This window comes from Hypanus sabinus, chromosome 15 (assembly GCF_030144855.1).
Source record: "Hypanus sabinus isolate sHypSab1 chromosome 15, sHypSab1.hap1, whole genome shotgun sequence".
Taxonomy (NCBI): domain Eukaryota; kingdom Metazoa; phylum Chordata; class Chondrichthyes; order Myliobatiformes; family Dasyatidae; genus Hypanus; species Hypanus sabinus.
The window spans coordinates 13568858-14022120 of record NC_082720.1 but is presented as its reverse complement, the minus strand read 5'-3'; the positions used below and the strand labels follow the sequence as shown (position 1 = coordinate 14022120).

Here is a 453263-nt window from a genome sequence, read left to right as displayed (position 1 = left end):
CAGAAAGTAGAAAGTAATGCAGAGACCAATAACAACCTGCCGAGCTGAAAGTAGAGCTCAAAGCCTTGATATTAGTAGGAGATGGGGAAGGCATGTGAGGTAAAAGTTAACAGATGAAGAATATGATGAATTAAGATTTCGAAAGAAATGCTAATTTTAATAGTAAAGCTTCACTCACTTCAATAGATTACTGTAGATTCCCAAAAGGCAATAGACCAGATTGACTCTTGAACAATGGGCAGAATCAGAAGTTAGTACAGAGGCTCACAGTCATAGGGACTACCTGCGTAGTTTCTAGGGATGGAATTCAAGCCTAGCTGGCTTACTGTATATAATCAGAATCTTTCTCCCTGTGGGGATGGTATCACAAGTGGGAGGGTATAGACACAAGGTGGGAAGAGGAGTTGTAAAGGGCAACACAGAAGAATGTTTTCTTTACTCAGAGAATGATGGATATTGGGAATTTGCTGCTAGATGAGTCAGACACAATTGCTATGTTTAAGGGACATTTAGACGGAGATTTAAATAAACAAGGCATAGAAGATACCAGCATGTAGAAATGGGATTAGCATAGATAGGTAATGTGACATAGTCCAGCATGGCATCTAGGCTGGAGCTGGTGCTGCCGCCCTGTACTCGCTCGGCAGAAGACAAGCTGTATTATGGTCGACTGCCGACTTACGTGACATACCTGGACTCATCTCAAGCTGCAGCCTCGCCTGTTAACAGCTGCCAGGAGAGAGGCATCGGAGATGGTGAACTCCACTGGGGCAGTATGGCACAGCACCCAGGGTGGAGTTGGTGCCGACCCCTAGTATTCGCTGAGCAGAAGACAACCCGTGTTGTGGTGGGCTGCAGATTTCTGTGGCATTCATGGACTCGGGATCTGGACTAATGTTTTAATGTTAGGTATTTTACTGATACCGTACATGTGCTTGCTGTTGTATATGTGCTATATGTGCATTGTGCAGTGTGAGACTGTTAGTACTGTGTTTTGCACCTTAGCTCTGAGAGTAACCCTGTCTCATTTTGGCTGTATTCATGGGTATTCATGTATGGTTGGATGACAAATAAACCTGATTTAAATTGATTAGCATGAAGTTGGTGGGTCAAAGGGCCTGTTTTTCTGAATCTATGAATTAGAAGAGAAAGCTTGTAGCCAAAGAAACAGAGAGCTAATAGTAAAGAAATCAATTGATCATCATGGTAAATGAGGTGATGTCCATTAGTATGTACCCTATAATGATAGAATATAGAAAAATACCATGTTGGAGGTGAACCCGCAATGGATGTAGTAAAGGTTCAGAGCCATAAGTTAGAGCTGAAAGTATTTATGTACTAGGCCACCTTTCAGAGGGGCAACAGCCTTTAAGGTGAGTGTCATTACAAATCAAGGACCATGATTGAGAGGAGGAAGCATTTCAGAGACTGGGAACAATTAGAGCCATGAAGGGCAAATGGGTCCATGTGAGGCCTAGGTGAAAATCTATACCGACTTCCAACTTACAAGGGGATTTGCATTAAGTGGTTTAAAACTAATTTGGGCTTGTTTGTCCATGCCCTATTCACTATTATCTTTCTTCTTCCAAAAAACATGGTAAAACTTGGTCCTATGACCATACATATCATTATCAGCTGCAGCTTCCAGGTATTAAATAAGCCCTTAAAAAATCTCATACATGACTGAGTAGCTACCACATTCTTCTCAGGGACTGGGAAATGGGTTTCCTTGGTTGATTCTTTCATCTTAATGCCATTTCCGTTCCACCATAAATCCCTTTGTTCTATCAAGGCTATGAGGTGAATTTGATGAAAAAAACTAAATTTCAAACTTCTTCAGTAAGTCAAATGTCCAGCATATACCATAAATGACCATTCTTTTATAAGTTCTAGTCAGCAATGATACATGGTGTAATATTTGTGCAATTCTTTGATTTCCCTAGAAGCAAAGGCAATTAGATAGAGGTGGATCTATTTTAAATTGGTGGAGTTATTATTGATTGTGGACAGTCAATTTCACCAGCATTGTCTGGTGCAGCAATTCATCCAGGCTATCACACAAGATATACTCGGGCCTTAAAGGTATACTTAAACAAATATACACTGCACATGGAATAACTTTCAGCTTCCTGACCAGATCTTTGGTTTAGTTATACATTGTCTCAATGAGCTAATTTCTAGCTGGCCGCAAGAATTGTTCCTCCTGTGTTTGTAGTTTTAGATTTCAATCCTAACCAAAGACATGATGTTTGCTTGGCTTCTCTTGAACTCCTTTGTTGACTCTAGTCAGTGCCTGAAAGTTTCATTTCACTGGGTAATATACAAAGAAATGTGAAGCTTGTGCCTTGTGGGAAAGAAAACCACCATGTTGTGTTAATATGCTCCACATGGACTGTTTTAAAAGGTTGTGATTTATGCTTCTTTAATACAAAATCCCTGTAATCACAGTAAGCAGGCTGTGGCAAACAATGTATAATATTTTCTGTCTGAAACCTATTAGCTACTAAACTACTGTCTGAGAAGAGGACTGGGTATATTTTCCTTAAATAAATCCTCAAAAACGGCAAAGAAACATGTGGTTCATCAGTGCAATTTGGGATAGTCTGGTACATATTTGTTAATATGCAACTAGAATGAAAATTGTTACTTATAGCTTATAGATGGTTTTAATAAATGGAACCAGTATGCTCTGAATCTTTTAATTAATGCATAAATGTCCAGAAAAGGAAACACTTCCATTCAAAGTCTAATTCGATAATTCATTGGAAATGTATAGAATGTAATTCTGTAACAATCTGCCTTACATTGCACCCACATGCTCAGGAATATATGTAAGAGAAGGGAGGGTCACTTTCACTGAAAGAGTCATCATTACTGAGTAACAGGCTGTGCTGTCTTCAGAGGTAAAGAGAATGGAAGCCTCAAGAGAGGGAATAGCAAGGTTGTAAAATCACCAACTCCTAGACAGTAGAAAAGCAGAATATACAATTGTGCCATTCATCAGTGAAAAGGAACGTCTCGGCATTTGGTGTGTGTAATAAAAGTTGTTAAAGAAAGAACAGAAAAAGAATTATTTTTCTCATGAAATTCTGGACTTTCCAAGTCATGATCCTTGTAACCATCCTTCATATTTCACATACCTAACCAATTTTACTCTAAACTAATCAATAGCTTGTAAAGAAAATATGAATAGTGCTAGGTATTCTAGCCTATCATTTCAGTTCTACCGTTAATTAAATCTTGTAAGATCCGCAGCTGAACGTTTAATGGTTGTTCTATCACTCAATAACTCTGATCAACAAAATTTTCAATCTGAGATTTAAAACTACTAATGAAGTTGACTGTTATTATTTCTTTGAGAGAGAGGGTTCCACTCTTCCTCCTCACATTTAGCTGATTTCTTGAGCACTCCCACATATTGCTCATGCAACAACTGACTAAAAAGATTTTCTTCCTCCCTTGTTAATTTTGTATTAACTAATTTTGATGCAGTTCTCTTTCGATTCTTTGTGGGAAAGGCTGAGGAATTTGCACTTCATGCAAAACTTGCTCACTTTGTGTGGTCATTACGTAATGAAAGACTGCTGGTATCTGTTGTCGACCTGCTTTTGAGTGTTTAAAGAATTAGGCTTAAAAGGGGTACAAAAAGATCCAAAGAAAGCCAATCATATGTCATATTCTTAATTGCAAGGTCAATTTAACATCATGAAATGCTCAATATTAATGAGGATAGAACAATTCAAAGACTCTTCAGAGAAATTGAACTGCATTGAGCTTGGTCAAACCTGCACTGCTTGAGGTTTTGGTATATAAGTGTGGGCATAATCACCTTTAACGTTCCCCAGCACATCCCTGGCCACCATTTCAGCACCGCCTCACCTAGACTTACCTCATATGCAAGCGTCACTTTGATTGAGTGAGTTATAGATGGAGGTGGTGCAGATTGTGTATCTAAATAAAGTTCAGCCACTGCCTTCTTGCAATCCCCATTCTCTCAGTTCAGCCACAGCTTGCTTTCTTTTCCAATCTGGCACTTCCAAATTGTCCAATGATTTTTTTAAACAAAACGTAATCCATTACTTACAAGTCATCCAGTGTTACTGCAATGTCAATATATTGTCAAAAAATGATGGTGCTGTAAAAATTCTTTCCAGTTATAACAAAAGAGCTTTCTTCATGGTCATAACATTACATATTTCCTCCCATAGTTCATCCATATTAGGCAGTAACTTTCAAATTTCATAATCAAACAACCACAAATTCTTATATCAGACTGTTGGTAGATGATACTGGAGACCTCATAATGGGAACAAGGAAATAGTAGATGAGCATAATAAGTATTTTGCATCAGTCAACAATTCAAGGCAAAAGTGGGATTCATTGCTATTATTAAGAAGAAGGTGCTTTGGAAGCTCAAAGGTCTGAAGGTAGATAAGTCACCTCACCAGGTGGATTACATCCAGGTTTCAAAAAGAGGTAGTTGAAGACGTTCTGGAGGCATTAGTAACAGTCTTTAAAGAATTACTACATTCTGGACTGGTTCTGGGGGACTGAAAAATTGCAAATGTCGCTCTACTCATTAAGAAAGGAGGGAGGCAAAAGACAGGAAATTATAGGCCAGTTAGCCTGAATTCAGAGGTTGGTAACACATTGGAGTCCATTATTAAGGATGAGATTTTTGAGCTACTTGGAGCTATCTGGTTTCTTAAGGGAAAATCCTGCCTGACAAATACATTGGAATTCCTTGAGGAAAATCAAATGCAGAATAGACTGAAGAGAGTCAATGGATCTGTTTGCTTGGATTTTCAGAAGGCCTTTGACAAGGTGCCATACATGAGGCTGCGAAACAAGGTAAGAGCTTATGGCATTACAGAAAGGCATGGGTAGAAGATTGGCTGACCAGCAGAAGACAAAGAGAGGGAATACAGGGGACATTTCCTGGTTGGCTGCCAGTGACTAGTGGTGCTATGAATCAATGGTTTGGATGATGCAGTTGATGGCATTGTGGCTAACTTTGCATATGATACTAAGATAGATCAAGGGGAGGGTAGTGTTGAGGAAGCAGGGAGTCTGCAAAAAGACTCAGAAAGATTAGGAGAATAGAGAAAGAAGAGGCAGATGGAATACAGTGTAGGGAAGTGAATGGTCATGCACGTTGGTAGAAGGAATAAGGGTGGAGCCTACTTTCTAAATGGGGAGAAATTCAGAAATCAGAGGTGCAAAGGGATTTGGAGATCCTAGTGCTGGATTCTCTAAAGGCTATCTTGCAGGTTGTGTCAGTGGCAATGTCAGCACTCATTTGAAGTATTGCAAGTAGTTTTGGGCACCTTGTCTGAGAAAGGATGTGCTGGCATTGGAGAGGAGTTTCAAAGAACAAGGAACAATACAGCACAGTGCAGGCCATCCAGCCCACAATGTTGTGCCAACCCTTAAACCCTGCCCTGCCCATATAACCCTCCACCATAAATTCCTCCATATGCCTGTCTAGTAGTCTCACAAGAATAATCCCGAGAATGAAAGGGTTATGGTATGAGGACGTTTGATGACTATACTCCCTATCGCATAGAGTGGAAATGGTGAGGATGTTTCCAATAGTAGGGAGACATGGACCAGAAGGCACAGCCTCAAAATAGAAGCACATCCCTTTAGAACAGACAGCTGTGAAGGCCAAATCATTGGGAATATTTAAAGCGGAGGTTGACTGGTTCTTTATTAGTCAGTGAGTCAAAGGTTACAGGGCAACACGGGAGAATGGGGTTGAGAGGAAAAATAATAAATCAGCCATGATGGAATGAAAGTACAGACTCAATGGACTGAATGGCCTAATTCTGCTCTTATGTCTTATAGTCCTCTACTCTTGTAGTTTTAATTGTGTACAGATTCACTTTTATTGTCATGACAAGTTGCATGAATAAGTTAGATACCATGCAGATACTGTAGTGGGAATGATTACAGTACAAGCTATCGTGCTACCAAATATTATTGACCCCACTTTCAGGTTATCGTTAATGTGTCTTCTCTTCTTCTTTTTCTGGCTATCCATCCCATAGGATGATGATGGTTCCTTTCAGTCAGTTAGTGGGGTTTGAGGATACCCCACTCCTCAGAGAGGAACAGTGTGTGCATGAATGGATCTTAGGTGAGTAGGTGGGTCCAGACCCACCCTCGCGACATTCCCTCCCGGATCCAGCGGCATGGTGGGGTCCAAGAAGCTGAGTGAAGTTCTGTTGCAGTGAACGGCCAGACCAAGCTTCGATGCGAGGGATGCCCTTTCCACGCTTCATGGCACATGTTTGCTAGATGGCCGTTGACCCTATGAGAGGGTTCATTCGCCCTTTGACAGGTCTTGTTTTTCATCCTGCAGGGTGTCTAGCCACCCTCTACACCAGGCAAGCCTGGGGGGAGGGGGGGGGCGGGAGCTGGTTTAATCGCTGGCCACCCGACCATGTGACAAGTAGTACTGGGTTACATGGTACCAGTAGCAGTCAGACCAGTGACCTGAGCGTGTAATTTATAAGTAAACAGGTGAAAGTCTCCTCACATCACTTTGGGGAAATCATGAGAAAGCCGGATATTTTTACCTTTTCTTTACATTCTTTTGAAAGCTCATCATCTGAGGACCTAGCCTGACCTTCTCATCGTTAAATTGTTTTGAATGGAGAGTACCCTTCAAGCAAGCTCAGTACAGTTCCACTTCTCAGATTAATAATAGTAACTCTGCTGTCTAAATGTCTGTTGCTGTTATTGACTCGCAAAATTCTGCCAGTTTAGTTTCAATACACACATCTTCCCTTATCTCAACAAATGTTCAAATCTTATCCATAATGTTGTGCAGCAATACAGCATAGATACAGGCACTTTGGGCTAAACAATCCAGGCCAACCACAATGCCCTCCCAATTTCTCCCAATTTTCTGTTCTTGGCCCACATCCTTCTAACCCCTGCACCTACAAGTACTTGCAGTATGTGTGCTTCTTAAATGATGCCATTGTAATTGCCTCAATCATTTCTTCTAGCAGCTCATTCTATATACTCCCTAATCGACTTGAAAATATTTGTCCCTCTGGTCCTTTTTAAATCTTTCCCCTCTCACCCTAAACCTATAGCCCCTTGTTTTGGACTCCTCTATCCTACAGAAAAAACAGAAATATGAATGAATTTTACACACCTCTGGGAGGTGTCCACTTATTCTCCTACTTTCTAAGGAATAAAGACCTAGACAGCCAATCTCTCCCTATAACACAAACCTTCTAATCCTCATAAATCTTATTTGCACTCTTCCTGGTTTAACCGTGTCTTCTATAATGGGGTGCGTCCGTAGGAAGATGAGATGCCTCCAAGGTCAACAATGCACCAACCCAGAAGCGACTAAATGGGTTGACCTTCCATACATTCAAAATATCTCTGAAATGATGGCCCGACTGCTCCAAGAACATAGAATTTCGGTCGCACATAAGCCGACAGCAACATTCAGGGGAATACGCTACCAACCCAAAGAATGAACCAAGCTGTTGGACAAGACCAATGTGGTCTACAAAATCCAAGGCAGGGACTTCAGCAAATATTATGTCAGCCAAACCAGGAGAAAGCTGTCCACATAACCATGAATATCAACTGGCTGTGAAGTGGCATGACCAATTTTGCCTAGAAGCAACTGATGAAGATCAAGAAAGGCACAAGTTTGACTGGGCATCAGTGAAAGTTATGGCACAAGCAAACAAACAACATGCAAGAAAACTCCTAAGAGCGTGTTTTCCGTAAGCAATTCTGTAAACAGACACGTAGACCTTGATCCTATTTATGAGCCAATATGGACCACAACGCATGGAACTCAACCAATCAGTGGCAAGATTTCCTCCCTACGTCACAATTGTATTTCGATAACGATGACCAGTCAGCTGATTGATACGTACATAAAGACCAAACATTTGGAGGACACACCACAGATTAACAATGCACTGATGATGTATGGTGACGAAGTATTTGCAAATGAATTGCCAAGTTCAGAAAACAATTCAACTCAACCGGAGTGATGAGAATTTTACACAGTACTCCAAGTGTGCTCTCACTAATGACTCACACTGTAAGTGGTGACAGTAGCCCCCTTCTAATTCATCTTTCCCTTCCTGTTTTTCAGACCTCCAGCAAAGTTGGCAGTGACAGACAATGATTGCACTGGTGTGTCAAACTGGAGAATTGCCCATGCCTTCTGAATGTTGGTCTTAAAATTCCTTTCTTATTTTGACAAGAGCTCGCCTTCAACCTTCAGTAAAGGACAATAACCATTCCATGGTGACTTTACCCAAAGAACCGGACACTAGCCATCGGCACTCATATGGGTTCCAGCTATGCCTGCCTTTAGTTGGCTATGTGGAACAATCTTTGTTCCAAGCCTACAATGGTGATCATCTCATACTTGTCCTGCACTACATTATTGGTGCTGCTTCCTGCACCCATGCTAAACTTGTCCACTTTGCCTCCAACTTCCATCCTGCCCTCAAATTAACCTGGTCCATTTCTGACATCTCCCTTCCCTTTCTTGATCTCTCTGTCCCTACCTCCAGAGACAGCTTATCAGAATCAGAATCAGGTTTATTATCACTGGCATGTGTCAATGAAATTGTCATGGCCCGGTCTGTGGAGAGCACGTTCCGGTTCATGGTCCGGTCCATGGACTCCGGACTCGGGGTCTTCCAGCTGTCCCTTGTTTCAGTTGGGCTTAATCATAGGCACCCGAATCTCGTCTTGAGGCTGGGAATATAAGTGGCCCTGGGTTTGTGTGTTGGTGCTGGTTTGTCTTGTTGGTATTCTGTCCTTGTCTCTGTGGGGTAAGCCAGGCTGTTTTTGCTGTTCCCTTTCCCTTCTTTCTGTTGCCCTTGGCTATACCTTTGCCTACTACCTTTTGCCTGTTCTTGCTGTCAATTTCTACTGCTGGATCAAGACTGGAGCCTTGCTGTGTCTAGATAAGGAACCGTCTCTTTGTGCCCTCACTTTTGCTAGGTAGGTCTGACTGTTTGCTGCTACCTAGTATTGGGAGCTGTCTAGTTGTACTTGACTTTCTGTGTATGAGTCCCAGCCCTATGTCCTGTTCCCAAGGAGGGGTCCTGGCTCTGTGTTCCAAGTTCCTGTCTCCCAAGTCTGAGCTTCATGTCCTGTGCCCAGCCCTCATTTCCAGTCCTGTTGCCTTGCCATGTCTTGTCCTCACCTAGATCTGAAGTCTGAGCCCGAGTCAAGACCTAGGTTCCGGGTCCCTGTCCAATCTCTGGCTTGGAGTCCTTGTCCAAGTTCCTAGTTCCTCATCCAGGTCCCACTTTCCTAGTCTAGTCTTAGCCCAGGCCCTGTATCCTAGTCTTGTCCAGGGCCTATTGTTTCTCCCCCACTTCCCTTGCTTTCTTAACACACGTTGTCCTGTCCCTAGTACTTCAGTGTCTGTGTCTTGCATTTGGGTCTGTTCTCAATGCCTGCCTTATGACAGAAATTTGTTAACTTAGCAGCAGCTGTTCAATGCAATACAATACATAATATAGAAGAAAACAAGTAAAATAATTATAAAATTACAGTATATTTATATTGAATAAATTAAAAATCATGCAAAAACAGAGATTATCCACCGATGTCCATTATAAACCCACAGACTCACAGCTACCTGAACTATTCTTTGTCCCAACATGCTACTTGTAGCAGTGTCATCCCCTCCTGTCAATTCCTCCCTCTCCACTGCATCTGCTCTCAAGGAGAGGTTTTTCATTCTACAGTTTGTAGAACAAAGGAGATGTCTTCCTTTTTCAAAGAAAGGGGCTTCCCTCACTCCACCATCAATGCTGTCTTCAATTGCATCCCTTCCATTTCATGCACATCTGTTTTTATCCCATCCTCCCATCACCCTACCAGGGATAGGATTCCTCATCCTCACCTACCACTCTACCAGCCTCCGTGTCCAGCACATAATTCTCCGAAACTTCTGCCACCTCCAACGGGATCCCACCACCAAGCACATCTTTTCCCTCCTTCCTCCTCCCTCCCCCCACCCCACTTTCTGCTTTTTGCAGGAATCACTCCTTACCCGACTCACTTGCCTATTTGTCCATTCCCACTGATCTCCCTCCTGGCAGTTATCCTTGCAAGCAGAGAAGTACCACACCTGCCCCTACATTCCTCCTTCACTACCATTCAAGGCCTGAACAGGCAACACTTCACCTGTGAGTCTGTTGGGATCATACACTGTGTTCGTTGCTCCCGGTGTGGTATCCCGTATGTCGGTGAGACAGCTTCTCTGAGCACCTATGCTTCATCCGCCAGAAAAAAACGGGATCGCCCAGTGGTCACCCATTTTAATACCACTTCCCATTCCGATATGTCCATCCACTGTTGTGAGGAGGCCACACAGGTTGGAGGAACAACACCTTATATTCTGTTTGGGTAGCCTGTAATCTGATGGCATGAATATTGATCTCACAAACTTCCGGTAATGCCTCCAACACAGCAACAAGCTCTTCAACTCACTGAGTGCATGCTGAACCGGAATCGCCCATTTAGTCTAATCCCATACTCATCTCTCTCTAGATTCTACCATTCATCACATTAGAAGTAATTCAGATTGAACATTTATCCTTCCAACCCTTATGCCGTTGGGATTTGGGAATAGACAGTGGAAGCTGACACAGATCACAGAGGAAATGTGCAAAATCCACACAGATAGCAACTGAGATCAGGATGGAACTTGGGTCTCGGGTAGAGGGCAGTGGCTCTACTAACTCTACCGCTTGATGCAGTCGACAGTTTTTCACTGCAGGATGTCCAGCTGCTGAGAAAGATGAATTAAGGAGGAGTATCATTCAGTGGAAGTTCTGGTCAGGTCACTGAAGGGAGGCAATTTCAGATATAAAACATGATGTGATTTTAAATCAAAGGAAATGATTCGACCTTCCCTATTATCAGTTAATCTCAGTTGAAAGTGGCATTTCAATAGTGTTCAAAAGATGCTACGAGGTGAAATTTTAGATTTTGACTTTTTTCCAAAATTAGCATTTGTTAAATGACAAACTAAACAAGTCAAGTCATTTTTATTGTCATTTCAACCATAACTGCTATTTACAGTACATAGTAAAATGAGACAATATTTTTTCAGGACCGTGATGTTACATGAAACAGTACAAAAACTAGACTGAACTACATAAAAAACAACACAGAAAAAAACTACACTGGACTACAGACCTACACAGGACTGCATAAAGTGCACAAAACAGTGTAGGCATTACAATAAATAATAAATAGGACAATACGGCAGTAAGGTGTCAGTCCAGGCTCTGGGTATTGAGAAGTCTGATAGCTTGGGGGAAAAAACTGTTATATAGGCTGGTCGTGAGAATGCTTTGGTGCCTTTTCCCAGACGGCAGGAGGGAGAAGAGTTTGTATGAGGGGTGCGTGGGGTCCTTCATAATGCTGTTTGCTTTGAGGATGCAGCGTATGGTGTAAATGTCCGTGATGGCGGGATGAGAGACCCCATCAAACAATAATTAGGTTTAGTAGTGCAATGTTTAGCATAGCGCTATTACAGGCCCAGTGACCCCGTGCTCAGTTGCCCTGTTGTCTTTAAGGAGTTTGTATGTTCTCTCTGTGAACACATGTTTCCCCTGGGTGCTTTGGTTTCCTCTGACATTCCAAAATGTATGGGGAAGTAAAGTATTTAGTCAGATGGGTGCAATTGTGTGATGCAGACTCACTGGTCTGGAAGGACTGGTTACCGTGCAGTATCACTAAGTAAAATAATTTAAGTAAAATGGTGCTGGTAGGCAGGATTTTTAAACTGAAATCATTTTAGTATTTTTAATATTGTATGTATTTGACATGAATGATTTATTTGGAGAATAGATGATGACTTAGAAACCTTTGCTCTTATAGCATTACAAAATATTATTCCCTGAGATCCTAGTATATAGATTATGGTCAAGAAGCTGTGGATTGTCATTGCCTGCCCAGTTCAGAGTAGACTGAGATAAGATTGGAGGAACTTCTTGGTTTTTAAGCCAGTAACTAACACTATTGTGGTTTGGGATTTGTTCTGAGGAGAAAGCATAGATCTTGAGTTATCTGAAATTTACAACCATAATTATGAGCTGTGTGACAATACATCTCTTTAATTCTACAAAAGATAAAAAATAATTTAATCCAATAACAGGCTGATTAGTGATAACATCATGCTAAAGTAAGCACTGGGGTGAAAAAAAATTTAATTGAGTTGTCTAGCAGATTTATAAGAAGTGGTTATTTTTCCACAATGAGATACAATCCAATACAAATGCATGTTTAAGAGGTAGAAATGCTGAAAGGTTGCAGAATATACGGTGTATAATTACACTGAATCTTCAGAAGGCTTACAGGCAGTCTCTACGTTACAACAGGATACTGTTCCTGAAACACTTTGTAAATTGCAAATAAACAACACCTTAATCTAATCATTCAAAATGTGCCCAAGGTAATGCAATATAAAACAACAATTTTAACTCCATAAAAATTTGCTTGGAATAAGACCAAAAGACATAGGAGAATAATTAAGCTTCTCAGCCCACTGCATCTTCTCTACCATTCCATCATGGCTGAGTTATTATTCCTCTCAGCTCCATTCTCCTGCCTTGTCCCTGTCACCTTTGATGCCCTGACTATTCACAAGTCTGTCAACCTCCACCTTAAATATACTCAATGACTTGGCCTCCAATTCCTCAGATTCACCTTCCTCTGGCCTTTTCACCTTTGATCTAAAAGGATATTCCTCTATTCTGAGTCTGTGCCCTCTGGTCCTAGGCTCTCTCAATATAGGAAACATCCTCTTTCAATCCAGTCTATCTATGCTATTCAATATTTGATAGGTTTCAATGAGATCCCCCTTTATTCTTTTAATCTCCAGTGAGCACAGGTCCAGAGTCATTAAATGATCCTCATATGTTAACCCTTTCATTCTCTATATCATTCTCATGAATGTTCTCTGGCCCTTTCCAGTGCCAGCATATCTTTTCTTATATAAGGGGCCCAAAACTGCTCACAATACTCCAAGTGTGGTCTGACTAATGCCTCATAAAGCTTCAACATCATGCCCTTGCTCTTTAATTCCAGTCCTCTTGAAATGAATGCTAACATTGCATTTGCTTTCCTTACCACTGACTCAACCTGCAATGTAATCATTAGAGGATCCTGCACTTGGACTTCCAAGACTCTTTGCATCTCTGATCCCCATTTAAGAAATAATCTATGCCTTTATTCTTTTTACCAAAGTGCAGGACCTCCACTATATTCTAACTGCCACTTCTTTGCCTATTCTCCCAATCAGTCTGCATCCTTCTGCACACTCTCTACCTCCCCAACGCTATTTGCTCCTACACCTATTGTTATATCATCTGCAAACATGGTTACAAAGCCATCAATTCCATTATCCAAATCATTGGCATACCATATAACGTGAAAAGGTGCACTCCCAATACCAGACCCCGTGGAACACCACTGGTAACCAACCAGATTAGAGCCCATTTGTTCCCTCTCTTTGCTTCCTGTCTATCTTCTATCCCTCCTGAGGAAGGGTCTTGGCCTGAAACATCGACTGTTTACACTTTTCCATAGTTGATGTGTGGCCTGCTGAGTTCCTCCAGCATTTTGTGTATGTTTGTATATGCAGGAAACCTTCCCTCAGCAAAAGTAAGTATATTTTGGGTGTCTAGTGTTTTAAGATCTCAGACTTGTGACTGTACTTGAATATTCATGTAGGTTCTGATTGCCGAACTGTGCTCCCATTGTGAATATGTAATTCAATGAAGTTTCCTGTCTTACCTCAAAATGTTAAAGTTAAGTAGGCAATTATAGCCATCAAAACTAATTGATCATTTATTAATACAAAGAAGTCTGCAGATGCTGGAAATCCAAAACAACACACACAAAATGCTGGGGGAACTCAGCAGGCCAGGCAATTTCTATTGAAATGAATGAGCAGTCGGCGTTTAAGGCCGGGACCCTTCTTCAGAACACTGAATCATTTATTATTGTCTTTGTTTGCATCTACAAACTTTGGTCTCCTGTGACTCTGTCACAGTGACAACATTGTTAGGGAAGTGGAAGGACGGAAATAAGCATGGGCTCCGCATTAGATGAATAATCTCACCAATGTGGGTGAGAGCCTGGAACATGGCAACATATTCTTATCATCATAACGAAGGTTGTATCAGAAAGCACTTCTTGCATTGTTGCTGGAAACTTGTTCTCTTTAATGTTGATGACAGATCAATTAAAGAATTTCTAAGTCTGAAATAAAAATAGAAAATGCTGGGAACTTAGCAGTTTGGGTAGCATCGCTGGAGGGAGTTAATACTTCAAGTCCAGGATCATTTATGAGAGTTGAAAAAGAGAGACATAAGTTAGTTTAGGTAGCAGACAAGATTGGAGGTAGGGAGAAATGGAGGGGGAAAGAGAAATAACTGTTTCTACTTCCACAGGTACGGCCTGAACTGAGTGTTTCAAGCATTTTTTTTTGTTTCCAATTTAGATTTCCTGCATCTGCATGTTTTTTTAAAGATTCTTGGTAATACTAGGGGCAATTAAGACCAATCCACTGTATTAATTTAAGACATATTCACTTGGCCAAGTGCAAATGAATTTCTTGACATGGTAGAACAGAACACACGAATAAGAATATTTAAAACAAAAACAGGATGCTGGAGCTCAGCAGGTCAGACAGCATCTGAGTGAGAAGTACACTGTCAACATTTCAGATTGAAACTCTTCATCTTAATCACTTGTGTCTCCATTTGAATATCTAAATTTGCTTTCTTTTCAAATATCTGCTCAAGGATTTATGACCCTACTATGATAGAATCCACTATCATTGTCGTATGAAAACAGTTCACGTCACATTTTTACATTGATAAACAGGAATTTGACCTAGCATTATCTAGCGTCCTTGTACTAATAAAATGTTGAAGACTGATGAACTTAATGGAAAATTTGGCTGTGAATGTAATGATTAAAATCTTTGTATCACAGTTAGGTGACTTCTTTATTGTTTACTTTCCACCTAATACTGATCTCAGGCTCCTGGTTATACAGGAACTTAGAGTCTCGAGATAAATTGCAATGTGGAAAGCTATTTAACTGATTTTAGTTATTCTTCCAGGGAGAAACTGCTCTGCTCCTGTGTCTCTTAGATAATGTGAATGTTTTATAAACACTACAATAGCTACAAATTCATTGCATGACTTAGTCACATTTTGTTTGAGGATACTCCAGCACTAAATGTAGCATTAATTCTAGCTTGAATGTTTCTTAACTGATGGTCATAGGTCATGATTGGTCAGTGGACAAAAATTTGGCAAAAGAAGTTTAGTATCCTTCTTGAGGTGGAGAAATATTGCAGATGAGCAATGTACAGGGGGATCTAAGTGTTCTTCTACATGAATTGCAAAAAATTAACAGAAATGTGCAGCTAGTTGTGATGAAAACAAATGCCTTATTAGCCTTTATTGTGGTCATCTACACATGGAGCCAATAAAGATGGGGAAGATCTTAAATGGATGTTTTTTTTTGCATCTGTATTTACTCGCAAGATGGACACAGTCTATAGAGCTAAGGCAAAACTATAGTGATGTAAAGGACTATATCCAGATTGCAGTTCCTCCTAGCCCTGAATTGTCCGATCTTTCACTTCAAGTGTCCCCATCTCGACACATATCCTGTCTTCCCCCGTTGAGTTTGTGTAGAGATATTGCTTGTAATATATCCAGGTTTCTAATTGATATTGCCAGTTAGAAATTCATTGAAAGTAGAGGGGGTTCCTTGGTTACATCTGTTAAATGTGTATTATACTGCTGCAACAAGTGTAGCATCATAGAGACAGAGTCAGACAGCATTGAGCAGGGGCTCCCAACATTACCGCCACAGACCAATACCATTTAGGGAGGGATCTATGGACCCCAGGGTGGGAACCCCTGGCTTAGAGGCCTTTTATAAACACTACAATAGCTACAAATTCATTGCATGACTTAGTCACATTTTGTTTGAGGATACTCCAGCACTAAATGTAGCATTAATTCTAGCTTGAATGTTTCTTAACTGATGGTCATAGCTGGCCTTTTAGCTTACCGTGTCCATTCTGATAATCAATTTTCAGTCCTCGTACAGAGTTTTGAGTTTTGAACTATTTATCTATTTATTTATTTATTTATTTGCTTTTCTCTCTCTCACACACACACACACACACACACTCTCTCTCTCTCTCTCTCTCTCTCTCTCTCTTTATTTATTTATTTAGAAACATGGTAGATTGGCCCTTCTGGCCCTTTGAGCCACGCAGCCCAGCAATCCCCTGATTTAATCACAGGACAGTTTACAATGACCAAATAACCTACCAACTAGTACGTCTTGGGACAGTGGTAGGACTCTGGAGCCGCCAGAAGAAACCCACGCGATCACGGTGAGAACAGACAAACTCCTTATAGGCAGTGGCCGGAATTGAACCTGGGTTGCTTGTACTGTAAAGCATTATGCCGACCACTACACTATCTTGCCACCCCACAGATGTTGCTCAGCCTTCCTAGTTCCTCTAGCACATTCTTTGTTGCCAGCAATCAAATCTCCATCTTTATCAATCCCATTTCCTTTCTCTTGATCTATTGCTCCTCTGTGCCTGGCTGTTCAGATGTTCATCTAGATATTGGAATCACCAAGCTATAGATGGTCAAGAATTGCCAAATGGGATGAATGGAGATGGAGACAAAGACAAAAGACTGCTTATAATGGAATCTGGAATGAAAAGCAGAATGCTGGAAGAACTCAACGGACTGAAAAAAAAAGGAGGCAAGAGGTGTGAGTCAACGGTTCAAGTCAGGACCCTGAGTCAGAGACTGATGATGGATTGATAGATCCGGATTGGGAGGAGATGAAGGGTAGATGGAACCAGATGGGTGAGATGATTGGACAGATGCTGGTAGAAGATAGATAGAACTAGATGGGAAAGGATTAACAAAAGGAAAAGAAAGCTAAGTAGCTAGATGAATGTGCATGGGAGGATAACACCAGGGTGTGCATTATCCAAAACTGAATGAATCAATGTAGACAGAGTATTCAATGGCTGGCATGGGGCCTGATTCTGCACTGTTTAACTCTATAGTTCTATGACTTCGTAATGTACATTGGCTAGTAACTTGCCCATTTAGCCATGGTCAAGGATAACAATCATTCTATCTTAATGAAATCCAATATCCAGTCCTTGTGGTCTGGATCAATTTATACCACAATATAGAACATATAGCATAGAGCCGAACAGCACAGGAGCAGGCCCTTGTGCCCACAATGTTCGTGCTGAACACAATGCTAAAATAAACTAATTCTCTTCTGCTATATATAACTCATTCCCCACCCACTATATTCTGCATATTCACATTTATCTAAATCCTCTTAAATACTGCTGTCATATCTGCCTGAACCCCTTCCTCTGGCAGCCTATTCCAGGCACCTACCAATCTTTCTGTAAAAATACCTCCCACACATCTCCTTTAAACTTTATCCTTCTTGCACTTCTTCTCATTGTAAATACATACTAGGCTGTAAGATCATAAAATATAGGAGCTAAATTAGGCCATTTGGCCCATCAAGTCTGCTCCACCATTTCATGATGGCTGATCCATTTCCCTCTCAGTCCCAGTCTCCTGCATTCTTCCAATAATCCTTCATGCCCTGACTATTCAAGAATCTATCAACTGCAGCCTTAAATACACCCAATGACTTGGACTCCACGGCTGCCTATCGTAACGAATTCCACAGATTTATCACTCTCTGGCTAAAGAAATTCCTTCTCATCTCCGTTCTAAATGGAAATCCTTCTATTCTTAAGCTGTGTCCGCTGGTCTTAGACTCCCACAGCATAGAAACAACCTGTCCAAATCTACTTTTTTGAGGGTTTTCAACAGTCAGCAGGTTTCAATGCGATCTCCCCTCATTCTTCTGAATTTCAGTGAGTACATGTCCAGGGCCATGAAACGTGACTCATATGAAAAACCTTTCAATCCCAGAATCATTTTAATGAATCTCCTTTGAACCCTCTCCAATGTCAGCACAACCTTTCCTTGATAAGGGGCTCAAAGCTGCCACAATACTCCAAGTGAGGCCTCACCAGTGCCTTATAAAGTTACATTACAGCAGATGATGTAGTTCAAAGTCCCTGACCATAGGAAACTTCTATCCTCCAGAATTTGACATTTCTACTGTGGGAAAAAGATTCTGACTGTCTACCCTCTCATAATTTTATAAATTTCTATCAGTTCATACACGAACTAGTAATTGTCTGATATGCAATTAACTCTGAGAAGGTAATCTGGAAAATATTAAAAAACTTTGGAGACACCATTTGTATAGAAAGAACACTGAGAAGTTAATGTTAATACAGACTAAATAAGTTTTGGAAAAACAGATGAAGTAAATCATCTGTGTATGCTGGAAGTCATTATCATAAAATCAATTCAAAGCAGTAAATAAAACCAATAGAATGCCAAAATATTTTGCAGAAACTTTAGATTGCAGGCCACGTGAAGTCATAATTAGACCTTGATGCCGGCTGATCCTATCACAGAAAGGCATCCTTTTCTATTCATTAAAACACCAGGGTGAAATTCAGCTGTTGAAGGCAGAGTGAATAATGAGGCAAGGCTCTCAATCTGTGCTCTTTAGAACGGAAGGGGTGTGACTCAGAGATGATTTGATAACAACTCACACGTATGAAAAGGCTGTGGAAGATTGCCGCATATGGAATAACAAGAGCTGAGGAAAGTTGGATGACACCGTGACAAGACCAGTGCCCCACAGCCGTGCCCCACAGTTTCAGCAACCTGGGTTGGGTCATAACCTGTGCGGCTTTCTGTGCAGAGTCTGAACGTGCTCCACATGACTGTGTGCTCACCACTAGTGCTCTTGTTTCTTCCCACTTCCCAAAGATGGGTGGGCTGGTAGGTTAATTAACTACTGCAAATCATCACTAGTGAAAGTGGGTGATGACACCTGAGTTTCAAAGTACATTATTATCGAAGTATGTATACGTTATATAACTTTGAGATTTGTATCCGAAAAGACAGCCACAAAACAAATAACCCAAAAGAATCCAAATAAAAAAGTAGACCAATGAACACCTGAAGTGTAGAGAATAAAAACACTTTATGCCCTTAAAAAAGATCCCATAAAAGAAAGACTTTTGCACACCCAAATGTGCAGAGAAAAAGAATACACATCATGCCAACAATATCTGCAAACAAGCAAACAGCATTCTGAACTGAAGACTTTAAAGAGAGTCCTGGTGTTCAGCGTTGAGTGAGTTGTGGAGAAGCAATCTGAATCGACCCGTCCCTGGCCATGGGCCATGACACCCTGACCTTTTCAATCGGGCCCAGTGCTTAAATCAATGTTCAAGCATTAGGTTCAATCATCTGGGGCCAGGACCCCACCACCTTGCTCAACTGATGGGAAGAAAAAATGGGACTGATATATTGACCTTTGTTATATGTTATATACTGTACATAAATGATCTGAATGAGTATGTAAGAGAGGCGATTAGTAAGTTTATAGACAACACAAAAGTCGCTGGACCCAAGATATCAAAGAAGATTGTTTAAAGATAATGTGCGATGCAGATCAGCTGGAAAGTAAGTCAGACCAGTGCAGACGGAATTTAATCCTGACAAGTGCAAGATAATGTACTTTAGGAGATCAAGTTCCGCTAAGGCAGCCTTTCTCAACCTTTTTGCCCTGGAGGACCCCTTGAAATAATTTTCAGGTCTGTGGGAACCACTGCATAAAAATTATTATATCTAGAGCTCACAGTGCATTAGCATGATCAGTAACTTGCAGATATAATAATCCAATAATAACTGTCGATTCTCTTTTGATTAGAGAATGAATTTTAGCCAAACTTTCTTGAAAAAAAAAGGTAGTTAAGCTTAGCTTATCTTTCTTGAAATTACTCTTTCTTTTCTCTCATAAATTTTAAAAACTCATAAAGCAAACATAATAAATTTCTCAATTCTGGGTCGAACTTGAGATAAGCACACATGGATTTCACCTTCAACTGAAATGAGACAATTTCTATCCTTTCACTTGATGCTTATTAAACAAGAAAACAGTTGCTCACATGTAAAAAGTTGAAAACTGCAGCAAAATGTTCATTGCTTTCCAATGAATGGCAGGATACTTTTCTTTCACAGAAATCCAGAAATTGTCCAGGGGCAGGTCAGTAAATCTCATCTTGAGTGCACGATCAGAGTGCAGCTCACGAAGTTCTTCCTTTTCTCTCAAAGTCAAGTTCACAGGCTGAGCAGAAGATTCAGCGAAAGGGTCCCTCACCCAGTCATACACCTATGCTGAAAGAGAGGAAAAATACTGTTCAATTTTGTTCTGCAGTCCTCCCAGGTGGTTTTCTATAAGTCTCAAGACTTCCTGATATTCCTTCCTCGCTCTCAAGCCCAAGCAGGAACAGAAACATTTCAAGATTTCCTTTTGCAGAATGATTTTTCCAAAGATTGTTTCCTTTAAATCCAAGAATCTTTTCTCTTGAAGTCAAAATATTTTCTCTATGACCTTGCAGAGACTTGTTCAACCGGTTCATATGATGAAAAATGTTTGTTAAGTAGGCTAGTTTCTGTAGCCATTCTTCATCTTATAAGCACTTAGCAAAATCTGGCCTACGATTTTCTTGAAAGTACTCCTGCAATTCACCTTTCCACTCCAACATCCTGTTGAGAACTTTTCCTCAGCTAAGCCACTGGATTTCTGTATGTACCAGGGGATTGGTGTGCTCTTTGCCCAAGTTTTCACAAGGCTTTTAAACATTCTTGAGTGAATTGGTCTTAAAGCTACTAAATAACTTGCTTCCTGAGTCCTCTTACTGACTGTGACTTTATTTTCAAAAGTTTTAATCTATTTGTTTTGAGATTCCAATCATCATTTAAAATAATCAGGAATTTTATGTGTCATATGGCCGTGATTTGTAGCTAAGAGTCGTCTCAACTTTGCTGGAGCCATTGCTACTTTGTAAGTTGTTTGCCACAGATGGAACAGGACAACTTAGATCACCAGTCCATGTAAAACACATTGATAAGTAGCGTTCATTGTAAAGATATGGTACCCGCTGATTGCTTTAGTCCCGCCCACTGCTTTTTTCTGGGGCAGTGGGAGGCATTGGGTCTCTGCAGCGGCCGTGAGTCTTCCGATCGCGGAGGGCGGTCAGTCGTTGGTGTGTGTGCACATCCAGCTGGCGGCTCTCCACCTCAGGACCCTGCAGAGATACCTGTACCGTGACCACCCTGTCAGATGACATATATGCGCTGGCGATGCACTTTCCCTGCAGGAGGACATGCGGCTTCCAGCGGGCTGCATCGGCCGTGCTGCTTTGAGGGAACTGCCTCGCTTTGACCGAGAGCTGTTGAGGGTGTGGGGTCTAGTCTCATCCAGTCAGAGTGCTTCTGCGCCGATGGGGGACGATGCTCTAGCTGCAAGGGGGACCGGTCCCCATCCTATCACGGTGGGTGTCGCGGGGGCTCGGGAAGTGGAGAGGTTCCGGCTGCACCACCACCTGATAGGCCGGAAGTGCTTGTTGTACCCAGGCCTCGGGATAACATGCGGAAGAGGGCCCTGCACAACGTGAGCCATCTCACGGGGATGCCCACCGTGCCCTTCCATGATGCTGCAAAGTGTTTCTTGCACCAGCTGCTCTTGTACGCCTATCATTTGCTTGCTGTCGTCTGCCTACCAGACTCGCCTTGATGGTCTGTTACCATCTGGCAGCGGAGGAGGTCCCCAGTGGAAATCTCTTTATGCGGGAGTCTTTCACCTGTACACTGGAGACCTGGTATGTAAGGTCTTGCATTGGCAGCGTTGGGCAACAGGTTTTAAAGCAGGTTCACTGACACACCGTCCATTCTGTGGCCAGGAGGTCAGTGTACCACGCTTCTATGGAGTGTGAGAGGGCTGCTGCTCAGGTTCTTGTGTACCAGCACCCAGTACGAGAAGGACCTGCTGCTGGGCTTGCTCCTGGGCCTGGCCAAGATGGCCATCCACGGGTCGAGACAGCAGAGAGTAGAGGGCTCTGCCCGGGCTGACTGCCTGCCCCTCTTCCGAGGATATCTTCATTCCTGGCTGTCCTTGGCAAGGGAGCCTGGGGTCACAATGCATACAGTCGGGGATTTATGGGACCGGTGGGCCCCCCCAGGTAATTCACTATTTTATAGGCAGTAATAATCACATTTTAATTTGAATTTATTCCTCATCTTGGAAATACTTAATGTTTGTTGTGTAAATACAGTTTTGTAAAAAAAAAGGTGTACTTTTTTGTGTCCGTTGTTGCATTAGTGCAGTGCAGAAGATTGTGATTCTTCATCATTAACCTTATCAGAATTTTCCATAGGCCTGGGCCTAGACTCTTTCTCTTACATCTTCAAAAATCGCCAATTCCCCTCCAATTTTCTCCTACACTGGAAGTTTGCTCTATAAGTCAGTCGGCAGCGCATCGGGGAAGTTGGGGAGGTAATTCAGGAGGGAGAGGCTGACATCACAGTCCATGTTGTGTGAATCCATTCAATGCATGGAAAGCCCCTCAGTCTACCTTCCTCCCTCCATGCAACACAGCGCTCACCAATTATCAGCCTACCGTCCTCTCCTCCGTGCAACACAGCGCTCACCAATTATCAGCCTACCGTCCTCTCCTCCGTGCAACACAGCACTCACCAATTATCAGCCTACCGTCCTCACCTCCGTGCAACACAACGCTCACCAATTATCAGCCTACCGTCCTCACCTCCGTGCAACACAGCGCTCACCAATTATCAGCCTACCGTCCTCACCTCCGTACAATACAGTGCTCACCAATTATCAGCCTACCGTCCTCACCTCCGTGCAACACAGCGCTCACCAATTATCAGCCTACCGTCCTCACCTCCATGCAACACAGCGCTCACCAATTATCAGCCTACCGTCCTCACCTCCATGCAACACAGCGCTCACCAATTATCAGCCTACCGTCCTCACCTCCGTGCAATACAGTACTTCTAGTCTCTCAACTTCCGAGGAAGATGAATGTGTTGCGCAGTCAATGTCTGTTGATATGAAGTCTGAAGCGCAGATACGGTTGCAGATGGGGCAAGGAGCACCGCCTGTTGGGGCAGGAGCGGACGCCTTCCTGTGTCTTTCTTGACTTGCCTTGAGGCGCTGCATGCACCAGTTGGCTTGGAAGTTGTTTGCTGCCTTGGAGCATAGATTGCGCCACTTGGACCGATCAGCAGCAATGTGTTCGAGATCGCAGGGCTGGAGTTTGGCCCACTTAAGGTTTGACTTGAGGTTGTCCTTGTACCTCTTCCTTGGGCGACCTTGGGCACGGTTGCCCTGCTCCAGTTCTCTGTAGAACAATTGATGCGGCATTCTGGACTCATCCATGCAGATCACGTGGCCGGTCCATCTGAGCTGAGCCTTCAAAACCCTGGCTTCAATGCTTGTGGAACTGGCTCAGTCCAGGACTGTCAGGTTGGAGATACAGTCTTGCCAGCGGATTTGCGTGATTGATCTCAGAGCGCGATTGTGGAATTGTTCAAGCTGTTTGACACGTCTGCGATACAGTGTCCAGATTTCACAGCCATATAGAAGTGATGAGATCACAACAGCATTGTAAACCTTCAGCTTAGTGGAGAGGCGAATGTCTTTCTGCTGCAGAACTTTGACCCGGAGCCTTCTGAGTGCCTGGCTTGCTTTCTGGATCCTTGATGTGATTTCTTTATCGAGGGCACCGTCGCTGGAGATGGTACTCCCCAGGTATTTGAAGTTGTCAACGTTCTGTAGTTGTGTGTCATCGATGGTGATGCGTGGCTGTGGTGGGGCACTGTTAGTGCAGGCTGCAGGAGGACCTCTGTTATACCGTGGCTGATTGTCAAGCCAAACAATTTAGATGTGTCTGCTGACCATTGTTTGTAGGTGGTCCTCGGTGCACCATGAGTGCGCAGTCATCTGCAAAGAGCCTTCTATGAACAGCTTTCAGAGGGTCTTTGTGTGTGCTGCAAGGTGATGTAGGTCAAAGAGTGACCTGTCCAGGTGGGTATTTGATATAAATGCCCAGGTTTAGGTCTTTGACGACATGCATTAGTACTTGAGTGAAGAAAAGGATGAAAAGTACTGGTGCAAGCACACAGCCCTGTTTAACGCCGTTGGAGATGTCCAATTTCTCGCTAGGTTTGTCAGCTGAGAGAATCTCTCCAGTCATCTTGTCATGGAAGAGGCGGATGAGGTTGGTGAACTTTGGAGGGCAGCCAAGTTTCCCGAGGATGATCCACAAGGCTTCTCTGTTGACAGTATCAAACGCTTTAGTCAGATCAATGAAGACAAAGTACAAGTTCATGTTCTGCTCCAGGCATTTCTCCTGCACTTGTCTAACAGTGACAATCATATCCACCGTACTGCGTTTAGGCCGAAACCCGCATTGCGATTCTGGGAGGTTTCCTTCGGATACTGTTGAAATAAGTCTATTGAGGATGATGCGAGCCAGGATTTTGCTGGCGATGGAAAGCAGGGAGATGCCCCGGTAGTTCCCACAGTCTGTGTGCGGGCCTTTGTTTTTGTATAGGGCGACTATTGCAGCATCCCGAAGGTCGGGTGGCATTACTTCCTCTTCCCAGATACTGACCAGGACGTCCTGGAATGCTTCGAGTGACTCCTCGTTGAGGGCTTTGAACAGTTCTGCGGGAATGCCATCCTTGCCTGGTGCTTTGTCACAGCTCATCTGTTGTAGGCTGTGCTGACCTCGGTCGGGGGGGGGGGAGGTGGGGTGGTTGTTGAGGTGCTCGTGGACTGGGCTCTGGGGACCCTGGTCCAGTACTGACTGGTCGACAGTGGAGGGGCAGTTCAGGAGCTGACTGAAGTGTTCCTTCCATCTGCTGCTGATGCCGTTTTTGTCCTTGATAAGCGAGGATCCATCTGCAGAAAGCAGAGGAGCTATGCTTGACTTTGAGGGACCAAAGATAGACTTGATGGCATTGAAGAACTGCTTGGTGCTGTTTGTGTCAGCGTAGTGCTGAACCTCATCCACCTTCTTATTCCACCATGTGTCGCGCATTATGCAGATTTCCCTTTGAGCGAGTGCCTGATAGGACCTGAATCTGTCCTTTTTGCAGGTGGAGTTTGGGTCATCCTGCCATTCTTTGAATGCCTTGTTCTTCTTGGTGAGTAGGTCATCGATGGTGGTGCTATTCTCATTGAACCAATCTTGGTGGGTGCGCCTTCTGTGGCCTAGTGTTGATTTTGCCGTTTCAGTTATAGCATTTTTGAAGTGGCTTCATTTCTGGATTGGGTTACCCGTGAGTGGCCAGTTTGTTGATAGTTTCTGTTTAGAGTATTTTGAAATTCGCGTAGACACGGAGGGTGCTGAAGTTTGGAGGTGTTAAAGGATGGCCGTACTGCCTTCGGACGCTTTTTGTGAGATTGAACGATGTGTAGCTTAAGGGTGGTGCGGAGGAGTCTGTGGTCCGTCCGACACTCTGCTCCTCGCACGGCTCGTGTGATGACTACGTCTCGGATGTCACGTTGACAGACAATGACATAATCGATCAGATGCCATTGTTTGGATCTAGGCTGCATCCATGTTGTCTTGAATTTGTTGGCCATTCTGAACACTGTCCATGATAGTGAGGTCACACTCTTCACATTTGCTGAGAAGCAGAAGGCCATTACTGTTCATCTTCCCGACTCCGTGTCTGCCGAGCACTCCACTCCACTGATCATGGTCTTGGCCGACTCAGGCATTGAGTAAGATCAGCTTATCATTGGCCAGCACTGAGTACAGGGTGGCGTCAAGGTCGGCGTAAAACTGCTCTGTGGTTTCAGTAGGGCTGGTCAGGGTGGGGGTATAGGCGCTAATAATAGTTGCATGTCGGTTTTGGATGAGGGGCAGATGTAGTTTCATCAATCTTTCGCTGATGCCAACAGGCAGGTCGGGGAGCTGTTTCATCAGGGTACTCCTTATGGCGAAGCCCACCCCGTGGATCCTGTCTTCGTTCTGTACCCTTCCTCTCCAGAAGAAGTCATAGCCGCTGGCAAGCTCAGCAATGGATCCCTCATCTGCAACCCTGGTTTTGTTGTAGCGAGCAAGTTCTTTACCAATGAGAGCTGTTCTCCTTTCAGGTCTTGCAGTGTTTTCCTTATCCATTAAGGTGCGAACGTTCCATGCTCCTAGACGAAGTATCTTTTTCTTTTGATTTTGATTTCGACCGCAATGATTGGGTGATCCGTCAATCGTTAACTGGCCAGACGATCTAGGGCAGGCAATGTTTAGGCCACCTTTTTTAGGCCCCTCCCTGATTACAGGGTGGGCAGTGCTGTCCTAAAAAGGGCTGTCCAGTCACCCTGGATGCTGCCGGACTCCCCTACTGCCCTGGGTTCAGAGGAGAACGACCATCTGTCCAAGGGCCACCGACGTGCAGGTTTGCAACTGCAACCCAGTGGTCACCTCCACCTGTTGGTTCGCTGCTCCCATCGCCAGAGGGCTTCTGAAGAGAGAAAGAAGATGAAGATGCGCAACACAAGGACCTGTGCATGAAAGATATTATCGTGAAGAAGCCTTAGCACAGAAACAGTCCCACTCTCTCGGCCTCGGAGGACAGGACCCACTGGCACGAAGATCGTTACACATGGTGGCTTCTTCAGCTGCAGGAGTTGCCGGACAATAGATTGATGAAGTCCTCCCTATTGACCGCCGACGGGACTCCGGCTCCAGGTTTCTTCTCAGGGTTTACTCCCACAGCCTTTCCCATGACTGGGTGTGGCCGCAAGGCAGCGGACGTTTTAAAATCAGAGTTTTCCTTCTCCTAGGTGGGCAGTCGACCAGGACTAACAAGCCCCACCTGCCCGAAACATCTGGTTTTGAGGCACCAGAGACCCACCTTTGCCCCTTCTCCCGTTGGTAGGAACAGTTCCGCCACGTGAAGGCCGGGAGCTGGACTCGGTTGACAGAGGCTATTTGAGACGCAAGCCATGTGGAAGCACTTTATAGGTAGTGAGAGCTTATCCTCATTACCACCTCCGGCTATGTCAACCTACAGCGCTCACCAATTATCAGCCTACCGTCCTCCCCTTTGTGCAATACAACTTACCTCATCAGCCTACCGTCCTCCCCTCCGTGCAATACAGTGCTCACCAATTATCAGCCTACCGTCCTCCCCTTTGTGCAATACAACATACCTCATCAGCCTACCGTCCTCCCCTCCGTGCAATACTGCATTCACCAATTATCAATGGCCTTCCCATCTCGTGTTAAAAAACTGAGAATGGACTCAAGCAAATAAACACATATTCTGAGAGAGTAACGATCTTGCTAACGGGGGCTGCTCGGTCACTGCCCACTACTGTTAGTGCTAGTGTTGCAGGTTGCGTGTAGTTCAAAAAACGATGTGTTTTTTTAAAATCACGATATCTCATGGAACCTCAGTTGATAAACTCTGTTCTAGGTTAATATGCAGGAACTTAGAAGAACTGCTATACAGAGAGACCATCAGATACAAATCCATAGCTCCATGAAAGTGGCAATACAGGTGGATGAGGTTACCTGGCATGCTTGGCTCTATAGGTCATGGAACCGAGAACAAGTCTCGCCATGTCATGCAGCAGCTGTACAGAACATTAGTTAGATGGTATCTGGAGTATTTTGTCAATGTAATACCCTGGTTTAAGACCATGTTTTATTTCATTAATACAGTTATGTTGTTGGGGTTTTTTTTGCAGATTTTCTCAAAATGTTATGAGTGTCCTTTTAATTACACTATACAATCAAGTTCTTCATTTTTGCTGTTTAAAATAAAAATTCAGTTGGTTAAGTTAGTCTTGTTGAATTAGTCAATAGGATTTGCCCTGTTAACATTTTTTTCTAGACAGAGAGCAGGATCAAAGCAGGAAAATGGAAACCGACGATGAACATCGCAAAAGAACACAGTGAAGTGCTCCCGGAACCCATTTGTAAGGACAGATTCCATATCCGGAGAATCCTCATGCAGAGTTTGGTCTCACAGAGAATGTACAGATAACTTCCAGTAGCTAGTTAGTACATGACCTTGGAGAAAGTTTGATTCCTTTTCCTTGCACGTTGTATGGATATTTATTTTTCACTGGGTTTTCAGGTGAAATTGTTCAGTACTATGAGTAAAGGAAGTGGAGCAAACTGGATTGACGATGTAACTATGATCTCCAATGATTATGTGCACACTGTAGATAATATATATGTAATAGGCCCTTTTCTTCAGACTGTTTGTTACAGTTTAAAATATTTTGTCAAAACCATTTTATACTGGTGTGAGCTAAATTAATGTTGCTTGGCAAATGGTAAATTTGCATGGGTTGTCAGTGTTCATACAAATAACAGTCCTACTTTCTTTTAAATGAACATTCAAACTTTTATCTGTCATGTTTATCCCTATCATATTTACCCTAGAAGTATTTATTAGAAATGGCATTGTCATCATTATTTCCCCATGCACTGTTAGATTGAATTCACAGTAATGACTAACTCATTGTATGCCTATGGTGAGATGGTTACATGTACATTTCATGTCACTATAGATGGGGTAGCCATAAAGAGAATGCAGAAGAGCTTCATCACAGGTTATTGCCTGAAATGAAGGAAAGTCTGGGCTTGTTTTCACTGGATGATAGGAGGCTGAGGGATGACCTGATAGAGGGTAACAAAAGTATAGATAGAATAGAATCTTTTTCCCAAGTTAGAGGAGTCTCTAACTGGGGAGTGTTAGGGCATTTTGGGGGGTTAGGATATGTAATGAATATTGACTTCAGTGACCGATTTCAGATCTGAATATACATTGAAGATTAAACCTAAAACGCAACTCTTAACGATGCTGAATTAAATTTGTTATTTGTGTGTCTGTAGAATGGGTGCGAGGAGAGAGGTGTAAAAGTGGGTGTAGTTCAAAGGAAGATTGAAAGTATGGATTTGGTTGAACTGTCCTGCATTTGTTTTTGAACTTTAGCATATAAAATATCATGTTGGGCTGGGCCAACAGACCTTTCCACTGAAAGGGTCTCAGTATGATGCCTTCTGGATCTTGTTTTGTGTAATAGAGAGGCTGCTTCATACCTACCAATATGTTTCTCCAGTGATTTCATTCAGGCAACAACATTTGGTGTCAGAAGTGGGATACCCTCTTGCAACCCACCGTGCTATCAGCCATCTTAGCAATCTAAGTGGGTGATTGTTTTAAAAATTAGCACTCACACTTGGACCTGCTTGGGTCGGTGGTATATGGGAATGTGAGGTAACGCGGACACAGAGAGTTGAACTTGTACTTAAAGGTAATGTGTACGTGTGCATGTGTGTTTATGTTAGGGACAAAACGTGTGTGTTCATTTGGTGAGAAGCAGCCACCCGTTGTGAAGGGTTGTTATTGAAGTTTCGGTACGACAGTGTATATGTTTACATGTATACTCATTCTGGGAGCTCCATTTTGGCACACCTATTTTGCGAATGTGATGCAAAGGAATACAGCAGGCTTCGTGAGTCCAGGCACATGTAAGTGCAGATCGTGAAGAACATAACACTGCAGTTTTAACTATGTGCTGTTTAACTGGTAGTCATCATTTATATTTTGCGTAGTGTGGAGAGTTTTCAGGGAGAGGTTTTACCCAGACACATCTATCAGGGTGGCACCTACTGAGGTCAGGCAACATCAGGTCGAAAGCCTTGATGATACGAGTCCGCCCTTGACCCTGATTACAACCATCGTCCCCGGGGAGAAACAGAGCACATTGCCAGAGGAAGTGAATGAAATTCAACAGATGCACCCTAAAGATATACACGTGTTGGTAAAAGCGAAGTGCCCGAGGAATAGGGGACAGTATGGCCCAGGGAGTGCAGGATGGTATCTATGGGTTACTTTGTCAGCAGTTCCCACAGTTGTGGGCTAGACACAATCAAGATTGTGATTTAGTAAAGATGAACCCAGTTAACACACAGTAGAGGGGGTGCCTGCATAAACCCCATTAGAAGAATACTGATGTACCGCATAGCAAAAAGGGGATACTAAGAGAGATTGCCAACTCACCTGGACGGCCAGTACAGAAACCTGACGTATCATATCAGATAAGTAGAGATCATGCCGAGATTGCATCCCATAGTGACGAGCCCTGCGACAATCCTGAATGACCTGTCTCCAGAACATGAAGTTTTTTTCTGTCCTGGATATTGCTAATGGATTTTGGGGGCTCCCCTGAGTCCCAAGAGCAATTTGCTTTCAACATGGGTAAGCAGCAATATACATGGACCAGACACCCCACTGGATTCCACAATCACCCAGCCACTTTTCATAAGGTCATAGCGCAGACTTTGGAAAAGCTCAATCGAACGCCCTACCGGTCACCATCTGACAATATGCAGATGATCTACTAATTGCTTCGGAAGATGAACCGGGTCATTTAAGGGCGATAGCCAGTGTTTTTGAGATACTGTGAGTCCACACAAGGTCCAGATAAGGAAGAAAACCTTACGATACCCGGTCTATTCCATTTCCCAGGGGAGGAAAGACGTGTCAGATGACAGACGTTCTGCAATCAGCTTCATGTCCCACCCAACAAACATAAGGGGAGTGTGGAAAGTGATGGGTCTATTCAATTACTGCCGTAATTTCATAACAGGGTTCTCAGCACTAGTGGCCCTGATACGGACCTTGATTAAAAGAGGGAGCCCCTCTGGAGGAAGTAAGGTGGGGGCCAGATGAGGAAAAGGCTTTCACAGATATTAAAAAAGCCCTGGTCTCTGCACTCACAGGAGGATTACCACATGCCTGTTAGTCTGATCTCAGTAGTTGGGAAGAGATTGGAGTTGATTATTAAGGATGAAGACTCAGGGTACTTGGAGGCACATGATAAAATAAGCTGTAGTCAGCACGGTTTCCTCAAGGGAAAATCTTACCTGACATATCTGTTGGAATTCTTTGAAGAATAACAAGCAAAATAGGAGAATCAGATGATGTTGTGTACTTGGATTTTCAGAAGGCCTCTGACAAGCTACAAGCACATGGTATTACAGAAAAGATTCTAAAGTAATGGCTGATTGACAGGAGGTAAATAGTGAAAATAAAGGGAGTCTTTTCCGACTGGCCGCCATTGACTAGTGATGTCCCACATGGGTCTGTGTTGGGGCTGATTCTTTATACTGTATACAGTGATTTAGATGATGGAATTGGTGGCTTTGTTGCAGTTTGCAGATGATTTGAAAATAGCTGGAGGGGCAGGTAGTTTTGAGGAAGTACAGAGGCTACAGCAGGACTTAGACAGATTAGGAGAATGGGCAAAGAAATGGCAGATGGAATACAGTGTTGGGAAGTGTATGGTTATGCACTTTGGTACAAGGAATAAAAGGGTATATTATTTTCTATATGAAGAGAAAATACAAAAAAACTGAGATGCAAAGGGACTTGAGAGTCCTTGTGCAGAATTCCCTAAAGGTTAATTTTCAGGTTGAGTCTGTGGTGAGAAAGGCAAATGCAATGTTATCATCCATTTCACGAGGACAAGGATGTACTGTAATGTGGAAATGTTATAAAACACTGGCGTGGCCTCACCTGGAGTATTGTGCACAGGTTTGTTCCCCTTATCTCAGAAGGGATGGGCGGAAACTGGAGAGAGTTCAAAGGAGCTTCAAGAAAATGATTCCCGGATTGAATGGCTTGTCACGTGAAAAGTGTCTGATGGCTCTGGGCCTGTATTCACTAGAATTCAGAAGAATGAGAGGTGACTTCATTGAAATCTACTGAATGGTGAAAGGCCATGGCAGAGTGGATGTTTCTTATGGTGGGAGAGTCTAAGATCAGAGGACACAGCCTCAGAATCCTTTTAGAAAGGAGATGAGGCGGAATTTCTTTAGCCAGAGGGTGGTTAGTCTGTGGAATTCTTTGCCGCAGGCAACTGTGTAGGCCAAGTCTTTATGGATATTTAAGACAGGTTGATAGATTCTTGTTTGCACAGGACATGAAAGGATACAGGGAGAAGACAGGAGAACAGTGCTGAGTGAAAAATTAGATCGGCCATAATGAAATGGCAGAGCAAACTCGATGGGACAAATGGCCTATAGCTTATGGTCTTAGGCCTCTTTCACCTGTACTGCAGCAATGAGGGAGGGTGTTACAATGCTTTCTTGGTGCAGGACAATCGGAACACAAGAAGACCAGTGGCGTATTGTTCAATGAAACAGGCACCCGTGGCAGCAGAACGTCCCTGCTGTATAGCAGCTTTAACTGCACAGCATGGGCAGCACAAGTAACTGAGCCATTTGCAATGTTGGGACAGCTCATACTGCACCATTGCAGCTCCTGCAGAGGGGCAGCTTGAGAGGTGGTTCTCACCCCCGAAGGCAAGTCGGTGACCATAGTCAGGGACACTGGAATGAATCCTGTGAGCACCGAAGAGGAAGCACACGAGTGCCAACTGGAAGGTGAGCAGGAAGGAGATATCAATGTGAAGGAAGGTGAGGCCAAGGGAATTTTTATAGACTGGTCGATAGATGGGAAGCCACAGACTGGGTGGGCACTGCTGAATGAAGCAGGTGAAGAAGTAGCTTTAAGAGCACTGCCAGCATTGCTCAGCTCAGGTGGCGAATTGATAGAAGCACTGCACTACAGCAAAGGCTGGTACAAACAGACAGCCGGTGCGTCTTCGGGCTGGTGCATGATTATCTGATGGCATGGGCACAATGAGGATTTGTAATTTCAACAGGGGCAGGTATTCCGCACGGGCACCTAATACAACACCTGCTGGAAGCAGTGAGTCTGCCAGCAGAGGTGGCAGTATTGAAGCTAAAGCTCACCAGAAAGGGGAGAACAGAAAAGAAACGAGTAGCCAGGCATTGGTACGAAGAAGGCAGCAGAGAAACAAGAGGCAATTGAAATTGGAAGCGTGCAGGAAGAAGCAACAAAAGCAAGTTTAGTAAAGTTTTATGAACAGGTGAAGGCAGAAGAGAAGGAGAAATGGAGGAGAAAGGGAGCAAGGGGGGACCCAAGGGGAGGAAGGAGTTGTGGTGGCCCCACCGTATAGTAGGCAGATACTACTGAAGTCACATCATGGGATGATGCATCAGGGAAGGCAGAGCATGATCACAACCCTCTGGCAGGACTGATGGTGGCCAGGGATGGGCGGGGACGTTGACAGATTCTGCTGCTGCTATATCATTTGTGCCCAGCTTTAACCTGGTAAGGGCATAAAGCTACAGCTGGCCAACCAGCCACAGCTAAGGGGACCCAGGGAAAACATCGAGATGGACTTACGGGACCCCTGCCAAAAAGCAGGGGGAGAAGCTACTGTCCAGTTCACTTCACCAGTGGTGGGGCGGGTAGAGGCATTCCCAACAAGGGACTGAACTACCAGCACCACTGTACTGATTCAAGTTCAGGAATCCTTCAACTCCAGTTCAGGTGGACGGATCACATTTCACAGGGAAAGTCATGAAGGAAATGTGCTGCCTGTTGGGTATTTGACAATGGTACCATGTACCCTACCACCCCGAGAGTTCAGGTATTGTAGAAAGGATGAACCGAACCATCAAGTATGCCTTAGACAAAGCTATAACTGAGAAGGGAAAGACATGAGTTGATGTATTACTAGGAATCCTGACAGGATTGCGAGCAACCCTAAACCACACACTGGATCTCAGCCACTACAAATTATTGCTGGGGCAAGCAAAGTGTCTCCCTTATGGGGTAATTATGGTAATTTAATTATGGTAATTAAGCCCAGGACTTAGAGGGATAGAATGACACAGTATGTGAAAGACCTTTGTAACTGACATAAAGTGTTGCAGGACCGAGCAAGACAACAACAGCACATTGCTGATCAGAGAGAACCGCAGGGAAAGGAGATAGACTTCCCTCAGCCGGGTGAGCAAGTCATGGTGAGGGTGCAATCGGCCAGCAGGGGAGGAATCAACAGGCATTCAAATGAAGAGGCATTTCTAAAGACTGCCGTCAAAGGTCTGGAACAATTTCTCTGCTTAGCATTTTGTAGGTAGTTATTAGGCATGTAGGGTAGATGTAGATGCACATAGAGTAACTGGAAAGGTTCCAAAGCAAGGTATTTCTGCTGCCCATTTGAATAGATCACCATTAAAGCTGGCCTTTCCTGGTACAAATTTATTGTATCCAGGGACCGTTAGAGTGTTTTAAAGACATGAAGCCAATATTGACTTCAGTGACCAACCTTCAGATCGGAATATGCATTGAAGGTTAAATCTAAAATGCAACTCTTAACAATAGGTAGACAATGCTGAATTGAATTCATTATTTGTGTGTCCGTGGTATGAGTGCAAAGGTGGGAGGTGTGAAAGGGGGTGCAGTTCAAAGGAAGCATTGAAAATACAGATTTGTTTATATTGTCCTGATTTTGTCTTTGATCTTTAGTACATAAAATGTTGTGCAGGGCTGGGCCAAGAAGACCATTGCACCGAAAGCATCTCAATGTGTTGCCTGGTGTATCTTGTTTTCTTGAATAAAGAGACTGCTTCATTCCAACCAGTACTTTTCTCTGGTGACAAATGACAGCACAGATGAGAGGCGAGAAACTTAAAGGAAAGCTGAGGGTTTAGTTTTTCATACATACTTGGAACGAGCTATCAGATGAGGTAGATGAGGTAGAGGAGGCGTTTATTACTATATTATTACTATATTTAAAAAAACATTTGGATAAGAAGGATGCAGAGGATTAAGGGAATAATACAAGCAACTGGGATTAGAGTAGATGAGCATTGAGAAGGTGGGCTGAAAGGACTGGATGTTTCTTAGATTCTGCGATTGACACATGGTGATCAAGTGATAGGCAAGCAGTCAATAAACAACAGCATCATTGTGGCTTTGAATTCCACTCAAATTTCCAGGAAAATCAAAGAAAATTTCTCAAAGTTATTTGCACTTTATCTGTTATTTTGATGTTACAGGCATCTGAATGGATTTTCGAACCTGATGAAAATCATGGTCACCGTTGTACTGTAAGATGCGTGATGTGTGATTTTGGGAAAGATGCAAATACTTTCAACCGACCACAGACTTGCAAATGTCAGCCTTGCAGTGAATCTGATGACGTTGACATCTATATTATGACCAATGCCAAATGTAAATCTCACAAAATTGAACCACATAGGGAAAGACATCTCTAAATTCTATTTGTTAATTACTATACTTCTAGATTGGTCACTTCTTTCATTGGTTGCAGGTTTACTTAGGGTTTGATTATCTACAGTTGCTGTAAGACAACAGAGATTATTTTGACATAAAGGCTTTTGGAAAATGTAGATCTGAGTGTTTTAATAGCCATTCTAGCATGAGAGGAAGTCTGAGCAAGAGAAGGTACCAGAAGAAGGAAGAGGAAAAGAGCTCTCAGAAGTGCTACATCAATAAATGATCACTGGGGAGATATTCGTCTACATCCTTTTGAGTTCAGCAAGAAAGCCCTCACTGAAATAAGCTATACGCTCCAGAAAGAAAGTCATACAGCACAGAAAGTGATTCAGACCAACTAGTACTTGCTGTCTAAAGCATCGTCAAGCTGCAGCAGTGGTGCGGGGGGGGGGGGGGGGGGGGGTGGGGAGATGGCCTCAGGACTCCTATTACACTATTACATGATTGTGATCTTGTGTGTACTTACTGTGTGTAACTGTTGGTAATATGACCTTGCACTATGACCCCGTAGTAACACTATGTTGTTTGGCTGTATTCATGAGTATTCATATATGGTTAAATGACAATTACACTGGAATTGGATTGAATTGAATTCCTGGTAGCCCCCGTTGTCTAAGTTTGGCATCTAACCCTACAAGCCCCTCCCATGCATGTACCTGTCCATATGTCTCTTAAATGTTGCAGTTATACTCATCTCAACCACTTCCCCCGACAGATCATTCTAGATACTTAATACCCTCTGTGTAAACAAGTTATCTCTCTGAACTCTTTTAAATCTCTGCCCAGATTTGATATTTGAATGTCCAAATTACATCACTTAACAATTACCTAAGTTGAAATCCATTTGCCATTCCTCAGCCTGTCACCATAAATGATCAAGATCTCCTTGCAATTTATTGTAACTTGTGTCACTTTCGACAAATCAACACGTACAAACAGGCTGGAGGAACTCAGCAGGTGGGGCAGCATCCGTGGAAACAAGCAGTCAACGTTTCGGGCCGAGACCCTTCGTCAGGACTGAAGAGGGAGGGGGCAGGGGCCCCATAAAGATGGTGGGGAGAAGGTGGGAAGGAGAAGGCTGGTAGGTCCCAGGTGAAAAACCAGTCAGAGGAAAGATCAAGGGGTGGGGGAGGGGAAGCAGGGAGGGGATAGTCAGGAAAGGTGAAAAAGGAAACTAAGGGGAAAGCACTATGGGTAGTAGAAGAAGGCAGAATCATGAGAGAGGTGATAGACAGCTGGAAGAGGAGGCAGAGTGAAAGTGGGATGGTGGAAGGGAGAGGGAGGGAATTACCGGAAGTTGGAGAATTCGATGTTCATACCAAGGGGCTGCAGACTACCCAGACAGTATATGAAGTGTTGCTCCTCCAACCTGAGTTTGACCTCATCATGGCAGTAGAGGAGGCCATGTATGGACATATCCAAATGGGAATGTGAAGCAGAGTTGAAGTGGGTGGCAACCGGGAGATCCTGTCTGTTGTGGTGGATGGAGCGTAGGTGCTCGACGAAGCGGTCCCCCAATCTGTGTCGGGTCTCGTCGATGCAGAGGAGGCCGCACCGGGAGCACTGGATGCGATAGATGACCCCAACAGACTCACAAGTGAAGTGTTGCCTCACCTGGAAGGACTGTTTGGGGCCCTGAATGGTGGTAAGTGAAGAGGTGTAGGGACAGGTGTAGCACTTATGCTTGCAGGGGTAAGTACCAGGTGGGAGATCAGTGGGGGGGGGGGGGGAGAACATGTGGACCGGACAGTCGTGGAGGGAACAATCCCAGCAAAAAGTGGAGAGGGGTCTACTGCCATGATGAGGCCAAACTCAGGTTGGAGGAGCAACATCTCATTTACCGTCTGGGTAGTCTCCAGCCCCTTGGTTTGAACATCGAATTCTCCAACTTCCGGTAATTCCTTTCCCCATCCCACTTTCACTCTGCCTCCTCTTCCAGCTGTCTATCACCTCTCTCATGATTCTGCCTTCTTCTACTACCCATAGTGCTTTCCCTTTACATTCCTTCTTCACCTCTCCTGCCTATCCCCTCCCTGCTTCCCCTCCTCCAACCCCTTGATCTTTCCTCTGATTGGTTTTTCATCTGGCACCTACCAGTCTTCTCCTTCCCACCCTCCCCCCCACCTTCTTTATGGGGCCCATGCCCCTTCCCTCTTCAGTCCTGACGAAGGGTCTCGGCCCGAAACGTTGACTGCTTGTTTCCACGGATGCTGCCCCACCTGCTGAGTTCCTCCAGCCTGTTTGTACGTGTTGCTTTGACCACAGCATCTGCAGTGTACTTTGTGGTCACTTTGGACAAGACTCACTAATTCAGTATCAGTAGTAAACTTGCTAATCATATAATGGACAATCATATCCAAACTGTTTACATAAATACTGAATAACAGAAATCCCAGCATTGACTTCTGGAGAACCCCACTGGACACCAGCCTCCAGTCAGAGAATTGACCTTCAATTATCACCCTCTGTTTCCTACCATCAAGTCAATTCTGAATCCAGCTCACCTTGAATTCCACGAGAACTAACTTCCAGATCAACCTGTGATGCTCGACCTTGTCAAAGGCCTTACTAAAGTCCATAAAAACAACATCTACTGCCCTACCTTCACCAAACATAACCACTGAAGCACAAAACCATGCTGACTGCTCCTCAGGTTTGTATGTGGTAACAGAAAACATACTTTGATTATAAATTTATTTTGAACCTTGATCAAGCTTTGAATATCCAGCAGATCTTGTCCTTCAGGATTTCCTCCAGTAACAAGCCAATAACTGAAGTCAGGCTCACAAGTGTGTGCCAGACTTGTTCTCGCTAACCTTGGTGAACAATGAAACAAGATTAGGTACCTTCCAGCCTTCTGGAAATTCACCAGTGGCTAAAGGCAAAGCAAATATCCCTACAAGGGCCTCCACAATTTCTTTCCTGATCTGGGGTACACTTGGTCAGGCTCTGGGGATTGGTCCACCATAATACAATTCAAAACTTCAGTACATCCTTCCCCATAATACTGCATGCATATGATGCATATGAGGGGATAAGGACTGATATATTGGAGTCACAGAGTTACACAACATGGAAACAAATCACTTGACCCACATGGTCCACACCAGCTAGTGGGTCCTAATGCATGTTAATCCTGTCTTCAATCATTTGGCCCTTCTGTGTCTATTTTAATAAACTTAACTAAATTTAACTTTTTTGTGCTTGTATGTTGTTTACTAAGGTCAAAGCAATTAGGCTAGACAGACCTTTCAACTTATGCTTCTGGCCTACACAACTAAAATCATTCCTTATCTATGGTGGTAGGAACATAATTAATAGTACATCCGAAGATACACTTTTAAAAAATGGTTTTTTGCTTTATTTTTCAAGTCACTCTCTTTCCCATTTCCAGTTTTATGTAGTACCATTTAACATTTGGCTAAGGTGATTGAAAAATTCATTGTATTTCACCTAATTGAGTAAATGGAGGTAAAGATGCATTGACAATACCTGGATAAAGTCCTGAACTGAACGTTTGAGCCAGTTTTATAAAGTCATCTTCTTGGCTCTAACAGATGCCTGTTTCAAGTTTAATGAATTCAATAATGCTTACATCACATGAATTAAACATTGCTTTGCTCAGTTAAGTATTGACTTGAATGGAGGTTCAACCTAATCTTCCAAATGCAACAGATATTGCTTCATTTCAAAATGATGAAGGTGAATAAAAGTCTAAAGGTTATCAAGAATGACTTCACTGTGCCTTATGCAGTCATTAACAATTAATAATGATACACGATTGCACATGGATTACAGTCCAATCATGATCCTTGCCTATGATTCAAGTCATTGACTAAACAGTTTTATTTATGAAGTTTGAGAGTCAAGATTCTTTATCTATCCCAAATGTAATTAACTTGGTACCCACCAACCTGATTTCTCACAGGAAGATGAGAGTAGGAACTGGATTAGAAACCTGCTGCTCAACATTGTCCTGCCATTAATACAATCATGACTGATCTATAACTCCTCTTCAGTGTCAGTTTCTGATAACCTTCAATTTTTTGATCTTTCAAATATTTGTCTACCTCCATGATAAATATATCTCATGATCTGGCCGCCATCTCCCTCAGAGACAGAAAACTCCTGAGATTCACCATCTTCCTACACAAAAAAAATTCTACACATCTTCATTTTAAAAAATGGCCCCTTATTTTGTAGTTACTTTAAGCCTCTTTGTTCATGATTCTCCCATGAGCGGCAACATTTCAAAATCTAACTTGTCAAGGTCCTTTAGGATCGTTATGTTCATATAAGGTCACCCTTCATTCTTCTAAACACTATTGAATTCAAACCTAAACTGTATAGTGCGCTCTGATCCCAGAAATTAGCTTGATGGACATCCTTTGAACTGCCTTCAATGCTACCATATGCATTTTGAAGTAAAGGAACCAAAACTATACGTAATATTCCAGGTGTGGCCTCACTAATACCTTATAAAACTGTAACTGAGCATCTCTTTTCTTAAACACCATTCTCCTTGTAATAACCTCGCCACCCCTCTAATCTTCCCTCCAGTTAATTTAAATATATAGTCTCAGTTATTTTTACCTCTCTGATAAGAAATAAATCAAATTTTTTTGACTTATTCAGGACCTCAATTAAACCACAGAACAAAATCAACAATTGGAAGCATTTGCCAGGAATGTATGTTTACTGGAGCTATCATTTTTCCGTGTCCAAACAGGGGTATGGAAGGAAAATTACAAATATTATTTGGACCAATGGTTATGTATGTGCTCTCCTCAACATTTTCCAGTAATTACTGGGTGAAGCTTTTGGAAAGGTTACGTTTATAAGCAGAATAAGCATTTTATAAGTGCCACTGGAGGGGTTATTAGATTAGTATTTTTGAAGCCTGGAATAATATTACGCATTCCAATCAAGAAGTTTGAGAAAATGAATTCAGTTGAAAAGTGCAGAGAAATAAAAAAGCCAATATAAACTTTAATTTCCAAAGGAAATACCTAATAAACAAAGACAATCATAATACTTGTGGAACAGGCTTAGCTAGAAGTCTGTCAGGAAAATACAGAAATCTGCACTATTCTACATTCAATTTATTTTGTCATTGTCTAAAAAGGTTAGCTGTCTCAACTACAGTTAAAGCAAGTCAACTTTAACTTTAAGTTACTCTCCTGACTCAAAGCAATCAGAAACGATATACTGCAGAAGTATCTTTAACAATGAGACACTTGTTTCCAGTCTATTGCCATTGCTACTAGACTGCTAGTGTAGAAATCAGTATTTTAGTTTAATGATTGAACCATTTATAAAAAATTGGCAATGCTGAAATAATGAACATTTGATTGGTGTTATTAACCACTGGTATCCCAATAACTAAAACAGTAATCTCTCAGCATCGTTCATTTTTAAAATTAGAAAAAACAACAGCAACAAAGTATGTATACAAATGTCAGAAAATATCTACCAGCTAAAGGCCAATATAGGCTAAAGAAATTCAGCATGTCCTCAATCACCCTCAGAAATCTTTACAGATGCATCATGGAAAGCATCCTGTCCATACACATCACAGTTTGGTATGGCAACTCTTCTGCCCGAGAAACGCAGAAAGTTGTGAACTCTGCTCAGTCTATCGCAAAAGCCAGCCTCCACCCCATCGACTCGATCTACACTTCTGGCTGCATTGGTAAAGAAGTCTCTCACCCCTGTCATTCTCTCTTCTCCCCCCCCCCAACCCCGCCACCCCGGACTGGGCATGCTGAAGGCCATATACCCAAGGTTCAAGGATTACTCCTAAACACAAAAATACAGCACCAGATGCTGTGGATCAAAGAATACATACACAACGCTGGAAGAACTCAGCAGGTCAGGCAGCATCCATGAGAAAAGAGTAGCCAACGTTTCGGGCCGAGACCCTTCATCAGGAATGGGGGGGATGAGAGGGCCGAAGCTCAGTAATAGAGATAGGGGAGGGGGGAGGACCTAGAGGCGCCAGGTGGAAAACCAATCAGTGGTAAGATAAAGGGGGGAGGGGGAGGGGATAAGCATGAAAGAATTGTAGAGATAAAGAAGCAGAAAGTTAAAAGGGGAGAGAGGCAGAGAGGGACCTGGGATAGGGGAAGGGTGAGGGGGGATGGGGAGGGAATTACTGGAAATTGGAGAATTCAATGTTCATACCACCAGGTTGGAGGCTACCCAGACGGTAGATGAGGTGTTGCTCCTCCAACCTGAGTTTGGCCTCATCATGGCAGTAGAGGAGGCCATGTGTGGACATATCTAGATGGGAATGAGAGGCAGCGTTGAAGTGGGTGGCAACCGGGAGATCCTATCTGTTGTGGCAGATGGAGCGTAGGTGCTTGACAATGCGGTCCCCCAATCTGCGTCGGGTCTCACCGATGTAGAGGAGGCCACACCAGGAGCAAAGGATAGAATAACTCCTATCCTGCTGTTATAAGGATCTTGAGCAGATCTTTTATCTGGTAAAGACAAACTCTTGATTTCCCAATCTGCTTTCTCTTTACCCTTGCACTGCATTTCCTCTGTAAATGCAGCAATATATTCTGCAATCTAGTTTTCTTCTGTACTATGTCGAAGTACTTGTGGATGGAATATTTTTGCTTGGATGGCACACAAGCAAAAGCTTTTTACTACACCTCAGCAGATTCAGATTCAGATCTCTTTACCACCTGGACATCAAAGCTCACAGAGAAATGTGTCATTGGCCTTAACGACCAACACAACCTAGAGATGTGCCGGAAGCAGCTCACATTCCGACACCATTATAGCATGCCCACTATACTTAGCAGAACCTTCCAGAACACAACAAGCACCGAAACAACAGCACTTCCCCGCACCCCCCACCCCCACCCCATCTCCAGGACTGGCCTCCTCCTTTGTTTCCAGACTTTGATGATTGGACTTCAACTTCTAAACCACCAGTTGACCTTTGGGTTCTGAGCTTCAGTATTATTCCCCAGACTAGCCGACGACAAATCCCTAAACTCCAGGCTCCAGCTCTGGGCTGTCGTTCATGCCTACTGCTCACATGTTCTCCTGGTCTTTGGCCTACGAGCATGAAACAAGGCCTAGACTGTGGATGCCCTTCATCACCAGACCACATCACTGGCGTTTGAACATGGAGTAGAGGCATCTGTAACATCTGTGTCAATAATAAGTTATTACTACTAGAATAGTAGTTCAATAAAAGCTAGGAAGCCTTCCAATGTATGGGCGTTTTCTATAACTTCCATTTCCTTTGAAGGGACGAATGGAAAATCATGGGCAGAGCTTCTGAACGTTGGCTGGTGGGTGGTCTTTCCAGTGATGTGCACATTTATCAGATTATCACTACTACTGGTCACCTTTGATTTCACAAGAAATTTGTTGATTTCCTGGCATTTGGGAAAGTTGCAAAAACAGCAGAAAATGAGAAAAGATATAGTAAGAGCTTCAAAATAAGCTGATAAAAATGCAGAGGACATCAGAATCAGTATTTTTTACAGTTGTATTAGGAACAATGAAGGCCCTTGAATGTGCCATGATACAGTAAATGAAAACAAGAAAATTTTAGACCTATTAGTTAATCCCTTTGCATTAATATTTTCAGTAGCTCAGGAGAGTAGTAAAATTAATAGTGATGAGAAAAACATGAGATCATAGTTGTACAGCACAGCGATACTCTATTAGCCTATACATACAAATTGTCTCTTTTTGAAAGAACAGTGCAGTCAGCTATCTAATCCTCCTTCTTAACACATATTCCATTCTCTGTGCCAACTAGTTTGGCAAAAATTCCTCACACTCTTCTGATGACTCCTTCTTCCCCCTCAAGCTCTTCTCCTTTTGTACACACCCTCCTGGACTTTTGCCCACTCTAGACCTTTTCATTTCTAACTGTTGTCAGGACATTAAAGGACTTGAGTTCACCACTCCCCTCACTGTCTCCAATCTCATCTCCTCTGAAAACTCTTCGTACCAATCCCAGCCTTATCATCAAACCTGCAGATGAAGATGGTGTCACTGTGGTCTGGCTGACTTGGGCCAGACAGCATCCCACTGATTTACCCCCGAAACAAGACCCCACTGATGATCATCAGGCCATTGTCTCCTCTATCATCACTTACAGCATTTCTGGGATTTCCCTCCATGGCCTCCAGCTTGATTTTTAGCCCTAATCCCAGTATTTTCTTACTCCTATCCAGGATTCACAAATAAGCCTTTTCTAGTAACCCTTCGTTTCTGCCCGGTCCAGATGAAGGGTCTTAATCCAAAACATAGCCTGTCAAATTCCATCCATAGATGCTGCCTGACCAGATGAGTTCCTCTAGCTTTTTGTGCTTTGCTCCAGATTCCAGCATCTTCATTTACTTGTTTCTGCATATGTACAACTTGTGTAATAGTTCCTTGGAGAGCAAGATCACTCAACAGTCCCGTATATTGACCTTGGAACGTGAAAGCCTCATGCCCGATATGGAAGATGGAGGCCCATCATCAAGCCCCCCCCCACCCCATTACCTAGAACCTACCTTGTTCTCATTGCTACCAACAGTAAGTACCTACAGAAGCCTAAAGACACACAATGATTCAGGAACATCTGCTTCACCTCTGCCATCTGATTTCTAAATGGACTTTCAATCTATGGACACTACCTTACTAGTTTTTATTTCTATTTTTTCACTACTTATTCAACCTGATTCTGATTCTGACATCCAGGATAACTTGCCAAATGTGTTTTGATAGATATATTTGAGGTTGTTCAGTATGAATTGGTTGTATGTAGAAGCAGCCAGTTTCACATTGTAAAGTGAGTTAAGGATTCAGTCAGCTTAAAACTCTAAATTATTAGTGGGCCCTAGCACAATTTTGCCTGACGATTTTGACAATTCATTTCAGTAAACACCAGTAATGAATGTAATGAACTGTCAAAATTCATGTGTCTAGAAAGGTTTCCAGATCTCAGAGTTGTCCAATGTACTATAGTCACTGCATTTCTTCCGAACATTTGTTCACATTGATACAGTATATCACAATCACTTAGATTATTATGACTGACTGAGGCATAAAGAGTTGACTTCATTCAATTTCATCCCACAAGTAAAAGTGTTTGAAGTTTGAATTGCACTGCACCACGGATTCAATGGTTCAACGGTTCCACTTAATAACAGAGAACGTATGAAGTGTAAAACCTGAAATTCTTTGCCTTGTAATGATTGCTGGAAATATTAAGCACCCTTAAGCAAGAAAAAGAAACAGAGTTCAAAAACATTCATCACAATTATAAAGATTACAACTGAAATCCAATCCTTATTCCAAAATTTGCTACAATATGATCACATTTGTGATGGATGCCATTCCGATCTTAGCCCTTCAATATGTAAATGAAGCCTGTTCAGCTCCACTCCATTTTTATAATATGAGATCTACTACCTCAATTATGCTCTGGAAGATCCACTCCATGATCTTGCAGTCTGCATCAACTGAATAATGATACAGATGTATTCACTAATTTATAGGGAGATATTATCAGAATGCATGATTATAAGTGTAAGACATTTCTTAATGAGTTATAAACAACTTGGTTGTTAAATTTTATATTAGGCAGTAGACTTAAAAGCAACCTAAATGTAAAAGAGAGTGTCAATGCTCAGATTTAACTGATAATTAAAGTGAGTATGCAATAAAGTAACTAGAGTAAATTGCAGATGTTTTTAATCTCTCCCTCTCCCAGTGTAGAGTGCCCTCCTGCTTCAAAACATCCACCATTGTCCCTGTACCTAAAAAGACCAAGGTAACATGTCTGAACAACGGGAGTCCTGTCACTCTTACCTCAATAATAAGCAAATGCTTTGAGAGGCTGGTCAAAGATTACATCATCAGCTTGCTGCCACCCGCACTGGGCCCTCTACTATGCACCTACTGACACAACTGATCGACAGATGACACAATAGCCACTGCTCTACACACCATCCTTACACACCTGGAGAAGAGGGCTGCTTATGTGAGAATGCTGCACTTGGACCACAGTTCAGCATTCAACACCATAATTCCTTCTAGGCTTAACAAGAAGCTCAGGGACCTCGGCGTTCACACCTGCCTCATGCAGCTGGATGCTGGACTTCCTGTCGGATCGGTAGCAGGTGGTAAGAGTGAGCTCCTTCACCTCCAACCCTCTGACCCTCAACACAAGAGCCCCACAAGGCTGTGTCCTAAGACTCCTCCTCTACTCTCTGTACACCCATGACTGTGTCACTCCCCACAGCTCCAGTCTGCTAATTAAATTTGCAGATGATACTACATTGATTGGCCTTATCTCAAATAATAATGAGACAAGCTACAGAGATGAACTCATCACCCTGACATAGTGGTGTCAAGAAGACAATTTCTCCCTCAATGTCGACAAAACAAAGGAGCTGGTAGTGGACTATGGGAGGAATGGAGACAGGCTAACCCCTGTTTACATCAATGGATCTGGGGTTGAGAGGGTGAACAGCTTTAAGTTCCTCAGTATACACATCACTGAAGACCTCACTTGGTCTGTACACACCAGCTGTGTGGTGAAAAAAGCACACCATCTCTTTCACCTCCCTCAGACCGTTGGTGAAGTTCAGCATGAGTCCCCAAATCCTAAGGACTTTCTACAAGAGCACAGTTGAGAGCATCCTGACTGGCTGCATCATTGCCTGGTATGGGAACTGTACTTCCCTCAGTCGCAGGACTCTACAGAGAGTGGTGTGGGCAGCCCAGTGCATCTCTGGTTGTGAACTTCCCAGAATTCAGGACATTTACAGCAACGTGTGTGTAAAAAGGGGCTGAAGGATCATTAGGGACCTGAGTCACCCCAACCACAAATTGTTCCATTTGTTACCATCCGGAAACAGTACCACAGCATTAAAGCCAGGACCAACAGGCTCTGGGACAGCTTCTTCCACCAGACCATCAGACTCATTAATTCACACTGACACAATTGTATTTCTAAGCTGTATTGACTGTTTAGTTGTATATCTTACTGTACATGCTATTTATTATAAATTACTATAATCTTCACATTGCACATCCAGAGACATAACATGAAGATTTTTACTCCTCATGTGTGCCAAGTATGCAAGAAATAAAGTCAATTCAATTCAATTCTGAAACTTTTACTCCGCTTAACTAGAGTAAAACTTTTAAGTGAATGTGTATAAATTTGACAGCAGACAAGTATCTCTATGGAAATAATTCTATCTTACATAATGTCAGTATGTTCCTGTGTGCTTACCTCTAAAATATCGTCACAGCTGCGGTATTGGAAACAAAGCAACTACTTTGAATACACCAATTCCCCACAAGCCAGCAGTAAGGGTATCTGTTTCAGATATTGGCCAAGGGACAAATATCAACCATGGTATCAGATAAATTCTCCTCTTTTCCATTTAACAATGTCATGCCATTATTTAAATCCACAGAATATAATCAGTGTCTCAAATTAAGACTTCATCTGAAAGATGTTAGTTTTGACAGCACTGCTCTTCTGCTCTAAGGCATCAATCTAGTGTTTACGCACAAATTATCTGAGATGAACCTCTGTTGTCTCAGCTGAGAATATTGTCTCTGGAATTAAAGATTGAAGTGAGAAGAATTATTAGAAAATGTAGAAATATGATTATCTGAATGGTTCTTCCTTCATACTGTAATGTGGTGTTTAGTCCACACACGTGCAGAGCAAGCATTAACATAAGATTATATCATTGTTTGTGGTGGGTACTGATTCTTTTTCCTCCTGCATACCCTTCTAAAACAAATTCTAAGCAGTTGAACTAATCTTTGGGCAGAAAGTAATTATCAAATAAATTGCTCTTCTGATTGAAATGAAACAATTATCTTTGATGTAAGGATAGCAAATCACCTATTCCATTATTAATTGTGCAATTAAAAGATATACTGCATAAAACGTAATAGTTAAATCTATAATAATATATTTTCTGAACTTTAGGTTTCCAGAGAATATTTCTCTAGAGATTGATGTAGTAAAGTTTCCCATCTTGTTCTAGTCACTAAGTAATTACTTTAAATTGTATGTCCAGTGAAAGGTGAAGAGAATTATGACACTTCGGAGACATTTAAATTATATGGTTATTACATAAATGTCAATAATATGGGGAATTAAATATTTCTTTGTAAACCTTCAGTTTTGGTTTTTTTATAAAATTGTTGTAAATTGTTAACAGTATTAAGGATTATTTTTCAATTATCAATAAACTCCATAGATGATGCTTGTGTGATGCTGTAATTTTCCTTTTGAGTAAAGACATTAACTGCTGATTTATTAAACATGGCATTTCATGTATAGACCAACATTTTAACTACAATGTACTGCCAACACCATTGTCTTCATCTTTTGAAATGTGTGTCTGTTTATCAATGAGCAACACAGAATTATTTTGAATCTACAACTCTGCGTGTTTGTTTCCTCACAGTATCATATGTATGTGTGTACATAATTATATACAGGTTGGTGAAAGAGGGGTGATTTCAGTAGACTAGGAACACTAGCACCTATTAGATGGACTAAATAGCCACCTTCTATGCTTTATATATGATGCATTCTGAAAGTGTGTGTGTGTGTGTGTGTGTGTGTGTGTGTGCACGCAGATATCTTATTTAGTTTGTTAATTAGTTAGTTAGTTAGTTAGAGAGATGATTTTGTTGGAGGTGTGTAATATATTACAGGACACAACTAAGGAAGAGTCCCTGCAGTAATATGCTGCTAATAGAAAGGGTTTTTTTGATACATGTGAGATTGGCTGATTCAGTAACATTGGGGTCATGTTTAACAACCATCTGTTCTAGCCTGACACATTAGGAGACCAGATTGGTATTGTATTAAGGCAAGGGCTATTCTGAGCAGAGAAAGAACTGTGATTCACAATTCAGAGAAATTAGTATGACACAGAGAGTTTACAGTGTTACTCATGGGATGGACAAGGCTTATTGGATATTTTATGTAGTTGTTGAAGGTTATTACCATTTGCAGAGGGAGAAACTGATCTCTGGATATGGATTTAAGATAACACAAAGAAATGAATGCAGTTGAGAACCTATTATGACTGAGAAAGGGTCTGTTTAAAAGATGCCAAGTAAAAATATGCTTAAAAGTGAATTAGTTAAATATTTGAAAGGAGGACTTTGCAAGATTATGGGAAATGGGCAGAGTGTGATAACTCTTCAAATGGATGACACTAGTCAAATACTTCATTGATCTCTTTTAGTGTGGTCTGACTATGCCATTATTATTCCTTTTTGGGAATATTACCAAGGAAATATGTTCATTATAGTGCAGGGTGCCGCAGTCATGTTTTGATTACCTCGATGCTATTACAGCTTGAGGTATTATCGGAGTTCTGAGTTCAATTCCGATATCACTGTAAGAAATTTTTATGTCTTCCCCGAGCAATGTGTGTGTTTTCTCCAGGTGTGTTGGTTTCCCTTCACAGTCCAAAGACGTACTGATTATTAGGTTAATTGGCCATTGTAAATGGTCTCATGTTTAAGCGAGGGTTAAATCAGGAGTTGCTGAGCAGTACAGCTCGAAGGGCCAGAAGGGGCAATTCAACACTGTATCTCAATAAATAAATTAGTTAAATATTTCTTTGAAAATGTTAACAAATTGTCAACTAAAGGGGAAATCTAAGCAGACATACCCGAATCAACAACTGGGGTAAATTCATCTTCTATATTTAATATTAATAAAAGTGCTCATTATGATTGAAATTCGCAAGTTGAACCCCAGATATGGTTTTAAAATGCAATAATTTAGGGTAAATCTTGTGAAGAATAATCAAAATATCTTTAAATTGGGGAAGTGGGAAGGATTGTGTCGCACACAACTGCTGGAACCCGGTAAAGTACATCGTTTGCAGATGATAACACGTGCACCGAATTTGAGAATGTGAATATAGAAAGGATCATTGTAGCAAGGCTTTTGTATTACAAATCTCCCACTGAAGAAAGTCGTCTGCAAAAGACTCGGGGATGTCCCACTTGATAAATGCCCAATGAACAGATTTTCAGGAGTATATTTAAAATAGTCACTGTCCCAAATGTTAGATAATATAACGTAAGTGTTTATTTATTCTCCTCTTGTGCTAAAATAATTAAAAAGTTCAACCCCAGTGAAGCTTCTAAGAGGAGTGACTTTGTCCAAATCCATAAACCAGAGAGAGACTCACGCTTAATCATCTCCCTAAAAGTGATGCAAGAAAGCAGCCAGCGGCAGGCTAGAACTGTGGAGCTGTAGATTTCCTCGCTGGCATTACATTGACTGAGGGTCCTTGTCACTACCGAAGATGATATTGAGGCTGTTGGTTGGCAAACTTGACGAATCAAGCGGATCGATTAGGGTGCTGAAAGGACAGTTCCCACTGGGAGAGCCGCACCTCACACACGAATGCCGGAGGAAGGCACGGTTGCCGAGCAAATGGCAGGATAGAGCGCTCAGCAAACAGTTCCCAGGAAACGACGAGGTCCTAATGAGAAATAAACGGACAGGAATCCATTGGGACTGAAGCGCTGGTTCTGTAGACTGTCAGGAAAGAGGATGTTGTTAAAAGCAATTATATTAGTGTTAGGTAATGAACAACAAGCATAATAACTTCAGATGGTGAAAACAATAGTGAATATTGGGGGTTTGAATTTATTAAAAGCAAAGTTTTTTAACAAAAGAAAGCTTTATATCATTAGTTTTGGAGATAATGCAACGGTTAGCAATCTCTTTTGAGTGAGATTGAAAATATACCTGCATATACAATTCCGTGCCACGAAATCATAGCAACTACCTTAATTTTAACATTGGAATTAACTAAACCCAGTCGAGTGATACCTGTCACATCCTACACCAGCCCTGAGAAGAATTCAATGTAATTGCCCTTCCGAGTAACCGCAAACTTCACATTTTAACCAGGTCGGCAGCTCGTTTCTCTCGGAATAAAGAGCACGATCTGGGCGCACAGGTTGCTGACGCTGTTATTTTTCGGAGGATAGTTGGGATAATCCACTAGTTATCTAAAAGGTGGTGACTTGTTCGTAGCAGACAAATGACACAGCTCGATAGAGAAGGATGATGGGTAGGAGACCGATGATGAATGAACGTCACTAACTTGATTTTGGTTAAAATATAGACAAAGACCAAATTGGGGCAAGCTTTTTTTTTCACTTGGTAGGTGCATGAGTTGAATCGTACATTCCATGCCCTTCATAAACTTCGCCCAACTTTAACCTCTACATTTGTTGCACATGCCACATATGGCTGAGACAGATGGTTCAGCACGTTGTCTTATATTACCAGTGTATTAATGGTGCACCCCTTCTCACCCACCACATCTGTACCCCACTCTTTTCCAAAAGAGCTGTACAAACCCTAGCTTCTAAACGGTAAATGATGGAGCTGATGTGAACGGAACAGTCTGGACCGGAATCTTTCAGGAATCCACAATCACTGTAAGCACAAATGCAGAATAGTTTTGCGAAGTGTGGGGACCTGTGCTTTATTCTGTGAATTCTCAGCAAGAATGCATAGTTTACTTGTAAATAAATTAAGCAGTGAAGCACCGTCTGTCTTGGCTGTATGAAACCCCAAATTCTCTCAACCTCCTCTACACCACCCCGCCTTTCCCCACTTCTGGTTAGTCTATAAATCATTATTTTTGAATGATTGTTTTTTACTTGTCATTCACCGAATGTGTTTTCCTTTAAAGAGGACAACACTCCCGTGGTGGGTTGGTGGTTTAAGGTGAGGGGCACTTTGTTTTCATAGCCCTCCCTCTCTCCCTCCACCCCCTCCCTCCCCGTGTGCCATCAGTCTCGGTCCCTTATCGGCGACTCTCCGCAATCAGTCCGCTGGGATTGCGGCTGCAGTCGCTCATCTGCGGGCGGTCCGTTGCGAGAGCCCAAGCAAACGGGGGAGGGGGGCAACTATACTTTAAAATGCGTTCAGTGTGCCGTGCACACGCGTTATCACTTCCGTGTCAAGGGATTTCAGAAGCAGTCTGCCACTAGCGGCTCGCTACAACCGCCTCTGACTCCCCAATATCGTTCCGTGCGCCCACCTTCCTTGCGTCGCTCACCGACATCAATGGCCGAGGACAGGAGAAACCGCGATAAGGATGACGACCTCCCGGTATATCTGGCTAGACCAGGCACGACTGCCCAGGTACCAAGACAGAAGTATGGGGGCATGTTCTGCTCGGTGGAAGGAGCGTACGAGAGCAAGACTTTGGATTTCGATGCACTGAGCGTCGGTCGCAGGAGTTCTCGGAGCTCGCGGAGCTCCGGTCAGCACGGCCCGTCCCGGGACACCGAGGCTTCCAGCGATACGGCCAGCGTGGCGAGCGAGAGCTCGGGGCCGGCCGACAATCCGGGGGTGCAAATCACAATAGCGGGCGGCAAGGAGAGGCTGCAGAACCGAGATGACCTGCAGGTAATCACCCACCTCTCTATCCACCACCGTGACCAGCTACCCCGGAGTAAACATACCGGGGAACGCCGGATACTTGCTCAACTTTTACACCGTTGCATTTAAGGTTTCCTTTTGCGAAATTAAACTTAATTAATTAATAATTGAAGCTGATCAAGGATATTTTGATACGAGATGTTTTCCGGTTTGCTTTGCTGGCTGTCAAAGATCTGAATCATATTCGTGGTGTATTTTGTTATTAATAGTGAATTGTGTGACTTTGACAGGGATCAATAATAATGAAAAGAGGTGGTGCAGATAGTTGACAGTTGAATCAGTCTGCTCCAGTCTGTGACCCGTGGCTCCGGTAGCCGGGTCAGACTCCTATTGAACAGGAGTAATCACTGGAATGTGTAAAGTCATCTCGGGACATTCAATCACAAGGCATTAAAGACAAAATTTCTGGGCGATAGGCCAGAGATTTTCAGACGTGTCCTAAGATACTTTCTTTTCCGTCTCTGGAGTGGATAGTGGCCAGTTCAGTGTTAATTTGTCTGTTGGTTCTGATTGCGTGTTTAGAAATTCTCTGGGAAATCGAAACGTGTCGGTTTGCCACGGTGTGATTGCAGAGGTGGCTGTGGCTCCACACACAAAGAACGGGCGGCGGGCTGCGGGAGGGAAGCGGGGTTGGTGCAGGGGCTGGGCGGACGCTCGGTGTCAGCGCTCGGCTCCCAGGTGCGCCCAGGCAAAGGAAGTAGAGCCACGGTGTGGCGGCAGCCTGGAACTGCACTGCGGTAGTGGAATGCGGTTCTCTCTCGGTGACCCCTTCTCTCAGCTCTTCAACTTACTGCGGGGTATATTGTGAGCTAATTTTGCACTTGCCCCATGCCTTCACCGCTTAATCCTCAAGCGGCAAAGCGCATGAAATCGATGTTGTTTTTGCGTTCACAAGCGATTTAGCGAACTGATTAAAACGGCCGATAGTTATTTGAAAGTGTATGCAAATTGCTGTAAGTGCAAGTTGTAGCCACATTCCTATTGTTTCAACTGCCGCTTCGAAAGGACCACAGGCCGTACTCTTTGTATCAACAGGTCTATTACTCGATGCCACAACAGCAACTTGCCCGAAATCTGGGTGGCTTGTGAGTTGACAACCCTTCAGCCGAGCTTTGCGAGTGAGGCCAGATAAGGCTGGCGAAAATAAGGGACTTTCAAGTACATTGGCTGCCATCTCTCTAGTTGACTGGTGGACTAGTGTAGTTTAAGGCCACCCCTGAATTTTGATATTTTAACTAGCTGTCAGTTTCTCTAACTTGATTCTGTGTTGCTTGAGATTAAAGATTCATATTTCCATATAATAGAGGAAGCTATTTCGACCCATTGAATCTACCATTCTTCTCAGAGCCATCTCATTCCTCCTGGTTTTTTCCTTGTGATCTCTTCTCCCAACTAGTCCATTAACTTCTCCTCCCCTCATAATTCTTCCACCCTCCTACACACTCGGGGTAGTTTGTAGCTGGCTAAGTCGCCCTTAGGATACGGGAGGAAACTGGAGCTCCTGGAAGAAACGCGAGCATACAAACCCCACACAAACAGCAACCAAGGTCATGACCAACATCAAGCTGCTGGCCCTGAGATGCCCCATGTGAAACTGCTGCAAAGTGGAGGGGTGCGGTGTTTGGCCAAGTGAGATGAAAAGACATGATAAAATGTGTAAAAAAATAAAGAATTTTTCTCTCCAAGGTAGGTGGTGAGTGGTGTTAGGAAATGGGACATACTTGAGGAGTGCCCTTTTTCTGTCGGTTGATTGTCTGGAAGAACATGTTGTAAAATGGAGCCCTGAGACACTGTTGAGAGCCTTTGTGGTGAGAAGGTGGAAATTTGGGGTCCCTATGATGAACATTGACTGCAACACTCAAGATCGATAACATTCAATGCAGCAAATTATCTACTGAAGGATCTCAGCAGATCCAGCAGCATCTAAGATGCAGCTTGATTGGTTGAATTCATCCAGCAGATTGTCTGTTGTTTCAGATTCTAGCATCTGCAGGCTCGTGGGCCTTCAATAAAAACACCATCAGATTCAACTTCATCCGCTCTTGACGGAGGTTTTAAATTATGAGGCCAGATACAGACATGTCCATAGCTACTAAAAGTTAACTTTTATGAAACGGAAGGCTGATTTTAACCTTATGATGCATTGGGAACAGGACAGGTTGGGGTCAAAGCCTAATCCGCTATGTAAGGTGTGGAAGTTACACCTAATATGTTAGTGCAATACTTCTTGGCAGGGGCTTATCTCAGCCCCTCCATTCAGATATCTGATAGATCTTTAGGCAGAGCAGACACAGTGGAAGCATTCATGCGTCAACATTGACTCAGGAGTATAAAGGCCAATCCTCCCCAGTTTATGAACACCTAACCTATGAACTGGTGTGACAGATAAAGGCTGAGTTCCCAGCTGTTGCCTCTGAGGACATCTTTTGCAGGTGAGAATGCAGCAGTTCTAAATGCCTTCACTTATCACACCACTGATCTGCAACAAGTAGGGGCTGGGTCTGAGTGCAGCAGAACTTGGAGCCCTCGGAGACTCACTAACTCTCTCACTGAGTCAGTGACACTGGCTGGTGGTTCAGCAGTGATGCTTGTTCCTCTGAACCCCTTCCACACACTTTTCATTAATTTACAACTCACAAACAGTTTGGGTTATGAACAGTCCTCAGAAACAGAATCCTGTCATTACATGTGGACTGCTCATACAAGCGTTGCTTCCTCATAGTATATTAAATTTTAAAACTATCTTCATTTTAAAATTATCCAATGCTTTACCCTTTCCTGATTTTGAAACCATTTCTCCCTTCCTGACACGTTTCTTTCCTGAAATGCTGAGCATTTCTTTGCCTCCATAGATACTGCTTGATCTGCTGAGTTCCTCCCAACAGTTTGCTTTCTTGCTCCCATATTTTTGAATGTTTGATGCTCCCACTTGTGCCTTTTATTCACCCTTCTCATCCATCATTGTGGTTCTATCTTCAATCTCCATTTCTTTCTTAAAGTGGTCTGTCTTTGAAACACTGTCTGCTGGGATAAAAGTATATTCAACATCTTTCCACGCAAGACATGGTCTCATCTACCAATTCTTCCACTATACTTGGTTCTGTTCTTTTACCCAGAGAGCTTGGCAACATTAAAGGCTTTGTGTTGCTTGGTGGAGTTACAGAGGTGGGAATTTCAGTCAAAAAACAGCAAGAGTGGATGCTATAAGATGTTGAAGAAGGAAAGGCTAGCTGATCTATCCAGCAGAATATACTATTGTGATGTTATTTGTGTCATATCATGAGATTTGCTTCCCTTAGAAGTCCATAACTGGATGAAATCCTCAAGAACAACTGGTGGACATGTGATATTCCACCCAGATAATTAAATGTAATTCAGAAGACCACATTGAGCATTGGTTTTTGTTTGGTGGCTCATTTGATTTAATGTGAACATGAGTACAGGCCTGGAGGAATATTTGAGAGCTACATATGAGGACAACTAAAGAAGATGTTTGAGCAAAACCTGTTAGAGTAGAAAAGATCACAGTCGCTGTGCTGTGGGCAGGAGGTGCAATGATACTTGAAATACCTTGTTGTTTTTATCAAGCTGTCAATAGTTTAGCACTTTTAGAGATGGCAAGTTTGGCAAGAGTACAAATAGTTATTTTCTTAAGCACAAAGCATTATTCATGAATGTTACACATAGTACTTTGATTCAACCAGAGAGTCATGTTTCTTTCAACACTGAATTTAATGTAGCATGGAGGTTATATAAAAAATGTGACCTTTCTTCCAATAGAGCATTCCAATTTGTTTTAAAGTAACTATATTTTGTAATGGTTAAGGTATTGATGTTTATATTTCATTAACACCTTTACATTATTGTACCCACATTTTGCACCATCTTCTGTCTCAAGAGAAGGCTCAGATAACTCAAAAAAGTGCAATTGAGTTACTTAAGGCCATAGACATCTATCCTTTCAGTACTACAGGGAAAGAATCTGTAAGATTTATGGTGGGAAGATTATTTCTTCAAATATAACTAGAAGGTGTTCTAGTGACTTAGAACTATAGAGTTATAGAGCAGTATTGCACAGATACAAGACCTTTGGACTCTTAAGTTCATGCTGACCATTATGCCCACCAACTAATCCCAATTTCTTGCATTTAACCTAAGTACCTCGAAGCTCATCCTTTCATTTGCTTCTTAAATGATACTATTGTATCTGCCTCAGCTTCTTCCTCCAGCAGCTCATTCCCTATACTCATATCTTATACTTGTTCATATACTTGTCCTCGATACCTTTCTTAAACAATAGAAAACATTAGCCAACTTCTGGTCTTTGGGAACTCCTCAAAAACCAACAATGAAGCAAATATCTCTGCAAAGGTCTCTGCAATTTTATCCCTAGCCTCCCACAAAGTCTGAAGATGCTCTTAATGAGGCTCTAGGGATCAACTCACCTTAATGCACTACTAGATCTGCAGATTATTCCTTCTGGTTAATATGAATGTCCTCCAAAACACCTCCACTTGCATTCTTTATTTCTGGAGCAATCTTGAGTTTCTCTGTAGTAACGCCATAGAACATAGAGCTTAGAATATATAACATAGAGAGTCCAGCACAGGAACAGGCCCTTCAGCCCACAATGTTGAGCCAAACCAGCTAAAAAGCAACTCAAAAACACTCAAACACTAATCCATCCTATTTACACAATGTCCATACCCCCTACCTTCCTCACATCCATGTGCCTATCCAGACGTCTCTTAAAAGCCTCCGATGTATTTGCCTCTATCACCATACCAGGCAGCGCATTCCAGGCAACCACAATTCTCTTGACTAAAAAACGGACCCCTTGCAGCCCCCTTGAACCTACCCACTCTCACCTTCAATGGATGTCCTCTGGTATTAGACATTTCAACTCTGGGAACCAGATACTGTCTGTCCACTCTATCCATGCTTTTCATAATCTTGAAAACCTCTCAGCCTCCACCGCTCCAGAAAAAACAACCCAAGCATATCCAGCCTCTTGTGATAGCACATGCCCTCTAAACCAGGCAGCATCCTGGTGAACCTCTTCTGCACCCTCTCCAAAGCCTGAAATTCCTTCCTATAGTGGGGCATCCAGAAATGTACGCAATACTCCAGATGTGGCCTAACCAGTGTTTTATAAAGTTGCAACATAACCTCTTAACTTATGAACTCAATGTCTCAATTAATAACAGCAAACATTCCATAAGCCTTCTTAAGCACCTCATTGACCTGTGTAGCCACTTTCAATGAGTTATGAACTAGGATCCCACGATTTCTCTGTTCAGCAACACTGTTAAGGATCTTGCCCTTAACTGTGTACCATTTCCTTGTGTTTGCCCTATCAAGGTGCAACATCTCGCATTTGTCTAGATTAAACTCCATCGGCCATTTCTCTGCTCATACTATGTTAACTGATCTATAACATGCTACACTATCTGCAAACTTACGAACACACCGGTTTATATTTTCATTCAGGTTATTTATATGCATCACGAACAGTAAAGGTCCCTGTGGAACACCGCTAATTACAGACATCCGGCTCCAATATCGACCACTATCCTCTGCCTTCTATATGGAAGCCAGTTCTGAAATCAGACAGTCAATTCGCTGTGGACCCCGTGCATCTTAATCTTCTGTATTAGACTCATAAGGGACTTCGTCAAAAGCCTTAATAAAATCCATGTAGAAAACATACACAAAGAAAAATACTTGTTAAAAATCTTTCTTGAGAAATAAAGAGGCTGATCTAGCCATCACTTTACTCTTAATATTGCTGCAGAACTTCTTGATCTTACCTGTCAGATCTCTCTCATAAGCTCTTTATGCCTTCATGATTCCCCCCGTAAGAGTATTTCTAATTATTTTCTAGCTTTCAAGGAACTCAGTCATTCCTGGTGTCCTATATTCAATACATGCTTACTCCTTTTCCTCAAGGAGGGCCTCAATAACTCTCATCTGCCACAGCTCCGTAATCTGGTCATGTTTACGCTTGACCCTAATGTGCTGTTCCTGACTCTTGATATCACACTCCTAAAAGCCTCCCACCTGCTACTTGTTCCTTTCATTTCGAACAAGCTCACCCAATTGGCCCATGCTAGATCCTGCCTAATTCCCACAAAATTTGTCCTGCTCCAGTCAGGACTCTGACCTGTGGAGTTGCCCTATCAGTCACTGCCTTAAAACTAATAGATTATTTATTTGGAACTACAGCAGGCCCTCCAGCCCAACGAGGCGCATTGCCCAACAACCCACCTATTTAACCCAGCCTAATCTCAGGACAATATACAATGAACAATTAACCTACTAACTGGCACAACTTCAGATTGTGGGAGGAAATCGTAGCACCCGGAGGGAACCCACGCACTCATGGGAGGGATGTATAAACTTCTTAAAGTTGAGCTGGAGTTGAACTCCAAACTCCGACCCCCTGAGCTGCAATAGTGTTACGCTGATCGTTATGCTACCGTGCCACCCACTGATGATCACTAGAGGCAAGGTGCTCCCTGACTGCCACTTCAGTTACTTGCGCTGCCTCGTCCCCTTGGAGAAGGTGCACTACTGCACTCTCTGGAGTTATATATTCAATGCATATAATAATTTGCATATAATAACAGAGCAAGCCAAGCATTTGGTCCAACGTAGCTAATTATCTTTAACTATTTTGTTTTTTGCTGCCTGGTTGTCTGCTCATTGTTTTTGGAAATTCTGCAGTGGGATTAAGGGCATATGGATGACTGACAGTGTAGGCAAAATCACTGAGTATGCAGGAAATGTGAAGAAGTATGGCATTATTCACATCTTTGCATAAAAATTGAGTTTTTTTTTAAATGATGAGAGTTGGGATAATGTTGATGTTCCAAGGCACTTAGAGACTAAGATGGAAATGCAGCAAGGGGTCGGAAACACAAATAGCATGCCGTATCTTATCTTAAGGAGGATTGGAACATAAGCATAACAAAAGTTTTATTGTAGCAGTCCCTAGCAAATTGTTAGGTTGCATTGGTTGTTAACGCAAACGATGCATTTCACTGTATGTTCCAATGTACATGTAATAAAGAAATATACCTGAATCTGGAGTTCTGGAAAAAACTCAGCAGCTTGGATGCCCTCTGTGAAAAGAGAAATGCATTCATCATTTCATATTGAAGACCCTTAATTTGCAATTATATTTTCAAAGAACTTACTACTAGTAATATAAACTATTATAATATTATATATGATGCTATAAAGATTAGTAACACATATTATAATAACAGACATAATATTAACTAGATAGAAAAGCCTTTGTGAGACTACTCTTGGACATTTGTTTAGAGATCCTGCACTCTGCACACGGAAACAGATATACTTGCCTAAGAGTACAGGTTCATCAGACTGATTCCCGGATTGGCAGATTTGTTCTATGAGGAAAGATTCAGTAGAGACAGCCAAGCTCCCTGGAGTTTAGCAGAATGAGATATCTAATTGAAACTAACAAAGTTCCTTGATGAAAAATCATGAATCTGAGCCACAGTAGAACATAGGGGTTCTAATTTGATTTGGACTGAGATGACGGGATATGTCTCAAACTGAGGGTGATGAATTTTTGGATTTTCTGCCTCAAAGGGCTGTGGAGCCTTGCTTCATTGCAAACTAAAGTCAATAGATTCCTGGATTTTAAGGATTCCAATGAACATGGGAAAATCATAGAAAATCAGCCTTCATTTTAACAAAAATGAGCACAGGCTTGAACGGCCAAGTGTCTTACCTCTGCTCCAATTTGTTAGGTTCCTGTGAAAAAGGGACAACAGTAATATACGTCTGCTTTGTATTATGATTTCCAGAAAACATCAACATTATGTTTGAAAGGCTTGACAAGTTTGTGATAGCTATCAATAAACACATTTTGCATTATAAGTCATGGAAGGAGATAGCAGAACTGAGCAACACTATGTCCATATCTAATTCTTCAACAATAACCCAAACGGGCTGAAAGCAGAACTGCTTAGTGAAATGCCTACTGCATAACAGTAAAAATGTGAACCAGCGCATTACACATATAAGGTGTAGAAAGAGGGATGCACAGGGGGAGAGGTGTAGGTAGAAAATTTAGGAACCACGAGTAGATGTCCTGGATTGAACAACATCAAGAACAATGAAGGTTGGCAATTATCAGAACAGGGCAGAGAACTGAGAGATTGCTGGCACTTTAGAAGGATGTTACAAGCCTGTCTCATTGACATAATTCTGATGTTGCATCCAACTTCAACCAGGCAAAGATGCAAGGCTTCATTTTCTTAATGCACCATGAATCTTTTGGGTTTTGAAATTAATCCATCATTATTTTTTCAAATTTCACTTCCAGATTCCTTTTAGAATAAATTCAAATTCTTCATGCTCCATAATGGGACTTGTAATCCAATATTCAACAGCACTGCAGATCCAATAATGCACCTTTAAGCAATTAAAATAAGATATAAAACTCTGAGGGATTTTGACAGAATGTTTCCTCCTGTGGGAGAATCCAGAACTGTTTAAAAATTAAGGAGCCATCATATAAAAAGTTAAAGCTAGACTTTTTGTCTCAGAAGGTCATAACTCTGATTCATTTCTTGGCATGTTTGCATACTATTCTGTATTCAATCAGCAGGGATGATGTGACAGAGGAAGTCTGTCACACTGTGGTTTTACATTCATGAGGTTGCTCTTGAGTTAATTATTACAAAGAACAAATACAGAAGTATTGAAGGTAAAGCTGGGAAACACATTCATTCTGTCTCATCATTTGGGGTATTTCATGTGGGTATTTGATGGATATTCAAAAGCCCATGGCTCTTTTTCAATCATTCAGCTTTGAAGTATGGGCATCTTTGGCAAAACCAGCACTGATGGACCTTGTGAGGAAGATATCAAACTGCTGCAGTGCTTCCACCACGGTGAGGGGAGGGCATTCCAGAACTTTCACACAGCATTAATTCAAGTTCTGGTGATACTTATTCAAGTCGGGCTGGTGTGGGATTGGAGATGAAATCTGTAAGTGGTGGTGTACTCCAGTGACTACCTTTGCCCATCTCGATGACTATCGGTGATGCTGTTGGAGTTCCCTTGGTGAACATCTCTTTAGCAGCGTGATCAGGGTAACTTGGCTTTTGCTGGAGTTGAATTCAATTCATCCAGGCAAGTAAGAAGTAATGCCTCACAGTTCTGACGTGCCTTTCAATGGTAGAAAGACTTTGATTCATTTGCTGCAAGCACTCATTCTCTGACCTGCTCTTCTAAACAGAATTATGTGGTTCATCCAGAAGAGTTTCTGGTCAATTATTAGACACTTAGTGTGCTTATGCCAATAATAATGTGATTGTGTGGATAGTTGGACTCTTTCCTGTTGGTGATGATAATGCCTGTCATGCTTACAGCACAGATATTATTTAGCACTTGTGAGCCTTTTCCTGTTGCTGTCTCTGTCTTGTTTCATGGGTAGCCATTGTTTCTTTAATTTTAGAGTTGTTTGTTTTAAATTCATTTGTAACTTAGATGTTATTCTAAATAACTCAGATATTGTTTTAAACGTAGTCACTGTCTTTTAGTAATTGAATTGCCAATATCCTGTCTTGCTCAGAACGGAGCAGCACTGCAAGCTCATTGTCCTTGGCAGCAACAATCAAGGTCAAATAATAATAAATAATCCACATTCGGGGCTTTCTTGAAGTGTGGGTGTGGGCTGCTTCATTTGCTGAGGAGTTCCAATGAAATTGAACATTGAGCGAATATTCCTACTGATTATATTCCAAAGGAAGCAGGGTCATTGTACAGCTGCAGATGGTTGTGTCTTGAGGCACTCCTGCAGTAATGTTCTGGGGCTGGAATAACTGTCCCCCATCAACAACAAATATCTTTCTTTCTGTGACATACAACTCCAGCCACTGGAATGGTTTTCCCTCTTGATTGCAAAGAGACCAGGGCTCTTTGAGGCCAGACTCAGTTAAATGTCGCCCTGTAAATACGTCCATTAATATTAGTCACGAATATCACAGCTGTGATTCCCTGATACATGACTGCCTATTAAGGTTTCTGTAATTAGAATAGTTTCAGGAAGTAGGCCAACTAATTGAGGTCCTCTGCGTAACAAATAAATCACCATTAAAACTAACTCTGGTGGCCACACTCCTGTTTGACACAGTTGGCTTTGAAAGGTGCATTTTTAATGTCTGCAATCAGATTGTTAATTGTGATTTGGATCCAGCTTTGTTGCCTGAGACAAGGGTTAATGCAAACAGTCAAATATCAATAGAATGTCAGTACTCCAGTTGGCAATATAATGGGTATGATTATATTGCATTGTTACTAATGACAGCAGATTGGTTAGTAGAAGGTCTGCAGAGGTTCCTGAAGCAAATGGTTATGCTGGTCCTCTGTGATCTAGACACTGGCAACTCAAGAACGTCCCAAGTACCAGGATCCATTTGGCGTATACATCAGACTTGTATCACTTTGCAACATCCTTTCAAGCAGAGTGATTCTGGATACAATTAGGGGACAAAAATGCTGTGGCTTTCTGTGCCTCGGGGTGAGCCCCAGAGCAGACAGACCAGTGCAAGATAAAATAAAATAATGGGCAGTGCAAGTGCTGAGAAGAGTCAGAAAAGGGCAGGTTCAAAAGTAGTAGCAGAAACAGCAAAGACAGAGAAATAATTGGCATAAAAATAGCTAGAGGGAGTCAAGAAGCTTAACAGATAAGACAAGAGGTGACATCAGCAGTTTTAAATTCAAGGTCCCATATATGAAGCATTCATATCACATTCTTGAAGTAATAAGGCAGATAAACATACATGGGTTTGAGTTGGCAGATGTTATAAAGACATGAAGGCAGTGTGACCAATGATTATAATCAAGAGTTCCCCATTATCTGAAGTTCAGGTGAGGTATGCAGAGCAGAAGAGGGGAGAGGGTGGGGTAGTGGGGAGAGGGTGTGCAGAGAATGGAAGGGCTGCATGGCTGTAATTTTATTAAAAGATGGACGGGATTAAGATCCTAGGAAGAGAGGATATTCGATCAGAAACTCAGAATATGAAGTTAGTCTGGGAAGAGTCAACAAACAACAACAGGGTAGAAATCACTGGTGATTGCTATGACTGGGTGCTGATGTTGTATGGTGAAGAAATGTGATGATCAGGAACTAAGTAGTAACTCTTCCATAGTGATCACAAAACATTTGACAAATCAAATCAGCTCCAGTAACGTGGAGTGAAGTTCTTGGAAGGCATTCAAGATAGCTTTGTTTTAATCCATATGTCAAGGAAGTTGCTTTAGATCTTAAACTGAACATTTGTGATTGTACAGGACTCCCCCGCTTTTCGAAAGTTCACTTTATACCGCATTGCTTTTACGAAAAACTTACATTAGTACCCGTTTTCGCTAACCAAAAGAGATCTGAAGAGGATTTTTGCTCTTATGATAAAAGGCGCCTGCTTTAAACTTGTGTTTGCCCAGAGAAAGACTATCATGACCGTGAAGCCTTGCACAGGCAGGTGTTTGCGTATGCATATACATGCCGATTTTTTTCTACAAATCGACTTTGGCTAAATCTTCCCAATTCTGGTAAGTGAAACTACACTGTCCTTACATTATTTCTACTTCATGTAGGCTCTGTATTTATCATATCATTCCTGCTTTTACTATATCTTAGTGTTATTTTAGGTTTTATGTGCTATTTGGTATGATTAGGTAGGTTATTTTTTTGGGTCTGGGAACGCTCAAAAATTTTTCCCATTTAAATTAATGGTAATTGTTTCTTCGCTTTACATCATTTCAGCTTACAAAAGGTTTCATAGGAACACTCTACTTCAGATAGCAGATAACAAAGAACTTTCACACAGCAATGATTCAAGTTCTGGTGATAATAAAGATCTTAGGCCTGGATATAGATAGCTATGGGTGCTGTCACTACAGGCAGATTATAACTACTCCATCTTCTATGACAAGTTCACTTCTCAGTTTACCCTCTGTGATGGGTTTAACTGCCAATACCCACTATTTGAGTGATGCGTCCCCTCTCCCTACCAAGGAGGAGATTCAGTGCCTAAAAAAAAATTCATCCCCTTGGAAGTTTTCATGTTTCATTGTTTTACAGCATTGAATTGTCTTTTTTGACACTGATCAAAAAGTCTTGTGTCAAAGTGAAAACAGAACTTTATAAAATGATATAAATTAATTACAAATATAAAACAAAATAATTGATTGCCTAAGTATTCACTCCCTTCAAGTCAGTATTTAGAAGATGTACCTTTGGCAGCAATTATAGCCTTGAGTCTGTGTGGATAGGTCTCTATCAGCTTTGAAAATCTGGACACTGAAAATTTTCCTCATTCTTCTTTACAAAACTACTCAAGCTCTGTTAGATTACATGGGGATCAGAAATAAACAGCCCTTTTCAAGTCCAGCCACAAATTCTCAATTGGATTGAGGTCTGGACTCTGACTTGACCACTCCAGGACATTAACTGTGTTGTTTTAAACCATTCCCGTGTAGCTTTGGCTTTATGCTCGGGGTCTTTGACTTGCTGGAAACATATCTTCTCCCAAGTCGCAGTTCTCTTGTTTTCAGGTTTTCCTCCAGAATTTCCGTGTATTTTGCTGCATTCATTTTACCCTCTACCTTCACAAGCCTTCCAGGGTCTGCTGCAATGAAGCATCCCCACAGCATGATGCAGCCACCCCCATGCTTTTGGTGTGTTTTTGATGATGTGCACTGTTTGTCTTACACCAAACATAGTGTTTAAACTGATGGACAAAAATTCCAATTTTTATTTTATCAGACCATAGAACCTTCTTCCACCTGACTTCAGAGTCTCCCACATGCCTTCTGGCAAACTGTAACTGAGATTTCATGTGAGTTTTTTTCAACAGTGGTTTAGCTCTTTGCAACTCTCTCATAAAGCTATGACCGGTGAAGCACCCGGGCAACAGTTGTTGTATGTGCAGTCTCTCCCATCTCAGCCACTGAAGCTTGCAGCTCTTCCTGAGATGTCAAAGGTCTCTTGGTGGCCTCCCTCACTTGTTCTGTTCTTGCACGGTCACTCAGTTTTTGAAGACGGCCTGCTCTAGGCAGATTGACAGCTGTGCCATATTCTTTACATTTCTTGACAATTGACTTAACTGTATTCCAAGGGATATTCTGTGACTTGGAAATTTTCTTGTATCCACCTCTTGACTTGTACTTTTCAACAGCTTTTTCACAGAGTTGCTTGGAGTGTTCTTTTGTCCTCATGGTGCAGCTTTTACCAACAGTTGGACCTTCCAGATACAGGTTTATTTTTACTACAATCAATTGAAGCATCTTCACTGCACATCGGAGATCTCCATTTAACTAATTATGTGACTTCTAAATCTAATTGGCTGCACCAGTGATGATCTGGTGTGTCATATTAAAGGGGGAGGGGATAAATACGTACACAATCAACAATTTTGTGTTTTATATTTGTAATCACTTTATAGAGATCTGTTTTCACTTTGACACAAAAGAGTCTTTTTCTGTGGATCAGTGTCAAAACAAGCCAAATCAAATCCACTATGATTCAATGTTGTAAAAGAATAACACATGAAAACTTCCGGGGGCGGGGGGGGGGGGGTGAATACTTTTTATAGGCACTGTACTTCCAGCTAACAAAGTCATTTAAACACAGTTTTTCAGTGATACATGTTTAAATCTAAACAACATTCTTAAAATACATTTAAAACTCACAAAAGACTTCTATCTTATAAAAGTTCCTAAATTACAAACAATTTCTAAAACACAAAGGATTTCTGAAATACAATTTATGAAATGACATACCCTCTAGCTGCCGATGAACCAGTCGTCTGTCACAGAAATTGAAGACAGAGAAATGAATTCTAATTCCTCCTGTGGTTTTATCATTTTCTTGATGTTCCTGGACTATTCCTCAAAAGCTCTCTACATTTATACTGTTTCTATGCCACTTGTTTGACTTTACGCATGTTTGATTTTTTTTCAGATGCTTCTTAACACAAGTGGTCTAAAAGTTTCTGGAGACAGAGATCCCAGGTACTCACAATTAATGCTGTGAAGCTGACTCTTAGAGAATACAAATCTTACAACTATTAATAGATGAGCTATTTGATGTGCTAAGTGATAGTATCAATCTGCTCTGCAAACTTCCTTGAACCAAATAACTTAGCCATTGTTGTCTACTTTAAAACAAGCCCAATTAAATAACCCCATTGTTTTACAGTGCAACACTTGAGCAGTAAGCAAAGTACTGTGGGCCAGCAAGTCTGCTCTATAGACAGTGTTTGTTTGCAAAGCTGTGCTTTTAACTGATTTCCGTTTGGTATTCTGATACCAATAATACCGTCTGCATAAATTTCTTCCCATTCTAGTAATTCTGGACTCTGGGATTAATTGTCTAGATTTTTTTCCTTTTACTCCGTTAAAGATTGGAATTGACTGAGAAGAATTAACAGAGCTTCCCAACTTTTGTGTTTTCCAGGAAAACTTTAACTGAGTAAAGGCTACCTAGTCTGTCCTGTCAGACCATGTGATTTTATCAACCAAATATACAAACCGTTCTTGTGACATTATGTGTAACACAAATAGCAAGCAGCTTTGGTAGGCCTTGTGGTCCTACTTGGTGCATTGTAAGAGCAACACATATGCAATATATGCCTATGCCCAAATTGTAACAGAATAGCAAACTCATTCAAATAGTCCTACCTTGTAACTATATAACACTTTTTAGACCTTGGAGGCCCTAGGATTACATCACCGTTTCCAAAGAACTTACATCAGAATAGGTAAAATAATGTTACAGGAGTATTGCACTCCCCAGGGATGGCTATCCTTAACCTCCTGGTAAATCCTTTATGATTCTCTAACATAAAACACAAGGCAGATGGCTTGAATATAAAAATCAAAGGGGTAAACCACAATAGTATAATGCCATCACAGTTAAACTATTCATGACTGATTGAGTGCAAATTGGAGATCTTGGTAAATGCAGTAGTCTTTGGAACTGAAATTTATAAAATGTTTATCCATTTTAATTCACCAGTGAGGAAAACATTTTTGTTTTATCTTATCTTTGGCTTCGGTGCATCTTTCCATCTTCCCAGATCCATTTCTGAACCATTTAGAATGTAAATTAGTAATGCAGAAAATTGCTATGTTACCTTGACGTTTGACAATGGAGTGGAATAGTTACCGTAGTTGGAGAAATGGAAATGTGTAAAATCTTTGTAGTAAATATATTCATACTCTTGTTGACCATAAAGGGAGAGTGCAATGAGATATCCATCTAATATAGAAAAGTCTTCATTAAAAAATGAATGGCTTTTCAGAATGTTTTAGTCTAACTGTTTCAATATCAAGTTTCCAGGAGTGGAACCATTCATTAACATAACAGTGTTTATAATCTTATACCCGCGTGCAGAGGGATCCATTTCAAGAGATTCCTCTGTTGGTTCACCTTCAATATCTGGGCTGGAATCTTTCGGTTTTGTTAGGGTGTCATTAATCACTTTTGTAAATGTTTTTTTGCATTCCCATGTATCAATGCCCATTTCGTATGCAATGTGGTCAAAGTGAATGTTCTAGTGGACAGGAACAATCGCTTCACCAGAGGCAAGCATTAAGTGTTTTAGTGTATTACTTCAAATATGACCGAGGGGTAAGAGCCATTTGATGATATTTAAATTAGAATCATCATTGTTTGCATATCTTCTTAATCTAATATTCTCTGAGTCATTAAATTTAGGGGTGTCTAAGACATATGAGACAATTTCCATAGTTAATGCAACTTTGCTAAAAAGCAAATGCTAAGGAATGCAGCACTGAAGAATATTATAAGCACAAGTACTAAAAGTAAAGAATAGTAAAAGCAACATTTCTCCCTGGAGTTTGAGTCTGTCTTAATCTGAAAACAATGCCTTTGGAGTGCATTATCTGAGCAATGTGTCGATCAGATCTCCTCAAGTGAACAGGAGTATTTACATTTCATTTGTTTTATCCTTTCAGTAGATAGATAGATACTTTATTGATCCTAAAGGAAATTATAGTGTCTCAGTAGCATTACAAGTGCACAGATATACAAATAATAGAAGAGAAATAAGAAAGAATGAAAAATAAGATACCTGAAACAATCTAACAAGAGAGGGTCATCACTTCCCTGGCTATAGGTTGACTCATTATGGAGCCAAATGGCTGAGGTTAAGAATTACCTCATAGGACACTCTGGAGTAGCGCAGATGTCTTAGTCTATTACTAAACGTGCTCCCCTGTTCAGCCAAGATGGCATGCAGAAAGTGAGAAACATTGTCCAAAATTGCCAGTGTTTTCTGTCAGGTCCTTTGTTCTACACTGCCTCCAATGTGTCCAGTTTGACTTCTATAACAGAGCCAGCCTTGCTAATCAGCATTGAGCCTGTTGGCATCACTCATGTCATTGATGTCATTGATGTCATTGCCCCAGCACACCACCACATAGAAGATTGTACTGCTGACAGCAGACTGGTAGAACATGTAAAGGATGTAAAGGCTGCATATTTCAAAGGACCTGAGTCTCCTCAGAAAGTAGAGGCAACTCCTGCCCTTCTTGCTCATTGCCTCTGTGTTGATTCTCTATTCAAGTCTGTCATCCAGGAGCACCTCCAGGTTCTTGTAGTTCTCACTATCTATATAACTATAGTAACTGGGAGCTGTTCAGGCTTAGGCTTCTGTAAGTCCATCATCATCTCCTTTGTCTTACTGACAAAGATGATTCAGCCTGCACCACTTGACCAAGTCCTCCACCAGGGCCCTGTATTCATCCTCCTGTCCTCCCTTTATACACCCAACTATTGTTGAGTCATCAGAGAATTTCCACAGATGACCTGACTCTGTTGGATACATCTCACCCCCTTGCCGCCGGGCTGTAGGGATCTTGTGGAGCATTGTACTGGTCCAATATAAGGCTTCCACTCATTCTGGAGGAATACTGAATGCTGCTGGGGCAGGTTTGATGTTACCTATAGTGACTGATTTACTGATAGTCTTGTGGTCTTGAGTACCACAGTGCTATCATTGATAACCAGAGTAATAAGACAAGGAGGTTTCCATCTCAGAAATTAGGGTCTGAATTGTTTTTTATGAAATTAGTTTTCTTGGATCCAGTCCCCTTCTTCCAGTGTCCAAACTTTCTTATCAGGTTCTTTGCTTTCTCTCTCATTCATATAAACTTTCTCAAGTCCTTGAGAAGAATTGTATTGGGCGTAGGTGATAGTTGGTCTGAGTTGGTGATCAGGGGTTTATTTAGGTGGACGTTGTACATTAAGGAATAAGAGGAACAATCTCCTGTGCTCCTGTTTTTGCAATCAGCATACTGTTTGCAGACAGTTGTACTTCAGGGACAAGTATGGCTACCTTTGGCCTCTAGACCAGTTTTGCCAGGCCTCCTTAATCTCCCAGTTCTTTCACTCCATTGTGCCACTCACTGGTGGCTGGAATGGAGTACTGTACTCCATTTGTATGCCTGCTTGTTCACTCATGGACTGAAAGTCTTCAGCACTGAAGGAAAACCCTCATGTATGCAGACTGGGGTGCCAGCATATCGGAATATGGAGTTCTGGAGAACTGTGACAATTGCGGTATCACTACCAGAAGTTGTGGAAACAAACCACATATATGCCATACAGAGGTGAACTATTACCTCTTATAAATTTCTGATAAGCTGGGATGTTGGAATGGGCCTCTGTAATAAATTTGCCACACCTGCATTGGTGCAGCTGGTTTTGTTTGTCTTATATGTGGTCTTGTGACTGAATGCTCCTTTATTATAGGCCAGACATGCTTTACTACTTGCAATAGAATGTTCACAATCACCCAACACAAAAGGACACCAGTATAACACGGATAATTTTGTATGCGTGGCTTTTCTCGCACCATGAATATCTCTGAATGTTTGGATGTACATGTGTTAAGTGAATGAACAGGCATCTGAACCCTTGCTGGGCTTCATGAATCAGGGATTCCCGCTTGTGGGCAGGAGCTACTCACTTCTGTATCTTTTTTAGGGTGGCATGCTGAAACCTAACCTTCACCATCAGCTTCATATTTATACTGTCTTGAAAATCCTTTGGAACTGGGTTTAGTAGAATCTAGGGGAAATCTTAAAACATTATTCTGATTATTTTTATTTGTTGCTGAAGTATTCCAAAACCCTGGCCTCCCTTACCATAGTGAGATTCATCCTGACAGTTTGCTTTACTTGTTCATTGGCTCATTTATTACTATAGCTGAGTAAGGGGCTTGCAGTAAGTCCCAGAATGCAGTCACCTGGACAAGTCAATAATAATTCATCAATATTCTTGCACATGGACAAAGGTCGAAGCAGTTTACCTCCAGTTCTGCATCCAGTAGATGGGCAGATTGGAAGATTCCTTTCTACACTTCCCTAACATAATTAGTTCATATCAAGACAAGTTCTGTTGTATTTACTTCTTTTAGACACAATTCTAGGGTTTCAGCCCTTGCAAATTGTGCTGTATGATTTCCAAAAGGATAAGCTTGTAATTCATGTGGTTCACCAGCTAAGCCACACCAAGTTGCCCTTGAGAAGGAGCTGCCATCTTGAATCGCTGAAGTCCCTGAGGTGTAGATACCCACAGTATTGTGTTTGCTGTCTGTGAAGTTCTAAACTCAAGTGAAGATCCAATATAGATAGTTATGGGTAATCTCACTAAAGGGAGGCTATGCTGTGACTATCCCATCTTCAAAGACTAGTTCATTTCTTTGCTTATCCTTCACCCCAAGTTTAGCTGCCAATACCCACTACTTGATTAGTGATTGGTTCCCTCTCCATACCAAGGAGGAGATACCTCCAGCTAACAAAGTAGTTCAAATGCAGTGTTCTTTTATTTTCAGTGATACATTTTTAAACACAACAACATTCTTAAAACACATTAAAACTACAAATGATTTATTTCTTATAAATGATATCCAAATTACAAACCATTTCTAAACCACAAATGATTTCCAAAACACGGATATAATTCCTATAACCTAAAAACACATACATATGAGCTGCTGATGAACTTGTCATCTGTCACCGAAACTGAAGGCAGAGGAATGAATTCTAATTCATCTTGTGTTTCTGTCATTCTGCTTGAAGTTCCTGGGCCATTCTGAGAAAGCCTGGACTGCTCTCTCCATTTATACTCCTTCTTTGCCACTTGGCTGCTTTCACACACACATGATATTTTCAGATATCTTTTAACACAAATAATCTTAAACGATCTTGAGACTGAGATCCCAGGTACCCAGAATTAATGCTGTGAAGCTGACTCCTTGAGTATACAAATCTTCCAACTGTTAATAGATGAGCCATTCGATGTACTAAGTGATAATATCAGCTCAGCAAGCTTCCTTGAACTAAAGAACTTAGCCAGTGTTGTATAGTTTGAAACAAGCTCAGTTAAGTGACCCGTTGCCTTGAGCAGTAAGCCGAGGTGCTGTGGGCCAGCAAGCCTGATCTTTAGACAGTGCCTGTTTGCAATGCTGTCCTTTTTATTTCAAACAGCAACCTTAAATGCTGCTTACCATTTATACTAAAACTGAAGACTGCTCCCTTTTATGACAAGAGGCTAAAAAAGAATATTGTTTGGAAGTTTAATTTACTCTAAAACAACCCTTGGATCTTTAGGAATGTCTGCTGCTAATGTTTAGAAAGCTGAGCTTTGCAAAATGTAAACATGAGGAAATCTGCGGAGGCTGGAAATTCAAACAACAACACATACAAAATGCTGGTGGAGCACAGCAGGCCGGGCAGCATCTATAGGGAGAAGCACTGTCGATGTTTTGGGCTGAGACCCATCGTCAGGACTAACTGAAAGGAAAGATAGTAAGAGATTTGAAAGTAGTGGGGGAAGGGGGAAATGCGAAATGATAGGAGAAGACCGGAGGGGGTGGGATGAAGCTAAGAGCTGGAAAGGTGATTGGCGAAAGTGATACAGAGCTGGAGAAGAGAAAGGATCATGGGATGGGAGGCCTCGGGAGAAAGAAAGGGGGAGGGGGAAGCACCAGAGGGAAATGGAGAACAGGCAAACAACTAAATTTGTCAGGCATGGGGATAAGAAGGGGAGGAGGGGCATTAACGGAAGTTAGAGAGGTCAATGTTCATGCCATCAGGTTGGAGGCTACCCAGCTGGTATATAAGGAGTTGTTCCTCCAACCTGAATTTGGATTCATTTTGACAATAGAGGAGGCCATGGATAGACATATCAGAATGGGACGTGGAATTAAAATGTGTGGCCGCTGGGAGATCCTGCTTTTTCTGGCGGACCGAGCGTAGGTGTTCAGCGAAATGGTCTCCTGTCTGCATCAGGTCTCACCAATATATAAAAGGCCACACCGGGAGCACCGGACGCAGTATACCACACCAGCTGACTCACAGGTGAAGTGTCACCTCACCTGGAAGGACTGTCTGGGGCCCTGAATGGTGGTGAGGGAGGAAGTGTAAGGGCAGGTGTAGCACTTGTTCTGCTTACAAGGATAAGTGCCAGGAGGGAGATCGGTGGGAAGGGATGGGGACGATGACGGGGGGGACAAGTGGACAAGGGATCCCTGCGAAAAGCAGAAAGGGGGGGGGGAGGGAAAAATGTGTTTGGTAGTGGGATCCCGTTGGAGGTGGCGGAAGTTACAGAGACTTATACGTTGGACCTGGAGGCTGGTGGGGTGGTAGGTAAGGACAAGGGGAACCCTATACCGAGTGAGGTGGCGGGCGGATGGGGTGAGGGCAAATGTGCGGGAAATGGGAGAGATACATTTGAGAGCAGAGTTGATGGTGGATGAAGGGAAGCCCCTTTGTTTAAAAAAGGAAGACATCTCCTTCGTCCTGGAATGAAAAGCCTCATCCTGAGAGCAGATGCGGCGGAGACGGAGGAATTGTGATAAGGGGATGGCATTTTTGCAAGAGACAGGGTGGGAAGAGGAACAGTCCAGGTAGCTGTGAGAGTCTGTAGGCTTATAGTAGATATCAGTAGATAAGCTGTCTCCAGAGATTGAGACAGAAAGATCTAGAAAGGGGAGGGAGGTGTCGGAAATGGACCAGGTAAATTTGAGGGCAGGGTGAAAGATGGAGGCAAAGTTAATGAAGTCGACGAGCTCAGCATGTGTGCAGGAGGCAGCACCAATGCAGTCGTCGATGTAGCGAAGGAAAAGAGGGGGACGGATACCCGTGTAGACTTGGAACATGGACTGTTCCACAAAGCCAACAAAAAGGCAGGCATAACTGGGACCCATACGGGTGCCCATGGCTACACCTTTGGTGTGGAGGAAGTGGGAGGAGCCAAAGGAGAAATCATTGAGAGTAAGAACTAATTCCGCTAGATGGAGGAGAGTGGTGGTAGAGGGGAATTGTTTAGGTCTGGAATCCAAAAAGAAGCGAAGAACTTCGAGACCATCTTGGTGGGGGATGGAAGTATATAGGGACTGGACGTCCATGGTGAAAATAAGATGGTGGGGGCCAGGGAACTTAAAATCATTGAAAAAATTCAAAGCCTGAGAAGTGTCACAAACAAAGGTGGGAAGAGATTGAACAAGGGGGGATAAGACAGTATCAAGGTATGCAGAAATGAGTTCAGTGGGGCAGGAGCAAGCTGAGACAATAGGTCTACCTGGACAGGCAGGTTTGTGGATCTTGGGTAGGAGGTAGAAACGGGAAGTGCGGGGTGTGGGAACTGTGAGGTTGGTGGCAGTGGATGGGAGATCCCCAGAGCTGATAAGGTTGGTGATGGTATAGGAGACAATGGCCTGGTGCTCCTTAGTGGGGTCATGATCAGGGGGTAAATAAGAGGAGGTATCAGAGAGTTGTTGCTGTGCCTCAGCCAGGTAGAGGTCAGTACGCCAGACAGCAACAGCGCCTCCCTTATCAGCGGGTTTTATAGTGAGGTTGGGATTGGTGCGGAGGGAGCGGAGAGCAGAGTGTTTGGAAGGAGTGAGGTTGGAATTGGATCAGGCTGTGGTGAAGTCAAGACGGATGATGTCCTGTCAGCAATTAGTAATAAAGAGATCCAGAGCAGGCAGAAGACCAGAGCGGGGTGTCCATGAAGAGGAGGACATTTATCCTTGTAAACGGAACAAGTGCTACACCTGCCCTTACACTTCCTCCCTCAGCACCATTCAGGGCCCCAGACAGCCCTTCCAGGTGAGGTGACACTTCACCTGTGAGTCGGCTGGTGTGGTATACTGCGTCCGGTGCTCCCAGTGTGGCCTTTTATATATTGGTGAGACCCGACGCAGACTGGGAGACTGTTTCGCTGAACACCTACGCTCGGTCCGCCAGAGAAAGCAGGATCTCCCAGTGGCCACACATTTTAATTCCTCATCCCATTCCCATTCTGATATATCTATCCATGGCCTCCCCTATTGTCAAAATAAATCCAAACTCAGGTTGGAGGAACAGCACCTTATATACTGGCTGGGTAGCCTCCAACCTGATGGCATGAACATTGACCTCTCTAACTTCCGTTAATGCCCCTCCTCCCCCTTCTTACCCCATCCCTGACATACTTAGTTGTTTGCCTGTTCTCCATCTCCCTCTGGTGCTCCTCCCCCCTTTCTTTCTCCTGAAGCCTCCCATCCCATGATCCTTTCCCTTCTTCAGCTCTGTATCACTTTCGCCAATCACCTTTCCAGCTCTTAGCTTCATCCCACCCCCTCCGGTCTTCTCCTATCATTTCGCATTTCCCCTCCCCCGACTCCATTCAAATCTCTTAGTATCTCTCCTTTCAGTTAGTCCTGACGAAGGGTCTCGGCCCGAAACGTCGACAGTGCTTCTCCCTATAGATGCTGCCCGGCCTGCTGTGTTCCACTAGCATTTTGTGTGTGTTGTTGTTTGCAAAATGTAAGACTCCTTTGAGCCTGGACAGTGAATATCCATCACACATATTATACAATGGAACAGAAGGAGCCCTTGAGAGAAAAATGATTATACAAAGCTAAAGATAATTTGGTTAAGTCTGGAAAATGTATCTTAAATGTGAATAAAACTACTTCATAAACCAATATGGTCCAAGTAATTCATTAACCAACTCTGTCTGGGCAATTCATTAACTGACTCTAATGAGACAAATGTAAATCTGTGCAAAAATAAGAATAATTTTGTAGTTATTAAAAATCTTATTGAAATGTGAACCTTAAATGAAGAAGTTAAAGCTAGAATTAGATTAAAGGGAAAAAATGTTAGCGTTGCCAAACATAATGGAAAGTCTGAGAGTGAGAGAAAGGGAGAGGATAGAGGAGGGGTGGCAGGGGTTGATCTGTACATGAGTTGGCATGACACGACAGCAAAATCAGTAATGGAAGAAATGCTAGAATCTTTTCTTAAGAAGGCAATTACAGAGCATTTAAAACCATAATGTGATGGGTAGATCCAGTGGGAATTTATGAACAGTGAATTCTGTTTGACAACTGTGATTTGTGAGGCTTTAACTAAAAGTACAAATAAGTGATCACAAAAGGAATCGATTGTTAGGGATGAGATTATGGAGTACCTGGAGGCACATGACAAGATAGGCCAAAGCCAGCATGGTTTCCTGAAAGGAAAATCCTGCCTGAGAAACCTACTGCAATTCTTTGAGTAAATTAAAAGCAGGGTAGACAAAGGAGATGCAGTAGACGTGGTGTACTTGGATTTTCAGAAGGCCTTTGACAAGGTGCCGCACATGATGCTGCTTAGCAAGATAAGAGCCCATGGAGTTACAGGGAAATCACTAGCATGGGTGGAGCATTGGCTGGTTGGTAGAAAACAGAGAGTGGGAATAAAGGGATCCTGTTCTAGCTGGCTCCCAGTTACCAGTGGAGTTCCACAGGGGTCGGTGTTGGGACCGCTGCTTTTTATGATGTATGTCAATGATTTGGACTATGGTATTAAAGGATTTGTGGCTAAATTTGCCAATGATACAAAGATAGGTGGAGGAGCGGGTAGTGTGAGGAAACAGAGAGCCTGCAGAGAGACTTAGATAGTTTAGGGGAATGGTCAAAGAAGTGGCAAATGAAATACAATGTTGGAGAGTGTATGGTCATGCACTTTGTGGAAGAAATAAATGGCAGACTATTATTTAGATGGGGAGAGAATTCAAAATGCAAGAGATGCAAAGGGATTTGGGAGTCCTTGTGCAAGATACCCTAAAGGTTATCCTGCAGGTTGAGTCGGTTGCAAAGAAGGTGAATGCAATGTTGGCATTCATTTCTGGAGATATAGATTATAAGAGCAGGGATGTGATGTTGAGGCTCTATAAGGCATTCATGAGACCACGCTTGAAGTATTGTGTGCAGTTTTGGGCTCCTTATTTTAGAAAGGATATACTGACATTGGAGAGGGCTCAGAGAAGATTCACGAGTATGATTCCAGGAATGAAAGGGTTACCGTATGAGGAACGTCTGGCAGCTCTTAGGCTGTACTCCCTGGAGTTCAGGAGAATGAGGAGGAGATCTCATAGAAACATTCCGAATGTTAAAAGGCCTGAACAGATTAGATATGGCAAAGATATTTCCCATAGTATGGGATTCTAGGACAAGAGGGCATGACTTCAGGATTGAAGGATGTCCTTTTAGATCTGAGATGCAGAGAAATTACTTATGTAGAGGGAGGTAAATCTGTGGAAATTGTTGCTACTAGCAGCTGTGGAGGCCAAGTTATTGGGTGTATTTAAGGCACAGAGAGATAGGTTCTTGATTAGCCGGGGTATCAAAGAGTATGGGATGAAAGCAGGGGAGTGGGGATGACTGGAAGAATTGGATCAGCCCATGATTGAATGGCAGAGCAGACTCAATGGGTCGAATGGCCTACTTCTGCTCCTATATCTTGTGGTCTTATGGTCTAAATACTTCTTAGAGGGTCTACCAGAATAGATGCAGGGAGGAAGGAGTCTAGACTTAGGACTTGTGGTCTCATCGTAAGGCATTGGTCTTTCAGGTCTGAAATGTGTAGAAATTTCTTCATTCATATCTGCTGGTTCTTGAGGATTCTCTGCTTTGGTGGGTTGTGGAGTCTGCATTTTTGCTTGTGCTCAAAGCAGAGTTCAAGAGGACTCTGGAAGTTTAGGAATCAAGAGTTATGGGAATTGTGAGGGAAGTCCTGTTGGAGATCAGTGTTTAGTCATCACCTTGTTGAATATTGCAACAGGCTAATTCTGCTTGTAATTCAGCTGTTCTCATGATATGTTGTATTTAATTTTCCCAAAACAGATCTTGATGAAGAGTCACAAACTAATTCACGACAAAAAAACCTGAAGTTCGTTAGGACTGGGAATAATATGTCTAAATAGCTTGAAAACAATAGCAAGTAGAATGTAACATGTCAATTACATATTGGGTACCTGAAGTATCGTTGGGATCTTTGCCTGTATTTTACTTGTTTTCTCTATATTATATACTGTATATCTATATACACTATGTAATATATATGCATCAGTAAGACACTTATTGTGTTAGGATATATCAAGAAATTGGCATGGGCCTTACAAATGAAATAGATATATAGCATATAGGCATCCATTAGTCTCGAAAAACCATGGATTTGCGCCTAGGAAAGTTTCCAGAGCTCAGGCCTGGGCAGGGTTGTATCGGAGACCAGCAGTTGCCCATGCTGTAAGTCTCCCCTCTCCACGCCACCGATGTTGTCCAAGGGAAGGGCAAGGGCTGATACAGCTTGGCACTGGTGTTGTCGCAGAGCAATGTGTGGTTAAATGCCTTGCTCAAGGACACGACACACTACTCTAGTAGAGGCTCGAATTAGCGACCTTCAGATCACTAGACCAAAGCCTTGACCACTTGGCCATATATGTAGAGATACAGCATCCCTTTGAGCCAAGCTGCCCAGCAGTCCCCTGCTGGCCAGAAAGAATGACAATCTACAAATCAGTGAATTCAATTGAATCAAGGATAGTGGAAACAGACCAACTAAGTGTCTTTTTTCTTGCCACATGCTTGGGAATGGAGGCTGCCATTTTGTGAAGACACACTATTCTCCATTTTGTGAGCTTGACATGCTGGGCTTGATCAATGTTTTAAAGAAGCCACAATAATTCTTCAAGTAATCTGCTGGACTGGAGATTATTTCCAAATAAGAAGTGATTTGTGAGATATCTTTGGTTGGCAATAATACGCAAATTTGTGAATGTTGGGGTTGATGCCTGCCTGAAGTGATTCGAGCTCTTTGCTGATTGAGAACAAAGAGCCATAAATTATCGACTGTCATTTGATGGGAAGAGGGCAATAAATTGATGCTGACTTGGAGCAGAGCCAATAACAAGCTTTTAAAGGGCAGACACATGGCCTTTGGCCAATGACACTGGAATGTGATATTTGAATTGTTAAGGAGTGGATATAAAAGTGGATGCTTCATGTGTGCTGGCAGCGATAACTTCGAAGAATAACCATTGCAGATACAAACGTGAGCAGCCCTGCGTGAAACACGTGGTAAGTGAATTGGAACAACAAGGAGCATCTGCCCAGCGTAAACTCCCTTGCCCTGATAATACTTGAGTCAGGGATACCTAGCGAGTGTGCACACAAGGTATCTAGTGGATAAATTCGCATACTTATTAGTTTAAACAATAAAGGTACTTGTCAGTAATTACAGATCTCTCTGTGCCTCACTAATCATCGTTATAAGTAGTAAGTATTTTTTACACTCGAATTTAATCCTAGCCTAATTATGGGACTATTTACAATGACCAATTAACCAATTGATACATCTTTTAATGATGGGAGGAAACCAGAGCACATGGAGGAAACCCACACCATCATGGGGAGAACATACAAACTCCTTCCAGGCAGTGGCTGGTACTGTAGAGCACTGGGCTAACCACTACACTTCTGTACTGCCCCCATCGTGGGTGCATGTCCTTAGCTCCCTGAGAGTGGATAGGATCCTGAACATTTGGAGGTAATCTGAGGCAGTGAATATAAACTGGAACGTCATGTTGCACTCATAGAAAACATTCAGTAGATTGTTTTAGTCTATTTTGTGGAGTAATGGTTGTTGTACTATAGGAAGGATGTGATGGTGATGGAGGGAACACAGAAGACATTCACCAAAACATTGGCTTAAATTATAAGAAGTGATTGGATAGGCAGGGTTTATCCCCACTAGGATATAAGAAGCTGAAGGGTGATTCTATTGATGCATATATAATTTTGAGGTGCAATGATCAGATAGATAGTTAACAATTTCCCTTAGGGTAGGAAAGTCTAGAACAAAAGGACACAAGTTTAAGACAAGGGGGACAAAATTTAAAGATGATTTGAGGGCCAAGTGGTGAACGTCTGGAATGAGCTGCCAGAAGAGGTGGTAGAGGCAGCAATGACAACATTTGAAATGTATTCTGAAAGGTATTTGTATAATAAAGACATAGAGGGATAATGGCCTCATGCAGGAAATGAGATTCTTGAGATAAGCATCATGATCAACATGTATAAGGTGGGCCAATAGGGTCATGTTCTGTGCTGTACGATTCCTTGTCTGTAGGACTGTAAGATTCTATGGGAATGTGCTCTTGAATTACAGGACCAGATGTTGGTTGTGAGCTATGTTCTTATAAAATTCCACTGAACAGAGAAAAGCCAGGGAGAGGCAGATGAGTATTAAATGACTGCTGCAGTGTAAAAGCAAGTTGCACTGCACAGGAAGTCATGGCTGCTATTTAACAGTGTAAGGACAATGTTAAAGAATTCATCTGCTTTCAATGCTTATACAGTTTGGTAACTGTTAATGATTCGGAGATTATGATCCTACAATATACTACATGCCACACATAATCAAACATAAGATAAATTGCTTTAACAGACAGTTTCAAATATTCTTTTAAAGTGATATCTTTTGTATTCTGACTGGGAGTAAGATTGATGAGGCAATTATTTCCGTAAATAAATGAGGCATGTCCTGATGAAGGGTCTCAGCCCAAAACGTCGACTTGTTTATTCTTTTCCATAGATGCTGCTTGACCTGAGTTCCTCCAGCATTTTGTATATGTTGCTGTGGATTTCCAGTATCTGCAGACTTTCTCATGCTACGTATGTCCATTTGTCAGTATTTACTGTTCCCCACTCCACAAAGCCTGTATCAGCCAGTTGGTGAGTAACCAGAAATCACCATGCTGATTCCACAAATTGGAAAAAAAAGTTAGTTCTAAATGTTTTGTTTCACAGGGAATATATTTTCTTGTATATAATTTGAGTGTTATTCAAATAAGATGTGTGACAGAGTTTTATTGAACATGAAATATATTTAAGTGAATTGATTAAGATCATCATTGGTTTCATTGTTTGCCAAGGATTTGATATCCTTTTGGGTTTTTGCCTTGATTAAAATTTGCTCTTCCAGCATTTTACAGAGCAAATTTAATTAGGGCTTTGTTGTGCAAAAGATATAAAATACAATTCCCATGGCTCATTGCAAGGTGTCCTGACCAACAAATTCAGGGCTCTTTTGTCAGGCACATTCTGCCATTACTCATCTACAGTGTAGCACTAGAAATTTTCCTGCTTATCAGAAATAGAAATTATTTAGAATAAATGAATTCCCTGATACAGTGGCTCTCTCTGGCCTGGCATGAGAGTAATAAAGATGTTTCAGTGTTTCAAGTGTCATCTGTTTTACTTGTTTTTATTTTTATTCATCTGTAACCATTCTGGATAAATGTCAAAAAATTGAGATCTCCTGCAAGAACATTTGCAACGTTTGAGAAGTTTTCCACAGAAAACATAATTGGTGACATTGAAATGAGATGATGTCGTTTCTGCAGGGAGAAAGGCATTGTTTTGAATAATGTTTGGAAGTGTACTAGAAACATTACTTTCTGCAAATGTAGCAGCAAGATGATTTTGGATAGCTCTGTTGCTGTTCTGGAAAGAAAGTTTCATGTCTCCAATGGTTAATCAATTCCAATTAATGTAATGGGAATCTCAAAGGACAACAGAACAATACTTTACTTTGAGAGTACTACATATATACTGAGCATTTTTGATGGAACTAAGACAAAGAAATTGCCACCTATGATTGAAAGAAAGGATTAGTGACATTAACCCCATTTTCTAAACCCTCCAATAGCTGTCTGGGTCACAAGACTAGGAATGTGGTAGTTTGCCCAGTTCTGAGCACAAAGGAAATGATCAGGTTTCAAGGGGCGCGCAGTCAATGTAACCATTTACTGGTGAGCTACAGGCTTTTAAATGCCAGCACTGAAAAGCCCCGTGAACATGGTTCAATGGTTCAATTTAATATCAGAGAATGTATACAGTATAGAACCTGAAATCCTTACTCATTGCAGGCATCCACAAACCAGACGAAAACCCCCCAAAGAATGAATGATAGAAAGAATTGGAACCCCGAAACCCCCACCTACCACACACAAGCAACAACCCTCCCCTTCCTCCTGCTGCCACTTCTTCCAGCATCAACCCTCAACACGCACCATGCAAGCAACAGCAAAGTCCCTAAGAGACCATAACCCAGAGTCCATCCCAACACTTTGACATCTTAGACAGGCTCTGTCTCTGAGAGATCGCTCCTGTAACAAATGAGAGGGGAGAACAACAGCTTGCCCTGCTTTGAAGTTCCAATCTGCAGCGTCGCTTATTTGAGTTCCTCTGAGTTAAGGGAGAGGGAGAGAGGGAGGGGGGGAGAGTGAGAGGGAGGGAGAGAGGGAGAGAAAGGGGGGGGGGAAGAGAGAGAGAGAGAGAGAGAGAGAGAGAGCTGCAATTTGAGTGCAGCTGTAGAACATGGACTTTTACATGACCCCAGCCACCCTGAAAAGGAAAACAAAAATATGAGAAGACAAGAAATTAAACTGTTTCGCAGACAAACTGGAAGAAGCTGCCCAGGTCTGCAAAAACCATTGGTGCTATCTTTAGCTCCTCTTTTAGAGAGTCTAAAGTAATGGGCATTTATGGTTTAGTGGGTAGGTTGTCCATTTGGACTATTGTTTCTTTTATACTGGTCCCTGCTGGAGTAGTCCAGAATTTATTCCACAATCTTAATTTTGTCCATAAACCTGCATCTCGTTCCAACAAAACTACTGTCACCCTGTCTCCACAGAGCATTCAATGTTTCACAACCTTCTGAGAAAAGGCACCAACTCTGCTAGTGTCACTGCTTCCTCTTATCCTCATAATAGCACAGAAGGAGACCATTCAGCACATCAAGTCCTTGCTGGCTCCTTGAGAATAACTCCCAGCAGTTCCATTATCTCATTATTTCCCTGTGCCACTCAAGTAATTCTCTGTCGCACACACCCTATAGCTCCCCGTTGATTCTTTTTGCCATGAATCTGCATCGAACAACAATTTGCAGTATTTAACTAATCTGTCAGCAATGGAACTCTTGGGTGTGGAAGGAAATTGGATCATCGGAAGGAAAACCACATGCTCAAAGGGAGAACATACAACCTTCACAAGCAAGGGCTGGGGCTAGGATTGAGCCTGTGTCCCTGGAGCTGGCAAACAGCAGTACTAACTGCTGAGCCATGGTACCGACTTCAGCCTATTGGTTCCCGATAACTAGCTTCCCAAGAAGATTAATGTCTGCCCTTATTCCCAAGTATTCACGAAATATGTTTTGTGGCATTCAGGGCTTTTACACAACAAATTTAGTACTGGTATTCTTCAGAAATTCCAGACACTGATGTGGTCTCCTCTCAGTAAACCATAGTTGCAGTCCTGAAAGTGTGCTAGTTTGTATGATTTTGTGCTAATCATATATCATCATAATGTTCTAAAAGCTGCCAGGGAAAAGCCAAGGTCACAGTCTCCATCAAGTGTAACGCTCTCCTAGGCTGGAAATGTAGTGTAATCTTTAGTTGTAAGTCTGAGTAGTCAATTAATAGTAACCGCACCCTGCTGACATAATCAAATACGTAGCCTGCTTTCCTGGAAACAAGTTGACTCTCTACCCACTCGGAGCACGGCACAGCTGGGAATAGGATGGAGAGAAAGCCATAGAATGTCACTGCAGAGCATCTGTAAATTATACTGTATATCAGATTGTCTTGATACCCCCCTCCAGCACTGGACAACAAAGATTTTGCTTCCTGAATACTGTTGGGTGTATTTACTGGATTTTGGGCTGCTGATCATGAAAATCATCATGATATTTCCCTACCATGCACCATTTTTTGAATTTGCTTATATTTGTTATTTCAAGTCAATTAAAATGTTGCCCACAGTGTAAGATGAAATTTTTGCCATCTTGTCCAGACACGCCTGGGCATGCTTAGGCAGGGCGAATGCTGCGAATACAGGCTTTAGAAAGGCTATAAAATCATCTCTCTCTCTCTCTCTCTCTCTCTCTCTCTCTCTCTCTCTCTCTCTCTCTCTCACACACACCTTTCTGTGCATTGCGTTTACATGTGATGGTTTCGATCACATTGATGAGCATGCTCTATTTGCATAGCATATGGTGTCTTCCCATTAGAATAATTTAATTGTATTTTCAGGAGTATTTTTGAGAGCAAGATGTCTGGCCAATTCTTGGCCATCATCGTGTGGCACAGGTCTCGTGGCTGAAGGGAAAGGGGGGTACTGCGGATTGCTTGTTTCAGGGATACTGGAAGTCAGTGCTGTTTGCTGTCCTGATGAGAGAAAAAGGATCATGTGACATACTCCTACTTCTGTCTGACTAGTGTGTTTGCTTTCTCTACTAAAAACAAGAAATCCATTGAATACCCCGATCTCCCTTCAGCCACGAGACCTGTGTCACATGATGACAGTCAAGCCAGCTTTGTGCTCATTTATATTTCATATATTCATACACAATTGAAGGAAGGCATTTTCTCCATGTGTCTGTGCTGGTCTCCAAGCATTATGATTAGTCCATTTCCCCAGATTATTTCCATAAAACCTGTTCTCTGCATCAACTCCTGTTTGGTTCTCCTGCCACACATTTACACTGGTGGTATTTTATAAAAGCTAATTAGTCTCTTGGGAATGTATGGGGCAATGGGATGAGTTCTGAGTTGTCCAATTCAATTCTGACTTGCCCCTGCAAAAAGCCGATGCAGTATTGAACAGCAGGCCACATGAACAACATAGCTACTGAACTGAATGATTTGTGAGACATGGGAGGAGACGAATGGGAAACCCACACAGTCACATGAAGAACGTGCAAGCTCTGCACAGACCACAGATGAAGCCAGATGGATCCATGCAACAACAGCAATGCTACCTGCTGCACCATTGTGCTGCTGCCGGCTCCTCACACAATACTGGAGAGAAAGTGGTGAAAGTGTTCAATCTGACGGAATTAAAACACATGCCAGTGCTACAGCTCCTAGAAACAGAACTGCTTTAACTTGATGTTTCTCTTTCGGAGAGCTGATGCATTGACTTCTATTTTGCTGATTTATCTTATGAGACCATTACAATGCAGCCTATTTAATGAAGTGCCTTGTCCAGTGGCCGGGAATGTTATTTATATCAGTGATTGCCAGTGAGGACTTTTCTGTTGATCACTCTTGCTTACTCTGATGATGTGTAGGAAAGACGCAGGAGAACCTAACACATAGGAGTTGGTTGATGCATCCAGTTAGGTTGGAGAGATTGCCTCTATCCCTTCATGGGCAGTCAGTGTGGTTGCTGCACAGATCCAGTTCAGATCCCCACTGACCGACCAAGTGGTGTTTGCATCTTAAAGTAATTTAACTGAGCTTGGCTGACATTGTTTTAGAAAAACAAACAACGTGCCACAATATCATTAGTCTTCTGTCTATCTGTCCAGCTGCTTACGTTTAACTCCGGCAAGTAATACTAAAGAGACTATCGGAAAGAAACTGGATTCAATTCGCACTGCACATAAACAGTATTAAAATATCTCACCACTGTTATGATAGCTGCATTCAGATCAGGTTTTAAACATCACAGATGCTAAAATCAAACTGAACTTGACAAACTTAGCGATATCAATCAACAGTGTGAATTCAGCAGTATGTGGATGCATTAATTCTCTTCAGCTTGTGGTCTCACAGTTAACATCAAGATGAGAGCTTTGGTGCATTGAGCTTTACAAGAAAAGCCTTATGTAGAGTCTACCATCACATGACAAATTGTCGATGCAGTCAGCAATTTTATTTTCCTTAGCCGTATGCTGTGAAATGCCAAAGCAAGTGTGGCCTTTGTCAAACTATGTGCAAATGTGTGAGAAACAAAACTGGAAGTCCCAGAAAACTTTGTGCTGTTTATCCTGGTGTATGCTTGTGTAACCTGGTTAGTGCCCAGAGGATGCGCTGCAAAATTGAGCCACTTTGACACGGGTTACATGAAGAGGGAGAAGAGGAAACAAAAAGATAATTTCAAAGTGATCATGGCCCTCAGCTGGGCAGACATTCCAGTTTCTACACACCTCAGTGAGATCACTGAAGAGACTGGAGCTTTTGGATGAGCCACTGCAAAAGATCTTTTACTACGGGGTCCCCAACACTTTTTTTCTGACAGGGACCCCTACCATGAACTGAGTGGTCTGTGGACACCAGGCTGGGAACCCCTGTGGAGCCAAAGGAGGGAGAGTGCACTTGGTGAGGGAGGGTGAAAAGTTTTGATGGTTACTTTGTGCCATCTTGAAATATTTTAACGTGAACCTGGAGTCTTGTGATAACATAGACACAAGAGATTCTGCAGATGCTGGAAATCAACAGGTCAGGCAGCATCTGAGGGAAATAAACAGTCATCATTTTGGGCTGAGACAATTCATGAGGAAGGGTTGCTTGTGATTATTCTACCTCTACTTAACAAGATACTGGAACTGATGTGTACGTGCAGGAGAGAAATGCTGAGGCAAACAGAAACACGATTGTGTAAAACTTACCACAGAATAGCTACCATTAACTACGTAGACTGAAGCAGCACCATCAACATGAGAAAATGCTGGAAATACAAGCAAACACACAAAATGCTGGAGAAACTCAGCAGACCAGGCAGCAACTATGGAAATGAATAGATAGTCAATGTTCCAGGCCAAGACCCTTCTTCAGGACTGAGAAGGAAGGGGAAGAAGCCAGAATGAAAAAGTGGTGGGAGGAGAAGGGAGCTAGCTGGAAAGTGATAGATGAAGCCTGGTGGGTGAAAATGGTCAAGGGCTAAAGAGGAAGGAATCTGATAGGAGAGGAAAGTGGACCACAGGGAAAAGGAAGGAGGAGGGGAGCCAGGGGAAGTAATAGGCAGGTGAGGAGAGGTAAAAACGTCAGAGTGGGGAACAGAGGAAGTTCTGGGGGCAGGGGAATTTTTTTACCAGAAGGGAAATAGTTATTTCTGCCATCAGGTTGGAGGTTACCCTGACAGGATATAAGATATTGCTCCTCCACCCCGAGGGTGGCCACATCTTGGCACAAGTCAAGTCAAGTCAACTTTTATTGTCACTTCAACCATAACTGCTGGTACAGTACATAATAAAAATGAGACAACGTTTTTCGGGACCATGGTTTACATGACACAGTACAAAAAACTAGACTGAACTACGTAATAAAAAAACAACACAGAGAAGGCTATACTAGACTGCAGACCTACACTGGACTGCATAAAGTGCACAAAAACAGTGCAGACATTACAATAAATAATAAACAGGACAGTAGGGCAAGGTGTCGGTCCAGGCTTCGGATATTGAGGAGTCTGTTAGCTTGGGAGAAGAAACTGTTAGATAGTCTGGTCGTGAGAGCCCAAATGCAGGCAGTGGATCAACACGTTAGAATGGAATTAAAATGTTTGGCAACTGGGAAGTCCCACTTGCGGCAGATGGAGTGGAAGTGCTTGATGAATTGGTCCCCAATTTACAACAGGTCTCACCAATGTAGAGGAAGCTGTATCAGGAGCTTGAGATATGGTAGACAACTCCTGCAGATTCAAAAGTGAATTGTTCATTCACTTTCCTTCTCGGAAAAAAATCACCTGATCAACCAGTCAGTTGTAGCCAAATCTTCATGTGCAAAGAATGAAGAAGAAAGCCCTTAACTCTGAGTGGAATCAGCGGGGTGTCATCATTGCGGCACTTTTTTATCAGGCTTTCTTGTTTTTTATGAGGCCAAGTTGCTAGCTCAACACTCAACCCAGCACGGATGGAAAGCGGGCAAGGGAGCTGGCTGGATTCAAACTCGGGAGCCTTCGTCACCGGCCAAATAAAGAATGAACAAAGGTAAAAGTAATACCTCCCACATCATTGCCTAGTACAGGGGTCGGCAACGCTTACCACTGAAAGAGCCAATATGGACCCATTTCCCACAGAAAAGAAAACACTGGGAGCCACAAAATGAAATAACACTGCATACTACGGGTTTTTTTGCCTTTATGCTATGTATAAACAAACTATAATGTGTTGCATTTATGAAATTGATGAACTCCTGCAGAGAAAACGAAATTACATTTCTGCATGCAACAAAAACATTTTGAACTCCGAAAAAAAGACGTTGGGTTGAAGGTTACTCCATAGGTAGCCTACCTTGGATCGAAGAATTAAAAGAAAGCACGCACTGGCGGGTGTCAGGCATTGGCAGTGGTGATGTATATTAATAGTGATAAAAAAACACATCGTAGCGGTGTGCTACACGCAGCGCTAAAATAAAGACACTGCAGTCAAAGGTAACTTTATTCGAATTAAACAGCCTTGATTTAAAGCCTCCCTCAACCCGTCCCCTTGGGCGCGGATGCTCCAAAAGACACGTACTCACAAACCCCCATAGGCTAGCTCCCTTAGCCGGAACGGTGGCTAATTGTGAGCCGGTTCGGATGTGCCAGGAAATGGGGTCTCCACAACGTTTTTAGATTGTACAAGATCACCATAATCTTCAAATTTCGAATTACATTTCAAAAACTAACAAACCACGGGGAGCCGCAGCACAGAGATGAAAGAGACGCATGCGGCTCCGGAGCCGCGGGTTGCCGACCCCTGGCCTAGTAGAACAGGAGTAATAAACTCTCCATGCATTGTGCATGCTGAAATCCTCCTACCCCACTTCTCATAAGAAACTAATTAAATGAATTGTAGGGGCAAATGCAACCTGGATTCATTACTGATCTTCAGACCTGGATGGAGGCTAAATTTATCAGGTGATACAAATAGAAGCAGCCAGGTAATTAAAAGGAATGCCATTCTTCATCAAAGCTAATCTTCTCCTGGAATGGGACCATCCACCATCACTGTCTCCTCCATGTCTACCTCCTTCACCCCTGATTCTCTTCTGTCTGATTTCCCCAAGTCGTATGATTCAACATAATGATGCTGATGATGTGCCTAATGTACATAATGTCATCTTTCTTTCTTGTCAGAGCCAGGGTACTGGACGTGCTCAGAAATATGTAGTGTCTTGAAAAGAAAATTAATTGAAAATGCATAGTGACAACAAAACACGGCACTAGTCATGCTAATGTTTTACTCTTCCCTGGTTTAATTACTTGACATTTGTTAGTTTTCCATGTATGAGGACAACAGAAAGCATATACTGTGCTTGCACTCTTATCTCCTTTGGTATAGAAGTCCATGTTTCCCTGATGCTTTCTCCTCACACTCATTAACATTTACTTATGTAATGTCCTTCTTATTCCCATGGTTTTCATTTACATCAGGATCCTAGCCCTTGTTGGTTCAGGTGATGTTACTCCAATCGTCGATTATAAAGCGTAACATTGACACTTGACCAAAGCGCATAGCTATAGGTAAGTTAAAAAATTGATTCCCAGAGATGGATAAAACCAGAGCTGTTCAAGTTTGTTGCATTATACTTGAATTTACTGAAGTTCTCGGATTTTAACAATGCAGAGTTGTATAATTTGTTGGTATGCTCAATAGATTCAAAAGATTTGAAATACATTTATTATCAAAGCATGTATGCAGTATACAACCCTGACAGCCACAAAACAAGGAAAACCATGGAACCCGTTCAAAGAAAAACATCAATACCCCAAACCCCCAACGCACAAAAAAAATGTGCAAAGAGCAAATAAAAAGAGTGAAGAACATAGAATATAAAATACAAACCCACAAAGCCATTGAAAGAGTCCAAACATACTCAGTTCTGCTCTGTTCAGTTCAATCATTCGCTGTGTTATTCATTATCCGCAAGCGGCCCCAATCAAAATCACAACGATTAGAAACTCATCATAACATATAATCCAATCCACAAACTATGGTGATTAAACCTTGCCCAAGACCCAGGACTCCAGCACCATCCTATCATCTTCCAACAGCATCAAGGGTGGGGGGGGGGGGGGGAGTGAGAGAGAGAGAGAGAGAGAGAGGGAGGCAGAGAGAGACTACCCCACACAGAGACCATCCTCCGGCAGCAGGGATTGAGAGGCTGGTGGACAGCGCTGAACAACCACTTGCCTTCCACTCTCACCTTGATGATCTCAATCTTCCTCAATGCGTTAATTGGCGAGATCGGTGATAAATGGAGTTGATCATAGGATTGCACCCCGTCTCCAGGCTTCTTGGCCTCAAAGACTTCGCTCATAACTTCCCCAAACATTCTCGGGGACAGCAAAGCGCCAGGTCGCTCAATAAAAATACACCACCAAAATGTTGATCTCAGGGTCCAAAGTAACAGGAGCACCTTTGAAAGAAAAAGAAGATGTAAAAGAAGTGAGAGAAGTAATAAAACCAATTCTTTGAACAGCCCCATTTCCCCAATTCACTGCAACAGCTCATGTATGCGTTTTTCAGTTCCTATGGCTATCCAATTTGTATCATCACACATTGCTCTTTCCTATTCCACCAAATGTTTTCTTTGTAATTCCACCTTCTCTCCTCAGGCCACTGTTTCAAAAGGAGTTGTGCTAGTGTCCAAGTTTTCAACCTGAATATGCAGAAGCCAGACTTGCTTTGAGAATGGCTCTGAAAGGGCAAACTCACAATAGCTGGAGGACCCATATTGTCACTGCTGTCAAATGAAGCTTTTATTTTCCATTCATTTACAACATGCATGCATGACAGGAGAATAAAATTGTTCAAATTCAAAGTCAAGTAAAGTTATAATCAAAGTGTGTAGACGCCGCCATATACTACCCTGAGAATATAGTTTTGCAGACATTCACAGTAGAAAAAGAAATACAGTGGGATCAATAACTCATAGAGAATGACAAGCAACCAATGTGCAAAAGAAGACAAACTGCAAATATCAAGAAAAATTGGTTAACACAAAAAGTTATCAACATATATAATAAAAGACCAACAAATTCAAGACAATAAATGCAAAAAAATTGCCAAGGGAAATTAGAAACAACCTACTGCATAACATGCAACACACACAAAATGCTGGTGGAACACAGCAGGCCAGGCAGCATCTATAAGGAGAAGCACCGTTGACGTTTCAGGCTGAGACCCTTCGCCCAAAATGTCAACAGTGCGTCTCTCTATAGATGCTGCCTGGCCTGCTGTGCTCCACCAGCATTTTGTGTGTGTTGTTTGAATTTCCAGCATCTGCAGATTTCCTCGTGTTTGCTCTAATGCATTACATGTCCTGCAGCAGTTTAACTCAATCTGATTACTTACACAGGCACAATCAAGAGGCAAACATCATTCATAAAATCTTGCTTTAAGATATGAACTCATAAAAGAAACCATACCTTACTATAATACAAGCCTGATCCAGTGTTTATGACAGAGTCCTACAAATTATGTTATGACCAATCCATTATTATAGATAGGACCATTCACAATAACTGTTTGGATATAATAATAAAGGATAAACAGGAAAGAACAACTTAGTTAATAGGTGCAGTCATTCCAAAAACACATAACATACAGAAATCAATTAGTGAAAAACATATGCAGAATTAAACAAGGATATTGAAAGGCTTTGGAACATGAACAGGGTATACATTGTCCAAATAGTAACATCTACAACTGGTATGATCCCAAAGTCACTATACAATAGCATCAAACAATTAGAGCTACACTGCGATATCTATGTAAATCTCCAGGAAACCGCAACACTAAACACCACTATAGTAGTCCAAAAGTTCCTAACAATTGAGAAATGAGTGTGCTTGGCCATGCCTGTACTTTAGCTTTTACCAGGTTGTGCTGAGGAAAAAAAAAAGTATAATAATTACAGAACTGAGAACATGAGTTGTAGAGTCCTTGAAAATGAGTCCATAGATTGTACAATCAGTTCAGTGTTGAGGTGAGTGAAGTTATCTACACTGTTTTAGAAGCCTAATGGTTGAAGTGTAATAACTCCTAGATGAGTAAGTGGCTGGACTTTGTCCATTGAAGGTTCTCTCATGTTGTTAGACAGACTATTTCAGATTTTAGAAAAAGACACGAGAGACTACAGATACTGAAATTCGGAACAACACACAAAGTGTTGGAAGAACTCAGCAGGATAGGCACCATCTCTGGAAGAGAATGGTTAGATGAATGAGTGCATGACTTGGACAGGAACTCAGGCCTTGGTACTCATAAGTTTGGCAGAAGACATTGAAGAATAAGGTTATGGTAGTGCATTTTATGGATGGGGTATACTGGATCCATGAAGTGACAATGACGAAGGGAGTTGATGGGCTTCCAGTTAAGTTCAGAATCAGAATTAGAATCTGGCTTAATATCACCAGCATATTTGTGATACTTGCTGTCTTTGTGGCAGCAGTAGAATAATAATAGATAAAAAACATAAATTATAGTAAATATGTAAAGTAGTTAAATAAGCAGTGCAAAATAAAAAAAATTAAAAGAAATGAGGTTGTGTTCATGGGTTCAATGTCCATTCATAAATCAGGTGGCAGAGGAGAAAAAGCTGTCCCTCAATCATTGAGTGAGTACCTTCAGGCTCCTGTGCCTCATTCCTGAAGAACAAGGCACATTGTTGGTGATGGGGGTTTTGGTTGGTGGCAAGCTTTGTTAAAGATAGATGCTTTCAAGCAAGTGAAGAGTAGTCCATTACACCTGACTTGAGCCATGTAAATTGTGGAAATATTTTAGGAAGTCCAAAGGGTAATATCCAGAGTCTGACCTTATAACCCCATAGTATTTCTATATGTGGTCCAGTTGAGTTTCTGTTCAGCAATGATACCCAGCATATCAATGGTGGGGATTCAGTAAAGGTAATGCTTTTGAATATCAAGGGTTGGTGGCTAAATCCTTTCTGGAAGGAGATGATCATTGATATTATCAGTCTATGCATTCAGGTTGTCTAAGTCTTGTTGAACACAGTCATAGATTGCTCCATTTCATATGTGATGTGATTCAGCAGCCACACCTGGTTTTGTCATGATGTTGGAAGGCCATGATTTGAGTTTCCCAGGGTTCCTTGATGCTGCACTTGCTGAAATGCTACCTCAGTGTCATAGGCAGTATTACATACCCCATGGGTAGCTTGTGACTGTCACGTGACCATGATGTGATTGAGTATCTGGTGAGCATGATGTAATGGTCTTGTGATGGTGGGGTGATGTAATTTCCTGCTAGGGTGAGGTCACATGATGTAATTTTCCCACCAATGAGAGATCAGGTGATGGCCTGTTTCAACAGGTATAAAAGGGGAAAGCTTTGCTGTGACGCAGGTCAGTTCATTGTTTAATTCGTCATTGACTCCGTTATGCTGCGTATTCATTTCATGAGGCAGCTTTGTTTTAAAGTGGAATTTTACTTTCTATCTTAAGTCTCAAAGGTTAATGCCGGCAGTCTCGCACAACGCTGCTAGTTTAGTCCAGTCGGAGAATGAAGATTTACCGAAGTATGGAAAACCCGAAGAATTGAGTAAAGTTGGTGCCGTCGATGGTTTACTATAGGAGCGACCTTAATGAATCCTTGTTCACGGAGGTAGTAACTTGCATCTGAGATAGTCCCTGCTGTAAGACCAGAAAGGGCTGGACACAGCAGTATTCGCCAAGGAAAGGTCAGTGCATTTAAGACGTTTTCTTTCCTTCGTCATAAATCCTTCAGGCAAAGCATATTTCGGCAGGGATCAGCAGTAACGTCACGTCATCGAGGAATTCATTACTTCAGGAAAGTCTCTCCTAGTTGACTGTATAAATCATTTTGCACTTCCGTATTTATCACTTTAAGAACTGTGTTCACATTTATCGCTTTAAGAACTGTTCGAGTTGCTGTATAGCAGTTAACTTCTGGTTAACTTAGTCATTTGTTTATTTTTCATTTGTCGTTGAGCTGAGTTTAAAATAAATGTTTTATTTGTTTATAAAAAACCTGTCTTAATTCCATATTCATTGTTGCTGTATTGTAACAGTAGTTACTATCACGTCACTTCCAAAACTCAGCTCTTCCTCCAAGTGACGAATCAACCTAACAGCCCTGATTTAAATGAAGAAGTTAAGGGTAAACAGTGGCACTTGAAAATATTTTCAACAATGCCATGAATCACTTTGCTGATGAGTAGGAAATGGGTTGACCTGCAGCCAGAATTAATTTGTTCTTTTAAATTAAACATTACAGGGCAAATTGGAACATTGTTGAATACTAAATGCTAGTGAAATAACTATACAGGGAAAATATATACCTAACTAGATCTGCAATGCTAGATACATGACTAGTTCTGCCATGCAAATCTTCAGCAGTAAAACTAGTGTTTTCTGCTGTTTCTTGCCATCACATGGATCAAATTGAAGTGGCTGAAGATTCGCTTCTGTGCAAAACCCAGTATGAGAATTTGGATCTTCCTTTTTACACATGGCTGAAATGAAATACTTGCATTTCAACCTTGTCTTTGGACCATGTATTGTGCTCTGGCATCACCCAGGATGGAAATGTTATGTTTTCCTTGGTAATCATGCCTGGAATTTGCAAAACAGCCAAGCTTTGGTCTTCTGTGTTGATCATTGGATTACTTGGCCTTTTAGTGATGCTTTCAATGTTTAACACTAATGTGATCAATTATTCCAGTCTCAGTAGGTTGGCATAGTGTGATAAAGTTATGCTGCACAGAAAAAGGACCTTTGGCTTAACTTGTCCTTCCCAACCAAGACGCTTTTCTGAACTAGTTACATCTGCTTGCATTTCATCCATTTCCTATCAACATACCTGTCCAATTATCTTTTATATGTTGTAATTATATCCACTTCTACCACTTCTTCTGGCAGCTCATTCCATATACTTAACCCATTCTGTGCAAGGAGATTGCACCTCATCCCCCTCTCATTAAATCTATGTCCTCTAGTTTTAAACTCCCCTTTGCTGGGGTAAATACTGTGACAATCCACCTTAACTATCCCCCTCATGATTTTATGAACCTTTACACAGTTATCTCCCACAATCTTATACTCTCCAAGCAAAAAAAACCTATCCAGTGTCTTGTTATAACTCAAGCCCCATTGTTTCTGTGAGGTTTTTTTCCACACCCTTTCCAGCTTAATCACACCTTCCCATTTTATGACAGCCAGAACTGCAGACAATATTCCAGAATTAGTCTCACCAATGTCCTATATACCCAACCCCTGTACGTATTGTACCGTCCTATGAAAGCAAGATGGCATACACATTCTTCACTACCCTCTTGAACTGTGTCATCACTTTCAGCAAATTTGTACCCTTGTTATGCCTGTTCTACAACGCTCCCCTGGACCCTGTCAGCTACTGTATAGTTTCTGCCCTGGTTTACCTTCCTAAAGTGCATCACTTCAAACTTAGATTCCATCTGCCATTCCTTTGCCTATTTCACATGTTGATTTAGATCCTGTTGTAACTTTAGAAAACAATTTTCACTGTCCAGTACACCACCAATCTTGGTGTTACCTGTAAACTTATTAACCATGCTACTTACATTCTCATCCAGATCATTAATGTAAACTGTACGACAAACAAAAGGACACCAAGTACACCTGCAGGATGCCGCTGGTGACAGGCCTCCATTATGAAGCACAATCTTCTACTCACCACTACCTGACTCTTTCCACTGAGCCAATTTTGTATTCTGTTGACTAGTTCACCCTAGTTCACATATGATCTAATCTACCAGTCTACAAACCTTGCTAAAGTCCATGCAGACAATGCCTCCTGCCATGCCCCCAGAAGAAGAGGGGAGGGGGAAAGAAAAATAAAACTTAACTGGCGGCTTCCAGAAACTTCCCAGTGGCCAAACATTTTAATTCCGATTCTCATTCCCGCAGCGACGTGTCAGGCCAAGGCCTCCTCTTGTGCCAAGATGCAGCCACTCCAGGGTGGAGGAGCAACAATTTATATTCCGTATGGGTAGCCTTCAACCTGACAGCATGAATATCGATTTCTCCCTTCAGTAAAAAAAAGTTCCCCCTCTCCATCTTCTATTCCCCACTCTGGCCTCTTCCCTCTCCTCACCTGCCTCTCACCTCCCCCTGGGCACCCTCCTCCTTCCCTTTTTCCTATGGTCCACTATCCTCTCCTATCAGGTCCCTCCTTCTCCAGCCCTTTACATTTCCCATTTACCTAGCTTCATCTACCACCTTCTAGCTATCATCCTTCCACTGTCCACCCCCCCCCCCCCGCCTCCCACTTTCTTATTCTGGCATCTTGGCTCTTCCTTCTCAATCCCGAATGGGGGTCTTGGCCCAAAATATCAACTGTTTATTTATTTTCATAGTTGCTGCCTGACTGGTAGAGTTCCTCCAGTATTTTGTGTGTGTTGCTCAAGATGTCCAGCATCTGCAGACTTTCTGGTGTCTTTGATAATAAATTTACTTTGAATTTTGAATTTCTGTCCAATGGAATTTTGCTTTATGAGAAAGGATGCTGACTAACACATATCCTCCTGGTTCAAAGGTCATTTCCTGCTTTGAGAGAATGTAAAGGAAAAAGATACTGTAAGCTGTAGTAGATAAACACATTTCAATTCCTCTGAGCTTCAAGTGGAAGTGTGTCACTAAATTATATTCAGTGCTTAATAGGAATGATCACAGACTAGTTTCAGTATCACAAACAAGCTGGAAATCCAAGCATCATGCACAAAATGCTGGAGGAACTCAGATGAAGGGTCACGGCCTGAAACGTCGACTGTTTACTCTTTTCCATAGATGCTGCCTGGCCGGCTGAGTTCCTCCAGCACTTGTGTATGTTGCTTAGTTTCAGCGTATTGGGTCACAACTAGCACGGAGGAATATTGATCATGTTGAAATGCCTTCACAAGAGTATGTAAAAGTATCAAATTGTACTGTAAAATGGTCAAGGAATTCTGTGGTGTCAGTTACAATGCAGAACCATTTTGTCTTCTTTGCCATCCATGACCAATTAGATTACTGATGACTAACCTGACTGTTTGCGATCTTGAATTATCCCAGAAGGTTCAGGCCTGAGAAACAAAGTTCATTATTGACCCTGCAACACCTGTAGGATGTCAAAATATTGAATGAAAAAGGATTATAGATTGAAACAGAGCCTTCTGGGGGTGAAATCTGAGAGCAGTAATTCAATCATGGGCCTATAAAGCACAACTGTGGAGCATGGTCTTTATTTTAGTATTCTACTGCCACTCAAATAATTGCAAATTCTTTATATGAAATCTAATTTAATTGTTTCTTTCTAAATTTACAATGTGGTTAATATAATTACAAGCTATTCTTGTGTGTAATCATTCATTTTGTGTTTTGAACTGAATAGAACTCTTACATTGAAGCTATATATAGTAATTATTCCATGAGCATTAAGTCCTCAAAGAATTCACTGTGTTGAATGTGCAGTGATATGAAGTGAGTAATATTGATTCCGTTGCCTATTGTATTTAATTATTTCAAGATACAGCAATGTAACAGGCCCTTTTGGCCTTATGAGCCCACTCTGTCCAATTAGATACTTGGGACCAATTATCCTACTAACCCATACATCTTTGGGATGGGAGTGGAAACTGGAGTACTTGGAGGAAACCTGAGTGATCATGAGGAGAACATGCAAGCTCCATATAGGCAATGGTGGAATTGAATCTGGGTCACTGGGTCATATAACAGAAGAAGATGGTGCCAGCAAACAATGCGACCAAGGGAGACATCCTCCAGACGATTCAGGAAACAATTTCTTTCACTTTTTTTTTATGTATTCCTTTTTTCTCAAATGTAGTTCTGCTACTGTTGAAGCCTGTGATCTACATTTGTGGCGGTGTGTTTTCAAGCCAGTTGAGCAATCTTAACACTTTGCTGTCTCCGAGAGGGTTCCATGAGGCTTTGAGCGAAGTGTGCATCCTCAAGGTCATGAAGCCTGGAGACAGGGCCCATGATCATTTCTTGCTGATCTCGCCAATTAAAGTGCTGAGAAAGATTGAAATCATCAAGGTGAGTGTGGAAGACGAAAGGGTGTCCAGCCTTTTGTTTGCTGCTGCCAGAGGAAGGTCTTTGTATTCAGATGATCTCTCTCTTCCTCAATGCTTTTGGATCTTGTACAAGGTTTAATTCACACAGTTTGTGGATTGGACTCTGTAGTTTACGTTATGTCTCTGGTCACTCCTTCTTTTGCTATTTTGGATGATTTTGAATTGGGCTGGCCTGCAGATAACAAACACTAAGTGAACTGAAGGTGCTTGGACTCTTTTGATTTTTGTGCTTAATATTCTGTGTTTCTGGCTCATTATTTTTTGTTGCCGTTTGCACGATTTGTTTTTTCTTTGCACGTGTGGGAGTTTGATGTTTTTCTTTGAACAAGTTGCATGGTTTTCCTTGTTTCATGACTATCTGTGGGGAAGGCGAATCTCAGCGTATGCACTTTGTTAATAAATGTACTTTGAATCTTTGGCACTGTAATAGTGTAATGCTACCCCACCACACCATTGCTTACAGAAAAAAGATTTTATAACTTTTCCAATTTGCATTCTTTGATGATTCCAATCAAATGATGAGTGTAACAAGCGGCTGTCTCAAAAATATCCTTTTTTCATAAATGCCTAATATCAATGTTGCTCCTATGTGGCTCCTGTAAAGACCCAGGTTCTATAGCTGTTCTGCATTTGCTTAGCATCCAAGTGTAATTAATCCCAGCATCAAGCATCAGGGTACTGATCTGTGCTTTTTGCTTAGCTGTGGTTTATGATCCTATAGCTGATTGTTGAGCAACGATACTTATTGACCAATACAATCAATTAGTACGCTGCTTTGCTTAGTCACATGTTCAGAGAGTTATATCTAAAATAGACAGAGTATTCAAAGTTCATGTTTCTAAACAAACTGTGACTTTGTGACTAATTTATGTGTGTATCAATAATCCTGAAAGGTCAGTCAAAAGAATTTTCATGATTATTCTTATCAATAGCCTGGTCAATACAAATTATCTTGATGTACATATCTCGCCACAAATCAATGCTGAATGCCCTTACCTCTTCAAGTTCATAAAGGGTAACATGATAACTCAGCTGAGAGAGAAATATAAAAGCAAATAGATCTTGAGCTTCAGTGACTTTGAGAGACAAGAGTTGCAGCCTGTAGACAACTTATGCATCAAAATTGGGCAATTCATTGTTAAATGGTTGCTAATGCCTTTGATGTAGTCCTTCATAAAAAGTTGTCAAATTGAAGACAGGAGCAGAGAGGTACCTTATGAAGTCATATTATCTCATTCAGAAATATCTTATTAAGTGTCTGAAAATCCCACTGTTCTGACTCTATAAATAAATGTTTTGAAGTTCTAGTGTTTAAATATAAACATTCTGCTTCAGGGATTAATAGCTAGTTAACTGATTTGCTTGTAATGTTAGGTTAGGAGAACGTACTGGCTACAAAGATGCCAGAGTTACCTGTACATCGTCACATCTTTGAGGATCTATGCTGGGACCACCATATCTACAGTTACGAAAAGGCATGGCAGCGACTATTTCATTAGGAGTTTAGACAGATTCGGTATGTCACCAAAGACACTCATAAATTTCTACAGATATGCCATGGAGAGCACTCTAACTGGCTTCAACACCATCTGAACCATCACACTAGATTGAAGTAAGCTGCAGAAAGTTGTGAACTCAGACAGCTCCATCATGGGCACCAGACTCCCCAGCACCCAGTACATCTTCAAGGAGCGATGCCTCAAAAAGGCGGCATCCATCATTAAGGACTCCCATCACCCAGGACATGCCGTCTTCTCATTGCTGTCATCAGGGAGGAGGCACAGGAGCCTGAAGGCACACATTCAATGATTCAGAAATAGCTTTTTCCCATCTGCCATCAGATTTCTGAATGAACATTGAATCCATGAATGCTACCTCACTAATTTTTTTTCTCTTTTTGCACTATTTATTTGATTTAACTTTATATATATCTATATATATATATATATATATATAGGGGGATAAATGTAAAATGGGCAGCTATCTTGCACTCACAGAGCACAGATCTGTGACATTTATTGCTTTTATTAAAAATAATAGTTGTATTAGCTGTGGCAGAAGTACAGAGGAAGTATGTCGGTATTTGAACACATCATGTTCAATGTTCTACCTTCAAGGCTTAAAGAGATCATTTCTAAAAGTTGCAATGGAATGAGAAACTACTTTCCAAAGTAGGTTGCCAAACTACTTTCATTAAAAGTCACTGACCTTCAAAGAAATATTTCGTACTTGTCCAAGTTGCACAAGCATCACTTTATAACTCGCATATGGTTTCTTACAGATGTCACGTGAAAAGGAAATACAAAATCCATCTTCTGGAACTTGAAAAAGTCTCCTACTGTCAACTGCAAAGAAATCACTGAGTGAAGCTGTAGCCAGTGTTAAAGTTAAGAGTGTGTATGCAGATCATACTGGTCCAGTTCAGCTTTAAACATCAAAAACAAAAGAATCAATATTTCTTTACTAAGATCAAATGTTTCAGTGTTTAAAAGTATTAGCTTGAAATCCAATCTTCAAAGCATAAGACTGAAATACTCCAGACACTTATGCTGAGCCATGTGCTGTGCATGATTTTGGAAAATCGTCAATTCTTTAAATTTCTTTCCTTTTCCTATTTATCAATTCAAGGATGCTATTGCTGATAAAATACAATAAATTGACTCCAGCACAATATCCAGGAAAGCTACAGCACAGGTTAGATTTAGTAGAGTGACTCTTACAAATACATAGAAATAAGACTCCAAATGCTTCATCAAGCCTACCTCACACATAGTAGCCATAGCACCAGAAAGACATAAATCACTATTTTCATCATCCTTTCAGGCTCTGGAGAAACGCAAAGATTGCCAATAGCTCAGGGTCAATAAGTGAACAAGTTCTTGAAAATTAAAAAAAAAAAATCCTTGTCAATCCTCTTAACTGGGATATCCAGAATTCATTGACTGAACTTCAAAACTGTGGTTTTTGGTTATTTTTGTAGTATAAATCACCAATTAGTTTGATGTCCCCATATCCCAACACTTGTAATTTTCAACACAAAAGCACACTTAAGGTTCTTATGTAACCATGTAATCACGTCCAACCAGCCTTTTAAAGCACAACCCCAACTCAATGTTGGTGGTTGTGAATTAAGTACGTTTCCACCAATTACATTACCCTACACAGACCCCACAAAATTCCCTACAACTGGCATTGTGAGTCTGTCCAGAGGCTGGATGAGCCACTTGGCTTGGGTCCTGTGTTCCATGGTGCCTCTGGCTCATCCAGTGGTGAACTGTCATGCTCATGGTCATGTTAGACAAACATAGAAACAGAGAAAACATACAGCATAATATAGGCCCTTTGGCCCACAAAGCATGTCCCTACCTTAGGACTACTTAGGTTTACCCATAGCCCTCTATTCCTCTAAGCTCCATGTAGCCATCCAGGAGTCTCTTAAAAGACCCTATTTCCGCCTCCACCGCCGCCGCCAGCAGCCCATTCTGCACACTCACCACTCTCTGTGTAAAAAACTTACCCCCGACATCTCCTCTGTACCTACTTCCAAGCACCTAAAAACTACGCCCCCTTGTGTCAGCCATTTCAGCCCTGGGGAAAAGCCTCTGACTATCCACACAATCAATGCCTCTCATCATCTTATACACCTCTATCAGGTCAGCTCTCAACCTCCTTCGCTCCAAGGAGAAAAGGCCGAGTTCACTCAACCTATTCTCATAAGGCATGCTCCCCAATCCAGGCAACACCTTGTAAATCTCCTCTGCACACTTTCTATGGCTTCCACATCCTTCCTATAGTGAGGCGACCAGAATTGAGCACAGTACTCCAAGTGGGGCCTGACCACAGTCCTTTATATTTGCAACATTACCTCTCGGCTCTTAAACTCAGTCCCATGATTGATGAAGGCCGATGCACCGTATTCCTTCTTAACCACAGAGTCGAACTGTGTAGCAGCTTTGAGTATCCTATAGACTCGGACCCCAAGAACCTTCTGACCCTCCACACTGCCAAGAGTCTTACCATTAATACTATATTCTGCCATTATATTTGACCTACCAAAATGAACCACTTCACACTTATCTGGGTTGAACTCCATCAGCCACTTCTCAGCCCAGTTTTGCATCCTATCAATGCCTCGCTGTAACTTCTGGCACTCCTCCACACTATCCACAACACCTCCAACCTTTGTGTCATCAGAAAATTTACCAACCTATCCCTCCATTTCCTCATCCAGGTCATTTATAAAAATCACGAAGAGTAAGGGTTCCAGAACAGATCCCTAAGGCACACCAGTGGTGACCGACCTCCATGCAGAATATGACCTGTTTACAACCACTCTTTGCCTTCTGCGGGCAAGCCAGTTCTAGATCCACAAAGCAATGTCCCCTTGGATCCCATGCCTCCTTACTTTCTCAATAAGCCCTGCATGGGGTACTTTATCAAATGCCTTGCTGAAATCTATATACACTACATCCACGGCTCTACCTTCATCATTGTGCTTAGTCACATCCTCAAAAAATTCAGTCAGGCTCGTAAGGCATGACCTGCCTTTGACAAAGCCATGCTGACTATTCCTAATCATATTATGCCTCTCCAAAAGTTCATAAATCCTGCCTCTTGGGATCTTCTCCATCAATTTACCAACCACTGAAGTAAGACTCGCTGGCCTATAATTTCCTGGGCTAACTCGACTCCCTTTCTTGAATAAGGGAACAACATCCACAACCCTCCAATCCTTTGGAACCTCTCCTGTCTTCATTGATGATGCAAAGGTCATTGCCAGAGGCTCAGCAATCTCCTCTCTCACTTCCCACAGTAGCCTGGGGTACATCTCATCAGGTCCCAGTGACTTACACAACTTGATGCTTTCCAAAAGCTCCAGCATATCCTCTTTCTTAATATCTACATTCTCAAGCTTTTCAGTCCACTGCAAGTCATCCCTACAATCACCAAGATCCTTTTCCGTAGTGAATACTGAAGCAAAGTATTCATTAAGTACCTCCGCTATTTCCTTCGGTTCCATACACACTTTTTCATTGTCACACTTGATTGGTCCTATTCTCTCACGTCTTATCCTCTTGCTCTTCACATACTTGTAGAATGCCTTGGGGTTTTCCATAATCTGCCCACCAAGGCCGTCTCATGGCCCCCTCTGGTGAATGTCATTCTTAAGCTCCTTCCTGATAGCCCTATAATCTTCTAGATTCATATCATTACCTAGTTTTTTGAACCTTTTGTATGCTTCTTGACTAGATTTACAATGACTTTTGTGCACCACAGATCTTGTACCCTACCGTCCTTACCATGTATCATTGGAACGTACCTACTCAGAACCCCACGCATATATCCCCTGAACATTTGCCACATTTCTTCGGTAAGTTTCCTTGAGAAGATCTGTTTCCAATTTATGCGTCCAAGTTCCTGCCTGATAGCCTCATAGTTCCCCTTACTCCAATTAAATGTTTCCCTAAATTGTCTGTTCCTATCCCTCTCCGATGCTATGGTAAAGGAGATAGAATTGTGATCACTGTCTCCAAAATGCTCTCCCACTGAGAGACCTGACACCTGACCAGGTTCATTTTCCAATACCAGATCAAGTACAGCCCCTCTTCTTGTAAGCTTATCTACATATTGTGTCAAGAAACATTCCTTAACACACCTAACAAACTCCGCCCCATCTAAATCCCTCACTCTAGGGAGATGCCAATCAATATATGGAAAATTAAAATCTCTCACCACAACAACCCTGTTATTATTACTCTTTCCCAGAATCTGTCTCTCTATCTGCTCCTCGATGCCCCTTTTACTATTAGGTGGTAGATATAAAAAAAATCACCCAGTGATTATTGACCCCTTCCTATTCCTAACTTCCACTCACAGAGACTCCACAGACAACCCCTTCCATGACTTTCTCCTTTTCTGCAGCCGTGACACTATCTCTGATCAACAGTGCCACACCCCCACCTCTTTTGCCTCCCTCCCTATCCTTTCTGAAACATCCAAAGCCTGGCACTTGAAGTAGCCATTCCTGTCCCTGCACCATCCAAGTCTCTGTAATGGCCACAACATCATAGCTCCAAGTGTTGATCCATGCTCTAAACTCATTCACTTTATTCATGATACTTCTCGCATTAAAATAGACACATTTCAAACCATCGGACTGAGCACGTCCCTTCTCTATCGCCTGCCTATCCGCCCTTTTGCACTGTCTCCAAACTTCCTGCATTTCTGAGCCAACCTGACTTTCCTCCGACACTTCAGTTCAGTTCCCACCCCTCAGCAAATCCAGTCTAAACTCGGCCCAATAGCCTTAGCAAACCTTTCCACCAGGATATTGGTTCCCCTGGGATCCTTTTTGTACAGGTCACACCTGACCCAGACGAGGTCCCAATGATCCAGAAATCTGAATCCCTGCCCCCTACTCCAATCCCTCAGCCACACATTTTTCCTCCACCTCATTCTATTCCTATACTCACTGTCACGTGGCACAGGCAGTAATCCCGAGATTACTACCTTTGAGGTCCTACTTCTCAACTTCCTTCCAAACTCCCTGTAGTCTTTTTTCAGGACCTCCTCCATTTTCCTACCTTTGTCGTTGTTACCAATATGTACCATGACCTCTGACTGTTCTCCTTCCCACTTCAAGATATTGTGGACATGATCAGAAATATCCTGGACCCTGGCACCTGGGAGGCAAACTACCATCCACGTTTCTTTCCTGCGTCCACAGAATTGCCTGACCCCCTAACTATCGAGCCCCCTATCACTGCTGCCATCCTCTTCCTTTCCCTACCTTTCTGAGCCACAGGGCCAGACTCTGTGCCAGAGGCACGGCCACTGTTGCTTCCCCCAAGTTGGCCATCCCCCCCCCCCCCCACCAACAGTACTCAAGCAGGAATAATCGTTAAGGGGGACAGCCACTGGGGTACTCTCTAGTACCTGCTTCTTGCCCTTCCCTCTGTTGCCCACTTCTCTGTGTCCTGTGGTCCTGGAGTGACCACCTGCCTACAGCTCCTCTCCATCACCTCCTCACTCTCCCTGACCAGACGAAGGTCATCCAGCTGCAGCTCCAGTTCCCTAACACGGTCTGTAAGGAGCTGCAGCTCAACACACCTGGTGTAGATGTGGTCATCTGGGAGGCTGGGAGTCTTCAGAACCTCCCACATTTGACACTGAGCACAGAAAATCGGCCTCACTTACATACTCTGTCTATATTCTAAACAGATAACCTACTTGGCCTCGACCCTTTATTGCCCGAGCCCCATTGAGCCAAAGCCTTCCTACTTTGGCTGTTGTGACGCCAAATCTTTGTGATCTACCGAAATATGTTCAGATTTACCCCTCTTATCTATGATAAAAGTCTTTTCTCCTCATTCTAAAATGAGAATGGTCTGTTATAAGGGGGTCTGGGGGTGGGGCGGTAGAGGTTGGTGGACGAAAACAATCGAGCAGGTCTTAAATGAACTGGGGACCACGGTCAGAGGAAATATCAGATGGGGGGTCAAACTGAGAAACCCAGGTGCTAGTGAACACCTGAGTCATGTCCATGGCTGTCATCAATGCTAGAGGGGTGACCTTGGACCGCCTGGTGGTATGGTCCACAATGACAAGAAGGTATGTGAAAACATGGGGGGGTGGGGGGGGGAAGAGGACCAAACTTCGACATGGTCGAACCGTCAATTAGGGACCTCACTAGGTGACAATAGTGTCTGAACATGATGGTTAACTTTTTCTCCGCTGGCACTCCACACAAGCTGCAGTCTAATCATGCACGTCCTTTCTGAGGCAGCACCAAACAAACAAACCAGTTTTTGTGAGGCCTTACGGCCCAGATGCAAGAGGCTATGTATGAAGTCTAAAACAGTCCATCTCTAGATTAGGGGCACAATGGGGCGAAGGTGATTTGTTGAAAGATCAGACAGGAGAGAAACCCCAGATTCCTCAAACTTATTGTCAGCCAGCTGCAGGCCCATGACTGCTGTTCGGCAAACCTGGAGATCTGGATCAGTAACTTGGTTGACTGCCATGCCAGCATAATCAACCCTATGTGTACGGCCTCAGTGACTGGCTGTGAGAGGCAATCAGCCATGGCATTACTTTTCCCCTTGATATGCTGTATATCCGTTGTGAATTCAGATACAGGCCAAGTGGCGTTGCTGCCGTACAGACCAAGGGTCTGATATTTTGGCCGTTGTGTGCACGAGGGGTTTGTGATCAACGAACGCTGTGAAATGGCAACCCTCTAGAAGAAAATGAAAAATGGCGGACAACCAGATAGAGATCAAGAAGCTCATGGTCAAATGTGCTGCAGTTCCTTTCGCAGGTATGGAGCTGGCGGCCGAAGAAGACAAGGTGCTGCCAGACGCCTCCGATCAACTGTTTGTGCGCGGCACTCACAGCATAGTCTGGGGCATCAGTTGTAATGGCTGTGAATACTTTGGGGAGCAGGTGTGCCAATAAACTTGCATTAGAAAGAGCTGGTTTGGTATTATCAAATGATGTGGTCATGACCGCTGACTAGTCAAGCACTTGATTAGCCTTTAAGCACACTAAACAAGGGGAGCAAAAGTTAAGCAGTTAGTGGAATAAAGTGGTGATAGAAATTCACCATACCTAAAAACTCCTGTAGTTTTTTAGTAGTGCAGGACAGTGGAAAATCCCAAATAGCAGCTACCTTTGCTGGGAGAGGTTATTGCATCTTCTGTGGAGATGTGATGGCCAAGAAAGTCACTGGTTGACAACGTAAACCAGCATTTAGCAGGACTAATAATCAACCTGTGCTGGCTTAAGAGCTTGAAAAGTATGCAGAGATGAGATATGTTCGGATTTGGATGGACTGGTGACAAGTATGTCATCCAGATAAACAGGAAGAAAATCTAAGTATTTTATTATGGAGTCCCATCAGCTGTTGGAAAGTGTATGCTGCATTTTTCAGCCCAAACAGCATGCACAGAAACTCCAGAAAGGGCAAATGTGGTTATCACATCTGTTTTGGGAATGTCTTCCGAGCACTTGGGCACCTGATGGTAGCCACAAATGAGATCGACTTTGAAAAAAAATTATCATTCAGGCTGAAAAGTCTTGAATGTGTGGGATTGGGTAACGATTAGGGATTTTGGCCTCCTTAAGGTGTCTGTAATCCCATATGGGTGGCAAATGCCATTGGACTTAGTGACCATATGAAGGGGTGAAGCCCAGTGACTATTTGACCAGTGTACAATTCTGAGTCACAGCATGTTGGCAAACTCAGCCTTTGTGGTTGCCAGCTTTTCTGGGTCCAGTCTGTGCATGCATGCATGGACGTAGGCCAGTTGGGGGAATATAGTGCTCGACACATGTATTGGCCTTCATCAATCGTGCAATTGAATTTAGGAGCCAAAAGGTAATGTTGCAGCTATATAGGATCCTGGTCAGATCCCGCTTGGAGTACTGTGCTCAGTTCTGGTCGCCTCACTACAGGAAGGATGTGGAAACCATAGAAAGGGTGCAGAGGAGATTTACAATGATGTTGCCTGGATTGGGGAGCATGCCTTATGAAGACAGGTTGAGTGAAGTTGGCCTTTTCTCCTTGGAGCAATGGAGGATGAAAGGTGACCTGATACAGGTGTATAAGATGATGAGAGGCATTGATGGTGTGGATAGTCAGAGGCTTTTTCCCAAGGCTGAAATGGCTGCCACAAGAAGATGCAGGTTTAAGCCACTTGGGACTAGGTACAGAGGAGCTGTCAGGGTTAAGTTTTTTTACGCAGAGAGTGACGAGTGTGTGGAATGGGCTACCAGCAACAGCGCTGGAGGTGGATATGATAGGGTCTTTTAAGAGACCTTTAGGTAGGTACATGGAGCTTAGAATAATAGAGGGCTATGGGTAACCCTAGAAATTCCTAAGGTAGGGACATGTTCAGCACAACTTTGTGGGCCAAAGGTCCTGTATTTTTTCATTGTTTTCTATGACCCAATGTTTTGCAACTGTTGTGGAGAATGTGGGCTTGGTGAGGTTTGGGAATTCACCCAGCAGTGGAGTAAACTCACATGCAGTGGTGCATGCACTCAACAGAGTTGTTGTGGGGAATCTACTGGGGGAGCAGGATAATGACCCAAGTCCCTGACATCCACATGCGGGCATTTCTTAAGATCAACTAACAGGGCTTGGGCGTGCAGGAAATCTGCACCGAGCAGAGGTCTGCCTACTTTAGCCCCATGTAAAACGTCACCCACTGAAACAGAGTCATGTTGCTCTTTGCCTTTTCATCTAAAGGCGATGCTGGCAACACGCTCACTTGGGCACCTTTGTCACACAGGAAGTGTCGCCCTGAAAGTGTGTCCACAATCAACAGTAGAAGACTCTGGCAGCTGGAACCCATGATGTTCTTGGACTTCTGATGTCCCGATGCGCTGGCACTGTCAAAGCTGCAAGGCGATCAGCACTTCCTAGCATTCCTACCAAAGCCAGCATCTGGCTCCATCTGTTTCGCAGCCACGGGCAGCCTTATGTTGGGGACCTTGCTGACTGGGCTTAATGAGATAGAGAAAGGAGGAGGAATGATGCACCACTGCCTAGCTGAGTGGAGACTATCAACCATCTTAGCAAGCTCCTTCTCGGATCTCCTCAGGTGCATTAACAAGGACGATGCAGACTAGACCATTTTCACTAAAAATAAAACAAGGATGGTGATTTCCCAAGAAGGACAGCATGTGGTGCTTTAGCTCCAGAGACTTACCATCGCTGGGACTGGGTAAGGAGAGCAACTGTTTGGCGGACGCAGACTCCGATAGTCCTAAAGTCTGTAAAAGGTGAGTCTTCAATGATCGGTATTTATCGTGTTCAGCAGGTGTTCAAGCAGGTTCACCATTCTCACCACCGTGGAATTGCTGAGCGACACCACCATGTAATGATATTTGGTGTTGTCAGCAGAGCTCTCTCACAGGGTGAACTGGGCCTCAATTGTACAAATCAAGCGACAGCAGTTTGCTCCCAAAAGTGATTGGCAGTTTCACAGTCACTACGTTGGGTGACATGCTCAATAACTCTGGAATTTTCCTGTCACATCAGAGTCACTGATGCGGGCTTTTGTAAATAAAACAAAGAGAGGAGTTTTATATGAAACCCCTTTTTACTGGGCATCTCTTGCGATGCAGCTCGTAAACCCATCGCTGATGGCCATCGGATTCAGCAGTGAGAAAAGCACCTTTCTCAGACTCCGCACATCAAGGGTAGATATGACTTGGGTCTCGCCAAACCCGTGAGGTTGGGATGCGTCGCCCACCCGAAAGCCGATCTGTGTGAATACACCCCCCATGCAATTGCCCATTGGCAAGAAATATCAAACCATCCACAGCACACAATTATAAAGGAAGTACATTTATGAATGTTAGCTTAACCAAACAGTTATTGAAGAAAAGAAAGTGAAGAAAACAGAAGAGCTCATTATAATTAAACAGGCAAATGTGCACATAGGTTGGAACTCATATTGAAGCTGTGTTTAACTCACGTGCTGGACCGCAGATGGAGCAGGGCCTATGTGTGAAAGGACACACCACATTCCAAATGTCGCTCAAAATCCATCGAACAAATGGGCTTCCCCACGGGAGCTTTGGTCCTTCCTACTTTAAGCCATTCATCTGCACAAAGCACCTTGTGTAACAGTGACAGCACCCTCAGCCATCCCCCCCCCCACCCCCACCACCGTCTTCTCCCAGCTCCCGCCAAAAAGACCTCAACACACACCAGTATCCATCACAAAAACTTCTCTGCCCAGTGTTTTCCAGAACCTTCTCCCAATTCCACCATCCTGATTGGCTAACAGAACATTCATAAGTTGAACAACAAAGCCCCTTATCTTAGTTCAAACCAAAACAGACTGAAAGCAGAACAGGCTGCTCTTACAGAACTGCTAAAATGTAAGCATAGCAGTAAAAATCTTAACCAGGACGTTACATTCTCCCCCCATCAAAAATAGCCAATGATTTTGTGACTTTGAAATTTATCAACCCATCATTAATAACACAGTTTTCAAAGGAGTTTCATAAGGTCAGGACCTCCAATCCATTTGTAAATGGTAGCGACATATTTCAGATAGGGGATAGACACAACACTGTTACTCCAGTGTGTCATATGCCAGCCTGTCTGGAGGTGTCCTGTCTCTTTGAGACCTCCTTATCCCATTTTCAGCTCCTCCATCTTCAGCCACCCCTTGTGACCCTTCCTGTCTACTGTTCCTGTTTATCATTCATGTCTTCCGGTGGCTCAGGTACCTTGCTCCATGACTGAATTTAACTTCCATCAGTTTAAGCTGGTGCTGCCAAACATCTTCAACCTCTGCTGGCGCTCACCAGCAAGACCTCTCTTACAAAGGGTGTCCTTGCTCACTCCAATAGTGTGGCAAGTACTCCTGGACTAACCAACAGCAAACTCACCAGTAGAAAACACATCTTGTCTCAGCATCCTCTCAGCTAATCTCCTTTTCCATTCCCCAGACATTCCGGAGAATTTGGGGTTTCTGTCACTCTATCTAATCTCTATCTAACCCTCCAGGACATAATATGACAGGTGACTGGGTGTATCACACAGTTCCTCGTTTCTGTTCTTCATCCTTCTTAGGAGGAACTTGCATCTTCTCAGAAGCAGTGCTGAATGTGGGGTAAATGGAAAAAGTTTTCAAAAAGTTCTCTCCATTTCTCTCCTTGCATGCTCCCAGGAGCCTTCTCACAATGGCAGTATTGGTTCCCACAAGAATGGAAGCACTATCCTTTTCAATCGGATCCCGGCAGACCAACATTGGTGTGTCAGTTACTGTAATATCTGCTTCTGAAAACTCCAGCTTCAATGACAAGTAACCATTATATGGCTACTCATCAGTACTAAGCTCCCTAACCTCAAGAGCACTGAGTGGCGTCAATGGTAGATACGTCAAGTAGCTGTGGTAAAAGGATCTATAAAACAAATAACTTGAGAACCTGTGTTAAAGATGGCTTCTGCACAAACACTTCAATTTGTATGGATACCTCAGAGCTCGACCCACTAAAACCTTCAAGAATAGTGTTTTGTACTTTAGTAATTCCCTTCAAGCACTGATAGAAACATGTCCTCTCTGAAACACCAGCCTGTTCCTTCAGAGTCCCTCCATAATTTTACCTCTTTTCTTCGCTGTTTGATTAACTACTGATTTACTTCCCAAAGATTTTCCTGCCCCTCACACTTATGCTTGAAATGTCTATCTTCTCCCCAGTTGTAACAGAGAATACCGGTCAAGGGGCCCCGCTCAGTAGCAGCCTTTGCCATTGTACGTCTGGCCTCCTATCGGCCTGGTAACGCTTGCTGTCAGCATCACTCGCTATCATACCTCGGCTCTCAGATGTCTCACGGCATCTTGCAAAACCCCCATTTGTGTGGCATCAGTGATCACGTTTATAAAACAGAGGCTACTGCTGAGGACAGAGGCCTGCTGCCGCTCCTCCACCGTGTGTTCCTCCTCTCTCACTTCTCTGTGTAACTGGGTAAAAGGTGGAGGAGGGTCATTCGAAGATGTAGAGCAATCGCATCATTGACACCTGCTCCATCCTCAAGTGATTTCTCAGACAGTTGAACAGTGTAGCAGCTTCTCCAACCCGAAAATGTAGGCAGACAGCTTCTCTCATTCCTCCCGGAATGTGTACCTGAACTTCATCCTAAGATCAGATGCATTTTTCACAGTGCCAAAAGCATCTTGCAGAGCTTGCAGATAATTAGCTGATGTGGCTAATGGATTTTCTGCTTTGAGGAACATCACTATATCTGTCACCGGGCCCTTTAAGCTCTCTACCAGTCTCACTTTTCTCGTATTATCTGAGCACTGCCAGTCATCCATTAGCGGTCAAATTTCCTGTAGTTGATGGCAGAGACTTTAAAGACAAGTTGCTCTTATTTCAGTGGGGTGAGGGGAAGGAGTCGTCTGATCTGAAAGGTCTAACGAATACTTTAGCAGTTGATTTAAATTCTGGGCTTGTTTAGAATTCAACAAGATGCCTGCCCAGCCCAAGCCTCATATTCTTCTTCCCCATTGGGTGTGGGCTTAACCCCAGAGAACACCGCCAGCCTACATTGGCTCTTCGCATATATATTTCAGCATTTATCAGCCAGTGATGTTATAGCCAAAATGAGCTCAGAATTTAAATCCACCACTGAAGGACACATTGGACTTTCATGTCAGACGACTCCTTCCCCTCACTCCGCAGAAACGAGAGAAACTTGTCTTTAAAGTCTCTGCTGTCAGTCACAGAAAACTCGACTTCCTATTCAGCACCCACGTCTATGCTTCCCCCCCCCCCCCAAAGGCCCCTGGCCCTGCCTCTCTGGGTACCTCAATGGTACCAGGCAGATCCACTCTCATCACACCACTGCTACTCTGAACTAAAACAACATCTTTGCCCTCCATTTGGTCAAACTTCCATTCCATGATTGAAACATTCCCTACTGCTTTCACGGTACATAAAACCCTAATCAACAACTCATCTGGGCTGTGGATATCCACCCTGCTCAGAACACAAGCATTAGTTATGAGTAACCTCTTTGAATCGTACCAGCGCTTAATCCGTGCGGCATCCATATCATTTTCCCGGACAATTGTTTAACACAGATTTAACACAAAACCTATTAATCAATTTTGAGAACAATTACACAGTATTGAAGGAATTCAATCATAGATAATAACCCCACAATGAAGCCCCTTTTTGTCAGACACCTCTAGAGATGTGGCTCGGTAGCCACTTGCTAACAGCCACCGGACTCAGTGGTGGACTCTCAGACTCTGTACGCTAGGGTTAATATGACTTGGGTCCCGCCAAACCCATGAAGTTGGGATGTCTCGCCTTGGCAAATCCCGATTTGTGTGAATATTGTGTAACATATTGTCCCCGTACAATTGTCTGCTGACAAGAAATATCAAACCATACACTGCATACAATTGTAAAGAAGGTATATTTATGAATGTTAACTTAACCAAACAGTTATTAAAAAGAAATTTCAAAAAACAGGAGAGCCCATTATAATTAAAGAGTAAAATGTGCACATAAGTTGGAGCTCACCTTGAAGTTGTATTTAACTCACGCGCTGGACCCACGGGTCTGCATGAAAGCTCACACTACCTTCTAAATGTCACTCGGGATTACCTCGAACAAACGGGCTCCCCCACGGGAGTATTCGTCCTTCTTACTTGAAGCCATTCATTTGCACAAAGCACCTTGTGTAACAGGGACAGCATCCTCAGCCATCCTCCCCCCTGTCTTCTCCCCTCGCCCACCAAAAAGCTCTCGACCCACACCGGTGTCTGTCACAAACTTCTCTTCACACAGTGCTCTCTAGAACCTTCTCCCAATTCCACCATCTTGATTGGCTGACACCACATTCCTAAGTTGAACAACAAAGCCCCTTAACTTAGCTCAAACGCAAATGAGCTGAAAGCAGAACAGACTGATCTTACAGAACTGCTAAAATGAAATACCTACAGCATAGCAGTAAAAATCATAACCAGGGCGTTACATGTGTTTATTGAAACCCGTAGCACACTTTATTGAACTCCAAAACCTAAACACAAAAGTGTGCTAAAAATCCTCATGTAACGACATCCCATCCGACCATCCTCTTAAAGCAAAACCACAACTCAACATTGCTGGTTATGAATTATGTACATTTCTCCCAATTACTTTACCCTACAAACCTCAGCATTTCTGTGCAGTTAATGATACTATTTATGGTTGGGTTGAGTTGTTGTCCGATCTTGCCAATCCATTTGCAAATGTTTCATTACTCTACAAGGGGACATAGTCAGTGCATTTGCAGTGTGTCCTCCGAATGCCTGGCCTTTATATACTTATCAAGCAGCTGATTGGTCGTCACTATGGAAATTCAATTGTGGCATAGGGAGGGGTCTCACTGCTGATTGCTTACGTGTCAAGCTCTATGTATAATGGTCTGGAATTTTGCCTGCATTGGCTTACAAGTAGGATCAAGGTCTCAATGCAGGCAAAATTCCAGTTCGTAACGCACAGAGTTTGCCACGCAACCAGTCAGCCGCTTTGAGGCAACACTTCTTAAAGATGTCCTGGATACTATGGATGCCGGTGTCCATGACAGAGCTGACTGAGTTTACACCATTTTCAATCCTGTGCAGTAGCCACCACCCCCTGCCATACAAGTACAAGTTGGATTTTAAAATATTGAGGTTTTAATTGAGTTTTTCATCAGAGTATGGCGAATGTAGAATTAGTTACCCATTATATAATTGCTTCTGGCAATTTCCCTGATATATGGTGAGTGTCTGCATATTTTATGAATTTATGAGATGAGTGAAGGGTAATAGAGGTCTTCTGATTCACAGCTCCTGCATAACCTCGTCCAAGTCACCATGATTCTATTCCCTCCATAACAGTTTTCAGTATATGCATCTACTATCCAATTACATTTGGTAAGAAACTATAATTTCTAAAAGCCGTAACAAAGCATTATGGAAATTACAACCACTCATATTTCACTGCATTGTCAGGCTGAGAGAGCAAGTAATTATTGGATGCTTACTCGGAAGAAGTGGAACCAGTTTGAAATGGACAGGAAAATCAATAAAAAAGAATAATATTGTTATAAAGCTAATGGCAATTGAGTAATGACCCTTTTAAAGCTATAAGCTTCCTTTTTAATGACCTTGGTTTGAAATCTGTGTCAATAACATAAACCTAAAATATCTAGGTTGTACCTTCCCAGCACTTTGTGATTATTGCAAACCATTTAACTCCCCAAGGAATTTATTTCTTTGGGAGTTGTGCATGGATATCATTACATGAGGGGGAATGTTGTCATGTGTCATGCTTGTCATTAGATAGCACACTTGGCTTTGTCTCATTTAAACTCTTTGGTTGAAGGTGAACAGGCTGCCTCACAGATGCAGTTCATCAGGTCTGATCCTGACTCCTGGTGCTGTCTTTGTGGAGCTTGCAGCTACTTCTATGAGTATATGGGTCCTCTGGTTCCCTTCCACATCCCAGAGATGTGTGGGTTGGTAAATTAATTGGATTCTGTAAATTGGCTCTAATAGAGGTGGCTGATAGAAGAGTAAGAATAGATTTGTGTGGACTAGATTAAGACTGGGGCACTGTGCACTAAACCAAACATTGAAATTGATAGGGAAACACCAGACAGTACTGTGTGAGGAATGACAGGAAGATGAGTCAGTAGAGCATGTAGTTCGGAGTTGCAGGAAGTATGGGATACAGAGAGAGATGATGAGAATTAATCTAAAGGAATTGGAATTCACATTAAAAGTGTTGATGGGCATAGGTGAGAGAACACAGGTCAGGGTATTTTTAGCTTTCTTAAGGGGTACAGGGGTTTTTTATAGGATATGATGGATAAACAGGAATAGGGTACTAGGATGGCCAAAGATGGGAGGATAAAGTGTAGGTTAGGGTATGTGTGTGTGTGTGTGTGTATGTGTGTGTGTGTGTGTGTGTGTGTGTGATTGGGTGAAGGGATTTAGAATAGACAATAGACGATAGGTGCAGAAGTAGACCATTCGGCCCTTCGAGCCTGCACCGCCATTTTGAGATCATGACTGATCAACTACTATCAATACCCGGTTCCTGCCTTATCCCCATATCCCTTGATTCCCCTATCCATAAGATACCTATCCAGCTCCTTCTTGAAAGCATCCAGAGAATTGGCCTCCACTACCTTCCGAGGCAGTGCATTCCAGACCCCCACAACTCTCTGGGAGAAGAAGTTTTTCCTTAACTCTGTCCTAAATGGCCTACCCCTTATTCTCAAACCATGCCCTCTGGTACTGGACTCTCACAGCATCTGGAACATATTTCCTGCCTCTATCTTGTCCAATCCCTTAATAATCTTATATGTTTCAATCAGATCCCCTCTCAATCTCCTTAATTCCAGCGTGTACCTCTAACCTCTCTGTGTAAGAGAGTCCAGACATCCCAGGAATTAACTTCGAGAATCTACACTGCACTTCCTCTACAGCCAGGATGTTCTTCCTTAACCCTGGAGACCAAAACTGTACACAATACTCCAGGTGTGGTCTCACCAGGGCTCTGTACAAATGCAAGAGGATTTCCTTGCTCTTGTACTCAATTCCCTTTGTAATAAAGGCCAACATTCCCTTAGCATTCTTCACTGCCTGCTGCACTTGCTCATTCACCTTCAGTGACTGATGAACAAGGACTCCTAGATCTCTTTGTATTTCTCCCTTACCTAACTCTACACCGTTCAGATAATAATCTGCCTTCCTGTTCTTACTCCCAAAGTGGATAACCTCACACTTATTCACATTAAATGTCATCTGCCAAGTATCTGTCCACTCACCCAGCCTATCCAAGTCACCCTGAATTCTCCTCACATCCTCATCACATGTCACACTGCCACCCAGCTTAGTATCATCAGCAAATTTGCTGATGTTATTTTCAATGCCTTCATCCAAATCGTTGACGTAAATTGTAAACAGCTGTGGTCCCAATACCGAGCCCTGTGGCACCCCACTAGTCACCACCTGTCATTCCGAGAAACACCCGTTCACCGCTACCCTTTGCTTTCTATCTGCCAACCAGTTTTCTATCCATGTCAATGTCTTCCCCCTGATGCCATGAGCTTTGATTTTACCCACCAATCTCCTATGTGGGACCTTATCAAATGCCTTCTGAAAATCGAGGTACACTACATCCACTGGATCTCCCTTGTCTAACTTCCTGGTTACATCCTCGAAAAACTCCAATAGATCAGTCAAGCATTGGTAAATCCATGCTTGCTCGGCCCAATCCTATCACTGCTATCTAGATATGCCACTATTTCATCCTTAATAATGGACCCTAGCATCTTCCCCACCACCGATGTCAGGCTGACAGGTCGATAGTTCTCTGTTTACTCCCTCCCTCCTTTCTTAAAAAGTGGGATAACATTAGCCATTCTCCAATCCTCAGGAACTGATCCTGAATCTAAGGAAAATTGGAAAATGATTACCAATGCATCTGCAATTTCCAGGGCCACCTCCTTTAGTACCCTAGGATGCAGACCATCTGGACCTGGGGATTTGTCAGCCTTCAGTCCCATCAGTCTTCTCATCACCATTTCCTTCCTAATGTCAATCTGTTTCATTTCCTCTTTTACCCTATGTCCTTGGCTCATCCATACATCTGGGAGATTGCTTGTGTCTTCCTTAGTGAAAACAGATCTAAAGTACTCATTAAATTCTTCTGCCATTTCTCTGTTTCCCATAACAATTTCACCCAATTCATTCTTCAAGGCCCCAACATTGTTCTTAACTATCTTCTTTCTCTTCACATACCTAAAAAAGCTTTTGCTATCTTCCTTTATATTCCTGGCTAGCTTGTGTTCATACCTCATTTTTTCTCCCCGTTTTGTCTTTTTAGTTAAGTTCTGTTGTTCCTTAAAAACTTACCAATCACCTGTCCTCCCACTCACCTTAGCTCTGTCATATTTCCTTTTTTTTAATGCTATGTAATCTCTGACTTCCTTTGTCAACCACTGTGGCCCCTTTCCCCCCTTTGAATCCTTCCTTCTCCAGGGGATAAACTGATTTTGCACCTTGTGCATTATTCCCAAGAATACCTGCCATTGCTGTTCCACTGTCTTTTCTGCTAGGCTATCCGTCCAGTCAACTTTGGCCAGCTCCTCCCTCATAGCTCCATAGTTTCCCCTGTTCAACTGCAACACTGACACCTCCGAGCTGCCCTTATCCTTCTCAAGTTGCAGATAAAAACTTATCATATTATGATCACTACCTCCTAATGGCTCCTTTACTGCAAGATCGCTTATCAAATCCTGTTCATTACATAACACTAAATCCAAAATAGTCTTGTCCCTGGTCGGCTCTTGTACAAGCTGTTCCAAGAATGCATCCCGTAGGCACTCTACAAACTCCCTATCCTGTGGTCCAGCACCAACCTGATTCTCACAGTTCACCTGCATGTGAGTCTATCGCACACTCTGGAGCAGAAGGTAGTGGTAATGCACCATTAAGCTGGGTGCCAACCGCCGTAAAACAAGACGGAGAGAGAGAGAGAGAATAAGAATAGTGGGGAAGAAATAGGTTGGAGGGAAAAGGGGGAAGGGATTAACTTGAGAGTTGTGGTGGAATTGTGTAAGTTTTGGTGAGGACACACTTGCAGTACAGTGTACAGTTTTGATCGTCCTGTTACAGGAAAGACATGGTTAAACCAGAACGAGAGCAGAAAATATTTTTGAGACTATTAACCAGACTAGAGGGCCTGAGGTATAGGGAGAAGTTGGCCAGGCCAAGTCTTTACTTCTTGGAAGATAGGAGAATGGGGGCCAACCTTAGGCATGAATAAGATAGATGGCAGCAAGCTTTTTCATGGGACAGGGAAATCCAAAGCTAGGGTGAGGGGGAAATGGATATGAGGGGCAACTTCTTTGTACAGAGAGTGGTGAGTATATGGGATGAACTGCCAGAGGAAGTGATTAAAGCAGTTACAACAGTATTATTTAAAAAGCACCTGGGTTGGCAGGGCTTAGAGAGATGTGGGCTGGACACAGGAAATTGGGTGGACAACATGGTTGGCATGGACTGTCTGGGCCGAAGAGAGCCAGCATAGGATTCATGGCTGAATGGCCTCTTTCTGTCATCCTAGAAAATATAAATTCACTTTCTGTCTCTGGGATATGGTGAAAAGATCACGGTTGTTCTCTCACCCTGACATGTCAGGTAAAACTGCTTCCTCATTCAAAATGTGAACCATGCAGGTAAAACTCAAAGGGGGAAATAATTGTCTGATTGTAAATTTTCTTGGGGAAGAAACATAAACAATTCTGATGGCTGAAGGACTTAAGAATTTGAGTGGCCCCCAACTTTAAGCAAAACATCCAAAAATTAACATCCATTTAGCTGTACAAAACCTGGAGAGCAATGCACTGGAAATTCTCAATGGCTCAGGTTGATTGAGGGTCTTGTCCCTTGTCTTGTCTGGAACTTAACAAATTAATTAGATACCAAGATGTTCTGAAAACTAATTTCATTTATGTTACTTTGGCTAGTAGATGTAAAATATTGGTCATTGTGAACAGACCTTAATACTCTGTATAATGTCCCTCTTCTAAGGCCAGATTCTGCAGTAGGCAAATATACTGTAGCCCAACATATCGATGCAGCTACAAAGAAGGCACAACAGCAGCAATATTTCATAAGGGGTTTCAAGACATTTGGTATGTCGCCAAGGGCACTCACAAGATTCAGGTGTACCATGGAGAGCTGCATCACCTTCGGGTATGGGGTGGTGGTTGGGGGGTGGGGGAGGCAGGCTACTACACAGGATTGAAATCGGTTGCAGAGACTTCATCAAGGGCCTCCATAGTATCCAGGATATCCCCAAGGAGCAATGCCTCTAAAAGGCAGTATCCATCATTAAGGACTCCGATGACCCAGTACATGTCCTCTTCTCATTGTTACCATCAGATAAGAGGTACAGAAGCCTGAAGGCACACACTCAGCGATTCAGGAACAGATTCTTCCCCTCTGCCATCCGATTTCTGGATGGACATTGAACCCATGAACATTACCACAGTACTTTTTTATTTTTATTTTTGCAGTGCTTAATTAATTTTTTTAATGTATCGTTTTCACTAATCAACATCCCAACTCTTTACTTCACCCTTCCCCCTCCTGGTTTCACCTATCAATTTGTGTTTCTCTCTACCCTCCCCCAGCTTCTAAATCTACTCCTCATCTTTCTTTCTCCAGTTCGGTCCAAAATGTCAACTGTACTTTTTTCCATAGATGCTGCTGGGCCTGCTGAGTTCCTCCAGCATTTTGTCTGTGTTGCCAACAGATAGACAATAGACAATAGACAAGTAGTTTAATTTAAGGTGTTGATGGGGTTGGATCGTGACACTTCACACTGTCTGCAAAGTTGAGATCCATTTGGGCATTGTTGCCATCAGCTTTATGCACTGACTGGCATCATAGTCTGCCTGCTGTAAGATTGTTGCATGAGCTTGTGGACTTTCTGATATGGTGACCATCATACCTCAGTCTAAAAGACTAGAAGCAAATTAGGATCCACCGTAGCTAAGCAGTGGCTGCAAGGTGTAACATGCTAAACATTCTACAAGAGTACAATAGTGTGAGGCCTATTCATGGTCAATCGAAATCTGAATGGAGCCTGAGGGATTAGAATGTTTCCATCTCTAACCAGGCTAACATTTTAATATAATCATCTCCAAAGTTTTATTCATTGAGTTAATACTAAGGAAGTAAGTCATCCTGATCAGCATAAAGGAATAAACTGGGTATGATATAGTCCATTCTTTCATCACGATGTATTGCTGACTCAGCCGGGTTCTTATGGGCTGGGGCAAATGGGTTCTATACCGCTCTCCACTTTACAGTCCATTTAATTGGATGGAGAAATCCTAACCTCACGAGTGATCTTATGTAAATACAAATTAATTCTTGTTCTGCTAAAAGAAAGCTGCCTGTTATCTGAGGAGATGCAACGTGTATGATTTCTCGGGATGTCTCTATAACATATCAAGTAGCCAGAATACAGGAAGCTGTACTTTCAACCAGGAACAAAAACTCCTTTTTGTTCTTTTTTCAATACATGTGAAGACAGCCAGAGGACAATCTTGGGTTTATTTGGGTAAGATGGACGAAGTTATTGAGTCATAAAAGCTGTCTCTTGGTGTATAACAGGGTGTGCTTGCAGAAGGGGATTATAATCTGCAGAAAGAAAGAGCATTAGAATGAGAAAGAGAGAGTGATGATGGTATTTTTCCACACAAGTATCTCTGTAATTATCCTGGAATATTGCTGCATGGATTTTTGAAATCCGCGAGTTTAAATCCAATCACAAACCTTGCATTTATACTGCATTTAAACCTTGCATTTTCATGCATTTAATTGCTTGTCACAAACAGTTATAAGGCTTTGGTAATGGTACACATATTTAAGAGGGAAAAGGTCTTAGTGATATTGCAGGGACCGGAGGGCATGAGTTGTGTGAAGACTGCATGTATACAGGGTTTCCCCTAGCTGCTGTGGTTTTCTCCCACATGCCAAAGGCATGCTGTTTGCTAGGTTAACTGGACACAGTACATTGCTGCCAGTGTAGATATATGATATAATCTGGAGAAAAGATGGGAATATGAGAGACAACAGTTTGCAAGAAAAATAAATATTGGTTAGGAATTGGTGGGCATACTCTGAGATCTGACAGTGAATCACTGGGCTGAATGGCCTTCTGCACCATCAGAAAATACACAGGTTACTGCTAATATCAGTAAGACTTTCTTGTCTATCACATGCCATGTGATCTACATAACTTCCTGCTGTGCAGTTTAAAGGATATTACAAAAAGATAACACAAAATATCAAAGCCAAGCTGTTTGCTATAGTTGTCCTTGTTAAAAAAAATATGAAGTGTCACGGGGGAGAATGTGTGAATAACAATACATTGTGTTTTACAAGATTCAGAATTCCTATGAAAGTATTGTTTTCAAGTAATAGTGGGTGTTTAGCAATATAAAATACTCCATCACTAATATGCATTTCTCATTGTTCACCCTTCTCTGTCATGTTTAAAAGGGAAGTCAAATATCTATGTCACTTCTTAAAAAGATAATCAATGCCATTCATTTCTCACAGGAGCCAGAATGTCTGTAACCTTTGAGGAGGCTTAATAGCCACTCTTCTAAAATAAAGAAAAGTAAAAGCTAGAGGTTGTGACTTCCAGCTGCAGATCAACTAAATGCTGAGAGCACCTTGTGTTTACCAAACAACAATTAGAATTTGTGATCTCAGTTTAGCAACAGAATGATACTGGTATTGTCAAATGTTGGTAAGTGGTGTTCCGAAAGGATTCATGCTGAACCATTCTTAATTTACATACACAATTTAATTAACTACATTAGAAGTTTAAATTTAACAATATGTAAATTTAATATGGAAGAAGATTGCAACAATATATAGGAATAGATTAATAAATTGGCTTGTAATTGGTAGATGAGGTAATTCGTTTTGGTTGGAATTGAATACCCTTGGAAATAAAGTTTCATAATTGGATAAAGCAACATTCAACGTTATTCTGAGGTCACTAAAAGTAGGCGAATAAGGGTTACTAAAGGTTTAGAACTGAAAAATAAAGAAGATATTAAAAATTTCTTGGAGATAATGCAAGTGCTGTAATAATTCTGGACTCCATATTATAAAAAAGGATCAGCAGAAGGTGCAAAGAATGTTTAGGAGAAAGTTACCTGAACTAAGCAGATGAAGAGACCCATTAAAGAGCATTCAACAGGTTGGGACTGCTTCTCAAGAATTAGAAGATCAAAAGAGCAGATTAAGGTTTGCTGTGTTATAAAAGACTTGGATAGAGTTGACATTGCAAAGTTGTTGTTTACATTGAAGATAGAGGTAAGATGGTCATGAAGAAATTTCATAGTAATTTAAGAAAAAAACACAACATGGAGGATGTTTAGAATACTACCCCATGGGTTAATAGAGCCTAGTAGTATAGATGGCCAGGGAAGCTAAGCAAAGGCATGATTATAAATGGATAAAAGATTATGTAGAATAAGCAGTCCATCTCCTCCTTTGCTGGGTTAAACCCACATTGATTCCAGCTTTCCCTTTCTCCTTGTGGGATATGTGCAATTGTTCTTAGTTCAGTACTATTTTGGTCCCGTTTGGCACTTCATTATTCCAGTACACTAATGACTGTGTTCGTGCTGCTTCCTGCTCTATACACAACTCAAAGAATTGTGTCAATTTTCAACCAGCTCTCACTTTGAGATGGTCCATCTCTAGCTCTTCCCTTTTCTTTCTCAACTTCCCTATGCCCATCTCAGAGGAAAGGTTAATAACCTTCATCCTGTACAAGCCCACAGACTCCTACAGCTATCTCATCTCCAGCTTCTCCTAAAAAGGGTTTAATTCCGTCATTTCTGTTTCTGATGCTCCATTGCATCTATTTTGGTAATGATACTTGCTACACTAACCCATCTTCCTTGTGCCTTACCCATGGTTTCCACAGCTGACAATGTTTTCTATTGCTTATGTTCCTTTTTCTGTGTTTCTGCTACCATCCCTGTCCTTCTACGCACAGCAGACATTAGATTTTTTTGCATTCTCCACCTGTAATTTACCAGCCTCCAAATTCAGCAAATCATCCTTTACAATACTACCCCAACAAGATGTCTCCACCAGGCATATCTTTCAGTCTGCCCCTCCCCTTTTTCATCATTCTGAAAATTATCTTATACCCCCTACAGCCCCCAGTTCACTCTTTGATCTCCACTCATACTGCTCCCCTTCCCAGCAACTACAGGAGGGAGCACTCTTGAAGTTTTACTTCTTTCCATCCCACAATAAGGAACACACTCTTAGATGAAGCACTAATTCACCTGTACTTCCAGGATAAGACTATAAGATCGTAAAACATAGGAGCAGAATGAGACCATTCAGCCCATCACATCTGCTCTGCCATTTCATTATGGCTGAGTTATTATTCCTCTCATTCCCATTCTCCTGTATCCTCTCTGTAATCTTTAACACCCTGACTAATCAAGAACCTATCAACCTCTGCTTTAAATATACCCATTGACTTGGCCTCCACAGCCATCTGTGGAAATGAATTACACTGATTCTCTACCTTCTGGCTAAAGACATCTCTGTTCTAAATGGATGTCCCTCTACTCTAAGCTATGCTCTTTGACTCCCCATTGTAGGAAACATACTTTCCATATCTAGTCTATCTAGGCCTTTCGATATTTAATAGGTTTCAATGAGATTCCCCACCCCAATTCTTCAAAATTCTTCTGATACAGATGCAGAGCCATCAAATGCTCCTCATATGTTAACCCTTTCATTCCAGGAATTATTCTCATAAATCTGCCCTGGACCCTCTCCAATGCTTGCACAATTTTTCTTAAATAAGGGGCCCAAAGCTGTTCTTAATGCTCCAAGTACAGTCTGGCAAATGCCTTATAAAACCTCAGCATTACAACCATGCATTTATATTCTTGAAATGAGTGCTAACATTGCATCTGCCTTTCTTACCATCAACTCAATCTGCAAGTTAATTTTTAGGGAATCCTGCCAGAGGAGACCCAAGGCCTTTGCAACTCTGAGTTTTGAATGTTCTCCCCATTTACTAAATAGTCTATGCCTTTATTCCTTCTACCAAAGTACATGACCATATAGTTCCATACATTATATTCCATCTACCACATTTCCCAAATCTCAAAGGAATGTCACCATTATAATTTTTCAGAAACACATGACAATGATGCATGAATGGCCATCTTTAAGATCTTCTTCCCTACAAACAGTTCTTGCCATTTCCCGATACAAGTTCAAATCACTGTCTCTGGCACCATTAGTTCATCAGATCAGGCGGCAACGTTTACTTACAACAATGGCAACTGCTATTTAGAAAACAAGCTTAGCAAATTTGAGCTAGAAATGAGTATATATCACAGTGTAGACACCCTGCTTCCTAAATACTACCTGCCCCTCGAACTATCTTCCTATTGTCAATAAACTTGGCTACAATGCCATCAATTCCATCATCCAAGTCATTGACATATAGCATGAAAAAAAGCGGTCCCACCAGTACCCCACAGTCAGCCAGAAAAGGTCACCTTTATTCCCATTGTTCACCTCCTGTCAATCATCCAATCTTATCCATGTAAATATCTTTTGTGAAATACCATAGGTGTTTGTTTTGTTAAGCAGCACCTTGTCAAAGGCCTTCTGAAAATCCAAAATTACAACATCTCCTTTGTCTATCCTGCATGTTATTTCCTCAAAGAGTTCTAATATTAATTTCAACAACAACCAGTCTTCAGATCTGAATGTGGATTGTGGATTGAGTTTAGAATGCAGCGCAGAACAGTGGTGTTCTTGGAACTGCAGACTGGGGTTGACTGCAAACCAGGAAACATCCATTCACCTGAGATGTCTGCACGTGCATGGTGCAGCACAGTGTCAGTGGTAATTAACATCATTTTCGGAGTGTTGGTGTAAAGATCTAGATGTTAGAAAATTATATATAATTCAAAGGCAGCATGGTGGATACATTGTAACTATAGAATTGTCATGCTATTACCTTTGATCTTTAGTATATTAAAAAAATGACATGTAATATTGGGTCAGGAGCCTCTTCTTCCAAAAGTGTCTGCTTGTTTTGATGAATAAAGACTTCTGTATTTACCTGCTTCAATGTCTCTCTGGTGACTTTATTCACAGTCACAACAATTTCCCTTATGGAAACCACACTGACCACAGTCATGTGCTTCCAAGTACCCCTAAACCTCGTGCTTAACAGTAGATTCCAACACCTTGCCAAGCACTCAAATCTGGCTAATTGGCTTATGATTTCTTTTCTTCTGCCTCCCTCCCATCTACAAGGGTGACCCCAAGTTTCCTGTCATCTTTCTTCTTCATCCCATTCCCACTGACTTCTCCCTTTGGCTCCTTACATTGATCCAACAATGCCGATACAATTCATCTTCTGAGGTGGCATGTTACTGGACTCCACACAGAGTTCAAGAACTGCAGAGAGCCAGCCTATCCAGCTTCCATACGAACTGGCCAGTTTTGATGCAATATTAACTTAATTTTTCTCCCTCTGCAGATGCTGATTGGTCTGTCGAGAAAGATATCAGCAGATGTTTTAGAGATAGGGGATTAACAAATGAAAATGATGCTCAAGTAAGCAATCAGACATGGTGTAAAAGTGACCAGGGGTGGAATGGCTTCTTTCTGCTTCTATTCCTTATGTTCTTGCATCCTCCCCCATCTTCTGTTTGCGCTGCTTCCATGTGGGTCAGTTCCTATTACCTGGCACAAATACCAGAAGTGTCCCAGTGGCCATTCTATCACCAGTGTTCTCTTTGTGCCTTCCAACCTTACACCTTCCCTGTGATTTTGAACTTTCTGTCATTGTGCTGACAGGTCATCAACCTGTGACATTCACTCTACATCTCCCTGCACTAATTTTACCTGACCTGATGGGTATTTCTGCTTTCATTATGACAAGAATTTCAGTGAGTTTAGATGAACGGCAAAGGAGGAAGGACAATGCGACATGTAACACCCTGCCTGAACTAACTGCTACAAGTAACCTCTTTTCTCTGCCCTAAAAACCAGCATGAAATAACCAGGTCCTAAAATAATACCATGTTTGATCTAGATTTTTTTTTTGCTTTATCTGCTTATTTTAAGAAAGAAAGAAGAAAGTTATCTGTGACTACAAAAAGAAATCGGTTCAATTTAAAAATTACGTAAATGGAAAAGAAACTAAAACCCTATGATCGTTTGCACACAATGTCCTCCAAGTCCCTGTAGATTTTCCTATGTCTTAGGACTGACCTCTTGTTTCCAGGGATTAATGAGTGTTCTGGCCACTTCCTTGATAATCTTAGAGAAAAATCACAACAAGAGACTTAAAAAAAAGATGCTTTATATTTTCCTTGGAAACTTCTGGTTATTAACATTACTGACCAAATATTACATTATCAATACTGAAGGTGGGGAAGTGAAAACAGGAGAATACAAAAATAGAAACAGTGGTTAGTAGTCCCATCAAACCTGGCACGTCATTTGAAGCAATCATGGCTGATCTACTCAAGGCCTTGCTTCCTCTTCCGTACCAATGCCCCAGAACCCTCACTTCCTTGACCTTTCAACAATATATCTACTTCCTCTTTAACTACCCCTAAGGACCCAGACTCTCAACCCCCTTCTTTGGTACAAAATTTATAGGTCACACCACTCTCTGTGAGATGGTCCTAAGCACCCATTTTAATGACCATTCTTTAATATTATAACTACATCCACTTACAAAAGATTACCTCAGCAGTGGAAACATTTCAGTACCCTACCCTCTCCTTTCGCCTAAGCATCTTACCTGTTTCAAGATCGCCCCTCACCTTCTACACTGCAAAGAACATAGATTTATTATACTCAGCCACATGTGATGGGACCACAATGGAGGCACGCTCTATGATTCCCCTTACTGTCAGTAAGCAGTTTGTATGTTCCCCGTGATTTCCCGGCTTTCCTCTGAGTGCTCTGGTCACCTCCCACATTCCAAAGACGTACCAGTCAGGGTTAGTAAATGGTGGCATGCTATGTTGGCATCAGAAACATGGCAATACTTGCAGGCTGCCCAGAACAATCGTCACTGATTTAATTTGATGCAAAATGACGCATTTTGCAGTACGTTTCATTTTATATCTATATATATATATATATATATGCCAACTAAAGTATTATATTTCAACTTTCTCATCCCAGAAATTGGTCTAATGCATCTCTTTTGGACTATCTTCAAAGTCAGTATATCCTTTTGTAAATAAGGGGGTTAAAATTGTTCAAACATGGGGCTGCTTGAATAAGGTTGTAAAAAATTTACTTTCTGCTAGGAATTCTTCTAGTGCTCCCCAAGGGAGTACTCCCATCAGCCCCATACCCCCTCCTTATTTGATGGTAGTACCGCCACTTATTCGCACTCCCGCAGTTTAAGAAGGTGGATGTGCGTAATTAAAAACTGCTGTAAAAGTGACACAAATAAATGCTGGAAATACTCTGCAGGGAAACTGGCATCCATTGAGAGAGAAACCACACCCATGTTTCAGATGATTTGGGTAGCAGTAACAGGGGTGTCTGGGACAGAACAGCTGGAGGAAAGCACAATGATAACAGTTCCAGTAATAAAGCTGACCAGAACTGGCACCTTTCAGCTCCACGTGTAACATTCTCCGGATTTAAATCGCACCCTCCTAACCTCAGAGAATAAATCAGAAAATATCCAAGATACTTGAAAGGAATAGCTCCAGACACAGGAATTACCACCATCACCATAGGGAAACATGTTAACTTTATAACTGGATGTTGTCATGTGGCTATCAGTTACTTTAATTTTCAAATTTGATGTTAAAACGGGAGAACGCAAATAAAACGCACACTAAACGACAGCTTGGATATCTCCGAGAGTGGAGAGGCGTTTGGAATTAAGTCAGATGCAAAAAAAAATCAGAAGCCCAAGAGGACGTAAATCATTTTGTTTTTCTGTTCGGCTAATTTCGAGGGACTTTATTCAGGTGCCAGAGTTGCTGGATGCCGGGAGTAGCTTTGGCTCCGCCTGGCGGGTGGCTCGAACGCGTCTCCCCGCTCACTCAGTTTGCCCTGGGCGAGGCGAGCGCTGCAGACGGCGATCAATAGCAGCTGGAGGAGGCGCAGCTCGGCAGCAGCCTATAGTCAGTCGCAGCATACTCTTACAGAGCTGCTATTGTATGGGCACGGGAGCAAATCACGTCCCCGCAAGACTACAGCCGACGCAGCCAGAGAGAGTGAATAAGTGTTTAGGTATTATTTTATTTTTTAAAAAACTCCAGACAATAATACTCTCACCAAGATGATGTCTGGATATCAGGGTAAAAAGAATATTCCGCGGATAACGGTATGTATCTTAAGCCTTTTTATTCATTGCATCTTTAGTGTACTTTTTGTATTCTATGCGCAAAGGCGAGAAGATTGCAAATGGTCAGCAGAGGTATATTTAATGCAGCGCCTTGCTGGCGGGCAGCGTTTAGTGCATTGTGCTGCAGATACTACAAGAACAAGACTTGAGTGGGCTTTTTGTGTGTGTGTGTGCGTGTGTGTGTGTCTATTCGAGTGTGTGCGCGCGCCTGGAATACAACACTGTTGCAAGAAGCCAATGTGTCTCTGAAAGGAGTGAATCCGCATTGAATTTCAATCAACTACCTTCCTCCGAAGGAAAATCGATGTTGTTTATTTGTTCTGTAATTGCAACTCAGTCTTAAAATGTACCGAAAGTTGCTTAGAGTATTTCACAGGTTCACAGAAGGGAGCGTGCCTTTTCTGTTTTTTTTTTGCAAAGGCGTGTTTAAGCGGACAAGCCAAATCTGAAATTGAATGTTTAAAGCAGTTTTATTACAACTTTTGTGCGTTTTAATACAGAATTCTCCAGGGTAATTGGTTTTAATAATGTTTTATTGAAGCATGCAATGTTGCACCAGTTAGAAATTGAACGGGGAGACACCACCCAGTTTCGCGCTTTATGGCACAGTCGATCTCCACTGCATCACTGAAGCTGCGTTTGAACAGTGAAACAAATAGACATCCAGTGTGGTTTGGGGGCTGATTTGAGAATTGGCTGGCGGTTAACTCAACTTCCCAGTAGGCTTTCCTGTATTTTCTGGGCTAGTTTTATTGTTTGGGACCATTGCCTTTGTCTCTAACGAATTAAAGCGGGTTGTGAGAGACGGGAGAGGCATTCTGTCACAGGTCAAACAAAAGAAATTAACCCAGTGCGGTAAAGACAGTAGGTTTGAGGGTTTTCCTCCCAAAATAAATTGATCAATTTCCGGATCCATATCCAATCTTTTAAATAAACTGCTGAATTCTGAAAACTGCCAATTTGCAGAATTCCGAAGGATTATAATAAAAGTAATTCAGTTACCTAGATTCTGATTGTACAGAGAGTACTGGTATATTCTTTGGGAGGAGTCTGGTGATGAGTGATTGAGGATGGTAAAACCCCTTGTAAGTGATGCCATCTCCTTATCTGAATGAAACTGGGCCCCATTTTGCTGAATTAATTATTGTCATGCAAACCAAAATCCCTCTGAAATAAATGGAAATGAGCAAGATCATGTTTAAGCCATAGATGTTTTGTTATATTTACTTTCTGTAATTTGCAAAAACTGTTTTATGAACAGCCAGTATTGAGGCAAAGGTGGGAGCTATCTCATCTAAAGTGAGTCTTTGTTCCACGAGTTTCTCCTCCCACTCTTCAAATACTAGCACCCTGCATTGCCCCTGTGCTTGTTCCCTCTGTGAGTGTGACCTAAGCTTCTGATTCTGGTCAGTGACAGGACAAGGACTCGGGTGCAGGATGGGGCAAGGGCATTGGGTCTAACTTGGTGCTGAGGAAAATTCAATTCATTAATGATTCTGTTCTTAACAGCAGGAAGATGGGAGTTTTGTTTTTATTTGCTTGGTTAATAAGCATTTTGCTTGGTCTACTGATTCATTTTTTCACAAATTCTCCCATAACCAGTTTGAACTGTCCCCTCCCTCTCCGATTTGTGCTAGATGCCCACTAATCTATCAGGCAACCTGTTTTTGGAGATGGAGGAAACCAGAGCTCCTGGAGTAAATCTGGGGTTAAGGTGTCACAAAGGAACATGCAGACTCCTCATAGACAGTACCCAAGGTCAAGCTTGCGCCTGGGATATTGGAGGTGTAAGGCAGTCGCGCATACAAAATCTGGAGGGACCCAGCAAGGCAGGCAGCATCTATAGAGAGAAATAGCAACTGATGTTTTGGGTTGATGCCTTTCGTCACAACAGGAAAGGAAGGGGCATGAAATGTCCCTACTAACTATGCTACCCTGTAATGTGCTGCCTGGGTGTATGGAAGATGATGCAGGAACTTCCATTAATGTATATAGATACCTGACTGGGGAAATGAAGGTTGTTTGAAAAGACTGCAGACCATTTGGCTATTATTCAGATTCACTGGAAACATGATTGCACATTGACCTGTACTGAATTATAGGAGGAAATATAATGTGTATAGAGATTCAGGAGCAAAGAAATAGGAAACGAAAGGGCTTCCATTTAAAGGCAGCTGTGTAGAAATTTCCAAGCAGATTATTTGGCTTATTCTTGAGGATTGCCAACTGGTTGGTATAATTGACACGTATCTAAAGTTGATATTAGTGTCTCACTGATACGGTGAGGATGAGTGATGACATAATAATGCAAATGATCTTTATTAAGTATAATGGCAGAGGATTGAAAAGGATAATCCATCCTGTTTTTTTTAAATGCTTCACCCAATGTATGTTCTCTATGGAAGCAGAACTCCTGTTTGTCCTTTTTGAGATTTGTATAATAGATAGGACAGGGTATGTATTCACATATTTGTTTTGTTTTTGAATAAGTCACTCCTATCGTAGCCATTTGGAATAAAAGATTAAGCTTACCAGTTGATGAGATGTTTGATATGTGGAAAAGACAGTTGGTGACTTGGGAAGGCTAGAGATGGTGTAACCTCAAAAGGACACAGATACAGCCAGTCCAGGGAGAAAATAGGCATTTGCAAGGACAGGGGAAGAGATGACTCTTAAAGTTGTTCATCTGCATAGTTAACTAAAGTACTTTGGTGATGGTCTTCTACTTATTAATGTTGTTTCTTGTTAGTATTGTAGACTTTTGAAGAGAATTTGCAATAGGCTGTTTTCCTAGACGTTGTTATTCTATAAAAATTGGGATTTTGGGTGCACTTAGGAATTTTGGAGAAGTGTGACCAAAGGCCCCATGTGATGCTAGGCATGTTTCAGAAACTTCTTGTATTATAGGACTAGTAACAGTGGTGGGTCAGGCTGTGATCTTTTATTAATAATTGTGGAATTCCTTACCAGTTTATGTAGTTTCTGATATGTCTCATCAAAAATATTTTGAATATTGTCCTATCATTAATGAGTAAATTGACAGTTGAGTGAATCAGCAAATTGAAAGAATATGTTAATGGAATGATTTAATCCATTAAATTATCTTTTCCTATATTGCTGTTAATGGAACTTGAAATCCACTGTCCCAAAAAGGCAGGAAGTATTTGTGACTAATAGTTTAACTTCAATAGTTTGTCTTTATTCTGTTAAGCAATCTACAACTGTATGTTGGTTAAAGTGAAAAGAGGCAGCAAGTACTGACTGTTCTGAAGAGTGGTGAGGAAATGTATGTCAGTGTGTTGGATGGGGCCCTCGTTTATCAAGGCCAGGTCAGGCTTTACGGTGTGGCGAATGAGCACTAGGGGCCTCTCATGTCATTTGGGTGTGAAGACTCCCTCTAGTGGTAGAGCCCTGCAATGCATTCTTCCAATTTGCACCACATTACCACTATACCTACTTCACTTCCTTTCTCCCCTGGTCCACTAGAATCAGACACCCTTCAGTCCCATGGCACACTGGCTTGTGGACCAACTCCTGTCAGCCAGAAAAGCCTCTTGTTTAAAGTGCTCAGAAGCTCAGTTTTTGGCAGCTTTAAAACAAGATGCTATATCAATGATGGATTACAAATCCTGCTTATTAATGTGATTTACTTTTAGCAGACAGCTGTGGGAGATATGGAGGAGGGCGCAGAGGTAGAATAGGATGAGCTGGACAAAGGAGTAAGGATATAAAAGTCAGTGTAAGACTGCTCTGTGGGAGGGATATCATCAGAACCGGCATGTCCAAATTCAAATCACTTGTAATCTTTCTGAAAATTCGTTAATTTTGTTTAGAACCAAGAAAATCTGCAGTTGCTGGAAATCCGAGCAACACACACAAAATGCCGGAGGATCTGAGTAGGCCGGGCAGCATCTATGGAAAAGAATGTTGTCGATATTTCATGCTGAAGGGTCTCGGCCCAAAATATTAACATAGATTACTGACCTACTGAGTTCCTCCAGTATTTTGTGTGTGTTGCTCTCATTTATAGGTCTTGTCTTAGACTTGCCTGGTTCCAGACTGGCATCTAAACTTGCTCCTTTCCCTACCTTTGTCTCCACTACAACATAGCATTGTGGAGTTTTGTTCTTAATCTCTGTTGTTAAATCCATCTCACCATCTTCAGAAATCTCAAGTGTTTTTGTCAATGATGGCCAGTACCTTGTAGTATCTTGCCATGTTATAGTTAACTCTTTCTCCTAAGCCTAGAAAATCTGATACTTCTCAAACGTGGAAATGAGCTGTGTGTGGGGATGGGTGGAAATTAGCAAAATGCTTCTATCTGGTCTCAAGTATCTATAGAATTGTCCTGTTCTTTCTTTCCTTTGGAAGGAGGAGTTTATGCATAGATTTATGGGTAATTGGTACCTATATCCATACCTGACCACAAATCCTTCAAAATGCATAAACCATGTGTGTCATTTGTTTTCCAGCTAGGTTATCCATTCGTTTTGCTTTGCCTGAACCAGTGGTGTTGATGCCACATTTGTTCCTCTGGTGAGATTTTACTCATGATTTAATACGATAAAGGATTATTGATTGAATGCAGTGCAGTGTGTTTTCCCAGCATCTTCCAACTGTTTTCAGTCTTTGCTTCCATTTAGTGCAATGCCCACCCTGTACACGCGAGGCCACACACTGATTCCTGGCTGGGTGTGTCGACTGGAGGCTGAGTTCCAAGCCCAACACTGAGTGAGGTACAGGTAGTCTACCTCAGGTAGAACCCAGATGTTCTAGTTTTGCTGGTGTTAGTTGACCTAGGGCGATGTTGGTGATGTTACATTGTCACAAAGGCCGTGTGAGATGGAGTTTAGACTACCAATGACCTGGGTTCAGTCCTGACTGTGGGTGCTCTCAGGGTTTGCACACTTTCCCTGTGACCACATGGTTTTCCTAGCAGGGCTCCAGTGTCCTCCCAGTATTAAAGACATATGGGCTGGTAATTGGACACTGTACATTGCCCCAAGTGAGAAGATAACTCAAAATCTGGTGGAGGGGAGGAGGGGGGAAGTTGGGGTGAATAAAAACTATTGCTGTAGGATTACTGTGAATGAGTAATTGACGATCGGTGTGGGAACAATGAGTGGAAGAGCCTGTTTCCATGTAGGGCCTCTCTGATTCTAAAACTCCCTACGTTCTCCCTTCTGAAGTACCTAACCCAACACAACCAGCATTCACAGTCTTTCCTGAAGCTAAAGTTTTGAAATAGACTGCATCATGAATTTACCTATTCAGTTTGTGGATTGGGAATTATGATCCAGTGTTCTTTATCAAGAAGTGCAAGGAATGTTGTCTTTGACTTGATCCACTTTGTATAAAATCCAAAACCTCTACAGGGGATGCCCTACTGGGGATTAAGATCTGCGACACAGTCACTGCATGATAGGAATAGGATTCCATGTGAGTATTTCAGTCACTTGCCTCCTTAGCCTGGGCAAGACTGCTTCTCAAGATGAGGTGGAGACAACTGAGAGGAGAAGTTTTGAAAAAAATATGGGTTCCTCAATCTTCAATGCTGCCTGTATCATGAAGGTATAAAGAAAGCTAATTTGGTTGTATGATTTACACCATTGCTTTTGATCTTGAGGCATAGTGTCAGTATATGGAGATTGTGGACTTTCTCTTTGGACTTGCACATGAAAGATTGCGGCTAAAATTTAAAAGCAAGAAACTTAACCCTAAGTGCCTGTTAATTATTAAGTTTGCCCTGCCCAGCCATCCATGAATCCAGAATACTTCACCATAGCACCAACCTGTTTCCTCCACAGTTCCAGGATTATTTTTTGCTGTAGGGTGCTATACTGTTAGCATCGTGTGCACGAAGATACTGGAATCGGGAGCCAAAACACTAATTGCCAGAGGAACTCAATGGTTCCATCTAGAGCAGCATCTAGAGTGAAAGGAAAGCTTAACCCAAGATATTGATGCCCTAATGCAGGGTCTTGAAATGAGAGGTCATCCTTCCTTTCCCGTAGCAGCTGCTACCTGACTGGGATTCTCCTGTAGCAGCTTCTCAGCATTGTATGCCTGACTTTGTTCTCTGCAAAGTTTCATGGTAGATTTGAAATGTATGAGGAGTTTGCAGAACCTCCAGCGATGTTGCTATCCTCTTAAACCGATGTTGAGGTCACTACATCGACAGTGGAATATTTGCGCGCCTGGGTTTATTTTGCGTGCTACAGAGAAATTGGCATGGTCTTCAAATTTCCATATGGTAAGGCTGATGAAAAACTGATTGCTTTAGGCTGGTAAGGATTGTCACAAGATTTAGCATTTTCGGCATGTGTAACAAAGGGGTGCATAAGGACTGAATTAGCTTAGTAATGATCATCTAATTGAGACTTCTGCTGAGTAAATTGCCTGACTCAATACAAGTCTTTCATTATTGTATTTGCATCTGTTTTTTTCCAGTTTTATTTACAAAACCTTTGAATACATGGGAACGCAAATGGCCATCTGTCAGGCTTCCTCTTTACTTAACTAACATGCTGCTTTGTGTGGGATATAAATTCATTGGTGGCTTTCTCTTCATGATCACATTTGATATCTCTCATTTTGGTGTTCTGTCCATTCACGTTGGAGACGCAGGGGTGTGTGTTCTGTGATTAGCTGTAAGCACAAAGATTCAAAGTACATTTAGTATGGAAGTAGCTATGCAGGGTACAAACCTGAGATTTGTCTTCCCCACGGACAGCCACGAAGCAAAGAGAAACATCAACCCTCCCCCCACGTGTGCAAACAAAACGCGCAAAGAGCAACAAAAAATGTGGAAAAACACAAGAATATAAAGCACAAAATCAAAGGAGTCCATGCACATTCAGTTCAGCTCAGTGTTTGTTATCTTCAGGTTGCCCCAATCCAAAATAGCAGCAAAAAAAGGAGTGACCAGAAAGACATCTTAACATGAACTACAGAGTCCAGTTCACAAACCTTCTCGATTAAACCTTGTCCAAGATCCAGAACTCGGGTACCATCCTCCGATAGCATCGGGGGGGGGGGGGGAAGAGAGAGAGCATTTGAACACAGACACGTCTTCCTTCAGCAGCAGCGAGCGAAAGGCTGGAAGAAGGTACTGACCTCTCACTCGCCTTGATGGTATCAATCTTCCTCAGCGCTTCAGTTGGCGAGGTCAGCAAGAAATGGAGTCGATCATGGGCCACGCCCCATCTCCAGGCTTCTTGGCCTTGAGGCTGCAGGCTTCACTTGAAGCCTCACAGAACCCGCTCGAAGACAGCGAAGCGACAGATTGCTCAAATGTCCCGAAAACACACCAGTGAAACGGAGAGCGCAACTGCTGAATCACAGGCTCCCACAGTAGCAGAAACATTTTTGAAAGAAAAAGAAGGCGTGAAAGAAATAATTTCATGAACCATCTGGAGGATATCGCCCTTGGGTGTGTTGTTCGCAAGCACCATCTTCTTAACAAAGCTTTGTTTTTTTAAGAAAAAAATACTATAGTGTATGGGTGGGATGCATTATGAACCTGTGGTTAGGTGGAGAGCAACCTCTTTATGGAAGGTACCTATAGGCTGAGCAACTTTTACTGACTTTTGCTTTGGTTGATCATTTAATTGCTTGGATGAATGGAAAGTTTTGTTTAAAATATTGAAACCTGGATGAAGATCTGTTCATCTCACTTTATTGCATTTATTAAATGAAGGTTGATATATACATGCTCCATAAAAATGAACAATTGCATCTTAATGTTTGGAACTCATCGTGAGCAGGAAGTGGCCTTTTCTTTGGAAGGGAGAAAGGACAATAGAACGTGCAACTGCGGTTTCTGTCCACGTGCCTGCTATCCTAGGGCTGCCTACGATGTTAAAGACTCAAAAATGCTTGATCAGCCTTGCAATGACCTGCAGTCTGGTCCCTGATTACAGGTAATTAATTTTCCCTTCTCCTGATGCTTTGGAAGACTCGGGTCCTCCATCTTACCCCGTGCTGTAACAGCTGAGGTTAAGATTTGGGCTGGTCTTCATACAACTGAACACATTATGTTGTTAGTTTTGCCAGTTTCTAAACAATAAGCAATTGAGTTCTGTTCAGTTCGAATGAGCAGTTAATCCCAGTTTAAGCCTGTGGAGGAAGGTTTTCCCCTTCAGAAGTGATCATATACTCAGTTGGCACCAGTTTGAAGAGCAACGTTGGCAATATTTATTACTCCATCTGTGGAGTATCTAATCATTGTTGCCCAGCTATTAGTACAAGCTTGTGTTACTGCCCATTGCACCACTGTCCTTCATCTCTGGTGGTGGTCTGGGCTTCTTTTCATGTCAGTAGCTTCCTCTAGGGTTTTGCTGCTTTCAGTCATGCAAGTCTCGGGTGAAGACTCAGGAATATTGTTGCATTCCAGTTATAGAACATTGCTGCTTTTGTAACAGTTTTGTTTTACCAGTCAGGGTTGTTAGACGTGAGCTGAACCCCTGAACCTGGAGGACAGATGGACAACCCTTAGTCTGGCCTCTACCCTTTGACCTGTTTGGTATGGGTGATCCTACCAAGAGCCAAAGCACAATTAGCACTCTGGGTCATTGAAAGACACAAGCCTCCAAGCCATGACAAGGTTGTGGTCCTCTTGGAGGTTAGTGGGAGCTTGCTCTATGCAAATTGGCTGCTGGATTCCTCGCTTTATAGAAGAATTTACATGTATATTTGGATAGTTCTGAGAGTTGTTATGCAAGTTTCCTTTTAATGCAGTAAAACTCTTAAGAGATTGGTTTCTCCTCTGGCTGAAAAGTTTAGAAACAGAGGGCACAGTCTTAGGTCAACCATACTGGACATAGATGAGAAGCTTCTTTGCTCTGTGACCGTGAAGTCCAAGATAGCATGCTGACCAAGGTTAGTGTTCCATCCACACCAAAACTTGTGCGTACTTGTTCCAAAGTATATAAATGCTATCCTGCCCCGGATTAAGATTTTTGACTAATAACTGTTCCAAGGCTACGTAACAGTGCAGTGACATTTCACATTTGACCAACCCATTCATTACAGGAACAAAAGACAAAGAGAAGATAAATCAAATAGCATTTGATTCGCGGCTGAAGGATGTGATATCAAGGGTTTTGATGAAAAACTTAGTTGAAGAGCTTGGACCTTAGAGGAGAGCTCTGGCAGAGAAATTCCACAGCTTCAGAATTGGCTGCCCTGGAAGAGGGAAATGTGTAGGATCCAGTGGCGGATGAACAAGATGGGGAAGAGCAAGGCTAAGAAAGGATTTGTTTATAAAGATGAACATTTTAAATTTATGGGAATATTGCAATAATTACGAACAAGATTGAGTGAATGTTGTTCTATTGTCATATCTAAAAAAAAATCCAAGCACTTTGAGATTGTAAATCCTGTTAGCTAAATAAAATGGATTGTGACTGTATAGCCAACAAGCAAAGTTCCTTAAGGTGGCTTCAAGCAAAAAAAGCACTGTGTGCTGCAGCATTATTATTGCTGGAGCCATAGATGGCAACGCGCCCTGAAGCTCCCTGCCCCTGTTTTGCAGAAGCGAATGTGCTCTTTTGGAATCAGTGTTTGTGGATGAAAGGGGAGGGGGAGGGGAGTGAAGGAACAGGACTAGCTATTCATTGTGTGCAGCTGTACCCATCTTCTAATTAACTCAATTAAGCTGCAGTCAGGGACTGAGTCTATAAACCTCCATCAGCGTGAGCTGATCAATTCAGCTTACAGCATCTCCAGAAGCATTAAAGACAGAATTTTCATAGCACAAAGCTTCATCTGTTGCTGATGCTCCTGATTCTGCTTGTAGATGTACAACTCCTGTGGTTCTGAAGGCCTGAAGCATTTGCAGCACCCCACCGTTACTAGGCCACGAAGCCCTTACAACTGACTTTTTTTTTGCATCAGTTTTAGAACCTAAACCTAATTAAGGCTGAATTTTGATCAGGTTTGAAAAGTGTTAATGACTAACAGTTCTGGGACTCTGGTTTAAAACTCTTGAGTTTCTAGATTCAGGTCCTTGATATGTGGCTCACTCAGTATGTCACTAATGACTCTTTATATTGCTACTTAACGTTTCTCTTGTCAAAGGAGTCTGCTGTATCTTGAACAGGGAAGTGTTTTCTGTTGAGGTTCTTTTCACAATACGTGGCATTATCCAGCAATGGAAAAGTCAAGCCTGTGTGTAAAGATTGAAGCCAATAGTCAGAATTTGACCAGCTAATGGGCAATCGGTTGCTGATTTTTTTTTTGTATGTGTTTTGTTATTGACATGTGTATTAATAAGAAGGTTTTGGTGTTGTAATAAGGTTCAAGCTATTAACAGTTCTTTCTGGCTTGCCTGCTTATTTTCGTGGGAATATTTGGGGAGGGAACAAAGAAGAATCTAAGCTTTTACCCCATAATGATCACCAAATGTTGATGCAAACACACTCGCTCATTCTGTTGCTCTCCCTAGTCCAAACTAATCAACTGTTAACTGGAATAGCTCCTGTCAAATTGTGGTCTGGATATTGCAGCCTGGCAGCACAAACACAGCATCCATTGTAATAAGCCACCTCCCAGCATGATGATGCTGGAGTGTTAAACTACCATGCCACCTTATTTTAACTTCACGTTTCCAGCACATGCAATTCTAATTCAAAGCGGCAGTAGTCAAGTACTGTTTTTAGACATGATGTCACTGAGTCAATGACTCCCTGTGTGCATTCCAAAATTGTCCTCGTGTTTTGAAAAATGCACTGCTCCTAATGTTTGAAAATGTGATTCAGTAAATTAAATAAAAGTGTGTCCGAACAAACTTTGGCAAGTTCACAACTTGTCAGAGTTGGAGAGAGCTATGGAAAGGAAGTGAGCCGTTCAGCCCAACAGGTCATTTCTACCAGGTGCAAGTTACAGTGGCCAATTAACCTGACAAATGCACTTTATTAGCATGTGACAGGAAATTGGAGCACCCACATAGACATTGCATTCACCTCTATAGATCACATCTATCTCTGTCACATGATGATGCTGAAAATCTAATTCTAATCAAATAGGCTAGATTACTGCAATGCACTTTTTCCTGGCATCCCAAAGTAATCTATTGACAAACTTCAATTCCTTCAGAAAGCCACTGAGAATTTTAACTAGTCAGGATGAGGGAACATATCACTCCCATCCTAGCTACACTGCATTGCTTTCCTGTATCTTTTAGGATTGATTTTAAATTTCTCTTATCCATAAAGCTCTCAATGGTCTGGGACTGGAGTACGTCACAAAATCACTTTAGTGTTATAATCCTACTCAAACTCTCAGTTCTTCTGCAGGTCTCCTAAATTGAAGCAATCTCCCACAAAAGATAATTGGTCAGCTTTTTTTTAAACTACGTTCCTAAACTGTGGAATTCAATGCCTAAAACTATAAGGGATGTTTATCACCTTTCTCCCATGGTCCACTCTCCCCTCCTGTTGATTCTTCCTCTCCTGCCCTTTACCTTTCCCACCTACCTGGTTCAACCTATCTATCTATCCTTCAGCTTCTTCCACCACCCCCACACCCACTTTTTTTAATTCTGGCGTCTTCCCCCTTCCCTTCCAGTCCTGAAGAAGAATCTTGACAACTGTTAGTTTATTTCTATAGATGCTGCCTGTTCTACTGAGTTCCTCCAGCATTGTGTGTGTGTGTGTGTGTGTGTCTCTGCTATGGATTTCCAGTATCTGCAGAATCTCTTGTGTTTATAAGGGATGCAAACTGAGTTGACACTTTAAACACTGGCTCAAAGCCTATTTATTTAACCTTGATTTTAACTAACATCTTTTTGACTTTTATTTTCATGTTTGCACTTTATCCCATTGTAAAGCACTTTGAACTTCATTTGTACGAAAAGTGCTCCAAAATGTTATTGTTATTAACTCCCTGTGTCTTTCAGTAGGCTTCAACCACGTATGCGTTGGATTATTTACAGATTTGGCACCTATTGCAGAATCCAGATTCTTCTTCTGTGTGTTTTTTGACTTTCATACTTCATGCCAAGGTTGCTTTTGATTTAGACTTTCGGTGACAATAGTGGGTTGTGGCTCTTTTAGTCATTGAAGGTGATGCTATCTAACACCAGCAGGATCTTTCCACATTCCTGTGAATCTGCTACTCTCTTTTCATCTGATGGTGTTTGATGAGCAGGCATCAGCAGTGTTGGGCTGGGCTGGAGTTGCTGGTAGTAATGAAACGAACGGTACTGCTCAAAGTTTTAAAAATGATTAAAGGATCTAGAAGGTACATAGAAAGAAATTCTGGTCTCTGAAGAGTCTAGAACAGGAAGCATAATCTAAATTAAAGCTAGTTTTTCCAAAAAAAAAAGTATTAGTTAACTATCTTTCTCCCCAAGTTATTTTACCTGCGGAGGGGTTGGTTAGAATTATGAAACTGGTAGATTTTGCAGCACATGGTATTATAGGTTAAAAGACCATTAGCTGCTATCTAAATGAATAATGAAGTATTTTTGAGAGATTGAATGGTCTACTCTTATTTATGTTTCTTATGTGATAGACAAGCCCAAGGGGGTTGGTGGTAGTCCACTGGCTAAATTCATCAGTGTTGTGGTTAATGCTTTTGGATTGCAGTCGAGGACAGCCATTTGGGTGGGTAGTGGGGCAGCTGGGGACTGTTGCTCCTCAGGAGAAGTGCCCTTAAGAGAGTGCATGGGAGAATCTGTGATGCCGGTCAGTTTATCGTGGGTGTGTCTTATTCAGAGGGAACTTGAAGGGCTAGGAAGAGAGTGAGCTGTGGAGGCAGAGTGTGACTTCTGGAGGGATTTTCAGTGTGCAGCTGCAACTCCTGTGTCTCTGAGTGAAGTGGGTGGGGGGGGGGCAAGCTCTACTCTGATCTAAATTAATGATGGAGCAAGCTTCAGGAGTTCGGGTAGCTAAATCCTGTTCCTAATCAGGCAACAGTTTTACGTCCTGTTCCTCCATTTACAATAAAAGTGAAATGCTTTCATGCAAGTTGACCATGCCATGTGTTACTTTGATGTGTCTGATACTTTACTGTGCCACATACAGAGACCACTAATATATATGTTTGCTTGGTGCTGTCATCGGTTTTTTAGCCTTGTATTTTCCCCAGTCTCTGTGCTGTGTTTTATAGGCAAATCCTGTTCTCTTGCTGGACTCATTAGACCAAGAGACTCCTTGAAGTTGGCACATCAATCAAGGGCGAAGTGACTGGTTTAATATACGTATACATCAGAGTGGACCTTTTATAACCTGCTTAAAACTAAAGCTGGAATATAAAGACTTTATAATAAACATAGTATCCTGTGAGGGCAATAAAGAAATATTGCTTATTTCTTTCTCAACTGATCTTTCTTTGCATTTAAATCAAGGAACCAAATTATTATTGCAATTAAAATGGTGCAACTAGTTTGTCCTTTTGCCTGTTCTGTTGTGCACATAGACTGATTAATATATTTGCACCACATTTTTGGTAAAAGGGGAGATGGGGTGCAGATTAAATATTTCAGCTATGACCACAAGTGGCCAATTAACATTAGTGGTAAAACCTTGCTTGTCCAAATTTGGAAACATCTGAAGTTTTGTTAAGTGTTGAATGCAGATTGCAAATCAGACATATTATAGGTTTCCAGTCTTTTCATGGAGCATGATTTTTGAAGGGAAACTTTGAAGGAAATGACTGTGCACTATTTGAATTGATCTTGACTAATGGTGTACAAGTAAAAAGAGCTGCCATTAAAAGCCCAGTTCAGTGGCTGGGTGGCTGCAGCGATGCCTGGGAAATTGCTTGTGATCCTCGGAGAATTTGGGAAACATTCTGAGTATCTGTGTCCTCTGCATGAGATGAAACTTTGACTGCAGAACTTGAGTGTCTGGTTAAAACTTGATGTCAGTTGACTTGTATTTTTACTAATGAGCTGGCAATAACTCCTGTGTTTCCAATCCCTAGAGTGACCGACTGTTGATCAAAGGAGGCCGGATTGTCAACGATGACCAGTCCTTTTATGCTGATCTCTACATGGAAGATGGGCTCATCAAGTATGTAACATTTTTTCCCCAGTGATTAATCTAGTGAAGAGCATATCTCACTGAGCCAGAGAGGCAGCAGCACTCTGGATAACCCATCAAACCAGTTTCAGAATTTTAATTTGGTAAAAGTTCTGGGAAATTGGAAAGAAAAGGGAGGCTGTCGTTATCACAGTAGTTCTCTTGTACTTTGTAGAACGTTTGTGTTTTTTCAGTTATGAGATACTTTGAAATCTAGCCACAGTGTTGCTGTAGATCGTTAGGAGATCCCACTCTTAGCACTTCAGTGGAGCCGATTTGCATCCTTGTCTGGCATAACTGCCTGATAATATGACCCAGCAAGCTATCTAAAGACCTTTGACAGTAGTTCAGGAGGTTGGCCACCACTATCTCGTCCCTGCCCCCTGCCTGGCTGTTGGACCTTGATGGTCACTCAGATAAGGTCAGCACCTTACTTCCTGGGTGAAGGTGAAGTACCTGTGGTTGTGCCTTTCCAGTGATTCATTGCTTCTGCACACTACAGCTGGAGGACCATCTCTGTACCCGGCTTAACAAGGCCCTAAACTCCTGATCCTTGTAGTTGTCAGTTAGCTATCTTTTCTTCGAGGACTCTGCCAAGGCATGTGGGATAACATCCAGTCCATCGCCACCTTAAGTGGTACAAATTAGGTTTAATCACTAATGATATGCTACAAGTTGGTCAGGAAAGGGATACATGATGATGCACTAATGACCGTAGCCTCGCCTCTCTTCACAAGGAAACACGAGCGACGTGAGTACATTACAGGGCATGTATTGTCCCAAAGGTACAATAAGCATAGACAAAAAGTGTCCTGTCTGAATTTACTGTACACATCATGAATAAGATCAGAAGCAACATACTTTACACTGGCTGGTCATTAAACCAAAGTTTTCAACCAACATCTTGTCAGGTCTGGTGGCCATGGGTGATTCCTTCATTGCACGTTTCCAGCACCACTCAGTTTGCCCCAGTTTTCCTTCAGCAGATTTGTGGACAGGCTTTCTTAAAACTAAAGTTCCACTTTTTCTTATTTGCTTGTGCCACAAGAGTTCATTTCAACCCACTGAGTCTCTGTCAGCTCACAGATCAATCCCATTCCCTGCAACCTCCTCTTCCCGGGTTCTGCCACTAGTCTACACTCCAGGGTCAGTTTACATTAGCTTCCTTGCATGCCTTGGGGAGGAAGTCCGAGCACCTGTTGGAAAGCCACACAGTCACAGGGACAAGGTGCAAACTCCTCATCGCACCCGATGTCAGGATGGAAGTTGGTTGGCATCTGTTTTTGAGATGGTGTGCCATTTTCCTTAAATAGTACTTTAGTTTGGCATACATAGACCACCAGACTATTCATTGTCTGTAGTCCAGGCCAGGCTGGAAGAACACGGAAAGCGTGAGGTTGCAGGTCCTGAATTATAAAACAAGAGATTAATTAGAGGTGTTTATGATTAGGTCCACTTGCCTCTTGCTCTCATTTTCTGTGAGATGCAAATGTGGGGGCTGCAGAAAGGATCCAGCTGCACTGGATTGTAAGAGCTTGCTTAGAATCACAAGAAGCAGTAGTTGCTGTTAGCAAGTGTTGGTTGAAACCTTGGCACCCCTGTGATTTTTTTTGGTATTATCGGTACAGGATACTGAAAGAATGTATGTGGTTGCATCTCTCAATGCCTTGCAATTATATCTAATCTTGAATTTGGTTGGAAAAAGCTCATAGGATCATAAGGCTTTCTTCCATTGATAGTCCAACTGTGGGCGGGCTGAATTAGTTGATTAAATTCTCGACCGTGGAGTCAGAGTTTGAAACCTGGTGATGATTACACTATAATGACTTTATCGACCTTTAGTATCATGGTCTGACTTAACTTGACCTTATTTGGAGCTCCTTTACCATATCTGAGTCTGGGTTCTGGAATCTCAGCTGGAGGTGATGGTGACTCATAATTCCGATTGGGGGAACTGGTTATTGATGATTGATGTGCTTTTTGCCTGTAACCTAAGCTAGAAAGTTGGGAGAGGGCGTGCAGAGGAGTTGCAGAACAGAACTGGAGGAGACCCTTCTGGGTGAGGTACATCCTCTCTACAGAGTCCCACCTGATGTTCTAGGGCAGAAGTCAGTAACCAAGGAGTGTAAAAGCTGTCTGTTACGGGAGGGTGCTGGCTGATCATTCCTGTTTCCTGGGCTGACTGTTTGGCCTTCCGTGCCTCTTGGCCAGAATGGCGTCCCTAAAGGCAGCTCATACAGCCACAATCTCGCAGCAACAGAGACCTGGTTGTCCTCAACTGTTGCCTGTCTGGAGCTTCCACGTTCTCCCTCTTTTCATGTGAGTCTATTCCCACTGTCCCAAAGACTTGCAGCTTGTTTAATTGGCCGCTAGGTTGTCCCGAGTGTATAGATGAATCTGTGGAGAGTTGATGAGAATATGTTGGGAAAGAGGATTAATGTAAATGGGTGATTGAAGGTTTGCGCAGTCTTAGTGGGCTGAATGGCCTGTATCCCTCAATGCTTGTACAATTGTCCTGTATAGAGTGCTGCAGCCATGTGTAAAGCATAATGGTGTTAATTTGCTTCTGGCCCTCAGACAGAGCTGATCCATACATCTTGAGGTTTCTAGTATTTCTGATACCACCCACAAACTAACCACACAGCCTTAGTCACCAGAGGCTATTAATTGTTTAGTCTTTGTCTTTTGAGCTATTTTCATGATCAGCATTCATTTTTTTCCAGCTCATGAGCAGCATTCTTTCTGAATGTCTTTGTATGTGGCGGAGGAGAGCTGTTGATCCTGGCTTGTTGACTGGACCAGTGCCACACGGTGGCGTAGTGGTTAGCACAACGCTTTACAGTACAGGCGACCAGGGTTCAATTCCTGCTGCTGCCTGTATGTTCTCCCTGTGACCGGGGTCCCATGGCTTTTCCTCTCAGTCCAAAGGCATACTGGTTGGTAGGTTGATTGATCATTGAAAATTGTCCTGTGATTAGACTCGGATTAAATCGGGGGAATTGCTAGGCAGTGTGTCTCGAAGGGCTGAAACAGCCTATTCCATGCTGTATTTGAACAAGTAAAACAAAAAAAAATGTAAGTGTTGGGTGTTCTGCTGATGGTTTGATATGAAACAGAGGTAGAGCAGTCAGCTGGCAGTTAAGCGTAGGAGAGGCGAGGAGGTCAGAGCTGTCCTGCGTGCATGAGAGTTGGGTGGGGACAGGATTGCACTTTTTCACTTTGGAAATAAATAAAACAGCAGCTCAGCAGGTCAGGCAGCATCTGTGGAAAGAGAGCCGCCATTAACATTTCAGCTCTACCTTTTCTTGAGGAGTTACTCCTGACGTTGGTGTGCTTTATGTATTTCCTATGTAATCAGCTGGGATGTCAGCACATTTTGCTCTTGTTCCATTATTTTGCTTCCATATATTTCCTTTCTCGCCTTCCCGCCCTCTCACCCTCCCCATTCACTTCCCATCAGTCACGTCTCCAGCTGCCACTGTCCGAGTCAGCCTGTGAACAGTGTTTTCACCATGTAGGAGTCAGCACTCCTTGGAAAAATCAGGAGGGGAAAGGAGTCCTGATGAAGGGTCTCGGCCCAAAATGTTGACTGTACTTTTTTCCAATAGATACTGTCTGATCAGCTGAGTTCCTCCAGCATTCTGCGTGTGTTTGGATTTCCAGCATCTGCAGATTTTCTCTTGTTTGTGAAAGGATTACAAGAGCCTTTAATTCTGCTGTGCACAGCTTTGAGGAATTTAGCCTGACATGGGTTAAAGATCTAATGTCTCTCAGTTAAGAAAAGGCAAATGTCCAAACTTCCTGTTCCTAATCTCTATCCTGATAGGGAAGGAGGAGTGGGAGCATGCCAGAAACGATGGAATTGGAGTTCACTGTGATTTCCCATTTAGTGGATGGCCACCACTCAAACCCCAGCTGTATCATTAGCCATCAGCAAGTGCTGGAGAATGACTGATGGGTTAATGCCTGTGGGAGGAGAAAAAATGGACAGGAGTAAATAGAATTAAAATGCATTTGATTATTTATAGGCAGGAAGAAAACTGGAGAAGTGACACAAAAGTAGGAAATGCTGAGGGTACTCAGCAGGTCAGGCAGCATCCACAGTAAGAAATCAAATTAACAATCAGTTTGATGACCTTTCATCGGAAGAGCCATCTTGATTCCCAGCATGAGTAGGCTGGAGGAACTAAGGTAGATACATATAATCAAAGAGGCCTTCAGCTAATGGAGAACCTTAACTTTGTAGCTAGCTTATGATTTCCTCAAAGTACTGATCACATTTTGAAAATGCTTTTAATTATGCAGTTTATTGGAAGCATAATAAGGTAGAAATATTTCCCCTTTGTGTTGCTGCCACTGCTATTATGAAATGTATTAGAAATCTATCTCAGTAAATTCCACTTCATCTTTTTTTAAAAAGGATTTCAATCATAAATAATAAAGCAAAGCTGTCTTTCTCTCGTTAGGCAAATAGGTGACAATCTGATTGTCCCTGGAGGAGTGAAAATCATTGAAGCTAACGGCAAGATGGTTATCCCTGGGGGAATCGATGTGCACACCCACTTTCAGATGCCTTACAAGGGGACCACCACTGTGGATGATTTCATTCAAGGAACAAAGGCTGCCCTGGCAGGTGGAACCACCATGATAAGTGAGTCAAGCAGCCACCTCATTCATATTTAAAAACACATCTTTTTAAGCTGCCTTTTATTCGTAGCAACTTGCTTTTCTGTACTGCCTATTCAGTGCATCCAAAGGAAGCTTAAACAACACACTTCAACAAAGCACAGTGTGTATCGAGGAAATGTTTCATATGGGAATGTTTTCTTTCTCTTGTCAGTCAAGTTTTAAATCTGCAACTTCCCACCACCAGTTTAGTTTTATCTCTTTGCAATGGATATGTCAAAATTAGTCTTATAAAAGCTGTCCATTGAGTCTTAATTGACTGAGTGGACTCCAAGTTTGGGATTGAGTGGAGCAGAATTCCGCCTGTTTTTGCATTCTTCTAAATGATTGCAGATCAACAATAAACTGAGAATTGAGAGCTCTGTGTACAAGGATCACATCTTCCTTCTCTCTGTCCAAATATTGTATGCAATATAGGTCACAACACAACTCAAAAGTGTGTCCTGCTCTTGGAGACTGCAGAACAAATGATGTATATTAGACTGAGAGCCTGAAGGATCTGAGATGTGAGCAATATTAGAGTATTTTGAAGAGTATTGAAGATAGAAAATGAAAGCTCAGTCCCAGAGCATGTTTAAATCTCACTCTAGATACTGGTTGATCCAGGCTTTAAATGAGAAAGATAATATAGGATGAAAAGAGAACATCCTCTTCATTGAGATTATGAAGGATCCCCTAATCACTGGTAGCCCAAGTACGCCATTTTAGAAAACCTTTAGAGCAGAGGTTCCCAACCTTTTCTATGTCATAGACCAATAGTATTAAGCAAAGCGTTGGTGGACCTCCGGTTGGAAACCCTTGCTCTAATGGGTGATGTAGTTTTGGTGGAAAGATTTTCTGAAAAGTGTGAGCATTTTGGGTGGAAGTGGGATCTGGAACTGATCCTTTCAACCTTTTGACTCAATGACTATGACTTGGAAAACTTCCTTGGTTAACTAAAGGAGCTGAGCAAGAGTGTTTCTTTTTATTTGCTGAAACTAGCTAAGGAGTTTTTTGCCTTTGGGAATTTTTACTCCGGGAGAAAGAGGCAGAAAACATTGGCCAAGTCTGACATCTAGTAGACTGCTCTGATGTGTCCTTTTTCCCGTTTTGCTTGTCATCAGTGTGGTTCTAATTGGAACTGAGGGATCATTGGGAGACGGATATTAATCATCGTTTGGAGGAAACTGACTCAAAAGTGAATTGAATGAGCAAAAGCCTAAAGAGTGGTTTTAATGTTGATGGGCAGACAAATAGTATAAAGAGAAAGCCTCAATCCCTTGTGGTAACACTAAGTGACTACATAGCTGAGTTAGTACATTGCCATCTACATCAGTTACAAGCAATGCAAAGACATGACAATGTGCTACCATCAAATAATGAATTTCCAGCCGCTGGGTATCTCCCTCAGGTTGCAGTCTGTGAGGTGGTTACTTCCATTGTTTGTGAAAATGGGCTCTATTGGTACTGTTAGATCCCAATATTAGGAAAACTGAAAGACTATTTTTTGCAAAGATGCATCACTAATTGTGTTCCTGCAGCGCCACTGCATCCCCAGATCTGCGGCAGCTGCAGAAGAGTATTTGCAGGAAAGAGCGGGGCCTCTGCTTGTTAACAGCTCATTTGTAAGTGGTGAGAAGTGCCTGTTAGGTGATGGGTTGGAAAGGACCTGTGACGCCTGCTGCTGCTGAGGACTTCCCAAAGGAGTGGATCAGCACACGGTGGCTCCTTGCACAGAGGTTTTGAGAATGCTGTTGAAAATGGACAGAGTGCTCCCTTTATCAGAAAAGTTTAAGGTGAGAGGGGGATAGCTTAAAAGGGGTGTGCAGGGCTAATTTTTTTTTGACAGTTGTAGGAATGGGGTCATGGTGAAGCACGTACTATAGTGGCATATAAGTGGACTTTAGACTGGCACATGAATATAGGAAAATAGCGAAGCAGGGATATAGGGATATGGCCCACATCCAGCCAGGAGATGTAGTTTAATTTGACATCACATTTGGCACAGACATCATGCACTGAAAGGCCCGTTCCTGCACAATGATGTCTTTAGTTTGTATTAAAATATAGTTTTGATATTAAAACATATGCCAAACAAAGATGAATTTAATCCAAAGAAAGAAGGATGTGTGACTTCAATTGCCAAGTAAGGTGGGAAAAAAACTTACAAAGTATATCATGAGTTGTCCTATTGGTGTCATTTTGCACTTTCTTTTGTTCCCATACCCTTAACAGGCTTCCACAGAATAATGGTAGCAATTTCTGTTTTCTAGCCATGCTCTCGTATTCCTATGCTGATAAATCCATTTAAGAGTTGTCGAGAAGACTTGTTTAACCTGAGATTGGGGCATGGATTTCTATCATGAGTTGAAAAAGAAGAACCTGGTGGCTGTATGGGCCTAATTAAATCATCCTGGGGTTCAGTGAATCTTCCAACATGGAAACTGGCTCTTCACCCCCCACATCAATGCAAGCTAGCAGTTAACCTTTTTGTTTCACCCTGTGATGACCCTTAATGAAGTAATTAATTGGCTGGGAAGCACTTTGTGTTGATTCTGAACTTGTATGAAAAGTGCTGTGCACAAGTGATTTTCAGTTTAATGTTTTATGCACTAAATAAATTTGTTTTTCTTTGGAATTCCTTAGAAAACCAAAATGTTTAACTTGTGTGATATTTAGTGTGAAAAGAGAAAAATTGCACAGGCTTATTGAAAAATGTGACCTGTTTCTATTTGAATTGCACTTGATGGATAGAGTGGTGACCCAGAATTTCCTGGCAGTGCTGAAAATAAAACCGGCTTTATTCTCAGTCACCATCTATGTTCATGCATACCTTTGGTAGATCTTTGAGTAGTAGACTGCTTTGGTGCTTGGCTCCCTGGCGGATGAATTCTTGCATAACACAGCTTTCTGAATATGGCCTCATAAGGCAGGGGTCAGAACAAATCCAATGCAAAAATTCTGTTTAAAAATGGGTGACAGCTGGCTAAGCTGCACCCTTGACTTAGCCACCTGTTAAAGGTTTCAAGAAGCATAAATATTTTTGGTATCCAGGTACTTTTATTTTGAGGAGTTCAGTGGTTAGGTGCCCCAGTGAGGACCTTTGGAATTGTGTGTATGCTTGCATGGGTAAATGGCATGTGGAACTGTTAACACTGGGATAAACTGGCCCAGATTGTTCTACAAATTACCTCCATTTAAAGTTGGTCTCTGATGCAATGAGTTACTTGGATCGTCCTCTTTGAACCGTATTTGAGCTTCTACTCCCTAATGAGCACTTGGAGGACGGGTGCTCCTGTCACAAGCCTATTGTAGGTTCCAGAGCATTGACCTTTATGTGGCAAAAGCAAAGTCCCTGAATGTTTTTGTGGCAGAAGTTACAAAGACTCTTAGAGCAATACAGTGCAGATACAGGCCCTCCAGCTGATGATTGTACCCACCCAGCTCGTCCCAGTTTCCTGTATTGAGCCCCTATCCCTCTAAGTTCTGTCTCTCCATGAAGCTATCCAAGTGCCTCTTAAATAATACTTGCCTCAACAGCTACTTCTGGCAGCTGATTCCATGTATTTATCATCCTCTGTGGTGGTGGTGGGGAATTGCCTTTTAAATCTTTGCCCTTTAATCTATGCTACCTAGCCCCACCCCAACACTCTGAGGAAAAGACTGTTACCATCCACTAGCTCATAATCTTAAACATTTCTAAGTTTACTTCTCATTCTCCCTTGTTCCAAGCTATGAAGACAACCTCTTGCCAATTCAGTCCTGGTAGCATACAGAAATTGTTTCTGTATTATTTCCAATTTAACCGCATCGTCCTTATAACACTGAACAAAACAGTACCCAGTACTCCAAGTGTGCTTCACTAACAGATTTAACAACTGAAACATAATGTCCCAACCGCTAAACTCAGTGCCTTGACTGATGAAGGTCCGTGTGCTGATGTCTTTTTCACCAACCTGTCTGCCCATCCCACTGCTTTCAATGAACTCTGCACTCCTAAATCTCTCTGTTCCATTACACTCCCTAGTGCCCTACTGCTCATAGTGTATGACACTGATTCGACTTCCCAAAATGCATTATATGACACTTGCAAGTATTGAAACACACACTTCTCAGCCCAGTTTTCTAAATGATCAAGATTCCCTTATCTACAATAGCCAGCTTAATTTAAAGACGCCTCTTAATTTCTTATCTGCAAACTTGCTGATCAAACCTGGTGCATTTGCATCCATGTACTTTATATAATTAACAAATAACCAGGGTCCATGCCTGCAGCACACCACTTGTCACTGGCTTCCATTCCTAGAAACAAAACTTCAAGCACCACACTTCACTTCCGAGCTAGCTTTGAATCCAACTAAGTAGCTCTATCCCAATTCCATTGCTTTCCTGATCTTAAGGGACCTTGTCAAAGACCTTACTAAAGTTCAGTAGATGACAACCATTTGTCTGTTCTTATCTACTTTTTTCGTTTCCTCTTCAAAAAAAATCTGTAAAAATGTGTCAAGCATCACTTACAATTTACAAAGCCTTGCTGACTCTTTCTGATCAGACTCCTGCTATCCAAATGTTGGTAGGTCTGGTCCCCCAGAATTTTCTTCAGTAACTTCCACACTAATGTCAGGCTGTGACTGCCTTACACTTCTTCCCTGGCTTTTCCTTGCTATTCTTAAACAACAGAACACCATTGTCCTACTGTCTATTGTCTATTATGGGGAGAGGGTAGAAGCTGGGTACTGATTGTGTATGATCACCCATGATCACAGTGAATGGCGGTGCTGGCTAGAAGGGCTGAATGGCCTACTCCTGCACCTACTGTCTGTTTATTAGCCATCTTCCAGTCTTCAGAAGCTTCATCAGTGGCTACCAATGAAGGAAATATCTCCCCAACTTTCTCTCTTGTCTTTCACAAAATTCGAGGATGTATTCAGTCAGACCCTGAGGATTTATCCACCTTGGGTTTGATGTACGGGGGGGTGGGGGCTAAACGTTACTGGCAGAACAGGGAAGTGAGGAGTTTAACTTCTAAAAAGAGGAGCAGGCTTGAGAGGCAAAGTGGCCAGTTCCTGTTGCTAAATTGTATGTACATATAATATGCTTATTTCTTAAAACCAGAAGTTTCAGATAATTTCAAACTTTGGGTCTCCAAGCGGTCCTCCTTATCTGCGAGTTCCGTATGCAGGGATTCAGCCAACCGCAAATCGAGAAAACCCAGAAGTGCTCTTCCAGCACTTGTTGTTCGAGCATGTACTGACTTTTTTTCTTGTCATTATTCCCTAAACAATGCAGTATAACAACTATTTTACATAGCATTGACATTGTATAAGGTATTATAAGTAACCTAGAGATGATTTAAAGTATACGGGAGGAGGCGAGTGGGATCGGGATCGAAAACAAATCAGAAGTTCTGTTACTAAGTAAGTTGGAACAGGTACATCCGGTATTATTTAGCGTCAGTCAGATGTTTGTCTTATTTTACCTTTCTATGCATATAAAATGCTTAAGACCGTATGTTTTGGCGCCGGGAGGATCAAAAACCCGAAACCCCAAAACCCAATAATTATTGTTAACCCAATAATAAAAGATGTAGTTTAATATCTGCCGGACGATGCTGAGGATGTTCTCTGAGTCTGTGGTGGCCAGTGCTATCATATTTGGTGTGCTGGGACAGCAGGCTGAGGGTAGCAGACATCAACAGAATCAACAAACTCATTCGCAAGGCCAGTGATGTTGTGGGGGTGGAACTGGACTGTCTGACGGTGGTGTCTGAAAAGAGGATGCTGTCCAAGTTGCATGCCATCTTGGACAATCCCATCCACTCCATAATGTACTGGTTAGGCACAGGAGTACATTCAGCCAGAGACTCATTCCACCGAGATGTAACACTGAGCGTCATAGGAAGTCATTCCTGCCTGTGGCCATCAAACTTTACAATTCCTCTCTCGGAGTGTCGGAAACTCTGAGCCAATAGGCTGGTCCTGGACTTACTTCCACTTGGCATAACTTATTATTTAATTACTTCTGGTTTTATTTTGCTGTATTTCTACTCTGTTCTTGGTGCGACTGTAACAAAACCCAATTTCCCTCGGGATCAATGAAGTGTGTCTGTCTGTAAACCTCTGTGTTGCTTAATAATTGTAGCTTTCATCGGGGCAGGGTCTTTCTCACTTTATCCTTCAAAATTGTTCCAATCATTGACCGACGTAGCCTAACGCTTTTCCAGTGACCGATGGTGTTTCACCTCTTTCCGAACGCTTTAATATTTCCACTTTATTTTCGATCGTAATCGTGATTATTTTTGTGAACAGAAACACTGCGGATTCAGAGCTCTGGCGCCGAGTCCTAATGTCCACCGCACTGGGACAGGTTAAATAAGGTCTGGGATTCTGCTGGGTCGTAAAGTCCACCGCACTGGGACAGGTTAAATAAGGTCTGGGATTCTGCTGGGTGCGAAGGTCCACCACAATGAGATGGGTTGAATAAGGTCTGGGATTCTGCTGGGTCCTAATGTCCACCGCACTGGGACAGGTTAAATAAGGTCTGGGATTCTGCTGGGTCCGAAGGACCACCACATTGAGACGGGTTAAATAAGGTCTGGGATTCTGCTGGGTCCGAAGGTCCACCGCGTTGAGACAGGTTAAATAAGGTCTGGGATTCTGCTGGGTCCTAATGTCCACCACATTGAGACGGGTTAAATAAGGTCTGGGATTCTGCTGGGTCCTAATGTCCACTGCACTGGGACAGGTTAAACAAGGTCTGGGATTCTGCTGGGTCCGAAGGTCCACCGCGTTGAGACGGGTTGAATAAGGTCTGTGATTCTGCTGGGTCCGAAGGTCCACCGCATTGAGACGGGTTGAATAAGGTCTGGGGTTCTGCTGGGTCCGAAGGTCCACTGCGTTGAGATGGGTTGAATAAGGTCTGGGATTCTGCTGGGTCCTAATGTCCACCGCACTGGGACAGGTTAAATAAGGTCTGGGGTTCTGCTGGGTCCGAAGGTCCACCACATTGAGACGGGTTGAATAAGGTCTGGGATTCTGCTGGGTCTGAAGGTCCACCGCGTTGAGACGGGTTGAATAAGGTCTGGGGTTCTGCTGGGTCCGAAGGTCCACCACATTGAGACGGGTTGAATAAGGTCTGGGATTCTGCTGGGTCTGAAGGTCCACTGCACTGAGACGGGTTGAATAAGGGAGTTGTGCATCCGCATTTTTTGGTATCCGCGGGGGGTCCTGGAACTAATCCCTCGCAGATAGGGAGGGCCGACTGTAATTTGATTCTTTGGAGTGAGGCACAGGGAGGAACTCGTCGGTAATTCACATTACAAGTTTGGGCAAGGAGCTTGATATTTGTGACATTTTCCACTGGTGGTGCTTTTTATGGGGAAGATGTATTGTGGGGGTGGATGGTTGGTGATGGGGACTGAATTAAATTCTTCATAGACATTGAGATAATATTGAACTTGCAGCCCAAAAATAATAACCAGTAAAGTTATCAACTATCACTTCTCTTTAACGTAATTTTAGGGAGCAAGCCCTTCTTTGAATGACCTTTAAAGTCAGAAATTAATAGACTTTTAGCTCATTAAATGCCCATTAAGGCAAACTGGCCACCATTGTTGCATCTACAAGCAGCACCGTCACAGGAAAACATTATCTATCACCAGGGTCATCTGCACCTAGGCCGTGCTTTCGTCTTGCGGCTGCCATCAGGAATGAGACAGAGCAGCCTCAGGTCCCACACCACCAGGTTCAGGAACAGTTAGTACCCCTCAACCATCAGGCTCCTGATCCAGTGTGGATAACTTCACTCACCTCAACACTGAACTGATGCCATAATCTGTGGACTCACTTTCAAGAACCCTACAACTCATGTTTTCAATATTAATTGATTTATTATTTGGACTTTGTTTTTTGTATTTGCACAAATTGTCTTTTACAGTTTTGTTCATCTTTGTGTGCAGTTTTTTTTACTGTTGTATTTACTGTGAATGTCTGCATGAAAATGAGTCTCGGGGTAGTATATGGTGACATATATTTTACTAAGTTTAGTTTGAGCATTGAACTTCGAGACATGAGGACATATGGCACTTTTGAATAGTCAATAAAATGAGTCAACATCTTGGCTGGATGTAAGCAATGCCGTGCCATTCTGTGAAGTGATTCTGTTGTTTCAACAAGCACTTAACACAAAGATGTATGTGCTTGTGTATTTTATTGATATGCTAATTGCATCACACAAGCAGCAAATTGCCTGAGAACGCCTCTGAGCAGAACTAGGCCATTTGGAGCATCGAGTCTGCTCCGCCATTCTATCATGGCCTGTTTATTATCCCTTTCAATTGTATTCTCCTTCCTTCTCTCTGTAACCTCTGTAGCCTGATTAATCAAGAACCTATCAACCTCCACCTGACTTGTACCAAGTAACTTGGCCTACACAGTTGCTTGTGGCAAAGAAGTCCACATTTTCACCACCCTCAGGTTAAATAAATTTTTCCTCATCTCTGTTCTAAATGGACATCCCTCAATTCTGAGACTGTGCCCTCGAGTCCTAGACTCACCCACTCAAAGCAGGTACAGGGTTCTGAGTTGGATGATCAGCCATGATCATACTGAATGGCGGTGCAGGCACGAAGGGCTGAATGGCCTACTCCTGCACCTATTTTCTATGTTTCTATAGTAAATACCATCTTCACATCCACTCTATCCAGACCTTTCAATATTCAATAGGTTTCAATAACATCTCCCGCTTTCTTCCAAACTCCAGCGAGTACAGGCTCGGAGCCATCAAACACTCCAAATGGGTAAACATTTCCATTCCCAGGATCATTCTCCTGAACCTCTTCTGGACCCTCTCCAATATCAGTGCCTCCTTTCTTAGATAAGGGGCCCAAAACTGCTCACAATACTTCGTGCGGTCTGACCAATGTCTTAAAAGAGCCTCAGCATTACATCCTTGCTTTTGTATTCTTAGTCCTTTTGTAATGAATGCTAATATTGCTTTTGCCTTTGGTACTACTGATGCAATGCACAAATTAACCTTTAGGGAATCTTGCACAAGTCCCTCTGCACCTCCCCATTTATAAACTAATCTCCATTTATAAAATAGTCCATATCTTTATTCCTTCTGCCAAAGTGCATCACCATTGACTTCCCACATTATATTCCACTTGCCACTTCTTTATCTATTCAGCTGTCCATTAAAAAACCCAGAAGTTTGCTGATGATACATTTTTATTTGGTCTCATCTCTAATAATGATGTGACCTGCTATCAAAGAGATGTAGACCGTCTTGCAGCATGGTGTGTTCGTAGCAACTTGAGCTTAATGCTATCAAGACAGTGGAAATGAGAATTAACTTCCATTGACAGCCACCTCTGCCCCCCTCCTCCCTCCCCCCAGAAATTAATGGTCAGGTTGTATCTGTGGTGTTGGGCCATTCAAATTCCCAGGGACTATCATTACCAGTATTGAAGTGGGACAGCATGACACCCTCATCACCAGGAAAGCCCAGCAGAGATTGCTCTTCCTCTGCCAGCTTAGGAAGCTTAACATCTCGGGGTGTATCCTGATGATGTTTTTTCTCAGCCGTCATTGAGAGTGTCATGACTACCTCTATCACCGTTGTTTCCTGCGGCTTCCTCCCTCTGAGTCCAGGGTGGAGCGAGTGGCGCCCTCAGTCATTGGCTGTCTGCTACTAATGTTAAAAGATCTGTTCATATGTTCACATTTATCTAAGTTTGATTATTAACGTTTGCAGATGTGACCATTCTGCTAACTACTGATTGGTCATGGCTGTTTGCACTATTGTCGTATAAATTGTTAGTTGCTAGTGTGTTGTCTGTTATGGTATAGTCCTGTGTTTTGTGCTTGACACTAATTCCCATTCAATTTTGCTATGTTTCACATGCTGGCAATAAAGTGATTCTGTCTGAGCCCTTTTGCAGACACTCTACTCCCTCAGCAATACTTGCCTTTCCACCTATTGTCCACAAACCAGGTGACAAAGCCATCAATTACTTTATCCAAATCATTGACATACAATGTGAAAAGAAGTCCAAACACAGACACTTGTGGCACACCACTGATTACTGGTAGCCAACCAGAAAAGTTCCCCTTTATTCCCACTCTGCCTCCTGCCAGTCAAGCAATCCCCTATCCATTCTAAATTCATTCCTGTAATATCATGGGCTCTTATTTTACTCTGCAGCCTTATGTACGGCACCTTGTCAAAGGTGTCCTGAAAATCCAAGTACACATCCACTGACTCTCCTTTGTCTATCCTGCCTTTTATTTCCTCAAAGATTTGTCAGGCAAGATTTCCCCTTTAGAAAACCATATTGAGTTTGGTCTACTTTACAATGTGCCTCCAAGAAAGTCAAAACCTCTTTTTCAACCACTGAGGTCAGGCTAGCTGGCCTATAAATTCATTTCTTCTGCCTTTCTCCTTTCTTGGAGTGACATTTGCAATTTTCCAGTCTTCAGGAGCCATTCAGATTTAGTTATTCTTGAAAGATGATTACTAATGCCTCCACAATCTCTTCAGCCACCTCTTTCAGAACTCTGGTGTGTAGTCCATGTGATCCAGGTGACTTTTCCACCTACATACTTCTCAGCTTCACAAGAACGTTCTCCTCAGTAATAGCAAAGTCACTCACTTCTGTTCCCTGGCACTTGCATTTATGGCATTCTCTTACTGTCTTCCACAGTGAAGACTGATGCAAAATGCACATTAAATCCTTTCACCGTTTCTTTGTCCCCTATTACAGCTTCTCCAGTGTCATTTTCTCGCAATATCCCTTCTCACCTTTCTTTTATTCTTTATCCAAAAAATGCTTTTTGTATTTTGTTTTATGATTGGCCATCTTACCTTTATCTCCATGACTTTTTTAATTACCTACTGTTGGTTTTTAAATGCTTTCCAATCCTTTACTTGCCCACTACTTTTTGTTATATTATGTGCCCCCTTTTGCTTTTGTGCTACCTTTGACTTCTCTTGTCAGTCCCAGTTGCCTCATCCTCCCTTTAGAATGCTTAATGTTTGGTGTGTATCTATCCTGCGCCTTCTGAATATCTCCCAGAAGCACTAAACATAGCTGTTCTGCTCTCATCCCTGCTAGTGCCCCCTTTCATTCAACATTGGCCAGATCCCCCCTATTGCCTCTGTAATTCCCTTCACTCCACTGTAATACTGATACATCTGATTTTAGTTGCTCTATTATTACTGCCTCCTCAGACTTCCTAATTTGATTTCATTTTTTGCTAATAGAGCCACCCTACCCCTTCTGCCTGCCTGCCCTTTTGGTACAGCACATATCCTTGGATATTAAACTCCTGACTATCTTCTTTCTGCCAGGACTCAGCTGCCCACTGCATCTTACCTGCCAATCTCTAACCGCGCTACAAGATCATTTATCTTACTTCATATACAACGTGCATTCAGCTATAATGCCTTCAGGCTTGTATTCATCACACTTTTATTTTTGGCCCCCCGCTACACTTTAACTCATCCCACCAGCTGCAATTTGCCCGATCATTTCCCTGTCCTTCCTCAAACTCCCTACACACTGCATCTGCTTGTATACCAGCTGCTCGTCCTCAGTCCTTTTGCTCCGGTTCCCATCCCTCTACCAGGAATGAAAGTGTTGGCGTATGAGGAGCATATGATGGCTCTGGCCAGTGCTTGCTGGGCCAGTGCTCGCTGAAGTTCAGGAGAATGACTGGGGGTGGGGGGGGGGGGGCAGAGTGGAACTTGCATTGAAGGCCATCAAATATTGAAGGGCCTAGATAACGTGGATATGGAGAGGATGTATTTGGGCATTGTGGTGACAGAGCCAGTGCCACAGACACAAGCTGATTTCTGACCTTGAGAGCTGCTCTTGAGTGAACTTGTTCTTCCTTTGATATCTTGTTTCCTCCAGAAGTTCTGGTCCCTGAGAGTTTCCTCCTACATCCCAGAGATGTACAAGTTGGTGGGTCAGTTTGGTACGTAAAATGCCCCAAGTGTGTTGGCGAGATGTAGAATCTGGGAAATTTGGGAATGTCGGTTTAGTTAAATGGTTGATTGATGATCAGCATGGATTCAATGGGCCAACAGGCTTGAACTAGGCTGTGTTTCTCTGTCTAGCTCTCAGTGTTTGAGGAGAATTACATGCATTGGAAATGAACCAGAGATATCTTTCAATGACTTGTTTAATGAGTTGAATCGTTCTGCTTCACATCTTTGCTGAACTAGAGGTGAGGGTGCTCATTTTAAACACTTGCTTTTGCCCCATCATGCTAAAATTAGGCTTGAATCCTTTGCTCCATACTCACTGCAAATCCCACTGATATCAGTTAAACAGCACGTATCTCAAAACTTGTGGGAAGTGAATGGCATCTGATAGCTGTGATCCTGCATTCGACTCTTCAGAAAGAGGTTTAATATCACCGGCATATGTTGTGAAGTTTGTTAACTACTGCTAGTTATTTATCTCAAGGGGTAACTTGCTGTTGCTAATTACCCAACTATCTTTGAAATGTGGGAGGAAAGCCCTATGATCATAGGGAGAACTTGCAGATTCCACCTGGCACCCAAGGTCAGGTTTCTAGAAGTAGGAAGCAGCAGCACTGAATAGCAGGGCTCCATGTCACTGTGTTATTCTTTGAAAAGTTGTCTTGTGCTCTTTAAATTCCACCTAAGCAGGCATTGTTAATGTTAATCTCATAGGGAAAAGTAGTATGATTGTATAGATATTGACTAACAGCTGATATGGTAGATGGGATTTAAAGTTTATTATTTTAAAATGCGTAGAGAAACAGAACATCAAGAGAAGGGGAGAGACACACAGATTGCTCTTTTAATTTCCCATCCATATCCTTGGAAGTGTTTAGAAGGCAAAGTGTCCATTTCCATGCAAAACATTAACGACCTCCGGTTCCTCTGCCTTTCCTGAGTGGGATGCAGTTGCTGGCAGCTGTGGGGCTGCCAGCATCATCTGCGACCTGGGAACTCTGTACTCAGCCACACATCCTGTTAGCGAACTGGTCAGGTTATGAAACCGGGTAAAAGTATCCTGGGGATGACTTGTATCAAGATGAAACTCTTTCCCAAGACTACTTAAAGATTTCCCTATACAGCATTTGATTTATAAATGAGATCTCCCATACGATGACATCTGATTGACCAAGTCGAGTTTATTGTCACATGCGCAGGTGTATTTTCACAAATTTAATGAGAATCTTAAAACCCATGAATGTTACATCAGTCTGCAGTCAAACACAATATGGCATGTCTCCTGCCAAGCAAACAGTTGGGGACAGCACCGATACCAGCCTGGAAGCTGCACCACCCTGGAGCACACTGGCTCCAACCCTTCCTTCCTGGGTGGCTGCAAACAGGCGATATAATAGCTGAGGCTCAGTCCTCATTACAACCAAGGCCACACAGCTCCCCTGCCCGGCCAATGAATCTGTGAATTAGACATGCAGTATTCCACATTAACAGCGTCCAACAGTGTCTTGCAATGACAGGAATAATGACTAAGATTATCATTTGCTGTTAGACTGCATGCACGCCAACTTGTTACTTGCCTCTCTGATCAGGTGGCAGCACAACTTACACCAAGTCTAGCTCCTTCAGTTTCTCCACTAACGAGCAACTCGTTAATCGGGTAGATCTGCAATACCTGTAACTTAATGACCAGTTAGGTGTTGCGGTCATTTAAAAAAATGTTAAAAAAAGACAAACACACCTTTGGTTGGTCCATTCGGAGTCGCTGCTTCCCAATGCGCCACCATCTTAGCGGACGTCTATTGAATATTGAAAGTTTAAGACCAGAGAGCACAGCCTCAGATTAGAGTGGTGTCCATTTAGAACAGAGATGAGGAGAAATTTCTTTAGCCAGTGTGTGGTGAATCTGTGGAATTCACTGCCTTGGATGGCTGTGGAGGCAATATCATTAAGTATACAAATGATTGCAGTTATTTGGGCCATAGTTTAATCAAGGCAGCTGCTTATTTGGGGAAACTCTTAAAGAACAAACATTAATCAAAATAAAAAAAAAATAGCTGTGTTTCCCTTCATTTATTTGGACACGATGCCACTTAATTGAGTAGGAGACAGTTGCCAACCAAGTTCTAACTAGCATCAGTCGCTCACACTCTGTGACAGCATCAATTGTGTGTGTTTCTGTTCAAAAAGTAGTGATTTGTTATCATTGACAGTTGGTGGGAAATAAGCAATAAGATAATTCAGAATTGTTTTGCTCTGTGTGGTTTCGAGCATTCAGTCTCAGAGATTCCAGAATGGCCAGGAGTGAATATAAAACAATTTCACTACTTCAGCAAGCTAGGAACTACAAAATTTTTAAGTATCAGCAATCATCTTGAATGTAACAATGAAAATAAAGACTTGGAAGATGCCATTGTCGATTGCATTGTAAGAAGGCAGCCCGCTAACTGCACAATGTGTCTGCGCTGATGTTGTTTATTTACAGTCAATCAAAAGAACTGGATGAATTCCTTCATCGATAACTACTGGGAACTAATACAGCTTTATAGAACCGTAGTATCAGTGGTAGTGTTCTAATTTGTTTTGTATTTCATTTAAATACCTAATTTTTTTTTAAAACTCAAATTGTCTTTTAAAAATGTTTCCTTGAAATTTCAACTAATTGGGACAGCCACTTGATTGGGCCAAAATATTAGTCCTGATGTGTCCCAAATAACTGGAATCCACTCTACTTAAGGCGGAGGTTGTTAGGTTCAAAGATTCCAGGTACATTTATTATCAAAGTATGTATGCAATATACAACCCTGAAGTTTGTCTTCCCACAGCCAGCCATGGAACAACGAAACACCATGGAACCCATTCAAAGTAAACATCAACACTCAACGCACAAAAAAGCAAATCATGCAAACTGTAAAAAAATAAGAGTGGGAAAACACAATATAAATCAAGAAACCGCAAAGTAATTGAAACAGTCTGGAATGTTCTGTTCAATTCGATTTAGCACTTTGTTGACAGCTGGTTCTAGAATCAGTCTGCCTGGATCAAAATCTCAAAAAATGTAACAAAAAAAAAGTAAGAGGTTCTTGATTAGTCAGGGTGGCAAAGGTTACAGGGAGAAGTCAGAGAATGGGGGCTGAGAAGGAGAATAAATCAGCCATGATGGAATGGTAGAGCAGACTTGATGGGCTGAATGGCCTAATTATGTCTTATAGCCTAAATCAAAAGTAGTTAAAATGGATACTGTTTTCTGCTTTGCTTTGCAGGTTTCAAACATTTTTAGGAAAATAGAGCCAGGGATTGGTGTTTTATTTGCATATCCTTTTGTGTGGTGCTGATTAAGTTGATCATTGGCCTAGTCTGACAGTCTCATTTGCCTGACTGAACCCCATTCCCTGCATTTTCTGTGTCCAATTAATTAGTTCTTGCAGGGTTACGACTTCCAGGGGAAAGGTACTCTCACAAGTCTGCACAATTTTGTTTTTTGGCATTTGACCTCCTGAGAGGAAATTTTGAGCACTGGGATTTGGGTTTTGAGGAACAATGCAATCAGTTCATTTTGATCTCCTCTGTTATTTTGTTCTCTTGCAGCTCCCGGTGATTAACCTTTGGTTGATGACTCAGTAACTTAATTGGGTTACTACAATGAGTGTCTAATTGTGATGTTGTTGCGTCTGCCCAATGGTCCCTTTGATTAGAAACAAGTCATTGCTTTGGAATGAGAGTTCCCTGGGGTAAAGCTTTCTTGGGACTGTTCTACTTTTTGTTTGCTTGTCTCTATCAAGTGGGAGTAAGCCCCTGTAGTAGGATTGATCAGCAAATGGTTGCAGGGTTAGACTCAATGCAATGTTGAAGTGCAAATCTGTGCATGAGGCATGCTGATTGTATGCACACATCGCAACGGTGATCAGTTTGAAAGTCCAGCAATGCTTGGCAAAGTTGATGTTGTCAGGAGGAGTGGGTCAAATAACACCTGTGAGTGGGAGTGAGGAGGGAGGTGGAAAAAACTGTCAACGCTTCAGGTCAAAAGTATCAGAACTGAGTGTAGAGAAGGAAGGTGGCCAGTATAGAGGAAAGGTGGAGTGGTGAGACAGGAGTCAAGGGACTGAGGATGGGTGAAGAATGATGGGCCAGTGGAACAAATGGATTAGGAGGTATGGAGTGTGGTGACCAGTGGGAGTGTGGAATGGAGGCACTTACAATTGTTGGAAAACCAAGATTGAAATATAAAATGCAGGAGGAATTCTGCAAGTCAGGCAGCAACTGAAGAGGGAAAACAGTCTACATTTTGGGCTGAGACCTTTAATCAGGACTAGAAAGGAAGTGGACAGAAGCCACAACAAGAAGGGAAGGAAGGGTAGGATTACAAGCTGCAGGTGATAGTTGAGGGAGAAGTTAGATGGGGGTGAAAGGGAATGTTCTCAGAAGGTGAGAGGTGAAAGGTGGTGAAGGAGGACTTGCAGGGGTAGGTTGTCATGGTTGCAGGGTAAGTGCCAGGAGGGAGATCTGTTGAGTGAATAAGTGAGTAACAGAAAGAATGTCCCCTATGGAATGCAGAGGTGGGAGGGTGTAGAGAAAAATGTGCCTGGTGGTGTGATGTCATTGGATATGACAAGTTGCAGAGAATGTTTTGGATGCAGAAGCATGTGGAGTTGAGGTGGGGACAAATGAAATATGTTGGCCTGAATAGAACGAACATGGAGACTCTCCATTAGTAGGAGAGTCTAGGGTCTGAGTGCACAGATTCAGAGTAAAAGAACACTCCTTTAGAACTGATATGAGGGCTAGTTTCTTCAGTTGGAAGGTGATGAATCTGTGCCACAGGGCAGTGGGGGTTATGTCTTTGGATGTATATAAGGCTGAGATTGACAGATCCCCTTAGTAAGGGGATTAAAGTTTACAGGAAGAAAGTGGGAGAATGGGATTAATTTGGGAAAAAATAACTATGTTTGAATGGCAAAGTAGAATTGATGAGCCAAATGGTTATTTCTGCTCCTATATCTTTGGTACTTATGGAATTTACTGGAGTGGCATTAATACAAATGTTGGAGAAGGAATTAGCCAATCGATCCCGCTCATTCATTCAGTAAAATCATTGCTGATCTGTTACCTCAATCCCCACCTATCCCCAGTAACTTTTCACTCCCTTGTTTATTCAATGAGATGGAATTTATTGCAGCTCTATAAAATCACAGTTTGAAGCTGAGGACAAATTACCCCTCACACCAAGCACAGTCACTTTTCTATAAAAAGAGGTTTATTTATTAATTTTGTTCCCTAAAGATGTTACAAAGCAGGTTACATCTCAGAAGCTATCCACAGTTAATAAGGTAAAATGGATGATACTGTAAGTGACAGATGAGATCCTATCGAGTGGGGGCTGTTCATGGTTTTTCTGAATGTGCTGAAACTTATCTTTAAAAGAATTTAACTGGGCAAGGAGGCTAAAGACGTTGTGGCAAGTGAGGAAAGACATTAATTGCAACTAATTAATCAAGTAGCAGGATGAAAGAGTGGATCTCAGGCTGTTATTCCAGATCTGAATGTTGTTATTTCATTCAATGCTGTATCGACTGTAACCTGAGAGCCTTACCAGCCTGTTGATCTCTCATTTATAACTTTGCAGCATGAGGGATCTAGTGCATTCTGGCCATTTTGGAAGTGTGAAAGTGAGGCTTGAGAGATTTGGTTGAAGGTCAAGGGAACCTGAAGAATGGAAACTGTTCTTCCTCAGGTTTTCACCTGATTTTTTTTTGTTCCGTTACTTGAGAACAGATATACACTAGTGTTCCTGCCATTAAGTGAACAAGAAATTAGATATCCCTGTGTTTCCTTAAGCAGAAAACAAACGTAGTGAAAATAGTAGGAACACTTTCCAAACTTCCTGCAGCATTTACTCAGGAGTAGACATGGAACTATAACAATACGGATACTCCTTTGGATCTAGGTCATGTTCATCCCTAAGATCCAGCTGTTCGATTCTGTGGAGTTCTACAGTTTGTTGATGGAGAATTTTACCCCTGTGATTTCCAAGATGAATCCAACCCCAGGGAAATTGCAACCTCCTGAGCTCTGGATCCCATTAGTTTCCTTAGAGGACAACAACAGATAAATCACCATAGCAACAGTTTTTAATTAAAAAAACACACTTTTCCACGCAATAGGGAGCTGTAAAATGAGCGATTTACAGTGCACAACCGCGTGTGGCTCATGTGAATTTTAGTGGATCCCTATGGTGATGATAAATGGGACATCTAGGCTCCTGAGTATTAAATCTTCTATATTTCTGGTGTATGTCAGATTTGGAGCTTGCAGCTTTATTTGTTAATCTTCTGACTGACATCAGAGCCATGAGGCTTGCTATAGAAATATTATTTTTGCTATTCTAAGTCTTTTAACAGATTGGTAAAGACACTTTGGGGATTTTAAGAATCTGTAGTCCAGAGTTTCTGGTGTTGTTATTTCTAGTTGCATGCCTCCAAGATTCTGAAGGACAACTTGTGAAATACAATGATTCCTTGTGTGTATCAGTGGAGATGTGGAGTTCTGTTTTAAAAAAAACACAAATAAATAAAATAAAAATGAGGCTAATTGCATGGAGAGCCTGTAGTAAAGGTAGGTTGCCCCTGGGGTTGGATACCACTTAAATATCTTTGAGATACTGTGTCTTTTTTTGAAGGAAGTTTTTGAGTGGAGAGCAGATCATTCGAATACTTGCCTTGGCAGGAGAATGCAGAGAGAGGGTGGTGGTAGATATTCTCCTTGTCATCACTGACAACAAAATAACTCGGCCCAGATCACAGCCACTCTTGCAACTCACCCATTTCACTTTGTGCACGAGGAGAACAGCATGGCCCCTGCACCCCACACTGTTCTGAAACCAGGACAGAGAACTTGCTATTTTTATACAGAGTTGGCTTATCACTTGTGGATAGTAACCATTTGGTAAGTTCTATATGTTTGAATCCCTTACTTACAAGATCAGTTGCCATTCACAATAGTGGTGAAAAAAGTCAGTCGAAACTTCAAGCAGACAGCTTTTGAAGTTAGTAAAGCAATTGTCCTTTAGTTGTTGGGTGCATTTCATATCCTTCCATTATTTCTATTTTGTTTGCTTCCCTTTACACAACAGGGGGTGCTGGAGACAATGCTTTAGAAAGCCCTTTCTGAAAAATTCGGAACTACAGAGGCCTCCCTCAGCACAGGCAGCCCTGCCTATCTGCCTGCAAGGGGCAAGGTTGGATCCAACTATCTTACTTCAAAGGTCTTGTAGCGGTGTGCTACAAACAGCGCTAAAATTACGACACGGAGTCGGTAACTGCAGTCGAAGGAAAAACTTTATTCGAAAACTTCAGCCTCACTTTTAAGCCTCTGTCAACCGGCCCCCCATGGCGAAGAGGCTCCAAAGCTCTGTGCTCGCAAACCCCCGTAGGCTATCTAATTGTGAGTCGGTTCGCATACGCTAGGAAATGAGCCGCCACATAACCCCCCCCCAGAACCGGCGATACACCCCCCAATGTCCACAGCCTGGGCCAGAACCTGCTTGGGAGGTCGGCCTCTGCGCCGAGGCGCCGGAAACTCGGCCGGTTGCGCCAGGTCCACATGGGCCGGCTTGAGGCGGTCCACCGTGAAAACCTCCTCCTTCCTCTGGAACTCCTCCTTCGCCAGTCGGAGCTTGTCCGGGGGAAGCCGCCGAGCACGGGCATGGAGGGGTGGTCCCTGTGTCGGGATGTGGTGCTGTACGCCGTGCCTGGGCATGGCTGCTGTGAACTGCGGTGCCAGAACCGATGGGAACTCCGCCAGGACCCTGGTGAAGTCGTTGTCGGACAGCGTGATGGAGCCGAGGTGAGGGGCTGGCAACTGGGCCGCGCCCAGGGAGAACGTCTGAAAGGTCTCGGCGTGTACCAGTCTCTTCCTGGGCAGGTCAACCAGCAGGCTGTGAGCTCGCAAAAAATCCGCACCCAGAAGCGGTTGGGCTACGGCGGCCAGTGTGAAGTCCCACGTGAACTGGCTGGGGCCGAACTGTAGCTGCACCTGACGGGTGCCATAGGTCCTTACTGTGCTGCCATTCACGGCCCTCAGGGGGGGACCCGGTGCCCTGCTGCGAGTGTCGTAACTTGTCGGAGGTAAAACGCTGACCTCAGCCCCAGTATCGACCAAAAAGCGGCGTCCCGACCTGCTATCCCACACATACAGGAGGCTATCCCGATGGCCAGCCGCCGTAGCCATCAGCGGCGGCTGGCCCTGGCGTTTCCCGGGAACTTGCAGGGCGGGCGGCAACGGCGGGCTTCTGCGCCCCACCGCTGGTGGTAGAAGCACCAGTGGTCATTGGGCCGGGGGTTAGTGGGCTCTGCGGCCGGGCCTGGACTGGTTTGCTGCCGGGAGCGTGGCTGGGTGATCTGTGCGATGGACGCCCCGCTCACCTTTTTGGCGTTCCACAGCAAGTCCGCCCGGGCTGCCACCTTCCGGGGGTCACTGAAATCCGCGTCGGACAGCAGCAGGCGTATGTCCTCGGGCAGCTGCTCCAGGAATGCCTGCTCAAACATGAGGCCTGTGTGTCCCTCGGCCAGAGACAACATCTCGTTCATTAAAGCCGATGGAGGTCTGTCGCCCAAGCCATCCAGGTGCAGTAAACGGGCAGCCCGCTCGCGCCGTGAGAGTCCGAAAATCCTGAGGAGCAGGGCTTCGAATTCCGTGTACTTGCCGTCTGCCGGGGGCGACTGTACGAACTCCGCGACCCGGGCAGCTGTGTCCTGGTCGAGGGAGCCCACCACGTAGTAGTAGCGGGTGTCTTCTGAGGTGATCCGGCGAACGTGGAATTGGGCTTCGGCTTGCTGGAACCATAGGTCCGGGCGCTGTGTCCAGAAACCCGGCAGTTTCAACGAAACCGCATGAACAGAGGCGGCGTCGGTCATTTCTGGTCCAAAAATCGTTTGGACCGTCGGGGTCACCAATTGTAGCGGTGTGCTACAAACAGCGCTAAAATTATGACACGGAGTCGGTAACTGCAGTCGAAGGAAAAACTTTATTCGAAAACTTCAGCCTCACTTTTAAGCCTCTGTCAACCGGCCCCCCATGGCGAAGAGGCTCCAAAGCTCTGTGCTCGCAAACCCCCGTAGGCTATCTAATTGTGAGTCGGTTCGCATACGCTAGGAAATGAGCCGCCACAGTCTCACTTATCTGGGTTTGATGATAACACCACCACAGTCATCTTCACCTGGATGTTGTCTTTAACCTGTGCCTTACCGCAATACCCACAACCTCTCTGACTGGTGCCCTGTAACATGTGGTGTGTGGCAGAGGTTTGTGCCAGGTCTGTTTGTCATCTATATCAATTATCTGGATGATATGGTAAACTGGTTCAGCAAATTTGCAGGTGACACCAAGATTGGGAGTATAGTGGATGGGGGGAGGGGAGGCTATCAAAGCTTGCAGTATGATCTGGACAAGCTAGAAAAATGAGCTGGAAAAAAATGACAGATGGAATTTAATGCAGACAAGTGTGAGGTGTTGCACTTTGGGAGGACAAACCAGGGTGGAACATACGCAGTGAGTTGCAGGCATTGAGGAGAACAGTACAACAAAGGGATCTGGGAATTCATAATTCCTTGAAATTGGTGTCACAGGTAGATAAGGTTGTAAAGAGAGCTTTTGGCACATTGGTCTGAACAGATCAGAAGATTAAGTATAGGAGTTGGGATTTTGAAGTTTGATAAGGTATTGGTGAGGCCAGATTTGGAGTATTGTGTGTCATTCCAGTTACCCTCCTGTAGGAATGATACAAGTAAGATTGAAAGATGCAGAGAAAATTAACAATGATGTTGTTTGGATTTGGAAGACCTGAATTATAGGGAAAGATTGAGTAAGTTATGGCTCTATTCCCCCAGAGGGTAGGAGAATGAGGGGAGATTTGGTAAAGTATACAAAATTATGAGGAGTACAGATAGGGTAACTTCCACTGATGCTGAATGAGACTAGAACTAGAGGTGTTGGGTTGAGGGTGAAAGGTGAGATGTTTGAGAGAAACCTGAGGGGATGTGAGTGTGAAATGAGCCGCCAGTGGAAGTGATGGTTGCAATTTTGATTGCACCATTTAAAAGGAGTTCGGATAAGTACATGGATGGAAGAGGTATGGAGGGCGATGGTCCTTGTGTGGGTTACTGAGACTAGGCAGAATAATAGTTTGGATAGACTAGATAGTCCAAAGGGCCTGTTTAGCCTTGAGCATTATGCAGAAGTGAAAAGCTTAGTGATTTATTGAAGGGGCACTGGTCTGCTTATGTGCTTTCTGTAGATCTGCTGCAGTTTAAATGAGTGAATGAAGAGCGACAGAGATTGCATTTCAAAAGTTTTTTTTTTGTTCTGTCCTTCAGCCTCAGGACTCTTATTTTCATAGGGTTATGGTTTGTGTAGTGATTTTGAATGTTGACCTTCACTTCTTGCACCTGGCTTTGAATCACTGCAGTTAAGCTTGAATTTCTCTGCTGATGTAAGTGGTCATTTTCTTTTCAAGGAATTAGCTTTTATTTGTTTTTAAGATCTACCTGCAGTGAACATCAGTTTACTTTAAATGTTAGACTGCACTATGTTGAGTCACCTAGGGTTGTTGTCTGACAGGAGGGGGAAAATGTGAGTATTCCTGCAGATGTAAAGTGACAAGGAAGGAGGGACCTGCACTCTGAGGAGCTCATTGGAAAAGGCTGATTAATTATCCTATGTGGCATGAGTTTGTGTATTGGATAGGCAGATTCTAATCATTGCTCTGCAGAGCAAATATGCTTCAATTTATTTGGGTTAAAATGTTCAAGCATTTTGAAAAGTGAAACTGATCTCCCAGTTCTAGACTGATGTTCATACATCATGGAAACTGGCCCTGTGGCCCTGATACTAAACTTTCAGCTTATCTGTGCGTATCAGTCAATATTTTATATACCTCATTCAGGTCTCACCCTTAGCCTTTCTGGTCCAAGGAATGCAAATCCAGTTTACCCAGTCTCTATGAGCAGTCTATTCTAGGCAGCATCCAGCCAGGTCACAAAGGAACTGTATTTAATCTTGCGGAATAAGTGTAGTGCTGGGGATAAGGACAGTGTGTGGGAAGGAAATATGATGACTTGGATTGTTTCAAGCACAGCTTCGATGGACTGAATGGCTTCAGCACACCGGTTTTGAGAACCAGTTCAAGCTTGATTAGCCCCCTTGTGGTTAAGGATTTGCTGCTGCTGCTGCTAAGTTTGGCTTAACTTTTATATAAACAGTTATCACTACAGAAAACAAGTGTAGTGAAATCATTTCACTAATTGTAAAGGCAAAGTGCTGGAGATGTTCAGCCGTGTCTTTGGGAAGAGAAGAAGAACTAGCATTTCAGGTCGTAGGCCCTTCATTTTTGGTTGAGGAAAGAAAATGTGCTATCTTGTAACAAAATGGGCCAATCAGTCCATCAGATCCATGCCAGCTCTTGGGGAGCAATCCATTTGATCCATTGACCCAGTGCCAGGGAGCATGGTTTGAGAATAAGGGGTAGGTCATTTAGGACAGATTTAAGGAAAAACTTCTTCTCCCGGAGAGTTGTGGGAGTCTGGAATGCACTGCCTCGGAAGGCAGTGGAGGCCAATTCTCTGGATGCTTTCAAGAAGGAGCTAGATAGGTATTTTATGGATGGGGGAATCAAGGGATATGGGGACAAGGCAGGAACCAGGTATTGATAGTAGATGATCAGCCATGATCTCAAAGTGGTGGTGCAGGCTTGAAGGGCCGAATGGTCTACTTCTGCACCTATTGTCTATATCTCCTCATTTCCCTTCAACTTAATCTCTTCTAACCGTCTCTCCATTGTTCTAAAATTGATCTACACCAATGGGTAATTAGATGTAGCCTCTAAACCAACCAGTGTATCTTTGGGATATTGGTGGGAATGAGCTGTAAACTGTACCTGAGGTCAGGATTGAACCCAGGTTACTGGAGCTGTGAAGTATTCATGCTGTCATGTTGCCCATGCATTTGACTGCACTATAAGTAAATCTCGCTCTACTGCGATATCCTGGACTTTGCACTGATGGACGAAACCCTTTGATGTTGCAGTCTCCAAATTTTCCCACTGCCAACTTGCTGAGGTAATGTCTGACCATACAGTCAACTGGGACAGCCATATTGTGTAGAAGATTGTGACCGAATGTTGGAAAGGTGAGATTTGGAGAGAAGGGTAAATGGTGTCATGGAATAACACAACACAAACAGCTCCTTCAGCTCAGCTGGTCTGTGTATCGACCTATCACCCACCAAGTCCTTGCCCTTCATGTATCTATCCAAGTGCCTTTTAAATGTTGCATTGTACCTGCCTGAACCACTGGTTGGCATAGCAATTGTGGGCTGTATCTATACTGTATGATTCTATAGCAACTAGGGACTGATAATCAATGGTAATTGTACTAACTTTGCCCATAATCTGTGACAAGGAGAGGGGCTAGAGATTGCAGTACCAGAGCATCAGCCATTTTGTTGTATCAAACAACCACACTTCCTGCATGAAGGCACATCACTGACTTCCGTTCCCTTTATTTAAGAGTCACAAAAATGTGGCTATTCTCTGCCATTTTGAATGCAGCACTATTGCTAGATTCTCTGTAAAGACAGGACAGCTCAGTTTCTAAAGGCAGAGGAAGTGGGGTATACTTTGTAATTAACTCAATGTGGTGAACAGACGTGGCAGTTCTGTCTCCAGTCTGTTCACCCGACCTGGAACATCTGGCAGTCAAATGTTGTCCTTTTTATGTGACAGGGGAGATTTCTGTCAGAATCCTAGCAGCAGTGCATGTTACATTCCAGGCCAGTGTCACGCAGAGAATGGAGCATCTATGCTCTGTAATCAGCATGTATGAAACAGCTCACTCTGATGCCTTCTCGATCATTGTGGGAAATTTCAAACAGGCTAGTTTGAAGAATCCTCTGACCAACTAGCACCAGCCTATCAGCTGTGGAACCAGAGGAGCCAACACACTTGACCGCTATTATACAACCATTGAGAACACTTACGGTGCCATCCCACAGCCACACTTTGGCAAGTCTGATCATCTGGATATACTTCTCTGCTCCCAGCATAGAAGCAAGGACTAAAGATTGCAGCACCAGTGGTGAGGGCCAAGGTGTTCAAGGGAGGCAGAGAAGTGCTTACTTTGAGTCAGTGGTCTGGATAATCAGTGATTTGTCTTTGAATGAATATGCCTAGTCAATGACTTCATCAAGACCAGTGTGGATGAGTGTGCATCTTTGAGAACACCCCAGAGATGCCTAATCAAAAGCCATGGATGAACCAGGAGATTTGTAGTCGACTGAGGAAGAGAACTGTGGCATTCAAGCCTGGTGTTCAGAACAATACAAGAAGACCACGTATGACCTATGGAAGGCTATCTTGAGTGAATAAATAATTGAGGTTAGAAACAGAATAGTTGGCAGAGTTTACAGGCCAGTACTTGTACAAAGCAAAGCTTACTATCATGAATTGCAGTGATGCTTGACTCCTAGATGAGCCCAATGCCTTTTATGCATGCTTTGCAAGGGAGGATAAAACTACACGTGTGAATCTTGTGATCTCTGTCTTGGAGGCTGACGTCAGAACACCTTTCAAGACGGTGAACCCTCACAAGGTGTCAGGCCCCTAGAGTGTACTGGCGGGAGTGTTCAAAGACATCTTCAATCTCTCACTGCTGCAGATGGAGTTTTGCAACTGCTTCAAAATGGCGACAATCAGACCAATGCCCAAGAGAGCAGGGTGAGCTACCTCAAAGACTATCCCCCAGTGGCACTCACATCTACAGTGATGAGGTGTTTTGAGGGGTTGGTCATGGCTAGAACCAACTCTTGCCTAAGTACGGATGAAGACCCACTGCAATTTGCCTACATCGTATGCTCTATGTCACATGCAATCTCACTGGCTCTCCACCCGGCCTTGAATCAATAGCTACATCAGGCTGCTATTTATTGACAACTGTTAAGTATTCAGCACAATCGATGGTAATCAAAAAGCTCCAAAACCTGGGCATCTCTACATTCCTCTGCAACTGGATCCTTGACCTCCTCACCAGGAGACCACATTCTGTGTAGATGGTAATCAACTTTGGTGCACCTCAAGGATGTGTCCTTTGCCCACTGCTCTACTCTCTCTACACTCTTGAGTGTGGGACTAGGCACAGATCAAATGCTATATATAAATTTGCCAATGTTGTTGGCAGAACTTCAGATGGTGATGACAAAGAATACAGAAGTGAGATAGATCAGCCATTTGAGTGGTGTTGCAGCTGCAACCTTGCACTCAACATCAGCAAGACCAAGGAATTGATTATAGACGAGGAAAGGGAAGTCGAGGGAATTCGCACCAGTTCTTATCTAGGGATCAGAAATGGAACTGCGGAGCAGTTTCAAGTTCTTGGGTGGTAGCATCTCAGAGGATCTATCCTGGGCCCAAAATATTGATGTAATTACAAAGAAGGCATGACAAAAGCTATATTTCATTAGGAGTTTGAGGAGAGTTAGTATGTTACCAAAGACACTCACAACTTCCCACAGATGTACTGTGAAGAGCATTCTAGCTGGTTCCATCACCGCACAGGATCATAAAAACTGCAGGAAATTGTAAACTCAGCCAGCTCCATCATGGGACATCATGGTCCCAGCATCCAGGACACCTTCAAAAGACAATGCCTCAAAAAGGCAGCACCCTTCGATAAGGATCCCCATCACTTAGGACCTGCCCTCTTCTTACTGCTGTCATCAAGGAGGTCGTACAGGAACTTGAAGACACACACTCAATGTTGCAGAAGCACTTTCTTCATCCATGAACTCTTCCTCAGTACTTTTGTCCTTCCCCTTTTTGCATTAATTTATGTTTTTATATATACTTATTGTAATTTATAATATTACGTCTTAAAAAACAACGAATTTCATGACATTTGCCAGTGATAATAAACCTGATTCTAATTAGTCTGAGTAACGGTGTCACATTAATCATTTTCTGCGCTCTATAATAATATATGTTGAGAGGTGTTTGACCAGCGTTACAAAGTTATGAAATGTGCAAATAGGCCCTCTGGCCCAAATTGTTTGTGTTGATGAAAGTGCCATGATTGAATGGCAGAGCGCGTTCATTGGGCCGGATGGCCTAATTCTGATCCTGTGACTAATGGTCTTTCCTGAGCTAGTCCCATCTGCCTGCATTTAGCCAAAATCTCTCTAAACCTTTCCTAGCCATATGCCTGCCAATGTTTTTCCACATCGCAGTCATATTTTTCTCTTTCACTTTCCGAGGCAGCTGGTTTCATATGCCTACCACACTTGGTGTGGAAAAATTTACCTCTTTGATTACATCTTTTCTTCCTCACATAAAACTTGTGCCTTCAAATTTTAGATTTATCTGCCCGCGGGAAAATGACTTACCATTTAGTGAATGTATCCTGTGGGATGACTTGTGAGTGAGTACCATTGGATACGGCCAGGTGACAGGTACCATGTGGCAGTAGCGGGGAATAATGAAGTTCTGAGAGCCTCTCATTTCTCCAGTTGTGCATGTTTGCCTGTCAGCTCCAGTGTTTTTTCTGGAGGCAGCTTCGATTCTATAAATGTGAATTTATTTGAGTTGTGGGGCTCCATAGACAGTTCTGGGGCTTTAAGAACAACAGAATTTGTACATGTAGCAGTTGGGGAACTTTGGTGTGAGAGGCATTGACCACCAAAGTGAATCCTTTCCTTGGAAACTTGATTAGACTGAGGAAATGCTGGTTTTGCCTTAAAGGCAGGAAATGCTAACAAATTATATATTGTTTTGATTTCAAATTTCCAGCATCTTCCTTTTTTTTTAAAATTGTTGGCACTTTCCTTTGGTTAGTCAATCTAGAAAATAAGGATGTAGTTTTGCATCTCTCAAGCTCCTGAACTCATTCAGTCCAAAGGCGTAAATGTCAATGTACCTTCTGTTCTTATCTGAAGATTTTGGGTTGGCAGGATTGAACATTGAATGGAAAAATCTGAAAGGGTGTAGATAGATATTTGAGGCATTGTTTGAACTGTCCATTTCTTCCCTTCTCACAGTTGACCATGTGATCCCGGAGCCGGAGAGCAGTGTCATCGCCGCGTACGAGAAGTGGCGGGAGTGGGCAGATAGCAAGTCGTGCTGTGATTACGCCCTTCATGTGGACATCACTGACTGGAATGAGGGAGTGAAGGAAGAAATCCAGACCCTAGTCAAAGAGAAAGGTCTGTTTAACTCTGTAACTAATTATTTTGATTAGTGTACATTGTCTGTTGACAACATAGTATGCAGTTTGTGAGCAGTATGTAACAGGTTTAACCCATTTCAACCTGCACTTCAAATCTTTGTTCTTGGGAAAATCATAATCTACTGATGGTAAAATGAGTCCTTTCATTATTGGTTTTGACCCGACTCCATGTTGTGAGAATTTCCATCTGTCTCTTTTCCATGTTTTGTGCCCATTACCCAATTTAATCATCTATTCCACAGTGATTACCCTTTCCACAAACTTTTCTTCATTTTTCTTTGTTTCCTCAGCTTATTTTGTTTGTGACTATCTCCATCCTCTTCCGATCTTTATCTTACTACTGGTCTATCTGACTCAATATTTCTTTGTTTCTGTCTTGCTCTTTTTTAAATCCTCCTGTGTGTTTTGCTCTGTCCACCTATTCTGGGCTATTATTATTTCCATTTTTACCTGGGCTGTGAATGCCATTGCATTCCAGCAGGTCTGAGATGGCAGGGGTGGGGGTGGTGCTGAACCCTGAGCTCACTATTAGTAGTAATAGTTCAGTACTGGACTAGGCAATAATTGACCCCACATCCCTGCAGAGAGAGTGTTGATATTATTGATGTTATGAGCCTCTCCTTTGGTGTTAACTGTGTTTAAAACGTGTTTCAGCAGAAGCTCATGTTTGCCTTTCCAGTTCAATGCACTTTACTGCTTGTAGCTGAATGACCAAGTGTAAGCCAATCCTTCCTGCTGTGAAGAGCATGGTGCTGATTATACTTGTAATTTCTGTACATGCAAGAGAGAGAGGAACAAAAAGTTGCTGAGGACTCTGTCAAAACTTGTGTCTTCCACTATTGAAGCATTTTGATACAGAGAAATTGTTCATATTGAGATGAGAGTCAGTGATTACGGCGCTCATGGTTGGCAAATGAATTGCTGAGAGGATGAGTATTTTATGGTTATTCAGCATAGAAACAGGCACTCCATTCCACTGTGCTGAGGAGTCTGTTTCCCTTTTCTGACTCTGAAAGGGCCATGGAGTGCTTTTGATTTTAACTTTTGAAAGAAAGTTACTGTGTACCTGGGAAAAGAGAAGGGAGAAAATGGTCCTCAGGGAAGGAGTGGGAGATCAGGACCATTTGGATAGGTCTCAGTGACCCAGCAGAGGCAGTGCAGGTTAAGACTGTCTAATAGCATGCTGGATCAGTGATCTGGTCTTTCCTGTTTTGCCAAAGAGCTTCTTTTTAGAACCTCTGATGAAAAGCACTATGAAGTTCAAAGTAAATGTATTATCAACTACATATATGTCAACATATACAACCTTTTCTTGCAGGCATGCTCAATGTATCCAAAAACAGCAGCATGTCAAAATGGAAGACTTTGGAATCGTAGTAGTTGACAAAAGTGCTGACACATACTTTAAAAAGGGGAAATGCTTCTGGCGGACTCTGAATATTCATGCTCTTCATTCCTCACTGTCCTTTAAATCTCAACTGGTGTGAGTTTTGTGTTGTTCCCTCCTCTGAGCGATTCAGCATTGGAGCTGCGGTTTTGCTTGGATTATCCAGCCCAGTGAACGATGCGTTGCTGATGCATGTCTTGTGTAATGCTGGTTATCAGCAAAGACTGTTTCTTAGAAGTGACAGCCTTTGGGGATTGGGAACAAAGTTGGACAAACAAGTTGTACAAAGCCCAGCACAAAAACACTGCCAACATGGATAACAACATTTCGACAAGCAGCATTACTTGAAGAGGATGTTGACTCCCATATGCATAAGTAGGATGGGTCTGTGAAGCTCTGACAATCTAACTAAGAATGAGGAGTAGAATTCACGCACCAGAGAAACCAAAGGTAGCAGCTGCATAAAATTACCAGCCTATTATTGTCAAAGCAGCAGACAGGAGGGAAGGACAGCTGATCACAACTCTATTGCAGAAACCTCTGCCTGCTACAACGAAGTAAAGGAGCTGTTCTCTTCATCAGGAGTGTTAGGAAAGTAACATTACTGTTAACGAGGGCAAGGATAAGATTGCTTGGAATGAGGACATTGGGGAAATTCAAGAAGGCTGTCTGTTAGAGAGCTGGATTCTCATTGTTCATTGGTCCTGCTGGTCTCTATATTCATTTCCATGTGAGAGGAACTATGGAGAACCTTTCCCTCAATTGGCTACACCCACCGAAATATATTTCCTTGTGCCTACTGCCTGCTGGCATGCCAGTGTCTTCATGAATGTGCTTGCACCAGACTGCTGGTTGGTGTTATGCCTAACATCATTGCCCCTCTGCACTTCTTCTCAGGCTGCCTCCTACAATATTGTATCTCAGCTTTAGCAAGCTTCCCACTGGAATACAGCAAACCCATAAGTAGGAAACTGTTCAGCCAAGGATGCTTCCAATCTTTGTCCCTCCAAACTGAGCCATTGGGCTGCAATGTGCAGGTGGGGCTTGCTGTCAGAGACTGCAGGCTTCTTAATACGCACAGATCAAGGGTCCTCCACCAACCTTGCACTGCCGTAGCACTATCCTTGCCAGTGTTCAAAGCCACAGTCAAGTGTATTGTCATGTGCACCAGCATACTTAAGTACAGGTGCAATGCAAAACTGAGCTAGACAATAGGTGCAGAAGTAGACCATTCGGCCTCTCGAGACTGCACCGCCATTCTGAGATCATGGGTGATCATTCACTATCAATACCCAGTCCCTGCCTTGTCCCCATATCCCTTGATTCCCCTATCCATCAGATATCTATCCAGCTCCTTCTTGAAAGCATCCAGAGAATTGGCCTCCACCGTCTTCCAAGGCAGTGCATTCCACACCTCCACAACTCTCTGGGAGAAGAAGCTCTTCCTCAACTCTGTTTTAAATAACTGACCTCTTATTCTCAATCCATGCCCTCTGGTACTGGACTCTCCCAACATCTGGAACATATTTCCTGCCTCAATCCTATCAAATCCTTTAATTATCTTAAACGTTTCAATCAGATCCCCTCTCAATCTCCTCAATTCCAGCGTGTACAAGCCCAATCTCTCCAATCTCTCTGCGTAAGACAGCCCTGCCATCCCAGGAATCAACCTAGTGAATCTACGCTGCACTTCCTCAATTGCCAGAATGTCCTTCCTTAAACCTGGAGACCAAAACTGTACACAATATTCCAGGTGTGGTCTCACCAGGGCCCTGTACAAATGCAAAAGAACATCCTTGCTCTTGTATTCAATTCCCCTTGTAACAAAGGCCAACATTCCATTTGCCCTCTTCACTGCCTGTTGCACTTGCTCATTCACCTTCATTGACTGGTGAACTAGGACTCCTAGGTCTCTTTGCATTTCTCCCTTACCTAACTCGACACCGTTCAGACAATACTCTGCCCTCTTGTTCCTGCTTCCAAAGTGGATAACTTCACATTTATTCACATTGAATGACATCTGCCAAGTATCTGCCCACTCACCCAGCCTATCCAAGTCTCCCTGTATTCTCCTAACGTCCGCTTTGCATGTCACACTGCCACCCAGTTTAGTATCGTCAGCAAACTTGCTGATATAGTTTTCAATGATATAGTTTTCAAGCTGTAGCTGCATCGCAGAACATAGCACTAACAGTAAAGTTCTATGACAAGAGTCTGGTATCTGTGGACTGCTTGTACCTTAAGAACCTTTCCGCAATGAAGAGTGACAGCAGTGATGAATTTCACCATCACTTTGTGTGCCAGCGCAACCTTTGCCAACCATAGGAATAACGTGTTTGAAGATCAGGAACTGGAACCCAGAACCAAGCTTGTGCTCTTGCCGGCAGCCGAGATCCTCATCTTTTGTTGGCTTCAGTGACACGGGCTGCCTGCTCCAAGCACCTCAGTGTGCAGGAGTGTGAGCATTAACACTCCGTCTACAAAGTCTTCCAAATCCGTAATCATGTGTCACAAATATTCCTTTCGGCCCACCATAGAGCAGTACAACCTTAACAAGCCCTTCAGCCCAACTTCCCCTGCACTGGCAGCCTACCCCCCCCATTCCTCTCTTGGCGATCAGCCATTACCTGTGCCCTGCACTTTAGGTATAACTACGTACCTGTATCTCCTATCGGTAAACCCCTCTGTGTCCCAAATGATTTGAAGGTCATCCAACTCCAAGTCCCCAATGCATTCTGTAAGAATCTGCAGCAAGATGAATTTATTCCAGGTGTAGTCATCAAGGACGCTGGAGGCCTGCCTGTCTTCCCATGCCCCACAAGAGGAGCAATCCACTGCCCTGATAGTCATTCCCAGTACTCTAACTGTAAAATAAGAAAGAAATTTGCCTTAGCCTCTGCCTCTTAACTTCTCACTCTAACCTTGACTCGGTCCCACAGTAGCCAATCCGTTTAAACCTAACTTTTTAATGCCTCTTGCCAAGTGTCTAATAACACAAACTATTTCAAGTTCTCTTGAAAGTCCCAGCGACTTGCTTTTTAAATGTGGTGTTATTCTCCACAGTAAAAGCGCGAGTGTCCAGAGGGTGCATCCTCCGAGCACCAGGGCAAGTGGGATATTTAGTCTTCTACAGTGGGCAAAAAGCAAAGCTGCTGATTGTAGTGGCTGGTAACATCAGCATACAGACGGTTTCGAGTTGCATATGGACTGGGAAAATATGTTCAACATGAATATGTCACAGCAGTGTTTTAAGTTTCAGGCAGTTTAAATGTTAGTTGTGTAAGAGGTTGGTGAGGCTTAATTTGAAGTATTGTATGCAGTTTTGGTTACCTACCTACAGGAAAGATATAAGTAGAGTTGGAAAAAGTACAGAGATAATTTACGAGGACATTGCCAAGACTGGAGGACCTGAGTTATAAGGAAAGATTGAATAGGTTAGGACTTTATTCCTTGGAATATAGAAGATTGAAGGGAGATTGATCGAGGTATACAAAATTATGAGGGGTATAGATAGGGTAAAGGCAAGCAGGCTTTTTCCTTTGAGGTGGGGTAGGACTACAGCTAGAGGCCATGGGTTAAGTGTGAAAGGTGAAGAAGTTTAAGGGGAACATGAGGGTTATGAGAGTGTGGAACGAGGTGCCAGAACAAGTGGTGAATGTCATCGATTTCACCATGTAAGAGAAGTTTGAATAGCAACATGGATGCTAAGGGTATGGAGGGCTATGGTCCAGGTGCAGGTTGATGGGAATAGACCATGAAATACTCAGGTTTCCTCAGATTCACGATATATGCCTGGTTCTTATTAATGGAGCAAACCAAGATTTTGCTTCAAATGGGGACTTAAGTAAAGTAGTTTACTATGGAAGAAGACATTAAAGAAAAGGTCAGTGGTATTTTGACTGACACTGTACCTGAAACTTCAGTGCATTTTCCCAAGCCGTATGACAATATCATGCACACAAGAGGATTTAACCTCATTGAATAGTTAACAAAAGATACAGAACGCAGTTGAGCCTTGACCAGTCCTTGTTGGAAGTAAAAGTAAAGGAGAAGTAAAAGCACAAGGTTTACAAGAACAGAGCAAGGAGGATCTGGGAATGATTTTGTGACAATTGAAGAGAAAAATTCATGTTGATTGCTTTTTTCCCCCATAATGAGCAATATTCAAGAGAGTAGTAAAAATATCAAGACTGACAATGTATCTGCTGTAAACTCAGCATGAAGTGTAATGTTCTAATGAGAGTCAAGGTCAGCTAGCATTAAGTGCCAAGATGATGCTATTCCTGACAATAGCTGGTACATTTATAATTTCAACACAGCTGTTCAGTGAAGAGCACGATGAATGTAAAAACCTTTGACGGTTGGAAATAAGTTAACTTTTTTTAAAAAAGGACAAAGCAGTGTGACATTGTTTCTTAATGCTGCCATTTCTCAAAGGTTTGACTTGTGACTGTCCCCAGTTTTCAGTAGTATATTGCTGAATCTGTGAAAAGTTCTTGAAGAATCTATCCAAATTGAGCTCGTGTCTCTGAAGTACATCTGTAGGTGGTGAAATGGAGTTTGTAGGTCTTGAAGTCTGAATATACAACATTATCTTCTGAGCTTTTTAGGCAAGGGTTTTTCTTTTCTTAAGTTTGCATTGCAGGCCACTCTGTTAGTGCAGCAAACTTGGGATTCAACTAGAGAACTCCTGTCATTTTTCATTTTGCTAGATAAATTGCCTGCTGCCATTTGAATTCCTTGGGGAGTGAAATTGGTCCTTGGCAGAAGCACAAAGCAGCCAACATTGAATTGGAACTCTGTTTAATACCCTGCCTAATTTTCTTTTCCGGCTGCTGAACACTTTCACCCTTTGTTTAACATTACAATGTAGCTATTCTTAAATAGGTCTAGGAATACTAAAAATAAACATTACTTTTATTGTAAAATATTACACAGCTGATTTCTGGCACATTTGAATTCGGTGGTTATGCAGATACCTTCCATAGGAAATTGGTTTGGGCATAGTGAGTTGGGCAGTGGGGAGGCAACTTTTTTTTTTCTAAAACAAGTAGAGTTGAGTACAGTTTGTGCCAAACTTGTTGACTGAGCTTGATCTGAGAATAACACATGGAGTTTACTTAATTTAAAAATGATCAGGTGCTCCATATCTTGAGCCTAAAGCATTGAAATGGTCGTAAAACAATATGAAAATGCAGATGATGGAATTGGACACGGAAGAGAAAATACTGAACAACATCGATCTAGCTCTGATGAAGGGTCACAGGCCCAAAGTATTAACCGGCTCTTTTCCCAGATACTTCCTGACCTGCGGAGTGTTTTCAGCATATTCTGCTATTTATTTTAAATAGTCAGTGTTATCAAGTTTAGGTCTGTGGCCTGATCTGGGCTCTTCAATCTGAAACGTTTCCCATTTTTCTCCCCCAGATCATTGTTACATTATTCTCTGATTTTTAAGTAAGTGATGTGTGCCAAGTGTTTAGTCGAAGGGCCGGAATGGTCTATTCTGTGCTGTTGCTCAAAAAAAATATTCCTTGAGCTTTCTTTGGAAGTTCAGCTCGTGTCTTTAAGAGAAAAAAATTTGCATTTACACAACATTTGTTCAAGGCTTCAGTGTCGCAATGAAATGAGCTCCGTTGTTATTTAGGATGTGTACTGTACAATTTGTGCAGAGACACCCATGAATAACATTTGAAGTTTGACTAGAGGTTCTTTATAAAGACACAAGATGCTGTAATCTGGAGCAAGTGAAGTGCTGGAGGAGCCCAGCTGTCGGACAGCATCTGTAAATGTTGGGAATCGTTGCTGTTTCTGTTCAAGACCTCGCATCAAGACTTATTCAAAGTCGGCTTTCCTTGAAGGCACCCTGAAGTGGAGTAGTAAAATGGAGACCTATTCTATTTTTTTATGAACTTCAGTGAACAGTCAGGATATCAGGGATACCTACCTTACTCGACCGCCTGGGTGATCTTACAGCCGTAAGAGAATTTTGAGGCTTCAGTTTAATGTCACATCAGAATTGCACCTGTCCTCTGTTTTACACCGGTGGGTTAGCGTGGCCTCCTGCGCTCACCACTATCCTGTAGATTTGGTAGATTTTGTGACCAGGTTGTAGTACACTCATTTCTTCAAAGGTGGTCATAGATCGAAGTACTTTAAGAATAATTAGCCCCTTCATGAATTATTCACTGACTTGAAGGCAAAGCAGAATGTATCTCGATCAATTTGAGATGGAAAATTTTATTTATTTCGTGAATTTGAGAAAAAGCATTTAAAGTATTGATGTATAACAACATAAGATTTCCAAGCATCCTAGTATTGTTTTCCCTTTCATTAAACACAAATGAGAAAATTTATTTGAAAGTATATTTGTTTAGCTTGTATTTACATGTGTGGCAGGAAATATCTGAAGATTTGCAGCTATCAGTGCTGTACAGCTAATGGAATTCTGTATGGAGAGTGTTTTCTGAGAATTCCAGTAAAGGTTTACTTGGAATTCTCCCAGCTTGAAGAAGGACTGACCCTAAAGCTTGTAAATAAATCCTGGCTTCTGCTCAAGCACAAATCTGTGCAAATTTTGCAGTATTTTAAGATGTAATCTTTGTTTATAAAATAAATTGATTTGTTATTTCTTTATTAATAGTTACTTGATAAATTCCCTTAAAACAGTTGAAAATTTATCACATCACATTCAACTCAAATTGCATTCTACCTCCTGTGTCTAATAGATGTTAAACTAATAGTAATGTATTTTAAATAGAAGCCAAAATGTTTCCGTTTCTGTTGCATTGATGTTTAAACTTTTTTCTAATTTAAAAACTTTGGATCAGAATACTTGTCTTTTGTTGTCCTTGGGGCACCTTTGAATTTAAATTAGAAGTAGATATATTGACTGTGATTAATCTGATCTGGCACTGTGACCAGTTTTTGGAACAATTTTTAGTGTAATGTTTTTACAATATAATGGCATGGTTATAGGATCTTGTTTAACATTGAGTATGATTTAGCTATTTAAAAAGATAAATCATGCAATCATTTGTGCTGGTTGCATAATTTTAGAGAATCAGGTCAGCAAGGTCAGTGGAATTAAATAAACGTGCCTGTGGATAATAAAGGAGGACAAATGCAGACATCCCACCCTGCAAAAACTCATTTCAGGGAGGTAGCACCACCACCTCCACCCCCCAACTCCATATACCACCCCCCACCTGGTCGACCTCCAAGGGTATATGCATACAGGACATTTGATTATGAAAGAACACAACAATTTATTTGATCACATATTGAAACTATTTACACACACGTGTGTGTGTGTATGTGTGTTTATCTATATATAAATAAATAAAAGTGTGTATGTGTGTGTATATATATATATATAAATAAAAGTGTGTATGTGTGTGTGTATATATATATATATATATATATATATATATATACAAATAAAAGTGTGTGTGTGTGTGTGTATATATATATATGTACCTTGTTGAGTATTTTGTTGGCAATCTCAATGCTAATAGCCAAATGCTAATGCAAATAGCTTTTATGCTTTTGCAAACTTTCCTTGTACTGTGACGTGGCTTGCTTGGCAGATTTGAGCATTTTGCCGGAAGCCTCAATCTGTGTCAATGAATTTGTTAATTTTGCAAGATATCAGATTCACAAGTGTTTTGTGAGACAGCTGACTTCTGAATTCTGTCTCAATGTGACGCACCATGCTGAATGCCCTTTCTACATCACAAATAGAATTTGGCAGCACCCAAAGCAGCTTCATCGACCGGCAGAGCTCTTTGAATCTCAACTGCCCTGAGCTCACAGATTTTACTGTTACTGTTGTTACTTTTCACCCCTGTTAGGCAGGGGTACACTTTAGTGTAGTCTGGGGTGAAGTACGTTTTATATTTTCTGTTTTTGGAACACTCTGCCAAGGCGCTGCAGGACACTGAACTGAACTAACGGACAGTGAGAGAGAGAGAGAGAGAGAGAGAGAGAGTGAGAGGTTGACTGTAAAGCCCGCCCACAGAGAAAACTGATGGGTGTACTTAGCACAAGTAGCACTTTGGGTAGATGGAGCTCGTCAGCCTGGGAAGGCAGTCCATCTAACGGGGAAAACTCTGATTTCAAACCTCCCTGCCTTTCGGCCATAACGACTCATGGGAAAGGCTTCGGGAGTAAACCCTGAAGACAAATCCGGAGCTGGAGTCCCTAAGGCAGTCTGACGTTACCTTCAACCTCGTTCTGGCAACTCCTGTGATGACACTGGTGCCAAGCTGTATCGGCCCTTGCCCTCCCCGTGGACAACATCGGTGGCGTGGAGAGGGGAGACTTGCTGCTTGGGCAACTGCTGGCCTTCCATACAACCTTGCCCAGGCCTGCGTCCTGGAGCGGGCGCAGACCCATGGTCTCCCGAGACTAACAGATGCCACATACACACTTAGCACAGAGAGACCAATCAGGATGCTCTGTCAGTCTCGCTACATCTGTCTCTCTCAGTCTCAAAAAAAATCGATTTACGGGATATTGTATATAATTTGCGGGCGTAAGGGAGCCGCTTTCGATATACAGGAGACTCCCAGAACTTCCAGGGAGAGGTGGGATGTCTGCAAATGCAACACCTTTTACATGTACAACTGACAATGAACAGATCTTGTTTTGACTTGAGGGTAAATGGAGCACCAGAGAGAACATGAGGGAAGTCAGGAAGAAGAAAATGGAATTGTTTTTTCTTAGAGCCTGTTTGATGGCTTTTTTGGTCTTGGCACTGGAACATCCCTTTTGCCCTGCCAAGACCAAAACAACCATCAAACAGGCTCTTAAAAAAAAAATTCCATTTTGTTCTTCCTGAATTCCCTCATGTTCTCTCTGGTGCTCCATTTACCATTAAGTCAAAACAAGACCTTCAAGGTTCTCTGATTAATGACCAATCTAAAATATTGTGTGTCCCTCACTGTGTCAGTTTCTCCATACAGTATTGATGAGAAGTTTCCTTTGTGTCCCTGACCTGATGAACACCCTCTGAAGTTGACAGCATTTCAGAATGCTTCCTGTCAAGGTCTAGGTGTAACATATGATCTGAAACACAAATCAGCCCACTATCCTATTGTTAGTAACTCTCTGTAAAGTTCTGCCTAACTTGCTTTGTAATTCCAGCAGCTTCAGGTTTTTATCCTGGGTTTCCAACATTCACAGAAACACTGGAAGTACTCTGTAGGTCAAGCAGCAATTGTGGGAAGAAACCTGTAGCATTTTAGATTAAAAAGGATCCTGAACTTGAAACATTAAAACTATCTCTCTTTCCCTAGGTGCTGCCAGACCCGAGTGCTGCTAGTATTTTCTGTTTTTCAGATTTCCATCCTTCACAATCAATCTCTCTTCCATGCTCTCACCTCTCTCCCTCTTGCTGTACCTCTCACTCTGACACTTTTAACAGTATCTTTGGCAATTAGTAATTCATAGTCAATTAATGCATCTGATTAGCAGAAACTCCTGACAGACTCTGCTTTATGCTACAACCATGCAGGGTGCAGGTGAGACTTGCCTGCAGTTCTAGCCTCCTTTCTTGAGGAAAGGCTTACTCGCTTTGGAGGTTGTGCAGAGGAGGTTTATCAGGTTGATTTCAGTGATTGGTGGGGGAGGTTACCCTTTGAGGAAAGATTGAGTTGCCTGGGATTATACTCGCTTGAATTCAGTAGATCTTATAGAAACGTATAAAATTATGAAAGGGGTAGAGATAAGATAGAGGCAGGTAAGTTGCTTCCACTGAAGTGAGACTAGAACTAGTGAACATTAACTTGAGATTTAGTATGGAGAAGAAGTGAAGCTGCTGTGCCTGAAGAGTGTTGAATTTGTGGGATTCGCTGCCCAGCAAATCAGAGAAGGAAGTTATGGAAAAGGGAGGTAGGTGGAGTTGAGCCAACAGCCAGATCAACCATGATTTTATTAAATGCTGCAGCAGGCTTGACAGGCCTGATTGCCTAATCTTGCTATTTCTTGTATTCTTGTATAGTATTGCTTTCTGTGTGTTCCTTGATTTAAATTCTGTTGTTCCACAATTTGGTTTGTTCTACATTTCCCTGCACAGGGTACATTTGGTACAAACCAGCTTGGTGACTCGTACCACTAAGTTCAAGAACTACTTCTACTCCGCAACCATCAGGCACTTGAACAAAAGGGGATGGGTGCACTCAGCTTCACTTGCCCCATCATTGAAATGTACCACAACCAATGATCCCACTTTCATGAACTTTTTATTTAATGTTGTTATTTATTGCTGTTAATTTATATTTGCACAGTTTGTTGTCTTCAGCACTCTGGTTGATCTTTCATTAATCTTAGTTACTAGTCGATAGAATTGTTGAGTATGTTCACAAGGAAATGAGTTTCAGGTTTGTATATGGTGACATATATGTACTTTGATAATAAAATTTATTTTAAACTTTAAGTTTAGTCTTAGCACCAGCAAGGTAAGTTCCTACTGCTTTTGTTTTAGTATTTTGATGCACGGAGAGAAAGTGATCAAATTAATGCAGGGACACCACAATAAAGTGCCAAATAGAGTGTTACAGAGAAAGTCCTCGTCGTGGCTATCCCTCGAGGTTGATGAGGATGGTCTTCGTTCCTTTGATCTATTTATGAGCTCAAGTGGTTTATGAATGGAGAAAGTACAGTTCAGGTAGACGGTGCAGAATCATAAGGTAGATTGTGTTGCTTGTCCTGTTCCCTATGTTCTTATATAATGTTGCTTTTTGTGTGTACCTTGGTTTAAATTCTGGGGCCTGATGTCTGCAGGTCTCGCCAGGAACCTGACGTCTAAGAGTCTGTGACCAAGGACAGCGGCCTGTCTGTGTGTGAGTGGCTGGGTCGGAGTTTAGGAATGGGGTTTCATTGCTGTTGTTGCTATGTATCGTTTTGCTGATTGTTCTGAGCATTGTATGTTGGCTTGCAGTGTGTGATGATACTTGTGGACTGTCCCCAGCACATCCTTGGGGGAGTTGGTTGTTAACGAAAATGACGCAGTTGGCTGTATATTTTGATGTACATGTGATTAAATCTGAGAGTGTCAAGAATCCATTTTGTACTAGGGAACTTTTCAATCTCAGTACCGGTGTTTGATATTCCTACTCTGTGTGAAAAATTTTTGGCTGGTAACTATATTTATGCCTCTCATAATCTTAACTATCAGTTCTTTACACCCCCCCCCCCCCCCCCCACCACCTCAGACCTCACAGAGAAAACAATTCACGTTTAGACAACCTTTCCCCCAGAGCTTGGACTCTCTAATCCAGGCACCATCCTTTCAAACCTCTTTATAGTCCTCCATGTCCTTGCTGTAATGGGGCCACCAGAATTGCACACAACTAGACCAAGAAAAGGCCTTTGACAGGATATCACAAATATAATGTAGGTGGTCCAGAGTTTCATTTTGAGGTGGGAACCTGTAACTGAATATAACTGCTCTTTAGCAAACTGACTTCAATAATGCAGTGCAAGTGACTGTCTGGAAAGCTGAAATTAAACTTTCTGACCACGTCTTTCAGGCACTGGTCAGCTGAGAATGTCCTGGAGGGTTTGTTGGAGAAATAGGCACCAAGACCCCAGCAGGTGAGAATGGCCCACCCTATCATGCTCTTCCTGCACAGCCAGGACGTCAGTGCCATTACACGTTGTCCAGGTGGCTGGGGCACAAATGAGACTCCTGTGCGCTTGTAAACTGTGTCAATGGGGAGCCATGGTCTCCGGTGTACGGAGATGACTGTCAACTACTGTTGGAAGATGAGCTCCGTGAATGATGCACTTTGCCTGGCATTTATGGAACAATACAGCACAGTACAGGCCCTTCAGCCCCCAATGTTGTGCCGACCCTTAAACCCTGCCTCCCAACTAACCCTCCACCTTAAATTCCTTTATATACTTGTCCACCGTGTTGCAGACAGGCTTAATTCAAGGGGCAGGAGTTTTTATTTATTTATCCATCCGTCCATCTCAGAACAAGCTGTTCCGGCCCAATGAACTGCATCACCCATCAAACCACCCATTTAACCCTTGCCTAATCTCAGGACAACTTACAATGACCAATTAACTGTGGGAGGAAACAAGCACGCAGGGGAAGCTCACACCTACACGCGAGTTCAGACAAACTCCTTGCAGATGGCGTTGGAATTGAACGCCAAGCTGTGCCCTGAGCTGTATTAATGTGTCGCTAACCATCCACACTACCGTGGTTGAAGGGTACACCGAAACCAGCACCCCTGTCTCCAGAACTCTGTGGCCACTGACTACAGCGTAGGGTCCTGCTTCTCCTGAACATCAATGGATTGGCCTGTGCATGATAACCCCTCAAACTTGATGCTGCTGGACTATTTGGGACAGAAAAAATCTATGCTCCATTGACATATAAAGTAAGCATTCCAATGGAATATAAAAATATGCATATTTTAAGGGGCAGAAAAAAAACTTTGGAGAAAACCTGTGCTGGAGAGAGCCAAATATGCTTGCCGTTTACCCTGAAAGGTTATAAAGTTTCTTTTGCCTTTCATCCAATAATATATTGGAATCACAGTAAGACCTACCTGTTAGATTTTGGGTGAGTAATTGTGTCACGTAACAGAGTATTTGAATTTACACCTCAAGGCACTGAATACCTGTTAAACTAATGTATTAAAATCATTAACAACAAATTGAGGTTCTTTTTACAATCAATAGAACTTTTGCAGAGGCTGGAAATCCTAAGCAACACACACACAATGCTGCAGGAACTCGGCAGGTCAGAGAGCATCCACGGAAATGAACAATCAATCAGTGTTTCAGGCCAAGACCCTTCTTCAGGACTGGAAAGGAAGGCGGAAGACGCCAGAGTAAAAAGCTGGGGGGGAAGGGAAGGAGGACAGCTTGAAGGTGATGAGCACCTCCTTTCAGGGTCCCAAACAGTGTTTCCAGGTGAGGCAGCACTTCATAGAAACATAGAAAATAAGTGCAGGAGTAGGCCATTCGGCCCTTCGAGCCTGCACCGCCATTCAGTATGATCATGGCTGATCATCCAACTCAGGACCCTGTACCTGCTTTCTCTCCATACCCCCTGATCCCTCTAGCCACAAGGGACATATCTAGCTTCACATGCAAATCTGCTGGGGTTGTCTGTTGTTGTGTCTGGCCCCCCAGATGAGGCCTCCTTCACTGGTGTGACTCTTCATAAAATGGGGTACCGCTTCGTCGAGCACCTCTGCTCCATCTGTCAAAGGTGGGACTGCCCGGTGGCCAAGCATTTTAATCCCCTGACATGTCGGTCCACGGCCTTTGCTTTTGCCATGATGAGGCCACTGTCGGGGTGGAGGAGCATAACGTTATTCTATCTGGATACCCTGCAACTTGATGGCATGAATGGTGTTTTTTCCTTCCAGTAACAAAAATTTTCATCCCATCTCTCCCCCCCCCCCCACCCCCCCACACCAATTCCCCACTCTGGCCTCCTACCTCTTCTTACCTGCCCCGGGGCCTGTCCTCCATCCCTTTTCTTTCTCCTCTGGTACACTCTCCTCTCCTACCAGATTCCTTCCTCTCCTGCCCATATGGCTTTACCTATCACCACCTAACTATTCTCCTTCCCCTCCCCTCACCTTTTTATTCCGGCATCTTTCCCCTTCTTTTCCAGTCCTGAAGACCAAAACGTTGATTGTTCTTTTCTGTAGATGTTGCCTGACCTGCTGAGTTCCTCCAGCATTTTGTGTGTGTTGCTGGTTTTGTTTTTATTTACAAAGATGGCACAAATTTATTACTATGATTGATTCAGAAACTGAACGTGATACTCAGTGTCATCCAGGTTATGTATTTTGCTTTTCCTCCTGTTTTACTATATTTTAAAGCTATCTGTTTTATTTCTGACAGGTGTGAATTCCTTCCTGGTCTACATGGCATACAAGGATTTATATCAAATGTCAAACGCTGAGGTAAAAAAACTAGTAAATTCTGCTGTCATCTGCTGAGTTCTGTTCAATGTCCAGAATAATGTTCACACAACTGTTTCATGTTAGGACACATGCTTGGAGTTAGCAAAGGCAGTTTACATTCTGTAAATCCTACATTTTACTGAGGTTGTGTATCTGAGGATTGCTTATTGGAGCATTGATCATTCCAGGAAGGTTTGCACACTCAGCTTCCTGTCTGGCTGGCTCGAATGAATGCAGATTCAGTTCTGACGTGTTGCCCTCACACTATTTTAACACCTTCTCTTCCCTCCATCCTTGTCTGAGAGGTTCTCCCAGATTATTCAGTTCTTCATTTTTCTCTATTTTGTTGATTTATAAATAACATCCTTAAGTTGATTTTTGTTCATAAGTCAGAAAATACAGAAAAATCACTTGTAGTTGTGAATGTCATCAAAAGCACATAATTCCGATAAGAATGAACAATTACTAAAAGTGGGCTGAGAGAAGAAACTAATTCTACTGTTTTAGAAACGAGCATTTGTACCCACACCACCTTTCTGACCCTTTGCCTTGTCACCCCACCCCTCACCCATGCATGAAATCAGCCAAACTAGACAGCGTTACACCAGAGCCAAGGTACAAAACACAGTACCAACAATCACACGCAGCAGAAAACACACATAGAACATACAAGGTAGCAAGCACGTCAGTAAAATACAGCCATGCAGCAAAATATGTAGTCCAGACCCATAGTCCACGAATGCCACAGAAATCTGAGGTCGACCGTAGTACAGCTTGTCTTCTGTTGGGTGCACACTGGAGGAGCAGCACCAACTCCAGCCTGGACACTGCCACGCCACCTCCAGTGGAGTGCCTCGATTCCAGTCTGGACATTACACCACACCGCCTCCAGTAGAGTACCTCGATTCCAGCCAGGACACTACACCACACCGACTCCAGTGGAGTGCCGATTCCAGTCTGGACACTACACCACACCGACTCCAGTGGAATACCGATTCCAGTCTGGACACTACACCACACCGACTCCAGTGGAGTACCGATTCCAGTCTGGACACTACACCACACCGACTCCAGTGGAATACCGATTCCAGTCTGGACACTACACCACACCGCCTCCAGTAGAGTACCTCGATTCCAGCCAGGACACTACACCACACCGACTCCAGTGGAGTACCGATTCCAGTCTGGACACTACACCACACCGACTCCAGTGGAGTACCGATTCCAGTCTGGACACTACACCACACCGACTCCAGTGGAGTACCGATTCCAGTCTGGACACTACACCACACCGACTCCAGTGGAGCACCGATTCCAGTCTGGACACTACACCACACCGACTCCAGTGGAGCACCGATTCCAGTCTGGACACTACACCACACCGACTCCAGTGGAATACCCACTCCAGTCTGGACACTACACCACACCGACTCCAGTGGAATACCGATTCCAGTCTGGACACTACACCACACCGACTCCAGTGGAGTACCGATTCCAGTCTGGACACTACACCACACCGACTCCAGTGGAGCACCGATTCCAGTCTGGACACTACACCACACCGACTCCAGTGGAATACCCACTCCAGTCTGGACACTACACCACACCGACTCCAGTGGAATACCGATTCCAGTCTGGACACTACACCACACCGACTCCAGTGGAGTACCGATTCCAGTCTGGACACTACACCACACCGACTCCAGTGGAGTACCGATTCCAGTCTGGACACTACACCACACCGACTCCAGTGGAGTACCGATTCCAGTCTGGACACTACACCACACCGACTCCAGTGGAGTACCGATTCCAGTCTGGACACTACACCACACCGACTCCAGTGGAGTACCGATTCCAGTCTGGACACTACACCACACCGACTCCAGTGGAGTACCGATTCCAGTCTGGACACTACACCACACCGACTCCAGTGGAATACCGATTCCAGTCTGGACACTACACCACACCGACTCCAGTGGAATACCGATTCCAGTCTGGACACTACACCACACCGACTCCAGTGGAGCACCGATTCCAGTCCGGACACTACACCACACCGACTCCAGTGGAGTACCGATTCCAGTCCGGACACTACACCACACCGACTCCAGTGGAATACCGATTCCAGTCTGGACACTACACCACACCGACTCCAGTGGAATACCGATTCCAGTCTGGACACTACACCACACTGACTCCAGTGGAATACCGATTCCAGTCTGGACACTACACCACACCGACTCCAGTGGAGTACCGATTCCAGTCTGGACACTACACCACACCGACTCCAGTGGAGTACCGATTCCAGTCTGGACACTACACCACACCGACTCCAGTGGAATACCGATTCCAGTCTGGACACTACACCACACCGACTCCAGTGGAATACCGATTCCAGTCTGGACACTACACCACACCGATTCCAGTCTGGACACTACACCACACCGACTCCAGTGGAATACTGATTCCAGTCTGGACACTACACCACACTGACTCCAGTGGAATACCGATTCCAGTCTGGACACTACACCACACCGACTCCGGTGGAATACCGATTCCAGCCAGGACACTACACCACACCGACTCCAGTGGAATACCCATTCCAGTCTGGACACTACACCACACCGACTCCAGTGGAGTGCCGATTCCAGTCTGGACACTACACCACACCGACTCCAGTGGAATACCGATTCCAGTCTGGACACTACACCACACCGACTCCAGTGGAGTACCGATTCCAGTCTGGACACTACACCACACCGACTCCAGTGGAGTACCGATTCCAGTCTGGACACTACACCACACCGACTCCAGTGGAGTACCGATTCCAGTCTGGACACTACACCACACCGACTCCAGTGGAGCGCCGATTCTAGCCAGGACACTACACCACACCGACTCCAGTGGAATACCGATTCCAGTCTGGACACTACACCACACCGACTCCAGTGGAGTGCCTCGATTCCAGTCTGGACACTACACCACACCGACTCCAGTGGAGTGCCGATTCCAGTCTGGACACTACACCACACCGACTCCAGTGGAGTACCGATTCCAGTCTGGACACTACACCACACCGACTCCAGTGGAGTACCGATTCCAGCCAGGACACTACACCACACCGACTCCAGTGGAATACCGATTCCAGTCTGGACACTACACCACACCGACACCAGTGGAGCACCGATTCCAGTCTGGACACTACACCACACCGACTCCAGTGGAGCACCGATTCCAGTCCGGACACTACACCACACCGACTCCAGTGGAGTACCGATTCCAGTCTGGACACTACACCACACCGACTCCAGTGGAGTGCCTCGATTCCAGTCTGGACACTACACCACACCGACTCCAGTGGAGTGCACCGATTCCAATCTGGACACTACACCACACCGACTCCAGTGGAATACCGATTCCAGTTTGGACACTACACCACACCGACTCCAGTGGAGTGCCTCGATTCCGGCCAGGACACTACACCACACCGACTCCAGTGGAGTACCGATTCCAGTCTGGACACTACACCACACCGACTCCAGTGGAATACCCACTCCAGTCTGGACACTACACCACACCGACTCCAGTGGAATACCGATTCCAGTCTGGACACTACACCACACCGACTCCAGTGGAGTACCGATTCCAGTCTGGACACTACACCACACCGACTCCAGTGGAGTACCGATTCCAGTCTGGACACTACACCACACCGACTCCAGTGGAGTACCGATTCCAGTCTGGACACTACACCACACCGACTCCAGTGGAGTACCGATTCCAGTCTGGACACTACACCACACCGACTCCAGTGGAGTACCGATTCCAGTCTGGACACTACACCACACCGACTCCAGTGGAATACCGATTCCAGTCTGGACACTACACCACACCGACTCCAGTGGAATACCGATTCCAGTCTGGACACTACACCACACCGATTCCAGTCTGGACACTACACCACACCGACTCCAGTGGAGCACCGATTCCAGTCCGGACACTACACCACACCGACTCCAGTGGAGTACCGATTCCAGTCCGGACACTACACCACACCGACTCCAGTGGAGTGCCTCGATTCCAGTCTGGACACTACACCACACCGACTCCAGTGGAGTGCACCGATTCCAATCTGGACACTACACCACACCGACTCCAGTGGAATACCGATTCCAGTCTGGACACTACACCACACCGACTCCAGTGGAGTGCCTCGATTCCGGCCAGGACACTACACTACACCGACTCCAGTGGAGTACCGATTCCAGTCTGGACACTACACCACACCGACTCCAGTGGAATACCGATTCCAGTCTGGACACTACACCACACCGACTCCAGTGGAGTACCGATTCCAGTCTGGACACTACACCACACCGACTCCAGTGGAGTACCGATTCCAGTCTGGACACTACACCACACCGACTCCAGTGGAGTACCGATTCCAGTCTGGACACTACACCACACCGACTCCAGTGGAGTACCGATTCCAGTCTGGACACTACACCACACCGACTCCAGTGGAGTACCGATTCCAGTCTGGACACTACACCACACCGACTCCAGTGGAATACCGATTCCAGTCTGGACACTACACCACACCGACTCCAGTGGAATACCGATTCCAGTCTGGACACTACACCACACCGACTCCAGTGGAATACCGATTCCAGTCTGGACACTACACCACACCGACTCCAGTGGAGTACCGATTCCAGCCAGGACACTACACCACACCGACTCCAGTGGAGTACCCATTCAAGTCTGGACACTACACCACACCGACTCCAGTGGAATACTGATTCCAGTCTGGACACTACACCACACCGACTCCAGTGGAGTACCCATTCCAGTCTGGACACTACACCACACCGACTCCAGTGGAATACCGATTCCAGTCTGGACACTACACCACACCGACTCCAGTGGAATACCGATTCCAGTCTGGACACTACACCACACTGACTCCAGTGGAATACCGATTCCAGTCTGGACACTACACCACACCGACTCCGGTGGAATACCGATTCCAGCCAGGACACTACACCACACCGACTCCAGTGGAATACCCATTCCAGTCTGGACACTACACCACACCGACTCCAGTGGAGTGCCGATTCCAGTCTGGACACTACACCACACCGACTCCAGTGGAATACCGATTCCAGTCTGGACACTACACCACACCGACTCCAGTGGAGTACCGATTCCAGTCTGGACACTACACCACACCGACTCCAGTGGAATACCGATTCCAGTCTGGACACTACACCACACCGACTCCAGTGGAGCACCGATTCCAGCCAGGACACTACACCACACCGACTCCAGTGGAGTACCGATTCCAGTCTGGACACTACACCACACCGACTCCAGTGGAATACCCATTCCAGTCTGGACACTACACCACACCGACTCCAGTGGAGTACCGATTCCAGTCTGGACACTACACCACACCGACTCCAGTGGAGTACCGATTCCAGTCTGGACACTACACCACACCGACTCCAGTGGAGCGCCGATTCTAGCCAGGACACTACACCACACCGACTCCAGTGGAATACCGATTCCAGTCTGGACACTACACCACACCGACTCCAGTGGAGTGCCTCGATTCCAGTCTGGACACTACACCACACCGACTCCAGTGGAGTGCCGATTCCAGTCTGGACACTACACCACACCGACTCCAGTGGAGTACCTCGATTCTAGCCAGGACACTACACCACACCGACTCCAGTGGAATACCGATTCCAGTCTGGACACTACACCACACCGACTCCAGTGGAGCGCCGATTCTAGCCAGGACACTACACCACACCGACTCCAGTGGAATACCGATTCCAGTCTGGACACTACACCACACCGACTCCAGTGGAGTGCCTCGATTCCAGTCTGGACACTACACCACACCGACTCCAGTGGAGTGCCGATTCCAGTCTGGACACTACACCACACCGACTCCAGTGGAGTACCTCGATTCTAGCCAGGACACTACACCACACCGACTCCAGTGGAATACTGATTCCATTCTGGACACTACACCACACCGACTCCAGTGGAATACCGATTCCAGTCTGGACACTACACCACACCGACTCCAGTGGAGTACCGATTCCAGTCTGGACACTACACCACACCGACTCCAGTGGAGTACCGATTCCAGTCTGGACACTACACCACACCGACTCCAGTGGAATACCGATTCCAGTCTGGACACTACACCACACCGACTCCAGTGGAGTACCGATTCCAGTCTGGACACTACACCACACCGACTCCAGTGGAATACCCATTCCAGTCTGGACACTACACCACACCGACTCCAGTGGAATACCCATTCCAGTCTGGACACTACACCACACCGACTCCAGTGGAGTACCGATTCCAGTCTGGACACTACACCACACCGACTCCAGTGGAGCGCCGATTCTAGCCAGGACACTACACCACACCGACTCCAGTGGAATACCGATTCCAGTCTGGACACTACACCACACCGACTCCAGTGGAGTGCCTCGATTCCAGTCTGGACACTACACCACACCGACTCCAGTGGAGTGCCGATTCCAGTCTGGACACTACACCACACCGACTCCAGTGGAGTACCTCGATTCTAGCCAGGACACTACACCACACCGACTCCAGTGGAATACCGATTCCAGTCTGGACACTACACCACACCGACTCCAGTGGAGCGCCGATTCTAGCCAGGACACTACACCACACCGACTCCAGTGGAATACCGATTCCAGTCTGGACACTACACCACACCGACTCCAGTGGAGTGCCTCGATTCCAGTCTGGACACTACACCACACCGACTCCAGTGGAGTGCCGATTCCAGTCTGGACACTACACCACACCGACTCCAGTGGAGTACCTCGATTCTAGCCAGGACACTACACCACACCGACTCCAGTGGAATACCGATTCCATTCTGGACACTACACCACACCGACTCCAGTGGAATACCGATTCCAGTCTGGACACTACACCACACCGACTCCAGTGGAGTACCGATTCCAGTCTGGACACTACACCACACCGACTCCAGTGGAGTACCGATTCCAGTCCGGACACTACACCACACCGACTCCAGTGGAATACCGATTCCAGTCTGGACACTACACCACACCGACTCCAATGGAATACCGATTCCAGTCTGGACACTACACCACACCGACTCCAGTGGAGTACCGATTCCAGTCTGGACACTACACCACACCGACTCCAGTGGAATACCGATTCCAGTCTGGACACTACACCACACCGACTCCAGTGGAATACCGATTCCAGTCTGGACACTACACCACACCGATTCCAGTCTGGACACTACACCACACCGATTCCAGTCTGGACACTACACCACACCGACTCCAGTGGAGCGCCGATTCCAGTCTGGACACTACACCACACCGACTCCAGTGGAGCGCCGATTCCAGTCTGGACACTACACCACACCGACTCCAGTGGAGTGCCGATTCCAGTCTGGACACTATACCACACCGACTCCAGTGGAATACCGATTCCAGTCTGGACACTACACCACACTGACTCCAGTGGAATACCAATTCCAGTCTGGACACTACACCACACCGACTCCAGTGGAATACCGATTCCAGTCTGGACACTACACCACACCGACTCCAGTGGAGTGCCGATTCCAGTCTGGACACTACACCACACCGACTCCAGTGGAGTACCTCGATTCTAGCCAGGACACTACACCACACCGACTCCAGTGGAATACCGATTCCATTCTGGACACTACACCACACCGACTCCAGTGGAATACCGATTCCAGTCTGGACACTACACCACACCGACTCCAGTGGAGTACCGATTCCAGTCTGGACACTACACCACACCGACTCCAGTGGAGTACCGATTCCAGTCTGGACACTACACCACACCGACTCCAGTGGAGTGCCTCGATTCCAGTCTGGACACTACACCACACCGACTCCAGTGGAGTGCCGATTCCAGTCTGGACACTACACCACACCGACTCCAGTGGAGTACCTCGATTCTAGCCAGGACACTACACCACACCGACTCCAGTGGAATACCGATTCCAGTCTGGACACTACACCACACCGACTCCAGTGGAGCGCCGATTCTAGCCAGGACACTACACCACACCGACTCCAGTGGAATACCGATTCCAGTCTGGACACTACACCACACCGACTCCAGTGGAGTGCCTCGATTCCAGTCTGGACACTACACCACACCGACTCCAGTGGAGTGCCGATTCCAGTCTGGACACTACACCACACCGACTCCAGTGGAGTACCTCGATTCTAGCCAGGACACTACACCACACCGACTCCAGTGGAATACCGATTCCATTCTGGACACTACACCACACCGACTCCAGTGGAATACCGATTCCAGTCTGGACACTACACCACACCGACTCCAGTGGAGTACCGATTCCAGTCTGGACACTACACCACACCGACTCCAGTGGAGTACCGATTCCAGTCTGGACACTACACCACACCGACTCCAGTGGAATACCGATTCCAGTCTGGACACTACACCACACCGACTCCAGTGGAGTACCGATTCCAGTCTGGACACTACACCACACCGACTCCAGTGGAATACCCATTCCAGTCTGGACACTACACCACACCGACTCCAGTGGAATACCCATTCCAGTCTGGACACTACACCACACCGACTCCAGTGGAGTACCGATTCCAGTCTGGACACTACACCACACCGACTCCAGTGGAGCGCCGATTCTAGCCAGGACACTACACCACACCGACTCCAGTGGAATACCGATTCCAGTCTGGACACTACACCACACCGACTCCAGTGGAGTGCCTCGATTCCAGTCTGGACACTACACCACACCGACTCCAGTGGAGTGCCGATTCCAGTCTGGACACTACACCACACCGACTCCAGTGGAGTACCTCGATTCTAGCCAGGACACTACACCACACCGACTCCAGTGGAATACCGATTCCAGTCTGGACACTACACCACACCGACTCCAGTGGAGCGCCGATTCTAGCCAGGACACTACACCACACCGACTCCAGTGGAATACCGATTCCAGTCTGGACACTACACCACACCGACTCCAGTGGAGTGCCTCGATTCCAGTCTGGACACTACACCACACCGACTCCAGTGGAGTGCCGATTCCAGTCTGGACACTACACCACACCGACTCCAGTGGAGTACCTCGATTCTAGCCAGGACACTACACCACACCGACTCCAGTGGAATACCGATTCCATTCTGGACACTACACCACACCGACTCCAGTGGAATACCGATTCCAGTCTGGACACTACACCACACCGACTCCAGTGGAGTACCGATTCCAGTCTGGACACTACACCACACCGACTCCAGTGGAGTACCGATTCCAGTCCGGACACTACACCACACCGACTCCAGTGGAATACCGATTCCAGTCTGGACACTACACCACACCGACTCCAATGGAATACCGATTCCAGTCTGGACACTACACCACACCGACTCCAGTGGAGTACCGATTCCAGTCTGGACACTACACCACACCGACTCCAGTGGAATACCGATTCCAGTCTGGACACTACACCACACCGACTCCAGTGGAATACCGATTCCAGTCTGGACACTACACCACACCGATTCCAGTCTGGACACTACACCACACCGATTCCAGTCTGGACACTACACCACACCGACTCCAGTGGAGCGCCGATTCCAGTCTGGACACTACACCACACCGACTCCAGTGGAGCGCCGATTCCAGTCTGGACACTACACCACACCGACTCCAGTGGAGTGCCGATTCCAGTCTGGACACTATACCACACCGACTCCAGTGGAATACCGATTCCAGTCTGGACACTACACCACACTGACTCCAGTGGAATACCAATTCCAGTCTGGACACTACACCACACCGACTCCAGTGGAATACCGATTCCAGTCTGGACACTACACCACACCGACTCCAGTGGAGTGCCGATTCCAGTCTGGACACTACACCACACCGACTCCAGTGGAGTACCTCGATTCTAGCCAGGACACTACACCACACCGACTCCAGTGGAATACCGATTCCATTCTGGACACTACACCACACCGACTCCAGTGGAATACCGATTCCAGTCTGGACACTACACCACACCGACTCCAGTGGAGTACCGATTCCAGTCTGGACACTACACCACACCGACTCCAGTGGAGTACCGATTCCAGTCTGGACACTACACCACACCGACTCCAGTGGAATACCGATTCCAGTCTGGACACTACACCACACCGACTCCAGTGGAGTACCGATTCCAGTCTGGACACTACACCACACCGACTCCAGTGGAATACCCATTCCAGTCTGGACACTACACCACACCGATTCCAGTCTGGACACTACACCACACCGATTCCAGTCTGGACACTACACCACACCGACTCCAGTGGAGTACCGATTCCAGTCTGGACACTACACCACACCGACTCCAGTGGAGTGCACCGATTCCAGTCTGGACACTACACCACACCGACTCCAGTGGAGCGCCGATTCCAGTCTGGACACTACACCACACCGACTCCAGTGGAGTGCCGATTCCAGTCTGGACACTACACCACACCGACTCCAGTGGAGTGCCGATTCCAGTCTGGACACTACACCACACCGACTCCAGTGGAGTGCCGATTCCAGTCTGGACACTACACCACACCGACTCCAGTGGAATGCCGATTCCAGTCTGGACACTACACCACACCGACTCCAGTGGAATACCGATTCCAGTCTGGACACTACACCACACCGACTCCAGTGGAATACCGATTCCAGTCTGGACACTACACCACACCGACTCCAGTGGAGTGCACCGATTCCAGTCTGGACACTACACCACACCGACTCCAGTGGAGCGCCGATTCCAGTCTGGACACTACACCACACCGACTCCAGTGGAGTGCCGATTCCAGTCTGGACACTACACCACACCGACTCCAGTGGAGTGCCGATTCCAGTCTGGACACTACACCACACCGACTCCAGTGGAGTGCCGATTCCAGTCTGGACACTACACCACACCGACTCCAGTGGAATACCGATTCCAGTCTGGACACTACACCACACCGACTCCAGTGGAATACCGATTCCAGTCTGGACACTACACCACACCGACTCCAGTGGAATACCGATTCCAGTCTGGACACTACACCACACCGACTCCAGTGGAATACCGATTCCAGTCTGGACACTACACCACACCGACTCCAGTGGAATACCGATTCCAGTCTGGACACTACACCACACCGACTCCAGTGGAGTGCCGATTCCAGTCTGGACACTACACCACACCGACTCCAGTGGAATACCGATTCCAGTCTGGACACTACACCACACCGACTCCAGTGGAATACCGATTCCAGTCTGGACACTACACCACACCGACTCCAGTGGAGTACCGATTCCAGCCAGGACACTACACCACACCGACTCCAGTGGAGTACCGATTCCAGTCTGGACACTACACCACACCGACTCCAGTGGAGTACCGATTCCAGTCTGGACACTACACCACACCGACTCCAGTGGAGTACCGATTCCAGTCTGGACACTACACCACACCGACTCCAGTGGAGTACCGATTCCAGTCTGGACACTACACCACACCGACTCCAGTGGAATACCGATTCCAGTCTGGACACTACACCACACCGACTCCAGTGGAGTGCCGATTCCAGTCTGGACACTATACCACACCGACTCCAGTGGAATACCGATTCCAGTCTGGACACTACACCACACCGACTCCAGTGGAGTACCGATTCCAGTCTGGACACTACACCACACCGACTCCAGTGGAGTACCGATTCCAGTCTGGACACTACACCACACCGACTCCAGTGGAATACCGATTCCAGTCTGGACACTACACCACACCGACTCCAGTGGAATACCGATTCCAGTCTGGACACTACACCACACCGACTCCAGTGGAGTACCCATTCCAGTCTGTGCACTACACCACACCGACTCCAGTGGAGTACCCATTCCAGTCTGGACACTACACCACACCGACTCCAGTGGAGTACCCATTCCAGTCTGGACACTACACCACACCGACTCCAGTGGAGTACCCATTCCAGTCTGGACACTACACCACACCGACTCCAGTGGAGTGCCGATTCCAGTCTGGACACTACACCACACCGACTCCAGTGGAGTACCGATTCCAGTCTGGACACTACACCACACCGACTCCAGTGGAGTACCGATTCCAGCCAGGACACTACACCACACCGACTCCAGTGGAGTACCGATTCCAGCCAGGACACTACACCACACCTACTCCAGTGGAATACCGATTCCAGTCCGGACACTACACCACACCGACTCCAGTGGAATACCGATTCCAGTCTGGACACTACACCACACCGACTCCAGTGGAGTACCGATTCCAGTCTGGACACTACACCACACCGACTCCAGTGGAATACCGATTCCAGTCTGGACACTACACCACACCGACTCCAGTGGAGTACCGATTCCAGTCTGGACACTACACCACACCGATTCCAGTCTGGACACTACACCACACCGACTCCAGTGGAGTACCGATTCCAGTCTGGACACTACACCACACCGCTCCAATGCTACTCTCCTGGAGGCTGCAGTCAGCTGACAACATGTATTGGATTTTTAAATTTAATAAAGTTATGGAAGCTTTCTGCAGATAACAGAAGCTCTGTCGAAGGTTCCCGGTCTGAATAGTGGAGAGTTACAGACAGGAATGTGTTGTTAACTGTCAGACCAGATACAGCCAAATAGCATGCCTCGGGTGCCTTTGTACATTTGGAAATGTTTGAGTTTAGTAAGGAGAACTCAGCAATACATGATGAGCTCTGGCACTTGATTACATTTAATGCTGTTGAACTAAAAAAACTTTACTTTGTAAATTGATTTTAAAATGTGCAGGTGTCTTCACACACCTGGTTTTAACTAAATTAATCTTTTTTTGTTTTAATTGATTTCATTCAGCTGGTGGTAGTAACTGTGAGTAAGAACATATAAAGCATTTCACATGTGGGGGTTTACTCACCATTTGGAAGCTTTGGGAAAGTCTATCCACCCTGCGGTTTCTAACTGCAGTTGTCCTGTGCTCTTGGAAATATGGCTTGAGAAGCAGAGGAACATTAAGAGCAGGTCCTAACATTTTCTCACCTACTTGTGATCAATTTCAATTTCCATTGTGTGGGGCTAGCATTGTAGAAGAAAGAGGCGGCAATTTGGCCCTCACTCGTGCAGCATTCAGTAAGGTCATAGCTACTTATTTCCCTCAGTACCTTTGTCCTTCACTGATCTCACATTCCATACCCCCCCATATCTAAAAAACTTATTAATATGTCTTGATTGTATTGAGCAACTGAATCTCTACTGCCTTCTGGGTGGGATAGTTGAGAAGCTTGATAGGGATAAGTGTTTCTCCATTTCCATTCAGTCATAGCACTAACATATAAGGCAGGCAATAAATTGAGGGGTGATTGTGTGTGTCCAGCTGTTGTGCAAGTAAGCTCGAGGATGGGTTGTTTTATTGCAGCTGATCCATTTGCAAGGGTGAATCTGTTCAATTTAAAGATGTAGCATTCAGTTAATGGTGGAGAGGAGTAGTGGCCCCAAGGCAGAACAGATGGCTTTCGTTTTGTTGCTATTGATGTTTGGACCAGACTTGATTGGTTAATGTAAGTTATAAAATCAAGGTGGGAGTCAGATGCAAAGCTGAAGTAAAACCTGTGGTTTGTAAGAATGCCATGAATTGCCTTCATGGTAGTCAGTGGCCGCTCAGTGTGAAGGACTTTGACACATGCCTGATTTGTTTGTTCAATCTGGAAGAATCTGTTTTTCCCTATTTGCTTTGCAGCTCTATGACATCTGTAAGTACGTGGGTGACCTTGGAGCAATAATACAAGTCCATGCGGAGAACGGGGACATCATTGCCCAGGTCAGTGCACTCACATCCATCACTTCCATTCCTTCTGTCTCTTTCCTCTTATGTTTGATTACATTAGACATTACATAAGTGTAGCATGCCTGAGATATAATGGTGACTTTGTAACTCTGCCACCACTAAGGTATTCTTCACCATGTTTGGGTCCACTGTAGACTAATCTTTATAAATTGTCCGACAGGACTAGATAAAGTAGAAGAGGAAAATGACAGATTTTTGTTATGAGCTGTCTAGCCTTTCCGTGTTTGGGTTTCTAGTTGTATTTTCCTGGTCATCTGAAATCATACATCAGGTCTAAAGCTACTTGTTGCTGTTTATCTGTACAGGAACAAAGACTCTTGCTGGAGATGGGGATCAGTGGCCCCGAGGGGCACGTGCTTAGTCGACCAGAGGAGGTAATAAGCTGAGCTTCTTCTGTTTCTTCCAGCATTACAGTGGTTGTGTGTGAGAGTGGCAGGAAATAAGTTTGTGTTTATTCACCGTGGCTAAGTTGTTGCCTGATATCCCCAGTACTTAACCAAAATGGACTATGCTGTAAACAGGATTGTCCTTAAGTGGCATGGGAAGGGAATTAGTCAGAGGAGGATAAGAGAATTTATTACTGTAGCTATTTCAGTTCCATTCACCTTCACTATCACAGTTTCTCAAGCTAGTTTATTTCCCTGGTATGTTAATGGTGAGTTTGCACTGCCTGTTGTTTGCTGCTGTAATGGCCATAATTACAAGCCTCGACTCTTTCACAGAATTTTATATATACCAAATAACTTTATAAGACCAGAAAACTCTTCTTCTCGGCTGGCCTTGGTCCCCAAGCTATCTTGTACTGCTTTCTTTCCAAAGCTGGGTGAGATGTCGCGAGTGCGGTTGTCTTTGCCCGTCGGGAGGAGCTCATGGTATATTGAGCTGCTTGACTCTGGGCTGATAGAGTTAACTGTGCAGTTGCTCAGACATTATCAGGCTCTTCAGTTCACTAACCAGCTCAGTTGCTTGGCAACCCTTCCTGTTGTTTGAATACAAACACAACAGGTTGAAGTAGTGGGGATTGTGCTAATCTGCCGCATCTGGGCTTTCAGTTGTTGTGTACAATGTAATTGCTGTAATGTCAGTTCTATAGAACTGAATCATACATTTAATGCAACAGTTTAAGGCTGGATTTCATCTTGTGGAACCCCCTGTTTATACCTGCCTTGCAAATAACAAGAAAAATAATCGTAGTCCTCTGAATTGCATTGCTTTGAATTCCCATATATTTCTGTAGCATCTTCGGCAACTTACTGTTGAATGTGCCATGTGCAACATGAGCCAGGCAGTGTTTTTAATTAAAGGTTTTCAGTAAAAGTCTGCTTTTATAAAAGGTTCCACTGAGATATTTAAGAGTGAAGATCTGGTAAGGTTTTATCAAGCCATTTACTAAAAAAGTTTAATCAAAGTGCTTGATGCACCAATTGTGAATAACAAAATTCTAATAAAGGGCACTAACTTTGAATGGGTACTTGCAGCCATATTTTCATATGGCATAGGAGGGATCTGTGTAGCCTGTATGTATATGATGACTCATAGGGCAAATGTTCCAACAAGTGGAACATTAAAGACCACACAAATTAGATTCTTTAGAAACTGGGAAAAAATATTGATAACTCAATTTTTAATGATCCTAATAGAACTCTCCAGCATAAAAAAGTTATTTTGCTATAGGCTACCTCAAAGGCATGAACCAAAGGCATAATTAAATAAAACATAATTGATTGACTTCAGTCTGGGAAAGCAGGAATTTGAAAACTTAAGTTAGTGCAGAAGCTAAGAGAAAGCCAGAGATCCTCCTGAGGGGATCAGAGGTGGAGAGGGTCAAATTCCTCAGAGTTATCATTTCTGACAATCAGGTCAAGTCACTTTTATTGTCATTTCGACCATAACTGCTGGTGCAGAACACAGTAAAAACAAGACGATGTTTTTCAGGACCATGATGCTACATGAAACAGTACAAAAACTACAGTGAACTATGTAAAACAACACAAAAAACTACACTAGACTACAGACTGCATAAAGTGCACAAAAACAGTGCAGGCATTACAATAAATAATAAACAAGACCATAGGCACAGTAGAGGGCAGTAAGTTGTTGTCAGTCCAGGCTCTGGGTATTGAGGAGTCTGATAGCTTGGGGGAAGAAACTGTTGCATAGTCTGGTCATGAGAGCCCGAATGCTTCGTTGCCTTTTCCCAGATGGCAGAAGGGAGAAGAGATTGTATGAGGGGTGCATGGGGTCCTTCATAATGCTGTTTGCTCTACAGATGCAGTGTGTAGTGTAAATGTCTGTAATGGCAGGAAAAGAGACCCCGATGATCTTCTCAGCTGACCTCACTATCCGCTGCAGGGTTTTGCGATCTGAGATGGTGCAATTTCCGAACCGGGCAGTGGTGCAGCTGCTCAGGATGCTCTCGATACATCCTCTGTAGAATATGGTGAGGATGGGGGTTGGGAGATGGACTTTTCTCAGCCTTCGCAGAAAGTAGAGATGCTGCTGGGCTTTCTTTGCTATGGAACTGGTGTTAAGGGACCAGGTGAGATTCTCCATCAGGTGAAGACCAAGAAATTTAGTGCTCTTAATGATCTCTACCGAGGAGCCGTCGATGTTCAGCAGGGAATGGTTCAGAGACAGGTTGTTGGCTCTGCACCAGTCCGTTAGCCGCTGCACCTCCTCTCTGTAAGCTGACTCGTCGTTCTTGCTGATGAGACCCACCACAGTCGTGTCATCGACGAACTTGATGATATGGTTCGAGCTGTGTGTTGCAGCACAGTCGTGGGCCAGCAGAGTGAACAGCAGTGGACTGAGCACACAGCCCTGGGGGGGGGGGGGCCCCGTGCTGGATCTGTCTTGGGTCAAGCACATCAGTGCCATTATGTAGAAAGCATGGCAGTGCCTTTGTTTTCTTAGAAGTTTGCAAAGATTTGGCATGTCATCTAAAACTTTAATCAACTTGTATCCATGTGTAGTGGAGAGTATATTGACTGATTGCATCATGACCTGATATGGAAATACCATACCAGGTCACGTATGGAAATTCCCTTGTATGGAAAATCTTGTGAAAAGTAGTGGATATGGTCAAGTCGAAGTTTGGTAAAGCCCTCCTCAACAAGGGAGCACATCTACACGGAGTGCAGTCGCAGGAAAGAGCATCCATCATTGAGGGTTCCAGCATCCAGGCTATAACCTCCTCTTGCGGCTGCTATTCGTAAGAAATTACATAAGCCGTAGAACTCACACGACCAGGTTCAGGAACAATTACTACCACTCAACCATCAGCGACTTGAACCAGAGATGTTCAAGTTCACTTCACTCAATGTCACCCACCCCATCACTGAACTTTGAATTTTCATTTGAAAAATTTCCTGCATTTGCATGAAATTGGCTAGAAATGGCTTGGGTAAACCACATGGTAGTACAACCAAGTGGGCACACCAGAACAAGATGAATAAAGAATTAAAGCAAGTCATTGCAAGAAGCGGGAATAAAAGTAAATCATGGAATAAAATGTCTATTTTCATTTAATCAAAAATCATTCATAAGATGTAAAACTAAAGCAACAGACAAAGGAGCAAAACAAGGAAATCTGCAGATGCTGGAAATTCAAACAACACACACAAAATGCTGGTGGAGCACAGCAGGCCAGGCAGCATCTGTAGGGAGAAGCACTGTCGGTGTTTCGGGCCGAGACCCTTCGTCAGGACTAACTGAAAGGAAAGATAGTAAGAGATTTGAAAGTAGTGGGGGGAGGGGGAAATGCGAAATGATAGGAGAAGACCAGAGGGGGTGAGATGAAGCTAAGAGCTGGAAAGATGATTGGCAAAAGTGATGCAGAGGTGTAGCACTTGTTCCGCTTACAAGGATAAGTGCCAGGAGGGAGATCGGTGGGAAGGGATGGGGGGGGGACGAGTGGACAAGGGAGTCGCGTAGGGAGCGATCCCTGTGGAAAGCAGAAAGGGGGGGGAGGAAAAGATGTGTTTGGTAGTGGGATCCCGTTGGAGGTGGTGGAAGTTATGGACAATTATACGTTGGACCTGGAGGCTGTTGGGGTGAGGGGTGAGGACAAGGGGAACCCTATCCGAGTGGGGTGGCAGGCAGACGGGGTGAGGGCAAATGTGCGGGAAATGGGAGAGATGCGTTTGAGAGCAGAGTTGATGGTGGAAGAAGGGAAGCTCCTTTGTTTAAAAAAGGAAGGCATCTCCTTTGTCCTGGAATGAAAAGCCTCATCCTGAGAGCAGATGCAGCAGAGACGGAGGAATTATGAGAAGGGGATAGCATTTTTGCAAGAGACGGGGTGAGAAGAGGAATAGTCCAGGCAGCTGTGAGAGTCTGTAGGCTTATAGTAGATATCAGTAGATAAACCATCTCCAGAGATTGAGACAGAAAGATCAAGAAAGGGGAGGGAGGTGTCGGAAGTGGACCAGGTAAATTTGAGGGCAGGGTGAAAGTTGGAGGCAAAGTTAATGAAGTCGACGAGCTCAGAATGCGTGCAGGAGTCAGCACCAATGCAGTCGTCTATGTAGCAAAGGAAAAGAGGGGGATGGATACCTGTTTTGACTTGGAACATGGACTGTTCCACAAAGCCAACAAAAAGGCAGGCATAACTGGGACCCATACAGGTGCCCATGGCTACACCCTTGGTTTCGAGGAAGTGGGAGGAGCCAAAGGAGAAATTATTGAGAGTAAGAACTAATTCCGCTAGACGGAGGAGAGTGGTGGTAGAGGGGAATTGTTTAGGTCTGGAATCCAAAAAAAAGCGAAGAGCTTTGAGACCGTCCGGGTGGGGGATGGAGGTATATAAGGACTGGAAGTCCATGGTGAAAATAAGGCGGTGGGGGCCAGGGAACTTAAAATCATTGAAAAAATTCAATGTGTGAGAAGAGTCATGAACATAGGTGGGAAGACATTGAACAAGGGGGGATAAAACAGTGTCCAGGTATGTAGAAATGAGTTCAGTGGGGCAGGAACAAGCTGAGACAATAGGTCTACCTGGACAGGCAGGTTTGTGGATCTTGGGTAGGAGGTAGAAATGGGAAGTGTAGGGTGTGGGAACTATGAGGTTCGTGGCAGTGGATGGGAGATCCCCAGAGCTGATAAGGTTGGTGATGGTATAGGAGACAGTGGCCTGGTGCTCCTTAGTGGGGTCATGATCAGGGGGTAAGTAAGAGGAGGCATTAGAGAGTTGTCGCTGTGCCTCGGCCAGGTAGAGGTCAGTACGCCAGACTACAACAGCTCCCCCCTTATCAGCGGGTTTTATAGTGAGGTTGGGATTGGTGCGGAGGGAGCGGAGAGCAGAGCGTTCGGAAGGAGTGAGGTTGGAATTGGAACAGGGTGTGGTGAAGTCGAAACGGTTAACATCCCGTCGGCAATTAGCAATAAAGAGATCCAGAGCTGGAGGAACTCAGCAGGTCAGGCAGCGTCTGTGGAGGGAAATGGACGGACGTCATTTCAGGTTGAGGCCCTTCATTTTTCCTGTAGATGCTACCTGACTTGCATTCACTGAGCTCCTTTGTGTGTTGCCCCAGATTTCCAGCGTCTGCAGTTCAACGAGTCTGCAAAGGTTAAAAAAAGTTAAATTGGGGATATGAGGAAAAGAGGCAAAGTAGGATGTCTGCAAAGGTATAAAAGTAAGAGATTCAAAGTCCAAAGTAAATTATTATCAATGTACATGCATGTCACCATATACCACTCTGAGGTTCATTTTCTTGTGGGCATACTCAACAAGTCTATAGTAAGTATAACAGGATCAGTGAAAGATCAGCCAGAGTGCAGAAGACAAACTGTGGAAATTCAAATATAAATAAATAGTAATAAATAATGAGATAAAGAGCCTTAAGAGTAAGTTGATTGGTTGTTGGAATGTTTCAATGACAGGGCAAGAGAAGTTGAGTGCAGTTATCCTCTTTTATTCAAGAGCCCGATGGCTGAGGGGTAGTAACTGTTCTTGAACCTGATGGTGTGAGTCCTGAGGCTCTTGCACCTTCTTCCTGATGGCAACAGCGAGAACAGAGCATGACCTTGGTGGTGGGGATCGCTGATGACAGATGCTGTTTTCCTATGACGGCATGTCATGTAGATGTGCTCAATGGTTGAGAGAGTTTTACCCACGGTGAATTAGACCATATCGACAACCTATTGTAGGAGTTTCTGTTCAACGGTATTGCTGTTTTCATATCAGGCTGTAATGCAGCCAATCAATATATTCTCCATTACATATCTGTGGAAGTTTTTCAGTTTTAGATGTCATGCCAAATTTCCGCAAACTTATTAAACTTAACATTATTTAAAACTAATTGGTAACTTAGTAATCTTGTGTAGTAGCATCAAAGTTTAAACAGGGGGAATAAGACAAGTTCACCCAGACAGTGGAGATTTCTATGCACCTGTCAACAGACTAATGGTTAACTTTCTAAGCAAAATGCGAAGGCACTGTTGTTTAATTAGTGCTTCTCACAACACCACTAGGATCAAAATGAGTCCTTCAATGAACCGCCCTGTCTCATTTAGAGTTCTCTTCACTATTTCAACAATATTCATGCAACCTTTTCCCCAGGGCTCTCTCCCATTGATTCTTGATTTTCATTGATTTCACAGGTGAATTGTACATTATTTTTTTTAAAGCAAAGATGCCTGCTCCTTCAGTCAGTTAAATTGGTTAAATTCCCAGGTTAATCCCCAGCTAGTGTTGAGTTAATTGCTTCAAGTCCCATGAGGGCCTTGTGTGGATTAGAGAAGGGAAAATCTGCCAGGACTTTTTGGGTTGGAATGTTTTTTGGAGCATGAACTCACACACAAGAGAATTGTCAGATGAGCAGTGCAAGGGGTCAACTATCCGACAGTAACAGAGATGGATCAATAGAGCTCTGAGAGAAAACTGATGCGGACAGAGAGGGGACAGAGCCTCAGTTCTCTAAAAACAACGGAAAATATTGAAAGGAAAAGGATCAAAATTGTCTCTTTGATGCAGTGACGATGTGAATAACCTTTCAATGATTTTTTTAGAGGGCAGCAGGACCCAAGGATTAAAGTTTGAATTCAGCCCTGATAAAGACTTGAGTTTGTAAGAAGCTCATCGGTCAGGAATGCCTTCCCAGTGCCATGGGTGATATCATGCATCATATGATGTACAAGAAAAAAAAGTGGCAGACTTTATTCTGCAGTGCCTATTTATTAAGGCACTTTCACTTGCATGTGCACACAATGCAGAGGCACCAAGCAGCTGGACACCACTTACAGCCAGCGAATGTCTGGTTGGAGTGGCTGTCAGGCACAGTAGTGAAGTAGCCTCTCCTACCTAAGAACACAGTAAATGGAAGTGGAAATTGTCTTCACCATGCGCCAAAAATCATGGCTGATCTTTTGCCCCATAGCATCTCCCTATGCAAACTGTACATTCTGAGATGCCCTCAATATCAAAACATCTGCTAAGTTGTTGGTGCAGACATTGAAGGCTGAATGGCCTCTTCCTGTACTTTCAGTTCTGTGTTCTGTCTTGAATATCTTGTGTAGCGGATTCCTTTTCCCTCTGGGTGAAGGAGTCAAGGCTGACTTCTCAAGAACAAGGCACAGCAGTGCCTCCTCCCCTTAAGAAATTGAAGAAAGCAAGGTTCCCCCAACCCCCATGCCACCATCTTAACCGTGCTCTACAGAAACACCATTGAGAGCATCCTGTCATGTTGCATCTCCAACTGGTATGGGGGCAGTCTAGCATTGGACCAGAAGTCCCTGCAAAGAACTGAGAGAATAGTGATGGAGTGGACTCGATGGGCTGAATGGCCTAATTCTGCTCCTTATATCTTATGGTCTTATGATCATTGAGGTCTGTCCCTTCCATCCATCGGGGACATTTCTCAGGAGCTCTGCATGTACAGGGCCCTTAGTACTATTAAGGATCAGCCTTGCATCCTCTTTGAATTTTTACCATCAGGCTAGAGACCACGATACATAAAAACAAGAACAGTCAGGTTACAAAAGTTCCCCCCCCCCGGCCATTAGGCTTCTGAACTCCCTGCTGCATAGCATTCAAAGTGTCACTGGTTATTCTGTTCCTAACAATATTTAATATTAATGCACTTTGGTTTGTTATTTACGTGTGTTTCATCTGTAGTTTTTATCCTTGCCTTCATAAGTTAATACGTGTTATGTGTGTTTTATGTTTTACACCCCGCTTTAGACAAGCGTTGTCTCATTTTGATACCATATAGTTAAATGCCAATAGACACGACCTGACTTTGAGACCACGAACCTTGGTTCTGTACGTCCCATCCAGAGAGAAGCATCAGCCTTGCATCAACATTGCTAAGCACTGTAAGAAACATTCAGTTCCAGTAAGAACCAGATTTCAATGATGCAGATGCTGGCTGTGGTTCCCCAGCTGGCTGCTAGACCAAGTATTCTGCTGAGATCTTGCTAATGATCCCACGTTTAGTCAGGCTTGATTGTGGTTGCTATAGAATTTGGGAACACATTAATATAAGTGAGCAAAGAAATAATCAAACTGACACAGTGGGTGGCTGCATTTTGCAGTGATACATTAGAGGATGACCAGCATAACCATAGAACCTGGCTGGAAAAGGAAATTGTGCATTTTCAGCATCAAATGCAAGCATCCGTTGCTCAGAGGTATCACAAGAAGCCTTTAGAGTAAAGTTGAACCAGCACTTGCATTGGTTGTCAGAATCATACCTGGGAACTGAACTGAAAGCCTTTGTTCACAGTTCTGTGAATAACAGATTCTACGAATAACTGAGAATCATACATCTGCCCTGGTCTCTGAAATAAACATCCCTTAAACTGAAACCATTTAAAGTCACCAGAAGGAGACTACGATATGTTGTAAGAGGAACAGCATTCAATTTTGTACCTTGTCATATATTCTGATTTGCAATTGTGGAATCCTATTTAACCCCATACCAAACTTCTGTCTCTCTGTTATCTTCGTTGGAAAGACCAGGCCTCATCCAATCTCAATCACAATCACCTCCTAATGCACAAGCTTGTCTCTGCCTATACTTTCTTCCTTTCATCCATCCGTCCATCCATGCTGAAATGTTTGTTCATGTAGTCTCAGTTGCAAGGGTTCATTATCTGATTGCCTTCCCATGCCTATCCACCTCTTTCCCTCCTCTAAGATGCCTCTTAAGATCTGCCACTGATGCCGATACAATACGTGGCTCAGCATCACATTTTTTTTTGTTTCTGTGAGGTGTTTTGCTAAGTTGTAACTTCCTTGCACAGTTGGTCCTTTGTTCTCCTGGCAACTCCCAGGTTTTTCTTGGATTTTTTCCATCTTTCACATTATCTAGCTTCTGTATAACCATATAACAATTACAGCAGGGAAACAGGCCATCTCGGCCCTTCTAGTCCGTGCCGAACGCTTACTCTCACCTAGTCCCACTGACCCGCACTCGGCCCATGACCCTCCATTACTTTCCTATCCATATACCTATCCAATTTCACTTTAAATGACAATACCGAACCTGCCTCTACCACTTCTACTGGAAGCTCGTTCCGCACAGCTACCGCTCTCTGAGTAAAGAAATTCCCCCTCGTGTTACCCTTAAACTTTTGACCCCTAACTCTCAACTCATGTCCTCTTGTTTGAATCTCCCCTACTCTCAATGGAAAAAGCCTATCCACATCAACTCTATCTATCCCCCTCATAATTTTAAATACATCTATCAAGTCCCCCCTCAACCTACTACGCTCCAAAGAATAAAGACCTAACTTGTTCAGCCTTTCCTTGTAACTTAGGTGCTGAAACCCAGGCAACGTTCTAGGAAATCTTCTCTGTACTCTCTCTATTTTGTTGACATCTTTCCTATAATTTGGTGACCAGAACTGTACACAATACTCTAAATTCGGCCTTACCAATACCTTGTACAATTTTAACATTACATCCCAACTTCTATACTCAATGCACTGATTTATAAAGGCCAACATACCAAAAGCTTTCTTCACCACCCTATCCACATGAGATTCCACCTTCAGGGAACTATGCACCATTGTTCCTAGATCACTCTGTTCTACTGCATTCTTCAATGTCCTACCATTTACCATGTATGTCCTATTCCTACCAAAATGTAGCACCTCACACTCATCAGCATTAAACTCCATCTGTCATCGTTCAGCCCACTCTTCTAACTGGCCTAAATCTCTCTGCAAGCTTTGAAAACCTACTTCATTATCCATGCTGTCTCTGTGGCTTCCTTCTTTTCATGTCTTTCTCTGATTACAGTGACCTTAAGCATTCTGCCTGAACTTAATTATTTGTAGAGCTGGGAGTTTAGTAAATATAAGCTAATACAAATTTCTTCTCCCTCCCCCTACCCCCCTGGCTAGGTTTAAAATCTACCTGTGTGACCAAGAGTGTGGCACCCTGGTTGGTGTCAAATTTTGTTTGGTATGAAATGCCTTGTGTTTGTACTGCATGAAAGGTGCTGTATAAATTTAAGCTGCTGATGAACAAGGGTTTATCGGTTATGGCAGCACCAGTGTTTCAAAAGTGCAGAGGTGACCGGATTTTGTCAGGTTTGTTGCAGTGACCTGGCCTATAACAGAACTTTTTGTTTTTGTTCCTCAGCTGGAAGCAGAGGCTGTGTTCCGCGCAATCACGATCGCTGGCCAGACCAACTGTCCTCTCTATGTCACGAAAGTAATGAGTAAGACTGCGGCAGATATCATAGCCCACGCCAAGAAAAAAGGTGGGGCTCGGTTTTCCTTTCCTGCCTGTTGGCCGTGTGCATGTTTTCACTCACTTGGGGAAGTATAGAGTTTTAAAATTAAGACTTGTAATTTTCTGGTTGCCAGGAAACATTGTGTTTGGGGAACCAATAAGTGCCAGCCTTGGCACAGATGGCACACACTATTGGAGCAAAAATTGGGCCAAGGCTGCAGCTTTTGTGACTTCACCACCACTCAGCCCGGATCCCACTACGCCTGATTACCTGATCTCCCTCTTATCAAGGTAAGCTTGGAGTTGAATTTGTGTGTCGATGTGGAGAGGAGAGTTATTCTGAATGAGCGTTGCTTGGTATAGGTTAGAATATTTTTTGATATGAAATGTCAAATATCATTAGAGGTGATAGTTGGGGGAAACGCTCACAATCTTGCTTCCAGGGTTAGGGAATGAAGATCTTGAGGGTATAGGTTTAAGGTGAAAGGAATCAGAAAGGCAATATTTTCATCTGGAGGGTGGTCAGTAGGCAGAATGATACTTCAATAACGTTTAAAAGGCTTTATGGGCCAATGGGAGGAGTTTAGCTGGGAACCTTGGTTGGCATGGATCAGTTGGGCTAAAGCCACCATTTACATGCTGTTTGAATTTATTAGTTTAAAATTTGGATGTGTTTCAAACAGAATGTCTAGGTGGTATAAATTCAATTCGTAGTCCATCCCCATGAATCTCTGGATGTGCATGGAGAACCTAGCTTACTTTTGAAGCACGTGCACACTCTCCTGAGTCCTGTTGAAGTGACTCAGCCCAAAACATCAACTGTTTATTCATTTCCATGGATGCTGCCTGACCTGCTAATTTCCTCCAGCATTTTGTGTGTGTTGCTCTGGATTTCCAGCATCTGCAGAATTTCTCATTTTATTAATTTTGAACATATTGTTTAAGAATTGAGATCTTCAGCTGTCTTTTACTTCATTGCTATATTCTGAATGCTGAGTTGAAAGTGCGAGAGAAGGTGCCCTGTATTGAACAATAGATTAGAAATGTCTTTTTTATTCAGTATCAGGATTTTAGAATGGAATACAAAACTAGGAAGGGGGACGTTCCTTTAAAATTCCAGACTCGTACAAAGGATGGTTATCACATTTGAAACGGAAAAGCAAAGTTTCAGGATCTATCTGGAGATTCATAATTATCTGGTTTTGGGGTCTTCTGCTTTAAAATTAAGCATCATCTTCAAAGAGAACCTAGCATATCCTTGAGCAATTTTCATAAAACTCATTACCAGTTGATTACAGAATACTAATTATTGATAGAATCTTAAGTTGGTTTGCAGCCCAGTCTCCTGCAGTTAGGTAATGTAAGTATATTATCACTACCAAATCTGTTATTGTTACCTGTGGAATTCCCAAATGATGTCATCAATGTTCAAAGCATTTTTCGAAATATCCTGTCTCATCTGGGATATATTAATTATTTTCAATTAGTAACCCACTTTGTGATAATTGCTGGGTGCTGTAATGTTTATTTGTAAATTAGTCAAGTATATATTAATTTTAAAAATCTGGATTAAATTTAAATATATGCTTTGCTATCATTAGGAAAATCTCAAGTTTTGGAGAAAGGGATTGAGGGAGGGACAGGATTTAAAATTTGTTACCAATGGATACAATAAGCTGCTGGTGTAAGACAGCCTACAAAGGAGAGGTATTGAGTTCCCTTGAGCTAAGGCAGTGAGCTGAAGTGGGAACCTCGCTGCTGAGTGAAAGATCTGCAGATCCATTTCCCTGAGCTGGTGCCTCCCAGTGGTGAGACAAAAATAGTGCAAGCATTATATGTCATGTCTTGCAGTGTGGTCACTGAGCTATAATTCACTCTGACAGAAAGAGCGCTGTTGTCATTCAATATATAAATAACCTGGATGAAAACATCCAGGTGGGTTATTAAATTTGCACATGATAAAAAGATCAATGGTGTTGTGGATAGCGTGGAAGACTGTTGGTGGATCTAGCAGGATATAGATCAGTTGCAGATAATGTCAGATGGAGTTTAACACAGCCAAATGCTAAGAGTTGCACTTCGAGAGATCAAATGTAATGAAACACTCTCTCTTGATAATAGTGAGACCCTCAATGGTGCTGACGTGCAGAGGGATCTTGGGATCCTAGTCCATACTTCCTGAAAGTGGCTGCACAGGTTGATAGGGTGGTAAAGAAGGCATATGGCATACTTTTATTGTTCAAAGAACTGAATCAAAGTCTCAAGAAATTATATTGTAACTGTACTAAGACTCTACTTAGACCTCATCTGAAGTATTGTTTTCTGTTCTGGTCACCCAGTTTAGGAATTATGTCAAGGCTTTGGAGAGGGTGCAGAATGTTTTTACCAAGACACTGCCCAGATTAGGGGGCATGTGCTGTAAGGAGAGATTGGGCAAACTTGGGTTGTTTGTGCTGGAGCAGTGGAGGCCAAGGGAATTCTGATAGGAATGTGAGATTTTACAAGATATAGTTAGGCAGCCAACCTGTTTTTCCAAAGTTAAAATGTCCATAATACCACAGGACATGCATTTAATGGAAGGGAGTTAAATTCAAAGGAGATGTGTAGGACAGGGATTTTTTTCACAAATTGGTGAGTGCCTGGAATGTGCTGTCTGGGATGATGGAAGCAAAAACAAGAGGTGTTTAAGTGGATTTTAGGCACATGAATCTGCAGGCAAAGGATGGATATCAACATTGTGTAGGCAGAAAGAATTACATTAGTTGGACATCCGATTACAAGTTATGTTAGTTGGGCAGACAGAGGGCCTAAAGGTCTGTCCCTGTGTTGTATTGTCTATGTTCCGAACCATTCTTGTACTCATGGGTTAATTTCGAACTCTGAAACCAAACTCCATGCTAATAATTCATATTAGGGAGATAAAATGGTGTCAGCCATAGGCATGGGAGAATAATGTCCAGGTGCTTGGGTCATTTGAATAGTTTGCCTGGAGAAGGTTAGACAGAGCTGTTCAATATTAAATGGGAAATAGGAAGAATCTATGAGGCGCTACTTCACAATAATCTGCTGCAGAAACAGATACACTGAGTTAAAGAGAACATGCAAAACATTCTAAGTGTCCTGACAGCATCTGTGATGAGAAGTACTGCAGTGTTAACAGTTCATAGATTTGAGTTAAGAGCTGTGTGTTGTGATTGAGAATGCCATGCCTGAAAATCTTGTGGAGGCAGATTTAAATACAGCTTTCATTTGTAGGTGTTTATGAAAAGGAGCAGGCAACGAGGAAGAATATGCAGAAGGGGCCTGGATGGACAATCATTTTTTTTAAAGAACCAATTATGGACCAAATGGCTTCCTGTCTTCATAAAGAAACGTGATATAATATAAATTCATTTTTAAAAAAACAGAATTGCTGAACCCTTGTTTGCATGAGATTCCATCAGTGCGAGGAGCTTTGCTGATTGATGATCACAGCAAGATCATCAGTTTGCAATTTTTGCATTTTGCGAAGATCCACCGGAATCTCAAATTAAAGCCAGAACTGAGAGATGGCAGATTGTTTTTTTTTCACATTTTGGCCTTCTAAACTTCATCATGTGATTTACTGCAACCTACTGCTAAGCATCAACAAGACTACTGAGTCTTTGTTGTAAACTGCAATCCTGACGCTTTAGATCATTGGGATAGCTTGCCTTGGAGAAGATTAAATGGAGCTTTTTAGTATTAACCAGGATAGTGATAGAAGTAGGAAGAACCTGCTAGGAAGGCAAGTGACCTGAGGGCACAGCTTCACAATCTGCTGAATAATCAGGAGGAAATCACCATCACAAATGCAGGAAACCTGAGGTAAAGGGAAAAGAAATCCATCCTCAAGAGGCCAGGCAGCATCATTGATGAGGGAAGTAGAATTAACAATTCAAGTTTGGAGAATTTTTTTTAAGGTGCTTTTAATTGTTGTTTTACAACTTGCTTTGAGTACAGATGTACAGTTTCATCTCTAGGCTTGTATATCATTGTTGGTCTAGTTAGAGCCTCTTTGAGGGATGTGTTTTGAAATGTGGATGTCACTGCCTCGATCAATGAAGTGATGATATCTGGTCTTTATCCAGCGGTGACTTGCAAATAGTGGGAAGTGCCCATTGCACATTCAGCACAGCCCAGAAGGCAATCGGAAAGGATGACTTCACCCAGATTCCCGAAGGTACAAACGGAGCCGAGGAGCGCATGTCCATTATCTGGGACAAGGCTGTGGTAGGTAGACATGTTACCTTATGCTCGTAGCAGGCCACCCAGGGATGCATCTGATTTTCATTAGCAAACTGCACCTTTGTTCATACAAAGTGTGAACAGGACTTAACATGTTGTCACCACATATTGTTGTGCTGTTACCATGGAGCCCACAGCACAGCAGGAAACCACAGGACCTCTTGGTGCTGGCCCAGTTCCTTGAAAGAATTAACAAATGAGTCCTGCTTCTCTTGCTTTTGAAGCTTGTTATTTACCCAATTTCCCTTTGAACATTATTACTGAATCAGTTTTCATTAATGCTTCAGGCATTTCATCCTGGATTGGAACAACTTTCTAAATGTAAAAAAACTCTTATGCCAATTCGCCTACCTGGGAACCTCATGTCATGAAAAATAACTGACACAAAACAACGAGTGGTGTGCCAAAGAATCCTAAAATTATATCTCTGTGAACAAAACCTTTTGGTACATGGATTAGAATAATATAATTACTCTGATGTGAACTGACACTGTTCCCAAGATAACTTGTGTAAATTGTGCCTGGGTGAAGAGCTGAAAACTTATTCCAACTTGCATGTTCAAGACAGTTTGTTCCAGTTTATTCCACAGTTGATACCTTATTGAACATACTATCAATAATATAGTAGAGCACATTTCATGAATAGCAAATCTGCTTTTGTTGCTCGTTCTCCAGCTGTTGTCCATTCATAGAGCAATCCTGTTATGTACAATAGGTGCAGATCAAGAACGACAATGCAGTAGTAGGATTAATTAAACATTACTACTGAGATGTTAGTCACGGTACACACTGGACAGCTTGCAGTTTGGGAGTGCGAAAAAGCCCAAGACAAGAAACATGTACCTGAAAGCCTGTGCAAAAAGAGAGGGCCTTTTGTGGGTAGGAGGTCCGATCGGATTCACATTACCATCATTCAGCCACATGTGCACTTGTCAAGTTCTAACAATTGATATACCAGGTTCAAATCCCAGGTCTGCATTCCCTCCTTGCAGACCCAAGGACTGAGATATTTGATTCTTTTCCAACAGGCAACTGGTAAAATGGATGAGAACATGTTTGTGGCTGTAACGAGTACCAATGCTGCCAAAATCTTCAACCTGTACCCAAGAAAAGGCAGAGTGGCAGTTGGGTCTGACAGTGATCTAGTAATTTGGGATCCGGATGCAGTGAAGACCGTGTCTGCCAAAACCCATCAGTCTGTAAGTTCATTGGCAACTTTTTATTTTAAGCTGTCCGTTTGCAGGATGTTGACGAGGCCTGGTAGGGTGTACTCTGGAGTTAGGTTATGTAGCAAATATTAATTTCACTCACAACAAGTCTTCAGACCTGAATGTGCCTTGTACATTGTTTTCAAAATGCAGCCCTAAACAATGGTATCCTTGGAGCTGTAGACTGGAGCTGATTAACATTCGTTTTGAGTGTCTGTGAAGGTGGAAGTGTTTAAAAACTATATGTAATTCGAAGGAAGTATTATGGATACATTGTAACTGTAGAATTGTGCTGCTGTTAAATCTTTGATCTTTAGCATATAAAATATTGGCTTGAGCAGGCCTTTGCTTTCAAGAATGGCTCAAAATGTCTGCTGCTTGTTGAATAAAGCACCTCTAAATCCACTAGATTCAGTGTCTCTCTCCAGTGACTTTGCTCATGTTACAACAAGGCCCATCCCCAGTAGACCCTACAAAGGTGATGGTGAGATACCATCTTGAACTGCTGCAGTCTTTTCTCTTGTAGTGCGGCTGAGTAGGCAGTTCCAGGACTTTCATCCACTGCCAATGATGGAACTTTGATATGTTTCCAAGTCACAGTAGTGTGTTACTTGGAGCAGAACCTGCATGCAGCGACCTGGGAGAGGTTGAGAGTTAGGAAATCCTGTTGAATATGCAACTTGCCAGGTAGCTGCAGGGTAGTGAGGTATTGTTAAGTTTCAATTCAGATGAACTCTCAACTTGGAAGCATTGACTGTCTGTTTTCTTCCACAGATGCTGCTAATCTACTGAGTTTCTCCAGCAGCATAGTTTTGCTCCGGGTTTTTTTTCTGCCTTTGTCTATCTTACCCCATCAGCTTCCATCTGCTTGTCATTTCCCATCCACTGCCACCTCACCTCCCCCTGTTCTAGGCTAGTTCCATGTATTACCTACCAGACTCTATCTCATCCCATCTATACTGGCAGTCTTTCTTCCCCTTCAATCCTAATGCAACGTCTCAAACAAAACATTAAAGTACTGAAGTTGAACTTGGTCCAAGTATTCTGGCTAAGACAGACTGTATTCGTTCCACAGGATTTTTAAACCCCGTGCATCTTATCTACAGAGGTGTACAAAATTATGAGGAGCGTAGATAGAGTAAATGCAAGCAAGCTTTTCCAGAAATCTCTGTAGTTAAGGGTTAAGAGTGAAAGGTGAAATAATTGAGGAATATGGAGAGGGTGCTACTTCACTCAAGGAGTGGTGAAAGGGTGGAATGAGCTGCCAACAAAAATAATGGATCAGGCATAATTTCAACATTTAAGAAAAAAATCGGTAAGTACATGGATGGGAGGGTATTGAAGGTTATGATCTGGATGCAGGTCAATGGAATTAGGCAGATTATTCGTTCTACATGGACTAGATAGGCCCTGTATGTGCTGTAGTGTTCTATATCTCTACAGTGAAAGAGACATCAAGTCTGCATGTATGCAGTAAACTGGGGACAGAAGTGCATTGTTGCAGTGGTTATATTATTGGATGAACAAATTGGAGAATTAGTCTGATTCCCATGATATCAGTGTAAGAACCTAAATGAACTTTTGAAAAAGTGGATCTGGAAATATAAATACAAGATCAGTATTCATGTTCTGGCTTTTGTTATCTGAGAGCCAGACTTGTACACTATACTTAGTTGAAGGAAACTGCTTTGCTTGCCTTGGTGACCTGCACTTTACTCTTTTAATGGATCCAGCCAGTCCATGCAGTTCAAAAGTTGGGGAGATTATTTCAGGGCCATCAGGGAAGTAGTCACCATGGCAGAGGAAGAAGGAATTTCCTGCTAGCACCTCATAACCTGGGCCATGCATGAGGAATGGCTCAGGATCCTCAGGTGCCCATTTTTGAACAATGACCTTGCAGAGGGATCAGAGTAGAACATTGTGGAACAAGCTATCAGGTGCGTTGGGTGAAGTACCTCCACCTAGAGTCGTAAACTAGTAGAAACCCTAAAGAAGAATCTGAGATTGTCAAATTTGATTAACTCCCAGTTAAAACTGGCATCTGTGACTCTAATGGCGACCTACGGTCTGTCATCCTTGTAAACAGGATGAGGATAGATTAATATTGCTGTCCTAGTTAGGTCATGAGCCTCCACACAGTTTGCATTTTTAACAAGACAGTATTTACTTTTGATGGTGGGAAGATTCTCTATTGATACTTGAACTTATTTGGCCCATTGATATGGACTGCAAAGCAAAAACCAAGAGACCCTGATAAGAGAGTGGAGTTATGTCACGTCTATCGTGAGCCAAGTGATTTATAGATATTCAAGACTCTTATGATGTGGAGAGAAATTTCAGTGTATCTTTGGCAGAAACTTCATTAGGGTCTCTGAAGGCCTGTTGTTCATTGAGCAGACTGGTCAACTCATTCATGAATTACTCTGCTTGATAGTTCTGGACTCTGGAATCCGAGATGACCATAAGACAGAAGCAAAATTAGACCATTAGACCTAAGGAGCATACTCTGCCATTCATTCAACACTGATTTATTTTTCCCTCAACTCCATTCTTTCCCCTGCTCCCCAAAACATTTTACATAAATGCAAGCCCTAGTTTTCCATGAGATTGTGGTGGAGAGGAATCATAAAGGGCAGAATGTATGACGGTGAGTTCGTGGAGACAAGGGTAAAGGTAATAGTGTGGTCAGAGAGGTGGATATGACAGAACTGTGTGAGTGTTGCCGCCTTGCTAAGTTGAATCACTTCTCTTTAAGGAACCATGAATTCCAATTACATTGATCTATAGGCATTTCCAGCTTGGCTTGAAGGATCGGATCAGAGCAAAACAGCCAGTAACATTTGGGCCAGAGGCTTTGCAACACACGGGCTGTAAACCCACATCAAAGCTTGCAAAAATTGTGGCTTTTTTTTGTTCTTAGTTCTTCGTCACAGACTTAACCATGTTCCACATCATGCTGAATTACTTAGTCTTTACTGCCTGGGTTGCACATAGTCAACATGTCTGCATTTCTCCATTTCTTCAGCTATTTTGCTTTTTTTTAAGCCCTATGCAAAAAACTGTTTCCTTTCATATTTCTACCTTGCTGCAAATACAGCTCTTTTTTTTTGGATCTGCATTCTTCAAATGCCTCAAATTTTAAGGGTGATTCTGTTTCTCCTGTATCTTTTTGTCCCACATTTCTTATGGATGTTCTCTTCCTTGCTGCCCTTTCATCACACTATCTATTTTAGTTCTCTCCTTTTGCATTGCTTCTGTCTTGTATGGTAACAGGCGATGGCCCAACTCATCCATACTAACCAAGATGACCATCTCAGCTAATCCTATTTGCCTACTTTTGGCCTATATCACATCTTTCTTCTCCATGTACTCATTAAAATGTCATTAGACCTGCCTCAATCACTTCCACAGGCAACTTATTTCATTTACGTACTAAAGTTTGTTATATGAAGAAAGTTTGTCCCCTGGACTGCATTGACTGGAATTCAGAAGAAAGGGTGACCTGATTGAATCCTATCAAATGTTGGAAGGCTTCAAAAGAGTGGATGTGGAAAGGATGTTTCCTATGGTTGGAGAGTCTAAGACCAGAGGACACAACCTCACAATAGAAGGACATTCTTTTAGAATGGAGATGAGGAATTTCTTTAGCTAGAGAGTGGCACATATGTGGAATTCTTTGCCACAGGCAGCTGTAGAGGCCAAGTCTTTACATATATTTAAGGCAGAGGTTGATAGATTATTGAACAACAGAAACTCTGCAGATGCTGGAAATCCAAGCAACACACAACCTGCTGCTGGAGGAACTCAGCAGGCCAGGCAGCATCTATGAAAAAAAGTAAAAAGTCAATTGATGAAGCGTCGCAGCCTGAAACGTCGACTGCTTACCCTGCCTAGCCTGCCGAGTTCCTCCAGCATTTTGTGTGTGTTGATAGATTCTTGATTGATCAGAGCCTGAAGTGATATGAGGAGAAAAGGTAGGAGATTGAGACTTAGAGGGAAAATGCATCAGCCATGATGAAATAGAGTAGACTTGATGGGCCAAATGGCCTAATTCTGCTCCTCTGTCTTATGGTCTAAAGAGTAATGATGTCATCCCAGATAATGAATTCATTTCTGTGCAGATGCTATTTGTAGCTGACCTTTTACAGAACCAGATGTCCAATTATCCTAAGAACCATGTAGCCTTGATGAGTTTTGCCCTTTCTATTGGTTCCCCATGTCACTCTGGATGTGGGTATGCTGACTAATCTGTGGTTTGCTTGCGGACATCCTCTCCTCTCAGAGTGCGTCTCAGCTGGCCTTGTCTACAGTGTCCTTGGAGAAACCTAAAGGGACTTGACAACACAAAGAGGCCTGTTCAAGGTTTTTTTTTTGACAGTTTGTTGCTTTTATTTTGGCACTTTCTGTCCCTATTCATTCAAGCATAACTCTATAGCTTAGGCTATCTGGCCTGTTTTGGAAGTGGCTTGGTGTAAATGGCTCAGAGGTTAACTGGTATCTGTAAGGTTGAGCAATTCTGATAACATGCAGTAGGCAAGCATTTTGCTCAAAAACCTGGTGCTATATAAGTTAGTGGCTTGTGAATGGGATTAATGTAGGATTGGTGTTGATGGTGTGCAAGGATTCAGTGGGCTGAAAGTTCTATCTCTGTGCTGTATCTCTCTGACTCTCCTGAGCAGTTTATTCTAGGCCAGGGGTCGGCAACGTTTACCACGAAAGAGCTAATATGGACCCATTTCCCACAAAAAAGAAAACACTGGGAGCCACAAAATGAAATAACACTGCATACAACGGGTTTTTTTTGCCTTTTATGCTATGTATAAACAAACTATAATGTGTTGCATTTATGAAATTGATGAACTCCTGCAGAGAAAACGAAATTACATTTCTGCATGCAACAAAAACATTTTGAACTCTGAAAATAAGACGTTGGGTTGAAGGTTACTCCATAGTTAGCCTACCTTGGATCGAAGAATTAAAAGAATGCGCGCACTGGGGGGTGTCAGGCATTGGCAGTTGTGATGTATATTAATAGCGATAAAAAAACACGTTGTAGCGGTGTGCTACACGCAGCGCTAAAATAAAGACTGCAGTCAAAGGTAACTTTATTCGAACTAAACAGCCTTGCTTTAAAGCCTCCCTCAACCCGTCCCCGTGGGCACGGATGCTCCAAAAGACACGTACTCACAAACCCCCGTAGGCTATCTCCCTTAGCCGGAACGGTGGCTAATTGTGAGCCGGTTCGGATGTGCCAGGAAATGGGGTCTCCACAAAGTTTTCAGATTGTACAAGATCACCATAATCTTCAAATTTCAAATTACATTTCAAAAGCTAACAGACCACGGGGAGCCGCAGCACAGAGATGAAAGAGCCGCATGTGGCTCCGGAGCCGCAGGTTGCCGACCTGTGCTCTAGGCTAACAGTGATGTCCAGCAATGGGCTTTGCTGTTCCAGAAGTCCTTGTATTGCAGAGCACAGTTGTGTTTACAGTCATGTGTGTAACATTTGAAGAAATTGAGTTGCTCCACTTAAATTGGTAGTGTATAACTTTGCCCCATTACATCAGAACCAATTGCTGCCATGTTGTTCCACCGTGTCTTTTAGCATGTCCCTATGAACTCCTCTTTAAATTCCAGTTGATCTGCAGCTCTTTCAAAAACTTTGTGAGCGTGTAAGGTGGCAAGTGTCAGAACTCTGAGCAAGAGATGTAAACCAGGCTGTAGCAGAGTAAACCGAGATACTGTGCTTGAGGATGCAATCTTTTAAAGCCTAAATTTGATCTGCTTTTGTTGACGATTTGGAGCATAGTTTAGAGGTCTTTAGCGTTCAGCAACTGGTGTTGAGGGATTAAAAAAACAGCATTAATCCAGTGGCAGGTACTGGAAAACCTGGATAGAGTTGCTGTGGAGACTATGTTTCCATTAGATCAGAGGCCATTGCTCCTGTATCTTATGGTCACAAGGAAGGAAAGTGTGGAACAGGTTTACTATTCTTTTGAGTATCTCAAAAGATGTTCCAGTAAGTCACAGTAGTGTACGATGAGACTCCAGCACTCATTCGTGCGCGCGTGCGAGTGTGTGTGTGTGCGCGTGCGTGCGTGTGTGTACACAGATCAAACTGCACAAAAATGTTACCTTGAGATCCATTTGTCGCTAATTCACGGGATGTATATCTAACATAAAAGGCCAATTGCAAACTTGACTTTGGGGAGTATTTTCAGTGTCTGTGTAAACATGCCGTTTTAAGATTTAGAATTTGAACTAAATAGACTACGTGTCTAAAAATGATCAGGTCAAATCAGGTCTACCTTTAATACACTTTAACTAGGCTCCAGCCCAATAGGAAGTGCCCCCATCTGTCATCTCCTCAGTGGGTGGAGGGGCAAGTCCATAACTTGTTGGCAGTTAAAAAATGCTCTTTGACGGTTAATTGTAATCATTACTCTGACATGCAGGTTGTTTTTGTTTCCCAAGACAGTGCAAATTGAATGCATCCAGTCCTCAAGACTTTTCATTTTGCATTTCTTCAGAAATTGTAATCTGGCAAGGTGACCAAAATTTGGAGACTGATTGATTGTCAAATAAACAGAACACAGGGAGGTTCCATATAATGGAGGAGCTGGCACCAAGTTCTGTGCTGCTTAAACACAGACATGATAGTGATCACAGAGCTCTTAAAATGGCTGTTCCCCTGCTGTGTTTAAGTGCTCTAAATACCAGATCAAATGCCACATGTAGTCTCAAAAAAAAACCTCAGAACTTATATGTTTTTTGTCTACTAACTTCTACAAAAGAATAATTGGTACAAGGAAGCTCTTTGATACTGTCGGCTGTCATCTCCAAACAGGTTAAATAGCTTTGTTACTTTTTTCCTTTGCTCCTTCTGAAAGTCACAGGATTGTTTCCACTCCCTACCGCCATCTCCATTATATAGCTACACATCAAGTAAGAATCCTAGTTCAAATTGTAGTTCCAGTGGTAAGATTCCTGCCTTGGAGTTGGGTCATCGATTGTGATCATCCTTCTCCACCTATGGAACTACCCTCCCCTGCTCTGGATGGCCGTGGAATGGGGGTGCTGTCTCCCAAGCCCTTGCAAACGTTTCCCTCCTGCAGTGCTCTGGTGAGAGGGTTGAGTGGTGGTATCTCTAGTCGGGAGAAACAAGGTCCCAGTGGAGGGGAAGGAACATCCTGGCAGGAGAGCCAGGAGTAAATGGTGGTTCTGGGCTTTTGGGAGTGTCAGCTGGATCGGAGTGAAGGAATCAAATCCGGGGCTGGGTATTGACGAGGGAAAGCAGGGTCCTGGTAAGTCGTCCTTGGGGAAGAGGCCCTCGAAGTAGGGTCAGATCTTGAACTGAGAAGCGTGTCCCAGTAGGGCGAAATGCGACAGAGAATTGACCTTTCTGGTTGAGGAGATGGTTTGAAAAGTGAGGGCAGACAGCATTTGCCTGTTACAAGCCGCCTAAAGCTTTTAAGTCACATGAGGAAGCTATGAATAATCAATGTGGACTAGTTGGTATTGTTAGCTGGGTTTATCTACTTACCAACTAGCACTTCTTTGTGACTTGAACAAGTCAAGAATTCACTGCTGTCAAATTGAAACCAAACTCAACTGAATTAGAACGGAAGACAACTTGATTAATGCCTTTTGAAGGTTAGGGTTCTTAGAAATCACTTCCATCATTCCCAGTTCTTTTCAAGGGAATTGTTTCCAGATGTCTACTAAGACAAAATAAAATATACCAGGTGCTGCCAAAGCTCACTTTTCTGTAGCAGTCCATAAAGATGGGCTGTACGTGGTACTCTTGTTCCTGTCCTAGTATTCTGTCCTTGTGCGTCCTGATCTTTTGTGTATGTGGAACAACATTTGCCCCTAACAGCAAGGTAAAGCCGTCCTGTAATGGGACTTTGACCTGTGCTCCTAATGGACACCTTTTGCTCTCGTCCCTGGAGACTGAGCTAAAGCTGCAGCTGACCTTTGGTCGTGCGGAAGCAGAAAGTAATTGGATGCGTGAGAGGATCTGGTCCTTGCCTGCCCTGCCATTTCATTCAGCCGTAGAGCATGGAAAAAAAAACGCTGGCTCAAAGACGTCAGTGCTAACCAAGATGTAGATTCAGGCTAGTCTCATTTCCCTGTATTTGGCTCATGTCCCTCTCAACTCTTATCATCCTTGTACCTGACCACATACTATTTTTAATATATCTAATGTACCTGCCTCAACCACTTCTTGCAGCTGGTTTCATATATCTACCACCTGCTGTGTAAACAGAAAATATATTTGCACCCTCCCACCCTCTCCCGTCCTCCAAAGCTCTTGTTAAATCTTTCATCTCTAACCTTAAAGTTACATTCACTAGTTTTCAGTTCCCAATTCTGAACAAGTAAAAGACTGTTCACTCTATCGATGACTTCAAGATTTTATAGACCTCTGAAGTCACCCCTCCATCTCTTACACCTCAAGGATTAAAGATCCGGCCCAGACCACCTAACCTCTCCCTGTAATTCAGACCCTTTTATGGAGCAATTATCTGTCTCATTCAAAAATTGTCCTCTTATCCCTACCAATATTTCTCAAATTATTTATCCAGTTAATTACTCAGGGCTCCAGTGAAAGTGTGTGTCCCTAACTACTCAGTGATTAAAATTGCTAGTGACCACCTCCATTAGAAACACTTTTTCCTTATTTATTCTTCCAACCCCTTCATGACTTTTAAGAGCTCTCTTATTTTCCTTGTGCATCTCTCTGTTCTAAAGAGAACAGTTTCACCTTCAGAACAAGCTAGTCCCAGGTCTCGGGATTTGTTTGTATGAATCTCCACGCCAGTCTTTTCAAACCCTCCTCATCCATCTGAGTGTTGGGCCCAGAATAAGACAACAAGCTACAGCTGGGTCTTTTCTTACTTTGTACAGATTTAGGATGATTTTCTGTCTCTTTTTTTGGGATCCTTCTTCTTTGGATAAAGCCCGATTCCACATGGTTTATTAGCTTTTATCAACATACCTTGCTGTGTTTAAAGATTGCTGCAAGCAAACACTCAGTGTGAATGCACTTGTGTATGCGTCTGACTGCAGGAAAGAGAGACTAGCGCCTCTGTGTTTTTACCCTCAGCATGTGCAGATGCAAATGTGCCTCACAGCAGCTAATGTGCTTAGGGACACAGTTACTTTTGTAAGGTAGGGAACTTAGCTGTCAGCTGGTCTTAGCGATGCTTGCCGTTCACTGGGGAGAACAATACTGCAATGGAATGTGTAACATCCACCCAGGAGAGCAGCTTGGCCCTCTTGTTAGATTTTAAAAATAAAAGTTTGTGTGTAAAGGAAAAAAAAATACAAAACACAACAAGAAGGACTTTATCTAACATTCAAAACCTATCTGTCTGATATGCCAACAGCCACTGTTGTTTGGCTCTGAGTTGTAATTAACAACGTTGAACTCTTTCAAGCAACACTCTGTCAAAGGACACTTCTCCACTTGTTATCTCTGGAATGGAGTCATTTTTCAGCCTCAATCACCTTTTCATAAACTGGACTGGAACATATGTGGGGTTTATTCAGACTTTTTTTGGGCTTCAAATTTTATTATAAAACGGTATCTAAATGCTTGGGTGCCTCTTAATTGCCTGGTTAACTCTTATTAGACTAATGTTGTCCTTTTCAGGTTCAGCTTAACTTTGAAAATAATTCCCTCGTATTTTCAGACTCTGTTACAGCCTAGGAGGCTGTTCAGTCTGCGGGTCTATGCCAGCTCACAGAACAAACCCACTCCCCTATTAGTTTTCCTTGTGACCTATTCCCTACGCGTTCTCATTCCACCGACAAGAGGAGCAGTTTACAGTGACCAATTAACCTGCGAACTTGTGTGCCTTCGAAATGCAGGAGGAAACCCATGTAGTCACAGTGAAAATGTGAGTGCTTGGCAGAGTGGATTGAAGCTGGGTAGCTATACCTGTTCTAGTAGCCTGTGATGGGAATTGTGGATTTAGCAGTTGTTCTGGTGCCACAGAAGATGGAAAATGGTAATATCCTGTCTGTTCAATCCCCTCAGCTTTTCTGGAGGGCTCCTAAATCTTTGAATGACGTTTATAGTTGTGGAGGCAAAGTGATTTTTGTCACCGAGCGTGAAGGGTGCTGCATGGTGATGGGATGTGGGGGCTCCGAGTTGGTATTCCCTGCCTTTTCCGGGTTTCGGAGATGAAATGTAGCCCCTTTCTCACTGCCATTGCCACTCTTGCCCAGCCCAGCACTGAATGATGGAGTCAGATGTTTTCTGTGTTGGTGTCTTGCTGGATAAGTACTTCTGTGTGGTAGCATTAAACACTATGATAGGAAGAGGGTTGCCTGTTTCAGTCCCCATCCAGATTTATGTGAGAGACAGAGGGAAGTTAAAAACACCATATACATGGAACTATTACCAGGAAATATAGTGAACTGCATTCTCCTCTTGCAAAGTGACTACTGCACAAGTCTCATCACGTACAGAAATATTTCACTTAACAAAGCCTTACTGTTTTTCAGTTATTTATTCATGGAATACAATCATAGCTGGTAGTACCATTATCGATTGCTTATTCCTAATGACCCTGACAAAGTGGGCAGTTATGAGCCAAACAGGTGGTTAATGTAGCCACCTTCTAGGCTTGACCGGGGTTGCCCTTCCCCCCTCACCTCCCCCAAAGAGGTGTGTTTCATTGATGCCATTTCTAAGAATAGGTTTCTCATAATAATTTCCAGATTTTAAAGAATTACGTGAATTTAAATTTCAAAGTAAATGTATTATCAAAGTACAAATATGTCGTCATATACAATCTTGAGATTCATTTTCTTCTGGGCATACTCAATAAATCTATAGAATAACGACCATTACAATATTAGAGGAAGAGTGTACCATCTTGGGCTTTCAACCAGTTTGCAAAAAATATCAAACTTAAAATATATATTTAAAAAAAGCAATAAATATTGAGAAGATGAGATGAAGAGTCCTTGGAAGTGAGTCCATAGGTTGTGGGAACAGTTCAACGTTGGGGCAAGTGATATTGAGTGAAGTATGGTTCAAGAGCCTAATGGTTGAAGGGCAATAACTGTTCCTGAACCTGGTGGTGTAAGTCCTGAGGCCCTTGTGCCACCTTCCTGATGGCAATAGCTGGAAGTGTGTGAGTCCTGGGTGGTGGGGGTCCCTAGTAATGGATGCTGCTTTCCTGCGATAGAGTTATGAAGGTGTGCTCAGTGGTGGGGAGTGCTTTACGCAAAATGGACTGGGCTGTATCCTCTAATTGTAGGATTTTCTGTTCAAGGGCATTCCGTTCAAAGCCATGTCAGGCTGTTGATGCAGCCAGTCAATAAACTCTCCACTACATATCAATAGAATTTTGTCAAAGCCTTAGATGTAATGCTGAATTTTGCAAACTCCTAAGGAAGTAGAATGCTGCCCTTTCTTTGTAATTGCACTTGCATGCTAGGCCTCGGAAATGATAACACTGAGGAATTTAAAGTTCTGATTCTCTTCTCATCCTCCAATGAGGACTGATTCATGGACCTCTAGTTTCCTACTCTACAAGTCAATGATCAGCTCCTTGGTCTTGCTCACATTTAGTACAAGGTGGTGTTTATGGCTCCAAATTCATCACCACCTTTGATTGGGCCTCTGGCAGTTGTCTTGTCGGCAAACCTGGATATGAAACCAGAGCTGTTCTTAGTCACACAGTCATAAGTGCAAACTGAATAGATCAGAGGGCTGAGCCCACAGCCTTGTGATGCTGGAGTTTGTGGAGGGGATGTTGCCAATTCAAAGTGGTCTCCAAGAGAGGAAATCAAGGATCCCATTGCATGGGGAGTTATTGAGGCCAAGCTCATGAAGCTTATTGATGAGTTTTGAGGAAATAATGGTGTTGAATACTGAGATGTAGTTGATAACAGAGCATCAGGTTGGCAATGCTCATTCTCTCGGTAACCTTGCTTCTTTTGCCCGGTTAGTCACTCCTCCTCGCTCTGTCCCTGGTCTAGTTTCCTCAGTAGTTCACACACTTTGCCCTCCCGTTCTGCAGTTCTTGGGAGTTCACTTTTTACACACCCCAACAGTAAAACAATCGTTAGCTTGGCTAATCAAAGCAATGTCTTCAGTTAATGTGCTCTAGTGGTTCATGACTCATAAAAATAAGGATTCTAGACACAGTCATTCCAAACAGTTTAATTTATTTTAAATCACACCGTTACATCAGGTTGTAGACAGCAGTACAGCCCAAAAGACCCAAGGGACAGTTTGGGGCTTCCTAAAGAAATGCCTGGGTTAGTGGAAACTGGCACACCACACCCTACACAGTCAACACCACTGCTGGGGAGACTTTATTCTTTTATATTCATCTGAGCACGTGGAATTTGTGTTGGCGCGTGGCCTAGTGGATAAGGCATTGGTCTAGTGATCTGAAGGTCACTGGTTCGAGCCTCAGCTGAGGCAGCATGTTGTGTCCTTGAGCAAGGCACCTAACCACATTGCTCTGTGACGACACCGGTGCCAAGCTGCTTGGGTCCTATTGCCCTTCCCTTGGACAACATCGGTGGCGTGCAGCATGGGCAACTGCTGGTGTCCCATACAACCCTGCCCAGGCCTGCGCCCTGGAAACCTTCCATGGTCTCACGAGATGCCTATAAGAGCACGTGAACACTGATCTATGAGCTTAACAAAGGCATTTGTTGTAGAATAAAATTATAGCATGTTAGTTTGCCTGTTTAAAATGTTCCAATTCTGCATCTGAGATAATTATTATGGTCTGGTCACATGATTAACCCCCCCCCCCTCAGACCAACAGTAGAATTTTCTGGTTCTCCTTGGCCAGTTGGAGACAGATTTAAACCTTCAGTTTGGCTTTGCTGGAGAGGTGTGGATGTTAGAGTTGACGGTTGGTAAATACTAATACTGGAAGTTTAAAGACGTGTTGTGGAGAAAACCTTCGTACATTTGTAAATTTTTGTACATGTTTGTTTTTCATTTGTCTACTTGTAAATATTTTTTCTTCACAACTCTTGGGCAGCTTTTGCACTTCCTCCTCCCAGCACCACATAAACGTGCTGTTGTGCCTTATCATTTTTTTTTCCCAAGTGATAATAGGGGCAGTGGTGGGATGGTAGTCCGAAAAGGGGTGAAGATGTCAAAAAGAGTGGGACTGCGTTCAAGGAAGACTAGAGTTAAACCAAATGTCCCAAGGGTGGAGTCTCACGAGGACAGATGGTGGGAAATGATGGAGTCTGAGGAAGAGTACGAGGCCTAAGGTGCACGACCAAAGATGTTTTGTGGTCCTACTGAGGAGCCGGGGAAGTCCGTGGGGATGTCGGAGCTGACAGCTCTTCTTGGCCAGTTCATCTCCATGCAGCAGGTTGGCAGGAGTTCTGAGAGCTACACACTAGCCTGAGCAGAGCTCCACGCCAGAGACGAGTGTTGACCCAGCAGTACCCACCGCATCAGGGACGCAGAGGTTCATTGTGTTTGCAGTCCTCTTGGAGAGCAGAAGCCTAAGAATGCTGCTTCTGCCACTAGCACCCTGGCACTCTCTAATTTCTGGGCCTATAGGTACAGGACACCAGGGGTGCCCTCCCAGCAACTGGTGTCTTCACCCTCTCCTGAACCTGAGCCAAGCTGTGGAAACAGTGCCTACCGGTCAGAACCCAAGATGCCAGACTTCCAAGAGTGAGAAGTTATCAAGAATGATCTCCTGCAAGGTGTGAGGGTGGCCCCTGGAGGAGTGGGTGTGTTGACTCATCCCTCTCCTGACTGGTAGAGTGTTGGAAGCCTACTGAGCCATGGATGAGGAAAGGTCCAACTGTTGCCCTGACCTGAAGGAGATGCTCCTGGCAAAATTCGACATATTTCCAGAGACCTATCAACTGAGGTTCCGGGAGTGGTCGGTGCAGCAGGAGTGTCGCCAGAAGTGGCCTACCATCTGTGTGTTTCCAACCGGTGATCCTTGTTGGGCATGTTTACTCACACCTGTCAGAAAGGTGTGAGGGTGATGTGTGCATCTTTGCTGTCCAGATGTTCCAGGGTTGAGTGAAGGCATCTGCTGTGGACATGATCCTCTGGTAGGCAAACTAGAGCAGATCTCGGGCAGGAGTTGCTGTATTTCACATCCAACCTCTCAAAGCACTTCATCACATTGGACGCAAGTGCTGCTGGATGATAAATATTGAGGCAAGTCACCACGTTCTTCTTGGGCACCAGTATAATTGAGGCCTTGGTGACAGATAGTGGTAGAGGAGAGAGTCTCTGGAAGAGATGTTTCATGGATATCCAGAGTCAGCAACCTAGGCAGCTGAAGGTGCAACTGCAAGTGGTGAGGTGGAGGGAACGGACAGTGCTTGAGGCCAGATGGAAGGTATGCAGCATTCTCATTTGGCTGTGCCACCATATTTAAAAGTCAAAGTGCCAACATCTCTGGACAGGTCTGATGGATGAACATAAATTGTATTAGCCAAAGAGAATTTAGGTAGAAGCTAGAAATGCTTTGGAGTAAGTGAGTTTTAATCCCAATAAACAAGGTGGTAGTCTGTGCCATTTTATTGATGTTTCATGCAGCCACAATGATCAGAACAATAGGGTGAGGATAGTAACCATCTCTTGCCACATTACTGAGGCACTATTTCATGAAGAGTGAACAAGAGACAGTATGATGTTGAAGGATTAGGCATATAACTGGTTTGATGCGCTGATTTTTGGGTAACTTTTCTCTTCAAAAGTAATTAAACCTTATTATCCTGTCCCAGGTAAATATTTGGGGGGGGGGGGGGGGTGGAGGTACTGTCTTGTAATGCGCAATCCTTCCCTTATGATTTGGGAAAGGAATCTGTGCCCAAATTCTTTCACATTCGACTAACTTGGCCACTGGAAAAATACAAATTGACACAAATTATCGACTGCTGGCTGAAGGTGTATTTAGTAATTCCACTTGGCTTGCTGGCACATCGATGATTTACGAGCTGAGCTGGAGCCATTTCTCAGTGTTTCAGCTCCGTGTGTGTAAACCGGTCGACTTCCCATTCTGCATGTAACAGTCCATGGCAGCTGAGTCAACAATACTGGTGTCCATTTATTTCCTCTGCCCCTCATCCAATTTATTTTCAACACCACATGTTCTCATCTTGCCAGGTCATTTTCTGTAACCACTAACTGCCTTTGATTGCCAGGCAACTCCTGTAAAAGCTGGAGGAAAATCTTTGGTATGCTAAACAATACTTCGTCTTGAAGTGCACTCAATAACAGAAATAAGAGGAGGACAGCCATTTGTCCCCTCCATGCTTTCTGTGCCCTTCAGTAAGATGACAGTTAAATTTTACCTCAGCTCCATAATCTTTTAATTACCCAAAATCCTTTGATTACATTATCAAAAAAAAATCAATCACACTCGACCTTGGAAAACAGCTTCTTTAAATCCACAACCATAAAGATTTGTTCTAGAATGTTGTTCCTTCTGTTGAGATCACTCTTATTCTTTTTAACTCGACTATACTCGGCCTCAACGTTGGCTCAAAGAAGATATCAGTCTGGTGAAAATTTGTTGCACCCCCTGTATTGCAAGTATATCTGCATTCATTCAACTACCTTCTCTAAAGTTGCATGTAATTTACAATCATCTTCACTCTTACACAGTAAGTGAAACATAGTTAATGTGAAGTGCTCCTCTTTCCACAGATACTGTCTACGCTGTTGAGTGCTTCCATTAGTTTCTGTTTTTATGTCAGATTTCCAACATCTGCATCTTTTTTTTTAGGTTTCTTTTAACGTACCATGTGCCATCCTAATTCCTTGCTGTATCTGACCATAAGACCTTTTGAATTGGGTCAATTGGTCCATTGAGTTTGCTCTGACTTGGTTTATTCTTTCCTCTCCAATCCATACTCCTTTCTCCCCTATACCCCTACCACTCGAGAGCAACACACTAAATGCTGTAGGAACATCCATGGACAGGAATACACGGTCAATTTTTTGGGCTGAGACCCTTCGACAGGACTGGAAAGGAAAGCAGAAGAATTAGAAAGTGAGGGGAGGACAAGGAGTATAAGCTAGAAGTTGATGAGTGAAACTAGCTGAAGGGGAAGGTGGGTGGGGCAGGGAGAGGAAGTAAACTCGAAGGTGATTGGTTGGAAGATGTAAAGAGCTGAAAAAGAAGCACTCTGATAGGAGAGGAGGGAGGACTGTGGGAGATAGAGAAGGATTTAAAGGGCAAGTGAGGAGAACAGGTGGGAGGGAAACCAGAATGAGTTAAAAAGGAGAGGAGGGGAAAAATTACCGAAGTTAGAGAAATCTATATTCATACCATCAGGTTAGGGGCTGCCCTGATGGAATATGAGATGTTGCTCCTCTAACCTGAGAGATCCTAGAGATCATGATCCTAGAGGAGGCCAAGTGTAGCCTCACCTGCATTTACTGTTTGGGGCCCAAATAGTGTTGAGGGAGGAGGTGTAGGGGCAGGTGTAGCACTTGCTCAGCCTGTAGGGATAGTTGGCAGGAGAGGGATCAGAGGAAATGGATGAGTGGACAAGGGAATCATCCCATTGCACCACCCATCCACCTGGCTTGTTTTCACCTATCATCTGCCTGCTTGTACTCCTTCCCCTCATCCCAGCTTCCTACAGTGCCTTGAGAAGAAAACCCCACAGCTGTTTTTACATTTTAAAGCCTCATTTTCTAAATTTAGAATTTATTGAAGTAGGACTTTTTGAGCTAATCTACAAAACATTGTGCATCATTTCAAATGAAAAGAAAAATTCCAAAACCCATCAACAGTTTAGAAAAATTAAAAACCAAAATTGTGAGGCTGAAGAATTATTCATCCCTTTTGTTATACTACACTAACTTTCCTCACCCAATTTGTTGACACAAAAAATTGGAGGATCACCTGTTTTCAATGATTTAATAATAAATACCCCCTCTCTCTGTAAGGTCCAACAGTGTAGTAGATTTTCAACAGACCAAAGCAAAGTGAAGATGAAAGAACTTTAAAGGCAAGTCAGGGTATTGATAATAAAGAAGCACAAATCTGGGGAAGGGTACATGACCATTGCAAAGGCACTGAGTAGACTTTGGTAAAACTGAGTAAAACAGTGGATAGAATATGAAGCCACAGCCACACTGCCTAGGTCAGGCCACTCCTCTAAATGGGGAAACGGAAAACTGTACAGCTTTGGAAAAACTAAAACTTCAAAAACTTAATTTCAGCAGTTCAGAAGTATTCAACCCCCTTTGCTCATCACTTAGTCACCAGAGAAGAATAGCACTTGTAAGAGAAGCAATTGTGATGCTAACAGTTATGGAGTGAGCTGCAAAATCAGTTGTTGCAACTGGAGATGAAATCGATGGCTTCACAATCCCAGAGGCCTTGCACAAAAGGGGTATTTATGGAGGAGTGGTAAGGAAGAAGCTCAGGCTATGAAAAGAAAATCCTTGCCCCTAAAGACTTTGTAAAGCATCACTTGGATTATATTGTAAAGATGAGGTAGAAGTTGTTCTGGTCGGATGAAGCTGAATTGGATCAACATTAAGGAGTACTCATGGCGTAAATCTAATACTGTGTACAGCCAGGTAACACCTTACCCACTGTAAAATACAGTGGAGGTAGCAGCATGCTGTGGGGATGCTTTTCAACAGCAGGGTGTGGAAATCTGGTCAGGTTTGATGGGAAGATAAATGCTGCTAAGTACAGAGAGATCCTGAATAAAAACATGCTAGCATCTGCCAGAAAGCTTAAACTGGGGAGGAAATTCATCCTTCAGCAGGACAACGATTCAAAGCACATTGCCAGAGCAACCATTGAATGACTTCAAATTTTAAACAAATATGGATGTCCTTGAATGGCCCAGAGTACTGGCCTTAACTCGATCAAATATCTTTGGCAAGACCTCAAGATTGCTGCCCACTGCCACTTCATGACTAACTTGTCATAGCTTGAGGGACTTTGCAAGGAGGAATGGGCAAATCTAGTTCCATTACATTGTGCAAAACTATTAAAGACTTCTCCGAAAAGACTACTGGCTGGAATAGCTGTGGGAGGTGGCTCAACTAAGTATTGAGCAAAGAGATGAATACTTTTGAACTGAAATTATAGTTTTTGGATTTTTAGCTTTTCATACTGTACAATTTTTCCTTTTTTTAAACTTTGGGCTCTAATGTGGGAAAAAAAAGCATGTGATTCTCAAATAAAAAAAATCAGTTAAATTGATCAAAATCCCTTTTTTTAATACTCATTTATGTGAACAAATAATTAGGGGCTGAGTACTTTTACAAGGCACTGTATTCTGGCCTCTTCTCCTGCTTCTTTCCCAGATTTATTGAAGGACCACAACATTGACTGTTTATTCCTCTCCCTGGGTGCTCTTTGACTTGTTGTTTCTCTATCATTTTGTGTGCATTGCTCTAGGTTTGTAGCACATACAGAATCGCTTGTGTTTATTATTTACACTTTACACCCAGAATTTATCACCTTCCTCTTCAGAATACCTAATGACTTGGCCTCCACAGCCATCCGTATCAATGAATTCCACAGACTCGCCACCCTGGGGTGAAAGAAATTCTTCCTCACCTTTGTTCTAATCCAAAAGAAAGTCACGACTGTGTCCTCTGATCCTGGACTGTTCCACTACTGTAAAATCCTCTCTATGTCCACTCTATCCCTGCCTTTCAATGTTCAGTAGGTTTCAATGCGATGCTCTCTCAGAGAGAGATACTCCTCTTACATATTAACCCTTTCATCCCTGAGATAATTCTCATAAATGACCTCTTGATACTCACCAACACCTTCACATCCTTCCTTAGATGTGTGTAGGCCTCCGTTAGTCTTGGAAAGTTTGCACCAGGGTGCAAGACCGGCAGTTGCCCAAGCTGCAAGTCTCCCCTTTCCACGCCACCGATGTTGTCCAAGGGAAGGGCATTAGGACCCATACAGCTTGGCACCGGTGTCGTTGCAGAGCAATGTGTAGTTCAGTGCCTTGCTCAAGGACACACACACAACCTCAGCCAAGGCTTGAACTAGCGACCTTCAGATCACTAGACGAACATCTTAACCACTTGGCCATGCGCCAACAACAATATTCCTTAGATATATGCTCAAGTTACTGCTCATAACACTTGAAAAACAGTCTCACTAACACATTATGAAGCCTCAGCTTTATATCTTTACTTTTATATTCTAGTCCCTTCAAAGTGAATGCAAATATTCCATTTGCCTTTGTTAATACTGACTTAACATGCAAGTTAACTTTTTGTGAATCCTGTACTAGACTTCTTGAGTTCTCATTACTTGAAAGGAAGAAGATGGATATCCACAAGCTGAAGAAAGGCCATCTCTTTGATATTTGATCATCCAGTTTTACTGCCTCTGTTGTTAACTCTGCCCAGAGCCTTTTATAGTATCTTCATGGTCCCTGCCGACCAGAAGCCTTCGTACATCGTTATATTTAGTGATATATCATCATTACCTGACAGAATTTATTTGAAGCCCAGATAGGATGGATGGAGAGCAATTTACAATGTCCTGCATGTAGAAATGTCATAAACCTCTTCAGAAGCATTTCCACCACCACATACAATATGTGGGAGAAATACAACCCCTTAATCCAATATTGATCCAGATCTCCTTTTTGAAGAGTGATGACAGCTATATAGCTACTATCTGTTTAAGCCTCTATCCCAGGGTTTTCATCAACTAATTCACAATATTAGTTATTGCTGTATTAAGTCTGTAAGCACGTGTCAGGGTGAAACTTGGTTACCAGGCAGCAAATTGTGCTGCTGTGTAATGGGACAAATGTGTTTGAATTAGCAAAGTTTGTTTTCGGCCATGAAACACTGGTTCTGTGGCTGTGTAAGTCTAGCGAAGACAATCAAACGTGTGAGACTGAGGTGCAAGCCCACCCTGAAACACCGTTTGTGTGGATGCTGCCTGATTTGTTACAAATAAGTACCATGAATTAACAGACAGTACACTGCATACAATTAAATGATTTAGCTTTATAATTCCTAATTTGACTAAAGGGTTAGTAAAGAAAAAGCAAAAAAAGGGCCCATTTTAATGAAACAGTCTAAAGTGTACAAGTCGGTGTTCACAGTTTCCCCTTCGCTGATCCTCCTTTGATCTCCCCGGGCTTCGTTGAATCTTAGCTGTGCTTCGGCTCAAATCCTACAATCTCTTCTCTCTGGTGTCTTCTCCCTTTGTCTCCCGCCGAACAAAAAACCCAGCTCACCTCGGTGTTGGGCACACAATGCGAAAACACACTCTCTTCATCGGACGGCTCACATTCCAAAGCACCCGTTATCTCTAACCACAACCCAAGCTCTGCTTCTACAGAAAGGCCAATTCATTAGCAGAGAAACCTTTCCCAGGGTGTTACAGCTATATCATATTTTAATGAAGGAAGCTAGTTGTATTTCTAAAGCTTTTAACTGTACTCTAATTTCCTTTTCCAATGTAATGTTGAAACACAATTGTCACATCAGACAGATGAGATGCAAAATTCAGGTTTTCTTCGAAATAGATTTGTCACAGAGCCTAAAACTGATTATTTTGTCTCTGCCAGGAAGGTGTCGGGAGTCGGTACAGAGTGGGATCCAGTAGCACTCCCCGGTTCCCACAACACTGGAATTCTTTGTGGTTAGACATCAAATAAGTCCCTGGCTACCTAATCCAGTTAATTTATCCCAGGGTGGCAACAGGTTATGAATAAGATGAACTCAATTACATTATGTCCCCATCTATCGCTCAAAGGTACACTTGCATTGTATCCTGGTTGTTCACCTTTAAGGAATTACCTCGTAAATGTATGATGGAATTTTTGTGGCACTTGCAGCTGTGCCTGTCTTTTCTAGTTCTTTTTATTTTCCTTATAAAAGCTGTTAATGAATAGACTGAAAAGTGCACCCTTCCATCACATGTTTCCAACCTCCCCTCCACCCTCCCCTGTTGCTTAGAGGTAAGTCAATAATAAGTTCTGCAGCCTTATTGTTTTGCATTTCTCCCAGAAATTGAAGGTTAACTCCCAGTGGTGAAAGAACATTCAGTCACACAATCAATAGGTTTGTAGAGATGGGAGGAGAAGGTGAAGAAATCAGGGACAAAGCAGCCAGTTAAACTGTGTCTAGCTTGATTCTTGACTGAATTTCAAAGCTGTCAGTGAATAATGCAATTAACAACGAGCAAACCGTTCAGCCCATTGAGACATGGCTGATTTGATCATAAATTCAACTTTGCATTCCCACCTACTTCTTCCCTTTCCTTAACACAAATGCATGTACCTTTGCTTTGAAGTTATTCAAAGATTCATCACAAACAAGATAAAATCTGCAGATGTTGGAAATTGTGTGTGTGTGAGTGGCTTCAAAGGTTCATTGTACTTTGACTAAGGAAATTCCAAAGAAAAGGTTGCCACACTTATCTTCAGGGATATCTTGTATTTATAAATTTGGACCCTGTTTCTAGATTTCTAACAAGAGAATCAGAATTAGGTTGATTAAGACTGCAACAGTATTGTGACAGTACAGTGCAATATGTAAAATACGGTATAAATTACAGTAAGAAATGCATATACTGTATAGTTATGTCCCCGAATCTGGTGAAAAGGTAATATCCTCTACATGTCTGTCCTGTCAAGACCAATCTGTCCTTATGTTGTGCAATTAAATATTTTAAACCTGATAAAAGAAAGGCAGAAGGAAGGTTAAAGCCTTTGTGTGCAAAAAGAAAATTTGAATGTAAAAGTTCGTAAGCACACAGCGGGTGACATAGCAGTATTGCAAGGCTCTGCATTCAAATGTACGGAAATCCAGGGATTTTGACAAGCACCAGCAGTTTAGTCAATAGAATTTTGCAGATCTGGAGCCATCAAGGGCACCTTTGGTAACCTGGCTAACACACTAATGGCTAATCCAGAGCAAGCCAGAGTTTAATTGTCTTTCTGGTGAGATTGACAAACATGCCAAATCCAAACAGTTGCATCTTTGAGTGGGTTTGTGGCTTTGGTGGGGGGAGAGGGGGTGTCTTTGAGGAATGCCAGGGGTGTCTTTGAGGAAGTCTATTTGCAGACTTTCCCATGAGTTTCATTGTTTCCTGGTAAGTTGTGGACTTGAAATTTTGAAGCAACTTTTTATAATTGACTGAGAAGGAGTAGCAAAACCTTATTTAGCTACCTACTTAGTGTAAAGTAGTTTACATGTTTCAAATTGGATCAGCAAGTTGATTGACAAAGGAAGAATTAGTTTGTAGCTGGAATTATTTTATTAGGGGACAGGCAGAGATGCCGGTGTATTCCTGAGAGAAATTGGTATAGGTTATTTTTGCTTGTTATCAAATGCCCATTGGAACTTTAAGGTGAGCACTCACAGTTTATGCCCAGATAGCCAAATGTCCTGCTGGCATTTCTGTACAATGTCCTGGGTATGTTACTCAAAATGGCCTCTTTGGTTTGTTACAAGTAGGAATGTTTCTTTGTCGGATAAGTGTTTCTCTCGCCGTTGCTTCACTTTAGAATGGCTGATATGGTAATTGTATTCATTTGTTAATCAATGGGGAATGTCATTGTGTCTTGTGATGCTGGGAACTTGGGGGAGGGGTTTTCGCGGGTTTTTTTGGGGGCGGGAGGAGGAGGTCGAGGAAGGTGGACGTGCGTGGCACTGCTCGGAAGACCCCCGGGCGTGGTCCTAGGGGCGAAGACGTGGAGGTCGGAGGCAAGCGACGATGGGTCGATTGGTTCGTTGATTGAGCTCCAACGAGTGCACTGAACAGACTGAACTTTGATAAGTTGGCGCCTTTTGTTTTTTTCCTTATATATATATTGTATTGCCTACTACTCTTTTAATTTTAGTAAACTCTTTAAAGTGTATGTCATAACGGTATTTGTTGTGGGTTTGATACTGTTGGCGGGCGCGAGGCAATAACTCGATTCTCACAGCACCTGCGTGTACGGGAGGTGGGTTGGAGAGTGGCTGGATCTCCTTTTTCCCCTAGACATATACCAGCCTGTGGGTAAGTGTTACATTTGTGGGGTGCTCGTCCCGGATTGGATTGTCAGGGGCTGTGGAATCGCGCAGGCAGCAGAGCGGAGATGGACAGAGATAAGTTTGTTGGTGCCAGTTTGAAGGTGTACCAGTACAGTACACATGCGTAGTGAGCGGAGTGGATGTTCGAGTTTCGGGAGACGCGATAGTGCGGGGTTTAAGTTCGGTGAAGGGTATTGGGCAGGTAGAATTGGTAGCTAGACGGTGTGGTAAAGAGGTAGAGTCTAGCTGGGTGTTGGTTCGTACGAGTGCGGAAGTCAGGACGGTGGAACTGCCGGCGACGGTCAGTGTACTGGGGGAGGAGGGGCCATGGGGGCTCCACTTCTACAAGGATGAGGCTGAGGAGACATCGGGGGAAGAGCTAGAGGTGGACCCCAGAGAGGTGCCCGGCACTGGTAAAGGGAGGTGGGAGGAGGGAGTCGTGACTAAGCCCCGCCCCCCCAGGTAGGGTGGAAGCCTCGGAGCTGGCAGCCGCACTTAATTCCCTGGTGGGGGTGGCCGAGAGGCCACGGCTGAAGCTGGGGGTGTTCTCCGGAGCCAAGCCTGCTCCGGATGGGGAGGTGGACTATGAGACCTGGATCGAGCATACGTCTTTGATGTTAGAGGAGTGGCCAGGCTCAGAGGAGGAGAAGAGACAGCGATTGGTGGGAAGTTTGAGGGGTTTAGCAGCCAAAACCGTCCGGGAGTTGAAAGCTGAGAAACCTGGAGCCTCAGTGGAGGAATGCCTAGAAGTTTTGGAGGGAGCGTTTGGGTTGTCAGGGGAACCCTGGCTGCTTTTAGCAGAGTTCCAATGCCTGGAACAATGGAGAGGGGAAAAGCTCTCAGAGTACATATTTAGGATGGAGGGGATTCTCTCAGGGCTGCGGCGCGGGCGGGGGTAGTGAAGGCGCCTGACGTGGCTAGCGTGAGGATGAGTCAGATATTCAGTGGCTCTCTGGAGGAGGACAAGGTGGCGTGGACTATCCGGCAGGCTTATAGGAAAGGTCCCCCTCCATCCTTCGGGCAATTGATTAGAGAGGTGCGAGAGGAAGAGAGAGTGTTGGGGCGGAAAAGGGGCGCGGGCCTACGGGAGCGATCCTCAGCGATACAGGAAGTGGTGGCTGGGTGGAGGAATGACAATCCCCTGGGGAGTAGGGAACCCCCTTTGGAGGGGAGGGACAGGGGAGGTACCTACTCTCAGGGGCGATCAGTGCAGTGGATTGGGAGCAGGAGCCGTCCTGGGAGAGGAGGGGTGGCAGGCAGCGTGTGCTTTAACTGTGGGAAAGAGGGGCATTTCAGGCGGGACTGTGTAAGGCCGAGGGTGTGCTATAGCTGTGGAGAGGAGGGACACTTTAGGTTGGATTGTGAGAGACAAGGAGTCCCACGGAGGACAAGCCTCCCTATGACTAAAGGAACATGTTCCCAGAGATCAGCCGGAAGACCACCGGGTGCCCACGCCTCTATTCCGGATGGGCTGGTAGGACCCCGTGCCAGTGTGGGTCTACGGATAGAGGGAATTTACGCAAAAGCCGTTCTTGATACGGGATCGCAGGTGACCTTATTGTACCGGTCTTTCTACAATCAATATCTAAAGCATTTGCCTGTAACCCCATTTGACGCCCTGCAGATTTGGGGTGTGAGCGAGGGTGACTACCCGTACGATGGGTACCTATCGGTGAGATTGGAGTTCTCAGAGGGCGATGTGGGAGTGTCTGAAGCTATTGAGACGTTGGTGTTGGTGTGTCCTGACCCGGTGGAAACCGGTGGTGCTGCCCTCCTGGTGGGGACTAACTCCCCTGTTGTCTGATGGCTCCTGGGAGCTTGTAAGGAGAAAGCGGGGGAACGCTTTCTGGAGACCCTCTCGGTGCATCCAGTGTTTCGAGCGGTGTTCGCAGAAGGGGTTGCCTCCCAAGGGCTGGACCCGGAGTGTAAACGAGGGACGGTGTGGTGTACGCAGGCGAGGCCCAAGGTGATCCGACCAGGGGAGGTAGCACTAGTGATGGGGACCCCCAGATTCCCAGGAGTGCCGACGGGAGAAGCCCTGTTAGTAGACACCCCAGACGATCTTGAAGGGGAGACCCGATTTCCGGCGGGGGCGCTGGTGAGGCCCGAAGTGCAGAGACCAGGGGTGGTACATGCAAGGCGTATAGCTATAAGTGTCAGGAACACCACGGCAAGAGAAATCACCTTTAAGAGGGGAATGCCGCTGGCACATCCGTTCCCGGTGACGGTAATGTCTAGCGCACCAGTGAGGACCCCTAACGGGGAGGGATCGGAGCATCGAAGGGAGCTGACTGCTGAAGCCTTTAACTTCGGGGATTCCCCAGTGTCGCCGGAGTGGAAACACCGGCTAGTGGAGAAGATGCTGAAGATGGAAACTGTTTTTTTCTCGGGGCGAGTTTGATGTTGGCTGCGCCAAAAGCACTCGCCACACCATCCGGGTGACGGAGGACACCCCGTTTCGAGAGAGATCCCGGCGGCTGGCTCCAGTAGATGTTGAGGACGTGCGACAGCACTTGTGCAAGTTGAAGGAGGCCGGAATCATAGCTGAGTCTCGAAGTCCCTATGCGTCCCCAATAGTGGTGGCACGGAAGAAGAATGGGCGAGTGCGCATGTGTGTTGACTACAGGACGTTGAATCGGCGAACTGTCCCTGATCAATATACTGTCCCAAGGGTCGAGGATGCGTTGGCTTGCCTGAGCGGTACGAAGTGGTTCAGTGTGCTGGATTTAAGAAGTGGGTATTACCAGATCCCGATGAGTGCAGCCGATAAAGAGAAGACAGCCTTTATCTGCCCACTGGGGTTCTTTCAGTTCGAACGAATGCCCCAAGGCATATCGGGAGCCCCAGCCACCTTCCAGAGGCTCATGGAGAGAACTGTGGGGGATATGAATCTGTTGGAGGTGCTGGTGTACCTGGACGATCTGATAGTGTTTGGATCAACTTTGGAGGAACATGAGGAGAGGCTGTTGAAGGTGTTGGGCCGGCTTAATGAAGAAGGGTTGAAGCTTTCCCTGGACAAATGCCAGTTCTGCAAGTCGTCGGTTAGCTACGTTGGCCATATCATTTCGCGAGAGGGAGTGGCTACTGATCCAACCAAGATAGAGGCCGTGACCACCTGGCCGAGACCCCAGAAAGTGGGTGCTCTGCGCTCATTTTTGGGGTTCTGTGGGTATTACCAGCGATTTGTGAAAGGATACGCCAAAGTGTGTCACCCGTTGACTCAGTTGTTGTGTGGCTATCCCCCAGTGGGGAAGAAGAGGACGGGGAACCAGAGGCAGGACGCTGGAGGATACTGGAACCCGGCGGAACCTTTTGGCTCGAAATGGGATGATCAATGTGAAGAGGCGTTCCGATCTTTGAAAAGGTCCCTGACCCAGGCCCCGGTGTTGGCTTTTGCCGATCCCCAGAAGCCATATGTGCTGCACACGGATGCCAGCCGAGAGGGTCTCGGGGCTGTTCTGTACCAGGAGCATGGCAAAGCATTGAGGCCTTTGTCAGCCGAAGCTTGTCGCCATCGGAGAGAAACTATCCCACTCACAAGTTGGAGTTCCTGGCGCTGAAGTGGGCGGTGGTGGACAAGCTGGGCGATTACCTGTACGGAGCCAAGTTTGAGGTGAGAACGGATAACAATCCTCTCACTTATATTTTGACTTCGGCGAAGCTGGATGCCACAGGACATCGGTGGCTGGTGGCCTTGTCGGTATATGATTTCAGCCTGAGGTACCGCCCCGGAAGCAAGAATGTCGATGCGGATGCATTGTCTCGTCGGGAGCCGGGGGAGGAGGAGAGGGACGAGGAGTGGGAGAGTGTTCCTGCCCCTGGAGTGAAGGCGATGTGTCAGTTTGTTATCACCGTGAAGGCCGAGGGAAGAGGGAGGCTGGAACGAGCCGTGGACCATTAGGGGGTTTTTGACGACGCCATACCCCTAGTTTACTGTGACCTGACCGCACTGGGGACTAAACAGTTGCCGGAACTGAGTCCGGGGGAAGTGATAGCTGCTCAGCAATTTGCAATTGGACCTGGTATGTATGTATGAATTTGGGACTCCCTGGTAAGCACAAGTTGGCAGATCGATGGGCGGCCAGCCCCTATGTAATAGAGAGCCAGATGCCGAACCTGCCCGTTTACCGGGTGAAACCCGAGGATGGAAAAGGGCCTATCAAGGTACTCCATAGGAATCACCTGCTGCCACTGGGTCAAGCGGTGCAGGTGGATAAGGAGCCCGAGTGGGAGGTTACGCCCAGTACAAGGACTCTGCGAGGGAGCGGAGAACGGGAAGAGCCTGCTGCTGAAGAGCGGGGACGGGTCCCTCACCCGGGAATGGCTACCGATTCAGAGGAGGACGACTCAGATGAGTGGGTCCTGTTCCCATTCGCTGTCGCTCCAGTACCAGGAGAGGAGGCTCCTGGCCCTTCCCATACTTAATTGGGTGAGAGGAGGGAAGGTCTTGAGGGTCAGATGGAGAGGCAGCCTACATTGGTGGGAGAGAGGGTGGAACCCGAGCGTGAGCCGGAGAGATCTCAGGTGAGGGAGGACCCCTGTGAGGAAGGGGGTGCGGGTCTGTCAGGTAGACCTGGGGTGTCCGAGACAGTGGGTTCGCAGGTGACGAGGGAGCCCAGTGGGGCAGAAGGGGTATGGAGATCTCAGAGGATTAGGCGCCCCCCGGAGCGGTTGACATATGTGGTACCGGGAGAACCGAGTGTGATTTCTACTGCTCTGGGTAGTTATGTCACTGCTTTCTGCACCTGGGTTGGGTTTTGTGTGTTGCAAGAAGCTTTGGGGACCTCTAGTAATGCCATGAGGGCATGACATTTGCTGGTGGGGAGAGAATGTACAATGTCCTGTGTATGTTACTCAAAATGGCCTCTTTGGTTTGTTACAAGTAGGAATGTTTCTTTCTCTCGCCGTTGCTTCACTTTAGAATGGCTGATATGGTAATTGCATTCATTTGTTAATCAATGGGGAATGTCATTGTGTCTTGTGATGCTGGGAACTTGGGGGAGGGGTTTTCACGGGTTTTTTTGGGGGCGGGAGGAAGAGGTCGAGGAAGGTGGACGTGCGTGGCACTGCTCGGAAGACCCCCGGGCGTGGTCCTAGGGGCGAAGACGTGGAGGTCGGAGGCAAGCGCCGATGGGTCGATTGGTTCGTTGATTGAGCTCCAACGAGTGCACTGAACAGACTGAACTTTGATAAGTTGGCGCCTTTTGTTTTTTTTCCTTATATATATTGTATTGCCTACTATTTTAATTTTAGTAAACTCTTTAACGGTCATAACGGTATTTGTTGTGGGTTTGATACTGTTGGCGGGCGCGAGGCATAAAACTCGATTCTCACAGCACCTGTGTGTACGGGAGGTGGGTTGGTGAGTGGCTGGATCTCCTTTTTCCCCTAGACATATACCAGCCTGTTGGGTAAGGGTTACATTTGCTTTTTGGTAGATCATGGAAATGGCTCACCTGTGAAGTCCGTGTCGACTTGTGGGCTGTGAGGTGAAGTAGAATACGACAAGAATGGTTTGATTGTGTACGATGGCAAAGTCAAGTGGGACAGTGTACAACCGGAATGTAAAGCATTATCTGAGCTCCTGTTGGATCCTCAGAATTTAAATAACATTACAAAATTCCCACCACACCATTAGGATTTTTTAAACAAAATAACCGGACTGTACCTCTCAAAACTCTTCACTGCGGTTGTTTCAGCAAATAGCAAATATTAAGTACAAGTTGGAAAAGGATAAATAAACAGGCTCTTATTATTTTTGGAATTTAGGAAAGTTATTATCTAGGAATCCATTGGGCCTTTCCCATTCTTTGATAGAGATACCGGGCTAGGAATTTGCACCCGCTGTGGCAGTCAAATCAGACACCTGAGTGTCTATTGGGACTGTCAGCAGGTGAGACCCAGCTTCAGTCCTGACGTGTGTGTGTGGAGGTTGCACGTTTTCCCTGTGCCTCTGCGTATTTCGCCATGGTGCTTCAGCTTCTTGCCACATTCAGAAGCTGGGAGGACTATTGGCTGGTGTAAATTGTCCGTTGTATGTAGGTGAGTGGTAGAATCTGGGGAAAATCGATGGGAACTTGGGAGGAGTGAAAATGGGATTAATGTAGGGTTAGTGCAAGTGGGCAATTGATGATCAGTGTGTGCTGAAGGGCTGTTGTCATGCTGTGCAGCTCTATGCTGGATGATGTATGACCGTCCTGTGTACCAGAAGCTTTCTGTTCTGTGTTGAATAAGACTGACCTATGTGAAGCCACTTTACCAAATTGAATTACAGGTGGTTGAGTTTCTTCCTGTGCTTGGCAGCTGCATCAACTGACTTGAAGTGACCTCTGGAGGGTAGGCTTTGAACTTCCTGCTTATCTGACTGGTGGGAAGAGGAGGAGCAGAGTGCTGGACAAGTTGCATATTACTAGTTCCACTGCCCACTACTCAGTCACACTTGCTTCCCACCACCCTCGAACCTTTTAACCTTCTCCAGCTGCACTTGGGTTTGCAACTGACTGATCACTTTACCTTCATTAGGTGGGAAGGTATTTCAACTGATGGCTACAGCTCACTCATGCTGAACTTGTTAGGCTAGTAGGCTGAGTTTTGCCTTGTTTTCATTAAGGGAACAAGCAGAAATATCTCAGTGTGGCTTTGTGTCAGAATTTATTTCTATTGGCTACAAATACTTCATTTAAAACACCACATGGGATCATCAACACCGTCCTCCTTCTACAAATACACATAAAGTGAAAATTTGGCAAAGTCCTCTCCCAGAAGCCATATCTTAAGAAGCACCTGTCATCACAATGCAATAAATACTTTGCTTTCCATTAATCAGCACTCATTCCCTTTTCTTTTCTGTCCATATTTGCTTCAAACAGGTCTCGAATGAGTCTGTACCACAGCTGTAATATACTATGTTTTACTTTTCCGCTATAATGACTCTTCAGCTTAGCGGAGTGTAGGGTGTCTAGTTCTGGAAATGGAAAGGAAACTTCAATTTGAACACATAGTGGTGGAATTTCAACTTTTGCAATGTTGCAGAGCATATGTCAGTCTCTGAGGGAATTGCATAGCCTGTTATCTATTGCATTTGGATCAACAGAGTGCAGAATTTTTTCAATTCGTATGATTCTGCTATTTTGGTATCATACATTGAAGTTCACAAGGTTAGATTTTGGAATCAGTTTTGGATGGTGGATTCTCCCTTTGGGAGTTTTTAGTGGTCCACCTGGCCTTGTTGGGCCACTGTACCACCAGATTGATTAAAGTTTCCACATTCTTCCCAGACCCCCCCCCCCCCCGCAATTGTTTCTTGCCTTCCTCTGTCAGGTTTTCCCCATCACATCCTTCTGCTAAATACTTTTTCTACTATAAGAAGTCGTTAGAAATCTCCACTCAATTTGGAATCCTCCATACCCCAACTAGAGTTCTTCCATCCCAATTTAACCGCTATCCCCATTTTTGGAGAACTCTACCTTGCTTGGGATCCTGCAACTCCATTCTTTTGCTCACCTATCCTAGGATTTTGAGCACACCATCAAACACACCGTGATCAGCTCTAAGAGCCCCCTGTCCTATTTAAACTCAACATATTTAGCTGAAAAGAGGAACTGTAATGCGGTGTGACAGTCATCTGGGATATATCACTTTGATCTGTTGTGTAGCTTGTTCCTAATGTGACTTAAACGTACTATTACTCGCAGTTCCAGAAGGGAACGTGACAGTTAAATTCCATTTTGTTTTCATATTTTTTCAAGTTCCTCTCAAAATAGAGTTGTTTACCATTCTCTTGTGAGGTCAAACTAAATCATTCAGCATACATTTTTTTGTAGTGAGTCCCTGTTGCCTGCCAGGGTGCATGAAACTTTGTTGCTGTTTGTTCTTCCCCACTCTTCACAGTACCTCATTGCCCATTCTCCTGGACAAGTATCAAGTCTTTTACCCCTGAGCAAGAACATCCAGCTCTGTCTGAGGGAGTGTGTGAACTTAGAGAGGTGGAGGTCACAGCTTAGAGTGCTGAACCAGGGAATGGCTCTAAGGAATTTGACTGAACCTAATTTTGTGTGACTTGTTTTTTGTGCTGAGCTGCCTGTAGCCCAGCCTGTCATAACACTGCTGCCTTTTTGGAGCTCATATCTCTTAAGATGGGAAATAATATGAATTCTAGATTGTTTTCCAGTCCCTTTCAGAGAGGCTGAGCTGAAAATTCATAGCTCGGAGCTTTCATGACAGGGAAAACAAGTAATTAAATTCTGAGCTTCCGATTTGTCTGTAATATGGGAGCAACTTTGAACATGAAGCTGCTTCAGCTCGGTTAGTTGTTGAGATAAGCAACTTCAAATGTTTAGATGATCCCAGTTACACTTTATGGTGGTGATTCACCCCCCCCCCCCAAACATATGTCTCAAATACTGTCCTTTTGCAGTAGTTCTTGCAATTATTTATGTTTATTTATTGAGATACAGTACTGAACGAGCCCTTTTGGTCCTTCAGGCTTCACCGCCCAGTAATCCACCAATTTAATCCTAGCCTTATCACAGGACAGTTTACAGTGACCAGTTATCCTACCAAATGGTACGTCTTTGGCCTGTGGTCATGGAGAGAATGTACAAGCTCCTTACAGACAGCGGCAGAAATCGAAACCAGGTCAAATCCATCTCCCACTCTCAGCAGTTTCTACAGGTGCACCACAGGAAACATCTTACCTGGGTGCATCACAGCTTTGTGTGGTAACCATTCTGCCCAAGACTGCAAAGGATTGTGAACACAGCCCAAGCCATCATAAACACCAACCTCCACTCCATTGACTTTGTGTGTACTTCTCGGCTGTTTGCAGAATGTAGCCAGCATGCTGAAGGACCCCTCCCACTCCAGTCATTCACTTTTGTCATCCCTCCCACTGGGTAGAAGCTCAAGAACACTTACTGCTAACCTTAAAGACACTTCTTTAATGTGCCAAAGGTGAACTCTTGGACTTTTAATGTACCTTGTAATGACCCTTACCCCCTAAGCGTCTACCTGTATTGTACTTTCTGAGTAACTGTAAAACTATATTCTATATCTTGTATTTTTTAAACTACCGTGATGTACTTGTGTATGACATGCAAACAAAAGTGTTCACTCTATTTTGGTACTTGTGAAAATAATAAACAGTTGCCAGTTTTAGTCATGTATTCTTGCTGGTTCTGAATCTGTTCTGTCTTGGGGTTCAAATGTAAATTTCTTGCCCGAGGGATTAATTACTGAGAAAGTGTTCCTATTTAAGTTCAGGCAGTGAATATTGGCAGGGTATGAAGTGAGTAAATTGGCTGCTTATTATCGCATGTATCAATATATAGTGAAAAACGTATCAATTCATTATATATTGCATTGAGGTAGTACAAGGTAAAACTATTGCAATGTAAAATAAAGTGTTTTTCCTACTAAGTGTAGTGCAGGTAGACAATAAGGTGCAAGGTTGCATCAAAGTAGATCTTGAGGTCAGCAGCCCACCTTATATTAGGTGCCATTTAGTCATCGTGTAACAGAAAAAATGTTGTCCTTGAGCTTGATGGTAAATGCATTCAGACTGTTTATATTTTCTTCCCAATTGTGGGAGGGGGATTGTTGTCCTTGATGGTAAATGCTTTCAGACTGTTTATATTTTCTTCCCAATTGTGTGTGTGTGGGGGGGGGGGGGATTGTGGAAAGAGAGAATGTCTCAAGTGGATGTGATCTCTGATTACGCTGGCTGTTACACCAAGGCATCGACAAATATAGACACAGTCTGTGGAGGAGTGGCTGATGTACTGAACTGTGTCCTCCACTATCTGGAGTTTCTTGCTCATCATGGACAGAGCAGTTGCTACACCAAGCAGTGATGCAGCTGGATAGAATGTTTTCTATGATGCATCAATAATAATTGGTGAGAGTCAAAGGAGGCCTGCCAAACTTCTATAGCCTACTGAGGAAACAGAGGTGCTGGTGAGCTTTTCTAACTGTAGTATAAGCATGGTAGGACTGGGACAGGCTGTTGGTGATGTTCACTCCTTGGAACTTGGAAGTTCTCACTCTCAACCTCTACATCACTGATGTGACAAGGAGCATGTGACCACCCCCTTTATGAAGTCAATGACCAACTCTCATTTTGCTGACTTTGAGGGAAAGGCTATCAACATGAAACCATGTCACTAGGCTCTCCATCTCTTCTGTTTTCTGACTCACTGTTTTTTTGAGAGAGAGAGAGAGAGGGAGACTGCGACAGTAGTATCATCTGAAAAGTTGGAGATGCAGAATCTGGCCGTGCAATGATGAGTGTACGAGGATTAGAGTAGGGACTGAGGATGCAGCCTTGTGGGACACCTTTTTTGAGGGTACTTTTGCCCGGAGGTGTTGCGGCATGTCATTACTGAATGTGGTCTGTTGGTCAGGAAGTCAAGGATCTAGTTGCAAGGGAGATGTTGAGTCCCACATTCAGGAGTTTGGGGATGAGTTTGTTTGGAATTAAAATATTGAAGCTCACATTAATTCAATAAATAGTAGTCTAACAGAGATGTGTTTATTGTCCTGATGCTCCAGAGATGAGTGTAGGGCAGGGAGATGGCAGTTACTTATGGTGGAGACTCATAGCATCATCATCAATAAATTGTAATGGGATTCATTGCCATTGATCAGACTGACTTCATTTTCAACACGCCTCTGTTAAGTCCCCAGAGGCAGGCCACTTTGAGAGCTATATTGTTCACAGATCAAAATAAGCTTGGTATTTACCTGTGTGGTCAAAAGAGTGTCTTGATTTTAATCAAAAACAATTGAATCAAATGTTGAGCTGGTGCTCATTCCTCCCTTTAAAGATAAAAACAGTCTGCTGGAAACATTTAGTAAGTCAGATAGTGTTTGTGGAAAGTGAAATAGAGTGAACGTTTTAGATGCAAGATCTTTCCAGGCTGGAAAAGAAAGACCATAAGATATTGGAGCAGGATTTGGTCATTTGGCAGGAAACATGACAGCAGATCTTCAATAGTGAAAGTTTCCAGCATTTTGTGTCTTCATATTGGATTTTAAACATCTGCAGTTTTTTGTTTCTTCATGATACCTGTTTGCTTACAGGTATATGTAAATTTATTGGGAACCGTTTTGGCAGTAGACATGTTAACCACCTGTTAAACTCCTTATCTTTTTCCTTTCTCCACTTTGCATTATTAATCAAAGGCCTCTTTTGTTGATGTAATTTTGATTAAGTAACACTAGTTCCAATTTCCTTGCCACTCTAAATGAATTAAGATTTAGTACTTTGAAATTTTTCTGCTGATGTTGAAGTATGTGTAGAACTTTGTTAATCATTTCCTTTTGATCTTTTTCCCTTTCTGCCTAGGCTGCTGAGTACAACATCTTTGAGGGGATGGAGTTAAGTGGGGCTCCTGTTGTTGTCATTAGTCAGGGGAAGATCGTGCTGGAAGATGGAAACCTTCATGCCACCCCAGGAAACGGGCGCTTTGTCCCTTGTAAGCCCTTCTCAGACTATGTACACAAGCGCATCAAGGCACGAAAACAGGTAAGGCGCCCACGGTTTGCAGGAAGAACCATCAGTTATTTCAGAAGCACAAGAAATTCTGTCGATGCTGGAGCAACTCACACAAAATGCTATAGGAGCACAGCAGGTCAGGCTGTAGGAAATGAAGAGTCGATATTTCTAGATTCTGCTCTCCAGAACCAGTCACCTCTCCTGCTCCAGGTCCCTCTTTAAAATGCGTCCTGTTGATCAGTTTGTTCTTTGGTCATTTGTACCCATGGGGCTCCACATCTGATTGGTTTGCTTTTAAGTGTCTGGTCAGGTTTTTTACCGAAGGCAGGAAAAATACAGGTTATTATTTTTGCTATACGTTTAGGTGAATGGCAGTGATGGGGAATGTGACACTGTTACAATATATTCAGTTGATTTGAGGGTTGCATTGAAGCCGCTCAATGTGATGGGAATAGTGGGAGATGTTTGAATGATGAACTGCTATGTGACACAATTCATCGAATTGGTGGGTGTATTTCCTCCAGCATTGACCATTCCTGCTTTTTGGGAGTTATAGTTGATGATTGTGGAATTGGGAATGTGCCTGGGAATCTGTCAGTCTTTTGTTTGTGGAAATGTGCAAGTAAAGTAACTCTAGTCACCCTTAGAATATGTTTTTCGAGACTCGTGAACCCAGTGGTTCAAGAACGTGCAATCCATCATTAAGGACCCTCACTACCTGGGACTTGCCTCCTTCCCATTACTGCCAACAGGAGCCTAAAGACCCACACTCAATATTTTAGGAACAACTCCTTTCACTCTGCCGTCAGATTTCTGAAAGATCCATGTAACCATGAACACTATTTTGCTCTTCCACTTCTGTACTTTTTGTTGCAAATTGTAGTAACCTTTTCATGCCTTGCACTGTACTGCTGCCACAAAACCTGAGTTTGATATCTGGAGCCTTCTGGGAGAAGTTTCAGTGTGTCGGCTGAGCCTAGGCTTTAATGCCTTGGAGTTCTCTGCTTGGTAAGCAGAAAAGCAGAGCGTGAGTCAAAGCCCATTGCCCACCTGTGAAGGTTTGCTGATGACACCTAAAGGTGCAGCCATGTCATGTGACATGACACTCATAATGATTCCACTAGGCTGGTGCCCACCTCTGAGGTGGCATTACCTGCTGCAGTTGTCCACCTTTCTAGAGTTCTCATCACACGCTCTCTCACTTTCAACTGCCCCCACACCTGCCCCACAGCCTCTTTTTTCCCCCCAGATCCATTGTTATGGGATTCCCTCTCTCTCACCTGGGGAATGTGGAAACTTTGCATTGCCCCTCAATCATTCCTAAAATAGTCTCCATCTCACTAGTCCTGCCTATGGCATAGTTGTAATTAACACATGCGGTATGATTTTCATTTCTTCCAGGGTTTTAATTTAGAGGCCAGTCACTGTATCCTGGATCCGCCAAGTTTGTTCTAGAAGATTGGCATCCTTGCCCTGACTGAAATTGAAGGTGACGGTGCCTACTGGGTGCTGGCACAGGGAATGGCTAATCCTTTCCTCTGCCCCTTTAAACATGGCTACCTGCCATGTACCTGCACCTGAAGTTCCTGAGGGAGATGCTGTCACTGTCCTAAATCACTTTTAATTAGTCTCAGGCTTTTGAGATGTGATTATCTTTGTGGTTATCAGGCTCCTGCAGGAAATGATAAACCCAGTGATATGTTGGAGGGAGGGATTATTCAGGCCTAACAGCAGAACCACACCCCCACCCACCCTTCTTTGCTTGGGCAACAGCCTGATACTCCTTCAGTATTTGTTCCAGAGTCACAGCTGGAGAGAAAGATTTATTCCCAGAAATTCAGGGTGAATTGAAGGCAGAAGCACACAGTGCCATCTCTCCTCTGCCTGTGAGTTCATACATGAAGTTGTTTGGGGGATGAATGACAGGCTTAGATTCTGAACTGGATCTTTGAACTTTTGAGACAGATTATAGACCCAGATGTAGTACCAGGCATATTGCAGAGCCAGGGCTTGTTAAGTTGACAATCCCAAAGGTGATATTAATATGCCTTAGCACAACTGGTTTAATCTGCTTCAGATGAATGGAAGGATATGAGAGTACCTACCTTTAAAGCAGTGCTCAAAATGAGTGGCTAGAAATTCCCATGTGCCATATGTGGCTAGTTGGGGAGAGGTTTCTCCTTGGCTGCAAGTATTGAATGCAGACAGGGGATTGAGTTGGGTGTGAACACTCCTCTCTGGTGTCTGTTCTCATCAATAGCAGGTGGAGGGGGCAAGGACCACCATTAGTCCATATAGTTACATGCGCTAACCAACAAAGGTGGCCTGTCCCTCCATTCACACACCTACACCAGGAGACCGAACTGCCTCTCTCCATCAGACGGCCTCACAAGTCAGCTCTGCCAAGAGTGGTTTCTCTGCAGTCTGACCTTTCTTTGATAAATCCATCCTCACAAAGAGGGGGGAAGATGAGAATGCCAGACAGTACTGCAGTCAGCCTAAACTGACTTACTGCTGTAATCCTTGGCCTCTCCACTTTAAGTACTGAATTATAACCACTAGCAGGCATGCAGAAAATCTGTTGCATGTCTGCTCACTGCCTTTCCCCTTTGCGCTGTCACTTCCCACATATCTCAAGAGCTCTGGAAAGATACACAATGTCAAAAAGTGAAACCAGTGCAAAAGCCCACATCCAAATCGGGATGGGAACTATGAATTCCTGTTCAGCAGTTAATTCCAGTGGCTGATGAAAGTTGTTTTAGTTCTAAGCTCCCTTTGAAGATCAGTTGGAACCTACCAAATGTTAGGGTTTCTGTCATTGTCTCTGGCTAAACTGGCAGGAAACTTCTAAATGCAGGCTTTTGAAAACTTTTAATCAACAAATATGCAAAGTTTTATCAGATGTGACAGAACGTAATTGCTTGATTTATTTGTGGATTTTGACTCCATTTATTAATATGACAGGACCTGTCTCCCTCCAACCCTTGAGGTGTATTCTGGCTTGGCACTTCCCAATCCCTGCAGGGTACCCTGCCCTGGTTACCTGCCTGCAGTATCCTTTATAGAAAGTGCTCATGTCTTAAGGAAACCATCTTTTTTATAGCTTCATCCATGAACCCAGTCAGACAGACATACATTATTGATCATGTAAATGTGTTTAGAGCTTCCAAGAGCACACTTCGCTCTTGACAAAGAAGGAGTGCCCCAGTTATAGTAGCCATACAAATATAGTATAACACAGAGGAAATTGGTGAAAACTGCTTCGGGTTCCCATAACTTGTGAACTCACTTTCAAGGTCTCTTCATCTTATGTTCTCAATATTACTTGTTTATTTTTTTGTATTTGCAGTTTGCTGTATTTTACACATCGGTTGTTTGTCCCTCTTGTGTACAATTCTTTTCACTGATTCTGTTGCGCTTCTTTGTATTTTCTGTGCATCCCCACAAAAAACAAATCTTTTATGGATATAATAGTAAAAAGAGCGTATGTACTTTGAACTTTGAGTTGAAACTGAACGCGGTATGTTACATTGCATTTGGGTTTGTTATAACACGGCTCAAGCCTGTGGAAAACAATTGGGGTTGCAAGCTGATTGCCAATCATACCATGGTAATTACAACCACATCTGTATATCATGTCTCAGTGGTCTGGTCTGTTGACTCTGCTTGTCATGGTGCACTCCCTCAAGAGCCCATAGTTAGCACAGTGTCCTCTGTGAACTGCCCATATTTGCTCCTCTTTGCTGAAGGACACTGGAATGGAATAGTAAGGGAAGATTTGAACCAGTTGACTTACCCTGAAGGTTGCGGCATTCTGTTGGTCTTGACTAATACTCACTTGAAGTCTGCAGGCTTCAAAAGACACAGCAAGTAGAATAGCGATCTGGTTATATATAATGTGGCCAGATATGACAGAATATCCTGTTACTGACTAGTGCTGCCCTCTGAGAGATGACGGAACTCACGAGAGCATTGGCCTTTGTGCAATGAGGACAAAACCTACCCCTACCTTGCCCAGTCCCTTTCATTTCATATTTAGAATAACATGAACTACCAACCTCCCATCTCATTTTTCCTACCAGTAATTCTTGTCAAACAAAACATTTATTGGCCCCCTGTGTAAAGCATTAGTAAGGCAGAACATAGGGCCTTGTTATCTGTAAAGGGAAAGGTGCTCTGCCCAGCACTTATAATGTATCAGGTGACAACATGTTTAAAGCTGGCTAAGAAATCTAATATTACTTATATTTTTGCCAGCATTTAATGGGATTTTTACATTGTTAGCAAGCACTGGGGCAGAGTAACCCAAGTGCCCCAGACAGTCTAAAGCACAGACTGGTTTTTGTTAACGGAATAAGTAAGTTGTCTGCAAGACAGGGAAGAGCAACCCCCATTTCTGACTTTTGGGTTACTCTTCAAAACATCAGTCTCTGTACCTCCCTCTGCAACTGGATCCTTGACCTCACCAGGAGACCACAATGTATGTGGATCAGAATGAACATCTCCTCCTTGCTGACGATCAACACTGGCACCCCTCAAAGATGTGTGCTTAGCTTACTGTTCGACTGCCTCTGGATCCATAACTGTGTGGGTGGGCACAACTTAAGTGCCATCTATAAATTTACCGACACAATTATTGTTGGTAGAACTCCAGACAATGACAAGGAGGCATATAGCAGCGAGTTACATCAGCTGGTTGAGTGGTGTTGCATTCAGTTACTGCATTAAGATGCAGTAAGTTACTGCATTCAGTAACTGGATGCTTTCAAGAAGGAGCTCGATAGATATCTGATGGATAGGGGGATCAAGGGATATGGGGACAAGGCAGGGACTGGGTATTGATAGTGAATGATCGGCCATGATCTCAGAATGGCGGTGCAGACTCGAGGGGCCGAATGGTCTACTTCTGCACCTATTGTCTATTGTAAGATCAAGGGATTGATCAAGGGAATTCGAGGAAACACACACCAGTCCTGATCGAGGGATCAGCAGTGGGAAGGCTGAGCAGTTTCAAGTTGCTAGGTGACAACATTTCTGAAGATCTGTCCTGGGCCCAACAGGTGGCTGTAATTACAAAGAAGGCACGACATTGGCTATATTTCATTACAAGTTTGAGTAGATTTGACGAATCTGCAAAGACGCTTGCAGATTTCTGCAGATATACTGTTGAGAACATTCTAACTGGTTGTATGACCGTGGAGGGGCTTCTACACAGCACCAGGAAAAGCTGCAGAGAGTTGCCAACTTGGCCACCTCCATCATGGGCACCAGCCACCCAGCACTGAGGATGCTTTCAAGAGGCCATGTCTCGAAAAGGCACCAATAAGGGGATATATACCTTCTCATTGCTACCATCAAGAGGGAGGTACAGGAGCCTAAAGAGAAACACTTAACATTTCTGGAATACATATATAGTACTAAAGTAATTTATATTATTATGTATTGCTGCCACAAAACAACACATTTCATGACTTATTCCCGTGATATTGAACTTGATTCTGATTCAGCAGTTCACTTTGCTCTAACAGAGCTGCTAGAAGGTTCTGTGTTCATGCAGTTGACAGATTCACTCTTCTGGCCAGAACAATACACAATGTTGGCTTTAGGCCACAGCCTTTGCTGGTGTTAAGGAAAATGGTAGTCATGGCTGCTTAGTCGGGTAAGGGTTCATTCAGTCCTGGCATCATAGAAATGTAACAGCAAAGACAGAAGCTATTCAGTGGGATTTAATCTCACTCTTTAATAGGACAACTTTGCCAGTCCTGTTGCTCATCGAATCAGTCACAGAGAGCAGAACTGCACATACTAACCAAGATGCCCTCCTAATCTGTTCCCATTTGCCTGCATATGGCCCTTATCTCTCTGATCCTTTCTTGTTCATGCTCTTACCCAGGTTTTTTAATGTTATTGTACTCTCCTCAACCACTTTCTCTGCTACCATGTTCCATGTGTGCATTGTCAATATATTTCAGTATCTTCATACATTAAAATGAGAGGATAACTGCTCAAGAAAATCGTCACTGGCTTAGATTAAAAAAAGCACAGTAACTTAAGATAAAGAGCTGTCAGAACTAGAGAACTACAAGTATTTGTGTGGAATCATAGTAACTGCCAAAATGAAATGATAACATTACAATTCATCTTTTAAATGAGACTAACCAAAAATAAAATACAAAAGCTGGAAACAGTCAAACACAATAATAAAAATAATACCCTTTGGTCTGTCTGCTATGACACACCTCAAAATAATTTTATTGTTAAGCAACTAACAAATGAGTCTTAAATCTTGAATGTTAGATAAGATTTGCAGGGCTGAGAATTTAAACAAACTTGTTGTCCTGAGATAACAGTGAAAATTTGCACGTGTGATGTTTGGTGCTCATTAAAGTTTGCTAGACATGATTGCTTTGCCCAATAAATAAACAGCTGAAGCACACCTGTGTTGGTCTGCAGTAATATCCAGGGAAGGGAAGGAAGGTCGATCCATCAGAAAGCTCCAGAGACAGCCGTAACCATTCACTTCATCAGCTATAAATCCACCAGCTAATGCTATTAGTGTAGCATTCCTGCACTTAAGGGCAGTTTGACCCCTCCCCCCCCCAGTGGCTCTTTGGTGGGCTGACTGGTGGTGTAGTGGCATCAGCACTGGACTTCAAGGCAGATGGTCCTGAGTTCAAACCCAGCCGGCTCCCAACCTGGCCAGCAGCAGTATCTGCGCAGCAGAAAGACCTGGCAATCTACTTCCGTATCTTGCCATGAAAACCTTACAGACCCTATGGACCGTGAGGTCAGGAGGAGTCGGACTCAACTAAACAACATCAACTATCCTTGGTGGACAAGCAACCTGAACTAGGACTACATGGCAACCGGTCACTTGGTTGGCCAGCGACTCAGATTTACAACACCCTGATAGTAAGAAACAAAAGGACAAAGTAATTGTTTTTGAAGAAAGGTGCATCCTAAGGTCTATTGCTAAATTAGATAGGAATATCTATAATATCCATGGCTGCTGGATTAATTGCCATCATTTTGGTAAAAAGAATATGTGCAGTTAATTTTCATTTATGTCAGAACTTTCAATAACTTCATGTCCCTTCCAACAAGTATTGTTATAGACAAACTGATGATGTTAGGTCAGATACAAAGTCCTGTTCAGTAAAGTAGGATGTGAACAGCAGAGGGGTTAGAGACTGAGATCTAGGTGGATTCAGGTTGTGGGGAATAGAAGCAGACTCCTCCAGTAGTGTACTAAAGATGCCTAAGCAGGCAAATCAGAGTTCTCACTTGGCAGTGGATCAGGAGGACGTTACAAGGGTAATGGAGGATTAAACAAGATAATTTAAACTCTAAAAGTTTTGGGAATAAAGATAGGTTTGAAAGGATATACTTTCTGCCCCAAACCAAACAAAAAATAATAGATGAGACAGCAATAGAAAGTCAGAATCAAATGGAAAGTTTATGAAGGAGAACAACTGTATACCCCAGAAACAGCGGTACAGACAGCTGGAGTTAAAGGATAGAGAACGGAACTGAGAGGATAATGAATGTGCAAGGTTTACAAGATGGTGGAGCAGGTCTGATTGGCCAGAAAAACCTGTTCTCTTCCCTCTATCTCCAGATGAAAGTATACGGCCAGTAATACTTCCCTTATGTATGTTAAGTGAACTTCTCAGCACATCTGGGCATAATGCTTTACAAATGTGCATCAGTGACAGGATGTCAGCACCTCTCAGTCCTGACAGCAGACAGAGGGAAAAGTTCAAAGGATTTTTTTTCTCTCTAATTGAGCTACAACTGCACTATATATGGAGCTCCTTCTTGGACAGCAGTAACTGGGCAGAGAAGTAGGAGTGAAACATTCCTAAGTGAAGAGCTTGGAGCACTTTTGCATCTATTCAAGTATATTAACTCTTGTCAGGAGTTATTGCAGTTAGGCTACTTAATTGTTTAAAAAAAAGTATCCTCTGTTGACAAGACTGGTAGTGTCTCCTGCTTTTTTTTTGTAAGACAGTTATGTACACAATCATATCAACCTAGAAATTGTTTGTTTTTTTTGTGCGTAATTTTGTTATTGTTTTAGAAATTTTAGGAGCAGTTGCAAAAACCCAATCAAAATAACCCAGAAATAGAAACTGTAGGAAAGTATTATGAATATTAAGTTTTTCTTTAAATTCTGTAGAAACATTACTACTTCACTCTCTGAGAAAGTGGAAGCCCAGGTGCAGTTGAAGAAAAAAAAATAACAAAACATGGAATTCCTTGTGCTTTTGATTCCTAATCAGTCAGTATTTAGAAGCCTTGGCCTAGAAATGACACCAGCTCTCAAAAAAATGCTGTACAGTCAATATCATCGTGACCTAAACGAAAACAAGTATTTTGCATGTTCCTGGGTTTTCAGTGCCTGTGGAGAAAACTTGACTTTTTTTTTTGGAGGGATCTTTGTTTGCGCAAACTGCTTTATCTTTTCCCATTTTAAAGCTCTCCCAAAGTGATTTCATCAGAATCAGTTTAATATCATAAACATATGTCATGAAATTTGTTGTATTGTGACAGCAGTACATTTCAATACATAAAAAAAAACTAAATTGCCATAAGTGTGTATATATAATTAAATTAAATAAGTAGTGCAAAATGAGAGGGAAAAAAATAGTGAGCTAGTGTTTGTGACAATTCGGTAATCTGATGGCGGAGGGAAAGAAGCTGTTCTTGAAACATTAAGTGCGTGTTTTCAGGCTCCTGTGCCATCTCTTTGATGGTAGCAATGAGAAGCGGGCATCTTCTGGCTGCTGTAGGTCCTTAATGGATGTCACCTTTTGAAGGTGTCGTTGATGCTGAGGAGGTTAGTGCCATGATCGAGCTGGCTGAGTTTCCAACTTTCTGCGGCTTTTTCCAATCCTATGCCCCTCCCTACAGATGGTTAGAATGCTCTCCGTGGTGTGTCTGTAGAGTGTCTTTGATGACAAACTGAGTCGTCTCAAACTCCTAATGAAATATAGCCACTGTCCTGTTTTGTAACTGCATCAGTATGTTGGGCCCAGAACATCTTCAGAGATGTTCACACCCAGGAACTTAAAGCTGCTCACCCTTTCCACTGCTGATCCCTCATTGAGGACTAATGTGTGTTCCTCGACTTCCCCTTCCTGAAGTCCACAATCCTTGGTCTTACTGATGATGATTGCAAAGTTGTTGATATGACACCACTCACAATGAACCGGCTGATTTATCTCCCTCCTGTACACTTCCTCATCACCATCTGAAATTCTGCCAGCAATACTCAGAATATTTATAGATGCCCAGCCGCACAACCGTAGGTGTAAAGAAAGTAGAGCAGTGGGTTAAGTATGCATTCTTAAGGTGTGCCAGTTTTGATTGTCAGCGAGGAAGAGATACCATTTTGGATCCGCATTGACTGTAGTCTCCATTGCGGAAATCAAGAACCCAGTTGCAGAGAGACATACAGAAGGCCAGGTTTTGGAACTTGCTGATTAAAACTGAGGGTATGATTGTGTTCAACACTGAGCTGTAATCAATAAACAGCAGCCTGTTTTAGGTCTGACTATTGTTCAGGTGATGCAAGGCCTAGTGGAGAGCCAGTGAGATTGTATCTGCTGTAGTCCCATTGTGGCGATATGCAAATTGCAATGGGTGTGATCCTTGCTTCAGCGGGAGTTGGCTCCATTTATAATCAATCCCTCAAATCACTTCATCCCAGTAGCTGTGAGTGCCACTGGGCTGTAGTTATTAAGGCAGCTCACCCTGTTCTTCTTGGGTTCTGGTATGATTGTTATCCTTGTAAAGCAGCACGACTCTTTTGACTACAGCATTGAGAGACTGAAGATGTCCATGAACATTCCCACCAGTTGGTTGGCGTAGAATTTCAAAGCCCTACTGTGTATACCATTGGGACCTGATACCCTATGAGGTTTTGTTGTGTATTTAATATTTCAGTAAGATTTGAATAATATTGTAAATATACTGTTTGAACAAATTGAGTAGTGTTTTGAAGGAAAGTAAATAGCCAATAAGAAGTGAGTGCCTGTTTTGCTGAGTGTAATTGGTGGAAGAGCATACAGTTTGCTTGGAAGTTTAACTGCTCCAACTAAACCAGCCGAAATGAGCTTTACTTATATCGTGAAAGTAAAGCAGGAACAATTAGAACCAAAATGATATTTGATTGCAGAATGCTTTAGGATTCATATGCAGAATCAAAAGGAAGGGATGTCCATTTCAGCTGATGTGGCTAAATTGACGAGATGGTCTAAGCATGGTCATTTCAATGATGGGCTCAATGATGCACTTAGAGATCACTTAGTTAGTGGAATCTTACAAGAAAACATTCAAAACTGGCTCCTAACTGAAGTATAACTCATTTAAAAGAACAGTTGATATCAATATCAATGGAAACAGCACCCAGACGACACAATTGCAGTCAGGAATGTAAGTGTGCATAAACAAGATTGGAGTGTAAAGCTGAAATGGGCCTGGCCAAACAAATAGTGCTACCATTGTGACACGAGTTCACATACACCAGACCAACGCAGGTTTAAAGGGGCAGCTTGCAGAAAAGGCAACAGTAGGAGGGCACACACAACAAGCATGTTGGGCAGACAGATAAGTGGATGTACAAGGAAGAGGCGAAGATAAAAAGTCAAGTTGTGGTTTCAGAAAGAGTATTAATCTTTGAGGAAAAATATGATCATGAGAGTGGCACAGGATTGGGTAGCTTTTGAGCTTTTACAGTATGAAAGCTAACAGGAGACAAGCAATGTGACTTGCACCAGAAGTGAATGGCAAATTAAAATATAATTGGACTGACTTGGCTGTTTCAGTTATCCCATAAAATGAATTTGAATGGTATTTCCAAGATGCTGATCTGAAGCTTGCAGATCTCTAGCTAAGAACGTACTGGAGAACAGACAGACATACTTTATTGATCCCGAGGGAAATTGGGTTTTGTTACAGTTGCACCAACCAAGAATAGGTAGAAATATAGCAATGTAAAACCATAAATAATGAAATAATAATGTTAATTATGCCAAGTGGAAATTAGTCCAGGACCAGCCTATTGGCTCAGGATGTCTGACACTCCGAGGGAGGAGTTGTAAAGTTTGATGGCCACAGGTAGGAATGACTTCCTATGACGCTCAGTGTTGCTGAAAAAATGACTCCTGTGGGAAAGGCATTTATAACAATGAATACAGCAACCAACAAGCCACATTGGGCTTGTATGTGGTTTAAAAAAAAATTAAGAGAGCCAGCATTATTGGGGTGTGATTGGCTGAAGTAACTACAACTAGATTGGAGATCCATCCACCATTTACATGCCACAACCCTGCAATGGAGTCAACTGAAAGCGAATTAAGAAAGTTACTGGGTGATGTCACCACAGTGTTCAAGGATGGCAAGGAACATCTCCAAAATCTCAAGGCAGTGTTAAAAAGATTAAAAGATAATGGGCTCAGAGCACTAGACAACAAGTGTGTATTCTTCAAACTAAGCATCACTTAACTGTGGTCACTTCATTGATGAACAAGGATTTCAACAAGTGTCTGAGAAAATTCAAACAGTGATGGATGCCCCAAGGCCAATGGATGTACCACAGTTATGATCCTTTTTAGGATTTGTCAATTACTATAACAAGTTCCTGGCAAACCTGGTTATTTGCTCCAAGCATTGAACACATTACCACTGATTGGGGGGAAAAAAGGCAATGGACAAAGCAGGGAAAGGTAGCTTTCCAAAAGACAAAGGAAGTGGTGATGTCAGGCACTGTACTCGCACATTATAATCCAAATCGGGCAGTGAGGCTTGTCTGTGACACCGACTTTGTGGTATACGTACAGTCACATTGTGATAGCAGTCAACACCCATTCCTGTTTCATCACATTCCTTTACCGCTGCAGAGGAAAATTATGCACATATTGGCAGAGGGGTCTTGTATCTGGCTTCAACCAGTACATGTATGGGAGAGCACTTACCCTCATTATCGATCATCAACCACTCGTGTCAATTTTCCAGCCACAGAAGGGTGTTCCACTAACAGCAGAAGCACAGATGCCGAGATGGGCTCTGATTTTTGGGGGGCACAATTACAAAATCAAATTCAAGAGGACAGCTAATCATGGAAGTGCTGATGGATTGTCTCATGTTCTCTTGAAAAATGAAATACCTGAAAAATTTACCAAAGAGAACACTCCTCTCGGCATATTCTCCCTGATGCAAATCGAAGTTTTCCATACTACAGCAGAGTTGATCCAAAAGACCCCAGACTATCTCAGGTCTACATGGCCAAACCTCCACTTCCCTATTTATTTTGCCAGCACCGGGATGAACTTGCCATATATTGAGATTGATTATGCGAGGATTGAGAGTTGTTGTTGCATCCAAGCAGAGAGCTAAAGTGTTGGAGGAATTATGTGCCTCATCTAGGCACGGTCAAAATGAAAGCGTTGGTTCAAAGCTTTGTCTGGTGACTTGGGATAGATTGGCAGATCGAGCAGCTTGCAACGCTCTGTTCAGGATGCCAACATATCCAGAAGTTTCCAAGAGCAGTGCCTCTCCATCCTTGGGAATGGTCTGAATGCTGTGGCAGATGATTCATGTGGATTTTGCTGGGCCATTCATGGGCACATTTTTCTTGTTAGTAGTGGATGCATCTACTAAGTAGCCAGAAGTATTCCCAATAGCCTCGCTCAGTGTTAATAAGTTGAGTAGCCCCTTCTCAAGGGCTGGTGTTTCAGAATACTTAGTCAGTGACAATAGGCCACTGTTTGTTGTGGGACAGTTTTAGTCATTTCCTGAAAGTAAGTGGAATAAGATGTATTAGATTTGCACCGTACCATCCAGTTGCAAATAGCTTGGTGAAAAGGCTTGAGCAGAGTCTAAAGACTATACTGCAAACAGTGTCAGCAGAGCACAGTACACTGACACTGAATCAGTTGTTTACCAATTTCCTCACATATCGCAATGCAGCACACTCCACAACTAACAACTCACCAGCTATCCTGTTCCTGGGTTATTCCTCGTGCTCACATTTGGATCTGCTCAAACCCAATCTCAGAAGGAGTAGGCAGGACAAAGAGCTGAGACAGATTGAGGGCTCTTCACACAAAGAGATTTGATGCTTTTACTCCTGAACAGGCAGTCCTGTTGAGGGACAACAGAGGCGAATCAGAAGTGGGCACTTGGGAAGATTAAGGACAGAACAGGACCACTGTCCCACACAGTGGATATTGTGCCAGATGTCATCTGAAGACAACACATCAATCAGTTCCAGAGAGAAGAAAGGTGTCCAATGCTGTCATAATCACTACCTGCCGTCCTGGAGCCGACTTCTACAACCACCATGGAGGAGGCCCCAGAATCTGAATTGTTTCACAGCCACAAGTATCTCCCACCGAGCACAGTGACTCCCTCCACCCCACCCCCAATCATGAACAGAGTTATCCCACACGACTAAGAAATCCCCCAAGTGATTAAAGCTTAAGGCCTGAAAGGGACGTTTTAAAACTTACTATGCTGTGGGTGTCTATAAAGTATTGTATAGCATTTTATGTATATAGTTGAGATGCATTCTTTATTGAGTTGGATTTTATACTAAGCAGGGAGGAGTACAGTGTAATTAATATTTGAGTAGTATCGTTAGTTTAAACACTCTTTACGTAATTGATTATGGGTTACATGTGTGAAGAATGTGAATGGTATACATCATTACACATCCAAATCATGTGCACACTTGACTAAAATTCAGATGAAGTGTACAGGTTCTCCCGGGCTCACATGTTTTCGTTTCTTTTATTCAGTTTCTGGAGTTACAAAATACAACATGTTCATTGGCTTGAAAGATGTTCTGATTGTAGCTTCTGAGACAGAGATCACAGGGTCACCAAATGTTGCAGGGATTCACACCGGTGTAGTTTATTCTCGCTTTCAAAGCATGCATAGAAGGTGTTGAGCTCATCTGGGAGTGAAGTATCACAGTCATTCATGATGTTAGGCTTCGCTTTGTAGAAAGTAATGTCCTGAAAGCCCTGCCAGAACTGCCATGCATTCGGTTCAGTCTCCAACCTCAATTGGAATCAGGTTTTTTTTTGCTCTTAAAATAGCCTTTTGTAGGTCCTACCTGGACTTTCTGTATAATTCTGGAACACTAGTCTTGAATTCCACAGATCCACCCCTCAGCAGACTGTGAATCTCCTGGTTTGTCCATGTCTTTTGGTTTGGGAATGTCTGCAAAGGTGCGTACTTATCCCAGAGGCCTTGATGAATTTGTTCACAACTGTAGTGTATTCCTTCAGATTCAAAGATGAATTCCTGAATACTGTCCAGTCCACTGACTGAAAGCGAACCTTTAGGTGCTCCTCTGATTCCCTCGACCATACCTTCTTGGTACCTACCGCTGCTGCTGCAGTCTTTATTGCAACATTAGTCTCTTGTGAGACTTTCAACTTAACTCTTTCGAGAAATTATAGTTCTTTACTCACTGGCTAACTTTTAGCAACCTGTTTGCCCTGAGATCTTGCTATTTTTAAAAGAGCAGTACTGGAGCATCATTCATGATTCCTTTTGTTTGCTGGCTTCTAAAACATTATGTGACTTGCATGTGAATGGACTGCTTTGCACCTAGCAGTTTCCTCAGCTTCCTAGCCCAAGGCAAATACCAAACCGCCACTGCTGGAATCTGTCCCATTTGTTTGTTGTTCACTGTGGTATTCAGGGTATAGAGGCTACATACACAATGCTGTCCATTTTGCCTGTGGCATACAGGAACAAGCAGAAGGGGCACAGGCTTCTACTATCACTGCCAGCTTTCCAAGTATCCAGATGTTCAGCGTCTACTTTAGAGAGCTCTCTCACTAGAAGGCTTCAGTCGGAAGCATCAGGGTGCAGCCTTGGAGTATCATACGGACACTGCACTTCAACTATCTGTGGAGTTTTCATTGACTCCGTGGGAGCCCTTTCTATGCCCCATTATCTTGACAACATACATTCATTCACCAAAAGCAAAATTGTTGCTTGAATTGTGAAACTTGCATCTAAGAGTTGGCTGCAAGAATCACATCTGGGATACTAAATGATGGCAGCTGATTGAATTTATAACCGAATGCAGAGAGCTTGGGGCCAAAACCGATGTGGAGTGGCAGTAAACGCAAAAATGTGCCAAGGCTGTGCAGTAAACTTCACAATTGGAAATCCTCACTTTTTGTGGAACTTTTATCAATGTGTCAATGTAACACAGAGAACTATTTAATTAAACACTTTTTATTTCCATATTTCAGTCTCAATTCACTCCTGGCTTTTTGGCCTAGTACATCTATGCTGCATTACCAGACCTAGAGGCTCTCACTATACAAAGGAGACACTGACATGTTTCAAACTATTCTTTTATGTTGAAGCTACTAATTGCATGAATTGACATCGCAAATCAGATTCCCAACTTGTACGTTCATCTTTGCATGGGCAGCCATTTCCTTATTTTCAAAGTTATGATGCAGTAAGGTAGCTCAGTTAGAAGTTCCGTTGCCTTGCACTTCCAGAGTCCTTTGTTCATCCCCGACCTTGGGTACCACCCTTGTGGAGTTTGCGTGTACTCCTTGTAATCACGTGGAACTCTTCCTCGTTCTCCGGTTACCTCCCACATCCTAATAATTTGCAGTTTGCTAGGTTAATTACCAATTGCACATTGCTGTTTGGGAGTGGGTGAGTGGTAAATTTGAAGGGAATTAATGAAAAAACACGGAGAATAAAAAGGGATTGATGGAATAGGGTGATTGACAGCCGATGTGGACATCGTGCTCTGGTGGCGTTGTTCCTGTGGAGTACGACTGCAACTCTCAAAACTTAATGTAACAAGCTTTGGCTGAGTTGGTTTTACTGCTCCTTCCCACCCCTAAAAGGAGGGGGCTGTCCAGCTATAACACTATAACCCAGTCCCGTTCCAAGCCATCTTGAACCCAAGCACTAAATGATCTTTTTCCCTTGTACCACATTAGCCCTATGGGTTTATAAATGTTACTGGTGTTCGAGATTCAAACATCAAATTTAGATTAACCACAGAAGCCGCATCGTTATACTAAACAAACCATCTGAACGTGGTGAACTACTGTGGCAGCACAATCCAGACCTCAATATTGGATCAAAATACACACCTGAGCCAAAACTTTTATGTTCTACCAGGGAATGTAATGATATTTCACAAGAGGCTTTCTCCAACAGCAGTCACGTGAGTATGTTGGGTAAAATAGGGTGGGTGCGCTGGGTGCCATGTGTTACATGCTGATGAGATTTGAATCATAGGACCTCAAGTGTACAGTAACTATTGGTGATTAAGGATCTATTCTCACATGCAGTTAAGGAGAGAGTGTGTAGATGGACAGGCAGAGCCAAAATGAGAACTTATAATACTGACAGGATTATAGCACATTATCATATTTTCAGGACACCATTCTCCACCGCAGCCCCTCCCTCAGTGATGGTGACTGTGGGATTGAAGCAGCCTTATTTTGTCTGGGGGTCAGATGAGGAGGAGAGTGATTGCGGCTTTAAATCAGATCTCCACATTAACATCTGACACCACTTTACATGTAGCAGCAGTTACAATAATTCCTTTCATCAACCTCAGGGTCATAACTCTGGCACAATGCCTTGGTTGTTGCAAATTAGTTTTGGAAATGTTACTTTTAATTAAGTCCTAAGAGCACAGCGTATGCAACCGTCAAAGTAAGGAGATACTGGCTCCATTGCACTCTCTAGGTTTGCAGACATTTTGGTGACTTTCAGTCAGTTTTTCTAAACCCAAATCAGCTTCTCACTCCTTCAGAATTGTAATTCTTCTGAAGGAAGAGCGTTTGCACAATGCTGATTATGATCTCGGGAGGAAACTGGAAAGTGAATGAGCTCAGAGAGCTTGTCAACTGTCAAACAATCGCTTTAACCTATCTCTAGTTGTGCTTTAAATCAGAGGCTTTCAAAATGGAGGAGTTTGAACACCACCCCTCCTCCCTCCCAAAAGCTGATACACAGGATGTTATAAAAATAATTACTCTCCTAATTCCACTGAACACACAACTATTTGGAGAAATTTTTAATACAGTATTGGGTAAACCATTTGGTTGAACTAAGTTGCTAAGAAAGGTTTCAATGCTGCTTTCAGTTGCTGGTTTAGAAAGCTGTTTGTCCTGCTACATATCAGGCAGTGGTAAAGGGACACAAACTTGTATTTTCTGTTTCCCGTGATCCTAGAGCACGTCTTCTTGCTGATTGATACAAGGTGACCCCAAGGATTAATACTGTTGAGCCACCAAGGTCTGGTTTCTTCCAGTTAGCTTGTGTTTCTACTTGAGAAAAGCATTGCTATTCCTCTAGTTACAGAAGTGATGTCATTCTGAAAGCATTTTGTCATGGCAGACGCAAGCTGGCTGAAGTGTATGTGGGTGTTTTGGTTTATGATATGGCAATGAGTGATCCACTCTTCATTTTCTTTGAAAGATGCCTACTCTAAAGAGTTAATGTGCATAGCAAATATAACGATGTTACAAAATAAGGGGCTGGTTACTTATACCTCAAATGAAGAAATATCTGGTTTCAAAGGGTAGTGAACTGGAATTTTCTGCGCCTGGTGATGCTGGAGGCCAGATCCTTAAGTCAATTTAAGGTGGAGTTAAATATTTGAAAGGCTGAGGATTTTTTTGGGAAATGACGCAGGAGAAATTAGATCAGTCATAGTCATATTGAATGGCAGGACAGGGCTGAGGAGCTGAGTGGCCTTTGTCCTGCTCCTATTCTGTTGTGTTCTTGAATATTTGTATTCATATGTAGGAACATGAGACAAACTCCAGCAGAGAATGTTGTTCATTACCTGATGTGTTTTGGGAAGATGTATGTTTGGTGGGTAACGAACATGAGGCTACTAATGAAATGGTTGGAATAGGTTGCATCGTTTGAAAATGTGGCATTTTCACTTTGCCAAGGACTGTGGGACTGGGATTGTAGGTTTCATTCCAATGGATGTTGTGTCAACTGTTCGTACTGCCCATTATGCCATGGGTACTTAGGGCGGCAGTGAAGGTCCTCCGTCTCTGACGCTGTCCAGGGCTTTCTTCAAAATGTCAGTAACTTCCTCTCAGTTTTCACTGTCAGTCATGTAATTCCTGGGTGGAGATTCAGGAATACCATCACACTCAGATGTAGAAGGATTTTTCATTGCTATTTCCGTAACAATTTTGTTTTACCAGTCAGAGTTATTAGCCCTGAGCTGAACCCCTGAACCTGGAAGACCAGTGAGCCACTCTTAGTCTGGTCTCTACCTGTTTGGCATGGGTGACTCTAGTAAGAGGCAAAGCATAATGCCCCGATGCTGACCAACAGAGGTCTCAGGGTCGACACATACAAACAAGCTGGATGAACTCAGCAGGTCGGGCAGCAGCCGTTGAAATGAGCAGTCAGCGTTTCTGGCCGAGACCCATCAGGGTTCTGGGTCATTGAGGTCATTAAGGCATGCAAGCCCCCAAACCCAGTGACAAGGATGTATCCCTCTTGGAGGCAACTGCTCGTATAAACGTCTAATTATCTTCTTGTTCGAGCAGATATGTGATTCTCTTAATTATTTGTACGTACCTATCCTAAAAACTCGGGTTAAGATTTTTAACACGGCAGAGTTTTTGTTGTGTGTTTTGGAAATCCTTATAACCCAAGTTTAACCATTCACATTAAAACCATTTCCAGAGTTAGCTGTTGTTGTAATAGAAGATGTTTTGTGATTACAACCCTATTCCTTGGAAAAATACAATTAGAACAATCTCAAAGAGTAATTCCACAGAGTAACACTTCCTCTCTAACTTAATAAAATTTTTGACTGGAAAGTTGTTATTAAATGATGAGACTGCATTAGTATTCCAAGGGACCTGGATACCCTTGTGCACGACTAGCTGAATGTTGACAAGCGGCTATAGCGTAGTGGCTCTTGTTGACGGAATGGGAAATGCTGCTGAAACAGTCATGGCCCTGAATATTGTGCACATAAAGAAAGGATATACTTGCAAGGGAGAGCATGCATGGTTACTTTCTGGGATAATGAATTTGTCCTCTCTAGACAGATTAAGCAAACTGAATCCTAAACTCTTTACAATAATGAGAAGTGATCTCAGTGAAACAAAGTTCTTACAGAGTGTGACCCAGTTGTTGCAGGGATATCGGAGTGTCTGCACAAAGTAGTGCATTCACAGACAATGAGGAATCCCAGGATGACTGGCGAATCCTTGGAATTCTCTGCCTATGAGGGCTGCGGAGCCTCAGTCGCTGACTGTGCTCACGAATAAGAATGATAACTTTTAGGGAATCACAAGATAAGGGTTTGGTGTTGGAAAGTGTTGTGAGGTAGAAGACCAGCTGTGATCATGTGGAATAGTGGGACAGTGAATGGGTTCCCCTTGCTTACCTATCTTAAATTCATACTATGTTCCTGTCTACAACAGAACTGGGATGGAAAGAGCAATTGTCATAAGTACTGAGCAAGTACAAGAACCTTTGAGGGAGAAGGAGAGAAAGAAATGTTTTTCTTGGATTTTGATTTATGTATCCTTTATAGAGCACCTGGAAGGAAATTGTCTCATTAAACTACTCCCTTAGTCTCCCTCTAACCCATCTGTCATTTTATTGCTTTTGCAATTTATAACTTATGGGAAAGGGATAGATGATCATTTCAATTTCATGCATAAAAAAATAGGAGATTACTCATTTGAACCCACCACATTTTGTCCCATTTTCATTTCCATCATCTGTTTTAACGTCAAAGCCAGACTGACCAAGAAGTGCTTTAGTGTGGTACAAAGCTGTATTTTGCAAATGGTATTACCTCTCAGCCTGCTGTGAATTGATCTCAGTTGCCTGTCATTGGGGACCTTCCGGGGAGTGTCTAGCCTGTCTACTCCACCTTGGGGCCAGTGATTGATTCTTTAAGAGACTGCACTCCATGCTATAACAAGGGCTTGCTTGTTCTCTGAAGCCATTTGAAGCATTCATCCAAAGGCTACAGTACAGAATTCTCTGCACGTAGTTGACGGCTTCCGCTCCACAGGTGCGTGGTGAGCAGGAATACTACTCGCACATCCAGGACACTGTTCAGTTCTGTCCATAATATGTTACGTTAAGAAATACAGCTACCCAGGACATTGCAGCCTCTCAGTCTGGTTAAACTTTTTTTCCTCATGACCATGGATGTGGTGTGCACCATCTCCAGAAGGCACTGCAGTTACTTGCGTAGGCAAGTCTGACCACACTCCCTAAGCCTATAACTTTCACCGGTTACCAGGGCAAGAGCAGCAAGGGGTTCCATTCAAAGACACATACAACCACACCCTCCATCTCCTCCAGTCGGAGTTCTGGAAGTATTGCTATGACAACTCAAACTGTTGATTATTACATCACGGTAATGGCAGGTGAGGACAAGAGAAAAGGATAAGAGGGAAGCCAGAATGGGGAATGGAAGAAGAGATGGGGTGGTGGGAAATTCCCAGAAGTTAGAGAAATCAACGTTCATGCTGTCAGGTAAGAAGCTATCCAGATGGAATATGAGGTGTTGCTCCCCCCTCCCCCAACCTGAATGTGACCTCATCATGACAGTAGAGTTCATGGACTGACTTTGGGAATGAGAAGTTAAATACAAGTAGGAGGTAATTGGGAAAACCCACTTTTTGTGGCAGATGGAGTAAAGGTGCTTGACAAAGCAGTACCCCAATTGCTGATGCTGAGGAGGCTGCATCAGGACCACTGGATACAAAAGATGACCTTTCAGGTGAACTGTCACCTCACCTGGACGGCTGTTTGGGGCCCTGAATGATGGTGAGAGAGGAGGTGTAGGGGTAGGCAAAGCAGTTGTTCAGCTTGAAGAATGAGTGCTGGGAGCAATGAGTGGACAAGGGAGTCATATAGTAATAATAATTACTTTATTGATCGAGTGGCAATTTACCGAGTGGAAAGTTCTTACATTGCAGCAGCAACATATAAAAAAACTTAGCAGAATAATAATATACACAATAATAATGTACCAATGTGCAAAAATTTGCAATAATGTGCAATAATAATATATGAAATAATGAAACAAACTTTTGTACTAAGATGTGTGTTCTCCTGTCACATAAAGATGAACTGTTGCATTTGATAGGAAGGATTTTCTGTAACGATCCTTGTGACAGCAGAGCTGAATGAGCGTTCAAAAAGGTGCTCTGCTGTTTATTCAGTAGGTCATGGAAAGAATGTGCCAGATTGTCCACATTGGATAGCAGTTTGTTTAGGGACCTCCTCTCCACCACCAACTCAGACGAGTCCGGGTTGTGGCCAGTCTTCCAGTCGGATCCAGTCCTCATGATGAGTTTTAGTCATTTTGCATCACCAGCAAAAGAGAGGGTGATCCCCGCAGAAAGCAGAGAGTGGTGGACAAGAAAGGTGTGCTTAGTGGTAGGGTCCCATTATAGATAGCAGAAATTATGAAACATTATGTGCTGGATATGGAGACTTGTAATGTGGTAGGCAAGGACAAGACGAGACCTATCTCTGTTATGGCAGTGGGAAGATGGGGTGATGGCAGATATGCAGGAAATGGAGGAATTGCGGGTGAAGGTAACATCGAAGGTAGTGCAAGGGCAACTCTGTTCTTTGAAGGAGGAGGACATCACAAATGCTCTGGAATAGAAAGACTCATCATGAGAACGAATGCAATGGAGACAGGAACTGAGAAAAGAGAATAGCATTTTTACAAGAGACTGGGTAGGAAGAGGTATCGTCACTAGCTGTGAAAGTCAGTAGGCTTATAAAAGATATCAGTAGATAGTTTGTCTCCAGATGTGGAGGCAGAGAGATTAAGAAACGAGAGAAGTAGATTTTAGGGCAGGGTTGATGAAATTGACAAGCCTTGCATGGATGCAGGAAGCATCACCAATGCATTTGTTGATGTAAAGGAGAAAGAGTTGGGGAGCATTGGCAGTGTAGGCTTTGAACAGGGACTATTCGATGCAGCCAATGAAAAGGTAGGCATAGCTGGGGCCCATGTGGGTGCCCATGGCTACAGCAGGGTTTGGTGAAGGTGGGAGAAGTGAAAGGAAAATTTTTTGAGGGTGAGAATCAGTTCTGCCAGATGGTGGAGGCAGACTAGTATTATCTGTTGTCTGAAAAGAAGTGGAGCACTTTCAGACCTTCCTGATGGAGGACAGAAGTGTGGAGGGACTGGACATCCATAGTCAAAGTGAAGCGATCAAGGCCAGGGAACTTACAGTGATTGAGGTAATTGGGAGTCTGTGATGTGCCATGTATCAAGTGTCATGCCCATGCTCTTTGTTGGAATTGAAAGGGGAGCAAGAGCTGGAAATTTGCTCCCAAGAGCCTGAATGAGGACAACTAAAATTCAATTATAATCACTTTGTTTCTTTTGTTAATTTATTGTGCACAAATTAGCTACTACAGTTTCTAGTGATTATATTTTAAAACCATTGTGTTAGTTTGAAAACATCTTGGGCTATCGAGCATTAGTGAAAGAAGTTATAGCAACAAGTTCTTTATTTGCCTTTGTTTGTCATTCCATTCTCTACCCCCCCCCCCAAAAAAACCTCAGTGACACTCTCTTGTCCATTCTTTTCTTCATCTTACTGACAACCTCCTTTCCCCTCTTGCTGCCATCTTTCCCCTATCTCATTGGCACCACAGTATCTTCTGGTCTCCTCTCACCTGCTGTTCTTTCTCCTTCATCTCACAACAGGCCTTTTCCTGCATTCTCCTTCCTGCTCTTCACCATATTCTTCCCTCTTTCCTCCTGTCCCTGCTGCATATGGATACAAAGCCTGGTTTAGTTTCCAGTGATTGATTACCAAAGCGTTTAATCTCTCGGGTACATACATACATGACACAATGAGAACCAGAAAACCCAAGTGACATGTAACTTTTGCACCTTTTTAATCAATTAGGATTATTTTAACTGCTGGGCTTTGGGACAAATTTTAACTCCATTTTGTAGCAGTTTCCACTTTAAACAAATCTAGTAAAGGACCAGACGGTGCATGACTTGGTGTGTTCATGTCCTGTTTTGATCTTAAATGTTTTAAAGTATTTCTAATACAGTGAATTAACCTGTACACTCAGCAATATTTAAAGTTACATGCTTGTTAGTGGAGAGCGATAAGCAAATTCCTCCCTTTTTTTCCCAGCAACTTGTGCTGGTAGTGTATGAATGAGATCAGGAACTGCATCAGTCCTTCTAGAGTTGAATAACCTTAAGAAATGCAAAGTAGCCTAGGTAAATCTTTCTGTGGGACATCTGGTTTTAGTTTGCCAAGCACCATGCCGCAGAATAGTTTAATTAACACAGACTTGTAATAATATTTATGCGGACTCCTGCCAGGGATTAAATATATTACTTCTGACTCATGGATGCTATGCACATCTTCAACAAAGTTTTCCATTGGGCTTTCCATACTTGCTGTAAGAAGTACGTCAAGAGCTTAGTGTTGCTAAAGCTTAACCATCAAATTTGGCTTCTCAGCCAGTTGTGCTTGTTCTAAACCTGCCTCACTTGGGTGAAGCGATAATAGGTTGGTGGGTGTTTAAGCAATTAAAGTAGTTGTCTCTCCACAGTGCACAGGGGAACATTCAACCCAAAATAAGGCAGTCTAGGTTGTTCTGTGTCTATGAACAATTCAATAGGTAATCATTCTGATCTAATGTCTCATAATCTGATCCTTTTGCAGTCTTCATCTAATACATTCCTTTATCTTTCCAAAGTTGGCACAGGTGCGTGGTGTACCCAGAGGAATGTATGATGGTCCAGTGTACGACCTAGGGACCCCTAAAGCAGGAACTCCCTCAGCATCAGCCAAGACATCCCCTTCGAAACAGCCCCAACCAGTTCGAAATCTACACCAGTCTGGCTTCAGCCTTTCCGGTAAGAACTCAGCATTGAAGGAAACATTTGCAACTCCAACATTTTCAACTGTTCTATCAATGTACAATGCACTGCATTGATAAAATATACCAATAAGCCTAGCAGGATGCCTTTACCTTAAGACTACTTGACAGATTAGAAGTGCACAGTTGCTTTTATAGTTGTCTTTGTAAAAGCACCTGTTAGATCTAAGTTTCGCTTCATGCTTTCAATGCTGGGCATCACCATTTAAAGCTGATCTCTCGGCTTTACAAAAGGTTCAGAGGGGAATGATTCTAATGCTTAAGGAATTAGTTATGTGGAGAGAGCAGAGAAGCTGGGTTTGTTATGAAGTAGGTATGCTCAAAATTTATGATGAGTTTTGCAGGAAAGTTTCTGTTAGCACAAGAATTGCTACTAGGGAACACAACTTTCAACTAATTGGTGAAATGAGCGGAAACATATTTTTGGATAGGGAGGTGCATGTGTTCTGGAATACATTGCCTGAAAGGTTGATGGAAGCAGATTCCATGAAAGAGAAATATTTTAAAGTAAGAACTGTGAGGGGCAGTGTGGAAAGAACAGTAGATTAGCTTATTTGGATACCGTTTAAAGAGCTGGTTCAAACACAGTGGATGGTTCCTGATAGTGCAGTACCTATTGAAGAATACCTCACCTGAAGTGTCACACAGGTGCTCCTTTCCTTGGCCTGTTGCAGTGATAGTCAGGTTCCGTAGCTCATTTAGGGAGGTGATGTTAGTGACGTGGGCTGTCTTGATTAGAGGTACCTGAACTCGATGGGAGGTGCAGTGATGGTAGCTAAACTCACCTGGCCAAGATAATACAGAACTCACTGAGCATGTATTGGACAGTGTGATGTAAGGATTTTACAGAGTGGATTACCTTGCACCTCATTAGTGATATACATATAGTCACGTCCCAGTCTGAACTTTGCCAAAAGCCAGACTTACTCCCAGATAATATATATAGCCTACAAGGGAAAATGAGATTTTAGGTACTCCTCCGATGAAGTTATACTTCCATGTAATTTAACATCTTGAGTGGAAAGCAATTCCGGTCTTCATAGGTTTTACAATTATTATTTACTGTCTGAGAAAGAAGAACCTGGGTTATTGTTTATCTTGGCAAGCGTGCCCGTAAGCTAGATGGGTGTCAGCTCAAAGTGGGAAGCTGCTTATCTGTTTTGATCGGCAAAATTCTAATTGGCCTTCAGAGTAGAGAGGAAGTAAAAGATTTCTGTGAGGATACTGTGCAGGAAGCAGGAAATAAAAGTAGGATGTCTTCCAAGGACAGGCATCCTGGAAACTATCTAGTCAGTTTCTGGTGGCTTTGGATCAATGTCCATGATTTGTGAAGGCGAGAGTCACTTCACTTCAAGCTTTGGTGAGTATTCTTTTCCTTTTACAGAAATTGCTTTTAAATGCTGTCATTTACAGTGAGCTTCCTTCTTGTTTTTTTTATATATGTGTTTCTTTCCCCTCTCAGAATTTTCTGTCCTTTGCCATCTCCTTTCAAAACTTATTCAAGTAGCTAGTCTTCCTGTAGAGGCCAAAAAGTATTGGTAGGTGATTCTGTCTCACGGGGAAGGACCCTCTGATCTCCAATACATATGGAGATAGATAGAGACCACCTGGACCAGATCATGTACACCCAAAGGCTCTGAAAGAGGTGGCTGAAGGGATTGTGGAGGCATTAATAATGATCTTTCAAGAATCTGTAGATTCAAGAATGTTCCAGAAGACTGGGTAATTGCAAATGTCACTCCACTCTTCAATAAGGGGGAGAGGGAGAAGAAAGGAAATGATAGGCCAGTTACTCTGATTCAGTGGCTGGGATGATGGGATAAGGTCTCAGGGTACTTGGAGGCACATCATTAAATAGGCTGTAATCAGTATTATTTCCTCCCTCAAGGGGTAAATCTTTCGTGACAAATCTGTTGGAATTCTTTGAAGAAATAACAAGCAGGATAGACAAAGGAGAATTAGTGGATGTTCTGTACTTAGATTTTCAGAAGGCCTTGACAAGGTGCCACACATGAGGCTGCTTAACAAGTTAAGAGCCCATGGTATTACAGGAATGATAATAGCATGGATAGAGAATTGGCTAATTGGTAAGAGGCAAAGAGTAGAAATAAAGGGAGCCTTTTCTGGTGACTAGTGACCAGTGGTGTTCCACGATGGTCTGTGTTGAGACTGCTTCTTTTTACATTGTATGTCATTGACTTGGATGATGAAATTGATGACTTCATGACAAAGTTTGTGAATGATACGAAGATAGGTGGAGCGGCAGGTAGTTTGAGGCTACAGAGAACTTGGACAGAGTTGGAAAATGCACAAAGAAGTGGTAGATGGAGTACAGTGTCAGGACATAAATGGTCATGTAAATGAAGAGAAAATTTAAAAATTATAGGTGCAAGGGGACCTGGGAGACATTGTGCAGCTTTCCTGAAAGGTTAAATTGCAGGTTGAGTCAGTGGTGAAGAAGGAAGTGATGTTAACATTCATTTCAAGAGGACTGGAATATAAAAGCAAGGATGTAATGTTGAGTCTTTATAAGCACTGGTGAGGCCTCATTTGGAGTATTGGACCCCTTATCCAAGAAAGATTTTGCTAATATTGGAGAAGATTCAAAGGAGGTTCATGAAAATGATCCCAGGGTTAAAAGGCTTTTCATATGAGGAGTGTTTGATGGCGCTAGGCCTCCATTCACTGGAATTCAGAAGAATGAGGGGTGACCTCATTGAAACTTACTGAATGTTGAAAGGCCTCAATAGAGTGAATGTGGAGAGGTAGTTTACTACGGTGGGGGAGTCTTAAGACCAGAGGACACAGCTTCAGAATAGAATAGTGTCCTTTTAGAATGGAGCTGAGAAGGAATTTCTTTAGCCAAATACTGGTGAATTTCTGGAATGTGGAGGCCAAGTCTTCATTTACATATAAGGCAGATGTTGATAGATTCTTGATTATTCAGGGCATGAAAGGATATGGAGAGAAGGCAGAAGATTGGATATGAGAGAAAAAATGGATCAGCCATGTTGAAATGGCAGAGCAGTCTCGATGGGCCAAATAGCTTAATTCTTATGGTAATGTGAGACCAGAAGGTTCAGGATTATTTCTCTGGGCTTTTTCACTACTGAGTCTAGAACTCCCCCACCTGCACGACTCCCCCCAACTCCTCTGATAGACTTAATTGCTTCTGGCATGTTTAAGAAAGTGAGGTCCACTAACTACAAAGCTGGAGATCCAGTGGGCCTTCCCAGTGTCCCTGACTCCCTGCTACTGAACAGGTTCCAAGGATTAAGTCACCTCTCAGGCTATTGCTGTTCCATGGCGTGAGAAAGGGTGAAATCTATCAGGACTTGGTCTTAAATCTCGTTTTATTTGATGCCTTGGGACATTGTATTACATTAAAGTGTTTTTAAGTTCCTTTTAATTAAAATAAAATTTAGATTCATTTTTCTACCTAGAAAAATATTATTTGCTAAAATACCTGAATGTACTTTGAAAAGCTATTATATTTTGGTGAATGAAAGCAAAAATATCACTAAATATGATCATTTGAAGCTGTAATTAGTGTATAAACTTGAACCCTTCAGAAAATTGGCCTTGTGCCATTGTCAATTAAATATTTCCGTTCATTTCAATAGGAAGAACTTCTGATGGGTTAACAAAATCTAATGCAGGTATGGAACAAACAAGTTTAAACATAAAAAAAATATTTGGGTCCTGGAGACCTGGGGAATTTATTTATCGTGTGTTAAGAATATCAGATTTCAATGACCTGATATAATCCATGAAGATAGACAGCACACAAAACCAAGCACTGTCACTACCCAGTTCCATTTCTCAGGACCTGCTGATTTGGACATTGGTAGGATTTTGCGCAAAGCAAAACAAGGTAAGTGGCATGGGAATGGAACTGGGAAGAATCACCTCAGGGTAACTGATCACTCATTGTGATGCGGAAGATTCTTTCTCTTCTCAGCAAGTTGCGAGTCTTCAGGGTGTTCCACTTCAAATGCTGTGTCATTACGTATGTTCAAGGAGTATGACATTCATTTGGGAAGGTGGAATTGAGGGCAAATAGCAGACAAACCATGGCTTTACTGAATGATGGGGCAAATGGCAAACAGCTGCTGCTGTTTCTTCTTGTGATAAAGAATTACCAGAACTTGTTTTGACCTAGAATTATTTGGCGTTGAAGAAAACCAAGCTGCAATCCTACATATTGTTACTTGAGTATAAGTAATGGTGGTGAAGGTGCAGTGGGAGGACAGGGAGCAGAAGAAAGCTTACCTTTAATAAGTGGAGATAGATTCCATTGAGGAGTGGGAGGGGGAAAAGAACAGAGCTGATCACGTAAGAGATTCTTGGGGTCTTAGAGTGCAGTAGACCAGTTCATTCCTGGCACTTGATGGGCTTTGCTGGTTGAAGCTGCAGAACTGGCGGCTGAATGGTGTGCATGCTGTCAAGAGTATAACAGGTCATGCTAGGGAAGTTTGCCTTGATTCCAGAGAAATGTAACTGGCATCAGCAAAGGGCGGAGTTACCTGGTGTACGTTGGCAGGGTTGGATGAAACAGTGGGGCAAGAAGAGGAGCTGCTGTCTCACAACTCCAGCAACATGGGTTGGATCCTGATCTTTTTGTGTGTGGAGTTTACATGTTCTCCATGTGATGGTTTGGATCTCCCCCACATCCCAAAGACTCACAGTCAGGAGGTTAGTTAGCGAATATAAGTAGACCTGAGTGGGGGACGGTGAGTGTGAGGGGAATAGATTTCAGGGAACGTCAGTGGGGGAGTGGAACTGCTTTGTGAGCCAGCATAGACTTGATAGGTCAAAGGGCCTCTTATGTCATAGAGGAAAATGGAAATGTCAAGGTAGAGTTGTACAGTTATAGCACAGAAACAGGCCTTTCTGCCCATCAACAATCTGTTGTAGCAGTAATCCTTCCTTTGTTTCTCTTATTCTGCCCATATTCCCATCACTCATTACACTACCCACACCCCAGGTCTTACCAATTACAGTTAGGGCAGTATTCGCAGTGTAGAATGTGGGCAAAGGGGAGTCCATCTATCCTAGAGGCCTCTTCACTTCATGCTTTTCCAATCCTCTCGTGTACAGGAGCTCAAGTGGATGACGGCCCTCGTCGCAGTGGTCACCGCATTGTTGCGCCTCCTGGCGGCCGTTCAAACATCACCTCGCTCAGCTGAAGTTCGCAGCAGGAAGGGAGGGGAATCGAGAGACAGAGCGAGAGGAGAGAAAGGAGAATGGGAAGGGCGGGTGGGGGAAGAAAGAAATCATGGCATAACGATGAAACATTGCAAAAAAAATCAAAAATTTAACTGTTTGTCCTACATGAAAAATAAAATTACTTTGGATTGAATTTTGACAGTGCCTCAAGCCTTTATTGATGAGAAAGATACTTTACTATTGCTTTAATATGTCTTGTTTATTTAGCCTTAAGCCATCAGGTTTTACCCATTGATAGTAAGGTTGCAATGATTACAGTCACCTGTTAAATGCTTTTAACAAGCTCTGCTTTGTCATAACAAATTCATATTTTACATGTAATCATAATTTTTTTTGTGTCTTTAATTTGAGGGAAAATAGTTTTGGTTTACATTTAGCCCCTTCCTTCAGGTGGTTCCTGATTTAGTGGAAGTGTTTTGATTCTTTTATTGGGGCAGCATGATGGGATAGCAGTGATAACAGTTCTACAGTGCTAGCTGTAAGATCAGGGTTTAAATCCCACTGCTGTGTATAAGGACTTTACATGTACTCCCCGTGACCACACGATTTTCTCCGGGTGCTCTAGTTTCCTCCCACATTCCAAAAGACGTGCAGTTAGAGACGGTGAGTTGTGGCCGTGCTATGTTGGCGCTGGAAGTGTGGTGACACTTGTGGGCTGCCCAATACTATCCTTGCAGATCTGACTTGATGCAAATGATACATTTCACTGCATGTTTCGATGTGCATGTGATAATCTAATCTTACTCTTTAATGTTTATTGTTGAAACTTAAGTAGTTTTTGTTGCTCTGTACTTGGATTGCATGTATTAGCTTTGTCAAGAAAGATCTTACTTCCCCTTTCCAAGCCAACAGGTTTTGGGTGGAAACTGCAGAGGAACACAACCACTGCATCTGGCCAGTGTTAGCTTCTTGTGTTTGTGTGTGAGAGAGAGGGAGCTTGATGAATATTTTTGAAGGCAGTTATCCACCTTTCAACGTGGTTACTATTTTGCTGGAAATAGTGCAATTTAATTGAAATTTGTGGAAAAGTGGCAGTGCAGTAACCCATGCTAACCACCCAGTTCCTAGCAATTCAGACTGGTGGCTGGCTATAATGCCAGACGTCTACCATGTCTAACAAATCGGTCAAGAGACAGGTCATGCACTCTGAAATACAAGCGTTCAACCTGTTTGTTACTATATTTCAAACATGATTTTACAGTGGATTAAAACAGTTTTCACGTTTGTCGAAAGGGAGCAGGAAAAGTGTGAACGATGCTTCACATGGGCTCTTAATAGAATTTAGCAGAAGTCAAAGGATTTTGTAGATGAATTGGTTGATTCAAAACTTGTTTCTGCTAATGGGGGGGGGTTATATCAATGTCTGTCGAAGTTGATTCAATTTTGTCAATTTGTAAACTCTGCAATCACAAATATCAAAGTTTTTTACAGAAATATATACTTCAGCAGGTGAAAATTTAATGTATCAGTGATCTGAGTGCTTTCAGAGCAGGAGACTAATCCAACATCCTACTGATTGCAGTAAACAACCATATGTGATGGCTGAGATTAGGGTTGGAATTGACTGTGAGGCCTTCTGCACTTGAATGATCTGCTACAGTGGGGAGAGGGCCATGTGCGTGTTCCATTCACAGTGGGGACAGGCAGAATAGTGAAACATTCAATTGTTACTGATCTCTCAACTCTCCAATTTGCCAAAAACAATTTGTAAACTTTCCTGTCGTTTTATATTATTATACTGTAATCAGTGCATCCTTTTACAGAACAGCAGCCTTTGATGTGTATTCATTTCAAATATTGTGCATGCTGCTGAATCTTCAGACAATTGGCTTGTCAAGACATACATTGCATTGTTTCAAAGACCTAAAGTGCTTTCACACTTAAATTTTGCTGCTTGCCTGTATGTGTGCATTAACACACACACTACCTCTCAACTCCATGCTAGTTAGAACCATGAGGTATTGTATTAAAATCACCATGAACCCTTTAGAAAGGACTCCACAGAAGTTATAGTGAAAATCCAGTCATCGAGCAGTACAGCAGCAACGTGGTTCTTTGAACACTTCCGGATTATTTCCCTTACTGTGTTGATGGAATGTTTAACAGATTCAAGGGTTCCTGAACAAATGCTTCCAATACTTCATGTTTTTAGTATCCAAACATGTAGAGAATTGCATTTTATAAGCCTCTGGGATAGAATATATAAAAAAACAGCATCCTATTTCCATACTCCCATATCCACTTTGGACAATGGCACCCATTTTGGTTCTAGAAGACCTTGCTTGTAAATGGTGTGTTTGCCAGAAAAAGATACCTGAGTGCAGGTTAATTATCCCCTTTGTTATCCAGCGAAGCACCCAAACCATATCCATCCATGAAAATTCTCATCAGGAAAGTCTGGCTAAACTATATCCCAGGCTGAAGCTGGTTCCTCTTCACCCTCCCCTTGGCTGAATGAAGCACCAAAGCATCTGTCCTCTGTGGATGTGTCTCTTAAATACAATAAGCCTGCTGGTGTTCTTTCTATCATAGAATTTCAGAAGGCCAAGTGAAATTTACTATCCAAATGAAGATTATTAATAAGAACTCATTTAGATGCAGAACTAAACAGATCTTCTTTCAAGGCAACGGGTTGATCAAGATAGGTTGCATTTTATAATCAGAATTATCAACGGTTGGTAGATTGTGTTGTATATTTAAAACACATTGAGAATCTTTGTAATTGAAGAGAGCAATGTAATGGAATTACTCTTTACAGGATCATTTTTAAGCAGGGTGCTACAGGGCAGGCCTCAATCAAATAAGACAGACAAAAATGTACTTCATTCAGCTTTAAAATGGGTTCCTATTCCAACTATTTTATTTCTTTTTAAGGTTCATTAACTGAAGGGGGCAATCTCTTCATCAGATATATACACATTGCTCTTTTAAAATATCTAACGCTTTGCTTTTTTTCCCTTCCTATTGGTAATGGGTTTTGTTTCACAATGTACAGACAAAGGGTATGGGAGGCTGTTTTGAGTCTGTTCCAGGATGTGCCGGGTGTGTTGCTCATGTTAGTAGGTGCAGTTTCTTTGTAATCTTTTTTAAAAAAAAGGAAAGTTAAATTCTCTAGTTAGAGGTTTGAACAGCTGATGATTTTTAATTTCCGTTTTCTTCCAAAATGCTGTTTTTAAAATGTGTAAGGACAACATTACCAAGGTGACTGATGTTTAGAAATTGTTTCTTGTATTTAATTATGTTTGTATCCGTACATGTCTTCAACTAATAAATTTATGCAAACATAGCTTCCCAAGGACACTGTTGCATTTGTCTTTTTTTTTCAGTTGCTGCTGTTGTCATTAATGACTGATTTTTAACCTGGTATGAGCCTCAGAAGCTGAGCACTTGGCCTTTTCTGTCACTTTAGGGATATGACAGAGTTCCTGTAGGCTTTTGTGTAAATTTGAAAGTAAAAGGGGTGAAGCAGACACAAAACCTATTTTAAGACAGCTACTGTGGAATTGTTGCACTGAGGAATTGAAGCAACACTGCTAATTTAGCACAAAGGTGTATGAAAATTTGCTAATAACTATTTCGTCACCACATGCTGCAGGCTCCATATTTTATTTTAAAGTTAGCGTTCCACATTTGGAAAGGCAATTGTTTGGCGTTTTCACTGCCTCAAAGTAACCTCGACTCCCTTGCGTAAACTTTCAGGGTAAGATCATATGATTAGGCTTTCAGCAGATCTGTTCTTCAGTCACCACCCAGTGGACAAAGAGAGAAATGAAATTCTAATGAAATGTGTTCATTATTAATGTGTTCATTGATTTACGCATCCACTGATTACATTCATAGTATAAAATTACAAGAAAAAATAGAATACTTACTATTTTTGTAGATGTTGACACCACATTCTTCTATTTATTTTTGTTTTATTTTCAAATGATTCAATATTAATTATATGCAGGATGAAAGAGGATTATTCATCATTCCCAGGTGAAATCACATTGTTGTATTCTCTCACCTGATGCAGCCATTATTGGCAATTAGATGTCCGTAAACTGCCAGAGGAGCTCAGCAGATCAGACGGCATTTGTGGAGGCAAGTAGACATTTGACATTTCAATAGACAATAGGTGCAGAAGTAGACCATTCGGCCCTTCAAGCCTGCACCGCCATTTTGAGATCATGGCTGATCATCTACTATCAATACCCAGTCCCTGCCTTGTCCCCATATCCCTTGATTCCCCTATCCATAAGATACCTATCTAGCTCCTTCTTGAAAGCATCCAGAGAATTGGCCTCCACTACCTTCCAAGGCAGTGCATTCCAGACCCCCACAACTCTCTGGGAGAAGAAGTTTTTCCTTAACTCTGTCCTAAATGACTTACCCCTTATTCTCAAACCATGCCCTCTGGTACTGGACTCTCACAGCGTCTGGAACATATTTCCTGCCTCTATCTTGTCCAATCCCTTAATAATCTTATATGTTTCAATCAGATCCCCTCTCAATCTCCTTAATTCCAGCGTGTACAAGCCCAGTCTCTCTAACCTCTCTGCGTAAGACAGTCCTGACATCCCAGGAATTAACCTCGTGAATCTACGCTGCACTTCCTTTACAGCCAGGATGTCCTTCCTTAACCCTGGAGACCAAAACTGTACACAATACTCCAGGTGTGGTGTCACCAGGGCTCTGTACAAATGCAAGAGGATTTCCCTGCTCTTGTACTCAATTCCCTTTGTAATAAAGGCCAACATTCCATTAGCCTTCTTCACTGCCTGCTGCACTTGCTCATTCACCTTCAGTGACTGATGAACAAGGACTGAGATCTCTTTGTATTTCTCCCTTACCCAACTCTACACCGTTCAGATAATAATCTGCCTTCCTGTTCTTACTCCCAAAGTGGATAACCTCACACTTATTCACATTAAACATCATCTGCCAAGTATCTGCCCGCTCACCCAGCCTATCCAAGACACCCTGAATTCTCCTAACATCCTCATCACATGTCACACTGCCACCCAGCTTAGTATCATCAGCAAATTAGCTGATGTTATTTTTTATGCCTTCATCCAAATCGTTAACGTAAATGGTAAACAGCTGTGGTCCCAGGTCAAGATCCTTCATCTGAATTGCTGTGAAGGTGTGGGGATATGCACTGGTGGTATATTCTTGCACCGTTCATTGTTAGCAGTGGGATTTAAACTGGGAATTAAGGATCAGTGGCCCACAACTCTGGCTGCTGGTCCAGGAACTTAAACACTATGCCATTATACTTTCAACTGGTACTGATACAGGACCAAGGGTGGTCATAAAAAGAAAGTTGCATCAATGATTCATGAGTTAAAAGAGCTGCTACAGTAATTTTGATCTCAGCATCTGACAAGCTCATATTCAAATGATCAAAATAATTTGCATGCTATTTTCTCTTGTTCACGTCCTTTCTATTTTCTAAGTTCGAAATAATATTTTATTATCGGAGTACATTTCTGTCCCCACATATCACCCGAGTTTCATTTCCCTGCGGGCATTCTCGGCAAATCTATAGAATAGTAACTGTCAGGATCAGGAGAAGAGTAAGCAGAGTGCTGAAGACACCCTGCTTACTGCAAATGCAAATATAAATAAATAGCAATAAATAATCAGAACATGAGATAACAAGATAAAGAGTCCTTAAAGTGAGATAATTGGTTGTGGGAACATCTCAATGGATGGACAAGTGTGTGTAGTTATCCCCTTCTGTTCAAGAGCCTGATGGTTGAGGGGTAGTAACTGTTCTTGAACCTGGAGGTGCAAGTTCTGAGGCACTTCTACTTCTAACTGATGGCAGCAGCGTAAAAAGACGATCTTTAAGGATGGATGCTGCATCCCTACGAAAACATTTCATGTAGAAGTGGTCAGTGGTTGAGAAGGCTGTACCGGGCTGAATCCACCCTTGTGTAGGATTTTTCATTCGAGGGTATGGGTGTTTCCATACCAAACTGTGATGCAGTCAGTCCGCTTGTCAAAGTTTAAGCTGTTGTGCCAGACTGTCTCTGATTTTTCCCATACTGCCTGTAGAGTTCGGTCATATATGGAGAGATTCAGTCGGTGATTGGTATTGAAGTGGCCACAAACACTGAACATTGCATTTAACCCCCATCCCTGCCTGTATTCCCCATATCTCAGGATGTTCCTGGCAGGAACAGGGACATAAATATTACATTTACCTAGCAATGACTGTTCATTCACCTATGTGAGCTGAAACCGGTATTTAAGTGCTGACATGTATGAGAAACCAGTCACTTCAGGAAGATGAGGCTTATCAGCCATGATTGGCAGCTCATCTAGGAGAAGGAAAACTCTGATCTCAAGCCTCCACTTGCTTGGCTAGTCCTTGGGAAGGCTTTGGGAGTAAACATCTGAGGTAAACTCTAGTGCTGGAGTTCCTCAGGCATCCTCTGTTGAGTTCAATGCTAACTGTCAACTCCTACGATGCCACTGATGCCAAATGTCATCAGTTTCTGCAGTTCCCGTCAATTCATTAGTTTCCAGGAAAGGGAGAGCCTGCTGCATGGGCAACAGCTTGCTCTCAATGCCATAGAGGATGATACATGCATGCGTGTGTAAATGTGTGTGTATATGCACATGTAAATGTATATGTGAGCACGTGTGTATATGCATGTTAGATATGTGGATTATGACCAAAGGAAAAATTGCTGAAGTTGCTTAGCACTTTACTGCAAGAGTGTTTATTAGGTACATCAAAAATCAAACTTCCAGAAATTAACAAAATAGTGAAAATATTGCCAATATTTACAAAAGGATAACTACCAGTAATCACAATAATAGCTCCATACTTATTCTTGTCTAGTGTGAACTCCTGGCAGCCCCAGTGTCTCACTCCCACACCAGGATGGACCATCTTTAATTACCAACAAAGACAAGACAATGCCTGAATTAGAAAACAATGCACCCCACAATGTAGTTACAATCATATTATAAAATAAACAGAAATACCTATATTGAATACAGAATACAAACAAAATATACTCATCTACATATCGCCATTACTGAAGAAAGGGAACATTCCACTATGTATGGTAGTATAAAGACAATCCAAACACATCCGCTGCGTTTAGGGTCTATTATGAGAATATGCTGGGGAAGACATTGAAATGTGTACACTCAGAATAACAAGGCAATGTTAGTGTGAAAATGCAAGTGTGTAAGGAAAGCATTTGTTGAGTGCACTCCATCATATCACCCTCCTGTCCTGCGGTGATGATGCTCAGCAGTGAGACAGTAGTCTGCAGTAGCATTTCCTTTCCCTGCCTTATGATGGACCCAGAATTCGGAGGGTAGGAGCTCCAGGTATCACAATGTCATTCTGGTCCTTCATTGTCTGAATCCGTACCAACACTGTGGTCAAACTCCCTGCCATGGAAGTAGTACCAAAGGCTGTCAACAACCCACTTAATAGTGAGAAACTCCTTTTCAATGGTGGACAGCCTGATTACCTTGGGAGGAGTTCTTAGCTCAGGTAAACGACAGGTCGCTCTTCTCCAGGCTCTCTTGGGCCAGCTCTGCTCCAATGTCTACTCCTAAGGCATCCACCTGGACAAGACACCGTTTGTCAAAGTCTGGGTTCTGGACGACAGGTGAAGAACACAGGCTTGTGGTGATAACATGTGCAATGATGTGCCAGTACGTAACTGGACAGAGGACTGAGCACGCGCAGGATTGCTAGAATGTTCTAGCACGCGGCTGGGTGAAGACGAGTTTGTTTATTACTGTAGATATAAGTGCTTTAATTCTTCTAGAATATGATCCTTCACTGTTAACCAGGGTATGTTTAAACAGAAGTAACATAACAAGGCTTTAAAAATATTTTCCGTCCAAGTCACTGGGTTGCTTGCAAGGTTAGTTAGAGGTTGCTGATGCACCATGCTGAGCAAAGGACAATACAGTGAACTGAGGGGTGCGGAAGGGGGGATTTGATTGGTCATCCAGGGGAACCCACCCTTCACCCTTACAAAGGTCCGGTGTAGTAATGTAGTTCGCCCATCTAATTCTTTCTAGTAGCTCAACAATGAAGGGCAGAGGATATGTATCAAAAAATGAAAAGGTAGTCAACCTCCAGAAATCAGTGCATACCCTCAGGGTGTCATCTTTCTTGGGGACGATAACTGCAGGACTGCTCGGCTCACTATTTGAAGGCTCAATGACTCCCTCCTCCAGCATGGTCTGAATCTCATTATTCAGGACCCTCATAAATCACTCTGGCACTCTGTAGCACTGTTAACATACTGAACACTGGTCAGGTCTGATCCTAATGGAATGTTTTAGGATCTTTGTCAGCCCTGGCCTCTGCTGAAACAGCTGCAGAAAGTCAGCAAACACCTTCGGCTTCTGCAGTTGTTGGCGGCCATCAAGATAGGAGAGGTCAACTTTCTCCGGGCCCTTCCAGGCCTCCAAGACCCCATCTGGGTCATCCTCTTCTGCAAACTGGTGGACCAGTAGAGGTGTGCTGTTGGCAGAACCCTTCTCTCCTTCCAGGCATTCAAGGTAGGTCTGACACTGAGTGCAGAGCCTCATAGATAGTTGGGCTCACCTTTCTCAGTACTGTAAATAGGCCTTAACACTTAGCAAGGATCTTACCAGGGGACGCTGGTAGGGGGTGGCAGGGTCAAAGCTCCCTCTAATCTGTAATGACAAGTGTACCCAAAAATCTTGTGCTGTGCAATTTTTTTGCCCAGTGACAGCAACATGTGTGCACTGAGTTTTATTAGAGAGGTATTCATTTTGAAAGCAAACAAAATACTGTCAATAAGAACTCTGATCTCCTCTGGGTTTGATCATTTTTGCTCTTATTCATCTGCATTCTCACAAACGTATGTACCCGGTCTGTAGTGGGTAATGAAGGGATTTCTCACAGGTGTTTATGCACACCATCCATGTGTGATTTGCTTGCGAAATGATGCTTTAAAAAGTCAAGTTTCCAAATATCACCCCACTTCTTCCCACTTGTAAATTCTCCAGCAACTGACAATACATGCAGGTAACACCTTTTTCTGTATTGTACATAAATGTTTCTCATAGCTGCATGTGCCCAACCTCATATACATAAATATTTCTCGTAGCTGCATATCCCCAACCTCAAGTGCTATAATGAGAGGCGGGACAAACGTCGGACAAACTTGTGTTGTTTTCTTTGGAGAGGCGGAGGCTGTGGAGAGATCTGTTGGAAGTTTATAAGATTATAAGAGGCATCGGTAAAGTAGACAAGGAGTATCTTTTTCCGCGGGTAGAAATATCTGATACCAGAGTGTATGCATTGAAGGTAATGCCCAATGCAACACCTTACACAGCAGGTCCCCAGTGTACGAGTGAAGGACCCCTGCATAAAGAGATTTCCACTGGGGACCTGCCGGATGGTAACAAAGCCAGTTTGGTTGGCTTGGCAGACGAAGGCAAGGAAGTGAAGGGTATGCAGGTGCACCCCGTATAAGAAACGTTTTGAAGCATCTCAAAAGAACCCGGTGGGCATTTCCGCCAGGTGGCTCACATTGTGCGGAACTTCTCTTCCTCACCTGTGTGGTATCCTGAGGCCTGGGTCCGACGAGCTCTCCGGCCCATCCGGAACCTCTCCACTTCCCCGAGCCCCCTCGATAGCCACCGTGACCGGTACTCACCACCGCAGGGGCATCCCCTCTGGACGAGACTAGACCCCACATCCTCAACAGCTCTCAGTAAAAGCGAGGCAGTTCCCACAAAGCAGCGCGGCCGATGCAGCCCGCTGGAAGCCGCATGTCCTCCTGCAGGGACAGTGCGTCGCTAGCGCATATATGTCATCTGACAGGGTGGTCACGGTACAGGTATCTCTGCGGGTCCTGAGGTGGAGAGCCGCCAGCTGGATGCGGACACGCACCAACGGCTGACCACCCTCCGCAATTGGGAGGGTGCTGCAGAGACCCAATGCCTGCTGTTGCCCCAGAAGAAATCCACCAGTCTCTTCTGGCTCTTACACACTAAAGCAAGCAGCGGGTACCATATCTTTACAATGAAAGCCATTTATCAATGGTGATCGGTTGTCCTGTTCCATCGTGCCCAGTCTGTGGCAAACAACTCACAAAGCAGCAATGGTTCCAGCAAAACTGAGACGACTCTTAACTACAAATCACAGCCATATGACACGTAAAATTCCTGATTATTTTAAGCAACTATCGGAATCTCAACACAAACAGATTAAAGCTTTCGCAAATAAAGTCACAGTCAGTAAGAGGACTCAGGAAGCAAGTTATTTAGTAGCTTTAAGATCAGTTCACTTGAGAATGTTTAAAAAACTGTGTGAAAACCTGGACTAAGAGCACACCAATCCCCTGCTACATACAGAAATCTGGTGGCTTAGCAGAGGAAAAGTTCTCAACAGAGTGTTGGAGCAGAAAGGTGAATTGCAGGAGTACTTTCAAGAAAATAGTTGGCCGGATTTCGCTGAGTGCTTTGAAGATGAAGAATGGCTGCAGGAACTAGCCTACAGTTTTCATCAAGTCTCGAGCCTTTTTGAAAACCATCTGGAAGAACTACAGAACAAAACTGCACAGTATTTTCCTTCCTTTCAACCGACGTGTATGATTGGGTGAGGGACCCATTCTCTGAATCTTCTGCTCAGCCTGTGAACTTGACTTTGAGAGAAGAGAAAGAACTTTGTTGAGCTGCACTCTGATCATGCACTCAGGATGAGATTTACTGACCTGCCCCTGGACAAGTTCTGGATTTCTGTGAAAGAAAAGTATCCTGCCATTCATTGGAAAACAATGAACATTTTTCTGCAGTTTTCAACTTCTTACATGTGTGAGCAAGCTTTTTTTTTGTTTAACAAGCATCAAGAGCAAGGACAGATATCGTCTCATTTCAGTTGAAAGTGAAATCCATGTGTGATTATCTCAAGTTCAACCCAGAATTGAGAAAGTTATCATGTTTGCTTAATGAGTTTTAAAAATTTATGAAGGAGAAAGAAAGAGTAACTTCAAGAAAGGTAAGCTAATCTTAACTATCTTTTTATTCCAAGAAAAGCTGATTAAAAATTCATTCTCTACTCAAAAGAGTACTGACAATTATTTTTTGATTATTATATCTACAGGTTACTGGTCACTCTAATGTACAGTGAACTTTAGGTATAATAATTTTTATGCAGGTTTTCCATGAGACCTGACAATTATTTCAAGGGTTCCTCCAGGGCAAAAAGGTTGAGAAAGCCTGCAATGTTGTTACAAGATGTCAGTTTTATAGCAGTATAGGGATTGGTGAAAAAGATACTAAAGGAGACCACATGGATGTTTATGTTCAGGTCAACCAAGCAAGAGTGGATATTGTCCAGTAGTGTAAAATCCTTTTCCCGCTACAATGCTTTTACAGTGTGAATTGTAAATTTGCACACTGATGTGACAACATGCCCAATATGTGTTATGTAATGTTTGATGTGAAAATGTTCTGTGCACTGTGTAATACAACAATTTGATACGACAGTGTTCTACGCTTTGTACAGTGCATCAGTTTGATGTGATAGAATTCTACGCTCTGTTCTATGCAAATTTATATACAATCATGGGTGATGGTGCAATCTGATGTTTCACCTGCTGGTGGCGCCAATTCTCACCCTATTTCTGTCTTCTCTGGCAATCTTAGTTTTGTTCCTCAGTGGAGGGTTCTCAACCATTTTTGAAACCGATGGCTTATTCTCCAAACTGAATGCAGTTACAGACGAGCCCACACCGCAAAAACCAGTTACATTCTTAAATATAACAAGGAAAATTTATTTTAACATTCTGTATTTCAATAGTTGCAGAAATAAGAAACACAGACTGAATGTGCTTCTAGTTAACGCCGACTGTGACATTGCTGATTCAGTAATTCTGTCCATTCTCACAAGCACACTATTCTTGGTGGGGGTGTAAGGTGCTTGTGTACATCATGAATGCTTGGTGCTCATGTTGAGCAGTTCACTTGGATTTCTTAGCTATACGTTCCCCTGTTCTGGCAGCCACCAATCACCTCTTACCTTGCCACTCTCACCCCTCAAATGCCCTCACCGATTTCTGCCCTGTACCTACTCCAACTCTGTCACTCTACCCCTCACCTACTTTTCCTTCTCCTACTTCATTATCCTCCTGTGGCTCTTTGTCCTTCCCTCCCTCCACACTAACATTCCACCTTCGATTTGAAAAGCAAAGCATGTGTTGGCGGCCTATATTGCAAGATGACTTGAGTACAAGAGTAGAGGCACCTTGGTTCAGTTATATAGGATCTTGTGAGACTGCACCTACAGCATGTGTACAGTTCTAATTTCCCTACCTAAAAAAAGAGATACAGGAAGGGAGCATAACAAGGGTATACAAGATTGATTCCTGGAATGGAGGGTTTGTCAGATGGAGAAATGTTAAAGACCCTGTATCTATGTGCTCTTGAGTTCAGAAGAATTTGAGCTCCTACTAAAACTTGCAAGCATTTCCCCCCCCCCCCTGTATTTTATGTGTTCTGGGTAACAGGATAGGGATACTTCTCCACCAAAAGAGGTGTAAGGTGCTACTTCCATCCTTGAGTCTGCAGGTCACTCTCGGGCAAGATGTAGCATCTTCTTAGACCCCCAATCGGGGTCACGTGAAGTCATGGGAGCCACTGGTGCAGATCAAAAATCCTGGTTATGTGACCACTGAGGCCAAGCAGACAATCTCTGAAGAGTATTGATAATGCCTGGGGTCACCCATCTTGTGAAGCCACTGCCCAGAAGAAAGCAGCGGCAAACCACATCTGTAGAAAAACTTGCCATGAACAATCATAGTCATGGAAAGATCACTCATGATCACCCATGTCATATGACACGGCACATACTGAATTAATGGTAAGACTCCTGGCAGTGTGGAGGATCAGAGGGATCTTGGGGTCCGAGTCCATAGGATGCTCAAAGCAGCTGCACAGGTTGACTCTGTGGTTAAGATGGCGTATAGTGTATTGGTCTTCATCAATTGTGGAATAGAATTTAGGAGCCAAGAGGTAAAGTTACAGTTATATAGGACCCTGGTCAGACCCCACTTGGAGTACTGTGCTCAGATCTGGTCGCCTCACTACAGGAAGGATGTGGAAACTATAGAAAGGGTGCAGAGGAGATTTACAAGGATGTTGCCTGAATTGGGGAGCATGTCTTATGAGAATAGGTGGAGTGAACTTGGCCTTTTCTCCCTGGAGCAAAGGAGGATGGGAGGAGACCTGACAGAGGTGTACGAGATGATTGGAGGTATTGATCGTGTGGATAGTCAGAGGCTTTTTCCCAGGGCTGAAATGGTTGCCACAAGAAGACATAGGTTTAAGGTGTTTGGGAGTAAGTACAGAGGAGATGTCAGGGGTAAATTTTTTACTCAGAGAGTGGTAAGTGCATGGAATGGGCTGCTGGCAATGGTGGTGGAGGCGCAGATACAATAGGGTCATTTAAGAGGCTTTTAGATAGATACATAGAGCTTAGTAAAATAGAGGGCTATAGGTAAGCCTAGTAATTTCTAAGGTAGGGACATGTTCGGCACAACTTTATGGGCCAAAGGGCCTGTATTGTGCTGTAGGTTTTCTATGTTTCTATGAATGAATGATGCTATGTGTTTCTTCAGATTCCAACATCTGCACTCTGTGTCTCTAAAGTTTTTGTGGAACCTGATTTAAGTTAAATTCAGGGATAATGATTCCTCTGTCTGAGATGTTTGAAACCAGGAACCTCTGTCTCAAAATAAGAAATTGTCTGTTTTAGCAGACAGATGAAAAAAATTTGTTGCCAGTGGCTAGTGACTCATTGCTGACCATTGAGGGAAGGTCTCACAGACCATACATAGTTCACTCGGAGAGAACTAGAAGAATTTGTCTCAATTCTCAGCAGCGCTGCTCTGCATGGCATCAAGGGTGGAGAAGATTGGGTGGGAGAGCAAGGTCCATCAAGAGAGCATACAGCTTTCCTGTGAGTCCTATTAAGTGAGATACAGGCCAATATTTTCCTCAGTAGGATTTCCGGAACCGGCAGTCCCATTCTTAGAATTAAAAAATACTGTTTTAGGACTGAGTTAAGAAGAAATTTCTTCATCCAGATGGTGTTGACTTTTTGAATTCACTACTCAAGAGGGCAATGGAGGCTTAGTTACTATTAAGTATAATAACAAAGTAATTTTTTGATATTAAGGGGATCCATATATATGTATATGGTTAGGACTGGAAAGTCGTGTTGATGTAGAAGATTGGCTATAATTTTATTGAATGGAGAACACTCCATGGTGGTACGTTTGAGCAGTTTTAGGTTTCTAGGTGTGTTACGAAGGATGAACAGCTCTGATGGGCAGAAGGGTGCAGGGTTGCCCATGTCCCCCTCCCCTGGGAGAATTACAAACCGTTACTGTTGCTAGGCTGCTAATGAAAGAGAAAGAGATGGAACAAAAACATACTGGGACTGGAACATTTGCTTCAGACACGGGAGAGATAACACAGGGAGGAAGAGACTTGTTGTTCCACCATATTATGTCTCCTGTAAGACTCACGGCTCCAGAGAGGGCTGTTTACTTGGTACCATTCTGTTCATTAAAATTCCTCAGTGGACAGCCGGAGTGGGCTGGTTTAATGGACTAAGCCATTCAAAACTGATTGACACCTGAGATCCCGTGAGTAGGGATAAAAGTGAGGTCTGGGGAGACACCCCTCAGACTCACCAAGAGACACACTAGTGAGCACTGCTTAAGTGTTGGAACCCACGAGTAGGTGTGGGACATCGGAGACCGAACGAAGGATCGGTCAATTTTATCTCAGTGTTTATAGTGAGGCCGGTGGGAGCTTGTGTGTGTGTCCACCCTTGCCTGGGTGACGAGTCCACCACAGAAGAACAGTCTAGCTAAAGGCAAGAGGGGTCATACCTGAATGGCCACAACAACACATCGACGGATCAAAAACGTAAAGGAAGGTTTGACTGGCTGTCGCTGTTTGCTCTCTCTCTCTCTCTCTCTCTCCAACAATTACAACACATCGACCAACAACTACCTCAGCCTGTATGAACTGAACTGAACTTTACACTTTCCCATGATAATTCATTATCCCCTAGACGACGATAGAGCTTGTTTATTATTGATTATTATTATACCCACACTTTTAGGTTTAGTATTGCTAACGTGTATTATCTGTATATTTGCATTGTGGATATTGATTTGTATATTTTACTAATAAACACTGTTTTGCAAATAGTACCAGACTCCAACGGATACTTCTATCTTTGCTGGTAAGACACCCAGTTACGAGGTACATAACAGGTGTCAACATATTGTTCCTGGGACCCACTACACTGAAGCATTCATGAAGACAGCAAACCAATGGCTGGACTTTGTTAGGAGTTTGAGTTTGTCTGGCACCAAAGACTGGCAAGTTATTATAGATGTGTGCCGGAGAGCAGTCTGGTTTCAAGGTTCCAATCCACAGGATTGTAAGAGGCCGTAGAAGATTAGAACACACAACATAGATCACAGAACAGTACAGCAGGTGCTTTGGCCCACAATGTTGTGCCAGCCCTTTATCTTCTCCCAGATCAATGTAACCCTTCCCTCCCACATAGTCCTCCAGTTTTCTTTCATCTATGTATCTATCTTACAGTGTCTTAAATTCCCCTCATCTATTTGTGCCTACCACAGGGACTCCTAATCTGTTTATGCCATGGACCTGTACCATTGGCTAAGGAGTCCTTGGACCCGCAGTTGGGAACCCCTGCTCTACAACCTCCCTTGGCAGCACAGTCCATGCATCTACCACTCCCTGTGTAAAAAAAAAGTACCTCAAACAACTCCTTATACTTTCCTCCAAACACCTTAAAGTTATTACCCCCTCATGTTAGCCACTTCCACCCTGGGAAAAACTCTCTGGCTCTCTACTTTATCTATGCTTCTTATCAATTTGTACACCTCACATCCTCCTTCTCTCCAAAGAGAAACATCTTCATCCTCTCTTATCCAGGCAGCATTATGATAAATCTCCTCTAAAGCTTCTACCTACTTTCTATGAAGTGACCAGAAATGAACGCAATATTCCAAGTTTAACCAGGGCTTTCTAGAACTGCAACACTACCTCATGGCTTTTGAACTCAATCCCCCCAACTAATGAAGGCCAATACACCATAAGGTTTCTTAACTACTGCAACCGACTGTTTTTTGCACACGGACTGGGACATATTCAAGACAGCAGCCTCCTGTGATGACCATACAGACATTGAGGAGTATGCGGAGGCAGTAATCAGCTACTTAGCCAAATGCACGGAGGATGTCACTGTGATGAAAACCTTCACCGCACGTGGCTATAAAAAGCCATGATGACAACAGAGGTGCGTTCGCTACTGAAGGCCCATGACACAGCCTATAGATCGGGGGACAGGAGTACGCTTCACTCAGCCAGGTTTGCGCTTTCACTAGGGATCAGGAAAGCGAAAAAGGCCCACGCGGGTAAAATACATAGACACTTCTGTGACACAGGTGACACCAGACGGATGTGGCAGGGAATTAAAGCTCTGATAGACTACAAGATCAGGCAGAAAACTGATGACAGCGACGCCTCTCTTCCTAACAGGCTTAACAAATTCTTTGCACGCTTCGAAGCATCAAACACTACAGCAAGGGGGAGGGCCAGTCCCTTCTTACCATCTGACCAGCCGGCTCCAATCATTGATTCAGAGCACACACGGAGGTCAACCCACGAAAAGCGGGAGGTCCCAACAACATCCCTGGACGAGTGCTCAAGGAATGTGCTGATGCATTAGCAGATGTCCAGACAGACATTTTCAACATCTCCCTTAGTCAAGCCATTGTCCCCAGATGCTTCAAGATCTCCACAATCATCCCAGTAGCAAAGAAATCAATTGTAGCCTGTCTGAATGATTACTGTCCCGTTGCCCTGACCCCCATGGTGATGAAATGTTTTGAACGGCTTGTCAAGCCTCATATCACAGCCAGCCTCCCCTCATCGCTGGATCCTCTACAGTTTGCTTATCGTCCAAGTCGCTCTACAGAGGGCACAATATCCACCACACTGCACACAGTTCTCTCTCACTTGGACAACAAAGGCACTTATGCCAGAATCCTGTACATTGATTTCAGTTCAGCGTTCAATACCATCATCCCGCAGAGACTAGTGGAGAAACTGTCGCTGCTGGGCCTTAACACTGCCATGTGTCGCTGGATTCTAGATTTCTTGACAGACAGACCACAGTCAGTCCATGTTGGCAGGAACATCTCTGACTCCATCACACTGAGCTCTGGATCCCCACAAGGCTGTGTGCTTAGCCCATTGCTGTTTACACTGCTAACACATGACTGTGCAGCCAGATTCAAGCAAAACCTGATCATTAAATTTGCTGATTTACAGTGGTGGGGCTCCTCAGCAAAAATGATGAAACAACGTACAGGCAGGAGGTCAAACACCTAGAGAGCTGGTGCAGTGACAACAACTTAATGCTTAATGTTACCAAAACCAAGGAGATGATCGTCGATTTCAGACAGTCTCAGCCTGAGCACACACCCCTCAGCATCAGCGGCTCCACAGTGGAGAAAGAGTGGAAAACATCAACTTCCTTGGGGTGCAGATCTTGGACAATCTCACCTGGTCCAGGAACACCACTGGGATTGTGAAACGAGCCCAGCAGAGATTGCACTTTCTGAGGAAGCTTAAACAAGCTTCACTCCCCACTAGCATCTTAACTACATTCTACAGAGGCGTGGTTGAGAGTGTGCTGACCTTTTGCATCACAACCTGGCACTCCAGCTGCAGTGCTGCCGACAATAAAGCCTTGCAGAGGGTGGTTAGGGGAGCAGAGAAGGTTATTGGGGTCTCCCTACCTTCTGTCCAAGACCTCTTTCAGAGTCGATGCCTCCAGAAGACACGGTACATCATTAAATACCCCTCACACCCTCTCTGTAAACTGTTTGTTCTTCTGCCATCAGGCAAACGTTACAGGAGCATCAAAACTAAAACCACAAGGCTACTAAACAGCTTCCTCCCACAGGCAGTCAGACTGCTAAATAGCTGCTCTACCTGACTCTGCTTTGGACACTTCGAACTTGCACTGGACACTTATAACTTGTTTTTTTTAACTGACATGTGGCTGTTGTGTTTTACTATTTATTGTTATGTTTATTATTTAATGTTGCATTTGTTATGTTATGATTGCACTGCTCCTGGGAAACGCTGTCTCATTCTGTCCTGCAGAGCTGATGTACGGTTAGAATGACAATAAAGTTTTTGAATCTTTGAGTCTTGAACTTTGAGGGGTCTGTGGACAGGAACACTAAGATCCGACTATGCTTCCACGTAGTTAAAAATCCTGCTATTAACGCTTCAAGTTCAATCTTCCAAAGTGAACCACTTCATACTTCTCTAGATTGAACTCCATCTACCACTTCTCAGTGTTAGTAGACTCAGCCAGCTGTACCAGGGGCAAAACAGTTGAAAACATCTTCAGGAAGTGATGTCTCAAGAAGGCAGCATCCATCATTAAGGACCCTCACCATCACTATCTTCATTATTACTTTCTGGGAGGAGGTACGGGTGTCACACTCAACGACTGTCACTAGGTTTCTAAACAGACCATGAATCCATCAACATTTCCTCACTGGTCCACTTTTGCCCTACTATTGTTTTGTAATTGATAGGAATTTTATGTCTTTGCAGTGTCTCGCTGCTGCAAAACAACACATTTCAAAGAAAGGCAAAGATAATAAAACCCAATTCTTATTCTGATTCTGTATTGGTAAGAACAGTTAGTTATATTGATTGACAAAAAGTTTAGGCACCTATGAATACAAGCCATAGTTAACAACACTGAACAGATTTCCAGTTTTACCACCAGTGATCTTTGTTGCTGTAGAGCACATCAAATGTATTCCCAAACAAAACCGGCCAGCAAGTTTTGCGTAAAAATAAAATAGAGGTCTTGTTCTATTTAGAATGAATCCCTCTCAAAAACCTCAATGCCACAGGCATTGCTTTTCTGCTGCTCTTTTTTATATTAACATTTTCTCTAAAATGCAAAAAGAGATCCATAAATCATTGTTCTTCCTTGAGGATGAATAAATAATAGAATAGAACTGGAGGGAGTTTGGATGGAAAAACTTCGTAAGATATTTTATTATACCCTCTCAGAAATCCCATTATGATAGTAATCTCCCTGTTTGCTGGAGAAATTGTGGAAATCAAAATGCAAATCATTATCATATTTTTTGGGACTGCCCTGTTATCAAAAGCTATTGGAGGGGGACAATGTAGGACAATGCCCTACAAGACATCTTTAAATGTGAAATGCCCTTTCAGAGTAAGACCATATATTTTGGATATATACTTCAAGAATTGTTGAAAAGAGATATGTATTTAATGAATATACTGTTGGTGGCTGGTAAAAAGACTCTTACTAGGAAATGGTTATCACAGGAGAGCCCAACTTTAAATACATGGATGGAAATTACAATGGACATTTACAAAATGGAGAAGATAACAGCATCTGTTAACCATAAGCTGGAACAATTTGATTAATACTGGGAAAAATGGTTTAACTACATAATGCCTCATAAGCCTGATTTTGTTCTCACAGATCAATGAATGTTGTAAAAAAAAAGATCACTCCCTACTTGTACATAGTTCTTTCTTTTTGCTTGTTTTTTCTCTCCACTCTTTTCTATAAGTGTATGCCTCAGATAAATACTTTGTGGAGATTTTGTGATATATATGATTATATATGATATATAAAGTACAATGTCTGAAATACATCTTATGGAAATGTTTGTTTGATGAACTTCAATAAAAAATAAATTGCAAAAAAAAGAATAGAACTTCATTATGATTAGATAAAGCTAATCATGTTTTTTTACTTCAAGATTTGATCCCTATTGTCCATGTAGTTCAAAGTTCAAAGTAAAATTTATTATTAGAGTACATACATGTCACCACATATAACCCTGAGATTTTTTTCTCTCTGGGCATACTTTAGCAACTCTATAGAACAGTAACTGTAAACATCAGCAACTGATAACTGTAACAAACTGCAAATGCAGATATACAGTAAACAAATAGCAATAAATATTGAGCATGAAATAACAATATAATAAAGTACTTAAATGAGTCCTTAAATGAGTGTAGCTGTCTTCTTTTGTTCAAGAGTCTGACGGTTGAGGGATTGCAACTGTTCTTGAACCTGGTGGTGCAAGTCCTGACACACCTGTACCTTCTACCTGATGACAGCAGTGAGAAAAGAGCTCGGGCTGGGTGGTGAGGATCTTTGATGATGGATCCTGCTTTTCTATAACAACATTTTATGTAGATGTGCTCAATAGTTGGGATGTACTGGTGATGTACTGGACTGAATCCACTTCCTTTTGTAGCAATTTCCAGTCAAAGGCATCAGTGTTCCCATACCAGGCCATAATGCAGCCAGTCAGCTCAACTTCCACCACTCATCTATAGAAGGTTGCCAAAGTTTTCGATGATATGCCGAAACTCTGCAGACTCCTGAGGAAGTAGAGAAGCTGTCGTGCTTTTTTCACAATAATATTTATATGATGGGTCCATGACAGGTCCTCTGAGATAGTTACTGACCTTCTCCACCTCTGATTCTCCGATGATTACGGACTCATAGACTTCTGGTTTCCCTCTCCTGAAGTCTACAATCAGTTCCTTGGTCTTATTGACATTGAGTAAGATGTTGTTGTTATTACACCACTCAGTCAAGTCTTCAATCTCCCTCCTACATTCTGAGTCATCAACCCCTTTGATACAGTCCACAACAGTGCTATCTTGTATATGGTGTTGGAGCTGTACTTAGCCACACAGACATAGGTGTAAAGCTGGTAGAGCAGGCAGCTAAGTACACATCCTTGTGATGCTCCTGTGCTGATAGAAATTGTAGATGAGATGTTTTTGCCAATCCAAACTGACCGGGGTCTACAAGTGAGGAAATCCAGGATCCAATTGCACAAGGATATATTGAGACCCAGGACTTGGAGATTACTGATTAGTTTTGAGGCAATGATGGTTTTAAATGCTGAGCTGTAATCAATAAAGAGCATCCTGTTTTATGCATCTTTACTGTCCAGATGTTCTAGGGTTGTGTGAAGAGCCAACGAGATAGCAACTGCTGTAGACCTGTTGTTTTGGTAGGCAAATTGGAGCAGATTCAAGTTACTATTCAGACAGGAGTTGATATGCTTCAACATCAGTGTTTCAAAACACCTCATCCCTGTGGACATAAGTGCCACTGGCTGATAGTCATTTAGACAGGTTACCACACTCTGCTTAGGCACCGGTATGACTGAAGCCTGCTTGAAGCAGGTGGGTACGACAGACTGCCAGAATGAGAGGTTGAAGATATCCATGAATACACTAGCCAATTGGTAGGCATAGATCTTCAGTACATGGCCAGGTATTCTGTCCAGACCGGATGCTTTCCTTGGATTTACTCTCTTGAAGGCAGCCCGCATTTCATCTTCAAATACTGAGACCAAAGGACCATTGGGAGTCTTGGAGGTGTGTGATGGTTCCTCCCTGTTTTGGTGGTCAAAGCGAGCATAGGTGGCATCGAGCTCATCCGGAGGTGAAGCTCTGTTGTCCCCTGTGTCACAAGATTTAACTTTGTAGGAGGTTATGGCGTTCAAACCCTGCCATGGCTGTCAAGCATCCCTTGTTGATTCCAGTCTAGTCTGGAATTTCCACTTCGCCCAAGGGACAGCTTTCCAGAGCTCATACCTGCACCTCCTATAGCATTCTTGATTTCCATACTTGAATGCCTCTGACCGGGCTCTCAGCAGGTTCCGGATTTCATTGTTCATCTAGGGCTTCTCATTGGGGAAAACCCTAAACGATTTCATGGGTTACACTCATCCACAGCTGTTTTAATAAAGCCTGTAACAACCCTGGTGCAGTCATTCAGGTCCTGAGATGAGGTCTTGAACACAGCCCAGTCCACTGACTCAAGGCCATCCTGTAGCTGTTCTTCTGCCTCCAGCGACCACCTCCTGGTTGCCTTGATTGCTCTTTGGTCTCTGCCTGTACACAGGTAGCTGGAGTACAGCCAAATGATCCGACTTGACAAAATGCAATCTCGGGAAGGAACGATAGGCATTCGTTATCATAATGTAACAGTGGTCTCGTGCGTTGGGTCCTCTGGTGCAACAGGTTATGCGCTGGAGATAATACAGCAGGGTTTACTTCAAACAGACCTGGTTAAAGTCAACAACTATCATTTGAAATGTGTTGGGATGGGCCATTTCTTGTTTGCAGATAGTATTGTGCAGTTTCACGAGTGTTTGCTTATTATTGGCCACTGATGGTATGGAAACTGCGATCAGGATCATGGATGAGAACTCCTGAGGCAAATAGAATGGTCTACATTTAATTATTACTTGCTCTAAGTTAGGGGAACAAGAAGTCGACATAACCCAACTTCCATGGTCTTGAAACAGGGATTATTCTGGAGATCCATCCTGGGAATGACGCTTGAAAATGGGAGTATCTGGTCACTGAAGATTGCAAAAGAATACCACTGCAACAATTTCTTTGCAAATCACATTGCACGATAGTCTGTTCAAGAGAGATATTAGGGCAGCAGGGACAATGTACTATGATGCAGAAGAAAACCTACATATTAAGACTTATGATAAAACAATTACAATTGTTATCTTCCATTTTCTGCTCAACAAAGACAAAATGACTGGTCAGCTGAATGTCAAGCAGGAAAACCAACAGGAGGCTGTGTTTGCACTGGAGACTGGGACCTGGGATGAGATCACTGAGGAGTTTCTGAGATTGGTAGGTGGAGAGTCTGCTCTGGTAGAAGGTTTGAAACGCCTTGAGGAAACCTGCTGATTGCACTGCATTTTACATGCACAATGATTATTATTGTCACGTGTACCAAGATACAGTGCATAAGAATAATGTGCCAAGACCATGACAAGATTGAATCATTTTTAGTGTTCGAGTCAGATGACAACAAGAGACAAGCTGTCCTTGAGCTCTATAGTCCATGCCTTTTAAGAGTTTGTTCCTTTTGTCCGATGGAATAGATGGGAAGAGAGAATGACTGGGATGAATGACTGGGTTTTTGATTATGTGAGATGCTTTATCAAGGCAGCAGCAAGTGCTGGAGGAATCAGTGGAGGAGAGGTTGTGAAATGTGAGATGGACTAACTGGGCTCTGTTCACAACTCTTTACTTTTACTTGCACACTTGGCAGAGCAGTCGTCATACATAGCTCTGATACAATCATATAGGATGTTTTTTATTATAGTACGTTCGTAAAAATTAGTAAGTCTTTAGAGATATGCTGTATTTCTTTACCCTTCTGAGGAAGTGGAGGCATTGTGGTGCTTTTTTGGCCATGACGTCAATGTAGCTAGATCAGGTCAAATTGTTGATGATATGTGCATCTAGGAACTTCAAGCTGTCAACCTTGTCTACCTCAGTACCATTGGAACATTGACAGAAGTCAATGACCACACTTTCCTTTCACTGACATTGAGGGAGAAGTTATTGTCTTAATACTCTTCCACTAGGTTCTTTATCTCCTTCCGCTACTCTGTCTCACCATTACTTGAGATCCTGCCCACTATCATGGTGTCATCTGCAATCCTGTAAATGGAGTTAGGACAGAATTTTGCTATACAGACACGTGTGTACTGGGAGCATAGTAGGTGAAGTGAATTAGATTCCATGCCATTGTCTAGATCAGTGATGCTGAAATGGAGGTGGTCAAATTTGACTAGCAGCTGTCAAATTTAAATCCACCTTCAGCTTATTTTATAAAGTGCAACAATGCAGACATTTATTTGAAGGGGACTAGAATATAAAAACAAGGAAATAATGTTGAAACTTTGTAAGAAGTAGTCAGGCTGCACGTGGAGTATTGTCAACAGTTTTGGGTCCCTTACTTCAGAAAGGATGTCATTATCATTGGAGAGATTCCAGAGGAGGTTCACAGAGATTATTCTAGGAATGAAGGGGTTAACATATGAAGAGTGTTTGGCAGCTTTGAGCCTGTACTCACTGGAAATTAGAAGAATGTGTGGGGATCTCATTAAAGCCGACCGAATGTTGAAAGGACTAGATAGAGTGGATGTGGAGAGGATGTTTCCCATGGTGGTGTTATCCAGTACTAAAGGGCACAGCCTCTGAATTGAGGGGCGACCTTTTTAGAACAGAAGTAAGGAGGAATTTTTTTAGTCAACAAGTTTTGAATCTGTGGAATGTTCTACTACAGACTATGGCAGAGGCCAAGTCCATGGGTATATTCAAAGCAGAAGTTAATAGTTTCCTGTTTGGTCAAAGCATCAAGGGACATGGTGAGAGGGCAGGTGTGTGGAGCTGAATAGGATCCAGGATCAGCCATGTTGAAATGGCAGAGTGGACTTAATGGGCTGAATGACCTAATTCTACTCCTATGTCTTATGGTTTTACTCTCAAGAGTGTGATATTTAGCCAGCATTCTACTAATCAATGCCAAGATTAGCAGAGGCTCCTACTTGGCAACTTAGTAATGCAGCCTTCATTTTAAAACTTCTTTCTTCAGCTTTAGAAAGGATGCAAACCACTGAGTTTCCTCAAAGCTCAGCAGATCCTATCCCCGAAGAGAAATAGACCACCTCCTACAAACAAAGCCACATGTGTGGTACAATATTCTACTGTCTGCACATTCTCTTACATTCCATAACCTCCAGGTGAAGGCAGAGTCACCTTTAATCACCTTTGTTGTTTTGGAGAGCAATCTCCCAAACATTTTCCCTCCTATGGCCATGATTTCCTTGCCTCTCCCTGGAGATGAGTCAGTCTGGGAGAGGTTGAGAGTGTACACTGCATTCTGTTCTGTCCGACTGTGTTCACTACTCCCTCCTTGGATAGTGACAATATGATCCCTAAAATCATTTCCTACTCTTCACAGTGACTGCAAGTTGAGGGTTCTTAGATAAACTAACAAGAGATGGCTCTGAGCGGTGACCCCCACGTGTTTTTCTTTCATGCATGGATTTGTTTTTCTATTGCAGGGGAGAGAAGGGGTTATCTGATGATCTCATTAGTTGTGTTAAACTAATGTATTACTGAAAGCAGAATTGTTGCTTTCTGGACAAACACACTGTTCCCTTTCAGAAAATACTCGTGCTCCTACACACTGTTAGATTATTTCACCACACGTTGGTATGCTGACATTTTTTGTTTGTCTTACAAACAAGTGAAAAGTACATTTCAGCCCCAAGGGCAGGATAACACCACCAGTTGTTAAGGGGAGAGGCTGGGACAATGGCAACTGAACAGAAAGGTCTGCTCTGAGATGTCTGATTTATTGCTGATCTGGGAAACAAAAATTAAATGGCTAAAGCTCTAACATGGGAGATGGAACTCCTAACTGCTCCCCCACATTGTGCGTTGTCTCCAGCTGACTTTCCCTATTGAGTGCCAGCTATTTTTTTTTGGAACTAGCAGCCTTTACTGCACCAACTGGGCAAAAGATCAGAATCTCAAATGAAAAGCAGTATTCTCAGCTGCCATCCAGCTTAAGACAACTGAAATTGATCATTGGATTCCAACATTACAGCTCATTTCCAACAAACTTCCTGGGGGGGGGGGGTGTGGAACTGATGTGAAACTTCTCTGCCTCCAGTGACTACACTCTGGAACCAAGAAGATGTACTGAACTGCAATGGTGGAGCTGCAGTATGCAGATAATGCTTGCTTTCTGCATGCTCAGTGACTGACTTGCTACATATCATTGACCCATTCCCTGTAGTATACAACGAGATTGTCTTTACACTTGACATCCACATGTCTGAGATAGACTGACCCTGCTGCAGCACTTTGCCCTCAGATGATAGAAGTTCATGGACATTTCCCCTTTCTCTGCAGCCATCTCTTGGTGAAAGCAGACATTGGTGGTATCATTCTAAATTGCCTCACTGGTTGATTGAGGAACAGCGTATTAGACGTTAGACTTGCACCAAACTCATAATATACTGGGCAACAGTGATCTCTGCCCTACTCTATGATTCTCAGGCACGGACTACCTGAAACAGGCACCAAACTACATTGGAAAAATGCTACATGCTCTTTCTCTGTCAAGTTCTCAAAATTCACTGGAAAAATATGCAAACTAGTGTCAGCCTCCTCTACGCCAGCAATCCAGCTAGTCTCAGTTGGTTATGTTGGGTATGGCACGTTGATTTACTCATACCAGCATCCTGAAAGCGAATTCCTATTCCACACCTTGCTGTAGGAGGGGTTTTAAACATGGGCAGAGAAAAATGATTCAATGTGCCCAAAGCTCAAAGTCAAAGACAAAGTCAATTTTATTGTCAAGTGCCCAAGAATATGTAAGCACGTGTGAAATGAGAAATCTACCTTCAGAAGCATCATAGGTACATAGCATCATATAAACAGCATTTACAAGTAAATTAAGCATAACTTATACACCATTTTTAAAAGAAGGAACACAATTAGAACAAAGCAAAAAACAAAGTCCATTTTAGTGCAAAGAGATCAATGTGGTCACAGTGTAGCAAAATTATAGTGATTGGGATTTTACCGATTTCTTCAAGAACTGAATAGTTGAGGGGAAGTAGCCATTCTTGCACTTAGTTATGTAGGATAGACTGCTGTTTATTAAATTCAGCTTGGCATTCAATACCATCATTCTCTCAGTACTAGTCAATGACCCTCAAAACATGGGCCTCTGTACCTCCATTTGCACTTGATCCTTGAGTTATCAGCAGACTACAACAATGCAGATCAGTATTAAAACATCTCTTCCTCACTGATAATCAACACAGGCACACCTTAAGGATGTGCGTTTAGTCCACTTCCCTATTCTCTCTAGACCACTGCTCTAGACTCATGACTATATGCTAGGCACATCTCAAACACCATCTATAAATCCATCAATGACACCACTGTTGTTGGCAGAATCTTAGATGGCAACAGTTTGGAGTACAGGAGTGAGATAGATCAGCTGGTAGAGTGGTATTGCAGTAACATCTTCACATTCAGTATTAGCAAATTGATTGTGGACTTCAGGACGGGGAAGTCAGGAGACTGCACACCAGTCCTTATTAACAGGTCACAGGTGGAAAGAGTGAATGACTTAAAGCTCCTGGGTATCAACATATCAGAAGGTCTTTTGTGGGCAAACACATTGATGCAATCACAAATAAGGCATCCCAGCAATTCTCCTTGATTAGGAGTTACAGGATATCACCAAAGACTCATGCAAATTTCTATAGATATACAACGAAAATTGCATGCTGACTGGTTGCATCATCACTTGGTATAGGCCTCCAGTGCATTGGATCACAAGGGGATGAAGAAGAATTTCCATCCTCTGAGCATCTTAGCCATGGCCACAGCCCATCCCATCATCAAGGAAATATTCCAGAGCATTGCCTCAAGATGGCAGCATCTGTCATTAAGGACCCCCACGCTCTCACTTTGAAAATTAGAGTGGTGATACCAGAGCCTGAAGATCCACACTCAACATTTTAGAAGCAACACACATACAATATGCTGGTGGAACGCAGCAGGCCAGGCAGTATCTATAAGGAGAAGCGCGGTTGATGTTTCCGGCCGAGACCCTTCGTCAGGACTAACTGAAAGGAAAGATAGTAAGAGATTTGAAAGTAGGAGGGGGAGGGGGAATTGCGAAATGATAGAAGACCAGAGGGGGTGGGATGAAGCTAAGAGTTGGAAAGGTGATTGGCAAAAGTGATACAGAGCTGGAGAAGGGAAAGGATCATTGGATGAGAGGCCTATGAAGAAAGAAAGGGGGAGGGAGAGCACCAGAGGGAGATGGAGAACAGGCAGTGTGATGGGCAGAGAGAGAAAAAAACTAAATATGTCAGGGATAGGTTAAGAAGGGGAGGAGGGGCATTAACAGAAGTTAGAGAAGTCAAAGTTCATGCCATCAAGTTGGAGGCTACCCAGGTGGTATATAAGATGTTGATCCTCCAACCCGTCTCTTGCAAATATGCTACCCCCTTCTCACAATTCCTCCGTCTCCACCGCATCAGCTCTCAGGATGAGGCTTTTCATTCCAGGACTAAGGAGATGTCTTCCTTTTTTAAACAAAGGGGCTTCCTTTCTTCCACCATCAACTCTGCTCTCAAATGCATCTCTCCCATTTCCTGCTCATCTGCCCGCCACCCCACTCAGGATAGGGTTCCCCTTGACCTCACCTACCACCCCAACAGCCTCCAGGTCCAACGTATAATTCTGCGTAACTTCTGCCACCTCCAATGGGATCCCACATATCTTTTCCTCCCCCCCCTTCTGCTTTCCGCAAGGATCGTTCCCTACATATCCCAAGAAAATGTTCTATGCATTCTCTGGTAGTGCTCCACAACTATTTCTGTGCTACATTGATGTCTGCATTGGTGTTGCTTCATGCATCCATGCTGAGCTCGGCAACTTATTCAAATTTGCCTTGAAGTTCCTAACTGTCCTTAAATTCACTTGGTCTATCGCCGACTCCTCTTTCTCCTTTATCGACTTCTCTGTCTCCATCTCTGGAGCCAAATTGTCTACCAATATCTTCTATAATACTACCTACTCCCATGGATACCTCTCTATACTTTTCCCACTCTGTCTCCTGTAAAAATGCCATTCCCTTTTCTCAGTACCTTCACTTCTTCCACATCTGTTCCCAGGATGAGGCTGTCCTTTCCAGGATATCAGAGATGTGCTCCTTCTTCAATGAACAGGCTATCCTATCCTCCATGATTGATGTTGCCCACACCTGCATCTCCTCCATTTCCCAGGCATCCATCCTCACCCTATTTTCCTGCTGCCTTAATGGGGGTTTAGTTCCTCTTCTCCTCTCATACCAACCTATGAGCCTTCGCAACCTGCAACTTCAGCCATCTTCCTCAGGACTCTATCATCAAACACATCTTGACCTGTCATGCCACCATTCTCTGCTCTCCATAGGGATTACTCCCTCCGCATTATCTCCCATCATCCCTCTCCACTAAACTCACTACTGATACTTACCTCTGCAAGTGTTAGAATTGCTGAATCTACCCATACACCTGCATTCAGGGCTCCAAACGGCACTTCCGGGTTCGGCAACATTTCAGCTGTGGAACTTCTGGGGTCGTGTACTGTATCCGGTGCTGCTGATGTGGCCTCCTTCAGATTGGTGAGACTGAGCGTAGATTGCGGGACTGCTTTGTTCAGCACCTTCTCTCTATCTGCAAAAAGCAGGATTTCCTCTTGGGCAATCATTTAAATTCCATCCCCATTCTCATTCCAACATGTCAATCTGTATCCAACTCTACAGCTGCAATGAGGCCATTCTCAGGCTGGAGGAGCAACACCTTGTATTCTGTCTGGGTAGTCTCCAAACTGATGGCATGAACATTTATTTCTCCAACCTCTGCTAATTCTTCCCGTTCCCCCTTTCCTCTTCACCTCCTAATTTCTTTCTTCATCCCCCCCCTTCTCCAGCTACCTGGCTTGTACTCCTTTCCCTCCCCCCACCACCTTCTTATTTTGGCTTCATCCCCCTTCCTTTGCAGTGTTGATGAAGGGGCTCGGCCTGATACATTGACTATTCATTTCCATAGATGCTGCCTGACCTGACGAGTTTCTCTACCATTTTGTGCAGGTAACACTTTCTTGCGATCTCTCTTTAGCACTTTTTATTTATTTTATCTTATAGTAGTTTTTATGTCTTGCACTGCAAAGCAATGAATTTCATAGCATGTCAGTGAATAACAAACCTGATTATAGCTAGTTCATTATTGTCACATATACTGTGATAGAGTAAAAAATGCTTTGATTGTACACCATTCAGGTAGACCTAGGTAGTAAACAGAGAAAAAGAAAGCTGAACATTGTGTCATAGCTACAGAGAAAGTGTGATGCAGGTAGGTAAATAAAGAGAAAGGTCCTCAAAGAGGAAGATTAGGAGATCAAGAGTTCAAAAAAATACTCTCTTATCATGTGAGAGATCTGTATAAGAGTTTGAGCCTGGTGTTAGATGCTTTTAAATTTTTGTATCTTTTGGCTACAGGAGAGTGAGTTTTTTTTTACTTTTGTGTGCTGAAAGCTTTGTTGAGAAGAGCAAAAAATCTATTGACTTCAGGGATCTTCCAGCACCTTAAGGTGGAGAAGGAGGATCTGAGAACCTTAAGGCTTCAGAACAGAAGCACACAGAAACCATCAGACGAGTGATGGAAGGAGCTCACCACCTCACTAACTATCCACCTGCCTGCAACACCAGACACCAGGCTCCATCTGCAGAAGAGTCTCTTCTAAAGAGTTCTCTTTAGTCTACTTCAAACCTCAAATCAGAGTGGAGCAAGTTAACCTTGATTTTCAGTGACTGCCTAAAAAGAAAACATTTCCAAGATACCTAATTGAAGTTTTGGGGAACCTGAAGACGCGATAGCTGCTCTATAAATGTAAATTATTTATCATTTTTTAGCATGAACTGAGTGCTGTCATCCTTCAAACACGTGTGCATTTTGCAAAAGATTGTCCAATAAGACAATTAAATTTAAGTCAAATAACTGGATTTAATTTACATGTAACAGACAAAAAGCCATCTATTTAATAACACTGTGCAGTAATAGACTACAACAAATATGCAACACCTCCCCATTTGTGGGTGGTTTACAAAGAGTCCCAACCCATGGTCAAGGCATCTATTGTTTGAGCTGTGGCAGCTCCTTACCAGATTCTCACAAAAAGACTAAGAAGCCTGACTTTTTGTTTTGTTGAGAGCATCAGTGAAAGGCATATATCAGGGACGCAACAATGGCTTCACTTTGTTTTTCCACTGAGGCATATTTCCTGAAGCAGCCTGAAGATTGAAAGGGAACTCATAGAATTTTTTTTTTAAATCACTTGTGGGAAACAGACCATGAAATGTCTTGGCAATGCAATATAGCCATACATGCACAGTAATAATTCAGTATATTTGTTCATCCACACCCTTGATCTTTCACTTATTAATATTACCTTCAGTGCAGGTAAAGTCTACACAGCTCTTTGGCTCAGTGCCAGGTTTTCAAGAGATAGGTTGGAGGAGGCATTTCTTGGCTTAAGGACTGTAATGGGTCAATAGGCTGCATTTCTTTTTGCAATGCAATACTGTGTAAATATTCAATGGCAAAAAGAAAAATCTTAATAGTATTTGGCTGTTTTTTTTTACAAAAGATGTATTGTAAGTAGATAGAGTACTTCAAAAAGGTTAAACTGAAGCCCAGGGATAAACTGTTGGAAATCTGAGATGAAATTATATTTTCTTTTTCCCTCTCCCCTCAGCATCTGAGTGGAGAGTGGATGAGTTAGGGTTGGAAATTCCCCAAGGATATCTTATGAGAGGACATTTCATTGGTCTCCTGTCAATCCAGTCCTTCTATGAAATTGAAAGGGTAATGTTAATATAACTGGCCAAAGACATATTTTTTCACACATGAATGAATTCCTGAAATTCTCTGAATCCCAGTGAATTTTGAGCTTTTAATCAATCCAGAAGCCACAGTCCAACTGGAATACCCACACATGCATTTTGCTTCTTCAATGCATAGATTGTTCACTAGTACTTTTGATCTATAACTGAATAAGTAGACTCTCCCTGGACTACTGATAGACTGTATTGTTTACATTGATTTGCCTTGAGTTAGAGCCACACTTGTCCTGTCTTAGAGCGGTGTGTCTGTGATATTGGGACTGATGGTGCTAGATTACCAGGATGTTATTTCTGTGTTAGTGTTATATTAGTGTGGAGACATTTTTGTTAGTGCAGGATTAATTCACTTCATGATATAGTGACACATTAACTTCAAGGTGCAAATTCAAAATTCCCCATAGCATACGGGAAGTTTAAATTCATTTAATTAAATAAATCATGAATAAAAAGGCAGTCTGTCAGCACAAAACTTGTGGATTATTATAAAGTTTCATATGATTCATTAAAGTCCTTCAAGGAAGGACATCTGTCCTCTTTAGTTCTGAGTCCCCAAGAATATGATTAACCCTTAAAAGCCTGAAAAACTCTAGATTCAAAGACAATAGATAATAAATGAAGGCCTTAGTGATGTCACACACAACCTGTACATCAATTTGAAGAGCTTGCTGTGTTAGTGCTGCTTAGTGAAGTTAGTGAAGAGAGCGCACCATGTTCATGCTCTACTAATGCTGCTGTTAGTTCTGTGTTAGCTTTGGTGTTTGTTGCTTAAACTGAAGAGAGAGGTTCAATAATTCAATCTTCCATTGTCTGCCTTCTTCTTTCTTTGCCTCACTTTATCTCTTGCTTTGGCTCTTTTTCTCTCACTTTCTTTCCCTATCCCAGTCTATCTTTCTCATTGCTTCTGCGAGCTCTCATACTCTCATCTCTCTCACTCTTTCCTCCCTATATATTTTTCTCTCTTTTTCTCTCCCCATCTGTAGCCCTGATGCTCCATCAGTAACTCACTCTGAGACGTAAAGGGGAGATATCGGCTTTTATTGACTGGAAGAAGGAACCAGCAGTGAGTGACCACCATACTACATCCTGGAGACTGAGAGGCCGGCCCCAGGCCTCGATCGCCTTTATACCGGGGTCTGTGGGAAGAGCCACAGAAGCAGTCAGCAGGGGGCGTGTCCAGACAGGCACACGTAGTTCACCACAAGCCCATATCTTTCTCCCCATCCCTCCCTGTCTCTCTCCCCCTCCCCATCTATCTCTTCCACCATTTCTTTGTCAAAGCTCTACCTTTTTCTCTAGAAATGCCTCTCCAACTTTCCTTCTCACCCAATATCTCACTTACTCCACCTCTCTTTCCTTCTTTCCTGTCTCTCTCTCTTCTCTCCTCTCCTCTCACCAAACCCCTCCCCTCCTCCCTCTCCCACTCCCAACTCCCTATCCCCAACTTCCCTTTTTGTCCATGAGGCTCAGTTGAATTGTAATCCATTCATGGCTCTTATTTTATGATTCTCAATATCAAAACAATCACTAAGCCACAGAAGGCAAACTGCTCTGTCAGAATGTCTTCTCCAAAACCCTCACAGACAATTTCCATACTGACTAGTCCCTTTGCTACCAAGCACCTGTATCCTGGGAATTAAGCACCAAAACTGGGAATGCCATTGACCTCAGAAGCTCAAGAACAATGCCTGACAAAGGCCATAGGATCAGGGCTATAAAAACAGCTTTATTTGAGTCACTGCTGGATCAGAAGGAATTCTTGAATAGAGAAACTGTACAGAATATCAAAATATCACATAGAGAATATCTTGAGATAGAGTATGACTAAAAGAGTTCTGTTTCATTTCTGAAGATGTATTCCTCCTATGATAAAACTATTTGTTGGAATCTTTTGGTGTTTGGGGCAAATTATTAGACATTAAGGAATGAAAGGATATGGAGTTAGTGGAGCAAAGTGGTACTGAGTTTATAGATCAGTCAATCTCATTGAATGTCAGACCCGACCTAGCTGAATGGCCAACACCGCTTCTCTTCTTCGTGTTCTAATGTTCATATTTTATTGCTAATTGTCTTGTAGGTTGTCAGTCTTAATGCAGGCATATACGGTGCTTTCTTCTCCAACAACTCCTGGCTTCTTTCTATTGGTCTTAAACATTGCCATATTTTCATACACGTCACTATCAGAAGATGGCGTCACCTGCTAAGAGAATGACGAAATTAATCAGAAAGCAATGTATTACAATTTAAGGTGAAATGCTGACTAAAGATGCCCTTTCTTCAGTTCATCTGCTGTTGGAACATTGTACCACACCTTCAGATTCAACTATACCACTCTTGTCCTGACTGGCCTCCCCTGATTGATTTACTGTGAATTTAAGATCATAAGATATAGGAGCAGTATTCGGCCATTTGGCCAATCAAGACTGCTCCACCAATTCATCATGGCTGATCCATTTTCCTCTCAGACCAAACCTCCTGAGTTACCCCCGTATGCCTTCATACCCTACCAATCAACAATCTATCAAGCTCTGCCTTAAAAACACTTTAACACTTGGCCTTCACAGCTGCCTGTGGCAACGAATTCCACAGATTCACCACTCTCAGGTTAAAGTAATTCCTCCTTATCTCAGTTCTCAAAGGGTGCCTTCTCTACTTTGAGGCTGTGTCCTCTGGTCTTAAACATTTCCACCATAGGAAACATCTTTTCCACTCCCATCAATTACTCCGCTCTCTTCATCTGACTCACGATGCCTCCATCCACACCCAGTAGCATCATTAGCTCCAACTGGTGCTGAGCTTCAGCTTTTAAATTGCTACCTTTATGGCCAGGTTGAGTCATGACTTATTCCTTCCTATCTCTATAAAGGTTTATAGCCCTACAAACTTCTAAGAAATCCCTTCCTGACTTGCTTCATTTGCCTTACCCCTTCCTTCACCTTGGCATTTAGGTTAGTGATAGAATTCTGGAATCCAGCCTCTCTGTCTCCCAGCTTTAACCTGCTTTGCTTCCTTCTTATTGCCCATATATCTGGTCTGATTTTGCTCACCTATTGAAGAGATTACATCAAATAAGATAAAGCCCAGCTTCATTTACCTCCCTTTTTTTTCCTAGATCCTGACAATCAAGGTGGAATTTTGATGTGTTGGTTTGTCTCTCAGGAAGACAATGAAGAACACCAACAACGGCAGCTCTTGTGTCTGCAGTAAGGGACACTTATCCACAGGCTTGGAAGCCTGGGCTATTTTTGACAACATGGATGAAACATAATATGAAGCAAAATTACCAAACACCATCTGGCTTCAAGTTCAGACACAAAGAGCTCATACCACCAAATGGGCAAGATTCTTACTTTCAGAAGTGACTTGATTTTTGAATATATGGTTAATTTATACTTTTGTTGTATTTTTATTATATATACAAAATGCAGATAAAATATATCTGAGCACTTGTACACCATTCCCTCCCCTGCAGGACAAGATGCCCACATTTCTGAAAAATTTCATGGAAAATTCAAAATCCCAAAGAAAGAGATGCATTCAGTGACTTTGGCCAAAATGAATTAATACAACATACACAAAATGCTGGAGGGACTCAATAGGTCAGTAGCATCTACGGATATGAATATGGGTATAGTTGATGTTTTGGGCCAAGACTTTTCTTCAGGATTGGAAATGAAGGGGAGGGGGATGCCAAAATAAAAAGGTGGTGGGAGGGGAAGGATGATAACTGGAAGGTGAATCCAGGTGGGTAGGAAAGATAAAGGGCTGGAGAGGAAGGAATCTGATAGGAGAGGAGAGTGGATCATAGGAGAAAGGAAGGAGGCAAGGCACCGGGGAAGTGATAGGCAGATGAGAAGAGGTAAGGGGTCAGAGAGGGGAAGATAAGAAAAGGGGAGATGGGGTGAAGGAGATTTTTTAACTAGAAGGAGAAACTGATATTCATGCTGTCAGGTTAAAAAGTACCCAGATGGAATATGAGGTGTTGCTCCATCACCCTGTGGGTGGCCTCAACATGTCAGAATAGGAATGGGAATTGGAATTAAAATGGTTGGCCACCAGGAAGTCCTGCTTGTGGCATATGGTGCAGAGGTGCTGAAGAAATAGTCTCCAGTTTACAACGGGTCTCACCAATGTAGAGGAGGCCACATCAGGAGCATCAGATGCAGTATACAGTCCCAGCAAACTTGCAGGTGAAGTGTTGCCTCACCTGGAAGGACTGCCTGCAGCCCGGAATGGAGGTTAGTGAGGAGGTGAATGGAATTGGCAGATGTAGCATTTTGTCCACTTGTAGGCATAAGTGCCGGGAGGGAGATTAATCGGGACAGATGAAGGGACAAGGGAATCATAGAGGGAATGATCCCTGTGGAAAGTGGAGAAGGTGGGGGGATATTGCGGAACTACAGATAAGTTTGATGGTAGGATCACCTTGGAGATGGTGAAAGTTGTGGAGAATAATGTGTTTTCGATGCAGAGGCTTGTGGAGTGGTAGGTTAGGACAAGAGGAACTCATATCACTGCTAAGGTGGCAGGAGTATGGGGTGAGTGCCAATGTATAGGAAGTGGAGGAGATGTGGGTGAGGGTAGCATCAATGGTGGAGGAAGAGAAACACTGTTCTTTGAAAAGGAGGACTTCGCTGATGTTCAGGAATGGAAAGCTGCATCCTGGGAACAGATGTGGCAGAGGCGGAGGAACTGAGAAAAGGGAATGGCATTTTTGAGGAGACGGGGTGAGAAAATGTACAGTTAAGATAACCGTGTGAATTGGTAGGTTTATAAAAGATGTTGATCAACAGTTTGTCTCCAGATATGGAGTCAGAGACATTGAGAAAGGGGAGGGATGTGTCAGAAATATACCAAGTGAATTTAAGTGCAGGGTAGAAGTTAGAGGCAAAGTTGATGAAATTTACAAGCTCAGCATGGGTGCATGAAGCAGCACCAATGCAGTCATCAATAAGGAAGAAATTTTGGGGAAGTCTTGGAACATAGCCTATCCACTTAGCCAACGAAGATGCAGGCATAGCTGGTGCCCATGGCTACCGCTTGAGTCTGGACAACGAGGGAGGAGCCGAAGTCAACACTGTTAAAGACAAGGACCAGTTCTGTCAGATGGAGGAGGGTGTTGGTAGAGTGGAGCTCGTTAGTTGTTTTATTGAGAAAGAAGGGTAGAGCTTTCAGGCTTTCTTGATGGGGGACAGAAGTGTATAAGGACTGGGCATGAATGGTGTGAAATGAGATGGAAAAGGCCAGGGAATTGAAAGTAATCGAAGAGTTCAGGAGCATGAGAAGTGTTGTGTTTGTTAGGTTGGAAGAGATGAACCAAGTGGGATAGAATGGAGTTGAAGTATGAGGACACGAGTTTAATGGGTCAAAAGCAGACAGAGACAATAGGTCTACCTGGAGAGTCAGGTTTGTAGACCTGGTGTAGGAGGCAGAAGCAAGCAGTGCGGGTTAAGGGGAGCGTATGTTTGGTGGCAGTGGATGGGAGTTCTCTAGAGTCAATGAGGTCAGTGTTGGTGTTGAGGCCAGTTTTCTGATAGCCTGGAGTGGAGTCCTCTTCAAGGGGTAGGTATGAGGAGGTGTCTGAGAGTTGCTGGCTAGCCTCAGCAAGGTAGAGGTCTGTCCACCACACTACAACTGTACTTCCTTTGTCTGCGGGTTTGATGGCAAAGTTGGGATTTGCAGAGAGAGTGGAGAGAAGTGCGTTGAGAGGGAATGAAGTTTGAGGAGAAAGGAGTGCTGAAATCAATATGGTTGATATCCAGTCAGCTATTTGAGATGAAAAGAACCAGAGCAGAGGAGGTTTGGAGATGGGAGAAGGGGTCTGAAGTACATGATAGGGAAACCTTCCCAACGAAGAGGGCTAGGAGACAGAGGTGACAGAAGAAGAGCTCAAGGGAAGGTCGGAGGGAATAGTGAAGACATGGTGAGGAGTAGAGCTGGGGTCAGAAGGAGGAAGAGAGTTGGTGGTGCCAGATGGAAGAGGAGGGTTGGGGTGTTCAGTGAAGTGGGGTGAGTTAGAGATGGAGGCTCCAAAGAGCAAAGGATGGTGGAATCTGAGAGACCTGGAGTTGGAGAGTGATGGTGGGGGAAGGGGATCCTGGGGACCCAGCAGCAGCAAGTAACGTCTCATCCTGGAACTGCTGACTGTTGAGGTCCAGGTTGGAACTGGAGATAGAGGCCACACAATTTGCAGTCTGGAGACATCCAGATCATCGGAACCGTCACTGGTCGTGGTGGAACCTGGGGTCTCGGTATGTTCGCGTTGTTGAAACCAGGGTTGGTGATAATTGTATTACCAACTTGGAAGCGTCCAGAGCCATTGGAGCTGGGATTGCAAGAGGCAACAGGGACAGTTGTCTGCTGGCATCTAGGGCCATCAGAATTGGAGTTGGAGGTGGTGAGATCTGCGGTCTGGAGATGGGTGAACTTCCGAACCGGGGTCCCCAACCTTTCTTATCCCACACCCCATCCTTACTGGACCCAAGAAGGCAAAGAACCAGCAGTTCAAGGCATGGATCTGGTGGAGGATAAAATGTTGGAGAGGTCCATAACATATGGAGGAGTGGGAGGCCAGGAACTGTGGCCAAGTCTAAGGCAGGGCTACCAGGTATCTCCACATAGGATTCGGAGAGAAGCCATGGAAGAAGTTATCAATTGAATGCAAAATGAATTAGCATCACCTCTATAATCAAAAGGTATATACTTAAAATGTGATCAATAGTTCTTAAGAAATTACTTCTGTTTTAAAAACCTAACAAATAATAAAATATCAGAAATAAAGAAGGAAGGGAAAGTAACAGAAATGTGATGTAGGGTTTCTTTTAAGAGCATTTAGGATAAGTCTTCAGGGCCTGATTGAATATACCACAGGTTATTGAGAGAGGCAAGAAATGAGATTACTGGGTCCTCTCTAGGCACAGGTGAGGTCCCAGAGGACTGGTAAGTAGCTACATATGTCAGTGGTAGGAAGGTTACTGGAGAGAATTGTTAGGGATAGGATTTATGAACATTTGAAAAACTGGCCTAATTAGGCCATCGTGGCTTTGTGCGGGACAAGTTGCGATGATGATTGATGAAAGTAGAGCTGTGGATGTTGTCTACATGGATTTTAGTAAAGTGTTTGACAAGGTCCCTCATGGGAGGCTCATCCAGAAGGTTAAGATGCATGGGCTGTTTGGATTCAGAACTGGCTTGACCGTAGAAGACAGAGGTGGCACATTAAATTAGTAATCAAATAGCCAACTAAGCTAATCACTTCTGCCTACACAATGTCCATATCCTTCCATTCCCCTCACATTCATGTACTTAGCTAAATTTCTCTTAAAAATCCCTAATATATTGGCCTCTATCACAATCCCAGGCAGCATATTCCAGACTGCCACCATTCTCTGTAAAAAATCTTGCCCCTCACATCTCCTTTGAATTTGTCTCCTCTCACCTTAAATGCATGTGCTCTGGCTTTAGACATTTTAACCTGGGGAAAAGATACCATCTGTCCACTTTACCTATGCCTCTCATAATACCTCTGTCAGATCTCCCCTCAGACTCTGCCACATCAGAGAAAATGACCCAGGTTTGACCAATGCCTTATTATAGCATATGCCTTCTAATCTAGACAGTATCCTGGTAAACCTCTTCTGTACCTCCACAGCCTCAATGTCAGAAACCAGAACTTCATGCAATATTCCAGATGTGGCCTAACTAGAGCTACATAAAGCTGCAAAATAAATTCCTGACTTTTGAACTCAGTGCCTTGACAAATAAAGGCAAGCATGCTACATGCCTTCTTAACCACCTTATCAACTTAGACAGCCACTTTCAGGGAGTTATTGTAGCTATTGAGCTAATATAAGTTGTTCAGCAGACACTGTAGCCAATGTTCCTGTTCCTGTGCTGTAGTGTTCTATGCGAAGGACTATGTCATAATTTCACACGCTAACAGCACTCAGGAATTGAAATACACTAAAATTTTGCACATGACATCAGATTGAAACTGTGAAGAACTAGAAAAGAATGGAAGATGTTGCAAACAAATACAGATTTCAAATAACACACACAAAATGCTGGGAGAACGCAGCAGGCCAGGCAGCATCTATAGGAAGAAGTACAGTCGACGTTTTGGGCCGAGACCCTTCATCAGGACTAACTGAAAGAAGAGATAGTAAGAGATTTGAAAGTGGGTGAGGGAGGGGAAATTTTGACATAAGTGAATTATTCATCTGAAAAGTATAAATCTGAATGTGATAGAGATGTCCAGAATTGTGGATACAAATAATTAAATGTAACAAAGTTGACAAATGAAACCATAAAATGCAATAAAAAGTGCCACCACGTTTCAAATGTAATGCAATACAGTCTAATCCAGAACTTTGGAGGGAAAATATATAGAGCACTAAGCACTATTACTGTTCATGTGATACAAAAGTAGATGCATAAAAAAATATTTTAAAGATGAAACCAGTTTTCAATGATAAGAAAATTTTAAAAAATCCATATGGATGACCTCAAGGAAAGATTTAATAAAGAAGCTGCCCAGAAGAAGCTCTCAGCTATGCTGAAGTCCATATTTTGCAATGATATATTTGAGACGGCCATTACAAAAATCAATGAGGAATTCAAGAGAATTTATTTTTCCTTGATTGGTCAAGATATTTTATCCACCACCACATCAAGCATTTGAAGCAAGTGTCATGGATACTTATAAGATAACAACATAAATCAGAGAGTCTGGAATAAAAGGAGATGATGACGGCTTGAGGTGGAGAGAGCCCATAGCCTTATGTCCTATAGTAGACTTGACAGCCTCAATGGTTTGGCTCTAGTGAGGTATTCCTTGAGATACATGGAAAGGAAGTTACCTGCGCATCACCAATTTCGGCTTGTTCTGTGTTGGGTCTTGCTGCTTTTCTGCCCTTATCTTTATAGACAAATTGTAGGGAAGCATAGTGCAAGGAATTTCCAGAGCTTTTCCTAGAAAATTTCCATTTCCTTTCCCCTCTTTTCGACGTAAACAAGGTGTCGTACACACTGCTGATGACAGAATTACTTGTTGGTGTGATCTGCAAATGAGACAAGGTCAAAATTTTAAAGCACTCATGCAGTTTTCAAAGCAAGGTTCTGTATTTTTCTGAGAGGGTCTTGCCACACACAGCTACCATCTGTTTTCTCTATTCTCCTCAAACTTTCCATCTCTATGCCCCTGTTGGTTCTGAAGACAGCAGGAAGCTAATGGCAGCAACATGACCTCAATCAATGTAATGATGTGACACAGAGAGTTAAGAGACAAACCCTTTCCATGAAACTCTGGAAACCTTTGACAACCAAACAAACCCTTCTCCATTTTTCTCAACTGTCAAAGGCTTGTATAGTCTTCATTGTCATTAAAATGGACAATTACCAGAGCTTTTAAGCTATTAAGCAATTGAAAAAAATAGGAAATAAAATTAGCATAAAACATGCCAACTTAACTAAAACATTAAAAACACAAATAATTAAAAAGTTTATTTTATCCATTTTTTCCGTATAACCCTACACTTACTATTCAGTATGAATAGGTTCAGGAAATTTGTGGCATGTAGCCTGATGAACAGTCCAACAAAGGATTTCCCCATTGGGAGACGTAACTGGCATTGTGGGATATAAATTCAGGACTCTGGACTGCTGGTGGAGTCCTCTAGGTTACCAACCTGGTTATTTGATTAACCACCACACCCACCTTTGACAAGGTACCTTGCCTACTCTGGAAGGTTAGATTGCATAGGACCCAGGGTGATATAGCAGATCGAATTCATATTTGGCTCAGAGGTAGGAAGCAGAGAGTGATGGTTGAGGGTTGTTTCTCAGACTGGACGCCTGTATCTAGCAGTGTGCTACAAAGGACGGTGGTCTAATTTTTATATGTATATGTGGTGTGTTGTTTCTAATTTTTATACATGGCTTGGATGTGAGTGTTTAAAGCATAATAATTTTGTGGCTGGTACTAGAATAGGTGGTATTGTAGAAAGTGTGGAAGGTTATGGAGAAATAAACAAGGATCTTGATTAACTAGTTAAGTGGTCTGAGGACTAGCAAATCACTTTCAATCCAGGTAAATGGACATTGGGATATAAAACCAGGGTAGAATGAGAGGACCCAGGGGAGTATTATGGAAGGGAGGAACATAAAAGCTAAACTCATAGTTTGCCAGAAGTTGCATCATAGTTAGATAGGGTGGTGAAGAAGTTATTTGATATGCTGGCCTTCATCTTTCAGAACAATGAATATAGAAATTGGGGAGTTATGTTGCAGCTATATAAGACATTGGTACTTGGAGTACACAGTACAGATTTTGTCATCCTGTTATATGAAAGAAGTTATTAAACTGGAAAGGGTGCAAAAGAAATTTACCAGGATGTTGCCTGGACTTGGGGCTCTGAGTCAGAAGGAGAGATTGTGTAGCTTTATTCCCTGGATTGTAGAAGATTGAGGGGTGATTTGATAGAGGTATATAAGACAATGAGGGACAAAGACAGGGTGAAAGCACATAGTATTTTTTACCCCAGAGAGGGAATGCTAAAAACTGGAGGGCATAGTTTAAGATCAGAGATGAGACATCTAAGAAGGCCATCAGGTACAGCTTCTTCACATAAAGTGCCGAGTGTCAGACGCCCTGAGCCAATAGGCTGGTCCTGGACTTATTTCCACTTGGCATGATTAACTTATCATTATTTAATTATTTATGGTTTTATATTGCTATATTTCTTCACTATTCTTGGTTGGTGTGGCTGTAATGAAACCCAATTTCCCTCAGGATCAATAAAGTATGTCTTGATTGTCTGTCTGTCTGTATTTGGAATAATCTGCCAGGAATATTGTAGTGGGTGAGGCATGCACATTAGTAACAGTTAAAAGCCAATTAGATCAGTACATGGATAGAAGAGGTGTAGAGGGCTATGGGCCAAATGGAGGCAGATGGACAAACTCACTAGACAACACAGTCAGCATAAATGAGTTGAGCCAAAGAGCCTGTTTACATGATGTATGACTATGATTTTATGATACTTGTTCAGCACAGTATAGCAATCCCACTTGTCTTACTCTCACTCTGCTAATTCCCTGGATCCCTTCATCTCACTCTCTTGCTCACATATGCATCAACTCCTTTTAGATTCTTTTTACTATTAACCTACACAGAAGCCATCGTTGGGATGTGGTTGAAGATCCACACAATCACACAAAGAATGCACAGATAGCACATGAGGCCAGGACTGAACACAGGGCCCTAGACCTGCGAGGAGGCAACTCTATCTGCTGTCTTTATTCGATGGAAAGGATTAAAGTTCCAGCTTTTGAATCAGGTGACGGTACTGTTTAAACAGGAACGAAGGCTGTTGGGAAGATCAAATACAAGTGGGCTCCTCATGATACATTCTACAGAGAATTAAATGCGACATAACTTTCATTACTGGATTCATTGTTCTGAATGATGAAGGCCAACATGTCAAATACCTTCTTCACCGCCCTAACTCTGAGGTTCCTCTCTTCCATAATACTCCCCAGGGCCCTACCATTCTATAAACCCTCCCCTGGTTTTATATCCCAATGTGCATTTACCTGGATCTGAAAGCCATTTGCTAGTCAGTTTAGCCCATCTCCCGCAAGAACGTATTTTGTCAGAGCAACAACAACTTCACTAACCTCTGTCAGATCCTGCATCTCTGTTTGGATGACGGGTTGAGAATCAGATTCCATGTTTTTACCTGGGGATGAAAACAGAGGAAGATCTGTAAGCCATAGCAAACTGCAGTACTTTAATTTTTTGACTGAAAGTCAAGGGGTCAAGTCTCATGCCAGGGATGTGAGCACAAGTTTGAGGTGGTAACTCCAATGCTTAGTAAGAAGGCTCTGAGGTCACTGGGTGTAGTTATCAGATACAGCTTAAATCAAAACTCTGTATGATGTCTCAGTGAAGCAAATGGTTCCATGGAAGTGAATTTCTCCCTAGTCTCCTGCACACTTATTCCACAGCCAACACTGAAATGATCTGACCTTGAATAATTAATTAAATCTTGCTTTGCATAATTGTTTGTCTTGCATTGTAATGACAACATTTTAAAATTAGAGTAAAACTCTGATAATTCATTTGGAATTTCCAGTTGTTTGGCATCTGGCTCACTAGGTGATGTTGGACTCTATCCCCTCCCACTCACTGGTATACTGTTCTCTCTTTTTTTTTATCCAGTTGGTTGGTACAATTATTATCCTAACCTTGCAGCTAATACAACACATTTTGCCACATAATATAACTCTATATAATCTTAATGTTCCTGGGGAGTTAACAGACTACATAAAGGGAGAGAGAGTTTAAAAGAAGCGAGTGGGGACAGTCACACATTTTGCAATCAACAATTCTGAAGGAGACTTTGGATTGTTTATAATTAGATGGTTGGCAAGAAGCAATGTAAAGAAGTTAGGTTTATATGGAGTGGCCATTGTGTGCATGGGCCTGTGTTGGAGTGGGAAGTTGACACTTTGGCTCATTGAGGCTGGAGTGAGAAGAGGCAGAGGCAGTAGGTAGATTTTTTTTGTTATTTAGTTATCTTGTTACACGTTTAGAGCAGTGGGAATGCCGGACAGGATGCTGCAATGCTTCTCCTGAGGGACGTGGGAAGGCAGTGAGACGTCCAGTGTCCCTGATTACACCTGCAAGAAGTGCGTTCAGCTTCAGTTTCTAACAAACCTGCATGAGTCACAGCTGGAACTGAATGAACTCTGCATCATTCGGGGGTAGAGGGGTTGATAGCCAGGACATACAGGGAGGTAATTACATCCAAGGTACAGGGCACAGGAAACTGAGTGACCCCTCAGGGGGCAGAAAGAGGATAGGCACACATTGCAGAGTAGTCCTGTGGCTATTTCCCTCAACCAGAGGTATACTGTTTTGGAGGGGGAATGACCTAGCAGAGGAAAGCCACAGCAGTCAGATGTCTGACACTAAATCTGGCTCTGTGGCTCAGAAGGAAAGGGGGAAGAGAGCCAAGCTAGAACGATAGGGGATTCATTAGGTAGAGGAAGGGAAAGGAGGTTCAGTGGACAAGAATGACATTTTCAGATAGTTTGTTACTTCCCCTGTGACAGGACCCCCAAGGTTGTGATCTCAGGATTGCTGCATGTGCCATATGCTAGTTAGGCCATAAATAGGAAGATCATACAATTTTACACATGCATGAGGGAGAACTTTATATCTTTTGATCATTGGACTCCCTTCCACAAAAGTTGGTACCTTTACAGAAAGGACTGTTTGCACCTATGCAGGAAGGGGACCAATACCTTGGCGGGAAGGTTTGCTAGTGCTGTTTAAACTAGAATTGCAGGGCATTGGGAACCAGAGCGCTAGAGTAGATTGTGGAGTGGTTGTAGAGAAAGATATTCTTAAGGTTAGGAATCAAAAGGTTGAGCATGGTGGGAATAATGTCCTGAGCTGCATACATTTCAATGCAAAGAGTACTGCAGGAAAGGTGGATGACTTAGGGCATGGATCACAATGTGGAGTTATGACGTTGTAGCCATTAGTGAGACTTGGTTGCAGGAGGAATGTACTAGGGTTCTGTTGTTTTAGGCATGATAGAGCAGAAGGGCTTAAAGTGGGACAGGTGGAATTACTAGTCAGGGAAAATATCCTGGCAGTGCTCATTCAGGGCAGAATGGAGAGCTCATCTAGTGAGGCTTGATGGGTAGAACTGAGGAATAAGAAAGGTATGACCATAATGATAGGACTATACTATAGATAACACAACAGCCTGCAGAATTTAGAAAAGCAGATTTGTAGAGGGATCATAGACTGTTGCAAGAAGCTTTGAACTTTGAAATATAAGGTTGTGAGAGTAGGTGATGTTAACTTTCCACATATTGACAGACACTCCTATACTATAAAAGAGCTCAATGGGAAAGAGTTTGACAAATGTGTTTTCAGGAAAGTTTCCTTCATCATTACATAGAAGTCCCAACTAGACAGGGTGCAATTCTAGAACTCCCATTAAGGAAAAAGACAGGGCAGGTGACAAAAGTTTGTGTAGGAGAATGCTTTGCAACTAATGATCACAACGATATTAATTTCAAGAAAATCTTGGAAAAGGATAGATCTGGTCCTTGGATCTAAATTGGAGAAAGGCCAATTTTCATGGTATCAGAAAGAACCTAACAAGTGTAGTTTGGGACAGGTTGTTTTCTGGCAAAGGTGTACTGGATAAGTGGGGAGCCTTCAACAGTGCAACTTTGAGAGTACAAATATTGTGTTCCTGTAAGAATAAAAGGCAAGGGTAACAGTTTTAGGGAACCTTTGTTTGCAAGAGATATTGATACCCTGGTCAAGAAAAAGAAGGAGGTACAGAGCAGGCAGGTATAGGCAGGCAGGAACAAATGAGGTACTCAGGGTGCATAAGAAATGCAAGAGAGCACTTAAGAAATAAATGAGGAGGGGTAAAAGAAGACATGAGGTTGCTCAAGCACATAGATGAAGGAGAATCCTAAGGGCTTCTACAGAGATATTAACAGCAAAAGGATAGCAAGGGACAAAATTGTCCTCTGGAAACCAGAGAATACTTGTAGACAATTGCTTCTCTGACTGGAGGCCTGTGACTAGTCGTGTGCCTCAGGGATTGATGCTGAGTCCATTATTATTTGTCATCTATTTCAATGATCAGGATGATAATGTGGAAAACTGGATCAGCGAATCTGCAGATGACACCAAGACTGAGGATATAGTGGATAGTGATGAAGACTTTCAAAACTTGCAGCGAGGTCTGGACCAGCTGATCTAGGATTAGTCCCATCAAGGTGTGAGAAAGAAATACCTGGAGAAAAAGATAAATTGTAGTGGAATAAATGAACTAAAATTGAATTAGATAGATTAGCGCACCAAGATCTGAGTTGATAAGAAAGAAGGAGGTGAATGGACAGCAACAGAGAAAGGTGAATGGATAACTCTTTCGTGGAACAAGTATAGACCTGATAGACTCATTGGCTTCCTCCTGTGGTGAATTATTTCAATAATTAGCAAATGGTAGCAGGGAACTTACCTCTGAACAAATCTTTCTTTTGTGTCCAGAGCCAAATGGCAAAGAGAAGTGTAGCGATAATGGCTCCTGCAATGACTGTTGCTAAGATGGCACCTGCATCAGCCAATGAAACAGACTTTAATATTTGTTACCATAATACTGCAGAAAATCTGCTGTTGCATTTGCTTCTCTTCCTCACTGAATGTTAAGTGATTCAGTAAATTTGTGTTCACATTGAATTCATAAACAGTAATAGGACTTTAGGTTCAAACTATGCATGTTGCTACTTCTCCTCCATATAAGCAACTGTCTTTAACTCTACTGAAGCTGCCTTCTCCCTCTCACTAATTGCATATCCTTTCTGCTCCCCATTCCTACCTTGCTGAATGTAGACTGCTCTTAATTCTATCCCCTACATTATTGCATATATTGAATGAGTATTCCAAAGGGAGGATAAAGCAACCATGGCTGATAAGGAAAGTCCAGGGGTGTATAAAAGGAAAGAGACAGCATATATATGCTGGAGGAACTCAGCAGGTTGGAAAGCATCAATGGAAAAAAATAAACACTCGCTGTTTCTGTCTGAGACTGTCATGGTCTGGTCCGTGAAGTTCAAGTTCTGGTTCATGGTCCGGTCCGGGTCTTCCAGCTGTCGCTCATTTCAGTTGGAGTTAATCATAAGCACCTGATGCTTGTCTTAGGGCTGGGAATATAAGAGGCCCTGGAATCGAGTGCGGGTGCTGGGTCATCTTGTCAGTATCTTGTCCTTGCCTCTGTGGGGTAAGCCGGGCCATCTTTGCTGTTACCCTGAGGCTGGACTGTTCCCTTCCCTTCCCCTTCCCTTCTTTCTGTAGCCCACCTGCTACCCTCTTGCCTGGAGCTCCGCCTGTGTCCTCGCCTATTCTCGCTGTCAAGTTCTATCGCTGAAGCAAGACCAGAGCCTTGCTGTGTCCAGATAAGGAATTGTCTTTCGTTGTTTGGAACTATCTCTTTGTGTCCTCGGCTTCGTTAGATAGGTCCAGCTGTTTGCCGGTACCTTGAGTTGGAACTGTTTCTCTGTCCATGCCTTCGCTAGATAGGTCCGGCTGTTTGCTGCTACCTAGTGTTGGGAACTGTCTCGTCGTATTCAGCTTTCTGTGTATGAGTCCCAGCCCTGCGTCCTGTTTCCAAGGAGGGGTCCCGGCTCTGTGTTCCGCGTTCCCGTCTCCCAAGACCAAGGCTCTGTGTTCTGCGTTCCCATCTCCCAAAACCAAGGCTCTGTGCTCTGCATTCCTGTCTCCCAAGGCCAAGGCTCTGTGTTCCGCGTTCCTGTCCCCCAAGACCAAGGCTCTGTGTTCCGCGTTCCTGTCCCCCAAGACCAAGGCTCTGTGTTCTGCATTCCTGTCTCCAAAGACAAGTCTGAGCTTCACGTCCTCATCCAGCCCAGGAGCCCAGCGTCCTGCCCCCACATCCAGTCCTGTTGTCTTGCCATGTCTTGTCCTCGCCTGGATCCGGAGTCCAAGCCCTGTCAAGACCCAGGTTCCAGGTCCCTGTCCAGTCTCTGGCTCGGAGTCCTCGTCAAGGTTCCAAGTTCCTCGTCCAGGTCCCTAGCCCTAGTCTAGGCCCTGTATCCTAGTCTCATCCAGAGCCTGTGTCTCATCCAGTGTTGTTTCCCCCCACTTCCCTTGCTTTCTTGACACACCTAGTCCTCTCCCTAATACTTCAGTGTCTGTGTCTTGCATTTGGGTTCACTCTCAATGCCCACCGTATGACAGAGACCCTTCTTCAGGACTGGAAATGAAGGAGGAAGATGCCAGAGTAAGAAGATGGGAGAAGGGGAAGAAGGATAGCTGGAATGTACTAGGTGAAGCAAGGTGGATAGGAAAGGTAAAGGGCTGGAAAAGAAGGAATCTGATAGGAAAGGAGAGTGGACCATGGGAGAAAGGGAAGGAGGTGGGGACCCAGGGATAGGTGATAGAAGGAGGGGACCTGGGAACAGGTGAGAAGAGGTAAGAGGCCAGAGTGGGGAATAGAAGAAGAAGATGATGGGAGAGCAAGGGAAATTTATTTGCTGGAAGAAGAAATTGATCTGCATGCCATCAGGTTGGAAGCATACCCAGTCGGAATATAAGGTGTTTCTGTTCCACCCTGAGGGCAACCCTATAGTGGCAAAAGAGGAGGCCATGGACTGACATGTTGGAATGGGAATTAAATGTCTGGCCACTGGGAAATTCCACTTTTGGCTGATAGAGTGGAGGCGCTCGATGATGTGTCCCCCAATTTATAACAGGTCGCAGTAATGTAGAGGAGGCTGCATTGAGAGCACAGGACACAATAAGTGATCCCAGCAGATTTGCAGGTGAAATGCTGCTTCACCTGGAAGGACTGTTTGGGGCCCTGAATGGAGGTGAGTGGCCAGGAGTAGCTGCTTGCAGAGATACGTACCAGGAGGGAGATTAGTGGGGAGGGGTGAATGGACAAGGGAATGGTGGAGAGAGAGATCCCTGCAGAAAGCAGGGTTGTGTGTGTGTTTAGGTAAAGGTGTATTTGGGGGTGGCGGAAATTATGGAGAATGATATGTTGGATTTGGAAGCTCATGGGGTGGTAGGTAAGGACAAGACGAACTCTATCACTGTTAAGGCTGCAGGATTATGGGCTGAGCGTGGATATCCAGGATATGCAGGAGGGCAGCTTCAATTTTGGAGGAATGGAAAGCCCATTCTTTAAAGAAGGAGGGCATCTCTGAGGTCCTGGAAAGGAAAACCTCATCCTGGGAACAGATGCAGCGGAGAAGGAACAGAGAAAAGTCATTTTTACAGGAGACACGTTGCGAAGAGGTATAGTCGAGATAACCATGGGAATCGGTAGGCTTATAAAAGATGTTGGCTGACTCCAGAGATAGAGACGGGGAGATTGAGAAAATGGAGGGTATGGTCCAAAATGAACCAAGTGAATTTAAGGGCAGGGTGGAAGTTGGAGGTAAAGTTGATGAAATTGATGAGCTCAGTGTGGGTACATGAAGCGGCACCAATGCAATCGTCAATGTGGCAGAGGAAGGTTGGGGAGCATTACCAGGGAAAGCTCCACACATGGACTATTCTACGTAGCCAACAAAATAAAGCATAGCTGGGGCCCATGCGAGTGCCCATTGCGTCAGGAGAATGTGGAAGATGCCAAAGGAAAAAATGTTGGGTGTGAGGACAGTTCTGCCAGACAGTGGTGGTGGAGGGGAATTGTTTGGGTCTTTTATTGAGAAAGAAGTGGAGAGCGTTAAGGCCTTCTTGATGGGGGTGTTACATACCCCGTAACTGGGTGTCTGACCAGCAGAGAAAGAAGAATCCGTTGGAGTCTGGTGGTACCAAACTAAAGGTGTTTATTAGTAAACTACACAATACAATATCAAAATGCAAATATACATATAAAACAAGTTAGCAGTAATAAACCTAAAAGTGTAGGGATAATAATAATCAATAATAAACAAGCTCTATCGATGTCTAGGGGTAAATGAATTGTCATAGGAAAGTATAGAGTTCAGTTCATAAATGCTGAAGTAGTTATGGTTGTTGTATTGAAATCGTTGGAAAGAGAGAGAGCGAGCGAGAGCGAGTGAGATGTAACAGCAACAGTTGCAGCAGGCAAACCTTTTTGTGGCTTTCTTAATCCGTCGTATCGTTGTGGTCATTCAGTTATGACCCCTCTGTTCTTCAGCTAGACCGTTCTTCTGTGGTGGACTCATCACTCTGGCATGAGTGGACACACACCCACACACACACACACACACACACACACACACACACACACACACACACACACACACACACACACACACACAAGTCCCCACCGGCCCTGCTGTAACACTGTGAGCTTTACTGACCGATCTCCTGGTTCGGTCTTCGAAGCCCCCGCCTTTCTGTGGGTTCTCAACACTCAATCAGTGTCCACTGGTGTGTCTGAAGGGGTCTTCCCAGACCTGTCTTTTATCCCCACTCATGGGGTCTCAGCTATCCATCAACTCTGAATGACTGTGTATATCAAATCAGGCCACCCCTGCTATCTCCTGAGGAATGTTAATGAGCAAAGTACAGCCCTTGTAATAGAAGGTAAATAATTCTGGAAGAGTCATAATACAGTAAATCAACAGTCTTTCTCCCCCTCTTTTCTGTAGCAGATGTTCTTGCCTGGGTTTTATCTCTCTCTCTCTCTCATGAGCAGCATAGCAACAGCAACAGTTCATAGTTCTCAGGAGGGGGGTTGGGAATTGTTAACTCTTCACCCCATTGTCCATCAGGTCTGTCCATCACTGATAACAGGGGATAGAAGTGTATATGGACTGGACATCCATGGTGAAAATGAGGTGGTCAGGATCAGGAAATTGAAAGTTAGTGAGAAGACTGAGAGCATGAGAAACGTTGTGGATGTAGGTGGGATCAAACTGAACCATGGGGGGATAGAATGAAGCTGAGGTATGAGGACATGGGTTCAGTGGGGCAGGAGCAGGCAGAGACAATAGGATGGAATAGAAGATTGGATAGAAGCATGGACAGAAGATTGGCTGACTGGCACAAAGCAAAGTGGGAATTAAGGGGTATTCTCTGGTTGGGTGCCAGTTCCACAAGGGTTGGTGTTTGGACCACTCTTTTATGTCAGTGATTTGGTTGACAGAATTGATGGCTTTGTGGCTAAATTTGTAGACAATATGAAGATAGGTAGAAGGACAGGTAGTGTTGAGGAAGCAGGGAGTCTGCAGGTGGACCTAGACAGATTGTGAGAATGGGCAAAAAAGTGGCAGATGAAATATAATATACGGAAGTATATAGTCAAGCACATTGGTAGAAGGAATGAAGGCATAGACTTTCTTCTAAATGGAGAGAAAGCTCAAAATTCAGGGTTGCCAACGGACTTGGGTATCCTTGTTCAGGATCCCTTAGAGGTTAACTTGCAGGTTGAGTTCATGGTAAGGAAGGCAAATGCAATGTCAGCATTCATTTTGAGAGGACTAAAATATAAAAGCAAGGAAGTAATGCTGAGGCCTTATAAGGTGTTGGTCATACCACACTTGGACTGTTGTGAACAGTGGAGAAGGTCCAGAGGAGGATCACGAGAATGATTCTGGGAATGAAAGGGTTAATGCACGAGGAGTGTTTGATGGCCCTGGACCTGTACTCACTGGAACTTAGAAAAATGGGGGAATGGGGGGGGGGGGATCTCATTGAAACCCATCGAATATTGAAAGGCCTAGACAGAGTGGATGTGGAGGGGATGTTTCCTATAGTGGGTGAATCTTGGTTCAGAATAGAGGGAGGTCCATCTGGAACAGAGATGAGGAGGAATTTCTTGAGTATATCTATAAATGGAGGTTAATAGGTTGTTGATTAGTCAGGGCATCTAAGGTTACTGGGAGAAGGCAGGAAAATAGGGTTGAGAGGGTTAATAAATCAGTCAAGATGGAGTTGTGGAGCAGACTCAATGAACCAGATTCTGCTCCTATGATTTATGGTCTTATGGCATATGTAAAAACTTATCACCCTGTTTTTAAAAATGTATTTCCTACTCTCTCACCTAAAATTCACACTTTTAAACTTTCATCATCGCAGAAGTGTAAGAGACAGGCCCAAAAGTTTTCTGACAATATCAATGTAAATAACACCCTGTAGTTCCACTCTAATCCTCCACCTCTAAATACTTCAGTGCACAGTTTCATAAATTAATATCAAACCACTGAAGGAAACTTAACAGGTTGAGCACCAGCTGTGAGGGGATGAAATTATAAATTTCATCCCTTAAAAAGGTGGCATCCATCATTACGGACCCCCTCCCCCAATTACCCAGGGCATGCCTTGCTCTCATTGTTACCATCAGGAAGGAAGTGCAGAAGCCTGAAGTAAAACACTCAACAATTCAGGAACAACTTCTTCCCCTCTGCTATCTGATTTCTGAATATGCATTGCACCCAGGAACAATACCTCACTACTTTTTATTTCTATTTTTGCACTACTTATATAATTTAATAATTTTATATGCTTACTGTAACTCAACATTTTTTCTATTATTATGTATTGCATTGTACTGCTGCTGAAAAGACAACAAATTTCATGCCTTCTGCCAGTGATATTAAACCTGATTCTGATTCTGATATTTCACATCAATGTCCACAATTCCCTTCCACCCACAGATGTTGCTCAACTTTCTGAATGGTTCCAGCAGATTTTTTTCTCTAGATTCCAGTGTCTGTAATGTTTTGTGTCTACATAAATTAATATCGCTACAAACTGGACCTCTGTGAAATATTACTGTGATACAACTCAAATTGCTCAAAGCTGATGCTGAAGAATGTGATATCTGACAAATTTCATGATTTGTTCCATTATTAAAATGTTAATTATTGATAAATGAAAATAATTTAGAAGTATGGAATAATCAAGAACTCTAAGAAATCAAGAACTAAGTAGACAAAATGCAACAGAAGAAAGTGACAAAATTGTTGCTCTCTTGACCATCTCCTATTGAAAACAATCTGAGAAACTCTGTTCAATGGAAGCCATCAGATGGACTTCCTATTCACAGGAAAATCTAAAATACATTCTCTTAAAATACCTTCCAAGTTGCAAAAATGAATTTTTTTTTGTTAGGCAGGGGTACTAATAGTTATGGAAATAAAGTTAATTAATTGCATTCTTCCATGGTCTAGTTGTCTTTAGAATTTTGTTGGTAGACTTTTGTCCCTCCCATTGACTTAGCCTTATCTATAATTTCACTTATAGCTACATACCCAGTGATGACTTGAAACAGTGTTCCTCTGAGCGTATAAAGCCAAGCTTATTCTGAGCTTGGCAGGAAACACAACCACTTGTCATCGTTTGCAGAGTCAGAATGCTGATGGTCCAAGTGCCATTCTGCACTTCCACAGCAGTGTCTGTGTTGTTCCAGGAAATTCTTGCTGGAGGATTGGCTTCAGTTTTACAGTGAAAACTCATCCCAACTTGGGTCAAGTTTACTTGAGTAGGTTTGTCTGCAAGAAGAATATAGGTGGCCGGTTCATTTTTGTTCAGCCTGTTAAACTCAAAGTCACAAGATTTTAGTTCATTATATCCTCATATAGCTGATCCGACTGATATATATGTGTCTCTGTGTGTCTGCAGATTATTTGATAAAATTAGATGAGTTCATTATCATGCACACTAGTGTTCAATTAAATTCCTTGTTTGCATAAAGCTATAAGAGTGAATAGTATACTTGATATTCATAAACCCAACAATAAATGTCATAAATGTCAATAAATGTACAAAATAGCAGGATGGCACAATGAATGTAGTGCATTCTGAGGTAGTGTAAAAACAAACAAGAGAAAATCTGCAGATGCTGGAAATCAAAGTAATACACAAAAAAATGGAGGAACTCCGCAGGCCAGACAGTGTCCATAGAAATGAGTAAACAGCTGAAGTTTCAGAGTGAGACCCTTCATCAGGCAGGGTATGTCAGGAGCAATGCATTTATTGAAAAAACTGAGCGGCAAAGTTGGTGCAAATTCAACAGGATGTCATGTGTGCTAAACAGTGGGAAAAAGCCTGCAATGTATTGTGCAGATAATTTCAGGCTCCAAACTACAACATCAAATTTGATTCTAACATCATTTTACGAAGTGAGGGGGCCCACTTTCTGCACAGTCCTATGAAGATATGCCTGATATCCTGTCCCTTTGGTTGAAGGCTGCAACATTAGGTTAGATCGTATGGCTTCTCAGGCACCATTTTTGAGCAAACTGTCTGCTGGTGGCAGTGCATGGTTTAGCCGGTTTGGATTTCCTCATCTGTGCTTTACAATGCATCAGGTAGGTGTGCTGCCACTGCTTATTTCAGAGGGGCTGGGGCATAGCCTATGTATGAAGCACAAAAGCACTCATTTTAATTGGACACTGAACTTGAGTGTAAATGTGAGCACTGAAAAGTATTTATTTTACTTAATGTTTTAAGTTCATTTCTAGTGATTAAAAGAAGCAACTTTATCTATTGAATACTTTCAACAATTTTTATTTTAATTACTTTATCATATTGGACATTTATAAGTAGCTTGAAGACCAGCAACAAGCTGTCATGGCCCTGATGGTGTTGGGGTCTGGGCCCTCTGGTCCCACAGCCTTGGTGGAGCCATGGCAAGGGCTCTGTGGAGGAAAGGGTTCTGCCACTACTCGACTGCAAGGAGCAGGGTTGGTTGCAAAGCCCCTCAATTTTTGTAGTAGAGTACCACCCAGGGGGACACATGAGTGGCAACAGTGCTACCAGTTTTAAGAAATGTAATAGAGCACTATTTAGTGCATTATCTTTGAGTGTAAGAATGAAAGGGCTTTGCACAGTTTATTTTTGTAAATATTTTTATTATGAATGAAGTTTATCTTGATATATGAAAAGATCTGCCACTCACAGAGGCCCAGTTCATGCAGCCATGACAATGAGTTTGATTCATGCAGTCATAAACCCACACTAGCTCTGTAATGTGTTGTTAATGCACAGATATTTACAATTAAAAACATTTATCTGTGTTGGCTAGAAAAACATTCAGAACATTTTTTGCATGTCTATAGCTAATGCCAAGGTATTTCTGATAGGATTAAGTGATTGAGTCAAAACTTCTGTCCTCGTGCTCACTCTACCTAGAATAGTTGTATACCACTGCTACTTATACATATTTCCTCACTTCTTCCTATTTTCATCGAATGGTTCTAGTATTAGGGCAGTTAACAGTAGGAAATGTTTTGCCAATAACTGACATCCTATATAGAACGTTATGAATGGTTTAGCAAGTATTATGTGCATGGCTCCTTTTCTTTCCTCACAGAACTTCTGATAAATGATGACCTGTCATATGGGGGTTGGAGCAAGTGGGGGGAAGGGGAGAGGAGAAGGATTGATATTTTAGCGGCTGCTTGTGCGTGGAAGGGTGAGACAGGTTCTGGGTGTTTTAGCATTTTCTGTTGTTCATTCTTTGTTTTTTTTTCTGTTTTGTGGATGTCTGTGATGAATAAGAATTTCAGGTTGTATGCTGTATACAGACTCTGATATTAAATTGAACAATTCAAACATTGAAACGTGTGAGGGAAGTTAGGTAAAAGAATACATGGATAAGGATGTATATAGAACAGATGTTAGAAAATAAGAGTATCTTCATCTTATACAGTGACGTGCAACAGGTTAGGGGATAAAATTAACATAAAATCCAAAGGATTACCTACATTGAACAGAAATCTTCCAGTCCTCTGAAGTCTGCTTTCCCAAATAATTTGAGGCGGTGCAGGAGTACAATCCAGAATTGCTTCTTGAAATACTGTGAAAGACCAGGGTCCCTCTTGTACTATTAAGATTTATTGTTTGCCTATTATTTTCAGTTCTCCTGTACCAGGTGTAAGTAGCTTCAGGATAGCTGCGACTGGAGCATAGCAAAGAGATGTTGTCACCCTCTTTAATATCCATTTCTGATCTGTCTCCTACATAGATGGTTGTGTTTCTGGGTGCATCTGTAAGTAAACAGTATATTATGAGTTATAATTTATGATACAGAGAACCCGAGTCTCTAGTTCATCTGTTATATAGGGCAATTAACAATGATCACATGCCTAGCTCCCAAGTTAAAGCACTCTATACTAAGTCCTATCACAGAATAGTTTTCTGAAAGCATAAGAGAAAAGTATATTCTCAAAATCTCTTGAAAAATAGATGCAACTTTCCCACTGACTCCCGGAATTTCTGACAATTCAAAGTGGAGAAGGACTACTTAGGATGGTAGTCCTGTGTGATTGATGGAAGGAGTACGCCAACAATGGTGGAAACCTGAAATAAAATTCAAAATTGGGAAAAATACACTCAGCAAGTCAGGAAACACCTGCGGTAGGGAAACAGCACAATTAGGGACTCACTTCGCTAGCATGTGCTTTTGTGTTTGGTGATGTTGATCTGGGGAGATGCTGAAGTCATTCTGCTGCATGTTCTGAAGGTTGGACAAATGCTCAACATCAGTATTATCCAACAATCACTCTCTAAGATACTCAAGGATACCTGCCTACTTAAGCTAACAAACTAAGGTGCTTAATTAAACAAACAAACTAACAGAGGGTCAAGTGGTAGTTCTTGACTGTCCTGACTCCATGGTGACAGGTGGATTCTAGCAAGTGAATGCAAAGGTGGGTTGCAACCTGTTAAGGGTGCATCCATCAGCCCAGTAGTAGAATGATCCTGAAGTAAAGGAAATCAGTGCTTCTGTGATCTCACCTTTACAGTCAGCAAGGACTCCATGGCTGGAGCAGATCTCAGGGATAACTTCCAGTTGAAATATGTCAACCTTGGACATTTCAAGCAAGGAGATTTAATTGTGAAATGGACTTTGCCCTTGGACCCTCTGCTGTTGGTTGTGGTTATAGTGGAGGTCGGATGGGAATAAACCACCTTTGTTTTATGATATAGAATTCACCTCCATGAGAGTAAGTCACAGTTGTAATTGTAGCTACACCATTAAGTCCTTCTCAGTGCCATAAGACCTTCCACAACACTGTTCCCAACAAGCTGAAAGTAGCTATGAATTCCACTAAAGTGCACTTGTGCAAAGTCTCAACGTGTGACAGCAACTGGAATTTCTCTCTGTTATGTTGATATCACTAACATTGCTGATGTGAGAGTAAATTATATTAGAAATCTGAAATAAAGACATAGAGAAACTGTGTGAAATATACTCAAAATGCTGAAGGAAATCTGCAGGCCTGGCAGCACATATGAAAAAACAGTACAATTGCTGTTTCAGACAGAGACTCTTCATTAGAACTGGAGGAAAAAAAGATGAGGAGTCAGAGTAAGAAGGGGAGCGGGGAGGAAGAACCATAAGAACCAGGAGTGGGGGGGGGGGTGGGTGGTGATGGTGAAGTAAAGAGCGGGAAGTTGATTGGTGAAAGAGATACAGGGCTGGAGAAGGGGGAGTCTGATAGGAGAGGACAGAAGACCATGGAAGAAAGAAAAGGGGGAGGAGCACCAGAGGGAGGTGGATAGACAGGCAAGGAGATAAGGTGAGAGAGGGAAATGAGAATGAAGAATGGCGAAGGAGAAGGGGGGCTTTACCGGAAGTTTGTGAAATTGTTGCTCATGCCATCAGTTTTCAGGCTACTCAGACAGAATATAAGGTGTTGCTCCTCAAACCTGAGAGTAGCCTCATTGCGACAGTAGAAGAGGCCACAGGTTGACATGCCAGAATGAGAATGGGGAGTGGAATTAAAATGGGTGGCCACGGGAGATCCTGCTTTTTATTTCAGGTGAAGTGTAGATGTTTGTTGAAGCGGTCTTCCAATTTATGTCGGGTCTCAAGGGTGAAGTGTCGCCTCACCTGGAAGGATTGCTTGAGGCCCTGAATGGTAGTGAGGGAGGAGGTGTGGGGGCAGGTATGGCACTTGCAGGGGCAGAAGTAACAGGACCATCCACCTTACACTTTACTTTAGCCCTCTCCCTCCCACCAGTTTCACTAATCACCTTGTATTTCTTCCTCTCCTCCCACCACCTTCTTACTCTGACTACTCATCTATTTTACTCTAGTCCTGATGAATGGTTCGGCCCAACTGTACACTTTTCCATAAATGCTGCCTGGTCCCCTGAGTTCCTCCAGCATTTTGTGTGTGGATATCCAGCGTCTGCAGATTTTCTCTTGTTTGTTATCTGAGTACCCAGACCAAAATGTCAGCTGTTTCTATTTCCACTGACACTGCTGATCTGCTGAGTGTTTGCAGCATTTCCTTTTCTGTTGCCGATTTAATCGATATGTTGTGATCACTTTGGCCACTCTCCTATCTGTACACTGTACAGTTCTAGGATTTTGGATATTCTGTTTCTCTATCTCTGTCATTCTCCCTGCCTCACTATTTCTCTCTCTGTTTCTCTGTATCTCTCTCTCCATTGTCATTCCCCTGTTTCATTTGTCTTTCTCTCTCTCTCTTTCTCACTTTATTTCTCCTGCAGTGGTCTGTGGAATATAGAATGGAAAGTAAGGAGAATACATAGTTGAGATCAAAGCATTCCGGAATGTTTTAGTCAGCTTATATTATGAAGTAGGATGAACTTAGATGCAGAAAATGCTCAAAAGCAAATAATTTTCTCACATTGCACAGTGATCTCCACAGCCTCTGAGCTCTGGTTTCCAAGGTGGTTTGTTGCTACACAAGTGTACAATCCAGAATCACTTTGTGAAATACTTTGGAAGAGTAGAGTGGCATCTTTGGAATTATAACCCTGAACTTGACCTTTGTCCCTCTTGAACCAGCTGTAGGTGGCTTCAGGGTTACTGTTACTGGCACACGACAAAGAGACCTCGTCGCCCTCTTTGATCTCTGTTCTGTTCTCCACTTTAATGTTTACATTTTTGGGTGAATCTGAAAGTGAATAAATTTCATGTTTGAGGACTAGTGATACAGACAGAGTACATCCTTTGAGAGCCTAACTTCATTCAATCAGATATAATGGACAGACCGTGTTGACCACATGCCAAACATGTCTGAGCCCAGCCATGAGAGGAGTTTATGAAATGGATAGAAAATGAGGAATTTTTATAGACTTTCTCAGACTCTAGCTGAAACAAATCACCATTGACATCTGAAGGCTCCGGTCCACGAGCATTCCAAGTGGAAAAAGAACATTAGGGATGATACTGAGAACATTAGGAGCACATGGTTTAGAAGATGTGCACCACGTCACAAACTGAAATGAAGCTCCAGATACCAGAACCTTTCGGCAAGTTGGGTGACATCAGTGGAGAGAGAAAACCACAATTAACAATTTGGCTCGGTGATGAGAACTTCTGAGTACATGGACAAGGATGACAAGTAGCTTTGCAGATAATTATTGGGAACTCCTGGACTTTGTAAAAAAAAATAATTTTCTACTGGTGTTTTAGCTTCAACAAGGCAACTGTCAATGCTGCTGAATAATGAATTTAAATGGATTTTAAAGTGTTTTACTCATTATCTTCTTGATTTATTATATCGCTGGTCTCTATCTCTATCTATATCTCGATGTCTATCTCGATCTCAGTCTCGGTCTCTATCTCTCGGCCTTTTCCCTCCCTGGAGCGACGGACGATGAGAAGTGACCTGATAGAAGTGTACAAGATGATGAAAGGCATTGATCGTGTGGATAGTCGGAGGCCTTTCCCCATGGCTGAAATTGTTGCCACAAGAGGACACAGGTTTAAGGTGCTGGGGAGAAGGTACAGAGGAGATGTCAGGGGTCAGTTTTTTATTCAGAGTGGTGAGTGCGTGGAATGGGCTGCCGGCAGCGGTGATGGAGACGGATATGCTATGGTCTTTTAAGTGTCATTTGGATGAGTACTTGGAGCTTAGAAATATAGAGGGCTATGGGTAAGCTTAGTAATTTCTAAGGTGGGGACATGTTTGCAGGGACTTTGTGGGCCGAAGGGTCTGTATAGTGCTGTAGGTTTTCTATGTTTCTATTTAACCATTTGGGCTGTGATGGATCATGCTGCGTGACAATCATTACATGAGGAGAAAGGTTACAAGAAGGTTCTAGTCAATTTCTGTAAAGCAACACAACTGAATTTGTCAAGCAATGAAATTGATAACAGAAACCCCTCCAGAACAATAATTTCTTACATTGAACAGATATCTCCACAGCCTCCGAGCTTTGGTTTCCCAGATAGTTTGATGCCGTGCAGTTATAGAACCCGGAATCACTTTGTGAAATACTTTGGAAGAGCAGAATCCCATCCTTGGAATTATAATCCTTAACTTGACCTTTGTCTCTCTTGTACCATTTGTAGGTGACTTCGGGGTTACCGCTACTGGCACATGACAAAGACACAGTGTCACCTTCTGTGATTTCCGATCTCCCTTCCACTTGAATGGTTACATTTTTGGGTGCGTCTAAAAGTAAAAGATGTTATCTCTTATGACTAAGAAATGGGAGAGCACTACATCCCTAGCGGGACTGAGTCACATACAGATGGCTGTGTCACATGGGAAATACAGATCGCACAACAGGCATCAGACACTCGACACTCTTCTCCAAGCTCAGCCACTGGAAGATATCAAAAAGATTCAAGGACATTCTCAAAAGTCCTTGTAGAAATACAATGACACACAGGAATATGATGACACACAGGAATGACAAGTCCATGGATATTCATAAAAGATAGGGTGCAGCTGGGATGATATTGAGACTATTGGGTCATGCATCAGTGCAGAAAGTGTGGGAAGACAGCAGCATCTCACAAACTACTGTTGGTACACTTTTCAAGCTCAAAAGACCTGGACGTTTCCTCAGTGAATTAAAACCAGGTTTCTGGATCAAAGTAGTCCAGAAGACCCAGGAAGAGATTGGACTTAATTACTGAGGTTGGATACTCAGATAAATCCCACCTTTGCTGGGAATACTCAGCAAGTCAGACAACATCACAAAATCACGGTTATCAACTAAGCCCAGAGACTCGAGTTACTGAGCAGTTGCCTGGCTTTGTGGTAAACAGAATCGGAGGGAATAGTGTGCTGTTCTGTGGAGGTGTTTGGAATCTCTCTGTTGTATGTTGTGCAGGTTGGGTAAAGAGCTTACTGAGAGCCCGGCAGCAGCTCTCGTCATGTGCTGGCTCCAAGCAGCCAGATGCCAGCAAGTGAACACCAGGTTGGGCTGCAAAGTGTGACTGCTGAGTTTATCCAGCTTTTTTCTACGTCTTGGGAATGTATTGTTCCTTGATCTTTTTGAGAGGAGAGATTTGCTCTCAGAAATTGTCCTTAAGGAGGATCTACTTTGAATTCTGTTCATACTGGACTGAAGTGACCACATTTTACAAATCAGGCAGCATCCACCTTCACTTAGAGCAAGTGACAGCAGTAACGAGAACTGCACGTGTGGTCCCAGCTCTTTTACTCAGAGCCTAAAACCATGACGGTAAACACCCTGATTGCCTTCTTCACTGATCTGTCCGCCTGTAATACCATTTTCCGGGAGCTATGAAACTTCACCTGAGGGTCTTTCTGTACATCAACACTGCTGCATGCATTTACTGTGTCTGTTAGAATTAAGGTTCCTTGCTTTGTTAAAGACGGGGAGCAGTAATGGGAACAAGGTATAGGAATAGAACGAGGTGGAGGATAAATGCATGGCTGAGGGATTGGAGCAGGGGGTAGGGATTCAGACTGGGACCTCTTATTGGGCAGGTGTGACCTGTACAAAAAGGACGGGTTGCACTTGAATCCCAGGGGGACCCATACCCTGGTGGGGAGGTTTGCAAAGTCTGTTGGGGAGAGTTCAAACTAGAATTGCTGGGGGGTGGGAACCAACCTGAAGTGACTGAGGAAAGGGAGGTTGTCTCACAAATAGAGAAAGCTTGGAGACAGTGCGAAAGGGAGGATAGGCAGGTGATAGAGAAGGGACGCACTCAGGGACGCACTCATTTGAGATGTGTCCTGGTCTTCCTGTGGGCATAGCTACTGAGCTCAGCTGAACCATTTCTGCTGACAGGAGAAGGGGCAAAGGTGGGTTACTGGGACGTTAAAACCAGTCACTTTTGCCTGATAGGGCTCAGCAGCTTTGTTTGGTTGCTCATCTAGGAAAGGAAATCTCTGAGCTCAAACCTCTGCTGCCTTGTGGCTGTACCCAGTCATGGGGAAGGCATCAGGAGTAAATTCCAGGGGAAAAATCCAGAGCTGGAGTCCCTAAGCCAGTCCTACATTGAGTTCAATGTTGACTGGCAAGTCTTGCGATGCTGCTGGTGGCAAACAAAATCTTTCACTGCCGTTCCTTTGTGTGCATCAGATACATAGAGAGGGGGAGCATGCTACATGGGTAACAGCTTGCTCTCCATATCGTACTGCCCAGGCTTGCATATCTGGACAGCTAGGATGCAATATCCAGAAGCAGAGCCTTCAACCCATCTAACCTGTTTAGAACCATTTTTAACTGCCTACTCCAACTGACCTGCATAAGGACCATAGCCCTCCATAACCCCACCATTCATGTAACTATCCAAATTACTTACAAACTTCCAAATCGAGCTTACGTGCACTACTTGTGCTGGCAGCTCATTCCGCACAAGGTTGTAGCAGATGCTGTGGAATAACAATGTGGGGCAGATGGGTTTAGGCAATAAAACCTCTGAGGAATAATCTTGCTAACTTACCATATAACAATACAACTGAGCTTGTCACTGGATGATATTAGTAGCAAAATACACTCAGAAACCACAATTTCTTACATTGAACAGATTTCTCTACAGCCTCTGAGCTTTAGCTGCCCAGATAGTTTGTTGCCGTGCAGTTATAGAACCCGGAATCACTTTCTGATATATTTTGGAAGAGCAGAATGCAATCCTTGGAAGTAAAATCCTGAACTTGACCATAGTCTCTCTTATACTAGTTGTAGGTGGCTTCAGGGATACTGTTACTGGCACACGACAAAGAGACCTCGTCGCCCTCTTTGATTTTCAGCTGCGATCTCATTTCCAGTTGAATGGTTACATTTTTGGGTGCTTCTAAAAGGAGAAGATTTTATATCTCATGACTAAATACCGAGAGCACTACATCACTCGCAGGATCTGAGTCACATAGGTTAGTTGTGTCACACAGGAAGTTTCAATCACAGATCTGACATCAGAGACCTGACACTCTTCCTCAGGTTCTGCCACTGGAAGTGATCACTAGGCTGACAACAAAAAGATTCAAGGGCATTCTCCCCACTGACTCCCAGGAATGACAAGTCTATGAACAGAAAGGAAGGAATGCAGCGGGGATGATATTGAAAATATTTGGCCCTGCATTATTGCAGAAAGCGTGGGAGGAGTGCAGCATCTCATAAACTACTGATGGGACATTCTTCATGTTCAAAAGGCCTGGATCTTCCTTCAGAGAATTGAAGCAAGGTTTCTTGGGTCCAAAATATACAAAGAGATATCAGACTTAACCAATGTGCATTACCGTACACTGATTGTGCATTACCCTGCACCGATTGTGTATTATCCTACACCGATTGTGCATTACCCTACACCGATTGTGCATTACCCTACACTGATAGTGTATTACCCTATACCGATTGTTCATTACCCTACGCCGATTGTGTATTACCCGATACCGATTGATCATTACTCTACACCGATTGTGCATTACCCTACACCGATTGTGCATTACCCTACACCGATTGTGTATTACCCAACACTGATTGTGTATTACCCAACACCGATTGTGTATTACCCTATACCGATTGTGTATTACCCCAAACTGATTGTGTATTAACCTACACTGATTGTGTATTACCCTACACCGATTGTGTATTACCCAACACCGATTGTGTATTACCCTATACCGATTGTGTATTACCCCAAATTGATTGTGTATTAACCTACACTGATTGTGTATTACCCTACACCAATTGTGTATTACCCTACACCGATTGTGTGAAGATCCATTTGCCATTGTTTTAGGTATCTTTTTCTCTCTCTCTTTGTCTTTCTGTCTCCTCCTCTGGCTGCCTGTCTCTCTCTCCCTTGCTGTCTCTCTGTCTCTCACTCACTCTTCCTCTTTCTTCTGAAATAGTCTAACTGTCTCGGTTGTAGAATAGCAATGAGGGTAGGATGGATTTAGGACAAGAAAATTCTGAAGAATAACCTTGCTAACTTATCCAATAACAACACAACTGAGTGTGTCGTCAGATGAAAATAATAACAAAATTTTCTCACATTGCACAGTGATCTCCACAGCCTCTGAGCTCTGGTTTCCAAGGTGGTTTGTTGCTACACAAGTGTACAATCCAGAATCACTTTGTGAAATACTTTGGAAGAGTAGAGTGGCATCTTTGGAATTATAACCCTGAACTTGACCTTTGTCCCTCTTGAACCAGCTGTAGGTGGCTTCAGGGTTACTGTTACTGGCACACGACAAAGAGACCTCGTCGCCCTCTTTGATCTCTGTTCTGTTCTCCACTTTAATGTTTACATTTTTGGGTGAATCTGAAAGTGAATAAATTTCATGTTTGAGGACTAGTGATACAGACAGAGTACATCCTTTGAGAGCCTAACTTCATTCAATCAGATATAATGGACAGACCGTGTTGACCACATGCCAAACATGTCTGAGCCCAGCCATGAGAGGAGTTTATGAAATGGATAGAAAATGAGGAATTTTTATAGACTTTCTCAGACTCTAGCTGAAACAAATCACCATTGACATCTGAAGGCTCCGGTCCACGAGCATTGCAAGTGGAAAAAGAACATTAGGGATGATACTGAGAACATTAGGAGCACATGGTTTAGAAGATGTGCACCACGTCACAAACTGAAATGAAGCTCCAGATACCAGAACCTTTCAGCAATTTGGGTGACATCAGTGGAGAGAGAAAACCACAATTAACAATTTGGCTCGGTGATGAGAACTTCTGAGTACATGGACAAGGATGACAAGTAGCTTTGCAGATAATTATTGGGAACTCCTGGACTTTGTAAAAAAAAATAATTTTCTACTGGTGTTTTAGCTTCAACAAGGCAACTGTCAATGCTGCTGAATAATGAATTTAAATGGATTTTAAAGTGTTTTACTCATTATCTTCTTGATTTATTATATCGCTGGTCTCTATCTCTATCTATATCTCGATGTCTATCTCGATCTCAGTCTCGATCTCTATCTCTCGGCCTTTTCCCTCCTCGGAGCGACGGACGATGAGAAGTGACCTGATAGAAGTGTACAAGATGATGAAAGGCATTGATCGTGTGGATAGTCGGAGGCCTTTCCCCATGGCTGAAATTGTTGCCACAAGAGGACACAGGTTTAAGGTGCTGGGGAGAAGGTACAGAGGAGATGTCAGGGGTCAGTTTTTTATTCAGAGTGGTGAGTGCGTGGAATGGGCTGCCGGTAGCGGTGATGGAGACGGATATGCTATGGTCTTTTAAGCGTCATTTGGATGAGTACTTGGAGCTTAGAAATATAGAGGGCTATGGGTAAGCTTAGTAATTTCTAAGGTGGGGACATGTTTGCAGGGACTTTGTGGGCCGAAGGGTCTGTATAGTGCTGTAGGTTTTCTATGTTTCTATTTAACCATTTGGGCTGTGATGGATCATGCTGCGTGACAATCATTACATGAGGAGAAAGGTTACAAGAAGGTTCTAGTCAATTTCTGTAAAGCAACACAACTGAATTTGTCAAGCAATGAAATTGATAACAGAAACCCCTCCAGAACAATAATTTCTTACATTGAACAGATATCTCCACAGCCTCCGAGCTTTGGTTTCCCAGATAGTTTGATGCCGTGCAGTTATAGAACCCGGAATCACTTTGTGAAATACTTTGGAAGAGCAGAATCCCATCCTTGGAATTATAATCCTTAACTTGACCTTTGTCTCTCTTGTACCATTTGTAGGTGACTTCGGGGTTACCGCTACTGGCACATGACAAAGACACAGTGTCACCTTCTGTGATTTCCGATCTCCCTTCCACTTGAATGGTTACATTTTTGGGTGCGTCTAAAAGTAAAAGATGTTATCTCTTATGACTAAGAAATGGGAGAGCACTACATCCCTAGCGGGACTGAGTCACATACAGATGGCTGTGTCACATGGGAAATACAGATCGCACAACAGGCATCAGACACTCGACACTCTTCTCCAAGCTCAGCCACTGGAAGATATCAAAAAGATTCAAGGACATTCTCAAAAGTCCTTGTAGAAATGCAATATTCCCGATGACACACAGGAATGACAAGTGAATGGATATTCATAAAAGATAGGGTGCAGCTGGGATGATATTGAGACTATTGGGTCATGCATCAGTGCAGAAAGTGTGGGAAGACAGCAGCATCTCACAAACTACTGTTGGTACACTTTTCAAGCTCAAAAGACCTGGACGTTTCCTCAGTGAATTAAAACCAGGTTTCTGGATCAAAGTAGTCCAGAAGACCCAGGAAGAGATTGGACTTAATTACTGAGGTTGGATACTCAGATAAATCCCACCTTTGCTGGGAATACTCAGCAAGTCAGACAACATCACAAAATCACGGTTATCAACTAAGCCCAGAGACTCGAGTTACTGAGCAGTTGCCTGGCTTTGTGGTAAACAGAATCGGAGGGAATAGTGTGCTGTTCTGTGGAGGTGTTTGGAATCTCTCTGTTGTATGTTGTGCAGGTTGGGTAAAGAGCTTACTGAGAGCCCGGCAGCAGCTCTCGTCATGTGCTGGCTCCAAGCAGCCAGATCCCAGCAAGTGAACACCAGGTTGGGCTGCAAAGTGTGACTGCTGAGTTTATCCAGCTTTTTTCTACGTCTTGGGAATGTATTGTTCCTTGATCTTTTTGAGAGGAGAGATTTGCTCTCAGAAATTGTCCTTAAGGAGGATCTACTTTGAATTCTGTTCATACTGGACTGAAGTGACCACATTTTACAAATCAGGCAGCATCCACCTTCACTTAGAGCAAGTGACAGCAGTAACGAGAACTGCACGTGTGGTCCCAGCTCTTTTACTCAGAGCCTAAAACCATGACGGTAAACACCCTGATTGCCTTCTTCACTGATCTGTCCGCCTGTAATACCATTTTCCGGGAGCTATGAAACTTCACCTGAGGGTCTTTCTGTACATCAACACTGCTGCATGCATTTACTGTGTCTGTTAGAATTAAGGTTCCTTGCTTTGTTAAAGACGGGGAGCAGTAATGGGAACAAGGTATAGGAATAGAACGAGGTGGAGGATAAATGCATGGCTGAGGGATTGGAGCAGGGGGTAGGGATTCAGACTGGGACCTCTTATTGGGCAGGTGTGACCTGTACAAAAAGGACGGGTTGCACTTGAATCCCAGGGGGACCCATACCCTGGTGGGGAGGTTTGCAAAGTCTGTTGGGGAGAGTTCAAACTAGAATTGCTGGGGGGTGGGAACCAACCTGAAGTGACTGAGGAAAGGGAGGTTGTCTCACAAATAGAGAAAGCTTGGAGACAGTGCGAAAGGGAGGATAGGCAGGTGATAGAGAAGGGACGCACTCAGGGACGCACTCATTTGAGATGTGTCCTGGTCTTCCTGTGGGCATAGCTACTGAGCTCAGCTGAACCATTTCTGCTGACAGGAGAAGGGGCAAAGGTGGGTTACTGGGACGTTAAAACCAGTCACTTTTGCCTGATGGGGCTCAGCAGCTTTGTTTGGTTGCTCATCTAGGAAAGGAAATCTCTGAGCTCAAACCTCTGCTGCCTTGTGGCTGTACCCAGTCATGGGGAAGGCATCAGGAGTAAATTCCAGGGGAAAAATCCAGAGCTGGAGTCCCTAAGCCAGTCCTACATTGAGTTCAATGTTGACTGGCAAGTCTTGCGATGCTGCTGGTGGCAAACAAAATCTTTCACTGCCGTTCCTTTGTGTGCATCAGATACATAGAGAGGGGGAGCATGCTACATGGGTAACAGCTTGCTCTCCATATCGTACTGCCCAGGCTTGCATATCTGGACAGCTAGGATGCAATATCCAGAAGCAGAGCCTTCAACCCATCTAACCTGTTTAGAACCATTTTTAACTGCCTACTCCAACTGACCTGCATAAGGACCATAGCCCTCCATAACCCCACCATTCATGTAACTATCCAAATTACTTACAAACTTCCAAATCGAGCTTACGTGCACTACTTGTGCTGGCAGCTCATTCCGCACAAGGTTGTAGCAGATGCTGTGGAATAACAATGTGGGGCAGATGGGTTTAGGCAATAAAACCTCTGAGGAATAATCTTGCTAACTTACCATATAACAATACAACTGAGCTTGTCACTGGATGATATTAGTAGCAAAATACACTCAGAAACCACAATTTCTTACATTGAACAGATTTCTCTACAGCCTCTGAGCTTTAGCTGCCCAGATAGTTTGTTGCCGTGCAGTTATAGAACCCGGAATCACTTTCTGATATATTTTGGAAGAGCAGAATGCAATCCTTGGAAGTAAAATCCTGAACTTGACCATAGTCTCTCTTATACTAGTTGTAGGTGGCTTCAGGGATACTGTTACTGGCACACGACAAAGAGACCTCGTCGCCCTCTTTGATTTTCAGCTGCGATCTCATTTCCAGTTGAATGGTTACATTTTTGGGTGCTTCTAAAAGGAGAAGATTTTATATCTCATGACTAAATACCGAGAGCACTACATCACTCGCAGGATCTGAGTCACATAGGTTAGTTGTGTCACACAGGAAGTTTCAATCACAGATCTGACATCAGAGACCTGACACTCTTCCTCAGGTTCTGCCACTGGAAGTGATCACTAGGCTGACAACAAAAAGATTCAAGGGCATTCTCCCCACTGACTCCCAGGAATGACAAGTCTATGAACAGAAAGGAAGGAATGCAGCGGGGATGATATTGAAAATATTTGGCCCTGCATTATTGCAGAAAGCGTGGGAGGAGTGCAGCATCTCATAAACTACTGATGGGACATTCTTCATGTTCAAAAGGCCTGGATCTTCCTTCAGAGAATTGAAGCAAGGTTTCTTGGGTCCAAAATATACAAAGAGATATCAGACTTAACCAATGTGCATTACCGTACACTGATTGTGCATTACCCTGCACCGATTGTGTATTATCCTACACCGATTGTGCATTACCCTACACCGATTGTGCATTACCCTACACTGATAGTGTATTACCCTATACCGATTGTTCATTACCCTACGCCGATTGTGTATTACCCGATACCGATTGATCATTACTCTACACCGATTGTGCATTACCCTACACCGATTGTGCATTACCCTACACTGATTGTGTATTACCCAACACTGATTGTGTATTACCCAACACCGATTGTGTATTACCCTATACCGATTGTGTATTACCCCAAACTGATTGTGTATTAACCTACACTGATTGTGTATTACCCTACACCGATTGTGTATTACCCAACACCGATTGTGTATTACCCTATACCGATTGTGTATTACCCCAAATTGATTGTGTATTAACCTACACTGATTGTGTATTACCCTACACCAATTGTGTATTACCCTACACCGATTGTGTGAAGATCCATTTGCCATTGTTTTAGGTATCTTTTTCTCTCTCTCTTTGTCTTTCTGTCTCCTCCTCTGGCTGCCTGTCTCTCTCTCCCTTGCTGTCTCTCTGTCTCTCACTCACTCTTCCTCTTTCTTCTGAAATAGTCTAACTGTCTCGGTTGTAGAATAGCAATGAGGGTAGGATGGATTTAGGACAAGAAAATTCTGAAGAATAACCTTGCTAACTTATCCAATAACAACACAACTGAGTGTGTCGTCAGATGAAAATAATAACAAAATTTTCTCACATTGCACAGTGATCTCCACAGCCTCTGAGCTCTGGTTTCCAAGGTGGTTTGTTGCTACACAAGTGTACAATCCAGAATCACTTTGTGAAATACTTTGGAAGAGTAGAGTGGCATCTTTGGAATTATAACCCTGAACTTGACCTTTGTCCCTCTTGAACCAGCTGTAGGTGGCTTCAGGGTTACTGTTACTGGCACACGACAAAGAGACCTCGTCGCCCTCTTTGATCTCTGTTCTGTTCTCCACTTTAATGTTTACATTTTTGGGTGAATCTGAAAGTGAATAAATTTCATGTTTGAGGACTAGTGATACAGACAGAGTACATCCTTTGAGAGCCTAACTTCATTCAATCAGATATAATGGACAGACCGTGTTGACCACATGCCAAACATGTCTGAGCCCAGCCATGAGAGGAGTTTATGAAATGGATAGAAAATGAGGAATTTTTATAGACTTTCTCAGACTCTAGCTGAAACAAATCACCATTGACATCTGAAGGCTCCGGTCCACGAGCATTGCAAGTGGAAAAAGAACATTAGGGATGATACTGAGAACATTAGGAGCACATGGTTTAGAAGATGTGCACCACGTCACAAACTGAAATGAAGCTCCAGATACCAGAACCTTTCAGCAATTTGGGTGACATCAGTGGAGAGAGAAAACCACAATTAACAATTTGGCTCGGTGATGAGAACTTCTGAGTACATGGACAAGGATGACAAGTAGCTTTGCAGATAATTATTGGGAACTCCTGGACTTTGTAAAAAAAAATAATTTTCTACTGGTGTTTTAGCTTCAACAAGGCAACTGTCAATGCTGCTGAATAATGAATTTAAATGGATTTTAAAGTGTTTTACTCATTATCTTCTTGATTTATTATATCGCTGGTCTCTATCTCTATCTATATCTCGATGTCTATCTCGATCTCAGTCTCGATCTCTATCTCTCGGCCTTTTCCCTCCTCGGAGCGACGGACGATGAGAAGTGACCTGATAGAAGTGTACAAGATGATGAAAGGCATTGATCGTGTGGATAGTCGGAGGCCTTTCCCCATGGCTGAAATTGTTGCCACAAGAGGACACAGGTTTAAGGTGCTGGGGAGAAGGTACAGAGGAGATGTCAGGGGTCAGTTTTTTATTCAGAGTGGTGAGTGCGTGGAATGGGCTGCCGGCAGCGGTGATGGAGACGGATATGCTATGGTCTTTTAAGCGTCATTTGGATGAGTACTTGGAGCTTAGAAATATAGAGGGCTATGGGTAAGCTTAGTAATTTCTAAGGTGGGGACATGTTTGCAGGGACTTTGTGGGCCGAAGGGTCTGTATAGTGCTGTAGGTTTTCTATGTTTCTATTTAACCATTTGGGCTGTGATGGATCATGCTGCGTGACAATCATTACATGAGGAGAAAGGTTACAAGAAGGTTCTAGTCAATTTCTGTAAAGCAACACAACTGAATTTGTCAAGCAATGAAATTGATAACAGAAACCCCTCCAGAACAATAATTTCTTACATTGAACAGATATCTCCACAGCCTCCGAGCTTTGGTTTCCCAGATAGTTTGATGCCGTGCAGTTATAGAACCCGGAATCACTTTGTGAAATACTTTGGAAGAGCAGAATCCCATCCTTGGAATTATAATCCTTAACTTGACCTTTGTCTCTCTTGTACCATTTGTAGGTGACTTCGGGGTTACCGCTACTGGCACATGACAAAGACACAGTGTCACCTTCTGTGATTTCCGATCTCCCTTCCACTTGAATGGTTACATTTTTGGGTGCGTCTAAAAGTAAAAGATGTTATCTCTTATGACTAAGAAATGGGAGAGCACTACATCCCTAGCGGGACTGAGTCACATACAGATGGCTGTGTCACATGGGAAATACAGATCGCACAACAGGCATCAGACACTCGACACTCTTCTCCAAGCTCAGCCACTGGAAGATATCAAAAAGATTCAAGGACATTCTCAAAAGTCCTTGTAGAAATGCAATATTCCCGATGACACACAGGAATGACAAGTGAATGGATATTCATAAAAGATAGGGTGCAGCTGGGATGATATTGAGACTATTGGGTCATGCATCAGTGCAGAAAGTGTGGGAAGACAGCAGCATCTCACAAACTACTGTTGGTACACTTTTCAAGCTCAAAAGACCTGGACGTTTCCTCAGTGAATTAAAACCAGGTTTCTGGATCAAAGTAGTCCAGAAGACCCAGGAAGAGATTGGACTTAATTACTGAGGTTGGATACTCAGATAAATCCCACCTTTGCTGGGAATACTCAGCAAGTCAGACAACATCACAAAATCACGGTTATCAACTAAGCCCAGAGACTCGAGTTACTGAGCAGTTGCCTGGCTTTGTGGTAAACAGAATCGGAGGGAATAGTGTGCTGTTCTGTGGAGGTGTTTGGAATCTCTCTGTTGTATGTTGTGCAGGTTGGGTAAAGAGCTTACTGAGAGCCCGGCAGCAGCTCTCGTCATGTGCTGGCTCCATGCAGCCAGATGCCAGCAAGTGAACACCAGGTTGGGCTGCAAAGTGTGACTGCTGAGTTTATCCAGCTTTTTTCTACGTCTTGGGAATGTATTGTTCCTTGATCTTTTTGAGAGGAGAGATTTGCTCTCAGAAATTGTCCTTAAGGAGGATCTACTTTGAATTCTGTTCATACTGGACTGAAGTGACCACATTTTACAAATCAGGCAGCATCCACCTTCACTTAGAGCAAGTGACAGCAGTAACGAGAACTGCACGTGTGGTCCCAGCTCTTTTACTCAGAGCCTAAAACCATGACGGTAAACACCCTGATTGCCTTCTTCACTGATCTGTCCGCCTGTAATACCATTTTCCGGGAGCTATGAAACTTCACCTGAGGGTCTTTCTGTACATCAACACTGCTGCATGCATTTACTGTGTCTGTTAGAATTAAGGTTCCTTGCTTTGTTAAAGACGGGGAGCAGTAATGGGAACAAGGTATAGGAATAGAACGAGGTGGAGGATAAATGCATGGCTGAGGGATTGGAGCAGGGGGTAGGGATTCAGACTGGGACCTCTTATTGGGCAGGTGTGACCTGTACAAAAAGGACGGGTTGCACTTGAATCCCAGGGGGACCCATACCCTGGTGGGGAGGTTTGCAAAGTCTGTTGGGGAGAGTTCAAACTAGAATTGCTGGGGGGTGGGAACCAACCTGAAGTGACTGAGGAAAGGGAGGTTGTCTCACAAATAGAGAAAGCTTGGAGACAGTGCGAAAGGGAGGATAGGCAGGTGATAGAGAAGGGACGCACTCAGGGACGCACTCATTTGAGATGTGTCCTGGTCTTCCTGTGGGCATAGCTACTGAGCTCAGCTGAACCATTTCTGCTGACAGGAGAAGGGGCAAAGGTGGGTTACTGGGACGTTAAAACCAGTCACTTTTGCCTGATGGGGCTCAGCAGCTTTGTTTGGTTGCTCATCTAGGAAAGGAAATCTCTGAGCTCAAACCTCTGCTGCCTCGTGGCTGTACCCAGTCATGGGGAAGGCATCAGGAGTAAATTCCAGGGGAAAAATCCAGAGCTGGAGTCCCTAAGCCAGTCCTACATTGAGTTCAATGTTGACTGGCAAGTCTTGCGATGCTGCTGGTGGCAAACAAAATCTTTCACTGCCGTTCCTTTGTGTGCATCAGATACATAGAGAGGGGGAGCATGCTACATGGGTAACAGCTTGCTCTCCATATCGTACTGCCCAGGCTTGCATATCTGGACAGCTAGGATGCAATATCCAGAAGCAGAGCCTTCAACCCATCTAACCTGTTTAGAACCATTTTTAACTGCCTACTCCAACTGACCTGCATAAGGACCATAGCCCTCCATAACCCCACCATTCATGTAACTATCCAAATTACTTACAAACTTCCAAATCGAGCTTACGTGCACTACTTGTGCTGGCAGCTCATTCCGCACAAGGTTGTAGCAGATGCTGTGGAATAACAATGTGGGGCAGATGGGTTTAGGCAATAAAACCTCTGAGGAATAATCTTGCTAACTTACCATATAACAATACAACTGAGCTTGTCACTGGATGATATTAGTAGCAAAATACACTCAGAAACCACAATTTCTTACATTGAACAGATTTCTCTACAGCCTCTGAGCTTTAGCTGCCCAGATAGTTTGTTGCCGTGCAGTTATAGAACCCGGAATCACTTTCTGATATATTTTGGAAGAGCAGAATGCAATCCTTGGAAGTAAAATCCTGAACTTGACCATAGTCTCTCTTATACTAGTTGTAGGTGGCTTCAGGGATACTGTTACTGGCACACGACAAAGAGACCTCGTCGCCCTCTTTGATTTTCAGCTGCGATCTCATTTCCAGTTGAATGGTTACATTTTTGGGTGCTTCTAAAAGGAGAAGATTTTATATCTCATGACTAAATACCGAGAGCACTACATCACTCGCAGGATCTGAGTCACATAGGTTAGTTGTGTCACACAGGAAGTTTCAATCACAGATCTGACATCAGAGACCTGACACTCTTCCTCAGGTTCTGCCACTGGAAGTGATCACTAGGCTGACAACAAAAAGATTCAAGGGCATTCTCCCCACTGACTCCCAGGAATGACAAGTCTATGAACAGAAAGGAAGGAATGCAGCGGGGATGATATTGAAAATATTTGGCCCTGCATTATTGCAGAAAGCGTGGGAGGAGTGCAGCATCTCATAAACTACTGATGGGACATTCTTCATGTTCAAAAGGCCTGGATCTTCCTTCAGAGAATTGAAGCAAGGTTTCTTGGGTCCAAAATATACAAAGAGATATCAGACTTAACCAATGTGCATTACCGTACACTGATTGTGCATTACCCTGCACCGATTGTGTATTATCCTACACTGATTGTGCATTACCCTACACCGATTGTGCATTACCCTACACTGATAGTGTATTACCCTATACCGATTGTTCATTACCCTACGCCGATTGTGTATTACCCGATACCGATTGATCATTACTCTACACCGATTGTGCATTACCCTACACCGATTGTGCATTACCCTACACCGATTGTGTATTACCCTATACCGATTGTGTATTACCCAACACTGATTGTGTATTACCCAACACCGATTGTGTATTACCCTATACCGATTGTGTATTACCCCAAACTGATTGTGTATTAACCTACACTGATAGTGTATTACCCTATACCGATTGTTCATTACCCTACGCCGATTGTGTATTACCCGATACCGATTGATCATTACTCTACACCGATTGTGCATTACCCTACACCGATTGTGCATTACCCTACACCGATTGTGTATTACCCAACACTGATTGTGTATTACCCAACACCGATTGTGTATTACCCTATACCGATTGTGTATTACCCCAAACTGATTGTGTATTAACCTACACTGATTGTGTATTACCCTACACCGATTGTGTATTACCCAACACCGATTGTGTATTACCCTATACCGATTGTGTATTACCCCAAATTGATTGTGTATTAACCTACACTGATTGTGTATTACCCTACACCAATTGTGTATTACCCTACACCGATTGTGTGAAGATCCATTTGCCATTGTTTTAGGTATCTTTTTCTCTCTCTCTTTGTCTTTCTGTCTCCTCCTCTGGCTGCCTGTCTCTCTCTCCCTTGCTGTCTCTCTGTCTCTCACTCACTCTTCCTCTTTCTTCTGAAATAGTCTAACTGTCTCGGTTGTAGAATAGCAATGAGGGTAGGATGGATTTAGGACAAGAAAATTCTGAAGAATAACCTTGCTAACTTATCCAATAACAACACAACTGAGTGTGTCGTCAGATGAAAATAATAACAAAATTTTCTCACATTGCACAGTGATCTCCACAGCCTCTGAGCTCTGGTTTCCAAGGTGGTTTGTTGCTACACAAGTGTACAATCCAGAATCACTTTGTGAAATACTTTGGAAGAGTAGAGTGGCATCTTTGGAATTATAACCCTGAACTTGACCTTTGTCCCTCTTGAACCAGCTGTAGGTGGCTTCAGGGTTACTGTTACTGGCACACGACAAAGAGACCTCGTCGCCCTCTTTGATCTCTGTTCTGTTCTCCACTTTAATGTTTACATTTTTGGGTGAATCTGAAAGTGAATAAATTTCATGTTTGAGGACTAGTGATACAGACAGAGTACATCCTTTGAGAGCCTAACTTCATTCAATCAGATATAATGGACAGACCGTGTTGACCACATGCCAAACATGTCTGAGCCCAGCCATGAGAGGAGTTTATGAAATGGATAGAAAATGAGGAATTTTTATAGACTTTCTCAGACTCTAGCTGAAACAAATCACCATTGACATCTGAAGGCTCCGGTCCACGAGCATTCCAAGTGGAAAAAGAACATTAGGGATGATACTGAGAACATTAGGAGCACATGGTTTAGAAGATGTGCACCACGTCACAAACTGAAATGAAGCTCCAGATACCAGAACCTTTCGGCAAGTTGGGTGACATCAGTGGAGAGAGAAAACCACAATTAACAATTTGGCTCGGTGATGAGAACTTCTGAGTACATGGACAAGGATGACAAGTAGCTTTGCAGATAATTATTGGGAACTCCTGGACTTTGTAAAAAAAAATAATTTTCTACTGGTGTTTTAGCTTCAACAAGGCAACTGTCAATGCTGCTGAATAATGAATTTAAATGGATTTTAAAGTGTTTTACTCATTATCTTCTTGATTTATTATATCGCTGGTCTCTATCTCTATCTATATCTCGATGTCTATCTCGATCTCAGTCTCGATCTCTATCTCTCGGCCTTTTCCCTCCTCGGAGCGACGGACGATGAGAAGTGACCTGATAGAAGTGTACAAGATGATGAAAGGCATTGATCGTGTGGATAGTCGGAGGCCTTTCCCCATGGCTGAAATTGTTGCCACAAGAGGACACAGGTTTAAGGTGCTGGGGAGAAGGTACAGAGGAGATGTCAGGGGTCAGTTTTTTATTCAGAGTGGTGAGTGCGTGGAATGGGCTGCCGGCAGCGGTGATGGAGACGGATATGCTATGGTCTTTTAAGCGTCATTTGGATGAGTACTTGGAGCTTAGAAATATAGAGGGCTATGGGTAAGCTTAGTAATTTCTAAGGTGGGGACATGTTTGCAGGGACTTTGTGGGCCGAAGGGTCTGTATAGTGCTGTAGGTTTTCTATGTTTCTATTTAACCATTTGGGCTGTGATGGATCATGCTGCGTGACAATCATTACATGAGGAGAAAGGTTACAAGAAGGTTCTAGTCAATTTCTGTAAAGCAACACAACTGAATTTGTCAAGCAATGAAATTGATAACAGAAACCCCTCCAGAACAATAATTTCTTACATTGAACAGATATCTCCACAGCCTCCGAGCTTTGGTTTCCCAGATAGTTTGATGCCGTGCAGTTATAGAACCCGGAATCACTTTGTGAAATACTTTGGAAGAGCAGAATCCCATCCTTGGAATTATAATCCTTAACTTGACCTTTGTCTCTCTTGTACCATTTGTAGGTGACTTCGGGGTTACCGCTACTGGCACATGACAAAGACACAGTGTCACCTTTTGTGATTTCCGATCTCCCTTCCACTTGAATGGTTACATTTTTGGGTGCGTCTAAAAGTAAAAGATGTTATCTCTTATGACTAAGAAATGGGAGAGCACTACATCCCTAGCGGGACCTGAGTCACATACAGATGTCTGTGTCACATGGGAAATACAGATCGCACAACAGGCATCAGACACTCGACACTCTTCTCCAAGCTCAGCCACTGGAAGATATCAAAAAGATTCAAGGACATTCTCAAAAGTCCTTGTAGAAATACAATGACACACAGGAATATGATGACACACAGGAATGACAAGTCCATGGATATTCATAAAAGATAGGGTGCAGCTTGGATGATATTGAGACTATTGGGTCATGCATCAGTGCAGAAAGTGTGGGAAGACAGCAGCATCTCACAAACTACTGTTGGTACACTTTTCAAGCTCAAAAGACCTGGACGTTTCCTCAGTGAATTAAAACCAGGTTTCTGGATCAAAGTAGTCCAGAAGACCCAGGAAGAGATTGGACTTAATTACTGAGGTTGGATACTCAGATAAATCCCACCTTTGCTGGGAATACTCAGCAAGTCAGACAACATCACAAAATCACGGTTATCAACTAAGCCCAGAGACTCGAGTTACTGAGCAGTTGCCTGGCTTTGTGGTAAACAGAATCGGAGGGAATAGTGTGCTGTTCTGTGGAGGTGTTTGGAATTTCTCTGTTGTATGTTGTGCAGGTTGGGTAAAGAGCTTACTGAGAGCCCGGCAGCAGCTCTTGTCATGTGCTGGCTCCATGCAGCCAGATGCCAGCAAGTGAACACCAGGTTGGGCTGCAAAGTGTGACTGCTGAGTTTATCCAGCTTTTTTGTACGTCTTGGGAATGTATTGTTCCTTGATCTTTTTGAGAGGAGAGATTTGCTCTCAGAAATTGTCCTTAAGGAGGATCTACTTTGAATTCTGTTCATACTGGACTGAAGTGACCACATTTTACAAATCAGGCAGCATCCACCTTCACTTAGAGCAAGTGACAGCAGTAACGAGAACTGCACGTGTGGTCCCAGCTCTTTTACTCAGAGCCTAAAACCATGACGGTAAACACCCTGATTGCCTTCTTCACTGATCTGTCCGCCTGTAATACCATTTTCCGGGAGCTATGAAACTTCACCTGAGGGTCTTTCTGTACATCAACACTGCTGCGAACAAGTCTATGAACAGAAAGGATGGAATGCAGCGGGGATGATATTGAAAATATTTGGCCCTGCATCATTGCAGAAAGCGTGGGAGGAGTGCAGCATTTCATAAACTACTGATGGGACACTCTTCAAGTTCAAAAGGCCTGGATCTTCCTTCAGAGAATTGAAGCAAGGTTTCTTGGGTCCAAAATATACAAAGAGATATCAGACTTAACCAATGTGCATTACCGTACACTGATTGTGCATTACCGTACACCGATTGTTCATTATCCTACACCGATTGTGCATTACCCTACACTGATTGTGTATTACCCTACACCGATTGTGTGAAGATCCATTTGCCATTGTTATAGGTATCTTTTTCTCTCTCTCTTTGTCTTTCTGTCTCCTCCTCTGGCTGCCTGTCTCTCTCTCCCTTGCTGTCTCTCTGTCTCTCACTCACTCTTCCTCTTTCTTCTGAAATAGTCTAACTGTCTCGGTTGTAGAATAGCAATGAGGGTAGGATGGATTTAGGACAAGAAAATTCTGAAGAATAACCTTGCTAACTTATCCAATAACAACACAACTGAGTGTGTCGTCAGATGAAAATAATAACAAAATTTTCTCACATTGCACAGTGATCTCCACAGCCTCTGAGCTCTGGTTTCCAAGGTGGTTTGTTGCTACACAAGTGTACAATCCAGAATCACTTTGTGAAATACTTTGGAAGAGTAGAGTGGCATCTTTGGAATTATAACCCTGAACTTGACCTTTGTCCCTCTTGAACCAGCTGTAGGTGGCTTCAGGGTTACTGTTACTGGCACACGACAAAGAGACCTCGTCGCCCTCTTTGATCTCTGTTCTGTTCTCCACTTTAATGTTTACATTTTTGGGTGAATCTGAAAGTGAATAAATTTCATGTTTGAGGACTAGTGAATCAGACAGAGTACATCCTTTGAGAGCCTAACTTCATTCAATCAGATATAATGGACAGACCGTGTTGACCATATGCCAAACATGTCTGAGCCCAGCCATGAGAGGATTTTATGAAATGGATAGAAAATGAGGAATTTTTATAGACTTTCTCAGACTCTAGCTGAAACAAATCACCATTGACATCTGAAGGCTCCGGTCCACGAGCATTCCAAGTGTCTGCTGGTGTAACCATACTGTATAAATAAATAGCCGTTCACCTCCGTGGGAAGCAGTAATTCAAACTCCACTGCTCAGCCCTCCCCAGTAAACTTATCACTTGGCAGTTCTGCTCCCTACCAGCTGTTAACAATTATGTATCCTATTGAACAGCATGAGTGCAGAGTCTTCAGCGCTAGCAGTAACTTGCATTCTTCCTGTTTTGGTCATATCCCTCACAGCACTGATGTAAAATCAGTGAAATTTTAAAACAGTAGATGCTGGAAATAGACAATAAAAACAGAAATTGCTGGTAACATGCAGCAGGTCCGGTAGCATCAGTGGAAAAAGGGAGTGTGTAAATGTTTCAAGTCTGGGACATTCTATTGCTACTCAATGATCTGATGAAATGTTGAGGATCTGAAATACAAACTCTTGCTGGCCAGTTGCTCATGTGTACTTTGTACCGGTTGACTTGGTTTACTTGCAGCTCTGGAAAGTAGTTTTTCCCTAGGCTTAACAAATCATTTTTCCTTCTGAGGCTGAGATTCTTTCTAGTGTCTTTAAGTGACTTCATAAACTAATCATTCCAGTTTATTCTTCATCTTTCATGGATTTGGGGCCTTGGAACAGCATTACTGCCATTGCATTGTCCTCAGTAACTCTCTGTACACTTTTGAAGAGGAAATGGGCTGAACAGGGATGATGTGGGTAAGCAGGATCTGCAAAAGGATGGCAAGCAGCTTTGCAGGTAAAAATTGGGAACCCTGAACTTAGTGAAAAATTAACTTTCTAATAGTGCTTTGACTTTATTTTGAGTGCAACTCTCAATGCTGCTGAATAATGAACCTAAATGGATTTTAAAAAGTTTTACTCATTATCTTCTTGATTTATTATATTGTTTTTTTCTCTCTCTCTCTCTCTCTCTCTATGCCTAACTCTATCTCAATCTCTATCTATCCATTTGAACTGTGATGGATAATGCAGAATGACAATCTGTATGTGAGAAGAAAGGTTACAAGAAGGTTCTAGCCAATTTATGTAAAAGCAACCCAACTGAATTTGTCAAGCAATAAAATTGATAACAGAAACCCCTCTAAAGCTATAACTCTCTCTGTCTGTCTGTCTGTCTGTCTGTCTCTCTCTTCCTGGACTCCTGAATTAATCCAATTCTTTAGAATCATACAATCATACAAAAGTACAAAACAGAAGCAGTCACTTCAACCCATCTAACGTACAGAACCATTTATACTACTTACTCCAATTGATCTGCATGCCAACCATGGCCCTCCATAACCCCACCATTCAAGTAGCTATCCAAATTTTCAAATTGAGTTTACATGCACCACTTGTGCTGGCAGTTCATTCTGCATGAGGTTATGGCAGATGTGGTAGAATAACAATGTGGGCCAGATGGGTTTAGGATATAAATTTTGAGGAATAATCTTGTTAACATATAATAACGACACAATTGAACTTGTCACCGGATCATATTAATAGCAAAATATACTCTAAAGCAACAATTTCTTACATTGAACGGATATCTCCACAGCCTCCGAGCTTTGGCTGCCCAGATTGTTTGTTGCCGTGCAGTTATAGAACCCGGAATCACTTTGTGAAATACTTTGGAAGAGCAGAATGCCATCGTTGGAAGTAAAATCCTGAACTTGACCTTTGTCTCTCTTGTACCAGCTGTAGGTGGCTTCAGGGTTACTGTTACTGGCACACGACAAAGAGACCTCGTCACCCTCTTTGATCTCTGATCTGTTCGCCACTTGAATTGTTATATTTTGGGGTGCATCTGGAAAATAATATAGAATGCAAATAGTATCATATGTAAGGAATGAGGGGTGCTTAGTGTATGTAGCAATAAATAATCTTTTGGAAGAACTCAATGGGTTAAGCAGCTTCTGTGTGAAGACAGGAATGGCAGACATTTTGTGTCAAACATCTGCATCTGGTCAACATCTGCATTAGTCCTGATGCAGGGTTTGAACCCAAAACATCAACAATTCTTTTCCTCATATTGATGCTGCCCAACCTGCTGAGTTTCTCCAGTAAATTATTTGTTGCTCCAAAATACAGCATCTGCCATCTATTGTGCATTGTTGTATTAAATCACCTTAAGTTTACAGCTCCCCCGAAATGGAACATATTAGATTTAACAAGTAGAAAGTCATGCGAATATACAGAACACTACTCTGCTCCATTGTTGGTCATGGAATTTTTCCTGTATTTCAGTCTGTTTTCATAACTTTGTAATAATTTTCCCTCAACTGTATGCTTATTTCTCCATTAAATGTTAGTTTTGCATTCTCCTTTACAGACAACGCGTTCCAGACCACATTTTGCTCCATTAAAAAAAGATGCCTCATTTTTCCTTTAAATCTTTCTGCTATACACCCTAGATTTTCTTCATATAATGAAATATAGATCTGTACATCACAGGAACAGACCTTTCTATCCATGATGTCTGTGCTAAACATAATTTCAAATTTAAAATAAATCTCTTCTTCCATGCCTGGCATATTCATAAAGGCCTATTAAATGTACCTGCTTTCACATCTACCCCTGCCTACTTACTGTGCTCTGTGTTAAAAAAAATGCCTAAACATCCTCCTTCGGCTTTCTGCCTCTCACCTCACAGCTATGTCCTCTATAATTCGACATTCTTAACCTGGGAAAACAGTTCTGTTTAGCCTGTCAATGCCTCTCTAAATTTTATAACTTCTATCTGGTCTTTCTTCAGCAGTCAATACTCACGAGAAATCAATCTAAATTCTCTAATCAACCCTATAGCTCCAGATGGTTTATTTTAGTTAGAAAAACAGCACAGTAACAGGCCCTTCTGGCCCAATGAGTCCATACTGCTCAATTACACCCATCTGACCTATTAGCTGACTAACCTGCATGTCTTCGGAATGCAGAAGGAAACCGGAGCACTTGAAGGAAACCCAGAGGTCATGGGCAGAACATACAGACTCCTTACAGACAGCTTCAGAATTGAACCCGTGTCGCTAGCATCATAATAACATTGGCTAACTGCTATGCTACTGTACTGCCTGTTTACACCTTTCTATGCTCTTTTCAAAGCTTCCACATCTTTCCTGTAATGGAGTAAAGTGAAAAACACACTGTAGCATAATCAAAGTTTTATATAGCTAAACAAATCATCCTGACTCTTACACACCATGCCCTGACTGAGGAAGCAAACGTGCCATAGTCTTTTCATCATCACTCTATTTAGCTATGTTGCCATTTTCAGAGAGCAATAACCCTGTACGTCAATATTGCTAACAGTTTTGGTCATCAACAGTACACTTTCCCCTTTTATCTGATGTCCTACCTGACGGTAACAGTGAGAAAAGGGCATGCCCTGGGTGCTGGAGGTCCTTAATGGACGCTGCCTTTCTGAGACACCGCTCCCTAAAGATGTCCTGGGTACTTTGTGGGCCAGTGCCCAAGACGGAGCTGACTAGAATTACAACCTTCTGCAGCTTCTTTCGGTCTTGTGCAGTAGTCCCTCCATACCAGACAGTGATGCAGCCTGTCAGAATGCTCTCCATGGTACAACTATTGAAGTTTTTGAGTGTACTTGTTGACATGCCAAATCTTTTCAAACTCCTAATAAAGTAGCCATGGCCTTACCCCAATCAATCACCTTCATCATCTCCTCAAAAATGTCACTTAGTTTTTGCGACCTGGCCAGCTCTGCACAAAATCATGCTGATGGCTCTAATTAGCCAATGCTTTTTCAAATGTAATTACATCCCATCCGTAAGTTTTAAGTGGAGATCTAAGCATGTGGTAGACTCAGAAATGTCAATTACAGACTGAATGAGGTGGTGAGGTCTTGGCCCCACTGTGTTTTGAGGCGATTGAACCCGATGTTTGGAAGTCAACTATGGCACGGGTCAGGTTGAAAAGGTCACGGTATTGGGGCCTGAGGCATGGGATGGGCCAGTTCAGATTGCTACTCCCTGACACAGCTCTGCGCTGAACTTTGGGGCTCTCTTTGTGGACCACTTCAGAATGCAGATTGCTTGTGTTTATTGTTTTGCATTATTTGTTTCTTTTTCTCTCTGCTAACTGACCGATCAACGGTCTTTTTTTATGGGTTCTTTTGGGTTTCTTTTTTCATGGCTGTTTATTAAGAGACAAATCTCAAGGTTGCATTATGTATGCATACTTTGATAATAAATATGCTTTGAACTTTGAACTAAGTATCTTCCCCAACAGCTTGCTGTTACTGATGAGACATTCACTAGTCTATAATTTCCTGGATATTTCCTATTTCCCTTCTTAAACAAGGAAGTAATATTGGTAATTTTCCAATCATCCAGGTCCTCACCTGTGGCTAGAGAGGATGCAGAGATTTTTGATAAGGTCACAGTAATCTCTTCTCTTACCTCTTTCAATAACCCTGGATAGATTCCATCAGGCCCTGGTGTTTAGTAGCTCATCCACATCCTCTCATTCCAAACAGAAAGTGTCTCTTTTATCCTTGAGTGGTCTAACGCTCTTCCTAGTTATCCTCTTGTTTTTAGTGAATGTATAGAATGTCTTATGATTCTCATTAATCCCCCTTGACAAGGACATTGTGTTCCTTCTAACTGCCTGTTTGTGTATTTTTCTGCTTTGTCTACATTCCTAAATGGTCCTGTTTTACATATGCTTCCTTTGCCTTTTTGACTAAATTTACAACTTCTCTTGTCATCTAAGGTTCCCTTATATTGCTATCCTTGTCCTTATCCTTCCTCCTTGCTGGAATAAGCCGGTTCTGGATGCTGATCAGCTGATCTTTATGTAACTTCCATTTGCCAGATGCCAAACAAGAGGACCACAATGTTGTCGTTGGTTATGGAGGCTTGCGTGCCTCAATGACCCAGAGAATAATGTTGGTTGGAATCAGAGCTTTATGCTTTGGCTTTTGGTAGGGTCACCCATGCCAAACAGGTCAAAGTTTAAAGGCCATACTAAGAGTGGTCCACCGTCCTCTAGGTTCAGGAATTCCATTCAAGGCTAACAACCCTGACTGGTAAAAACAAAATTGTTATGGAAACAGCAAAGAAGAATCATTCTACATCTGAGTGCAACAGTATTCCTGAGTCTTCAACCAGGACATGCATGATTGATAGTAGTGAAAACCGAGAGGCAGCTGTTGACATGAGGAAGGAAGCTCTGAACACCTCCATTCATGGAGGACCTTCATTGCTGCCCAATGGCATAGTGACATAACTACAGTTCAGCATTCAATGCCATAGTCCCATCCAGGCTTGACAAGCAGCTCAGAGACCTCGGACTTGACCCTGTCTTGTGCAGCTGGATTCTGGACTTCCTGTTAGATCATCAGCAGGTTGTAAGATTTGGTTCCCTCACCTTCAACCCGCTGACTCTCAATACAGAGCTGTGTACTGAGTCTCCTTTTTCACTCCCTGTATACCCATGACTGTATCACCACCCACAGCTCCAATTTTCTAATTAAATTTGCTAAGACACTATCTTATCTCAAACAATAATGAGGTGGCCTACAGGGAAGAAGTCATCTCTCTGAAACAGTGGTGTCAAGAAAACAACCTCTCCCTCAATGTTGCAAAAACAAAGGAGCTGGTTGTGGATTACAGGAGGAATGGAGATTTAGCCCCTATTGACATCAATGGATCTGTGGTTGAGAGGGTGAACAGCTTCAAGCTCCTCGGCATCCACATCACTGAGGACCTCACGTGGTCTGTACACACCAGTGGTGTGGTGAAAAAGGCACAACAGCGCCTCTTCCACATTAGACAGTTGAGGAAGTTTGGTATGGGCCCCCAAGTCCCAAGAACATCCTACAGGGGCACAACTGAGAGCATCCTGATGGGCTGCATCACTGCCTGGTATAGGAACTGTACCTCCCTTGATTGCAGGACTTTGCAGAGAGTGATGCCGACAGACTAGCACATCTGTAGTTACGAACTTTCCAGGATTTGGTACATTTACAAGGACACGTGTGTAAAAAAGGGCCTGTAGGATCGTTGGGGAACAAGCCATCCCAACCACAATTTATTCCAGCTGCTACCATCTGGGAAGTGGTACCACAGTATAAAAGCCAAGACCAACAGGTTCTGGGACAGCTTTTTCCACCAGGCCATCAGAATGATGAACTCACAGTGACTTGAGCCTACTCTATATTACATTGACTGTTCTATTTATTATAGTTACTATGATTGCACATTTAGATGGAGATGTAACATAAAGATTTCTACTCCTCATGTATGTGAAGGATGTAGGAAATAAAGTCAATTCTATTCAACCATCTGCTTTCTGTCTCGTAGCCAAAAGCATCATATTCACCTTGCAACCACTTCTTTCATCCTATGAGCTTCACTTTGCTCACAGATCTATTTTGTGATATTTCACCAAGTGCCTTTAATTGCTCCTGTGACACAACATCAGTTACACAGACTCTTATCACCTTACCTGGAATTTCTTCAAAGATTTCAATCAATTTTGCCAAATTTTTTTTTGCTTTAACCAATTTTCACTTATAACTTATTGAAATGTTTGCCTTTTCTCAAATATTTCCGCTGGGCTAAATGGTGGTAGATTTGGTGATTTTTTTTTTGTTTCCATTTTCCAAGTAAGATTACCACATCAGTGATCATCTGGATCAGCTTGTCACTGTTATTTATGGAAGAATTTGCGGCTACTTTCTGAACTGCCAGAAATCATATGTTTGCTTCCTTTGTTAATGTGGAAATCATCTTATCTTGAACATATGACATTTGAAATTTGCACTCTTCATATACTATATTTTCTACTACTAAATCAATGTTATTTCCTCTTTCACTGCTGCCCTAATCGATGGTAACTCCAAGCCACTCATTTATGACCACATCCTCCATACAAACATTCCCTTTTCATCCCCTAATTAGTCACATTGTTCTTCTGACTGGCCTCTGATCACAGACATTTGTGTTTCCACTGATGATTCTCATATTCTCTCACAGCCCTTCTCTGCCATACTTGCAGAACTGTGATGGGTCTTCACATGCATTATCTCAGCATTGAAGACCTTCTGTTCAGTCACATGTTAAACACATGCCTTTGCACAGAGAATAAGTCTTGTTTTAGGGAATGTCAAACTATTTGGCTTACCTACCAAAGCTGATCTTGGAAAAACTTGGTATGGATTTCGGAAAGAACAGCACCGCCTTCAAGTTGCATACTATCTTAATATGGAAGTATATCTTCACTGGGTTTAAATTCTGGGACTCCATGGACAACTGTACAATGGGAGATGCCTTCACCTGAAATGGATCAAGGAAGCAGCCCAGCACTACCTTCTCAAGGACAATTAGTGCTGGCCAATAAAAGCTACCTTGCCAGTGATGCTTAGATTCTGAAAATAAGTTACAAAAGTGGTGGAAGTTAAGTTAAAAGTGGTTAAGTTTGTGTTGTGCTATTTCCATTTATGCCACACAAGTCTGATCTTTGCCAAATCTGGATCCTGGAGTTAAAAGTGACCTTAAGGATCTCCCAGCCTTACAACAATCTCCCCTCCAACAGATTACTCAAACTGCCAAGGTTACATTCTGGGGAAGTGAAGCAACACCATAAAGAAATAAAATGCCTGCTCTCCCTTGGACTCACTGCAAGTGAATTTCTCTAGAAAATTCACTCTAAGTTGCCACATGCCTGAGTCACAAGGTCATGATCTCATACAGTCCAAAAATTGGCTCTTCAACCCACAATGTCTATGCCAACTGTGGCATCCATCAATACTCATCCTGTTTACCCACAATTAGATCTGGCTTTCTGTGCTTTTCAGATGATAAAGAGAAAGTAATCAGCCAGAAACCCTGCTCATTTTGCATGACACACACGAGAGTGTTGAGAACAGGGATATGAATATTAAATAAGTTTCACAAATATTGTCAACATCAGCAGTCACTGAATATCTAGAGATACTGTAAATTAGAAGAGGAATATAATTGATGTAAGAATTGGATAGTATGTCCATTGAAGGATCTTCTACTTAGATAAATTAAAGAATACAGATGAGCTTCCAAATGACTGCTTTGAGCTAGAACCATAGAATATTACAGCACAGAAACAGGCCTTTTGGCCCTTCTTGGCTGTGCTGAACCATTTTTCTGCCTAGACCCACTGACCTGCACCTGGACCATATCCCTCCATACACCTCTCATCCATTTACCTGTCCAAGTTTTTCTTAAATGTTCAAAGTGAGTCTGCATTCACCACTTCATCTGGCAGCTCATTCCACATTCCCACCACTCTCTGTGTGAAAAAGCTCCCCCCAATGTTCCCTTTAAACTTTTCCCCCTTCACCCTTAACCCATGACCTCTAGTTTTTTTCTCCCTTAGCCTCAGTGGAAAAAGCCTGCTTGCATTCACTCTATCTATACCTATCATAATTTTATATACCTCTATCAAATCTCCCCTCATTCTTCTACACTCCAGGGAATTAAGTCCTAACTTATTAAACCTTTCTCTACAACTCAGTTATTCAAGTCCTGGCAACTTCCTTGTAAACTTTCTCTGCAATCTTTCAACCTTATCAATATCCTTCCTGTAATTAGGTGACCAAAACTGCACATAATCCTCCAAATTCGGTCTCACCAATGTCTTATACAACCTCACCATAACATTCCAACTCATATACTCAATACTTTGATTTATAAAGGCCAACATACCAAAAGCTCTCTTTACGACCCTTTTAGGCCACTTTTAGGGAATTATGTATCTGTATTCCCAGATCCCTCTGTTCTACTGCACTTCTTTTGTTTGACTGGTCCATGTTCTGTCTCAGTAAAGCAAGCATAACATCAATACTAATAAAGAGATACAAGTGGAGGAAAATCTGCAGATGCTGGAAATCAAAGTAACACACAAAAATCTGGGGCAATTCAGCAGGCCAGGCAGCATCTATGGAAAAGAGTAATCAGTCAACATTTCAGGCCAAGACCCTTCATCAGGACTGGAGAAAAGAGATGAGAAATCAGAGTAAGAAGTGAGGGGAGGGGAGGAAGAAATACAAGGTAGTAGGTGATAGGTGAAACCACAAGAAAGAGAGAGGTGAAGTAAAGAGCTGAGAAGTCACTTGGTGAAAGAGATACAAGGTTGAAGAAGGGGGAATCTGATAGGAGAGGACAGAAGGCCATGGAGGAAAGGAAAGGGGGAGGAGCTGGGCAGATAAGGAGAAAGGTGAGAGAAAGAAATGGGAATGGAGAGCGGTGAAGCAGAGTTGGGGTTGGCAATTACTGGAAGTTTGAGAAATTGCCATCCAATTTGGTGCTACTCAGAAAGAATATAAGATGTTGCTCCTCCAACCTGAGTGTAGACTCTTAGCAGTGCTAGAGGAGGCCATGTCAGAATGGAAATGGGAAGAAGAATTGAAATGGGTGGCCACAGAGATATCCCGCATTTTTGGCAGATGGAGTGTCGGTGCTCAGCAAAGCAGTCTCCCAATCTGCTTTGGGTCTCACCGATATACGGGAGGCCACACCAGGAGCACCAGCTACAGTAGGTGACCCTGACAGATTTACGAGTGAAGTGTCGTTTCACCTGGAAGGACTATTTGGGGTAGTGAGAGAGGAGGTATAACAGCTGAAGTGGTACTTGTTCCACTTGAAAATACCAGGAGGGAGATCAGTGGGGAGGGACGAATGGACAAAGAAGTTGCATAGGGAGCGATCTCTGCGGAAAGTGGAAAGATGTGGTTGGTGGTGGGATCTCTTTGGAGATGGTAAAAGTTTTGGTTTATTATGTGCTGGTTGTGGAGGCTGATTGGGTGGTGGGTGAGGACAAGAGGAACCCTATCACTGGTGGGGTGTTGGGTGGATGGGGTGAGGGCAGACAAGTGTGAAATGGAAGAGATGCAGGTGAAGGCAATAGGGCTTCTCCCCCTTCCTTTTCTTCCTTGGCCTTCTGACCTCCTCTATCAGATTCCTCCTTCACCAGCTCTTTATCTCTTTCACCAATCGACTTTCCAGATCTTTGCATCACCTCTCCCACTCTCCAGGTTTTACCTATCACCACTACCTTGTACCTCTTCCTTCCCTCTGCCAATCTTCCTGCTTTGACTTCTCATCTCCTTTTTTCTAGTCGTGATGAAGGGTGTTGGCCTGAAACATTGACTGTATGCTCTTTTCCATAGATACTGCCTGGTCTTCTGTGTTTCACCAGCATCTTGTATGTGCTACCAATAGACAGAGCCAGGGGTGAGTAATACTGGGCTTGTAATACACAGGTGTAGTGCAGAGAGAGAGAGGAACTAGTTCTTGTTTGGGAGAGCATTATGTATTATAGAAGGCCATGAATCTGCAGCCATGCTGAGTATGGGAAAAGGTGGATGGATCAAGTTCTGATTAAAAACTATTGACCAAAAGCATTAAATCTGCTTTGCACTCCACAGATGCTGCTTCACCTACTCTCTCTATAGTTGTACTCAAAAATACTGATTTATTTCTGGAATTACTGGAACCTTCTGCAATCTTCCTGTACACAATTAGATCACTTTGATTCCTAAGTTATAACTGTCTCTGAATTTTCTATGAAGTATACTGAAGTACATTTATGAAAAGCTGAATAAAGCTCTGTGACATTGGTTTAAAACCATCCCAAAAGCTAAACAATTTTTAACCAGTCATGTATTCCCTCTAGGTCTTCCTGTGGCACAGACTGATGCTGAAATGCAAGATGTTAGTAAGTTTCAAAGTAGTTAAAATTGAAATGTAAGAGCCTTACATTTAACTTTCAGAGTCATCTGAACTTCATCCTTGAATGAATATTCACTGGAAATGACTGAGCACTTGATGACTTTGTTGTGATCTCTGTGCGATAGGGTGACGGTAACTGTGCTCTGAAGTGTTCTAGATTCAAGGATCATGTTGTTATTTTCAGATATCTTATCACCAAGCCCATACCACTCCAGTTTCGTTTGAACATGTTCATCAATTTCAGATGAAGAACAAGTCAATGTGGCCTTGTTCCCTTCAACTAATTCTGGGGGGGCCGAGATAATTGGCTTTGTTGGACGAGCTGCAAAAGAAAAGAAATGGGAAAAGATTTTGGTTAAACAATACTTTACATGTTCTAACTAAAATTGTTTGTAAATATCAGTTGTGTAGATGGAATATAAAGGTTTTTTAAGAGTAAAGTATATATCATGAAGGAACAGTTACCATAAACTATAAGGTTCACACGACGTTTTCCTGTCCAGTTGTCTCTGTCTCGTATTTTGAATCTGAAGCAATAATTCTTGTTGTTTCTCTTAACATCATGTAACTGAAGAGAGCAGTTTTTTCTGCCCAAATCTCCTATGAAACTCACACCTTCGTTGTTAGCTTCATCACTGTTGTACAGTGTTTCAGATGATTCTATACATGGATCTTCTAACCACAAGGCTGTTATGTCAGATGAAGGGATGTTTTCATAAGGATATTGGAAGGAACAGTTAAAGATTACAGACATCCCCTGCAGTGCTTGAACAGGAGATGCAACTGAGACTCCCCAACTGGCTGTAGCCGTATATGCTGGACAGGAAAGGGAAAAAAACAACAGAGAATATAAATATATTGTTACTTATGCAATTATACAATGTAATCTCTGGTTATGAAGCATTTGCAGTCATAATGATAAATTGATACTTGGGGACAGCTTCCCAATTCAGAGTGAAAATAAAAATCCTGCTTTTGCTGGAAATTTGAAATAAACACAGACAATGCTGGAAGCACTCAGCAGGACAGGCAGCATCTGGAGAAAGAAAACCTGTTGGTATTTAGGTTGAAGATCAGAAGAATCTACAATCGGAAACATTATTTGTGCAGAGTGTTCCCAGCATTACAATAGCAAAATATGTGCTGGAGCAGCTCAGCTGGTCAAGCAGCATCTGTGGGGGAAAGGGATAGCTCAGGTGGAAACTGTGCATCAGAACTGCACAGCTCCTTCCACAGATGCTGTCTGACTTGCTGAGTTCCTCCTGCAGATTGTTGCTCCAGATGCCAGTACCTGCATTCTCTTGTGTCACTGTTACCTGTCTTTACTTGGGCATTCCAAGAACAGAATCAAACACCAGTCCAGTGATATGAGCAGACAATGCAGGTTGATGTTCAAGTCCGAGGAAGTTCTACATGAGGGAGACTTTTATCTGTTGGTTGAGATCTTTATTAGGTTCTATCTGAGGGCAGATATCAAACCTCCAGCAATGCAGAAGATCAATGAGGGAAACAAGTAAGGAAATTACAAAGGTAAAATGGGTGCATGATAGAGAATGGTAAATTTAATTTATAAAACTTCAAAATGTTTAAGTTCAAAAAGGGAAAGAGGATTGCAGACATAATTTATTTATTTTATTGAGATACAGGGTAGAATAGGCCTCTAAGACCTATTGAGCCACACTGCACAGCAACCACCAATTTAACCCTAGCCTAATCACGGGACAGTTTACAATGACCAATTAACCTACCAAGCGGTACATCTTTGGACTGTGGGAGGAAACCAGAGCACCTGGAGGAAACCCACCAAGTCAAAGGGAGAACATGCAAATTCCGTACAGGCAGCAGTGGCAATTGAAGCCAGGTTGCCTGTACTGTACTGTTGCACTCACCACTATGTTACTTTGCCATCCCCAGCCAGAGTCTTTAAAAAAAACAATCGAGAGAAAACTTATGTATTGAGGCAGGAGGCATCTGCATGGCTCCAGCTGAAGTTTTCAATGGAAGAATGGAGTTGTGGTGCATGACTGATAACTAGTAGGGGAACAACAACCTTAAAGTTGATGATTTCATTTCTGGATTAACAGACTATGTGCCATAACTATCTATAGAACCTGATCATAAGAGGCATGCAGTTCAATTGAATATTGATCATCACAATGAGCAGGTGTGGTGATTTGATGCTCTTTGTCTATGTGTGTATACATGTCAGTAGATTAGGTTATTATCATATATATCAGAGAGCAATGAAATTCTTTGTTTGCATGAAGCTCACAGAATGGATATTATATATATTAACAATAAATCCAATGGTGAATACACCAGGTAGAGTGATGCAAAGGTTAGTAGTGAGGGCTAAGATATTGCAAAAAAAACCCTGAGGTGATAAGAACAGCATAACCGAGATGGGTGGAATTAACATACCAGCAACCACTAGAAAGGGGTGTGAAAGAGGTGATTGGTTCAGAAGTCTAACAGCAATTAGGAAGAAGCTGCTCTTGAGTCTGGTTGTGTGGGCTTTTAACCTCCTGTATCGGATGTGTGGACATTCCTATCTGTCAGAGTTAAGATTGACTGAGTTTACAACTCTGCAAAGCTTAAAACAGAAGGTGTTTTCAAAACTAAAATAAGATTAACATGTGCCAAAAGAGACGCTGACATGAGAGAGCAGGAATAGTGTAAGTCCAATAATTTTTGAAAGCTTGGATAAATGATAAAGTTTAATATTTGCTTGGAACATAGGAACTTTACAGCTAATTACAATACAAACATCACAAACAAAATGCAAGAGACTTGGATGTCTCAGGGGCAGGAATGGCTACTTTGAGTGCCAGGCTTTAGATGTTTTAGAAAGGACAGGGAGGGAGGCAAAAGAGGTGGGGGCATGGCAATGTTGATCAGAGATAGTGTCACAGCTACAGAAAAGGAAGAAGACTTGGAGGTTGAAGTTAGAAACTGGAAGGGGTCAATAACTCCACTTAGTGTCTTTTATAGACCACCCAATAGCAACAGGGACATCGAGGAGCAGATAGGGAGACAGATTCTGGAAAGGTGTAACAATAACAGTGCTACTGTGGTGGGAGATTTTAATTTCCCAAGTATCAATTGGCAACTCCCTAGAGCAAGGGTTTAGATGGGGTGAAGTTTAGGAAAGGAACCTGGTCAGGTGTCAGGTCTCTCGGGGGGAGAGCATTTTGGAGACAGTGATCACAATTCTATCTCCTTTACCATAGCACTGGAGAGGGATAGGAACAGACAAGTTAGGAAAGCACTTAATTGGAGTAAGGGGAAATATAAAGCCATCAGGCAAGAACTTGGAAGCATCGTACAGTCCCAGGCTAAACTACAGGGGATCTCGGAGCAGCAGTGGGCCCCAAAGACGTGGCATGCAGGCCCACCACTGTGTGGACGCGCCCTGGCGCCTGTCAACCACTGCCCCAGCTATGGGTAAATAGCCCCACTGCTTTGTGGTGAGTCTGTTGAGACAAGGCTGGGGAGAGCACCCGGACAAAAAAGCAATATGATGGCGGCGCACAATAGGCGGGCCTTTACAGACCAAGGACCGGCAGCCTCCTGCGGCCAAGATGTGGACCGGTTGTCCTGGGTCCACCCTTGCCACCGGGATTTACCTCATCATGGCGAAGATAGGGCTATTGGGGGTGGCAGACCCCCTGCGGCACTTTAGTATCTTCCTTGCGCAGGTCTCCACCTCTGACCACCGTGAGCAATACCTGGACCTTACATTTGGTTGAAGTCTGACGGCGATGGGTCATCTGGCAACGGGAGCAGGTACGAATGGACTGGGAGCTCCTAGTGAGAACCCTGCACGGCAGCGGCACAGGGTATTTGGTCATTAGCAGCTGGGACTGAGTGGCAGCTGTTTTCGACCGACCCCTGTGTGACTGAGCAGCCCTATTTAGGGACCACACTGCTCACCCCAATTGGGGAAGGGCCTAGAAAAGGTGACCTACAAATTGCCCATTCAATCACTCACCTGGATAGGTTACCACGTCTAACAGGCTATTCCACTACTGCGGTCGAAATAAGAAACAATACAACTTAAAACTTGCAAAAGGTCGCTGTATACCAAGCGGTCTGTGTCACCACCCTCCTTTATGACTGTGAAGCTTGGGTAACTGACAGCTTTTACATCAAGTCCTTGGAGCACTTCCACATGAGCTGCCTTCAGCACATCTTGTGAATTACTTGGCTTGAGCGTGTGCTTCACACTGGTCGGCTGCAGTGGCTGGGGCACGTGATAAGGATGCCCCCATGTCGGCTACCCCGCAGAGTGTTACACGGCCAACTACATCATGGTCGACGCTCAGCTGGAGGGCTGAAGAAACGCTATAAGGATCAGATGAAGAATGCTTTAAGGAAGTGCAAGATCAGACCTGAGGACCTGGAGGATGTTGCTGCTGACCGTATCACTTGGCGACAGCTGTGTAGGGACGGGGTTCATATTCTGGAGATGGAAAGAACAACCAGAAGACAGCAGAAGAGAGCCAGGAGAAATGCAGCCATGGTTGCCATCACTACCACCACTACCACATATACATGTCCCACCTGCAATAGAGCTTGTGGGTCCAGGATAGGACTGTGTAGTCATCTAAGATCTCACCGTTAAAGGAGTGGACGTCGTCATCGGATTCTGATGGACAACCGAAGAAGATAAGGCTAGCAGGAAGGAGCTTAAGGAAGAAATTAGGAGAGCCAGAAGGTGCCATGAAAAGGCCTTGGTGGACAGGATTAAGGAAAACCCCACGGCATTCTACAAGTATGTGAAGAGCAAGAGGATAAGACATGAGAGAATAGGACCAATCAAGTGTGACGATAGAAAAGTGAGTATGGAACAGCAGGAGATAGCAGAGGTACTTAATGAGTACTTTGTTTCAATATTCATTATGGAAGAAGATCTTAGTGATTATAGAGATGACCTACAGCGGACTGAAAAGCTTGAACATGTAGATATTAAGAAAGAGGATGTGCTGAAGCTTTTGGAAAGCATCAAGTTGGATAAATCAACACGTACAAACAAGCTGGATGAACTCAGCAGGTCGGGCAGCATCCATTGATAGGAGCAGTCAATGTTTCGGGACGATACCCCACGTCAGGACAAGGGGTCCTTACAAGCCTGATTGGATTTTCTCAGGATGTGACTAGACATATTGATGAAGGTAGAGCAATAGATGTAGTGTACAAGGACTTCAGAAAGGTATTTGATAAGGTACCTCATGCAAGACTTATTGAGAAAGTAAGGAGGCATGGGATTGAAGAACACATTGTTTTGTGGATCCAGTACTGGCTTGCCCACAGAAGGTAAAGAGTGGTTCTAGACGGGTCATATTCTACATGGAGTTTAGTTGGGCATTTGATAACCAATTTAACTAAGTTGGGCCTGTTCATGTGCTGAGTTGCTCTATGGATTTGTAAAAACTTCTTCCAGACCTCCAGTAAGGATTTGTTCTTAAGACAAGGACTCTGCTGAATTAGTTAGACTAACAAAATCATACTACTGACAATTACGACAAGTAATCCTGAAGTTGATGTGTTACATTAAAAATACAAAACCCATTGGTGTTGGGAGCATATGAATGAAATAACCTCAAGGAAAAGGTTGGAAGGAGACACTAACGGAAGGGATAGATAGTCTTCTAATGGAATCATCTGAAACCTCAAATCCTGGATCACTAGGTACACAAACCCAAACCATGAAATAGACATCAACACACTTAAAATCCTATCTATTTGCTAGTGGCTGCTCTATTCGAAAGATGGGAAGAATTATATTTATGAGTCTTAACTAAAGGGTTAGTAAAGAATAACAAAAAGTAAATGTTCCATTCTAATTAAAGAGTCAAATATGCACAAGTTGGAGCTCATCTTGAATTTCTCTGTTACTCATGTGCTGGGCCCTCGGTCAATGTGAAAGCACACACCACCTTCCGAACGTCAGTCACAATCCATCTCGAACAAACGGGTTTCGTACTGGATCGTATGCTACGACCGGTTCTCCCTAGCATCCTCTCTTCATCTTCTATTGAACAAATGCTCCAAGCCCAATCTTAGTGTACCTCACCAGAGAGACCTCCCCTTATTCCAACCATTCTAATTGGATGGCAGACGTTTCTCCTCATCTCTTGTTTTCAACAGTAACCCAAACATAAGCTGAAAACAAGTAGCTCTCACAGAACTGCCAAAATGAAACACATACAGCACAACATGAAATACATATCGCACAAAATGAAACATACAGCATGACATCAAATAGATACAGCACAACATGAAATACATACAGCACAATATGAAATACATACAGCACGACATGAAATACATATAGCACAAAATAAAATACATACAGCATGGCATGAAATACATATAGCACAAAATGAAATACATACAGCACAACATCAAATAGATACAGCACAACATGAAATACATACAGCACTATATGAAATACATACAGCACGACATGAAATACATACAGCACGATATGAAATACATACAGCATGACATGAAATACATACAACACAAAATGAAATACAAAACGGCACAAAATAAAATACATACAGCATAACAGTAAAAATACAAACCAGGGCATTGCAGAAGGGAAGTAGAAAAAATAAAAAGAAGTTAACACAAACTGTCTAACAGAAGGGGTCATGACTTTCTTGGCTATAGGTTGACTCATTATAGAGCCTAATGGCCGAGGGTAAGAATGACCTCATATAGCGCTCTTTGGAACAGCGCAGTTGTCTTAGTCTATTACTAAAAGAGCTCCTCTGTTCAGCCAAGGTGGCATGCAGCGGGTGAGAAGCATTGTCCAGAATTGCCAGGGTTTTCCACAGATCAAGTTTAGGTATCAAGACTCTGACATGATTACGGTTGAAAAGAAAGTTTACAATCTGTAATGGGATAAAGGAGATATCCTACAAATAGAATCACTCTTATGAACTCCCCTTATGAACCTATACCACCAGAACTAATTTTCCCTTGAGAAAATGCATGCAATATCCCTCTCGTGCAAAATCACGGCTCATTGCTGTGCTGAGAGAAGGAAATAGAGAGACCAGAGCAAGGCTCAACTACTATTTTACATATTGGAAGGCAAAATATTCCTTGCGTCTAGATACATTACTGAAATGATTGAAAATTAGAGCAGCTACATATTCCTGACAGGGACCTTTTCCATTTCAGGCAAAGCAATCATGACCACTTAGCTTATTCTGAATGTGAAAGAAGAAAGGGGGGTCCACTCCAAGTAACCAAAGAACTGTAGGTCAAAGTTCCCTCAAACACAATATAGAGATACTGCAAGAAGAACATTGCATTTGACAGGTAAAGGAGCCTCAGAGAAGAGGCTTTATAAGTTCTATCAGTAAGTGTTGATTGCAATGCATCTTGTGTGAACCACAGAGCATTAGGAAGTGGTCTCTTTGAATGAGAGATGAAATAGATCCTTACACAGTTTAACCACACACCATTTTCCTTATGGAACCTAATGAGAGACATTTTACAGTAACAACACATTGTCAAGCAGAGTGCTGGAACAGATTCCTGTAAGACAGACAGCAAATACTTTTGAGTGATTATCATTTGGGAAAAGATGAAGGACACTGAGGTGGAAATCTGGGGCTGAAGTGAAATGATCGCTTGGATTAACAACTGAATGAGCCTTGCCAGTGATTGATGAATGAGAGCTGATGTGTATGTGGTTCTTATTTGATGGATACAGTAAGGATATCATTCCTGTTTACAATGGATGTGGGATTACAGGGGTCTCAGTCGTCTGTGGAAGATTTTCTTGCGGTAACTGGTATTACTGTGACTAAGTGCTGTATCTGTAGCATGGTACAGGGAAAGCTGCAGAATAACTTGTTGACTTACATATTCAATGCCTCAGCTGATGAAAGCAAATGGGCTATATGCCATTTTTTCCAACCCCATCTACTTATGTTGTCATTTTCTCTGTGCTATGGTCTTGGATCCCAATGTCACTTTGTACCTCAATATTTTAAAGAGTTCTTCACTAACTTTCCCCATATATTTGAATTCCAAAGTGTAGCACTTTACACTTGCCAAAGTTAAACTCCGTCAGACATTTCTCCACTCCTATTTCCAACTGATCTATATCTTGCTGTATCCCTTGTCAATCTTCCTCACTATCCACAGTTCCACCTATTTATGTGTCATCTGCAAGGCCCATTGTGTTTCAATCCAACATGCATGTAGTCAGACTAGCTCTCTAGCTCCACTCCAGACCAAGCAAATTCAAGTCCTATACATGAGCTTTTTGCTATCTCCATGGACACAGTCTTTCCTAACTATTTTTTTCCTATAACCATTTTAGTCTTATGGAGTCTAATGACTCAAGTGATGTAAGTAGGAAAAGGTAAGACACCACATAGCCATATTACAGCTCATAGCTGCCCTTGCTTCCAAGGTATACAGTTAATAGCAATGCTGAGGGATAATATTGACTAGTGGGGTACCCCAAGGCTCAGTGCTGGGACCCCAGTTGTTTACAATATATATTAATGATTTAGACAAGGGAATTAAATGCAGCATCTTCAAGTTTGCAGATGACACGAAGCTGGACGGCAGTGTTAGCTGTGAGGAGGATGCTAAGAGGATGCAGGGTGACTTGGATAGGTTAGGTGAGTGGGCAAATTCATGGCAGATACAATTTAATGTGGATAAATGTGAGGTTATCCACTTTGGTTGCAGGAACAGGGTAACAGATTATTATCTGGTTAGTCTGACATCGGTGGTGGGAAAATGCTAGAGTCGGTTATCCAAGATGTGATAACAGCACATTTGGAAAGAGGTGAAATCATCGGACAAAGTCAGCATGGATTTGTGAAAGGAAAATCACGTCTGACGAACCTTATAGAATTTTTTGAAGATGTAACTAGTAGAGTGGATAGGGGAGAGCCAGTGGATGTGGTATATTTAGATTTTCAAAAGGCTTTTGACAAGGTCCCACACAGGAGATTAGTGTGTAAACTTAAAGCACATGGTACTGGGGGTATGGTATTGATGTGGATAGAGAATTGGTTGGCAGACAGGAAGCAAAGAGTGGGAGTAAATGGGACCATTTCAGAATGGCAGGCAGTGACTAGTGGGGTACAACAAGGCTCAGTGCTGGGACCCCAGTTGTTTACAATATATATTAATGATTTAGATGAGGAAATTAAATGCAGCATCTCTAAGTTTGCAGATGACACAAAGCTGGGCGGTGGTGTTAGCTGTGAGGAGGACGTTAAGAGGATGCAGGGTGACTTGGATAGGTTAGGTGAGTGGGCAAATTCATGGCAGATGCAATTTAATGTGGATAAATGTGAGGTTATCCACTTTGGCTGCAAGAACAGGAAAACAGATTATTATTTGAACAGTGGCTGATTAGGAAAAGGGGAGATGCAACGAGACCTGGGTATCATTGTACACCAGTCATTGAAGGTGGGCATGCAGGTACAGCAGGCGGTGAAAAAGGCAAATGGTATGTTGGCATTCGTAGCAAAAGGATTTGAGTACAGGAGCAGGGAGGTTCTATTGCAGTTGTACAAGGCCTTGGTGAGACTGCACCTAGAATATTGTGTGCAGTTTTGGTTTGCTAATCTGAGGAAAGACATTCTTGCCATAGAGGGAGTACAGAGAAGGTTCACTAGATTGATTCCTGGGATGGCAGGACTTTCATATGAAGAAAGACTGGATCGACTAGGCTTATACTCACTGGAATTTAGAAGACTGAGGGGGGATCTTATTGAAACGTACAATATTCTAAAGGAATTGGATAGGCTAGATGCAGGAAGATTGTTTCCGATGTTGGGGAACTTCAGAACGAGGGGTCACAGTTTAAGGATAAAGGGGAAGCCTTTTAGGACTGAGATGAGGAAAAACTTCTTCACGCAGAGAGTGGTGAATCTGTGGAATTCTGTGCCACAGGAATCAGTTGAGGCTGGTTCATTGGCTATATTTAAGTGGGAGTTAGAAATGGCCCTTGTGGCTAAACGATCAGGGGGTATGGAGAGAAAGCAGGTACAGATTGTGAGTTGGATGATCAGCCATGATCATACTGAATGGCAGTGCAGGCTCGGAGGTCCGAATGGCCTACTCCTGCAACTATTGTTTATGTTTCTATGTTTCTATATTACACTCATACTCCAGAAACCTCTGCTCCCTTGACTCACTACTTTGCCAAAGTTAGGAAGAAGGACTGAGGGTTGATTTATATTGGAATATTGGCAGGTAAATTAGATATGGCTATGGATCACAGACTAGGAACAGAGACCTCTGCTGACAGTCTAACACAACAGGCAGTTCTATGGGGCACAGGAAAAATATAGAAAGTGATCCTGGAAAAAGTGGTGGACACCCATGTCAATATCCTAGACCTGGAGTGGACAACTAAGCAAATACTACATATTATTAGCACCTTCAAGAGAAGACAGAGAGCAAAGATTACAGAGCACACTGGTCTTGGATGATAACACATGAAATGCCTCAGGAAGACAGAGCTGTTGGATGAAGAATGAAGACGTAGGGAGCTGAGACATGGAGCATTAACCTCAGCTTGATAGGTTGACCAAGATGACTTTAGTTCTCTTCAAGCTGCAGTTACTGCCTCATATACAAAGCAAGTAAATTAATAAAGGAGTGATTTCTCAGGTTGCACATCATTAAACCAATAACAGCAAATACTGTTTTTGAGATGTGTAGGTGGAGATTTGAATGCTGTCACCTGGTTTTAATAAGATGAAAATTATGAAGCCATTAGCAGACAGGAGCACTCTAACATTGGTCAATGTCAGAACATTTTCTCCCACAATAAGGATTTACCACAGATATGAGGGAAACATTTGGGGCAGCGTGTAGATGGAAAGGTTGACTTATATGGTTCGGACTAAAAACACTTGCAACTGAAAAGATAACTTGAGATGTTCTGTGGCATGAATGTGGTTATACACTTGATTAAGTCAGACAGCTGCTGGCATTCTGTATCTGGTTTTGGTCTCTCCAGAGGGCAAATATGAATGATGCTGAGGAGAACCATACAAGTGGCTTTAACCTACATGGTACAGTTTAAAAAAGTAGTAGTTTAAAAAGATCCTACATTTGGGTTTGAGGCAACTTAATCAACATTTAGAAAATGAAGTGGATATATAAGTGGTTTCTCTTAACTGAAAAGTATACAGTATCACCATTCATAACTTCAAATCATGCACATGCAGAACTTAATTACATATTAGGTATTGGTCCCTCCCTGGAAATACTGGACTACTAGAGTAGGTTACTGCTCGAGCAATGAATGCTGATTTGCTGAATTCAATAGACAATAGACAATAGGTGCAGAAGTAGACCATTTGGCCCTTTGAGCCTGCACTGCCATTTTGAGATCATGGCTGATCATCTACTATCAATACCCGGTTCCTGCCTTATCCCCATATCCCTTGATTCCCCTATCCATAAGATACCTATCTAGCTCCTTCTCGAAAGCATCCAGAGAATTGGCCTCCACTACCTTCCGAGGCAGTGCATTCCAGACCCCCACAATTCTCTGGGAGAAGAAGTTTTTCCTTAACTCTGTCCTAAATGACCTACCCCTTATTCTCAAACCATGCTCTCTGGTACTGGACTCTCCCAGGATCTGGAACATATTTCCTGCCTCTATCTTGTCCAATCTCTTAATAATCTTATATGTTGCAATCAGATCCCCTCTCAATCTCCTTAATTCCAGCGTGTACAAGTCCAGTCTCTCTAACCTCTCTGCGTAAGACAGTCCAGACATCCTAGGAATTAACCTTGTGAATCTACGCTGCACTTCCTTTACAGGCAGGATGTCCTTCCTTAACCCTGGAGACCTTCCTTCGACCAACAGCTGAATCGGTTTTTTGGTTGGAGTACCAATGCTCTCCCTCAAATCATGGCATTAATGAGTTTGAGGGTGGTTCGCTGGACTAACTCATTACCTTAAGGGGTCAGTAAGCAACTAACAAAATCCTTTTTTAATGTAACTGTGATGGTTGCCTCTACTCCCAAGAGACGAGGCTTCTGTGTGGTATTTATTGTGGTGCATGTACAAAGCATGCAGCTACCAAGTTGGCAAGCGTACATAAGAACATAATAATTAGAATCTGCAGTGAGCCGTTTTGCCCATCTATGGCTTATCTCTTTATCTCCCCATCACTTTCAATTACTAATCCCATATCCCTTGATTCCCATCTACCTAAATATCAATGGTTTTCTATCTTGTACTTATTCAGCAAGTTCCTCTTCGAAACTGATCTTTTTTTCATCTCTGTAGTCTCTTGTCCTGTTTCCCTTTGCTAGCTAACACAACATCAATACATCCAATCTGCCTATCCCAGTAAGAGTTGTATATATTTTGATGTGGTCATCACTGAATCTGGCCCATAACCATAGAATATTGATTTATTTATGGCAAGTGGATTATCTGATAATGTTCCATTTTGTAACTCAGAGGAGTTCCCAAACGCAGAGCCAACTGAGAGGAACTGATCTCAACTGCAGATGTGGATGGAGAGCTTGTCTTCAACAATACCTGTCTTATCATAAGCTGAAACCAAACAGCTACACAGCACCAGTATCATCTGACTTAAGTGTAAATGCAATGGAAAGGCTCCTAAAGACCAGGAAACATTGTAAAACAATTTCTCTCGCAGATGCAAAACTGAAGTTTAAGAGTCAGTTAGACAGACAAATGGAGGGATACCGACCATGTGTGGCCAAGCTGGGTTAGTTCAGGCTGGCACTGTGCTTTGCATGATGTGTTAGGCTCAACAGCCTGTCCCCATCTGCATGGGCCAGTGCTCCGAGCACTTTCAGGGACCAGGAAGAGCTCAGAGATGCCAGTTCTCAAAGCAAAGCTGCCAGGGGGAGTGAGGTGTAAGACAAAATTAAACTACATGGAGACAGGTTAAGACAAATTTGATAATAAGGAACACAAATGCTGACTGTTAGCAAGATATTTTACGTCGATGTGGTGAAGACAGTATAGAAGCATTACAATAAAAAGTGATGAGAGAGCAAACTATATTAAGAATTTTGTTTACAATCTTTTAAAGTCACCCACATGTGTTCTGAACAGGTTTGAGTCCATCCCATTGAAGCTCTCAGAAGCTCTTGTGAAAATGATTCAGAGCTATTTAACTGGCTCTCAGGTAGGCTGAGTTCAAGGAGACTAATCTCAATTGTGAGATAAGCTCCGTGCTTGTTCTTTCCATCAGGATCAAGCAGCATCGTTTTCTGGGGATGCAGAGATATTGTGAAATGTCAGTTGGGAGCCAAGAACATTGCGTAAGAAGTCAGGTTGAGCACGTTTATCCAAGGTCAGTTAGGAAGGTGACTGTCTTCACTCTGGTTTTGACGGACATATGGCATAAACAACACCAAACATAAAATGACCTGTAGCCAAGCTATTCTCGCCAGTGGAGTCTGAAGGATGTAGATTGTAGGATGTGAAGTAGAGCAGGAGGCAATCTTCCTCAGGAGTCATGTGTCTTGACTTCAGCTCCATGAGGAACAACATTTCCAGTCCCTGGATATTTCCAAGTTGGAAACAGAAATTTGTTGACTCTTGCCCGTTGGATTTGTTTACTATTGTTACTATTGTCGCATGTACTGAGATCAAGTGAAATGCTTACGTAGCTTTCTGTTCATGCAGTTCAAACCATTGCATAGTACAATGAGGTAGAACAAGGTCAGACAGAATAAAGTGTAACAGCTACAGAGAAAGTGCAGTACACGTAGACAATAAGGTGCGAGGTCATATTGGGGTAAATTGTGAGCACACGAGTCCATCGTAGCATTCTAGGGAATCACTCAAGTCATATGGAATTGTTTGGGTCTATAGAGATAGATCATGGTCACTTTAAACTTCTTTATAATATCTAGACATAGGCACTTTCAGCAAGTGCTTAATCTATGATAAACCAATATTGACTAAAAATAATGGTAAATTTGATAGCAGAACCTGCTATTGTAAGAGAGCTTATTCGTTTCCAGTAGTAGGAAAGTCCAGGATCCAAGGGCACAGCCTCAGAATAGAGCGAAATCCATTTAAAATTGAGATAAAAGGGATTTTTTTCAGCCAGCAGGTGATGAATCTGTGGAATTTATTGCCATGGGCTTCTGTAGAACCCAAGACATTGCTGTATTTAAGGTAGAGATTTATAAATTGTTGATTGGTAGGGAGGTTGTGGATTACAGGGAGAAGGTCAGAGAATAGGGTTGAAAATAGTCAGCTATGATTGAATAGCAGAGTAGACACAATGTGCCAAATGGCCTATTTCTACTCCCATACCTATTGTTATTTTTTCCAACTGAGTCCATGCCAACCATTGGACATCCATCCATATTAATCCCCACTTCCATTAGTTTGGCTGTAGCCTGTAGACTTCAGCAATTCGAGGGTTATGGAGAAACTTTTAAAATGTTATCCAAAATGATGGCCGCACTGTGTGCTATTTTCCAATTAGGCTGAACCGAAAGATGGAAAAGTTTCGATTTTATTGAAATGGGAAGCTGTATCACATCCCAGCTTCAATGACAATGCCAGCTGCAAGCATTAGCACCTGCATACTGAGCCCCCAGTTCACTCAGACTTGTCACTTGGCACAGTTACTTCCCTTGCTGTTTACTACCTCAGTTCCTAATTTGCAGCTGACTCCGTAGAAACCACTATCTGAGTTCCTTCAGCACCAGCAGGTTCTGGAAGGGGCTCCTCTCTACTGTGGAGAGATGCCAGAGTCAGCAAGTGCTGACATCATGACAGCGAACACCAGCCATTGTCAATGAGTGGAGAAAAATACTAATTTAGCTCACCCATCTGCAGCCCCATCTCCTTCCTGCTACCATCCACACACTGCACAAACAGTTTCTTCCCCAACTCCAAGCTATCCGATTCTGCTTCAAATGTCCTTCTCTCCCCTAATGTTCCCTACTCTCTTCCTTTTCTTATCAGAGTTCAGCACTAGCAGCTCTTTGTGTCCCTGCTTATCTCCACCCAGCAGCTGCCTCCAACAGTCATACCTTCGTCCCCTCACCTTGCTCTATCTGCTCCTCAACATCTTCTCCCCAGGCTTTCTGCCTGCCTCCTTTTATCATTCACCTGCCACAGTTATCATTCCACACCTGGCACAATGTGCCTGTCTTCGTAAACTGTTGTTCAGTTCAATCACCGTTGACTCCTGTGTCACCACTGCCCTTCTCCTCATTCTATGGGTCATCTAGCCTCCTTGTTCTTAATCCAGGGTTTTGGTCTGAAATACTGACAGTTCCTTTCCTCTGATCCACTGAGTTCCTCCAGCAGAATGTTCATTGGCTCAATTTTTGCATTGGGTGTCCTCAATATTTCAGGGATTCTTCCAAAGTCAGCCACATAAACAACTCATCAGTAACAGCTGCTGTATATATTCACCCCCTCCTGTTTAATAGTCACCTGTAGGGCGCTCTCTGTCACCCAAAGCTGCTCTCTCACAGGAGAAGACGTAACAGTTGATAGCAGGCCTCAGGGGCCTGACTTTCACAGTATGCCTTGAGCCACTGCAGTGCTCTGGGATGGCTGACTATCCAGCAGCTCTGGGGCTGGGAGGAGTAGTGATTCTCAGGGTGGCAGTGTTTGGATCACACATGCTGGTACCCAGAAAAAAGTTGGTGGTTTCACAGTCTATGGAGCTACTTTCTTACCAGGGCAAGACAGCTGATGCTGGGAGACAGACTGTAGATACACACTCACAGCATGAACAGTAAAGCAATAGTGGGATCCAGTACACTTGGTCTGTCTGGCTTTCGGTGGAGAAAGAATGGCTAGGTATTTGTCCTTCAAGACAAGGCTGAGACATCCGTGCTGCTAACTGATCTGCAATAGAATCACACCCATTGATCACAGAAACATTCTTAATCTACACCAACTATACAGCACCAATCTGTACTAATTTTATACTAATCCCACATTGTTCTCATCCACAGTCCTATCAACTGCCCCCAGATTCAACCACGGGCCCACACACCAGGTAGTTTAAATGCAACAATGGCTCTGTAATCTGAACAGCCACGTCTCTGTAATTTGAACAATAATGGCTCTGCAATCTGAACAATCATGGCTCTGTAATCTGAACAACAATAGCTCTGTAATCTGAACAACAATGGCTCTGTAATCTGAACAACAATGTCTCTGTAACCTGAACAACAATGTCTCTGTAATCTGAACAACAATGGCTCTGTAATCTGAACAACAATGACTCTGTAATCTGAACAATAATGTCGCTGTAATCTGAACAACAATGGCTCTATAATCTGAACAACAATGTCTCTATAATCTGAACAACAATGGCTCTGTACTCCGAACAACCATGGCTCTGTAATCGGAACAACAATGTCTCTATAATCTGAACAACAATGTCTTTGTAATCTGAACAACAATGTCTCTGTAATATGAACAACAATGTCTCTGTAATCCAAACAATGATGGCTCTGTAATCTGATTAACCACGTCTCTGTAATCTGAACAACAACGTCTCTGTAATCTGAACAACAAAGGCTCTGTAATCTGAATAACAATAGCTCTGTAATCTGAACAACAATGGCTCTGTAATATGAATAACCACGGCTCTGTAATCTGAACAACAGTGTCTCTGTAATATGAACAACAATGTCTCTGTAATCTGAACAACAATGTCTCTGTAATGTGAACAGCCACGTCTCTGTAATCTGAACAACAATGGCTCTGTAATCCGTACAACAATGGCTCTGTAATCTGAACAACAATGGCTCTGTAATCTGAACAACAATGGCTCTGTAATCTGATCAACAATGGCTCTATAATCTGAACAACAATGTCTCTGTAATCTGAACAACAATGTCTCTGTAATCTGAACAACAATGGCTCTGTAATCTGAACAACAATGTCTCTATAATCTGAACAACAATGGCTCTGTACTCCGAACAACCATGGATCTGTAATCGGAACAACAATGTCTCTATAATCTGAACAACAATGTCTCTGTAATCTGAACAACAATGTCTCTATAATCTGAACAACAATGTCTCTGTAATATGAACAACAATGTCTCTGTAATCCGAACAATGATGGCTCTGTAATCTGATTAACCACCTCTCTGTAATCTGAACAACAATGTCTCTGTAATCCGAACAATGATGGCTCTGTAATCTGATTAACCACATCTCTGTAATCTGAACAACAATGTCTCTGCAATGTGAACAGCCACGTCTCTGTAATCTGAACAACAGAGGTTCTGTAATATGAACAACAATGGCTCTGTAATCCGAACAACAATGGCTCTGTAGTCTGAACAACAATGGCTCTGTAATCTGAACAACCACGGCTCTGTAATCTGAACAACAATGGCTCTGTAATCCGTACAACAATGGCTCTGTAATCTGAACAACAATGGCTCTGTAAACTGAACAACAATGGCTCTGTAATCTGAACAACAATGGCTCTGTAATCTGATCAACAATGGCTCTGTAATCTGAACAATAATGGCTCTGTAATCTGAACAACAACGGCACTGTAATCTGAACAACAATGTCTCTGTAATCTGAACAACAATGGCTCTGTAATCTGAACAACAATGTCTCTGTAATCTGAACAACAATGGCTCTGTAATCTGAACAAAAATAGCACTGTAATCTGAACAACAATGTCTCTGTAATCTGAACAACAACGGCACTGTAATCTGAACAATAATGGCTCTGTAATCTGAACAACCACGGCTCTGTAATCTGAACAACAATGGCTCTGTAATCCGTACAACAATGGCTCTGTAATCTGAACAACAATGGCTCTGTAAACTGAACAAAAATAGCACTGTAATCTGAACAACAATGTCTCTGTAATCTGACCAACAATGTCTCTGTAATCTGAAAAACAATGGCTCTATAATCTGAACAATAATGGCTCTGTAATCTGAAGAACAATGTCTCTGTAATCTGATCAACAATGTCTCTGTAATCTGAACAACAATGGCTCTATAATCTGAACAACAATGTCTCTGTAATCTGAACAACAATGGCTCTGTAATCTGAAAAACAATGGCTCTGTAATCTGAACACCCATGGCTCTGTAATCTGAACAACAATAGCTCTGTAATCTGAACAATAATGGCTCTGTAATCTGAACAACAATGTCTCTGTAATCTGAACAACCATGGCTCTGTAATCTGAACAATGGCTCTGTAATCTGAACAACAATGGCTCTGTAATCTGAACAATAATGTTGCTGTAATCTGAACAACAATGGCTCTGTAATCTGAACAACAATGTCTCTGTAATCGGAACAACAATGTCTCTATAATCTGAACAACAATGGCTCTGTAATGTGAACAGCCACGTCTCTGTAATCTGAACAACAATGGCTCTGTAATCTGAACAACAATGTCCCTGTAATCTGAACAACAATGTCTCTGTAATCTGAACAATAATGACTCTGTAATCTGAACAACAATGGCTCTGTAATCCGTATAACAATGGCTCTGTAATCTGAACAACAATGTCTCTGTAATCTGAACAACAATGGCTCTGTAATCTGAACAACAATGTCTCTATAATCTGAACAACAATGGCTCTGTACTCTGAACAACCATGGATCTGTAATCGGAACAACAATGTCTCTATAATCTGAACAACAATGTCTCTGTAATCTGAACAACAATGTCTCTATAATCTGAACAACAATGTCTCTGTAATATGAACAACAATGACTCTGTAATCCGAACAATGATGGCTCTGTAATCTGATTAACCACCTCTCTGTAATCTGAACAACAATGTCTCTGTAATCCGAACAATGATGGCTCTGTAATCTGATTAACCACATCTCTGTAATCTGAACAACAATGGCTCTGTAATATGAACAACAATGTCTCTGTAATCTGAACAACAATGTCTCTGCAATGTGAACAGCCACGTCTCTGTAATCTGAACAACAGAGGTTCTGTAATATGAACAACAATGGCTCTGTAATCCGAACAACAATGGCTCTGTAATCTGAACAACAATGGCTCTGTAATCTGAACAACCACGGCTCTGTAATCTGAACAACAATGGCTCTGTAATCCGTACAACAATGGCTCTGTAATCTGAACAACAATGGCTCTGTAAACTGAACAACAATGGCTCTGTAATCTGAACAACAATGTCTCTGTAATCTGAACAACCACGTCTCTGTATTCTGAACAACAATGGCTCTGTAATCTGAACAACAATGGCTCTGTAATCCGAACAACAATGGCTCTGTAATCTGAACAAAAATAGCTCTGTAATCTGAACAACAATGTCTCTGTAATCTGACCAACAATGTCTCTGTAATCTGAACAACAATGTCTCTGTAATCTGAACAACAATGTCTCTGTAATCTGATCAACAATGTCTCTGTAATCTGAACAACAATGGCTCTATAATCTGAACAACAATGTCTCTGTAATCTGAACAACAATGGCTCTGTAATCTGAAAAACAATGGCTCTGTAATCTGAACACCCCATGGCTCTGTAATCTGAACAACAATAGCTCTGTAATCTGAACAATAATGGCTCTGTAATCTGAACAACAATGTCTCTGTAATCTGAACAACCATGGCTCTGTAATCTGAACAACAATGGCTCTGTAATCTGAACAACAATGGCTCTGTAATCTGAACAATAATGTTGCTGTAATCTGAACAACAATGGCTCTGTAATCTGAACAACAATGTCTCTGTAATCGGAACAACAATGTCTCTATAATCTGAACAACAATGTCTCTGTAATATGAACAACAATGTCTCTGTAATCCGAACAATGATGACTCTGTAATCTGATTAACCACCTCTCTGTAATCTGAACAACAATGTCTCTGTAATCCGAACAATGATGGCTCTGTAATCTGATTAACCACGTCTCTGTAATCTGAACAACAACGTCTCTGTAATCTGAACAACAATGTCTCTGTAATCTGAACAACAATGGCTCTGTAATCTGAACAACAAAGGCTCTGTAATATGAACAACCACGGCTCTGTAATCTGAACACCAATGTCTCTGTAATCTGAACAACAATGTCGCTGTAATCTGAACAACAATGGCTCTGTAATCTGAACAACAATGTCTCTGTAATCTGAACAACAATGGCTCTGTAATCTGAACAACAAAAGCTCTGTAATATGAACAACCACGGCTCTGTAATATGAACACCAATGTCTCTGTAATCTGAACAACAATGTCTCTGTAATCTGAACAACAATGGCTCTGTAATCTGAACAACAAAGGCTCTGTAATATGAACAACCACGGCTCTGTAATCTGAACAACAATGGCTCTGTAATCTGAACAACAATGGCTCTGTAATCCGAACAACAATGGCTCTGTAATCTGAACAACAATGTCTCTGTAATCTGAACAACAATGGCTCTGTAATATGAACAACCACGGCTCTGTAATCTGAACTATAATGGCTCTGTAATCTGAACAACAATGGCTCTGTAATCCGAACAACAATGGCTCTGTAATCTGAACAACAATGTCTCTGTAATCTGAACAACAATGGCTCTGTAATATGAACAACCACGGCTCTGTAATCTGAACTATAATGGCTCTGTAATCTGAACAACAATGGCTCTGTAATATGAACAACAATGGCTCTGTAATCTGAACAACAATGTCTCTGTAATCTGAACAACAATGGCTCTGTAATCTGAACAACAATGGCTCTGTAATATGAACAACAATGTCTCTGTAATCTGAACAACAATGTCTCTGTAATCCGAACAACCACGGCTCTATAATCTTAACAACAGAGGCTCTGTAATCGGAACAACAATGTCTCTGTAATATGAACAACAATGTCTCTGTAATCTGATCAACAATGTCTCTGTAATCTGAACAACAATGTCTCTGTAATCTGAACAACAATGGCTCTGGAATCTGAACAACAATGGCTCTGTAATCTGAACCAGGGTGCTTCCCAAATAGTGTTGGGGTTCATAAACGTTGATGGAACTGCATTCTTCCAGGTAAGTGTCCAGCATTTGATCAAACTCCTGATTTGTAGATAGAGGAAAGGCTTGGTGATGTGTCAGGAGGAGAATCACTCACCACAGAACTTGAGTTCCTGGTCAGTGGTGCATCCCTGTGTGTTAATTGTGATATAATCACTGAGTCAGTGAATTGAATGTCATCCATAAGCAGATTGTCTCCTGTCTGAGATACTCATCCTCTGACATTTTAGTAGTACCAGTGTACCTATTTGTCACTTACCACTTTATGCCTGAGGGTTGTCTAGATCTTGCTGCAATATAATGAGAGAGTTGTCCATATCAGAGAGTATCTGCTATGATATTTGATTTATTCAATGAGGCAATCTGAATGGAATTGAACATTGAACAACTCCATTTCTTACCCTGGAACAAAAGAATGTTTCTTTATTTAAAAAATCCTCTGCAGTGCTTGACCAGCTGCTCACTATCGTCTAGCAGCAGTTGGTATCAAAGGGTAGTTCACATTTAAGAGCTGGAGTTAAGATATCAGTTAATACTGGACGATTTCATGTGACTGGGAAGTGAAAGGTGTTCATGATTCAAACACATGCATGTGCTTACAAGAGGTGGGTGCAGCAAAATGCAACCGCACCAACGGGTTACACAAATAAGGATCTATCGTTACTCCGGTGTGCATTTATATGAATATTCAATATCTAATATAAATATTTAAAGTTTAAAATATTTCTGAGTAAATGTTAGTAATCCTACAAACTTGTATCACTCCTCTCTCAAATTTCTTCACAGTGGCTATCTTCCCTCTGTGTTCAGTCCTGATGCAGGGACTCGACACAGAGCTTTGATTATCTCTCTGGCTCTACAGATGCAGCTTGACCCACTGAGTTCCTCTAGTGATTTGATTTTTGATACAAAGTGAAATGATTGCAAAACAATTATGCTCCATCCAGTGCAGTGTAATCTGTCAGAACCTGTCACATTGGCTCTATGTTCAGGGAAGATTGCTCTCATGCTTAGTAGAGATGCTTGGGGTATAAGATGTCACAGTCGTCAATATCTGAGCAAGGTCTCAAATCACTTGCAGTAGGTACCCTACCCGCTTTTGGTCTAGACCAGGAGTTCCCAACTTTTTTTTCTGCCATAGACCAAGAGCATGGAATCCAGGTTGGAAACCTCTGGTCTAGACAAAACAAACCTCTTTAGTTCCTTCCTTCCTGCCAACACTGGTGTTACACTTCCAAAATACAAACAGACTTCATTATGTTATTTGGAAGATTTTCAGGCTAATTACGGCATGAAAATAGGAGTTAATGTACTCCAAGCAATTTTCAGATTAAAGCACCTTAACTATCTACCAATAATTTCAAATATAAATGCAAACATATTACAGCAATGTGTAATTATCTTTGATCTGTTCCTGATATTTATCCAACTATTTCCACATGCTATTCTGTTGGTGAGGTTTAAAACTACAAAGTCTAATTAGTTTGAAGTCATTTTTAGGCAATTTTGCTCACTTAAGTTTCTGCATGAAAGACTGGCTTTCTTTATTTTGTTTACAAATGAAATAGATCGTGATTCCAAGATAATAAGCATCTCATTATGGGTGAACATGCTTGTATTGTAAATATACTTAATGAATTTATGTTCATGTTTGCATGAGCTAAGCATGAACTTAAAATAATTAAAAATTATATTGACATTATCAGCATGTTCATTCACAACAATTGGAATTCTAGCATGCACTTCTAAAATCAGACAAAATAACCTCAAAACCTCTGTCCAATTCAGTTAAAGATTTTTCTGTTAACAATGGTAATTGCAAGAGAGTATCTACTTAATTATATTAAAAAATGAGGCAGGGAGATATTTTCAGTATGATCCTTGAAGTGTAACAGAGGGAAACAGGTGCTCAATGTTTTTTTTTAACAGTACTACAACTAAAAATACATAGGGACAATAAAGCATTAAACACAAATGACCCAAGAACAGAATAATAATTTTTACAAGCTTGCATAATGGAGCAATGCTTTGTTTAACTTTTGCATATATGATCATAACTGCAAGGAACAGAATTCTGCTTTGAATCCTCGGCAGGGCGGTAATCAAACCACCTGAACCTGTATTCCTTTTCCTAATGCAGAAATGGTGGCAGAGAATGTCTTTTGATTTGATTTACTCATGTCAGAAATAGTTTTTTGGTATCCATTTACAATAATTCAGTACAGATCCTCTGTACTCAAGGAAATACAAATTGGCCCTTTGATTTTCAAAACTTTGAACCCTGGAATTATTCTGGTAAATCAGCATTTATTTCCCTCCCAAGGTCGGGATATCATTCCTGAAATCCATTGGAGTTCTGACTAAGGGGTTGCACATCTTAAGCGCATGGAGGGAAGTAAGGAGTCAACATTTCAGAAAGAGACGCTTCAGACTTTATAGATGCTGCCTGACCTGCTGAGTTCCTTCCTCAGCATTTTGTGTGTGTTGCTCAAGACTTCCAGCATCTGCAGAATCTCTTGTAGCGTTGGCGCATGGCCAAGTGGTTAAGGCATTCCTCTAGTAATCTGAAGGTTGCTAGTTCGAGCCTTGGCTCAGGCTACATGTCTGTCCTTGAGCAAGGCACTTAACCACACATTGCTCTGCGACAACACTGGTGCCAAGCTGAATGGGCCCTAATGCCCTTCCTTTGAACAACATCGGTGGCGTGGAGAGGGGAGACTTGCAGCTTGGGCAACTGCCAGTCTTCCATAAAAAAAACCTTGCCCAGGCTCGCGCCCTGAAAACTTTCCAAAGCACAAATCCATGGTCTATTGAGACTAACAGAGGCCTACATTCCATGCAGATACAAGGTTAACAGCTGGAGATTCATTTCATTTTAAAATATAAATCAATAACTTCTAGATTTGTATCCAAATCCTTCTTAGCATTCTATAATAAAATATTCTGATTCAACTTTCTTATACGTATATGCAGTAGTCAACACAGACTTCCTCACAGTGAATTCTATTTGTTGAAGCTTGTCCCACTCCAGTTTCACTGCACTCTGTACATTTTTGTTATAACATAACAACTAAAATCATGTTGGGCTAGGGTATTTCACACCATAATAACATTTCTCTACACCATGTGGCAGAGAAAAGGTTTGGTCAGTAAATTCGGAAGTACTTGAGGCCTTAGTGAGAGATGGAGAAACAAATGGAACAAAGATGCAAACATTATCAAACCAAGCATTGCTTGAGAAACTGAGAGGCCAAAGAGATTAGATCAAAGGAAAGAGAAAAGTAGAAAAAAAATAGGAAAAATGAAAAGATAAAAAAAAAGCTTTGGAGGGACTTCTGGTGAGGCACGAGGCAAGATAGCAGCACGGCACTGAGTGCTGACATATAACCCTCCATTTTCACATTCTTTAGGGCTCATAGATGGTCTTAGTACAAGGTTGAGTTGGAGAAAGATGTAACTAAACACGTGACCTCAAAATAAATCCAAATTCAACCAGGAAACAGGATACCTGCAGTTGACACCAAGCTAGCAATTCATCCGAGGAAATAGCTAAGCTAATTAAGCAAACAATGGCAACAGAGATGGAATCGCTGCAAGAAACAGTAGCCCACTTGCTAAAGAAATTGCTGGAAAAGGCTCTCAACCCCATACAGAAGCATACGGCAGAGAATAGCAACATTCTCTGGTCATTAAAGGAGCAAGCGGACATTCATGCTAAAAAATTTAGCACTGTCTTCAACAAAATAGGCAACATTCAGGTTAGCTTATGCAAGAATGAGAAAGATATTAGCTCCTGACTTGTGGAGGTGACTAAGATATGGAAGAAGTTAAACGACTTGGAGGATAAATCTAGAAGAAGCAACGTATGGCTGGCCAATTTGCCGACAGGCGCTGAGGCTGATGATCTGAGAGGCTGCCTCCAGGAGATGCTGCTTAATTGGATTCCAGCGCTCAAGAACTCCCACAGCACCCCACTGGAGATTGATAGGGCACATAGGGTCCTTTCCAATGACACCTCAAGACTGTGGACCATGGTCTTTCGGTTTCTACAGTACACCGACTGACAGACTATCCTGGAGGGCACAAGGAAAGCCAAACCTACTCTCCCTGATAACTCACTTATAGGGGTGTATTATAGACCACTTAATGGGGAGCGAGAATTGGAGGAGCTAATTTGCAAGGAGATAGCAAATACTTGTAGTAAGCACAGGATTGTGATTATGGGAGATTTTAATTTTCCACACATAGACTGGGAACCCGATTCTGTAAAAGGGCTGGATGGGTTGGAGTTTGTAAAATGTGTGCAGGATAGTTTTTTGCAGCAATACATAGAGGTACCAATTAGAGAAGGGGTAGTGTTGGATCTTCTGTTAGGGAATGAAATAGGTCAGGTGACGGAGGTATGTGTTGGGGAGCACTTCAGGTCCAGTGATATCATTATCATTATCATTAATTTCAATCTAATTATGGAGAAGGATAGGACTGGACCCAGGGTTGAGATTTTTGATTGGAGAAAGGCTAACTTTGAGGAGATGCAAAAGGATTTAGAAGGAGTGGATTGGGACAATTTGTTTTATGGGAAGGATGTAAAGGTGAAATTTTGAGGGTACAGAATCTTTTCGAGGGATATTGGAAACTTGGTTAGAAAAAAGAGAGATATCTACAATAAATATAGGCAGCATGGAGTATATGAGGAGTTAGAGGAATATAAAGAATGTAAGAAGAATCTTAAGAAAGAAATTAGAAAAGCTAAAAGAAGATACGAGGTTGCTTTGGCAAGTAAGGGGAAAGTAAATCCAAAGGGTTTCTACAGTTATATTAATAGCAAAAGGATAGTGAGGAATAAAATTGGTCCCTTAGAGAATCAGAGTGGACAGCTATGTGTGGAGCTGAAAGAGAAGGGGGAGATTTTGAACATTTTTTTTCTCCGGTATTCACTAAGCATAGAAAATAGGTGCAGGAGTAGGCCATTCGGTACATTTAGCCTGCACCGCCATTCAGTATGATCATGGCTGATCATCCAACTCAGAACCCTGTACCTGCTTTCTCTCCATACTCCCTGATCCCTTTAGCCACAAGGGCCATATCTAACTTCCTCTTAAATATAGCCAATGAACCGGCCTCAACTGTTTCCTGTGGCAGAGAATTCCACAGATTCACCACTCTCTGTGTGAAGAAGTTTTTCCTCATCTCAGTCCTAAAAGGCTTCCCCTTTATCCTTAAACTGTGACCCTTCATTCTGGACTTCCACAACATCAGAAACAATCTTCCTGCATCTAGCCTGTCCAATTCCTTTAGAATTTTATACGTTTCAATAAGATCCCCCCTCAGTCTTCTAAATTCCAGTGAGTATAAGCCTAGTCGATCCAGTCTTTCTTCATATGAAAGTCCTGCCATCCCAGGAATCAATCTAGTGAACCTTCTCTGTACTCCCTCTATGGCAAGAATGTCTTTCCTCAGATTAGCAAACCAAAACTGCACACAATATTCTAGGTGCAGTCTCACCAAGGCCTTGTACAACTGCAATAGAACCTCCCTGCTCCTGTACTCAAATCCTTTTGCTACGAATGCCAACATACCATTTGCCTTTTTCACCGCCTGCTGTACCTGCATGCCCACCTTCAATGACTGGTGTACAATGATACCCAGGTCTCGTTGCATCTCCCCTTTTCCTAATCAGCCACCATTCAGATAATAATCTGTTTTACTGTTCTTGCAACCAAAGTAGATAACCTCACATTTATCCACATTAAATTGCATCTGCCATGAGTCTGCCCACTCACCTAACCTATCCAAGTCACCCTGCATCCTCTTAGCATCCTCCTCACAGCTAACACCGCCGCCAGCTTCGTGTCATCCGCAAACTCGGAGATGCTGCATTTAATTCTCTCGTCTAAATCATTAATATATGTTGTAAACAACTGGGGTCCCAGCACTGAGCCTTGTGGTACCCCACTAGTCACTGCCTGCCATTCTGAAAAAGTCCCGTTTACTCCCACTCTTTGCTTCCTGTCTGCCAACCAATTCTCTATCCACATCAATACCATACCCCCAATACTGTGTGTTTTAAGTTTGCACACTAATCTCCTGTGTGGGACCTTGTCAAAAGCCTTTTGAAAATCTAAATATACCACATCCACTGGCTCTCCCCCATCCACTCTACTAGTTACATCTTCAAAAAATTCTGTAAGGTTCGTCAGACATGATTTTCCTTTCACAAATCCATGCTGACATTGTCCGCTGATTTCACCTCTTTCCAAATGTGCTGTTATCACATCTTGGATAACCGACTCTAGCATTTTCCCACCACAGATGTCAGACTAACTGGTCTATAATTCCCTGGTTTCTTTCTGCCTCCTTTTTAAAAAGTGGGGTTACATTAGCCACCCTCCAATCCTCAGGAACTAATCCAGAATCTAAGGAGTTTTGAAAAATTATCACTAGTGCATCCACTATTTCTTGGGCTACTTCCTTAAGCACTCTGGGATGCAGACCATCTGGCCCTAGGGATTTATCTGCCTTTAATCCCTTCAATTTACCTAACACCACTTCCCTACTAACATGTATTTCCCTCAGTTCCTCCATCTCACTAGACCCTCGGTCCCTTACTATTTCCGGAAGATTATTTATGTCCTCCTTAGTGAAGGCAAAACCAAAGTAGTTATTCAATTGGTCTGCCATGTCTTTGTTCCCTATGATCAATTCACCTGTTTCTGACTGTAAAGGACCTACATTTGTCTTGACCAATCTTTTTCCTTTCACGTATCTATAAAAGCTCTTACAGTCAGTTTTTATGTTTCCTGTCAGCTTTCTCTCATAATCTTTTATCCCTTTCCTAATTAGGCCCTTTGTCCTCCTCTGCTGGTCTCTGAATTTCTCCCAGTCCTCAAGTGTGTCGCCTTTTTTTTGCTAATTTATATGTTTCTTCATTGGACTTGATACTATCCCTAATTTCCTAATCAGCCAAGGGTGCACTACCTTCCCTGGTTTATTCTTTTGCCAAACTGAGATAAACAATTGTTGTAGTTCATCCATGCGATCTTTAAATGCTTGCCATTGCATATCCACTGTCAACCCTTTAGGTATCATTTGCCAGTCTATCTTAGCTAATTCACGTCTCATACCTTCAAAGTTACCCTTCTTTAAGTTCAGAACCTTTGTTTCTGAATTAACTATGTCACTGTCCATCTTAATGAAGATTTCCACCATATTATAGTCACTCTTACCCAAGGGGCCTCACATGACAAGATTGCTAACTAACCCTTCCTCATTGCTCAATACCCAATCTAGAATGGCCTGCTCTCTAGTTGGTTCCTTGACATGTTGGTTCAGAAAACCATCCTGCATACATTCCAAGAAATCCTCTTCCTCAGCACCCTTACCAATTTGGTTCACCCAATCTATACGTAGATTGAAGTCACCCATTATAACTACTGTTCCTTTATTGCATGCATTTCTAATTTCCTGTTTAATGCCATCCCCAACCTCACTACTACTGTTAGATGGCCTGTACACAACTCCTACCAGAGTTTTCTGCCCCTTAGTGTTTTGCAGCTCTACCCATATCGATTCCACATCCTCCAGGCTAATGTTCTTCCTTTCTATTATGTTAATCTCCTTTCTAACCAGCAATGCTACCCCACCTCCTTTTCTTTCCTGTCTATCCCTCCTGAATATTGAATATCCCTGGATGTTGAGCTCCCATCCTTGGTCACCCTAGAGCCATGTCTCTGTGATCCCAACTATATCATATTCATTAATAACTATCTGCACATTCAATTCATCCACCTTGTTATGAATGCTCCTCGCATTGACACACAAAGCCTTCAGGCTTGTTTTTACAACACTCTTAGCCCTTATACAATTATGTTGAAAAATGGCCCTTTTTGCTTTTTGCCCTGGATTTGCCTGCCTGCCACTTTTACTTTTCACCTTACTACTTTTTGCTTCAACCCTCATTATACACCCCTCTGTCTCTCTGCACTTGTTCCCATCCCCCTGCCACATTAGTTTAAAGCCTCCTGAACAGCAGTAGCAAAGAGAGGGATATTGAATTGTGTAAGGTAAGGGAAATAAGTTGGGAAGTTATGGAAATTATGGTGATTAAAGAGGAGGAAGTACTGGCACTTTTAAGGAATATAAAAGTGGATAAATCTCTGGGTCCTGACAGGATATTCCCTTGGCCTTTAAGGGAAGTTAGTGTAGAAATAGCAGGGGCTTTGACAGAAATATTTCAAATGTAATTAGAAACAGGGATGGTGCCGGAGGATTGGCATATTGCTCATGTGGTTCTATTGTTTAAAAAGGGTTCCAAGAGTAAACCTAGCAATTATAGGCCTGCCAGTTTGACGTCAGTGTTGGGTAAATTAATAGAAAGTATTCTTAGAGATGGTATATATAAGTATCTTGATAGACAGGGTCTGATTAGGAACAGTCAGCATGGATTTGTGCGTGGAAGGTCATGTTTGATAAATATTATTGAATTTTTTGAGGAGGTTACGAGGAAAGTTGACAAGGGTAAAGCAGTGGATGTTGTCCTTGACAAGGTTCCACACGGAAGGTTAGTTACGAAGGTTCAGTCATTAGGTATTAGTATTGAGGTAGTAAAATGGATTCAACAATGTCTGGATGGGAGATGCCAGAGAGTAGAGGTGGATAACTGTTTGTCAGGTTGGAGGCCAGTGACTAGTGGTGTGCCTCAGGGATCTGTACTGGGTCCAATGTTGTTTGTCATATACATTAATGATCTGGATGATGGGGTGGTAAATTGGATTAGTAATTATGCAGATGATACTAAGGTAGGTGGCGTTGTGGATCATGAAGCAGGTTTTCAAAACTTGCAGAGAGATTTAGTCCAGTTAGAAGAATGGGCTGAACGTTGGCAGATGGAGTTTAATGCTGATAAGTGTGAGGTGCTACATTTTGGTAGGACTAATCCAAATAGGACATACATGGTAAATGGTAGGGCATTGAAAAATGCAGTAGAACAGAGTGATATAGGAATAATGGTGCATAGTTCCCTGAAGGTGGAATCTCATGTGGATAGGGTGGTGAAGAAAGCTTTTGGTATGCTGGCCTTTATAAATCAGAGCACTGAGTATAGGAGTTGGGATGTAATGTTAAAATTGTACAAGGCATTGGTAAGGCCAAATTTGGAGTATTGTGTACAGTTCTGGTCACTAAATTATAGGAAAGATGTCAACAAAATAGGGAGAGTACAAAGAAGATTTACTAGACTGTTACCTGGGTTTCAGCACCTAAGTTACAAGGAAAGGTTGAACAAGTTAGATCTTTATCCTTTGGAGCGTAGAAGGTTGAGGGTGGACTTGATAGAGGTATTTAAAATTATGAGGGGGATAGATAGATTTGATGTGGGTGGATAGGCTTTTTCCATTGAGAGTAGGGGAGATTTAAACAAGAAGACATGAGTTGAGAGTTAGGGGGCAAAAGTTAGGGGTAACACGAGGGGGATTTCTTTACTCAGAGAGTGGTAGCTGTGTGGAACGAGGTTCTAGTAGAAGTGGTAGAGGCAGGTTTGGTATGGTCATTTAAAGTAAAATTGGATGGGTATATGGATAGGAAAGGAATGGAGGGTTATAGGCTAAGTGTGGGTCAGTGGGACTAGGTGAGAGAAAGCATTCGGCACAGACTAGAAGGGCCGAGATGACCTGTTTCCGTGCTGTAATTGTTATCTGGTTATATGGTATGAGCAATCTAACAGGCATGGGCAAGTTAATGTCTTAGGTGTGAAGTTTTTTGGTTATTCTTTTATTGGAAAGTCATTTGATGCACTCTTGTATTTAGTTAATTAAGGGACCAGTTAGTTTCTGAGTATTGCAGGTCAGAGTTTCAAAGTAATGGCTCAGTTAGCTTGTTAGTACAAGGATAACATGGTAATGTGATATAAGTCTGCCTAAAATATACCTTTTATCTTTTACTTTCTGAGGTGATATTCAACTCATCCAAATGTCATACTTCATCAAGAATGAAGCTGAAAAACAGCAGTTTGTTCTGAAACACTTTAGTTGTACATTTTCACTTCAGGTTATGTCTCCAGTAGACTTTTTTATGTTCATGGGCGCCAGATAAGACATCACTGGCATCATCGCTAAGTGACAGTCTATTAAAGCAACAGTCTCCTGCAAGAGAGCTGCTGGGTTCTTGATTATGCGTTATACTATGTTTGAGATGGGAATGGTTTTAATTATATGGGTTAATGGGTTTGACCAGGTGTTTTTTCGTGTCTCTTTGCTATGATTGTCTATGAGAACCGCTTGGCCTTTCTGATTTGTTGGTGCTCGAGGTGGGCGGTTAATGTTCAGTGTCTGACATTGCTCAGTGACACTCACAGATGTTACAAAGTAAAGGGTTGAATGTGAGGGGTGATGGGAGAGGGGGTGGGAAGGGGGTAACTCAGGGCTCCACCATCAACTTAGAACAACAGATCCAGGGGAAGATGAGCAACACAGATAAATTAGAAAATCTTACTATCATATCACTTAATGTTAGAGGATTAAACTCTCTCTACAAGCGCTCAAAGGTTTTGGATTTCTTACATAGGAAGAAAATAGATATCGCACTGTTACAGGAAACACATTCCAAACCTAATGACATTCGCAGGGTTCAAAACCGCTTTTATAAAACCGTTGTGGCATCAGCTGATGGTACTCATATGAAAGGAGTTATGATATTAAAGAGACATAGTATTGATCTATCAATTGAAAGGACAGGCTCCAATGATGAAGGACATCTTGTTTTTTGCTGTACATCCATTCAGAGTAATATAGTTGAATTCATTAGCCTACATGCCTCAACTATATTCGAGGCTGAATTTTATCCCTCAATTACTGAAGTTCAGTGACTACCAACTATATGTTGGTTCGGACATGAATGCTTTGTTAAACAATAACGTCGATAAATCTTCCTCAACTGTATCAAGCTCTCAAGAATCTGCTTCCAAAGCTCTTGACCCTTTCTAATGGTTTTAAATTTAAGTGATGTGTGGAGGGTGCATAATCCATCTGCTAAAGACTATACCTCTTCTCCACAAAACTTAAAGCTTTCTTTTGGATAGATTACATTCTTATATCCTCTGGTTTGCTGCCTTTGGTACACTCAATAGAATTTTTGCCCAGACATCTATCTGATCGCAGCCGTTATATCTACTTCTAATTATGGAAAAATCAAAAATAAGGCTACTATTTAAAACTAGAGGTTTAACTCCACCCTTCTAAAAAAAACTACATATTTCTAACACAACTGAGAACAAAACTGATGGAGTTTATGAATTTAAATAAAAATAGTGTCTCGGATATGACAGTGATTTGGGCCTCCATCAAGGGTTTCTTATGAAATATTGCCATATGGTTCAGTGCCCATCTACATAAAAGCCAGCTTCAAAATATTTCCACCCTAGAAGGTTTTGGAGAATGATCTCAAAAGGAGATAACACTGTAATAAAAGAAAATGAGCTCATAACAAAACAAACAGAATTAAATGATTTATTAAGAAGCAGGGCAGTATATATGATCCATATACCCATACATAAGTATTATGCAGAAGACAGCAGACTGAGCCATCTTTTGGTACTAATGGTCAAACAACAGGAAGCTAAAAGGTCTATACCAGCGATTAGATGCGCTAAACTTGGAATAGTATCTTCAACAGAGGAAATAAATAAGACATTCAAGAATTACTTTAAAGAACAAGTGCCTCAGTTCTTTCTGAGAATGATTTCACCGATATTTTAAGTGGATTAGACCTCCCTGCATTGTCATTAGAGGATACCAAAACTCTAGACTCTCCTATTACACTGGATGAGCTACTCAAAGCAGACAAAGCTACAAATAACAGCCATACGCCAGGTACAGATGGCATACCTGTGGAACTTTACCTAGCACTTTTGGGATATTCTTGGACCAATATGGTTAGAAACATTAAATTATGCTATTGGAAATAGTGTGTTCCATAGAGATCTAAACACCACCCAGAGCACAGTTATACCTAAGCCCGGTAAGGTCCCCTTGGAGTGTGCCAATCACTGTCCAATCTCCTTGATAAATGTCAACCTCAAGATATTTTCCAAAGTCTTAGCCAGTAGACTCGAGACAGTAGTTGGGAAAATAATTAACCCAGATCAAACGGGCTTTATCAAGGGACATCTCATATCTGATAATATTCGCCGGCTCTTACACATACTGAGTGCCAGGCATAAAATCCCACCTGCCTGTGGCCTGCTGTTTCTAGGTGCTGAAAAAGCGTTAGATCGCCTTGAATGGACATATCTCTGGAGAGTTCTAAAAGAATTTAAGTTTGGCGATAAATTTACCAACATGATTCAAACACTGTATGCTAATCCTTCAGCCCAGGTCAGTGTGGGAGGAGGTTTCTCAGAGTTATTTGACATAGGACGGGGCAGACGACAAGGGGACCCTCTGTCTCCTTTAATTTTTATTATATCTATTGAACCGCTCGCACATTTAATTAGAAACTCTCTTCTGATCTCCCCTATTACAATAGGTACAACAACACATTCAATATCACTTTACCCAGACGACACATTAGTTTATATGGCAAATGTTCAACAAACTCTCCCCTATGTTTTAAAAACACTGGAGCAATTTGGATTTCTTTTAGGATACAAAGGTAACCTGTCAAAATCAGCACTGATGCTGATTAATACAGATAAACGTTACTACTTGGGTACTAAAGTTAATAATTCCCTATTGTCTGTGGCTAAAACAAATTACTCTTTAATTTTGAAAAAAATAGAAGAAGATATTAATAGATGGAGACACCTGCCAGCATCAGTCCCAGCCCGTATATCGGTCATTAAAATGAACACCTTGCCCCGCATTAATTTTATCAGCTCAATGATCCCACTTTGCACCTCCAGCAGGATATTGGCAAAAACTGACTCCTTACTATGATGCTATGTTTGGAACGGTAAATGACCCAATATAATGTGATCAGCTCTATAATTCAAAAAGTCGGATGGGGGATTGACATGTCCAAATTTTAAACTGTAATACTGAGCATTTGTATTAAAAAGTGTTAGCTATTGGATGGAGGAGGATAAAGATTTGTCATGTAAAAATATAGAACAAGAGCTAATAGTGCCAGTAAGATTGAAGGACTTTCCCATTATAGGTATGTCTACCAAAAATTGCAATTTGTATTATGGTCCATTTTTAACCCATGTGCTACAAGTGCAGAAAAGTTCCTAAAATTGAAAAGCCTATGGTGCAAATCATCTCCATTTTGGAACAGTAATCATTTTCTATCTGGGGGGAAACCATTCACTAACAGAACTTGGGAGGATAAAGGTAATACTACTTTTCAAGATATTAATGGGGCAAGTACTATCCTTAGCTTTCAAGAACTGGTATCTCGATATAATATTGATAAACACTATCTTTTCTTCTACTTTAGAGTAAGATCAGCTTGTAAAGCCAATGGGGTTCCCTGGGGGTCAGATTTAAAGGACCGTCCATTTTAAGTTGGATACAAAGTGCTCCAAGACAGATAGTGTCATATAAGTATGATAAATTAAATTTCCAGAAATACATGCCCACATCAGGAATGAAAGTCTGGGATAGGGACATATCTGAATGGGGACAAGACTTGGACTGGGATTCGATTTGGGATAATGTTACTGGTGTTTCAAGAAACCCAAATCATCGGTATATACACTTAAGATTTTGTCATAGAGCATATCTAACACCAAGAATAAGACATCAAGTGGGACTGGTTCTTGACCCATATTGCTTATTTTGACCTCATGGAACTGTTGGCTCTTTTATACATGTTGTGTAGGAATGTCCAGGGGTTTTTGGTTTGTGGGGGAAAGTTATCAGTACTCTTACAGAACTAACGGGTGTACAATTACCAATGGACCCCACTGTACATCTTCTAAGTGATGACTCCCACCTTTCCCTTACAGAAAAAACATGCAAAGTCTGGCTGCAGGCCTGACTACAGCTAAGAAGATTGTAGTCTAGCGTTGGAAACCTCTTCATGATATTTCAAGTACTCTCTGGCTTCGGAGGTTTTTGGACATTTCTTACCCGGAATTATCATCAGCAAGAGTAAATGATGCATGACCAAACACAATCTTAATATCTAACTAATAGTTTGATATCTAACTTAAAAGATCTTCTGTTAAAATAGAGAATGCTCTGTCTGTGTATGCACTACTATTCAGTTGGTTGGTGGAGGGGAGAGAGAGAGGGGGTGGAGAGGGGGATGGGGATGAGGGTTGGGGGGTGGCTGGGTTAAACAGTCAAAATGTAATCGGCAACTGGTTGTATTGAATGTAATTTGTTGTGTAGCAATAAAAATAAGTGATTAAAAAAAAGCTTCTAGGCAGAACTTCTGATATTTGATGTTGGTAATCATGGAATCATGTAGCATAGGAACTTCACCACATCCATCCCAAACATCAGCTCCCCATCTATTCTAATAATGTTTACCAGCACTTGGTCCACAGCTATCTACGCCTTAGCAATTCAAGTGCTTGTGCAAATATGTTTTTAAAAAGTCATTCGCTTTCTCAATATTGGAATCAGGAACCTCTGCTGATAAATATAAGGTGGAACTCTTGCAGTAAAGTTACAACGCAAATCCATGAAATTTTACCTGCGTGAAAGAAAATGATAACAGACTTAAATCAACCACCATTCCCTGGTGATTTAAAAACCATGGGACATGACTTAACTGGATATTACTGCTACATTTGTTCATTAATAATTATTATCTTGACACAGCATTGATCCCTATAGAGAATTACACTGCCATTCATCACCAATGTACTCAACATGCAGCTTTTGATAATATATAAATGCATTCAAGTGTGGAAAGTACCTAGAAGGATTTGGGCTTGGTCAACCACCGGGAGAATTGGATGATAAGAATACTTCTGATAAAAGATCTATGGTTCTATAGGTGCAGGTCAGTGGGACTAGGCAGAAAAATGGATTTGGCACAGCCAAGAAGGGCCAAAAGGCCTGTTTCTGTGCTGTAATGTTCTATGGTTCAAAATTATGCATTACAAATGTTGAAATTAGAGACTTACCGTGGTTAAGACACATGGCTATTAGTGCCAGGGTGTATTGCGATATGCTCATTGTTTTAAACACAGCAGCTGAGAAATACATAATAGATCACTGTCAGTAAAGATCTTTAGGACATTGTGCAATCCCCCACATTGAACCAGCCAAACAATACACTTCTATTGTGTTCCTGAAGTCTCACTGCTTTCCCCCATCCTGTTCTAGATGTTACAACAACCTCTCTGAAACCAAGCAGTTTGTCTTTAGAAAGTGTTGACTTTCAGACTGTCCAATTAATCCTTTTGTTCATTTTTCTGAACCCTACAGTATTCTCCTTTTTAAAGATAGATGCGAAACATTCTGAAAGTCATGATTCAATTTAAATCTTTCAGTGAAAACATTCAGATCATACCAAATCTCAGTGGAGAAAAATAACTTTTTCTTCCACCTCCACAAGATTTCCTGTTGCAATTATGCATTCCTTACTTAACAAGCTATTAAACTACTTGTCATGAAGAATGATGTTCCACAGTTGTTTGACTGATGAAATAAATGTTATTCATAATGCGATAGATCCATTGCCCTTTTTAATTACTGATTGTAAACTTTCCTTTCACGCAGATACAAATTTAAAGGAACTAGTGCATTATCCTAATGTATGGTAGGATACAAGACCTTAAGATCTAGGAGCGGAAAGGTGGCTCTGCCATTCCGTCATAGCTGATTTATTATCCTACTCAGCCCCGTTCTCCTGCCTTCTCCTAACACCCTTTGATTTTTCTAATCAAGAACCTATCAATCTCTGCTCTAAATATACCCAATGATTTGGCCTCCAAAGCCACCTGTGACAGATTCACCACACACTGTCTAAAGAAAATCCTCATCACTTTGGTTCTAAAGGGACACCTTTGTAATCTAAGGATGTGCTTTCTGATCCTAGACTCTCACAACATTGGAACATCCTCTCTAAGTCCACTTTATCCAGGCCTTTCAATGCTCCCCTCCCCCATTCTTCTAAACTCCAGCGAATAACAGGCTGAAAGCCATTAAAAGCTCGTCATACACATGTAAACTTTTTCATTCCCAATACCATTCCTGTGGAACTCCTCTCGACTAGCTTCAATCCCAGCATATCTTTTTTTAGATAAGGGGCCCAAAACTGCTTATTTTCCTCAAAGTGTGGTCTAGCAAATGCATTATAAAGCTTTTATATTCTATGTTCTTGAGATTAATGCTAACATTGCAAGTCTGCAAGTCAACCTTTAGGGAATCTTGCAAAGAACTTCCAAGCCCCTTTGCACCTCTGATTTCTGAATTTGCTCTGTTTTAGAAAATAGTCCATGTCTTTATTCCTTCTACCAACTTGCACTTGTCCATTTTCTTCAACTGTCCAAGTCATTTTGCAGACCCACTGCTTCCTCAACACTATCTTCCCCTCCACCTATTTTTGTATCATGTACAAACTTGCCCAGAAAGCCATTAATTCCATGATCCAGATCATTGACATATAATGTAAAAAAAACAATCCAAACACCAACCCACTAGTCACTGGCAGCCAACCAGCAAAGGCCCCCAATGCTTTTCATTCTTTGTGTCCAGCCAGAAAGCCAAGCCTTCTGTTCATGCTGGTATCTTTCCTACACGGGATCGTAACTTATTTAGTAGCCTCATATGCAATACCTTATCAAAAGCCTTCTGAAAATCCAAGTAAACAACATTCCACTGAGGCTCCTCTATCAATCCTGCTTGTTATTTCCTCAGAGAATTTGAACAGATTTGTCAGGCAAGATTTCTCCTTAAGGAAAACAAGCTGACTTCGGCCTATTTTATCATGTGTCTCCAAGTTCCCTGAGACCTCAAAGGGCTCTAACGTCTTTCCAGCCACTGAGATTAAGGTAATTTTCTGTCTTTTGTCTCCCTCCTTCCTTAAAGAGTGGATTTAGCAATTTTCCAGTTCTCAGAAACCAGGCCAAAACGTAATGATTCTTGAAAGGTCACATTTAATGCCTCCACAATCTCTTCAGCTACCTCTTTAACCTGGGGTGTAGTCCATCCTGTCCAGGTGACCTATCTAGCTTCAGATGTTTCAACTCCCAAGCACTTTTCCCTAGTAATGGTGACTGCACTCACTTCTGCTCCTTGAAACTTTTGTATTTCTGGCATAGTGCTGATGTCTTCCACAGTAAAGACAGATGCAAAATACTATTAAGTTCAACTACCCCCAACTATCCCCAATTACTACTTCTCTGGCATCATTTTCCAATTGCCCTATATCCCCTTTCACCTGTCTTATACTCTTTATATATCTGAAAATATGTTTGGTATACTTTTGTACATTTTTGGCTAGCTTACCTTCATATTTCATCCTTCACTCTTTTTTTTAGTTTTTTAGTTTTTTAGTTCTTTTTTTAGTTGCATTCTGTTGGTTTTAATAGCTTTGAGTCTTCTAGATTCTAATTAATACTTCTGTATTCTATGCCCTCTCTTTTGCTTTTATGTTGTCTTTGACTCTCTTTAGAATACCTCTTTATCTTTGGGATGAACTGATCTTGTGCCTTCCAAACTGCAACCAGAAACTCCAGCCATTGCTGTTCTGTTATCATTGCGGCCAGTGTCCCCTTCCAATCAACTTTGGCCAGTACCTCTCGCATGCCTTTATAGTTTCCTTTAGCCAGATATAATGCAAATACCTTTGATTTTATCTTCTTCCTCTCAAACTACAGGGTGAATTCTATCATATTACGATCATTGTTTCCTATGGGTTAGTTTAGCTTAAACTCCCTAATCAAATCTGGTTTGATACACAACACCCAAACCAGAATTACAACTTCTCCAGTGGGATCCACAAACTACCCTAGAAAACCATCTCATAGGCATTCTACAAATTCTGTCTATTTGGATCCAGTACCTACCTTATTTCCCTAATCTACCTAAATATGGAAATCTCCCATGACCATCATAACTTTGCTCTTTTTATATACCTCTACCCAAAGGGATTCTACATTTTCGGATCCTATATCTTCTCTTTCTAAGGATTTGATTTCATTTTTTTTACCAACAGAGCAACCCCAGTCCCTCTGCCACCTGGCTGTCCTTTTGATACAATATCTATCCTTGGATGTTAAGCTCCTAACTGTAAGCCCCTTTCAGGCACGACTCATTGAAGCCCACTAAGTCATACCCGACTATTTCTAGTTGTGTTGCAAGATCATCTACTTTTCTGTATTCTGTGTGCATCCAAATATAACACTTTCAGTCCTGTACTCATCACTCTTTGAAACTTTTTTTAGTAGAAATTAAATTCTAATCCCTTTCTAAACTTTATGTCTTTTTTTTATTCTGGTGACTCCCTTAACCTCTCCTGAATTCTCCTTCTACTTTACTTTATCCTTACTTTTCCAAGCAGTTGATCCAATCCCCCTACTACTTTTCCCTCTTTTAAAACCCTTTCTGCTGTTTCAGTTCAATTACTGCAGCAAGTTCCATAACTATTATTACTATAAAATGATATTCTGCTCATCTCTTGTTTCTTTTCTCATACCTGTAAATCTATGTCACTGGTTTTTGCATAGGAATAGTTTCCCTCTCTCTATACCAGTCCTGATCTAGCCAATTCAATCAAATCTTCTTTCAACCTGTCTGCCCTAAGGACAATAGCCCAGCTTCTCCGGTATAACCCTGAAGCTGAAATCCCCATATCCCCAGACATATTCCTGTAACTTCACATCCTTCTTAAATCAGGGTGACCAGAATTGGACAGTGCCCTCCATTAACTGATTCACAAATTAAAACTGATTCTCCCACTGTTCATTTTCCATTTAATTTCCTTAAGTGCACTGAGACTGCAGATTTAAAATATGCCTGATGTGGAATGATTAAAAATTATCTACAGTAACTTGATGCCACCAGATGTTAAGGCCGCAACCCAGTTGCTGTTTCGGTCAGAGCTTTTTGAAAAGTTAATGTAAAAGTTATTGAGATTATCTTACCTTTTTACTTTATAGCTTTTATTGATACATTGCTCCCTTGAGGAAGAGTAATCTCCTTCAATCAAGCTACATTATACTTATATCTACTGATGCAGCAAGAACTGGAAACGCCAACATTTCGTGACAGGATGCAGCTGCTAAAAGTCAACCTGAAGCAAATGCAGTCACATTTCTCACTTATCAGCAATTCCTACCCCCTCAAAAAGGGAAGTTGATTTAGCAAAGATGAAAAGTGATGAATATTCAAAAACAATCTGTTTACGCGCTACATTAAGGCACACCCATAATCAGCACAGATGCTTTGTACTTAACAAGCAGAACATGTGTCAGGGGTTGACAGAAAGACTTCCAAAATCAAAGGAATTATTGAAAGGTAGATTGGAAAGATAAACACAAGATAGTCTGCAGATGCTGGAAATCCAAAGCAACACACACAAAGTGCTGGAGGAATTCAGCAGGTCAGGCAGCATTTATGGAAAAGAGTAAAGAGTCAACATTTTGGGCCAAGATCCTTCTTCAGGACTGGAAAGGAAGGAGGAGGATGCCTGGAAAGGAAGGGGCCAGCTAGAAACTGATAGGTGAAGCCAGGTGGATGGGAAAGGTCAATGGCTGGAGAATGATGGGTGTAGCTCACGGACATAAAATCAGATTAGGAGGAATTCCAAAATCTACAAATAGAACAAAATATCATTATTATACAGATGGTTGGAATTATAGAAGCACAGAGAGGTTGTATCATTGCAGAAGATTACTTAAACAAGGTGGTCTGATTAAAATTGGAATTATTATGACATAATGGGAGTTATGGAACTGTAGAGACATATAACACTGAGAAAAAGTTCTTTGGCACATTGATTTCATGCTAATAATCCTGGTCTCCGGGGCTTTGTTATTGTTTGAATGGTGGGTAGTGGGGGTTGATGCTTTTACTGGAGCAAGTGGGAGGAGGGGAGCATTGATGATTCCACTGCAGTTTATGTTTGGGAGGATGAGGGAGGGCTTTGGGGTTCTAAAATTCTTCTCCCATTCATTCTCCCATTCAAAGTTTATCTTCTTTATCTTCTGTTTGGTGCACATCTGTGAAGAGTAAGAATTTCAAGTTGCATGGTATACTGTACAGTCTCTGATATTAATTGAACCATTGAACTATTTTTGTTGTAATCTTACCTTAATCTATTTTATTCTCCCATATTCGTGAACTTCACTCAGATTTCACCACTCATCTACAAGCTAGGGTCAATTTAGCATTATCAATGAGACCTCTAGCCTTCAGGATTTGGATATAGAGAAGGTGAGACCATGACTTGGAAACACATCTGATCAAAAAAGAATGTGAACACTCCACACAGACAGATGACCAACGGCAGCATGTTGCACCACCAAATGATATAGATAGCTGTGGTTAGTGAGAGGGCAGTGCCCGAAAGCAATGTTAAGCCAGGATTGATTTGGGGGCATTAAGGTAGCAACTCTACCATTTGTGCTAGTGTGCTACCGACAAGACTATTAAAGGCTATAGATTAGAAGTTCTGCCAAAGAAACTTCTGTTTAGTAGAAAATTCCTGAAGAAATAAATAACATTGTGTTTGTGTTAAAGATAGAGCAATGCAATAGGCACTTTCAATTATAATAATAATAATCAAATCTTCTCGTGTAGAAGATCTAGATTCCATATTCACAAGGCAGTATGACTGAAGTTATGATATCAATTATTATCCAAATGTCCTGCAGGGTGTACAAACATATTTTTAATGCTTATCTGCCTGAGATAAGGACTAATAGAGAAGCTGATTCCTTTCTTATTAGGACAGTTCTGAAGCATGGAGTTAAAGACAGTTCCTCAAGGGGTGTTGTGGTTGATGCACCATCAATAACTCTCGGAGATGGGAGGCAAACGACAGGCTTTTTTTAGCTGCAAGAGACCATGATTAGCAGCAAGAGACCACCACACAACATCCTGGAGACTGAGAGGGGAGCAGTGCCTCCAACCACCTTTATCCAGGGGTCTGTGGGAGGAGCCACAGGAGCAGTCAGCAGAGGGGCATGTCCAGACAGCTATATGTAGTTCACCACAGTGGTACCAAAGTATTACTCAAACAAACAGTACACAACTTCTTTAAGAAATTCCTGTGATTACTCTCCTCCTGAGAGTGATATGGCTAGTCAACACTAGCTACTTTTAACTGTTAAAATTTTGTATACAGTAGGATTTACGGTTTCTGTTCTACCCTCCAACTTACACCAGCCATATCCATTCACAAGTTCCCTACATATCTCAGTTTGAATGGACAGTCAGTGTTATTGCCATGTTCTTGAATCCTTAATTCTACCTCTTCTATTACTGTCATCTCATCATTTCTTTATACACTTCTTCAGTTTGTACTTTGCACCATACTGTGGTTTTGTGCTTGTTATACTACTTAATATCACCTTTGTTATTACCGTGTATTTTCTTTACTCTGCGAGCTTTACATGAAGAATTCTGTTACACTCTGGAGTATGTTTGAAGAGGAAACCTGTGCTAAAGAGATGTGCAACAGATTCCCTACAGAGATTGCCACAACTGGAGCAGATGACCAACAACAGCACCACCATGGTAGCTGTGGTTAGTGAGAGGCCAGTGCCCGAAAGCAACGTTAATAATATTCCTCAAATCTTAGGGTGGACAGGAGCAAGGATTGATGTTCCTTAAAATGTTCAGTGAGCAAGAGGGAGAAATTCATGTAATTTCAGCTCCCTGGTTTGTTTAAATGTTATTAATATTTTAGATTTTGATCCTTACAGTGGAGCTTTCCTGACTTTCTAATATGTGAATAAAGGCATATTTTTTAAAAACACAAAATAAGAAAATGCCTATATTTTTAAATATCTCTAGCATCTGCACTGTTTTACATTACTGCCCTACAAACCGTTGAGAGCCCATCTATACCGATCCCATTTGCCAGTTGCTCTCCCTCTTTGTTTTGACTATTTAAGCCAGTGACTTTGGCTATATAAACCCAAATCCTGCTAGAGTATTTGCTTCCACAACCCCTTCAGGTAGTGTTCCAGATTTCACACCCTGATCCATCTGATTTCCCTTCCAAGTTGTTAAATTGTTGCAGGATACTGAACCTGGACTGAGTTAAACAACCTTCAGCGATTAGTTTCAGCAGACAAATGCTCATTGTGAATGGGTTTCAATATTTTATTGATTTACAAGCAAGCAGCAGGATAACCTGTCATATTGAACAAGTTAAAAAATTGAACACAACAGTTGTTAATAATCCACAGGTTTAATTTATTTCTCATCTTGAGTTAGTGGTTAATTTGCAATTATAAGATACAAACTTTTTACATCATCTTAATGAACAGTGTAATTGATAGACAAAGCCCACAGTTGTACAGTCATAAGACTACTGTCACTAAATATATAAAAAAGACATTGTAATATACCATACGTCCTCAGGCAACTGAGTACTGTTTGTCAGTGGATTGAGTAAAGTCTGGTTATTTTATCTGTGGTTTATCACAATGTGAAATTGGCTGATCAGTCTCTTCAATGGAAGGAAGAAGCTGATGGGACACATACTACTGGCCGATTTGACATCAGCACTGTCCCAGGTTAAGATAACCCCACAGAATTGTGCTGTACGTTTGACTCTACTACAGAGCCATTTGTAGTCCTGCATTTCATTGTATGACACTCTAACTAGGCACATCTGAATGAATGTACCACTTTCTTTCTGCAGACTTGTGCATCATTATGAACAGTGTAATATTATTTAAATTCAGAATATTACAACAACCTCTTTATGAAATGCAAAACTCTTTTCCACTGAAATGGTGGCATGTTTCATTCCTGAGATTCAGTGCCTGGAGATTCACGGCATTTCTAGTAACAGGAATCAGCTTTTGTATATAAAGAATAGTGAAAAAAAATTATTAGTTTTGATTTGATAAAGTTTTGATTAATTATTGAAATATTATTTACTGATTTAAGTCTGTATTTTTAATATTAATTTGTAATTAAAAACTCCTCCTATTCTTGTATTGACAGACCATATTTTAATTACAATTATTCTACCAGATGCCAAATTTAGTTCCATTTAAGTTCTACAATGGAATGTTAGACTACATGCTAATGCAGTTTAAAGAGACTAAGGGAACTCAGAGTAAGAACATGAGAAATAGCTACAGAGATTAAAAAAAAAATAAAATATCTAGGTGGATATATAAGGGAAAAGAAAGGAAGAGAAAGATAAGGATTCATACTATATAGGTAGGAATAACAGTAAAAGTGTGAGAAACATACACAAAGAGAATAAGAGAGAAGAATATTAAAAAATGTATATATGGATAGATCAGCAGACACAGTGATACATTTAGAGGTAGAGATAGAAAGAAATATGTGGACAACTAGTGAACAATATAGGTAGATAGGGATATTTGGATAACACAATGAGATGGATGTCAAAACAGATCATTAACAATATATTGAGATAGACAGATGTGGGTCCATGCAAACCAACATATAAGGGGTGTCAACCCACCTGGAAATTTTCCTGGATTCTTCAGGAATAAAGATTAATAATCCAGGGTATTGATGACAATAACCAAAGGTAAAATTAGCAGAGAGAAAAATTAGTGTTGGGAATTGATGAAGGAAGACTTCCCAACAGTGTCTTAATGAATGTGGCCTTGAAGTTGTCGTGGAACGCTAGTGTTTGCAAAGATGACCTGGACACAGCGATATTGGTGGGCGATAAAAAGTGGGTCAATTGATGAAATTATTGGAAATATATTCCAGCAGAGTTTGGAACCCAAGGGGGAACCAGTTGATTGAAAGAGAGGCAGTAGAGATAAAAACAAGAATAGTAATAGTGAGATGAAGGCATGTTAGCCTGAAGTTTTGGGAGCGATTAATAACATGACGAACATATACCAACATACATATTATGAATATTTATATAGGATATGGAAAGAAACCAACACAGTGAATCAGTGAATTTAAGGTTGTGGCATTTACGAGAATCATTGACTGTTCATGGTTTAGAAGGGTTTATAATTATTTACATATGTTGCAAAAATGAGAAGAAATTGTAGCAAAAATAACCATTGCTGAACCCATCATGTATGTGAGTAATGAGGCAGGGTTGACATATCTTCATCTTGTAAAGTCACCTACAAAATGCCAGCTATTTTCTGCTGTAAAGCTTTATGTTCCAATGATTTTTGCTCTTAATCCATGATTTTATTCATTAGTTAGTACATTTCATATTTACGTCTCTGCATTAGATATTTTGCTGGCTCATGTCAGAAGAAATGAGCAATAGGTAGATGATAAAAGGTTAATTTTATTATCATAGTTTGCATACAGGACAAGTATTTGCTGATGTTGTTACAAGGTCCTATGTCTGTTCCAATATACCCACTGATTTCTGGGTGAATGTTAATGATAAGCCGGTTCTCTGGAACATTGTACATTAAGCAATCAGGAATTGGATGCTTAAATACAAAGTAAACCTCCCATTAAGCTGTAGTAACCGTGATAGCCTAGCCACCCATGTGAGACAAAACCTTTGAGCAAGACTGTCATGTAGTGAACAGGACTTGGTGTAAGTTGGGATATGGGCTGTACACCTTTTCAGCATCTGGAATTGTTTCACTTATTCTGCATTCACAGTCTATTTAAATCTGATCGGTCAGTCTTGTGCTGCAGTCCCATGATAAGTAAAATTTGAATACAACATTTCACATAATTCAGAATGCAGCATTCAGCAAGAAGACTGAGATGATTCTCATCACAGTGAAGAGAGAATGAATTTATGCTCAAGAGCTCAAGATAATAAACTAATAATTTACCCATGGTTCTGGCCATAATTGCAGTAGGCACAAATTTGCAGTACTTTAACTTTCTGAATGTAAAAGCAAGGTTATTACCAAAATAGTGACAGCCCTGCAGCTGGGTACAACACAAGTGGTGGAGTAAGTCTTTCATCAGTCAAGTTTGATGGCCAAATAGCTATGGTAGCCAGGGTGATTATAGGTACAGAATTTATATGTGACATTGCTCTGTTCCGGAGAAATTATTTATTTATTTGTTTATTGAGAAACAGTATGGAATAGGTCCTTCTGGCCCTTCGAACCATGCTGGTTAGCAATCCCCAACTTAATGCTAGCCTACTCACGGGACAATTTACAATGACTAATTAACTGACCAACCAGTATGCCTTTGGACTGTGGGAGGAAACTGGAGCCCCTGGAGGGAACCCACACTTGTGCTTTCATTGGGAGAAGCCACTGTAGTTTGCTTTTACTACTTTTTCAGTAGAAACAGAATAAATTTACAGTTAATTGATCTTGTTTGCTGTTCAACACAATTTGAATATTCCACTCCTTCAGTTCATTGGCTGATATAGTTTTGGAAAAACTACTTTGCATATCTTAGTTTGAATGTGTTTATAAGCATTCACAGTGCCCAAGTGTACATCAAGATTTGTTCACCGATTTATGGGGCATTAGCAGATGATCCCTAGCAATACTCACATGAATGAGAGCAAACATGGGCTTAAAGTTGGTAGAGAAAAGATGTAATGAGCAAACGGGGATGAGATGGGAGAAGAAAGGTAAATAAATTAGTGGTGTGCAAATTCTGTACAAAGAGAAAAGTAAGGTGGAAAATGATTGAAAGAACCTAAATGGGTAAAGTATTAAGGGGAGTGCTTAACAGCAGGAAACGTGCCACAAAATGTGACAGGGAATAAACTGCAGAAGGACACAAAATCTGCAAGGTTTTTGATAAATTATATAGATAGTAGTCTGTGCCTATTTTATTTCCATTGCACAAATGTTCAGTCAGGGTTTACCCGTAAAAGTTACCACGCACCACTTTATTCAATTTCAGTATCAGGTTTTGCTGACTTTCTGCGGTCTCTCGTGTAAATGAACAGATTGCAGGCATTGCTTCCATCTTCTTTCACACAGCTCCCAAGAACTCCACTCGGTCGCCCTGGCCTTTTGCTTGCTTGCCGTTTGATTCATGCTGCAGGTTGGCATAGGCAAATTCCTTTTCTCGTCTGCCGGTGGTCTCAGACTGAGTCCCCTGAGTCTGCAGAGAGAGGGACAGTTTGAGATGCTGCCAACGTTCCATACTCACTCATGCTTTTCTCTATTCACTCGCCTACCCCATCCCCCATCCAGCGCACTGATTTTTCTGTATCTTTGTATCTTAATCCTCTCAATTTCCTCCAGTCCTACACACCTCCAGTATTTCTCCATTCATCCATTTCTGGTCCAATGTTTCTTAATTGGCAGCTCTGACATGAACTATTAAAACTGATGTTAGAAATTCCTAGGCTAAATCTCTCACCTGATTCCAACTATTCTCCTTTAAGACACTTCATCAAATCTACTTCTTTGATAATCTGCCTGCAATATCATCATAGGTGACTTATGTGGCTGGTGTAAAATTTTGCCTGATCTAACATCTGAGCACCACAGGGAAAATTAGACCAACATGTCCTAACAGAAATGATTCTTGGGACAACTAGGTTGTCAGGATTGCAGACCCTGTGTAGTATGTAATGTTGCTTCCTTTCACCTACTGGGCATACAATCTTCTCCCATTACCTGGCCTCATCATCTCCTTTCCCTGCACTATCAAGGACCAGGCAATGACTCCTCCCCAACCTGACTACTAACCCTAGCTCTTTCTGAAAAGTGGCACCTGAGTCCTCAATCTCTCTCTGACTAAAACATACTGACCTTGTTTAGCCAAGGCTAAAACATACTGACCTTGTGCCTATTCACTTTAATCATTTGTTCAAGCCTTCAGAAAAAGCACTGACCTCCCCCAATTCACTCAGATATATGAATCTTCTCAGTCACATGCTGAATTTTCTTTTTGGCAGAATGCAATCAATGCGAGCAGTCACTTTCTTGGTGAGGTATAAACAGAGTTTGGGGCCTTTTGGGACTTTTCGGTGGGATGCAATCATAACTATCTATTAGACACGTGGCAAAGGTCAATATAAACAAGTGAGGTGTAAACAGAGTGGCCATTGTAGGAGCGGAAATTGTTGGAGTGTACAGTGTTAGAGTTGTCCGGCTTTGGCTCAACGCAACTGGGCAAGAACATGTGAAGTGTGTAAGTTTCTTGTAAGTCATTTTCTTTCTTTGTCTATAAGCATATAGTTGGTGCAGTGAGAATGGATCCAGGGTTAGTGGTATGTTCTTCATGAAAGATGTGAGAACTCCAGGAGACCTCCAGTCTCCCTGATAACCACATCTGCATGAAATGCATCGAACTGCAGCTCCTTAGAGACCACGTTAGGGAACTGGGGCACAGGAGGATGGTCTCCAACTCATACAGAAGAATGAGCAGGTGACAGATAGGAACTACAGGGAGGTAGCTACCCCTAAGTTGCAGAAGGAAGGTAGCAGGATGACTGTCAGAAAAGGAAAAGGGAATCGACAGCCAGCGTTGTGGCCATTCCTGTCAATAATAAGTATACCGCTTTGGATACTACTGGGAGGGTCTACTTATCGGGGAAGCCACAGACACCAGATCTCTGGCATTGAGTCAGGGTCTGTGGCTCAGAAGGGAAAGGGGAGAAGAGGGGTGCAGTACTGATAGGTGATTCTATAGTAGGAGAAGCAAACAGGAGTTTCTGTGGACGTGAAGGAGGCACACAGATGGTCTGTTGCTTCCCAAGTGCTGGGGTCACTGATGTTCTCAGGTCAGGTTCACAGTATTATAAAGGGGAAGAGTGAGCAGCTGGAACTCATGGTACGTATTGGAACAAACAACATAAGTAGGAAAAGGGTGGAGGACCTGAAGAGAGTTATAAGAAGTTAGGTTGCAAGCTGAAAAGTTGGACCTCTATTGTAGTAATTGTTGGATTGCTGCCTGTGCAATGAGCTGCCAGTAACGGTAAGAATAGGATGATTTGGCAGATGAATGTGTGGCTGAGGAATTGGTTCAGGGGGCAGCGTTTCAAATTTCTGGATCACTGGGATCTCTTCAGTGAAAGGAATCACCTATACAAAAAGTATGGGCTCATTTGCTAGAGCTAGAGCTGTTGGGGAGGGTTTCAACTAATTTGGCAAGTGGATGGGAAAGGGACTGGTAGGGCTGAGGATGGGGTAGTTGGTACAGAACCAGGTACTGTGTGTAGGGACATTGTGAGGAAAATCAGACAGATAATAGAACAAAATTCCGGTTAGTAGGATGAATTGAAGTGTAACATGGGGGCAAAATTGAAAAGGAATGCAGGACTGAAGGTGTTATATTTGAGTGTGTTATACTGAGTATTCAGAATAAGGTAGATACCCTTGTAGTGCAGTTAGTGATTGGCAGGTATGACATTAATGGTATTACCTAGTCATGGCTGAAAGAAGATCAGCATTGGGAGCTTAATAGCCAAAGTAGGTATTGTATTGAAAGGACTGTCATGTAGGTAGAGGGGGTTGTGTGGCTCCATTGGTGAAAAGTGAAATCAAAGAGATGAAAGAGATTAAATATGATGGAAAGATATATAATCCTTGTGGGTAGAGTTAAGAAACTGTAAGGGTAAAAAGACCCTGATGGGAGTTATATACTGATCACTGAACAATAGCAAGAATGAGGGATACAAATTACAACAAGAGATCAAAAAGACATGTAAAAGGACGATGTTACAATACTCATGGAGAATTAAATATTCAGGTAGTTTGGGTAACACTGATTGGTGCTGGATCACAGGAGAGGAAATTTATAGAATGCTTACGGGATTTTTTTTTAGATTAGCTTGTGGTTGAGCTCACATTAGCGAGCTTGAGGTAAGGAACACTTAGGAGAGAGTGATGATAATATGATAGAATTCACCCTGCATTTTGAGAAGGAAAAGCTAAAGTCAGAAGTATCAGCATTACAGAAGAGTAAAGGGAACTGCAGAAGCATGAGAGGAGAGCTGGTTAAAGTTGATTGGAAGGGAACACTAGCAGGAGTTGTAGCAGAACAGCAATGATTGGAGTTTCTTGGAGCAATTTAGATTAGGCACAGATTAGAGACAGCTCATAGAAGCAGTGTTCTGAAGGGAGGATGATGCAACCATTACTGACCAGGGAAGTCAAAGATAGGATAAAAGGAGAAAAAAGAAGCCATATAACATAGTGCCAATCTTCACTGTGGAAGACTCTTAACATTATGCCAGAAATTCAAGAGTGCCAGGGGACAGAAGTGAGGGTACTTGCTATTAGTAAGGAGAAGGTGCTTGGGAAGCTGAAGTATCTGAAGGTAGATAAGTCATTTGCTCCAGGTGGACTACACGCCACAGTTCTGAAAGTGGTAGCTGAAGTGATTGTGGAGACATTAGTAATGATCTTTCAAGAATCGCTACATTCTGGAATGGTTCCAAAGGACCAGAAAATTGTTAATTTCTCTCCACTCTTTAAGAGGGGAGGGAGACAGAGGGAAAGAAATTATAGGCCAGTTAGCTCTCTTCAGTGTTTCATAATGTTGGATTCCATTACTGATGATGAGGTTTCGGGGTACTTGGAGGAACATGATAAAAGAAACTAATGTTAGCATGGTTTCCTTCAAAGGAAATCTCGCCTAACAAATCTGTTGAAATTCTTTGAGGAAATAACAGGCATGATAGACTAAGGAGAGTCAGTCACTGTAGTGTACTTGAAATTTCAGAAGGCCTTTGACAAGATGCCACACATGAGGCTGCTTAACAAGGTAAGAGCCCATGGAATTACAGGAAAGCTACTAGCATGGATAGAAAATTGGCTGAATAACAGGGGGCAAAGAGTAGGAAAAAAATGAGGCCTTTTGATTGGCTACCAGTGACTGGTGGTGTTTGGCATGTGCAAAGAAACTGTAATACATGGGGGAACTCTATGCAGGGGCAGGTAGAAAATGCAGCCTCGGTCCTGGCTGCACCAAAGGTCAGGGTGAAACCTGGATGCCTGTAGCTGTGAGGCAGCAGCAAGCTTTTGTTTAATTGATTATGATTATTGATAGTGATTATAAATCAACAAGGCACTCAGGCTGTCAGAAGATAGGTAACCCGAGTATTCATATACATCTTAATCCCTACATGATCTCAAAACCTACTGCAATTCTTTGAGGAAATTACAAGCAGGGTAGAAAAAGAAGATGCAGTAGATGTGGTGTACTTTGATTGTCAGAAGGCCTTTGACAAGGTGCCGCACATGAGGCTGCTTAGCAAGATAAGAGCCCATGGAATTACAGGGAGGTTACTAGCATGGGTGGAGCATTGGCTGGTCAGCAGAAAACAGAGAGTGGGATTAAAGGGATCCTATTCTGGCTGGCTGCTGGTTACCAGTGGAGTTCCACAGGGGTCAGTTTTGGGACTGCTGCTTTTAATGATGTATGTCAATGATTTGGACTACAATATTAATGGATTTTTGGCTAAGTTTACCGATGATACAAAGATAGATGGAGGAGCGGGTAGTGTTGAGGAAACAGAAAGCCTGCAGAGAGATTTAGATAGTTTAGGGGAATGGGCAAAGAAGTGGCAAATGAAATACAATGCTGGAAAGTGTATGGTCATGCACTTTGGTGGAAGGAATAAACAGACAGACTATTATTTAGATAGGGAGAGAATTCAAAATGCAGAGATGCAAAGGGACCTTTTAGAACTGAGATGCGGAGAAATTACTTTAGTCAGAAGGTGGTAAATCTGTGGAATTTGTCGCCACGAGCAGCTGTGGAAGCCAAGTCATTGGGTGTATTTAAGGCAGAGATAGATAGGTGCTTGATTAGCCAGGAGTGATGATGACTGGAAGAATTGGATCAGCCCATGATTGAATGGTGGAGCAGAGTTGATGGGCCGAATGGCCTACTTCTGCTCCTATATCTTATCGTCTTATGGCCTTACAATGCAAATAATATCAATGCATTGCCTCAGGAAAGCAGCATCTGTCAACAAGGATCTGCACTACCTGGCCCTTGCTTTCTTCTAACTTAAGTTTGTAGAGGCCCAAATTAGTCACAAGGCCCTGAAGGAATCATGAGGTTACATGTCAGTGGGGTTAGAGGTCCATGCACCTCTGTAAGATGAGGTTTGAAGGTCAAACCCATGATTGGAAGGTGCAACTGTGAGTCTGAGAGTTTGTGGCCAAGGCTATAGGCTGGAGGTCTGCCTGTGTCTGTGAATGGGAAAAGGGCTTGCTTTGCTGCTGCTTATATTGTTCTGCAGAACTATGTTGGTGCCAGAATGTCTGATGAAGCATGCTGCCCCCAGCATATCTTTCAGTACACTAGTTGTTAACACAAGCAACAGATTTCTCTATACGCTTCGATGTACCTGTGATAAATAAATCTGAATCTGAATTTTTTTGAACCAGCCTGCTCTACTCTAACCCCACCTCAACAACACTACAGTCCAGCTCGTACCACTGTGGACTTATCTCTGATTGTAAATACACGAGAATCTTCAGATTCCAGGAAATCCAGCGGAACACACACAAAATACTGGAGGATATCAGCAGGTCAGGAAGCATCTATGGAAAGGAGTAAACAATCAATGTTTTTGGCTGACTCCTTTCATCAGGATGATCTCTGACTGTTTTTTTCCACTTATATCATGTCTTGCACAGTCTTTTCTTCACTGTCTTGTATAACTTATGCTGTGTCTGTTGTCAGCACCTCTGAGCCTGTGATGCTGATGCAAGTGAGCTTTGCATTGTACCTGCAGCTCACCTGCAGCACGGTGCCTCCTTCCAGCTTAGGTATTCACATCTGCCTCTTGCTGCACCAACTTCCCTAAACCCCTGAGTTTCTCCACACTATTCTCACCTTCTCAAAATCAACCTTGCTGACTCTATCAGCCTAAGCCCAGTGGCTTTTCCTTACCACCTCTCTCTGTGACATGCCAGTAGACAAGTTTCTCCTTTAATTAATGCAGGAAGAAGCTGAGTCAGTTTTACAAACCTTTTTTGGTGTCTGCACTTCAGTGTAGATCACTGGCTGTGACTCACTCTCCAACTCTTGCCCTGAGTCCATAAAGAGAAAGAGATAAATAAAGATCAAATGTGAGTTCAGATGTTCCTTAAGCCCCAGGAAAACCCAGACTGAAATAGGAACATACACAGAGTGAACCAACATTCTTATCCAATCATCCAGCCTCCACCTGCTGCAGGTTTGTTTACGGCTGGAGGTGGGGAATGCACATGAGCAGTAAAATTTCTGACTAACACAGAACTGCTCAATGCTGTCTGAGAGACTGGTTTATAGGAAGGTGGTACAGCTGGACGATTAACTTGAATTTTATCTTTAACTTTTTGTGTGAACACCTGCTCAATGCTGACATTTCCTGGTTTCACTTCACTCTCTTCATAAGGAACCAGAAAATATTGCTAAGTTAAGGATAACTCAGTTCAACATAAGGAGACACAGATTTGGCGATGAACCATTCTGTAAAATCAGACTGATTTCCCTTTAACACTCCATGGTGATAAAGGTGAAGGGATCTAATACCAAGCATGGATTGCTATAATTCCATCTGCGCAGACTAATTCAAATCTCTAAGGGTAGCTGACCTTATGGTGTGATGAATTTTCAGTTTTCACACTTGTTTGGATAGAAAATCTAAAGAAACACTATTGCCTGCAATTGATTTTTGAATTACCGATGATTATCTCACAACCACAAATAAAAATTGGGGTCGAGCATCTCCACTCTAGCCACCGAAAGTGGAATTTCCATTTTAATTCCTATCCCTGTTCCCGTTCTGACATGTTGGTCTGTGACCTCCTCTTTTGGCATGATGAGGCCAGTCTCAGGGTGGAGAAGCAGCACTCCTATTCCATCAGGGTAACGTTCAACATCGATTTCTCTTTTTGGCAATTTTTCTCTCTCCCTTCCCTTTTCTTCTATTCCCCACTATAGCCTCTTACACCTTCTCTTGGATAGGTACATGGAGCTTAGAAAAATAGAGGGCTATGGGTGACCCTAGGTAATTTCTAAAGTTTGGCACAGTATTGTGCTGTAGGTTTTCTGTGTTTCCCCTCACTTCCCCATCACCTCCCCCTGATGTCCCTCCTTCTTCCCTTTCTCCTGCAGTCCACTGTTCTCTCCAATCAGATTCCTTCTTCACCAGGTCCTTTACCTTTCCACCAACCTGGCTTCACATATGACCTTCCATCTAGTCCTCCTTGTTCTCTCCTCATTTATTTATTCTGACATCTTCCCCTTTCCTTTCCAGTCCCAAAGAAGGGTCTCAATCTGAAATGTTGACTGTTTATTCATTTCCATAGATGCTGGCTGACTTGCTGAGTTTCTCCAGTATTTTGTGTGTGTCACTCCGGATTTTCAGCATCTGCAGAATCTCTTGTGCAAATATTTAGAGTGTGGGTGTCCCCCAGTAATTTGAATTGGAACTGGTATATTATTGTCAATTGTACCAAGATACAGTTATTAAGCTTGTTATGCATGCTATCATATGAATCAAATCAATGCATTGAGATAGTACAAGGTATAACAATAACAGAACACAGAAAAAATGCAACATCTACAAAGAAACTGCAGTGTAGGTTGGGAATAAGCTGGAATATCTTATCTATAAGGCAGAAGAACATAACTAGGCCATTTAGCCCATCGAGTCTGTTCCACCATTCCATCATGGCTGATACTACTTTTCTCAACCCCATTTTACTGCTGTATCCCCATCTTAATGAGGTAGATAGTAAGGTCAAGTGTCCATCTTATTCAACTAGAGCAGCATGCAATATGTGGGGGTATAAGCTGTCCTTGAGACTGATGGTACATGTTTTCAGGCTTCTGTATCTTCTGCCTGTGAGGGAGGGTAGAAGAGAGAATGTCCAGTGTGGATGGGATCTTTAATTAAGCTAGCTGCTTAATTAAGACAACAAGAAGAATAATGTGCTGATCTGTGTCCACAACTCTGCACTTCAGTCATGTATAACACAATAGCCATACCAAGCTATGCTGCATCCAGATAGTATATTGTATACTACAGGAATTTGAAGCATAGTCAATTTGTCTGTGCTATCAAGTCTTTTTAATTAAAAAAGAGTTCTCAGTTTTTGTTTTACCAACACAGTTTATAAGACATTCTGAGCCTAGGCTCTACTGTATTACTGATAGAACCTCCTGAGTTCCTTGGGTCTGTGCGGGCACCAGACAGCATTGGGCTCCAAGGGTTTTAGAGCACCTGAATCGGCTAATTGTTGTTTAATGACAGTTACTAATTGTTTATAGTTCCTTCTGTTTTTCTCGAGCATCTTACTCTTTGTAATGTGGTCTTCTGGTGCCTTCTGGTTAACCTCATTCAGTTTATTGACGTTACTTGACTGCTCTCTGAATTTATAGCAAACAAGCACTCCGCTGGAAGAACCTAGCAGGTTAAGCAGCATCTGTGAGGGACATGGAATTGTCAATATTTTGGGTCAAAACCCTGCAACTGGACTGATGTACAAGTTATTGCTCCAGATTCTAGCATCTGCAGTCTCTTCTCTCTCCTTTCATCTCATTGCCTGTATCCGTTCAGTGTTACGATCATCTTGTAACCTGTTTGGAATTCTACTTTGGTAGAGCTACATTTTGTTCAGGAGGATGCAATGGGTGATCGTGAGTTGCTTAGCTCCCCATTTGTTTCGTGTAGTTATTAACTTTTGATGCCATTTCAATGAATATAAGGATGATATAAAGTATCAAAGTTCAAATAAATTTACTTTGAAGTTTGATATTTGAAGTAAGATGTAGGGCTTAGTAGGTTTTCATTTCTCCGGCAACTGGTTCAATCCTGACCACCAGTGTTGCTTATATGTTGCTTGTGTACTTACCCTTTGACCCTGTTGCTTTCCCCCGGTACTCTGGTTTCATCCCACATCTCATAGATGTGTTTGTTGGTATGCTAATTGGTGACTGGAAATAGTGCCTAGTTAGGGGAATCTGGCAGTGGAGTGAAGAATGATGATGGGCATTCAGGTGAAAAGAGAAATAGATGGGTACTGTTGATTCCCCAGAGAAATCTTAGATTCTTTAATATTCCACAAGGAGTCTTTTATGGGGAAGGATGTCACCCCATATATTCACGAGATCACATCAGGTGTGAAACACACAGTGGTGAACCATTCTGAGAGAACAGCAGTTGTATCCTTTCGACAGACAGGAAAAGACTAGGAATTGAAACTATTACACTTCATTCTTACTGCAGTTAACTTACATTGCAAAATGATAATCAAATCACAAAGCAAGTGTGTGAGGAATGAGTATTTACTACAGTGACCATGGATATCCTTGGGATTCCCAGCTTGTGGAGCTCAACAGCTCTTCACAATATTTTAGGAACATCATCTCCAGGAGATCATTTGGGCCTCAGGAGCTCAAGTGGCATATCCACCTTCCTATATTATCTAGGATCTCCATTCCCTGGGGAATATATGGGAACCCCACCACCTAAAGGTTATTTAGGACGACATGATATTACCTCACAATTTCAAGAAGTTGAAGAGATCATGGTCAGAATATGTATTCAGGCTGAACCCAATAGACCCAATTTGAAATTATAATCACAGTTTAAATAGCATATACTGTAAATGTATTGAAATAATAAACAATAAATATTTGAATGCAAAATAGAACACTATGTGAAAAGGTTGCATTCCCCTTGTTAATTAGTTGTATATCTTGCATATTTTTTATTTGAAAAGTTGTAAATAGATCATCACTTGATGTGACATTATGCTATGAATTTCCATTGCGACCATTAATTGGGTTTTAGTTTAAACCTGCAGCCTCAGCAGTAATGTCCAGATAAGAAAATTCAGAAGGCAGAGGCAAGAATCATCATCAAATCTAAACATAAATTAAAGGAATCATCATCACAATAATGAAAAAATATTCATATATTTATCGTATTTCAGATACCTGCTTTGCCCATGAATTATTTAACTAACACTAAGAAAATAATTCATTTGCTTAGACGATGAGCACAAAATAGCTAGCATTTGAATGGTCAAGATGGTGACCCTGGCATGATGGTTATCACTGGCCACAACAGAACTCCTTCCCTGTTTGGAATAGCCGTTTGAGAGAAGTCCTTGGATCATGTAACGCTCACGGATTGCTTTGCTGAAATGAAGTGGGCTCATCATCTGTCGAAGTGGTCTCTCTGCCTAATGGACCCGACAACAGGAATGGATCGGCATGAAGCTTACCTTCAATCACTTCCTTCTTGCGCTTCCAAGCCACAATTACAAATATAATGATGACAACAGCACCGCTGGCAATGATCCCAACAACCAGCAGCAACAGTTTTGTAAATGAACCTACCAATCAGAATGACAAAGTTAAAGACAGATCAGACTCATTCAAACAGACCACCTTATGTATGATCAAGGGAGTGGAAGAGGTCACAAATACTGTATTCATGTGGATAAAAACTTATTCAAGTTAGTCTTGCCCCATAAATTATTTTTCAGCCTTGCTTGCTGGTAATATGGTATTGGCGTTCTGTTTTAGGCTGTGTTTTTCATTACCTTAAGGTTATAGAGAGATACAATGTAAAAACTAGTCCTTTGGCCCACTAAGTCTGAACCAACCCAATCCTATCCTAATACATTTTATTCTCTCCCACATTCCAATCAGCTCCCTTATGATTCTCCAGCCAGCTAGAAACTAGGGACAATTTACTGTTGCCATTTTACCTGCCAGCCCTCTTTGAGATGTAAGAGGGAAATTGGAACACCTGGAATCCACATTTCAGGGAAAGCATGTTTAACTGGAAAGGTCGGGTACAGGCTGAACTGAGGCGGTGGGAACCAGACCCCAGAACACATTGAAGTATCAGAATCCAATGTTTGAATGACAATTTAAGTGCTGGGCTGAATCGGAAAGGTCAGGTGGTGGGGTCGAGGCCCCAGAACATATCAAAGTGTCTGAACCCTATGTTTGGGTGATGATTTAGGCTCTAGACTAGATTGAAAAGGCCAGGGTGTCAGGGCCTGAGGTGAGGGATGGGCTGGTTCAGCTCTCTGCTCCATGCTGTTTACCCGGTTCTGCTCTGAACTAGGGGTCTCCGACTTCCTTTGTGCAATTCAATTTAGAACACTATTCGCTCGCCGTTACTGTTTGCATGATTTGATTTTTTTTTTCTTTTCTCTGCACATTGGGGTGTTTGACTTTCTTTTTATTACGGGTTCTTTTCGGGTTCTTTGTTTTGTCGCTGCCTGTTAGGAGATGAAACTCAAGGTTGTATAATGTATACATACTTTGAGGTTTGAACATGGAAACTGCACACAAACAGCACCTGAGGTCAGAATTGAACCTGAGCCACTGGAGCTGAGGCAGCAGTCCTACCAGCTCCACCATCATGCTATCCTGTGGGTGAAATAAGATTGAGGTGACCATGGATGCAAAATGAGGTGACCTATCTCATGCCTTTTTGCAATATTTAATGGGTTTGGGGGGGCCAGAAGCCGCATTATATCAGATGGGAAAACCAGTTCCAGGTAACTTTAGCTGTTTTTAAAAAGCAAACATGAGGAAATCTGCAGATGCTGGAAATCCAAGCAACACACACAAAATGCTGGTGGAACACAGCAGGCCAGGCAGCATCTATAGGAAGAAGCTCTGTCGACGTTTCGGGCCAAGACCCTTCATCAGGACTAACTGAAAGGAAAGATAGTAAGAGATTTGAAAGTAGGAGAGGGAGGGGGAAAATGCGAAATGATAGGAGACCGAAGAGGGTGGGATGAAGCTGAGAGCTGGAAAGGTGATTGGCGAAAGGGATACAGAGCTGTAGAAGGGAAAGGATCATGGGACAGGAGGCCTAGGGAGAAAGAAAGGGGAAGGGGAGTGCCAGAGGGAGATGGAGAACTGGCAGAGTGATGGGCAGAGAGAGAGAAAAAAAAAGGGGGGAACTAATTATATCAGGGATGGGGTAAGAAAGGGAGGGGGAGCATTAACGGAAGTTAAAGAAGTAAATGTTCATGCCATCAGGTTGGAGGCTACCCAGCTGGTATATAAGGTGTTGTTCCTCCAACCTGAGTGTGGCTTCATCTTGACAGTAAAGGAGGCCATGGAACAAGTGCTACACCTGCCCTTACACTTCTTCCCTCACCACCATTTAGGGCGCCAGACAGTCCTTCCAGGTGAGGCGACACTTCACCTGTGAGTCAGTTGGTGTGGTATACTGCATCCGGTGCTCCTGGTCTGGCCTTTTGTATATTGGTGAGACCCGACGCAGACTGGGAGACCATTTCGCTGAACACCTACGATCTGTCCGCCAGAGAAAGCAGGATCTCCCAGTGGCCACACATTTTAATTCCATGTCCCATTCCCAATCTGATATGTCTATCCATGGCCTCCTCTACTGTCAAGATGAAGCCACACTCAGGTTGGAGGAACAACACCTTATATACCATCCAGGTAGCCTCCAACCTGATGGCATGAACATTGGATTCTTTAATTTCTGTTAATGCCCCTCCTCCCCTCCTTACCCCATCCCTGATATATTTAGTTTTTTTTCTCTCTTTCTGCCCATCACTGTGCCTGTTCTCCATCTCCCTCTGATGATGCCCTCCCCTTTTCTTTCTCCCTAGGCCTCCTGTCCCATGATCCTTTCCCTTCTCCAACTCTATATCCCTTTTGCCAATCACCTTTCCAGCTGTCAGCTTCACTTTACCCCCTCTGGTCTTCTCCTATCATTTCGCATTTCCCCTTCCCCCTCCTACTTTCAAATCTCTTACTATCTTTCCTTTCGGTTAGTCCTGATGAAGGGTCTTGGCTTCTTCCTATAGATGCTGCCTGGCCTGCTGCATTCCACCAGCATTTTGTGTGTGAACCTCAGCTGTTTGCTCTGTTAATAATAAGAGTTTGATAAAGCTGTAGCACAGAGATCTGTCTGAATATCAAAAGGTTCCATAAAAATTACATTCCAGATTAGGAAGATCTCCTTGGAAGAACAATTTTGGACATTTAAGGATTGTACAGATAGTGAGAACCTTTATGGAGTAAATGCAGGAAGCTGAGTTCAAAGGGAGCAATGGTCAGAGAACTGGTGCAACAAAGTTCTTCCTTAAATAAATGACCTGATTCTAGAAACTTGATTTGAGTGGCAGCTCTTTCAGTATGACCGGTATCTACCTTTTAAGTTTCCTCCCAGTCAAATAAACTCATTCAGCTCTCCTCTTCCATATCTCTTTACCTTTCCCTGACTTGTAGAGATTCAACATTTCCTTGGATACATTCAATAAAAAAGCTTAATGGTATGGAGAAGCCAAAGTTGTTCCAAGAGCATGAAGAGTGTTAACTAGGAATGTTTGATGAATTATAGAATGAGACGCGGTTCCCAGTAACAGTAATCAGAAATGCAGATTTAAGGTGATTGGGTAAAGAAGCTGAGCCTGCAAGACAAATCTGTTGGTTCCATCCTGCTGACATGATCTGGAATGCAGTGACTGAATGAGTGATTGAAGCTGATTTGGAACATATTTCAAACAAACTGAGCGTAACTTTCCAGAGACAAGATTTGAAAGACCATGGCATAAGATCAAGTTCTGGGTCCAATTGAAGAGCTGTACAAAAGTGCAGGCATGGATATCATGAGTTGTAACACCCAATGTTTCCACAATACTCGTGCCTGCCATCTTGTTCAACTGCATCACCTCCATAAGGTTCCCCATCCCTATCACTGCCAATGTGAAAGGATTTCTGTAAAATTGTTTATCCAATCTTGAATTATTATAGGTTTTCCCACATTGATTTTTTTCCAGATTCATCATATCAAAATTCTTTAATATTTTTCTTTTCCCCTTTCTTTTCCAATGAAAAATATTTAAAGCTTCTCAACCTCCAAGCTGCATCTTTCCAATTTGTGTAATATATTATCAATTATAAAAAAAGAAAATTAACAGCGCAGTATTTGTTTTCTGTAAGGTAACCACAATAGAACACAATGCTCCAATTGTAGTCTAATCAATGTAAATCCTGTAATACTGATGATTCAGACCAGCATATTGTTCTATAACTACTTCTTTAAGTGCTCAACGTATCAGTGCTAAAGCAGTTCCCAATGACTGAGTCAATATATTATTGTACTGTTAGTGTCTACTAATGTTATGTGAAACTATTATTACTAACAGGATGAAGATTAATTAAATGAAATGTATTAAAATACTTACTCTTTGTTAACCAAGTGAACTTGTTTTACACTTACCCGGTGGACACCTCTCTGTTACCGACACTCCATGCTTATTCTGAGCTAGGCACGAAACACAAAAGCTTGCTGTTGTTTCCAGTTTCAGTGTACTAACTGTATGAGTGCCATTGAATTCTGACTTTATACTGACCCTGGGATCAGTGAGATTTATACTGTCGTCACTGATCTTCCATGTGATGACTGCGGGCGGACTTGCCTCGGCAATGCACTTGTATAGAAGTTCCTGGCTGATTGTGACTTTGTCTGGTTTGTCTACAAAACAAAATTAAAGCCATTGCTTAGAAAGATTGAAGTGTTGCCTTACTGTGCTTATACTCTAAGTTTAGTCCAGACTGTGCAGGTATGCATCTCATTATAATTTTGAATGTTTATTGCAAATTAACTAATCTCATTCGGGACTTGCTGATGTTCCCTTCAAAGCTTCTGGGTTAAATAAGCAATCAAAATGCAGATAAGGTTTTATTTCTGATTATGCTTATTTTATCTGCATAGATACATACAGCATTTGTTTGCTTATCTGGACTGCATCTGTCAGTGTGTCTGAGTGAAATGCATATGTGTGTAATATACTCACTTTCTTAGTGTCAGCCTGAAGGGGTCAGATGTAAATGACTGAAACTGGCATAAGATGGGACATTCCCCAGTCGTATCTATATGATTTTCCTTTCCAAATACTTTTCTTCAACATGGAGATCAGAAAAACCCAAATACTCACATTGCACATTAATTTCTACTTCTGAAGACAAACTGCCTCCTAAGTAATTTGTAGCCATGCAGTTGTAGAATCCAGAATTCTTCCTTGTAATTTTTTGGAATAATATGTTGTTGCTTTCAATATTCAATATCTCCGTTTTGTTTCTGGAATGGTCCTTTTTGTACCAGGTATAGTTAGCTTCAGGAAAACTGTTCCCAACACACACAAGTGTAACACAGTCACCTTCTTTAATTTCCTCCTGTGTTGCATTCACGAGAAGGACAGTGTCTTTTGGAGGATCTGAATGTATGAGAAACAATTGTGGTCAATGACTTTTGAATGACATGCAACATTTCAGGACAGTAAATACAAAGTACCTGCTGATAAATTCTAATTTTGAAACAAAAATAGAAGATACTCTGAAGGGAGAAATAAAGTTGATGTTTCAGACTGATGAAACTTTATTTATTCATTTATTGACAGAATGTGCAGAATAGGCCCTTTGAGCCTCACACTCGGCCATCTCCCCGATTTAACTCCGATCTAAGCCAGGGACCAGTTACAATGACCAATTTACCTACCAAATGGTACTTTTTGGATTATGGGAGGAAGCTGGGGCACCAAGAGGAAACCCACGCAGTCACAGGGAGAACGTGCAGCTCCTTACAGGCAACGATAGGAATTGAACCCGGGTCGGGTGGCCTGCGTTGTGCTGCCGTGCTGCCCATCAGAACAGAATGTCCACCCAAGACTAATCTAATGACTCTCTCTACTAAAGAAGTCTGATCCATAGAACATTTCCAACACTTTATTTACCTGGTAGCTATTGGATGACAATGTAATGGGGAATGCGAGAAGTCGATTCCTTTACAGTTAATCTCCACAACTGTAATAGATGCCAGGTATCTTCTTTCTCTAGATTCCACTGATTCAACTATCTTTAGGAGCAGCAATCTAAGTATGTGTACTGTGCAAGGAATACACCGTAAGGAATACATTGTATGTATATAGTGCAAGGGATATGCTGTATTTATACAGTGCAAATATACACTGGATGCATCTATTGCAAGGTATATATACTATAGGTGTATTTATGCATAACATTAGTATCAGTTTTAGAAAAAAAATCGCTATTATACTTTTAATCCATTCACTTGCTTAAATTACCAGAGGTAGCACAGTATGTTGAACACGTGACACCACCTGTGGGTTTACCATTACAGTTATATCACCTACAGCTGGAAAGTAAATTGTTGCTAATAAATACCATCTGTCGGGGAAAAAAAATCTACAGCACATTTATGCACATAATAACAATTTTTGTACAACAAGATTACAACTGCGTTTGGACATAACACACTCTCCGAAGAGAACTAAGCTTGTTTTATGGGAAACGCGGTACCTATAGATGCTGAGCTAAGAATTGTCTGTTCATAGACAATGTGGAGTCACGGTGCCATAATGAACAGAAATAGTCTCATAGGCCCGTTGAGTTCACAATAAAAATCAAACACCCATTTACACTCATCCAACACCAATCGCTTTTACTCTCTCTCCATTCCCCTTGATTCCTCACAAAGATTTTGCCACTCCTCTGCAGTCTAGGAGGAACTTACCGTGACCAAACCTGGAAATCCAGCTCCAGACCCAAACTCGTTGAGCTGTGGGAGGAAGCTGGAGCATGTCAGAGAAGCGGAGGCACTCACTCCGCCCAAGGAGCATCAGAGCTCATGCCTGATCACAGTCCGTAGAGCTGTGAGGCAGTGGCTCAACCAGTTGTGCTGCTGTGCTCTTATTGCTATTGTTGTCTATTGCGATTAAAGCTAACTCGTCTACACACTCCAGGTTACCTATTGCCTTTCAGCCTCTAGACATATTACGCCATTCTGTTACAACAAAAATATCTGCTGCAGGAACTCAGATATCTGTACGTGAGAGGGGGTAGGGCAATTCTCTTTATCCTCCCCACAACCCCACAGTTCTCACAGATGCTTACCAACTCGTTGACTTCCTCCAGCAGATTTTTATTTCAACAGAATAGTCCAAGTTCTAACATCTGCAGCCGTTCTGTTTTCTCTTGTGTAATTCATTGGCTTCCCTCGGTCCATCTAGACAAGCATCTGCATTTCTTTAGGCATGCTCGCTTTTTTCTTATTTATCTCCAAATTCTTTGAATGCTTTCATCTATACGACTCACCTATGAATCCCATCTCCCGCTGGATCTTAAAACCTTTTCTATTTTCACCTTCCTGAATCTGTTGCACTTGATATTAGAAAAGGTTTGCTGTCCTCTTCTTTGATTGTGACATCCTCATCTCTCTCCTCACAGGAGTATTGATCCCTCAGTCATTGCAGACTGTTACATTACCTTCCCCATCCTCCAAATTCCAACAATTCCTTCAAAGTCCTACCCTCATGACCATAATGACAAAACCTCCAAAAATCACTCTCTGCAAAAGAGTTTCCGCCTTTGATGAAAAAATCACTCTTTGACAACAGTCCTAATTTTGTGATTCATTTTCCAGTTTGATTTGATAATGCTCCTGTGAGGTACTGTGTGATGTCCTGCTATATCAAGACGGTAGTTCCTGGGATTGGATATTTGTGCAAGCAGGAGACACAAAGAGGACTGAGAGCCAGTGAATCAGCAGACCCGGATTTTGACCTTGGCATTTGGAGGTGCATCATATGCCAATAACAAAAGCCCAAAGGTTGATCAGAAGTTGAAGCCTGATGGCCAAAGCCTGGGGACTAAAGACTGAAGCCCTGCCCTGGAGTTAGAGGACTGTCTGCATGTGTGCATAGGTGGGAGGGAGGGAGTGAGGGAGGAATGGTCTTGTTTTGCTGCTGTTTTATTTCCTTGTTGTGTTCTGTTTTGTTGTGCCAAGCACGGTGGGCGCCAGAAAGTGCGGGGACACTTGCCGTCTGCCCCAGCACATTTTTAGGTGTGTTGGTTGTAAGCACAAATGACACATTTCATTGTATGTTAACATGTACATTTGATAATTAAATTTGAATCTGGAGTGTCGGCAAACATGAGCATGCCTAGGTTGACTCTGATCACTCCAGTCTCTTCGCTGTACCATAGGGACATGATGATGGATTTCATTCTCTCTTGGTTTGGCAAATTTTGAATTAGCATTTCCTGTTTGTGTCAAAATACCACAATATTTTTAAACCGACTTTCAGTTACATATCTACTTTGACCCTCGTTTCAGAGATAACGTGGCTGAAGTAGTTATTTCATATCTGTACAACAGGAGCAAATGGTTCACAGACTGGTAATTCACGTTACTTTGGAGACATAAGAGACTGGAATCTGGAGCAAAACGTGAACTACTGGAAGAACTCAAAGGGTCAAGCAGCATATGCTGAGGCAACGGGATGCTGAATTTTTGGGTTGAGACTGTTGTGACTGTGATCTAGGTCACCGGAGAGATACTAAAACTGGTGATATAGAGGTCTTTATTCAGCACAACAAACAGATATCATTCTGAAGATGCTGTCTATACAGGCTCACAAACCCAAAGGTACATCACAATTTTATACCCTTCAGATCAAAGGTAAGAGTAGCTGATATAATACATTTTTAACAGAGTTCAATACAATGACATTGTTTCCTTCAATATTATGGGTTGACAATGCTTCCTTTGAATTGCTTATCTACAGTGACAGTCACCTGTTCAAACACCTTTGTCACGAAGTAATTCAGATAAATAGTGGAAAAGCTTCTTGGGGGCAGAATACCAGACATCCAACATTAACGGTCAGGGCAGTCTCTGAGGACACAAATATCATAAGTACTCAAGTATAGACATATTAGAATCACACTATAAACTAAACATCAACATTATCTGGAGAACATTTACCCTTTCTAGCTGTTCCCACATTCAATTTGAGAAAGGCAAATCCTATATCACCTCCTTCATATTCTTGCTCTCTCCCTGTACAACATTTTCTGTATGGTATTTGTAGACACAAGAACTTCTATTGAAATGAATAGATAGTTGATGTTTCCGGCCGAGACAATTCTTCAGGACTCTTCTGACTTGAAGAAGAGACCTGGCCCAAACCATCAACTATTTATTTATTTCCATAGATGCTGCCTGACTTCTCGAATTCCACCAGCATTTTATGTGTGTTGCTTTGGATTTCTAGCATCTACAGACTTTCTTATGTTTAAGAATTACTATTGTATGGTTGTAAAAGACAAATCATGTGAGTTATATCGTGCAGAATGCTTATTGTAGGCAGAAGTGAAATTCCACGTAGGCACCCAGTGCATACCATATGTAGGTGTTGCCTTCGGAAGGTAACATGAACCATCTGATTGCTTAAACAGAAACTACCCGGTGCTGCCCGTAACACTGTGCACTTTAATTCAACATCCTTCCTGTATTTACAAGGGAAGCAACTGTATGTGAGTATAAAATATACCACCAGCATACACAAGGTCAGTTTTTCGATATATAATTCATTCCTTCTAGATTTAAGGAAGTTATAAAAACACACATAAGGCACTGACTGCAATTTTAGCCTAAACTACAGTGAGCTCAACAGAGCACAACTATTACACTTCATGTTGCTACAAGATGTGAAGTACAAGATAAGGATATTGCCATTTGTCCAGGTGATGTTAATTTTTTCTATTGATTAAGATTGATCTGTAATTCTCAGTCAGAAAGTATAAAGTCTACACTGGGAAATTACAAACAAGAGAAAATCTGTACATGCTGGGAAATTACAGTCGCTTACCTTGGGTGAGAGAATATCTTAAATAATACATTAAGGCATTTACTGAAGTTACTTAAATCTAAGTTAAAACCATTGAACTACAAAGAAAAGCTGATGAAGGGTTTCGGCCTGAAATGTCAGCTGTTCACTCTTTTCCATAGATACTGCCTGGCCTGCTGAGTTCCAGCAATGTTTTGTGTGTTACAAGGAAAAACTGGTATGCCTAAAATATAAAGAATTGCAACACTCTTGACATTTTTAGCCAAGCTATATTTGATGTTGCAACCACAGAAAAATGCCAGCAAACTGAAATAATTTACATTAAAGCAACCACACAGCAGGAGACGCTTGTAAAATAGTGAATTCAGAAGCAGGTGTGATAAATAACAATATGTATAACTGCCGGAAGTGTGTTTTCCCAGAGCTGGAGACAGAAACAAAGACTGTAAATACCTGTATATTATATACACATTCTCGTCCAACTGGACAAGAGAGGTGGCTTGAATTAACTTTGTGATTGATGGGGAACTTGATACAAAACCGTACAGTTTAGCAAAGTACTTCGTGTTTTAGACATACGGAAGTGAAACACTGAGAAAGATTGGCAAGAGATGACCTATAAACAAAAAAATATATGCCTATCTACAACAACAAACAAGAGAAAATCTGCACATGCTAGAAATCCAAGCAACACACACAAAATGCTGGAGGAACTCAGCAGGCCAGGCAGCACCTAGGAAAAATAGTAAACAGTCAACGTTTCAGGCATCAGGACTGAAGAAGAAAAAAAGATGAGGAGTCAAAGTTAGAAGGTGGGGGAGGGGAGGAGGAAACACAAAACGATGTCTACAACATCTAAAAAATTATCTGAAACTTAAGTTTCCATACCACTGAATTTCTAGGCTGCTACCTACATGTTCAGGATAAAACATTTCATTTTTATATTCAACACAATACCACATTTAGAGAACAGAAACAACAACATGGTCATACATAACACCCCAGTAAAGCTCAAGGTGCAGCATTGAGGTTCAAACGCAACACTCTCACTGCACCTTTCAGAGTTACACCTGCAAAATGGTATTAAATATGCCACTAAGGAAAATCAAAGAGATGACCACCAGCTCATATTCAATGCGCCGCATGTGGGTACTAAAGGTATCAAGATAGATTTTGAATAAAAAATAACGATCAACTGAATAAAATAAAGATACCATGTTTAGTCACACATGTCGATGCATATATATGTACATCAACCTTCAAGGGTCACAATTTAGTGTCTGAGTACAATACTTGTTCTGCACTACAGGTGATGCTATTTCATTCAATCTATGCTACATGGATACTACTGCATGTACGTGCAGAGTGCGAATGCCAACAGGTACCCGTGGTACCTGTATATTAAAAGACATCACGCAGGTTAAAGTGTACTGTTGCATGGTTATTCGTAGAACATCACCTGTAACTAAAGGGAAAGCCATTGAACTCAACGCCTTCTATGCATGCTTTGGAAAGGAGAACACAATTACAGCTGTTAAGATCCCTGCTGCGCCTGATGACCCCATGATCTCTGTCTCAGAGGCCAATGTTAGGCTGTCTTTAAAGTGAGTGAACCCTCACAAGGCAGAAGGTCCCAATGGAGTAACTGGTAAGACTCTGAAAAGCTGTGCCAACCAACTAGCAGGAGTATTCAAGGATATTTTCAATCTCTCACTGTTACAGGCAGATGTTCCCACTTGCTTCAATAAGACAACAATTATACCAGTGCCAAAAAGGAATAATGTGGGCTGCCTTAATGACTATTGTCCAGTAGCACTCACATTAACAGTGATGAAATGCTTTGAGAGGTTGGTTATGACTAGACTGAACTCCTGCCTCAGCAAGGACCTGGACCCATTGCAATTTGCCTATCGTCACAATAGGTTAACAACAGATGCAATCTCCATTGCTCTTCACACAGCTTTAGGCCACCTAGACAACACAAACATTAGGATGTTGTTCATCGACTATACCCCAGCATTTAATACCATCATTCCTATAATCCTGATTGAGAGGTTGCAGAACTTGGGCCTCTGTGCCTCCCTCTGTAAATGGATTTTCAACTTCCTAACTGGAAGACCACAGTCCGTGTGGATTGGTGATAACATATCCTTAGGGGTGTGTGCTTAGCCCACTGCTCTATTCTCCTTATGCACATGACTGTGTGGCTAGTCATAGCTCAAATACCATTGACAAATTTGCTGATGATACAACCATTGTTGGTAGAATCTCAGGTAGTGATGAAAGAGTGTACAGGAGTGGGATATGCCAACTAGTGGAATGATGCCACAGCAACAATCTGGCACACATCAGTAAGACGAAAGAGCTGATTGTGGACATCAGGAAGTGTAAGACAGAGGTACATGTGCCAATCCTCATAGAGGGATCAGAAGTGGAGAGAGTGAGCAGCTTCAAGTTCCTGTGTGTCAAGATCTCTGAGGATCTAACCTGGTCCCAACACATTGATGTAGTTATAAAGAAGGCAAGACAGTGGCTATGTCTGGTATAGTGGGGGGGGGGGGGGGGGTGGGTGGGGAGTACTGCACAAGATCAGAAGAAGCTGCAGAGGGTTGTAAATCTAGTCAACTCCATCTGGGGCACAAGCCTACAAAGTACCCAGGACATCTTTAGGAAGCAGTGTCTCAGTAAGGCAGCATCCACTATTAAGGACCTCCAGCACCCAGGGCATGCCCTTTTCTCACTGTTACCATCAGACAGGAAGGTACACACTCAGTGATTCAGAAACAGCTTCTTCCCCTCTGCCATCCGATTCTTGAATGGACATTGAATCTTTGGACACTAACTCACTTTATTGATATACAGTATTTCTGTTTTTGCTCATTTAAATATAGTCTATTCAATATAATTAATTTACTTGTTTATTTATTATGTTTTATTTTATTTATTATTCTTCTTCTTTCTCTCTCTGCGAGATTATGTGTTGCATTGAGCTGCTGCTGCTAAGTTAACAAATTTCATGTCACATGCCGGTGATAATAAACCTGATTCTGATTCTGGTTCTGTATATAGATCACTCTGTGTGACCCAGCTCTAAAGCTTTTGACTCTATTTCCTCTGGGATCTTCCACATTTAACCCATTAATTCCTTTAATAGTCTTAAGTACAATGAGTCTGTCTCTTACTCTTCCAATATTAATATGAAGGATAGTAGGCCTAGTTGTTGTGACTTGTCCTGATATTTAAACATTTTTAGTTTACTATCAATGTGACGAATCTGTCACAATTGCCCTTCAAGTCATAATTTACCCCAGTAGTGGAGCTCTAGGTGCAGATGAAGACAGGCCAGATGCATTTTATGCCTGGCCCTTCCCAGCTTAATACTGGGATGAGACTAGAGTGTGATCCCATTCAATTGTAAAGAAAGATAGCCCTATGGAAAAATGTTGCCTAAGCTAATTGTCATATTATTGATTAATTGTAAGATCACTCAAATACCGGAATGCACAAAATTGCTTGCACTTCATAAATAATGGAGTGACTCTGACAATTTTCTAACTCAGATGGTGAAATCTGGGCGAGTATTTGGAAAGATAATGTCCTGTTGGCGGTATTACACTCCTCACCTGCTTCTTTTAGCACTATGGATGGGTAACAAGAAGCTCTCTCCACTCAATATGGACCTATTGCCTTCTGCTCAACTTCCTTTACTCCTGCTTTCCTTGCCTTCTTCTCTCCATTGACTTCTGTCTGCACTTGGTCTAATTTCTTTCCTTCTCCATTAACTCTGATGATCTCACCACCCACAACAATACTGTCTAATGGTTAGTGGTCCCCAAAGTGGGGAATATTACCCCCATGGGAGTTTCTAAAGGGGAGCTAATGATAAAGGGGCGTACTCAGTATCAGGGGCAGGAGAAGGTAAGGGGTTACAGGCTTAATTTATGAAATTAATTACTTACTATTAGCATTTGATCCTCAATGCCTCGTAACTGATTACAACGATCACATAGTCACCACATCTCTTACTAACCCACCTCCCTCCTAGACTTTGCTTGAAGTATGTTAAAGTTGTTGAAAAGCAATGTGACACTTCTGTACTTGGCAAATCCTGAGAAATATGGACTGAAGAAATCCATTCACTACTGTAGCACAGTGTCAGCTACTACGATTCCCATACTCTAATCATGCTGTGATGCAAGTCCTGAGAACTAGGGTATGACGCTCAAGGGGGTAAAGTTCAGAATCTTCTCTTTTGAATTCTCCTGATCACATTTCTCAAGCTCACAGTGCAACCAAGATATTGCTGTCCCAATTTATGTCCCTCCAGGGAGAGAGTCAGATTTTGCCTGATCTATGATGACATCACAAAGTTTCCCATTATTGATTGCAGTGCTTGAACAGTAAGCAATTAACCATGGTTATTAATCCATAACAAAAATGGCAGAAGCAGATCAAATAAAATAGAAATAGAGATAGTATAAAGTGGAGCATCTGAAAAATGGCTTTATAGCAGCACCAAGCAACCAACGGCAGCCAATATGTTTGCGGTTTGAGAAAAGTTTTTTTTTAAATGAGGTAATGAAACCATCTGGGCTCCTTGAATACTTGAAGAGAATACACTCTGATAAAGCAAACAAGAACTTGGCCTACTTTCAGTCACTTTGTGAAAACCTTCAGAAATGAGAGATATCTCCAGGCATGTTTGCCAGCACTTTACAACAAAACAGTGATGGCTTGCCTGCTTCATACATTTCAATGTTCATTGCTAAATGTGCAAAGCCCCATAGAATTAGGGAAGAAGTTATTCTACCAGTAGTAAGGGAGGTTCTGAGTGCAGCTTGGCATAAGTAATCAAAACAAATAATTAAAACAATCCCGCTCAGCAACAATTCTGTTCAAAGATGAATAGATGAAATATCTGAGAATGTGGAAGTCACATTGTGTAACAAACTTAGGACAACCGAATTTGCTTTGCAGTTGGATGAGTCAACTTTGCAGGTAACAAATCTTTGCTCCTCCATTGAGATTGTTAAGAGCACCAAATTTCTTAGTGTTCACCTGGTGGAGAATCTCACCTGGTCCCTCAATACCAGCTCGATAGCCAAGAAAGCCCAGCAGCATCTCTACTTTCTGCAAAGGCTGAGAAAAGTCCATCTCCTACCCGCCCCCGCCCCATCCTCACCACATTCTACAGGGATTGCATTGAGAGCATCCTGAGCAGCTGCATCACTGCCTGGTTTGGAAATTGCACCATCTCGGATCGCAAGGCCCTGCAGCGGATAGTGAGGTCATCTGTGAAGATCATCGGGGTCTCTCTTCCCGCTATTACAGACGTTTACACCCCACGCTGCACCCGCAAAGCTAACAGCATGGTGAAGGACCCCATGTACCCCTCACACAAACTCTTCACCCTCCTGCCGTCTGGGAAAAGGTACCGAAGCATTTAGGCTGTCACGACCAGACTATGCAACAGTTTCTTCCCCTAAACTATCAGACTCCTCAATACTCAGTCTAGACTGACATCTACATTATTTATTATTATATTGTAATTTGTCCTCCACAGTGCCTATTGACTTGTTTATTAATTATTGTACTGCCCTGCACTGTTTTGTACACTTTATGTAGTCCAGTGCAGGTCTGTAGTCTAGTGCAGTTTTTATGTTGTTTTATGTAGTCTAGTGTAGCCTTGTGTTGTCTCACATGGTCTAGTGGAGTTTTGTGTTGTTTCATGTAGCACCAGGGTCCTGGAGGAATGTTGTTTCATTTTTACTGTGTACTGTACCAGCAGTTTATGGTCGAAATGACAATAAACTTGACTTGACTTGACTTCTTGATTATGTTTGCTTCTTAAAAGATGAAAGCATGGCTCAAGAGTTGCTATTTGCAAGGGGACTAGACAGAGATATGAAGGGGGAAACAATATTTTGGATTGTTGAACAATTTTTCAAAGAGAAGGATATTCTGCTCACTAACATTCTTGCTTATGCAACAGATGGGGCATCATCAATGATGGGACACCACCTTGGGCTTATTACTTTCTTAAAAAAAGCTGTACCTAACATATCTACCATTCACTGTGTAACTCACTGACTCTTGTAACTCTTGTCACAAATAAAAAACCTGGTGATCAGCTGCACATATCATTAAATACTGTTATTACCGTGGTAAATAAACACAAATTGCATGCTTTCAATTCTTGACTATTTTGAGAGCTTTGTTTTGCCAACAATGAATAATTTGAATTCCTGTTGTTGCACACAGAAGTCAGATAGTTCTTAAAAGGAAAGCACCTGGGACACTTCTACGCACTTCTTGAAACTGATAAAATTCTTAGAAGACTCGAAAGCTTTATTTAATAATCAACTTCAGAATATTAGGCATGTCTTTGCTTATTTCTAAGAATTATTTGCAAAGTTCAGTTGCAAATTTTCAGTTGCAGATAAATGATGCGAACCTTATCAAAGTCAAATTAGTCATCTCCGCATCCCTGTCCAAGTTAACCCTAATTAAATGCAACATTGGCCATCATGACCATTTCCAATTTCTGAGCTTCTCTGAGTTGGAAGAGAAAGGAAGAATACCAGATGATGATACAGTGTCCACCTGGCTGAGCTGCATAAAGACATGTCAGAGAAGCTTCAGGATCCTCTCTTGATCCAAATTCCAGATTGAGTAATAAATCCATTCCTGAATACTTGAAAAGAGGAACCACCAGGAAGGATCAAGAAATGGTTGATCTCTGTATAAAATGACTTTGAGGTGAAGTTGAGGATCAAAAAAAATCATATCAAGACTTTTGGTTACAGAAAACTAACTCTGAATGTAATCCTGCATTGTGGAAAAAGGTCAAGGTGTTCTTTATTGACTTTCCAACATTGTATTTAGTTCAGTGAAGTTTCTGTGCAGACCAATTATTTCAAAGCCATGGAAGAGACTGGAAATTACTGAATTTGGGGATCTGAGACTTTTTCTGAGTGACGTCCAGCCTGACGTTGAGAAGCTGGTATCACTGCACCATGTCCATCCACCTCATTTAAAGGTGTATAAGCAACAAAGTAATTACTGGTCAGAGTACTAATGTATGTTTTAAAATTATTGATTGTTTTTACTATAATTAAATAAAGAAATCATTTATAAGTAGCTTTAAATAGTTCTGAATAATTTTTTCAATTTTTCATTGCTGCTTTGAATTTTCAGTTCCTATTTTCTTTCACTGTGCATCATAAGCCAAAATTCTTTATAGTATTTATGTAATGGACAGAAAGGAAGAAAGGTAGTGGGGGTGTGGCACTGGGGGTAGGTCAGGAAGCCAAGGGGGTAGTAACACCAAAAGGTCCGTGACTCATTGGTCTAACCTAATGATAACAAATGAAAATAATCACAGATTTTCTTCCTTGCAGATATCAGCGGACATAGATTTGCATTATCAATCATTTTCATAATATTTCCTTTTCAAACCATTAACTGTGAAAATCTTTCAGCTCTTACATTCATGCAACACAAAGCTTAATTGAAATTGAGAATAATTTGAACTTACATCTTATTTGCAGTGTTATGGAGCTTTCATCAGAGTATGGGTATGGTGTGTAGTTGACAATGCATTTGATGAGCTGGTTGTGATGCCGGTAAGATGGGATGAATGCGAAGTTACTGTGGAGTGACCAGGAGTAACCAGCCCATTTTTCTTCAGTCCTGGGGACCCAATCTGTCAGGTCAGAGATACCTTCCCAGCTCAGAGAAGCTTTTCCTCTTTGGTCAATATTGTTGGATGTACAGGACAAAGTTACCATTTCATCACCTTCAATAACTTCCTCTGGGACGGATATGTGTGGTTTTGCTGGGCGAACTGTACAGGTAGAAGAAAAAGCAAACATGTTAAATGTAAACTTGACAGAATCTTTAAGTCAGACAACAAATAAAAGATTGTGCTGTTTAATCTATTGTCCTGAGTCGGTGTGCAATGGATGAATCTACGCTGGATCAAGTAGTGCACTGGTTGCTTTCAAGACAAATACTTCAGCAGATATCTCAACATTCACCATCTTTGACCCTGCCTCAGTCTGCCTGCTCCTGAGATCTGAGTGCATGTGACTAACTCTTTTTCCCCTTTTTAGTGACCTAACTGCTCACAATTCACAGCAATATAAACAACACCCACATTTACAAAAGTACTGTGCATCAACTGAAACTGAGTGCTAGAAATGACAATGGAAGTGATAGGTTGTGTTCACTCAAACCAACAAACTTGACATGAAATGGCAGGTAGTGTGGCTGCCTTTCAGCTTCAGTGACTAAGGTTCAACTCTGACCTTGACTGCCAGCTGCGTGGATCACTTTCTGTGAGCACATGAGTTTCTTCTGGGATAAGTTTTCTCCCACATCCTGAAGGTGTGCTGGTTGTAGGGTTAATTGGCAAACTGTAAGTTACCCCTGGAGTAGGTGGTGGGAGGGAGAACACTTCATACTTCAAAAAGGTCACAGCCTGGGTGGTGTAGGAAGTGGAAGAATGTCACTTATGTCGGAGGGACATGGGATGTGCCTCCAAGTATAACAGAACTAAAGGAAGTCCTCTCCGTAATTTAGATAGCAGGTTGGGTACCAATATTGGTGAGTGGTTCAAACTGGCTCATGGTAAATTTGACAATATGTGTGAATACAATAGCTGCACATCTCATTTGAAAGGAGTAGAGGGAGAAATAATGTTCAATGCATTTTGTACATCCTGCATGACAATCTCGCAGTTCATTCCGCACCACGCACATAAAATGCTGGAGGAATTTAGCAAGTCAGGTAGCATCTATGGAGGGGAATGAACAGTCAATGTTTTGGACCGAGCATCTTCATCCCAAGCTGATGAAGCTCCTCGGGCTATAATGTCGACTGTTTATTTCCCCCTATAGGAGCTGCCTGACCTGCTGAGTTGCTCCAGGATTTTGTATGTGATGCTCAAGATTTCCAGCATCAGCAGAATTGCTTTTGCTCATAATTTATTAAAAGTGCTTTTGCAAGCTGTTGCAGTAACACCATACATGGTTTCAAAAGATACAATTGTGGTTAGGTAAAACTTCTCTTCCCAGAAGAATCTCACAAAATGTCATCTCCAGTAAATCCAAAAGACTCAGCTACCCCTGACGGTGAAGGAAGTATCCTGATCACAGTGCACTGTGCTTGTGAATGAAAGTAGAGATGGCCAAGATGAACACAAAAGGAGGAGTACTGATGAGTCACAGCTGTTGATATAAACTGACTATGATGAGCTATCTTTAGAGAATGATGGTTAACCCAGACTTGAAAACAGTACTGGGCCAACTAACTACTGGGGCAGGGGCTCCTGAAGCTGGGCCATACGCCATGCTAACATGTTAGCACAGCCAAACAGAGTACAGTACTAGTTGGTTGCATGCATAAACTGTTCTCAGTCTCCTTGTACAGTACGCACATTTAAATTCTGAGCTGGAGAGCTAGGTCATTAGCTGGTAAGGATATCTGCCCATCTCTCATTTATGTCATCTCATATCACACCTGCCCCCTTTGAGCAGCACTTTGACCAAGCAACTCGTTCTCTCTTGTGATATGAGTACAGTCTGTGGCTGGAGTTTCCTCCCCTCCACTTTACAGTAATTTCTTAACATGCACAAAAATTTTTTCAAAGGGCGCTAGAAATTTTGGTATATAACATGCAATTTTCATTCAACTGTTCCCATCATTTAAAATTTGACTCTCACAGGAAGTCCTATACCTGTAACTTTTGTACTTCCTATAGCTCCCTACAAATGAAATGTACCGCTGTGTGAATAAGCTGAGCAAAGAAAATGGATGATACTCTCCCAATTGATTTATCATTCTGAACTTGACTCTGCCCACACTGGAAAATCTGGGCTTGCATCCAGTCCTTGGCTGCATAAAATTTAATCCTCCAGCAATACCAGCCCACACTTACATGTCTCTGTGTTAAAGGGGTAGGAGTCATAATTTCTACGTACTTGAGAAACTTCACTTTAAAACATAGCACCTTAGTATGATACAGGTGGAATGTGGCATTGGCAAGCATATTCTCCTCTGTTTGAGCGCTAAAAACAAGGCCTATCTATCTTCTCCGCAGCTCACATATTTATCCTAACTTAGTTTTCTGGAGGGACAGTTGTTAGGACTTAACCCCGTATCCTAGTCAATATATAAAGTACTGTTCATTATTTGGTATCTAGCAAGTATCATACTTCTGTCAGTACAATGGCACATATATTATGAGCATGAATATATTTCAAAAACACTTTGTAAATTCAAGAATATCTTGAGGAAAGTGGAACTAGATTTTAGAGTCTCTGAAAGTAGATGTGGGGTTTAGGATATGTGCTTTTGCTTCTGTATGGTAATTATTATGAATGGTGTCTAGCCAGCATTAACTGGCTGTGGTATGCCTGTATGACTCAACAGGGGGCTCAATACTGTGAAAGGTACCACCAACCATTCCATCCCAGGCATTCTCTTTTCTTCCCACCCCATTGGGCAGAAGATACAAAAGCAGAAAGAATTTACCACCAGGTTCAGGGACAGTTTCTATCCCACTATTGAATGGGAGAGACCATGGGAGAGACTGGAGCTCACAATTTACCTAGTCACCTTGTTGCCTGCCTGCGCTGCACTTTGCCACTTTAACACTTTATTCTGCATTCTGCTATTGCTTTCCCTTGGTACTGTCTGAATGTATTAATGTGATGGAATGTTCTGCATGGAAGACATACAAAACATTTTTTTACTATACCTCAATACATGTGATAATAAAACAATTATCCAGCTTGCTTTAATATGTGCCAGCTGGCACTTCTTATATAGGAGGGTATTGTAGCTGGACAATGATGTTGTTTACACTGCAGCACCAATATCTCACAGACTGTTGGTTACTGAGCTCGATTTAGTGGAATTCCTTGAACTCCTAAATGGAAGCAGCCAGTCACTGAAGGCTTATGTTTCGTTCCTCATTCTCCCTCTACGGTATGACTGGAAAAATAAACAGAGGGCAGTTGTTCCTGACCTGCTCATTTGCCCTGTAACATTGTATGGCAAGAGGATGGCTACTGCAGCACCTACAGTGCCTTGAAAAAGTATTCAGACCCCACAACTATATTCACCTTTCACTGTCTCATTTTGAGGTAGGAATCTTGAGCCAATCTACAAAACATTGTGCATCATGTCAAATCAAAAGAAAAATTCCAAAACCTGTCAATAATTTACTAAACATCAAAAGCCAAATTTTGAGGCAGAGAAAGTTTTCATCCCCTTTGTAATTATTATGTTAACTTTCCTCAGGTGCAATATATTACCGTAACAATTCACCCAATAAGTTGATGTAGAAAAATGGAGGATCATTTGATTTCAATGAATTCATAACAATAAGTGCCCCCTTGCTCTGTAGGATCCAAGAGTATAGCAGATTTTCAACAGGCCAAACCAAATGAAGACAGCAGAGCATTCAAGTCTGAGAAGCACAAATCTGGGGAATGATGCAAGACTGTCTCAAAGGTACCAAACATAGCTTGGAGCTCCATCATGAAAAAGTGGAAAATGTTAAGAAACCACAACCACATTGCTTAGGTTAGGCTGTCCCTCTAAACTTCATCAAATAGCACTTGTAAGAGAGGCAACAGTGACACCAGTAATCACTCTGAGAAGAAACTGTAGTGGAAAAAGATGAGACTGAAGTGGAACTTCTTGGCCTCAACACTAAGCTGTACATGTGGCGTTAACCTAATAATGTGCATCAGCCAGGTAACACCATCCCTAATCTGAAGTATGGTGAATGTAGAATCATGCTATGGGGATGCTTTTCACAAGCAGGGATCAGAAGTCTAGTCAGGATTGATGGAAAGGTGAATGCTGCTAAATACAGAGAGACCCTGGAAGAAAACCTGCTAGCCTCTGCCAGAAAGTGTAAACTGGGGAGGAAGTTTGTCTTTCAGCAGGGCAACAACCTAAAGCACACTGCCAGACCCATAAGGAGTGGCTTCACAAGAAAAAAATTGATGTCCTTGAGTAGCCCAGTTAGTGTCCAAAAGAGGGTTAAGAGGAGATTGAGCAGAACATTGTCTCAGAGGGAGCACTGATGTGTCATGATAGAAGAAACAAGTGGGTTTGTTCCTCTTAGAGCAGAGAATGTGAGTGGTAGACCTGTTAGATGTACACAGAACTATAAGGGGCATTGATAGAGTAGACAATGAGAAACTTCTCCCTATATTAGTCTGCTGCTAGGAGGCCTAAGTTTAAGGTAACTATTAAGAAGTTTAGAGGGGAATCTGAGAAAGTATTTTAGAATCTGGAACCAACTGACTAAGGGGGTGATGGAGGGTAGTGCTCTCACAACATTTACGAAATATCTACAGAAGTATTTAAACCACCAACTCATTGAAAGTCATGGACCATATGCTGGTAAACAGGATTAGTTGAGGTGGTTACTTGATAGTAGCCATGGAAAGGCCTGCTTCTGTGCTCCATGACTCTATTTCTCCATAGAAATTTCAGCTTACCATATACATTGACACTGATTCCACCTTCTCCTGACCAGTTGTTGCCCTGACCCAGTTCAAATCGGAAGTAGTAAGTCCCAGTATCCGCTTTGTGGATGTTGTCAATCTGGAGTGTACAGTTTCTCTCATTCAGATCACCGATCAGTTGTACGTCAGGTGACACTCCCTCCAGGTTCATGTTGTTGTATATTTCAGCAGCCTGGTTGTTATTGGGAAAGGGTGAATTCTT

At 42.6% G+C, this 453263-nt stretch overlaps 1 protein-coding gene and 1 pseudogene across 4 annotated transcripts; one reads left to right on the top strand and one right to left on the bottom strand.

Moving 5' to 3' along the window:
• The first annotated feature begins 51120 nt into the window (after nt 1-51120).
• Nucleotides 51121-286860, top strand: LOC132405309 (dihydropyrimidinase-related protein 3-like). Of its 4 annotated transcripts, none has more exons than XM_059990016.1 (15): nt 51123-51678; nt 141383-141471; nt 145947-146131; nt 174208-174372; nt 189661-189722; nt 203621-203701; nt 204034-204102; nt 214314-214434; nt 214541-214697; nt 218516-218657; nt 219701-219871; nt 254235-254414; nt 278151-278310; nt 281957-281992; nt 283434-286860. In XM_059990016.1, exons 1-15 carry the CDS (start codon nt 51334-51336, stop codon nt 283520-283522), a joined length of 2052 nt encoding a protein of 683 aa, XP_059845999.1. In that variant the 5' UTR covers nt 51123-51333; the 3' UTR covers nt 283523-286860. The 4 variants fall into 4 exon arrangements, with proteins under 4 accessions (XP_059846000.1, XP_059845999.1, XP_059846002.1 ...); XM_059990019.1 differs by lacking the exon at nt 51123-51678 and adding an exon at nt 127152-127432; XM_059990018.1 differs by lacking the exon at nt 51123-51678 and adding an exon at nt 133596-133706.
• A 29740-nt stretch (nt 286861-316600) lies between these two features.
• LOC132405731 (basement membrane-specific heparan sulfate proteoglycan core protein-like) lies at nt 316601-377709 on the bottom strand (annotated as a pseudogene).
• Between the last annotated feature and the right edge of the window lie 75554 nt (nt 377710-453263).

What these genes read in the sequence shown, in the direction of transcription:
- LOC132405309 (XM_059990016.1), top strand. Translation starts at nt 51,334, where the DNA reads ATGGCCGAGGACAGGAGAAACCGCGATAAGGATGACGACCTCCCGGTA. An exon ending in AGAACCGAGATGACCTGCAG is followed by an intron (nt 51,679 to 141,382) that starts GTAATCACCCAC and finishes TCCAATCCCTAG; the next exon opens with AGTGACCGACTGTTGATCAA. An exon ending in AGGTGGAACCACCATGATAA is followed by an intron (nt 146,132 to 174,207) that starts GTGAGTCAAGCA and finishes CCCTTCTCACAG; the next exon opens with TTGACCATGTGATCCCGGAG.